The sequence below is a fragment of the Melanotaenia boesemani genome, chromosome 4 (genome assembly GCF_017639745.1).
Source record: "Melanotaenia boesemani isolate fMelBoe1 chromosome 4, fMelBoe1.pri, whole genome shotgun sequence".
Taxonomy (NCBI): Eukaryota; Metazoa; Chordata; class Actinopteri; order Atheriniformes; family Melanotaeniidae; genus Melanotaenia; species Melanotaenia boesemani.
The window spans coordinates 18,695,964-19,269,917 of NC_055685.1; the positions used below are offsets into that span (position 1 = coordinate 18,695,964).

Below are 573,954 nucleotides of genomic sequence, written 5' to 3' on the forward strand. Positions count from 1 at the left end.
TTATCAAATATTCCATCAAAGAACACAGACAAATAACCCCAAATTTTTACATATAAAAGATTTATAAGAATTGTTCAATTCTTCTTGTGATATTGTTTTTGCATTTTTGGATATCACCTGCTAACTACTGCAAGCACTGAGAGAGCACAAACCTCTGCCAAGCCATTGTAAAAACCTTTTGCCAGTGATTCTGGGCATAATGTTTTTGTTAGAAGCTCTAATGACAAAATTATCCCTATCTCCCCATTGTAAAGAAAAAAACCACTGAACAATCACTTGTTCCTTATTCCCTTCCTGAGATTAACTAAAAACTTAATCAAAATCCGTCCATAACGTTTTGAGTTATGTTGCCAACAGACAGATGAACCACGCCTCCTCCCCAGGTGGATGTAACAAAGCTCTGTACACTTAGTTTCTCATTAACACGAGCACTCATGCTGTGCTCTTTTTTTTTAACTGTAAACATCATTAACATCTACACTCCATGAAAACATTTAGTCTCATTTTACTTGTTTTAAAATGTAGTTGTAAATTAATGACATGTGACCAAGGCAAATCATTTTTCTTGCAGAAACTTTATTTACAGTATATAACAATACATTTTGTATTGAAACTGTTCTGAAATGTTAGTTTTTAAAAACTGTTAATGAAGTATCATCTTCAGTGAGAAAGTGTATTTAAACAACTCATATGCTTTTTAGATGTTTCACCTGTCTGTTGTGTCTCAGTGTCCCATTGTCTGAGAATAAAGTGAGTGATGAGCTGCAGATTCAGAGATACAGTAAGTCCTGTTGTGTAATGGAAGCCTCCTTCTATATATTGACTTGCTTTGGATCCTCCCACTAAAAACTACTTCCAAAATAACTTTCCATAAGAGGATTAAAAATAGATGCTAATCTTTCTCAGAGAAAACATGCTAATCCAAGCCGTACTCCATGATCCATTAATATCTCTGCTTCGTGCATGTTAATTTTTAAACTACATCTGTATAATTACTGCACCAATTGTCCTCCAGAGTGCTTTGACCTATGTTGCATAATTACCAGCAACCAACCACCAATATTATCAATATTACTGACCTCCACTCAGTGGACTAATGCACTATTTAGCTGTGTAAACACAGAGGCTTTTTCCATAAAACGAATTACTAAAAGTTATGGCTATGGTTTTGGTGGAATTTGTGTCTTTGGAAAGCACACACACACACACACAATGGACATGATATCATAATGAAATGAGGCAGTGCTAATGAGATGGGCAAAATATTCCTGCACAGTCGCCACCACCGCCCACCCCCGAGGCTCTTCATCATCTTCCTCTGCCAGAATACTGCTGAATCATAGAGACATCCACCCATTCTGCCTCTCACTCTGCTTTGGACTGTCTGTCAGGAAGCATGCCATGTTGCTCTGTCTCCCTTCATTTTTCCTTTTTCCTTTGCCGACCTATCTGTCTATTTAAAACTCCTTTCTTTACTCTATTTCTTTTCCATGTCTTCTCCTCAGCGCTTTCCCTCTGCTTGAGCAGGTAATTTAACATGAGATCAGTTAATTCATTTTACTCTGTGACAGTGTTTGATGACAGTAAACTTCCTGATAAATCAAGTGGATCAGTCTTGTATTTTATATTTTATGGCTTGAAACTGATGTCATATTAGTTGATGTTGGCATACCTGGGGTGTTTTCTGCACCTCTGCATGCATTATTCATGAATGTTTATTAGACTGGGATAACACAGGTTACTATTGCTGTTTTGTTTAAGACAGCATGCTGGTGTGTTTGAGTAAAAATCCAGGTAGACGTGTTCATTTCTCACTTTCCAGTCATGGCTGTGTGCCAGCTGTCCTCTACCTCCTGTGACGCAGTGTCCTTCAGCCTGAAAACACACACCACACCGTGACTCAGCTTAGATCAAAGCTCCAGAGCAGTTTACCTGCAACTGTGAGAAAATGACACAACTGAGCAGCACCAGTGTGTCTGAATTTCCCAAACAAGCAATCTGGTGGGAGGCGACAGTGACTTTGTACATTCTGCTGTCTTCATTTGGTTCCTTCAGAGAGCAAAGCTCAAATATAATCATAGTAAGACTTGATGTATTATTGAGGAAGAAAACTCAGCAGGAATTTGGACAAAAGTGAAATTCATACATAAAGGAGAAAACGTGGAATGGGGGGGGGGGGGGGGGGGGGGCACTCGGCTCAGAAAGTGGGCCACAGAAGCTGCCATGTGCGCGGGTGCAGCCGTGAAATCAGCCTGATCCAATAGATTCTGTTTATCTGGCATGACTACAAGTGAAAGCAATTGGAAATCTGGGGGAGATTTGGAAAGGGCTGTGATTCAGGGAGAAGCGGAGGGTGGGGGGGGGGGAAGCAAAAAAAGTAATACTGTCTGCTCTACAGTCTGGCAAAGCAGGCGTTTGTTCAGATCAGCCTTTAACAAGGTTAATGGTGATTTTTCTCCACAGGCAACATTTCACTGTAAAATTCTTATGCGTCTTTTTTGATTTCCCATTGTTCTCCTTGCCCCCTTCTCCTTGCAACTTCTGTACCTGCTGCTTTTCATTTCTGCTTTTCCATGCTAATACTGTTTTGTTTGTTTTTTTTAGGGGGCTCATTATCTTCCCCAGCCACTAAATGCAGCTGATTAGAATTCATCCACATCAAATGGTTTCCTTCAATAGCGCACATTTTCTAGTTTCTGTCCTAAGTTGTAATTTTAAGTACATACTTAGTGTACAGTGTGCACATACATAGACACAAACAGATTGCATCACCACAAGTTATATGTTTCATGGGTTTTATTAGAATTTTGCAATAATTCTGCAAACACAATTATGGCAATATCTCTCTCAGGATATACAGTAGTGACTGGTTTCAAAAATGTTTGATTAGATTATGGTGAAGGAGGTTTACTGTATGTTTGCTAAGAAAGATTGTACTGAATAAAAAGTCATTTTTAAAACTGGGGGGAGGGGGAGCATTGGTATATATTAATAATTAATGCACTGCCATGGCTGTGGAAATATGGCTTAGTCTCTCTGCACCCGATTCACGACTTTTAAAAGTAAATGGCAATGACGGGACTACACACTCACACATAGTGACGCAATAGTGTCAAAAACAGCAGTTAGACAAACTCTGAGACAACTGTGCCAAAAAAAAGGAGAGTTCATTTAGAAGAAGACAGCACTGAAAATACCATAGCTCCCTTGAGTATTGGCAAAGCTTCATACTGTCAGTTCTATGTCAGTAGATGGTGATTGATGACCATTAAATCAACTGTACATTAGTCTTATTCCTCAGAATTTGTTTGGCAATTTGGAAAATACTCATATTTGCTTTTGCTGAAAGTAAAATGATGATACTGATGCCACTCACAGGTGAGGCCTATGGTGATTCAGAATTTCATTTCCCTCACTTTATTGGTGTAGCAGTGGTCAGTCTTGCATTACTCACGATGAGTCTAGAGCAGAAATAGTTGTTGGCTTATGTGGCCTCAAACAGAGGTGAGGAGAGAGTTGCAAAGGTGTGGTCTAACAGTCAAGAATTTCTTTGTTCTTAATGCAAATTTAGAATATTATCTAAATCTTATTTGTTATTTGAAGCTTACACAGTAGAAATGTCTTTTAGCTTCCTTTCATGTACTTAAAGGAGCTAGGAAACCTAAGGTAATTTCTCAGGTTCTTACTAAGGGTCATAAAAATTTGTGGAAAACTGAAATTCTTTAGTTTCCAAACTTGAGCCTCAAAGCAGTCAGAGCACTCTCCCTTTGGGAAAGCAGGCTAAGAGACTGATCAGCCAAGCTAGCAACTGATCAAAAACAGGGGCAGGCCAACAAAAAAAAATTTGCCATTTAAAACAAACTCAAAGCTTGTGAACTTAACAGCCGTCCAACCAAATGTTTTATTGTTGAATTTTACACCTGTGTACTTTGGCACAATATTTTCACGACCAAAGAGCGTCTGTGTTAGGCAGGTAATGTGCAACTGACAGTTGATGCCTGCTTGGCTTGTAGCGTGCCAAACAAAACAACCATCTGATGCAAATGTGATGCAGTGTGAAAATCCACAACATTAGTTTTTCATTGAACCACTCAAACTGAGGTTAATGAGGGACGGGACTTTTTCCTTTTATTTAGGACAAAAACTTTGATTACTTTGAGAAACCACTGGTTTAGATGATGTGTTTTTTCCAAACTAAGAGTATCATCACTGACCACTTGCAAGTTCTTCAAACAACCCATTAAAAAAATAAAGAATAAAAAAATAAAACTGTCCTCTTGCTCTCATGTCCCTCATGTTCTGACGATTCATGATTTATCATAGATTTATATATTTATATCTGGTGTTGCAGCTTCACATTAAATGGTACCAATCTTCTGATCCAGCTTTCAGCAGTGCAGTTATTTAGTGTATTTTCCATAATGTCAAACTGTACCTTCAAGCTGCCAAAAAATAAAAAGGAAATACAGAGGAGATAAAAAAAAAAGAGGAAGAACAGTCAGAATTTGTATTTCTAAATGGCAGAAGCATCATATGGGGATTTTAATTACTTAATCCCTCTTTGGGTCAAACATTTTCTGTGGTTTAACTTTGGCAGTTAGTGCAAAAGAAAAAGTCACATGATGAATTGCAGACATGTCTATTACTCCTCATTCGCTGCTCCAAAGATTTTGTGGGATTCTGTGTGTGCACAAACGTGTTTTATTTCCCCTCAAACCAAAAAGTCAAGAACTTTCTTTCACATATCCCAGTTTCAATAGTTTGTGACTTCTTGATTTTTATTGTGGTGCTTATCAACAATACCGCCATGGGTTAGGAAATCATTTCAACAGCAACAAGGATCCATCACTAAATACATCTTGTTACAAAATAAGAAATGCTTTTTAATTTTTTTTTTCTTTTTGAGTCAAGTGAACAATGATGCAAATGTAAAAAAAAGAAAAAGAAAAAGAAAAAAAACAAAAACAAAAAGCAAATCAAGTAACTGTACTTAATAAGAAGATAATAAATGTACTCTCACTAACATTCAGGTAGTAAGTTCCATAAGTCTTTCACTATGTATGATACATTCATTTCTCTATTTGGCCCTTTCTGGTGCCAACCCTCACTTTAAATTATTCTCTGTGACCCAACACACTGAACATGGCGAGTGGGAAACACACTTTTTTTTGTCCAATATTTTAACAAGATGATTAAAGTAGAAATGTTTTATACTATACTCAACATAGAGACTTGCTGTATTATTTACAATATATACTGTAAAATTGTAAATCAGGTGAGATAAAAAGGCACAAGTTTCCCTTTTTTTTAAATACAATGTAAACATCTCATCAAAAAGCATGCAATAACAATTCATTTTACAAAAAGGATATCATTTTTAGACAAAGTACTTAAATATTATTTTCCAGCAAAATATAATTCTCTCAAAAATACTTTCCCATTCATCCTATGAACCGCTGACAGTGAAGGTTTTTTAATTCTTTAAAAAGGACACAAATGGGGCAAAAGAAATAGAGAGAGATTAGCGAAAGGGCACAACAAAGACGTAAAATGAGGCCTTTCTGATCAGGTATTATCAGAAAATTATTGCGGTGAAGAATGATATTATTGGCTAACTTTACATAACAAAAGAGCGTCAATCCTGCCAAAAGAGCTGCTTTCGGCTTGTAAAAGCCAATAAATGACTGAATCAGGCCTGTACACCACCTGATATTTTTTATTCTATTATTCATGAAAAAAAAAAAAAGCTTTGGGAAGAAAAAATTAACACATACTCGTTTGCTCTCCCAATGTGGACTACCCTTTTTTGATAAGACATGAAAGGATACAACCCTTCCCCTTTTCTGATCCCTATCACTTGCTCACTAATTATAGTAGACTCTGAATGACACTGCAAGTATGGCACCTCCATGTCTTTTGAATGCCAGTCTTCAAACAATTACCACCACAGAGGAGACTTCCACTGTGTGGTACAGCAGTGTTATTAAGAGAGATCAGGCCACTTGCACCCTGTTGCGTTTCTGATGTCATGTTGTCTAACTTTAGGCTGAGTGACCGTGCAGAAAGTCTTCCTCCCATTATCACAGTTGCTTAAAGAAACAGACCATTTCTGCTAGCTGCACAAATGCATGCCTCATTTCACATTACATCTCCTCTGTGCAAATCTAAATTTGGAAATAGGATATGGCTAAACCTATAGCATATATGCATAATACCCACACTAAAAGAGCAGATAGAATATTCACATGCTTGCCAGGAAAAAAAAAAAAAAAAAAGGAATCCACACTCAGACACACAAACTGAAGTCACACTCACCCCCTACACACACACATAAATACACACTTATAGGCCACAATGTCCGAATAATGACCACACCTTCTCCCACACTAGCTTTCTTTCCCCAGCGACTTTATCGCTTTTCAGTAGCATCACAGTAAAGCTCCACAACCATCCAGAGACCAGTGGGGTGTGAGACAAGTTAATGGTCTAGAAGACAGGGCCGGCCATAACCAAGCACAACTTGGCCCAAAATTAAGAATGAAAACAAAATTAGGAAAGGTGATCATACCAACAATATTATCTGTTCTTCATCAAGCATTCATCAGCACGTACTTCAAAACATCTTCTGTACAACAACTAAAAAGAATGTGTTTAAGAAGTTGTTAATACCTGAACACATTTGCCTGGTATTGATGCGTTAGCTGCAAGCACTGTAGAGTAACGCTCCATTATGGATAATATCAACTTTACAGAGTATGTGTTTTTAAACTGTGTGTCCATATATTGTACTGTATGGACTGTCTACTAGTTACTGTACATGTTACGTCTTGCCTGGTTTTATAGAAATGAAGCACCTTAATGTAAAATGACTGGCTTGTCAAAAACTAAACCTTTGCAACACACTTTTATAAAATGCTTTTTATTATTTCTGGGAAGAGTAGATAAGATTAGGTTCACAAAGGGCTGGTTTTGCTTCATTGTGAGTAAAAACAGACATTTGGACAGCTGCTCTGGAGATAACACAAATGACAGCTATTAATATGGACGCACCTCAGTCCAATCCAATACCAGCCGACTCTTACTGAAATAGTTTTTGTGAATGCATTATTTTATCCTGCAGCACATCTCACCTCCTTTTGAAAAAGGGTGAAATGTTGATCAAATATTGTCTCAATTCTACAACCATAATGTCTTGAAAATAGTGACTATATGACATGGGAGTTCTATGTGCAAGCTTTCTTTACGCTGGAGAGACATATTAATTTCAAAACAGCTTTTAACTTTTGCATATTAGTTTTGATTGTTTTACTACACATTTTAAACATTAACAAACTCCGTATGCAAATGTGAAAGATGGCTGTTATGATACAGATTGAGATTCAAAATTGGACTTGTCAGATTTAATGTATTTATTTAGTTTATGGTGATGCTCATATAGCCCTTGGGATATCTTCAAATAGACCTTTTGCCATACAGTCTTAAATTTCTGTCTCTCCTCGTGAAGTCCTTTGCCCTGTAGTCTTGTTGCTACACTGCAAAGCTAATCTTGTATTGGCATAATTTTTCCTAGTGTGATTATTTGTAAAAGACTGCATAAGCTGGAGTTAATATTTGCAAAAACCTTTTCTCTAAATTTGTAAGTGAATCTCATTTAAGTGCGTGCAGAGTTCATCTGTGTGTCTGTGTGAAGGCATGTGGATCAATTTTCTTCTATTTTGTGTAATGAATGTATCTAATGCATTCTAGGAAATGTATGGCTTTAACTCCATAGAAAATACTGTTATCGTCTTTGGGGCAGGGGTGCATGGGCATACTTAGGGATGCTTTGTCACATTTGTCCAAAGTCCTTCTCATCGAGTCGTGCTTGTTTTCTCAAACTATTCACAGCTCTGAAACGCTCACGATGACTGCAGTGTCAAATCTTTCTCTCCTTTTCACTTGTGTCACCACGTCACGTAACTTTGACATCCAAGACAAGGATGCTGGCATACTGGGCGACAGTGTGCGGGCCAATGGGTCAGGCCATCCTTGCACGTTTTCTCTTCCGTGAACTTTTCTCCTCTTTTCCAGTTCTTAATGCCACGTCTGTACCAGCTGTGAAGCAAGTCACTTCTTGTGGAAGTAGATTGTGTGAGTGAGGCCTGACTCCACCTTTGGTATTTGGTCACTGATGATCTCGACCAACATTTCAGGGAACTCCACCTTTAGGGCCTGGGACTCACGAAAGGTGTAGAAACAGAAGTCCAACAAGTTCCCCACCAGCTGCAAATCACAAATAAATAAGTTAATGTCAAAAATGCTTTGCTGCTTTTCGTGTTTGTATATTTTAGGTCCTTAATGACATAAAGTGTTTGACATTTTCACATTTGATGACCTTCATCTGTAGTCACTTAAGCCTGTTTACATTCTGTTCTTTCTGATTTACTCAGCTCACCACTTGGGGGCATCGCTGATTTTTTTTTCTTTCTTTTCTGCAGCCGTGTAAAGAAAGGTCGTCCATTCAGCACAGCCCCATTCACACAGTCATAAGGGTCAATGAATTCTGGCCAGTTATCTCTGTGTCCTCTTGCTTGCTGATTCTCACCTCTAGGTTTTGCGTTTGCTGTCATTCTCTCTATGCAACCGTTAAGCCCATGCATAGCAAAATAACTGTGATTTAGCACATTCCCCACAGTGACCAATCTATGCTGATCCAATAAACTGAAAGCTGGTATTGATCCCCTTCTGTTCCATTCACCAATACAGCCTGGTCATCGCCTCTTCCAAAATAACCTCCCCCTCAGGGAGAAAGTGGGATGCAATAATCCTTATTCCAAGCCACAAAGCTCAATTGAACCACTAAGTAAAGCATTAACCAAATCCACTCTGTTGCCATTTTACTCATTCAACATTCCCTGTGAGATTAGATCCCAAAGTACTGGTGGACAGCTCGCTCTGAGTGTGAAGGCATGACATGCGAGAGGGGCTGCCAAGGGAAGCCTGTGCAGGTCTGTTTGCAAGTGGCCAAGAGTACTTACATCATGCATGGCATCTAGCAGCTTGGTGAGCTGGAAGAAGCGCTGCCAGGTTTGGCCAGAGTTGTTGGTTGCTTTTCCCACTGAACGCCGGAGCTCCTTGATGTAATTAACCCTCATCTCCTCGAATGCCGCCTGGTTCTTAAGACCCTCTTTGGGAACTGGGGAACAGACAAATCCTTATGTCAGCATATGGATTTAGTGAAAACATCTCCATACAACATTATTTTGAATTTTACTGACCTGTTAATGGCAAAAAAGCATAAAGATAAGAGGCTTTCAACTGGGGTGAGACTTTTTTTTACCTGTTCTTTCCTGTTTGACATGGACGATGGGATTTATTTGATTTCTGTTTTCTTTTAGCTTAACAATGGGCATTTTATCATACTTTATCAAACAAACTACCAGTAATTGTAGAACATTTTCCAAATTTTGATATGAATCATCTTGAAGACTATTTTCATAATAAGCACTGAGTTAGCCGCCGGGTTGGGTTGTATCAGACAAAAATGTAAATCAGCATCAGATATTTTGACTCAGCCCGTATGGTGAGATTGTAATCAGTTTAATATCCTTGAATGAATTAAACTGTCACAAAAAATGCCGTAAATTAATATACAGGACAATTTTATTGAGTATTTAATATTTCTTAGGTTTTTTTTATTAATATAACCAGTTACTTTGATTCTGTCAGTTATGATTATCACATTTAATTTTCGATGAGTTTTAAAAAAATATATGATCCAATTTATTTTAATGTAAGTCTTCATCAGAGTACAAAATTTTTGCCATGTGGTTTATCCATGTTGATTCTCTTAGGTAACTGTATACTTTAGATTAAGTAAGAATCTTTTTGTATTGCAGTCAAAGGGCCTATAATATCATTTAAACATGGTCTGGCCCAAAAAAAAAAGAAAGAAAAAAAAAGAAAAGAAAAACGGCACCTAGATTTGACTAAGCAAAGAGGTACAAGCCTCCTATTGGATAATTACATAGACGATTATCTTTCAGCTGGCAACAAGTTACTTAAATCCAACTGATGTAATGAGTTGCTTCTCAATTCTTAAACAACCATGTGGAAAGACACATCCCGTGGTCACGGAAAATATGTTAGTCTGTTTAAGAAGTATGAAATAATTTGGCATCAAGCAGAGAAAAAATCTAAGGAGATTGCAAAAACAACTAAGAACTGTTCAAAGATTTATTAAAAACTAGAAAGATAGTGGGAAACCATCGCCTTCCAGGAAGAATGTGGTAAAGAAAAAAAAAAATCCTAAATGATCTCGATCGGTGATCCCTGAAATTTTTGGTGAAATCACATAGAAGATGAAAGATACAATGAAAGAAGGTCATGTGGTCTGATGAGTCCAGATTTACCCTGTTCCAGAGTAATGGGTGCATCAGGGTAAGTGCGCAAGACATTGACTCACTGATCCACACCACCAGGATCTACAACTGGGACGTCAGAATGTAATTTGGAGTGGAAAAATGTGGCCAAATTGTAACAAAGAGAAGGAGGGTAGTCCATACTGAGGGACCTGCACTTCCAGAGGACAGAATAGCAGATGTTGAGGAGAGCTACAAGTACCTTGTCATACCACAAGCAAACAGCAATCACAAAGAAGCTGCAAGAAAAGCTGCCACAGCCAAATATCTGCAACCAGTAAGGCAAGTCCTGAGAAGTCAGCTTAATGGCAAAAACAAGATTTTGGATATTAACATTTGTGCAAGCCAGTGATCAGAAACCATAAGCTGGCCAAAGGAGGAAGTTCAGACCATGGATGTTAAAACAATGAAGCTGTTCACCATACATGGAGGGTTCCATCCTAAATCCAGCGTCCAGAGACTCTAAGCGCAAAGATGGAGTCTGAGGACTAGTGAGCATGAAGGCCCCTTTCCAAGATTAAAGATCAAAGCGCCATGAATACATCAGGAAGATGGCCCCAATAGATGAGGCACTTAGTTAAAGTCTCTGTAGGAGAATGAGTTGGAGGAACCATCAAGGGAGGAAAAACCCCTGCATGGATGTACTACTGAGAGATAGCTTAAGTGGCAGATATGAACAATGACTAGAGAGGGCTGGACTGAAGGACAATACAGAAGAGCTAATCATGGCAGCACAGGAGCAAGCCTTGAGTAGATCGAGGTCCAGATCTACCACACCAGGCAGGACCCCAGCTGCAGGCTGTGCAAAGAGAAACAATCCAGCACATAACAGCAGGGTGTAAGATACTGGCAGGAAGAGAATGCCATATTCAAGTAGCCAGGATGGTGCACAGAAACATCTGTTCAGAATATGAAGTGGAGACCCCTAGGTCACAATGTGAAACACCTCCCAAGGTGGTGGAGAGTGAGAGGGGTAAGATCCTGTAGGAGTTCCAGATACAGACCAACAAAATGGTGGTGGCCAACCATTGTGGTCATGGATAAGCAGCAAAGGAAAGCCATAGTGAGTGATGTAGCCATCCCCAGTGAATGAAATATCGGGAAAAAGGAACATGAGAAACTGGAGAAATACCAAAGACTCAAGGAAAAACTGGAGAAAGCCGGGAAGATGAAGGCAACAGTAGTACCAGTGGTCATCGGAGCACTTGGGACCGTGTCCCCAATCCTGGAGAAGTGACCTCAACAGATACCTGGTGAAACATCTGACATCTCCATCCAGAAAAGTGTAGTCCAAGGAATAACTAAGATACTGCGTAGGACCCTTAAGTTCCCAAGACTCTGGTAGAGGACCTGAGCTTGAGATGAACAGCCACCCAGCCTAACCTCAGGAGATGGGAGGCTGGGTGAGGGAAGAGTTATTCATATATACTGTATCAGACATTCAAGAAGGCAAAAAAATAAGAAAATAAACTAAAGGTTTTTTTAAGTAAAAAAAATTCAATTCTTTCAGAGGTTTATAAATTTTATTTTTATGTGTTTCCTTATCAAAAATAAATAAGGAAAAACTATCTCAAAAACTTTTATTTTAAACATTTAATGATTTCAGAAATTGGCTGGCAAGCACTCATTGAACATGAATAGCAGTAAGTGGGCCATGTCACGCACAACCACCAGTGTGCTCTTTAATGCGGAAATGTGTAACCATGTAAAGGGTAATTTGAAGTGCTCAGTGAATTATGATTCAACTCCTACACCAAAGCTTTTTGGGGGCATTTTATCTGTATTGACAATCCAAGCCTATTGAACAGCTCACTACTACCACTTGCACTATTTCAAGCAGTAATAAGTTCTCATGTGCAGCCACTGATGCATGAAAGAAGACTGGTAAACTGAAAGCCATTGATTAAAACTTCTCAACAGCAGTGACAGGTAAAAAGGATGCTAATGTAGATTAAAAGGGCTTAATCATTTTGTCAAACGCAGCTTCGTTTATCATGCACTTTGTTTGTAACCAGAGCTATTAAACAACTACAACCTTCACTTACACTGTAGTGGTTTACATTGTGGTGTCAACACACTAACAATTAGCAGGCAGTGTAATGGAAATTTAGACAAATGTGAAGAAAAAGACCTGGTAACTAGACCTCGAGGATGCACAGAAATGCCTACGGTGTCTCTGTGCAAGAGAATGAAGTCATGGCTAGGAAAGACTGCCAAACATCTTTAAACTGTGCAAGCAATGCAATTAAGAAATACCTCACTTCTCAATGGGCATGCCATCAGCTGAACTTCAGTCAAGATTAAAAGATGATGACATGCATGGGAATTTTTGCATCATTGTAATAAGTTTGTCAGGTATCAAAGGCTTAGTATTATTTTTAGCGATAAAAGGCTGCAAAGGATGTTTTTGTTTTTAAATGATTCAGTTTTCTTGATTTAACAGCAGTTAGTTTAAAAAATACACAAATTGAAGTTTGAATTATTATTGATCATTTGAAAATGCACCACATCACAAGATATCTATCATTTAAAATAAAACATATACACACATTAGAAGGAAAATGTAAGCATTTTGTTGTAATAACTCAGATATAATGCAGAAAGGGCTGCCTCTGAAAAATAGCCATTACTGCTGTCATTCATTGTTCTATCAGAGAAGTAAAAAAGAGGCTACCAATCACAGAGACAGTAAACAGAACTAGTGGGACTGTTCTTTACCACAGTGATCAGATTTATCTGCCCTCAGAGAGGAATCTGACATGACTAAACACGTCAAGAGGAGGCATTATATTTATGATTTATGAATTGTATGTTTAGGGATTTATGAAGCCTCCAAGTTACGTTTTACAACAGGATGTATTTGTACATCCAATCTGTCCCCTTTAAAACTTAAATGAGCTGCTGCACTTTTGGAGTAGCCAGAGAACCTCAAACAACTTGTAGGGATGCTACTGACAGGACCTGTTTGAATTCTGCAGCATGGACAGCCACAAGCAAAAGCTTTTGTGTTGTCAGTTAGGATTGCAGGTCTTTGAGGACATGTAATTGTAGGTCAATAACTCAGAGGATGTATGCTTGTGTGTTTTTAGCTGCCTCCCTCTTGAACGCTCTTTCTATGTAATCCTTTTCATTGTACTTTGATGTAAAAACAACTCTGGTCATAGCGTACATGAAGCTGAGAAAAGCAGATATAAAAACAGATTGTGCCCTGATTGGTACAGAGGCTGTGATTTCTGGGCTATTTCATGGCTGACATGATGAGAACGTGCTAAAACCAAAGGCTGCATTTGGACCTTTTGTTTTTCTCCCACTGACCCACATATGCCCTGATTAGAAACTGACCTGGCATTCAGGGGTGTCTACATGAGTGTCCCCAAAATAGGACATTTATAACAGCATCATTAGTGTCAACTAGATTTTTTTTTTTTTCCAGTAGGGCTGGGCGATTAATCGATAAAATCGATAAATTGAATTTTCCATTTCTGGAGATTTATTTTTATGAAAATCTGGATTTTTTTTCCATAGTTAGTTAGCAGCAGACTTAGCCCTCCCTCCACACCAGAATGGTGTTTGTCTGACAGATTTTCAGCAAAGTGACCCTTTACTCATGCCTGGGGTTTAGCTGTGCGTATAACTGCAGTGAGAAAGGCTGCTTTCTACGAGATGCAGAAGTCAACTTTAGCCCACAAACCCTAGTTAAGAGACAGCCTTCATCAGGGGAATTATTTCTCCAGTGGATCCTGTGTGATAAGGATCCAGATGGAAAGAAATCACAGATGCAGTTGTGTTGCATATTTCTATGTAAGATAAGAAGTCGTTTATATGGTGGATATGCTATGACATTATATGCTTTATTTTTGCTGGCATTAATCTATATAAAGAAATAAATGTTTTTAAAAAGTTTATTTATGTTTTGTAAAAGAAAAGAAAAAAAAGTCGATTAAAATCGGAAATCGGATTTGGTTTTAAAAAATCTGAGAGATTTTATCTTTTGGCCATATCGCCCAGCCCTACTTTGCAGGTATAATGGTATATTTCTTTCCATTTTATGATAGATTTAATTATCATGTGTGCCACAAGTCTAGGAAAGTTCTTTTCCTAATGTATGCTAGGTAATGCCATTAACATGTATGTTGTTCAAGGACATGCAGCTTCCTTCTCTTGGTTGTTGGCACATGCTGTCCCAACACTAACTCTAAGTTTTTGTTTGATACCTGATGCTACTCATTGAGGAAATTTACAACTTGCCCCAGTTATAGTGCAACAAAATATGAAAGGTTTTAGGCATTGTCCAATAAGACATGTTAATTTACACATGATGCAAAATTACTAATGACTGGCTAGAGTGAAACAATCTCAATTAAATGGTTAGTGGTAAAATGTGTTATCAAGAAGGTTCCTGCAACCATATCACACACACAATTCATATCTAGAATAAGGTTCATCAGATGTTACAGAGAAAAGCAGAGAGGCTGGTTAGGAAGAAAGCAAATGAATAAGAAAATCTTATTCTATGTGTTTTCATGTGGAGGTGAGGAGTGTAACTGGTTTGAACAGGCCACTGCTCTTGTACCAAATCCAAATAGGGTCATGAGACACCGCAGGCTTGGTGAAACCTTAACCAAGGTCAGAGAGGAATAACAGCCCTTGTCTCTTTTCTCTTTATCTCCCTTTTCCTCTCAGTGTTTTGCTAGTTCACCCTTTGTAGCATACAAATACATTTTAACAAACCAGCCTAAAGCCACACACACACACACACGTGCACACATACAGACTCCGACTCTGTAGTGCTTGCTTAGTTGACAAGTTCTGACACCTCCCTCTAAACAGTTCTACTGTTACTCCTTCCACAAGGTCCAACCATTATATCTGAAAGACTGAAACTTAAAGAGCTTCCTGCAGTGCCCCAGAAAATCCTCAGGAGGGTGGCTCCTTTTTGTAAACTATTCTTTAAGTGCTTTCCCAAATCTTAAAGCAATTCAGTCACTTCATTATGTGAATTTTCGAACAGACATGAGATCTGAAGCGCTGGAAGATTAGTTCTTTCCTGTCTATCCCTCATATGTTATATTGACATTTGACTTAATCCAATAACCACAGCAGATTGAACTAACTGTGGAGCACCTTGAATCTCCTGTTTTGATTCTGCATCCCTGCTTCTTTTATCCACACCCTCTCTTTCAAAATCCAGCCCAGGTTTCAAGGAAGTATAGAAAATAGCAGGTCTTGGAGCACTGCCTGGTGTTTGACTGGCCTTTATTAAGTACAGCAGGGCTCTCTGGAAAACCTCCAGAGGACCAGTGAGTAGAGGAGAGGGAGGCCACAGCAACAGAAGGAGCAACTCTGCCATCCCACCATTCCCTTTGTCTTCTTGTTCATTCTCCCTATAGCTGTGCACCTGTCTCTTTCTCACCAACACCAGCATGTTGTCTCAACTTGTCTAATTTCACTCTCTAAATCAAACTTTTCCCCACTGATTTCTTGTTCTCTCTGTTTTCTCCCTTTTTCATTTTTCCTGACATCCATTAGTTCATATCAAGTTTGAACTTTTCGAGGTTATATGAACTGGGAACTGTTTTCAAATCACCTCTTCCATATTTCAGTGTTGCATCAAGCCAACCTTACGAAAACAAATATATTTGAGGGAGGGGGTGTTTACCCTTTATATGTCCTGTAATATAAAACAAATTTTCATTAAATATAACAAGACTGAATAGATAATACAAGATTTTAAAGATCTGGAAAAGAATGAAGCCTTAAACTGGCAGAAGAAATCCTCAGATTGTTTACATAACTAATAGTACCAATACGGCAATGTACAATGAAATGCACTTTGGCGTCTGCTGGTTCACAGAAAAGACCAGCCACTCTACCAACAGGCACTTCAGCGGGCAGCCCCACCCTATAACTTCTACCCAGTGGACCCATTGTTTACCGTGTTGTCAACTTAGCAACTTTGCCGCTAGATTTAGTGAGGTTTCAGGCTTCTCTGGTGATTAGTGACAAATCTAGTGACTTTTGGAGACTGATGTAAAAACGTATTGTTTACTCTTCTCACCAAGCAGGACCCTTGCCTGGACAGAAGCTCTCACAAGAGGCTTGGTCTTGTGCAGCAGCAATCGAAGCTCCCAGCTGCAGTCAGAGCAGGAGATGTACCCTCTGCTTCATGACCTGACTCAAAATGAATCGCACAAAGATGCCACTGACTGATCCAGCCCTGGCTTAGTGTCAGATAGTAGAGTCTGTTAATGTAGATTGTAGACAAAAACATTTAGAGTTAATCTTTTAACTAATTTTTTTATTAATTAATCTAGTTAAAAAAACTAGATCATCTTAACTAGTTTGTTTTACTGTTTTGAGAGGAAAAGGACACTTATGTTAATAAGTACACTAACTACTGGTTAAAGTTTTTCTAGCTTTGCATTTTTTGCACTACAATTAGTAAACAATCTGAGAAGATTGTGTCTTTGCACAAGCTAATGGACTTAAAATAATTTCTTTGTGTCACAATATATTTTTATTGTATTGTTTAGGGTACGTTGTTTTTTGTGGTGCTCTGACTTTGATTTAAAAAAATAAGTTTTTTTTCTCCTTCTATTGTATCGACAATGGTATCAAGTATCAAGGATCATCCTTAGTAATTCTTAGAAATTCTTTTATCATAACAACCCTTCTCATGTGTTTAGAAATGATTTTCTGCATACCTTAGTTGTAACCAGTGGCCATTTGAGTTAGTGTTGTCTCTCTATCATTTTAAACCAGTCTGCCCATTCTCCTCTCAACAAAGCATTTTTGTCCAGACAACTGCTACTCACTGGATATTTTCTCTTTTCTCAGATCAGTAGATTCTGTGATACTCAGACCAACCCGTTTGGTACTAAAAACCATGCCATATTCAGTCACTTAAATCCTCTTTTTTTCCCTATTCTGATGCTCAGTTTGAACTTTAGCTAATTGTTTTGACCAGCTTCAATGTGTTGAGCTGTTGTCATGTGACAGCTGATTATTTGTGTTAAAAAACAATTAAACTATCATACTGAATAAAATGACCCGCTGTTTGAAACTGTGACATTTCAAAATTTGTACATCCTCCCCAGGGGAAGTGAGACAGACTGTGTTCATTCACTGAATAAAGCAATAAATCTGAGATATAAAACTAAATTTACAGATTTTTTTTCCTCATTTTTTACCTCCATACAGTCCTACAGAAAGGGGCTGGATTGGTGGTTTTTATGTGAATGTCCACACACTGCCAACAGAGTGTGAATGTGTGTGGCACAGTGGGGTGAAATGATCATAATGCTTTTATAGTCCTGACAACCACATGAACCCATTGGCTGGTATCAATACACATTCTGTGTAAAATATGTAACCTGAAAAAATCTTCAGCACAGTGAAATAAAAAGTAAACAAGGGGAGTGCAAACGGAAAGGGTGTCTCTGCAGAGAAAAAAAAAAAACCACACACTTCTAACAGGTTATAAGGTGTGACTGTGAGGAATGACTTTGTTTTGATTTTATATTGTTTTAATTTAGGAATGTTCTGTTTAATGTGCCTTTTACGATGTAACAGTTTAAAAATTAAAATGACCAGATAAGCAGATAAAATAAGAATAAGGTTAAAGCAAATATACACAGAAGAAGCAGGAGTCTCACACTACCTGCTACACTAAATTTATTTTTTTCTAGTTCTTTCAGAGAGAAACCTTTGTAGTAGAGATTTAAAAATCTGCAATTTTACATGATTTGTCCCTTGTTCTGAAGTCACTGGAAGACTGCAGGAGAACTCTTTCTGCCAAAATGGCCAGAAGGCTCTCCAGAGAGTCAAGGATTAGTTTTAGGCCATAATAGGTTTCCTTATTGTTGAGAAATTTGGAGATGTAGCATGTGTCGACAACTGGTTATTAGGTTATATTTTTATTTATCTTTTTCTACAACATATTAGGTCTTGATCACCTAATGATTACTTCATTCTCATGCACTGTCTATGGTCCTGAACAAGAAACAATAAGACATTTGAACATCATTAAGCTGAACATCGAAACTTTCTAACAATTGTGTAAAAGAAGGGGTCTATCTAATAAACCAAGCACACAGTCTCTTGATTTTTCAATAACCAAACCAAGTGGTAAGGAGTTTCACCTTCACAATTACGACTTTTTATGTTTTTCAAATGACATGTAACAGTGTCTGTGTTGTTAGTAAAATTACCTGCAGCTGCTTATCAACAGACCTACTTGTTTGTGCCCCCACACTAATATGTGCTGCTATTTGTAGATTGCTGTGGTCATTATTGAAATGAGCTGGCCGCATCTGAGATCATAAATCAGTACAATGTTGTCACTCCCAGAGATGGCCACTCTCAATAGTGCTCAATTGCCACCTCATCTGATCTGATCTCAGTCAGCAGTGATGCTGCATGTCCTCCTTTTCTATGCTGCCATGCACATGCAGGCAGCTTTAGAATACTAGACCCCACAGCTGCCTTCAAGCTTAGAAGGAGCCACAGATTGAAATGGGTTAACTAAGAAAAGTTAATGCTTAAATTCTTTTTGCTTCCTTTACTAAAATTTATGTAAGTGTACAAAGAAATGGATAAAGAGTGAAGAAAATTCATTTATTGTAGGACACCACATCCCCTGCCTAGTGTTTGCTATCAAATGTCCAAATCAAACCTGCATCCACGACCCTAGAAGATCTTGTGTATAAGTTAAACTAAAAGCCATTCCTAACTAAGATGTAGAAGTTGAAAGTTAAATCATGACACATATTTAATGGTTACTAACAACAGCAGCTCACACTGAGTTGAGTTGGTGGGAAAAAGAAAAACACCACTTGGATTCAGACTAAACAACTGTACCCAACAAATGTTCCTGATGTGGCTAAAGGTCTCTGGGTGCAGTTTGGCAAGCAAATGACATCAAGTTGGGATGTTGTTTAGTGGAATGGATACAAATTATATGAATTTAAAATAAACCAGATCAGAAAAGCTTCCAACCACCAGGTGAAAAAATTAAGCTGCTGCCTTTTCTTTTGCACACACTATATGATGCTGCATTAACTGGTACATACAACATCAAGTCTGTTTTCACAGTTGTGGTCTTTGTTAACGGATTACTAAGAATGAGATTAAAGCATGATTTAACAGACTACAGAGGAGTGATTGTGGGTGCCAGGAGGGCTGCTTTTGCCAACCCTGTCTCAAAGGTGTAAGCTATAGGGCAACCTTATCTGTACAGTTTTTATTTGAAAGGAAGCCTTTTGGTTAAAGAAATTGGGAAATGCTGGGACTGTCATCTAAATGATGATAGCTCTTTCTATATTTATGTAATCAAGAAAAGAGTTATATCAACTGCACATAAATTACATATTGGTACTGAGCTAAGACTACTACAAATTCTAGGAACTACCATTTTTAAAGTTTTTTTTTGGGCTGAAGTACAAATTAAAAGAAATTATTTAAATGAATATTTGATATTTCACCACCTGAATTACAACCTGGTGATGCAGAGAATGATTTGGGAAAAACAAAAAAACAGAGGTGCACTGGGAAAATTGAATAATTTTCTAGTTGGTCTGTTGTAATTTCACATAATTATTTGGAGAATTTCTCAACCTTTTTTCTATTTAGCAATATGCAGCTTTCTTCCCGTTTTCACAACTGTATTGAAACATGTTGCATAATTTAACTGATGATATATTTCTAAAGAGAGAGAGAGAGTTTTCATTATACAAAACAATGGGAAACACTGTTATTTCGAGTAAATCTTTAAGCTAGACAACACGTGAGGTTAGTTATGTGAGACTGTTTAGTTTGTTGCCTACCTGTGCTGAGAAGCAGGAGAACCTTCATTGAGAGGAACTCATCATAGGTTAGCTGCAATCGGACAAATTCCTGGCTTACTTGCCTCATGCCCAGACACAGGTCGTACATGGCTGACTGCCGCATACGGTCCCTGGAAAAAGAAACATTTTAAGCTTCACAAAATGCATTTCTTTTGATAATAATAACGTTCTTTGGTTGGATTAGTGTTTGTAACAACCCATCCTCAATGTCCACTCAGAGCTATACATTTTCTCTTAGTTTATTCACTACTTTTTTTGTTTTTCTTGTCAAAACTAATTGCCTTCCTTACTTGATTCTTACCCTGCTAGTTCAGTCCAGTGAAACAGCTATTCCATATAGTGCAGAGAAGGATCCTGCCTGTCTGGGCTAAGAGCAGAATACCAAATCCCCCCAGATTGCAGAGTGCTGCATACAGTATCACGGCACAGATGCACCACTTTTCCAAAGCTGTGGCAGACTACAGAAGACATTGTATATAACCCTAGTCACCATAGAAACACTTTTTTAGAGGGGCCATGTGATTCTAAAGAGATGTGTGTTAACAGCAATGACACATATTAACATACTCTATGTTGGCTATACATGGACATGTTTGTTAAACAGGCCTATGTGTAATGATGTGTGAAAAATACAATATTAAGTGTGCACACTAACAGTGTGTGATCTTCATGCCTATGATTCCAACTTCTCTTCCATTTCAAAGACATTTTATCAGTATAAAAATCTTGGTTACATCACAGAGTTCATAAAAACAGGAAAGAAACAGTGGAGAGGGAAAAGCTTATTCCAATAAGAAACGTGCTCTACAGATGCCCAAGATTCTCTTTATTTGTTTGTCTCTTCTCCCTATAAATCCCCATCACATCAAGACTAAAGTGAATATACTTTGATGTGGTTTGACTTTAGTTTAGCTTCACTCACAGTATGTAGAAACAACATCTTTACATTGGCAATGAAGGTGAAGGATAAATTATATTTACTATGTTATAGAGGAAACTAGAATCAGCTGATTACAAAAGAGTATATCTTTTTCCCAGTGGAGTAGACAGCATAATCTGTGTAAAAGTTTCCCTCCTGAGCAGCACTTTGTGTGTCACTAGTTTTGCAAAGTGTAGGATAATATTGTTTGATAGAACTTTATGCCAGAGTTTCTAAAGTCTCCACACATTTTCCCTCTCTCTCTGTCTCTTTCTCTTCCTGAAATCAGTTTTGCTGAATCACTGGCCAAAATGAGGTGCTGGTTTTAAGGAGAGAGAAACAGAGAAAAAAAATAAAAATAAATAAAGCAGCATACTCTCTTCTTCCTTTTTCTTTCCCTTTTTCTCAATTTCTGAGCTTGTCCTCATCTCACTGATTCTGTCTTAAACTCTCTTTTTCAAATGGTAGGACGTTTAGAAAAGTGCACAAAACTGATAAATTAAACTTTAGTCATAATCACTGTTCACAAAAATATGTCCACAAAAATCACAAATCTAAAATTAATTTTTCTCCTCAGCGATACAGTTGATGAATCTCTTTAGAGGCACCAGAAGGATGCTGTTAGCATTCGAGGCCCTGAGTAAATGGTCCATTGTACAGCCCCAATTTCACAAAAGTTGTATAAAATATAATCAGAAAAGAATAATTTGTAAATCAACCAATATTACAAACAATAAAATACAGGAAAAATCAAATTTTGAAAATGAAATATTTTACTCTTGAAAGATAGTTCAGCTTGAATTTAATGATGGCAACACATCCAAAAAAAGTTGGAACAGGACAACAAAGCTGCACTTAATAAAAAACATACAAAAACAGCTGGAAGAACATGGTACATTGGATAAGCTTAATTAGAAGCACATCTTTTACATGAAGGACTGTAAAAGGAATGCAACAATAATGATAAACGTGGCCCTTATCCCAATATTTTTTAGGATGTTTTGCCACCATTTAATTTAAGATGACGCTTTCTATGTTCAGTCATGAAACCAAATATTGGTTTCTAAAAGCTGCAAATCACCATTTTATTTATTTTATTATTGTTTTAATTTTGACTGGGGGGGTGGGGTGGTCTGAGTTGATAGAATACCATCTGATATCTGAGTTGGTCCAGGAAACATAATGCATATAAGCCATTTTAAGTTGCCTTCAAACAAATTGCAATGTCTTGCTCTATATTCCAGTATAATCCAGTATAAGGGTCAACAATAACTTTGAAAGTGGTCCTTAATTGACTGGATTATTTTGGTATTTTGTCATTCCCTGAAAAAAGCTCAATAATTTTTTGACTCATCTTGCACTTGGGAGTGTTTACTAAATTTGTACCCAAATAAATCCTCCTTTGAATTGTGAAATACTGCAGAACTAATGCAAAACGGTTGGTAGTTTTTATTTAATTAAGCTGAACAGACCAACCAAAGCAAAGACGGCTTTTCAGAAGCAGGGAGTGCCTTCCAAAAACTTGATTTTCAGAGTAGGTGTGCTTTTATGTGAAAATAAATAACAGAGTTTGTTGTTTCCATTGAACTTTTAAATGACAGAGAAACAACAATCTATGGAGAACCAGAACTGCCAAAATGTTCAAATGAATACAGAAATATAAAATTAGCTCAATAAACAAATTGATGTGCCAATAAATTATACAAAAAAAATTAAAAAAATTTTTTCATTAAGAAACCTATAAAAACATGACAATATTATATTTATTTAATTTATTTGTCACTTACTGTCACTGTTACTGAAAAGCAGAACTAAAGCCACTCCGCTTCCAAAAAGCCCAGCCTGATCTGATTGGACAGCTCCTCTAGTTTGAACAGGCACCACCAACGTCACTGCTTCAATTCTGAAGAGTTTCTTTTTGACTTTGTCATCATTAAGAAGGCAAAAATGTGATTAGAAAGACTCTCATTGCACAAAACATCAATAGGTTGTCCAAGCGCAAGATGATTTGCCAGCAATTTTTAAAATTTTTTCAAAGAACTGACAGTTTCTAATTTAGATGAATACGAGCAAATCCTGGAAGTACAGCCTCCAAAAATGCTGCAGTGCCATATCTGTACAGTTCAGAGCAGAAGAGGATTGTACTATGGTGTACTATGTGGTATATGTAAGAATGGTAAGGAAACCTGAAAAGACAGCAATTCTTGGCTGTTTGAACAGCAAAGTAAAACTTCGACTGTGGAAAAATACTGGATGGAAAGAACTAAGAACTTTACTTCATGAAGATTTAGGGCATTATTAGGGCTGGGTATCAAGCATTTCTGAAATAACATAACAATACAGTGTTTCCATGATTTCAGAGATAAAAAATAATTAAAAAAAAAAACCCACAGGACAGAAAAAAAGTTAAACTTTTTAAATGTCCTGATTCAGTGGAGTCACTCTAAATATTCTTAAAGTTCAGATCTCTGATAACATGTTGATGTTTATAAAACTTTCAAAGAAAACTGGATCAATTTAAAGCCGTAATACGACTCAGAAGTTCCTAGAATGATGTAGATTCATCTTGTTCAGCTGTGCTCATTCATGTGAAGAGACCCTGACGCTACTGGTTTAACACCAGAGCAGGAAAAATACTCCATCTGCTCCTCACTGGAGCAAGATGCTTCCGTCTTCATCTGCCTGAGAGAATTTAGAAAACTCTCGTATTTTTGTCTGATTTTCAGCTGGTTGACGTGTTTTCCGTCGCGTGCATTCTGCCCTCTGACGGAAACCTGTGTGTACTTTCCAAGATTATTGAAAAAGTTGTATTTCACCAGCTTCATGACTTTTTAAATGAAAGTGGAAATCTTGATAAATTTCAGTCCGGCTTCCGACCTCATCACAGCACTGAAACAGCTCTGGTCAAAGTGTTAAATGACATTAGGTTGAATACCGATTCTGGTCAAGTATCAGTCCTGGTTCTGTTGGATCTCAGTGCTGCGTTTGATACTGTAGATCACAGAATCCTGTTGCACAGGCTGGAAAACTGGGTTGGACTTTCTGGAGCGGTCCTTAACTGGTTCAGGTCCTATTTAGAAGGCCGGAGTTATTTTGTTACGATCGGCAGCTATGAATCCGAACGAGTGGCCATGACTTGTGGAGTCCCCCAGGGGTCAGTCCTTGGACCTCTTCTGTTCAACTTGTATATGCTCCCTTTGGGTAAAATATTACAAAACTATAGCATTAATTATCAAAGTTATGCAGATGATACACAACTTTATGTGTCTCTGTCACCAGATGACTGCAGTCCAATAGACTTAATGTGTCAGTGTCTGGAGCAAATAAACACCTGGATGAGGGAGAATTTCCTACAATTAAATGAAGACAAAACTGAGATTATTCTGTTTGGTAGCAAAGAGAAGAGGGTCAGCATTGGCAAACACCTGGAGACTCGGGCTCTTAAAATTACCAACCAAGTTCGTAACCTGGGAGTGTTGATAGACTCAGATCTGACTTTCAGCAGCCATATCAAAGCTGTCACTAAGACAGCTTTTTACCAGCTCAGAAACATCAACAGAATTAAAAGTTTAGTCTCCCAGAAAGACCAAGAGAAACTCATCCATGCATTCATCTCCAGTAGACTGGATTACTGTAATGGTCTTTTAACAGGACTTCCTAAAAAGAGCATTAAACATCTGCAGCTCATCCAGAACGCTGCTGCTAGAGTTTTAACCAGGACTAAGAGATCTGAACACATCACACCAGTTTTAAAATCTTTACACTGGCTTCCAGTCAGTCACAGAATAGATTTTAAAACCCTTCTGATCATTTACAAATCCCAGAATGGTTTAGGCCCAGAATACATCTGTGATATGTTCAGAGAATATAAACCTAGCAGAGCTCTTAGATCCAAAGACTCTGGTCAACTAGTCCAGGCCAGAGTCCAGACTAAACATGGAGAAGCAGCATTTAGCTGTTATGCTGCAAACAAATGGAACAAACTGCCAGTGGAGATTAAACTTTCCCCAAATGTAGACATTTTTAAATCCAGGTTAAAAACTTTTCTTTTCTCATGCGCCTATGCATGAAATCTGCACGGTAACTTTTTTTTAACTTATCTTGCTTTTAATCATTTTAATGTAATTTATTATTTTATTGTGATTATGTGTTGATTATGTGTTGATGCCTTTTACTATTCTAAATATCTGTAATGTCTTTGTTTTATGTAAAGCACTTTGAATTGTCCTGTACATGAAATGTGCTATACAAATAAACTGCCTTGCCTTGCCTTACGCACATGTCCGTGTGTGTGTGCTCAGTGCTGTGGACACAGAGAGCAGCTATGACATGCCGTCACGTGATTCAGATTAATAGCATCAGACTAGAGTCGCTAGAGGGGTCTGAAAACTCGCTAAATATAGCGACAAAGTTGCTAAGTTGGCAACACTGATTAATAATAAATTCCCCCAAGACCCGTTTCTGTCCACACATACGCCAATCACAGTGGTCACTGGTCCCTGCCCACACACACATTGGCTGTCGTCTTCTTCATGGGTGTTCGTCTCCTTTTCTCATACTGAAGTTAGTTTGAGTCGGCAAACCAACAGCTAATTTGGGAATTACTGTGAACTACTGGGCTGAAGAGGGGAGCAGAAGTTTGTTAGCGACAAAATAAATTCAGTTATAACTACTACAAGAAAAAGACCTGCAAATTTATTGGTCGCCATTGCGCGAGTAGTTGAAAAATTCACTCGCACTGTCTCACATTTTAGTCACAATACGCAAAAGTAGGGTCACGTTACTGGAAAAGGGGGTATATAAAAAAAAAATCTATCTCTAAGTTTTATGAATCAATGTTTGATTTACTTAATTTGAATCTATTTAATTCGATTAATCCATTTTTTAGGCATTATTATTGTGCTTCATTTCTGAGTGCACAGAGGGGCAGGCAAAAAATTTTTGCAAGCATGTCAGTTACATTTTGAGTAGAAAATATTTTACGGAAAAAATAAATTCATCGGAGTAAACAAAAATTAATTCTACGCACAGAGAATGAATTTCCATGTTTGTACCTGTCTGTGTAGATGTACGACAATAACACAGTCCCTCAGTTTTATTCATTTTCTTCCTCATTGTTGTCTCCTCTGCGTGCTGCCACACACCTGTGCACACACTCAGTGTACTGTCTCTGCTCAGTTCTGTCAGCATGCTAACTCAACTCAGTGCAGCACTATAAATGGGCCACAATTCCAAGCACTCACAGGTTCGGACAAAGCCATCCTGATTGGCTGCTTTGCTGCTTCATGATAACACTGGAAAAGATTTTGTTGTTCATTTTATATATTTAATTTCCATATTATAACATAAATCCTAAATTTATTATTTGTACAAGTACAATCACATTATGTTTTACAAAGACATAAACATCAAATTAAGTTGATGTTGACTCATTAACTGAATATAGGAAATTATTTTTTATCTGGTAGGGCATTCACCACACATCATGGCCCAAATGGAAATGATTAATTTGCATACTTAACTGGTCTTCAATTAGAAATTTTCATCTGCTTTTACAGCACTTTGGGACAATAAAAAATAGATTTTAGTCCAATAGGTGAGTGAATGAATTCTCTATCTAATAAATGCTTTAGTCCTGTTCTAACAAATGCTCAGCTGTTATAAAAATCACATTTACATTGCCCTATTCCAAATAGACTAGTTGGACAACATTTCTGGACCTATTTTGGCTCTATATCTGAGAAAATTGTCAGTGGCCCGAAGAATAACTTTCTGGACATAAACAGCCAGCACTGTGGCCCAAAAATACAGCACGGATGGCAGTGACATCCAGATTGCCCTGACAGAGCATGGAGCATGTAATTAAAATCCAGGCCATCAACAGCCAGTCTACATCTTCTCTGCTCTGTCAAGCCAAATATCAGGCCCATCTGCCAATGGGGTGGACTCACTATTCATAAACTGCATCACACTGCACAATAACACAGAGCAAAAAACATTATTCTCAGTATATAAATATTAGTTTCACTATATTGAAGAAGTTGCAATTACAGATTTATTTCTTGTATTTAAACTTTTTCAAAACAGCACTTTCCCAATGACATATTCTAAATAGCACTTTCCAGAAAATCTAAAATGCCATTCTGTCATTCTACTGAATAGCATAAAAATTGTAATGAACTACAATCCATTTGGCACTAAATTGATTAGTGAACCAGAAGATATCTGCTGTGAAATAAACACATAGAGAAATAAAACACGGGCACATAAAGTTTGTACCTGTAGTGTAACATTTTTACTTCTGTTTATTTATTCATTTATCTGGGGCAAACTGACCCAATGGCATTGACTTACACAAGCTATTAGTTGAAGCTTTTAAACCCTGCCCTGTCTGATCCTGCTCCTCTACAGCAGGCTGCCTACAGAGGTTACTTTTCTGCACATTGATTAATTCTATAACATCCAATTCATCACCAGCCATGGCCTGTAGCTACAACCAGATTAAAGGCCCACATACAGTACCTTTCCTTTCCACTTTCCGTCCTGTTCATACAAATTAACACAGATCAAGTGGGCTGTTGGTGCTACAGCAAGGCTTTGATCATTTTTGTCTGCAATTATAAAACCATCAAAAAGTACAAATGTACAGTATTTCCTTGGGAAACTGCAAAACTCTGCAGCCAGATTATGACCTTGTTCAAGTACATTACAACATCCAGAAAATAACGTCATTACCACAAAAACTCCTTTTGGTCTAAATTGTTTTCACTTATCATAATGGATTGTTAAAAATAGCACAGCTGGAAAATACACTCCTTGCTCTGAATTCAATTAAATGTGTTTATGCATAAATTCACATTAGAATTTAGCAACTAAAAAGCCACTTTAGCAAATGACAGAAGTCAATAAACATTGACAGTCAAGGCTGACTAACAAATTACTGTGCCCATTAATTAATTCCTCTGATAAACAAACATAGCTTTGTTTTTAAATTTCCAATATTAATAGGCAATTTTGAATGTTAAAGAAAACATCAAATATTTAACAAAATTAGATTATTTTATGCTTATCTAACTACTGATAAAACTATGACTTGACAGATGTCAATGCTTTGAAATGTTAATTTTCCCATGTAAGAAAACATTTCTATTTAACATCAGGCTTGCTGCAACTTTTTAAGACCTGTATAATTTAAAGACCACACCAGTAAGTCAGTGTTGTGCAAGTTCATGCTTCTCATGAGTTAGTTCAAAATTCAGTTCATTCAGTCTAAAATGAATAGTTCACATTGTTCACCATTTCAATTTTGAACAATTTTATAGTTAATTTCATTTCAGTTGTTATAACCCTCTAAGCGCCAATGTCACAAAACTGCAACAAGTACCAGTCCATGTCTACAGAACCTGAAACACTATATATATATATATATATATATATATATATATATATATATATATATATATATATATATATATATTGCACAAAACTTGCAAAGAAATGTTAGATTTTACTGTTGGAATCTTCTGCAGACAGTATGTAGTACATGAAGCATGTGATGTGCATGCTGCTGTCCTGCAGCTCCTTTTCTTTAACCTCCACTTCCCATTTCAGAGCAGGACTGCACCGACTTTGCATTCGCGGTTTGTTATGCTAGAGTGTGCAATGCATGGTGGTTAATGAAGTGTGAAGTCAGTGTAGCATCGTTGAAAATGTAGACAGTGACTGTAACAAGACCTCACATAATCCAAATGAGTTCACGTTCTTTATAAATGCTTTGCGTTCAGTTCAGCGTTCACAGAAAAATGAAGAAATTCAATGCACAACACTGGCAGTGGTTATGTTTTTGGTGCCATCTGTCTGTACACCTGTCTGTTAGCAACATAACTCAAAAAGTTATGGATGGATTTTGATAAAATTTCCAGGAAAACTGTTTGGGGGTGATCCAGATCACTACCAGAAAATTTTTAAGGATTCTTTAGTATTGGGAGATATGGATAATTTTGCTATGACGGCTTCTAGCTCATCAGACAATGTTCATATAATCTGAAATTGTTTGACCTGGATCATGTTGATATTGTGGATCTGGTGATCCAGAATGTTCAAAATAAAGAGTACTGATGGGGTGTTTTCTCACGTAAGTAACTCTATGGCTTGGTGGAGGTTTGCGCTCTCTGAGTGCTTAAAAACCTGTCTTCCTCAAAATTGCACATTTCAAAGTTCTTGCAATTAAAAAACTAATCTTTCGTTCTCATAACCCAATCAACAGATTTGACTGTCCTGTTTACACCAACAGTGGTTTCGCTTTGCTCTGTGTAGCACTTCTAATATTGGAATAATTCAACAATATTCTCAAGAAATGGAAGCTAAACTACAAGAGTTGTATACAAGTGGAAGTATCCGAATGGTGATGTATTTACTTCGTGTTGCTTTCTTCCATATTAGAAAATCCAGTGTTGTTGGTCGGGCGGTTCCCAGGCAGCCCAGCCTTCCAGCCTGCAGCTTGCACAGTTTGTTCAGCCACAGGCTAAACCCAGAGCTTTTCGCTCAGCCTTACTTTTACTGTTATCCTAACTAGTGGTAACTTCCCTACTTTCTGTCTGATGCTTGCTTATTTAACATATTCCTTACAGCACATGCAAAAAGCCCTACATTACGAATTAAAAATATGGGCTGTCTGACCTTTTTTTTTTTTTTTTGGACAATAGGACTGTAGATGATGCCTTGCAGACTCAAGGCAAGAATAAGGCAAGAATCCTGAGCCATACCGCAGCATCAATGGATGATTTTAGTCATGATTTTTCTTTTAACACCTACCCACACACAAACACAAAAAGTTTTTTGGACATTATTGACTAGTTTAAAAAACTTGATTTTCAGCAAAGGGAGATTTAAATAACTACAGATTCATGGGTGTAATTTCTTACAGATTTGAAAGTGTAAACCTACTCGTTAAAGATGAGATCAGGAGCAAAGTAGAGCATCTGTCCATTTGTGTGTTTGTAGGAGCGCCAACTGAGGCAAAAGGAGGACAGACACATCCATGAGTACTGGATCAGGGTAATTTGGTCCTCGATTGGCAGGCCCCGGAAGCCTAACACACAAAAATACAAACAGCACACAGAGATAAGGGTGATAAAATGGCAACATTGAGTTTAAATGTAGAAGACAATAGTCAAACACTGATTAAACAGATTTTGATTTTAAACAGCAGCAACTTAATCTATTTACCTCACCACGTGCATGTGCGTGCATATGTGTGCACGTTTACCTAGCTCTAAGCATTAAGTGTTGTTAATCTTTGATTAAGTGTGCAGTCTTGTGCCAGGTTTTGTGTTGACATGATAACCAATGACAGGTATTCACCCATTCTTGTTTTATGCAAATCCCACTAGGCCTGCGGTTATCGGCATGTTGTCTATGAAGCTCCCAAAATAGAGTCAAATAGGAAACTTGCCAAACCCTCAATCAAACTCTGGCAAGAACCTCCTCCTCATGCAAAACACAGGCCAAGTGAGGACACACAAGAGACTTATGGAAGCTTAGGTTATATTTCTGTCTATAGGGATGTCAAACTGCCAGAACAGTCATTTATTGAGGAATATTTGTGTGAAAGGTATGTCAAATGTCTGGCTTAACTGTCTTAAGGGATTCTTCTGTAAGGAGTGATAGTAAGTAGGTGGTAATAATGTAGCTCTTAATGGCTAAAATAGTAACAGACTTTTCTTAAACATATTGTTGTTACTGACATCACTGGTCCATGCTGCTCTGTGTGTTAGTCCTGCCACATCCAAATGTAAACCAATGCAAGCGGTAGCATATCTGAAAGTCGAAGGTACCCATTTTGACCCTTCTGTCTGGCTTCTATTTATACGTCCGGATATGGCAAGCAGACACCGAGGAGGTATCAAATATTTGCAATACAGCAAATTAAACAGGCTCAAAGAGCTACCTGTGAGGCACCTTTCAATGTATCTACTACTGCCTGGCATTTTAGGAAAACTTGTTTATCCCTTTTCAAACATTATTTTCTTCCTGCAGTGTGGTTTATACATTAAAATTTATGAGATACATCTCTGTCAAATTGAAAATCTGTCAACGGTAATGTTAATGAGTTCTGTTTGAAAATTCTCATCTTCATTCTATTTAATGGTAAAATGGGATTCTCTTCTAATCTTGTTGAAGCTTTAAAGGATAATTTCCCTTCTGTAATATTTAAAATGAAAATTGTGCACCCTGACAAAACTAGCAGTGCTGCATCTTAAAAAAGATCAAAAGTGAAGGCATCTTACTTTCATTAAAACCCCAGCTCATAATTACAATTTTCACTGCAGCACATTCTTTGCGCAAACAACGCCCCAACCCCCTCCTTGATTGATTAGACTTATATTATTTATCACTTACCACTGTCTTTGATACTTTTACAAATAAAACAGATATTTGCCATTACATTTCATTACCACTGTAAATTGTAAATCCAAAAAAGCATTCAGAATACAAAAAATTAACAGACTATTTGGTTGAGAAGTTCAGATTTTCATTGCAATGATAATCATGACATTTATCAGCCACTTTAATCTAATAAACTCCCTAAAGCCTTTTTATAGACTAATAAAAACTTGAGGGAAAATCATTGTTCAACCTTAAAAACGGAAACTGCACATGTTAAACACAACCTTTAAAAATATAAATTAACTAAACACCTTAGTTCACGCTTTCTATATATATATATATATCTATATATATATATAGATATATATATATACATACAATTATAGCTGGAGGCACCTGTTTAACTCCTCTCCAGAATCCCCCACGAAAAACAGCATTTAGGCTTCAGCCCACCACTCTACTGCTCACTAACCTGGAAGTACTTTGGCCCACTTCACCATGCGTACCATCTGCTTTCCAGCCAGGCGGTTGAGACTGGACAGCAGGTGGTCAGTTGTGTCAGGCTGTGTGTTGTCATAGCCGGAGTACACCTCTTCAGGTTCAATCAGCTCCAACACACTGCAGATGGAGGGCGGCAGAAAAGGTGTGACCAACCCAGGTCCATGGGGCACCAGGGCATTGGCAGCACTGGCATTCAGCTCCTTTTCTGAGGACAGGTAACCTCCTCCAATGCCACCTGTGGCAATTTGGCCATCTTTAGAGCCCTGCAGGTCCTCACTGACTCCCTTCAGCTTCAACTTCTTGGATTTTCGTGCTGTGGAGAATACAATAACTCTTATTAAAGCAGTGTTAATGGTTAATTTTTTTTAATGTGTAACACAGGGTTTTAACTGCAATGTGACAGATATTTTATGGTTGCATCATTAGATGAAACACATAGATAATATTTAAGTGCCGATTTTCTTTGTTGCAGTTTGTTGTTCCTTCATTTTCTTAAAAAATTTGTTTGAAATTAGCCTAATTAGTTCATTTCTAGAGCAGCACAAAGACCACTGTCTCCAGGTGCAGTCTAAGGCAGTGGAGTAGAATTCCATTTCTGGGACATGAAACTAACTGGTAAAACTGGTGTGGTGCAGTACACTCCCCTTATTTGTTTTTTAGCCAGCATCGAGTTTCTCCATGTCTAAATCCCCTCTGATGTACATTACATTCAGCAGTGTTCTGCAAATCCAGTTCTCCACAATCACTCTTTGCCTCCACTGGTCATGTTCTTTCTGTATTCTACAGTTTTATGGGGATTCTGATCCCACTATAACAAAATATAGGCTCTGGAGTATCTCATGAATTAAACTGGAAGGAGCGATGAAGCAAACATTCATTCTATGCAACTGAAAGGTTGTTTCATCTGCTTCAAGAGACAGTTTACAAACAAAAACGTCTGTCCCATAGATCTGTGAGGTGAGACATGAGTTGTCCAATTTTAATTTGGGAAAGATAAGTAAGAATAATCTGAGGTGGTTAACTTAAAATGCATGTAAATGTAGCTTTGTCAGTCCTGTAAGCGGCTGGTATTCAAAATCTGCACTTTTTCTGTGGCTAATGGTTACTCCCTGAAGTTAGAATTTAAGAGACTACGTGTAAATACTACTGGCCCAGTTTTGGGTGAACTAATTATGGCAGACCAGTCCTATATATCAATGTATAAAAGACAGAGTTTATGTTATGAAGAACAGGCCTCTTAAAGAAAAAATAACTGGGATTTTAAGAGTATACCCAATCCCACAGCCTGTTCTTCAACACTAACAACCGTACGCTGGCAAGTCAAGCAAGTAAACGGGAGCTAAAATGAAATAATTTTATTTAACACCTTTTACTCATGCTTTCCTGTTTGGAAATGTTGGCTTACTTTAGTCACTGGTACTGTAGATTACCATGGTAACCTGCTGCAGAGTAGTGTAATGTTGAATTAAAGCCTGTAAGCAGCCCACACTACTGACCACTCCGTTATACAGTAGACAGGCCTCGTCTATATTTGTTTTTAAGTCTCTTCTTAAAACCCATTTGTTCAATTTGGACTTTGGTACAGCATGACATGTTAACATTTTCATCTGATTTTAGCTAATTTTATTTTTTTTTATTATTATTATTGTTAAACTGTATTTTAAGTTGAACTTCATATGCTATTTATTTTTAATGTTTTTATTTTAATGTTATGTTGCACATTGTAGCACCTTGGTCAACTTTGTTGTTTTTAAAGTGCGTTATGAATAAAGTTGCAGAACATTTTTATTCTTATTTTAAGGAATCTTGTAACAATTTTCTACGTTATAGAACATGGACTCATATTTTCTAATTACAAGACATAAAAAGGCTAGTGTTGCAAGAAATTCATTTAAGTTTAACAAAAAATGTGTTTAGCCAGTTCCATAGATATGTGGATGAAGTTAACTTGTTTTCTTTTCATGGAAATGATTATTAAACATCTGTTTATTCTTTCAATATGAAATAGCTTCCAGTGAAAATTTTGTTCTCATCTAAATTCTCATGTTTTTAGTACCACAGATGTTATATACTGTTTAATTCAATATAGATACAATTTGCTACTATAACAATATGACTACAATATCATGAGGTTTTAGGTTGACAACCCTTTTTCCTTGTTTTTAAATTCATGTCTGCTTAATTGTCCCACTTTCATTTCCAAAAACAGCAACGTATTCTTTGAATAATATGCTGGCATGGAAATTAAGACCCAAGTTATTTAATTAAAAACTCAATTTGGAAATGTATATGTTTCTCACTGTCACTATTTTTATTTTAACACCGTATTTCCTAATGTTTGAATACTACTTTTTGTTGTTATGTTCTCTATGGGAAGTTCAAGTAAATGAATAAATAAATAATAGAATCAATCGGGCCCCAGTAAAAACTGAGTTATCGTATCTATAGGATCCTGGCAGTGACATGAACATACAGTAGAAACAAATATTTGTATCTCAGCCTAATTACTTTAAAAGCTCTCCATGTGCCCACTCAAATTTTATAACAGATTTTATAATGAACAGTGGGATCTTTTATCTGACTAAATAACTATGTAATATTCTAATACCTAAAAACTATAACCAAATCTTGGTTGTTTTTAACTTTAACAACAAGCTATACACTTTTCTATTAAATCAAAAGTTTTACATTTTGCTCAAAGAATGGGATTTTTTTCCAATATTTTCAGTAGTGGGCTGCATGGTGGTGTGGTGGTTAGCACTGCAGCCTCACAGCAAGGAGGTCGATGGTTTGCATCTCGGCTGTGGGAGGGAGGTTCGAACCTTGAGGGCAGTGGCCTTTCTGTGTAGAGTTAGTTTGCATGTTCTCCCCGTGTATGTGTGGGTTCTCTCCGGGTACTCCGGCTTCCTCCCATCGTCCAAAGACATGCATGTTAGGTTAATTGATGACTCTAAATTCTCCCTAGGAGTGAATAGTTGTTTGTCCCCTGAATAGACATTGTCTATGTGTTGGCCCTGTGATGGACTGGTGACCTGTCCAGGGTGTACCCTGCCTCTCACCTGTTAATGTTGGTATAGGCTCCAGCTTACCCGCGACCCTTAATGGACTAAGCGGTTCAGAGAATGAATGAATAAATATTTTCAGTAGTCAAACATTTTATCTCCAGCTTTTTTAAACATTTAAAAAAAGGGCAAAAAATGTGTTAAATTAGACTAGCTGCATGTTTGATGACTAATTAATACCAGGTATCTTTTACATGGTAAACCATTAAGTTCACAAAACTTTCTTAAACTGGAGAGATCAGGCTAGGGGGACGGATGTGTCAGAGTTGAGGCTTACAAAGCCCATCTTGGTATTTATGTGACAAAAATTACCTTATTTGACAAGCAGACTGTTACATTGCATTCTCTAATGTGACACATTTCATAAACCAGTTTTCTATGTATAGTTCTTTAGATAAGGTCAAATATAATGACCACCATGCTGCTACGTCTTTAGTCACTGCAAGTTTTTACACTAACATTTTATTACACATCTGACTAGTTACAATAATGAAGGGTTTCAGCAGAATTCTGTAGTAACATTTATTCTTCTATTTGCATTCAGGCTTAAATGCAAATAGAAGAATAAACTTTGCTTTGAGAGCGAGCATCAACTGGCTTACAGCTTTGTGTATGTCATAGTGACCCTGAAGTGGAATATGACATTAGCTATACATGAAAAGAAAAAAAACACAAACACATTTTCTTTTTCAGCGAATCCTTCTCAATTAGCGTCATCTTCCTTTAAGTGCAACACTGACTTGTCTGCAGGCTTTATTAGAAGACATCATACTATACAGTACTGTAGATCTACACCTTCTGTGGACACATTATGCATATTATGCTCAGATACACTATATAAACACTAACATCATATGACTCAGCATCCCTGGGCTTCTTTTGACTTCAGCTAGACCTACATTTTAATTATCCATCATTTCTTATAAGCAGAGTGAAGTTAAGTCAAAAGTAATTTTGGAGACATGTGACAGGACAAATTTGGAATGAGGTGGTGACTCCTCACCTCCAAGGTTCATCCCAGCTTGCAGACACTTCCGTACACGGCATGCGGGACAGTTTTTCCTTCGGATCTTGTCAATGATACAGTCATTTCTCCCGGCACAAAGGTAGTTGTGCTGACCTACAGAAAGACAAGACAACACATCAGTTTGATGGTGACCACATCTGCTGCATGACACAGAACAAATATGGTTCTTTTCAAAGGATTTGTAGAAAAGAGATCTGGGACATAAAAGTGGGAAAGACCAGAGACCCCTAAGATTTTAGGGTTGAAAATTTTAGAAAAAGTCTTTATTTTGCTCTCACCTACAATAATGTACAAATATTACTGTATTATACAATGAACAGCAGTGAGGGATTTGGTGGAACCAGGACACTGGCTGCAGCTCGACTCTTCCTGACAGTGATGCTAACATGGCAAGAATCCCTCCTGCCTCCTGCCTAGCCCTCGGCTAAACCCAATGATCTCCCATTTCAGAGAGCTTCCTTCCGCTCTACTGGCTCTTCACTGTACAGCTACCCCCCACCCTTTTCTATCTCTCCTCCTCCTCATCCTCCACTTCTTTCCTCCTCTACGCCTGCATCTTCATCCCTCCTTTTCCACACGTCTGCCAGCCTCTGAGCACCGTACACCCACACACAGACAGGCTCATGCACACATATAGCCATTCACTCCATCACACTATATGCACACATGCATGAGGGCAAACACACATGCACACAGATATAGACAACGCTGCTCCACCAGGCCAATATAAAAAAATTCAAAATGTTGTATCTGCTTCCATAAAATGAATCACAACACAGCACAGATCACAACAAAGGTCACACAGGCAATGTGTGACCTTTGTGACCCCAAAGGCAAGGCCTACCTCCCTTCAAGCTTGGGTTTAAACTGTGTGTTAATATTATATTTTACGAATGTGGATATCCTGATTAACAAGCAAATGTTTTTATATTGGTGCATAATAATCTGTATCTTGCTGGATCCTCCTTCTTTTTTCTTAACTCCAGACTGCATGTCAGCATATGAGTGCTTATTTGTTTACATGCAGCTTTCTACAACAAGTACATTCTGTGCATTATTTTTGCTGCATGTACAGTAAAGAATTTATATTTGTGAGCAGGACTGAGCAGAAGTTGTTTTCTGAGCTAGCAGGAGTGGTGCGCAGTGTGTCTGTCTGGCTGCTGCCAAAAGCCAAGGAACTGAGCTGCAGGAGGAGAGGCAGCAGCTGTAGCCCCACCACTATTTCTGGCTAAATCACATGACCGTTACATAAGCCCATTTTTCTTGCTCTAAAAAACAGTAAACTGCGACACAGGAAACACAACGCAGCCATCCCCTTCCCCACCCCACCCCCACCCTCCCATGCACACACACACACACACATGCACATACGACACAAACACACACTTGCGCTGAGATAGGCTAGACCAAATGGCGATTCTGAAAACTCTGGAGCTTTCCTGTCAACTGATTTGGCCATTCTCATTAATCTTGTTAATAATTGTTGAAGTGAAATGCACTTGATGAAACAGCCAAAGTCACACTGTGGCGTGATGGTGGATATGCATGTGACAGTGGGTGTATCTGAGAGGGAGAGAATTTATTGATGCACTGTGTTTGCATGCACTCACACAGCATGTTTACCTCTGAATTTATGCATTTTCTTATCAACCTAGCAAGTGGTAGGCTCACAGATGATTGCTGCTTTTTCAATCTCACCTTGAAAAACTGAACAAAAATATTATTTAATGTATTCTAAAATGGTTCCTTTATTACATAATTTGAGGCTAATATGTTTTAAGCACATCCAAAAAAACAAACAAAAAAAAAACAAAAAAAAGTTTTACTGTAAAAAGACTATCCAATGAAAAATCAAACATTCCTCAGATTCTCCATTTAATTTCAGCTTTTCATTCAAATAATGCTTCCACAAAGCAGTCAATTAGAAGAGTACTTTCACAGAGTCCCCTTGCATCTACTTTTAGTTAATGATCTCACAATCTGGCAAAAACCCGCTCAGTAGTCTCAGTAGTCCGTCAGCTGCAGCACACATCAGTTATGAGAACATTCAAATTAATTTAAAAGGAAATAACCATATCACCATTTCCCGTGGAGACCTCACATTAACAATAGTAATCTGGCCTGCAGTCCTTTGGTCACTGGGGCAGATACAATACCAATTTCCAAGCAGAAATCAGCTTTAACCTGACACATGTAAGCAACAAGTGTTCAGACCCCATTCATGAAAAAAGCCTTTCAAATACAGTATTCGTCTTACAACAATGCCTCTAATGTGATTCTGAATGGCATTTGGCAGTGGACGTGGAGTGGAGTGGCAGTGGAGGTTTTTTTCTGTGGTTGCAAGCTGGCCTTGTTCACATGCAATGGAATATAATGAGAGGATTCGCTCATGAATTAATGTCATCTTATTTTGCACTCACAAAGCACTTGGTCTGTTCTGTCATCATCATTCATCTGGGTTTATTCAGCTCAAAATTACAGACACCAAAAAATACCAAACAACCAAAAAAAAAAAGGAAAAAAAAAGCCTCTCAAAGACGTTACCACTAGTCCAGCAGTATGCAAATCAAGGCCTTGCAGAAGCACTGCTTCTTCTTTGGATGGCACACAAAGAGCTGTGTTGGATTAGCTTCTACACAATTATGTTTCCTTGTCAGGAAAAATGAGGTTACAGAAGTTAAAATGGTGTGTAAATAGAAACTGTTATTTTGTTTACTAATGTCTTTCCCTCTACACATGTACTGAGATTTTCCTCATTCTTCTATGCTTGCACTCTGTATAATGCCACTAGTCATTTTTCGGGACTGGATGCAATGTATGAAAATGTGTAATGCACACACAGATCTGATAAAAAAAAAAAGTCTCATGTAAAGACATTATCTTATAAATACACTGTTCTGAAGGATTCATTTAACTAGAAAACAAACAAACAAGTGCAGATAGCTTTCAACCAATTGCTTCATAACTTGCCATACCTCCTTCCTTAATAAATCTGTTTTTGAAAAAAAATCTTTAACAATGCCTCTCTATAGAAGAACCATATTTCTGAGGAATAAAATTTTCTGGGGAGAAATTTTACATTCTGCTATTAATATATGACTTCTTTATGTACAGAGCAAGAGGAACTGATATGCATCACTGCAGCACATCATAATGTTATGTCATGATACTGTATCTTTAAAACGCCGTTAGCTGGTAAAGACACTGATAAAGCCCATCAGATTGTCGCTGCTTATTTGGTTGAACACAAAAGGTGTAACCCACATTGATGTCAAAGAACAAAGGTATCACCAGGGAGAAGGAAGAGATGGAGGTCAGATTATATCCACTGGAGAGACATGAGGTCAGTTCAGGCCAGAGGAACTGAAAGCATGGAGGAAGTAAAGTATGTTATATCATCCCCAATGAGCTAAACATATGGTGTACCTGTCAATGTAACAACAGGCTTAATATGGAGAGAAAATGCAATTTCGTAGTGGTAAAATAATTACTGACTTGTTTCATCAACAAGTAATAAACTACTTTGGCATGCATCAAGAAAACAAATGGCTTTTTACCATTTCCAGCTTTTAACCTATGAGGAATTTATGATTGTGTTTTTCTTTTCATGAGTCAACATCTGGTTTGGGAGAAAAATAACATAATAAAGAAAATATATTATTTGAGGTGTCACATCAGCACGTGGGAAAATGTGACAATAGTATGGCAAATTTCTCTATTTTATCAATTACATGCTGTGTGTGTCTATGTTCTTTCTAAAACAGAAAACAATAGCTATGCTTCATTTACTAATAAATTAATCTACATTGCAAATAAATATACCTTTCTCAGCATTCCTGAGAGTCCTAAACACCTTTTAGCAATGTGGATCACACATGCTTAAAGTAAGCTTTACAGATTTACCTAATGCTGGGCACCTGACTCCTTCTGCTGTTTAGTGCTAGTGATTGTGTTTACATGTATGCCATTTCTGATCAAAGGTTGTCCGGTGTGAGTCAAGCTGGAGTCGGGATTTGGAAAACTCTGCTAAATGGCTGTTCTCCAGCTGTTGTTACATGAGCCTCGTGCACACACAACCTGAAGCGCTCAGGCACTGGAGGGAGGTCTTTACTTCCCCAGCCTGAGCTGAAAAACATGATTGGACGGCAGAGCTGCCAGTCCACACAGGAACTGTGTAAGAGCTGTCCTCAGATAACCTTTTCCACTGGGCTGGGACCAAGGAGGTTTTTAGATTGACACAAGCACCATGAAAAACCATGACCAAGTCAGAGTAGAAAATGAGGCCACAACAAATTTCCCTCTGTTTTATGAGAAATATAAAGCTTCCAGTTTAAAAAGAGATGAGCAGAAACCACTAAAAGCAGGATCAAGTATCACTATGAAGGAGCAAACATGCTAAGACACTGATGACAAGTGAATAATAAACTGGCATGGAGCTCCTCAGACGTGCTCCACAGGGAGTCGTCTATTGAGTGCAGCTGTTTTTTTGTTGTTTTTTTTTTGTTTTAATCAACAAACTAGTCTTTAGCAGAGTGGCTGTAGAGAGAGGCATGCACAAATGGACACATATAGATGTCATTGAAATACAGGTTATACATAATTAAATACTTTGCTCATCTTACTGACCACTCAAAGTGCCTGATATAATCTATTCCCTATAATTCCCAATAATCTATTATGTGGCGCCATGACTGAACCACCAGCCTTTTGATTACTGAATAATCCACTCTAGATCCTGATCCATAGCCGCCTGCAGTACTGAGGAATTCTTTAATTTAATTTAACTTGTTGCATGTTAGTGTAAGACATCAATGTATAGCAAAACTGTGACCAAACACATAGATTAATGTCCCTCTTCTTTATTTATGTACCAGACCATAGAATTTCAATTTATGAAACATTAAGTTTTAGTTTTTCTGTGCAAGATTTTGCAAGTTTTGTTTTTCCTGTCTGTTTAGATCACTGACAACAATCTCAGACAAGTTTAATAATTAGTGTCAGAGTTTTAGTTTAAGGAGATTGTTCCACATTATTAAGCAAGTCACAGGTTCCATGCAGTATGGGAAAAAAGAAGAATCTTTCCGCAAATGAAAAGCATGAAATAGTACAATGCCTCATGAAAGTAATGAAAAGATTGGACATTTTAGGAAAAATTCTGCAAGATCATTGCACTATAAAAAATCTTTGATTTAAAGAGCAAACAGGTTCATTCAGACTCAGGCATATTAAGGAAAGTCTCCATTAGGCAAATGCAGCAGCAAGCAGGTATTTGAAGCTGCTGGTGTTTATGGAATCCCAAGAATCTCTTGATTTGCAGGATACTCCAGAGGCTGCAGTTGTGCATAAAGCTGTATTTCAGCCCTCTTGAGCCAATGCTCACAAACAGAAACGTTTGCAGTGAGCTCAAAAATACACAAAGACTAGTTTTCAAACAGTTTTATTGACTGATGAAACCCATGCTATACTGGATAGACAAGTCCGATGGAGTTCGGGATGATTGGGGGAATGCCACTATGTCCCAACAAGGCTGCAACGTCAGCAAGGTGGTGGTTTTTAGGAATTTTAGGCTGGAATAATGGGGAGTGAGATAGATCCCTTTAGGGTTGTCTAAGGGTGTAAAAAAATACCTCTGCAAAGTGCAGTTTCTAACTGACCATTTCCAGCTGGTGCAAAAAAGCTGTGCCTTCTGCAGTAAAATAATTTGCATTCAAGACAATGCACCACCCCATGCTGTAAAAACTACCATTGAATCTTTGGCTGCATCCTTAAAAAGACGATATATGAGGGTATGTAGCGGTACAGGCAATTCTGGTTTCCTCAACTTAGATACAAGCAGACCCTCTCCAAAGACTTCCACTTTCAATGGATAAGAGTTGGGAAGAAGATATCAAAGAAGGGCTCCTATGTTAACATGTAATTTGATCTGTAAAAATGTTTTATTTGTTTTTAGAAAAATGATTTCCTGCGTTACGCAAAAAAATACAACAGGTGTACATTTTCAGTTCTTTACAACCTATTTAATGTTCTCGATAAGGTTTCAGGTCACCTTGCTATATCGACCCCACCCACTTTGAGGTGGCATTCAAATGTAATCGAAAACGACCTAAACTAAGAGTTGAGTCAAGCTGAATAGAGTACAGCCAAGTAGGTACCAGTAGAAAAGAGGATACAGATGATAGATAAAGCCCCAGATGGCTTGAGGTAAAGAAATGAGCAAACGGGGGAATGTTTCTTTGTGTGGTAGGTGTGTGTATGTATACTGCTGTGAACACTCAGAATGAATTTAGGGCATTCTGACAAACTCCCAGAGCACTCAGCCCCTGATTCAATATATCTGGAGAAAAGCATCAAGGATTTCTGTCAGAATTGCTATGTAGACATTGCAGTAAATTAAGTAAATGTAAATTACCTAAACCTAACAACCTAACCTGACAAGTTTTTGGTACCTAAGCCCAACCAAACATAAAGTGAGAGTCCCTTTCACTTCAACAAGAACCACGAGTGGTTCAAAATTAAGCTTTGTTTTACAATTAGACTAATTAGATGTATCAAACAGTAGAAATCATATAAGCATCTAACTTAAAGCCTACTTCACATGAGCACAAGTTACTTTCTGCAGTTCAGGTAAACAGAAAACCTGGCAGCTATTTTAGAAAATATGGTGTATGCAGAATATTTCATGGGCCTCTGGTTAAAAAGTGTACAACGTTTCAGCTGGCGGTGCCTTCTGGTGATGGAGCAAAATGAAGGGGAGTGAATATTTGTCCTTTTGAGAAGGACTGTAAGGAACAGATTTGGACAGTAAAATGCCCAGGTGGCCAATAGATATACCAAACAGATGGTCTGAATTTAAATAAAAAAAAATGTGGACTTTAAAGAGCTGTGCCAAGGTCCAGTGACGTATAAAAAAAGCTACCTAAGAGTGACTTGTCTGACTTGAACTAAAGGGAAACAAAACTATCCACAATCAGAGAATTTCATCTGATTTGTTGATGACTGCAGAATGCTAACCAGCTCTATAGTAAAGGGCCATGAGCCAGTTAGTGGTCTAATGAGCTACAGCCGACTGAAAAGTTGTGTCCCCTGAGGCAGACTGTGCCAAAAGAAATTAAGCATGGGCTGGATTATTCCTCTTGTACAGATGCCCACTCTCTGCAGTCTTCTTTCATAGCCCGCATGCCAAGTCAAAGTTTTGTAACTTTGAGGGAAAAGAAGAGGAGGAGGAGGAGGAGGAGGAAATACTGTCAGATGGGAGGAGTAGAACGTCTCCTCACGTCCTAACTTACACCTCTCTGGCGCTCACTGCTGACACATCGCTTTCCATCCCTCTCCTTGTTACTTACTCTCTTGGCTCCTCCTCTCTTTATCTCTCTGTCTGTGTCTGACTTTTTCTTTGTCCTTCCTCTCCTCCTCCCTCACTGTATCTGTTTCACTGTCCTCTGTCTCTCTTCACTTTGCAAAATCCTTCTCGCACTATTTTCATCCTTTGCTTCGCCTCGCCTTTCCTCTCTCTTTCCACCTCAGCAGCAGCTGCAGAGAGGTCAAATAAGGTAACCGCTCACATGCAACATTGTTGACATCACAACGCTGCATGGGTTGCTTTCAGCCTGCCCAGTTGCAGTGGTTTGGCTGTAAAGAACAGGAAAAGGCTGTTCCAAAATAAAGTAAAAGAAAGAAAATCTAGTCGGAATAATGAAGAGGCACAAGTAGAGTAATAAGTAACAAAATGGTTTTAATACTATGATTACACAAATGTTAACATTTTTCAACGTACTGACCTGGCTAACATCCTTACCCAGAGTCAGACCTAACACATCCTCTACAGCCTCTCTGCCGGGCAGGCTTGAAGAAAAGCAATGTTGATTCCATGCAAAATCTGGTTTCATGTCTCCTGAATGACAATGTGTAAATATCATCAAAGTAGATTTGACTGGGAATGAGTGCAATTCCACCAATGGTCAGGATAACACCAAGAGAACTTCATGGCAAGCAAGAACTCTTTTACTTTTTTTCCCCTCATCTGAACTAGGTCTGTAAGAGCGTGTTTCGCATTCAAACACTCATCTAAATGAGTTGGGCCAAGGCCTCAGGCAACAGGCACAACATGAAAAGCACATTATGACTGTGGCTTATTTTCCCCGAGCTAAATATAACATAACCGGCTCCTGCTGGAGACTTACTTTCTAATTTTTTTTTTCTGATGCTTTCTTAAGCTCATTCACACTACATAAATGCAATGCTTGTCTTTGATCGTTTTAATGATTTAAACAAAAAAAATAAAAAAGTGCAGATTTACTGCTGAGACTAAATTGTAGTTTGTGGTGTAAATTAAAATAAAAGGAAATAAACTAAGTCCTGTTTGCTTAATGGAATGAGCTTATTAAATGTCTGTCCCCATGTGCTTGTTTGAATGAGCCAATTCAATGTAGGAGTATTGTAGATGAAAAAAAAAAAGCATGAATAGCAGGATAATTTTCAAAGAGAAAAGAAATACAAATCTAGCCATATAGGAGAGAGAAAACCAATTATATTCTCTAAAATTAAACCCCAAAGTTAGCAAAATTTAAAGCTTTTTCTACAAAACCTTCATGAGAAGGAAAAACAAATAAATGTATTTTATTTAAGGCTGGATCAACTTCATCACACCACAGACAGTAAATGTCACATACAAATGTTTGACAAAGAGTGCAGCAGCATGAGCTGTCAGATTGCTGTATCACAAATAATACTTGAAATACCCACAGATGTAACCAGTAGCTTCCTCACACCTTTTCACTAATATGTACTTCCTGATACAGCGTAGCCAATTCAACTATAAAATACTTGAATATTTGAACAAAATCTATAGATGAGTAAATGCAGAGCTGAATTTCCCAATCAGGATAAATAAAGTGAAAATAATAATAATAATAATAATAATTGTGATTATTATTGGTATTATTATTATTATTATTATTCGGAGAGAGGGGGTATTGATATGGTGTGTGTTGATATTCCCATAACATACATCAATATTAGCCCTTCTTAGAAGTGATGAGGTTTCTTTAGTTTCTCTCAGTTCTATAGGCGAACAAAGCTGTTAACCTGTGACATCTTGTATTAGCGTGAGATAATGCTTTACCTTCTACAGCTCTTTTGAAGAACACTTTGCAGCTTCCACATGTCACCACACCGTAGTGACACCCTGATGCCTCGTCTCCACAGACCAGGCACACTTTGGCTGTCGAGGAAGGTTGTCTCAGTGGTGAGCTGAAAAGACACACACACACGAACACAATAGTTTTTTTTTTTTTACAGTGGACATAAATTAACAAAGAATTTTCAAAAGTCAACAACAAATCCAAGGCTGACTGTCTGTTCTTAACTGATGCCCATTGTGAAACTCATTTTTACAATCCAGTGACAGCAGCAGCCCGATGTGGCAAGCCATAAAGATGTCTGCTGACCAAGAGAGAAGGGCTTTGCAATCCTCTGATTTATAGCTCCAGCGAGCTTACAGAGATGACACTGACAGAATTATGGAGGAGATTATTTAAATTCAATAAGCAGAGAGAGACACAGTGCAGGATGTCAAATCTATGTAGAATCCAAACCATTTGTCCCCTTTTCGAGCATGAAACATGTGAGGTACTGGAAAAAGAGCTGAGTGTTGGACTAAAATAAGAGGAACCACTAGAGAGCAAAAGTGTTTAAAGATCAAAGGTGTACTGTAAGCTGTAGCGCGAGTAGCATGGCATGTTGTTTCTATTTACTCGACCACAATCAGCAGTAGAGGCAACAGAACTGATGACAGTCTGCTGCATTTCCGCCTGATCCAGGAATTTGTTTACTTTGGCAAATTTACCTCTTTCACCACTGACTGATTCCTACAAAGGCACGGCCATTAAGGCGCAGGATGAACAGCATGTTGTTACCCATGCAGTGCTAAATAGGAGATTTAGTTAAGAGTTCCTGTAAATGAGACGTATGGATCATGGTAATGAGTAACAAAGTTCTAAATTTAGTTAATACAGGTATGTATTTTGTGAATACAATTACTTAATGTGGCAGAATCAAAGCATTTTATAGTTCTATTTATAAAAAAAGGAAAGGACTTGCAGGATGTATTTTCACCATCACAGAACTGGTCACCTACTGGTTCTGGACATAAACATGAGCTGTTCCACATGTTTCCAAGTGGCTCCATTAGGAAACCAAACAACAGGAAGACCTCAAATAAAAACTGTGATCATCAGTGGACATCTGCTATTTAAAAGGGAGAGACAACGGATGACAGCATGTTGCTTTGATACATGCATTTAGCAGTAACATTAATGGGGTCTTCACAGATGCCTTGTGCACTAACTTATATCATCATGGATATTACAAGCCGGATGGTCCCTCTCCACTAAAGCCCGGAGGACGTGTTGTCCAGGATTTACAAGGCTGTTCTCTATGTTGTTCTGACATGTTGTTTCTTTAAATGGTGGAGTTTCATTTTTCTTTTACTTTGGGAGAAACTGAGGTGTTTCTGAAACTAGGCAGTGATTTCCACCACAAAACTTTGTCTGCATTGAATTACTGCATTGAATGCAGTGTTGTCTGTGAATGTAGATCACAGCCATCATTTTCAGTATTTTCCATGTTCAGATATTTCTCTGAAATCCCTGAATACATAATTGCACAATGAATGATGAATTATAAAATCCTACCAAATGTATTGAAATTTGTCACTGTAATAAACCAAATATCTATTTGACACTTTGTTCATCCTTTACTTCTGGCAGTGACGATGCTTTATAATTTAATCACCTTTAATAGTAAAGTGTTAAAAAGCAACAAACTGAAAAACTGACACCCTTCAAATGTTATTCTAATGAGGCCTTTTACAGAATAGGGAACCTCTCGCCTAGACCTCTGTGGACAAATGTGCTAATATGCACACTCCAGTCAGAGTTCTGACCACTACTGCTCATTTTCACATATTAAGATAACTCATTCAGTATCTCCATCATTTTAATACCTTCTCTCACCTTTCATTTAATGTGCTAAACATGTTTGTTTAAACCATGAGACCCACTTAGCTCCCTCTGTGTACTTTCTAGTCTTGCCTTGATCTTCCTCTGAGCTTCATTTGTTGACTCCATCACTATGGTTAAAGCTATCAAAGTACCTGAGCTGGTGCCACACTGGGACCCATGGTTGATTTCTTTTCAACCCCATGCTCCTGTCCATTGTAATGTCTAAACTACCTACTGGATATGTGTCAGATCCCATGGGACCTGGAGGATCCCAATGCAACAATCAATTCCCATCTTTACTTCTAAAAAATTTCTTTTTCTTTTCTTTGTTTTTAAATCGACTTGCGTTGCTAAACTTGGCAAAACATGTTTGCAAATCACTGCTGTCTGTTTTTATTTACATTTTTTATAGTGTTACAGAAAGCATTGAATAGCTTAAGATTTGCTGTATAGTGTCAATAATATTGTGGTTTGTTGTCAGCAGAGAGCAACAGTGCACAAACTTAAACAATAAATCATAACAAAAATATATATAAAAAAAACATCCTACGGTTTATATCATGCTGTGGCCACACTATAAAAAGTTTCTCATTAAAAATATTGCTCATGATATAGATTTTGTGGGTGAGGTCACATAACATGTAGATTAATAGTGTGAGTAAAACTGAAGCAGATCCTTTATATATGGCACTTATGTATATTATTTGTTAATGGAATGCTGTGAATCAGTTTTCTCACAGTAATTACCAATAATTATAGATTAAAGCTTTCTATGTGCATAGTTAAGTATAAGCATGTACAAATATGGGAGGCTATACAGTGCAATCTTGGATAAAAACATTTCACACACACAAAACACAAAGAGCACAGCATGTAGATGGGTACAAAGAAAGAACACGTTGTATCAAAACATTAAAAGTGGCCGCAGCTTCCCCTTCTTTTCTGAGCTAATTACCTCTCCTCCATCTCAATCAATAACATGCAAGGTGATTGTCTGGTTAACATTCTCCGTACATCCTTCATCAAACCAGCTGCCAAGCTCTCTCACTTCCTCCTGTCTGTGTCTCTCTCTTCTACACACACATTTCCTCCAGGGGACTAGCTGGAAAGGGGTACAGCAACAGCACACTCAGATACAATCAGGACCACTGATCTAATTCCCTCTTGTCCATCTACACACACATTCAATTTGTTAGGACGCTTAGAGGAGTCTCTGGTGAGGTGTTTGTCTGACTTGATCTTTCTGGCACCGGGCTCCACGGTTTCAGCTAAAGTGAGTGTGTGTATGTGTGCAAATCCAGTCCATGTCAAGATGTGTTTTTCAGCATGTTAATGCACTGGATACTCCCCCATACGTTGGTCTTTTCACACCATCACAAAGCAGTGTTAAGAAGGAGAAAACACAAGCCAAAAGAAACAGACCCGGAAGGTTTTCAAGCCAAGAGCAACACGGACTGCGGATGAGAGATCCCTCAAAAGTATCCCTTCGATATCAAGCTACTGGTCAACCCTTTAATAGTGCCGCACATTAAAACCTCATTGCTGTGTGCCAGCATGCCTGCCTGCTGGTCAACCAGCAAGGTGACTTCCCCTCCCTCAGAGAAGTATATAGGTCATTCACTCTCTGCTTATGAAACTGGAGCAGACAGGCCAGGCTGCAGTGACTGGGCACCAGCAACAGCTGCCCAAAACTTAGCACAAGTGACAAGCCATTCCCCCCAAATCCTGCTTTTTTCAGCAGTGGGAAGCATTCAGTAAATGAAGTAAACTGTAATGATACCAGTAAAGTACTTTAGGAGTTTTAGTAAATACAGACTTATTTTGCAAGATAGGTCTGGACTGGGACAGTGCACTTACTGGAAGTGGTGTGTAACTTTGACCACCAAGTCACAGCAAATTATTTTCATTTCTCTTTAGTTTGTCACTTTCATGGTTTTCAATGTTCCAAGGTCACAATTCATGTCTCTTTCAGTAAGGCCTTAAAATATGATGCATCACTAGAAGTGACATGTTGTAAAAGCAGTTTTTCAAACAAGTAGTTTCTGCAACCTTGTGGAACTCATAATTACACCAAAAACACAAAGTCAGAAAGCATAAGTAAATACGAAGAGATTACACTGAGTCGTTCTAGATGTTGTGTGGGGAGGAAGCTATATTCTTACATACCACAAACAATATCTGTAAAATAGTCTTTAGCACGATTATACTACAGAAAGTTCCACACGTGTGTAAGGTCTCTTTTGTAAACTGTGTCTGTTACTTCGTTCTTCATGACCCCTGTCTTCTCTATTTCTGGGTACAGTCTCAGACCAACTCAATGGGACTGACTGCACAGATCAAAGGTCTCATTCTTTGCTCCAGTTGCTTTTTTTTCTCTTCCTACAGAAACCCCAGGGCAGCAGTTTCATTGTTTCAGTCTCCTTTCATCTTTAAAGATAACACACAAAGCTAACAACTGATTTAGTTACTGTTTATTTCTCATGAGGACACTGATAAGTGTGAGTACACAATGCCTGTTTTTATCCACCAATATTTACAAGAGAACAAGAAATCTACCAACACTCATTGCCCCCATCACTGCTTATCTGGTTAGGGAAGATATTAATGAAATTACAAAAGGAATGTCTGTATTTCGCACGCAGCTAGACGGAGCCCACAAAATGTGTTAGAACCAGAACACTGGACAGATGTTTGGGCTCAAACTGGTCTCATGGTTTCCTACGAGTGATTCAAATGTCACACAGGGAGCATTCTTTAAATGGTTCAAATATCTCCACTCTCTCTCAGCTGTATGAGGGAAGTTAAATCACAGCCAGCCAAGACCAAAAACGAGTGCCATCTAAGACAAAGATTTATCAGAATTCAGAACACTGTCCTGAATGAGTGCACTTTATTCACTCTTGTTTTCTCTTTTCCTTTTTTTTTGAAGGAGGGGGTGTCTTACGACTCAATTTCTAACCTTTGTCGAACATACAGAGGCATAACAAGAAGGGTTGTTTGCTGTAGGAACTCAGCCATCAAAGAAAACTTACAAATTATAGATACAAAGGAAGTTATTATGGCTTTATAAAGATAACTTCATTAAGGGTGAATAATTGGGCGTGAGACGGCTGTATGATGGCCAACAAGCCGTCATAGTTAAGAGTGAACCTTGTGACCCATATAAGTACATCAGCATGGCAGCGTCAGTAAACAAGCAGCTGAACCATAGACAGAGCTCTGTTGTGTAGAAAAACAATGTCCTCATCATGCATGTAACACTGCCTGACTCACATGCACAAGTGTACAGTACTTTGTTTGCACTGCTGTAGAGCTAGCCGCCCACTGTACAGATAAATATGTGTGTGTGTGTTCGAGTAGACACACCAACTTGCTCACTGTAGAGGCTGTTATCACAGGGATAGTTCAGATTAAGTGCCTCAGCCTCCCTGAACCTGCCCTTCATGAAAGAGAGGCATCCTTGACTCTGACAAAAACGAAAACACACACACACAGCTTCCATGCTACGGTACCTCTCCACAGTCTGGCCTGCAGTTTTTATGTAATACACACCTTTGCTCACTAAAACAACTTATACCAGACTGTTTCAAAGAATGTTTATGTAACACAAACTTGCTATGTTGGAAAGGTAAAGGTAGATTAGTTAGAAAGAGGACAAAAATGGCTTACATAACTATGAGCAGACAGTATGAACATTAGGTTGACACCCACTCACCACCTCTCAAAGGGAGAAAGGTCTTATGGGTAGTGTTAGAGAGCCACTAGGGATTTATTTTTCCTGGTGAAGGTGACCCTGGCATTGGGCAGAGTACCTGAGCATACAGAAATATGAGATTTCCTCTTTGCTTGGCTTGTGTTACACTTGTGTTAAGGTTACAGTATAATCTACACTGAATGACTTCTACTAAAAAATAAATACATACCCTTAAGAAGATGCACATAATGTAATTTACCCATTTCAGACTTTAGAATATATTTTTGGTAAAAACAAAAAAAAAAAAAAAAGAAATAAAGTTGATAAGGAGTCAAAACTAAATGTTTATCAAGCTATCTTACCATTATGTTAAATGCATTTTACACAGAAAAAAATAATTTTTTAATGAATCTGGTATTTAAGACGCAAATGCGCTCCTCATTTTAAATTCCAAGCTGCCATGTGATTGTCACCACCCACCACCATGCTTATGCCTCCAAACTTTAAGTGACCTTCCCCATAATAGCAACACACAATTACCTTTCCCCTATAAATCCACTCCTGCAACTGTAAACAAAGAAATGAGACAAGTCTCAGAAATGCACACACAGTCAGCCTTCTTTAAGAAGCTCATACTGGCTTGGTCGATGGGCGGATACAGACTACAGTATCATTCTGATCTACCCAGTATCCAGTTTGTGCTCAACATGTCTGAAGCTGTACTTGCCTTCAAATTCCACAAACAGTTATAAACAACTTCACAGCCGCTCTTTGTTGTAGCTTAAACTTTTCTACAGTGCAGCTGCAGCTGAATAACCCTTACAGACCTTATAGATACTCTGGCTGCCTTCAGGGCAGCAGGAGTATAACTCATGTTGCTTTAACTAGCTGAGGCTGTTGACCGTTTTAACTCCACTTAAATCACTAACTGTCTCACTCCATGATTGAGATTAATCACCTGTAATATTTTGGACAAGTGTTAAAGCTCATGAGCAGCAATCTTTGAAAGATGTGGCAGGGAGTTATTATCAGATGGGAGGGATTATCATGGATGGAAATTCCCTTAATTCATGCCCATCAAGGGCAAAAGGACTGCTGCCTTCCACGCATAGTAAAACTAGCCACCAGAAGCTATTGTTCATAATTTCTTTGTAGCGTGATAGAATTTAACTCTAGTTAAATGTGTCCTTATATAAATGTGTACTTTTCACACAGCACACAAAACTTTGGTGAAACAAAAACCAACTTCTAGCATGGTGTTACAAGACAAAAAGTTAAGTGTATGGGGTCAGCACGCCCACATGTTAATTCTGACCATATGCAGTCTGAAGAGTTCACAAAGTACACAAAGCGTGAACCAGGCACAAGATCTTCACTACTGCTCAATTTAAACACTACTGCTAATTCTTTAGACAAGTATTTATTTTATCTGAAAAAAAAACACTTGTAAAATGTACTGAAATGCACATCAATAACTGTAGGAAAGGAAATTACTAAAACTACACATTACAGTACAAAACAACATAACAGAATTTACTATGTTCCATTCATCCTCATGAAAGAATCCTGCTATTCATTTCTGCAGCTTTGCAGCAGCTTTGACATAATTGTATCACTATTTTGATGGACAGTGGGGAAAAAAAAGTGCCCTTTGCTGCATTTAAAAACTGAAGTTCTTCATGAGCTTGACTTTCTGGGTATAGCAAAGAGTTTTCAAGATCATTTAGGCTGGAAACGGAACCAGCCATGAAACAGCTGGGAACACAGCTGACATGCTGAGAAATATATTATTGGGCATCAGACGTGGGTGCTTTTAAGGCATGGGAAATCAAGAAACAATGCAAACAGGAGGCCGATAATAAGCACAACATGCTCAACGCATGAAGGCACACAACATACCAGCTCACTGACTTAGATCACACTGCCCTCCTGAGCGTAAACTTATGTGATTGCAACAAAAATAAGCATGGTGGTTAGTGTAAATCTAACTAAATATACAAAAGGAAGTCTATTTTCAGTACCTTTGTGAATAATGGCTCAAAATGGACCACTTCAAAGCAACCTATTTAGTTAGAGAACAAAATTCTTTGATTTTTGTTGCACGACTGAACTTTAGACCTGACCTCCCAAGGTGTTGATGTTTCAGCTGTATTTACAGCTTACTTTGCTCTCTTCCAATAACTTCACACATTACTTGGTACCATACAAATATGGCAATAGGCAAACTTAGGTCCTGTTGCACACACAGGAAGTGACCTCCAAACTCAGCTTAGAGGCCCTAGGACATATGAGAAAAACAAATCCCTAGACGGGGAGATTATCTTTAAGGGATCAGCCCTGACCTGAGCCACCTCCACACTTCACATTCCTTACCTCGATTCTCCGCTTTCTAGCAACAGCGAACACACAGCTGACTCTGATTTATGTTGACTTTAGATGTGACCAGCAATAGTGTAGTCTTCCCAATAAAGAGAAAATAAACTATGATCTAAAGGTTGGTATTTAAATTCCAAAACCTTAAAAAATACATGAGCCAAGCTTGTGAATCCAGAGTATTGAAATGTGCCAGAAAATATTTTATTCAAAAGATGACCTTTTCTTTTCCCCTGTGATTCAAAAAGGCCTCACTCTGAATGTAGGTTAATGTACACTGGCGCTAACACATGTTGCCAGCAACCCTACGCATTAGCTGTCACATGTGATCATCCTCAACACCCACAAGTCATTTACAATTCTGCTAGGACAAATGTGGAAGAAGCGCATGAAGTCCAGTGCAATAGGAGTTGCTGCACACACATAATATAGTACATTAAGATATACACTGAAGTGTGAACTTAGATGTGCGGCTATCAAGTGGCATCAGCTTGAGATGTTTACTGTATGTATACTTAATAGTCAAGTGGCTCACGAAAGTTACTGGGCATGAAACCACAATCTCAAGAGGTTGGCTGTGTACAAGACCTAAAGCCCAGTCCCTGATTGGCCAAGATCCAGGTGTTTAACACCACTGCACACATTCTGCATGTCAGCTCCCTGGAGCTGCTCTCCACTCAGCCTTTCTATAGTATTTGACAGGTTCAACAGCAGCCTCATACCCAGGTATAAAGTCTTTCCCATGCTCAGCCACTTAGTCAAACTGCTGTGGACAGCAACTATCAGGAGCCAATCAAGTAATGACCAAAAATGTGCAGTCCAGGTAGAACATCAACACTATAAGCAAAGAAATGTGGATTTATACAGAAGCTGTGCATAGCTCGTCGGTTTGCCTACATATTGAGTAACTGCACAGAAACCTAATGAGGCTATTACATGTCAAGCCATCACTGTTTTGCCCTTCTTCACATTATTATGTTCTCCTGTTTTTCTATTTAAAGGAATAAATTAGAAAAATCCTAAGCATTAAAGTCAAGTAGAAAAATGCATATATACCATTTAGTTTATAACTTCTCTGCCTAGCTCTGCTCAGCTATGCAAAGTTCATTTTGATAGATGCCAGATTAGGTGAAAAAAAGGCAGGGAAATGGTGAGTGATTATTTTAGAAAAAAAATAATCTGCTCAAAAGTAATGGTTAAAAACATTTTGGTTTTTTTTTCTCCTTTTACTTTTTACCAAGTGTTTAAGGTAATCTGCTATTTCAAGGCAAAATGTTGTTTAATTTAATAGAAATTGTACTTGTAATGATCTTTATACTCATATTTAAAAAATATAACAATTCCATTGTGGGCAATAAACAAACAAATAAATAAATTGGACAATATAATTTAGCGAAAACTTTCTGTTTATAACATACCTGAATAGTCCAAATTTACAACTTATATAATACAAAGTTCTTCATAGAACACATAGCAAAGGATAAATGATGGTCAAGATGGGTCTTAATCACTTGTTCTGCAAACAGTGCACAGGTAACATAGCAAATGATTACATGCACTTCTGTGCACCTGTACAAACACGTCTTTGTCTCCAGAACACCTGGCCTTGGAAACGGTACAAGCACTGATCCGTGGTGGTTTTGTCTGGGGTGGACTGGTCTGGTTCTTGGGCAGAACTCTACCAGGAGGACGTGAGTGGCTCTTTGGACTGCAGGGCACTGGCTCTCTGCACAGCCCATCGGGCCTGCTCGATGTCTCCTGTGCTGCTTGGCTCCTCTATGGTGCTGGGGAGGTCTGGTTGGGGCCTCCTCTGCAGTTCTTGTGTTCGCTCTCCTGGACTCTGTACTATGTGGACCTGCTGGATCCTTGTGTCTCGGACAGATTCGTGCCTTCTTCGAATGCTTTGGGGTTGGACCACACCCATGCCCACAATGTGTCCATATTAAGAGGGGGATGGGTAAGGTGAACTAAATGGTAGAGCGGATAGTTTACCTCTACCACATGGTTGCACTTGCACGCTCACATTTGCATGCACACTGAGGCGCTCTCTCTGCAGGTACTCTTGATGATTATCTATTGCATTCTCTTATTTTGCATAATTTCACCCACTGCCAAATTTTAAAAAATGCCAGAAACAGCATGGGTTGGGGTGCGAAATGTGGGGTGATCAGGGCGGCGGAGAGTAGGCGGGTTGGAATGATTGAATGACAGACAGCAACTCAGTGGCCACAAACAAGATGGAAAGTGAGATTCACAAAGCATACGTGAATCTCACGCACCTACATACCTACGCTACAGAGTGGTATTTGAGGTGGAAGAGTTTTCCCCTCCAGAATCTCCTTAGCTGCACAAGAACAAGGTGGTCCTGAACCGTATCAGTCTGAGCTTTTAGTGCTGGCTTGTCAACAACTCCAGAAGCTCTGGAAAGCTGTGGAGACTCGTGGCAGGTTGTGGCAGCTGCAGGAAGTGCCGCTATAAGTTGCCAGCAAATCTACAGCATATAAGTGCACATCCATTCATATGCGTGCTGGACGTGTTTTTGCAAGGCAAGACGAGTACTGTCTGTTTGCATCTGGAGGAAGGGGGCTTAAAATTTTCTCGTTACGTAGAGAAGCACCAGCACGGCTCAAGTACGGCTCTACATCACAAAAAACAAAACCTGGTTTTACCTTTAGGGGGCATTATGAACCATTTTTGACCCCACAAAATCCTGTTTTAAAGACATAAAAAGTTTACAGTTTTTATCAACAGTATAAGTGGTTTTCATCACAATTAAGTAATACTGTGTTGTTTACAGCTCAAAAAACACATTTTAGGGTGCACTACCCTTTTAATAATAAGAAGGAATCAACAGCAGGCCAGATACAAAATGCCTCCCTTGGCACAAATTGGCACACAGACCATCGTTTTGCATGTCATGACGCTGGAAAGGAAAGGGTTAAAGAAAATAAATAAATAAAAAAATAAAATAAAATGACTGGATCCAGATGAATACTGAAAATTAAATAATCACCTCTGAATCTTATAATGTATGTTTTGTGTTATTTGCTGTTCAAAAGTTAAACAGTAACTGAAACTCAATGAATAATTCCCCAGTGATTGTAATACTTGAAAAATGTTCCTTATACTGTGTATACTCACCTTTCACTTGTAAGAAAATGAACAATATCTAAAATCTGAGGTGGGAAACCTGCTTGAAAAAAAAAAATGGCCCACTGTATTTCACTGAATCTGACTGTGCAGTAACAATAAAGCTGAATCTAAAATAAAAAAAAGCCCTAGCAGGAATGGCAAAAGGAGGTTGTTTCTAGCAATGTTCAAGACTGCTTGTTTAAATGTAACATTTTTCAAGTTTGGTTGAACTGTGATTGATAAAAACCCATCAACTATAAGTGAATGTGATGAGCAGTCCTAAAGGATTATGAGTTTGTCCAGCAGCAGTGGGCCAGCTCATTGAAAATATTATTTTCCACAAAGGTCAACTCTCCAAGTCTGACCTTACAAGCACAAAAGGTCACATACATGTGGTACAAAATAAGAAAAAAGGTTAAAGGGCAAAGACATGATCAAGAGTACAAACACATACACACACACAACATTGGTGTTCATCTCAAAAGGATTACGAGCCCAGATGGCCACTGGATGAACAATGAAACACCTGCTGAGAGACATGGTGCAATTAGGTTGTTCCACAAAAACTACTGCAAAACAAAAACCTTATTCGAGACAATAAAGCAAAAAAAGGAACACGTATGTATGTGCTAACCTAACTTTTACATTAAGTGTTCTCTAGCCAAAGCTTCACATACCTAACAGAATTTCAATCTATGCTGGATCTTTTGAAAATTTCTGCCTCATGGAGCACATAGTGTCACTGTTGTGTACTACAAGTTTACTTCTATCTAGTCTTAGTTCTACAACCCTGTTCTTTTGAGGTTTGGTTTTTGCTCTGTAAAGCAATGAGATAAAAACTTAAACATATAAGTCCTAATATTAGGTGTATACAAACTGCATTTGCAGTAAAGGTCAGTATCATTTATGTGAATCCTTCTCACTTTGTTCCTGTTACAGTTAAGTAAATCATATATTTCACACCTGTATTGAAATAATGAAGCTGTCCTGTATGGATGCTGTCCTCTGAGCAGGTGCAATCTAACATTAACAATTACCCATTCAAAATGGTCTTATTTTCACAAAAAAAACATTTGTACTGTACTGTACTGAAGTAGCCTAAAAAGGAGGAATATGTGTACTTCTTAGTCACATTTACAAGAAGTAAAGCTTGGATGCTTGTATAAGATAATGAAATGTCTCCTACAAGGATTTCTATAGTAACGCTTTAGGCCTCGTCAGTTTCCTCATGCTCAGGTTTATCTTTACCACAGTGTATTTTATAGGTCACGCACAGTGTGTTTCAGAAATTTTTAGAAGTAAAGACATTTTTTTCCAGTGGCTGTCAGCTCTTTTTCCTGTGCTTGTACTGTACACAACACATATGGTAGCCCAAATTCTTTTTTAAAACAAAAGCTCAAAAATAACATTAGTCCTCATAGCCTTGGCTCAGGTGAGAGTTGCCTCACAGGTGTAGTTGACTTTTGATCTATATTTAATAAGGTGAAACATTTGCAGTGGTGCATGTGGCTGCCCTTTCAGAGCAGGCGCCCATGCCACTTTTTTTTTCAGCTGGCCACTGTGCTGCACCGTTGCTGAACTGATGAAAACAAGGTACATTAAAAGACTGCAGAAAATGTTTGAAGAAGCTTTGAAGGTGCCACAGCAGGTCTGTTTTACATTAGCTCATGCTTTTGGAAACAAGTTGTTACAGTGATTGAAACTGGATTTCTTCATCTTAGGATATTTCTAAAACCAAATGAATAATAATTGTTTGTTGCAGCCTTGAAAACGGAATCCAGCTGACCTATTTGCAAGTGTTCCCTTTACACATGGCCTCAATATACTATACTTACAGTAAACGTATGGAGTGAAAGGGAAATTGTCTGACTCAACTGTTCTTGCCATCTTACTTCAGGCTAGCAGTCACATGCTATGATGAATATAATCATCAACAGTCCAATTAGGCACATGACCACACATATGTACTGTGTCCCACCACATTGTAATTCCCTTCACGCTGCAGTTTTAATAAATCATAACATCAGGCTTTGCCAGTGAGATGCTCTGTTCAAATAAACCATTCACCAAACCAAATACTCCTGAGGCTCAGAATATCTCCCACATTTTCCATCTGACAAAAAACTGTTGATTCAGGGTTTTTTTTTCTCCTTCCTGTCTCCCCCTGCTGCTCTTCCCCTCACTATCTTGTGAGCACACAACCTGTCATTGTTTGACGTGAATGAATTTAAAGATTATGATACATACAGGATTTTTTGAATAAATATTTAAGAATGAGAGACAAGTCTCAGACGAAGAAAGGGGAAATATCACAAAAATGTACAGTAGTTTATTTGAAAGATGTGAGCTGGTTCTGTTATAAGAAATATTAAAAAATAAAGGCATTAAACCAGAGTCTTGCATTTCTAGAGACTGATCTTTTTTAATAGAGAGTTCTCATGATCCAGTCACGTGGAGTTGATTTTTAAAATATTTGAATTACTTTTTGTGAGCAGCAGTTTAGTCTCAAGTGACATAGAGAGCTCTTGAACAGAAAGCCTTGGGGATTTTCAGTGCGAACAAAGAATTCCCTATTGAAACGCTGCTTTGTGCAGCAGGAAAACTGCTTGTAGCTGTACATTCTCTATCTATTCACTCTTCTGCTTCACATGGCGAAACCCGTCAGTGCTAATGAGTGGCTTTACAAGAGGAAATAGAGCGTAATTGTTCATCTGAGATACTAAGACTTGGGTGGAATTGGGAAAGATGTCTGTCAATCTTACTTCAAGTGTTTTTCCTTATATACCTGACTGGCACACCACATACATATTTCTGACACCATGCACTGCACAACATGCTGACTCTTCTCTATGTGCTCTGCCCCCAGGATCTGTCTGTCCACAGAGGCTTCACTAGAGGACCTTTCATCACATCCAAGTTAAAGGGGGAGGCACGCGTATTTCATCAGAAATTATGGCTAAAGCATAAAAACTCTGATTATCGTAAATTTAGTGGAGGTGCCATGCTGTTCTAAGCAGATCTGTCACTACCAAATCCTCTCGGGAAACAGAGGTCATGATTTTTAACTAGAGCACCAATGCAGCACAGTAGCTTTGCTCATGTGATGTTCATCTAAACAGGCATCTACAGTATTACTGTGTTTTACTCAATAAATTATTGACTCTCTACAGTGGAGACAGAAAGTTCTCAGATTTTTTGTCCAGTTTTTTCCCATTTTGTCAAATTCTCTGACACTCTTCTATTACTATTATAAGTGGTAGTATTTACATACATGATTCTCTATAATGACAAAAAGAAAAACAGGTTTTCGAGTATGAGTCTACAAATATTAATGAATAAACAAACAAAAACCAAGCAATATATCCCAATTGGTACTTGCATAAGCATCTTTGGCAGCAATAGCCGCCTCAAGTTATTTTGGAAATAATCCTACGGGCTTTGTAGACCATTTCTTTGAACATTTTTCAAAATTTTGAAATATTAAGCTTCAACCAGTTTGGATTGTTGAAGTTGCGCAGCCATTTTTTAGGCTTCTTCAGAGATGCTCTAAAAGTTTGATGTTTAGATGTTTAGTATGTGAATTTTTATTCCAACGTGAGATCCCTCTGAAAAAGGTTTCTGCTAAGAGGTCTATTTTTTGTACATCAAAAGTTTTTTTTTCTTTACAAAAAAAGGGAAAAAGCATTTTGATATAATTATGTTGCCACCACTGGGTTTGACTGTGTCAGTTGTGAGCTACTCTTTTTGTCTTTATCCATTGCACTATAATAGCACACAACTTTGCTTTTTTTTTGTCAAAGTTAACTCTGAAAGGTCTTTACTGCAGCTGCTGCTTTCACAGTACCTCTGTAAACAATCCTGCTTCCTCAGCTGTTTTGTTGGAGCCTCTCTACTCCTTCATATCTCCTCTGTTCCAAAAAACAAACTGTGAGCATTATCCTTGCAATCTTTGCCTCCCGCTGATGAACTTCCACAAATTTAAGTGGATTAAAGCCATTTGTTGAAAAAGTCAGTTTGCCAAAGCAGAGCCAAACAGCAACATTAGCTACATGCAGAATACTTTTATTTACTATGGTCATGTGATTAACTAGTAATAAACACTGTGTAAATTAATCTGACTGTACCCTCTCTCAGTCATCAATGTGAAGTAATACACTCAATGTTGATTTAATGGGTTTAGAATAGGTGCCACAAAACAGAACACTGATGCTGCATGTAATTCACAGAAACTCTTTTTCACAACTCCCAGTCTGTATTTCTTTGTCCTTCCATCTTACCTGCATTTAAAACTTTACTCACAAGGATGAGGAAACTATAGAGTTTAGCCATCAAACAGCTTATGAAGCTGTTCTGCACTCTAAGACACTTTTAGTCACAGCAAATCTATGCAAAGAAACAGCAGTGGACTAGCAGTAAATAAAACCCATTTCAGCTCTGTGTGTGCTGTATTAGCATATATTTCCTCTGTCTGCATCCAGGGTAAAAAGAGATTCGGTTTCCCTGGTTCTGGTCCATTGACATTAATTGACACAGTTTGTGTAACACAGTGTGGGTGATAGACTAGTTCTCATGGACAAGCAGGTTAATATGAAGCATACAAGTCAGTGCATTTGCAGAGGTAACTTCAGCTTTGCTTGGGAGCTTTCCTTCAGTTATTTTTTTCCTCTCACATGAACACACACAGTCCCTTGGTGGTTTGTTTCTCCTTCACTCGTTCATTCTCCCCTTTCCTTCTGTCTCCTTTTCCCACATCAGTTGTCTCACATATTTTTTCTAGTTTTCAGTCTTTATGTCCCCTTTTTTCCTTTCCTTTTCTCGTCCCCTCTTTCCCCTCCTGCATGCTGAGAAAGGAAGTGTCTCTTCACTTCACAGGAGCTGAGAAAGCTTTGCTGCAATAATTGGATTATTGAGCAATCTGAAAATAAATGTAAGATACAAGACACAGGATCAATGTGAAACGCCTCAATCATTTAAGGTGGTCAAAAGCCATCAAAGCGCTTGCTGTTAAAAAAGCCATCAAACGTCCTGCTTTTGAGAATTAGTAGGTTAGACAGGAATTTGTGGCGATAAATCAATAATTGGTTATTAGACATCAAAGAAATCTTCCTCCGTGCAGTAACTACCTGTCCAACCCAGTCTGATGGATTTGGATGAATGCATGTCGCAAGGCTTAAAGTGAGCCATGCATTGAACAACACAGTCTGTCTGCGGTCGGTAAAATAGCTTTTGGCATCTTTTGTGTATTAATGTCCAGATGGGCATTTGTGTTGGGCACTTCTGTTTATAGCCACATAGTGAGATAAATGTCCTAAATACAACAGCTTTGCAATAAATTCAGCATGTGGACCAAAAAAAAAAAAAAAAAAAGAGTTTTGGCAAAAATTCTACATAATATTAAAACCAGTGAAAGAGATTAATACCCTGTATTTACTGTATTGTTTTAATTAAGTAGTTTTTTTATCCATTTATTCAGTCTTTGTCACATAATCTTTTTCAAAATTGAGTGGAATTGGAAATAGCCTGGACTTAATGGTACATAGGATTATTTGAATATCATGGTCACTACCATGCTAGATCAAAAAAACTTTCCCATGCTTCATTAACTCTTATTGATTAATCTCAAGGTAAATAACCCAATACACAAAAAGAATGAAAATGTTTTGAAGGTATTTTGACCAATGGTCCTCTAGTTAACGAGATCACACATTTCAAACTAAATTAATGGTATGAATGAGTTTTGTTGATGTTGCATGGATGGATACACTGGATGCATATTGTAGAGTATGATTATCAGTAAAGGTCTGTACATACTCCACAAGAACAAAAAAATTTGTTTTCTTGAGGTGGCAAAAACAAGAATAAAGTTTGTTGCGGCAAGGACCTGTGCTTCATGAAAAACCTTGTCCACAGTGTTGTTTTAGTTTTTTTCTTACATTTGGATCAGTTAAATAACAACAGTAGGGTACATGCTTAGATTACAACTTTAATCCGTTACAGTGTAGGCTATTTGTAGACTTTGTTTACATTTCGAGTCACAATCCATGGTTTGCAAGGTGAGTGAGTGACCCAAATGTAGATCTACAAGGCAGGTTAACTGAGACTTAAATACACAGAAAGTCTGAAAAGGTTGGAAGTTTCAGAAAAATACATTCAAAACATTATTGGGCTGTTTTTGTCCTGATTTTGGCCCTTCCCGACCAAGGACGGCAAACGCCCGATTATCTTGAGTCTTATAAGATTTCCCTATAAAATTATTCGAACAAGGTCTCGAACAGATAAAAAATCTCCTAACATTTAAAAAATCCTTATGTGTCTACCAGGCTTTAGATACCCCACACATGAAGATAAAAATCAGGCATTTAAGAGTTCTGATCGTACTGTGTGTGGTGTGCTACGATAATCTCAGCACAGAACAACACACACATAACGATTCTGCCCTGCAACCGATTTAGTCTAGTCCTCCAAGCCAGAAATCTTGCATGATCAAACATGATCTAACAAAGAAGAAGAAGAAACATAGTAACAACTGGAAAAACGACGCCGAAGAACCATGGCAACAATCAAAAACACAATGCTCAGCATGGCAGAGGACATACATGATGGAGTAATGATGGTGGTCTTGCGACTACTGTTAACAGAAAAATCCAGGACTGAAGAAAAAAAACAAAAAAAATAAAAAACAAAAACAGAGGTAGCGTAAACCCGGACTTTATATCCTTCCTTGCTCTCCAAAACAGATCGCTTTCTGATTGGCTACATTCCGTTCCACGTCACAATCCACAGAGTCACAATTCAGGAGTCGTCGGCTTTCCACACACATGAATATTTTTGGTCGTAAATATTGAACAAGTTTAATACTTGTGACTGTCGACTACGACCTATTTCAGGGCCGATTGTTGGGACAAATTCGCTCTTAACACACCTCAAACCACAGGATAATCTTATAAGACTTAAGATAATCAGGCATTTGCTGTCCTTGGTTGCAAAGGGGGAAAATCGGGACAAAAACAGCCCAATAATCTTTATGTGCGTGCCCAGCTCTAGGCAAAATCACATAACTGTCTGACTGATGACATTGATGAACAATAGCAACAAATGATAAACTGGCAGAGAACAAGGGAACCAGGCAGATTATACCCTGAGGGACTAATGACAAATGAGTAGCAGGTGTGGCAATCAGAACCCAAGGACCAGGCGTAACAAAAGAGCAGGAAGTAAACACAACATAATATACAAGGAGATTAATTCAAAATAAAAAAGGACTAACATTGAGGAGCAGAACAAATTTACACACACAAAAAAAAAAAATTAGCCAAAATTTAAAGACAGCCTAAACTGATAACTAGACAACAAACTAAGGAATTAATATAATGTTAGATACAGAAATCTAGCCAGAACTAAACCTAACAGAACCAAAAACTCACAAACCATCACCTTTATTTTAGTTTTTGCTTTTATTTTTCAGTTGTTTATTTAGGTTACGGCAAGAAAACTACTCAATTAAGATTAGGACTGTTGTTAAGGTCTAAAAAAAGATTACGTTTGGGGTTAAAATTTAATATTGATATTCATCTGCTGAAGGCTGCCCACATAATCTGATTTCTTTTTTGCAAATGATATATTAAAGCTGTTTAATGGTCTGGCCAATACGATCTATATTACTGAAATGACAGCATCTAATAATGGCCACTTATATGAATGATAACTTAAAGTAGGCAGCACTTTGTTGGATCCAATTATTTACCTAGCTATAAGTACATTTTTTGTGTCTGCTTCTGACATTGCTAAGCTTCAAGTTTAATCAACAGTATGAAACTGTATTCAGTGTACACTGAAATACAACAAAGAAAAGCAGCAAATCCTTGTATTTATGACCTCAAGTAAGTATTTAACTAATTGACTTAACTCACGAGGTGCTGTTTGCCTGATGCACCAGTTATAGGAAGGTACTGAGAGGAGGAATAAAGCAAATACATTTATCTACAGATTAGAGCCGCCATTGCCTGAGGTACTGTAGATGCATTCAAGCTCATCAAATGCTTGAAATAGCAGAAAATTGTGCAGGAGAAAACTTTCTAGAGTATTTACAGTATTGTGCATCTCTACACTGTACATTTCCAGTATGAATCAAAAGTTATTTGTGAATAGTCATACCAACAGCTTTTTCTAGGTCAAGTGAATAAACACTGCAATGGGGAGGAAGTCTACATACAAAGTTTCCTAAAGAAACATGTTTCACTAACCCTGAACTTCTGGTGTGGAACGTAAAAGCTGAGCTTCTATCCGCCTGTCAGGTTGCAGTGAGGACGGCATCGATAAAAATGTTACATTGGAATTGACATGCTGGCAGTCTCTCGAACAAAAGCCCTGCACTGTCATCCTGCTTTACTGTCTCTCTGAGCACACAGTCAGTGAGACCCTCTCACTGGTTTATTTCTTCTCCATCCTCGCCCTTTCTGACTTTTTCTTCCCCCTTCCCCCTCAGTCTTTTCCTTCTCTTTAAAACCCTTATACCGTTGTACGGATTTAAGAGCTTAAATGTCAGTCTTATGATATCAGTGCCACTCAGAATAAGCGCCTTAAATACGATGTAAATGTAGAAATGTGGGCCAATGAGTGGGCACCATTCAATCCAATTAGCCATAATGAAGGCGGCCTAAAAGAATCTAAAAAAGCAATAATATCTAATCATTTGCTGTGGCTTATTGACTAATACAGTTTAGCAAGACAGCTGAAAATATTCTGGTTTCCTATTGATATTTCTTTCAGTTTATTCTGTATGCTCTAAGCATGTGACTATCTTCCCTGACACTGAAAGCAGCACCAGGAAATCACAATGAGAGCAGCACTGCATTAAATCAGAGCAAGGTGCTATGTTGGTGGGTGTGCTTTATACCAGGTACTAGCTTATCATCCAGAGAAGAAGCAGTAAGTGACTATATTATGAGGATTTTTAGAGTTACCTCAGAAACAATCCTAGGTCGTGATATGACAAATGCGTTTTTTTATTTATCCTTTTTTCTGTTTTTAATTCTTTCCAGGCTAATGTTAACATTAATGGCTAACATTAAGCCGTTGCAACTTAATCCCCAGGCTTTGGTTCACTAGTCCATAAAACTATGTTGTTGAATACACTTTACAAATTTAAATTAATCAGCAAAAAAAAATAATAATAATAAAAAAAAAAATTTTAAAAATAAAAAAAATAGATGAGGATGGTTTCATTACAAACCAAACAGCTTGAAAATCTACTTGTGGACAGAAGTTTTACTGTCATAGACATATAGTTCAATAATGGTTGCAGCTGTTGTGTATCAGCTGTGAGGTAATGGAACAAGCACATTACAGTCAGATTAAAACTGCAGAACTGTTTTTCTCTACCTAGGGTAGAAGTAAAGAGCAATGTTTGATACATTATTTATATATAGATAGATAGATAGATAGATACTTTATTGATCCCGAGGGAAATTCAAGCATCCAGTAGCATATACATACATTAAAGGTTAGTACTTGACATTAGGGGTTAGTACTTAAGCATAACTAGACTAATTTAAAATTAAATAGAGGCAACGGTAGATAAAGAAGACCATTATTATGGTCTATGTACATATATACTGTACAGGTGATCAAGTATGTACATATGTTGACGGTGGTAGCCAAACAAGGTGCATGAGTGAAAAAGTGCAGGATGTGCAAAAACTGCTGAGACAGTGTTAACAGAATGGGATAAGAGCAAATGTGCTTCCAAATGAGAAAAAGGCACATGTCCATAAAAACTATTCAGACTATGGTTGTGGTTGTGACCCCTGCGCCCTCAGCGAGATGTTGTACAGCCGGATGGCCCGGGGTACGAAAGAGTTTTTGAGTCTGTTGGTGGAGCAGGTCAGGGACAGTAGTCTGGGGCTGAACACACTCCTCTGCCTGCTCAGAGTTCTATGCAGAGGGTGAGAGGAGGAGTCCAGGATGGTCAGGATCTTGTCCAAGGTCCTTTTTTCTGCCACTGAGACCAAAGAGTCCAGCTCTGTGCCCACCACAGATCCTGCCCTTCGGATCACTCTATCCAGCCGTGCTGCGTCCCTTTTCTTTATGCTGCCTCCCCAACACACCACAGCATAGAAAAGGACACTATGTATATGTACATATGTTAATCTTTGCCAGTTGGCTTTATACTGAGGCACAGCCCTTTTGAGAGAGACACTGGCACCAACTGCTGAGGAGTTTAGACTACGAATTAAATGATGAAGCACAAAGGAAGAGAAACGGAACCCAGTCCCTCAAAAAAATAAAAACTTGTCAGATATAGTATGTTTATAGTAGTATACTGTTTTGTTTATGTATTTATTTCTTTGTGATTTGCTTAACTGAAAAAAAGAAACCAAAAAACCTGCATAATTCAACACCTTATTATTCTAACAAAGATGTATGTGAACAAATAATATTACTTTCATTGTTTTATAGTATGCTGCTGAGGAGAGGAAAAGAGATAGTGTGTGTTTGTATGTTTTGTTTCTGTCAATGGAAGCCTCTTTTTTTTTTTTTTTTTTTTTTTTTTTTTTTTGGGAAAATCAAATATTTGTAGGCTGCATTGATTTTGGAACAAATCTCTACACTCTGGTGTGAGCTCAGCCTTCCTGCCAAGTTTGTCTGGTCTGTCTACTCACTCTTCCTTTCCAAGCTTAAGAGTCACTTCTCTGAACTGCGTTCAATATGCGGCAGAGCAAAAATGGTCCAACGTGTCCATTTCTTTTATGTCTTTCTTTGATGATATTAGTAGCTTGGTAGACTTGGTAGATAACATAAGCATGAGTGGAACATTAAGCACTTTTTGTTTTTGTCACTCAGTGAAGTATCTGTCTTATCAGGTTCAATGTATGTTTTTATTTTGTTAGAGAATCCCAAATGCTTCCATTGTTTCTGTGAAACAAATCTACCCAAGGGTATTAATAGAAAGAAAAGAAACCTTGAACTTTGAGTATCTGTTCACTCCTAAGCTTGGAGGTGAATGTTAGTTTGAAAACATCAAAAAGTAAAACAAAACCAGCCTGCAAGCCTTCACCTTGAGCAGTAGAAAGACGGTTTGCTAAATGTTTAAGGCCCAAGACAGATGCAAAGAATTGCATGCAATGTTTCTCAAGTCAGCTGCTACCACCAAATAGGAGAGGATGACATGACATACAAGAGACTGTTTACCTCACATTCCTCTCTCCCTTCAGGCATCTGCTGTAAAGGGTATTTCCACTTGCTGTTTAAAATAAACAGTATACTGTACAGCATAATAGGTTCTTTATCGGTGCTACTAATGCACCACGAGACCAAGCTAGCATTTTATTTTGAGTATCAGAACTGACTCTTATCTTATTAAAAGCAACTGTGATCATTTGTATCCCCCCCCCCCCGAAAAGCTTAGAAAAGTCGGCTTCTCTAATGCAGTGCTTTGACTAATACAGAGCACAATTCATTTGCTGGGTAAACCCAATTTTTCTGTAATTAAAAAGACAAGGATAAGTTCAGTGAGGTGTTGATTGATGTGAAGGGATTAATAATGGAAATGTGGCACTTTATACACTTTCCATTCTAAAATCTGTCATCTGTAAGGGACAATATAGAATGAACTGAAAGGGGACTTACAGATGCCCTCTCCCTCTGCCCTTCTGTCCCTCTTGTTGCTTATCTCCCATCATCTATCACTTTCTTTTCTGTATTGAAAATCTCAGATTTTTAGGATGCCATTATATAAACCATATAAGAGATTCATTTCTGTTACGTCACACCAGTTTCAGGCTTTAGAAACAAACAGCAAATGGCTTATTTAACGCTTTTAAGTTGTTTTTCCACTGTATTCGCTGTACTGTGACCATTATGTATATAGCCCACTGTGCAGACTGAGTGGCTAACATAATAAGTAATATATAATGTTCATCAGCATCAAATAAAATCATTAACAAAAAGCAAAACAGATGAGTTTAGTCAAATGATTTTGATACTGAAAGTCTACACATGATTTACATAATCTTATATAAGATCATTTCCTTATACAGTATGCATTTGGATTGTGTAGGTTTTTGAAGCATAAGGAAACATTTCCGATGTAGAAAAGCTTTCTTTCAAAGGAAACTACAACACACAGAGTGCCATGTCATGGCAAGTATTAAATGCAACCTTTTTGCTAAAGAGTGAGATGTATTGTATATTGTATTCTCTATAACAGATAAATAGTTTTAGTGCTGACCCATAAAAAAACATCTTTAGTGAGTCTGAATGTTTGGGATACACAACAGAAAAACCCATGGATTATTAATTTCTTACCTAAAAAGTAGAATACCTACATGCATTCATGCTAAAAAAACATAAGTGTTAAAGTTTCTCTCTTTCACTTAATTTTTGTGATCCTAAGCAGGGATTTCTGAATTTGATGTCCCTCTAGTCCATTATGGCATAAACTTGTAAAGTAAAACAACAGCATAAATAAATTCTTGCTGGCTTCACACTTCCATTTCTCAGTATTACAAAGTGTTGTGTCAGTGTTACAGCAGTGTAAAAACATCCTGAAACAACTTCAGCAAATTAATTCTGAAATGATTTCATTACCTGATTTAACATGCTGCTCTGTAACCTGAACACAATCATTTAGGCAGAAACATGTTCTTTGGATTTCTTGGGTTGTAAAGGCCATGCACAATGTACTGAGTTTCCTTTATACGGCTTCCTTTAAGGTCTTTTTTAATGTCTGAATATGCAGATTTATTGCTCAGCTTTCAGCTTTATTGGTATGTGTGCACACTGAAAGAGTCTCACCACTGTTTTATTTATTTATTCTTGTTCAACATAGACAGGGATGTCCCAGGTGACTTCAAGTCAGCATGAAAATGCTCAGTTGTCCCTGATGGGAGAGGTCTTTTCTAGGATGCCAATGTCCTAATTTATCGGGGTCAGTGAATTATTCATTGAGTCTGAAAATCATGTAAACTTTTCTGGATTTCAATGTTACCAGATCTCAACCTCACTGAACACTTCAAGGAGATTTAGTACTGCTGTGAAAAGAAATGCTCCATCATCACCAAACAACAAACATCATTTGGAAAAATGATGTTCTATCTGTCCAAAGTCCAACACAATCAATGAAGGCTGCAAAAAAAAGTGACTCAAGACTTTACCGAGACATTTCTGTTTCATTTGTTACCTTTAACTATATATGTGAGAATGCTCTAACCTTCCTCTCTCACACAAATCATTATGTATCACAAGCAGTTTGACTTAATCTGATTTTCATACACTGTAGGGTTAACAGATGCTGAAGGCAAAGAGAGCTGAACTCTGTGAGGACAGATCAGATCAATTACCCGATCCATCAATAGACAGCCAGTACAAACTACCCTGTGAATTAGCCAAATATGTTCTCTTTTAATTACAGTTAACACAACCTTTCATAAGTGTCATCTTCACTCTGGCCAATGAGGTGTGAGAAGGAGGAGTTGACAGATTTGAATGTCCTTCAATCTCCTCCCTGTGTCACTACTTATCTCTTAAATTAGACTGAAGCCATCTAAAAGAGCAACCTGTTGTCATGCATCCACTTTGTCTAACTCAGGGGTCTGCAACCTTTACTAATAGTAAAAGAGCCATTTTTACCACTGTCTCACCAAACAGAAAAAGTTTAGATCTGCCAAACATATTTGAGTCTTAAAAATAACAGTAAAGAAAACAGTTTGTATTTTATGTGTCATGTCAAAGGAAATGATCAAACCTGTGCACATACTCAGAAGAACGCTATCTGCTCAATGGTTAACATAAGTTGACTCATCATAAATTGTTGAGTCTGCAGGAGCAGTTTGCTGAATTGAGATGTTTGTTGTCTTAGTCTTTTCCTTAAAGGCCTTTGCAGTGAGACATGTCTCTAATTTCCCTCAGGTCCAAGAATAGATGCTCATATGTTATAATGAATGATTCATTTGTGTATTCTTCATTTTTGAACAACCTTACTATCTCCTGAGTTGCAAATTAACCTGCAGCACTAGCTAAGTTTGGGGGCTTGATCTTGGTATATAAAGTATGTTTGCACTGTTCAGTTTCCTTCAGCTTGGTACTTTGGTTTGTTCTGCAGATGTCTTTCAATGTAAAAACTTTTGTTCTTTGCTATTTTCTTGGCACAAACAAGAATGTGGGTATGCCAGCATCACTGGCAATTAACATAATGAATTACAGAATCACATAGAATTACACTGGAGCCACAGGTTGCTGACACCTGGTCTAACTGAATTATGAGACATCTCAACCTGTACTGCATGATGTAGATTTTGCTTCCATATCCACCGTTCTGTCCTGATACAATTATCACACTGTGAGCCAGATAGTCTGTGATCAACTTGGATCCTTGATATATAGATTTAATCACTTCACTGTTTATTCATCTATGAAACCTGGTAAATATGCATCCTGCAAACAGTTAATAAAGCATTACGTCTTGAAAATTCTCTAAGGATTTTGTGGAACAAAAAAGTAAATAAATATGGGTCAGGACACTACCTGCACTGAACACAAATATAAGAAGATATGCTGAAATGTTGATATGTCCAATAAGCAGCTGTGGTTGTTTACAAGTTTGCATCTATATATGTGGGTCGGTTTGTGTGAGCACACCTCAAAGGGAGCCACAAGGGAGCCAAAACCAAAGGGAGCCACTGATGGGAAATAACTAAATCATACAGCTCACAGATGTTTGCTAAATACAACAAAAACACCAAAACTATGGGTCCAAATTCTTAGACTGCTGTATTGATATAGTGTGTATAAAATTCTGCCTGACCAGCAGCTAGAATGTAAAACAAAATTTATTGTTTATTCCTTATCAGCTTGTGTATAGAAGTTTCAAAAGTTAAGTTAATAACTACAAAACATTAGGACTAAGACATACATTTCACCACATTGAAATACACACAAGCATTTAGGAGAAAAGTTTCAGCTCAACAAATTTTACAATGTAGTTGAGAAGCAATCAGGGTTTACAAGCTGATATAAAGTATAATTGTCCCTAGCTGCTGTCACAGTCGCAAATCTATGAGAACCTTAATTAATGATATCTTTTTACTGCAGGAAGGTGTTTTATAATGAGAGTGTGTGTATATGTATATGTATATATATAGTACTTAGGACAGTGGTTGAGCCTTGAGACTATATCTGCTGAGCCTGCCTTTCCCAAAGCATCAACACATGTGATGTGCCCTCATTTTCAACACCATTAATCTGGGGGGGGGGGGCGCTATTCACTATGCTGAGCATTTGACTCAGCATTTTGTCTTGGAAGTCATCTGAGGATTGTGTAAATGTTGTGTGAGCTGAACATCACCCATTCTTAAGACAGCCACTTTTATGGATCACCATTTGGTGACCTGATAGAGAACAAGCTGAACCAGAGCAAAGATGAAAAAACTATTGTCCAATTCCCCTGATAGTTTCCAAGGAGCCAGACTTTCTTGTAATCTTTTAAATTTTAAAATTCTGAGCAGGCTTTCTGGAGGTCTTTTTGAGTGTGTTTATTCTGGACATTGGTTGCTTTTTCACTCATTGTCAATACTGTGCTTATATCTGACCATTTTCAGATGAATATGGGATTTCTTGTTAAGCCACTTATCACTGACCTCTGAACCATTCAAGAGTTAAGGGCACATAGCTTAAAGGGTGAGTCAGCCAGATAACTGTGGTGGGAGGGGGGTCAGTGAAAAAGTGCTAGTCACTAGCAGCCTGTGGCAAAGACACATGATTTCTTCATTTTTCTTTAGTAGCATCTACAAACCTGACGATAACATAGTTTGACAGACATTAAAATTTTATTTTTGCCCCAGAAATATTGATTTCCAAAGGGATGTTAGCAAGTGTGTCCCAAAAATGTTAAGGGAACTGGACAAGTGGAGGACAAAAGAAGTGTCAGACTTTAAAAAAAAATATTAACAGATTAACAGTATCTAAAAATGATGTCCTTAATTGGAAGAAATCCAGCAATTATTCAACAAAGGACCTAAGAGATCCATCTGGCACCCAGCTGATTTATCCATTGTTTGTTTAAACCTCTTCAGAAATAGGTTCCATGGAAAGGTGGCTTTTAAGAAGCCATTCTTATGGAAAGAAAACAAGAACGAAAGTGTTCATTTGTGTCCATGCTGCCAGATTGGTTAGGTCATGCTCGTAAAAGAGATAATTTGATCTCAAGTCTGCGAAAACTAAGGTTAAATAAAACTATTTAAAAAAAGGCTGAGGTGTGACAAATGACACAACCTGACTGAAAATCAGTATCAACAAGTCACATGAAGTGATAAATCCTCCCCGGAGCCTGGACCACAAAATTACTGAAGCAGTGTGGGATCGTCCTGACAGAGAAAAAAACTAAGAAAAGATTTGGATTACTGTTCAAGAATCTGAAACTATCCCTGAAGACTACTTAAAGGGGTAGTGCACCCAAAAATGTGTTTTTTTTTAGCTGTAAACAACAGTATTTCTTAATTGTGATGAAAACTACATATATTATTATACTACATAATTATTATTATTTACTTTAAAAACGGCATTTTGTGGGTAAAAAATGGCTCATAACGACCTCTACAGGGTAAAAACAGGGTATGTTTTCGTTACATAGAGAGGTTATCTACATCACGAGAAAATTTTAAAAACCCCACAGCCTCTCCCTCCAGAAGAAAACAGGTGGGTCCTCGCCTTGCACGCATAGAAAACCACGCCCACCAACGCAAATGAAGGGATGTGAACTTATATGGTGTTGATTTGCTAGTTTCAGGCTTCTATTCTTTCACAGAGTTTCTGATGAAAGTAAACTTCATGAAGCTGCCACAACCTGCCGTGAGTCTCCATAGCTTTCCAGAGCTGCTGGAACTGTTGAAAGGCCAGCGCAACAGCGTTAACGGCTCAGACTGACATGGTTCAGGACCACCTTGTTCTTGTGTAGCTGAGGGGATTCTGGAGGGGGAAAGTCTTCCACCTCAAAGACCGCTCTGTGGCGTTGGTGCTTTGTGAATCTTGCTTTGCATCTTGCAAGTGAGCTGAGCTGCTGTCTGTCAATCATTTCTGCCTGTGTATCCCATCCCACCCACTCTCAGCTCGCTGATCACCCTACACCTCTAACCCCAACCCTTGAAGTTTCAAGCATTTTTTAATTCAGCAGTGGGTGGAGTTATGCAAAAAAATAGGGGGTGTAGTTAAACTTTAAAGAAATTAAATTAAGCTTATACGTTTTCATTCATGGAGCCACACCCCATATATGTTCTGTGCTCATTGCTTCCTCATTTAGCTCAGCTGGTTTAATTATCCTTTTCGCTTCACCTGCTCGCTCTTAGTCATCCTCAGTATATGTACCCCTTGGTTTCTGTTTCTCCTTGCCAGATCTTTGTTGTTTTCCTCCCTCCAGTTCTAGTCTGTGTCAGTTAACCCGGTTCTTTGGATTAAACTCCAGATAATTGCATTCATCTGTCTCCTGCCTCGTCTGTCCACTTTTGGGTCCACTTCCACTCCCCCACTGTGATAGAAAAAGGGTTCAGACTCAGAATGAAGAATTAAGTCATACCAAATACTGACTTTCAAGCTTGCTAGAATAGTACAAACTTCAACTACATTTTCCATGTATTCTGTATTAACATTTATCTTTGCTCATGTTTCAATAAATTTCTGCACTTTTTCTTTTGTTCCTGACAATAAATATAGAAAATAGAGATGACTAAGGACTTTTGCACAGTTCTGGCCCTGTATAGAGCAGCAAGTAAACTTATTTCTGATCCCAGTAAACTAAAACTACTGACTGGTTGCACATAAACAGGGATGGATTTGTGCTGAGGAGCAGGCTTAAATTGTTACAGGCTCTTTATTGGTCCCAAGCAAAACAAAGATTAGCTCAGACGCATCTAGAACACACAACCATAGTCTCAGTCTCTCCCAGACAAGTCAAGAAAGAATCCCCTAATCTCTTAGCAATAAATAAACAAACATTTCCAAGAATCACTAGCTCACCTACTGTCTGTACTAATGTCATATGTTGTAAATAAGTGTACAATTCTGTGGCTTTTACATGTAAGTTTTATTCTTCTTGTCTTATCTATGTATATTTTGTTTTAGTTAGCATTAACTAAACATGTTATGTATTTATGAATAAATTCATTTCTAAACACAGCTAGATAAACAAAAACTAGAATTACATACTATGTTAAATGTTCTCACAAAAAAATCAAGTTCAGTCCTTTCTTGTTCTTGAATTATGTTGTTGAGTACTGGACAAAAACCCTTAAAAAAATCATGTTACAGAGGAGGTGTAAGCACATCACTTCATTGCTTAATGCTATGAAATATTTGTGTGAAATATTTATGTAATGACATAAATTCCTGAGTCATGACTGAAACCAAATTTTGTGAGATCACAAACCAGAATGCCCAAGTGGACATTAGTGCCAAGGTTTACAAAATTCCCTCCATGAATTTCTGAAATATCAGCCTAACAAGAATGGGAGGGAGGGCCATCCAAACACATAATGCTGTAACAGCTGTAGCAGGCACAGAGGTATAAAACATGCTGATATGTGTTTTTAAGACTCTCTTAATAAGCTCTCAACATTGTTTTGAAAAAAAGACTTAAAGTGCAAGGACTTGCTTTAAATTATGTAATACAAAAGAGAGACAGCTGCTTTTGTCTGCAGCTTTCACTCTTGCTCTGTAACAAACAAATACAGATCCACACACATGCCAACACATTAACTTTTTTTTAACAGATTTTCTCTGTCTCGCTTTGGCACAATACTTTTTTACTCTTCCGTGTTGGCACCTCTCCAACATAACTGCTCAGGGGAAATCACCCCCTTGAAACACTTCTGAGTGTTTGGCCCTTAATGCGAGTTGCATGACATCAGTATGCAGCTTTGTTCGCACAGGAGAAACTGCCATGCAGTCAGATCTTCCTCAATTTAACTTACAGATGGGAGCTCTAATTCCAGGACTGAGAGAAAAAAAACAATAAAATGGTCCCTGTATTTATTTCAGGTTAAGACACCTACTAGTCAACAGACTATGAGGCAGTAGTTCCACAATTATGCTGGAAATCCTAGGTTAAATGTAATGCAGCTGCCACCAGCTGCCTCCAAGCACCATTAGGATCTTCACTAAGTTACCAATAGTTTTTATTGACTACAAACCAAAAATCATCTGAAAAAAAGCATACAATTTTTTTCCTACACATTCAGCAGTAGCTCAATGTAAACATTTTGGCTACATTTTTGCTTCCAGGCTGGATTTAAAAAAGAAAACACAGGTAACTATGTTAGTCATGACATCGAACGGGATATAAGAAAAAAACATATTAAACTCAGCCACTATGGTTTTCAAGAAGGTTTAGCTGGCCTTGGCAGTGTTTACAACATAGTACAAGAAAAGAAGATAACAAGCTTGACTATGTTTTTTTTAAAATGATATTTTGTATCTTTATGTCCTTATATATACTTTAATTATATAGTAAAACAGATGCATGTATTAGAAAAGTATCAGTTGATGACTTTATGGTTTCAAATCCTATCTGGGGTAAAACCACAGCAGCATGTTTTTTATTTATTTATATTTTTGGGACATTTATAGTAATAATCTGTCCAGTTAGATCATGAAAATCTGTAGTTGTCTAGAATAAACAAATAAGGTTGCTAGATGGAAACATGGAGGATTTCTTTATCTCATAAACTGCATTTCCATTACAGTTTTTCACAAAATAAAATTGCTACTTTTAAAACTTTGGCAAAGTACAATTGCTATTTGCAAGTGTTTTCACTGTGCTTAGCACATGAGCCGTAATTCTCATAAAATCTCATCTTGTGAGACTACACTTCGAGAAGGATGAGGATTTCTAATTTCTTGTAAAACACTTGCAAATGTTACAAAAATAACATTTGCAATAATAGTACAAAATATTACAGATAGTACAAAAACAGTATAAAAAAAAACAAACTGAAGAAGCTAAAGATGTGAACTGAAGCAACTCAGTGTGCCTTGAGCACTGGTAAAACTTTATGGCTTTGCACTGGCATTACAATTTGCTAGCGCAGTGATGCATCAAGTATCGAGCCTTACCTGGCCCAAAATTCATACACTAACCACGAACTCAAAGGAAAAACAAAATAATAATCTACAGTATGCTTGAAAATGTGCAGACCATCAAATATATTTCAAATCAAATCAAACTTTATTCATAAAGCACTTTTCATGCTGGGACAGCACAAAGTGCTTTACATGAAAAATCAATTTATGCATATTAAAATCAAAACGAGCCTTTGCACACATCAAAAGAGACTACATAAAAAAAAGTCTTTCATACAGTTGCACTTACAGACATGCATATATACACACAAAGCAGATATACCCCCCCATTCTGTACACGACTCCTTGCAGGGCTCCAGACTAACGTTTTTTACAAGGAGCACAGTGGCCCCTAACTTAAATTTTTAGGAGCGCAAGCAGAAAATTTAGGGGCGCACACTGAAATAGCCTTACATAGCAAATATTCACATTTCCTCTCATTTTCACTGTATTAGTGATAAATACTTGAACAATAAATTCAGAAATTACAATGTTTACAATTCACATTTTTTGTGCAGCAGTTAACATGAAAAAAAAAACATCTTACTGGTCGCACTAATACAAAACAAGTAGACATAGAACTTGTTAAATCAAATTAGATTTGATTTGATTTTCACTTTGTAGTCAAAGCAGAACGGCAACTTTGTCACCATCATCCCCCATAGGGCATGGTATCACTGGTCTATGTAGTTCCTGGCAATAAACAGCTTTAGGGACTGATACTCCTCTCCAGCCACTGTTCCCAACTCCTCAGTAAGAGAAGTAGCTATTGGCTGTCCTAAAAGTTGTTAAAAGTCTCTAATTAGCATAATCAGCCTAGTACATATAGTTGTAATGGATTCTGCCATAAAGAGGGATGTCGTGGGAAAGGAAAAATGTTTAGAACATCAATAAATAAATAAAATAAATAATAATTCTGTCAATATTTCTTTATTTTTAGTTCAGTTTTTTTTAAGTGTACTTTGTTTTTTAATTGGGAGTCTGGAACATTTTACAACACTTTTAACTTTTTAAATATTTTTGTCCACACTCTTCATTAATAGACATTACTATCTGACGGTAAGCCAGCACAGGATCATCCAGCAGCAGCTTAACACATTTATTATTTTAAGCTTGGCCCTGGTCATGAAACAGAGGTGAACGTCGTCTGCTCTGAATGCAGCTGCTGCTGCTGTTGCAAGAAGACCAAGCTTCGTTTGAGAGGGGTCTGCACAGCATCTGCTCCTCATTGGGAAGAGTAAACTACATTCATTCACGTCAGTCTCCAAAAGTCTCCAATAATACCAGAAAAAGTCGCTAGTCCCTTTTTTGAAAAACCGCTAAAAGGGTCTGAAAACTTGCTAAATATAGCTACAAAGTCGCTAAGTTGGCAACACTGAGGAATAAGAAATTCCCCCAAGACCCGCCTCTTTTCACACATAAGCCAATCACACTGGTCGTTCGTCCCCGCTCACACGCACATTGGCTGCCGTCTTCTTCGTTGGTGTTCGTTTCCTTTTCTCGTATAAGTTAGTTTAAGTCCGCAAACAAGCAGCTAATTTGAGTATTACTGTGAACTACTGGGTTGCAGAGGGGAGCAGAAGTTTGATAGCGACAAACAAAATTCAGTTATAACTACTACAAGAAAAAGAGTGGCAAATGTTTTGGTCTCCATTGCACGAGTAGATGAAAAATTCACTCACACAGTCTCACATTTTAGTCGCAAAATGCGACCGTTTGGTTGCAGTCTGGAGACCTGCCTTGATTTCTGTCTCTGTAATAAAAGTAGTATAAAACACTAAAAGTGATGAACATCTGGCTTGATGCTGCTATGGGGAAACAATATCATGGGGATCCATCCACACCAGCAGCCAGCCACCCATGTCCTAATGTGGCTGCCATCACAACAACCACCCCGATCAGGGCAGACCCAGGCCCACACCGCAGCCATAAGGCTGCAGTGTAGGACCCCAGCCACCCAGACAAGGGCGATCACCGCAACAATAACCCCCAGACTGAGCAGGCAGAGCCCCCGGCGTGGAAGATCCCTATGTGGAAAACACTACTATGAGTTAAAACAAAGATTAAATAACCTTAAGAAACAATAAGCTAAGAGTAAGTAAATAAATAAATAAATAAAATAAATACAGTTGAGTAAAATGAAATAAAAATAAAATAACATAAAATTAAATATAGCTTAAGATCAAATAAAGTTTAGTTAAAAGCTAAGCTAAAAAGGTAGGTCTTAAGCCTCTTTTTAAAAACATCAACATTCTCTGCAGCCCTGAGGTTCTCTGGCAGACTGTTCCACAGCTGAGGGCCGTAACAATGAAAAGAGGCCTCGCCATATGTCTTGGTCCTCACCCTTGGGACAACTAATAGACCGCTACCAGAGGACCTCAGGGTCCGCGAGGGTTCATCATTTAGAAGCAAGTCGGATAAATAAGAGGGCCCAAGACCATTAAGATATTTATAAACTGCTAAAGAACCTTAAAATCAATCTTGAAATGCACATTGACACTCAAACTTAATGTTTAAGTGTCTCTATTGTTAACTTCAAACCAACTTCTGAACCAGATTTTCACATACTTTCCTCATGTCTCAAGTCATTCTTTACTTGATGTACTTTTTTGGCTACAGTAGAAATATGATCACATTTTTAGTGATGTTTATGAAATATTTTAGAAAATTTCAGTTCATCAATCCATGTACAACTGTTTATATGTAATGTGTGGCAGCGGAGGTGAGGACCCAAGTGCAGGCAGCTCAGGCAGGATCGGTGCAGGTAAAATGGTTTATTCTCAAAAATGCAGGACAGGGAACCACAAGCCAGGGAGTATACCATGTATAAGGATCTGACAAGGAGTAACTGAAAACCAAGGGCATATATACTCAGAGGGAGTAAATGAGGAACAGGACCAAAACAAAACAGGCCCCACGACAGAGTCAGGGGGGCGACCAGAAGGCTGAGCAGACAACAGGGTCAGTTCAGGAGGCCGGCCTGGAGGCCGGACAGACCGGGACAGAATCACGGGTGGTCGACCCAGAGGTCGAGAAGACTTGGGCCGGGCTCCTGGAGGACAAGCAGACTGGACCTCAGGCTGACCACCAGAGGGCTGCCCGAACAGGAGCCAGATCTTTAGGAGGCGCTGACTGGAGCCGGATCTATGGGCACTGAGCAGACGGAATCTCCACAAGCTGAGCAGGCTGGATCTCAGCAGGCTGAGCAGACGGGATCTCAGGAGGGCTCAGTATCCACATTGTGATGAGACCCAGAACCAGAGGCAGAAGAGGAGCGATCTCCTGGGAGGTGTAGACCACAGGCTGCGGAGGAACAGCAATCTCAGTGCCGGGAACCAAAAGTGGGTGAGGAGCGTCTCGACCTGAGACCCCTCTGGAACATGGACTCAAGCTGGGTGAGGAGCGTCTCGACCTCAAACCCCCTCTGGAACATGGACTTGAGCTGGGGACAACACTGGTGACGTGGACTGTGGTTCTAGTGACGGCACTGGGGGAGAAGACCTGGGCAATGGCGTGGGATGCTGAATAGCTGGGCAGGACCTGGGAGCTGGCGTGGGACGCTGAAGAGCCGGGCAGGACCTTAGAACTGGCATCGGACGCTGAGGCACAGGAGCAGACCTGGGAGCCGGCGTGGCGAGCTGAGGCACTGGAGCTGGAGGCGACACCGGAGACGTGAACGTCGGAGCTGGTGGTGACACCCGTGACGTGGAGTGTGGAGCTGGTGGCGACCTCCGTGACGTGGACCTTGGAGCCGGTGGCGACACTCGTGTTGTGGAGTGTGGAGCTGGTGGCGACTTCCGTGACGTGGACCTCGGAGCCGGTGGCAACACCCGTGACGTGGACCTCGGAATTGGTGGTGAAACCGGAGACTCCAACCGTGGAGCCGGTGGCATCACCCATGAAGTGAGGCGTGGAGCTGGCGGGGACTCTGGAGACGTGAGGAGCGGAGCCAGCGGATGGAGTTCAGCCCTCGCCTTTCAAACAGCGGCCTCTAACCCTATGTCAGCTGCTCCAGGAAAGGTGAGGTACTCAGTCCATAAATTCACCAACCTGGTAACGGTTGCCACCCGTACAAAGGGTGGATAAGACCCCGCCAGACTACTAAGGTAGGAGTCCTTGGCCAGGAATAAACAGTCCTCCAAATGGTCGCGCTCTGAGAGTTCCTTATATGGCCAGCTCATTCAGCCCGCTGGGTCCAGTTATGGTCAGATCCTACTGTAACGTGTGGCGGCGGAGGTGAGGACCCAAGTGCAGGTAGCTCAGGCAGGAACGGTGCAGGTAAAATGGTTTATTCTCAAAAATGCAGGACAGGGAACCACACATGACAGGGAGTGTAATAGTTTCTCCTGAAGACCCGGAAATTCAGCCTCACACAGATCTTAAGGTTTGAACAGAGTATGGTTTATTAAAGCAGGAGGAGTCAGAGAGAAACTGGAGCGGTCTGATGGAATATGGCAGGAGGATCTGGGCTGACTGTGTGTTGCCGTGTTCTGAAAGAACTCCAGGCGTTACAGCATGAATCCAATATCCAAAAACATGGTCAAGAGGGCAGGCAATGGTCATACACAAAAAGGCAGATATCAGGCTACTTATCAAAGGGGGCAGGCAAAAACTCCATGGTCATTACAAGCAGGGGTGAATATCCAGGCAGGCAACCAGCAGGGAGAATGACGTGGGCAGGGCAGGAGCAAAATCCAGGGACGTGACCGGGTCAAAAAAAGGGGAGGTCTGCAAATACAAGGAAGCTCAAGAACAAGACAAGGTTAGATGACCATCTGGCAGGGAAGCAGAGACTGGAGTGTGTTTAAGTAGGGTGGGGAGCAGGTGTGGAGAATGGGCAATCAGGGCAGGTGGAGCAGATGAGCTTGATTGCAGTGCTGCAGCAGAGCAGCAAACATGACAAGGGAGTATACCACATATAAGGATCTGACAAGGAGTAACTGAAAACCAAGGGCATATATACACGAAGGGAGTAAATGAGGAACAGGTGAAGTGGATGAGTAATTAGACCAGGTGATCTAATGAGCCCGAAACGGAGCACATGAGGGAAAAACTAATTTAACATGACAAAACCAAAAACCCAAACCATGATCTTAAAGCAGAAACTAATCATGACAAAAACTATAACCCAAAACCATAACTAAAAAACGACATACATGATCCATACACAGCCCATGATCATGACAATTATAGCTGTGCATCCAAATGCAAAGAAATTAAGAATATACATTAAGTGGAAACCAAAGGGAGATTAATTGTTTAAAGCTTTTTGTGTATTTTCTATTGCTATAGTAGTTTTTCCAGCATGCTTGGGCCAAAGTGTTTGTTGCAGTCTGTGACACTCTACCCCACTGAGTCCTCCTGTAGCCCAAGGGTTGCCGGTTCGATCCTGACCCTTCTCGAGCTTATGTCGAGCAAGACACCAAACCCCTAATTGCTCCTGATGGGTCGTGATTGTGCGCGTACATGTAAAGTGCTTTGGATAAAAGCACTATATAAGTACAGATTTAAATTTACATTTACCATTTAAATCACACACTCCCTGGAATGAATGGGAAGGAAGGAATGAGAGCCCAGGATGAGAAGCTTATATTACTAATAAGTAAGTAATAATGACAATTACCATCAAGATTATCTGTTTTCGTTGTATGTTTTTTCTTTTGTTGGGAATAAACGTTTAAATGATTTGCTTGGTGGAAATTTTTCCCTTTTGTGAAATGAGATGAAGTCTTATTTTCCAAAAGAGATAGTAAATTAAAAGGTATAATAAATTCAATTAAAGTTCAAAATTCAGATTAGTGCATCTTTTGTATTGCTTTAAGAATCCCAGCTGTCTGTTAACACGCAGTGGCTGTTAATGCACAAAGATTTGTTATGTATTTTTAGAGGAATTTCCTTGTGAAGACTCGTTTTTAATCAGGGTCAGCTGAACGAAAATCAGCAAGTCTTTTTCTCTGTCATCTGGGAAGCTTCTGAACAGTAACAACAATACTAAATTATACTGACTGGATGATTAACACAGACGTTTTAGAACCTTTATAATTATAGTTTCCTACTTATTTTAACTCTAAAGAAATTCTGTATTGTCTCAAATTTATGGCAAACAATAACCTCCTCTGACAGCAGTTTAACATGCTCTGTGCCAACACTTACACAGATGCTTTGAAGTGTTTTTATGGGTTTCATGCTCCAGCCTGCTAGGGATGAATGGAATCTCCATGTGTCAGGCCCATAATGAACTTATTGCAGGACACATAAGCATTTTCCTGACAAAATATTAACTAAGGGATACCAGTAAACAATAGGTCATGAAAAAGTAGGTCAATACTCTCCATAATTTCCTCAGCTTTTGTCCTCCAAAGTTATAATATTCTGTGCTATAATTTCCGACTATAATTTTAACTATTCAATCTGTCAAATTGGCAACTGCAGCAAGAGTGAGAACATTGCCAGCATCACACCTGAACAAGATTGCTCCTGGTAAGCCTGAAATACTTCTTTGCCTACTTCACCTTCCGTCGGGTGGAGGGACGGGTCCTGATTGTTGTTTGTGCTTATGCACCAAACAACAGTTCAGAGTACCCACCGTTTTTGGGGTACTTGAGTGGGGTGTTGGAGAGCACTCAGTCTGGGGACTCCCTTGTTCTGCTGGGGGACTTCAGTGCTAATGTGGACAATGACAGTGAGACCTGAAGGGGCGTGATTGGGAGGAACAGCCCCCCCGATCTGAATCCAAGTGGTGTTTTGTTATTGGACTTCTGTGCTTGTCGTGGATTGTCTATAACGAACACCATGTTTAGGCATAAGAGTGTCCATATGTGCACTTGGCACCAGGACACTCTAGGCTGCAGTTCAATGATCAACTTTGTAGTCGTATTATCTGACTTGCAGCTGCATGTCTTGGGTGAAGAGATTGGCATAGCTGTTAACTGATCACCACCAGGTGGTGAGTTGGCTCAGATGGTGGGGGAAGATGGCTGTCAAGATTGGTAGACCCAAACATGTCGTGAGGGTCTGCTGAGAACGTTGGGCGGAATCCCCTGTCAGTAAGAGTTTCAATTCCCATCTCCGGGAGAGCTTCAACCATGTCCTGGGTGAGGTGGGGGCCATTGAGTCAGAGTGAGCTGTGTTCATTGCCTCTTTTGTTTAGGTGGCCAACTGGAGCTGTGGCCGTAAGGTTGTTGGAGTCTGTCATGGCGGAAGTCCCTGAAGTCGTTGGTGGACACCAGCAGTGAGGGATGCCATCAAGCTGAAGAAGGAGTCCTATCTGGCCTTTCTGGCCTGTGGGACCCTGGAGGCAGCTGATGGGTATCAGCAGGCTAAGTGTAAAGAGACTTCGGTGGTCGCTGAGGCAAAAACTGGGGCATGGGAGAAGTTTGACGAGGCCATGGAGAATAACTTCTGATGGCTTCAAGGAGATTCTGGTCCACCATCCGACGACTCAGGAGGAGGAAGCAGTCCTCCATCAACACTGTGTACTGTGAGGATCGAGGGCTGCTGACCTCAAGTCGGGACTTTGTGAGTCAGTGAAGGGAATAATTTGAAGACCTCCTTAATCCCACCAACACGTCTTCCAATGAGGAAGCAGAGACGGGGGACCCTGTCGAGGGCTCTCCAACTCTGGGGCTGAGGTAGCAGAGGTGGTTAATAAACTTCTCGGTGGCAAGGTCCCAGGGGTGGATGAGGTCCGCCCGAAGTTACTTAGAGCTCTTGATGCTGTAGGGCTGTCCATTGCATGGACAGTGGGGACAGTTCCACCTGTTCATCATGTCCTGCATAGATTATTGCAATTCTCTATATTATGGCACTGACCAGTCATTTTTGCACTGACTGCAGCTTGCTCAAAATGCTGCTGCTTGGTTGCTTACAGGGATAAAATAACGTAAACAACACCTTTGTGCCTGCCACCTTGCATCGGCGCCCTGTTAGTTTTAGGACCCAGTACAAGATTTTATTACTTGTTGTTAAAGCCTTAAATGGTTTAGCTCCCCCATATTTGTCAGAGTTGCTACACCAGCAAGCCCCAGCTAGGACTCTGAGGTCCTCTTCACAGCTCTTTCTGAAGGTCCCGTCTACTAGACTCAAATCTAGGAGTGACAGAGCTTTCCTGGTTGCCCTTTCCCATCAGAGCTGCTAAGTCTATTTCTGGTTTTAAGTTTCTACTCAAGACCCACTTCTTTGCACTGGTGTTTGAACAAAATTGAGCTTGACATTCACGCGTTTTCACTTTTTATTCCAGTTTTTCATTTTATTTTTATTGTATTTATTTTTTATTGACTTTTTATTGTTTTATTGTGTAGTGTTTTATTTTCAAATGTGGAGTGTTCTATTTGTTGTTGTTCTATTGTTCAGCACTTTGGGAAACTGCTGTTGCAGAAAATGGTCTATGTAAATAAACTTGAACTTGAACTTGGAGTGGGAGACTGGGGTGATGGTCCCCCTCTTCAAAAAGGGGAACTGGAGGGTCTGCTCCAACTACAGAGGGATCACACTCTTCAGCCTCCCTGGTAAGGTCTATTCGGGGATCCTGGAGAGGATGGTCTGTTGGAGAGCAAACCTCAGATTGAGGAGGAGCAGTGTGGTTTTTGTCCCAGTCATAGAACAGTGGACCAGCTCTACACCTCTTCAGGGTCTTGGAGGATGAATGGAAGTTTCCTCAACTAGTCTATATGTGCTTTGTGGACTTGGAGAAGGCATTCAACCAATGTCCCTCAGGTTATCCTGTGGGGAGTGCTCTGGGAGTATGGAGTACCGGACCCCCTTGTATGAGCTGTCCAGTCCCTGTACAACCAGTGCCAGAGCCTGCAATGAATGAGGTCCCGCCCCATTGGAGGAGTTAAAATATCTCGAGGTCTTGTTCCCTCACGAGTGAGGTAAGAATGGAGCAGGAGATCGACAGGCAGATCAGTGTGGCATCTGCAGGGATGCAGATTATGCTTCAGTTTGTCATGGTGAAGAAGGAGCTGAGCCAAAAGGCAAAGCTCTTGAATTACCAGTCAATCTATATTCTTACCCACACCTATGGTCACGAGCTATGGGTAGTGACTGAAAGAACAAGATCTCAAACACAAGCGGCCAAAATGAGTTTTCTCTGCAGGGTGGTTGGGCTCTTCCTTAGTGATAGGGTGAGAAGCTGGGTGATCTGGGAGGGGCACAGAGAGTCGCTGCTCCTCCACATCGAGAAGAGCCAGATGAATTGGCTCGGGCATCTGGTCTTGATGCCTCCTACCAGGTAACGTGTTCTTAGCACATCCCACAGGGAGGAGACACAAGGGAAGACCCAGGACACGCTGGAGGGACTACATCTTTCAGCTGGCCTGGGAACACCTCAGGATCCCCCCAGACGAGCTGATGAATGTGGCTGGGGAGAAGGAAGTCTGGGCTTCCCTGCTTAGGCAGCTGCCCCCGAAACCCGACCCTGAAGTGATGCCCCAATCATGTCCAGAGCATTCTTGGTGCACCCCAAGTACCCAAATCGATATGGCGATAAGAGAAAATTGGATTGCAGAGGACCATAGATTTCTCTGTCTGCTGCATAGCATCAGAAAGCTAAAGTTGTTAACACTAACCAGGTGCATGGTTGCATAATCTGAGGCAAATTTTTTTTCACTAATGTTTTCACAATTATTGATTGGATATAATATCAATTGGATTGCAATTGAAGGACAATGTTGTTGAACTTTTACAGCTAGAAGTTGACAACCGACACTTGCTCAAGTATTTATGGATAAATTAAATTAATATATGCATAACACGAATACATGCAAAAATATCACAAGTAAAATAGATGATTTTCTTGTTTACTATTATTTTTAAGTGATGTCAATATTGTCAAAGTTAAGTCTGTTGTTGCCTTACATACAAAGATCTTTCACACAATAAGTTTACACTTCTTTTCATCTTCCAGTGTAGAAAAGCCCCAGTCCTACAGTTCTACACAAATATGTTTTTACAGGCACTGCGCTCATGATACTAAACTCCAACAAGGCGGGTATCATTCTTTGAACATGCCTGCATTTGGTTAGACAAACAACAAAATCAATACATAAATATGCTTCTCCTCCGCTTTGCTGAAAATTCAGCATTGCATTAAAATGGTGAGTCAGCTTCTTTCATTTTCTCCAAGGTCCAGCAGCTGTGTAAGATTGTGAATAAAAGAGAAAGCTCCTGCTTATCAGTCAAAATCCCAAAAAGCTCCCGTCTCTCTTCTCTTTCAGAGCAGAGCCAAACAGGCAACTGTAGCCAAGTCAGAGGAGGGCAAGCCAAACAAAAAGCTGACACTGAACAGGCAAATGTTTGTCTATACCAGGTTCAGAGCTGTTACCTCCACAGAGAGAACAGCTAGATCTGAGCATTTTGTAAAGCTGTGCACACTTTTAATACCTTATCAACAGTCCAGAGTCTTTTCAACTTTTAGCTGCCTCATTGTTACCACCTACCAGTCATTAGAATAAAACAAAATTGAACACCAGCTCCGTAAATTTGCTACTTTGTTGAAAATCCTGTTTCAAAAGGCCCATTTATGCTCGACGCAGAAGACTGATACGCAGAAGGACAGACAGATTAATCTGTCTCCTGCCTTGACTACACACATAATTTGGTCTGTTTTCACAGAGCTTAGCTATTTGTTGTTTGATGCACAAGATGGAGCAATACCACCGGAAATCACGGGGCAGTGCTGAGCAAAATAGCTGACATGCAGCCAGCGAAAGACCAGAAAAGAAAAAGAGGATCGGGAAGGAGAAAACAAAACAGAAGAAGGATGAAGACGAACACAAAAACTATAAATAGCTCAAGCTTTTGAAGAAAGACCATATGCAAGTGTTTAGGGCATGTTGGGCTGAAACAATATAGCGATGCATAAATGCTACCAAACGATATCTGAAACTGATGTCGGATCATGGGAGTGAACTCTTAACTTAGCACTGCCCACTAGTGGAAGAACTGACCTAACAACCATGGAAGCGCAAGGAAGTACGAGGACTTTGACGTACAACATTTGAAACAGACATCGCTATTTACATACGTGAGGGAGCATATTAAGACACTTAATTCAAATCTGGAACAAACCAATCAATAAATAAATCAACAAGATTACAAATCTGACATTCAGTGCTAGTTTTTGAAACTTTACAGATTTCAATACTCTCTGCCAAAGATACATTTAAAAAAATTTAATTACAGTTCAATAACCAGCCGTTGTCTGTCTCTCAGAACTCCAAAGCTTCCCAAAATAGTGGAGGTAAATGGAAAATCGTGGTTACTCTAATCCAGATGTTTACAATTCCTGTACATCAAGCATCATCATCAACTTAAAGGAACAGTAAAGTTTAATTTACCTCAACTGACCTGCGATAGTTGTGGACTATGCACTGTCACAACATTAATATGGTGGTCCTAGATGTAACAGTGCCACAAAAAGAATTTAAAAATGGGACCTATTTCTTGTTTGTCTTTTCCTTTTTATTCAAGTACTTTCACATTAACAAACTGTCAATTTTCTTTATCTTCGGCAGTCAAAAATGAAGAAGAAGAAAAAAAAACAATCCCGACATACACACAGAAGTTGGTGTAACATATGTCAAACACAGACCAAGACTTTGACCTGGCAGGCTTGGGTTCACATGTCATGTCAGGTGCCATGTTTCAATTCCCATATATTTTTAGACCCAGTTTGGTTGTCATTCATATTTCAGTTTCTGCATTTATTTTTCCTTCCTATTTTCATACTTTAAGTTTTCAGATGCACCAACATGACATTATCTTTCTGAAAGGTCATGGCTTGGGTTCAAATTCTTTTTTTTCCAGAAATAAGCTACAAAGTTCAATTTTCCAATTTTTAAGGTTGAAAATGTTACAAAGGAGAAAGAAAATGCTTATTAAAGAGCCCTGACAAAAATCTAGACTGTAGTAAAAATACAGCGCAGAGCTTAGGTTTCTGCTTCCATCTTTGGCCTTTCTGTCTGCAGGTTATCCTGTGTATTTTCTGCAGGGCTCCTTACTTAATTCAACCACATGCATGTTAAGTTCATTGCTGACACCAACATGGGCATCGGTATGACCTGGGTACGAGTATGAACATGCATGGGTTTCTGTCTCTGCATTCAGGGCATACCCCCATCTCTTGCCCGATGGTATTTGGGATGGGCCCCAGTTCTCTGCAATCTTGAACAGAATAAAGTGGGCACTGACAATGAAAGGATGAAACTTAACTACCTGCATGAGTAGAAACAACCTCAGGTAAGTAAAGGATTTCTTTTAGCTTATGTGTAATTTGAACGTTCAATCACATTGTTTCTTACTTCTGCTGAACAACTCAAATTTGGATCATATTCCACTTCCTGACAAACACGTTTACCTTTTTTTTTTTTTTTTTCAAATTCTTCTGCTGCAACAGGTCCAGTTATAATAAATTATCTCTTCCCCTGAGCTGTTTTTGGTCCTTAGAAATTTCCTTTTACTATCTGGGCCAATGTTTCATTGGGTGCTGCCGGGCTACATACATGATTTGTGTCCCTGGAGGAGCTGAATCCTGAATAACAAGGATCCTGCAGGACAGTGCTTTATAGATTTAACTAAATGCTTGACAAAGGACACACAGAGCAGTAAATGTGTATTTTCTGGTTCATGATGAAAACGTGTGTGATCATTACACTGTGTAAAGTGAAAAATCATTTTCTTTAGGTCAGTATGCACTGTTTTTCTTTCAATATGTCTACAGCACTACCTTAGTTATACTAATAATGCATAGTTTAGTTTCCCATTTATTATTCAATCAAAACTTTTAAAGATACCCAATTTAGATATGCTTAGTGTTTGCTGTGAATTACTAATTTAAAAAAACACCATCTGAGACTTAATATCAAGGCAGCAGAGCAAATGGATGCAAAATAAACTGAAAATCACATAAGTGAAGGTCACTGCATCAAAACACTTAAAAGCCTTCAGGGGACCTGAGAAGAGGTTGAATTTGAAATTTGTAAATAACAGATTATTTCTCTACGTGAATACTTCATCAGAACTTGTACTCATGGAGTATTCAAATTTAGTACTCTACGAGTAATAAAATGATCAATGTGATACAATAACGTGATGATTTTGTCACAGTTACAGTTTTTATAAATTTAAATGGGATCTGCTGATGTAGAAACGCTTGTGGATGTGCCTTGTGCCTTTTCTGTGTGGATTTTTTTTTTTTTTTTTTATTTTTTTCTGGGTAGAGTGAAACTGTTATGTAAATGGCCCCAGAGTCCTCCTCTAACCACCACCCTCCATCCCCCAACCAAAACACAAAAACACACACAATTCACTTTATTTGAGCCAACTATGCATGACCTACTTTGGGAACCTTTCAAGCTGAACGATTTGCATTTTTTTGGAAGTGTCATCCTTTATGTCATCCTTTCCATGGAGAAACTGGCAAGACAAATGCCAGGCTTGGTCGTAAGCACTTTGGCATGAGCATTCGGGCAAGCTCCTATAAAACATGAATGATAAAGGCGTGCCTTGTTTGCTCAGTCAAGTGTAGTGGGATACAAGAGAAAGGCAATGATATGCTGAGCAGAGTGAGCAGAGATGGCTTCTCTTCTCCACTTGAAATTTAATTTAATTATTTTTTTTATCTAAATAAAAAGGTTACCTAATAAGTTACAATAACCCTGACAAACAAATCTTTTTTTTTCTTTTCTACAACTGCAGTAAGTTTTTCTGTTAAGCTGCAGTCTCTCTGTAGTTGATCTTGATTCTTGTTAGACAAAATGTCCCTACAAGTATCATGACTTGGTAGATCTTTAAAAAAAAATTTGAAAGAAATCTTTGAGACTTCTTGTATGATAGGTAAACAAAGTACTTACTGCACAAAAGACTCAGCTACTGTGATTCACACGGCAGCTAGCTATAAAAAAAAACAGGGCATTCATCACTACACAGAAGCATGCACTATGCTTTGTTGCGGTCCTGGTATTCAATTTCCGCCTTCTTTATGCAGTTTGTTAATAACCTCAACAACAGAAGGGAATGTCAGCGGTAGGTAACAGAGAGTAGATCTCCAGCTACAAGCCTGGCCCTAGCGGAAATCTGGCCTACTGTCACCAGACTGTGTTTCAGGAAGAAGTTCAAACAAGGACAAGACAAGCATTCAAATCCCAGGAGCCTTGGCCAGCAAGTAGCACACTTTTATTGGAGTGTTAAGTCCGGTCTAATATGTATGCTGTTTGTCTTGTTGTTGGCGGCAGTGGTGTGTGTGTGTGTGTGTGTGTGTGTGTATATGGTTCAATGTGGGGGAGGCTAAGGGGAGACTTTTAACATTGCTGTCTTTTATGTGCAACAAAAGCATCCAATCATCGTGCCACACAGTATCATCTTTGTTCTTTAAAAAAATATAACATTCACTGCTCCTTGATTCAAATAGCCCAAGGTAAGAAACATCCATTCATAAAGCTGGAAAAGCAACTTGGCTTTCACTATACCCACATGGTTTAACCTATTAAGATAGATGTAGATATTTTGCTCACATCTGTGCTTCTCTAGTATAATTTATCTAAATCTATTATTCTGTTTTTTTGCAGTAGATTAGAGAAATTTGGACAAAATCAAGAACTTATAGCTAATATCTCATTTTAGAAGTTATTCACAAATTAATTCAACATGATTAGATGGAAAGTAAGTGCACTGTGTATTCCGACTTCTTGAAAAAACCTAATTTGCTAGAAAAACAAAGAGGAGAATACAGGTGAGTATTATCAGTTATTATTGTTTCATTTAGACTAAATAAATAGATTATTAGGAGTAGCAACAAGCACAACTTAGACATGTTATCACTTCATTAAGCTGTCATGATGAATCTGTTTAATTATTTAAAAAAAAAAAAACATCTTATCCAGTTAACAACAACCAACACGAGAGCACTCCAAAAATCATTCTTTTTGCTCTATTTTGGTCTCCACCATTTTTCAAGGGGAATATCAGACTCTTCAGCTGCTGAACTTACATCTGCCCACTGATGCTGTAAATACAGTTCATGTGACTGTGCAGACTGGAAAACCATATTTGGGGCAGTTACTGGCTAATGGGAGATACAGCATGGCAAGATACAATGGTTGACTCTGGCGGCTAAAGAAAAAAGAAATAATAATACCAAAGTAATTTTATATTAGTCGTGTTCTGCTACTGGGGAGATAAGCATTATCAGTCATTCAAAAACCAAATGACAACAACCACAATAACAGCTAGTATCTATGTGCTGCTTTACAGATGCAGTGAAAACATAAACTACATCCCAACATGAGACTATAAATCCATTACGTTATTATTATTAATCGCATGATAGTATTAAGCTACTTCTCTGAAGAAGCGTTATGAGATCTACAGTATAATGAGCTCAAGATTACCCGCATCAATGGAAACACTTACCTGTGTACATCTTATTTACATTGTCATATTTCCTCTTCCTCAAGCTCAAGCATGAACATGTTGGTCTTAACAGAAAACTCAAAGCACATTTTTTGTACAGGTGTGTATCTTTCTCAAATGTTAAATTACTAGGGATTCAGTTTTAATTTTAAGTGTTGCAGACAATAGAATTATAATACTTGGACCAACTCTTTCTATTCATTCTTTGAATACTGTCTCTTAGCTCTGCTTTACACTGCCTCCAATCCACCCACACCAACCCACAGTGGGGTGCCGTGAAGACTGAAAAGAACCAGACCTTTGTGGGCTCAGTGCATTTGCTGCTTTATTTATTTATTTATTTATTTATTTATTTATTTATTTTTTGTTTTTCATTCATGTGTTTTATTCATGTATATTTTTTAATATAAACTAGTCAAATATAACTTTTTGTTTTATGTTTCAAACATGCAAAAATATAAGTTCTAGTCCGATTAAGGCCATCAGTGGATTGTACGAGCTTTACTTTTCCTTGAAAGTGGCTATAAAATGTCTCTATCCTCAATAAGCTAAGATCGGTTTTGCCCTCTATGGTGTGTAGTTTTTATCAATATATGCTGTGAGCTGTCAGACTTGGTGTATACTAATGTGTGAACTGGATTCAAAAGGTTTCTCTAACACTGGACCATTTCAACTTGGTCATAACATTATAACCACCCACCTAACAAGTCGGCCCAAATCATGCTCCCAAAAATGGCTCTGACCTGTAAAGAACACAAGAATCTCCTGGAGTATGACAACTGGCACCTTGGAAATATGGAGGCAAAGTGAATAAGTCTGATTTTTTTGTTATGCTCTTTGAGTCCTTCCTAAGCAGTTTAGGAAAGCTGCAACTGTAAAGTAACATCCATGTTAATGGCAGGATGTCGTTTTTGCTAACACAACCCTGCTAAACAACAAGGTGAGTGGTGTTACTCACTTCAGCGTGTGGGTAGCTGACTTGAACTTGAAATAACATCTACAAAAACATACTTATCTCAGAGGATTGTCAAGGCCTTTATAAAGCAACATTACACTGGTTTAATTTTACTGATTTGCACAACAAAAGAAAGGCTACACACAAATATGGAACAAACCTATGACTTGAAGTTTGTCCACATAATGCTTAAGATGGAATCTAGCACAATAAAATGATCATATTCTCCACTTAATTACTACTATATAATTAAATATTCACCAGCACTCATGAGAATGCACATAATTAAAGTACTTGCATGCAACACAAGACAACATCTTTGTCACAACATTATGTTGGCTGGGTAGACAAATGAGACCAGTAGCCATTCCCCAACACCTTCACTGGTAACATCCTTTTTGCAACCCAAAGATACAGCTGCCCGCTTTATAGTCAGGAACCCATAATGCACTGGGAGCCCCTGTGCATGCCTGGTGTTGGGATTTAATTGGATATTAGTATCCAGCAGTGTCTGAATTAATCAAATCATTTCCATCCATTAATTTAGTGGAGGAACATACAATTAAAACCTTATTAGTGTTCTCTCAGGAGTATGCCTTTTCATCCCTCTGCAGAACATTGAGAGTTGGCCAGAGTCCAGTGTAAAGCATTTTCCCTGCTTGAATCTGCTGCTTCTTTGTGAGGTAGAGCCACAGAAACCGGCTGCAAAGCTTAGAGCAAGGTAAACGCCATCATATAGTGCTTTTTTTACATCGCATCAGGCTAAAACTTTTAATGCTAATGTGAATTCCTAAAATCTTTATCATACATTGTCAATTTCTGTTTTGAGTTTATACTAGGGGTGGGATTCAGAAATTAAGAAGTCAAAGGGCTGCAAAGTTTTAGATGAATTCTGTGTGGAACATTACTGTGAAACTGACACATAAAATGCCCTAAATAGGGTTTAAAGAGATTTGGAGATTTGTTGGCAATCAAATATAATCCAGATTTCTGATCCTGATGTGAGCCATTTTGTGATCATTTTTATGTTAATATCTCTTATACCACACAGTGTGATTTTTTAAAATTATAATAGTAAAATGAAACTTGTTCATATATATATATTATATATATACATATATATATACACACACACACACACACACACACACACAAAATTTGATCTAAGCATTCATATTTGTACAACATTTAATGCTTCACCTTGGCTACAGTGTGTTTTAGAATTAGGCTTAAAAAGAAACATCATATAAATATAATATTTTCAGGGCTCCTGGTTTTCCTCTTCCTCCTCTCTTTTGAGTATAAGTCAAAACGTTTTGTACAAAGTAATCCAGGCAACTCAGATGAGCAGCCACATTTAATTAAAACCATTTACAGTGGAAGCTAAAGTGAGAAAAAGGAGTCAGGGGATTCAACACTGTCATCCAAGGCTTCAGTGGATCAAAGAGTTTTCCTTGTGTTTTTTTTTTTTTTTTTTATTATGATTATGTAACATTTTTGCCAATGAGATACAGGAACTGGGCAAAGTGCAATCTATCTAAAGCTGGACAGCACCACAGATTTCCTGCAGTGCACTTTAAAATTCCAGGCAGGCTACCTAAGTTTAGCTGTCAATGCTACTGATGTGAGAGGGCACTGAAACAAGTCAGCATCTGACAAAAAAAAAAACAACAAAAAATAAAATAAAATAAAAAACTACTGTGCCTCCATTCTACCTGACACATATCTGAATCTATATATAGTAAATGTATGTGTGCACCACATATGCATTGTATGAATGCACGTATTTTTTTTTTTTGTTTATGTTTGTCTGCTTCCCTGTCTAGCTGGCTGACTGCCATGTGGCCCACCTCATTCCTGTCATCCTGTCTGACATTAGGGCTAAGCTGGATCTCATTAGGACCAAGGTGGCAGTGATCCCGTCAACATCGCTTTGGCTCCTGCCATATGGGTCGCCTCCAAGGTAACAGGCTGTATCAGTCTCCACAGAGCTGCAAGCCTTGTTATAGCACATGCACAAACACACAGACAGAGTATCTACTCTCTAGACAAGTGTGCACTGTACATGTAAAGCTGAATAAACACGTCAAACTGAGAGGACAGAAAAATCATGCAAAGGAGAAATGCAATATAAATAAACAGACACAGATACCTTGGAGCAGAAACTGTGAGTCTACTAAATATTTTTGAGAGAGAGAGTACAATAATTAAATATGGACAATGAATCTGAGTTGGATTTTTTATGAGCTATAAATTAGGGAAAACTGAGAACTTGCCTGGCTATCAGCAAAATATAACCAGATTATCTTGCCATTAAATATATAATTCAGCGTAACCAAACCAGCTCATTAAATCTTGTATGAAATAGTGGCAGTAAAACATTTCGAGATGTCTTGTTTGATGATATTCTGAGTCAAAAAAAGATGACCAAAAGGAGTGACAGCAATGTTTCACATCACATCTATAAGCTACAGTAAGTCAGTTTGTTGGTGATCACCCAAATGTACATGTAGTGAGCAAACATACTAATACACTGATTTTCTGCCAAGCCTCCTCTATAGATTTGTGCCTAACAAGACGGCAGCAGAGCAGAACAAAAATTAAAACTACACTACAGAAAATGGCTGGGGAATCAGTAAAGTCTGAAGGAAAACATTTGATCTAATAAATCTCCATTTTATGATTCTGTGCAGCATCACAGCCTCAAACTAAGTTTAGCCTTGTCATGGTCAAGCATCAGTCAAACAGAGCAGAGCTACTCCAACCATATCCCAGCATAGGCTCCAACACACACAGTAGTACAGTAGTCCTCTTGCGCCATGTGGCTGATTTTTATCAAAACCTGTGGACGTTAGCCGGACGTAAATTATAATTATGTTTAGTGCTTCTTAGCTCTGGATCATAAAACTATCTTTATAACATCCTATCAATTCAACAGGTGATAGCAACATGTTTTTATATGAATGTTAATACACAATAACTATTATTTTAAAAATGCTGTTTTACATGCAAACTTTAACACAGTAAGTTCACTTATCAGAAAATTGTCTCTGTTTATTCCAACTAAACCAAGAGAACTTTTACAGTTAGTTTAATATACTTGTGTATTTTCAGTGGTTAAACTTGTTTTAATACATAGATTATTGCTTTAAAATGAACTGTTACTTTTCATCTTGACAATTAACTTCCTTCAAATACATACCAAAGACCAGATAACAACTGAAGCACAATAACTTTCAGAGCTTTACTATAGCAGACTGTCAGATATCACTGATTATTTTCCTTTTGGCTTGTTTGTTTTGTTTCAGCCGCCACTCTCACAAAATCAGCTCTTTATTTCACCAGTTTGGCAACAAAACCTGTGATCAATCATTTATAATTTATGATGCTTCCATTGGCCTGTAGCCTATAAAAACAGATATTTGCATTACACAAGGTCTTAACTAGACCTCCTGATAACAGACCAATAAATTTTGTTGTTGTGCTTATGCACAGACTTCTGATAAGAGGTAAACTTTGCCTTTGTGTTACTGTAAAACACAGGGCATTATCAACAGAGATAATTTTGTGACCCTGTTGTTTAATTCCTTGTCCCCCAGCCAGCATCCCACTACCTTTCCAGGCCCTGATATACTTCTAAAGGCAAAAACGGATGTGGCTGCGCAACATGGGACATGATGAAGTAAACTGGCTTTAAATCTATGTATTCCTCTAGAGACATGCTCTTTGTACAGGGTACAGGGAAGAAGAAGAAAAAAAAAAAAAAAAGAGAAAATGGAAATTGCTGCTCTCTCTCTAAGGCTCTCTCTAAGTTTTATGTTGGAGAGGTACACAAAGACAACTTACAGATGCATTCATTCCTCTTACCTTGACATGCTGTCAGCAATGCAGTTCTGGCCCGGGTATCCTTCACCTCTGGCTGACAGTGACCCCTGTGACATGCCTGGCCGAGATTTCCACGACTCCATTAATGCCGTTACAGGTGAAATTAGATTCAACAATGGGTTGGACTGGTCTCTCACATCATGCCGTGTAAATGACATTGTTCCTTGCGCTCCAATCTGGTAATGGAATGAGTGTCCACCGGAATTAACTCCAACAATGGCGGATGTAGACATGCTGTTATTCTCTTGGTAATAGCTGCCATCAGTAGACTCTTGCTTAACCCCTTTAGACAGGACATTGTTGGAGAACATGTCAGGCTCATAGTTGCCATTCACAGAGGAAACAGGGGGTCCTAAGATCCCAGAAAGACTGTATTCATCTGTGTTATTCCTCAGGGACAAGTATGTAGTCTCAGATGCAGGGAAGAGACCGAGAGATGGTGACTGCTCACCATATGGCTGTTGGTTCATACAACCCTCTATTTTGTTTGGTTCACTCTTAATCTGTGTGATAAAAGGTGTGCTACTTGCATTACATTTTGAGCTGCCTAAACACATGCTTCTGAACGAATCAGTCCCAGGCTCGTTTTTAATGTACTTAACCATGCCCATCTGATCTAAACCGACACTGAACACCTCCCCATCTACCATCTCTACTTTGGGAAACTCAAAATTCTTGAAGTCTGCGTCTCTGGGCAGCCCCGCAGCTTCTGGGCTGTTGGTATCATTCTGCACCAAGCCCAGCCCACCAGCAGGACTAGACACAGGAAACCCAGCAGAGGACGGGTTCTGTGGGCTGCTGACAGCCATAGTGCCCCCAGTGGCCGGACTGGAGATGGAGGGTCTTACTGCATTGCAACTGTTGGTGGTCCCAGCACAGGTACCACCTGTAGGGCTTGACACAGATGACCTAATGTTACATGTCGTGCTGCAGGATGGAGGAGATCTCACACTACCCATGCTCTGTGGACTGGACATGGGGGACCTCATGACATTGAGCGGGCTGGTGAGTGGTGGTGAACCAACTGTGCTGGACTCTACAGGGCTACATGTGACTGAATTCCTGCGCTTGATGTTGGCTAGAGTTGCAGCACATAAAGTCTGGCTCACAGGACTACTGACAGATGAGCAGAGTGGCCCAAAGCACGCAGGAGGACTGGTGGTAGACGTCACCATATTGTTACTGCCGCCAGGACTTGAAATGGAGCTGGAGGTCTTAGGACTGCAGGACAAAGAGGAGGCCAGCATAGACGCTGAGCTAACTGGAGTCCCAGTGGTGCATTCTCTGGGATTGGAGTTTTGCTGCTGGAAACCAAATGACTTTAATTTAGGGCTCTTTGTTGAGCCACACTGGTTCTCCTCCAGAGGCCGTCCACATACTGGATACAGCCTCCCAGGGCTTGTGCTGCTTCCATGCTGGCTAAAAGCAAAGTCAGCCTCCCTGGCAGCATTCATATACAGGCCCATAGACTCAGCCACAGTCTTGGAAAGCTCCTTGGAGTCCATTTCCTGCTTATGACCATGCATGGAATTGTTGAAGTGTGGGAGAACAAATGGCTGGTTCTGGCTGAGCCGAATCATTGGCTGCTCCTGCTTCTTAGTGTTGTCGTCTTTGCTGTCAGCTGCCGGACTTCCAGCAGGGCAACTGACATTGGCTATGTCCATCAGGATATCACTGCTAGTCAGACTCGAATCTTCTGTGCTGCAGCAGTACTCCATAGTGTTAGGGACCTGAGACCATTTGCTCTCTGTGTCATCTCCATCAAAGAAACTTTGGTATCTTTTGGTCTCCATTGCTGGCTCATTGATTCACCTGGTAAATATGAAAAAATAATAAGGCTTATTAAGGGTGTCTGACTTCAGGATTATAGAAATATGGTAGTAAAAACTTCAACTTTAGCTGAAAAAAAGCTAAGAGCTATAACACATTTCATTTGGCTGACTGAAGATGTGATATAACACAAAACATTTAGACTTTTTATTTTCCAATTGATATTTTTAGGAATATCAAGAGTGTTTTGTCTTTTAAAAAAAAGAAAACATAACACTGCTAACAGTATACTCAATGTATAAACAATAAAGTCCAAAGCAAGTCTAGATAGTATTTTCTCTCTCTCTCTCTGATAGGACTCCTTATCGCTGCGCTACTGAGGATGTAGTTTGGTAACTTGAAGAAAACTGCTTTGCAAGGGTTAATTTATCTACGTGACGTCGCCTGGCTTTTCTTTTTTTTTTTTGTTTAAATTCCCACCTCTACTGCGCCTTTATTGGACAGCTCAGCCAGAAACCCATCAGCTGCAACAAGCCATTCAGGGATTGGACCGAAAGCTGTCACTCAAAGAGTTATTGCTCCTGCCACCACAACATTGCTGCGACACAACTTGAAATGTTGTTTTAGACGCTCGAGCTGTTTCATCGTGTGCAAAAGCTTCAAGAATACTGGCAACAATTAAACAATTGACAAAGCAGATTGCAATAACAGCGCCGCTTTAGGGTGATAAGTCAGCGTACGTTTTGCTTGCTGCGGTGCACACCTTCGAGCTCACAACTCAAGATAAGATCATTTTAGTGAAAGTTTAGTTATGTTGAATGCAAAAAATCCTGCGCACGTGTGCACAGCTTCGTTTATAAATCCACCCAACATCCGTTATTTAAATAAAAACAGATACAAACTCCATTTCTATACAGCAGACGTGATAACACCATCTCTCTCTGACTTTCTGCATATATTTCCATTGTGAGGGTTCCCAGAATTAAACAGAATTATCTTCTTTGATCTTTTGTTTTTGTATTTACGATTTATGGGATAAATAGATCTCATTGTATTAAGGGCTATATAAATTATTTAACTAACATTTTACAGATTAATACACAGTTCTCGTCATTCTTCACTGTATCAAGGCATAATTGCAGATATATACAATCTGATTATTTCTTTTGGTTTGTTTCCCCCCTAATATAAACTACCGTGTTTTTATGTAATGCACATTGTTGAAGAGGGCTTAGAGAAACTTCTTGGTGAGTTTTATCAAGGACCAAAGAGGGCTAACGGTCCCGGATGAAAGTTATTAGATTTCTCCTCCGCAGTAAATGGACCGGGGGGATGTAAGTATCCGGTTATCCGACAGACGAGTGAGAAGTTCATTTCAGATCAGCGCGAAATTAAAATGTGGGGACAGTCAAACGCTGGGCTCCGTTTTTCCTTACCTTAATTACGACATTCAGAGTTGTCAGGTGGCTGTGTTGCTGGGCAGCGATAATCCAAGAAGACAAGGAAAAATGAGGGGGGAAAGACACGCAAAGCAAAGTCAATAAATATCAACAAATGTGCTCCCGTCTACTCTTTCCAATACAGTGTTCAGTTTGACAGCTAGACACACTGGAGAAGTCTACTGCGTATTATCACTAGTAATCCTCAACAGCGAGCCGCTGCTCCGAACAGGACGAACGACAGCGATGGGTCTGGAAACAGCGGCCGATAATCTTACATTATGGCCGTAATTTCGCAGATTAACGAATCTAGGCCCCTGCATTTAAAAAAAGAGAGAGTAATAAAAACAAACGGAGGAGTCGGTCGGACTTGCAGTCAGAGCAACGTCATTCTGTGCACATGGACCCTCCTACTGCAACGAGTGCAACGCAAACTCCGAGGAGGGGGGGGGGGCGGGAGGTGGAGGGAGGGGCTCACCGCGCAGGTAGACGGAGCCGTCTGGAAATAGGGCACCGTACTCAGTGCAGTGTTTGGAAAAAAAAGAGAAAGAGAGAGAGAGGGGGGTAGAAAGGGCACTCACGTGATGGGTCTGTTTGATTTCATTAAAGCCTCAGCTGCAAGTTTTTTGTGTTTTTTTTTTCCTTGCAAGATTTTTTTGAAGATGTTTTGTCCGCTTTTCTGCTTCATGTTGTGTTTATTTTGGCATATTATCTGAAAAGGTTTTCCTCGGAAGTCCCCTCACACAGAGGTGCATGCACTACTTAGAGAAGATGTGGCCGGTTAGAATCCCCCTTAACAGTCAGCATGGAGTTTGTGTGACCCACAAGTACGCTGCTGTGTGAGGCTATAACGGCTGCCTCCACTAGGTGGCGCAAAGTTTCTACTGCAGTTCACAGTCAAAGTTAGTGAGTGCTCAAAGATGTGAAAGCGGTTCATGTCATTTTAGGACAAAAAACAATGGTTGAACTCTTCACTTGAACACAGTGTCAGGTAGGCTTAGTTTTATTTATTTATTACCAGTTGTTGTATGCAAAATGACATTAAAAGAACATACATGTTGCTTAAATATTTATCCACCAACTAAGTGTCTTTAGATTTCGTTTTTGTTTAACAAGAGCATCATATATACACATTGTTATAGGCTACACAATAACAATAAATACATCAATATAAAGGAAAGGAAAATCATGTAACACATATAGTACAAAGCAGAAGAACCATCAAAACTAAACTACACACACATATATATATATATATATATATATATTCTCAGCAGAGATAATAATAAAAATAAATGTGCCAGCATTTGGTTGAAGTTTAATAAATTTATTCCATACAACCTGTTCCCTACTTTTATATGTTAACAGTTTCCGTTTGGGTTTTTTAAGATCTTGGCTAAAAAAAATGAAAGAAAGAAAGAAAGTACAAGAGTTTTACTGATGACTGATTGCATGTGTCTTTGATTGCACCTGTTGACAGTCTGTTCTTGTTTAATAATGTGCGTTTAGGAAACTGGAATGTACCTCTAACACTGATATAAAAGTTCGTTGTGAGTGGGATATGTCAGCTATCTTTATTTATTTTTTTCCATAACTGATGCTCATGTTGATTTTTCAGTTTTGTTTTGTTTTGTTTTGTTGTAATTGATTAATTTGGGCCGTCTTTATTTCATCACCCTTTTTCTCTTTTTTCTTTTTTGTGTGTTTATTTTAATGAAGTTTAGGATTTTAATATTTAGACTTGCAAACCAAAAACAAAACAGTGGAATGTCCTAAAAACATGAAAATGACTTTTTCTCTGAAAGATAAATGCAAAACACATTTTGTTCAAAATGGTTGTGACTCCATTGTTTGGATTAAGCTGCTGTCTACATTTTACTGCCTATATCTCATGGCACTGATGTGGGTGTAGATTTTGGTTTCACTCCAGCAACAGCCAATAATCAGTTTAATCTCTGGAGTTGTCAGTCACATTCTGTAGTGCTTCATGTGGATGTATCAAAGGCTGCATGTAGGATTTAGGCTGTGAGAGGGGAGCTTTATAGAGTAGTTTCACTGTTTCTCTTCACTGCTTGTCTGGATTCTCCAAGCCAGCTTAAAGCCATTACCAAAGCAAGGCAGTAGCAGTTAAATTAGTCAAAGCCAACCAAGCAACACTGCCCGCCTCCCTGATCTGCCTGTTAATCACCCATGAATGGGGCCCTGCTTCAGAAGAAACAAAAGAATTAAGATAGAACACACACCCAAAAAGTTTTTACTTATCCACTGAACATAACTGATGCCAGTAAATGTAATTTAGCTTTGCATCACAAGTTTTTTAAACAGTGGCAGCAGAACACGTCAGATATGAAATCAGTAATAATTTGCTCACTCATTCGTAAAAATTGAAGGCTGGCTCCTTCGGATCTTTCTGGGCTTTCTAGGCGCTGACATTTTAGACAAATCACTGATAATCACACAAGGCTGAAAATATTGTACATGCATGGGAGTTAAATATAGCTGTCTTTTTGAAGGAAAGAGGGGTCCTTTCAGATGACTGATTGCTATGATTAGAAGCAGGCTTCCACTCTAGTTTAGACACATAGCTGACAACTCCAGAAGCTGGAAAGGCCAACTGCATAACAGAGAGGTGCATGCTGTGCCTCATGGGGACAGGTGAATTGGAGCATGTTAATGCTGAAGCTCTCGTCAGCCCAGCAGAAGAAGATCCCATTCCCATCTTGTGTGATAATTACAGGCGTCTTTTCAATCAGACAAGAAGACCATCACCACCGTCCTCCGACAGCTGATTTTTTTCCCACTCAGCAGTTTTCCTGACAATTATTCATGTATAAAGTAATAAGGCATGCTTAAGCTTTGCTCATTACTTTTTTCCTAATCCTACTCCAGTTAGATATTTGACCAGTGCAAGCCAACCCAGCCACAGGGATCTTCATCTCTCACCCACAGGTGCAAAAATTCAGACTTTTCAAAAATACACCTTCACTTTTTCTTAAGTGTGTTGATTAGTCAGTGTGTAAAACTTTCTCAACTTAGCTACCTAGCTTTTGACTTCCACCTGCGCTGACATTAAAACTGACTGCTTATGCAAAACCTTTGGGAGGTCCCCCGATTCTGACCCCAATGCACTTGTGTAATACTTTCCATTGTAATATTTTCCCCAACTTTAACTTGCCAGGTTGAAATATTATGTTGACTGCATTTTTACTGTTTATATATATATATATATATATATATATATATATATATATATATATATATATATATATATATATATATATATATGTGTGTAAGTAAATATATAATTTACTTTTCCTTATATATTTAAATGAGAATTTGCTGAATCTAACTTACTGATTAAATCACATCTCTAATACTCATAGCTATTTCATGTTTTGAATTGAATCATATGTCCTACAATAGATTACTTGAGTGTGACCATGACATACAGGAAGATTGAAGCTCACTGTTTAACTTTATTTGTTTAAACATCACAAGCTTTTTTTTAAATGTAATGTTCTCATTTACTATATGAAAACTTTTTTGTGGTAATAAGCACTTCTTAAAGAAACTTCTGTCTCATTCAGTTTGGCTGATGCAGTTTTCAAATTGGCCAGTATATACTGACATATCAGGAACACTGGCTGAATAACCTCACAGTTGGATGATAAGACTCTTGCCTATGAAGGTCAGACATAGGAATATGTTCTACTGAATTTCAAGGACGGTTGTTATGAGAACGAGGAGGCTGGTTATGGAAAAAAAAAGTCCCTGAGCTTAATAGTGTTAAATAAATGTATTTAAGGGATTGTTTAGAATGAACTCTCTTACTTTGTATGCAGTCATAGATTTAATGCACCAAACTGTTTGGTACCATGTTTAATTTTCATATGTAAATAGCATAGTTGTCCATATTTTAATTGCTTTGTAAAACTTTTAATGAGGGCAATAACATGACATACAATGGTTCAAGTCACTCAATCAGTGTAATGTTTTATGATATTGAAATTATAAGCATTTAATTAATTGACCAAGGTGTGACTAAATGGGTGAATTGAAATACATTTCAAATAAAGGCAGATTAAAATGAATCTCAGAAGAAGAATATGTTAGGAAAGATGTACTGTTAATAGATTATAACATAGGGGCAACATAGATGGTTGCTTTATAACCCCCTTTGGATGCTGATATAGACAGATTACACACAGTAAATTGACTATATAGGACGCATAAATCATCTAAGTCCTGAATTATTTGCATTCATCTTCCTTTTCTACAAAGACTTTCACACTGCAAGTCAGCTGGGATTTGTTAAACTTGACAACTAAAAGTATGTTGGTGTTTAAATAGCAGGCTCAATCTCAATGTGGTCACATGCATTTATATGAGGGGGTATTTTCCTATCTTTAATCAAGAGCTTAATTGTTTTATTTGAGAGCAAGATTTCTTGTTTTCACGCTCAAATATCATATCGCTCTTTCTCAAAATTCTGCCCTCACACTCAAAAAGTCCCTTCTTGCTCTCAGATATAGCGTCCTTTCTTTCAAAACACCGCTCCTCTTCTCAAGTTTAGTGTTGCAGGTGAAAATCTCCTGCACACAAGCTTGGTCTCTTTCCCTCACTCTCAGACACATTCTCTGCTATCTCAAAACTTTTGCTCTTGGATATTTTTTCCTCTCCCTTGGGTTGCTGAATGTCAAAGATCCTCCAGCCAATAGAATATTAGATAAATGCTGACCGAACATCTTTTTTTAAGTGGTCTCTTCTTACCTGACACAGTGCACTCAGACAATCGGTACGTAACTGGGATCATCAGTAAACACCTATAAACAAGCCAAACCAGCAATCTCTAGTAAGTGACTTGATAACTCACAGTAAAAGTACTCATTTAAAAACTAACTGTACCTATACAAACGTAGTACTGTATGCCAAGTATAAAGCTAAGGAAATCATAAATTGAGACATAGATATTCTGTTTTATGGCAGGCTACTATAGAATTAATCTACAGTAAATTAGCATGCTGACCATCATTCCTATAGGTTTGTTAAACATGTAGATCACAATGTACTACTCATAGTGTTGAGTAATTGAGATGCATTACCATGATGTGAGACTTGTTACACTTTATCATCTAAAATATTTCAATTAGTTTTTATTTCTCTCACAAAATATATAACATGCTTCGACATCAAATCTTGGCAAGATTGTTAAACAAAATCAAACATATAGTCAGCCATCCTGATGTAGATCTTTATTGTCTACACTATATGCGCTCACAAAGTGATCTCAGTTAAAGTAGTAGTTGATCAGATAGTTTACCAGAGGTCCAATGAGTTATAATCTTACTGACAAATAAGTGTCTACTTTTAAAAGTAAAGAGGGAAAGTATTAAATGATTATAAAAAGAAGCAAACTTTCATGGCAAAATAAATGAATTAATTAATTAATAGCTAGTCTGGAATCACAGTGTCAAGTAAAACAAGTGCAGTGACAATTTGTTCGGTCAGCATTTATTTATTATTCTATTGGCTGGAGGATCTTTGACAGACAGCTCAATCAGCAACCCAAGAGAGAGGAAAAAATATTCAAGAGGAGAAGTTTTGAGATAGCAGAGAATGTGTCTGAGAGTGAGGGAAAGAGACCAGGCTTGTGTGCAGGAGATTTTCACCTGCAACACTAAACTTGAGAAGAGGAGCAGAGTTTTGAAAGTAAGAACGATATATTTGAGAGCAAGACGGGACTTTTTGAGTGTGAGAGCAGAGTTATGAGAGAGAGCAATATGATATTTGAGCATGAAAACACGAAATCTTGCTCTCAAATAAAATAATTACGCTCTTGAATAAAGATAGGAAAATACCCCCATTTCAATTACTTGTAGAACCACATTTAGTTTTTTTTTTGTTGTTGTTGTTGTTGTTTGTTTTATTTTGTTTTATTTGTTGTTTGTTATTTTTTTTTATTTCATTTTTTTATATAATATAAATCTGTACAACATAATCAATCTCTCACATATTTGTGGAGGAATTTTGGTCCACTAATCTTTAATCTTTCAATGTTGCTTCAACTCCTTGGTGTTTACGGACATTTCTTCATTCAGAGCCCTTTTAAGCTTCCACTAAAGCATTTCAATGGGATTGGGTTGGAGTTAGATTGGGTCATTGCAAAACCATAAATCCTTTCTTTTTCAGTCATTCTGCCACAGGTTGTATTTGTTGTCACTATTCTGTTGTATAGATTAATTACAGCCAAGCTTTAATGACCAGACAGATGTCCACACACTTGACTCTAAAATACTCAAACACAGAGGAGTTTGGGCTTCAAAACAAGCTTATCTCCTCTCCACCACTGTGCTAATTGGTTGCAATAAGGTCTTTGTGCTGATATTTTGTTTATTGTTCACCAAACAAGCAAATATATATATATATGTGTGTGTGTGTGATCACGTTTGATCATGTAAGATTTCCAGCTCGGAGGACTAGATTCTAGATCGGTTGCAGGGTAGAATTGTTATGTCTGTGTTGTTCTGTGGTGAGATTATCGGAGCACACCACACACAGTACGATCAAAATAATGATGCTATAGATCAAGGCTACTTAATCCAGCAGGCTTTTCATCTATCCCTGCACCAACACATCTGAGTCAAATTAATGAGGCATTGTGCAGAACCTGACTGTTAGATCCACCTAATTTGCTTCAGGTGTGTTGAAGCATGAATACAGTAAAAACCTGCTGGATTGTGGCCATAGTAGGACTTAACTGGGTAGCCTGTCTGTAGATCATGGGTCCCAAACTCGTAGCCATGCAACCATACTTGACATAAACATTTAATGTTAGTGCATTTTCCTCAAATGCACATGTTCCTAAAGACAACACACTTCTGCCGCTTCTGATGGTGAATTCAGGCAAATACCGGAAGTAGACCCACCACCATCGCACCCCAATGCTGCCAACTTAGCAATCTGTCACTATATTTAGAGAGTATTCCTGGACCCTTGTAGTGACTCCTTTTCAAAGCAAGAGTAGCGACAAATCCAGCAACATTTTTGGGGGCTTATTGGAGAGTTATCTCCTACATACTGGCTGTGTTATCTGCTGTCATTTCTCCAGATGTCAGATGAGTCCACAATGCACTGCACTCAAACAAAATATTGACAAACAACCCTTGTTAATGCAGCTGTTTCTGCAGCACCGCTGTAACATTTGGGTATTAAAAACTTAATAAAGAGGGACCAGTAGAAGACCAGCAAACTGCAACATCTGTGGCTGAATCGCCCTATACACCTGGAGAGGTTAGTCACTGCAATATGAAGCTAATGTTAGCATCTCTGTTAGCAACTAAGAGCCACAGTAGTGTAAACTTGTTACTACTTTTGTACTAAAATAATGTTAACTCATCAGATTGGCTCCACTCCACTGTTCAGAAGAAGAATAAGACATTTACTAAACAGTTTCCATAAACGGCTTACTTTGCCATGATGAAGTTAAACTGGGACCAAACTGAGATCAGACCCACTGTAAACAATGCGGTTTTACTGGGTCTGTTTATTAGAAAAATCCAGCTGTTGCTGATTTGGGAATTTAAGGAGTGTTTATTGAACCAAATTTTGCAAAGCAAAGAAATTATCCAATGGCGGAGGGGTGGGGTAGCTGTGGCCACCCCCAGCTAAAGCCTTGCCACCCTATTGTCCACCCCAAGTACCTCATCACAACCATCACTATTTATTTTATTTAATTTTTCCTTTCATGCAGAACAATTTTTGTTCTGCAACAGCACTTCCAGACACTTAAGCTGTGCACACATAGTGTCTCATTATATGCGTACACAGGAATACAGTGCATAGTGCGCACTAAGCACTTTCTTCTGTAGTGCACACTATCGTGAGTTCAAAATGGAACACTGACATTTTGCACTTACAGGTAGCAACATACCAGCATTTGACTGTAATTCTTCTGCCCGCCTTAATTTACAGAGTGAATTTCCAACTCTTTACTTTCTTTTGTTTACCCCTTACTTAACCCCACATTTAAATTATGTTGCATCCAACACCGACGCAGGATCCTCCTCCTTTTGGCTGAACATGAGTTGTAACGTATGCTTATTTATTTATTTTAATGTATACAACCCTTCTATATGCATGCCTAAAGGCAGCACTGTCCTTCTCAGGGACAGTCCGTCCGACTAAGTTTTTCCAAAACCCAAATCCAAAATAATTGTTCACATACGTTTTTGCATGTCATCTAACTTTATGTTATTAAATGCCTTTTAAGGGCCTCATTTGTCTAACAAAGTACCATTGTCTACATTGTATTAGTCAACCTCAGTTGATGACAGTAGAAAGCACCAGTAGCATACAGGTTCATGTGTCTTTGCATGACTCCCCCATACCTATTAGTATAAAGTGCATTTCAAAACACTAGTAAAACAGCTTTTAAAGATATCTTACTGAATTCATGTATTTGACATTATATGCATCTGTTTTCATTGGTGTTTACATTGATACAGTAAACATTTGGCAACAAGAAACCAATTATACTTAGAAATCATAGTTTAAAATATGCAATGAAGTAAGAAAGATGCTAAAACATGCAGAAAACTTTTTATTAAAACATTTTATTGAAATATTTCCCTCTTGCCGCCCTCTCTTCTCCACAGCAGTGTCCTAGCCCCAGGCGGTATTGCCAAATAAATGCTTCAGTGCCACTGCTGGCACAGTAATTTGATGGCTACAGTGACCTTCAGTGAAAACACATTGGCAGTTCATTTGAAAGGAAACATTATATATGTTTATATGTACTTTATGGGTACTTTGCAGACTCTTTTATCTAAAGTGATGTACAGTATAAATACAACATTAGTTATATTTGCCAATAACAGACAAAATGCAGTTTACAGTATATTACACTATTTTGCAATTATATTCAGCTTATAAATGCCTACAAATAATGATATGCCAATGTTCACTTGAATTTGTTCAGCCAATAATGTAAACAATTATGCATACATTTATACTTGTAAGCTTCAATGCTGGCATGCCTCTTCGCAGTAAACAATGAGGGACTGGCTGCCGGTCAGTAAATAAGGGTCCTGGTGTCCTTGTCTGTCCCTGCAACGTTGGAAATACCTTAATGTAACTTTAAAAACAATAATAATAATAAATAAATAAACCTGGTGGAGCCAAGTAGAAGAAAATTTTACACTTCAAGCCTTTGCACGTTAAAAGTAATTATACCACTTCAATTTCCTACAGTTAGTAATCAATGTTTTGGTCAGCATAAAAGCTGCCTATACCCATATATCTTATATCTCTTCTTTTTTCAGCTCAGTCTGGGGAATTTAGATCTGACCCCATATAATGTCACAATGTAAACATGTCTTGTATAGGCCTTCGTATCAAGCACATCTATTATTTCGTCTCATGATATATCCATTTTTTTGCTTCCAGGATACTTACAGAAACATGCCAGCAGATATATGTTATCATATTTGTGTAGAGGGGTTTCTCTGAAATGTGGCAGTATGTGTAACTTTATGGTGGGATACTGTATGGCCTCAGTCAATAGTTCTTATTGACTTGATCATTTTGCCAAGGTGGCAAGCAAACAGTCTCCCCCCTGGCCTATCCCTGCCCAGTTTGAGTACCACAACCCACAGCCCCCTCCCTGACAAGAAAGCTTTACATGGGAGCAAGGATCTGTGAGGATGTAATGCAACATTTGAGATGACAACAAGTCAAAGATGAATTTTTAAAGCTCTGTTATTGTATTATAACATTACTGTCACTGTACTACACATCACAGTTCTAATTTCTTAAAGTTCATCAGTGATGACATTAATGGCGCTGATGGTGTCCCTTTGTCTTTGAAGTAAAGCTTTGGTCAGAACCTGACCACTTCCAGATACACCTTTTTCACCAGACAACGGACAAGTGTTGGGAACAGCTGTAGCTTAGCAACCGCATCTCCCTCGTTGAGTTGGGAATCTTTGTCCTCACCACCTTCAGCCCCCAACTGTGAAAGAACAGGATACAGCACATCAGCCTGATCTTTTCTTTACATGACATTAAATATGTCAAAGAGCTTTACCAGGTTCATCTGTGGTCTCTGCCAAGTCTGTGTCTCCCTCTTTCATTTTCTGGTCCAGAGTGTGAGCTTGTGGTGCTCTTGCATCCTCCGGTTGCAGACACACTCTGACAGTTGGGGGCAAGTTTTGTTTTGGTTTGGTTTTTTTTGCCTCCACATGCACGTGCAGTTGTGGGTCAACAGGCTGAAGAGTAGGGGGCTTAGGACACAGTCCTGGGGGGAACCTGTGCTAACTGTGATGGGCTTAGATGTGTAGCTGCCCACCCTCACTACCTGCTACCGCTGGGTCATGAAGTTAAGAACCCAATTGCAGATGCTGTTGTTTACCTCCCGGCAGCCGCAGCTTTTTCACCAGTTGCCCAGGTTATGATGGTATTGAATGGGGTGCTGAAGTCTATGAACAGAAGCCTGACATAAGTGTTTCTCTGTTCAAGGTGGGACAGTGTGAGGTGGAGCATCGGGGAGACTGCATCCTCCAAGGAACAGTTGGGTCTGTATGCAAACTGTAGTGGGTTGAGGTCTGCAGGAAGGGACTTCTTGATGTGGCACAGGCGTTCAAACATTTTGCCACTATGGGTGTGAGGGCTACAGAGCGAAAGTCAGAAAGGCTCTCCAGGTTTGACTTTTTTGTTACCGGGATTATAGTGGTGCTTTTGAGGCAGGTGGGCGCCACTATTTGTTGTAGTGAAGTGTTAAAAAGTATGTGAATGCGACTGTCAGCTGCGCTGCACAGTCCTTACGAACCCTCCCAGTAATGTTATCAGGCTTTGCAGCTTTTCGTGGGTTGATGCTGGCCATGGCTGTCAGTACAACAGCTGTGGTCAGCTGTAGTACCTAGTCATCAGATGGTGGTGGGGGTGTCTGTGCCTGTGAGTTTTTTTTTAGCCTCATAGTGCGTAGTCTTTTCGGTTTGTCTGGAAGCAAGGGATCAGGGTGAAACATCTGCAAGGGGATGCACTTTGTGGTCTGTGATTAAATTAAATCCCTGCCACAGTGCCGTGAGTCCTTGTGGTCAATAAAATGACTGTTTAGTCTCTGTGCATACGGCCTCTTTGCTTCCTTGATGCCACGTTTGAGGCTGCTCCTTGCCAGTGCATACGCTGTGTGATCAGCAGCCTGTGCCCGGGGCAAGGTGCGGACTTGCCCCATCAGCCACGGTTTCTGGTTTGGACGCCGCTTGATTGTTTTCACTATGGTCGTCACATCCTCAATGCACTTGTTGATGTAACCGTTGACAGTGTCAGTGTATTCTTGTAAGTCTGGAACACCCTTAAATGTTGCTGCCTCAGTGAAGATGCCCCACTGTATGGTGTTAAGACAGTCCTGTATGGCTGCAGTGACTTCCTGTGGCCATGTTCTGACCTCCCTGACCACTGCCCTGTCCCGTAGAGTACCGTCAGGGCCGCCTCCTAATACTATTGTTCATTATGTTTATGTATGTTGTAAGTGTGTTATAGGTGTTATTGTGAGTGCAGTTGTTTATTGTTGTAAACAAATATGTAGATGCACACTGAGTCATTTGTGTTTTGTGAAGTTTTACACGGTCATAGATTTTAGAGAGAAAACATCATCATTATCGTCAACTTTATCTATCAATCATTATCATCATCATCATTATTAGTCATCATTAACTGTCCAGCATTATCATCGTTATCATCAAAATCATCTATCATCTTCATAATCAGTCATCATAGACTGTCCATTATCATCATCGTCATCATCATCATTATCATTATGATCATCTTTTATCCAAAATCCTCATGATCATCATCTGTCCACCATCATGATCATTATCATCACTATTATTATCATCAATATCATTACTATCATCATCATTGATGGAAGAATCTTGTATTGATGAGATAGTAAAGTTCTGTGAGAGAATGATTGTGACCAGAACTGTTTTTACACGACACTGTTATCTTTAGTGCCACCATGAATACAAGTGTAAAACGCATCAAAAGACCTTATTGCCTTCTTCTGTGGTTGATCAACGTGAACCTCACTCCAGGGGTCCGGTACCAGTGGAAGAGACAACTTTGCCAGGGAGGACGGGGTATTTAACCATGTGTCCTCCTGAGCTAGGAACCAGTTTCAACATTGTCAGCTGGCCTGTGTTTAACTTGTCTCCTCGCTGTGTTGTGAACTCCTGCAATTGCAGTAAACAGCTCTGTCTCCTCGCCTGTCTGAGTATCCGTCATTCATTAAGAATTTTTCTAAGAATCGTCCTAGTCTATCCATCCTCGTCATCATCTTTCCATCATCTATGGAAAGTTTAATCTCATCCAGTTAGTGAATCAAGGTGTTTTTTCTATTTTCTAGTGGTAAACTGTTATATGTGAGAATATGACAAAACCCTTTGAAGGAGCTTAATAGTCTGTGCAATTGGACATCTTTCTGTTGTTTCTAGATGCTTTATACTTAATTTAGCTGCTGTATACATGTGTTTTCACTCCTCAGCTCATTGTCATTTTCTCCATTGTCTTTCAGTTCTTTCTGAGTTTCTGTTAATCTTGTTTTAAAGATGCTCCAAAACATTCAGAATTTTGTTTTTGTCAGCCGTGTCCATTTGTTTCTGCAGCTCCTGATTTGGTTCGCACTGTGACCAATTTTCTTTAGCCATTTCATTACATTTGCACTGCAGGGTTGCTCTTCCTGAGCATATTGGAGTAGTTGAGTTGTCTTGAAGTTTCTCATCCTTCTGTTCAGTTTCTTTGCCGTCAGTTAGCCACTTGTTGGCCTGGTCCAACTGTTTCTCCAGGGGTTGAACTTGTGCCCCCGGTGGCATGTTCTCTAAGCTTATCTTATGTTTACACAGCAAATAATTTTCTTCACCTTTTTCATACTTGTTCAGCTGGATTACTGCCTCTTCCAGAACATATTGGAGAAGTTGAGTTGTATCTTGAAGTTCTTCATCCTTATCTGTACAGGCTTCAGTCAGCCACTTCTTGGTCTGGTCCAGCTCTTCCTCCAAGGACTGAGCTTGTGCCTGCGGTTTCTAAGGTTACCCGAACTTTCCTTTCAAGATTCTGAAGTCTTTATTGACCTCTTGTTCTTGTTCAGTGGCACATATCTTCTTATTATGCTCAGTCTTTTTGTTTGTGTCCCCCATTTGTTGCCACACTGACTCATTTTCGTTATCATTTTCGTCACATTTGCCTTGCAGGATTGCCAGCTGTTCCAGAGCATTTTGGAAAAGGTGAGTTTTGATCTGCAGTTCTTCATCCTTCATGTCACAGGTTTCTTGGCAGTCACTCAACTTTTTCTCTGTCTGGTCCAGCTGTTCCTCCAAGAACTGAGCTTTTGCCTGTGGTGATGCATTTTCTAAGCTTACCTTGTTGAAGTTTCCTTCCAAGATTCTGAGGTTTTCATTAACCTTTTTGAGTTCTGTTCAGTGGCCCACATTTTCTTATTATGCTCAATCACTTTGTTCTTCTCCTCTTTTTGTTGCAGCAATGACTCATTTTCTTTATTCTTTTTATCACGTTTGCCTTACAGGATTGCCATCTGATCCAGAGCATTTTGGAAAAGGCAATTTTTTATCTGAAGTTCTTCTTCCTTCAGGTCACAGGTTTCTTGGCAGTCACTCAACTTTTTCTCTGTCTGGTTCAGCAATTCTTTCAAGACTATGTTTTATTTCCAGCCACTTATTTTCTACCTTCACTCTCTATTGGACATCTTCTAAATCATGTTGAGTTTGTTTCAATGTAGCTTGGAGAAATTCTTCAGATTCACAACTTCCTCTTGTGAATCTGAAAGGAACAGAATCTGCACGTTATTGCTTGTGGTTAAATCTGAATTATAAAATTTTTATTTTTTTTTTAAAGACATTCATTACAAAAATAACAATTACATTAAATTTATGTTTTTAATACAAATAGATGGCATTAATTCTCCTGTAGAAATATACAGTACCAGTCAAAAGTTAAAGACACATTTTTAACTGGTACTGTATACTGTTGTAGTCCATGTATCTGGACACAAATCATCTTCTGAAAAACATACAGATATTGTTACAGTTTTGTTTGGACTAATCACTATCACCCTGACAAAATGAGGTTTAAATATCTATTTTCTGTTATGATTAGAAAGCTTTAGAAAGCTGAATCAGTCACAGATTTAGTTTTTTTGATTTCATTGTCCAAAATAGTGCAAGCCGACGCCCGAATCCAAACCATGGCTAAATTTGCAGTGTACTAAGGGAGCGCATGATGCTGTACACCATAATCTGGAAAATACTTACACATGATTTTTCTTGCATCTACACTTGACAATTCAAGTAAAGTCAAGTCAAGTCAATAGGCCTCAGCCTATAGCAGCATAATTAAACGCATGGCTAAGGTTTACAAATCCAGCCCTAGATATAGGCTAAGCTTAATCAAAAAGGCAAGTTGGAGCCTACTATTAAAGGTAGATTCAACAAGGTGAACCCAAACTTGAGAGTTGGTTCCACAAGAAAGAGGCCTAAGAACTGAAGGCTCTGCTTCCCATTCTACTTTTAGAGACTAGGAACCACAAGATAACCTGAGGTCTGAGGGTTAAATGTTCTGTTTGGAAAATATAGAACTATGAGATCTTTAAGACAAAATGACGCTTTGTCACTTAGAGTTTTACATGTGAGGAGAACTTGAAGCCCATAAGGAAAGTTTTAGAACTCAGAAATTGTAGTATTCCTGCCACCTTAGAATTGTATTTTTAAATACACTTAACTTTCTGTTTGTCCTTCTAGTGTAATGTTTTTATGTCTTTGTTTTTTTTTTTTTGTTTTGTTTTTTTCAGGCTGGTTTGGAGGCTGTGCAGCTCAAGTGGTTTCTTAACATATGTTGGACTCTTTTTCAAGATCTGTTATGATGAGTAACCATGGCAACAGAGAAGCTGTTTACTAGCAGAATACACTGATTTAGCTCTCCAAAACAAAATGAATGAGGAAAAAGCCAGTTGAAGAGGAAATGAAGACGATGCAGGGCAGGAACAAGGCAAGTAAAGGAAATTCAAAACATTTCTTCAAACCACTCTGAGGGGAAATATAACATTATTTATATAACATGGCTACAAGAATTCGTCCTGAACTCTTAGATAGTTATATGACCACATCGAGACAACATAGATAATGAAAAGCTGAAAGGAGGACGTCCTGCAGTGCTTTTCAGCTTGGACCATAAAAGGAAAAAATGTTTACATGAGTCACATTGGACTATTAGCGTTTTCATCCATATTATCTCTCAAGAGTCAAGATCAGGCCCAAGAAAGGCTTGATCTGTGTTGGGGACTGATCTTGAGCTGAATGTCCCGAGAATGAATGTAATGAATATTTCTTCACACCCTCTACACTACAGTCATGCATTCAGTCATAATGCATTCACAAAGACATGAGTCTGGTTCTGGCACCAGCTCTATTCTCAAGTCTTAGAACCTTTCTCTTTTCTGGCAAATCGGTCTTGTGTAGAGCCCAGTTTCTCCTGTGAGGTCTGTTACCAGCCTTCATTCTCCCCTTATTTTCTTAACAGAGAATATAGAAACACAAAGTTTATAGTTAATTTGACCCTATGTAAAATTACAAAATCAAGGAACATTGTAACATTTGTATTTCTTCTATTTTATAATCTTTTATGGCATTCAATGTGGATGGCAAAGTAAAAATTTTATTGTTAGGGAAACTTGTTTCCTTATTGGGCAAATAACAATAAACACTTTTAATCTTGAATCTAATCTGAAGTTAAGCCCCATTGACACTTATTGTTTGAACTCAAACCTCAAAGTTCCTACACAAGTAGAATTGAGTGGTGAAACTCTTAGCTCCAACAGGGTAACATTAAGTGAGTTTAAACAAAGTCTCTAATGCTAGCAGTAATGGCTGAACCTCACCTGCTATAGTCCATTGTTCAGCTAGGTCTCTCTATATCTAAGGGGCAGCCTGACCTCACGTCCTCTAGAGGTCAGCTTGGTCATGCTCTGTGAAGGAGGAGAATCTTGCACAGGAGTCTCTGGTACAGTCTCTGTGAGTAGTTGGGCTGGGGATGAGTCAGCCTCTGTGAAAGCTGGTGTTGAAGGGCTGCTTGCAGATTGGACAAGATTCCTTTCTTGTAGATCTGTCGGGTCCTCCCAGAAAGGGTCAGTGTTATCTGGAACAGCTTGAAGATATTTCCAGTTACGCCACAGCACAGCCCTGTCTCCTGTCTAGATAAGATAATGGCTCCTCAAATCTGGCGATCACTTTAGCAGGGATTCACCATTCCTTTTTGCCATCCAGATTCACCCTCACAGTTTGTCCTGGATGCGGCACTAGTAGCTGACAAGTTGCGTGTCTGCAGTTGTAAAAGTGTCTGTATGCTTGTTTGGCTCTGGAGTCTTTTAACTGAACCAGGTCACGGCTGACGGGGTCAGGAAACAACTTCCTAGCTGTGCTGGACTGGTTCCAGTGGCTGTGATAGGTGTTGCACAGTAGCTCATCAGCGCTCTGGATGGGTCTGGCTGCTTCAGAATCCTTTTTGCAGTTTGGACGGCTCTCTCTGCAACTCCATTTCTTGGGAATAGTGAGGACTGGAAGTTGTGTGTGCAAAATCATACTCTTTGCTAAAGTCTTTGAATTCTGTTGATACAAACTGCATTACATTGTCACTGGCCAATTTCAGTGGTATCTCTCATCTGGGGAAGATGCATTTAAGTCCGCTGATGACTTGCAGGCTTGTTGTGGAATTTCAGTGTAGCGTGAATAATAATCAACCACTACCAAGTAATTTTTCCCCTTCAGTTCACAAAGGTCTGCTGCAACCTTCTGCCAGAGTCCTTCTGGTAAGGGTGTGGTTGGTAAGGGCTCACGCCTTTGTGTTGGTTTGTGCTCTTGGCAGAATCTGCATTGCTGCATCACAGCCTGCTTTATGTCATTGCTGATTCCAGGCCACCACACTAACATCCTGGCTCATTCACGGTACTTAGTCCCTGGTGACCCTCATGAATCTGTTTTAAGATGTCAGATCTAAGCAGTGCTGGTGATAACCATCCAGTCGTCATAATGAAGCAGTCCATCTGCCTCAGAGAGGTGATTTCGTGCACTGTAAAAGACGTGGTTGAAAGGGAATGTGGCCATCTTTCGCAGCCAGCCTTCCCGGATACATTTGACAACCACCTAGAAGTCTGGGTCGTTCTGTATGTGTTCTCTTATCTCTCTTAGTCTGTCGTGTGAGATGGGTTTGTTTGTCACCACATCTTTGACATGAACTTCAACATCCTGGTCTGTATCTGGGCCTGTTCTGTGTTTTAAGGGGCTTCTGGATAATGTGTCAGCTATGATCAGCTGTTTTCCCAGAATGTGCATAGCAGTGACACTAAACCTTGTAAGCCGCATTAAGAGCCTCTGGCACTGCAGTTGCACTTTATCCAAGTCGTATGTACTAGCGGTTTGAGGTTCGTCTGGAGGATAAAACTGTTCATGCCTTGAATGCAGTGTGTGAACCGCTCACATGCCCATATTGCTGCCAGACCCTCCTTTTCTATTCGGGAGTACCGCTTTTCAGCTTCAGTTAATGTGCGTGATCAGAAGGCAATGGGTCTCAGCTCTCTGTTGTGGTTCTAAGCAGAACAGCTTCCAAACCATAACTGCTGGTGTCTGGATTGATGACAGTCTAGCTGTTGGGGTCGTAGAATGCGAGTGTGGGTGCTGATCGGAGCATTTCTGTAGCATCCCCCAGTGCTTTTTCTTGTGCTTCTTCCCATAGCCACTCGCTCTCTGACTTGAGTAGAGCATTAACTAGGTGCAGCATGGTGGAGAGGCCTGGAACTTCCCCATATAGCTGATTAGGCCCAGGAATTGGCACAGCTCTCCGACATTAGTTGGACTGAGCATCTCTGTACTTTGCTCATGTCAGGCTTTACCCCCACTGCACCAATAATGTTCTTGTGAAACTAGCATTTACCTTTGTTCAGCTACAGTCCAGACTACTTGATAGTGTGCAGAACTGCCTCCAAGCTCTATGTTCCTCCACACTCGATCCAAACACCAGCACATCATCCATCACAACCAATTCACTGAGCCTGATCCCTACCGACATCCTGCAGAGCATTCAGCCTACAACCTGCAGTAACCCATACGATCAACTCCTCTCTTAAATCCAGAGTCTTTCACTCTGCCTTTAAGCAAGCTAGGGTTACCCTTTTGCTGAAGAAACCCACAGTCAACCCAGCCCAGGCTGAAAACTACAGACCAGTCTCACTGCTTCCATTCATGTCTAAACTACTAGAGTGTGCCATCTTCAGTCAGTCAGGTCTCAAAGTTCCTCCAAGACAACAAACTGTTTGATCCATATCAGTCTGGCTATAGGCAAGGCCACTCTACTGAAACTGCTCTCCTGTCAGTTACTGATTCCCTACGGCTTGCCAAATCCGCTGGTCAATCCACAATCCTTATACTGCTGGACCTGTCTACTGCCTTTGACAAGGTCAACCAGAAATCCTCTCCACACTCTCAGAGCTTGGCATCTTAAGATCTGTCCTTTTGTGGTTTATGTCCTACCTCACAGGAAGATCCTTCAGAGTATCTTGGCAAGGGAGAGTGTCATGGGCTGACAATAGGAGTGCCTCAGGGCTTAGTGCTTGGCCCTCTTCTTTTTTCACTATACACCTCCTCACTCAGTGTAGTCATTAGCTCTCATGGCTTCTCCTACCACTGCTATGCAGACGACACTCAGCTTTTCCTTTCCTTCCCACCTGATGACACAACCGTCTCAATGCAAATATCAGCATCCCTTGCTGATATCTCCACATGGATGAAGGAGCGCCACCTTCAGCTAAATCTGTCCAAGACCAAGCTTATTGTCTGTCCAGCCAATTCTTCCTTACTGCCATAGATAAGCGTGCTGCTCGACTCTATCAAGCTTGTGCCTACATTTTCTACCAGGAATCTTGGTGTCATAGTAGACAACCAGCTGACCTTTAAGGACCATGTTGTCTCGGTTGCCTGGTCTTGCCGTTTTGCTGTCTACAACATCAGGAGAATCAGACCCTACCTGACTGAAAACACGGCACAGCTCTTAGTCCAGGCTCTGATCATTTCACGCATTGACTACTGCAACTCCTTACTGGCTGGCCTGCCTGCGTGCTCAGTAAAACCTCTGCAGATGATTCAGAATGCAGCAGCACGTCTGGTCTTCAACCAGCCAAGAAGATCTCATGTCACTCCACTGCTAATTGCTCTTCACCGGCTTCCAGTTGCAGCACGCATCAAATTCAAAGCTCTGCTTCTGGCTTACAAATCAATAACCCAAACTGCTCCTGTCTACCTTCACTCCTTAATCCAGAGCTACATTTCCTCTCAGCAGTTATGCTCTGCCAGCAAGAGACACCTAGTGCTCCCACCACAATGTGGCGAAAAATCAGTAGCTAGACTCTTTGCCTCTGTTGTTCCCCGGTGGTGGAATGATCTACCAAACTCTGTCTGATCCGCAGAGTCCTTTTCCACTTTTAAGAGCAAGCTAAAGACTCACCTGTTTAAGGAGTATTTTCGCACTTAGCTTAACTCCTCTACTCGCTGGAATGAGTTAAAAAGACTTGTCCTATCTCTTTGGCACACCTCAGCACTGAATAAGCTATGTGCAATTATGCTCAAGATGTAATTGTGTGACAAAATCATGATCTTGTATTTAAACAAAGGACTCTTATAGAGAGAAAAAAAAAAACAAAACAAAACACTACTACATAACAGCACCTGGGCCAACTGGACTCACAGCAGTCTTGACTACCACTTAATTATGATGTCCCATTCTGTTTGAATTCTTGCTTGTGTTGTTCTTACTCTCATATATAAGTCGCTTTGGAGAAATGCGTCTGCCAAATGACTGTAGAATAGAATAGAATAGAATAGAATAGAATAGAATAGAATAGAATAGAATAGAATAGCTCAGCTTTCACTTTGGAAAGGAGGGGAAATAGGATCCTGTGTGACCGTACAGTGACAGATGGCTCAGCATCAGTCCTGAGCTCTATTTTAATAGGATCGCAGTTCATTAGTCCTATCAGTGTTGTTTTTGTCAACGATGACAATGACGAATTTATTTCGTTGACAAACCTTTTTTTCATGACGATAATGAGACGGTGACTAGCTAAAAATGGCTCTCTGATGACAAATACATGACAAGACGTTTGTGAGATTTTGTTGACAAGACGAGATGAGACAACAATGTTCAAAGGCTGATTGTCCAACATTAAAAATGCACAACATTTCTGCCTATTGTGAGCGCAATCTTTTTTTTTTTTTAACCTGTCCTGTCCAGCATTATAGCAAGCAAAATGATAATCTGGTTGCTGTATCATGCTGAACAAATTTGCTCTGCCAAGGGGAGGCCTGTGGGTAAGGCTCCTTTTGATAATCTGATTTATTTATTTATTTACTTTGAATCACAGAATCTATGTAATCTTGCTGGACCTGGCCGGAGGGGACAGAAAAAGATGGAAAATAGCAAAAAGATGCAAAAGGGAAAGAAGAAAGGAGACAAAAACATCACAGACAAAAGGAAACAACTCTTCAATCCACACCATCACCAGACAACAAACTGTTACACCTGTAACCTGTAAAAAACCAAAACAAAAAAATAAAAACAAAACAAAAATAGAGCTGCTAGTCATCAAGAGTTTTTAAATAATAACCAAATCAAAAAGACATATCATGAAAGTAGCATAACAGCAACCAGATACTAACTCACAGGAAAAATAAAAAGAAGAATTATTGCTTAGCATATAAACCCACTGGACAACTCAGTGACCGTGTCAGCATGTAGAGAATGAGGAATAAGGAGTGATCAGTGATGAAGAGTGGTGAGTGAGATCGTGCAAATGCGACCACGCCTTTATGGAGGTCAGAGGCAGACCAGGGCAGCCCAGAGACCCTGGCCCTCAGCAGCAGCCCTGAAGCACTAACTCAAGCTACCCCACCACAAAGATGACTCCGGCCCCACCCGAAGGGCGGCAGGGGAGAGCCCCAGCAAGAGCCCCCCCACGGTCTTGGGGCACAGGTCCCAGTAGGCCAAGATCAGCAGCTGCCAGCCCCGCCAGGGACCTGCCACCCAGGGCAGCACAAGCGAGGGGCCCAGGGCCCCAGGAGGCTCAACATCCAGAGGGAAGCAAACTTCCCTCTGGATGTTGAGCCTCTAGTGGCATTAGGCACCCCCGCTCCCCGGGAGGTCCCCCAGGGCAAGACAGGCCAAGAGAGGTCGCCCCCCACGACCGGGCCATACAGGGACCGCAGATAATGAGCCGTCACCGACCCCAGAAGGTACCCACTCCCCACATGCCTAACGGGGAATGACAGGATGGGGAGGAGGACAGCGGCAGATGCGAGACCCACAGCACACCACCCCCAGGCCTCCCCAGGCCCGCCCAGGACCCCCCCACAAGTGCACCCCGGAATAGCCCGGCTGCCCGGCCCAGGACCAACGCCCTCCGACCCAGGCACCACCAGTGGCCTCACCCTCCGCCATGAGGCGACCCCAACCCCTAGCTCCCACAGCCCCCGACAGGGCCGTACCTAGAGCCACCCCCACCGCACAGCAGCCCGATCCAGCACCACGGGAAACCACAAATAACCCGCAACCACCAGTCACTCCCGGCCATTTTCCAACCCCCAACGCAACGAGGTCACTGTCCTCCACCTACACTAAGTGATGGAGCTAAGCACAGGGGACCAGAGGAAATGAGATTCAGCTAAATGGTTCTTTGAGGAGGCAGACATTGTCTCACTACTGATATGGTCTACTAAGAGATTCCTAAACTGCTGAATACACAGATTATTTTTGGTTTTCCAGTTCACAAGGATAGTTTTCTTTGCGATGCATAATGCTGTGCATATCATGTGTGCAGAGTTAATTGCCATAATAATGCCAAGTCACCTAGTAGACACAGAGCGGGGTTTGCAGGAATATTATATTTAAACCATGTTGACATATCCACACATACCTAAAGCCAGAACCTGCGGACAGGTGTGCAGGACCCCAAGGCATGAAGATAGTTGTCAGTTGTGTTTTCATTGCAGTGGGAGCAGATGTTTGATTGTGACAGACCCATCCTGAACATCCTTTGTCCTGTATAATGAGTTCTATGCAGAATTTTGAATTGTATCAGTTGCATATTTGAATTCTTAGTCATTTTAGAGGCTTTTGAATATATTTGTGACCATTCATCTTTGTTAAAGTTACTGGATAAGTCAGCCTCCCATTTTGAAATTGGAAGACAGATTGAGTCTTCTAGTTTAGATAATGGTCTATATGTTTTTGATAATAGCTTTGGGGTATTGAGATTCATGAATTCTACCACCCTAATAGGTAGCTGTAAGTTTAATTGACTAATAGTATTTTTTTTTTACATATAATAGATTTAAGCTGGTGATATTCTAAAAAAAATTTGTCACTGATCCCATATTGTGAAGTGAGCATATTAAATGAGAAGAAGTTTCCATTTTCTATTATATGTTCTAACTGTTTTATTCCTTTATTTTTCCATTGAGTAAAATTGATAAGCTTTTTGTTTTGCAGGATGTCAGGGTTGTTCCAGAGGGGTGTAAACTTACATGGAAAAAGGGAAGATTTGGTTATTTTTAGAAATTCCCACCAAGCCACTAAAGAGGAACTGATATTGATGCTTTTAAAACACTTATGTTTTTTGATGGCTGAGCTGATGAATGGCAGGTCAGAGATAACCAAATCCTCACACAATGCTTGCGCTACATCTAAGGTCAAAGGTCAAACTGGCATCACAGGTGGAAAGAAACTGAATAAAATGTCCATTATTCAGTGTAAGTAGTCAAGTATTAAATTTTATTTTAGATAAGTGTAACACAGAACCATTGAAATTGTTTTTGTAAATGAAAAGTGAACAGCAAGACCACAGAAGGGTCAACCTAATGAACTCAACCAAAGTTTCCAAACACATGTTGTCTGAGATAAAGTCCTGGCAGAGTTTCTTCCTGTCCAAGGCATCAATGGTTTCTTGATGTATGTTACAAACTGCCACATTGTTAAGGCGTTTCTGCCTCATGCAATTGTGAAGCCAGGTTTTTAACCGCCTCAGTGCACTGAAACTCCTTTCAGCTTCAGTAGACGATGTTGGAACGATCAACAGCCTCACTAGCCTCATTATTATTATTATTATTATTATTATTATCATTATTATTATTATTATTATTATTATTATTATTGATGTAATGTAATAGTAATCCTTCCAGCTGATGTGATCCAGGGAGAACAAACGGCCAATTTACAGTAGCATATTAAAAAGGACACAAGCCACAGTTACCAAAGTAAGGATGATGTTGCTTTTTGCTTTTTGGGAGTAATTGATTCCACAGTTAGCACTTTATCTATGCAATGCATAACCCTAAGTATTTGCTGTTGGTTGGGAAACCTAAGTCTAAAAGCATTCCTTTTAATTTTGTAATTACTGATGAAAATAACCAAACTACAAGCTCACAATGTGTTGCTTTATGTTGAACTTATAGATCTGCTATTTTCTTATGTGATATTTTTGTATGATGAAGTAGGATATTAATTCATGAAAAAATGTGAAATATACAAATAAAAGGTTTCTGTCCAACAGCAATTAAGTATAGCATGGCAGCACTGCATCCCTGTTAATGGGAAAGTCCAGGCTAAAGCTATCAACCTGGTAAAGGATCTGGTTACTATGCAAAAGCATTAAGGTCAACTTGTTTTATGAATTGCAATACTTGCAACACTTTTTTTTTATTTGACTAAAACTAGACTAAAACCTTTTTGAGTTTTCATTGACTAAAACAAGACTAAAACTTCAAACTTAGAAATCACTAAAATGTGACTAAAACTAATAAGCTTTTTCGTCCTGAAGACTAAAACTAAGACTAAAACTGAGATGCCTGCCAAAAACAACACTGCGTCCTATGTCACCAAACACATCATTAAATTCTTCTGCAGTGATCGCTCCAACCCTCGCAGCCAGGCCAATTCTCTTGGCAGCACACCTCCCCAGCAGGTTTTGAGAAAAAGGTCTGTGGATGACTGTTACCCAGAATGAATACTTCTTCCTCTTGTAGTGCGTGACTGCAAGGAATTCTCTGATGCCCTTCACTTCACCGTTAGGACTGGGCGCCTTTGGTTTAGTCTTAACAAGACAAGGCTGCTGTGGGAGTCTGTTGAATGTGCTCTGGACATAACAGTAATGTCAGGCCCAGTATCAATCTTAAACTCATCTGGGCTGCCATTTACTGGCAAAGTCACATGCCGCTCCTGGTCTGATCCAGGCAGGTCTATTGCTGTAACATCAGAGTCCAACACAGGCCAGAGAAAAAAATTAATCAGTACTGTCAGCGTGACCAGATGCTGCCAATTCATTTAGCATTTTTAGTTTAGCTCAGTGGTTCTTAACCTGGGTTCGATCGAACCCTAGGGGTTCGGTGAGTCGGTCTCAGGGGTTCGGTGGAGCCTCCGCCGCAGAGGTCCACCCCTCAGTCTAGTCTGCAGTTAGTGAAAGCGTCCTGCTCTGAGATTTCCAACCGGTCCGCTTTGAGGTCGCTGGTTTATGCAGCAGAGTGAGACCTCCCTATCAGACCGCTAGGGCTGTATATGTGTCTGAGTGAGACTCCCTACCGGTCCGCTTTGAGAGCGCTGGATAAGCAGCAGAGTGAGACCTCCTTCTCAGTCGGGACCACACATCGGAATTAGCCCGTTATCTCCCGAGCGCCGATCCAGGCAAATAAGGCGATCTAAAGGGTCGATCGCCGTACGGACTCACGACGTGGCGGCGGGGAACTGGTACTTTTACCCACTGTGATGACACGTTGTAAAACGGCTGTAAAGGAGTGGACGCGCTGCCAGCGTATCACTTCCTGTTTAACAACACCTTCTTTAATAACCCTCCGTCTGACCAGCGGTGTGCGTCAGTGACGTTGGGTTAGCGTTAGTGACGCCGACCCCACGTCCACCTCCAACCAATATTTTATTTTTTACTAAAGAAGGGTTCGGTGAAGGAGCATATGAAACTGGTGGGGTTCGGTGCCTCCAACAAGGTTAAGAACCACAGGTTTAGCTGTTGCATGTTTCACCGCGTCCATTATGTGGAGGTACCTCATGCTGACGTTTTGTTGCTTAATCTGTCTTGCGATCTGGATGGCTTTCTCTAGTGTGAGGTCAGGCTCCAGTTGAAGTTTTTGAGACACACCACTGTCCAATATCTCTTGTGTGTTCATCCTTAGGCCAAACTCACAGTGTTGGGCCTAGCATGTACAGACTCCTGACAAAGGCCTCAACCATCTACCCCGGCCTCTGGGCTCGCTTGTGGAAGCACGCTTGGTCATGAATCACAATGCCCTTGGGCACAAAGTGCTCCTCAAACTTTGCCTCATAATCAAACAAAATTTGGTCCTCACCGTCGTATCTGAAGGATTTGTAAATTGGCTCAGAGTCTTTACTCATTGCTTGCACCACACCGGGCTCCCAAACTGGTTGAATCAGCGCCAAACCAGTCACTCCGCTGATTGAGAAGAGTCAAACTGCTGCAGTGGTCAAAATTTAGCCATGTCCGTGAAGCATTCAGTCGGCCACTTCTGAAACCATGTCATGTTAATCACAACACGCTTGCATTAACAGCACTTTTATTAACATCAGCAAATGCAAGAAACTGATAACAGCATACCGCCACACTCTCTGGCGGGGTCCTACTACTGAACTGTCGTCATCAATTAACGACATTGTAGGCCTTATATTCACAGTTCACATAACACTATACTCAACCAAAAATTTGAATATCTGTCTTTTTAAATAAGACATAAAAGGGATTTTAACATCCCACATGATTATTTGTCATGTTGTACCACATGTTTTGTAAATTGTACATGCTAACACATGCAGCTACATAGACAAAAGAACCACATTGTAACTGGCCACATGGTCACTGGTCAAATGTTAACAGCAGCCATCTTGGGACCACTGTTCCTATAATATTGACATCCATTTTATGACCTTACCATCCACATTGTTTTCACCTATTAATATGACACACAAACAGACATTCTTACACACAAAACTATCTTTTATGTTTTTCATCTACTCTGAACTCTCTTTTCATTTACTCACCAACATGAGCAAGAAATTAAGGTGAAATATATAACTTTGCAGAGAAGCCAAGGTGTAGTATCTGAAACGGCTAAAATTATTATAATGCTAAAAAACCATATGCTAAAATGAAACTTATAAACTTACATAAATCACTTACAGTATGTACCATATTATACAAGTCTGTGCCCTTCAAAGTTCTCTTCTTATTTAAAATTATGTTCTTATAAGAGGTAAACTACAAAAAGTGAGATGTCAAATCAATTAGCTTGCATCTTGTCCTAAAACGCTTGGCTTGTGATCATCACCCACTGAAGCAGGAAAAAGTTCTAGAAATGAACAACTGGCTCTTATAGGGTTTGTGCACTGGTGAGCTGCATGTCACATTAATTATGCCAGATTATGAGTTAGGTGTGGCTTTCTGGAGTCTCAGTTCATCTATTTGTAATAATAAAGTAACAGAAAAGGTTTCTGCTAACTAGAAAGCAACTGTTTATGTTATGCATGATTGGATATACTGTAAGTGCTTTCCAGTACAATGCTGTGATTATAAATAGCTCTGTAGTCCTCTAAGAGCTACTGTGTACTCAGCTGTTTAGAATGTGTATAGAGATAAGTTCATGTACCCTCATTACACATGAATTCCTTTTACATTTTCTATCTATAAAAAGCAAACAACCCCTCAAAGTCATATCTATAAACTACCCCATACTGGAGGAAAATATTTGCTTCCAATTTATCTTATCTTTTTTTTTTTTAACTGCATTTTGTTTTCTCTAGCTCTACCATGTGACACCTGGTCTTAGTTATTAGGCTGCCTGCTCATTATTAAGACATCAATGTCAACGTCTAATCAGAATTTGTGTGTATTTGGTTTATTAATTACATCAACTGGTAGGAGCTCAGAGCACTTGGCAAAAAAATATCAAAAGCTGACGCCTGTGTCATGATTAATTTCGCAGTGAACAGTCTCCGCGATGTCAGTGGTAATTAGGCATCACCCATTGCATAACACACCATGTGTCAGGGTGGGTGGCATTTGTGTGTGTGTGTGTGTGTGTGTGTGTGTGTGTGTGTGTGTGTGTGTGTGTGTGTGTGTGTGTGTGTGTGTGTGTGTGTGTGTGCGTGCACGTGTGTGTGACTGAGAGTAAAAGAAAGAATAAGATGGAGGAAAGGATAGGAAAAGAAAAATTAAAGAGATATGATGTTACATAAATAAGTTGTATTGTTATTGTTGTACATGTAGGCACTGGACTTCAAATATCAATTTGTATGCCTCACCTTAGTATAAGTCCAGATTATAATCTTTCTTGCTCTAAATTCAGATTTTTTTTCAATGTGGAATGATGAACATGAATTTTAAAGAAGTATGGGAGTATCGCCAGGAACTAAATGAGGAAAACATCAATGGAATCCAACAAGAGTGTATATGTTTCATCAGGTAGTGGAAATAAACATAAAAGACTATTTCACAGCATGATTACTAGCCTAGCTTGTATTCTGTTTTTTGGGGGGGGGGGGGGGGGGTTTCCCCCATAAGATTAAAATTTATGATAGAATTCATACAATATTATTGTCTTGTAGTGACATAAAATCTTTATTTGGCCTGGTTAGGCACATGTAATTTTCAGAAGTGACCTGCAGGGTGCCTGGCATTCTTGAAGTCTGCAGAAACTTTGAAAGAGCACAGAATTAACTACAAAAGTGATAGTAATTCTGGGCAAAAAAAATCCTTTTCCTCTTCTTCTTTTTCTTCTTTTTTTTCCAAAATAAACAATGGCCCATAACACTCAAATTAACACAGATTGGGATTTGATGTGCTGTGCAGCCAGATGGCTTGCTCACTCACTCTCTGGCGGGGCTGGCAGTGCAGCTGAGGACGCAGGCACTTCCAGAGCCGATTTGAAAGAATCTAGGCCAGAGAGAGTGGGGCTGCTCTCGGAGACAAGCCGCCAGTGCTGTCATGTTTTAGTGCACATTTTCTATTTGAGGAAGAAGCTGCTACATAGAAAGTTGTGCTCTGTGTGTTTGCCTAGTTGTCTGCATGTGTGTCTATGTGTGAGCAGCAACAGGAAGAGGAGAAATCCCTTGATAGAAATGGTAGGGAAAGAGTTCATCTTAGAGCAGCATAAAACATTTTTTGAAAAAAAAAAAAAAAAACCATTCAGTTCTGTGAACCTACAGTAAATATATGCACAAAATTCACTGCAAACTTGAGATACAGTAAAGGTGTTTGGGAAGTGAATAACACTTGATTAACTTTGCACACTGAACAATGGGGAAATTATTGGCTAAAATTCAATACAAAACAAAGAAAAGATCCAAGCTCAAAATTAAAGTTAACTGCGTTTAACACTGATGTGAGGCAGTTTACTATTTGTAGTCGACGGTATGCCTCCGTGTTTAATAACCCCAGCACTTGTGTAGGGCTCAGCATTTTTGTAAACACTGTAGCACAAACATTCTAATGCAACCTTTAGAGCTAGTCATTATTCAAAAGCCTAGCCTCCATCTGGAAAGTGGCAAACTTGGCTGTTTTCCTGGTGTTACTTTGGAGAAAAACTGGGTCTGTGAGAAACTACAGGACTCACGATACTTGGCTAAGGTGTAAAATTGTCTGGCTTTGATGATCATTTTCTTCACAGACTTACTCTTGCCAGTGTGGAAGGGTTAAAGTTGTTACAAGACTTAGAAACTTTAGGTGGTGAACACAAGTTCACAAATTCAGTCCCTGAGTGATTGTAAAGGTGTTAAGCCCACTGAGGAAAGTATGATTAAGAGAGGTAATGTCATACAGGCCACACAATCTATCAACTGGACTGAGCGGAGGAAATGATTTCACTTACATTTCCATCACACATTTCCTTACATCAGATGAAAAAGTTCAATATAGAGATATATAAATTAGGAAAAAGTGTCAATTTTATCCTGCCTCTCATCTGCCTGATAGCTGTGGTAAGTTCCAGTAAAGCAAGTATGAAAACATGAATGAATGACTAAATAATTTATTAAGTGTAAAATTCCTTAAAGTTCCTTCTAAAGGTTTGACAAAGTCCAACGTAAGTGTTGTTTTCATGACACTTTGATTAAGGTCTTAAGACAGCCTAACTATCATGCAGTTTTCCCTCATATAATCTTGAAGGTGTCTAGCAAACACTGGCAGCATTCAGGAATGTGGTGACCTTATACTGTATGTATTGTCTCACCAAACAAAAAGTGAGAATATTTTACTCTGGTGACTGGGCTGGTTGAAAACAAAGGCGGTGATGGATTTTTATGGGTCATCACAAGAAAACATTATCCTTTAATGCCTTTTAAAGTAAGAAATCTTCATTATACCACACATGAAATGGAAGCCCTTCTTGATGTCTTTTTATCTTAACATAAAAATATTATTTGATTACCCAAAAAACAGGGCATACTGAACTCAACAGCAGATTCACACTAATTACAAACTGGCAAAGTTGTTAATATAACTCTGCTCTCAAAGCCAGAAGTCTGTGTGAATGGCCTAAAGTGCCAGACAACACCTTCTGTTTCGATCGATGGCCATCAGCATGCACACACTCTTACACAAGCAAAGCTTCTCTACTATATATACACACACTAGCTATTACTGCTTGAGAGGAATCTCCTCTAACAAAGTTTCCTTTGTTTATCATTTTTCTTTCTTTTTGCAACCTCATTATTTATCTCCGTGGCTGAGAAGAGACTGCAGATGTTCTTCATGCATCTCAGAGGAATTTGACTTATTTTTAAAACTGGTATTAAGACAAAGTACAAGACAGTTTTGCAGTTGCAAAGTAACAAAATCAAACCCTAGTATGCATGTTTGTTTTTTAAACAAATTAAATAAAACTGCAAAGCAGCTAATAAATTAGAAACATATGTGTGTTCTGACAGTAGGAATATGAAACACGATTGAATGGGGTTACCTATGATGAGTAATTCACCCCAACATAGAAAAAAAATATACTTAGCAGAGATGTAGATTGTTGGTTTGGTGTTTCATGTAAGATTTTTATTTATTTATTTATTTGTTTTTACTCCTTTGAGCCCCAGGCCTTTTTTTGTATTCCTTTGCTTGAAAATTGCATGCCCATAATGAAATGAGCAAATGTCTGAAACCACAAAGTCTGTTTGAATATTTAAATATTTATAGTAAGTCATAGTAGAGGGAACACTTGTCAGAGTTGTTAGGATATGTAATTATGAGTATATGTTAATGATGAAGAACAAATGAAGAAGGCACATTGCACAAATGAAAACGGTTTCAGGCTTGCCTGAAAAAACCCCCAAAACATTTCCGGATGAATATAAGAGGTTTTAGTACAAATAGGCAAGGTCTTCAAAATGGCCATTTTGGTACAGTTTGACACAGTTTGGTCATCTCTTGATCCAGGCATCAATCAACTCCAAACAGTCAGTTAGGTCTCATGAACAGGCAGGCCAGTCCAGAGCATCAATGCCTTCATCATACAGGAACTGCCGACACACTCTGGTCACATGAGGCGGAGCATTGTCATGCATCTGAAGGAACTCAGGTCCACTTATATTTACAGGTCCAAGTCCCATTGCAGCAGCATATGGTCTGACAATAAGTCTGAGGATCTAATCCAAGTACTTAGTGGTATGAGGCCTTTAAATACTAGACTATGTGTGGACAGTTAATTGAAATACAAGAACTAACTAATTATCCAATGACATCAAATGCCCTTAACATTTGTTTTACGATGCACAGTTATCTGCCGATGCACTATTTTCTGTATGTGTATATTTTATACAGCCTTCATTATAATTGCCTTCTCCTCCATGTATTGTGCATCCTCCGTCACATTTTGACTCACAGGAGTATGTTGCTATATGAAATATCTCTTTGATTGCCCATGTAGGAGGAACCTTTTCCATAACGAGGGACTTGGGAATAGGATTTACTGTTCCACATGCCCTCCAACAATATTAATTCAAGTGATGATGATGACAGTCGTAAATATACCCTCATGGCTTACAACAGTTAAACCTCAAGAGGACTTGAATTTCTGGCCAACAAAAGATTGTTTAATAAACCATTTGAACACGTTCAATTACACCATTGCATTGCAACATCTGTGATAACATATTACAGCAAATTGCGTCAAATGCGTTTAACTGTGATTTAGACTTCATGCACAGTTAGCAGTTTCACATTGAACGTTCACCACATATTTGAGAGGAAGAGTGTCCCTACTTTACTACGTTGTTTTTAATCTGCCACTATTAATTTCCCATAGAGGCATCATTCCTCATCTACTCTGTCATCCCAGCACATGTTCTGTTTACCATGCATTAATCTCACTCAGTTTCACATTCTTCCCTTGTTTTTTCCCTTGGGATACAATGACACATGCTCTTCTTCGCAATATGTAATATGGCAAAACATTAGATGAAATGGAAATCATTGCAGTAATCATAATTTCTTACAAATAGCATCAGGGTTTAAAACTCCAAAGTGCTACATGTCCATGTCCTGTGAGGCAGTGTCCTAGCAAGACCTTTATAAAATTGTCTCCGAGATCCTGAGTTAACCTTTTGATAAGCCCTCAAGATAGTGTAAATTAAAGGTATTAAATCATGATTTGGTGTTGTGTGAGGGTGTTCATGGAGACATCCCCTTCACAGTCTGGTGGACAAGGTAGATGTGTGTGGTGGTCAGTGCAGACAGGTCTCCCCGCAGCAGTGACTGATGGCTTTCATCAAGAGGCTCATAGGCTCACTGGGGAAACGTGCATAGAGACCTCTGCCAAAGGAGCTGATATTTATCTACCAGCAGCACCTCTCAGCAGGACACATGATGAGAAAAACAAGGATGAGGAATGCATAAAGAGAGGACAGAGAGGTATCCATTAAAAGCTTTTACTCTGCAAATTTGTGTAACCAGTCAAATGCATTGTATAAAGCAGATCAAATCCTGCGAGTGATTTTAGCACAGAAACATATATTCCAGCAACATGCCTCACTGCAGCCCCTCTCTGCTCTAAATCAGGAGCAAATGGAGACATCCTCAGGTTGAAATTAGGCCAATTAGCAAAAGCACAGCTGATTTTAAAGCACTGATTAAGGGAGATGTGCCATGCTGGTTCTAGGATTTATTCTCTCACTGCAGACCTGCCTATGCTTGGACAGCCATTAATATCCCATGAGGCACTGGGGCATGCTCCTGGCCAGCAGCCAGATTCCCAGTTATCTGTTTAAACAATTTTGCAGGCTATTTCAGGAAGAGGGAACTCGCTGCCCATGTCTCTTGACGTTGTTATGGCAACAGCTCAGTTAATTTTAAACATAACATAGTGAAGTGACCCAATATTTAAACCTCAATGCATTTTAAATTCAGCAAATTAGACATTGTGTGTTTGATACTAGTTTATAACATTCTTCAAGCACCTTGACCATAACATATCTAATACCAGTGACTAATATATAAAAGACTGGAAACATGTATTTTTGTATTTTCATCCATTAGCAGATAGCAGCATGATCAAGCTGTGGATAGAGGTCCTTTTTATTTATTTTTTCTACATATGCTAATGCTAATGCTGCCAGTCAAACAAAATATAATACAGTAATTTCAACAAAGGCTTACTTGAATGAGGCTAATTTGAATTTGTTCTGAACTGAAAATAATTGCCTATCTCTGTAACTGCTTCTAAATATAGGATCCTTTAATCCTTGATAACTGTGTAATTGTTGCAGGATTGGAAATGCAGTCTAACTAATATAAAAATGTACATGCATATTGTGATGTTAATGAATGGCACCCAGGTTAATAAGACATTTCAAACTGTGCATCCCTCAGTGGTTTGAACGAGGCAGTGTGTTGTAATTCATTTAATTCATTTTGACAACTTTAGTAACCAAATAGTCTCTTTTGTTCTTTAAAAAAATTTATTCATGGATTTTATTTTAGTTGCAATATTGAAGCTTTTAGACGAATAAGAGCTCTTTGCCTTTGAGAATACTTTTTTACAGATACTGAGTGATCATTTAATACTGCAGTGGATGGTTCTTCTTTCACTTAATCTTCTTATTATTAATAATATTAAATTGAGGACAACTGTAATTGGATAATTGCAATAATAATTGTTTGTTTGGCCATCTGTAAACATCGGAGTGACTATTACTGGCTGGAAAGAGTTCAGAGGAGAGATAGGATAGATGAATTAGTCTTTGTTAGGGGACATCAAAGAGCAAAAATTTGCCAAAGTCCAGTAGTGCCCCTTTAAACACAGTAGCAATAACCTAAGCATGATGAACTTGTCAAATGGAGTCGTCTTCTGAAAGTATTAAGTATAAATGTTGGCAGATGTTCCATCACATATTTAGATATCTTATTCAGGTTACAATTAAGATTCCTGCAAAGATTACCTTACATGTTACTAAGCACATGCATAAACAGGAAATTAGAAAGTAATCCTTAACTGTCCCTTAAGCCTTGTTTCAACCAACAATTGTACCCTTACCTGAGAGCCAGAGGATCAGCTGGATAGCAATTGATGCCTCAGCTATGAAATACCATGATTCCATCGCAATGCAACGTCTTCCTTAAAGTATAACCAAAATGTGACTCAGAAACAAAGAAGGAGGATGTCGGTCATTTAAGAGTTTGTATTCTTTCTTCTTGGCGGTGCTTCGTAATGCCGCTTTAAACTGAGATTTAATCTACAAAAAGAAAATATGTTGCTCTAAACAAGGAGCCACTCCTGCTTTGTTTTAATGCCAGGTTACACGGAAAGTGTTTTTTTTTGCAACCAATCAATGGATTGCAGTGTGTCAAGCTCCACCCATTTGGAGTTGTAAGAATTCTTTTGATCCAACAAAAAGTTTTTTAAGAAATTGTAATTTTACCTTGACATGTTTCTTCAGAAAACATAATCCGATGTGTGTTGTGACATGTCCCTATCAGCTGATGGTAACTTGGAGACGTGACCAGCCCGGCAATCTACACCAGCTGCTACACAACTACATAAATAAAACAGGAAACAGAACTAATCACAAGACCAGAAAAGCCAAAAACCAAGAACATAAACCAAGATCATGTCAAACACATTATATTTTCATTGAAGCATATAGAAATTATTTCAGTGATACTTAAATAAACAGCAAATTTACAAAAAACAACTGAATTTAAAGCAAGTCTATGATAGAACTACAAAATGTATTAATTTAATCAGAAAACTGCAGGTGTACACTCTGAAACGATATCTTAAACTTTGTGGAATATTACTAACATCTGGATTATGAAAATTTTGTTTCAGAATTTGTTGTTATAATTTGCTCTCGTAATGATTAAAATTAACATTGAAGCAGTGTGGTAATTAATATTAGGAGTGTCTTTAAAAACCCAATGAAAATAAAATTATGTTGCATTGCCAGAAATCTGAGCCTGTGAGGAGTTTGAATGAACTTTTTTAAGGACAAAAACTGAGTTCCAGCAGCCCACACATGAACAGAAATACTTTAACACTAACATGCATATGTCTTTTGGGAACAAGAACTTATAAAAAGATGGAAGGATGAACAGATAGTTTGGCTAGTCAATGTCCTCACATGCTTACAATAACTAGGTTCTTGTGTGCATGTGCATGGTTTGGTGTACTCTATGCATCCATGCTGGTGAGCAGATAATTCCTCATATAAAGCCAGACAGGCAGCGATGTGATCACTTCACAGTACTGAGAATTTCTTTCTCCAAACAGATGCTGAGATCTTTTGAAAATCAGAAGTTTGTTTTGTTGTTGTTGTTTTTTTTGTTTGTTTGTTTTGTTTTTGTTTTTGTTTTTTTTTGTTCTTGTTGTTTTCTATTAGTTAATCATCATCAGTATTGGATCATGTTTCTTAAAAAATAAATAAATAAAAAAAATAGGATTAAAATATTACTGCCATTAAAAGTTACTTGGCATGTTACTGCATTACCTGCTAAGGAAATTAATGGGCTAGACCAGTTTTGGCTTACCAAATATAAACGTCCTTTTGCAGTTTCTTGTGCTTTCTGATAATAAACTCAGACTAAATTTACCAAACTCATTACATGGTCTGTTTGATAGCTTATAATGTTACTTCAATCAATGTTTTTACAGAAAAATGGCAACTCCATAGTTGTTGGTGGCACATCCTTTACCACATAACCAGTAATATGTTAATCAGTTTCTCTCAGAGCAACAGCTTTAGCTGAAAGATGACTGGTTTGGATGTGAGGCGCTAGCTTAGTTTGCAGGAGATTCTTCAAATCTGAAGTAAAGTTCTTTACTGATGACAGACACTTATTACCCAGGCACAGAATGCCTTTTTGGACATAAAGAGGAAGGGGTATGTATTAAGTCTCCCAACCATTACTATCTGCTAGGACCTTTAGCAGGGTTTGTTTAACAGCAGGGGTCTCCAACCCCGTCCTCGTGAGCTACTGCCCTGCAGGTTTTAGATGTCTCCTACTACAACACACTTCTGCGCAAGCCTGTTAATGATCCAGTGATTTGAGTCAGGTGTGTTGCATCAGGGTAGAATCCAAAACCTGCAGGACAGTAGCTCACAAGGATTGGAGTTGGAGCTCCCTGTTTTACAGAAATCTGCACTTGTTCCTCTTCTCATCTTTAAATTGCAAAACCATTTTTCTCTTTTTTGTGTCACTGAAAAGTGATTTTTTTTGCTTGTTTTACTTTTTTATTCACTACTTACAATTAAAAGGTGGTAAACAATGAGTTCATCTAAGCTTACATGCTTAACAACTGACTGTTCCCTAAACTAGCCTCCTGATAAGTGTCCTAAAAAAGTCTGATCACAAAATCTTATAAGTAAAATAGTTTACCAGAAATAATTACTTCTGCTCAACTATTTAAAAACATTTTTTTGTGTTTTTAATGATCACACAGGGAGAGGGCAGACTTTATACCTCCTAGATTAACTTTAGTATCAATCCCTTCATCCCTTTTTTCTTTTCAAAGGCAAATCACAAACAAATGAAAAATATTGGTCAGCAAGACTATCATCTAATTGAACTCTAACAAACCACAAGAGCACAGAGCAGAATAAAAATCCAGACACTGCGTTGTATCACACATCTCTGATCATCCCGCTTGTTTGATGATTGGCTCTTGCAAGTCTCCCCTTGCCATCTGAGCCAGACCTTGAACCAACTCTCCCAATAACACGAGGCCATCTCTATAATTACAGTACAGAAACAGAGAGACCTGCTATGCATCAAACCCACAGCAGTCAGATTGTTAAAGCACATATGTCAGCTGTTGAATTTGAGTCAGATCCAAGGATTGCCGGTAATGAAACAGGGGGATGAGGGGGTGAGTCAGCCACTGGCCTTTGTTAATTGCATGTCTCACATCATCCTGGTTAGGACAGTTAATTGGAAAAGATCAAGGGGATTTGCAGTGTTAATGAGCTTCCCATGAACTCAAAACATACTTTGGATGGCAGAGGAGCCTTTATAACTTTTCATTTCTAGAGCAAAGTGGTCATAGCTGACTACTGCCTCATCTCCTGAATTTGGTGGAGCGCGCTCAAAGGGGAATAGATGTTCTATTATAAGCACAGCACCAGTAGTCCTTCTCCATCTGTCTGTCACTTTGCTTTCAATGTGCATTAAGATGTATTCCATGGTGCTATGTACCTTCAACTGCATATTTATCTGCTGAATATCTATTGATATTATCATAACAAAAGACAAGTGGGAACAGAGGAACAGTGGATGAAGTATTAAGAGAAAGTATGAAGAATAATATAATGCAATCTGTTTAGTATTTTAGCTTAGTAATGCCACTAGACAAACTTGGGCAGGTCTAATTATGTTCTATACTACTTGTGCTTGCTTTTGAAATCTCGTGTGTTTTTATCGTGTTGTTGTCTGTAGCTGCCACTTCTGATATAGAAATTACATCTAAGTTATTGAACCATGTAATTTTAGAGACTGATCAAGGGGGGAAAAACAGAATGTGCTCTCCTTTATTTTCTCTGCAAATAATTGTTCTCTTTCCCTGGACTTTTATTTTGTTTTATGGGACCATGTATCTCAGGGGTGCCAAAAGTCGGTCCTCGAGGGCAGCTGTCCTGCAGATTTTCCAATGTTTCCTGCTTCAACACACCGGATTCAAATTAAATAGATTGAACAGCCTACCAAGTTTAGCACAATGACTCATCAATTTGAGTCAGGTGGTTTTGGAGCAGGGACACATCAAAAACCTGCAGGATTGTGGCCCTTGAGGACCAGAGCTGGGCACCCCTGATGTGTCTCATACTTACTGACACATTTTATATAGCTTCCTCATATATAGCTTCCTCCTGTGTTTACATGTTTATATACATGTTTATGTACATATTTATATACTGCACATACTCACCCTGTCAGACCATGCACATATTATTACTTATTGTATGTGTGTGTTGTTTTTTATATCACCTGGATGCTTCTGCTTACTGCACCTGTAGTTCTTTAACAAAGCAATTTCCCCACTGAGGGAGTAATAAAGGTTTTGTTATTGTTATTCTTATATCCAGCAATATCAATTACATCTACATAGGTAAAAAACTTAATGATGACTATTATTGCAATTTATTGTTTGCATTACATGATATAACTTATTTGACACATTCAATGAGTACAGTTCCACTGCTCTAATATCCAGTGCACGTCAAAGTCTGTCTACAAAGAAAGAGTACATCCAGGTAGTGACTATCAAGGGTTTAAAGTCTCTACAGTGATATGCTGTCAGATAAATAAACCATAGCTATATGGCTGTAGAATCAATCCACAGCTAGGTGCTGACTGAAATTTGGCCTGCATATCAAACAATTCAAACAGGTGGAGATAAAAAAGAGGGTTGTGGTTGTTTAGCTGTATTATAATTTTTCAAATTAATATCAGAAACCATTTCTTGTCTTTTTAGTACAGTAATGTATTTAATTGTAAATAACTGAGTAACTTAATATGATCAAAATATTGTGAAATGTGATTATGTGTTCAGGTATTTGTGGGTGCCAGCTACCTAAATGGATTCGTTCTGTCTTTTGCATGACATAATGTCACATTGTTTCATGAGGTGCAGTGGTAATAATGGATGAAATAAATCTAATAACAAATGTCCCTTATTTACTGTTTTAATTTATTGTATTTATTATTTATTATTATTTTATTTATTATTCTAGTGTTTAAGTTGTATTATTATAGAAATAAAATAGAAATATATATTATCTAAATGTCTGTACAATTTTTCCTGCTAAGTTCACAGTAGTTGAAATTGATTTTATTTCCTTCCCAAAATTAGTGCCATAAAAGAATACCGTTACAAAAATGGCTGTAACTCTGCCAAAAACATAGAGCTATATTCAGCAATAACCCCTCCCTATTTGCTGTTTATCTTGTGTTTAGATGTCCAATACAGTCTACAATTAACCCTAAAAAAGATGGTGAAATATGGTCCGTGTCAAGACGTCCAACACAGACCACAATTGACCCAAATAAGACATTGTAATTTGGTTTGTGTTAAAATGTCTGACACGGACCACATTTGGACCAAAGTTATCCTAAGGTAGGCACAGTTAATGACTTTTGGCCAAAATCTGATCAATGTGCTTTAACTACTGTCTGCTGCAGGTGCCACACTGTTTGACCTGGATCATGTTCATATTATGGATCTGGCTTTCGGGGTTTTTCTCAGGTGAGTGAAACTATGGTTTGGCAGAGGTCTGCGTTCTCTGAGTGCTTCTACTTTCTAAATACAATGGGGTTAATCAGTGAGAACACTTAAAATACGTTAACCGATACCCTTAATCTAATTACTAAGAGTCCAAAGGAATTTTTAAAAAAGGAAGTTAATTTTTATTGCATTTACATTTGGAAATCTCCCTTGTTTTTAAGGAAATGGGTTTATAAATAATATATATAGACACATTTAAGCTCAAATTAGCTCTAATGAATTCCTAAAACATTTTTTTTTTTTTTTCATTGAAAGAAAGGCTTTTATAACAAAAGAGGGGCAGGTCTGAACAAAAATTACAACTTAGAAAAAAAAAGTTTGTCACTGAAGATTAGAAAACTAAAATGACTGTCAGTAGGAAGGCACAGCAAAATCAATATTCAAAATCAATGTTCCAGTCATAATAAAAGTATAAATCATATCTCATCATAAAAAGTAAAGCAGAAGCAGACACATGGGATCACATCCTTTTCTCTACCAGAATAAACCTAGAAAGGCAGACTTGCAATTTGACATGAAACATATTTACAATTAGTTGTGTGTTTACAGGTGGAGTGAGTTACATTTTACCCAGACTCAAGTAGTGAATATGCAGACTTGAACTTAGTGACCCATCTAGGTAGAGAGTATAAGAGTGAGATGAGGTAGCAGAGACAAACCAGTGATGGTGTGCAGAAAGAACAAGTAAGAGAGGTTTTTACTGCAAACAGGCCTGGGGGATTTAATCACAGTAAAACACTGAATTCTTATTGGGGATATCAAAATATTTTACGAGAGCATCTGTGCCAAACTGTAGCACTACAACAGTGTCCAGTATAAATCTGCAATACTCCTCTAGATCACCTTATGTGTCTTGTGTTTATTGTGCAACTGGCAATGTCACTTCATCTAAATCTTCTTATCTTGCCCAAGAGGAACAAATCCTAAATTGGCTTTAGAGGGTTTTTCTGTCTGTTTATTGTAAAGTATTTTTCATCTTAGAAACTTGATTGGTTGTAGAAAATCCACAAAAGATTCTCACGAGGGAGTCAAAACAAGCCTAAGACTGGAAGAGCAGTGACATGTCATTTGCAAGGTTATGGTAAAAGGCTGAATCATGCAACTTGTATTCAAATCTCAGTTTGCATCAGATCAGTCAAGCTGCGGTGGAGCAACACTTACAAATGTTGGATCCTCCAAAAGTGGCCTACTTTGGGGTTTTCAGAAGAGAAAACACTGATTCAAGGCCAATGGAAGACAAATGGAAGCTACATTATGCAAGGATGCATGCAAGTGGAAGTATCAGAATGGTAATGTATTTACATTATTTCACATAAAAAAATATCAGTACCACACTGCTCACCATTGAGCCAGAGCCAAGACTGCTGCTAGCTGGCAGCTAGCTAAGCCAGCAACTCCAAGTGGGCGCCAATAGTATGGTCCCCAGCAACAGCTGTGGCTAATTGGGCCAGCAGCAGCTAGCTGGCCGGAGCCATGGCTACTGCCGGCTTGCATCACTTGACTGGCTGTTGAGCCATGTGTTCCTAGTATTGTTGAAAGGGCTAAAAAGTGAATACATGACCATAATTATACGTTCTCTTGCATACAGTTTCTATTTTATGGGTTTGTGTGTTCATACACATTGCTGTGGAAGAAGCTGCAATTCTGCAATGTAATTCTCCTTGTTGTAGTCTCATTTGATCAGTTCCTTGTAAGCGGTAAAGCATTATCTTAATAGTAGTGAGGAATAGCTCCTCTAAATTTCTACATGGAGCATACAGATTGTTGGACCTCACCTTTCTGAGACTGAAGGCTGGTGATTCCAAGCACAATCCCTAGAAAGAGCATAGGTGTCTGATTTTACTAATGAATCATGAAGTCTTGTAACATAGATACATCTTTTGTTTATGAGATTAAGAATTTGATCTTCAAACCCCATCAGAAATGTATGTTTTGACATCAAAATCTTTAATTGTGGTTATACACATTTTTTCGGTTTGCATAATATTTTGTTGAAAGAAATGTTTGGTGATCACATAAAATTACTATATTCTCATTAATAGGAGTAGTAAATTTTAAATATTATTATTTATTTATAGTTGTGACAAACTACACTGGTTATATATTAAGAAATATCTGAATTTTGCTGTCCATGCAGTCCACCCCTAATTGATTAAATAAAAAATAGATAAAGTTAAAAAAAAAGAGGAAGGAGAGCGAAAATAAAAGTCTGCAGTAGAATCTGCAGTAGTAAGAAGACCCAAAGTATCTTGATTTAAATAAAGACAACAAACAGAGGAACAGATCCTTGATTGTGCAAGTTGCAACTACATCTTGCTTTTAAGGTTTGTAGTGAGAAATGTTTGGCTGCTTCTCTCCATTAACAATTTTAGGTTTCTGTTAGTTCATTAAGAGATCTCACTGTCAGTTATTAAACACTATTCTTTGGACACATTAATAATAAATTTTTAAAAAAGAAAATAAATTAATGAATAAAGTGGTCAACACTGTCTTCTCACAACAAAAAGGCTCCTGGTTCAACCCTCTCTGCCTCTCTGTGGCTGTGCCTTCCTTTCTCCAAATTTGCATGTTGTTCCCACGCATGTGTAGGTCCTATCCATGTAATCTGGCTTCCTCCCACTGTCCATAAACATGCTTGTTAGGTTAGTGAGTTTAAGTGTGGTTTGAATGTTGTGTATCTGTTGACCATGTACCCCTCTTATCTCCTAGCCGCTGGGATAGGCTCCAGTCCCCCCTGCAATACTGCATTGGATTAAGCAGGTATAGACAATGGATGGATGGATGGATGGATGGATGGATGGATGGATGGATGGATGGATGGATGGATGGATGGATGGATGGATGGATGGATGGATGGATGGATGGATGGATGGATGGATGGATCTAGCCATATAAGCCAGAGTTTTGCCCAGAAGGCTAGGCTTCTTACCATTACACCTAACACTACAGGAGCATAGCAATCCATGTTTAACCTGGGTGAACATATCCTTTAAACTGTAATGTTATAAAAATCTGCGTGCAGATAGCGCCATGCCATCTAAAATGGTGGCAATGCTTTAAGATTCTGTGATTGTGGCAAACTGCATTTGAAATTAATATTTTGAACACTTACCCAAAGCTACAAAACATGCAAGGTTCCAGGGCCAAATTGGATGAACAGATATGAAATGAGCAACAGATGGCTGGAGCTGATGAAGAGAGGAAAACAACACTAGTGAGCATAGCAGAAGAGGCATTTGGGCAGATTTCAGTGCTGTCGCCTCCATCATGATAAACCATTCATTGGATTCAAAGATAAGTGCACTCGTAAAAAACACAAACTTATATCTGCTCATTACAAAGAGATTTATCACAGATCTCATAGATAATAAGAACATCTTTGACTTTTTTAGAGTAGTTTAGAGTAGTCTAAACTATCGATATTTTAACTACAAAAATTAAACTTTTCCTGACTGATAGTATGATTTAATCATACATATGTGAATTCGTTTACCTTCTTAGAGCATTCTTGAGGTATTCTTTAAGTTTTAAAGCTTACAGAACACAGTCTTGCTTCAGACTCACAGTTTTCATAACAGCTGTTTCCAGACAAAATAATAAGCTGTGTTAAACATGAAGATTGTTATGAACCCTATCTGTGTCTGTACAGCCATAAATATCAGAAAAAGGTTGTTGATTATTAGAAACCAGCTAAAGAGTCACCTCAGAGCAAATTATTTGAGTTGTTTCAGCAGGAAAAGGACAGTTGCCACTGATGTCATTGATAATGTTTGAGTTTAATCTAAACATCAAAACAAACTATAGTAGTGTGACACTGAGACAGCATTCGTGATACAAGGGCCATGAAATCAAAGAAGCTATATAAAATTAAAATGTTTTGGAAATTGATTAAATTCTGTGCTGTTCTCTTTATGATATGTCTCAAATTCATCTGTGAAAAGAACCTGTAGCCTGTGAGTTGTGAATTTTAACTTTACCCACAGTAACAGCGCAGACAACACACAAGAGCAGGATTTCTACTGTATATGGTCTACTCATTGCCATGCAGGAATGACTCACTAAGCAAACCTTGGGTTGCTGGAAGCTCGTGGTAGAGACTATGAGGGAACCCGTTACTTAGCAACCGCTGTTATTGTCTCATGCTCCAGGTGTAACTTCCATGAGGAAGGTAGCTGCATGAAAACCAAGTGGCTGCTGTGCACAAATTGAAATCCTGTTATTCTTGTTTTTCAAGAAAGTAGTGAGCAACAAAAGAACACCTGGAACATATTGTGTTTGTGCACTTGAGGCAGAAAAAAACCTAGAAAAGAAAAAAAAATGCATTAGGTGAGTTTTGAAGTTTAATAGGTTAAAGTCATGAGTTTTCCTTGGTATCGGACAGACTCAGCTTCTCCCCTTCCACACTTTCATATTTTGTGATCAATGTCATAATTAATCAAACACTACACTATATCCTGCTTACTGCAAGTTACATCTTTTCAATAGGCTGCAGGTGTGTCATCAAGTGAAGAAGATTTTATCTTCATATGAAGCTCATCTCAGCACATCAGTATACAGTGAAAATACAACATCATACAATACATGATCACATCACTGTATGTTCAAAGCTGTATTATAATGATATGAATGTGAGGTCATTAGATTGAGTTGCATAGTTAGAAGAGTCAAGACAAAGAACATTCTCAGAAATTTCAAATGTAAAATAATCTCCAATTTTGACTGAAGAAAGACGGTGATTAAAAAACTGATTTATGTGTTTTTTTTTTATTTCTTTATTCAGGGTACATACAGAGATGATAGATACAGAAGAGAGGTAAGTTGTTGGCTGTGTAAAATGTGGTGGAATGACAACGAGTGACAGGATTTTTTCCAAATGAAAACTAACTTAAGTCAGGATCACAGCTATAAATACCTAACTGCACATTGCATGCTGATCTGCTGCATAGTGCAGAATGAGTATAAATACTTATTATAAAAGTATATACAGACAGCAGTGTGCAGAAGATTCGATATATGCATATTTTATAAATCAATCCTCACTGATTTTAACACAATTCTAATCATGATTAAGTAAGAATTTATGGAATGTAAATTTATCAATTATTCTTAATAGATTTCATATTTTTGTCCAGCACCATCTATTTCATCCAACCCCAACTAATTTTGGGATTAAAAAAGGTTTAATAAAGTTTTTATTCTTTTCAGAATTGTTTTTGAAATATCCCTAAATGAACTTTGATCAAGAATCTGATTTATCTTTAACATTAGTAGGTTCTAGGTTGAACCACTACGGGCTTCCAGGCAAAGAAAGACAGTGGGAAATATGAAGGTGCACAGCTGCGGCGGAGGGCCAAGGCCTGTGAAACAGTGCCATCTATTGATCATTTTCCCTGCCATTTCATAGCAGTAATCTGTACTTTTGGACTGATGGCAATGCATTTTCAAGGCATTTATTTGCCAGTTTCACCTGCATGTATGTGTTTTTTTTCAGCACGTTATCTCTGTCGGACAGCTTGCTAAACACTGATGATTAAAGGCTGGTATAAATTATCCAAGGCAATATGTGGGCAATCTGAGTAATTTTGTTTTCAACATTTAAACACAGATAATAACATTTATTCAACTCAAGATCATTATCACTGTTCCTTATAGTAGGGTGGCTCTTTTAACTTTGTAGCCTGGACTTTATGCAGAATTTCTAATGCAAGAAATATGGGTCTATTCTATGTATTACCACAACTGGAACACTGGTACAATTTAATACTCATTAGTTTCCTCAACTGAGCTTTTAATCCTTTATCATAATTTGACAAATAGCTCAGAACAAGACACTTATAAAATTCTTTTCCACAAAAGGTTACTGGTCTTTTAAAAAAATATCAAAGATGACAAGAGAGAGATTTTAGCACCTAGTCAGCTACTATCATAACTACTGAAAACCATGAAAAAAGTACAGTGACCACTCACCCACGCACACGACTTAATGAGAAGATCCAGAAAATTATTTTACAATAGCTTTTCATTAATGCGCGTTTACTGAGCTGCTTTTAGCAAAACGACTGCACTTAACAGTAGATGTGCTCATATGGGGGCACAAACTTTTAGACTTGCTCTGACATCATAGTGGTCTGTAGGAGTTTGTAACAAGATTAGCTGAGAAAAGACTTATTCACCAGCACCATGGTTGATATTCACAGTGAAAGACAACCGTCAATGCCCAACTGCTCACTATGCTAATTTCTGACACATTTCTGTGAATTTATGAGAGATCTGTTGGTGACATTCAGTGAACAGTCTAAGTGTGCATCATACTGTGGTTCGCATCGGGTAATTACTGTCAAAGGTTGGAATAGGGCAGTTAATCCTTGTAATGTGTAAACACACACACACACACACACACTGTGGTCAAATACAGTTATTTAAGGCTGCAGGTTATAGATATACAATTTAATCATTTGTCATTATCACATGAAAATATGGATTTTCATGGTCTATTGAATCATCAATAAGATTGATTCTTGTAGCAGTACTGTTGTATTAATGTATTTATAGTTTCACATTAGGCTTATTAGACAGTGGATTGTTGCTCATGGATGCCAGCATTTATAAAAGTATTTATATGACTATTTATCACCATTTATGGTGTCATAATCTGAACCTTGCAAAGCCCTTCCAGCCTGTGTAAAATATCGCTTATTTAGGCAGTAACCACATTTTTACAGTCCATGTTTTGCATTCTTTGAAAAACTGTCACAGATTTGGTAGCTTATATTTTTTAACCCATTGTCATACAAACACAGAGTAGAGCTATGTGATAAGCCAATACTTTGTGACAGATCGATGCCAGTGTGCATGGTGCCCATGCCTTTGATGGATTGTTACATAAAGCTTCTCACAACAGAGAGGCCACAGGGCCTTTGGTTTCTCTGGGGAGGAGCAGGATGTCTTGGATAAGATCAGACCCAAGCAATGCCTTGCTGTGACACATGTCAGCCTCAATTAATTTGGACTGTTCAATGTGATGAACTCTCCAGCTGTAATTAACCAGTATTGCCTCTGACAGATTAACAGTGCTATTAATGTCGAGATGTTTTTTTCCCCCTGCAGAAGATTCCCCAATTATGTTATTGATCGGAGATGATTCTTTCTGTGCTTGGAACTGGTCACTGAGAGAGATGTTATTTATGTCAGGTCAAGGCCAAACAATATAACAAAGAGCAGCATGGTGGTTGATGGTAGATTATTTGACAGTTTTATGTGGATCGATGTTATAGACAATCCTTATGTCAAGAAAAGTTTAGTAGTTTTCTGCATTGTATTGAAAAAGTCTGTAAATTGTTCTTTTATTTGCACAAGGACATGATTTTTAGTGCCTTCACTGACAACCTTTATTGTAATTTGAACATTTAAACTATGGCAAATATTTATGCATTACTTTCTTTTGGTCTCATCACATTTCAGGTGGGTTGTGGTGTGAACTTTAACGGGGTAATTGCAACATATTGTTCCTAATAATTTTCCCTATTCTGTTGTACATTTGTTTGTTGTGTTTGGGATCCCTGTCCTGTTGCTTGACCCTTTTTCAGTCAAGCTGTAGCTGTCAGGCAGATGGCATCACATTTGGCTCTATAATACTTTTGTCAACAGAGGAGTTTACATTGCCTCCATGCAAGGTGCCCTGTGGCTGCAAAACAATACCAAATTATCACCCTTTCACATCTGTACTTAATAGTTGGTTGATAGTTGCTCCAAATTGTTTAGCTTTATAACCCCTCCCAGATTGATGGGCAGCAACAATCACTAACTAACATCTTTGATGATGTCTTTCCTTCATGGCATTGTGTTAACACACACACACACACAGTGAGACAGGAAAACTCCAGACCAAGAAATTATCATTACTTCTCTTTTTATAGTGGTGGTCAATACTATAGATGATCAATTGTGCTTGAACTTGATTAGCTGCTCCTGGCTGCTATGTACCCTCTTGATTCTTATGGAAGTTATAAGGATGTGCTGTGTTTTCACTTGGGTTTTGCTAAATAAACTGTGTAATATGCCATGTGTTTTTCATATAAGGTTGCAATTATCTAATTTTAAAATGTGTTAAGGAATTGATGATTTTTCATTATGTCTTAATATGTACAATCTTTGGATTGACTGAGGTTGTAATTTCTTTTTAAATGATTGTAGCCACCTGTAGGAGCTAGACACATCTTTGAAAACCATTGTCAGTCAATACAGTCTGTTCCTGTATCTAGAAATGTAACCTAACAACACACAAGTAGGAAGCAAAATATCAACTGTGCTGAAACACTGCTCTCTGGGGTCAAGCTCATCTCAGATTGGCAGACAGTGGATATATGCTATGTGGACATATGAGTCCATGTTTTATTTGCTTTTGGGAAAACTAAGTTCTATTTACCAAAATGAGAAAAAAAAACTTCCAGGCTGTTATAACCAAAAGATATAGAAGCCAGTGTCTGTGATGGTATGGTGGTGCATCCATGTCATGCACTGTTCATTTCCCAAGACTGTATCCCAACAGTGCAATCATAGACCTCATCTTGCACAACTTACAACAGTGTGTGTTCATAGACAGAGTGTGTATGTCTTTGACTGGCCTGCCTGCACTCCAAATCTGTCTTCTATCAAAAATGCCTGGTGCATGATGATGAGGAGACTGAGACAAACACAACCACAGACTGCTGAACAGCTGAAATCATATTCAGAAGAATGGACACAGTTTCCAGATTAGTTCATGTCTTCCAAATTAATATAATTTGGTATGAAGATTTTCATACTATATTCATTTTAATTATTTTCTTTGCACTTTTGTTTAAGTAAAGGTTCGAACAATTTAACAAATTACAAATTCAGTTTTTGTGTTGCATTTAGAAAAATAATCCTTACTTGTGTGGAAATTGGGTTTGTAGAATAAACAGTGATGAGGTCTTGCTTCTGCACAAATATTTTTCACACATGTCTTATCCTTCAGGAGGGGGAAAAATTGTTTTCCTCTTTAGTTACTCTCAACTCTTTTTTAAAGTTAAAAAACGTATCCAAGAAATAACCTTTTCATTTTCATTGCACTGTAATTTGTAAAACAAAAAATAAATAAATAATATTAAATTAATTAATTAATTAAATTAAATTAAATTAGTACCAAAAATACCAAATTTACCTCATTTGACACAAGCAGTAAAATACTACTGAAAAAAAATGTAAGATCTCCATCTTGTGGTCAGACTTGAAAAATGAGTTTTGTAAATAATATCATTTCTTTTGAGAAACATTTGTGCACATCTTGATGTCTTAGCTTAGGTCCACTCAAATTCCTAAAAGTTTCTATCAAATGTAATTCTTGTGTTCTTGTATAATTTCTTTTGTATTACATTAAACTGTGAAAACTTTTCTAGCTGTTTTATTTTCTATCTTTCTATATAAAAATCCAAATATTAAAAAAAAAAAAACTTTCCTCTATCAGCTTTACTGCCATTAGTTTCTTTGATGTTAACATTCATGGTTAATCAATAGAACTGATTATACTGAGTATGAGTAAAGCAAAATGTGGAAAAATCAATATGGCATTAATTGTGCCAGATCAAACGTTCCCAGCTCCTGACCCCAAAAAGGGCCATGTTGCCTCTCTTGTAGGCTTGGCAGCTTCACCGGCTGCTCTACCTTTAATAAAACATGAGAGAACGGGGTCACTGTGGGAAAACATGGCCTGTCAAAGTCATTGCTTCCACATGGTGTAGAACCTGAACTGACCTGCTTATAATTCCATTTGTTTTAATTGGAAGTGAATGGAGAGCTGGGTTAATCTCAAACTAGGTCTGAGCCTGGTTTTCTGGAACCTTTTCAGATCTTTGTTTTTAAAAGTTTTGTGTAAGGGCAAACTACCAGGTCCATGAAAATAACTACACATTTCATGTTCATTCTGAAATAAGTATGTTTTATGACTTTAGCATAATTTGCTGATTAAGTTTTGCTTTCAGTATATTAGCAAACAATTAGATAGATAGATAGATAGATAGATAGATAGATAGATAGATAGATAGATAGATAGATAGATAGATAGATAGATAGATAGATAGATAGATAGATAGATAGATAAATAGATAGATAGATAGATAGATGATAGATAGATAGATAGATAGATAGATAGATAGATAGATAGATAGATAGATAGATAGATAGATAGATAAATAGATAGATAGATAGATAGATAGATAGATAGATAGATAGATAGATAGATAGATAGATAGATAGATAGATAGATAGATAGACAGACAGACAGACAGACAGACAGACAGACAGACAGACGGGCAGACAAACAGATAGATAGATAGATAGATAGATAGATAGATAGATAGATAGATAGATAGATAGATAGATAGATAGATAGATAGATAGATAGATAGATAGATAGATAGATAGATAGATAGATAGATAGATAGATAGATCCAAATTAAAATATAAATGTAAATTATGTTATTTGGCTTTTGTTTAGCAGTTTTCTCTGATAAAAATTTTCTGAACCAGGTACTTGTGTTGTGACAGGCAACAGAATCACATAGGCTTTTCCAGGGTCATTGGATTCCCAGTGAAGCATGCAGACAGTCCCTGGCAGAGCCAGACCCTGGAAAGGAAAGTAAAGATGCCACCACTTGGGGGCACTAGAGTTGCACAGAAAGTGTGGCAGCCAGAGAAGAAGTTTGTGACTGTAGGTCCAGTTGGTCATGTACAAAACGTTCATGGCAGTAGTAATAAAAACAGTATACAAAACTCTACACTAGTGTTGAAGGAGCTGTGAAACTACTATTGAGCTTGGCCAATGCTGTGCTTGGTTTGTGAGTGACTTTGTTTGGTGCCCAGCTGAGTAAACTTGGTCTTGAACATTGCTTTGCCAGTAAAGCAATGTTCTATCAGTGTAATGCACTTGCACACGGAAGCAGTTTTCAGCCATGTATGAGGTAGACATAAAGGATAACACAAACAACATGCTCTCTGGTTCTCCAGTGAGTTGGTTTTATGAATAATGGAGAAAAGTCAAGCACAGAATACTCCCTTCGTTCATCCTTCATCACAAGTAGGTGTGAAGTAGAAAGTGAAATCAATTTGCTCTGACATTGATATTACATTTAGTTGTGGTTTGCAGACAACTCCATAACTACTGTATGTTTCCACTTCAGCAGCTTTTTACATTTTGTGTTATCATTTGACTTCATTTGTAACTTGAATTTTTCAATTATAGTCATTACGTCACTTTTGCTCATAAAAATACAGTCAGAGGGACAGATATTTTTTTAAATATAATGGGATGTTTTCATACTAAAATATAGTTTTTAATCATCTTTGAGTAAAGAAAGGTTCTGCATTAGCTGTTCATTGGAAAACACTAGAGGAAGACAGAGGATTCCAATGTTATCATTAGTAATGTTATCATTAGTAGTACTAGTATTAATACTAATACTATACTATTAATACTAATATTAAAAGTATTTTTTTCTTTTTAACTGACACTTTAATTTGGGTGAATGTTGTGGCACCTGCCTTGAAAAATCCCAACTTCCTCTAAATAAAAGGTTATGTTTTATTGTTATTTTACCTGTGCAGCACTTTGGGTACCTCTTGGTATGTGAAAGCGCTATATAAATAAAGATTGATTTGACTTGATTTGATTAAATGAGATCATAGACAAATATTTCTCACATATGAATGGATTTTACATACTTGCTCTGTTATATAGTCTGATGTATTAGGACCCTTGCAGCACCTCAAAGATGTCTCATTACAGAATAGATAAATGTAGACCGCAGTACCAAAGGTAAGGTATTATATTCTCAGGTCTCAAAATGAACAGCCCCAAGTATATTCGTAAGTCTTGTGAAGTTGGTCTGAAATTTAGTACAGCTTTAGTTTGCATTGTCTCCTTATGTTCTGTTAAGTGATTTCATCCCTAAGAAGAATTATACCCAAATCTCAAGGAAACGACATTATTAGCAGCAAACCAGACCAAAACTATACCTAATCCTAATCTAACTGCTATATTTTTAAAGAGGGAACATTTTCTATCATTGAGGGATTTTCTGCTCTGTCATTCTGTACAGGATTTCCCTTTGCTAGGGGAAAATACTTCCTTCGGTTCCTCCTAAGCAACTTCCTCCCGGAAAGGCTGCCCAGACAATGCATCCACACAGCTGGCTTTTCATTTTGAATTTACAAGATGCTTTTGTGATGCTTTATATATCCATCTATGTATCTAACTATCTAAAATGTGTACTTATTCGTTTTTTTTGGATTCGAGCATAACATGAAACTTATTAAACTTCTGATTGATCAATATGTTGACATAGTAAAATAGCCTGTTTTTATGTTTTAAGTTAATTTAATGTTCTTTAAAATCTAAAAGTCACGGATCTGTCTTTAACACTGGCTTGTACCAAACAAGCAAAAAATAATAAAGCCACATTTTCTGTTGTCCTGGCTGCAGGGATTAGGCTATAACTGAAAAGTGGGTGAACACATCCCCACCATTCTAGTCCTGCTTCTTTGACAGGCCGCATTGAGATTGTGGCGTCTTCCCGCAGGTGTTGCTGATGATTGTTGTGTTTTCTTAGAATCCTTAGGATGTCTACGGTTTCCTAACAGGTGAAGAAGCTGGTTGTCTGGTTTTTCTATTTAGGTTTGATTACAGTTGTTTTGGTTGTTTTCTACCTACTGTTTTGCTCTCCATTTTTCTATCTTTTCTCTTCCCTTCTCTCCTTTGTCCACTTTCTTCCTTCTGTTTTTACTCCGGTCTGGTCCAGCAGTTATGAGTAAAATTGGCAAGAAACTTCCTTTTAAATGTTAAACTTAATTAATAATAAAGAATAACATTTAAGAGTCCCATATTCAAAAGGCTCTTCTTGGCAAAGTAAATTTGCTCGGCACAATACAGCAGCCAGACCATCATTCTGCTGTCTATGTTTAGGCCAAGGTTGCTCACCTCACCACAAGCAAGAATGTCATTCACAAGACTCCAGTCCCCACTTCATGGCAACTGGCATGAGTACCACTGGCCTGAATTCATTCATGGTGGAGGGGTTTGTCTTTTTTGGAGCTAGTACAATGATGAGGCATTTAAAATTACTGTGGACTACTGCCTGGTTTTAAGACAGGTAAAAATGTCTACATACAGAGTATTGATCTGCACAGGCCCTCTGGACTGGGAGCAACACTATCAGGACCCTAAGTCTTGTAGGGGTCATCAGGACCGTCAGGACCTATGTGGGTATCACCTTAGAGGCAGTGTCTTCTGCCTTTTCCTGATCTTCTGTTTTATGCCTCCATTTAACCAAGGTTTTTGGTTTGGAAACACTCGCACAGCTCTGGGAAAGGCACATATAGTTGTAAACCAGCTGATATAGTCACTCACCACCTCTGTGTATTCATGGATGTCACGTATGGCCACTTTAAAAGGTGTTCCAGTCTGTAGCCTCCAAGCAACCCTGCAGACTAGCCTCTCCAAGTGTTAACTGTTTTAACTGTGGCTGGTTGTGCATTCAGCCTCTTGGAGTAGGTGGGCTTAAGTCGGAATGTCATCTAGTCAGACTTGCCAAATTGGGGTTTTGGTTCAGTGATAAAGGTATTTCTGATATTACTGTAGCAGTGGTCCAAAATCTTACTCTCCCTGGCAGGAAAAGCCACAAACTGAAACAGTCTTGGTATGTTGTTCTGAAGGTGATTAAGGTTTTCTAGAATAATAAAAGCAGCTTTGGGATTTTTGTTTTCATGCTCATTGCTCATGTCATGTAGCTCCCCGAGTACAGCCTCCTCAATGGTGGAGTGTCTAACTTCAGGTTAGAATCTCCACACTCTCAGAACAATATTTGGAAATAATCGTACAGTGGGTACACCAAGTTTGTTTGATGAGCACAGCCATTCCTTCACCACGGGTCTGCTCCAGTCTTCCTTGTCGGGTGTCCTCTCCCCCAGCCATGTTTCACAGAAGCACAGCATGGATCAATCCTGCAACTCTTTCTCTGGAGATCTGGAGAGCGGATGAGCTCCATGCCCAGCTGGAACCACCAGTTACAATAAGATCATGTGCTTGTCTTTTCTAGGTATGACAACCCTGAAGAGGACCTTACAGAACAATGTCTTGTCATTAAAATTGCTATGACTTTGACTGTTTTTTGTTTGTTTTTTTTGTCTTAAATTACAAAGTGTCAAATTTTTTAAACCAGAGTTTCCACTTGTTGCACTTCTACAAGTATTTGAACTGGGGTCAAATTCAGAGTTTGGCCAATTTTTAGTTATGAAATGTTGCTGTACTTAAAATCTTTGCAATACAGTATCATCTGGCTGGTCAATGTAAAACAAAGTTTGGCAAACCTTGACCTGTCGCTTTAGTGTAGGTTGTGATACAAAGGCCCATGTATTTATTTAAACCTTTGAAACAATTATCTTAAACACGATGCATTACTCCAAAAGGCTACAAGGACTGAAATGGTCTGTTTGAATGTATTAATGTTCTATGGATACTAAAACACCGGAACTTGAAGATCTTGAACTATTTTCCTCACCTGTTGGAATAGACTGGGTTGAGTAAAGGTGGTTGAAATCTGGGAAAGACTCCTGCAATGAGAATCTTACACACTGAACTGTGATGCAGGTTTGCAACACGTAGTGCTTTACAGGCTGCTTTTCTACAGCAAGAAAAGTCTTGACTAAACCAGAAATGCAACACTGCCATTGAGAAGGTAGAGCAGTCTCTACAATTTGAGTGGTGGCCATAAGCCTCAAGGGTCTGTACTCCATTTCTCCTTACACTATACCTCAGACTTCCAATACAACAGTCCTATCATCTACAGAAATCTCTGCAGATGTGGGGTGTATCAGTGGACAAATGGTTCAGAAGTGGTCACTTTGAGATAGTATGGAAACAATCACCTCGTCTTGAATATGTGACTTCAGGAAAAACAGGCAAAGCACTGTTTACATACTAGAAATGGAGAAATACAACCTTGGCATTTAGCTGGACAACAGATTAGACTGAAAACAAAAGCAATCTACAAAAGGGACAAAATAAATTAAGCTGAGCTCAACGTCTTTATCAAAATGGTTCATATCTTTTATAAGTGATCAGCTTTGCAGCCATCTGAGACTTGAGCTGAACAAATGGATCAAAAATGCTGGTTCTGTGCTGGGGATAACTCTGGAGCTGATTGTCCAGAGAACAATGCTGCACAAGCTGTTGAACATACTGGACAATTCTTCTGATCCCCTCAACACAATGGTGAGGAAAGTGTTTTCAGCGAGATACTTTGTCAAGCTCACTTCAAGACAAAGATACAGGAGATAATTCCTGCCAGTAGCCTTTTATCTTTGGAAATAAGGCATAACCAGTAATTGTTTTTTTTTATTATTTTTATTTTTTAACCCTGCTACAACATTGCAATTTCTCTCTGGGATTAATAGTGTATTTCTGTGTAATTTCCTTCATCTAATGCAAAGAAACATCAACGTTGGCCTACAGTTTTGTTTGTTTTTTTCTTTTCAGCTTTTCCTATCTACAGTTGTCTCAGTGAATCAACTGCCTTATAAAACTTTATCTGCTGGATCCTCTTCTCTTACATCAACTAACTTATGGTTCTCTTTCACTACATCCATAAATCTCCTTTTTGGTCTTCCTGCCTGACAGCTCAGCATCCTTCTACTGATATGTTCACCAATCCTCCTCTGTATATGTGCAAACCATCTTAGTCTGGCTTCTGTCTCCAAAATGTTAAAATGAAACAAATAGTTGCAGGCTGCTCCCACTTCTGTGAGCTAAGACATTTAAATGAAAGCTATTTAAATAATATTTAATTGATAATCTTACATGGTTAAAAATGAACACGGTGTCTATAATTAAGCAGTATGGTTTGGTATTATTTTATTTATGTTTTTTATACATGCTTGTGCCCAGCCGGATGTTATTTGTGGGTGATTTTGACGGTTTCAGCACACAACTTCATTGTGTCTTCCACATACAAATAGAACAATAGGGAGCATTAGGACCCCGAGGCGCAGGAGGCGATCTCCCTCCTTCTCATTACACACGCATCTGACAGCTTGTTCAAACGGCCGGATGGAGAAAGGATGTGAGAAGTAGGTGGCGTGAAAATTAAGTGTTGTGTGCTGTTTTAGAAAAACTGCGTAGTTTTTTGTTTATTGTTGGATTTTTTTTTACAGTAACAGGTCCACTGCGATGTCTTTCACACGCAGTAGTTTACTAGTCGACACATCTTTGACTGGAGAAGTCCAAGACATCGCTCGGATTGTTGCTCCTGTTAATTTGCTTTATCAGCTCCACAAAAATTAATTAGAACTTTTCACAACGGACTTTTTAAAAGTTGAGACACACTTGCAGGATTTTTTTCTTCTTCTTCTTAGAACGACCGCATCGATCCCTCGGCTTATTGGATAAAAGTTGTTCTTTTGTTGGGATTTCTTTTAAAACAAAGTGAGAGAGACATTATGTCTCTAAGCAGAAGTATCGAATTTGAACACTTCGAGGAGAGAGAGAAGCCACATCGGACACCGAGGACCAACTCAGGCTCCGGGTCTCAGTCTGGCTCCAGAGGCAACGGTCTGGTCCCCAGCCCCGCGCACAGCGCGCACTGCAGTTTCTACCGCACACGCACGTTGCAGTCTCTTACGTCTGAGAAAAAAGCTAGAAAAGTGCGGTTTTATCGCAATGGTGACAAATACTTCAAAGGATTGGTGTATGCCGTGTCCAGTGATCGGTTCAGGTCCCTGGATGCTCTGCTTATGGAGCTCACGCGGTCTCTGTCAGACAACGTCAATCTTCCTCAAGGAGTCCGAACCTTATACACGTTGGACGGGGGCAGGAAGATCTCCAGCCTGGATGAGTTAGTGGAGGGTAAGGTTTATGGCGAATGTAAAAGCCAAGTATGGGAGCCAAAGGAAAAAAAAATGCAATGTACAGTTGCAACAAAAAATTGGGTCAATAAGAAAAGTTTTAAGTTATTTTGTTTGTTTTAAAAAATAAAACCAAAAACGTATAAAAGCTACCTAAACCTATATCTTAAATCAGATTTTGAACTATTTTTTTTTTTTTATTTTAATCGTGACGGTACCGTTCATGCATCTTTATAAATGACATAACTGCCCTGACATGTTTGACCCAGTAAAATGCATGCAGACAGGCACACAGAGACTCCTCCTCAGTGCAGCTTGCAGGACAGAGTTCTGTCAATGTGCAGGGCTGTCAGTTGATCTGGAATACACATCCTTTTTTTTCTTCGTATCAGCAAGCTTATTTGGCCGTGAAAGTGCTCTATGTACCACTTAGTCTGTTAAATCCGTCATATTGATTACACCCTTGAGGCTTTAAATATGAAAATTTGCCCACTTCAGAGAGCTTCTAAATGGCTTTTATCTTATTGGTGGTCATGCACTGCAGAAACAAAATGCAGTGACCTTTTAAGTTCTACTACTTTTTCACCCCTCAGAGTCAGTGACCTCTCAAATAGTTAATTTCATGTTCAGCCCTCCAGCATCTGTCTGCACTGTAACCTGCCTGCAATCCCTTTAAAGCAAGATAACCATTTGGCCACTCGTGTCTACGAGCAACTGCAGTTATTTTCCGTATACTGGTCTGTTTTAATCTGGCATCTTCCTAAATTTAAGTCTCTAGGCTACATTCGGTTCTTGGTCCCGATCCCTTGAGTAAATGGAAAATTTGGGCCAACTGCTGATCTAGATTCTGTTGCAACTCTTGCTTGACAAACTAATTTGTCATTTTGTCTGTCATTGGTTGGTTAGAGATGGGGAAAATGTTACTGTGCAGCTCAGCACTGTATTTATTGATTGAAGCCTGCTGGGAGTCTTTTGGGTTAAAACCAACTCACATGTGAAGGTGGTTTTGGGATTTGGGGGGGGGGGATCATAATCTGCTAGGAGGGAAATATTTTTTTTTCCGAAGGTTCTTATTAGTGATTGATCCTTTATTTATTTTTATATCAGCTAAATTAGTAAGGGAAATCTAGCAGAACATTTTTTTTTATTTTTTTTTTTTTTTGTTGGAAGTGACTGCATAAAGCCAACAATTTTGAACTTGTCACCCTTGACTGAGCCGGTCCTGTAGTTTATGACAAAAGCTAGATACTGAAATATGTACACTCACCAGTTGAGGCCAGAGATTTAGAATAATACGACAATGCAGAGGACGTTAATGAGCCTATCTTTAATAGATTCACTTTTAGAGACCAATTATTCAAAAATATGTTTAAATTTCTGATTCTTCAAAGTTCCTGCAGTGTGTCTTCATGCTGAAACTGAGCTGAAAACTTTCCACACCAGTCATTGTGATATTAAATTACAGGAAATGCACAGGTACAGTGTATTAATGATTGTTGCATTCCAGTTATGTGGGAGATCCTGCTGTTTGTTGATTGTTGAGGTGTACTAGAGCTCTTAACAGGAACCTAGACTTCCTTCATGTCATTAATTACATGTGCTTTTCATGCCGTGACACTTAAGAAGCTCTGTTGTGAAAACAATTTCTTCTTTGGCTGTCAGCAACCTTTTTATAGTCAGGACATTTGCACAAAATCTGTGGCTGTTTTCTGATGCTGCTCTGATTTTGGGTTGGTGACGGCTGTGAGACTGCTGCAGTGGAAACTGCTGAACTGATTTGACAGCCTTGTTAATGTTGACCTCATCTGTTGTCCATATGAGGACAACAGCCAGTGGTGGCCGGCTATGGCTCCTATTACATTTACTAAGAGACTTCAGGGAATTGACTTGTCACCCGTCACCATTTGAGGGCTTTTTAGTATTCTGTCATTTTCCCCCTGATGAATGATAACCTCAGTTATACACTGTTTTTCATGGACATCCTCAGCTCTGTCCCCCCAGCTGCAGCCTAGCCGTTTAATTAGCTTTTGGTTAATTGCACGCTTAATAAAACTTGGTATCATGAGACACTTCTTCATTTGGCCTTCTTGTGCTGTAGCTCATTTCGCTTGTCTTGACACACATCTAGCACCTGAAATTTGATGAACATATCAGATTCTCCAAGCTTAAATTAAACTTATCATTTACATACATGTTTGCCTATAAACTAGCATCTGTAGACAGCCTGATTGACTTGTAGTTTCTATTGTAGACCTACTGATGGCACAGTTCTTATAATGACGCAGAGGTGGATCCATTAATACTTTAATCACTAATGCAGTACTTTGCAGGATATTGGCTCCATTTTGCGCTTTTTTTTTTTTTTCAAACTTGAAAGACTAAAGCCTTTTCAGTCTGTGATGGTGTAAATATCTTCAACAAATGGTGCTAAATATTTGTTGGACTAAGTTTGATTGTATGTCTGCAGAGTGAAACATGCTTGTTTATATTTGTTCCACAGACAGTTTTGTAAGGAATGCAGCATAAAAAGAGAGTCTTTCACTTTTCCACTCTGTTGTTGCGGTGGAAGAGGAGAGCAGAGAGGAATCACAGATCCAGCAACACACATTTTTCCTTGTGGTTCGCACTTATCGACCCAGTGCCTGAACGTGTTTCATAACTTTGTTCTTATGGGAAATATTTGTGTGTTAATGTGTTGAAATGGGAATGCCAGCAGAAAAAGAATAAAATGCTTTGTTTTGGAGGAAAGCCAGTGCAGAGGCTCAGCAGCTGAGAGGGAGAGAGGACAGTATTATACTGACTCTCAATGTGCTTGTTTGTTTCATCTGACGAAAGTTAACTGTTTGTTGGTCAGCTGATTCCTCCAGTGACACATGGAAGCCATATTTTACAGGGAATACCCTGTGTGTTAAAGATGCTTTTGATTATCACAATATATATATATTACTTGACCTGTGTTTCTGCACATTCTTTACTGTTTAAACTTCAAGCTTTGAGTAAACGTTCAGACTTGAAGCCTTGAACTTCTTTTATTTTTCTGTATATTTTATACAAAGTGCGGTAAGTTGAGAAAACCTAAATTAAATTAAAAATTTGTGTCCCTGCCCCTGGTTTTTAAAATGTGTAATCCCTGTGGTTACACATACACACTGTTTTTAAAGTTTTTTTTTACAGGAAGACTTGTTCAAACTACTTGAGGAGCTTTTCATTCTGTGGATTCAGGCTGCGTGACACCAGACTGGAACTGGTGTTGAGATACTATGCATCACTTCTTGCTGGAGTCCTTGCAGTCTTTACTGGATTGCCTAAATGATATTTAGAAATACGCTTAAGTTCAATAAAATTGACAATCATTTTATTTGGATGTCCGGACCTTGTGAACATCCCAGTGCTGGCCTCTCTTCACTGGCTTATTGTTCTTCTCAGGAGTGGTTTTTAAGATTTTATTAGTGGTTTTCAGACTCATGATGGTCTGACCCCAGCTTATCCAGAAAAATAAAAAAAACATTTAACATTGATTTCCTCTTTGTGGCATCTGATTCAAGTATAGTTGGACACATGTAGTTAATGAATGACTTTGTTTTTTGGCTGTTTGAGGTTGATATATATTTAAATATGTTATATAGCCCTTAAAGTGGACAATTTATTTGTTTTAATTATCTAAAAATATCTTTTCTTTTCCAGGTGAAAGTTATGTGTGTGCCTCCAATGAACCCTTTCGACGTGTGGATTACTCCAAGAATGTCAACCCCAACTGGTCAGTAGGCATCAAGACTGGTACGTCTCGCTCCCTGTCCTCTCTCATCCCACTAAAGAGTGAACTGCAGCGTGAATCTAAGGACTTCATCAAACCCAAGTTAGTCACAGTTATCCGCAGCGGCGTAAAACCACGCAAGGCGGTCCGAATACTGCTCAACAAGAAAACAGCTCACTCCTTTGAGCAGGTTCTCACTGACATCACGGATGCTATCAAGTTGGACTCTGGAGCTGTGAGAAGACTGTATACTTTAGAAGGCAAGCAGGTAAGTTGGATGTAAGTTTTTTAAAAAAAAAAATCACATTCGAGTGAACTACATGTGAAACAGCATCCACCCGTGTGGCGGTAACTGCAGCTCTGCTAATAAATTCACTGACAGTTGAAAACCTATACATTTACATTGTTGTGTTTATTCTTAACAAACCACTGACAAAATATTTAACGCAGCACTTTGCAGCTGAAAAGAGTTACAAATAAGATAAAACTGGAAGGTGTTGGTGTAAAAACCAGATGGAGCTGGAAATCAGGGCTTATCTCTAAAAACTGCTGCGATTTCCAAGTTTCAGCTATCTCAGCAGTCTAGCTGATTACGATCCAGTTAATCATCTATCCATGATTATGTTCTTTATTCCAACAAAGCAAGAGTAAATACCCCTAAGAGTGCAGGTCTTTTTCCATATCCATCAGTAACTCATCTGCTCCTGTGAAGCACCATATGAGACTGTTTGTGCTATAATCTTGTCCATATGGGACACATATATATATATTAATGCTTCCATTTGAAATTCTCATCAAGGGCTGAACACATGGTGGCCCTCATGAAAAAGATTTATGTTCATGTCTCATCTGGAGGCTGCATGGTGGTGTGGTGGTTAGCATTGTCATGTTGTAGTAAGATGGTTCCTGGTTAGTAACTTGATGGGGCCTTTCTGTATAGATTTGCATGTTCTTGTCTCTTTTCCCAGTGTACCTTGGTTCTCTCTGACTTAGTGCTCTGACTTCCCACATCCTAAAACCATACATGTTAAATGACTAAGCAATGCATGGTCCTGGTGATGGACTGGTGGCCTGTCTGGGATGTTGATGAAGAACAATGTAGGAAAATTAAGTAGTATTAATAAGTCTTAATAGCTGTTTAATTGTATTGCTTTTGTTACAGAAAAGTGATGATTACAGATGCATAATTTTGTTAAAAATACACAAAATATCAGTGAGCCTTTTACAGTGAAATTTGTGCAGAACCACAAAAAATGATTTTCTTGGGTTAAAGTTAAATGAAGCTTAAACAGTGAGAAGACCGAAAGAACAAAACTGCTTTCTGGACCGGAGTCCAGACAGACGACTCATCAAAATTTTGATCCTCATCACCTCTGTCAGCACCAACCCAGCATCCTTCTGTCAGGCGAGCACTGTTCAACATCTGATGACTTGTTAGGATTACATAAGAAAACAGTACTGTATTTATACACATTACCTCAAGCTAGAAACTTCTTGCAACAGATGATTCTGCACTTTGTTTCCCACAATGTGACAACAAGCAGTGTCAGCATATAAACGTGGTACTGAGACAGCTGTACACACTTCAGATGGTGTGTAACATCGGATACTGGTAAGTTTTAAAAACAGGGTAGTAAAATAAAAAACTGATTCACGTCTATGTACATTAATGCTGCACTAAAAATTCCCAACTCATTTGGTCAGATTAATGTGGCATGCAGTCTCGATGTGTCTCTGCTTCCAAATCTTAGGAAATTCCAAGTATTCCAAGACTCTTAAGTCACGCACACCAGCTGTCCTTCCCATGCATTTTTGCCTCGAATTGCCAAGGAAGATGTATCATTTGGCTTTACTGGGCACACTGACAAAGTGAAGTGACTCGATGTGTTTTCTACACTTCTTTACCACTGATTTAGAGAGTTAAAAAAAATCATTTAACTAGAGAAAAAACAGGCGGTATATCAAAAAGATTAAAAGGAACTTTTTTAAAGAAGGCAGCTTCAGTTTGCAGAAATGTGGCCGTGTGTTAAATGTTATTTTGTCTGTGTGAATTTAACTTGTGGTGGAATTGGTGAAATAAAAACTGACAGCTTCATCATTGTTTGGATGGAGCATCTTTCAATATATATGTGCGTATATATATGTGTGTATATATATATATATATGTGTGCGTATATATATGTGTGTATATATATATATATATATGTGTGTGTATATATATATATATATATATATATATATATATATATATATATATATATATATATATATATATATATATATATATTGTTTTAGTTTATCCAAATATAATATAGTGATATTTCATACAAAATTCCTATCATTAGTGCCTTATTTTTTAAATATATACCAAATTATTTATGAGTACATTTATAGATTACATATAAATGCACTAAAACCAAATTTGTGGTCATAGGGAAGACTGTAGAAATCCCAACATCATTTAAATTATTATCTGTAATGTTATTGCTTAACAGCTTCAAGGTAAACCTTCTAAACCAAACAGCAGCTCAGACGTGTCTGTCAACCATAATGTTCTTTTTTTTTTATCATGCTGAGAGTAAATCATGGCCAGTTCAATACCAAAATTTAGAATATGTCACAATAAATTCTGTTTGGCTGTTGAAGAAAATCCTGATTCTATTTTAATATGTTTTAATATAACATAAATAAGTAACTTAAGTAATGAGCCACAGCAGTTAAGCTTCTGTAGCTATTCAATGCCTGATTTTTGATAATTACTTTAGGTAGCACAAATGAGTCTGATCAGCCTCTTTTTACTGATTATGCAGCTCTATGCAGGAGATTGTATCCAATAACAACCCCAATAGATATCTTTTTAGTTTGTGGTTACATTTTACATTCTGCTGTTAAGAAACAAAATTTATTTCAAGTCATTATTGTTGCTATTATATCTGGTGCAACATGACGGTAGCTGTACAGATGTGTTTAGGGTGGCTCAGGTCTTAGTGGCAGTAAAAATGACTTTTCTTTTCGACTTGTCATGCTCTCTTGGCTTCAATAGGATTGACTCTGAATTGGATTGAGTCTAAATCAGAGGTTTAACCCAATAAGCTTGTAACCTGATCCTGAGACCAAAGCTGTACACATCAGAAGACCCTGTCCATGTTGATTGTCAGATTAAGTTGCTGAGGCCTTCCTTTAACTTAAGCTGAGATCAGTTTTTGTCCATGATAAATACTCACTGAACTGAATGAAGCATGATCATCTTAAAGGTCAGTTTGTTTTGGAGTATCATTAGGGCGCTTCCTTACCTCTATGAATATGAAAGGGTTGGACACTTTGTTTAATGCAATACAACTCACCAGTAATCCTACTACCACCAAATGATGGTTGAATGGAGTCAACACTGCTCTGAAACACTTCAACTGAACCTAGAATTTCGGTTAAATTAACATTTATTTAGGTTATTTGCATTACTTTTATCAGGGACTACTTTAAAAGGTGGCAACTGATTGTACATAAGCAATATTCACATTCCAGGTTGAACAAACTACAGATTCTATAAAAAGGTCTTCTCATCCCTCACACACCCATAAACACATGCAGACATATGCACTCCAAATGCCTTCCAGCAGCAGCTCACCATCTGCTCCTCCAAAATCAAATCAGAGGTCCCAGCCACCTGGTCTGCAGGCGCTGCAGCCTAACCCCCCAAATACACTCCTGCACACTCATATACGCACATAAACGCATGTACAGAAACCCCCCAACTGGGATGCTGGCCACCACCAGATAATTGGAACTATAAGCTGCAAAGAACAGTTAAAGTGCAGCTGTCAGGTGGGTTTGTGTGCTCATGGATGTGTAATTGTGGGTAAGTGTGCTTGCACAATACACCTCTGTCCACCCTCTCTCCTTGAGTCAAAGCTGCTCTTGAGACTGACTGTTGATAGTAGATGTTGGTTATCAGGGCCAACAGAGTCAGCTGCTGCTTTTCAGAGAAAACCCTGCTTTACATCTCAAAGCTGACTGGGCAGGCAGAAAATAAGATTGTCCTTTTTTTTGTTGTTTAGTGTGTGCATTCATTAATTTGGGAAACAGTTCAGTAGTTACTGCTTTTTTCTCTCTTAAATGTGGTTTTCACTGAGAAATTGAACGGTAAAAAGAGTGTGGCAGAGAGCTTGGTGAACTGGTGAAAAATGGAAGTATTTAAATGGAAACCATTCATTTGGAAGCAACGGAAATTAGTCCAGCTCCAATCACTGGCTCCTTTCTTACATCTGCTCACAGGCCTAGTGTTGTAGGAGTAGATGTATAGATGTACAGTGTAAGAGCAAAGAATTACCTTGGCTACACCAAGTTACATAATACTATGAAGTCAGATGCATAGACTGCTGAAAAATGTCTTTAAAAACACTTCTGCTCACCTCTTCTCCACCTGTCCCCATTCTCAGTTTACAGCCATACCACACAGAATATATTTTATATGATTTATTTGTAGTTACATAACTTCTGAAAAGTAACATGCATTTCCTGTGAATATTTATTTAAATACTACATCCACTTGTTGTGTACTTCATACACTTGGGGAAATGATGTAAAATAATCAGATTGCTGTCTTCAGAGATGTTTTTGCTTGCTCTCTCTCATGAACAGACGAAAGGCAAAGCTCTGCCTTGTCAGCAACCTTTATTTATTTATTTGTGTAGCACTGTGATTAGGGAAAGCTGAATTCAGCCCAGTTTCTCTGTCCCTTTTACCTGATTTAGCCTTTAGTCCAAGGTGACCCTCATAAAAAAAATAAAAAAGGTAGTCTGTGTGTGTGGTTTTATCAGTAAAACATAAGCGATCAATGTGTTACACAGTGAAATCCCATTTTTGCCATGGATTAATACTTAGTGGGCAGTGTGATGGGAATTATTGATTATTTTATTCTTACTTTAGCAAAGGTTGTGGATTAAATAAATAATTCAAAGTGTGTTGAATTTCTTGTGTAATATTTAGAACTATTCAGACAGTATGCCATGTTATACATCCTCCAGTTTGTTTGTCTGACAATACTTTCTGAGAAGCAGTGAAGATGCAACCTAATGAAACTTGTTGGTAAATGTCTGTTTTTAGAGTCACTTTAAGGATAAACTTATGATCGGTTGGATTGCAATGTGATAGCTGAAAATATCAATTTTTCTCCTGTTCCAAAGTTGGCTTTTAAAAACAGTTAACATACATATTGGAAAAAAAAAAAGATTCAAATACCCTCCTCCTTATGGAAGAAAAAGAGATTGTTCTTCTCATATCATTGTAAATGTATCCACCCATCTATTCAATACTCTACATTTGTCTCTGGATGTTAGCTGCTTTAAACGTACCAATGTACTAAATGTTTTCAGTTTACTTGAACCACTCATTAATACAGAGCACCTTTAGAATTTTAACCAATCAGCACTTAATTAACTTCAATCTCTGTCGACCAATGTATGTTTATATAGTCAGATGCATATCCACAGTTAAAATAGTCTCTATTAGCTGGATTTTACAACAGTTTTCATTAGTGTACCTGGTTAAGTAAATGATGAGACATTTTGTACTGAAATAACTTCCTTTGATTCATTTCCCAACTTAATTCCCCTCCTCCCCACTTCATCTTAAGATTTTGAAAATTTATCCGCTTCGGCATGAAAAATAATTTAAAAGTCCCAAAATAAGTCTGCCTTTCACAAACCTTTTCACTTATTGATGTTATCAGGACGACAGTCTGTCTGCCCGTTAAGAGGAGCTGGAAACGGACCTTGGGTCATTTAGATTGCAAGGCTGAAAGGCTTGTTTGTCTGAAACCTTTAAGGGTTTTTTCAATACACAAAGCATGGAATGGAAGAAGGAAATGGATTGTAGCATAAACGATTGTTTTCTTTTGTATCTCCATTTTCCTCCAGTTAATGAGACTTTCACTTTAACTTCTATAATAAACTGGAGATGGGTTACATGCATGAACTGATTGCTTAATTTGGTTTTCCTCATTTTCCAACTTTTCCTCTTTCCTAGTCTTTATCATTCCTGTGATGTTAGAACTATTTAGACACAAGGGAATTACTGTATGTGTAGAGTGTGCATAACAAAAGTTTAAGGTCATTCATGGACCACAATCTGGCTGCAGCTTTTCAGGGCACATAGAATTTGATGTCATGCTCCATAAGAGCAGCCGACTGACAGTATAACGTTTTTTTTCCTCATTGTAATGTAATTTTCTATATATGAGTCTTTAAAGTAACAGTAAAAATAACAGATCAATGTGCATTTTCCATATTTAACTAAGAAGCACCATATCTGTAATCAAGCACCGCAGCAAAGCTCTATACCTGCCCTTTTTCAGCTCAGAAATGCTCACGTTCATAAGCTCAGGTTACTCAAAGTTTCTGAATTGTTGCTTTTTTTTATAATATAAGTTAAACAGTACTCAAGATTTAACAGGTTATGGATTTCTGGGTTTTGAGGCATATATGCATGAGTAGGAGGAGGACGTTGACTAGACTGGCACTGATGCACTTTGGCACCATCTAAAATGACACGCTCTTAACGATGATGGCCTCCCGGCCCCAAATCTCAAAACCAGCTCAGGTTTTACACTACATGTGCTAATGGTTCGTGCTGCTCTGCTGTTGCTGCCAACAGTCACCTAAATTCTTCTCACATTATCATGTTGAAGTTGCAGATATGTTGTTTGCAAGTTCTCCTGGAAGGACAAAGAACAATGAATAGAATAGAATACTTTATTAATCCCTTCAGAGAGCCCTCAGGGAAATTTGGGTACCAGTAGCAATACAACACCAACAGTAAAGCAGGACAAGCACAAGACACAATATTTACAGGTACAAAGCAAATAGAGGATGCTGGTAGTTACAGAGAGATGAACAAGACCGTCTCCCTCTCCGGCTGGTTAGAGGCAAGGCCACTCAAGGGCCTCATCTGCTTGTCAGGCTTGAGCTGTTTTCAGTGTGAAGTCTGCTGATTAAATGTCTGCATTTAGGTCAACAGCCATGAAATTTGCATGTCCACCTATTGTTCTATGTTGTCATTAGCATGAAGCACCAGCTGACACGAGAGCAGTGACACCACCTGAACAGAAATATTCTCAGTTTGGTTCAGTGATATGCTGTTGGGCTTGTGAATAGTTCTGTTATGGACTTAATTCCTACTAGAAACGGCTACACTTGGCTTATTTTCCTAATTCTCTTTTTTTTAAATGTTTCTTCTTGGATCTGCTGCTTGTTTCTGTTTTTTTTTTTTGTTTTTTTTTGTTTTGTTTTTTTTAGCTGTCATTTCATTGTGGCAGAAGGATGGTTTTTATTAGCTTCTCCCAAATTGAGGGTCTAAGCAGATTTCTGGAATTGTACAGCCTTTAGAGAACTGTTTTTCGAAGAGGTTAGCAGCTGGTCACATATAAAACACGTTGATTATGTCTTACTAGTTTTTATTTTCTACTTGCATTTTCAATTAGTAATGCCTCTGATGTTTGGTTTGACTAATTGAAGATGATTTCCTTCTCCAATCTTGTATATTTTCTTTACCTTTAGTTTATTAATCAGTGGCATTTTTTTGTATAGATTATTATAAATAAATCGATTCTGTGTTATAGTTGTGGACTAAGCAATTGCACTTCACTTATATTTTTGAGGGATAAGTCTCCTCTTTCACAAGTGCTGGTAAAATGTGCTGATTTAAATAACCAGGAAAACAAAAAAGCTGGCAGGCAACAGAGAGCACACCCAGACAGAGGACCCCCCCCCACTTTCCCCAACTCTGTCTTTTGTTAGCTGTGCAGCGTGTGTGGAGGCCAAAGACGGGGAAGGGCGTCCATTGTGTGCTGCGTGATCTCAACTGCTTGTTTTGTTTGTCCTGCCTGGCCCTTTTTCACTGTCCAAGCAAGACAGTTGACACCAAGTTTAGGCTGCATTCAGACCTCTCCACTTTAGTTTAATAATGCAAGAAAGTCTATTTAAGCAGATGTTATGTGTATGTTTGTGTAAGAGAGATCTTGAGCTGTATGTCCCAAGTGACCTGGATAAGTGAAGATGTGGCTGTCATGGCTGACTGAGTTTCATCTGTTGACTGAGAGTGGTTTGTGTGACAGTCATATTAACTTGCAACAAATATTTAATCTCCAGTGGGTTTCTGTGCCTCTAACAATTCTTGAAGTCTCACCATATACAGTAATTTAGCAGGATAATCTTTTGAAGGTTCTGATCTCAGAGAACTGCATTTTAGATTATTTGAAAGGGAATTTAAAGCCCCCTTTTTACACAATAGGCCTCAACGAGATTCCACAAACTATTTAAATTTTTTGTAACCTCACTTCAGATTTAATGCAGTATTTCATGTAAAGAGCTCTTATCCAACTGTTAAAAATGGGTAGGATTGATCATATCTTGGGTTAGTGTTTCAGCTAGTTTCAAACAAAATAAAACAAACAAAATAAAAACAGCTCCTGTAAAAAGATTGATAAAAGATTGGCTTCTATGAAATTATAATACCTTTTTAAATACAACCCAAAATCCACAGTGGATTACCTGAAGTGGTATGAAATAAAGATTTTATAACTGTCACAGTCCCGTGATGTAAACATAACTGACAATCTGTTGGCAGACATAAAGAAAACAAAACACAAACATGCTTTTCCATAAAGAACTAGCAAATGTCGCCCTAAGAAGAACTAAAAGACTCTTGGTTCATTGCAAAAAGTGTTGTCTAAAAGTGATGTCTATCCATTCAACAATTTTCTTCATGTGCTTAATCAGTTTCAGGGTACATTCTCAGTTATTCAGTGTTAGAACCATAGTGTTCAGTAGTAAGTGGTTGATTGGCTTGTTCAAATGCACAGCACTGAGGTAGCCGTCGTAGATTTCTCATTGCTCATTTATGTGCTGCTGCTTCTGCTTTGTCCTGGCTGTTAGACGTGCCTGAGATTTACTGCTCTAATCCAGAGGAATTAAACTGTCTCAGGGAGCTGCCTCTGTCTGAGAAAGAGTTCAAAGTTAATAACAAGGTTGGCTTTAACTCTGGCATCACCCTGACAAACTTAATGGGCATTTCACTGTCTGCATATTCTTAAGTAAGCTATCATTTAGGTGAGAACTTAAGCTTGTTGACAGAAAGAATTAACATGCAGTTGACTGTGAAAAGGGAGTGTTGTGATGATTGTTGATTATATGATGATATATCTTTTGATTAGCTTTATTCGCTTTGAAATTCAGAATGTATAATATTTGACTGACCCTGATATGTTAAGGCCGCTTTCTGCATTTCTTCTGTTGCCAAGCATAGCGGGGCAGAAAATACGGCAGGCTAGATGGAGGACACAGCCGGCTGGTGAGAGCAAGAGAAGGTCAGACATCTGAGAGGAGGGGGGAGTGTCGCATCATGGAGGGCAAACTTTAGTTTACCCAGAAGAAATGACACCCAGCCAAAACAAGACCCTGCAAACAGTCCACTTCACTGATTGGTCAAGACAGGGACTACAGGAGAGAGCTGGCAATGGAAGGCCACTGACTGTTTATCCTGGCAGTAGTTGACAAAAGAAAAGCAATGCTCCTGTCCATAAGCTCATTTTCTTGGGTCCAAATTTCCTGTTGTGCTTATGAAAATTGTGTGTTCACATATTTTATTCTACCAGACATTCAGAACAAGGCCTGACAGACAAATTGAACTTAGACAGGAAATATCTATTTCTACATAACTACGGCAGATTTTGATTTTTGGAAAAAGAAAATTTAGCAGAGAAAAATGCAGGGGAACCCGAAATGGCTCTATACAGCTGAGATTGGATGAATAAAAAAATTTGTTCTCTCCCGGATAGATTTTTCGATAGCGATTGACTTCATAATTAGTTTGATGTTTGCCTGAACTGAGGAGTGAAGTAACTGCACAAAGCTGAGTTGCAACAAGTATAATAATACCTCCTATGATAGATGAACCAATGAAGAGTTCAGAAAATTTCTGATGCTTCAGATAAAAGATACAGGTGGGGGTAAAAAAAAAAAAAAAAAAAAAAAACTAATATTGTGCAAAACTTAATTTATTTCAGTACTTCAGCTTTAAAGGGGAAACTAATATGTAGACTCATTAATTTGATTATGGCTTACAGCTTATGAAAACCCAAAAATCAAAACCTCAGAAAATTTGAATAAATATTTATTTATTTAATTATTAGGGCTGTCAAATAATTTTTTTTTTCATGAGATTAATCACAGTTTACAAAGGAATTAAGTAAGGGATAATGCCCGACAAGGTGGCCATTATCATAAATTAATGGACGACGCGGAGGCGTGAACCATGTGTAAATATATATATGTATATGTATGTGTGTGTGTGTTTGTGTGTATATGTGTATATATATGTATATGTGTATATATATTGTATGTATATATATATGTGTGTCTATATATTGTATGTATGTATGTATATATATCTATATATATATATGTGTGTGTGTGTGTATATATATATGTGTATATATATATGTATATATGTATGTATATATATATGTGTGTGTGTGTGTATATATATATCTATATATATATATATATAGATATATATATAGATATATATACATATACCTCAGCTCGAAATACCACCAACAAAGCCTGCTGTAAAGTACCGATGTGCTTCCAGTGACCGGTAATTTTTCATGTGGACTCCTGACAAGTAAAACAAAGAAATAACGACTTTGCAATAATTCAGTTACAAACAGTATTCGTTTTGTAATAGATCATTACAAATTTGAGATTGCTGATGAAACCAAATACATCACAAGATCTGAACATCCATTCATTGTGAGGGTTCGTCTAACCAGGTGCCGGCGGTCAGATGATAAGGGCATTCTTTCAGTCCTACCTCCACTAGCTTCGCCTTCTATCTTTTTCTAGCCTTGACACTGGGGCTGTCAATATAACAGTAGGACATGGTGGATAGTTTTTTATTTAAAAAAACGATGGAAAAAACTTAAAACTGTGAGAATATGTTGCACATTCCAACATGCTGGGGTTGTTTTCCCTGGTGAGCCGTTCATGGTCGCGTGACTTCTGGGTTGTGATGTAGGTTTGCGCCTGCCCATAGGTAATCCACACTGGTGAATGAAAACACCAGAACATTATCTCGGCAGGAGAAACTGACTTTGTACGGAGGCAACACAGGAAACCAGTTGTGTGTATATGTGCGAAATGAAGAAATATATATATATATATATATATATATATATATATATATATATATATATATATATAAAAATCTCCCAAGTATTATGAATTAATATTAAATTTTTTTAAATTTAAATAAATTAAAAACAATAAATCCATTTTTTTAACCCAGCCCTACATATACCATAATACTTTACCTTTTTAAGTTTTAAGAAATAAATTAAGTTTTGCGCAGTACACAAATTTTTTGAGTTTCACCTTTGAACTGTTTTCAGAGAAAGGATTAAGATCTAAAGAAGAGAGCAATCCACAGCCAGGACAAACACAGATTACCACTGATGTGATTTTGCTTGTCATAAGCACAAGCCATAAGCCAGTGTGACTCAATGTTACACTCCCATTGCCATGAAAATAGAAAAATATTAGTTCTGGGCAATGATTAAAATATTTAATCGCACTTAATCACATGAAATGTTGGGATTAATCACGATTATTTGTATTATTACATGCAAAATGTCCTTTTCCTTTAAAAGAAGGCCTACTGCTATATGAAAGAAAATGCATTGTAGTTTGGTTTACAAACACTAAATCGGGTCTGCAACCTGCTGCTCTGGAGCTGCAAGTGGCTCTCTAGACCTTCCACAATGACTCTTGTACATGGCTTAAAATGCTAAAGAACTAATGTTTTTTAAATATAGATATAATAATTATTATAATTATAGATATAATCCCATAAAGGATAGAAATAAAAGAAACAAAATAGAAATAAAAATGTGGTTCTTCAAAAATGAAGAATCTCAGCTAACAGCAAAGTTAAACCATTTCTATGACCACCAAATACAGTTACCAGGTACACAAAGTCCCAAAAATTATGCAAATACAAATTATGGGTCCCCGTGTCCACCTGACAGCAGCTCTACTGAAAGCACACATCTCACAGATTCCAAAACTTTTTCATCTCGCTATGACCAAGATATGCCAAACCAGAGTCAAAAGAAGGCCCAATTTATGCTTCATGTTTGTAAAACAGTCATAAAATGTCTTGCCTTTGCTGTCTTGCCTCAAAACTTATATCCACTGGGATAAAATCACATTAAGTATAAAAAAACAATGTTTCTCATTGTCTTTTGGGAGCAGTTTCCCATCCAGAAATCACAATTTTCTGCCCATTTGCGTGGCTTTTGATGGACAAAGAGAAATGTTGGCTCTTCTCCTTTCTTAAGTTCCAGACAGAAAACGTCGCTTCATTTTAATAAACCCACTCTCTCCTGATTCCATCAGTCACACCACTACAGCAGGACAAGACATGGAGGGAGAGGCTTTGGACTGCAAGTCTCTGCATGTGGTTTCTCTGTTCAGAACCCGTGAGCAAAAAACACAACTGCATGAATACGCAACAACAAAATTATTAAAATACAAAATAGAAAATTATTATTATAGTATAAAATAATTAAAATGTTAATTATTTAATGCATTAACTCGTTAACTCTTTCAACTGACTTAACTGCTTAATGAGTCAGTCCTAAAAAAAAAATCAATTCACAAGTTTTAAATCGATTAGTAAAACATGATTTATTGTTATAATGTCACCTACTGGCTACTAGCCTGTGTGCTACCAGAAGAAAACCCCTCAAGAAGTAAAAACACAGAGAGGGTCGTCATAGAATTGATGCAGGTCAGGCCTCAATGAGAAACTTTTCCTGGATTCACACCCCCATGTGACTATGTGGTGATCCAGTCTTCCAGCTCGGTTTGAGAGTGGAGTTTAATCCAGCAGTGTCAAACCAGATGATGGTATTGGCGCTTATTGTACAGATATGACATTCATTATTCATGAGAATGCCATAGATAGTGTTGTTTCATATTTAATTCATGCTGTTTAATGGTGGGCATTACAGAAGTATGAATTATATGAAGTGACTTATTTGTTATTAATATAATTGTCATAGCAATGAATGAAACACATTTGTGGTTTTGATGATATGCTTCTGCTGTTTTTGTTTTCACTTCTACACTTTTATCTAATTCCCTGGAATCTCTTCCTGTTATTATTATTACTAATATTTTAATACTGTGGAGAGGTTTTATGCTCCTCAGAAGCCTTTTAGCTTTTCTGGACCACCAGTACATTTTTCCAGTCATCCTGCACACACTCAAACACACACTTTTCCCCCACTGTGTCAGCCCCCAGTCTCCCCTAGAGGATCCATCTGCCCACCGTCTTCAGCCATGCTGTACTCCTGTTTTTGTCAAGAATAAACTTGTATATGTGTGTGTGTGTGTGTGTGTGTGTGTTTGTATGCACATACAGTAAATAGGCATGCCAATGTGTGGGTGCACATGTGCGTGGTGGGGAGTGGGATAATAAAAGGATATTTTGCTGTTTTGTCTTCCTATTTGTCCACCTACAGCATCAGTGAAATAATCAGTAATTGTGTGAGCATGACAGAATGCAGTGTAAGAGTAACTCCCATTTCTACCTTCAGGGGTGGGTGGTGGGTACAGGGAAAAAAAGAAAACAAAATACAAACAAAAAAAGGAAAAAAAAAAAAGAATGCTCGAAGCTGCAGAGAAATTGATCGCAGTGTGAGAAGGAAGAGAAAAAGTGAGACAAATCACTTTGCAGCACAGACTGACTGTACTCAACATTCTGCACTGACTGCAGTATTGTGATGTTAGGTTGTTTGACCTCCAGTGTGCTATTATATTCTGTGTGTCACTGCCTATTTCTCAAATCCAAGCTGAATTACACATTTTTATGTTACCCTCTCATACCCATTAAGCACACTGATTTTAATTGACATATTTTATCATGTTGGCTGGAGAATACACATCAACATTTGTACATTCAGCTAAAACCTGATCATCAAACGGGCAAATGTTGCTGTAATTATCCAGATATAGATGAAGTGTGTTTGACTTTCTTTAGGGTAATCCATCCATTAACAACACAATCTCAGCCTCAGGACAACTTGCTTGCTTGTTTCTGTCTTATGAGCTGCACATTATGTTATTCTTTCAATTCTTATATGATTGGAATATTTTTCTTCTCTTTCTTTAGATTATCTGCCTGCAGGACTTCTTTGGAGATGACGATGTCTTTATCGCATGCGGTCCAGAAAAACACCGCTATGCACAAGATGACTTTGTGTTGGATCACAGTGGTAAGGCTTCCACAGCCTTTATGCCTGGTAGGCTTGACAAACACTAACTAAACATCTGTTTGTTTACTAGCATTAGTTTCTGTGTGTGTGTTTACTTCTCTAAATCTCATCATTGCTTGCAGCATTTTTTCTTTCAAAGTAGCTGAGTTTCAGTCTGTGTAGATTTTAAGAGGCTTTTCTTATGCACGTCTCTGCAGTCTCTCCAGATAGCAAATTTGACAATGAAAAATTAACTTTTGCATTAAAATACAGAGTGTTTAGTTGATTATCTTATGTTAGCAGTCAACAGTGGTGCAATTTATTTTCCACACTTGTATTCTTGAAGTAAAAGAGGTGAATGTTTATTGTAACATAATGATATTTCCTGTGTTTGTGTTAATGTTCTGTGCTCTCACAGAGCATATGAGTACACATGCCATACATACCCATCACCCCATTAGTGGGCAGAAACCCTGCTGAAAGTCTGAAAGAACACAGGCAGTATGTGATCCTTTTTATCCATCAGATCTGTCCAACTTCCTTGAACCAATATGGAACCAGCTTAGGGGAAGGAAAAGGGAGTTCATTATAGTTACAGTCTGAAAGACGGACATCCTTTTTAATACGTTTGCTGTTTGGTCAGGTTTGGGAGCAAAAGGGATGCATATCCTAAAATGTGTCATCTGCAACAGAGGATGAGTAGCAGTGGCTTGCTCGCTTTCAGAGATGGTGTGCAGCTTTTGTCCCACTTACACTTGGTGCTCCACTTATCAGAATTAGGTCTTTAAAGTCACAAAAAAGTGACACTGTGTTCTTGCTTGAGAAGAAGCAGCTCATCTTCTGCAAAATGGATCCAGGAGATGCCTCACCACTGAAACAAACTAAGTGGGATGTGCTAATTTAACCTGATGCCAAAAACAGACATTTTAATTGGAAGATGTACAGATTGAATTAGAACTAAGTGTGTATGTATCTTCACTTAAAGATTATGCCAAGGTTGTTGGTATTTGTAATTGGGTGCAATATCTAGTGGATGTCATGAAACACAATTCAAATTTTTGTATAAGACTTCTCTTCACATTGTTTAGTAACTTTGTTTTCCAGTCATCAGCTTAGTAATCTGTCTGAACTAACCAGTGTTTAATGTTTTCAACCGTCTCTCTGTTTCCATAACCAAGTGTTGCTGTTTACATTCATGAAGTCAACAAATTTAAAGCAAACATTTGCAGAGTTGTAATCCTGCAAGGCTTTGTTGTGATTAACTATGTTACATTGGCTCAGTTTCAGAGAAGGTTTATGACATAGAAACAGACTGTGTTGTTTTCACCAGAATGCAGAGTGTTAAAGTCATCATACAGTCGCTCTGCTACTCCTCACCGGACAGCTAAAAGCCCGGGGCCTTCTCGACGCAGCAAGTCTCCAGGTGCTGGTAAGAGACACTGTGCTCTCTAGTGTTAGAAAGAACCAAGAGACTTTGTCATAAAAATGATAATGACTAGATGCTTACACATTGACAATATCATCCACTTTAAGCCTACAATCTAATGTGTGAGGTCTTGAAAATTATTATGTATGTGCACACTTTTTGCACACATTAAAGATATCCCACATATCTAATGGCAAAGGAACCACATTTCTGGTGAAAATATAGCCTTTTTATTTGGCATCGCCATTCTAAGCTCTCAACAGTTAAGATGAGTTACTAAGCACTGTCACTCTATAGAGAGGATGACATTATGCTGAACTGATTGTTGATCAAGTTAAAAAGAAAGGATTTCCTGTTTGGACTGACCGCAGTCTTGCTTTTGCATTGTATATTAATTAGATTTAAAGTATATTGTAATGTAAGTGTTGAGCTGATTTTCTTGCTCTGTACCGTAACTGCAGCAAGACGACCCGTCCACTACTCTACCAGTCAGTCTCCAATCAAGTCTCCAGGTGAGGCAAAAGACTACTTCTTCGGTTGTTGGATGATAAAATTATGCTGATAACTGTTGGCATTAGTCGAGGAACAATATTTTTCACTGTGCAGATAGTTTTGTTGAATGTGTATAATGATTCAGATGATCAGCAGGTTGGTTTTATGATTTTATCCATAAATCACTTTTAAAACAAATAGCAGCTGCAACAGAGTGAAGCTTAATAAGAAAAAAACAACCAAGAACAATAAAAATTTCTCCTGAAAAAATGCAAGAAAAAAATCAAGGTCCTGAGCTCAAACACCAAAGAGGAAGAAGTGAGTCTTCAAAAGTGTCTCCAAAGTCTCTACAAACTGATCAGTTTTTTGTTTGTTTTAAAAAATGTATAAATAGGCAATTTATGCCAGAGATTAGGATTCTTAGGATTCTCAGTTTTTCTTTTTCTTTTTTTTCAAACTAATTTATGTTCTGGTGTTAACTTTAAAGCCAAAGAAGGGTACTTTTTCTTTTTTTCAGAAACAATTTTTTTTTGTGCTCTGACCAGGCCATGGAGTTTGCTATTATCAGGTCACATCTACTGTATCTGTTGTGAGAGCCAGGTGCTGCAGAATCCCCGGATTTAAAGCAAAGGACTGATTTCACCCTGTCTATTTCGCTGGCTTAATGTGAGCTGCATGTCAGCAGTGAAGCAGAAACTCCTGTGCTCCTTCTGTATGTACAAAATAGGAGCTCAGACAGAGTATAGACATGAAGGTCACTTATGTCATGAAGACACAATAACTGCCACTGCTGCATACAAGAGACAGCAATCCACAGACATAAATTGGACACAAGTAACATTATGGCATGTAGGTTATGTCAAAAGCATAACCCAAAGGTGAGGCTGAAAACAGCTGTAAAGGGAGTGTGAGCTAAATGCAGCTGTAGCTGAGCAGCTACTTGCAGAAGTATTGAATGAGGAGTACCATTTTACATTAAAATAAATGAATAAAAATAAAAGATGCACATTTGAAAAAGTGCAAAGATGCAGCATGTGGGCAGTATGAAATGACTTTTCTTAACTCAGGAAGGGTACTGCTGATAAAGGACTATGACTTTTATGACTTTTCAGCCAGATAGGGATGAAATACTTTTTTCTTTAAAGAATGAATCAACTGTGAAGACTTTCTTCCCTACAATGTGTCTTTGTGCATTTTATTTTAAACACTCATACACAATACATAAATAAAACATCTAATGCTAATGTAAACCTGTACTTGTGAAATATAAAGCAAACCTGCCCACTTTCTTGCCATGCAATATGAACCGAAGCTTCTTTTTTTTCGACTTGTACAGATCAAAAGCTAACAAAAACAGGAATGGCTGTACAAGTTAAGACCAGTGTATCTCAGACATCTAATCTGATTTTGCAGCATGTACTGCAAATAGAAGAAATGTACACTATTCTGCAAGTGAGACTCTTGTAACTTAAGGCTTTGAGTTTAATTTTTGTTTGTTGCTTATGTGATGGTTAGTCTGACACTACAGTCTTGTTTTTCATTAATATTTTTTAAGTGTGACGAAAGTAGGGAGCCTAAAACTGACCAAACATTGTGACCTTAGGGGAGAATCTTCAACCTGTTAAAAAGAGTCGGTTTTATCCACACATACACAAACTAACACAAGCTACAAAAAACAGTATAAAGCATAGTTGACTTTCCCCCCTACTCTTGTATGTCTCCTTCTTGTTCTCTATACAGTAAACGGTGTCTCAGCTCCGAAGTCCACAAAGTCCTCCACTCCATCTCCCACCAGCCCCCGAACTATCAGTCTGAAGGTAAGAGAGACACCCACAATCCATAAATGGACTGTTTTATTTTTATTTATACACACTGTATAACCACTTGATGCAAAATAATCAAGCACATTTTTACACGTTGTCGATCACTTTCATGCTTTCATTTACTTTTTATTTTTAGTCTATGTGGGTCACGCAGATGCCTGCAGTAAGACAACTGGCAAATAATCTGACCTTGTGCATCTTAGGTTAGTAAAGTTAGTACCATTAATGGCCTTGTTGTAAAGGAGAGCATCAAACAAGATTGCATGACCTACATACCACAAGATGAAATCTGTGCCAGATGAAGTCATCAAGCCACTAACAGACATGTCTGACCTACTCCTTGTGTTGTAGCTTCATGATGTATGTTTCGTAGAGTTTATTATACTAATCTGATTTATTGATAGATTGCTCTGTAAACCGTGTGTTAGTCCCAAATAATCCTTTCTGGAGGATTCAGTCAGCTGGCAAACTTTCTCCACAGTTAAAGTCTTTCCTCTATCAGTGCTGTGCATGCATTAATGTGTCAGGATTCAAGGTCTTTATGATTCACTGGTAACTTTCATATACGCTGGTTATTTAAAAAAATAAATAAAAGTCCTCACCTTTTACCAGTTCACCTTCACTCAGGCATACAGATAAAGTCATAAAATCATTTATCAGAGGAAAAAGCTTTTTTGTGTATCTAGCTTAAAATGGACCTTGAAGCAGTCTCAGCTTCTATTTTGGTCCAGAGATCTTCCCTTTTAGACTGAATTATAGATCTTTACCTAAAGGAAAAATACAATATTTTTGTATGTTTCATATCCTATATATGTTGTATTGTATATATTATAGAATGAATATATAGAATGGCAGCCTATTAAATCAAGGGTGCTATTTATTTTTGCATGTTTGCAGTAATGTGATGCTGGAATTGAATTATATGGAATAATTGAATTTGACAACGAACATCAAAATGCTGGTTTCTAAGTTTCCATACAAAATGAGAGAGGGATGGAGAAGCAGAGCCAATGACATCATGGAGCAGTATGGCCACAGGGCTCGCTTCACAGACTTGGTTGATGTTTTTTGGAGAAACATGTTAAAATTCTGTTGGACCCCATCTTGGAGACATTGAGCATGTAATACAAAAGGCAACAAGCAATTTAAACCCACACAAGTTAAACAGACAACACTCAAACAGAATTAAGGGAAGTTTTGCCACAACTGTGTCATCAGTGGACTCGGATAACAATGCTGTTGTAGAAGATTCAAAGAGGGAACTTTGGAACTGTGTGAGACAAAATTTCTTTTCTAAAAGAGAAAGGGGTTTGTTTAAGATGTCTGTGTATTGGACATATGAGCTGGGATTGTTCCCAACACCTGAATTGCTCAATTTGTAATTTGCAACATCCATCTGCCCTCCACATAACCACAATAAGCAAACCAACATCTCAACCACCCACTAAACTTGTCTCAAGACCTACACAAACATGTGGTCACAAAGGGGCCAGGAAGGACTGCTGTTTGCTCCTCATTGTTCCAGTCAGAGTCAGGTCGACAAAGGAAATGTAGCAGTGCAAACTTATGCTTTTTTTTGGGTCCTGTAGCTCTGCTACATTCTGCATAGAACAACTTATGTGGAAATGAAACACCGCAGGAAACTAATTTCCTTTTGTAAACTATAAGACAGGAACAAATGGTTCCAGCACATCTTCTGGTTGGATCAAACATTGCTGATCTGAATGGTTCCATTTACTCCCTGTGGTTCTTTCACAAAAACAAATGCCTGTTTCTCAGAATGATATTGCTGCTGCTGCAGACTTAAAGCGATGGCTTTATTTGTCAAAGGTTCATAACCCCAATATAAATGCTTCTGTTGATTTGTTGATTGGAACAAACACACGCAAGCTATTGGAGCCATGGGAAATTCTGAACAGCAGGGACGATGGCCCATATGCTATTAGAACAATGTTGGGATGGGTCATCAGTGGTTCTCTACAGGGTGTGCAGAATTATTAGGCAAGTTGTATTTTTGAGGATTAATTTTATTATTGAACAACAGCTATGTTCTCAATGAACACAAAAGACTCATAAATATCAAAGCTGAATATTTTTGGAAGTTGGAGTGGGGCTCTTTTTAGTTTTAGTATCTCAGGAGGATATCTGTGTGTGCAGGTGACTATTACTGTGCATAATTATTAGGCAACTTAACAAAAACCAATATATACCCATTTTACTTATTTATTTTCACCAGGGAAACCAATATAACAACTCAAAACTTACAAATATACATTTCTGGCATTCAAAAACAAAACAAAAACAAATCAGTGACCAATATAACTACCTTTCTTTGCGAGGACACTCAAAAGCCTGCCATCCATAGATTCTGTCAGTGTCTTGATCTGTTCATGATCAACATTGCGTGCAGCAGCAACCACAGCCTCCCAGACACTGTTCAGAGAGGTGTACTGTTTTCCCTCCCTGTAGATCTCACATTTGATGAGGGACCACAGGTTCTCTATGGGGTTAAGATCAGGAGAACAAGGAGGCCATGTCATTATTTTTTCTTCTTTTAGACCTTTTCTGGCCAGCCACGCGGTGGAGTACTTGGATGCGTGTGATGAAGCATTGTCCTGCATGAAAATCATGTTTTTCTTGAACGATGCTGACTTCTTCCTGTACCACTGCTTGAAGAAGGTGTCTTCCAGAAACTGGCAGTAGGACTGGGAGTTGAGCTTGACTCCATCCTCAACCCAAAAAGGTCCCACAAGCTCATCTTTGATGATACCAGCCCATACCAGTATCCCACCTCCACCTTGCTGGTGTCTGAGTCGGAGTGGAGCTCTCTGCCCTGTACTGATCCAGCCACGGGCCCATCCATCTGGCCCATCAAGACTCACTCTCATTTCATCAGTTCATAAAACCTTAGAAAAATCAGTCTTATGATATTTCTTGGCCCAGTCTTGACGTTTTATCTTGTGTGTCTTGTTCAGTGGTGGTCGTTTTTCAGCCTTCCTTACCTTGGCCATGTCTCTGAGTATTGCACACCTTGTGCTTCTTGGCACTCCAGTGATGTTGCAGCTCTGAAATATGGCAAAACTGGTGGCCAATGGCATCTTGGCAGCTTCACGCTTGATTTTCCTCAGTTCATGGGCAGTTATTTTGCTCCTTGTTTTTTCAACATGCTTCTTGCGACCCTGTTGACTATTTTGAATGAAACGCTTGATTGTTCGATGATCACGGCTCAAAAGCTTGGCAATTTTAAGAGTGCTGCATCCCTCTGCAAGACATCTCACTATTTTTAACTTTTCAGAGTCCGTCAAATCTCTCTTCTGACCCATTTTGCCAAAGGAATGGAAGTTGCCTAATAATTATGCACACCTGATATAGGGTGCTGATGTCATTAGACCACACCCCTTCTCATTACAGAGATGCACACATCACCTGATATGCTTAATTGGTAGTAGGCTCTCAAGCCTGTACCGGTTGGAGTAGGACAACATGCATAAAGAGGATGATGTGGTCAGAATACTCATTTGCCTAATAATTCTGCACACAGTGTAAATAGAAGCAGAAGCATCATGAACTTGGAACAGCCCTCAGCTGTAGTGAACAGGAATTCAGTGGAAAATTGGAAACTCATCCTACAAAATCAATACAAACATGACTTCAACAAGAAATCCTCATTGGTAAGGATGGAACCCAAGGACCCATAGAACTACCGAGTACCTGTCCACTTGATTGGTGCAAGCTATGCGCTGAGGAAAACTGCAGACATCAAGTCTGATTTCTCTAATAAAACTGAAATGGTGAAATAAAGATTCAACAATGACAACAGTTTGAGCTTCAGCTCAGGGAAAGAGTCAGAAGTGGTAAAAAGCCTAAGTACTCTGAAAAAGAGGAGACTTAATTTTTGAAAAAATGGATAAACAACAATCACAAAGTTCTGCAAACCCTAGTGGTCCAAGGATCTAAAATAGCTGAACCTGGGTAGAGATGAGTTTTTACATGGAACGATCACTGGGTCAGCTCTGGTCAGGAACCCCAATAAAAGCAGAAGTGGTAGTGAGCCAAAGAAGTTTGGTTACTGGGAATATTATGATTATAGATTCTTCAGCATTCTTCAGAAAGAGGTGTTTCTGACAAAATGTTACGGTGCAAAGACAGTTAAACATCCAATTACAACTCTGTTTGATGCACAAGGTGTAAATGATGATCCATATATGTTTATTCTGGCTTTTATTATTATTTTTTTTGTGAATTTTTATGTATAACAATTAGGGGCCGGCATGTAGGATTCAATTAGTGTTTCATGTATATAAGAGGAAGTGAAGTGCTACCCGGCGGGTCTTCACCCAGAAAGGGAAACCACTTTTTGACTGCACCACACCATATTATACTTCGCCAACCAGACACTGTACAACGATTTTGTGCACTACTCTCTGTATTAGAGAATAGAGGCATTGTTTTGGCAGGAAGGAAAAGATGGATATAAATCAACCTTTTGTTGCAAAGATCAGCATTTGCAGGCTTTCATTCACTAACCATAAGGTTAGGAGCTGATTGGCAACGATGCATCAAGCTTATTCATCCTGGAGTAGAGCGTCTCTGTGGCTTTAAGCATTGGCTTAGCCTCTACAATTATATAGTAAGATTCAGAGCTACTACTGTACCAAACAGTAAAAATCATCTGTTTGATTTTTGTCTTGCATTTGTTTTTGCTGGCATCTCAAAAATGTAGACATATGATGCAGAAACACTCTTAACAAATGAATCATTGATTTATAGTTAGAATGTTTTTTCATGCAGTTTAAGTGGATGTGCTCCAGATCTGCTCCAGTAGCTTTGACACCTTGTACGATTTGAAGGGCAAGTTCTTTGCAGGCCTCCCTTATTGTTCAAAAGATAAGTGGGTTTATTTTTGGATTAATGTGCAAGCTGCAAAATAATGTATTATTTTTGAGCAGCATGTCCACAAACATCTATTCGCAGTCAAAAATTGTATATTTGACTAAACTATCTATTCCATCCTCTTAAATCACTAGCTATGAGCTTTACCCATGTTTTGCTGCTAAGGTTATTGTGTTATGTTACTTGTTTTGTCTGAGTGTTGTTGAGGGCAATCTGTGAGTGTTTTTTGTTCTTGTTGCATCCTGCAGATCCCTTCATCCCATTACAGCTCCTCCCCAAACTTAAATGGCTCACCGAACAATCACCAGGAGCACGCCAATCAGCTGAGTCCAGAGGGTACATTCTCTTCTGTGTTTATCTGCACAGCTTGTGGTCATTTAATTCTGAAACCTGTTTGAGTTTCTGCCAAAGCTTAGCTAAATTTAAACCTTGAGCCTCTCTTCTGCAGTTAATGGGAACCAGTACTCGCCAGCCTTGAGCGTCTTGGAAAAATACAAGGTTGGCAAAGTCATTGGAGATGGCAACTTTGCCGTGGTCAAGGAGTGTGTTGAGAGGTAAGACATTAAAACTCAAAATGCTGAATTGACAGTTGGTAGTTGTAGTGAAGATGCAACAGTGTTGCTTCTTACACAGTGAATAAAATATATGCTTTAGATGGACTTGCTGTCCAGTTAGGAAGCTCAAGTCCTGACGACAGGTAGAGACATTCCTTGGACATGATCCCTTAGTTGTTCAGTCTGAGTCAATATGCCTCAAAGGTGGTGTGTGGGTGCATCACTCATCTTCCTGGAAGGCCAAAACAGTTATGATTACATTGTATGTTTCCTACCAGAATACATTGTATGTCTTTATTAGCAGGTGAAACTTTCAGTGAGATGTGATCTAAAGACATGTGGTTTCCAAAGGCTCAGAATGAGGCCCAGCACTTAGATTGTTAAATACTTTTAGAATTTGCATCAATGCACATTGGCTCAATATTTGCAAAGCACAATTGAATACATCCATTTCAGGTCTCTGGAGGGAATTCACATGGAAAAATATTAAATGATTTTTTATTTTTTTTTTAACTACCCCAAACTAAACCCTAAAACTAAAGCAGGAGGGCCTATCTGAGTGCAGCTGTTGTTAGAGGCAATGTGGAGAACTAGCTGCTGGTCACTTTCTGTTATTACCCTGCTATTCAACCATATTAGAGTAAAATTGTAGAAGAAATTACCCGCGTGATGAGTTTTAAATTGAAATATGATTACTTTGTAAATCTTCCTGAATTAATTTCCTCCAGTGACTAATACTTAATATTTGTAGAATGGAAAGAAAAAGCAACGTAAATATATAAAATTACCAGTAAATACTGGTGGAAATGGGAATGCCATATTGAACATGGGGGCACCATATCATGTAGTTAATATCTGTAACTTGACATTAATGGAGATTGGAGTATTTTGATGGAAAGATGGAAACAGATATGCATCTGCTTGGTATTCCACCCCTTTAATGTCAATGAACCCTTCAAATAAGGGGCTGGAAGCTTCTTCTAAAACCTGTACCGCTTCTGGACTGGCATCAACAATGTTGATACCATAACAAAGAGCTCTCTTTTTTAAAAAAGGGGTGACAAATGAAGGAAAAAAACCAAACAAACCTGTGATTGATGACTTGGAATTATACCTATAACACTTGTATGTCAAGGACAAACAGGACTTTACTGACCTGCATGGATGCTCTGAATTTCATTTGCTGGATGTTGAATACTGAATTTTAAATGTGATATCTGTTTCATATTTTGAACCCCCTTGTTAGTTTTTTGTTATTTTTCTTTTCTCAGTATGTCTCTGAAAAACTGTAAAAACAAAACAATAAAAATTGCATAGACACTGTAAGACATGTTTCCTGTTGAAAAGGTGAGAGGTGTGTGTTACAAAAAATGCAGGCAGTGGTTATAAAAGATGAGGCAAAACATTACCTGAGCTGAGGGAGGATTGTGACCTAATGAAAAAGTCTGCTGACCATCATCACACCTCCCTGCAGTCATATTAAAGTAGCTGTTGACTGTAGTCACTCTGATGTTGGGTGAAAGAAATGCCTCATAGAGTTACTACTGAAGCATGTGCTCTCAGATTCTCATTAAGATCTGCACTGCACACTAACTGAGGCTATCTTGTGAGCACTTGATTTAAATTACAGACTTTACTGCAGCTTTGGTGCCACTTTTATTGCTATCACTAATTGCACTGTTTCTATTTAGGTCCACAGGGAAGGAGTTTGCTCTCAAGATTATCGACAAGGCCAAATGCCGTGGAAAGGTTTCATTCTAGACCTTTTTTTTAAAAAAAATCAGTCTTTGAATATCTCAGAGCAACACACACACACATCCATACAGAAGGGTCATATGCTAGTGTTCCACTGTGAATTATTAATGCCTACACACAGCACACTATCACCTGTGTGTCTTTGATCCTTGCAGTTGGACTGAGTTGGTAATTCTGTTGTTATTCATCCCCTGACTCAAATTATCACTCTACGTTTACACATAATGACAAACTGAGTCATGCATTCCTGGTACCAATTCAGATCCCAACAACAATACAGGGTCTAATAAATGGTTGAGAGATAATACGAGGTGCTGGTGTATTCACGAACTCATTTAACTAGACCTTTTATGTGTGCATGTTTCCAGGAACATCTCATAGAGAATGAGGTTGCTGTGCTGCGGAAGGTGAAACACCCAAACATCATCATGTTAATTGAAGAGGTGGACACTCCCGCTGAGCTGTATCTTGTTATGGAGCTTGTCAAGGTGCACTGAAAGATGAATGGACTCTGATAGTAGTTCACTCCTAGTTTCTGTGTGTGCTTTGGCGTATAATCTATTGTGTTGATGTTCTCAAAGGGAGGGGATTTATTTGATGCTATCACGTCTTCAGCCAAATACACCGAAAGAGATGCTGGCGTCATGGTCTACAACCTCGCTGGAGCTCTGAAGTACCTGCATGGCATTAATATTGTCCACAGAGACATTAAACCAGAGAACTTGCTGGTATATATAATATAAACACACTATTTTCTCTTAAAAAAAGAAATCCATTCATGGGCTTCAGTTGAGTATTCCTTTTCAGGTGTTTGAGTATCCAGATGGCACCACGTCACTGAAACTTGGAGACTTTGGCCTGGCCACAGTCGTGGAGGGACCACTGTACACAGTATGTGGCACTCCTACATACGTGGCTCCAGAGATCATTGCTGAGTTGGGGTAAGATGGATGTGTTGGGAAAATGTGACTTACTCTACAGATCCTAAGTAGTTGTGCATTTACTTGATTGAAAACCTTGTTTCTTCAGAGACATGTCAGTGTTTTCTTCTTACTTTATGTCGAGTCAGTTGCACTGTATGCTGAACAATGGGATGATGAGCGATCAAACCATTTTCATCCTTTAACCTTTGCCGTATTGTGTTTTGCTACTCTCTTCCTACAGTTATGGCCTTAAAGTGGATGTCTGGGCTGCAGGTGTGATCACCTACATCCTCCTGTGTGGCTTCCCACCATTTAGAAGGTACATTCTCATTTTCACCTCCTCCAGCATGTTATGTCGTCTGGAAATGTTTTATGTGTTTGTCTATTTGTTAAAAGCATTACTGAAAAAGTTATGGATGCATTTGCTAACTAAATAAAAATTATTATGCTTGACTGTGCTACACAAGTGAGCTGTTACTGTGATTAAATATCATATTAAGAATCATCTTCCAAGAGTCATAGGTTGTGTTTCAATCAACATTTTTTTTATTCACATTTTGAAGATGTGCAACAGGAAGGATTGATAGAAACAGCCAAATTTCAATAAGATTACTTAATTTCACAAATACACTTTTATGCTTCTTAGCACCCTTTTCAAGAGTTTTAGATTAAAATGCTTATATGCATAACATGTCCAAGTCCTGACGACATTTCATGAATATACTACCAGGCCATCAGCTTAGTTCCTGTCATCCTCTGGCCAGCATCCACAACTCTGTTTATTACAGCCCTGCACAACATAACCTGTACTGCCACCTCTGGCGTCACTGCTCAACACAATTTATTCACTGCAGACAACTTAATAGAAACTTGTTTGACATGACTTTTGAAAAGCTGCTTCAAAAGTTTGTTTCAGATTTACTTTGCAACTGAATGGAAACACAGGCGTGTGGTTGGTTTAGCTGACAGCATCTAAACTATTGCATGTCTTATGAAAATTACCATAATTTTGTTGAGACAGCTGAGCTGGTCCGAAATCATTGTAGATGTTGATCATTTTCATTCCAGACCATAGGCAGACTCCAGATCAGTAGCCATTATACATGTTAAATTTAATCCTGTTACGTGGCCAGTGTCAGCAGGTAATGTTTGTGACAATGACAAACGTTAAAACAAAATTATTAACGTGTAATTACTGATTTGGATGTCAGTTACCTTTTAACAACAACCAAATCTTTTGGGTCAGAACAGGATGCAATAAATGTTTTTTTTTCTCTTCTTCTTTTTCAATGTAGTGAAAATAACCAGCAGGAGGACCTGTTTGATCAAATCCTTCTTGGGCAACTGGATTTCCCAAGTCCATACTGGGACAACATAACAGATTCAGCTAAGGTCAGACCTGCTGACACTTACACATTAATGTATGTCGCCTATAATGATTTTAGGGAAGAACAAGATCAATAGACTTAAAGAGAAGTTAACCAGTTCATGTCTAATTCTGAAATTTACACTGTCTTGGATGAATACTGGGACTGTAAATAGTCTGAAACAGGTCTTAATTTTTTTTAAATTCACCAACCAAGTCAACACACATGGTTCACACTCTTTTACTGGCTTAAGGCTGCTGAGGAGCACAGCTTCAAATGAAAGCCATGTATTAAGGTGACAGCCTGCACTCAGCATGTAAAACCAAACTGCTAATTAAACCCACTTGTGTTACTGTGACTCTATCACTGCCAACAAGTGTACAGTTATCAAAACCGCAGCATGAAACGGTGTCGCCTTCTGAAATTTTTATGCAGTCCAATACTGCATTTTTTTATAGCTACTAGTGATGTTATGGGCTTATTTTCCCCACTTATGAAACATAACGAGTGTACAAAATATCACACATTAAACTGCAGAGATCTGTATTTTTTAAAAGCAATGCCTCAAATGAAGCATTCACGCCACTGAAAACTCAGATTTGGCAATGAGAGTCAGATTTTTTCCTCGGAGACCAAAGCAGAGCTCAAAAAGATCATTTAAATTTAGAATCACAACCCAATAAATATTTAACATTAAAAAATTCATTAGGTCAATATGCAAAATGTCAGTGTGTTGTCTGCAGCTCATTCTGTCCTCAGTAACCAAACAAAAAGAACAAGCAGGTGTGACTCTGAGCCTAAAGCATCAATTTGCACTGTTGCAGGAGCTGATTGGCAAAATGCTGCAAGTCAATGTTGAGGCTCGATACTCAGCACAAGATGTCCTCTCCCACCCATGGGTCACGGTACTCTTAGCATTTGTGTTTTTGTGCAAACTGAAATATGGTGAGACTGATGTGATTCTATAATAATCTCCCCTTCGAAAATTCTTTGTGCATGTAGGACGATACTGTCTTGGAGAACAATATGAAGATAGAGGTGTCAGGTAAACTGAAGATGCATTTCAACACTGCACCAAAACCCAACACCACAGCTGGAGTGTCAGTCATCATGGTAAGCAGCTCAAAGCCCAACATGTGAACAGGCTAAGATGAATATTTTTGCTCAGCTGCTTTAAGAATTAATAGAAAAATGTTCTAAAGTTTTGATGAGGATTCAGTCAGAGTTGGGTTAGGTGTAGGGAAAGCGACTGCAGATGGTGATGAATGTTTGACCCAAATACAGAAACTAGACTCATTTTATCCCTTTTTATATCCATTTATTTGTATTACAGATTCATCATTCACGATGGCGTTAAAGCCCAGTTGTAAGCAACTTATGTTGATGTAAACATGTTTGAGAGGATTTTAGAGATTGAAAAAGAAAATGGAAAAAAATTGAAGACTGGACAGGGAAGAAATCATCCCTGTAGTTTTCACTTCCTTCCTTCCTGTCTGATTGCATCATTTCCTGTTGTACAGTTTGTCTTCCTCTCCTCATCTCATGAGGTCATACCACTGCATCGGGCTCATGCACACTCTTCAGGCTCGTAGATGTGAAAGCAGATTGTTTCTTTGATTGTGAAAACAGAAAAAAAATGGTTTGATGCTCTTCAGGATGTAAAGAGCCTCATTTTGTTGTGAATCTCATTTGACAGTTTGAGGTGTAAATGTGGGCCACAGCCTCGGCTCTTCCACTTCCTCTCCATCCTCCTCTTCTTCCCCCATCCTCACCCCTCCCTCACACCTGATCCAGGACCACAGGGGACACCTGGAGCTGAGAGTCTGGTACACACTTCATCCCTTCCCCTTCCTTCTTTTCCATTCTCCACCGCCTTCACCTCCCTCCTCCTAACTCCCGCCCTCTTTTGCAGCCATCTCCCTTCCCCTCACTCATTTCTCACCCCATTCTCTTCCTTCCTGTGACATTGTTAAGCTCCCAGCTCCTCCTTTGTAGCAGCTAGCTGCTGTAACTCCTCTCACTAACCCACTGCTCTTGCTAATATTCTTTTAAATTCACTTAACTTCTCCCATACTTGTCATTATTCTCCTTCACTTACATCTCATTCCAATTGTACTGAACACCACCTTTGATGTGATATGATAAAAACACTGATTTTAAAAGGATGTGTTTATTTAATCATGTTGCCATGCGGTTTATAAAACAAGTTTGATACCACTTTTGTAAGCTAACTGGTGCTTCCCTCTCTGTAATTATCTATTTTGTTTGCATTCAACTTAAAGTCAACTTTATTTAGCTGATGGATCTATATGTCTTTAATCGGATGCTTTGCAGGTCTTTCATATATAATATTCTGGCACCACCTTGAGGAGATGAATAAGAACTGCTCTGGCTCTGCTTTGTGCTCTAAATTTACAGAGATGGACGTCAAGTGGCTTTACTGCCTTGGATGTCATATGTCCCTACATATTCTATGATTAAGGCAAATTATTCTGTGTTTTCCTTGTTTACAAAGACAGCTAACTATTAGAAAACTCTTTGGGATGGAGAAGTAAAAGTTTGTGTACTCTGAAGGATTTTTACATTAATCATTCACACTGCAGCCACAACATCTGGGAACTAGTATCAAGAACATACTATACTTTTAAAGTCTTACCTGAACACAGTGTATCATTTGGTATACATGCTGGAGAAAGACAAAAAATTATTTCAGCTACTTTTTCAATTAAGGGAAGAGATGTAAAATTTAGATTGTAGAGATGCCCATTCTTACATTAATCACATGAACATTCACAAGAACTGAGATGAAGTGCTACAGAGATACTTAGGGACAAGGAGAGCATCGCTGGCTGTTGCTATTCTCCCTAAAAAAAACCTTCTTCTATCCTGTAAAAGGTGAAGAAGAACCTGTACAAATCTCTCCTACTTGCTTGGATAATTGGTCTTGTGTCTGATACAAGAAAAATATTGACTAAAATAAGGATTAAAAGACAAGGATGCCATTAGGAAACAACTGAGATAAAACTGGCAAAAAGAAGACAAAAAAAACCAACACATTGCAGCTTCTCTTTAGTTTGTTAATGACACCCAAATGTCACTAGTATCTTAAATTTAGTCATTTTATGGGTTTTGTCAAAGGAAAATACAGAATAATATCTTGTGAATGATTTCAAAAACACATGAGTTCTCACTGACTCGTAATTCTACCCGAAACAGTCCTGCACAGAAAGTCTTCCAGTTTGTTCCACCTCAGTCAGCTACAAAAAAACAAAATGTCATTTACATTGGAGTTTAAAAAAAAAACAAAAAATGTAGAGAGCACTGGGCTGGAACAATATGTGTCCACTTGCTGTCATGCTTGTTGTGATGATTTTGTTTTGTGAAGCTGTGAGTAAGACTAGTCTTTGTCCCTGTTTGCTTTTTTTTCCCCTTCTCCCTGCATTTCGTTCCTCTGATTTAGCTCCAAGGCAGTAATGGTATGTACTAACACTTAATGCTATGCCCTGTCTGTTGTGCTGCTGGGATTCAACAAAAAGGGCAAATGATGAATGAAACATTTACTTGCTTTAGATCACAAACATTACATTTGGATTAAGTCTATGCAAAAGAATAATTAAAAAGGAGAAAGTAAATGTTTTTTCATTTGCTCTTGATTTACACACATAGTAACACTTGATTTCATTTGCCTTCCTCAGTGGTCAGCCATTGCAAGGTGTTTTTTTTTTTTTTTTTTTCTTTTTTGTGTGATCGTTCAGTTATTCATGTCCATTTCTTTGTGCTAAATAAAGGTAACTAAAAAAATACTTCACTTGGTTAGTAGGAAATGATAAAAGGTATAAAAAGTCAATATATAGTCACTCGCTGCAAGAGGATTCACAGGATAAAGATTATTGGTGCTAAATGATGCTTTTCATTGTAGACTGGTTCCGACTGTCTCTGTCTAGATTATTAGATCAGCTCATGGTTTGTTTCTGTTTTGCCAGAACACAGCTCTAGATAAGGAGACCCTTCAGCTCACCACCTGTTCAGGACAACAAACGGTGTCATGTTCACTGGGCAAGAAAGTCCCATCTGCTCTCCCAGACGTACCAGCCTCTCCAACCAAACAGGCATCATGTTCTGTACCAAAATCTACTAAGACATCTTCATTTGAGGCACCCAGGAACTCGGTGGCTGCTGAGCTTGATGCTATGTCCACCTCTGAGCCACCTGGCTGTCCTTCCCTAAGTGACAGCCATCTTTTAGCTGCTGAGCTTGAACAGCCTCCTCCTGTAAGTTTGCTGCAGTTCTCCCCCTCGGCTGACACTTTGCCCATCTCCTCTCCTCCTGAAACTGAGACACCTTTATCACTCTTAGCTGCTCCATGCTCTCCCTCAGATCATCCACTTCTCTCTTGTACAACTCCTCATACACCATTCTCCTGTCCTTCCCCTTCATCTCCCACCAAACCTGCCCCAAACCATTCCTCTCCCACTCATCAGGTGTCCCCCTCTCCTGTCTCCCCCATCCAACCAGCTGTATTCTTTCCACTCTTCTCCCCCACAAAACAAGAGCCCTCCTCCCCCTCTGCTATTCATCCAACTCTCTTTCCCTCCCCTCCCTCCACACCTCCTGCTGGCCTACCTTCTCTTAGCCCTCTACTAGCAGAGGAACTTTTGGAGAAAATCTAAATTCCCACTCTGTCTAGTAGCTAGTTTCACCCACCCCACCCCACAAGAGATAAGGAGGCTAAAGCGCCACACTGAGCATTTTACTTTACTTTATTTTATTTTACTTTACAGCTATAAACTGAGCCAGTGACTTCTGTGTGCACAGGATTCTGCTTGTTCCTGTCCAGATTTGTTTTCTTTGGTTTATGTGAGACTGAGAACAAAAGGCAATGTCTGATTGTATATACGGTTTTATTTATTACTGATGGATAAGGAAAAGGCAATGAACTGAGTGTTACTGTCCTGTCTTATTTTAGCAGAAACAGTACCGAGGTATTTCATCATCTTAAATCTTGGTTCTTAACTTGGTACCAGTATGTAGCCATCCTGATGGCAGCAATTTAAGTGTCACTATACAGTGGGTTGATGTGACAAATAGTGTTCACATCTATTTGTGATAATGGTTTTAGTCTAAATCTAACATACAATCACATAAATAGGAAAGGACACCCTCTTTCAATTCCAGGTTTTTGTGCAATAGTAAAAATTCAAATATCAGCTAGTCTTAATTAGTACTTACTACTAGATTACTAGAACCTCAGATAATCAAAAACACATTATATTACACCATGTCACTATTTAATAGGAACTAAATACAGCCCAATTACTTCCATAAGACTGATAATGTCAAAGAAAATAGTTTTTAGTGCTGAAGTTTTTGGATCATGTGGTGTACTAGACGAATCCCTGATTTGGAAAAAAAAAAAAAAAAAAAAAGATACCAATTTGGGTTTTCAGTCACATTTTATGAAGCTGTGCTAATATACACATTCTCTGTTACAGACAATAGAAAAGGAATAAATTTTAAACGTGTGTGGTGCACGTAAGTCTATTTGAGTTTACTTAGCACATAACTGCAAAGCGATTCAATCCCCATTTGGATCAGAGTGACATGTAAAATGTATTTTAAAAGTCTAACCAAGGTTGGAATAACAATGGTTTTTTTCTAATGTTTTGTAAACATGCTATCAGCTTTAGCATTTAGCTTGGTTTTTGTTAAATGACTTGTAATACTTCATGTGTTATACATCTGAGGTTCTAAGCATCTAATTTTACTTCCTGTTAAAAACTAAATATATTTTCATCATGGCCTGATTGATAAAAACTGAATGAAGGTGTCCTTTCTGTTTTATATAATTATAGTTCATTTTGATAGTCAGGGAATTGAAGATGTGAAGTAGCTTTTCCTCAAAATAAAGAATTAAATGTTACAAAAAATCTTAAAGGTAAAAATCCTGCAGGGCATTAATAAATTATTCTAATATCTTCTGTTCATCTGCACTCATCCTCATAGATTTACTATGGAAGCTGCTCTGCAAGTGGTGCTCAGCCATTATGTGTGAACCTGATGGTGGTTTTAACATCTAAATCTGCCCTCTGGCTGCGATACTTATTACTGTAAGTTTAATTCAGAAATGAATTATCAACACCGAGTTTAGTGTTTACCCACAGCAAACACTAAACTCAGCTGATCCACAGTTTTTCTGTCAGTGTAGTTCTGCAATTTTATCTATTGCAGCATTTTAAGTTCACCCACTCTCACATGCTGATATTTTCATTTACAAATATTTAGTGTCAACACTGTATTGGTAAATAGTTTAAATAACCTAAGCTGTGTACTTTAAACTTGAAAGTTTAGTGTTTTCCTTTGTTGGAGAACTCCTCCACGCCATACATACTATACAGCATATACAAATAGAAATCCACCAGAGATTAAATCCAAGCTTCAGATTTGCTTTTCGTGAAGTGTAATATTCAAATACGTATTGCTTACAGCTTCAGCACAGAGAGGACACACAATACTGGAGTTTCTTCTGAAAACACTGGCTGTGTGGAACTAGTCAACACTTCTCTTCCAGAGTATTCAACCAGCAGTTTTTCTTCTGTTGGGTTAATAAGAGTGAATGTGTCGTCACAGACAGGTTTATACCACATCACTGGTATCAACTTATAGCTTAATGATGCCTTTACACAACGAGCTAAGTTAAAAACCGATGTCCCACATTCTGCACCTACACTAAAACTCCACAGCATTTATGTTGTTGCTTGTAGCAGAAGATGCCTCTTTACTTCTTCAGGACTTTCTCTGCATGGATCCCTTACCCCCCTCTATGTAAGGTATAACCATCTCACATTCAAAAAAGTGAAGTTGGTACACAAAGTCATTTAGATTCTCTTCTGTAAATGTAGTTGAAGTGGATTTGCTTTGTGATTTGTTAAAGGACACTAGGATGAAGGCAGGTTACTGGTTAAATAACTTGTAAAAGTGCAGTAACGGGTTTTATTAGGCATAGAACAGCTGATTTTAATGTCTTGTTTTGGAAAAGTCAAGCAAAAAAAAAACGAAAAAGCAATAAAGATTTTAAATTGTTTGTTTGTGGTGACTGTGTGAGAATAAAAGTTGACCACTAGAGGGTGCTGTTCAGTTTCAGTGATTCTTCATATAAAATAAGGACAAGTATAGTTATAAAATTAATTTTTATTGTCATAACTCAGCAAACAAAACACTCAAATGATTGAGGGGAAAAAAAAAATCTTGTATAACTGGATATTAAAACTACACCAAAGCACAAACTTTAAAGTGAGGAACTTTTCCCGAAAACCAAAAAATTCAAGAAGATGCTTTCAAAATAGAGAACCAAAGGAAGATGTCTCATTATTTTTGGAGCGCTATACTTCAGACATCTGTGATGAAGAGAGAAACAAGCAGATGTGTTTAAGTCCTTCCTTTCATTGCTCATCTCCCACTGCCCTTAGCTGCTTTGGAGAGTCAATTACTAGAAGACTTTGAGACAAGTTTGGACACTGAAGGTAAGATATGGGTCAAATCATGGTCTCAATTCTTTACTCTGTTCAGACATTTTTCAAGGTTTTAGAAAACATTCTCTGCTTATTCAATCATTTAGAAAAGAAAAGTAAAAGTTGACTAACTAAAGCAGATTTTTATCATCAGGATGTTTTCTGTTTTTGATGCTTGAAGATATGTAACCAGATATGTAGAATACGAATCATGCACAACATAATCTCGGAGCAAGCACAAGGGAGTAGGGGGAGTAGACATCTTTAGTAAGGAGGACTACATTTAAACATTACATATATGGATATTTAGATAAATGCATTTTCCCTCTTTACTCATCTAATATATTTATTTAGAGTCTTCATATCTACCTGCTGTGTTGCCAAAACAAGAAAAAGCATGTTTAAGTAATTATTTCCCTAAATACACACCTAATGAGAGGAAAAAAAAAATTCACACACCCCAAAGTACACAAATATTTGGATTTTTAAGTCCCTAACTCCCCCAAAAATCCCACTTTCATTTTCTGGAGGAGATGAAAATAGACTCTTACAGCTAAAAATAGATTTTTTTTTTTTTTTTAACCATACAGTAACATAACCCCCCGCCCCACCTTAAGATTTATATGAAAATTTTCTATCTGATCTACAAAATATACCAATGCCCTTTTAAAAATAGTTTTCATTAGTTTACTATAACAGGACAGTTTTTCTTCCTCTATTGAGATACATTCAGGATATCAGACGGAGGGCAGACAGGTGCCTTTAAGAAGAGTTCACACTTGCCATATCATTTATTTTTCTTTTCTTTGTCAGTCAACTTGTAGTTTTTTTGTTTTCCCCTTAGTACCTGGTCTGGTACTCGTGGTGCCACCTGTTGAAATCATTGTAGAAGAGCACGATGCTGCCAGATGCCATGCCGGTAATGATGCACCTGAGGAGAGTTGGGAGACGATGGGTTTTCATTTCACAAGTTGCACATCTGAATTGAATCCAGGAGCATGTCATGGAGTATTGAAGTGTTTTACCTGCATATCAGATGAAGCTTTTCCATTTTTACTACTGCCCACTTTTTTAACAGGTACAGGTTTATTTTAAATGAAAAATTGTTAATAATACTGCTTCTATAATAAGATGAAAATCCTCCAATAAAAGGAGATTACACACTATAAAGAGAACACTACTGAACAACAGTTATTTAGGAAATAGAAATAATGCAAATGAAAGTAAAAAGGCATAAAAGATTCAAACTATATATCAAACTGAATTGTGCAAATGGTCTTAAAATAAAAAGTCTTGTTCCTTTACAGTGTGTAAACCTTTGCTTTAGCTTGTTGAACCCAGATTAATATTTACTAGAGTATCTTATTAAGATGGAGTAATGTACAGTATATGTCTGATGGAGAATGAAATTATGCTACAGATGCTTGAACATAATGAGATTAAAGGAGCCACATTAGGCTGGTTTAAGTCATTTATCAGATTCACTTGAGTGATATTAACACAGCAGTAATTTCTATTGCAGTGCAGATCACACTCAGCTATACTTATCCATGAGGGTTCGGATTAGAATCAGCAGGAGAGATTTTTTATTTTCTATAATTATGGCTTCTGTTCACTGGCTCTGTTAAAATAAGAACATGGAATTTTATGTTCTCCTCTCATATAAAGCTCTTAATGACTAAGCTCCATTGCACTGCAACATCTCACAGTGCTGTATTTTCCCAAAAGAGGACATGGTGCTATTGCTACCTCTACTCTGGTAAAAAAAAAAAAATTAGAAGAACTTTGCAGTTTCTATAGATGGGGATGTTACCTTTGGTCATGGGACATGGCCATAGAGCGGATTCCTGCATCACAGCCAGGGTAGGTGAACAGCTGTTTGAGGTCGTGAACCTGCCAGACAGAAACTACACCTCCATCCCCACCTATCAGCAGATACTGACCATCTCGACTGAGAAGCATGGCCTGCCAAAGACAAAAGAAAAACCTTTACATGTAGCAGATGGATATAATATTCTAGTGGTACTGTACCACCAATCACTTATTAACTGTCCTTCGATGTTAAAAGACGTGCAAAAAATAAAGTTGGTGTTCTGTGGTCCGTTTATCTCTAATGTCAAGTTGAAGTTCACACACCAAAATAACCCACATTCTGTACACAGACCCCCGACTCTCAGCAAAGATGGCTACCCACAGTTAGGCCCTGAGATTTACGCGGCTCATCTGCTTTTCCCCCAAACTGGAGCAGCTGAATGGTTCCCCTGGGAATCAGATGTATACAAATCAAGTCCTACGCTGGAGTCTATTAAGGGCACCGTGCTTTGTGGAAGCTGAAACTAAAACAGTTAGGAGCATCAATCAGCGAGTAACCATAGCTGATGAAATGACGAGGCGGAATCCAAGTTCTAAAAGCAGCAAGTGACACTAAGAGCTTTTGTCATTTGCGGTTTTATGACGTGGAAGTCGGATGTCTTTCAGCTGCAGCCCCTTTGCAGTGATTCAGTGAGACGCTTCAATCATCAGCTGCATGTGTGTTGAATCAGGCTCATATTAAATGGGAAACGGAAAGTTAAAGGTGGAACAAGTCATTTTCAGGAAACTGATTTGATATGAAAACAAACAACCCTTCAACTACAGAAAAAGCACAGCCCAAATTAAACAATAGCTTTACATTAACAAAAACAACTTTTTTTTTTCTTTTCCAATTTCCAGACCAAGCGTCTTATTCTCGTGCACACACACATACAAAAAAAAAAAAAAAAAAGACAAGAAAAGAAAGAAGTTACACAACTGCACCCAGCAGAGAGCAGCAAGGGGCAGTTTAGCCTAACTACCACATTAAGGCATCAGTCCTAATGGGCAGGGTGAAGCCTGACTTGATGCATTACTGGTTTGATTTGTGTGGCTTGTGCTGTAACTGATTTTTATATCAACATTTATCCTTTCGATGCCCTCCCTCCTCAGTACTTCTGACATCCTTCACCCTTACACTCCATCCCAGACTCTCAGGTCTCAGGTTGACACTGGCCTGCTCATCACTCCAGACACCAGACTGTGAGCCATCCCTGTTGTCCCGGCTGATATTTGCAGCACTTCCATCATTGGGCATAAATAAAATAAAAACTTAAACACCATCTGTTTGTCAAAGTTGATAATCCAACTTAACTCTGCATCCCCATCAGATTTCTATCAGCTGTTTGTGGTTTGCTTTCATCTAGTCTTGTCCTTTATGTACGGTGTCCTGGGGTCTCATGAAAGATGCTATATAAATATTTTTGTTATTAGTGTTTAGTGCATCCATCTGTCTTTCTGCAGAAAATAACTGCCTCCTGCAGCCTGAAACAAGATAGGAGAAATAAGAGCTGTGAGCTAGAAAACATCAAGCTGTGTTAAGAAGGTAGATGTGCAAAATGGGATCAAGCACTGGTTTGTGGACTAAAGAAAAGATGCATATGGGCATCTGAGTAGAAGAAAAATCCAACGTTCCCACAGATGTTATAAACAGAGAAATTTATTTTAAAGCCCAAATCTATTCTTTTGTGCCAGAATGTAAATAAGGCAAGTTGGTTATTGCAGCCTGAAAGAACTGACTGACTTTCAGGTCCAATCTGAAGTAGGAATCTGAGGAGGTGAAGTTTTTGGCTCTTGATCTTCATTTAATTTTTTAGCTAAGGACATTTTGGCTTGTAACAAAGCAAGACACTCAGGGGAATGACACAAACAGCTGGAACAGCTAATGAAAACTACACATCTGGGCAATATTTCTTGAGCTTTGTCACTAAAAAGTATCCTTTGCTTGCTCATGATTGTCATATCATAGAAACATTTATTACTGCCGCTTTCTCAATGACATATCAGCTTTCAAGCCTTAGCAATATTCTGGATGCAGACAGTACAGTTCACTGTTCAATAGTTCAAAATAAAAAAGCAGAGAGCTATTTTGTAGTTACTAGGCAGTCTTAATGTACTTGTATATCCACTAATGGAGTCCATGACCTTACTGGAGCACAGCAGGAGGCTGAAGAGCTGGCAGACATGTCAGCCTGGCCAGGTAGGAGGCTGCTGACAGACATTATAAATCAGTCCTTTGCCACTGGGCGGTGAAACAAGATGGCCGATGGCTCTGTAGGGGCTAACATGGCTGCCTCAGTTTAAATGACTAAAAAAATGAGTCCAGCAGAAACACATGTACACTTCATGCCCATATTTTCTACTTTTTTCAGAGAACAGTGGGTGGATTCTGGGGCTGGAGAAGGTAAAACGTTTAATTTATGGTGCTGTTAATCCCCCTGTTACACTGACACAGGCAGTGAAAAAACTGCTAGGACGGTTACACTGCACAAGTTATAACTTAAAAGAATGTAATCCATTCAGTATGGCCTCTGTCATCCGATTCTGCTATTAGACCAGGATGCCGAATGTTAGCCTGTCATCTAATCTCTGACTCCAGACCCCTATAAAGTCACATGCATACATTCTTAGCCTCGGTTTTTAAATATATACCGCTGGCCAGGACAAACACTTATTTATCCTGGAGTCATACTGTGCTGAGGCTCTAAGGACTAAGAAGATTGATTCTGGTTCGTACACGAGTGCACTAAATACTGTCGGACCAGGAGGGTGGAGCTAAGCAGGCTGAGACTCTCAGCCTTACTTCAAGATGTTAGGATTTTCCTAATGCCATCTGACACAGATGGAATTTACAACAGCAGAGGAAAGCTGACGAGGCCGACTGCTGCCCGCACTGTTCCCAAGCTCCATCTTTAGAAAAAAACTACAAAGCGAATCTAAAAACATCGTTAGTATCTTTTACGGGCACATTAAACTTCTCAGAAACGTTGAAACTAAACACTCGCTACTTTTGCAGTGCTGGTAATGTGCTCAATCAGTGTTTCAGTGTATTTGTGGCTTTGTTGGAGTGGACTGGTTGGCAGGTTAGGAACCTGGGCAAAAGAAGTTTTTTAATAGGAAACAGGCGTGTGGCTGTCTGTCAGAGCAAGCTTACATTTCCCAGGCCAAACCGGAAACAAACGGCCTGGCGGTAGCTGCTATCTTGTGTCACCCTAACCACCAGGGAGGAAATGTGGGCAATGGGGAATGTGTCGTCCAGTGCTGGAGGGTAGTTAATGGCGTTGGTGCCCAGGAGTGACCACTACGCTGGAATGTTTTCAACCACTGCCGCAATTTGACCTGACAACAGAGCTGTGGATCAAAAGAACCATTTCCTCTGGTGTATGTGGGTGAACAGGCAAAGAGAGATGTGAAGTCTTAGTTTGTCCCGAGGCACGCTGACCTTCACCTCACTCAGATCTCAAACCAAAACCGAGCCTTTAATCAGTGAGAGAACTTTCTGCACAGATGTGGTGCAGACATATATATGCAAGTCCACTCTCTAGCGTATAGTCAAGCAGAAATGATCATTTCCTCACCTTGATGTTGTCTTCCACTTCCATGTGTCTAAGCAGTTTGCCATTGACACTAAAGAGACAAAACTGTCCCTTGTCATAATAAATCATGCAGTGGCCCTCAGTGGAGGAGTGGATCAGTCGTGGGCGCTGGCAGTGCTCTGGGCCCTCCAGGGTCCACAGCAGGTCCCCATTCATGGAATGGATGAGACAAGGACCCTCTGCACACAGAGATGATACGAAGATAAAGACTGTGCATGTCTAGTTTCTTGTCAGTGTTATACTAATTTAATAAATGCATATACTATGTGCAGTGTATTACAGGTACACAGTATTTGGCTGAAAAGTACATGCTGTTGTAAACACTTATAGGATCATTGCATACAACTCTGCAAAAAAATTGATTTACTGTGTGGAATGGCAATGAATTAGCTAATTATGCAACTGAACATCTCAAACAGAAAACAGAAATTTTGGACCTGCCTACTGAAGAATATTGTTTGACAAATAAAATATGCAATTCTTTGTGGTAAATTGTGGATGCCTTGTCTTTCATGTGTTAAGAGGTATTCAGCATAGAGCTTGACAGAAGGCATCCATCATGGTATCGAAAGCGCACATAAAATGGGCAACTTGCATGTCTGTAAAAGCCCTGCTGATGCTTAATTACATGTAGAGGTGCTGGAGAAACATATACTGCCCTCCAGATTGCATCATTGTCAGGGAAACCCTTGCCTATTTCAACAAGCTAATGTTAAACCACATTATCCCACATCATAGCTCAGTGGTGTAAAATGGATGCTAAACTATCCTGTCTGCAGCTCAGACATGTAACCCACATTTGGAGCCTAAAAAAACTAGCAAAGGCAGCCCTGAACTGTTGAGCAGCTGAAATCAGATGTCAATCATAAATGGGAAACGTGACGCCACATAGTGGGAAGAAATATTAATAATAAAGCGCCCTTTCAGACATTTTTGAAAAATGTTTTTGGCATTGAATTCATAATGAACATCTATATTTCAAAACCAGAAAATCAAAGTTTTTTTTTCCTCATACCATTTCCAGTAACATTCAGTTTTAACCCTTACAGAGTAAATACCTCTATACGAACACTGGTCTATAAACTGTAGTGTTAGAACTAAACTAACTGTAACTAAATCTATATATAGAGTCTAAATGGTTTGCTAAATGCATTCTGTTTTCCATTAAAAAAAAAAAAAGAAAAAAGACTCAACTTTTTAAAATGTAAGGGCACATTACATATACCCTCAATCTGGTGACCACTTAGGTTTGTATGGTAGTAAATTCTACTGCATGTCTGTACGTCACACTCATTTTCAATACAGTCATTATTAAATATAATTTAATGGACAAAGTAAAGAGAACTTAAATACAGATTTAAATACATTTTTCAGACATGAGCCTTCTTACCTTTGCAGCCACTGATGACAAGGCCCAATTCAGCACAAACGCTTGCACAAGTCACCTCACAGTCATGGCCCGTTAGGATGGCCCTTGGAGTGGTAAACGCTGCTGGAAACACAAAAACACAACAGGCCTGTTTACTATCAGCTGTGGCAATACTTTATGGTCACTAGAGGGAGCAAAAGACTAAAAAAAAAAAAAACAAAACAAAAAAAACAGGAGGGCCGAAACACGTTAAAGGATAAAAATATTCCCTGAAAAATAATAAAGCTGCTTGTAAACTATATGTACAGTATCTTTTTAAAGACACCACTTTAAGTCTTTTGTCATGCATACACTTTTCACAAACAATGTGTCTTTCTAGAGCTTGTCACTGACAGCCTCCTATGTTTAAAACCTTCTCCCCATGACTGCCTTCACTGGATCCAGATGTTTCTGCATTAGACAGGCAGAGAAACAGAAAACCAGAGGAAGCAAGAGTAAGTTATGGTCCAAGTCATGAAATTTGCGTGATTTTGTTTTGGTTTGAGCCGTCAGGCCGAGTGACAACAGAAAATCGGCTGTTATTTCTCCATCTGTCTTCTCTGCCTGCGAGCGAGCGCACAAACACACAGATACATAGAGCTTATTTTTAGTGTTTTTCCTGTACATACTATTATTCTTTAACAACTGAAGATGGATTAATGACAGAGACAGTTGTTGTAATTTAAACATTTGGTCGGTTTTGAGTTGGATAACTGCACACGCAGAGGTATCTGATGGAAAACAGAGGAACAGTGCAGGTCAGCACTGTGTGACGTTGTATATGAAGCTGGAGTTCTGTTGTGGTTCAGGGCTCAGGAAGGGGGTTTGATCTTTACTAAACACATCTTACTCTGAGTGTGGGTTCATTTAAAAAAAAAAACATTTAAATAAAATAATGTTTTAACAATTATGTGTGCAGGAACACAAAATTGCTCCAAAGCAGTGGGATCCCACAAGTACTCTTACATCTTTTTACATCTAGAACTTTTACATCTCAGCTTCGGGTTGAAATAAAAATAGTTTGAAATAAGTTCTTACAGTAATAGCTGTGATAAATAATGCTATCTGTTGTGCACTGTACTAGATAATTATTATTGAAACATAAGCTTGATGACTTAATGCAGTCGATGCCTTTAATTCAGTTATACAACATAAAATTCAATAGAGGTCCAGTACTAAGAGCGACCCTTTTCCCCTAAAAGCTACTGTAAACTCCTAATTAGATTTAGCAGACAGACTATACAGACCATACTGCTCACTAAAAAGTCATGTAAAATGCCAAACAACAGGGCAAGCAACAGAAAATCTATATAAAAAAAAAATGTGTACAATCTCACAAATTAAAAAAAAAAAACAAAACTTCCATTCTGTAGGCATTTAATACGAAGAAATTTTTTATTTAACTGCTGCATATTTGTTACTAACAGCTGATCTCATAATGTTTAAGTATATTTATTTTAGTTGTTTGACATCTAGTTGTCCAATTTGCAGCTGTCCAAACTTTGGTTTCACCAGAACAGCAGCCTAAACATCTTTATTTTCATCTGGTTAACGGCTTCATTGTCACTAAAAACAAACACATGACTTAAAAGCCAGAGAACGACATCGAATTTTGCTCAGTGAAGATTCATAAAGCCGATAAACTGAGAAAAACTATCAGTTTTGAGGGTCGACCTGTTGTCTGGTTTGAATTAGGGCCACATATGATTACAATCTTATACCTGTATATGAGCAGAGCATGGTGAGAAAAGTATCAACTATCTGTGTGTGTGTGTGTGTGTTGTAAGTGTGTGTGTGATTCATGTGCTGCGTATATTAATCTTTGAACACAGGTACGTCGGGGGAACTCAAGCTCATTTTACAATTCTGAAATGATGCAAATCAAAACATTATATAAGGGAGAGAAGACTGTAAGTACGAGTTCACAAGTTAACGCCTTGTGGATGGATGCAAACATGACTGTTTTATGTGTGTTTATACTGTTTTATAGTACTCATTTAGCTAAATAGTATATATGAAATATATCTAAAAAAAAAAACTGAGTATTGCACTATACTGTGCATTTCTAAATGTAAATATTAGTAGATATATTCTCTTAAATGATAAATCTAACCCAACATCCAAGCAAAAAAAAAACCAAAAAAACAAAAAAAGAAATGTTTGTACATGAAGAATATAATGTTCAGCTCATAGTTAACAGAGCAGCTGGAGTTCAAGATGAGATCTTGTTTGTTTCACTGATGATAGTGATCTAGGAAAACTTGAGGAAACCTGAGTTCATGAATAGCTTTTAAAAGGGTTAGCACTCGGTAATGTACAGACGTGATTAGATGAAGAGAAGAATGTGTAATTGATTTAAATCCATACAGATCATTTGATGTGCTGCCTGTACTCCGTCTCTCACTGAAAAGGTGGAGAATCTAATTTCCATCTGTCCTACTCACTTATATTAGTGTTTTAACCATATTGTTGACTTTATGTTTCAACCATACAGACATGTGATATCAAACAGACCAAATATTTTGAAAGCAGACACACGAGCTAAGCTCATCTTCAGCATGCAGAAATGCCTGCAGCAACTTAAAATATAAAAAAAATTAGTAAATGATGCTTGTTATTAGCAACAATTGTTACATTAACCATATTTTGAGTGCTGTGTCCATGTTCATTTAAAAACAAACTGAAAAGAGAAAGTTTACACTTATGTGCTGTAGATATGTGCTATCATTATTTCCTCTCAAAGTGCAACTGAACTCATCCTGTTTGTTAAAAAGAAAAAAAGATTAACCAAGTTATAAATAATGAACATAAACATAAATGATGTAAAGGTTTTAACTAGATGCACCTAAAAAAAAAAAAAATCTCATTATATATGAGAGTGCCCAGAACAGAAGCAGTAAATACATATGCTGGTGTTGCTTTCAAAATGAACTTATACAATAGAACTACATTGAATTCCCGCATGTCTCTACTATCCTGCCAGCAGATGGCAGTAGCATCTGCAGAATCTGCCTCCCTGTACAGCAGGAACCCAGAGTGCATGGGTCAGTGTGTTCATGTGCATATCAGCCATTCAGAGGCGCTTGTGTCAGGCTTATGAAGTGTGTGGGATGTCCACAGACCATTATGCGTGAAAAGAAAGTGTGTGTTTGTGTGCACTCATATTCAAGTGTATGTACAGGTTTCAGCTTTAAAGTGTTTGAGTGTTTGGCAGCAGAATAAAGAAAGTCTGCTTTCTGTCTGTTGTGTGTGTGTTTGTGTGCGTATGTATGTGCAGGAGAACTTCATGTCTGGAAGAGCCTCCTGTGGTCTGGGGCAATGGAGCATCACTTTGTGGTGGTGAGGGGATGGGATGACGAGTGCTTTGTCTGCCCCTCCAGCTTCAGTGTGGTAACAAGCGCTAAGCCAGCTGATGTTAGACTGACATGCACGAAGACACACATACGCATGTAAAGAGACCAACCAAAACAAGGTTATCCTTTTTGAGGTTTTGCAATTAAATTAAATTGAAATGATGAAATATAGTAAAATGTTATGCAAACAAATCCACTCAAATATTCAGTAAACATAATTTTCTAGGCTGTGATCAGATTATATTGGTTTATATTTACTATTCAATATTGTGGATTCACAACACACAGATTTGGTCTACATATAAAAACACCTACAGGGCTTATTAACCAAATCACAATTTGTCATAAATTTCATCCCATTTGTAATGGATCACTTGACAACATGTACCCCAATCTAAACCAGCCAAATTAGCACCAAGAGGGCTCAGGCCTGAGCAATGCGAGTGCAATGCTTTGATCATAGCTAATGCCATATGTTATGGTAACACAAGGGAGGCCCGCGACATTTTTCACTTTTATTGACTAGCGTGACCTCATGGCCCTCAGATGGTGGTGAACTTTCATGTGCTGGCCGTCGACCCCCAACGTCACATTTAACGTCTCTAAGTGGCCCTCACTTTCACTCACATTAAAGACAGATTCTCACACACACGATATCTGGGCCTTGCAGAAACTCACACTACAATCTCAAACACATTATGGAAAGCTGTTCCTGGTGTGACAGTGTTGCGAAATTCAATCTGTATGCAGGAGGCCTGCCCTGGTCAGATGAAACTTGTTGTTACTTTACAGAGGGAGGCTGTAAATCACACAGTCACAACTGTCTGAGAGAGTGAGCACTCAGAGAATACCTCCATGTGTGTGTGCCATAGTGGGCTGTGTACTCACTGCCGGGGCTTTCTCCAATGCTGCTGTGCTTTCCATTCCAGTACCACAGCAGTAATGTGGCATCTCTGGAGCCTGACAGGACATAGCAGTCTCCTCCGATGTATGACTCAGAGCGGGTGAGGCACGTCACCACATCCCGGTGCCCGAACACTATCTGTGTCAGTTTGCCTGCAAACGGCACACAATTATAGAGTTACATCCATTTGCTAGTTAAAAAAATGCATAAAAACAAATAAATCATTTTAAAAATACAAGACAGTTGTAAATTCACACTGCACATGTACTGTTTGACATAACTCTTCACTTGCTGGCATCTGATTGTTGATCATCTGTCTGCTCAGCTCGTTGATCCACACAAGATCAGACTTCTGTTAATTCCCAGACAAGAATAAATATTTGCTTCAACTTTGTGTGTGCGTCTGTGCACGTGTGGTGTGTATATGTAAAGAGGCTAATTGCTGTCAGATTTTGAGACCACAGCTTCACTGTCTAGCTGTAATACTCATTATGCTTCTCAAAGTGTGACCTCTGCAGTCAAACTCTGGAGAGTTTGCAACACATGACATTTCTGTTTGGGTGTCAAAATCACCGTCCACTGGATAATTAAGCTATTTCTCACGTAATTGACAGTAATCATTATAAAAATGGGCGGTTACTGACTCGACTTTCAAAGAAGGAAAGAGACATCAAAGATGTGAAATGTTTGACATTTTTATAAACACTGAAAATAAGTAATGATGGCAGCTGCAATAATGGCTACCATGCACCTCATATTAAATACATACGCTCCTACTCACACACAAATGCATGCATGCGCAGAAAGAAATCGAACTGGATGTGTGCATGCTGGCGTATCAGGCAGTGTTTTGTGCATGTGTACCAATCTAGTCTTGTAATTGATAAAATTCCTCTGTTCTTTAACCTGGGGGAATTAGGGACCTTGGTGGCAGCTGTTGAGCATGTGCGATTAAACTGTGTTCACTTTCCGGTCGTACACCCTGGTGGCAGTCACACAATAGAGCTATCTTTGTGCTCCCGTCCCTCCTTCCCTCCCTCCTCTAGAAAAGACAGGGAGGGCCTGGCCTGTAGAAATTGAATTGGAGGCTGTTGTATAGATGCATGTAGTATTCTGAATGAGACTTGGGGGGTGGAGCAGCGAGGAGCGGGGCAGAGAGATGAAGCTTCAGACAGTTTCATTTAGGACCCTTGACCTGATGGCATTTTTGTGTGTGAGTGTGTGCATTAAACCATTTGTATTGGTTATGTGTATGAAAGTAACAAGTCAGTGGTATCTACATGTAAATGGTGCTATTGTGACAAACTATGAAGTCCAGCGTATTCAACTTAATATTTTAATATGTATCTTTAATGGGTAAGAACTCCTTAAATAGCAAATCCCTACAATTACATGGTGATTTATAGTGATTACACTACAAACAGTTATGATCAATACAATACAAGCAAAGATTTTCTGTATACACTATTGAGCATTTTTGGTGTGCTGCTCTGCAACACTTTAGCATGCAGACTGAAGGGGCTGAGAATCGAACCACCAAGTCTATGATTTGCAGATGACCCATTTAAACCTCTTAGCAACAACTGCAGAGTAAGTTGAGTGGCTGTAAACACAGAAGGAAGCTGAAAAATACTTTTTTCTAAGTGTCTTTAATGAGTAATGCAGAACTAATATAAAACTGACTACGGGGTTCTTCAACTACAACACTGAGATCTGGTTAAAGGGAAGAAAATGGAGTTAGCCCTGCTATGGCAGCGGTAGAATAACTGCAAACATTCCTGTAGCTTCTAGGAGCTGCAAAGTTCATTACCATAATTAGCTCAGGTGTTTTCAGTCTTTCTAAACGATGTAGCTAAGAAGAAGTACATCCTGAGGATTGTGCAAGAGGAAAGCTAGTGGATGGTTTATTTTGAAAGGTTAATTGCATGGTTTCACAGCTGCTGAATATCTAGAGAAGAAATCAAATGCCTACAACCAAGCTAAGAGGTTTTTTTCTGTAAAGAACAGGTCATCCCAGTGAGCTGTGTTTTCTTAACGGTGTATTTAGGTTTTTGTTGAGACAATAACGTCACAGTGAAGATCTGGAGTAAAAAGGTCAACAGTAGAGAAAATAGAGAATGTAAAAATACATCACGGTGGGAAGGTAGCACCACCTTGTAAGGACTGCTCTTCCATTACCTTTGTTTACAACTGCTGTTACCTGGTTAGTTTTTGTTTCTTTTGGATAAAATGGCCAAATCCAGGGGGGAAGGTAAGGCATGGAAAGAGGAAATAAGGGAAAAAGATGAACCTTATCTTGAATACTTCAATCATGCTAACGAATGCAAAATCTGTTAATTAACAAGCCATTGGTGTGCTGAACTCTAAATCCCCGCCCCCTTTTATTTAAAGTAAACAAATGATAATACGGCTAAATATATTCAGGTATGAGCTTATTTTATGGAGTCATATGAAGTAGATTGATGATGAAGAAAACATTTATATTAAGGATTTGCTTTACAATTTTTTTTGTCTTTTAGAAGATATTTAACATTTATTTAAGAGGGATAAAACGGGACAGACATGATTTTAGAGGTTAATCCTACAGTTTGAAAGTATAAACTACAATAAAGTAAGAAATCATGATCTGTGGAAACAAATGACAGCCCGAATGCAAGAGGAAATATAACGTCAAAACATTCAGCTTCACTTTCTCTATAGGGTAAATAAATTAAGTTAATACCTTATTAACAAATTTAACTGTCCATAAAGAAAAATGCAGCATGTATAAATTCTAAGGCTAATGTGTACATGGGATGGATATGATGCTTCAAATATCCTGATCTCACTTGTGTCAAAGACAGTTCTGGAAATGAGAAGACCTTTGACACCATAAATGTTACTCACTGTTTCTACAGTTAAAAGGAGGCGGATTAAAGCTCACTAGAGATCAAACATGATGCATTATACAGTACCTGAGTCAGTGGAGTAGACCCGGAAGCTCTTGTCCCAGAAGCCACACAGAAGGATGAAGCGGTTGTCGGCTGTGATGACGAAACACTGGGAACTGATCTGAATGCTCTGATCCAGCAGGTCTGAGATCTGACGACGATGAGTGCCCATGTTACTGGCTGAAAGTGATTAAGCAAACACAAACTTACATATTGAAAATGCACAGATGCACTCAGAAGTATGAAACCTTCAGCGTCATCCAACAAACGCTTTGCTGTTTATATAGTATATCAGCTATTTTGAAAAAGCTCACACTTAGATGAACCTCCAGTGAAGCTTCAGTGCAAAAAAGATTTGTGAGAGAACTCATAAAACATCCTGGAGATAAAGTTTATAGAGACTTCACATTTTCCATGAGAGTCTGAGAGCCTTAGTCATGTCAGAGCGTTCACAGCTTTCGCAAAATATGTACACCACTGCAGCTAGAACAGGCAGGAAATTCATCTTGTTAGTCTGATTAAGCAAAGTTAGGTAGAAAGCAAAGTTATTGACATGCTCCGTTCCATAACTGCCACCTCCTTTCTAAAAAGATATGCCAATTGTCTTTCTTATTTAATGGGGTCAAACACACTGTGGAGCAGGTGAAACTGGAAATGTCCAGTGTATCTACTGGAGCTAGTATTTCATCCAATTTGTAACATTCCCCAGAGCCACAGATGGCTCAACACTCATCCTCAATTTACTGTGTTTAGCTCAGGCTCTTGCTGGAATGCAAACAGTGTAAATATATTACTGACAAGAACAAAACTCCCTGCAATCTCCCCAAAAATGTCCATACACTCCCATCAAAAACTAAAAAACCCATTTAGCACATGATGATGGTTGAGTCTTAAAACTAATGATAAATGAGAGTAAATGTCAAATTATGAAACATATGATAAATAAAAGGATGAAATTGTCCTAAAAGGTTTGCTTCCAGTAACAAATAACACACTCCCACTGCAACGCGCTTTTTCAAACATGCACTGAATGCATAAAGAGTGATGCTAGAATAAGATTTATTTCATTCTGCCTGAGGGCCACTGAAGCAGAGAAGTACAGCACTGTGTGTGTGTGTGTGTGTGTGTGTATAGATAAAGACGAATATCTGAGAATCAACCCTGGTTATTTTCAAAAGTCAAGTGTTGGAGAAAAGGGAGAAAAAAAGTGTGGAAATGGTCTAGTGAGGCCAAGATTGACCACAGCCTACAAAGAAAAAGCAGTCTCCTTTGCAGATGTGCATAGATTGCGAGAAGCTGCAGAAAAAGGAGTGAGCAAACAGAAAGAAAAGACTTGTTCCTCGCTTCTCTTCCGTTGCATCCCATACATCACTGCAGCATGGCGCTCTTCTCCTGCTCATCAACAAGTCGTGAAGGATGAGAGGCGCCCATATTGTCCTGACAGCCGTCCGCCGTGCATTCTCAATCACACATTATTACCACATTCATATTCATTCCCACTGACACGCGTCCTTTCCCTCCGCTCAAATTAAACCAAAGAAGATGCAGTCAGGGAGGGGGGATAGGACGATGGAGAGGGAGAAAGAGGGGGAGTTGATGATGAAATGCTGGCCTAGGCCACAGCTCATTGCATTCCAATTTGCATGCAAATGGTTTAGTGTGAGAGCAGGGACTATATCATGACGAGTGAACTGGGGCAGAGGCTGAGAAACAGCTCTAATCTACTGTCCAGGGACACAGCCCTGCAGACTGCCATGAGTCACCAAGCCAGCAGGATTCATACACAAATCCACACAAAAACTCATTTCATGCATATATAAGCTCACGCTCAAGTGTGTGTGGCTTCTTTAACAGTCATAAATGACAGCGTACCTATCAGAGGGTCAATTTCCACAGGAAGTTGGTACTGCTGCTCCGCTGAGCTCTGATGACCTGACAAAGAGGAAGACAGATTGGATTAATATTGGAACTGAGTGGCCTTGTCAAGTAAATGCTGCGTTTGAGGTCATTATAACACACTGGAAACTATAAACATAAGGTCATAACATGTCACACTAGCCTGTGAGTACTTCTACGAATTATCCAGTAGTTATGCCAAAATCCTACAAAAACCATAGAGATTTTGAAGCAATACAATATGTATTTACCTTTAATCAGTTAGTGTATTGATTTTAGACAAATATACAGTGAAGTCCTTAATCTGTGTCATATTTTTCATTATTATACATTCTATCATCAGCTTTGTCATTCATTTGAATTAGTGTGAGTAAAACTACAAATATTTATATTTACAATTGGTTTCTTTGTTGATAATTATTCTGTTGACAACATTCACTGCATGAAAAGATAAAACACAGAAGGTCAAATCCTAGTGCTGAAGTAGATGACCTACTTTCAGCCTACCAGACTTGCTTTCTTCTGTCCCACTTTAATTATTTAGAAATCAAACACTGATGTAAAATAAGCATAAAACAAAGCCGGATGTTTTTTGGACCTTTACGACACCTACTCCAGATGTCATAAATGTGAAAAAAGTACATATGTGCAGGCTGTTTATAATCAACCAAGCTCATGAGCAAATTATTGTTTCATCTCTCAAATCTTTTACTCAGAGATTTGAGTGGAAGTTTAGGTCTGCTATCATTTAATCTTATGGTAAGAATATAGTTCTGTTTATCAAACCAGCCCACTAAATCAATTAGTTTGATACGTCTCATCTGTGGTGTGTCTGAATGACATTTTCTACTGAAAACAGTCTTCAGTCTTCATCATCATGAACTCAGAGATATCAAATTTAATGTATCTTCTGGGCAAGGACGGATGTTGGGTAAATAAGGTTTTGCAAAGTGATCGGGTGATGTATGGAGGAGGACGTGAGACCTAATGCCGGCTGCTACATGTGTCACATTTGATACTGCTGTCTGGTAGACACAGTCAGCTGTCTCCCAAATCAACGTCCATCCTATATAGACCAGACAGGTCGATCCTCATTTAAATCAGATGCTTAAGTATTAATTATTAAGGACAGATGAACAAAAAAGTGAAAATAGCAGCAAATAGTGAGTTAGGGAAAATCTGTTTAGTTCCTTTTTTTTTTTTTTTTAAATAAAGATACCACAGTGAATATGTTTATAGGCATAACTCTCTCACCTGTCAAGCCATGCCATTTATTGACAGCATAGAGGCGGTTGGCGGTGACGGTGATGATGGAGGGGGATGTTAGACCTGGCTGAGTGTTGGCTGCAACATGTGTTACAGGAGAATTGGATGGAAACTTCAGCACCATGATCACATCTTGCTGCATCTGCTCCGTAAACATCATTGGGGTCTGCAGGAGAAGATACTGTTCAGGTCCCAGGGATGGACGGCAGGTGAATGGAAAAAAAAAGGGAAAGAGCAGAGGTGTGGAGAGGCAGACAAAAAGTAAAAGAAGTTGAAGGAAGAAGAAAAGAAAGAAAAGCACAGAGAAAGTTAGAAGCAGAAAGTTCTTAGCAGCAGCAACTGATTAAGAAATTTGCTTGAGTTTGAACAGAAAATGAGCCAGAAACAGTTCTGCAGGAAATTAGGAAAGGAGGAAAAGTCTCTTTGAATTTCAGAAACATTTACAGGATTTTCAATGGTGATTTATTGGAAAAGCTGATAAAGTTTTTCTGTTCAAGTCTCCATCCACTCATAAATGTGTTATTATGAAGAGAGCCTCTCCCCTGCGTACATGCAGAATAAATTTTCCTGAGTTGACAAGGATCTGCTCAGGAAAGTGGCTTTAAATCTTAAAAGTTCAACTTGTGATCTTTAATTTATCTTGACAATGTACAAGGAATCGTAAATCAAGGTCTGCTCGCAGAAACTCTCCAAGCAGCCCCCCCCCCAAAAAAACCCTTCAGAATACCAACGTGAACTTTGGTACTGTAATTTTAGTTAGTCACAAATTTACCTTTCATGGGCAAGATCATAGAAAAGCTGGCCTCTATACAACTTAACTGTTATCTGAACACAAACTGCATCTCTGAGAAATTTCGGTCAGCTTTCTGCTCTCATCGCTGTACTATTAATAGATGACCTCACAATGAATCTGGACACAGGAAAGATAACAGATCTAGTACTTCCAGATGTAAATGCTGCACTCGACAACACAATCATAGAATTGCCTGTACCAGAGGTCGAGTCATGGCCTGAGCAGTGATTTGGGGTTAGCTGGGACTGGCAATAGGTGGAAATAAATGCCTGCCGTGGGTGACAGGTAAGGGGGTATTAGTGGCCAGATGTGAAACAGAAGTCAGGTTTATGTGTGGTTACCATGACTTCATCAACCTACCAAAAAACAAACAAAAAAAAAAAACGTTTTTATGTATTTGGTTTTTAACAAACTGGAAAATAGTTATGAGTTACACAACAACAAGGAGAGAGCATTAGGAATAGCTGGAAGACTCGAAACATAGGAATGTGGAGTGCATAAGACCTGAACCCATGAGGTTGGCATACTCTCTTAGTGCCATCTTTACTAGCCTCCATCTTGTTATAGGTAGGGCATTGCACTCTGACCTTCTGAGTCTCATAAATATTTGCAGAGCGGTTGGCATCATTGACAACAGAGACATAAAAACTGTAGGTTTGTTTTGGTTTGCTTTGCTTTTCTTTCTGTCTCTGTGCACAAAGCTTCAGACAATTTACCTGATATGTTCGTTTGGTAGACCCCTTAATTCCTACAGTCTTCTAGATCTGCTGTTTGATATGGTTTTCTAAGTGGAGCTAAAATGACTGGGACAATGACTGATGCACAATTTGCATCAGTGGCTTTTAGGGTTTGAAACCATCTTCCAGAAATTCCAATTCAGTGGACACCTTAAGAGAAATCTAAAAGCCACATTTATGGATGTGAAGACTATAAAATGCACATGCAAACTTTATATTATGCATCGATTTAAACTTGTTTTTGGGAATATATAGCAGACTTTTCCACTCAAAACAAAAGTCCTCTCTGACCTTCTAGCCCCATTTACTCTGCTTAAACACGGTTTAGAACCATTTACAAAGTGTTTGTACTAAGCAGCTTGAACAGAAAGCTATTTTCCTCCTTGCGTGTAAAGAAGAGAAATATCAGTGTTAAACATCAGGAAGAGACCTGAGTAAATCCGGTGTGTCTGACAGCTAACCAGAAGCACTGACAGTATCATTAACACCAGCATGGGTAGATGCAGACACTGACAACGCACTAGCATGAGAGAGGAAGGAAAGAAAGTGGAGAGTGAGATCATGTAAGAGCACAGACGGCTGAGCATTCTTGAAGGAATTTTAAGCTGTGGGAAGGGTTAGAAATGTGTGTGAAAAAAGCTGTCTGAATATTATGTTTTGAAAACTGTATGTGGTGGTGTTAAAATAAAAACATTTCAGAGGAATGTACAGTTAGACAGTGGATTCAAAGCAATAGTCTGAGTTTGTGTATGTGTGTGCGCTGGGTGGTGGTCTGCAGCCAGCTGTCAGCGCCGCAGGGACACCACACTAATAGGGACTCATGGGACCTTGGTCCATCACAAGCAGGCACACTGACTGAACTCACTGGCCCTTAAAGGGCCATCACTTCAGAACTGCCGCGCTCTGCTCGCTTTCCCTGATCTCCTCTGTTTCCAGCTCAGGTGGAAAATCTGGCTCAGACCCAGGTTTCCAGCATGATGCTTTGCTTTCCCCTTAAAAGCTCTTACTGAATGCACATGCACATAAATGCTTGTGATCTCTCCTTTCACACACACCTCACTAATGATGAGAGAGGGGATGATTTCAAAACCAAGACTGTATTTTCCCACAGTGGGGCAAGAACAAAGGGAGGATAAAAGGTGAATTAAAATGAAAGGAATGAATTACAGATTACAAAGTTATGTGGTGACATATGTGCAGATTAGAGCTTAGTTGGCTTCTGAAGCCCCTTTTTAAACTGTATTTCCAGGTTATCTGTTGAACATTTCTTTGTTAATGTATATTTGTGCGACCACTTACCACTTGCATTGCTGAGCTTCGGGGTGGATGCGGCTCTATGAGTAGCTGACAGGGAGTCTGTCCAAAACTCCTGATTTGAGACTCCACAGCCTGAAGAAAAGGAGGAAAGGGGGAAAAACACAAAAAAGACAATGAAGCATGCTCATCTCATGTGGATTCTTCTTTTAGAGGAATATTTTTCACAGCAGAATAAAAAAAAATCTCAAAGATGAAATCATCCTTTGAAAAATCTACCTAAAACTACCTACTAACATTATTAAACCAAAAAGAGCCTTTCAGTGAGGAGAAAAACATACCTCCTTGCGTTTAATCTCAGGTACAAATTCTACATAGACATACATTTTCTTTGTCTCTTGCTCACTCACATTTACCCACAACCACCAATTTATCCTCCATAGCCACACAGAATCAGAGGCGAGCTGGGCAGGCGGCTCTCATGCTTGCTTAGGTGGTGTTAATGAAGAGGTATAGGACCATAAATGTCAGAGCAGACGCCGGCTGAGCAGCTTCTGGACATCATCACACAGCTCACTGTCAGGCCAACTAGCATGAGGAGGGACACACTCACTTTCTGGATGCAAGTTCTGAATTGTCAACCAAAAGATCAACCAATTGTTGCACAAGAACTTCAGTGATAAATATAATAAAATATTTTAAATTGCTGTACCAATTCCCAGACCCAACTAAGGACAGAACACAAAGCATATTTTAGCATTTCATTACAAAAACATCCAAAATAAAAATGTCCGAACATTCAGGAACTCACATATATATCAATTTCCCTATTCTAATTACCAAAACTACTTTTCTTAAAAACGGAAACCTCTGGGACATGTCAGTGGAGATGCGTTTAACAACTTAAAGCCAACAAACTGTATAGAAAAAAAGATCATATCAAGATGACAAATGGTGATAGATGGTTTATAAAGTGAACAGGCAGACACAAAATGCCCAATTCAAAATTATGAGCCATCAATATGTTGGTGTGTTCTGTGACTAGCTGTGTGGGAGTGACTGCTTGTGTGTGTAGGCTGAGACGTTTGAGCCTCACTTGGCTTAGACTTGAGAGTGAGCTCATGGCTGAGGTCTGCATATGGTATTTCCATGAGAAAAAAGGTTGTGAAATTATTCTGCTTATAACTATTGTCTGAAACTAACCAGTGAGGGAGAAAAGAGTGATTTCACCTTCTATTACAAGGTTTCCCAGTTGTTTAAAGCAGAGTCGAGATACGGAAGCTCTGCATATATTTTTCTTCCAATTTTAAAGTAGAACTACTTCTCTTTATCTGATTTCTATTTTTAGTTACATGTAATTTCATAATTTCGAGCCAAAATACTAGCTCAGTTCCTCACATGAATGAAAATGTCAATTTACAGCCAACCCTAGCAGACCATCACGAGTGTCTGTAGGTGTTTGCTCAACCAAAATCTGCCTTGACCGTGTGTAATCTTGCCTTCATGTGTGATTTGAATTTATTAAAACAGGTCTGTAATAAGTATTTAAAGCTTTGTGAAAAATGAAGGCAAATGACACTGAAAGACCAGGACACTTCAGTGCATGATTCCCTTGCAGATCATGATGGAGAATCTGAACATTTTTCATCTCATGCACAGTTTGAGAAATCAAGTGCATCAGTCAAGGTCAAAGTGCTACCCTCCTCTGACTGCAGGCTACAGCATTTTGCTTAAGCTAATGTGTGGAAGAGACTCCTCAAAGGCACTCAACTTATCTTCATTAAGTTCAGATGTGACATTTACGAGGCTGTGGAATGGTGGAAAGTGGCTGAGTCTAGGTCAGCGTGTTCTACCCCTATATGCCAATGCAATGCTCAGGTGATTATATGAGGGGCCATCCACAAGGCCAATCTCTTTTGGAGGCACTGGCCCATGTCTGATGAGGGTATTCTGAATTCTATACATTTAAATGGCAGAGACGCCCTCAGCTCAGATGTCCCAGCCTGTCCTTTGATTTACTCGGCTGCTTGACAAGATAGATGTCCATGTAAAACATTCTGCTTTTATGCAAATCAACCCAACAACACAGACTGTGAATAGACTTAACAATGAATACAGTGGGCTTATTTTTCTGACCAGCAAAGCAGCAGGATAGTTTGCATCTTTAGCTTTAAATATTAATCTAAAAAAAAAAGAATACTAAAACAGAAAAAGTCCCATCATCCAAAGAAAGAAAACTTGCAGGGCTTATGTTTGGTGTCACAACAGGTTCACTCTTGTGGGCTTTTTCCGGTCTTCGGCTGAATTACGCGAACGCAGTACAATTCAAACAGGGTTCTGTGTTTTGTCGCTGGTGTGAGAAGCTGTGGGATTTTCCATAATCATAAGTGAAAGAGGGGAAGCCCTGTATAATGATGAGAAGGCAAGTCATTGTGTGTTTCTCTTTATGCAGCAAGAGGCAACACAGATGTGCACATGAACAGCCCAGCCCACGAACACATGAATGAATCTGCATGCACAGTTCTTTGGCAATGAGGGGGTGGAGGGGCAAAGCCAGGACAGGAAGTAATCATGGGTTTGAAAAACACAGCAGTGGTATTCCACAGTCAGTAATCTGTGCTGAGATATTCCAAACTTTCTCCCAGGACTGAAATGCATATCTAACCACACAAATGAGGGTACTTATGCTGATAGGTACACATAAATATAAATAGGTATAAAGATGTCAATAAATGAATGCATACATGTGGATGTATGACCAAAACATATTTCAGAATGAACTGTACAAATTTCTTGAGTGTATGTGAGTGAATTGGGTCTGGTGGAGGTTGGCATCTACCGGAAAGCATGGCAGGAATACAGAATCAGCAAACCAAAAATACAGAACTCTTTGACCCAGTCTACTGACACACACACACACACACACACACACACACACACACACACACACACACACACACACACACATCTGCAAATCATGCCCTTGAAACTGAACTACCCTGGGGCCTGTCTTAATGCAGCCTAGTCCAGCCAAGACCACAGCTCAAGCTGAAACAGTTGTCACTCAATAATGGCAGACTCTGGGGACACTTTCATACCCAAACCCCTCAGTCTCAAAGCTCCTGCAGACCTCATCCACCCCCAGCGCCAGGTTGTGACAAGGCCCAGGCCTGAAACTCCGCTTCCACGTTCTGTGCAGACAGGGCATATTTCCTTCCGCACAAACACAGTTGACGAAGAGCCTTGGATTAGCTCACAGGGGCAACACTGCTTTCGTTTATTTAACTAATTAAAGTGCTCAGACTGAGGGTGTTTTCAGGTGAAAAGCAGCAGGCTGGAGTCACAGCATCAGAGAGGGAGTGGGAGGAGGAAACAACAAGCTTCTTTCATCTATATGCAGTGGAACAAACTTTAAAGCTTATTGATATTTCGCACACGAATGAAGCAGTTAGTAAATTTTAGCTTCTGTATTTCTTTGCCAATAAGGTATGTGTAGCACTTTTTGAGATGTCGGAAACTAAAACAACACCATGGCTTTTGCAACTAGCAAAGTCACAAAAAATGGCAAGAGCTTTCCCAATTCATTCAACATAAACAACACTAATTTGAGCATCAAGTTTTCATTTAGCATGTATAGTCAAAGAGTGCATTTCAGCAAGTAGGTTGAGGATGCTATTTTACAACTTTAATCATGTGCACCTGCCTCTGATGGCTTCCTGTATGTTAGTAGATTAATCAATTCCATTGTCACTGGAACAGCTTGGCAGAAATAGTGGACTATCAGGGATCCAATTTTCTGGTGTGTGTGTGTGTGTGTGTGTGTGTGTGCGTGTGTTAACCAGAGGAATGGGTAATGGGCTGAGTGTGGAAATGACCGGTGAGCCCAGATAATGAATCTGCATGTGTGTGTATGTGTGTGTGGATAAAGGCCAAAGCACATCTGGATGGGAATTAGGGTGAATGAGGTGATAAATCAATGATGTACCCTGGTGCCTGCGATGCTCCAGTCACTGAGCATGAAGGGCAGCAACACAGTGGAGGCAAAAGGCTGTTCGACCACTTGATAGACACTAAACTCATCTCCATTTAGACATGAATGCCATGAGGAGTCTTATTTATTGCAGAAGTAGTCTTGTTTTCATTGTTGTATTTTTTTTTTTTTTTGTGATACTACTAAAACTACACTCATTACTTTAAATAGAACGCAAAGGGAACACAGAAATGTGTTAAAAGAAACAGCCAACAACCAAGCAATCTGACATAATACTGTGTCACAGACTCCCACATTAACCATTTACAACAGTTCAGATAATCTGTTTGAATTATTAGATGATCAGTCTCATGTCTTTTGCCCCATTTTTGGATTTTAATGAAGTGATGTCACACTTCTACATCTCAGTAATGATCTAAAAGCTGGTAGAAATGGTCACAGTAGGAGCCACATTGTAAAAAACTGATTGTGCTCAGACAGAAAGCCTGTATAAATCCTTCTTTCTATACTATGACAACAATAAAAATAGAACATAGCCCCTTTTGGCGCTAAAACTTGTTGTCAAAAAGGTTGATGGAAGCAGGGTCAATTGGCCTTGCTGCTGGCAAGCTGCCTTTAACAGCAGATTGGTGAAGTTGTCATGCCTGTGTTTGGCTGTGGGCAAGTCAGCAGTGTTTTTCTTTTCAGAACGGTGTTTTGTGTGGTTGCTTTCAGGCAGGCTGTGTAGCTCGTGTGTACAGCAGTTCAAAGTGATGGAGATGAATAATGAATGAAAGCCAAGAAGGAGGCTTTAAGGCGTTAAAATGGAACACTTGGTGGAGTGCTTTCAAAAGGTATCACACAAGGGAAAGGCTTTGCTCAGCAATACCTGCCAGTAGGCTGTGAGCTTAGCTCTCCTGTGCCATTCTGCAAGCAATTTAACATGGCTAATGGCATCAAAAACCTCCCTGAAATACAAATGCAGAGAATGGGCAGATGCTTTTATAATCTACTCAGATCAAATAACCATTTGAGGGTGCTCAAGTGTACTTAAGGTAATATAGGAAATCCCCCTGACTCAGCATGCTCTGCATAAGCGAGTTCATTCAGTGATGTATTAAAATGCCCGTGCATGGGTGCAAATTCTATCATGTAGCAGTCTCACCTCTCTGAGCATGGGGTCGTTGATGGAGCTGAGGTTGACTGCACCTTCATAAGTCAGATAATAGAATATGTTGAGGGCTCTGGCAGCTTCAGGTCCCTGCTGCTTGTAGCCGAAAATCAAGTCAATCCATTGGTGAAGCTGGCAAGACACAAACTCGCTCTCCAGAGCCTGTAAGAGAAGAGAGGATATGAGCTTTGCAAATGTCAACAGATGCACACCATTTAAACACCATACTCTGACCAAATGCTCCTCCCCAAACATGCTCCTCATCCCATTAATGAACAGCAGTTATCATTAATGCCCCTCAACGACAAATTCCTGTGAGAAAACAGAATATTCTGCTAATTGTTCCTGCAACAGAATTTGACAATGATTTCTATAATGAGAGAAATGCATAGTATATCCATATCTGATCATAAGGGAGCATCAAAACTATAGTAGCTCATTAGGGAGCCGTTCTAGCGTCTGTCTTTGTTCCTTTCTCTGCTGCTTATGTGCCGATAAGAGCACTGTGTTGCTCCTCTGCAAACGTCTCTGTGCCGCCATAACGCTGAGATCCAAGCCGTTTTCTCTCCTCATTAGTTGGCAAAGGAGGGAAAAAGCATTTATGGTTTCCTCATAAAAACAGGCAATTGTGTTAATTTGTGTAAAGCTGTCGGTTCACAAAAGCCCTCTAAACACAACCAAATTAGAATGAGGCAGGCCTTGATTGTCATTGCTGCCTTGTGTCACATTAATTTGTGACAAAACATTAGCCTGTGCTGCACTTAAATGGCAATTTATATCATTTAAATTTTTACTGCAGATACCAGTGCATCCCTCACTTAAATGTGACTTTCTGACAGGTCATTTTGCATCTAATTTGTCCCACCTCGCTTAATTACAACTTTCAGTCATCAGGGAAAAAACAGGAGACTGTGTGCAGCTCAGGTATGATGTTTTCACTGCAGCACCAGTGAATTTTTGCCGTTACAAAGCAAACATGAGCTAAAACCGTAAAACACTTAACAAGGAATGTATTTAGTGGATATGGAAAAAAATGCAGCATACACTGGTTTATAAAGTAGGTGGAAAAAAAAAAGGAGACAAACACAAAGCTTGTCAGGTTCAATGTGTGAGAGATTGTTTACAAGTAAAAAAAAATTGATCAGTACATTTTTTGCTTGATTTAGGATTGTAAAGGAAGAGTTATATTAAAAGTATTTGGAAACTTTCTCACTAATAGTATATAGATTACTCTATAACTGTACATAACCAGTTTCTTTAGAGTATATAGAAGTCTGCCACCTAAGACAGGTAGGGTATACAGTACCACTACAAGGTACCACCGTTTATTTCAATGTGACAAAACTTACACTTTTATATACATTTGTGATCCAGAGTCAGACTGCAGTCAACTGTTCTAATAAGCTCCAAATTAAGAATAAAAAAGCTGCCTTTGAACATCTGATTAAAATCATAATCATGTTTGTTTATTCCTTGAGGTGTTAAAATGGCTTTGTTTCAAGCAGCCAACCAACGAGGAGAGGAAACGATCCATTCTTTTGCTTTTATAATGCCCTACTTTACATTTTCTGTACAGACTTGTGGTCTGGTTGCTAAAGCTAAAACAAAACAGATCTGACCTTTAGTAGTTTGATAAAATGGAGCACCTTAGACTCCATGTCTGTCTGATCCACTATAGTTGCATAATGTTAGCTTGTGTCACAAGTCTTTCCTTTAATTATTGTTACATTATAACCCAGGGAAAAACCCTCTTTATTCAAACTCTCTTCATAAGCGGTCAGTGAGGTTCAGCCGTGCGTGTAGGTATGTCTGTATGTGTGTGAGTGACAGAGAGGGAGATCAGTTCATTATGTGCTAGAATTGACCTTTGACGAGCCCTACTCCCCTGTTTCTAAAACTAAAGCTGGGACTGATGGGCATTTAATGTGCACTGCAATCAACTGTCAATCAGCATGGGGAAACAAAGAGCAGTCATGTTATTGCAGTTCCCTCTCCAGAGGCCATCCTTATGTAAATCACTCATATGTATCATTTGGAGAAGCTTGAAAGCAGAATTGGTGAGCACTGGAAGAGTACGATTGTGCATTTGTTTAGTTTGTTAACATCTGTCTAACAAAGGGCTCCCAGTGATTCAAGGTATATCAGCCTCTGCCTGATGAGTAGTAAGAGATGTCTTAGTAATGGTACTTCAAAGTTGATCAATTTGAAATTTTTAAATATAGCAGTGTTACCAAATGATGCAGATAAGACGATATTAAGATGAGGACAAGGCAAGAGCTTAAATTAAAACCAGATATCTTAAATACAGAATGACAGAGACTCAGACTGAAGTAAATATTCGCCATAAAATAAGATTTGAACTGGCCATTTTCTGCAGTTTTCTTAATGTCACCAAATAGTCAAAGAGGAAAATCAACACTGAGATCCTACTAAACAAAAGTTGCTTGTGCTACCAAGTCTGACCAAGCATAAAAATCCATGTAATAAAACTCTACTGTTGTCAAAAAGAAAGAAAAAGTAAATCACTGAAAGCCAACATTGCAGAGTATAACACACTTCATTATTACTACTGACACTGTAATATATTCTAAGAAGTACTTTGTACTTAACTGTTACTACTGCAGTGTGGATATATTCAGGTTCATAATTGTTTTTGTAAATAAATAAATAAATAAATACAAAATGTGAGCATAAAAATTTAAGACAAAGTTAAAAGCAAGCATACAGATATTTGTGTATAATGTTTAGATACAATTACTGTTTGAATGTGTTCATCCCTTCATGTAATCTTTACTGATTTTACAGAGATCCTCTTAGGTTTTATGCTAATTTCTGGTATTACAACAATAGCTTGATTTGATCTTCATTGTAACCAATAACTTAAAAAATATATATCTGGTGTATTGTTATTATATGAAGCACTTTGTGTTGCTTCTGGTATGGAAAGCACTTCATAAATAAATAAATTTGGTTCTTTTTTGTGTGTCTTTGCCTCAAAATCTTAATGGAACAAAAATATAAAACTGCAGAAAATGAAAATACATTTGAAAATCGTAAATATAAGCTCAGTTTTTTTTTTTTAGTAAGGGTAATCTTCCACGACAACCAATAAGACTAGAAAAGTGAAATCATACTGTGGCTGACATTTTAATATCTTTTAAATTACTGTGCTAATTACAAGTGGTAATTAAATTGTAGACCATCAACAACTTCATTCTTTGACTTGACATTGATCTTCCAACAGCGTTTAGTGTGCGAGCAAATAAACTTTAACACTGTGATGTCATCACAATCAAATAGTAATGAAATTAATGATATCTAAATTTTCTCATAAAACCAAGAAGCGCAGACGTGTGTAAGTGGAGGTTTTTTTAATGTATAATTAATAAGAGTGAAGTCCAGAAATTAGACGTGTTCAAATTACACATTAACAGAGTGTAAGGTGAGCAGTTGTTGAAATGTTTCCTCGTGTGGTGCCTCGTGTGGAAGTGTCTGAGCAGAAGGTTGGGGCAGAAAGCAGATTCCTGAGGTGGGATCTGGGGCCACTCTAGGAAAACCGGGCTGGATTATTGATGTGCCAATTAGCAGCCAGTGTGTGTGCCTTCCCCACCCACAGGGGACTCTCTGATAATTAATGAATAATTTAGCATGCTTTTATGTAAATGCTGACAGGGGGTAGAAGTCACTGGAAACCCACGTTTCTATTGTTACAGATTTGACAAAGTACACCTTTGAAGCATCGGGGGGGCTTGGGTCTCCTTTGTTGTATGCTGTGATTTGATTTAAATGGTAACAAATATTGGGAATTTTTGCCGCAGAAGAATGATTCATTTACCCAAATCATTTCCCCCCATCACTGCAAACATGTATTTAAATACACATAACTATATACACTCTTCCTGAAGAACATGTTTATTTTGCTTGTGCTTCCATTTGACAGGCTGTGATGTGAATGTGTATTATAACGAACAAGTCGTGTGTGTGTGTGTGTGTCTGTGACCAAGTCTCAGATTACTTTAATTCTTTCCTTTGTGAGACATCTGTAGCTTGAGTGTGGACTTTAAGCCTATAAGCAAAACCAAAAGTGCTCAAGAAGAATGACAACTTGACCATGTGTCTGTCAATATGTTTTGCTTTATGGGGAGTTATAGTTTAAAAGACATATTATCCCAATTTGAGACGTCGCCAGATACATCGAGTGATTGCAATTAACCAGATGGTGGACATTAAACTGGGATTACTGAGTCCTGAGAGGCGAACAGAGAATGTCTGATCTCGAATCAGCAACTGGAATGTGTTTTCTCCTTGCAGGTGGGAAATTTATTTTTGCTGTTTATATATAATTTGACCCCTTTTTACTTTTTGCAGTGATTCACGTTCTCTACTTAAAAGTGAAAGTGTCTTCAACAGGCTGGAGTTCTGCACTGGACCAGTCAGTGAAGTTTATGTACCTCATTGTGGTTTGTGGTTAGCTTTATGATCTGGATTGAGCTGGATTTCACTTCAATCTTAACGAGGTGACAGTGAACACTTTCCTCCTCCCCTCAGTGCTCCTAAAAAACCCTTTTAAAGACTTATAGAAAGTTGTCTGTAAGGATGCTGAAACACCACTTAGCAAATCAATCTTCTCATTTGCATGCCAAGAGTAATGCAAGTGTACGTGTGTGTGTAACTTGATGCACAGTTGTCGTGTGCAGAGTTGTCAGTGTCGTGTTTTAGAATTGATAACACATGAATGAGGCAAACACTTGTCTGGTCTGCATATATTTTGACAAACAAGTGCATCCAAACAGCCAGATAAACTGTAGTATGTGTGACACACAAACGTGTATTTTCAGTAGTTCGATTAAAATCCGTTCAGTAGTTCAAATCAGTGTTTTTCAAAAACACAGATGGCTCTCAAATGGAGGGGTGAATGGAGACGAGCTAAGTTAAAATACGAAAGCTGAATAGAAATTAGTTCTGCAGAAAAAAAACCAAACAGTAGTTTGCTGAAGCCCTTGTGCTCTTTTATTTCACTGATTGAATTTAGTTCAAGTTTATATGTTTTACCTTTTCATCTATAATTACCAATGAGTAATAACAGTTGTGTGTGTAGCACACAAAACATCATTATCTTTAATGAAAGCCAGACTATTTTTTCCCACTTTAACACAACTTAAATATCTTTCTTGTTTAGTTTCTCTTTTCATCTTCCAAGTTCAACAGCCGCCTTTTATTTTCCCGTCTACTTATTCTCTCACTTTTAATCCTGCTCCTCTCTTTTCCCGCTGCTCTTTCTACAAGTCATCTGATCCTTTGGATCAACTCCTCTGGAGCTGCTTTGGCCTGAGGTTGACAAGCAGTCTGATTAAAGGGCTTATTTAGCTCACTGTAGATGAGAAGCTGATTGTCATTTTGAAGTAGGCAGGGGAAGGCTGTACACAGCCAGCAGAGAGAGAGAGGGGCCCAATATGGAGGAGGAAAGAAAGAAAAAAAAAAAAAAAAAGCAATGGGTGACGTAAGGAACAAGATCCTTAGAGCAGCCATGCAACTAACGAACCATTTCCTTTATTCTCATATTTGCACACACCAACTCAGTCCCAGATGTTACTTCAGTTCCACCCTCCTTCCTATTCTACTAATTAGAAAGGTCACAACTGTGAGAGTTCTGGCTAAGGTTCAGTGGAGCCACTTGCTGGCAAGTGGAACCCGAAACTTTAACCTTAATTCTCTCCTCCCATCTTTCTTTCTATCTCTCACCCACTTGAAGAGCAAGAATATCATGTTAAGGGGTGAAAAGAAGCAAAATGAACAGAGATTTGAACTAAATAAACATGCTATGGTGGATTTGGTCTAATTTACAGCACAAACAATGGGGCAGACACTACTGATTGAGAACTAAATAAGAAAAGTGAATTAAGCTAACCCAACATCAGAAAAAATAAGGTTACAGTTGTTCCACTTTAAGCTGTTGACAAATAACAGTCTGATGCACTAGTGAAATACCCTATGATCAACATTGGCTTATAGTCACTGAAAGATCAATCAATCCATCCAACTATACGCTAGAAGACTAACAAGCTAGCATCACTAAAGCCATAAGAACAACAGTTATATTAAAGATGTAAACGGTGTGGAAGGCATTGGCTCTGAATGAAGAAACAGAGCGATTGTATCAGATGAATAGTTGGTTGGTGAACTGTTGATCAACAACAGTGCAGTCAGCCATCAAAGAGAAGATTATCATGATTTTTGGTTATGCAAAGCTACAGCTTGTTAGCATGTGTGTGGATGTGCCCGAGTCCATAAGAAGAATGAACTAAAATAACATCCATCAGCTCCACAGAAACCCAAATATTCAAAAGAAATCTTGACATAATATGCAAAGTCTAAATGTACAAATACAGCATCTATTAATTAAAAATAAATTCATAGGTGAGCCAACAACTTGTTACACGCTACTCTGATGCACAGGCCTGAAAAAAGTTAAAGCATTCAGAATGGCATATTTTCTAAATAAATGCTACAAATTAGGGAATAAGTGTGACAAAAAATTGTTCTGTAAAATAGTGGAAATATAAAGAAATAATGAAAAAAAATAAAGATTTTTTTTCATGTATATGTATTTAAACATTTATGTAAATGCTGATACTTTTCATGTATTTCTCTCAACTAATTGTCCATCAAAAATCGGGTTTTATTATTAAATTTAGGGTGAAAAAAAATACAGTTCGGGAGTATTTCTTGGTATTAAATCTTCAAAGCTTAAGTTTATTCTGAGTTTAGGAAGTCAGCCTTTATTGCAGTTCCAGTAACAAAGTTTTTGATTTAGACATAAGGCAAATGTGAGATGAGTGATGCTGCTGCAGCCATAATGCTTATTTCTCACCTTAAAATCATTCAGAAATAGGTGAAAATGTTTGTATTTTTTTTGCTATTGTCTTTATATTTTCCCCTTTAGTCATTTTTTAGGTTGTCTCAGTATGTCTACATTTATCTTATCTCTTGAAAAGGACAACATTAGTGAGCGAGCATTTCAGCAACAGTAGATCATCCCATTTCTCAGGCTCTCATTAGCCTCCTCCATTACGTCATAAAAAAGGAGGCTTAAGAAGAAGGAGGGGAGACAAGCAGGATAGAGGAGGTTGCGAAGAATAAGGGGGGGGCAGCTCATAAAACAGAGCACATAGTAAACATGTCTGCCCTTATGCATGACAATGCCCCTACAGTGAGCGCTGTCTGACATTAACCAGATAACCCCCTATTACCCTCTGTGCTAGTTCCCATCCTACAACAAAGCTTTCAGTGAAGACACCAGGGGAATAGATTAGCACAAGGCTAACATGGTAAACCATGTTTTTGTTACATGAAACCACAACAGGCTAGACGACGTTAGGTTTTCACTTACTCAGTCATTCACAAGTGCATGAGTACTTGCAGCGGTTTACCTCAGCTCACACATGCGTTCCTTTGGGGTTACTATGAGAAGAAGAAGAGGAGGCTGGTGGGAACAGCCTGATGTTGCTCCCAGTGGCTGTCTAATCTGAGAGTGCTGTGTGGATGAGAGGTGAATGTAAACAGCCATGATCTTTGACTTTGTATAGCTGGTGGTCTAAGCTTGGGAGCTTTTATGGTGGCTATATGTCCTGTGGGAAAAAAAAGTGTGGGACATGTTTTTGTCGTCTGTACTCCACTGCCCCTCATATTTTATATAGAGAGTCACTGGACAAATGTGTATATTAATAATTGTTCCAAAAGATTAATCATCATTGGTTGCAATATTTATAGTGTTATCAAATGGCAAAAACAACATCCTCTTACAATGTCTATAAAGATGACGAAAAATTGATTATGACCCAGTTTTTAAATTGTAGACTGCTGTCAGCATATAAAGCTGATAAACTTCAGAGAAAGACTTCTAAAGTGTTAGAATATGGAGTTTGGGGGTAAAGGTGATTTGGCTCCAATTAATATGACACTCGTCTGTTAGCAGCCATGTAAATCTACCTCTGTAGGCAAGATTAGTGTAACGTCATCACTAGCATGACAGCTGTAAGGGTCAAATATGAGACTTTGAAAGAGACTGACAATGTTCAGAGCAAAAATAATCTAAAAATATTTTAATTACAAACACTAGTGAACTGTTTCTACCTTGAAGGAAAGACACAAAGTCTTTTTAAACTCTTTCCTTAATACAGCTAAACTATGAATGGGCCAAACCCATCATTTGGGCCGCATTTTTCTTCTTATTTTTTTCCACTTCCGGGTTTGACTCATGTGTGACCAATCCAACAGCTCTGACACTGCTTGCCAAAGTGTCAGGGAGGAGAAACATACTTCAGCAGAATTCATTTAGCTAATCTACCCAGTATCTTAGACCTTAGTAGAAATGAAAACAACCCATGGGGACTAAAAAAATATTTGGCTCCCTGATAAAAAGAACTGGACAGTTTCTGTTTAAGGTTTCTCCTAAAAAAACAAGTAAGTTCTGTAAGAACTTATTTACTCAAACTACTACTTTACAAAGCTAAAATCAACTACTAATAGTTAGCAAGCAAGCTGCATTCAGATAAAATATTGGTACTTGGATGCTGGGGGAAAAAAAACCAAAACAAAACTGAAAATTAATGCAATTAAAAGATTAATGGTGTTGGGTGGGGCAATAACAATATCATGTTTACATTATATGCACTGTATATGATCATCATGTTCATCATAAATTCAAGATAATAATAATAATAATAACAATCTTGTAGACATTACAATAGCAAAACATGGAGAAAAACATTTTTCTTTCTTTCTTTGGCAGAAGAATAAGACCAATTGGAGATGATATAATAATTTTAAAAACTGGTGGGAAATGAGCATAATGAATGCCAATATATGGAGACACTCCAGGTTTAAGGTCTATTTTCAGTATTTTGACATTGCAGCAAACCCTTTCGCAGCCATTTACTCGCCTTACTTTTAATATCTTTACCCCTTAAAATTCTTCATTCTTTTTTTTGCCTAAAATGTGTTTTTATGGATAAAAGACCAACTATTTTACTGGACTACTTTTACTGGATCCTTGCTGGTGTAACAGTACTGTGTTTGTTGAAGTATCATCTGCTACTGAAGTACAGTATGGTTTTGAAGAAACTGCACTGGCAACTGGTCAGAAATAATTGCTTGCTGAATCTACATGATTGTAGCCTAAAATGGTATATATTATAAAAAAATGTCATTAGCTTTTCAATGGTGTATAGCATGTGTAAGTGTCTGTGTGTCTGTCTGTCTCTCCCATGTATGCAGCTGCCAGGTCTGTCAACAGCACTACAAGAGCAGAGATGACTGAGAGGGACCAAAAGTTTGAAATATGGACCAGTAAATGAGCACCATAGAGTTCAATTAAGTGAGATAGTGACTGCAACCCACCTTTCATGTTGAGTAAAATTACAAGTTTGAAAACTAGTATTTAATTTGCATCAGCTGCTTCATAACAGATGTTTAAAAAGGAAAAAAAAAACTTTATTTGATAGATTACAAAGATTTAACCCACAATAAGAGACACTAAATGTTGCTTGTATTATATTTATATGTTAAGAATCCACACTATAGTTATAGAAACTGGGCCTGGTCCTCCATTGAGTAAATTGCTGCAGTGTTTGGCTCAGTCTAATATATGAAACTTTACCCAAGAATGTGGTTTGGACTGTTGTATACAAGCAGCTCTGCTGAAGCCCAGAAACATGACAGCACAAGAAAAAACTGATGTGCAGGACAAATAACACAAATTTACATGCGTATAATCACCGGCTGCAGTTTTATTAGTGAGCAGACCTGCGAAATGAGATGTAGTTATATATAGCGAATTGTCATAGGGGTTGACAGTGCTCTGAAAAATTTAGTTATCTGGTGGAGGAGGGATCAAGTTCTTAACCTCTTCAACGACCTCCTAGTAAAGACAACAAGCAGTCCCTGATTTCTGTGGCATGCTGCCTCAAGACCCCAGTGTCTCTCCATGGATGTGTGTGTGGCTGTGTGATGAACCAGAAAAAGGGGAGTATGCCTTTACAAGCAAGCCTTTAAGCATACTGTAGACACTTTAATGTGGTGGTGGTGCATGCTTATCTTGAAGCACTGAGGTGCTTTGTCTCCACAAAGTCTGTCTAAAGTATTTCTCAGAATATCAAACTATCAGAAATAAAGTGAAGCCTCAGTGTTGTGTAACCTGTGCGGACAAACACTTAGAGCCAATCTGTTGCCACATAGCACATTTCTTGCTAAACATCAGTGATGAGCTGTGGCATTTCCACCAGCAGAGTAGTATAAACCAGGCTACAATTTGATGTGATGTTTATATCTTCTAGATTTTCTTTACCAACCACACAAGTCTCCCTCACAACAACAAAAACAAGCTGCTGTTTGCACGGCAGTGAAATCCTTAACTGAGAGAGGTTTTTAATGGCCTCTCCAGATTGTGCTCTAATTAGCTGTTAATCATCTAAGGCTCATAACCAGAGTGCAGACAGCAGGCATGTGTGTGTTTGTAAGCATGCGTGCATTAGCGTGTGTTTGCGTGTTCTCTCCTGCTGTCTTTCCTTGTGTTGTGAGGCCATTAGCAGCAGAATTGCTAAGAGAGCCAAACAGTCCATTAACTCCTTCACTCTTCCTCTCTCCTCTCCACTATGCTCATCTCTCTCACAACAGCACCACAGTTGCCAGCTGACACCCTCTAATGTCAGCTATCTGTCATGACCAGAGACCTGTCCACCCACACATCCCTCCCTACACCCCATCCCAGGCCTGGTCTGTGTATTATCTGTACTAGAATATAACTGGGTCTCTTAGGATGGTAAAATATTCTAATACAAATCATGCTACTGTATGTGAACTGATCAAAGTGTCTACAGGACAAATTTTCATAGAAAACAATGTGAGTTGTGACCTCTAATTGTCAGTCTGAAAAAAAAACCTGGATACGTTGGCCTAATAAAGCCTGAAGGAGCCAAATGTGTTTGTGCGATAGTGAAGCTGATACTCACAAGCCGTGTATAATGAAAGCACATTTTCTTTTGAGCTTGTTATATTTCTGAGCACCTATACCTGCTGGATGGGCTCGGCTGCAGGTTGGATCAATATTTCAATTTGCACAAAAGAGAAAGAAGCTGGAGACTGAAATTTTATCAGCCTGTGAGCAGCTAGTAGCAAGTATCTACTGCAAGAGCAGACTACTTGCATCAGACCAAATTGCCTCTGCAGTAAATTAGGCAGAGAGGAGCAGAGGAAATTGAGAGAGCTAAAGTAGACGAGGTAAACATACTTGAACCAGTAATGAAAAGGTACTTTGTGCTTACAGGAGCACAAAGTACATTCATGCAGATATTCTAGGCTACGTGTTTTTTCCTCTTATGCATTCATTTTATCCAAATTCTGTTTTTAAAGTGAAATTACTCCACCAAAATATAGTTTTGTTGTACAGATATGTATAGAGAAGACTTCATTTGTAAAGATTGTAAAAAATGTAAATTGTGAGATATCTAAAGAAGTAGAGCCTCTATCTCTATAACTGAATGGATGACGCCATTCATCTGTGTTTTATATATATATATATATATATATATATATATATATATATATATATATATTTATTCATTTTTTGTTTTGTTTAACTTTTGAAAAATTTGCAAATATAATGCATTTTATTTTCTCTTTGCTTCCAATTCATGGCACTATAATTGTGTTATAACTAAAATATATTTGTTTATATATGTTATTCTATTTCTAACCTGCATTGTGTTTTGTATACAGAGAGGATTATGATTGGAGAGAAAAATAAGGCCCAAGTATGTAGAAATGTGTGGCACAAAAAACTATTCAGCATGGAAAAATATACTGACAAGCAAATGGAGACAATGAAACTATTAAAAATGAGAATATATAAAAAGGACAACAGAAAACAAAAAGGACCCATTTGCAAAGTTTAGTTAAAAAAATAATTATTCTAAGTTTAAAACAGCTTATTTGTTTGAGTAGACCAGCCATCCAAACACAGGATTTATTGTGGTATTGAAACAGAAAAACTTTAAAATGTGAATTCAGTAAAAGGAATTTATTTAATTTAGTTTAAAAAAAAAACTGTTTCTGCACTACATGACAGTTTCTCAAAAATGCATCCTCATAACTAAACTACTCTACTTCTCTTTTGCACAAATAAGACAAATTTCTGGTCCCTAAAACAGCATGCTTCCACCACAAGCATCCCCTGATACAGCCCCATTAGCCTGGAAACCATGCTGACAACTAGCAAGAGAGAGGGAAAGTGTGTGATTAATGATAGAGGCATGGTCATATCAGCAGGCTGGTTAACATACCCCACCACAAGACTGCACAGGTCACAGAGCACACCCAACCTCATCAGCACCCATTACTACTTTGGGCACATATCAGACTCAAAGCTACAAATGCTGTTCCACCAAAAATGTAATAAAAAAAAAGGAAATGTGGACATTTAGATCTGAAAGCATTTTTTTTTGTACATTTAAATCCATTAAACCTTATAAGCCCAAGTCATCCTTTGAGTGTCAGTAAAAACACACAATTAACAAATTCATAGAGGAAGGATTAAAAGAACAAATGATTAAACCCTGTAACTCTACCTCTGGCTTTCTGACCTTCCAGAGCAGAACAAGGCAATTTGATCCATAGAGTTACCTTAGTTTTCCAGCCTAGCTTGTATGTGTGTGTGTGTGTGGCAGGGGAGACTTACTCTATAAGGAAAGTACGACAACGAATATGACAACATCGGACACAAATATTCACTCTGAATGTTTCTGCTTTGGCTTGAGTGGACAGAAGGGGGGAATCACAAATAACATATTGCATAATTTCTCTGCACCGAGACATTGTTGCAATCACACACTGCAACATGCACTAGATGTGTATGAACAGAGCACAGAGAAATGGTGAAGTGGATAGGGATACCAGATAGGTCAATGTTGGATCACTTCGCCAACAAAGCAATCTGAGAGTTGGGTTATGGCGGAGGAGTGGGAGGCTCGGGTAACAGGAAGAACTGAGACGCTTAGGAAATAACACTGTCCCTTTGAATTAGCATTTCCAGCTAAGTGTAGAAAAAAGAAGTACAACAGTCAGAGTTATGTGACATATGAAAGAGACACAAGTGTGTGTACATACATTATTATTATTACATTATGACCATAAACAGTAACATAATAAAGCAATACTTGACATTCATAAATAAGGTGTGATGCAATTACCAAAATATTATGGATTTAATCTGCAGAACATCCCCACATTCTTAGAAAGGTGAGATCAGAAATCCCATTTATTCTATATGTGGAGGAACCAATTGAGACTACTTGCTAGGTGGGAGTAGCAGGGGTGAGTAGTTTGGCCGAGTGAGTAGTAACTAGCCACTAACTGCCAGGACACACAGCCAAGTCGAGCTTTGGTAGCTAATGCCCATTCACCAGCTGTTGGCTGGCAGTGGAGATGTGGGCGGAACCAGGTTAGCATATTTATAAATCACGAGGCTCTGAAAGGGGAAAAGGTGTAGAGTCCCACCCAGGCCATTCTAAGAGTTTAAACTTTCAAATCTATAACTGAGGAACACAGGGTGACTTTATAGGGTGCTCATAATTGTTATAGTGAGAAATAAAGTGTTTTGATACTGGATACGGAAACTGCCAACAATTTTATCTGTGCTTTGTGGTTCTGTGTACTTTTTGTGTCTCTTACCAGCCGATTAATGCGCACAAACTCCTCTGGGTTTTTGGCCCAAGGTGGAAGATCCACATCAGAGACCACAGTGCCATCTTCCATCACTCCCAGGTTGTAACTGTTGGCGTTGACAAACATCTCAGGCAGATAGTAGAACTCTGGAATTAGCTCCTGTGTGGATAAAACCAAAAGGCACACAGTTTTTAAGTACTGCACATATAATCACATTTCATACATGATAAGTTTAGGCTAAAGCGGTTGTGCTGAATGAAGCTTACTTAATATTTCAGGCTATTTGTAAATCTTCTGAATTTCTATTTGCCCGGTTTACACTTTCATCCAAACCTGCTTTTGGGCATATCCAGAGTGATTTTTCCAAGTCTGGACAACAACAGCTACAATTTACAAGTTATTTACAAATAAACTTTTATATGTGGTTTTAAATGCAACTCCATTTGGGCCAGCTTCAGGCCAGACCATCTGGCTGCTCAAATCATATTTAATGTGTCTTTTATGTGACTTAGAACCATAACAATTTAATACAGAGGGTCATCAAAATACTGAACAAAATTCATGCAGCTGTGTTTTTAGGACAGAGGTTAACACTAGGAATAACACAATAATCTGCAAGCAAAAAAGAAACTTTCTAACAGTACTTTAAGGGAAAACTGGAAGAAAACTACTATAACAAAACAATTTATCAAGCTGTGTCACCAACATATCCACATAATCACTGAAGCTCATGTTACCACAGCAACATACACAGACTAATCAATGACACAAATCTGATCTGATCACCTGCAAACAACAGTGAGACAGTCTGCCAAAAATATCTGATTTGATTAACAAATTTTGTTATGTCTGAACAAAATGCATTTTCATGCATTATTTTGGTCAGACAGCATTGTTTTCTTGGTTAAATTATTCATGGAAATTACATCTTTGGCTGTTTATTGCAATCTTTCACTTTATAACGAGTAAAAGCTTCGTCTGTGATTAGCTGCAGTTTTTCATTATTTGGATGTCTTCATATTATGAAAAAAAGATTACTAAACAATTGGAAAAAAAATGTTTGTCAAATCTGATGAATATGGTGATTTGATTTGGCTGTCACAAACAGCACAAAATATTCTGCAGGATGGTGAGGAGAAAGGCACTTATGACAGGACATGTAACATTACACATTTAGCCATTTGTCATTCTTAACAAAGCAGAACTTGTTAGAGTGAGCGTAAACATTAGGATTGAGTTTGCGCTTCCAAAACATGCAGATAAATCAGCACTGCCCTCTGAGCTCTCATGCTCACTGGAGTCTTGTTTTTTAATGTCTCAACATACAAGACAATCAGTGTGCAAGGATGCTTTAGTTCTTGGCTGCATGCATGTAATAAAAGGAAAATAGAGCACATGCTGTATTGTTGACATTAAACTCCGTATTCACTTAATAATACAAAGGATTGCTTTTCCCTTACACTAAATTGGAGGAGAAAATATGCCAGGAAATTATACATAAACAAAAGCGCTAAGTCTAATACTAATGGTATGATTAGTCCAACACTTGCATATCATAATATAGACTATAAGATCAAATGACCGTATTTGTTTTTAGAAATTCATTTGTGTGACCACAAGTGGTGACTTCCATGAAAAGATGTTCACAGTCTATCAGTAGACTACCAACAACACACAGCTCATATACCATAACAGGCTGCAAGGGAATACAAGTACTTAACAACAGAACTTAAGAAAACAGGACATATGCAATGTGCTCTCTAAACATGGAAACAAATGCACTCTATAAGAGGACTCGAATGAAATGAGCTGCACAGCATTTCCCTCTGTCATTAATGGGGTGAAAATGTCCAATCAAATGAGCAAGCAAACACACAGGTTTAAAACAACACAGCACTTCCTCACTTCTAAAATTTCTTCACTCCACAAAACTTGACCTGAATCTAAAGGTCAACCTCTTAACGAGGCCTCCTGCTCACCCAGGTTCACTGGCTGCAGCCTGCTGTAAATTTGAGCAGGAGGTAGCTTGAGGCATGCATGCAAATACACACACATAGAAAAAAAACCTTGTAGGCTTCACTCTCCAACACTCCAGCCTGCCTAGTATGGGCCATTATGTGCAGTGGCCCCTTTGCTCCAGCCTGGTCAAAGGCCAGCCCCTGTGATCCCCAATCCTGTCCTGTCATGGGTCACTGGAAGGGGCTCTGGCCCCTGGGCTCTCCTGCTACATTTCCACTGTTGCAGCCTCTAACCCCTCTGATGCCTTTGGGCCGAGGCTAGAGGTCAGGGGATTGGGGATGAGAGGTCACTGTAGCGTCACCCAGACTAGAGACACATTGAATCTGGGTGTTGTAACCTATTATCACCCCTTCTTTACCAATGGCATAAGAAAACACAGAGGCTTTTTGCCCTCTGGCAGGGACAGAGGTTTGCCATCAATGGCCCCAACGCTAAAGCTAAATGGTGTACTTAGCATACCAAATTGATACATCTCATCCCTAATTCCTCTGTTGCTTAGAGCATGAATGTGTGCATCCAAGTAGATAAAGTCAATGGACTTTCATTTAAAAATGCTAAAAATTCAAACTGAACAAGGAAACAAACTGATGTGGTCCAGATTTTTCCTTTGTTTTGATCTGAAGTTGAGCTCTCACAGTTTGATCCACATTGACAGGTCTAGACTGAGGGAGCAAATGAGAGCTGTTGTTGGGCTTTTGCAATCAAGCATTGGCCAGCTACACAGTAACACAATCCATATGTTTTATCGGAGGAACGTGAGGAGGGAGGGGTAAACGCAATCAAGCGTCAAAGCCCCCAACACCACTGCTGTTCCTCCATCCAGTGACCCAGTGCCAGGAGAGCAAGCAAAACCCAGCTTTGACAGCGTATGTCTGACTGTAGCTGTAAATGTTTTAGGAGAGCAGTTAAAGTGTGCACTGGGGGTTCGAAGGCGCTCAGTATGAGAATGACCTGTGCTGTTGAAGGGCAGATCCAAAAGATCAGCACAGTTTGGGGGCCCAGTGGCAGGGATTTCAAGTCCATGTTATAGCTGGCTGAATCTGAGACAGACGGTTGAGACAGATGAGGATTAGTCCAACGCTTTGATCAGAAGACCAGGAAGCTTTCATTGCACAGGGACAATGATTGGTAGTGACTGAAATTTCTCTTTATAAACCTTTTCTTCAATGTTAGGATGGTGGATAGGGATTTATTCTCATGCAGTTCTCAGTAGTTTATCTCTTCCAGGAACTTTTTGAGGAATGTTTTCAAATCACTTGTGAGCATGGTTACATGTGGACAATACCTTAACATCAGATGTGTCTCTCTGACAGTTCCTCCAGGCTCTGGATACAGAGGAGAAGGTGCGGTCGGCATGGTCAAATTTCCCCCCTTGGAAGTTGAGGAAGAATGTGGTGAAGGGCTCCTGCAAAAATGTTTAAAATAATTATATCAATCTGAACTGAGTAGAACATTATTACAACTATCAAAGCCCAATTTTGACAACTTGCATGTAACAGATCAGATCCAGAATTGAGTCTTCTTGCACAATTTAAAGAAAAGTAAAATAATAAGTGAGAGCTGCTAAAGCCAATGCAGTTCTTATCATTTTCTAATCATTTTCTAATTTCTAATCATGTATAACCTTGTTAAGAAAGATCATAAGCTGTCATTTACACAAAAGCCCCCAAATGACATGAGCATAACATGCTGCACCACAGCTATAAACAGATACAGTGGATTGCTGAGTTTGTTCAACCCAGGATGATGTAATCCCCATTTCTTTTAAAGTGTATGACAATAGTTACATAGCCTCTCATTATGTAGTAAAACTTCAAAATAGGTATAGTATATAGACAGTATAATAGTATAATGTAACATATCAGAAAATATACATAAGCACAAAATTTACAATTAAATCTGAATTGTTTTGTTTGATCTTTAAATGAGAGTCACAAGTGATTGTTCCTGGTAAAATGGCTTTAGAATAAGCTGGCTAATGATGTGCAAGGATCAATGGGGTAACCCTACTGGGAGTCGCTGAGATAGTGAGCTACTGGGACAATAACAGCTGAAAACTGCATGTTGGAGAAACTTAGTAACCTCCTTCTCCCCTGAGTGCAGTATGGAAAGATTGATGGCACACATTTAACAAAGGTACCAAAAGAGAGCACTTTAGTGAAAAATGTGCACAGCAGAAGCTTTTCAAAAACAAATGAAAGCTCATCTCTGTGCAAGATTTTCTTAAAAGAAAAAAAAAAAGGTGAATGTAGAATGTGCTTGAGATGAGGATCAGAAATTTAACTTCACCATTTTAGTGGTTGAATCATTTTCAAGCAGCACCATACGAAACAATGGTTTAGATTTGACAACAGATGAGAATCATTAAGAGCCTACACTTTTAATTTCATATGAATAAATTAGTTTCTTTCAACACAATCTCTGATTTAGAACAGATTGATAAAAATACAGAACTCCGGAGAAAATAATGAATATCAATTAAACTGTAGCATACTTAAAATAAAGAGGAAACTATGACTATGCATGTACAATTATTTGGATGCATATTAGCATCTGAGAAACTGGGAATGCATCAGGCTTTTAGAATTGACATTAATTAAAAACTTTTTAAAATACTCTGCACTTACGATACGTAGTAGCCACATCAAGGTAAAGCTGGATGTGGAGTAGTGTGTGCCATAGTGGAACTTGGGCACCTGATCATCCTCCCAGGAGTCGTATCGTTCTGAGAAGAATGCTGCCCTCTTGGGGTTTAGTGCACCGATGGGCTATGAAATTTGAAAAAGAAACAATTTTTTAAATCACGCAAATAACTGGATAACATCCAGTGACCTTGTCTGACTACAGGTTTTACATGAAAGAGATAAAAATGAACTTGACTGTGAGATCAAAGAGAGTAAGAAGGCTGTCCTAAATTTTACTATGAATTCATTTAAAATGGCCACTCTTTGCAGCACAACAGCTGAACTAGAAATTAAGCTGGCAACCTTTGTGCAATTTCAAATGAATATTAGATGATGTTTCCCTTCAGACAGAGATCAATCCTTTACCTCAGAGTGCTTCTTAGAGGCTTCGAAAAGGAGCCCCTGCAGCCGTAGTCTGTCAGAGAAAACTAATGTCCTCCAATGACAAAGTGTCTACAAGGAATATCAATAGCAAAGCTGTAGGTGCCTTTAATTTTTGCTTTTATTAGTCTGTAACTAATACACTGGTCACCAGCCCAATTTGTAATCTAGAAAAATGGTTAAGTTTCATTAATTTTCCATCGTTCTTCAAAAACCAATAACCCAGTGCAGCTCGACTATTATTTAAATACTCATTTATAGAAATCACTTTCAGGCTGGTTCAATTTTTATTACTCTTCTGCTTGATGTGCTTCATTCCCTCAACCCCCCCTGCCAGCCATCATTGCTTCCAGGCACGCACACACATGCACACGGAGAGGAGATCAATGGTAATGGAATGATGGCCTTTTGAGGATGAGGGCCTTGCAGGGTGTGGATCAATTGGTTCTCTTTCATATCATAGGATGCCCGTCACAGCAAGACTCATCCAGAGCAAGTCTTTGATATTGATCTGTGCTCCTGCAATGGGGATTTGTGTTGGTGTAATGGGGTGTGTTTGTGTACATGTATTTGTGTAGTGGCAGACATACACCGTGCAGCTTCTCTTTTAAGTGTGCAAATTTTTTGCTATGTAAAAAAAAAAAAAAATGTGCATGCACATTTACCAAGTAAAATGCATTGTGCCACTACTCTGTGCAGCTATATGTGACAGTGATACACTGTGGGCTTCCTCAGGGCCACTGGGGTGGGTGAGTACACACAGTGAATTATACATCACACCCATTGGTCTGATTTATAGCTCTAATAACAGTTGGCTCATTAAAAAAAGAAAAGGGAGAGGAGGCATATAAAATAAAAAAAAGACTGAAAGTGCCAGAGTAACAGAGAGAGAGGGAGAATTGTGTGCGAGTGCATGTGGGGGCTGTTGGTTTGCTCGATGCTGACGTTGTTTATTGCTGTAAATTACTGTGGGGCTAGCGCTCTCAGCTTACAGTAGCTACAACTGAGCAGCAGTGACGGCGCCATACATCAGAGCGGTATGCTGACGGAACGCCTGCTGCCGATCCACCACGGTTTGGCCTAATATGTTATGGCACAGAATAGAGCTCTGATGAGCATGCAGACAAATTAACCAGTCGTGTAGCTTTAATTAGACTACAGAGCGAAATTGTGCTAGTGCAATGAAGAGGTAAACATCAGAAATACTGGATTAGTTTTAATCAGACCTTCAATAGGAAAAGGGAATGGAGACACTGCTGTAAGGAGAATCACAGATAACAGTTACACTTAATGGAAACTAAAGGGTAAATAAGCAAAGCCACAGAAGACCATAGCATATACCTTAATTCAATATTACTATTCTATGTGCAGTACGCTATGATCAGATTCTTGTTTAAAACTGTTCCTGTACAACTCCTACCTTACCACAAATCCTGTCTAAGGAGAACCACTGTAGCCATTTTCCTGCTAATTAAAGTCTCATATGATGAATTTGTCTAATGTATGTCAGTTCATTAAATTCCCACCAAAGATTTCCTCAGCTCGAGATCACATAAATGTTTATACCAAAGGAAAATCTCGTCTTTAAAGAACAGCCAACAGCTTCCTGAGACCTATTACAGGAACATTATCCTGGTGATACTTTCCTTTAAAAACAGTATTGCCACCTCTGATGAAGTTTAATAGCTTATCACCTATTTCAGCATCACTCAGACTGAGAGCCATAAATCACATGTGCCCTTCTGAACACAGTGTTTATGTATAATGTCCTATTTAAACACTGAAAATGGTGCAGAGGGCCTGAGGGATAAACATATGGGGCACGTATGGTGAGATCAATACACCATTAGCCGATCTGGCTGTGGGTAGCAGGTTAAAGCACAAAAGGAACAGAGAACGCTCAATAAGTTCTCACTCATGCTGCTGCTGTGTAAATGTACACCATGTAATGGATAAACAGTTATTTTAATTGTTCGTTGTGCTTCATTAAATGAACAACAAGAACAGGAATGCTTCTGCCTTTTAAGACAGCATTGTGGCTTTTCTCATAGCTTTGGAATAAACCACCTGAGAAGCTTCATATCAAAATACAATCTTTTTGTAGTAAGCCAATAAACACACACATTTTTTTTTAGCAATTTCCTTTAACTAATATTTGATTTTATTCTTTGTTTTTTTTAATGGTACTAGAGAGTAACACCACTTGGCTGTGAGAGCTTATCGTGCCTACAACGTTATCTTGGGGGTCGGCATTTGATGTCAGGTTGAGGTTAGAGTTTATGATAAGAAAGTCCCTGGGGTCAGACTGGCTCTGGTAGCAGGGGACATAAATTCTGTGTGGCCTCTATGGTGCGGGCAATGATGACAGTGTGTGACACACACACATGCATTCGTGGCAATTTGGCTTCTCAATGTCACTGGAGGCTTCACAGATGACCTGTTTCCACAAGAGACAACCACCAAAGTGACATACTGTAGGAGGGGGATAAGAGAGATGTGAAGGGTGAAAAACAAGTGAAAGGCAAACAGTAGAAGACAGAACTGAAACAATAAGAGGAAACAAAGGGCTGAAGACAGAAAACTAAGCAAGATGGTGGTGAGTGGTGCAGACGCACACATAAAGAAACATAACTAACTGAAGGTCACAAACCAATATCTGGCAAAGAAAAGAAACACGCTGTTTAAATGACAGTAGGTGCAGAATTGCGTGGTGGGGTTTGATTGCACAGCACTGCTTGCCCTTTTCCAGACACTGCAGTCTGACACGGTCCAGTAGCCATACACTGATATCACACACATCAACAACATGAATAAAACAGATGTAATAAAGACCAGCTCTCCTCTGCCCCCTCCTTTGTTGCTATTCTACTCTTAAAGAAGAAAAGAGTAAAAGGACAGACAAGGATGATGTTCTTTTTATTTCAAAGTCTCTCCCTTTTTCCTTTTGCTTTCTGATTGTCTCTGTTTCTTCTCCTTTTACCCAACTCCCTTCATCTCTAAGTCCCCAAGGCTGCAAGGCTTGACTGAGCACAGAGGCTGAGTTGTCTAAACTCTGTGGCAGTGCAAAGGAGAAGAGCAGAAATGAGCCAAGAAACCAAAGGAAGGCTACGTGCGAGATGACGGGGCGAGTAGGACTGTCAAATTTCAGCCTACTGGGCAACATCAAGGCAAATAAACAGAAAAATTATGCAGCCTCCAACTGTTGGCAAAGCCGCACAAGAAAGAATAGAAACAGGAGCAGATCAAAAGTGAAGGCAAGATTCAGGAGAACCTGCAGGACAAGGTGTAATACTAAATCTGTATGGCAGGGCAGTGTAATATAACAAAACTTTGAGAGGGTGGTTCACTATCAGTTATATTAGTTTAAGGCATTAGTACTGCATTACAACACTTGCTGTATATATTTTTTCATTAAAATATCAGATCTATTTCATTTTCATTAAAGTCCATCTCCACTTAGCTCTGTGGTAGCTTACATAGGTGTTAATAGCAGCCAAAAATTAAAACGTTTCAGTGCATTTCCTGCAATTAGTATAAAGAGTTGCAGGGGCAAACTTATCTTGTAGTGTTTTTTTTTTATTATATGATTATACATATCCCCATTGTAAAGTGTCTTAACATATCTGGCTAGGACATGGGATCAAATTTTACCATATCACAGCATAAAATATAACTGCAAACAGGATTACATGAGGCAACAACACTAACCACTAAAGTGCATTCTCTCCAATGTATTTCTGATCCATTAAGGTGTGCTTTTCTGTTTCCTTGGCTGATTTATTTAGTCAATTTGCCTTTAGCAGTTTGACAGGTGTTCAATCTTGTCATTCCGATACTAACCCGCTGTCCTCCCACCACCAAACTGTTGAATCCTGCAAGGGCAACTGGTAAGCTGTGGAGAAAATATTTCCTGACTCTGTCTGTTTGTGTAAAAGTGGGGGAGTTAATGTGAGTACATAAATAATTGCATGTCTACTTACAGTACGAGGGAGAATCTTTTAAGCAGTTTCAGGAGCCAGAGTGTGTGTATTTATGGGCAAGGGAACAACTTAGGGCAGATTTAATTGTTTTAAACCCAATCACTTGATGCCTGGAGCGACCAGGGAGTATTAGTGCACTTCCCAGTCTGTTGTAGAAGGTCAAACTTTAGAGAAATCAATTATGAACTTTGATGAATGGATAGAAAATGATAGCTAAAACAAACTGGGAATAAAGAACCTAAGTTGAAAATCTCTGGGGGCACACCATCCAAAGGATATCCAAATTACACAGAAAGACAAGTGCCAAAATTGCAGCTTTTGTGTAATTTGGTTTCAGACTAGCTAACGGCAAGTTGCAAAGCAAGTTGCAGTAGTTTGTCAATATAAACCAATTTTGTAGCACAAGCCTGAGATTACTTTTTTTTTCTTTTTTTAAAATCTTGTAGACTGTTGAAGTGTCTGTGTATGTGTGTGTGTGTGTGCGTATAAGAGAGAGAGAGTGAATATTTTGCCATCAGTGCATTTCTCTAAATAATGCTGTTTTGTTCAAAAAAGGTACAAAATACTGTTGTAATAGCTTAAATCTGGTATATTTTAATGGGATGTCTTTAATGTTAAAATCTGATCAGTTAGCTTCTACAATGTCAGTGTTAGCCCACCCACTCAGTGTCACCACAAGCCGCTGGTGCTTGTACTTTATAACTGCATGAAAAACTACAGGTTTAATTCAAAATTCAATTTAATTTAAAATAAGAATTTAACTTTGCAGTAATTTTAAACAAATTACCTAAACGACCAAGATTTTTTTATTATTAAACAATAAAAATTGCAATGTACATGTATGAATGAATGAGTTATTAGCAACCAGTCATTTTACCAGCTGCTCCAAAACTATAATCAACATCAATAATACAGCAACAAAAGTTACACTGGGAGACAAACACACACAAAGACCTATTTGCTGTGTTTTTACTGCCTTCTCACTCCAGTTGCGGTAAAGAGGAAGAGAGGATGTGCCTCCAGCATCTTACCTTGGACAGATCTCTGAAGTTGCTTGGCAAAGTGAGATCAAGTTCCTCTGAATCATAGTTGGTGATGACCCATGGGAAGACTGGGTACTGGTTTAGGTCATTAAAGGTGCGACCTGCATGGAGGAGAGAGAATTAAGAGGAAAAAAAAGTGACAAATCTGAGTAAGTAAAGTAAGCATTTCTTCACATCCATCATAACATAACACAGGTACTGGGTGGTGCCCTCACCAGAGATGGTGTTAAGAAACATCAAGTACTCAAAGTTGGATATTTCACGACGTTGCCAGCGCTGAGTCATGTTGGATGCCTTAAAAAGCTGCTTGGGTGTGGCCAGAGAAATGCGTCTAAAGAAAAGAGAGAAAACCGGATATTAAATGTTTGTAGGCTCTCAGCTGTTAATAGCTGTGGTTAGTAGACAAGAGTGAAGCAGTTAAAAGACTGTCACCAGGTTACCAGCAAGCAGGGTAGGAAAAGAAGAAGAAGAAAAAAAAAACAGTTGAAACGGAAGTGACCTTTAAAAGAAAAATCTACTAAATTTACAGTCTTGCTAATTAAGAAGACAAATGCTCAATAATCTGGGTTGGACCACATATTTGTGTGCATGAAAACACACACACAGCCCTAGAGCATGATGTGTGCTGTAGGACAAAAACAAATGACCCCCAATCCAATTAAAACAAAGGAAAATGATGGAATTAATCAATGTCAGGGTGTGAAATTATGGTCATTAAGCCCCTCAAAGTATTTAAAATGTACTACATGAGATGTGCTCCACAGAGCCAAACGTGTAGAATAAAAAACTTTACAGTAGGTTTCTGTATTTTCCCAACATTTTATGATCACACAAAAACAGTCCAGCATTAACAAACACAGATATTTAAAGACAAAAAAAGAGGGTTTTAAAAAGCACAGGGGTGAAATAAATTATACTGACAATATTCATGGATATTAAAGAAAAATTTGTGCAGTGCTAGTTTTCTGGGCTGATGTGTGTGCCACCTTTAACTACTGAAGAGGCAAGGTAGCCTGCAAACTAGCCTGATTAATGAGCCAAGCACAAATGCACACATTTTCTCACTCTAATCTCGTGTATGTTACACACACACAAACACACACTCCAACGAAAATGACTCATTCCAGGATGCCCTTTCTTACTTGCAGTGACGGCAAAGGTTCCACTAGTATCTTGCCACATGTTCATATATGGTGTCCATATTTAAACAAGCATGTGCATCTAAACATATATGGTCTAATATTCGTTTCATACTTTTTCCCATTTAACTGAATATTAAAAGTCTTTTGCAGCAAACTCAAACAGAATACCAATAGAACTGTAAAGAGGCATATGAGCAGCCTTTTGCTCCTCACTGATGGAAATAAGTTAACAAAATCATCAAAGATTTTGTGAAATCATTAAAGATACAGAGGTGATGGGATAAACGGAGAGATTAAAGACCAAACACATGTCAACAATGTAAACAATGATATTTTCTGATAAACTTAGATGTTAGACAATGCACTGCACACAGACCTGCACAGTGACTAAAAAATGTAAATGCCAGAAAACAGTGATCGTGCAGGTCTAACCTGGTCTGTGGAAGGCCAAGATTGGTGCCCACCCCAACCCGAGGAAGACTGTGAACCACTTTCTTTACTGTGGCTGTGTCTGGGAAGTTGAACATGACGGCTGCTGCAGAAAGACACAGAGAGAAGTCCTGTAAGTTCAACGATTATTATGAGGAGCACAAATGTCAGAACTTTGGCAAGAGAACTCCATAGCAAAGCACCTGAAGCGTACAGATACATCAGTGTAGAAATAAAAAAAAAAAAAGTGAAATGTCAAAAATGTCACATAGCTTTGGGTGCCGTCTTACTTCTGTTGGCCATGAACACTTCCAGAGCAGTATTCTGCAGCAGGTAGCGTCTGGAAAAAATGGCCCGAATCTCTGTGAACAGCCATTTTCCATGAAGACCTTCTGTGTAAGCCAAAATCTGGGAGACAAGAGAGGAAGACAGAAATAAGGAAGAAGAGAATTAAAATGGATTAATATGAAAAATAGAATGATTAAAAGACATGAAAAAAGAAAAAAATACACAAGAAAGGTTAGAATAGTGAGAGGGAAGAGAAAGACGAACAGACAACGCGGGGTTGCTTCATTTTTCACCCAGTGATGGCATGACCGGCTGTACAGCACGATTAATGTTTTATATTGATCAGCCTCAATGAAAAAGTGATTCTTTTAGCAAGAGAATGGGGACTATTTGGATGGATGAAGGGCATGTTCAGTCCACTAAAAGATAATCTATTTTAAGTTTGATGTGACAACTGAAGAAGCTATTTAATGTTAAAATTAGAACAATTTAATTTCCATGAAGGCAACCAAAACAGAGGTCAGATAATACCGTGTTTCCTAGCTCTATTTATAAAAAAAAAAAAAAAAAAAAAAAAGATGCTTGGATGAATTGGGCTTAATCTGTCCCAGTGGAGGTTGTGGTGGTTGTCAGAACGACTTGTTCTGATGCCTGTCAGAGTGCCTGACAGACCCAGATGTTTAGCCCTGCCCCTATGATTCTTGCTCCTATTAATCCAGCATTTAGGTTTGCTACTAACCTACTTAGCACTGCTTTGTTAACCAGGCTTTTGTTTCAGCCTCTACTTCTACTTTCAAAAGCATCTGACAAGAGGGCACGCGGGGATTTGGTACGAAGGTAAAAGGAACATTTAAGGCTGTCATGGTATGGTTTAGAGGAGTGTTATTAATCAGAAATATTCAAATATGAGCTGGCAACCAAGGTCTAGTGTTAAGTTAAAGGAGCTCATTAAAGGCAGGAGACAGCAGAGGGAAACAGCTGAGGCCCTTAACTGAGGACAGCATCTCCCTCACTGTCTCTCAGAGGAGTAAGACCTGCCTGCATCGCGGAATCGCTTCAAAGTCTCTGGAGTTCAATTAAATCTGGATTAGTGGCTTGTAGAAGCTAGCTGGGGCTGCAACCACTGGCCTCTCATCTTTAGACAACTGCACCAGTCACAAGAGGTCTGACCAACCCCAAATTCAGGAACACCAGTTTTCCATTTCAAGGAAAGAATGTTTTCCAACACAAGTTAGCATCACTTTAATTATCTATTGAAAAACAACAAATAAATGAAACTGTAATCTCAGCTGTTATGCAAGTTATATTAGCATCTAGACAAAAAAGAGTATGTGAGTGAGAGAGAGTTTTTTGCCATCAGTGCATTTCTCTGGATAATGATGTTTTGTTAAAAAGGCACTTAATGCTGTTGTGATAGCTTAAATCTTGTACATTTTGATGGGATGCCTTTAATGTTAAAATCTCCTCAAAGTCTGCTTTTGTGTGATTTGTTTTTCCAATGTACAGAAAGTTTGTAAGAATACAACTGATTTCTTCATATTAAACATCTTGAAAATATTTAAGACTGTCTACTATAAAACAATTTGAAGATTTTGGTTAAATCATATGATGAATTATGTGTAAGTCTGAGTCTGAATGCATGCCCTTTTGTGGTGAGCCAAAACACAGACAGACAACTGAGTGGGAGGATTCTGTGTGTAGGCACAGAATCAAGTTGAAACTGACATTTATGACTTAAACATAAAATTATCTGGTTGCTAAATTACTAAATTTACTCCATTTAGAAAAAAAATTCTCAGTTGAAATATTTTAAATTTGACAAACATGTCAAAGCACCTTTGGCCCAACAGACATGAGATTATCAAAGTACAGAGCAAATCCCCCATATGTGTGTTATCTCACTAAAATTGTAACTTTTTTTTTTTAACATGTACTGGATCAACATTGAAATTTCTGGTTTCAGGTGTGGATACTTGAAGTGCATCCTCCCATCCGCAAACGGGAGTGGCTGATTCATTTCATCTTCGAGAGTACACTCAGATCTCACATTGGGTGTCAAGAAGATGCCTGGTGCTGAACTGATGAAGCTGCTGCCCCTGATTTCATGGACAGATAAGACAGCAATGGAGGCAGCCAGATATCATATTTTTCCCCAGAACCATGAATCTCCTGGATTGCTGTAAATAGCATTCTATGTTTCCAAGATCACTGTCCCCATCAAAGGCACCCTTTCCATTGCAGATGAAAAAGCTGAGTGGGTGACAACCTTTGTGACAAACTATCCGTGCTGTAATGCTTTAGCTGTTCTGACCATGTCTGGATAAATTACAATGGTGTGGAGGTTATTGCCCGGGCTGGAGTTACGGCTGCTAAAGCTTCTTCAGTGATAAAATAATGGTGGAACTGGGCCAGTCAGGTTTAAAGACATGACAATGAAGGGAATTGGGTTATGCCAGTCTTGCCTCATAATTGCATTTGCCTAAAAATAACAAAATGACCAAAATAAATAAGAAAATAAATAGAACCAAATTTCTCCACTAGGAAAATTAAACTGATCAGGAGTAACAGTTTTATTGATCCTTAAATTCAAGGCAAACAACATCCATAGATTCAGCTCTGCCAAATTCCAAGATCAATTTCTGAGCGTCACGCGAGAGGACACAGCCAAACAGAAAACAAAGGAATGGCTCTCGATTGCGAGGCTTTCTCTCGGTCTCTCCCTCCTCCTCTCAACCTGTTTGTGCGTCGAGCTGCAGCTCATTTCTGAAGCACTGTCGTTTGTCTTTGTCAGACACCCAAAAGAGAGCAGAATGAAGAGGGACATATGAAGAGGGGCCGGGCGACTGTGGCTACAGTGTGTAACGCACACACAAACATACACAGATGCTCTATTCCAGTGAAACTTCTCCCTAAGCCCTCGCTTTCCAAACCAAGTCGTCTTAAACAAACACAGGTTACACCACATGGAGGAATACTGCAATAAAGATTAAGTTGAATTGAAAATGAACTGGATTAAAGATGAGAAAAGAGAGTAATGGTGCAACCATCAGGAACATGGTTCAAGATAGATGAGGCTCTCAACTGCCTTCGCTGTTGGGCAGGCTGAGTGTGTGTGTTTTTGGACTGATAAGAAGCTTGGGTTGAAGAGGAGAGAAGACACTACCAGTTACCAATTATGCTTATTTGTCATAAAATATAAAAAATACAGTAAACAAAAAACCCCAAATTGCATTGTCTTATAAAGAAATGCCTAAATTAAAAGTATTTGATGAATGGCATATGCATATTTACAGATCCTCGTTGATGCAATGTGCATCCTTAAAGGAAAAAAAAGTAGTGATTGAAGTTCAATTTGTTGCCTGTTATTAAGTATTTCCACTTGGGTGCCTCAGTTAAAGGATAATGGATGAGGGATTTATTATTACCTTTTGGTCAAATGAAGTGGTGTGGGAGATAAGGTGATGAAATTAATGAGCGGGAGGAAGAGAGGTGATCCATCAACATCAGAATAGAGACAAGAGACAAGCAGTATTAGTTGAACTTGATAGAATACATAAAAAACAAAAACTGATCAGCATATAGAGCTGCTTATTGCATTTTTCCACAAAGAACAACAACACGCTCTCTCTAATCCAAAACTACTTACAGACACAAAATTGCTTTCAAATGCAAACAGAAAGAGTTTGCAGATTCCCAAGTTGTGTATAAACAAAAATCAAACTGCCTTTATCTTTCAAGCACCATAAATACAAAATAAATCAATGCACATGCTGTAGCTCTATCAGTGTTGTGCTCTTTGTGACCATTTCTCATTTGGCTGACCACAGAATCAAGCAATCTGCAATAAACAGAGTGTCAGTGGACCGAGACACAAACACCACTTTTACTACAACAGCAAATGAAGAAGAAGGTACTGAAAAACACAAGCTGACATTTAACAGCTTTTTGACACTTGTCTATAAATATAACTCTTATAAAACCCCTCTATGTTCTCCCTATCCCTCACCCATATTCACCCCCCTGCACACACATCTTATCCCTCTATCCCATGCTGGTAAACAAGGCCTTGTCACCCCCCATCAGTAAATGAGTTCATCGAACTAACGAGCAAGCAAAGGGCCCCAACACACTAACAAGGGTCTGTTGGCTATCTGTGCCTCTGGACCAATCAGGACCCTCATCACCACTGACACAAAGCCTCCCTGGGCCCTCTGGAGCCAATTAAGACAGATTTTGTTTCAGAGATTGAGTGATAGCAAGGAAAAAAAAAAAAAAAAAAAAAAAAAGATGAAGGAAGGAGGAGGATGAATTGGAGGCTGAGGATGAACATTTTCATTTCAAAGACTTCTTGAGAAGAACCACATGTTTCAGTCAAAAGCGAATACAGGTGCAAAGTGTGTGGCTGTTGAGGTGTCTCTGAGGCTGTGCTCGCCATGTATTAAACAAAGCGTTAAAAAGGAAGTGATGCTTTCACAGCACAAGAAGCTGGAATCTTATGACATCCAGACAGCAGAACCACATGACTCAGCTTTCACACTCCAGCAGCCGTCCTCAAGTCTTAGTGTCCAAGCAAGCGTATCTTATAACCAACCGGCAACAAGGCCAGTGTTGCTTGGCCATGTGCTCCATGATCTTAGAGTTAAAGGGACAACACAGATGGGCAAGCAAACAAAAATATAAATAAGTAAACAAACCCTATTTCTAAGTGACCATCTTAGAAGCAATGTTAGGACTAAACTAGATCATCCAAATGGATTACATGATGTTTTTAGCCATTTAAATATCTAGATATTTCATTGTCAAGCAACTTAAAACAGTAAAAAGGATAATTTGAATAGGTGCGCTACCATTAAATGAGTAAGTTAGCTATGTGCTAGGGACAAACTGCATCTGAGAAAATCATCTGTGCTCTCAGCTGAAGAAAACTGGTTTAAGAAACTTCAGAAAATAGTCTTAAAGCTCTAAGTGACATCACAAGGCTAGACTGGTTTCTGCCTCCTCCTTGAAACTATGAACTGAACAGTCCCAGTCTGTTTCCACACAAAATACTATATATGTTCCCTTTTGGGTCAACTATGCTGCAGCTGCTCATGCATGGGCATGTGATCGATCTACAGAGGTGCAGATAACTGATTGTCCTGCTGAGTTTCCCTTCTAACAACCATTCATGTTTCTCTTCTGCTATTTGTCTTTTTCGTAGAGTTTTCTGACCAGGAGACTGATCTAGGTAATTGCGTAGTAAACATGCTCAGTCCATCCATTTAAAAATATTTGAGTTGGATCCAACTGACCAGAGGAAATCTGTGGGTCTCTGATATGGTGAAGACGTCATAAATTGTAAATTACCTTTGACCATGCTTGCTTTATCCATTCAACAATCAAAGTATAAACATAAAATTAATTGATTAAACGCAACAAATTTAAGCATTAACAACACTGAAGTTCTGAAACATTGACATTTCAACAATCATTTAATTTCACTTCAATGTAGTAGCGGTTTGGTATTACACCAAAAAATAAGAAATACTAAAGCAAAGCCAAAGTATAGACAAAGTCTATACTTGGACAGAACAATCTGAGATTGAGTCCCAGAGTATGAGATCCTAACATGTCAAAGAGCAAATAGTGCATAATGAGAAATTGCCCTGGATATGAGAAATATTTATAAGACCCATTTAATTTTAAACTACAGAATTTTTCTGCAGTGACAGAGCTTCGCTCCAGCTATAGGTTCATATTTAATACAGGATATAAGCGTAGCATCAAGCTTTACAGCAACAACTCTCCCAAGTATGTTCAAATTTCACAATACTTTAACAGGTGCATTTATATGTCAATATTCAGCCAAATATATTTAAAAAAGTGAATATACAAATAAAAGACAATATGGCTTTGAAAGATTTGACTGAGTATCAAACACTTCATTAACAGGCTTCAACACAAGTAGCTCAGACAGTTTACTTCCTCCAGTGATTGATAGGCCCAATTGTTCTACTATCATGTAACTAATTCAAGATGTAATCACTGGTCACACATAATGCTCCATTTGCCTTAAAAGAAGTAAAACAAACTACAAGGTAAAAAAAATAAAATAAAATAAACACAGCTAAGAAGCGATGCTGGAGTGTGAGAGAATTAAAGCAAAATAAACAAGCCCAGCGTGCTGCAAGTGTTGGGTTATGAAGCCTAAAGGCTCAAAGTATTCAACCCCAAACGTCACCCAGCAAGAGTTTGCACACCCTGAAGAAAGTCCCCTTTGAAAGGATCTTTGGGGCCACTTAGTCTGAATTTAGCCTAATAAGGATTAAACCCCTTTTTGGCCCTCTTCACTATTTGCCAACAGGTTAGCCTTTTTTTTTTCTTTATACATCTGCCCAGCCTTTTTTTGAAGTAGGGACAAAAAAAAAAAAAAAAGAGTCTTGTGTGGATTTAGGGGAATGCTGCACTGATGTTTGGGGTTAATTGGTAGTGAAGACTTAACTCTCCGGACATAAACTATGAAGACAAAAGCCTTAGTAGAGCCCTCACATTTAAGACACCACAGTGGTAAACTATTAAACACTAAGAGGTGGCACAAGGAGGGATTTTCAGAAATGTAGAATTCATAAAAGAAACTACAAGTTATAGCTTAAATAAGACTTTGAATCAGGTTTTTAAGCTTCCAACATCAAGTGTTTGGCATTTTGTTCGAATATATTCCCTTTGGGGTTTAAGAAAAGCTAAATGTTTTTTGTTTAATTTTGTTGTTTATGCTGAAGGTCAGTATTTCCTTTCTACCAGCATCGCAGGATGGACTGGGGTCACAAAGGGACTGTTGGTGGCTCAAAGGTGATGGTAACAAAGGATGGATAAGTGAAAGGAAAAGAAGTGTGAAATGCAGGAGACATCCACAAACTGACAAGGATCTCTAAGCCGTACTTGTATCATCAGACTGGTGCAACTAAAATTCTACCTTACATTTAAGAAGTATTAATTTAATTCATTTTAACTTTGCAATTAAAGTAAATAAACAACAACCTAAGGTTTGTTAAAGAGAACACACACCATACACACCAGTAGCTAAGGTCTTTATGGTATTGCTGTCAATCTGTTGAGGTGGGAATTAAAGGGTTTAAAAACATTCTTTGATTTGTCAAGCACATCAGTAAACACTGGAACATCAAGAAAAGGTGGAAATGCATGTAGATACTTTTCACTGGTACTAAAAAAATTAAGGAGACAGCCCAGAGCCACAACTGAAGCTCTGGAGTGTTAAAGACTCAAAGCTATTGGTCCTCTGCTGTTCCCATAAGCTACCATAACAAATATCCGACAGGTTAAGATCGCTGACCAGCTTCTATCACATTCTCTCCGCTTTCCTTCAGTCTTCTATTTTAACCATTTAGTGATGGATAGTCTTTTCTGGGGTCGATGTGGGGCTTCACTGGAGTAAATTCTTTTCTAATCCGGCTATTGTCACCAGCTTAAGTGGGTGTGGGGTGAAGTGTACACCCCTCTTGGGGAATTTGGGGTTGGTTGTCCAAAGCAGAAGAAAAAGCAGAGAATAGGATTGTAAAAAAAAAAATACAGAGAGAGAGAGAGTCAGAGAGAGAGTAAGAGTGAGAATGTGGAGACCCCTGAGAATTTGAAGGTGACTCAATCGGAGCTACAGGTTTATCGGTGGCAAGCGTTAACAGTCACTGTTATGATGGTAGTTTTAATTACTCACCACATTATAGTAGATGTCCATCTAGTCTGAGGCTTTTACTATTGCAGACATGGTATAAACTGTCATACCGTCACTTTGATGAGTAACATTTGTACATCCTTACTCAAATAACAAGAAGCACGAGGTAGAGAGTGGGACATGTGCAACACTTCAACAGATTTAGGGATGGTTTCAAAATTTCTGCTGAAGGGAAACGATACACATCTGTTTCCCTCTGGAAACAAAGCATTAGAGAATAGTTATAGTAAACTAAAAGACAAAGTTCTGAAAGGCAAAAGCTCAACAATGATCTTAAAGAAACTAAAACACTAAATATATTCGGGTCGTAATATTCAGGTTCAATGGAAACTGTTCATTTGCCACTATGAGCAATCGCTAACACATTATACATGACAATTTAGTCCACTGTCCATTTTAAAATATTAGGTAAGTTTGAGAACCTTCAAAGAAAATAAATGGTTTATACAGATTACTTTTTAATTTAACTTTGCCTCAGCTCCTTTCTTTTACCAGACAGATAAATACACTTGTGACTGCTGGTGTGAAACTAATTTTGCATAAGCCATAAAAAAAAGGGAGAAAAATTGTGGTGCAAATAAAAGATGATCATATTTATTCGTTGAGATAGAAGGCTAGCAGGATAGATGTCTATAATCAAAGTTGTTTAAGCGTAAAGACTGTCTGCATATTAGAAGTACTTTGCATTTATACTGCATTTAATTTTACAGTCATTCCCCTGCAGAGTGAAGCTCTGTTGTGTTGATGCACCACAGAAATCAGTCTTGGATGAGTAGGTAATCCACAGAATGTACCTATGCTATTTAAACCAGACAGGAGGGGTCATTAACCATAATGGATCTGAAGGCACAAGAATTCGCCAAAGTAACATTCTGTTCTCCTGCACTAGATGTTTTACTTAACACACACATATACCATCATCTTACCTTAGAAAAAAGCAGGATGTTAAAATTATTTTGGACCTTTCTCAGGAATGAATCACCTTGTTTAATATTAAACCCCAGATGAGCCATTTTGGCTCCATTTAAATAAGAGATTAGAAAGGAAGTTCAACAACCACAAATATTTACTCACATTCTGTGACATATGGATGTAGTCTTATCATCTGAAATATAACAGAGAACTCTGGCAAAACAAAACCACATTTACAATTCCAATTTCCAACATGCGAAGCTGGACATCGATCTTTCAATCAAAGCCATGTGTATCCTGACCTCAGCTGAATAACAGAGGCTTGTGAGAACAGCAGGTACACAGGTGCTGATTGTAATATCAGTGGCCTACCAGGCAGACTGGCATCCGTAAACAGGCCTATCCATCAGGCTGGTGCGTTGTATTTGACACTTGTGTCAGCGGCAGACGAAGGGAATAAATGATGGAGAGAGGGGATCCATCATGGAAGGGAGGGGAGGCACCTGCCCCCTGACTGGCCCAGTCAAGCCCAGAGATGGAGCATGATGGAGGGGCTAGGCTCAGGTGCAAAGAGGGGGCGGGTGCTCTTTGTCTGGAGAGGTTTGGTTAAGTGAGAGCCAGGTCTTAGTCGCAGCAGTCTGTGCTTGTGTTAAGCACAGGCTGGGTCCAAAGTCAGGTCACAAACTGCACATTTGTTTGGGAGACAAGATGGAGGTGGCTGTGCGTGTGTGTGTGTGTGTGTGTGTGTGTACGAGATGGCAGAGTAATTGAAGGAAAGGCATTAGTCATCATTAGGTGGTGAGATGAGACTTTTGGGTCTGTGAAGAGGTTATGAGATGGTGTCTAATTGTTGTTTATGTAATTACCAATGTGGTAGCAGTCTTTCCCTGATCTGTCCTACCTGGTTACCAGTCGTTGAGATTCTTCGGCCTGCTTTTCACAAGATTTATGATTTATATCTTGGAAAAGGCAAGGCAGAAAAGAATTACATGTAAAAAGAGAGGGAAAATATCTATACAAGACTTATTAATGTGCCCTACATTGAAAGAGACATAATTGCAGTGATGTTAGCATCCTGTCTCTTCAAGAAAGATTTCATGTCCACCAGGTGCTGTAATTACTGTATCTGAAAATAAGGGAGGGGGGAAAATAAGGAGACAGAAAGAGAAAGGAGGTCATCCTAACCCATCACTCCACTAGTTGTTGCTGTAGTGTGGCTAAGCAATTTATTGACCACCTCAGGAAGCGCTCTGTCAGCGTGGTCCAATATACTAGAACAGAATGAAGGAGAGACAGAAGAAAGGATCTAAGGAGGCCAATATGGATGAGTGAGGGGATCCGTTTCCGTGGGCTCATTGATAATGACATACCTGCTTGGGCTGTCTGAAGGTTCTATAGCACACACTACTTATGTTCTAACTGGAAAATCAATAGGCTCCTCTCTCAGAGACCCCTATCTGCCATGGCTCTTTGTGATTGGCAGCTCCAGTCGAAGGTCGTCCCTGGTGACTGTGAGGGTTTGGCGGAGTGAGCTGTGGGGGTAAGGGGGGATGCGGTTGCAGCAGTTTGACACTTTGGGGAGAGCTTAATAATAAAAGGACTGGTAGCTACATAACACCATAGTGGTTTTCTTTGACTGAATGACCATCTATTCAGCCCCTTAAGACCAACCCTGAGTAAGTGTCAACGCCCCACTAATTAGAGTGACCAATGTCTTCTCAGTGGGATTTTAGCATCTCACATTCTAAGTTTCTACTCTGACCTTTAGGATAAACTCAAGATCATTCTTTTACAAAACATTTATGCCAGGCTTATGCTGTAAATTTTTGCAAACACTTCCAGGTAGTCCACATAAGAGGGTTTTTTTCTCTATATATAAATAACAGCTTTTTGGGGACAGATTGTTTTAGTTTGACAACAAAATATTATTCAACCCTTAATACATGACTCTTATTGCATTTTTCATTCAATAATGCACCAGTGGGTGACAGGACTGGACTGCAGGTAGGCTTATCTCTTATGCACCTTGGAGCCATCTTGTTGAAAAATGTGTAAAATGTTGTTTGGCAAAGAATAAATTAGTCTGCGTAGTTTTTCCAGACGGTAGAGGTATTGGGCTGCATCTCTATTGGTTCTAATTCGGTAGAAGAAGTAGTTGTGCAAACCTGCAAAAAGTAAAGAACTGCAATAAACATCAACAAGAGTCAAATGGAGAGAGCTGTTCATCAGGAATTACTTTCACCACTGGGAATATCTACGATATTGTATCATATGAGGAAGAGTGTCAGTAAGTTGATAATATGACTTCTCAGACCAGAAACAGCTGGTGAGTCATCATCGTGCTAGATAAGATGACGAGAATACCCCGCTACTGTGCATCAACTTATTTTTACAAAAGGCAAAATCATGCATGCAAACTGTTCTCTATTCTTGTTGTTTTAAATTTGCATAAGTTTAAAAAAAAAGTAAAAAAAATAAATAATTGGTGAAATTTTTAGTTAGTTTTCAACTTTGTCCCTTTTAAGCGAAGAGATGTGCCTGGATCTGAAAAAGAATGCAGTCTGTTTTTATTTACACATCCATATTTTTAATGACAAATGAAATATGCAGACTTCATATGCCAACTACCTTCCTGTGAAACATGTAAAAGTACCAAAGGAAAGCAAACATGTATTTCAGTAAATTTGTTACACACTTTCCAGCTTTCAGTTTGTTTCTACAGCTCTTTCATTAGCTCTATAATAATTTTACTGCTCATCTTATTCAGCTGCCAGCTGCTTTTTCATTAAGTCGAGCAGTTTGTTGCCTCCACCAAAACTACACACATGCACTTAAATATGCCTGCTGGCATTTGCAAGTTTCAATTAATCATTTCTCTGGTGTGAGCACATCACATTTTCAAAGTGCAGAATTCAACAGCAGTTTCCTATCAGAAAACTGAGTTTGTAATTGTCAAATTGCACTGGAGCTATGGGAGGGTTACAGATATCCTCCAATGAGGTTTATGCAGATATATCTGCTAACCAATCAGCTGGAAGACAGGGAGGATTTTACTTCCTCATACATGCAATACTAGTCGTCTCCAGGAGTGTCTCTGCAACAGTAACTCCACATTCAATATTGATGTCTCGTGTCTAAACAGAGAGGGTGCTGCTTAACGCAGACTCGCACACACGAGCAAAAACACATCTGCTCTGTGACTTCATCTGTTCTGCTATCTGCAGAGCAGATGCAGAGGCCTGCCAGGCAATTAGCTGCTTGCGATGATTTTCTTTGAGACGTCTGTGGAGCTAAACAGCTGGTTTCATCTGGGTATGGTGGACAGTGACAAAATGTGTGAACAACAACATCAAAAATGTACTCCATTGGTTCACGTGTCAGAGGATGTTAGTCTATATATACACATCTGATTGTGTGTGTGTCTGTAACTATCATGTCCCAAAAGAAATCAAGATGAAGAAAAAAGAAAATTCAATATAAAAAGGAGTATTATTATCTTCTCTTATGAGTAATGTGAAAATACAAAGTGTAGTGGGCTATCATAAAGTTTTGGAGCCTTCCTTTGTTTTATGTAGACAGTAGTATATCCTGGTGAGTCATACTTAGGATTAAAAGATATATAAAGTAAACCAACTAAATGGCCACTGATGTGTAATTTCACTAAAAACATGCCTTCTGTTACACACAATTTTAATAAATATTCCAAATGTAATCAAAAGACTATTTTTGTTGTATTAATACTGTAAACTATAAAGAGTAAAGTTCATGTCTCTGGGAAAGAAGAGGGAGAAAAAAATATAATGAAAAAATTTGAAAAAAGACAAAAAAGTCAGACACATAAGGAAATAAAATGAGGAGTGAGACTGCTCTTGAGCTGGCACAGATTTGCACAGCCACGGACACTCATGAAGGATCACTGTGGAATCTCACAGGTTTAGACCCAAGAAATCTTTGACAAGCTCCTGAGCCTTTCTCCAATCAGTGCAAACAAAGGAGAAACTTTTCAGCAACTACAGATAACTGAGTGTTTTCTGGAGATATGCAAGGTAGTGGTTGAATGACTGAATGGTAATCGGTTAGTTCTTGTCATCAGATTCGTAGACACACACTCATGAGATTACTGACTATTTGAAGAAAAAAAAATGAAGAAAAAAAGAAAACTAAATGAGCCAATAGAGATAAAAACGCTAAAATCTCAGCTCTCAACATTTTTCCACAAGTGTCCTGCTTCTGTTTTCTATCATAAAACTGTGGCAGGCAGTTTGCCACATATGCACACAGAAATGTGCATATTGTATACACAAGGAAATGCTCCTGTCCTGACATATGACTGACTTTTCCACATCAGCTGCCAGTACGGATTTTCTAAAATCCAATTTTCTGTATCAATTTAAGATACAAACTCACACAGCTGTTCAGAAACAAGTGGTCCAACATGCAGACCAGAACTGAATCATAACATCTTCTAAAAATGTGACTTTATGCTGCCATATATGTCATTAAACTACAGTTAGCATGTCCTTCATAATATTTGGACACTTGCTCTCCAAGTAGTGCAGATTAATCTCTCTGGGGCCATGAGCTCGATAATAAACAGTCGCCCCAAAATCAAACAGCCCGACATTTTTTCTCACTTATTTCATCTTCTTCTAAATTCCAAGGCCACATTAGGATAACGGCTGCTTTCCTCCATCGCGTGCTGACAGAAGAAGTGTCAAATCTCATTTCACGATTAATCAAGTTTGGTCGAGCCAGGTGTTAATGGCCTCACGTGACTATGTGTGTTCTTTAAGTTCTAGTGAGAACATCTTACTGCACTTTTAAAACCAAGTGTCATACCAGAAATGTTTCCTTGTTAATGACTTGATCTGACACTTAACCTCTTCGCAGACCCAAAAGTTCATTCAACCATCAAAAAAACAAAATAAAAAACACAAAACAAAAAAACTAAAACACTTTCCTTTTGCAAACCCAAACAAAAACAGTAAGTGTTAACATTTTTAGTGATGAGCTAATACTGACCTACAATCTTTTTTTCCCCACCAAACTAAATAATAAAGCCATAAAATGCAACCATGAGTTTCTTTCTACTCCTCAATTCCTCATCTTCACTGGAAGAAAAGGCTTTGTCACAAAGTCCAGGATGTGGCAAAGTGGGAAGTCATTCATCTTTTCCTTTTTTAAAAATGTGTGTGGCTTCTTCCAGACTCCTTTGCATAGTTAACTCATATCAGTGAGGAAGTTTTTGTTTTGGAAATTATGACTGAATCAATATGCTAACTGATCTAAAATCATTTTGAAACAAGTATTGAAGTTTGATGTGTAGTCGTGACATTTTCCCCCTATTTTATTTCCATTAAAAAAGTGTTTAGAAAATCTTGTTTTAATCAAAGTTTAGAACCGCTGAAAAAAAAACTCTTAAATAGCAGGAAAGAAAACAAAACTATGCATGTTGACCATTTCTCTTTATGCATGTGTGCAGGCATCTTGAGCAGGCCTCATTCACACAGCCAGAGTCACACTGAAAAACCCTTTGGAAATAAGGCGTTTTTAATTTTTCTAATTATTTAATTAAAGAACATTTGTATTTTAGTCATGATGAAATGAAAATTTTTAAGTCTAAAAATCTTTAAACACATGACACGTGGAAGGTTGTACCAAAGGATGGCAGAAGCCCAATGACTTGACTAAACAGACAACATGTGTGCAAAAGGAAGTTAACAGGCAGCAACACGGAGACAGACCATCATATGAAGCTTTCACTGCAGGTTTTTTATTTTTCCACCATGCTTACATGTGTAAGTATGTCTCACACCACTGCCCCTTGTCTGTGGAAGGATGTAATTTAGTTCTCCAACATGAAGTTTGGCTGACATGAGGAACTTCAATTACAAACTGGAAAAGACCCTTGGTTAAATTATTCAGTACAGACAAGGTTAATGGCGATAAACCTACGGGCAAATTAACGTGTGTGTTAGCGCACGAGTCTGTGTCTACCAAAGAGAGAAACGTGGGAAGATGCAGTCACAAGTCATTTGAACTCAACACGGTATTTGTTTAAATAATACCAAAACGTTCAATAAAATGTCAAATAATTTGTTTACCTAAAAAAATTAAGAGAATAAAATTGTCGAATCAATTTGGTTTAAGCCGATTCTGTAAAGTTTAGCTGCAGGTGCATTCGGCACATTTGACCAAAGCTGTGTTAAACATAGTCGGCAGCATTTAAAGAATTATAGTTAAAACAAGATAAACTACGAATTCAAATGGGTGTAGGTAATTAAAGTGGATCTCAGAATAAAAGGGGAAATTGTGGTGATCTAAATGGAAAATTGAAGAAAAAAAAAACGAATGAGAGCTGCTTTATTCTTTTTATTTTTGACGGAAAAATTAAACAGACCAGATGTTAACACTTACAGTTAGATGTCCAATTTTAAGGACTGAAAACATATTAAAATCCGCAAACACATGGTTCCAAATTGAAACGATGCAACTTACGTCCCGAAGCCGTAAGAAAAAAAAATGACAACGAGGGAAACTTGGCCATATTTAAATAAGGCGTAAAATATGTTAAAAAAAAATAATCATTTTTTTTAAAGACAAAAAGTGACTAACCCAGACTGAAAGCAGCTCTAAAGTCTATGACTGCACTTTTAAAAAATCTCAGTCCTCAAAACGGACCGAGTGAAATTGCGCATAAAAAAAAAAATAAAAAAAAGAAACGCTTGCCCTGAAAACACATTGTTTTACTTTCAGGTGAGAGATTGTTCACACTGTTCGTGTAATCCAAAATGTTTGTGTTTTCCTGTATGGACTTGGGAGCAGCGGAGAGCACCGGGTAGCTCCGCGCGCCCAGACGCTGCTGAGGCGGACTGGAGCTCCGCCGCAGCGCCGTCTCCCTCTGGCTGCTCTGATTGGCTGCCTGCGCTGACAGCTCCGCACATGATTGCAGGAGCTGAAGCCCGACCCCTTTGACTCTTGTAAAGGAACCATTCATAAACTACACAAATTCAACTCAAAGCGGAGTGTGGAGGAAAAGTGAGCGGGGGCGCAGAGGAGAGAATAGCATCAAGAAGAGATGAGCGCAGCTCATAGACTGTGTTTTTAACCTTTAGCGTCAACAAGCCAAGGCACGGATTGTAACCCAGAACCTGAATATGAATCTTCTTAGCTGCACTGGAAGTGCTCATGAGTTGGACTGATATTTAGCAAGCTACTACGTTGCATCCCTATCCGTTTCCTCCTTCTAACACTGACGTCCATCCGCTGCATAAAGCAAGGAGAGAGGAAAAAAAAAAACTTTGATTACACATTTTTCCTGTACGGGAAGCATTTGCCTCTGGCTTTACCGGTAAGCATTGGATCCGTCAACTTACTGCGACTCTCCGGTGTACAGCCCGGACCTCTGCCCAAACATGATTGCGACGCAGGCAAAGCTGGTTTACCAGCTAAATAAATACTACAACGAGAGATGCCAAGCGCGCAAAGCGGCCATTGCGAAGACTATAAGGGAGGTTTGCAAAGTGGTGTCGGATGTCCTGAAAGAGGTGGAAGTGCAGGAGCCACGGTTTATCAGCTCCCTTAGTGAGATTGATGCACGTTATGAGGGGATGGAGGTCATCTCCCCAAATGAGTTTGAGGTGGTGCTTTACCTCAACCAGATGGGGGTGTTCAACTTTGTGGATGACGGCTCTTTGCCCGGCTGCGCGGTGCTGAAGCTGAGTGATGGCCGTAAAAGGAGCATGTCTCTGTGGGTCGAGTTCATCACTGCCTCGGGCTACCTTTCAGCCAGAAAGATTCGATCAAGGTTTCAGACTCTGGTGGCACAGGCCGTGGACAAATGCAGCTACCGTGACGTGGTAAAGATGGTAGCCGACACCAGCGAGGTCAAACTGCGGATCAGGGAACGGTATGTGGTGCAGATCACCCCTGCGTTCAAGTGTACTGGGATATGGCCTAGAAGTGCAGCTCAGTGGCCAATGCCCCACATCCCCTGGCCCGGTCCTAACCGGGTGGCAGAAGTCAAAGCAGAGGGTTTTAACCTCCTCTCCAAAGAGTGCTACTCCTTAACGGGGAAGCAGAGCTCAGCAGAGAGCGACGCCTGGGTCCTGCAGTTCAGCGAGGCCGAGAACAGGCTGCTCATGGGCGGCTGCAGGAAGAAGTGTCTGTCCATCCTGAAGACTCTGAGGGACCGTCACCTGGAGCTCCCGGGACAGCCGCTCAACAACTACCACATGAAGACTCTGCTGCTGTACGAGTGTGAGAAACATCCCAGAGAGACGGACTGGGACGAGTCTTGCCTCGGAGACCGACTGAATGGTATCCTGCTGCAACTCATATCCTGTCTGCAGTGCCGCAGATGTCCCCACTACTTCTTGCCAAACTTGGACTTGTTTCAGGGAAAGCCTCACTCAGCCCTGGAGGCTGCTGCGAAGCAGACTTGGAGACTAGCGAGGGAAATCCTCACCAATGCGAAAAGTTTGGACAAATTATAAACTTGTTGGTCGAGGCAGCGCCGAGAAACTTTTTGGGATACAACATAAAAAAGACTATTCTCCAAACTGAGTCTCCAAGAAATGTGAAGAAGAAAAAAAACAGGAAAAACATCGGTAACGCAACAATACAGCAACAAACCACGAAAACCTTTCCAAAAATGGAGCAAATGGGCCACTGCCACAGAGAAAGTGAAGGTACATTTTCGATAAATGTAACACATTTTAGTTGTCTTCTTTCAATGTTTTCACAAAGTGAAGAAACTTTAATTTAAATATATGCACAAACCGTTAAGTGAAAGAATAAATTGTAGCGTGCCAAGTTAATTTTTTTCATGATGTGACTTAAGAAGAAATGTTAATAAAATGTTGCAAATTAAATTACAACTTGGCCTCGTGTTGTGACGTATTTTGACAGCTGAGATGAGAAGAGATCTACTAGGTTATATTTTGTTATTGCCCCTTGAAGAGAAAAAGAGCAGCAATTAAACATCACGGAGGACAATCAAACTAATGTCAGCATTGGAATAACAAGGGAAAACATGCTTTAATCTAAATGTAAAAAGTAGATCGTGCTTGGCTAACTTTAGGCCCCCCAAGTTATTTTCACATGCAATGCGTCACAGGCTCAACAGGATTCTCCTATGAATGTAAATCACCGCGCTTGTGTTCATTTGCAGGCCTGCAAACATCCCCTGCTGCAGCAGCAAAAGCAAAGGCCTACAGAAATGAGACATTAAGCTGATTAATGAATTAATTTTCAATCATGCACTTTAGATTATGGCATCTCACATGCCAAGTTTATTCTGTTTGATTCAGATTTTTTTTTTCTTTTTTAAAATTAAAACAATACGTTTAAGTAGACAGGCACGCCCACTTCAAAAATCATTTCATGGAGTTTTATGGTGATCACCCTGCACCACCACCTGTAGATCAACATCATTCTGTTCTTTTTTTTTACCTCTTTACTGCTCTTTATTTCTAATCAGATGAATATATTTAAAAATTCAGAATAAATAAAGAAACCGTGGGCGTTAGTCAATATATATAGACTATAATATATATATAATAGGTTATGTAAACACACTATACCTCGTAGTTTTTTTTTAAAAGACGTATAACTCCTGATATTGCTACAATAAATAAATAAAGGAAAAAAACAACAGAAGTAGCCAGCGGTAAACAACATTACAGCATGGTTCAACACCCCCTGAACCAGAGATTGCTCTTCGTTTTTTTCAGATGTTTAGACAAAGTTTGATGCATTACTTTATTATTATTTTAAAATACAAGTTAAATTAAGTGTGCAACATTTAGCAGCGGTGTAGGAAATTTGCTTCTGCGTGTGACACTCTGAAACAATCAATGGAGCCCCGTACCTTGGGATCGATGACCTTGAAGTTGGGCTCTTCCTCGTCCACCTCGAAGTAGAGTTCGGAGGCGGTGACGGACAGGGTGCCTTTCACCACCACAGCTGGGGCCACGAGCTGAGCGCTGGTGCTCAGGTTTACAGGGCCTGGAGGAAACACAGTCACTCAGAAGACAAGCAGCACAAGCTGTCAATTTCACACACGCGCACACACTCATGAAGAGGGTTGTCTTTTATTTTTTTTTATTTATTTTTTTAAGTTAAAGCCTCTCTTCTATTTTTTTCCTAAATCTTAAATATTTTGCTTTAAAGTTTTAATGGTATTAAAGGCTTAAAGTGTTCCTTTTGAATGAATTCGCGACTTGTTAAAAATGAGAGTAATTTTGAACACAGAAAATGACGCAGTGTAAATAAGCCCTTTTAAAAAAAAACACTGCCGCCTAAAACTTTGAAGCACAGACCTAATTGTCAGAATTGATTGTCCGTCAGATGCATTGATTGCGTTCTTTTGGGTGAAGCTCTTTTATCTCTCATCAATCTTAATTTATGCCAGTATGACAACGAGAGTCCGGCTCAGGGGAGCTGTGGGTGGAAGCTCTGCCCAGCCGGCTCTGCACATATGAGGCATTGTATTTGCAGATGTGCGCTGCCGAGTTGCGGGCTTGATTTCCCTGAGCACCATGACACTCGTGCAGACGGATGAAATAAACAGACATATATTCATTCCTAAGCCTCTCGTGAACCCCGTGAGTACTGACATGTTATCCGCAGGCTGAAATAACAGTTTTTCTTTTGTTCACTCAAAGACATTCAGTTACACCTGGAGCAGCCAGCTGCTTTAAAATATGAGCCGCACATCTCTGCTACTTATATGAATTTTCACCGAATGTATTTTACCCTATTAAACAGGACTTAGTGTTTAATCCCAGTGTCTTTTAGCATTATTTAATAGCAGTCTGAGCCCTATTAGAGCAGTTTCTTCTGTTATAGCTCAGCACAGAAAACGCGGATTACTCTGCAATCCTATTAGCGGACTGTATGGTATTTAATTAAGACTAGGCTATTTAAACATGTCATATCAAAAGCAACAAGAGAGGCAACATGGTGATTTGGATAAAATTTATTCTGTGATGTTTGTGTCTTATCAAGCTAAGAGACTCAAGCAGGGAGGGGAGCTTAAGGTTTTATTCAAAGCAAAACCATTTTATTAATCTTTGGATAAACTCTGCTATAGTTAAAATCATTTGGAAAGTATATCCTCACTGTTTTACATATCAGTGAAATAACCAGCAGTGTCACACAGAAAACTGCAGGCAGGATTTATGATGAAGTAGGCATTCATTAAGCCTGTGCCTTTGTACTTAAGTCTGAGTTCAAATAGCCAATACAGTAATAGGCCGTGTCACACAAAAATAAAAATTATAGTAAAAAAAATTCAATTAAAATCTAAAAATCAACTATTAAAATGGAAGAAAAAAAATCTGATGCATAGATATTGGAAAAAAAAACATTTAATGAAGTAAAACAATTGCATTCCATTGACAAAAGATTAAGGTAAATGAAAATGAAAGTGATGACATGTCTTTGTCAAGGAGTGAACTGCAAGAAAACGATGGGAAATAGGACGGGAGGGAAGGAGATGAGCTGTTTTACCTGTAAAGTTCTCCAGGTCCTTGTCCTCTAAGGACGACAGAGTGTCGTCGTCTCCGTCAAGGGAAGTCTCACTCTCTGAGTTTTGATTTCCCAGAGCCTGACTTCTGATTGACTGCTTGCCTTTTAGAATATCCTCCTCGGATGCTGGAAAGTGGAAAACGCTGGCTTATTTTACATTTACTGCAGAACACAGTAGAGTGTTGCATGAAGTGTCACACATGGAGCTGAATTCATTTCATAGTCAAGGAATCAAATCTGTTTGACTTTATTGCACTGCAGAGTTTGATAAAAACGGAATCATACCCAGGAAAAAAAAAGTAACTAAATCAAGAACATGATACAGAAAGTTGAATACTTATATTTATGGTTATCAGCAATGTCACACAGATGCAAGTTAAAATCCAAATAAAATAAGTTTAATTTTCAGGACTCTGCTAATTTAAAGCCTATGATCAAAAATTCACATATTCAATTAATAACTACTTAGAGTAGGTTAGGATCTTTTAATTTTATTTCTAAAAATTAAGTTATGTTGATTTTTAATTGCCCTCACTTTAAGCAGGGAATAAACTCAGTTTGCTAACAGAAGAGGGGACACCTTTAATACAGTGTTTACCTATTATTAAATCTGTTTGAAACATTGATCAGCTCAGTTTCCAGACTTTGATTCAACAGGTAGCAGTGCTTACTTGCATTGTTTTATACAATATATACGGGAAAACAGATAGAGAAAAGGACATAATCCTAAACCCAGCCTTTTAATTTCCTTGCTCTTTTAACACGTATTAAAAAAAACAAACACAAATGTATGCAGATTACTAAGATAAGGGTCTCACACCATTCTGATTTCAACTGAACGTGACTTGAGGTTCCACATGGATTATTTTAGAAAAACGGTAATCTGCAAACATTTACAGAGCCCTGCAGTTCCCAGCGGTGCATGGTAAAGATCCACAGACACAAGCCCACAATACAAAGACTGGCTGGCAAGTCATTATTTGTAAACAGAACTTGCAAAACAGTCTGAGCCTTCACTGCTGGTAATCCAGCCATTCAGTAGAAGTAATGTTTCAGAGGTTTAAGTTGCTGAATGCATATCCAGAAGACTTTTTACTCATCATCACCTGAGACTGAGGGCAGATCAGTTGCACAACTACACCATGTAGCTACACTTTGAAACTGCTGAAGGAGCACAGCTAAAAAATCTCTTGTCATGGAAAATATGCAGTTCGCCGATATTTAGAATGGCCTTCCTGTAATTAAACCTCCCCAGAGGATTCTTTAGTTAGCAGCACTGAAATTACTACCAGCTCTCCTAATACGTACCACATGCCATTGTATTCGCACCAAGCAAGTGGACAAGGGACTTATTAGAGGAGCTTAAAAACAAGAGGTGCAACTGAACTTCAATGCATGTGAAGCAGTATTAAGATAGTACCAACATTCAGCACTGGGATGCTAAAAATACAACTTATTTAACAAAACCACAAACAAAGGAACTGCAGTGTAATATAAACCGTAGGAAAAGAAAATGAAAACAATGTGCAGACAGCATTTTGTTTGGCCAAGTCTTTTAGAATAATTAAGAAAAGTTATTTTGACAGAGGTTGTGTCACTTATCACCAACAAAAGAAATGTGGATGTAAATGACAGGCTGTGTGTTAATATTTCAGCCTGTTTTTTTGTTGGTTTGTTTTTCCTATTTTTATTTTGACAATCCTGCAGTTTTAAAGGTGTTGCACATATGTCTGTAGAGGTGGTTTAGGGCTAAAAAAAAAAATCATAAACATGCTAACTCTTCAAACTGGTTCAGTTTTAGTGTGCACTCATTTAGCAGCTGGAACCCAATCATTAAAGTGTGACAGTGAAATATGGAAATTAGCTGAAACTATTTAAAATGGTAATAATGATGACTGTAAAAAAATTAAATAAATTCAAATAAAAAATACAAATAAATAAAACCTTCCAATTTTATTTCACAACTGTCAAACTAGGTAATACTTAATTTCTATAAATTAGACACACACACACACATATATATACACATATACATATATATATATATACACACATATATATATACATATATATATATATACACACATATACATATACACATATATACATATATACATATATACATATACACATATATATACATATATATATACATATATACATATATATACATATATACATATACACATATATATACATATATACATATATATATATACATATATACATATATATATATACATATACACATATATATACATATATGTATAAAATCTACCAAGAAACTTGACCTTCACTCATCACAGTGGGAGCAGAAACGTGAATAAATCCCAACAGGTTACACTTTTTCCAAGACCCCCCACCCCCACCCCATCCACCCCCTTTTCCTGACGGAGAGGTTCAACTACCTGCTTATACAACTATAGGCATGCATGGTCACAGCAATTAAATTGTCAGAATTAACTAATTTGTTTTTAACGGGAGCGCAGCCAGGAGTGTGGTCATGAGGCGAGTATTGATTACCAGAACAGAGACATTAGTCTTCAGGTATTTACTCTGCCACCTCTGGTATACGGGCCTCGTACCAGACCAAATCAATCCCTAGAAAAGATGGTTCTTTCCAGCCATAAATACATAGCAGCGTACTCAAACGTACTGGCAGCCGCACACTCTCCTGTGGAAATCATCTTGGCACAGTATGAATGATAACAGTTATGTATATCTTTAACACAGAAATTGCACATTTTCTCGATGTCTCAAGATACACAGGAATTTTCTTTCACACATCTTGAATATGAAAAAATATGAAAAAACAGTTACAAATTGTCATCCAATAAAAACTTCTCATGAAATCTGAAAAACACTGCCACAAGTAGCCAGCAAATGAGGGTAAGTTCAGGCTTGATCTCATACTAAATATTTTCTTAGAGAGTGAGAGTGCATTTTTGCCCCTGCATCTGATGAATATAATTACAGCCAGATATGACCTTTGTACTCTGTTTGAAAACTCAGTCCTGCATTCTCATCTTGAGCTGCACTTCCGTAACAAATGTCGGGTCGACTAAAACAAGACGAAAGGTTACATCAGAAAATGGATACCGTCAGGCTTCAATGTCAAGAAGTTATTTTAATGATATATTCCCATAGTTCAAGCCAGGAAGTATACTCTCACAAGATACTTGTACTACAAATGACCACTGGCTATTTTTATACACATTTGACTTTGAAACTAAATGTTGTTTGAAGAAATTTATCTACTTCTGCCACTGATTAGTACAGCACATTAGCTATTGTTATTTAGAATAAAACTAAACTCCAGAACGAGTACAACTCAGAGGAAGAGTCTTTGCATTTCCTCCTCCTAGAAATATTTTAAAAATCAATGGCAGAGTATAAGTGATATGTCTGCTCTCTGTCACAACCAAGCTGAAGGAAAAGCATGATAGAATTAAAATAGAAAGTAAAATTCACAGGATGCTGTAGAAGAATAGCCACCAGCTGGACTCGGGCCTCGCTGCACAGCTGCCTCCACACTGAAGCCATTACTGCAGACCAGAAGTCTCCCAGGATCCTAAGGGTCTCCAACACTTATTGCTTTTAGATCATATTCTTATTGACTCCTGTCACACCTGCCATTCGTCTTTGGGAAAGATGATACTTAAAGGGACATTTGCAGGTGAGACATTTTTGGTCCTAAAGTGGTCATTTTTTGGAGCAGAGTAATTGATTGTGCTGGATAATATAGACCAAGCAAGACAATGATTCCAAAACCTGGTGTGTGTTGTATATTTGCAGACATTAGGGATTACATGCACTTCAGAGGAGAAATGCGACTCCTGGTGTCAATGCAGGGACATGTCACTGAGATATTTTACTTATGACTGCTAGAAATATATAGGTGTGAAAAAGAAAATAAAACATATTTGAAATCTTTGAGATTTTAAGTGTCATGGAATAAGAAAAGATCATCTGTTCCTTAGATAGTCTTTAAAAAGCTCATTACAACTTAAACAAATGACATATACTGTGTCCAAAACTAAGCTAAAATACTGATCCGTAGTGTGAAAAACTAACTTCAAGATTCAATAGCTTGTAGAATCACCTTGAGCAGCAATAACTTTAAAGTAATATTATCAGTCTACCATATCTTTGTAGATGATTTTTGGCCTCAGTCTTACATTTGACTGTCAAACACTTTGATACAGAGGAGTCCATGGTTGATGCAACAACTGCAAAATACCCAGTTCCAGTTGCTGCAAAACAAGTCCAATCATCAGCCCTCCACCACTGTGATTAACAGTTGGTACAGTATAAAGTGTGTCGATTTGCTCTGCTTAATTTTCACCAAACAATATGCTGTTACTTATGACTTTACAGCTATTTTAGTCTCATTGTACCCAAGGCCATTGTTTTCAAAGTCTTGTGGTTGGTTCAGATGCAACTTTGAAAACCTGTTCTTAGAGAGAAGAGGCTTCCTCCTGGCATTCCTTCCAAACTCAAACTTGTTCAGTCATTTTCCACATCTGTCATCATAAAATGTAATATTTCTAACTGAGCTAAGAGAGGCCTGTAGAGTCTGAGATGTAGCTCTTGGGACTTTTGCAATGTCTCCATGCATTGTGCATTCAAACTTAAGTGTGAACTCACATAGATGTCCACTCCCACCAGATTTTTTTTTGTCTTTCCCGCCTTGGCATTTTGTTAACAGACACAAACACATAAGAATGCTTCAGACCAGTAAAGTGTAAACATTTATGCTTTTATAGAGGTGCTCAGACTCCTACTGCTACTTGCCTTCTTAATTCCTATGCATAGTTTTCAAACATCGATTCTGTATTTTGGCTTAGTTTTTGTTAAATAATGACAGCATAGTTTTATATGTTGTTGGCTTTGTATTTACCATATTTTAGAAACTTGGAAGGATCAGATGCTTGTTTATTATGTTCTGACACAAAGTTTTTGAACTGAAAGGGTAAGTACTTTTTTAATGACTTGAGTTAAAAGGTTATTTAAAGGTTCATTTATATACCACCCCCCCCCCCCAAAAAAAACAGAAGATGCACCTAATTTTAATCCTGAAAGGGAAAAGAAATGAATATTGTTGGTTTTAAATGACAAACTTAGTACCTCCACTGATAACTTTGTTAAAGTTGTTAAAGAAATACAGAAATCACCAAAATTACATAGCTATAAATATTCTTAATATTTCCTGCAAAAAGCCCAATCTGGCAGTGTATCCTATGATTAAAAGCAGCTAAAGGTTTACTCCTCAAATGAACTTTCATTCAAACAAAAATGACAAAGGGAATTAAACATGAGGGCTGTGATTTCTACTTACCACTAATATCAGCCACTGTCATGCAGCCATTCAGAAAAGAAACAAAAATAAAGAAAAAATGTAAAAGCATAAATAAATGTAAAAAAATTAATTGCATGTTGCTCAGACTGATTCTTTGAAATAAAGCAAACTTCTGCTCTGTTTAGTTTGCTGTACATAGTGGTGCACAGACTATGAAATTACCAATGTGAAATTCAAATGTGGGTGTGATTTTATTGTATGTTATGGTACAATAAATCTTTTATTGCAACAGGAGGACTAATTTTTATTGCCTTGTACCTTGTGGAAGTGGGTAAGGAAGGGCGTGCAAACAGCAGGCAGGGATGAACTACTGTGGTGGACGGGACTGACCGTGTTCAGCTGCAACTTTGAGCGTAGCTTCTGAGTGACTGGATCCGAAAGGGTTCCTGATGAAGCGGCGTCGCCTCCTTAAATCGTCCTCCCAGTAGTCCAGGCGCCAGAACTCCCTCGGTCGGCTGCAGCGAGACAGAGGTAGCACATGTGTTAGCAATTACCAGCCAGCATGGTATAGTAGCCCAGCATTAGCACTTGGTCTGAGCAAGCGCACATAAAGCCTTCATTGTGTTTGGAGTTTCTTTTTCATATAACTCAGTAACCCTCATCAAAAATCATTGTCTCACTACTCCTGACATTGACTTGATGACCATCCTTGGGGTAAAGCTGTCCCCTCTCTTCAACCCCCCCCTCCAAACTGTTTTAGAGGAGGTGAACTGAGTAAGTGAGTACCATCACACTTGAATGAGCACATGACACTGATCATTTTCCACACACTTTGGGGACACGTGCTTCCATTCTAGGCTCATTTTAAGCCCAGCAGGATACCTCTTGTCAGGACCCATGGCTAGCAGGATAAAGAGAAGGCCATTACAAACACAGAGGAGGGGTTGGATAGCATTACCAATATTAATCACTGTCTTTAGCTCCTATTTTTCTTTTTTACTTCTCCCTTAACCAGAGCTGGTCAGCAAGTTATTCATCTCTTGAAAGAAATAAAGTGTTAACTTTTAATAAGAACTCGCTGCTGTTTAGGATTGTGTGTGTACAGTGCACTCAATAAAATCCATTTTTAGAGGTTTAACCAAATTATTATTTGAGCCATTCATTAACCATAGCTCGGAGCTGAATCCTGACTGATTCAGTTATCGTTCTAAATTTTGGTTTTTCCCATGTTGATTTTTACCTCTTATTCAAATAACAAAAATATAGGCTTAATTAATAATAATAAAAAAAACATAAAAAAAAAAAAACAAACAAACAAAGCTTTCCATAAGAAGCCACAGTGCGTCCTGGGAAGTCAGATGTTTTAGGAAGACACAGTTTATGGTGTCAGTGGCATGGGCTATGACAGGAGAACCCCAGTATAGTTTATGTGATCTTTTCTCTTGAAAAGCTGCTCTGGCCCGGAGCTCCTCACAAATCTTCAGTCCAACACCAACGATCACACAGGGGCCTCTAAAAGGGAAAGTAGCTTTACGCAAGAAAATAAATGTAATTTCCAAGCAGGCCATTTAAAACCCCATATGCCCTAGTTTGATTATTTTATTTATTGTTATTAAAATTAAAAAGACATAAATTAAGTGAAATCTGTTTCAAAAAGTCGATCAAAGAATCAACAACTGCTGTTGCTTATGTTTTAAGTGTGGAAGTAAACCTGCCCGTGTGGTTCACTTATTTCAGAGCACAGTGAATGACAATGTGAAAATGTTGAGTTCAACTCTTGCATGTGTGAACTAAAAAAAAAAAAGTGCATGTGGGTGCAAATGATGCATGTTGGAAAGACACATAGGATGCAGGTCTGTGCAGGAGCAGATTTCTCTGCAGTGACAAAGACCGTGCTCCGTGTTTGAATGTGATAGGCCTGCAACACAAATGGCCACTTCATCATCCTGCCTGCAATGGTATTCATCTATGAAAATAATTATCAAGGTTGTGCGTGGCACACAGTCTCTTGGAAGGTGGGGATCTGTCCGACTCTCACAATACACATTAATCCATCAGGAGGGGAAGCGATGCCTGGTGTAATTAGTCACAGCACTGGAAGGGGTGGGGATCACCTCTGCCAGTCATTTTCATCCAGAGAAGGCGACAGTGGAAGTCCTAATGATGCGGTCCAAGCAGAGGTGGATGGACGATGAGAGATACCTCGTCATCAATCCCTGATGAGAGTGCCGCCATAACAAGAATGGAGATGTACAGCGCTATGCAACCCCCATGCTGAATACTGAGTGTGTTTCCACAAAGATAATAAATTATTCAGTGCTCATCCATCCTCACTGGGCATCCTGGGCAGAATTTACTGAGGCACCATTCTTCAAAACAACAACAATTAAAATAACAAAAGGGCCAGTGTTGCGCCGTGGCTCACGCCAGCCACTTGTGTAATTAGTAATTAGTTCGGCCATAAAAGGTGTTGCGAAGGTCTGTTTGATAGGCTCAAAGTGGCTGCTGATAAAAGTGGTGGAAACACAGAGGTGATTTCTTTTTTAGTTTTTAATATCTAAAAAGCACTTACATCTATATGTGTCTGCAAGCCAAACACAAGGCCATACTGGCTACTGATGAAACTGAGTCCAAAAGAGTTACGTGACAGAGCAAATATTGTTTTAAACATCTTCTAAATGTTGGAGATTGAAGTTGCACACTTTAAGGAACCAACAAAGAGAATGAAAGGTGAGAGCGCAAGTTTCTCCTTTTATGTTGTCCTGAATCTCTTTCCGCTTCATCAATTACCAAACAGTTACGCCTTCAATTTTAAAAATCCAACACAGACCATCAACAACACTGCAAGGCTGTGTCTTAGTGCTGGACTTTAAATTGCACTACTAAATTCTTCATTTACATCCAAACAGAGGAGGTGTCCAAGTAGATCTGGTATGGTTAAGTGAGATAAAAAATAAGAACTGGAAGAAGTGTTCAGGACTAATGCAATGTTTATTTAGAAAGTTAAACATTTAGTCAAGCGCAGGGCCAGATGAGCTTTATTAACTACATCTTCTACGCTAAACTTCTCCCGCAAGGATTAATGCCAACAAACCGACAAGAAGAAGAAATGTTAAGGAAATATATCATGATATGGCAGCTGATAACTGAAAATCCATTTATTTAAAAAAGTCTTTAAGCAGTAGTTCAGCATACTGACAGCTAGCCAGAATACTAAGGTTGTTTGTATTAGTTTTTAACAACATATTTTTTCTTCTTTTATTTATTAATGATTTTTTTTGTATCAAATGTTTTCTGCCACGCTAGCCCAACATCCCTTAGGGAGTGGTTTGGATTTAATATCCCAAATAAAGCACTAATCTGTGGTTAAGAAACTCTAAAACAAAGCATTTAAATCCAAGCCTTCTCTATTAATCATCATTTTGTACATTATTGAGATCAGTATGTGCAAGTTGTTGAGCATGGGGCCCAAAATTGCTTATCAATATCAAATGGACAGTTTAAACATGTTAATAGATTCTCTCTGCAGGCCCTGAATGTTTGATAGCGGCACTGCTTCAATGGTGCTATTGTTTGTTTGCTGACAAGGACAAATGACAACCATCTATCAAGATTAATTCAGGCAAGAGACAGACACATTGAAGTTTTCCCATCATTTTCGGTCTTCACAAGTCCTTTTTGTGTGTGTCCGCATAATAAAAAGTGATACTAAAAATAAGTATTAAAGCTAAAGAGGCATAATTTTTCCTTCCTTGACTATTTTTTTATTATTTTTTATTTCACTGGAAGTCTGCATTTTGGGGAAGTGAGGATAAATATAGACAGGCAATGAAAATAAATACTGTTATGCATTGGTTTACATTCACAGCATCTTGATAGCATGGAAATGATAACATGACCTTTGTTATAGTATGTAGAGTGGATTTGCTTTCATATATCACTACAAGTGACTGCACTTTGGCACAAACAGTCATTCATAACCTTTCTGCTAAATTAATTTGGGTATAGTCAATGAGACCTGCATATGAACTGGAGATTTTCCCCCTTGCTTATTTTATCTTAATGCCAGTTCCTATTGGCAGCTCTCAAATTGCTCAAACATTGCTGCTATCCCCAAGATCATTTTGCTTTGATTTGCATAAACCATGTGTTTAGAAGAAACAGGAGAGCAGAGGGAGATTGGGGATTTGTCATGTTGAGGAGCGGCTGCTGGAGCACTGGCTCTTTGTCAAACGGTGGCAGAGATGGGATCTCCAGGCTCAAATTAAAATGAAACAGGACCAAACACCTTCCCACTGAAATTGTTAGGCATGATTAAGTTGCACAGGAGTGATTTTCTACTAGTGCATTAATGTCTATCCTTCCCACTCCAATGGGATGTACAAGAGACCGTCTACATGTGTTAATTCACCTCAGCTAATGTTGTTTACAAGACATAGCAGAGGTGATGCTGGGGTCACACACATGGAAACATTTCCATCTTAGTCTTTTAAATGATAGTTTGCATGTACTTTTGTACATCCTTACAATGAATCAACTTATTTTTCTATGTTTCATATGACAAACTGTCTGCAATTAAAATTTAATTTACATTCAATAGAAAATAAAACTATAATTTTAAATAGTAATGCAAGTTAGTAGCATCTTTTGGTTTGATCACTCACGTTCGCTGATCTTGCTAAACAGTACATGAGTGTTGGCACTTGCATTATCAAGAAGATATAAGCACCCAACACTCCTTCCAATTAACTCCAATTTATCCAACAGCCTTCAGAAAGTGATCTGAGAAACGCGAGAACGCTTCCCTGCAACATCGCTGGCATATGAGGATCAAAGTAATCCCAAGGGTGGATGACAAAAAGGCTGCAGACTCCCCACAATGCAGTGCAGCCAAATAAAATAATGCAAATCAAGGCCTAATTACCACCAGCTTAGCATGAGGTTTCCAATTAGGAGCAATTACATTCGGTGTAAATCCACCAACAAAAGAAAGATGATTACACACCAACTGTATCAGATTTTATAGAAGGCAAAAGGAGGAGTGTTGCATTAGAAGGCAGTAAATACTACACAGACAGGAGCGTTTAACATGCTGCATAAGAAAAGATTTTTCCACTTCTTGCATTATCAGTTTTATAGAAGTATCAACAAGATCATAAAATGTATAAACAGACTTCCACTGCGACAGCACCAAAGTGGTACCATCTGTATTTTTGATGTAGAGTCACATTTTTCCTGAGATTTTGACAACATGCATTTAAGGCCATTTATCACTACTACAGCGAGGTAATGAGGGCATCCACTGGACTGGAGTTGCATAATTCTGCCATTACTGGCCCATTGTAATAATCCTCTGACCTCTAGCTTTCAAAGTTGATCTTGAATGGTATGACAAATCTGAGCACGTATACCCACGCTCCTAACACACCCCAAAAGAAAAACACAGCCGAGGAGCTCAAGGTTAGCGAAGATTGGAAGTCTCAAACGTTTTTTCCTCTCAGACTGAAGGTTCCTATTTTAACACAAACACGGAGCCACGTTTAACCTTACACCTTAAATGACAAAACCAACTAACAAGTCTGACATTAAAGCTCAAAAGTATTTGTTTAAAACTTTTTAAAATAAATTTCAGGTTCGTTTACAATGTATGACACCTAACTGTTAGGATAAAGGAATTACTGCCAATTTAGTGTACATTAAACAAAAATTTTATGTCTTCTCTCTTTTTACTCAGTATGTAAGGCTGTGGAGTTTCTTGCTTCAGAGTCTTGCAAAGCTTGACAATCTCATATTGGACCTTTTGCTGTTCAAAAGCACCTCTTTCCCTCGCTCCATCCACCTTTCCCTCAGTAATGGCTTTGGCTATTATAGTACTGAGAGTTTACAGACTATAATGACCATCCAATCATTTCATCCACCCACATAAAGGTCTTGTCTTTTTCTCTCTTTTTTGTTGGTAAATCTGGAAAATACAAGTTTCACCTCATTAATTAAATCTAATAAATCATGGCATGATTTTGCTGTACATATTTTAGATATCCTCTCTAACAGAATAAAAGAAAAGAAAACAATGTACCAAATCAGCCCTGTTATCTTTTTCCAGCATCAATTCTTAAGATCACAGCATACACACCAAACTTCCTTTAGTCTGATGCTGTACGAATGGTGCTGAACTTGACCTCGGACACACAAATGGTCATCTGAGGTAAATCTACCGCAAGAATATAAGGTGAAGATCTATGAGGAAAGGATAACGCTCAGTCTTTACAATGCTATACGCTTCATAGCAGGAAGCACAGGTGTTTTATGTGTCCTTCCTTTAGCTCTAGTTGCACAAGAAAGTGTTGGATTCTAAAGATAAAGACCATTTTTTCCCCCTTTTTTTTTGGAAAATGTTGAAAGTAGCAAAATAAATGGCCTGCTAGTCCCATGGTGTAATTACAGTGGCTGGAAGCATACCAATCTATCAAGAGGAAGAAGGAGGTGGGGGCTGACACGCTGCAAAGGGGTTAGTCAAAGGAGATAGCCTTTGACTAACTACTGGCCCTGGACAATCGATACTCTGCAGATATTGCATCCAGGCAGAAAGGAGAAAAAAAGCCCTAAAAACTTCCCAAATGGCTTTTCATTCAGATATTGATCAGCACCCTTTTATCGTGACCTTGCTCCACTAAGGCCATATACTTTCTTAAGGGTATATGAAACACATAAATCTGATAGTGGCTACAGAATCCTGCTTCGCTGTGAGCAGCCAGGCGGGGAGGTACGATGAGGTAATTGGTCTTTCTGGGATGGCAGCCTCCTTCCATACTTCATAACTAGCATTCCATTACATTCCCGGGCAGCGATGAAGAAGACCGGCAATACTGATGGGGTGAGTTGACTAGGGGGAATTAAAGATGTAAATGGGCAGCTTGTGTTGTGCATGTATACTGTTTATATTAAATGTTGCTAACCAATGCATGCATGTTAAATAATTTTTATTATAATTCAAGAGTAGTAGGTTTAGCTGAGTTACTTTCCCTTCTTGTCATTTTAAATAATCTGCCAAATGTAATTTTTTGAGTCTCAGTCTTTGCTTCAACACTTAACCCTGCTAACATATGGACATCATCAGTTGTTAATATGTTTCACCGTGACACTTTGTTACTGTTCCTCGCAGGCCCAGCCACTGTACTGTATATACAGTCGAGGTAAATGTTATCATTAAGGCCATATTCTAGTTCATATCCATGAGGCAGACTGCATGGTAGGGCCCTTGTGGCATGTTTTTTTCTGTAACCAATGGAACGCATGTCTGTCAAACTTGAATGGTCTCCCCAGAGATTTCAGTAACATCCCTTTTTGTCAGTTGCAACTTTTCTGTCACAGACACATGTCAAAGAATGATTAATGAAGCAGAGGATTTTGCATTAAAGCCGTTTAAGGACTTTGGTCCAGGGGATGTCTGTGTGACACAGGGAGGATGGTTTACAGAAACAAATATAACAGAGGGCAGGCTTGTATTGCTCTGTGTATGTTTATGCTATATGTTTATGACTGTATCAAGGCAGATGAATGATCACAAGCTGATCCCTGGCTAATTGGTTTTGAAGTAGTGAGGACCTGGACTAAAGAAAACAACCATCTCTGAGACAGAGGCTGCAGCTGCCAGTGCTTAATACATTGGGTAAAGTTTGTGTTTAGACTTCAAGTATTTATAAGCAAACTAAAAAGCCATTACCAGATGAAAATTACCAGTTAAGTTCTGGTCAAAGTAACGGACTCAACCATTTCCAAGGAATTTAGGATTGTCCGACTTTGTTTTTTTTTAGTTAAACAGTGAAAGTGATAAATTCATGTTTTGCAGGAAGGTAGGACATAGAAATGCCTCCAATTATAAAAATCTGGCTTATAGTCAGTAAAACTCTGGGTGAAGGAATTTGAATGAGAGTTCAATATTTTTCCATTCTGCAGGAAAGACTACAAATGGAATCAGATGGTTAGATAAGTCAGCAGCTGCAGAGTTTTCCATCCAGCAAATGAAACATGCTCTGAACACTTTACTACAATTTTGCACAACCACTCGGTGTATAAGTGGCGCTCGTGGAAAGGATGTCGTGCAAAACTGCCACTGTCTCGTCTTGGTCTCCATCTCAACTTTTGATCCTTCAGGAACAAATATCTCTCCCTCCCATCCTCTGTTTCATCCATCTCTTCCTCTCCCTCTGTCTTCCTGCTCCTCTAGTGTCACGCATTTCCGAGAGTTCGTGTATTCTAAACTGTTATGTTCTTGTTTCCTATGGTTATAATATCCATTGACATGCTGGAGTCCCATTTCCTTTTTCAGCCATGCATCTATGGTACCAGCACAGCTGTAATGTCCAGTGTGTCCATAAAACGCATGCGAGCCGGCGCAGACACTGTGCAGACCTCGGCTTTAAGACATGCATTACACTCAGTATTATGCGCCATAATTGTGATTTAAGTCTAGAATGAAAGTGTACAAGTAGATATTTATCTGGTTGCGACAGCTTCTCATGCAATCATTTATTTAAAAAAATATTTTGTAATGTGACATGGATGTCCTCACCGAAGTACGCATGACCCCCCATGGGAGGAGAGGGTGACATTATTCTGGTGTCTGAACAAGAGAACAAACCAGGCCAATAAAGAGTGGGAGTGCTGCAGTTCAATCTATTCAGCAAGAACAATTTAATGAAGCTTGATCAACATATTAAAATGAGATGATGGCTCTGTAATAATATTAATCTTATTTTAACTGAAACACGTTTTACCCAGGTGCTCTCTTCTGCAGAGGTACTCTGAATTTAGCATCATTTCTTACACTTGATTACATCTGGCGGGTTGCTTACTAATGTCAAGGAGATATCTCGAGTGGTGGTGAAAGAGGCACAGCTCTGTGTATATTAAATGTGACAATGGTGAGTAGTTTGGCCTTCTAGTTTAGGGGATAAAGGAATTATGTAAAAAAAAAAAAAGAACTGAACTTAATCTGTCATTTGGATAAAAACAAATGGATGACTTATTTAACACAGCAGGATCTAATAAATGACTGGTTTGAAATATAGTCTAAATATGACAACTTGCTGCTTTTCTTTGTTGTAAAATGAATGTAAGGCATTTTTTAGCTGGGATGTTAGGAATCAAAAGGGCATTTTTCAAAATGTTCTGACATTTCATAGACCAGTGATGCAAGAAATCAAACAAAAAAAAAAAAACAATGAAATGCTCTGATAATTAGTTCATTTAATCTAGTAATCTAATATACAGTTGTGTTTAAGGGTCACACTTTTTTATTGTAGAGATCCAACAAGATTTACCTAGAAAATAATTAGCAGATTTTTAATGAAAGTGACACTCAGTTACAGCATCAGCAAAAAGCAGTGGTTAGCGGTGGATAAAATGTCTGGAGCTAGAAAAAAAATAAAAATAAAAAAAGTACCGTTTTTAACTTAGGATTCAGTTTAAAAGTTGTTTCACAGTTAAAAACAATATTTATTTGACAGTGATATCTAAAATTTGCTTTGTGTAGTATTTAAGGAAAATATGAAAATTCTGAATAAAAAAAAAGAGAAAGTCAATTAATCAAAATGAAACGAAAAGGTCTCCACAGTATTTAGTACATACCCCTTTCGATGTCATTTGCACTACCATTAGCTAAAAAGAAGGAAAAACCTTTTCGGGGTAAACTGGACCCTATGCTCTGCCTTTTTTCCCCTCCAGAGTGTCCTGGTGGCATGACGTAGCACAAGATAAAATAGTAATGCTAATATCAATAGTTTGTCCATTACAGGTCAGCTAACTGTCCAGTGGAACAGTTACAAAGCTGTTGGTTTTCGATCTCACAAGGCCGATCAATACGGAGGCATACTGTTTCAATTTTGCAGGCATTGATTTTCTCTATAACACTCCAACCCTAAAGCATTTGTCTTTCTGAAGGAAGGAAGATTTGATTTACTGAAGAAAAATTGGAGTGCACATCACAAAGATTTTTTGCCGGGCGGGAGTGTGACACGCCAAAAGATGGATGTCCCTTGGCTGGGAAGCCTCTAGCCTAAGGGTGTGCATTAGAGCAGCGCTGCTGCAGAAAATGAGCTGCTTATATGAGGAAGGAGGAGCAGAGGGAGACGAGCTGGTGCACAAGGTGCGTGTCTGTGTGTGTGTGTGGGGTGGGATGCATCTGAGAAGAGCTGCTGTAGGTGAGGTTTGTTGGCGTAACCTGGAAATAAAAAGTATGCTGATGCAAGCTTGCATCTACAGCTTGAATAATGCTTCCATTTGTCTTGCAGAGACTGGTTACATCAATAGACTGTCAAAGAACATTTCTTGCTAAAAAAAAGTGTACATATTTCTTCAACATCACACCTCAACCTTACATCAGCTGCAGCTATGTCCCTTTAAATTCCCTGCTTTCTACATCCAGAGTGAAATTCCATGGTACATTAGTCAGCCTATTAGAATGCAATAAAGAGAAGGTATGAGAGGGGGGGAGAGGAAAGTAGAGTCTGTCCCCAGACGCTGAGAGTTGGCGCTCTCCATCATCTGCCCTCATCTTCCCTCTCTGTCTGTCAACTTTTTCCAGGTGTCATATATATGAGATATGATTCCTGACCCAAATAAACACTGCAGGAGGCTGGATGCTCAGTGGACCCAAGTTAGGAAGAGCGGGGCGAATAAAAAAAGTGGAAATGTGGTAGTGAAAAAAATTATATCTGCCAGTTGTTTCATTTGTGACCATCTTTCTAGCTGTTCATTTACTTTTAAAAAAGACAGAAGGCTGGCATGCTGTACACCTGAGTCTCACATTGCTGACACAAAAGTGCATGTATGAGCAACTAGTCAGTTTCTCCAGCTCTGGATCTGTCTATGTCCTGACATTAGGTGACAGACAAGGGCACTAAAATGATAGACAATGCCTTTATGTGGTACAAGGAATCCTCCATCACTCAAGAGACACAATTGAAGTAGATAGTGTAACAAGAAAGTGCTAAAAGACAAAGCGTGAAGAAAAAAAAATATATATATATATTCTGTGACAGAGAAACAAAAAAGAGAAAGACCCACACAGAGGAAAGACTAAGCAGAGAATGGAGAGGGGGAAATCACCTAACACCTCTTTCCTCCAGAGGCCAAGGCCGCTGTAAGCTGGATATTAAGACACAAATTGCATTCAGGCAGGTCACACAGTGTCAGAAGATATTAGACGCCTGCCGCGAGGAAACAACAATTCCCATCAGCTCGCGAGAAAATAATATTTTCATTTTCAGATTCTTTATTGAATGGAAACTTTGGGGAATACGCTTTTATGGCGTGTGAGTGGGCAGCCTTGGGTTTTACAATCTTCCAACAAAAAGGACGTAATCATACTATTGTCTGTGTTCCTGGATTTCATTTTCACAGCTGGGAAAGGGTTGTAGGATTTGCTATGCATATCTTTTCCTATTTATAAGTGAGGATGTTGCTGCACCAGATGGTTTTTTGTGCATGGAATTGGGAAAGAACATTTTTTAAGTGCCTACAGGTATACAGGTGTGTAGGATCTTTTTTGTCTGTATGTATATGTGAGTCTATCTTTTCTTTTTATTTGATAGTTTTCAGAGAACTGCAGCACCAGATGTTTATACCATGCCTGCATACCAAGAGCTCTGGTGCGAAGCTGCACCACCTGACCTTCACAGTAATTGACCAAAAATATTGATGTAATGGCACAAGACTGATTGTGATTTATTAAAAGAGCACTGCACTCCAAGGCCCAGTGCCAATGGCTCCCTGCGCCCATCGGCAGCCATTAGGAAAACCATCAATAGCACAGCAGCATAAAGGGCCGGTAATGGGAGGCTTTTCTAGCCAGACATCATAGGACACAATATTCATAGTAAGTGGCACTGCCTTGTGTGAGTATACAAGGAGAAACAGAAAGCAAGCAATGAAAGAAGAGGAGGAATGGACATTGCATCAAGGAGGGGAAAAATATGACAATACACCCCACATCCAGATGTAAGAATGAAACAGAAAAAAAAAGAGAAACTCAGACTCAGATTGCCTCCTGAACCAACAAGCAAACTAACCCTCGCCAGACGAGTCTCTGGAGAGTATGTTCAGCTTAACAAGCGTGAGCCAGCAGCCGTCTCTCCAGCTCACCATTACACACTACCTGCACAAACAGCCATCATTAGGGAATAGCTGCATTGAATTCTGCAGCGCATTTGGCGAAACAAACACAGAGGATAAGGTTCCCTCTGTTCTTAATGGGAGCGGAGCTTGCTCCAATGGCTTTCATCTCTCCCGATTCAATGCATTATTTGACCCACAGCTGACATTTTCACCTTTGTAAATCTAATTTCATCCAAGCCATGAGGATTGGGGGATGAAAGAGATAATGATTACATAAAAACCATCAGAGTGCTTTGATTTTTTTAAATTATATATATATATATATATATATATATATATATATATATATATATATATATATATATATATATAAACATACTGAGCATAAAGAAATACTTATACTACATTATACTATACTAATACTTTTATTATCATTACAGGCAGATAACAAACACAATGAGAGATTCCTCATTTAAATCTGTAAAATAACACATAAATTACTTAAAAAAAAATAAAAACAAATAAAAAACATTCAAATGGCCAGAATAAACTCAGCTCTATTGAAGACTTTTGCTTTACCTTAAGGAAGAGTTCCCCCAGGCTCCATGTTTGTCAGTCAGGATGTTGACTATCTTCTGGATGAGCTGAGTGGCCGTCATGTGGTCACGGTACTTGGCTGCTCGGATCAAGTGGTCACACATTTTCTCCTCATCCCGCTTGTCTGCTGCATACTGCGCACAATTGGACTGAAAGAGAAGATAAAGACATTTTACATCCTGCAAGTGATGCATAAATTCACCAAAGAAATGAAATAGACCAGAACTTATACATTTAGTATTTGTTAACAACTTCAACAAAAGCAGGTTGAGCACAACAGTATTTCATTTATAAACATAACTCTGAGTAAACACCAAAGGAAAAGCTTAGGGTCATTTTGGTCCTCATGTCACATTGATTAATAACAGTGGAGATATATTTTCTAATGCCCTCTGGCACACCAAATCACACGATACCTAGAATGCACAGGGAGGATATTTTTCTCTGTCGGAATTTGTTATCAGAATCGGCCTTTGACCTCTGCAGTGATGGTGAAACTACAACACCTGCTGCAAATAACTATCGTTTGAAAGTGTTTTAATTTCCAGTAATATTTCATAACCAATTTCTTTTGCATACTGATGCTACACTAATCGCTCACTCTACCAGATCTGTTTCAAAGTCACACATATTTTGAAGATAAACTTTTTTAAAAAGTCACAAAAAATATTTAAAATATTATGCATCTTATGTGAAATCTGAGCACAGTTACTACACAAATAGTTTGGTAAAAAAAAAAAAGCCCTTTTTTATCATGACAGTAGTGGTGGAATATTCTACAGTGATGCAGTAAGTACTGACCCAAAATCATGGCTGAACAAATACAGCATGCTTTCCCAAAGTCAGCAGTAAATTGCTTTATAATGGACCCTCCTCTTCAATTTAAAAGACAACATTTCATATCTGACAGAAAATCTATTGGTATAAATTGCATTAGAGGGGCTTTTCTGTGGGCTGTCTGTGCTTAATTATCAATCTATGTCTCTTTATGTGGCATTAAGGTGGGCCTTGACCTTCTAGCATGCTGGCCCGGAAAACAGGAAGCAAAGGGACGATGGAAGAAGAAAATCTTGATAAGTGTTTCAAGTTTAAGGGCAAAAAAATGAACAATATAGCAAAGGGGAAGCTTTGTATGTGTGTGGGCTGCTGATCTATTAATCATGATAGGTTAGAGTAAGTTGTACGTGAATGAGGCATTAAGGACAACCACAGTGAAGGAGGGATATTTCAAGCTGTGATCACCACATTACAGCAGCAAATGGTGAGCTAGGTTAAAAATGGTATATTAAAACAAAATGCAAAAAAAAAAAAAAAAAATCCTATACATAATTAAAGGACAGGTTCATTTTCATGAAATAACACTCATGTATTTCCAGCATTTCAGCAGACAGCAAGTAGCAGACCTGTACAAAGTCCGTTGCCATCTGTGCCTGTCTGAGACAAGTCTGCAGTACTAATCAACGGTGCGGGGTTCAAACTCATAACCATAAACAAACACTTCATCACCTGTGTGTAGAGCCTGCCCAAACACCTAAACCCTCTATGCTGTAATGGGCTTTTCTCATATCCAAAGCCAAAGTCGACTACAGTAGAAAAGGCCAAATTCACAGACTCTCCCCTAAAATAACAACCAAAGAAGCCGAACATATAAGTAACGCCATTAAAACCCAAGGCTGGGTATGCTTGTAAGTGGAAAAGACAAGTCACTGTTAATGCCAGGGGTCATTCCATTGATGTGAAGTCAGAGTATGCCTGAGTGTTATGAAGGACTTATTATGTTATGTTATTATGAAGGTTAAAGTGAATAACTACATCTCCTATGCTTCATTCACTTCCATATAAGCCTACTGACAAAATGATAGATAGTAAAAAGGGATTTTTTGGGAGGGTTTCTTTAAAACAAACACTTCTTTTATTACTTTAAGGAGTTTTTATTTCCATTTCAGTTAGAAAAATGATTTCTTTAGAGTGACTGAAACAGTCACCGTGTTTATTTTTAAAGTAAAACCATAAAAAATTAGATAAATCCTTCCATTTTCTGAGCAAAAACACACAGCTGGGGCAAAAGAATGGCCAATTACGCACTGTTAGCTTCCTAAACAGCCACAAGGGCACAACTAGCTGGCAGAGAGACCGTTATGACTTGTGACACTGTAATCATGGGCAGCACCTTCCATTATATGGGCTGGCAGACGGGGGACGGCCAATGTGGATGCTGGCTTTGCAAGGGGGGACAGCTCAGTGAAGACAAAATGATAATGGCTGGCATTAATCGAGTCAATTACACTGAGCCATGTCTCCCACAATTCATCCACACTTCAAATAAATAACTGTGGATGTGTGCTAGAGCTTGAGGAGGAAATGGGCTGCTTATGAAATGACTCAAGAATGGAAAGAACAGCAATCTTCTACAAAAAAATCACATAATGACAGAACAGCAACACAAAACACGGGACAAAATATTACAACAAGTGCATTTCAGACATAACCGAATCTTACTTCAAACCAGAAAATAGCACACTTTTACTTTTTTCTGCCAAATATTCTCATTGTTTCTCTTACTGCCACTCCATCACGGTAAGCCATTATTTCTCCGCAAACATGGAGAAAAAGCAGAAGAGCCTCTCAGCAGTGATGTTTTACCAGAGTCTGCTTTATCTAAATGCTGAATTTGTTGTCAGATGATGCCTTGGCCACCCCCCCTCTTCTCCCTCTGTGGGTTGAGAGGGTTAACCAGTATAATAGGCTGGCGAATGGTGGCTCATTACAAGATATCAGCCCTATGTTTATCAATTAGAGTGACAGAGAACGGTCTAGTGGTGTTGCCATGGCACAGTGAGCCTTCAACACACCCCCTGATAAAACTAGTCTGTCGGAGAACACGAGGAAGAAACAAAAACAGCAGAGATGTTATTAAACTGCTTGATTTGCAATCTCTTGACATTGGTGGCACATCAGGGCTACAAGCTCTCTAAGGGTGGGCTATCGCTTTACGAGAATCTCCAATTTCTCCCATCCGTCGACAAGCGCTCCCTGAGGGTTTCATTTGCAAACAGGCAGAGAAACTGTCCAGAAGAAGGCGAGACATCATGTCCTTGTCTAGTATCAGAGAATGCAAATATACAACAAATAAATTCCTCCTGGAACACAATGGAGGTCTAGAGGGGGCAAGGACGAAATGAGAGAGGAGGATGGGGGTCGCTAAACAAAAGTAGATTTTGAACCAGTCCACCAATTGGTTTCAGAGAGATGCTCTTGCACTTGATCTCTTGCCCTCGAGTTTTCAAATTGCAACATAAAATGTCACCAGGGGAATTCAGACAATGGGCTAGGGAAGAAGAGAGTGAAAGGAAGAGGAGAGAGAGAAAAATGAGGGCTTAAAAGTACAATGGCAAACAAAAGTCACCAAATGACAATGCCTGACAGCCACTTCAATTCTGAAATGATGCCCCTGTCATGCAGTGCTCCCAAGTATTGATTTTTTTTCCTTGGAGCACCAGAGGAAAAAAAAATAATCTAATCCAGTTGAAACAGATCCCTGCTGCTGGCAACAGCCTGATGCAAGGAGCCATCAAGGTTAACGCAGGCGCAACACTTATCAAAGTATCTCCCTCCTACTCTTCCTCCTTCCACTACCCCGCCCTTTACACAGTCTGTGGCCGATCTTTAATGGACTGGTCACCATGCATGGCTGGCAGCTTTTCCATCTTTCCTACCCAGAAACCTCTTGTCTCTGCAAAACCGCGCCCTCCTTTTGCCACATCAGTCTGCAGGGCTGCCATCTTTTGCTAGATGACTCAAACTCAGCTTCAAGGTCATGCCATGTGAAAAATCAGAAGTGTTAAATTGCCACCTGGAGATGAGAAACAGTCAAGAAAAAAAAGATAAGAAGCAGGTGCATGAAAAATGGGTTTCCCTAGAAATTCTAATATAGGGCAGCAGCATATCTCCATAACAATAAGAGTGTAAGGGTACACACGTATAATAAAGCTTAAAAGTACATAAAAAAAATTACAGCGCTCTGTGCTGCTCCTTATAACGATGACACTTATCTCCAGCACTGCTTCAGCTGCTCGAATGAACAAAAAGAAAATCTCCCAGTGACTAAAGGGAGCATGTCAGAGTGAAACAAAGGTAACTATAAAGTGAAGTCATATCTGTGGGTTTGCTGGTCACACATAATGATGGGAGCAGTGGAGGAGGTACCTTGGGACTTCATTATGTTGACAAGCAGGACTGAGACTACCATTGCCTCTGTTGCCTACTATATATATATATATATATATTTTTTTCTCATATGTTTTCATATCTCCTGGTGTCTAAGTGAAGCAGTCCATATTGTACACAGTGGAAAAAAAAGAAAAAAGCAACACCAAACCCCTGCTTGGGATATATATATATATATTTGGACAACAACATTAGACTACAGTATGTACTTGGTTATTAAAACATCTCCCTGAAAAAAAATTGAAAGAGTTTTTGTTCGACTTCTATTTGAAATTTCTCCTTAGCCTTTCTGAAAATACATCCCCATTTTAAAGCTAACAAAATACTATCTCAGAAAAGGGTATGTTGCTATTTTTTTTTTTTTTTTTATGCTTTATTCTCTTGACAACAGATTTGCCCATAATGGGATGCCCAGGCATCCAGCCCTGCTGACATTCTACATTACAGTTGCGACAACTACATGACAGCAAGCTACAGTTGGTGGCAGCTATCAGTTTGAGTGCTCACATCAGTTTAATGTGGTGAAAATAGCCTCTGGGAGTTGTGGTTTTCTGGCTGTGTATGAGTATCCTTCGTTTATCAAATCTGCACTTGTTTTATGTCTTTGCTTTTTTAACAGCTGGCATCAAGCAGTCATCTCCAAATTATGTTCTTGATTTTTATGCAACACTTGTCAAACATTCAAATTTATATTTTTTTAACTGTAGATTTTAAAAGCCTTGTTGTTATTGTGCAATTTTAAGCATGAGGGGTGAAAACTAATTCAACTGACTATTTCAAAACTTGGCATTTCAAAAAAAAAAAAAAAAAAAAACTTCTACAGCAAACTATTTTTATGTGAAAAACACACCACCTACACTGTATGACACCACTGACAAAACATAACTTTCCTTAAATTAAACTAACAACGGTTTTAAAAGGAACCGATTATGCAGTTTAAAGCTCTTTAGCAAATCTCCTTAAATAAGATCCAATAAGGCTAAAAGTTATCATACATAGCCAATGAACGTGGACTGGTGAACTCCAATCTCTTTTACTTCTTCTATGATGACTTCACATTTTAAAAAAATGTATCCACACATGTGTAATGTGTTCTTTTAATAACAACCCACCCCCACTCACACCTTAAAGGCTTCACTGTATAATTCCACTGTTAGATGTAGTCACACTTTTGTCTCTACAGATGTTTAGCAGTAGATGATTTTCCATGATAAAGAAAAACCCAAGTCCAATATTTTCTTTTTCTCTAATCTCTACTATTCAATTTATCAATTTCATAGCCTTGTATCAATCTCTTATATTTGAAAGTCATAATTATGATACCAATCTTTCAAGCCCCACTGTACAAGAGAATTCTGTTTGAGACTTTCTGACCTGCCAACTGTTTTTTTATCTAGCACCTGTAAGATAATTTGGAACAAAATATAGTTTTGTTCCAAATCGGAAATATTTCCTCTCATTATAAGTACATTTTGCTTGTAATTACATGCTAACTGTCAAAGAATTGTTGAGAAAAAAAAAAGCCTCAAGAATAAAAAAGAACAAATTTTCATCCTTATTCAGACTTTCTTTGTCTTGCTCAGTACTGTCTATTTGTGATCCAGAAAGCAGGGCTATAATACAATATAATGAGTTTCAGCTCAATGTTAATGTCATTAACATGGGGAGAAGGAGCAGCTCATTTTACAAGCTCAGCAGAGGAAAGACAAAGACACTGCACTAATTAGCTGCTATCATCTGGCTTTCACTGGGTCTCTCAAATGGTCAATTCAATTACTCCATATAACAGCAGAAGATGAATCAAGGGGTTATATGAAAAAGAAAAGACCACGGAAAACTGAAAGGTAAGAAAGAATAGAAATGGCTCGGGTCTTGCGCACTCTTCCCTATCTGAACCTTCTTATCTGCCCTTGTGCCCCTGAGCCCACCACATTTCATCCCTAATGAACAGCCCCATAAAAAGAGGGAGTTCGATTTCTCTCCTCCTTTCTATCTCTTGGGCTCCGTCTCCTCTCTGCTTCTGTGGATGATATCAGTCTATCATTTGCCGTGCTGGGCAGCAGCATCCGATCTGCAGATCTCCTTCACATTAAGGATCCTATTAGATAGAGAACCCTAAAAGGTAATTGGATTTCCCTCTAGTTATCTTCATCTCTGTTTCACCCTAAGCCCACTGTAATAACTTACTCTCAGGGCCAAAGATAACTCAATTCTGTCCCACAGAGAGAGCAAGTGAGAGTGTGAGTGAGAAAGAGAGAAAGACAGCGAGTGGGGAAAAGCATATGTTATGTCTGTGGGAAACCAGTATCTAAATCAAAAGGATCCTCCATCATCACCTTTAAGGATCTGACAAGGAGCAAGCATAAATTTATGCTAATGTTTTGTGTTATTCTCATTTCTGGGGTAATAGCTTAATTCTGTTACCTTTTATAATCACAACAAGCCTTTTCATACTGGATGTGCAGTTTAGATATGTTCTGGTAGCTGACGCTGCATTGCTCAACAAACCTCTCGACTTCCAGCGCTGCACAATGACATCCAAAACAAGACATTGCTGAAGCCCGTTTTGAGGTTTGTTTTTCACAGAATAAAAACCAACCCAGTGTCACTGAGACAACACTTTTAAAAACTAGGACAAAGCTGAAAATTATTTTAAAACCCTCCACCCCCACCCTCAGGGCAGGGATGTTTCATTGGCCTGTTATTTTTATTGTGGCAGTGCAAAATGAAACCGTCGGCTTTAGTAGGCTCAAACAGTGCTTGTATGGAGGCAAAAATCAATATAGCAATATCAGAGCAAGACTTATCAGGGGCTCGCTTCTTTTCAGAGGTCACTGAGGAGCAACTGCACTTAAGTGAGGAATTCAATTGTGAAACATAGTTTTGGGACAAGCTGTGCAGGATATCTGATTAAGTACAGTTGGAACAGCGAATAGGTGTGTGAAGTTAAATCTTACAACCCAAATACAAGAAACAGGACATCATAACCTTCCCTTAGATGCATTTGCACTTAATCAACTAGCCGTTAGTATAAAGCTTGATTTATGCTTCAGATTTAGATCGACACAGACCCAACACAACAAACCTGCTGACATAAACTGTCTTCGTACCTGCACACCGGCATTGCTCTGCCCTTTGTTTACTACAATGTTGAGAAGTATGGGTCCTCACATTATTTCAGCACTGAGTTACATTTCAAATTTTCATTCACTGCATTCAAATTCAGCTAATTATTATCAGGATTACAAAAAAAGAACCACTGAGAGCTTTGATTTATTCCATGTTTGTTCCTTTGAGATAATATTAGACAGTGTATGAGCAAATATTTCAGTTATCTTAATAGGACTGTACTTAAAAAATCAGAATACACTTTGCCACTACACCAAGTACTCCTCTCTCTCTCTCTCTCTCTCTCTCTCCACTGCTGCTGTTCAGTTTCCACAGTTTTATTTATGTTTATTAGTTGAGTTAAGGGAGTCCAGAGACCAGATGGTGAGAGCAACGGAAGTAAACATCTGTACATGGCAAGAGTGGAGGGCCCAGCCAGAGGTCGACCAAGAAATCAGCAGATTGCAGCACAAAGAGGTCATCGGAAGAGTGCAGGATAGTAGGGCTGGGCTTGGGAGAGCCCATCCAGTTCTGGTCTAAAGCCACGAGGGGCCAGCGGAAAGCCATGATCGTGGACGAGGTCACATGAGCGGAACATGAGCGCTACTTCATCAAGGCAGTATCACTGGGCAAGCAAGGGGCGTGGACCCAATGGGAGGACACCATAAGCCGGGTCATAAGCTGGGGAGACATCTGGCGCACACCACAAGCACGTCTCAGCTTCTTGATAAGAGCAGCGTAGAACACCCTACCCTGTCCCCAAAGTCTCTCCCAGTGGTTCGGAAGTGAGGATAATTGCCCCCTGTGCAGCCAAGACAATGCAGGCCTACAGCACATCTTGTCAAGGGTGTCAAGTGGCACTGGCACAAGGGTGCCTCAGGTGGCGACACAGCTAAGTCCTGGAGAAGCTTGCAGAGCTGCTGGAAAGATGCAGAGTAAGGGATAACAGCGCACCAGACTCCCTTCGGCCGGCCAGATCATTTCTTAGGCCAGGAGAAAAGTGCCACGACCCAGCAGGTAGAAGACCAGCAGCACTGCTTGCTCCTGGGAAGGAATGGGAGGTGCGTCTGGACCTTGATAAGCAGCTGGTGTTTCCATCTGTGATCACACAGACAACGTCAAGACATGTTGCGGATGTGGTGATGTGGTCCACAGCTGCCAAAAGAGGCCTCATCATCGAGCTTACTGTCCCTTGGGAGGAAGGGATATCAGCAGCACACAACCTCAAGCGGACATAATACTCTTGACTAGGCAGCAGAGTGCAAGGACCAGTACTGGGCTGCAACTATCCATCCAGTGGAGAAGGGTAGGGTGCAGGGGCATCATCGGCAGGTCTGCAATCCAGCTTCTCCGAGTAGCTGGATCTACCAGGGCAAACCTGCAGAAAGCCATCAAGGAGCTGGCAGAGGATGCAGAGAAAGCCAGCTTTGGCTGTGGTTACGGAGGAAGAACAGTGTATGGGGTCCAAAACCCCAGTAAGGGCAGCTGCAGGGGATGGCGGAGAGACGTCCCCTTTCAGCCACTGCCCCTCCACCAGGAGATGTTCTGGGTAAGGGGCGAAACATCTGTGAATGGTGGCTCCAGCCGACAACCTGTAGCTAACCCAGCGGTCACCATAGGAGGTGCAGCAGGCAGAAAATCCAAGCAGGAGCAACACCACATGTATGATATCCACATGTATGATAGGCAAAATACATGCTTGTACAGTAGGGAAACACACACTGCTCTAGAAAGCCATGAACCTGACACTGTGGGATGAATTTGTGGTGATATATTGAGACAAGGTCTACTGGGATAAAGACACCATTAGCTGAGCATACAGTTTGAGTATGGAATTGTTCCTAAAAACAACACTTAAAGAAAATGAGGCCACCTCAACATGTTAGGATAGTTGACATTACATAGTATCTCTGACAGTCTGAATCTGTGATTTGGAAAGTACCATCAGGAAACTGCAGCTGCCAGGAAAAAAATGTTGTGCTACAGTGCTCGCTGCTAGATCCACTCATGTAACCTGACAATTCAAAAAGTAACATGAACATGTTAGAAAGATTTAAAACTTGATTTCCACCAAAGAAACTTTGAAGTAGAACATGTTAAACTCAACATATTCATGTGCTAATTAGAGACCACAGTATCTTGAAATAATAAGTTTAGTCTGGATTTACATATCTAAGAATAAATAATTAGACTGAAAAATTAGGATGCTTATGTAGAGCCAATAAAGCAGCGTTACTCAACCGGCGGCCCATGGGCCAGAACCAGCTGATCTACAAGCCAAAGATACTGGCTTGTAATGAAAAGGTCACATTCAAATGAAAAGAAGTTGATGGCGAAAACAGAAAATGTAATAACACCTGGACTGATAAGTATCCAGACAATACCGGAGAAGAATAATTAATGATACGCGGAACTGTACTGAAATATCTCCTATAACAACATTTATGTATCTAAACTTTCAGGATAAGTAGGAACTACTTCTTCTGCCTTCCATAGGCATTATGCGAAACATGGCACATCATAGCGTGGCAGCAGTGAGCGGTTCACACACTGCTCAGTGATCAGTCTGACACGCAGTGATGAATAGAGATATTACAGCTCCACAAACAGCAACAATGCACAGTTCGATGTGGGTATGTGTGTGAAGACCACAAACCTCCTTAAAGGTCTGAGAATCAGTCATAGTTTCTACGAGTCCTTTGGCCTGCAGGCATGTACTGTCAGATACTATCGGGGGAGAAAATGTGGAGCTGTTGGCTATGTGTAGAAATGTAGAAATATTTAATTGTAAATGATAAATAGAAGTTGAGTTGTACATCTCTGTGTAATTTTTTTATGTGTGGATAATGCATCGGCTCAGTAAATAAAGAGTATAATGTGCAGAGGTACTGCCAGATGACTTTTGATAACGAATACCCACAAAAAAAAAAAACCCACTTTAAATTAACAGCAAAGTTCTTTTTGCACTTAAACACAGAAATGACCAGTGTGTGTTTTTGTCTTAGACAGATTAACTACCTAAAAAAAGTTATGAAGACTTTTTAAAACAAACTGGTTATGTTTACTTATATCCAGTAGGTAATGTTAATGTGATTTCAAGTGATTGATTTAAATAGAAATGTAGCAGCACTTTGTATTAATTGTACATCCACTATAAGTGTAGCAGTCGAGGGGAATGTGCGGCTCCACTGGCCAGAGCCATGGGAAAATGTAGTTGAATAGCTCTGCAATAAAAGAATGACAACCACATCACAGTGGATGTCATACATCAACAAAATATTTTTACTCATGCTTTCTTATGTCAGATTAACACAGACACTAACCTTATATACCGAAAAAAAAAAAAAAACTGGCATCCAAGTGGAAATAAATTATACTCCAGGTATCTGAGCTGATGACCAGATCAGATGTAAGGTAAAGATATGCAAAGGACAGAAACTTGAAGCACACTGAGCTATGACTTAAGATTTAGTTCAAGATGACAACCTTGATGATCTGAGAAAAACAAAACATGACAGTCAGACAAATTATTACTGACTTTCAACACTTTTTCAGGGATTTTATCTCACACAAATGTAAAAGGGTCCATTTCTTAAAACTCTGGGGAAAAAAAGGCATGATATTTTGTATTAAAGTGGGGGTCGAGGGTTGGTGGTAGATATGTTGGGTTTACACACAGTCAGCCCTTCAGGCCAGCACCTCTTAAGTTTGCCTAGAGCTTTTAGTACTGTCGGGTTCCTGAGAAATGAGGGAGGAAGGGTTGAAAAGGGGAGGATGCCATATCCCTGTCACTAGCAAAATACACCCCCAGTGGGAGTATAATGGACAGGATCTCAGCAGGACAGGAAAGGATTTTGTGAGATGTCGAAAGTAGAGGGTGGAGCGCAGCAGAGTTTGACTAGGAAAGGGGCAGGGAAGGGTGCCCATGGGTCAGGACAGAGTTGGCTGAGCAGCTACATGTGAATGGCAGCGTTTGTGCTAAAAACTGGTAGAAGGACAAGAGGGAGAAGTTATGTTTCAGGGGCATGCCTGCAGTTAGACCGAGACCCACGGGGCTAAATTAACAGTACACAGTGTTTGGCTAGTGATATGTGCCAACCATCAAACTCCGTCTGTGTCTGTGTGTTCATGATTAGCCATGGTTATATTTGAAAGGTAAACATTGGCCCTCTAGGTTTGCTGTGACACTCCATTAAACCTGATGGACAAGTCTGATGCAGTCATAGGATCCACTCCAGTCTATTAAGCTTTGCTTCTTTTTTGTCATGAAATCACAGAGAAAAAGAATATCAGATCACGTCTGTTATAGCAGTTTTAGTTATATAACCCTAAATCCCCATATAGATGAAGGAAGATTAGAGTAAAGTTCTCATGCATTCCAATTTGTCACTATATTTTAGATACATCATCACTTCGGAAAACCATCGCTGATCAGATTTGTCCGGGGACCGACTTTGCCACAACTGTCTAACATATTCACATCCATTTATAAATGCAAGGAGTAATTTTCCAGTCAAATGATATAATATACTGTCACTTTTTTTTCTTCTTCTTATCTTTGTCTGGTAAAGAAAAATTATTGATGTATTATCAAGCTAAACCAACACAGTTTTGGTGAACATTTCAATATTATCCTACATCTACTATGATTTAAGTTTGCACAATCTTACCTCAAATTCTGCATGTTTATGTATGTCTTCAGCCCTCTGTCGGCTCAGGATAAATTCAGCTTCATTAGCCACACGAACCAGGTGGTCCTTCATGGTATGACTGAGAAGCCTGGGGAAGAGGGGCAATGGCTATCATTACAAGGGAATATCAAGTTCACTTCATCACACAAATGTTTTATAACACTAATACGATGTTGTTTATCGCTATGAGAAAAGTCTCACATTCTTCAAAATATCCCATAATTTTAAGCTTTTGGGGTATTTATAATATGTTTTTGTAAATCTGGCAACCATAAGAAAAAAACAGCCATGTAACATCCACACAATGCTGAAATAAAACCATGCAGAATTAGCAGAAAATCTAATCTGGAAACAAAACCAAACCAGATTTGTCCTTTAACTAGAGTCCAGGTGCTAATTGATTTGTTAATGATATGAATCTGACAGGAGGGAGGATCTCTGCTCATGTTGCTACATATGTAGCCTCTTCTTATCAGTGTTCATGAAACATGCATGTTATGTTTGTGTGCATGTGTGTCTCTGTGTGTTTGAGTGTGTGCAGGTAAAAAAAAAAACTCTCTACAGCCCCACGGGTCAGGACTGTGCAAAGTGGAACAATAACAGACCAGAGGACAGAGAGGAGAGGTGGAGGGCAGGCTGGGAGCTGGTTGGGACTGGTGGGATGGAAGTTTAGGGGCCAAGGGACGACTGTAACCTAAGCCTGCTGTTTCAGCACCATGCAGCAGGGGAGCGGAGGCGCTGGGGCCTCTGTAACCTCCATGGCCCTATTCTGGCCCCACTATCAATAACCCAACCACTGCCCTTCTTTATGGTGCTAATGATTGCACATGTGGATGCTGTCTAAAGCTGGTATGTGCACTAACCTTCAAAGGACACTCAGAAATAAATCAGAAATTAAAGGAGTACATAAGATGCTTGAGATATAGTGCTATTATATACAATAAAATCAGGGGCCTCAAGTAATTTACTTCATAATACTTTTATTACTGGGTTGTTGGAAAAGTTTCAAAAAATTATTTATTGTAATAAAAAGTTGAATAGTTATTTTGAAACAACTGCTAAGAAAAATCTTTTACTTTCTTAAAAGTATAAGTATTTAACTATAGAATACATAGCAGCCATTATTATCAATTTATAATCAATGAATTGTTTAAATTTAATATTAATTATTGAGTTTTAAAACAGAGTTTCATTCCCTTTAGACATGTATTTATGTTCCCATGTATTTACAGGGAAGGGAAACCCTCAGCCTCAAGTTAAGTTGAGAAAACAATCTAATCTTTACAGTCAATTACAAATCCTCTTTTATACCAGCCAAATGACTACACTGCTAATCTTGTTAGCATTACTACAGATTAGCATCTGCCAATTCTAAAATCCAAGGATCAATACTTGGAAGTGTGTCCCTCTAAACCAAAAACTGACTTGTCTAATGACTACAAGGAGGTGAAGAGTGAATGAGAATCCTTTATTAGAGAGAAATGTGGGAAAACAAGATACAGAAGATAAACAGCTAAGACAGTTAGACAGAAGAGGTTATTACAAACAGATAAGGGTTCAGCTAGAAAGGCGTGAAATGACAGACGAACAGTGAGGTGAGAAATCAAGAGTCATTTCCCAAGTGTCACAGAGGAACCGGCAATCAGAGCTCCTGTCACCTTCTGCCCAACCTCACTCCTTCTCCCGAATCCCTGTGGGATGAGCAAGTATTGAATGGAGCCTTGAACTCCCAGGTCTTCCATCCCCACTCTCAATCCTAAGCCTTTCTACTCTCCAATCATTGATTGTCATCCAGAATCTTTAGTAGCCACACCATCGCAGAGGCCTTTGGGATCTTAGGAGGCATAGGGGGAGATGCTGTAATGTGATGTGAGCATGAAGGAATTGGAAAGAGGCCAGTGGGAAGAGGTTGGAGAGATAATGACGTGGTGTCTACAAGAAGAGAGGACAGCACAGAGCAGGGCAGGGTGACCTACCTTCCTTCGTTGACTAACTCAATAAAGGCAAGTCCCGCATTCTTCTGGATGGAGTTCTGCCATTCCTGCAAGCCAACACAAACATTATCAATACATTGCTGATGAAACTTTGAACTGATGGCAAACATCTTGCAAAATTTAGCAAATGCTAATATAAGGTAGAAGGAAGGAGTACAAGAAGCCAAAATACCCCCTCCCACATGATTTAAAAATGTATCATCTTATTTATTTATGAAGTATTTTAACACCAGCCACAGCTTAACATGCTGAACATCTAGGACACGTAAAATAAAAGCATAAACAGCATTAAAATAACAAAAATAAATAGAATAAAATATAATAAAAGTAGTAAAAAAAATCAAATACAGACCAAATATATATACATATATTAGATAAAATAAATTAAAAAAACCAAATAAGATCAAGACTCAGGCTGGGCTGAATGCTAATGAGTAAAAGTGAGTTTTACGATGGGTTTTTTAAAAATGGACAGTGAGGGAGCCTGGCACACAGGCAAAGGTAGGTCTAATTTAAAGATTTTAGCAAGAGGCACTTTTGAAAGAAGTAGAAAAGTAATGCTCTACACGTGGACCTGTTCAGACTGGGAAGTTTTTATTATCTCAAAGCTCTCATGTACCAACTGCCTCAGTCTGCGAAGGTTACACAATCGGTGAACTTGCTGGTGAGCAGGAGTGAATGATCTCTGTTGAAAGTGCATTTATCACAAGTAAATACACAAATTTCTTCCTCTCTTTGACTAACGTTATGGTTCAAGGTGTCAGTCTAAACAATCCAACCGCAGCTGTGTGCGACTTTAAATCCTCAGCTTGGAAGGGGACAACGAGAAAAGGGAAACTCGGCGGCCATCGTCTCTCATGTTCTGTTCAATATTTCAACACCTTCAACACAAGCGTCAAAAGAATAATAAAGCAACAAGGTCATGGGTCCTGTCTGAACCTCACAGCGCTTTTTCCCCCTCTTCCTCTCAGGGGAGGGGGCAAAATATGCAGAAAAAATTTCATCTTGAGACAAACTACCAAACCACACTTAAACTTAAAAAACCCTCCATTCTCCTTCCACATCATGCCATTTTACTTAAAAAGAATAATTTAAGTAGAAGGAATTATAACCCTGCACCACATTTTATTAGGGCTCATGAAACTCTTTAGGTGTACTACTTATTGACTTGCAACTATGCAGTGAAAGACATTATGTGCATGAGACCAAAAGCTTTAAACTCAGCTGTCATCATCTCTTGAGCTGATAGAGGAAACTGTGTGTTTATGTAGAGACTAGTTTTTCGGTAAACCTAGAGATCCCACTGGGAGTGGGATATCAGCGCTACAAGGAGGAAGGAAAGATCCATTTACAAGAATTTCTAATACACATCGAGACATATTTGTGCATATGTGACGAGTTTAGAAACCATATAGCTTTTCCCTTTTCAGCACAAGTATATAGCCATCAAAACCAATCACACACCAAGCCAAGAGAACCATTCTTCTGAAATGCCTGCGCACCATCACTCTGTGACCAACAGCATGTCCCACAGAAAACAGCATTACACTTAACCTCAGTTCATAACTGCTTTTTGTCCTGCAGGACCATATTGGCATTGACCGTGTTTACAATACATTCCAAATAAAGAGGGCACAGAGGGAATAGAAGTCTGGGTTTGGGAGTGGAAACAGTGTGGAGGTACTGGCAGAAGGCTTTGTGGCTGAAGCCTGCTTTGGAGGAAGTGTGTGAGAGCAGCCTTGGGGCCTTAGTTGAAGCATGGACTGCAGTTGAAGGGCATTAACCATGACTGTAAGACCAGCTGTGGGGATATTCTATACCAGGACAGGTTCTGCTGGCCAGATTTTAAATGAGCAAAACAGGAAGTGAGGCTTAACATAATAAACACAACCTTTATTTTAAATATTTTCATGCAGTAGACTTGAAAACTGATGCAATCATTTCTTCAGCAGACGTTAAGTAGAGAAAACTGACAGATCATGAGTGCTTGGTTTTTAAATTTAGTCTGAAGAAGAGTTGAGGCCACTGGCATTTAGTGGACACAGACAAAGGTGATAGCAAGACTAATGGTGTCATTATGGGCAAAGGAAGGACTCCTCCAGTTGAATTAAAAAAGCAATGACCCTGATCTGAGGGACATCTCCCAATGACAAAATGGGAAGGGGGACAGGTCAGTGATAGAATATTGGATTTTGGCTGCCCTGGTCAGCAGTGTTGCAGCTTTTATGGCTGCGATAGGGACCATGACCACAGCACTCCTGATGAGAGGATACAAGCAGCCATTTGTGACCCCTCACCTTTAACCTGACCTCTAAACAGATGATGGGAGCGCTTCCTCTTGATCCAGACTTGAAACTAGTCCACAAAAAGAAATTTCACAGATGTTAAATACAGCTGACAGGAGCTATGTTTTGTTTTTCTCTTTTATGCGTGTGATGGTGAGTATGAATGAAAGTTTGACTATTCATGGAAATGCCTGTTTAAATCTGAAGTCAATAGGACAGCTCTGTTTGGTCTGTGTTCCATGATGATGGCATTGAGTTTAAACACACATGCCATGCACTTCCGTCATTACAGCTGATTATCCATAATCAACATCTAAATATACCACTACCACTAGTGAGAAAACACAGACCTCCTGAGCAAAATGGCCTTTCAAACATGACGCTCACCACAACACAAGGAAAACATTTTCCAACGCTGAGGAAAGAAATGCCCCAGTTCTCCTGAAATAATAAATAAATCAGCTGTACTTTTTGGTGGCATCACTCATAATCACAAGTATTTGTTGATTTGAAAGGCTATGGGAATACAGTTTTAAATAGACGACAAAAGCATAAACCCTTGTGTCAAATGTGGCAGTGCAGCAGAGGCAGAGCGAAAGAGACTGAGAGCTACTGACTTTTTTTCTTTTTCTGCATCCTTAAAATGCTCTAAAGATATAATGTAGGACTTTATTTGAAAAAATAGAAATAATTAACTGGCAAACAAAATGCATTTGTTCAAACAACTGACACTCATTGATATGACAATATGCCACAGCTAGATAACACTAAATCATCCCACACATTGATAACAAACGGCAGACTTCGCCATTTTGGATTAAATATTTGTGTATCAATGACCACAAAAGAGAGCAGACATAGAAACAGTTTGATGTTGTGTGGCCTAAATGTATATGAACTGTGACCTGATATGGCCAATAAACTACATATATATATATATATATATTTTTTTTTTTTTTTAAAAAAAGAAAAAAAAGAGCAAAGAAGTATTGCTTCTTGCATACAGCTTGAAATATATTATCCATCATTCCTTGATTGATGAATACAGAAGCCGAGTAGTTTATTTTTCATGCGGTCATGTCTGCAACACCAGTGTGTGTGAATAACTTAACACCAGAGCTTCTGCACGCATCTTGAGATGGTAACTGCTTAAAGAAACACAAATACTCGTGTATTTGAGATCGAATTCAGAACTAAAGCCATTTTTATCAATGCCCAAATATTTATAGAGCCCTGTCTCTAAAAGCTTCATGAATTCACACTGTCAAGAATATAACACTTAAACCAAAAACTATGCTACAACAAAATAAGTCAGTTGAAGTGGAAGATATAAATAGATACAGAACATTTGTATACCCACACCCCCTAAACTAAATGAGAAGCTCCTTCAGATTAATACAGTGAACTGTACCAGTGTAAGGAGAAGAATACTTAAATACCATACGCAGCTGTTTTAGTTCCAGATGGAACACATGTTGAAATTAAATCATCACCTCATCCAACATCTCTATTTTTATGGCTTTTCAACGCGGCAACACATTTAAAGCTTTTGTAGAATTTTTATGAAGAAACATCACATTTTCTTCTACATTTTAGTCACTTTTTTATAGGTTTTAATGTTAACAACAAAGCTAAAAAGGTAAAAATAATCCTGGAATCCAACCCAGCCATACAAGGAAGAACCTATGACAAGACTCACAAAATAAATACAAACAGTTCCACCTACATGTGCGTAATCTGTCTCCTTTCAGTACAAAAATGATCACAGGGGGTAGTCCCCTCTTCTTCTACATAACATTTAACAACTGAACAAATATGGACTTGCAATCTCTACCTGAACATTTGCCCAGTCAAAAAATTTCGCCTCTTTTCACCGTTTCAGGATATTCCTGGCTGAAGTGGTCAAACCAACTATAATAACAAAAAGTGCACCTTCAGAATCGTTAGGTACTTGGCATTTGTCCATTAATAGACATAAAACAGGAGTGAATGAAATACTGAAGTACCCTCTAAAACAGGGCTACTCAATTCGGTCCTACGAGGGCCGCAATCCAGCAGGTTTTCCATGTATCCCTGCACCAACACACCTGAGTCAAATTAGGTGGCTCTAACAGCCAATCAGGTTCTACACAATGACTCATTAATTTGACTCAGGTGTGTTGGTACAGGGATACATGGAAAACCTGCTGGATTGCGGCCCTCGTAGGACCGAATTGAGTAGCCCTGCTCTAAAACTTTAATCCAGAATGGTGACAAACCAACACTCCAACATACACACTGCTGGAAAATCTCCAACTCAGTTCTACATTTCCAGCATAAATCCACCCTCATCAGTTTCACGTTGAGTCCTGCTCAACTGTAGTGATGTTGTGTAGTAATTTCTGTGGATTATCTTTTATCACATGAACATACTTTTGCTTTTCTTTAACATTTGTATGCTAAAATATTTGTCAATTTCCAAAAGTAAAAAACTGATGTATAATTTCTTCAACATCTGTATTAAAATTGGAGGATTCCCTTCCAACAGAATAGTTTGTCAGTCTGTAAAATTGTGATAAAGTGATATTACGGTGTTTCATTTCCAGATCAAAAAAATGTTACCCTACATAGTGTGTGAGGTATATCTAAAATTGTTTATGCAAATCTAATGTGTATATGATAGTGCTTTCAATATATACATGCTTTTTAATCACAAAAAATACACTTAATACGAGTTGAGAGGTACCAGAGTGAAGCACATTTTTGCTCATGAGGTGACAGCTAATGCATTTGGCACATCTCAGTCCACACTTCAGTGGCGTAAAAAACAGTTTGATCTGTTGAGTTGCCTCGCTGAAACACACAGTTCTTCAGGTTAATGTACATGCTGAGTTCAGCTACATCAAATAGCATGTCCGATATGTTCTATGCTTGATTCTGGTAATCCAAACTATGACCACACAGAGGATTGTTTCTATATAACTTAACCCCAGGGCTTCTACCATTTTAATATTCAATCTCCTAGATTTTTTCTGAATGTTTTTAAACTTGGTGGGTAACAGTTCAGTAAAAGAAGCTCTCCTTTTGTTCCTTAAGGAACCTACTCAAATCTCAATTTTGCCAACAGCTGTGTGGGGAAAATGCAGATAATGGCATAGTGTCAAACTTATTACAGATAAAAGGTGTAGCTTGAGAACTTATAAAATAACTTAAAAATCTGAGGGTAAGCCTTCACAACTAAAATATCTTCATCTATGCTGTAAAAAAAAAGGATCCATTTATAACAGCAAACGCCAACACTGGATCCAACCTGCTCCTCATTTAGCATAGACTCCAAGTAGAAACACAGTGGGTTTTTAAAACATTAACTACAGAGCCCACGTTTAACTTATACAGTCATTCTTAGACCCAAGATCTTCTAAACTTCTTCTGGGGAAGATTATTTGTGGTATAGGAAATATTCAATCAGCAGTCATCTATACAAAATTAAGAAGTGTTCTGTGTATTGGCAGGGCATTACTTCAATACCTGTATGAACATCTGGGAGACCAACTGATTCGGTCCTTTCAACATGTCAAAACATTGATGCACAACTGCAGGCAGAAAGACTTAATAGTTCACTCCCAACTTCTGGATTGGGCTTCTAGGATGTGATTAGGACAAACTAGATTTTAGTTTTTAGATTTTTGTAATAATGTAAAAGTCTAAAAGTTGAACCTCTATTTTGCCAGATGACAAACGCAGGGAGATGAATTTCCACTACAAATCTGAGCAAAGACGCCAGGGTTTGATTTTTATCAGCGGGATGGCTGAGAGAGGATAGCAGGGGGAGAAACATTAGAACACATTCCAAGGTCTTATAACAAGGGACCTGTCAGGTAAGAAAACATCACATTAACAGTGCCTGCCAGAAAGAGAGCTCTGTGTCAGGGAAATTCATTTATTTGAAACACGATTATATGTTGCGTATAAATAACCGGCCGTTTGCGCCACTTGAAGCCAGCTCACAGTAAAAACCGGCTGGGAGCCAAATTAAAAGCCACTCAATATTTTTAGGAGTCTCCTGTCTGATTTTCTCCTCTCAGCTAGACTTCACTTCCTGTCAGGAAGCCCCCTTTGACCCCCAGCTCCTCCAACACAACACACCCCCATTGCCCCCTCTCTGGCTGCATAGTTGCCAACGATGGGGAGTCTTCAGGATTAAGTGCCAGTTGGTGTTACTTTGTTTTCTCTGCGTCTCACAGGAGACTATATTTTCAAAGAATATGCAGTGTTACAGCGCGATGGTATGGGACATTGAGCCGCGTGGCGCAGCCGTAAAGGGGCATGGGAGCAGAGTACAGGGCCAGGTTGAACAGGGAGGCAGGGAAAACAACACTTTGATTTTCACTGATCTTGAACCTTGCATGCCTGTTTAACTGCACAGTGGGGTGCAGGTCTGACTGTGAGGAAAAGATGGAGAAAGTATTTTTGTCCCTTGGTTTCATCACATTCCTTGCCACTTCTCTAACCTCTCAGCTCCCCGAGTGGTTCATTCAACATGGTCTGCATTTGATCTATCACGTATGGGAGAGAAGAAGGAATATGTCCACTAACAGTTACGAATGGCCAGACGCCACTTTCACCAGCATAACTTTCAATATAAAAAATTAACAAAGCAACTTGTGAAAACCTACATAAAATAGACAAGTAACAAAAAAGTTAAACTTGCTTTTTTATTTATTTATTTTATTTTTTTACAATTTTCAAGCTCTAAACTACAGAACAGCTCCTTCACTTCTCAGATTATACTATGGACTGTAAGGAGCGTGACGACTGTACACTCATGACCTGTTCCTTGACCACAGGGATTTAAACCTCCATGCCTCAGCCACTCTCTGCTTCTAACCTGGAGGTCAGAGAGTCAAGGGTCAGGAGGAGCCAAGTGTTTGGGAAAGTCAATGTCTTTCCCCCTGCTGACTGAAAGGGAGGTGCCCATCTGCTAAACAGGTTAACTTTGGTGAAACTGGTTGGGAACGTATGATAGCAGCAGTTATTGGATTAGAGGGGTTAACACTGATGTTATTAAATTACAACTAAAGGGTTATCTTCTTGAGTGGTTACAACAAAACACTGTTAACCTAAATCAAAGAGATCCATCTATTAGTTGGTAGGATGTTAGTCTAGACCAAACGAACAGCTGAAAAATTATCTTTACAGCCTCCTAGCCTGGTTAAACATTTACCAGCATGGTTGAGATCTTAAAAATCATCCATTCTAAAATAGGACATTGAAACGACATGAAACCGCCACATTGATATTTCCTATCATCAAAATAGTTACTCCAAGATCATCATAACCCCTGACAAATTACGATTTTGCAGCTTTAAAATCAATGTGGGAGCTGTTTTCTTTGTTTGGTTTATGGAACTGTGAGAAAGCACAGTCCTGCATAAGCAGCATCCTTCCAGCCCACAACACTACCTCTCTTTCTCCCACTATGTACAGGATCCATCTGATAAATGGCAGAAGGATGGATGGGCTGACACCGCGGCCGGACAATAATGGCTGATCCACAGGACACAAATGCAGCTACTGAGAGGATTTATGAGTTTCTGCACATCGAAAACTGTCCAGTATCCAATGAGATGATTTCTCAGAGCGCTGGACGGATTGCAGAGAGCACCAGAGAAAGCTCATTCTCATGTTCCACCATATTATTTATTAATCACCTGTTTTGGGTGGAGGCAAGTTTGACAAGTGAATGCAGGAAACATTCCCACTAACTGTAAATATGACAGAGTAAAAGACTGAAAGTGAAATTTTCAGGGCCAATAAAAAGACAGAGGGTATGCATCTTCACATGGAAAAATCTCAGTTAATTTAGACCTCGACAAAGAAAAGTTAAGACATTCATTTAATGTATGGAACTAACTCTGTGGTGGCCATCTGACTGAACAGCCTCTAAAAGCTCTTTATATTAACTTAACTTGGGTTTAAATGTCTTGAACTTGGTTTGTTTCAAAGGCCATCACTGGAGTTATTTTGTAAACGAGACATCCCTTTACAAGTTAGGATCCTGTTGGTCTTCCACACTTTGAATTATTCACAATAGCATCATTTTATTTTTTATGCTATCAATTAGCATTTCTAAACAGGGTAAATCTAAAACAGAACAAGCTACAGTTGTAGAATCAAGCCCAAGTTTTAGTGTTTTCATCTATTGTCAGTATGGTTGCAATATCATTGCTGAATACGTAAATAGGAATATGACTTGCAATAAATAAACCTCAACATACGGTGCTAATTTCATGCATAGTAATGAGAGTGGCGTTTCATTTCTTCACCTGTACATGTTGGTTAGTTGTAGAACCTGCACAGAAGCAGAACTTTCTCTCAGTGGAATTCAGCACTAGTCCATACACTTGTCTAAGTTCATGTCAGCATCCCGCTGACATATTTTTCATGTTGATGTTACAATAACCATACATTTTTAGTAATGTGCAGTCCTAGATGTCAGACATAATTATCAAATGTGTTTGCAACAGAATGAAAAAAAGAATATTTTTAGGGCCTATTGGTTTATAGATCAAATGATGAACCAAGAAACTGAACTGAAAATTCAATAAGAAAGCACAAGACGTGTCAAATGCAGTCCTGGCACTTTCTGCATGAACAACATTATGGATCCAGAAACCTGAATGTATCAGTCATAGTTTTTTGTATGAAACCATTTCTGATCATTAATTCTTGCTTTTGTGTATTCAGAAGTCCACAAGGATCAATATTACAGATGAGAACAAGGCAGCTTGCCACCCCAACAGTTAATGTCTGATCAAAATGGTCCTTTAATTGGTAGCGCTGTTGTACTCATTTCGAAAAGAGGCCCTATCAAACAGCGGTTTACAATCCCCTCCTCAATGCCAAGCTGATGTGGCCGCCAATGGAACTTTCAGTGGTACCCTGATTAAAAACTGCTCTGTAGTCCCCAGCCTCCTGACCCCTAACCCAGTCTCCACTCCATCTCAAGGCTTGGGAAATTAATTAAAATTTCACAGAGATGGTATCGCATCAGATCTCTGATGAAGGTGTGGGAGGGGGGGAGAGAAAAAAAAAATCAATCAAAATCATCTCCATCATCTCCATTCACTGGTTGGCTCAAAGGCAGGGAAAATCTCAAGATGGCCATGGAGCAACTTCCTGTGTGAGAATTGAGCGCTTCCTGTGCCAGAGGGCCCAACAAACTTCACTAAATAACGTCATCAATCATGGTACTGGCTCACTCTCACTGCTTCACATGGAGAACAAACACACAAATAATTATACATTGTAATATAGCCCAGAGGAAAGTCTGTCCCCGTTTTCCTCTTTTCCCCAGTGAGAAGCAGAGTATCATTCCCACCTTCCTGCCCCCCTTCCTTCCCCCTTCACACAACAATAAAATTACATTTGCATTAGCTGTGAGAGAATTTGGTTGGATGATTTATTGAAGCAATCAGTACTGCACTAGCCAATCCCTGGTCCTCTCACTTAAAGGGTGTATGTGCATGTTTGTGTGTGTGTTTCAGAAATTGGGTGGGATAGCTTGGAGAAAGGAAGAAATAGCTTGGGCTATGGACCAAGGGGGGAAGTGAGGCATGAGCTGTGCAGTGGAGCAATCACCAAGATTCTGCCTTTGATTAGATTAGCATTAAACAACACCCTGACAGATATGACAAATAGGTGCATTAGTGCCTGTCATTCTTCTCTCTTTGGTTTTCTATCTTGCTTTCACTCCAGCTATTCCTTCGTGTCTGGACATTATGGGGCTCACATTCCCTTTCTGAGTCCCACTAGCCCAAATCTATGCATGGCCACTGACATCCAAACAGATGTGTAATCCGGCTGTATTACCATTTTTTTGTGAGGAAGCAAAGTGAATAATGGGAACCAAACAACATGTGTGGAGTTAAAAGGTGGAAGAAAGAAATGACAAGCACATTTTCTTTAGGAAACAACGCTGATAAAAAAGCAGAGTGCAGTGGTCAGAGGAGAGGTGTCATTAATCAGATCATTAATTTTTTTTTTTTCTTATTGTTGGAAAGCTTTATTTTTAAGACATACAAATCAGAATATTTGGTGTCCTTATCACTGAGACTGTATATGGCAAGTCTTTGTATGTGTTTTTATTCTAGATTAATGTTCTTATATGATGCACTGTACTTTAGTCTACATGCAGTAGAACGCTTTCAGTAGCTTGTCGACTCTTAATGGCAATCGGCCTTCCTGGAGTGATCTATTGACAACCCTGATCATTGATCTGCCTACGCCTGCTTATGATCCTGGAATTAGTATTCATGAATCCGGCAGCAGCTAAATAAACTTGGCAACAAAACACCCACAAGACAACAGACAAGAGAGGGGTAATCAATGCAAAGCACCATCAAATCTACATTATCCCTCCTCATCAGTTTGGTCCAGGCCACAAGGGCCGGCTCACGGGTCAAAGGTGACATGGGCAGGTCGTCCACCCTTGACCCACAAACCAATATTTGCAGCTGAAGATGCCTCTTCTCTGATTTCTCCGCTCTCACTATAGGTGAAGGGGGTGAACGTAGAAAGGTAGACGAGGGAGAGTGGAGGAAAGATAAGGCTTGGTGGATTTACTGCACTCAAGGTGAGCTTGATAAATCAGACTGGTAGAAGAGAAGAGGACAGGGGTATGGAAAGATAAAGATGCCAGACTTGCCTGAGAACACAGAAGCATTACGAGCTCCACCACTGAGCTGCTGGACTTCATACACACCAAGCCTGTAAAAAACACACACACACACAATAAGAAAATAAAAGAGCATTTGATAATCATTTTTGTGTTTTACTTCAAAAAGCTTTCCATGTATTCCTGAAAAACCATTGCACAAACTTAGATTTGCTCAAGCAGGGATCACCCAACCTTGTGCCATCTGCAAGAAAGCCAACGGTATTGACGGCCCTAATGAGTTGACATGATGTTACTGTAAACTAATACATATTTGGGCCTTGTATTACAGCCCTGATTTGGCCGACATATGTCCCATTGATCCCTGATGGCAAACCCTGGGCTTTTAGAGGGCAGGGGGCCACTAAAGTGTCCAGAGTCTGCTGCAGAGGCACAGACGGGGGAGGAGACGGCAGGAAAGTCTTTGGATTTTCAGTTGCTCTTCATATGACACAGAGTCATACGCTATTACATTCAGAGAAACACACATACATGCACATACACACGCCCTCCCCTGCAGCTATCAATCAACTTTCCATTTTGTTTGGTGGCAGGAGACATCCCAAACACTGCCATTAGTGGCCTGGCCTCTGACCTGGCCCCCTGAAAACCTTCAGCTCAACTACCAGGCTCCTGGTCCTATGCAACTCATCACAGTATTGGATTAACAGTCTGGAGATGTTATTGCATTTAAATAAAGAGCTTTGCATCCTCAGGGTTTGTGGGGTTGCAATGAAAAACCAGTACAACATTTCTTTTGTAGAGGAAAAATAATTTTTATTATGTTGTACTCACTGGTGCCCTCAATAAGCAGCTCTTGTCCATGACTGCCAAGCAGGGTGCGAGAGAGAAAGGGGGCAAAGTCGACAAAGATCTCCCTCAGTAGAGGAGCTGCCTTTTCGAGAGCGTGCTCCAGGCGCTCTGAGATGCTGAAAAAGAGTGGGAGATAATCCAAACAACAAATAGATAAAGTACATGTTGAGTAGAGTTAAACTGTTTGCAACTCCCAAATTCATTCATGAAAAGTCATAACATGTCTTAATTATGAGCTAAAAATCTTGTTTCAATGTGAGAAAAATATAATGCAAAACAATGAAAAAATATAAGCAGATATGCAAAAATAACAGAGTATCCTCACATGCATAAACAGCTGATAGTGCATGAGGGTGCAATAGAAAGGAAAAGAATAGAAGATGAATCACCTCATATTGGGGGCTGTGTTCTGGGTCACAGGGGAGAGTGGGGGGACAGATGGCAGGCTAGTGCTGGCTGGAGCCTGGCCGCCTGCTGCAGGGAGAAACCAAAGAACTCTGTTATTAGTCTGGATGTTGGACAAGAACACACATACGCGCAGACACACAAACACAGACACACAGTGCAATACATTATGTGAACAGAGACGCACCATAAACTTGTGCAGAAACATGCCTCTTATGAAATAATGCAATGGTCTCCATTCAAATGTATAGAATAGGAAGATTTATGGCTGAATAGGGCAAGTGGGGGTAAAAGTATAATTTTATGGTTAGATAGTGGATGGTCTAGTCAAACCATAATATGTCTTATCAATTTACTATTCATTCACTGAGAGGCTGATCATATTTCACACTCAGCTTTAGTCAAAGTCTCTATATTAATGTAAATGTTTTACTCAAACCCATGCACTGCATTAACTATTTATTATGATTTTCTTTCAGCCCAACACCTGCATTTGAATGTGAAATGACAAAAAAAAGCCTATTTATTTTTTTCCAATCATTTTTCCTCATTAAGTCATTACATTCCAATTTACCCCTCTTGGCTGTTTTCGTGACTGTTTCATTAGATGACTAAAAGGTGCTTTATGACTTAATTCTGGACACAGAGGCACACAAGCTACAAAGTCTGTCTGTGATTGATCTGGCAGTAAATTCTCTTCCATGTGGCTCATAAATAAGCTAATGCCCAGCTGAATACGGAGGAGGGGGATTCCTCTGGTGTTACAGCGGGCTTGTTTTTCTAACCAAGACAGTCTCTGAGCAGGGATAACTCTTCAGGAATGACAGACAGTGTAATGTGTGCTGGAATGTGTGTACATGTGTGTATGTAAGGTGTTAAACAGCGCCATGTGGGCCTGGTGAGAGTATCCCTCTCGAGCTGAAGTAGCTCCTTCAAACAAAGAGGAGCAAATGAACGTCTCCATTAGTCCTCCCACTGCCCCACTAAAACACACACGAACGTATTTACTCAAAGCTGCTCGCTCACTAAATGCTCACGATGGATACAGCTAAAGTTAGCATTATTTATAGCGAACATGAACAGCATACAAAGGCATACACTCCTAGGAACTGATGTCAAACCTGCCTCTCTTAAACACACAGACTCCTCAAAGAGAAAACATTGCAATTTAATAAATTAGTTTTTCATCTACTGTAATACCCTCTTGTATAATGCACATAACATCTACCTTCAATATCAACAAGGTTAATTAGCTCAACTTCCCTCTGTCTACTTGCATTACTTTCCTGCATCACTACAATCATCAAGAGAGGCTTGAATGCCAGAATGTACAAAGGGATTCTTTTCCAATATAGAAAAAAAAACTATAGCTGATGCCGCTATTACAAGTGAATTAGTGTCACCCAGATGTTTTCATACTGTCCTCTCTCATGTTAAGTGGATTACATTGTACAAACAATATTATTCTACCAGGCACACAGAGGAACACGTTCTCTAAATAAATATTGACTTTTTCTGTGAGGACTCATCCAAGCTATGACTGAACACTGCCCTCACTGAAACACTGCCATTCCACTACTACAGCTTTATTATTACTGTTGTGAGCAGTTGTGTGCACAAGGGTGTGTGCACTCACAAGCTGTGGAGTCTGTATTTGTGCCCTGGGAAGTGTCACCAGAAGATACCACAGCTACACTGTCAACTGCTGTCCCAGCAGATATGGAGGCAGCGGTGGATGTCAGAACAGAGCCGGAAGTGCTTGGAGATGGCGTCATGCCTGCTTTCTTGGGTCCAAGGACAACACTTCTGTGGACACAAGAAAAAAAATTATTAATTCATAGTTACCCATTACCTGCTGTTGGTGTCATTTCACAGTGTGGCTGCAACACCACCAACACAGGAACTTACAGGAACTATTTCACTGAGGAGAGTCATATTTATTGGCAATGGCTTTCCATCTTAAGAGTACTGAACATTGTAAAGAAAACATACAATTAGGTCAAGAAATATCTGGACCCAAACATTTAAATTCTTGGTATGTTTGCTGGCAGTTCTGGGACTTTTAATTTGGTTATAAAAAATCAGAGATTTTATTTTTAGGCCATATTGCACAGCCCTACGCAGGAGCAAAGCTCTTATACTTTGATAAACAAGGGGAATGTGAGATCACAGTCACATAAAAAAGATGAGCTTTGATCACTTGTAAGAGAATATTGGGAATTTAGGGTTTCTCATTTTATTTAGACATTGTCTCATGAACATATTTTGGACTTCAATACCTTTCTACATGGACTTCAGACTGTACAGGTAGACAGTTTGGTATGACTAAAGGAAAAGGCATCGCAACAACTGGTGGATCCCCAAAAATGGAGTCTATCTCAGATGCTGCTCTGTTGGCTGTACATTTTTGTCTGAAGTCTTCACAAGGATCACGAGATTAACGAACATCTTCTTACAAAACTTTCTTTCTTCAATGACTTTTTATTAATACATCTGTGGTCTTTATTTTCCACCATATTCCATTTGTGAGTTTTTAATGCTCTCGTTCTGTCTTGAGCTAGAAAAATTCAATTAGATTAGTTTGAGATTACGTGACTTAGACAAATTAAGAAAATTAAATTTCTTTAAAAAAAAAAAAAAAAAAAAAAAAAGCATTTGGACAAATCCTAGGAGACAGTTTTTTGGTCTCCAGTCAAATCATCAGTATACACTAGTGACCCAGTATCATTAGAAATATACACGTGCATGCCATCACGCAGCCGCCATCTGGTACAGATAATACAGAATACTTTGGATCATGGACTATTCCAAGTCTGTATATCAATTTGTCGCCCTCATTCAGTTTCTGGTTACACTTAACTTCACCTTTCCAAATGATGCTGCTGCAGAGCTGGTTTTCACTGAGATTTTTTGGTTAAATTTGATCTGACCTTTCTGTTCTTGAGGCTTATAAACAATTTACAGCTTCTTGTGAGACTTCTGTATTTTAAAGTCTTCTCCTTGTAGTAGAAAGAAAGGTGCGTCTTTTCTAGATTACATTTGTGTATATAATTATTCTTGGTATCAGTAGTTCTGCCTCTTGAGAGACACGTCTTGCAAAGCAACGATAAGTGTTTCTCATAGTGATGTGGTACTAGCAAGTCGAGTTCAATTCCCAGCCAGCAAACAGACGATGGGAGGAGAGCAGCATGCAGATAAGCTGTCAGTTTAGACCGGGGTTCTGACAGACCACTGGCCATATCAAAGGGAGCTTGGCCCTGCTTATCAGTGCTGACACAGGGGAAGCAGGGTCTAATCACTGGCTACTGCTACCTCTCAAACACAAACCAACATAGATATGCACCACAAATACATCAAATGCACAAATTTGAATCTATAAAAAGAGACGCAAAATGATTTCTGCCACGTTCCTGGAGTCCGTGTCTCCATACCTCCATGAAAATACACATGCACGAAATAGGATTTTTGAATCAGGGTATCCTGTGATGCGGACAGATCCCTGGCTATAAAATCAAAGGCTGCACCAAGATGATGATCCAATCTATTTAACAGTTACACATTAAACCCTGACGACTTAAGGTGGCTTCAGTAGAAAACAATAGAGCTGCAGCAATATCCAAGAGGCTTGACTTTGGTGTTTAAAATTAAAAAGTGATAGGCTCAATCATGGGACATGAAAGCACAAGTAATAATAGAGCTGAATTAAAGTAGTATTGATAGCGGAGATAAAAGTATCTGGTAAGTTTGGGTTTTGTTTTCTGTTTAGATAGTGATTGAACTGGATGGCAGTATCAGAGAGCAAGGGCGGCGCTGACATGAAGCACCCTGGGTGTCAACAGCAGTAGAGACGGAGAGATAGTGGACCCCTGGTGTGTGGAAACTGGACGTGTGTGTGTGATTTTGCCTAGAAATATTGTAATACATGCATATGTGTGTATGCTTAAATGTGTAGAAGTCTGATGGTGATCATGTCCATGGATGTGTTTGGCCTTCCATCTGCTCCCCTGCAAAGGCCCAGTGAATTATTCAGCAGGTCATTAGCCACACTTATCACGAATGGGCCGCCCCAGTCGATTAATCAGCCGTCAGTGGACCCTCTCAACCCACAAACAGGAGCCCAAAGCAAAGTGTGTTTGTGTGTGTGCGTGCATGCGTGTGTGTGTGTGTGTGTACAAAAAGCTAAGGCTGAATTATTTAATGCCCTCAACACACAGTGGATAAGTACAGTCAACACTCCAATTCAAGTAATCTCTGCTATTTCAGGTGCAAGGACAAGTCAAAACATGTCTGCTGTATCTGTATATAATGCTGTTTTTTACTGTGTTTATTTCAGAATGATGTGAGCGACACCACCGCACCATTAGTTTCTTTCATGCAACACAATGCACATGAAGGCTCAAAAGAGCAATAACTGACCACACACGCATGTGTACACTATTTTCAAATCTACTCTCATGAAGTCCGTAGCATTAAATAATGCATCAAGCTGTGAATGGAGGATAATAACTCAAAGAGAAGGCAAAATACTTAGAGATTTATGACTTTAGTGACCAAAACAAAAGTGAGGAGGTTACTGAACTGAATGAGTATGTATGACCAGTGATGGAAAGGTAATTGTAAGATTTTATTTACCACACTAAACATAAACCCAGACTAATAATGAACTAAAGGGTATTTTGTCATATGAGGAACAGATTTCTGTAAAAGATGCTGTAGCTCAAACAGAGCTTTGATCTCAACATCTTTAAGTCAATCTGCACTGTAAGAAAGTGCATAAATGTAATAAGTTCTCATATGCTGTATTACCAATTTAAAATTACGAGGAAAATTACTGAAAGACTGACTGTATGTGAAAATTTAAAAATACCATGAAACACCTGTAATGGTGATTAATCCCCAATCTGCTGGAAGATATTCCTGATGCTGGAACATCACTGATTTCTTACCTATTTTTGTTTTGTTAACAATGTGGGGTTATATGGAGATATATGGAAGTAGATTTAGTCTCTAAGAGCAGTCTGTGTTTTTAATAATTTGTTAATGTGAATATTAAATTATTCACTTTGATGCCACAAAACAATATTTAACATGTCCAATAGCACCCCGTTAGCATGTTTGAAAGGCCAATGTTATCTTTGTTATCCAAAAAAAGAGAAAAAAATAACATGTAAAAAAGAAAAAAAAACAGATTTAATAAAGTGAACTTTTAAGTCTTGTTTTTTGGTAAGTTTTGGAGCCATATTTGCCATTTGTAATCTGCATTGTGCAGTCTGTTGATATCCTGTGTACTAATCTTAACTAATAATCTTAACTAGTCAAACTTTGCAATAGCATAATTTGAGAGATGTTCTGGATACCCTCATGTCTGATAAAAATTCTTCATGTACATTATTGAATCCTTGCTATGTAAGGACATCTAGTAACATGCAGAAACGATATCCATTGTAACAGCAATCCAAATTACATAAATGCATCATTGATTGAAACATGTAGTGTAAAATAATGTACTGCGTACCATCAGCAGTTCATTAACAACATTTCACAATCATCCCAACTCATCTGCACATCAGCTCACACATGGATGTAGAGTCTGTTATCAGGAATGCAAACAACTGCACCATGTATATCCTAGTGTCTAACACCCGCATATGCAGCTGAACCATGCAGTCTAAATCACAGACTTGTACAATGACACTGTTTAGTTCTGGTTAGTATCAGCAAATATTTGCAGACTGGCTGTCATAACAGGGGCATAGCTGAGAAATGCATGGGAGAAATCCAGCAGGTCTCCACTAGTAAATAAATCAGTTTGGATACTTCACCCTCTGACCCACCCCCAGTTTTTATCTAGGAGATCCCTGCATTTTTCATGCAATGGTCTCATAAATCCTGCCCTCTGGGCAAGCTGAAAGTTGCCATGTTTTGACAGGAGATGTCAGTGTAGAATGTCAGCTCTGGCTTGGACTGGTGTCAACTGGGAGACTTACTAGTTATTGGGAGATGCTGAGCAGTGATAGAGCTATTACAAATGGATTATAAACACCACTGGGCCTTATCAACATATGTCATAAGCTAACTGGCAATGGTAAAAGCTGAAAGACAGTTGGCTGGTTAAAAACGAGTGAACTACTAAAAAGCAAGCTAGTTCCATGGATTGCATAGTCACCTTGACACAGTGATGTCAAACTTGCATGGTATCACAGCGGGGGGGAGACTATATTAGGAATCTGGCTGGACAAAAAGGAAAAATTTATCACTGAAGTCATCAGAAAATTTAAATAGGTTTTGATAAGCAAAACATTTTTCCAATGCCAAACAGATTTTGGCTCTACAATTCTGAATGAAATATGACATTTACAAAACAGAATAGCCAGTTTCAAGTATAAAGCTGGTGACTGTTACTTTTAACAGACAACAAGTTTAATGGATGATGCGCCACATCATGGGGTCACATGGGGGGTATGATATGTTCCTTGATCATATAGTTCATTTTGAGTAAACCCAACACAAATCATCCTGTTGTCTTCAATTAAGGATCCAAGGTGTGTGAAAATGGTGACATGGTGCAACAGTTAGTGCAGAACATGTTTGTACCACACAGATTTGCAGATGCAAGTCTTGCTGTTGTAGATGCATGTTGCCAAATGAGGTATGTGTCAAAACATACCTTGAAATGCAGGAAAATTTTATGTTATGCTGATAGGTTTGCTCCTAACAAAAGAAACGCAAGAAGCTCCTAACATGGTTTTGTTATGGAGAATTAATTTTCTAAGGTGAAATCTTTTCAAAAACAATTAAACTATTGGTTCAGCTGTTTATATAAAAATTACAAACAAATATCACACCTTAGTCCCCTGTTATAATGAAATGATGATATGCAAGTGAGTCAAACACCCTCCAAGGTGCTTTAATCTTTTCCTTAGCTGGAGTAAAGTTTGGAGTCTGTGACTAGGTTTGCATGAAGAGGCTCCCATAGGTATCGAGTGAGCTGTTAGTCTACGTTCTCCAGCTCTCCTGACATCCTCTCTTCCCACTGAGTGTGCTCAGCGGACAGGAGCCAGTCTAATCCCCCTGATATGAGGAGCGCCCTGAGACCTGACAAAGCATTCCTCAGATAAAGACACGCGATCACAGAGATGCTGTGGAATTCCCACAGTTGGGGGCAGGCAGACTGGCTGTGTTTGTGAGTGAAAGAGAGAAAAATGTAGAAATATTTTTTTCAAAACATGAGAACTTTGACTTGGCACTCATCTCCCCCTTTCTCTTGTCTTTCTTTTTCTTCCTCTTCACCCAGAACCCCACCTCTGCTGTGTGTAAAATGCCTGAGAATCAACAGTCCAAATGCAAACCAGACCGATAACCATCCTGTCTCACCTGGGCCTGTCTGTGGCTTTGGTACCCCGCTTTGCTTTTGAAGCCATACTGAGTGTTCACCCTGTACTACGAAAGGTAACACAAATTTTTTTTTTTTTTTGGTTGTTTGTTTTTGTTTTGCTTAGTTTTTTTGTATTATTTTTGCTTTCCAGAAAAGAGGGGGGGGTTAGACAGGGTGAGTCAAGCACAGAAGATGAAAAAGTGCTGTTAAATATCAGTGGCAATGTGAAAACAAACAGCTTCCTGTCAGCTTCGTCTCCCCATCTCTTCACCCCAGATAGAACTCTTCTTCTTTTAAAAGGCAGAATCTTTGTAAGGCACTTTGCCCTTTGAGGGACTGGATCGACAGCAAACAAAGAACAATGACACTTTAGGAGAAAGACAGTCAGACAGTCATTTTGGAAAGGTTTCAGTTACAGAATGTTTTTTAAGATCCACCAATGCCTCCTCCGAGAATACCAAGCTGAGATGTGTTCAAGGTCTGACTTTTAAAAGTCCCCTGCAGTTATGTTGGGATAAATGGCATAAAACTGTCAACTGCAAAGCTTGAGAATCACAAGACCTAACATCATATGTATTTCAAGAAACTGACAAAGCTGTCAGGTCTCAGGAAAGAGAAATTTCCTGATTTATTTCCCTCCAGTCAATAATGTGTAGTGCAAGAAGAAAAAAAAGGCCTAAATGTACTCTATTTAACTTGGTATTATGCTGTGTTTGAACCTTAGCCCTCACCTATCAAAAGAGCGGAACTGTAGAGATGATTCTCTGGCCACGTCCCCCACAGGTCCAAGAAACGCTGGGGGCAGCAGACTTGGATCCACCATGATATCATCAGCTGGAGCACTCACAAGGCTGCGCAGAATGTCTTTGACATTCTTGCCCTTTGAGTCAGCAGACAGAGCAGGTCTGACCTCAGATGACAGTGTAGACAAGGCCTCTGAGATGGCGTCTGGACCATGAGCTGCGCCAGAAGATGACAGATCTCCCTCACTTGCCGCTGCCGATGTGTGGTCATCGCCAATACCAGAATCATACCTCCTGAGAGAGAAGCCATTCTCCACCTCTGTTCCACCTGAAGCTCCTCCACTGTCTGTGAAGATGTAAAAAAAAAAAAAATAGAGAAAAAGATAAACTTCTAGATAATTTTTTGTAGCAATGGTGAACATCCACAATACTGCTCAAAATTCTTCATTCTTTCGCTTAATACTAGTGCACATTATTGTATATAGCCCATTTATTTTTTTCAAATTACCAATCTCAAAAAAGGCCATTAAGACGGTGGGCATAGGAAAGAGCTTTAAGTACATCCGATCCTGCTTTATACTTAGGAGTAAAAAGCATAAAGACTGGAAATGACAGCAACACACCAGTAAAACCTTTGTTTTATGGATGAATATAAAACTTCACGTAGCCACAATTTTAAGAAAGTTGGGGCATTGTACAAAATATAAACTAAAACAGAATGCAGTATTGTGCAAATCTCATAAGCCTACATCTTTTTCATGACAGAACACTAAAACGTATTAAATGCTAAGACATTTTACCATCTTATGAAAAATAGTAGCTCATTTTGAATATGATGGTAGCAACACATCTCAAAAAAGTTAGAACAGAACCTTATTATTCACTTTGTACCACCGCCTCTTCTGGAAAAATCTCCTGATGAGACCACCTACTAAAGCTCTGGCAGAGGACAGTTGTCCGTTTTGCATTTTATGAAGCACCATAGGTTTTCTGTTGGAATGTCTGGACTGCAGGCAGGCCAGTTCAGCAGCCGGACTCTTCTGTGGAGCTATGCTGTTGTGATGGATGCAGTTCGTGGTTTAGAATAGTCTTGCTGAAATATGCAAAGCCATCCTTGAACAGGTTGTCTGGATAGGAGAATATCGTGCTCTTAAACCTGTATTTACCTGTCAGCATTGATGGAGCCTTTCCAAATGTGGAAGGTACCAGTGCCAGAGGTGTTAATGAAGTCGAAAACCATCAGAGATGCAGGCTTTTGAACTGTGCACTGATAACAATCTGGATGGTCCCTTAACTCTTTAGTCCAGAGGACAACACATTTTCAAAAATAATTTCAAATTTGGATTATTCTGCCTAGAAAATTATTTTCCACTATAATACCTTCATACCTTTTAAAATGAGCTTTTGCCCAAAAGGCACAAATTCACGATGAACTGCGTTTGGCCACAGTGATTTTTGATAGAAAATCTAACTAATTTGGCTGTTTTGATCGATGAATTATGAATGGTTTGCCATCTGAGGACTCAGCAATGACAAGCATCCAATATTAATTTTTGGTCTTGTCCCGTGCACAAAGAAACCTCTTCGTATTCTCTGGATGCAAATGCAGTTTTTTGCAGATTGTTCAACCTCTGCCCATCTTCACTTCTCAGAGAGTCTGCCTCTCTAGGGTGCTCTTTAAACAGACAGTCATGTTCCTGACCTGTTGCTAATTAACTTAATTACATATAACTTAACATTTAATAACTTAATAACATTTTCTTTACTTTTACAGCATTTTGTTGCTCTTATGTGAACTTTGCGATGTGTTCCTGTTATCACATTTAAGAAGAGCTAATATTTTTCATAAAGCTGTAAAAATGTTTCACTTTCAAAATTGAATTTGTGTTATTTGTTCTGTTATTAATTAGATATTAGTTTACAAGTTTTGCTATTCACTGCTTTTGGGTTTTAATCTGAATTTGATACAGCATGACAGCCTTTTTGCAGTTGGGTTTGTTTGTATATTTCACCTGTACTCCTAGTAGACTGGGAGCGATGAGGGTGTTTCTTGTCATTGTGAGGTTCCAGGATGTCACGATACTTGGACACCATGAGGACTGAGATGAAATACACCACAGCAAGAGCCAAAAACTGAGCCTGTTTACTGTCCTCCTGAAACAAAGAAAACACACTAAAAATTCTGCATGTATCTTCTTCAGAAAGCACCTCAAGTAAGAGGAGCACTGTTGAATGTAAAATACTGCACGGAAAAAAGGTGTACAACTCACAATATCTCTGAAGACAACAGCCCTGAGGCGGTTAATGTCCATGTCTTGAAGGAGCCGATCCAAATCTCTGATTGGAGACATGCCACCTGTCACTGCATCAACAGGACTCTGCAAGCATGTACAAAAATAAATAAATAAATGCACTACCACATCTCATGTATTACTATCATCTGCAAGTGAAAACAATGCACACAGATTTACAACAATCAGAATATCTACTGTATAACTCTACACACAGCTCAACGAATAAGGTTAAACAGCTCAGGGAGTCCATCCCTCCTGAGATCACATCCTTAACATAATGGCTTTTCTATAGAGCCACTGCATTATAAATGAGCTTTGACACTCAGTTCAGGGAAGAACAACACAACTTTACTGGAAGTCACTGTATCAAATCAAAGGGGCAATGACAATGGCCTAGTCTAGTGTAACAAATAGCAATACATGTAGTAATATAATAACATTTGAGCTAATGCAATAACACTTGGTTGTAGCTAGTAAACAGAAAAAAAATATAAAGGAATTTCAGTTTTTGTTAGACTAAGAATGAAGCACAAAGAAGAGCAAAAGTAGATTAATGATACTTCCGATTTTGTTGTTTTCTTTGTTTCTTTTTTTTGTGAATCCATTCAAAACAGTAATAAAAATCTGGAAAATTGTGACGATAAACGCATTAGGACAAATATGTGGATTACTTGCCTGTGCAGATGCAGACTTGGCTGTTCCAAGCACAGTGCTGGGCATGGCTGTGTAGCTGCGAACTGAGCTTTCAGTGCCATGTTTAAACTGCGCTTGCTGACACTCCAGACAGTTTCTCACTGCCATAGCACACACTGTGGAAGGGCAGAGAATGAGATGCTTTGCTACATCATACAAAGTCACTGTTGGAGAAACATGCGCTGAAGTTAAACTCTTCTTAGTTGTGCTTCTATGCACCCAAATGCAAGAAAAGAGAAATCCAGGACATGAACTCTGAAGACCAGAAGAGGACCAGCTGAGAAGGACAAAAACAAAAGAGAAAAAGTGGGGCCATGACAAGGTCAGTGCTCTGGCCAACTCTGGCAGCACCGCTCACTCTTCTCTGCTCCACCTCTCCTCTCAAGGTCATAGTGCAGAATGAATCATATCCACTGTGTGCAGCTCCCATAATAAATGACACTGTTAGGGTCTGCACATGCTGAGTAGGCAGCAAGATGCGTCCTTCGCCAGAAAAAAAAATATCTTATTGTCCGATAACTTTAGGTGGGTGCTGGAGTGACATGCTAACCATGTAATTTAAAGCACTGCTCCTCTTCCGAGGCCCACGCAACCCCCACTGTTCTGTGCCTGACAACTGACAAATGTTAACTGGTAAGATTACGAAGAGGGGAATTATTCCGTCTGGAAATGGGCTCGCTTTTTCCATTAGGACCACTCTTTCATACGGCCATTTATAAAAGGAGAGGCAGAGGGAGGGGGGGAGATGCTAAAACCTTGTTACAGTTTCCCAAAATCAGATTAGGTGCCAGCAATGGGGAGCACATACCTCATCAAATATTCATTTCATAACAGAGCTGTGCTACGGTGACGGCATTTCCCCTGCAAAACCTGCACAGCAGCAATGAACCAGGAGGAAGACATGTTGTCTGGATAACAAGTTTGAATTTTGACAGCCATATTGTTTGTAACCACAATTGTTTCTAAGAGCAAAATCAGATACATGAATATGTACTGTTGCATAAATGGAGCGAAGCATGAAGAAATCATTTAAACTGCTGTAGAAAACGCTGTGCTACTTTCACTTGGCGTGTGTGTTGTGTTTATTTTGTTGCTAAAAATGAGCACCACAAAGAATAAATAATGGAATAACATCAGTTTCTTTAATTCAGCAATTGTGAGTCGAAGCTTTAGGTGCTGTCAGAGGAAATTTTAATACCCTGGAACAGAAGACAGAACGAGGCTTCAGGCTATGCAGCAATCCAGCACAGCCAAGGCCATTATGGACAACTCACTATATCATGCTAGCAGCCATTTGCAAGTGTTGCCATGCAGCGGGGTTATAATAACATGATAAGAGAAGGCTGATATGAGCAGCCTTAAAGAGGCAGCAACTCAGACTGAAAGGATGAACATGGAAACGAAAGAATAAAAGGGGATAGTGTTAAAAAAAAAAGGCAACAGGGAGCCTAGATTGAAGCTAAAATGGGAGGTTGCAGCCAGTTTATGTGCGACTCAACAAGACAGGATATAGAATGTGGGAAAAAGGAGGAGATAAACAACGGATATTTAGCGAGGGACCAAAGACAAATGGAAAGGTTGTTAAATATGAAAACCTCTCATCTTTCCATATCAGCTCAAATTTTAATTTTGTGCATTATTTTTCTCTTCAAAGTGAAGCTGTGTGGAAAGCTTCCAAAATGATCAAAAACAAGGAAATTACAAAATGCAGTTTCTTTTTAAGGGGTGGATTTTGCAATCTAAGTAATTAATTTATTATATGATGTTAACTAATTGTATTAATTTATTTTAATTAATATAATTGTTATCAGCAAATTTGGTGGTGTATATAACACACACACACACACACACACACACATATATATATATATATATATATATATATACATACATATATACATATACACACATATACACACATCTAAAAATGTAATTATTTGTATGAAAATGGAAACTGTACTAAAATAAGTTCCAAAATATATGAATAACATTAACTTTTGACTGGTCTGCATGATGGCATGTTATAGCATTGATAGAGAAAAGTTCTAATTAATATAAACAAATACTCCAAAATAGCTCAATTTTATGAGAATTTGTATAAATGCAAAACAACTAAAATGTGATGTATGTAAATTTGTTTAAATGCAATAGCTAGACAAATTAGGAAGTTAATTAAAAAGAGAGCACTCAATATTACAGAATAAGTAATCAAATGTGCTTACCGAGGCGAAGGCACTGTCGCAGGATGCCCCCTGATGACATGTTTTTCTCAGCTTCTATCTCTGTGAAGTTGAGTGAGCTAGCAAAGATCAGAACATCTGCAAGGTTGATGAGGCGCTGCAAAAAGGTAACCGATGCCTCAACTGCCAAGCCTTGGGATGGCTCAATGTTTTCAAGCTCATGCTGGAAGTTTAGAGAAAAGAAAAAAAAAATCAAAGTAAGTAATGACAAAAACACACACACAAAAGAAAAACGTATTTAATAATAATAAGAATCATAATAGTGTGCATACATTTGACATCTTCACAGACAAAAGATCCAGACATGTCCAACTACAATTTTTCTTGTACAGTTTTAAATTCGGTTACAGGTCACATAACGCTGGATGCAGCTGAACTATAATGGAATTGAACTTCCACCTATTTGTTCAGGTCAGGAGAAGAATTATGTATGAGTGCTGCAGTGACTGAGGTCAGACTAGACAAAAGCAAACTAACGATGTTAGGAGGCAGCTAACTGTTGTCTAATGTGATCAGAAAAGGTCAATGTGGATTGATAACTTCCTGTGGACACTGCCATCAGCCACATATATAGACAGTGGGGGAAAATAAACAAGCACAAACAAAATCAGCAAGCAATATGCGACTTACGGTGGAAGATGTGGCAGCAGAGAGTAAAGGTAAAATCCCTCCACAAGCCATAATGAGATTGTCCACCACCTGGGAAATGAGGTGTATGCTGTTGTGCACAAACACAACGTTCTCATTGCTGTTCACAAAGTCCAGAACTGTCTTCGTGGAGTGACTATAAGGCAGAGAACAAACAAAATATAGTACTAAAGGAACATTAAAACGACTCAACTCCTACATCATTTACTAAACATTACAGTGGAAATAATGCAAGAGTAAATTACAAAACAATTCTATTAACTAATTAAAACTTCATTTCTGCATGACCATTGGTTTACAAGTTCTCACACTCTGAAAAGCTTAAAAGCTCTGACAGTAATACTCTGAGAAATAATTTGTCTGTAAATTCCTTTACATTTTGTTAAAATGAGTTTCGTATTTGCTTGACAAACCATCTTTTTACATCACAGAAAATACAGGCTTGTAAAGAACTCATTAGGATACATGCAAGACTTAATTATCAGGGGGCTTCTGAGATTAAACCATTTACTTGTTCCTAAAAAGCTTAAGAAGTAAAAAAAAAAAAATCTTTACTCAGATAATCAATATTGTTGCAAGCATTTGTAAAATCAAAGTCAATGAGTGGCTTTCCTACCTCCTCCACATCTGGACATCTGTCTCAATAGAGAAGAGCAGGTCAGTGAGGAGGCGCTGATGCATGTGGGACCAGCGGAATTCTGGGATACGGAACATGGTGGAGCGGGGAGCTGATGTGCCAGTCTCCCTCGGCTGGCCAGATGAACTTCCTGCTTCACCTGCTGAGACCGTCTGACCCTGGCTTGTATCCTGCAGAAAAAAAGGCGTAGGGCTTTAACATATTGTAGATCTGGGAGACTGCAGGTAAAAAAAAAAAGCATATAAACACATCTGAATTCTACATATTTCAACTGGTACCATTTATATCTTAAGACAAAGAGAAAACAGATGCCTACTGTTGTAGAGGTTTCTTTCAGTTCAAGTCTCTCAGTGTCTAAGGCCACGTTGGACACGTCCAGTCGGGCGATTTTGATCTCTTTGGTCTTGCTGATAGAGTCTGTGCTCTTGCGGGTGTCAGAGCTGGAGGTGGTGGTGCTACTGTCAGGGACACCAGACTGGGTTTCCCCTGCAGTGGTGCTACTGGTCTCTGAAGGCTGGCTCAGTGATGTAGTCTCTGAAGCTGCTGAAACCTCCTGGACAGTAGAGGTTGGTGTGGCAACATGGGGCTGCTCATCTGTCGTAGCAGTTTCAGCTATGGAGGAAGACTGTACTTCACTAACATTTTCTTTGTGTGGTTCTGTGATACATTGCTCAGGTGTTTCAGCTGGAGGAGTCTGCCTGTCCAAACAAGGCTCCTGTTTCTCTACAGATTCACCTTCGTTTTCTTGTATTCTAGCCTCCTGAATCTCCTCCTTTTCTTCTTCTTCCATTTTAAGCTCCTGATCTTTCTGATCATTTGTTTTGCCTACATCGTCTCCATGTTTTTCTTCATTTCTGTCTCCTTCACTTTCCTCTCCAGTAGCAGCAGAAACATAAGAGGACTCCTCCTGACTATCATCAGCATCACTAGGGTGGATGTGGTCACTAATAGATGATACATCTACCAAGTCTTCGTTGAAGACAGAAGCTCCACCCAGTGCACTGTTCTCCAGAACAGCTGCAGGCTCAGGGGACATTTGGGCAGTTTTATCTCCTTGTTTTGAAACCACTGGAGCATCTGTGTCTCCTTCATTTAAAGAGTTTTCCGTTGCAGAGTTTGACATTTCTTCTTTATTGTCTTCACTCTCACATTTGTCATCAGGGGGTTGTGAATCATCACTAGTAGATGTTGCAGAGCTCCCAACTACCTCGCCTGCTTTTGCATCAGCAGTTTCAGCCTGGTTGCTATGTTCATTTTCTATATCATTATTGCTTTGGTCACACGAAGTCTCAGCCACTGCTTGCTTGTCGATCTCTTCACTCTGTTCCCCTGCATTTGCTTTTTGTGTCATAGTAATGTCAGTTTCTGTTCCGACACTTGAGCCATCTGTAGGGGACTCTTCCACCATCTTCTCCTCTTCTTCTTCAGCCCTGGCCAGAATGTTGGACACAGTGATGGATGTGTGTCCCCTGTCCTCGCTGGCTTCCTGTGGCCTGGAGGTAATGGTGGAACTAGATGCTGAGTCAAAGGATTTCTGAGATACTTCATCCACTGTGAGCTCAATGACAGTGGAGGGCGCAGTCTCTTCTGCAGGTGGCCCATTAACACTTTTCATGGTCTCAGAGCTTTGGCTGACGCCAGAAACTGTGCGAATTAAGCTCCGAGAGCCTGCAGACTCTTGATGCTGGTACTGACGAAACATTCGTGACAGATTCTCTTTGTGCTGCTCAAAGGTCACCTGCAAACACAAAAAAATTATTAAAGTGTTAAACACACAAACAGTGCTTTGTATTACCAAACTAAATTAGTTCTAGCCTTGTGAATGGAAAATAAAAATCAGGTCTATTGCGGTCTCATATTTGATCATCACCTCTTTAACCCCATCAAAAAACATGGAATTACCACTGACAGAATGCGGATCTGTGAAATAGTTTCATGTCATATTGGTACATTTTTACCAAAATCTGCTGAATGACACACAGAAAGACGAGTTAAATTGTCATCATTGTGTTTTAGAGGAGAAAAAGTTTAATTACCATGTAATTCAAATATTTAAAAAACCATAAGTGTGACTATACAAATGAGTCTGCAGTTATGCTGGCATAATTGAAAGTTTTGGTAATGATAGAGTAATTTTTTTAAGATGATAATGCAGCTTAACAGAGACAGCTCAGGTTCTATCCCAGAGCCGTCACACCCCTGAACTCTGCATTCACAAAGCACTGTCCATGCAAATTTAAATGTATTTTTTTATTTTATCATTATTTTATCAGCAGTGTATGTTTTTATTGTGTAGCATATTGTGTTCTATTTATTTTTTATTTATCTTAACATGACAGCTGCTACCTCAGTTTCGTTGTGTGCAGAGCAATGTTGTTGCTTCTGTTGATTCTGAGAAAATGTTAAACCTTTTTCAGTGAAGACACATCTTAACATGGCCAGCAAACAGAATGGTTCTCAGAATTAAAATTATGGAAATGGAAAGAAATGTCCAGTACACGTCTCCATCCTGCAAAGTTTATCTTTCAACTCATTAAAAAAAAATAAAAAATAAAAAATAAAAAGGTGGAACCTGGTGGATGAAGTTCATCAGTGAAGTTCATGACAAAGTGTCATAAAAGCAAGAGGAGTCTGAGCACTCATCACCTAGTTAGAAGCAATGCTTTGCATAAAAAGGTTGGGTCTCACCATGTATTTTAGACCAACTCCCTTTAGCACAATACAAATTTGCTCAGGAACAGCTTAAGGAATACAACAAGGGTCCAAAATGTTTACTGGACCTCCAAACTCTCAACATCCCAATCTGATGAAGGATCTTTGTGATGTGCTCAAATAACCACGATGCCTGACAGCAACATTAAATATAACCAGTGGTATAAACCTATTTCGCTTTAAGCAGTTACTTCATGCCATTAAGTTCATCCATTTATGTTTGTCTGATTTCCTGTCATTAACCTGTCTGCCTCACTCTGCATCCTCTGGTTTACAAAGTCTGCTTTTTAACTATCTGAAACAGCCAAGCTTCCTTTTGAAAATTGAGTTTTAAATAATGGAAGCAAGATATTCTCAGACTGTCTTTTTATCCTGAGCTTCTAACAACATCTAACCACTAAGGATCATTTGTGTATAGCGGTGGCATATTTAAAACTTCACTCTTCTATGCAGCTTTCCAAGGCCTATTAACCTCTATCAGTCTTCTTACCATCTGATATGGGTAGACTAGACTGCTAGTCTATACTGACAATGGTCTGCAGTGGCATTTGAGGAAGAGCCCATCCATGTAAGCAGTCATAGATTAGCAGTAGATACTATTAGTGTGTGTCTTCTCGCTGTACTGAGTGCGTGTCCAGCATCGGCAAATCCTCCCACGCCTAATTTAAGACCCTGCATTAATCACTGGGCTTTGAGGACAGAGAGTCAAAGATGGGTCGGTGGTGGAGGGGGCCAAACTAGACCCACTTTGCTTTTTCACCTGAGGCTATTTGGACAGAAGGAGGCAGAAAGAGGGCAAGAGTAAAAGAGTAACAAAGAAAATGTGAAAGCTGAAAGATGAAAAGGGGAAAAAATTAATTGCAAAAGAGGACAGAAAGTGAGTCATTGAGAGAGGAAGAAAGGAAAGAGGAAGAAAGAAGCTGATTATTTGTAATTAATTAGGCGTTATTGTTCTAAATTAGGCTGCTACACGGGTGCTCATTAATCTTCTGTAGTGGGAAGCAGTGATTGGTAATCCATAGCTGTTTTCTGAGTGCACAGCCTGTTCTAAATGCACCAGTGCTCCGTCGTCTCCTCTTTTCCTCCCGCCTTCCCAGTGATCACACAGCAAGACCTTCTAAACCATTAGTTTCAGCTTAATTTGACATTTAGCATTTTCAGCAATTAAAAGGCTGCATTCAGAGTGCATCACTATGGACATTATGCAGGAAAGCATTGAAGCGCATAACATCATAGATTCAGGATACCGTCTGTACATTAGGATGATATATGCTGGCCTTAAATGGGGTTCTGTAACAGATCCAGTTACCATTAGACAGAGGTAGCGAATGTCTCTGTGGTTTTTAAAAGAGCATTTAGCCCCACTACCATATATAAAAACTGCCTTGGGTGGCTGAGACATCAGTGCTGATCTAATCTAATTTCAGCCTACTCCATGACTGAGTCTGGCCTTGGTGGGTTATGGAAAAATGTTATGGTAATGTAGAGAAGCACAGTGGGCTTTTCTAATGTGACAAGTAACATGGTAATAACTGTGTTTAACTGACCCAGATCATACAAAAGATCTGAAATGCTTCGGAAGTGGACTCATAATCAAACTAAGACATATTGCAAAAATTAACCCTGACAAGTCTGTGTTGTTTTATACAATAATTTGACAGCATAAATATGGAATAAATAGAAATAGAAATTGTATTTTTCTTTGATTCAAAAATACCTACCATATAATCAGGTTGTTTTTTTTGTTTTTTTTTTTGTATGTTTATTTGTTTTCCCAAGAGAAAAAAAAACAGACCTGTTAAGTAAGTGAGGGTCAAGCTGGTAAAGCCCCCCCCCCACCCTCTGCGTGCTACAACCCAACAGAAGCACAGGAGTTCCTACTTAACTATAAACCAGCAACTACAAAACAAAGGAGAAATGAGGAGGGCAGCACAGTCCTAATCCAATTAGCTAAATGCAATTCCTCCTTCAAAAATCAATGTCATCTGCTGCTGCCACTCCGGCCGTATACTATTGCACCTGCTCACAACAGATCTTTCTTTATCATTTCTTGTTACCTCCGCCAAGGCGGAGGTCATGTATTCGGCAGCATTGGTTTGTCTGATTGATAAACAAAAAAAACAAAACCTTGAGTATTAGTTTTAAGCCTCAATAATATCAGGAAACAAAAACTGGTTGGACAAACTATTCATTTTCAAGATTTTAAATACCTTCATAAGATTGTATTTTATTATAGAGGAGATGGCTCTTTTCTGAAGTTCTTTACGTTTATGGTGTCTGACACATGAAATGAAGCTGACAGTGGGAGAACGAAGGGCACTGGGACCTTCACGCCTTGATCTTTCTCTTTTGGAGACCTCCTTGTTCACAGACTGATTTGTGTGCATAGATGGACGAGGGGCACCTTGGGTGGGTTGTGTGGGCTGAGAGTGGGAGGGCTGTTGTGTCAGCATGCCCACCTGCAGGAACATCTGTCTATTCAGAGAGACATGTATGCAAATATACTGCCTTGCCAATGACTTGCGGACACACAGACACACAAACACATACAGACACAAACACAACTTTACCCTCTTTATACTTTGTTTTGATTTTTTTTTTCTCCTCATTTTCAAACATCTAGATCTCTATGCCCCAAAAAAGAAAAAAATACACCACTGTATTATTTGCCAGATTAGAATAAGAATTAATCAAATTAAATTTGTAAATAATAAAAATGTGTGAGGTTATGCATACAATTAAATAGTTATTTCTGGTATGCTAGTCCAACAAGGAAACTAACATCTGATGGGTTCAGTTGCTCAACAAAAAAAATTAGCTAAACTTTAAGAAATTAATAATGATAATTATTATTATTAAAAACTACCCTTCTTGTAGCATAACAACAGTTCCTGTATGTTGGATCCTAGAAATGCTTTAGAAAACAGATCCATGCATGTAAGGCAGTCTGTGACTTGCAAATTACTGACAAAAGAAAAATGCAGTATGCATATTGTGATTCCAAGACAACTTGTCACACACAGATGTGAAAACATGCGTTCAGCTTGAGGCATATTGTCCCCATCTGAACTAAACTGCCAATTCTACCACGGCTGAAACAAATCAAACTAAATCTTTGTAAGGGAGAAATGTGCAAATATGTATTTGTGAATGCATATATGCACTTATCAAGAGGCTCCCGGTGGGCTGGTTGCATTTATAAGGCCTTGTTTCTCCGATTGTTCTTGCACAGTTCCGATGAATATTCAATGTGCTCTGAGAGGAGGGCTTGCAAGAAACCCAAGAGGGAATGAGGGCAAAGAGAAAATGCGGCTGGTAACTCACATTCAAACACACACGCATGTGCACAAGCACACACACACACACACGGCCTGCAGCAGTGGGAGGAGAGAGCAACAGTGACAAACAGCTATGGTGCTACAAAGGTGGCAGGAAATCTATCAAATGGGACAATAAAATTGCAATTGAGTTTCTTTAGCTTTTTTATAGCAGATGCATGTATCTTGGAGGCTAGCACCCACTGCAACTATCTGTTTCAGAGGCGGCTCCCTGTACAGCGGCTGCATGCGTGCATGTGTATCTCACATTAAACAAGTGCATGGGTTAATTTACACATGCTTTATGTATGCAGTTGTACTCGACAGCTTTGCAAGTGCAGCTAAGAAAATAAAACAGCTTTAATCTTGCACAATTCTAAGGGGAAAAAGCTTTTTGATTATGAAGAATACTTTTATACGCAACTTGAAACAACACATCAGTTTTACCAGAGCATCAACAAATTTCCACCAGATTTTTTATAACCGTTAAAACGAATACTTCTGTTGCATACATTTAAATAGTGATTAAAGAAATGTCTAATACGTGCATGAGAGTACACAGGTTTAACTATCAATGTGCAATAAAATATCAAGCTGTTTTTCCCTTGTTATCCTTGTATCTTGTGTTCCCCACTGCTTAGTGTTTGGAGGTGTGAAGAAACATGGAGAGTTCAGAGTATCCAGCATAATAATACACAAACAAACACACATGGAGGACATTCAGCTAAATGCTGCCTTCAGACTGCTCATCTTCCCGGCAGTCTGTCTGTGCCCCCTGTTGGACAGCAGCTCTCACAGCAGATGATTTACAGTGAAGCAACTCGTATCACAAGCACTTCTTTAACTCAACTTTCAATCTGCCAGGCTTAAAAACCCCCCAGACCACAATCTGACACCAGCCTCAATTACTTCACTGCTGTGGAACAGAGTCAAGTAATATGATATCAACAGTGAATTTCTAAAGCGGCATTTTGAATTCAACATTTGGAAATAAGAAGTGCCACAAGTTTATTTTTATCTGTGCAATGTGAAAGAAAAAGACTCTTTACATAAATAAAGAGAGGAAAGGCTGAAGGGATTCATTCCAATTGGTTTATACTCCAACTAGCTTTTAAATTATAATCACTGTACAGCTTCCATAGGTTAATCTGATGGGCAACAAGAGGCAAGCTTTGACTGCTATTCGAAGCTACGCTGCAGGTTAGAGAGCCAGACAATACTGCTTTGTAACTTATCATTTGATGAATTTAATTTTGTCAGCATTCAGAAGTAAGAATGCATGTGACAGAGCAGATGGTTTTAACCAAATATCACTCTCCGTTTGGCTGAAATACAGCTGAGGAGCATGGTTATGGTTACAGTTATGTGACGAGTGTTAGATATGGTGTGTGGAGTGAGAAAGACACAAAATCAGAAGATCCCAAAAAAATAAATAAATAAGCAAACAAAGCAGACGTGCTTAAACTTGTGTGTGCTTCTGCATATTTGACATATTGAGAGCTCTGACCTTGGAGTGTGTGATGGACAGGGTGTCCACCCAGACGCGCCAGCCACCCCACTCGTATTTGATGGCGTGATAGAGCAGGATGCGGAAGATGGCGTACACCATCTCTGTGATTTTCTGCTCCTCGCTGTTTCGCGGGTTGATGAAGCAAAGAGAGAGCATCCACTCCTGCCACACCGAGCACTGCAGCAGGCTCCTGAAAGAACAAAAAAGTGCACAGATATGAGAAGGTGGTGGGGTGTTGAATGCAATCATTGCGTGGACTGGTGTGTGACGTACTTGTCTGTGGTGAGAAGTGCTGGAACTCTTACCTGCGGTTCTCTCGGCTGTTATTGAACAGCTTGATCATGTCTGACAGAAAGACCCTGCGCACCTCCATGCTCTCAGGAGATGAGGGAGAGTTCTTCAGGAGAGCAGCTATTACCTTCAGAATCTCTGAAAAAGAAAAAAAAACTCTTTTGTTTACAGCCTTAGGAAAAAAATTTTTAGGGATCTGAAAGAAGGGAATATAAAGGAGTCTTAAAAAATATTGAAGTGTTTTGGAATACACCACATAATAGCAAATTGCCTTTCAAGGCTTAAGACAAAGCCTGAATTCCAAAATGTTCAGTGTTTGCTTCACAGATCAACAGCTATATCAGACATTGGTCTCAACATGTGCAAATCATTACGTCACAAGCTATCTGAAACACACAACGTTACACACCTGAAAATCTGTGGCTTTAGTATAAAAAAAAAAGGTTAAAGCAAAGAGATTGACTGTTTAGATAAATTATCTAGACAGTGTCAGTCTGCATTTGCTCTGAGTACATAGATGGTGGGGCTTGGATTTCACTTGTCTCTTCATACCCCGGCGCTAACCGATCCATCCCCCCCCATTGCCCCAGCAGATAGTTGTGTTGTTTCTATGCCTTAGTCACTCAAATTATGAGTCGCTGAACCTTTACCGCCAGAAAATTACCCCAACATGTACTGGGAATGAGGATGGAGGGATGGCGTGTTCCCTTGTTTTTTCCATTTGGTTTTTGGTTCTTTTCCCTTGAGTTAATTTGAGGGAAACGCTACTTCCTCGGTTTGTTTGATTGGCTCTGACGTTACTAAAGACTGCAATCAGTGGGCCATTTTGGAAGTTTGTCGCAGATTAAATCAAGAGAATACAGAGTAAAAGAGAAACAGACCACCTCTCTAGCATGAGCGCACATGGACAAACCCCTACAAGGTTTCTATGATATATACACCGCCTGTCTGGGATGGTTGGGTGGGAGAGCTTTTAACACAAGAAAGGGCTTAGATAATCAGTGTGTGAATACAGCAAGACCTTGTCAGATTAAGGCTGGTTGGAAGTAAACCTTGGTTGTGATTATACCAAGCTCTTGAATTTCAAACCGTTTAAAGCTGTGTAATGCGTGCATGTGTTTGTGTGTGGAAGAATCAGTATTAAAAGAAAAAAAAGTTTGAGTGTTTTCTTAGTTTAAACGAATACTGAAGAATTCAACATGAAAAGATTTTGTGAGCTGACGTGAAATTGGAAGTAAGTAATAGGCTGAAAATATGGGAAGAGAACAAGGATCAAAGCTAAAGTTTCTGCTTATTATGTTGCCCATTGTAATAAAAAACAAGAACGAAGAAACTAAAAAAAAAAAAAGAAAAACACAGTACACAACATTAAAGACATCCAAGACATTAAAGAAGAGTAAAAGTACACTAACTGTACATGTGAATGCTAAGCAGCATAATATAAAGTAGCAAATAGTAACACATAAATATAGATGAGCATTATTAAATACATCTTCTGTTTCTTCACAATATGCCATAAGTAATGGCTCTCGATCCAATAAATTACATTTCCATGTAATTATGGGATATATATATATATATATATATATATATATATATATATATATATATATATATATATATATATATATATATATATATATATATATATATATATATATATATATATATATACACACACACACATAATTATACATATATATATATTCATATACTATAATATAATTGTATACAGATCACACAGGAAATTACTTGAATGTGATCAAATGGCTAAATTATTCATTATTGAATTAATTTCCCCCCATTCATCATTCTTTTGCATGCAAATTAATCCAGGTAAAAATAATCCAGAGCCTCAATAAAACAAGCAATGAGTATGTGTGACACACCAAGTGTTTGCACCAACCTTTTGTTAAGTTTACATCCGAGTTTTAGAGGTATGAGTGTACACATAGGCTGCAAAATTTATGTTGTTCATTTGCTAGACGGTATATAGCAATGGTGCGATTCCGTGGGGATTATCCTCCTGAAGCATGAAGCCCTAGGTATGCAGAGGGTACCGCTGCAGCGAATGATTTAGGAGAGCAGTGTGGCGCAGAGGAGGCACTTACGTGGGTTGAGAATCTTCACAGTGGAGTCGGGGTCCGGATGCTGTTTATGGATCACTTGAGTGCAGATCTGCTCTGTAAGAATCTACCAGGGGACAGAGAGGGGATTCAAGTCATAAATGTCTACATCATTCTGCAAAATAACAGAGAAACAAAACACAGATCGCTGCTCATGTTTCATGGTCACATTTTTCACTAAGTTTCAATTCTTATTTCTGTAGATGGTGTTCTACAGTATCTGATGTGAATAATCAAATTTAAATATAAAGTTGCAAAATACAAATGAAAATGCAAAAATTTAAACACATGCAAACCTAAAACAAAAAAAACTAATGACATGAAGTTTAACACACTGTATAGCATTAATGTATTTAACTATTGTTTTCTATGAATATCACTTCACTGTAATCACAGAGTCAACGTACGCGAACTGACCTCAAAGAGCACATTGTAGGTTGTCATGGTGAACTGGCTGGAGTGCAGCATCAGACGCTCAGTGAGCAGTGAGAACAGGCCGTGACTCAGCATGACCTCTGCTTTCCTCCTGATCAAGATGTTAAAAGGTCAAAGGACACTTAGTAAACATGGGGATTTGTTGAAACCATTATTCCATGAGAAGATAACGCAGAGCATTTCTCAAACTGGCACATGATGAAAAACTGGTTGTCGCTGCACAGAAATACCGCAACTGCAATCTGTATGGCAGGCTCATACTAAAAAGGAAAAAGTTGCATTTTGAAGAATGTCTGGGGTAAAATGTGCACACTGATCAATGAAAATAATAGCAGGGACTGAAATATGTACTGGTAGGAACTGATTCACATTTAACTCCTATCTGACATCAGTAAAATGAAAAGGACTCTGCTGACTAAAGAAGACCAGTTAATCACTGAAAACTATTTGTCACTTTTATCTCTGAACATTCATCAGCTCCAATTTTAGCTTTTCAGCTTAGCTTTAAACACTGGCGGCTGTTTGCAGACAGTCATTCCTGCATATGGATCACAAGCCTTATAAACATTGCCAAAGAAGAGAAAAAGCTGTGTCCTAGGTTCCTACAGGAGTCCTTGGTTGTAGAGAAGTAAAAGGTGACTATAAAGTCAAATTAAATGATGACCATTTGGCACTATGACTTGAAGCTCATTATTATTTATCACCTAAAATAACTGACTGCTCAGTAAATAGAATAACACTTTTTTTTATTTTTCAGTTTATTTTTACCTACAACTAAATAGAAATATTATGTAAACAGAAGCCGTTTTGTTTTTCTTTTTTAAATGTTATCAGTGAGCATATAATTAAGTTCTTTTGTATATTACAACATTTCAGATTTTTTTTTTTTTTTGATAATTTTAAAGGAAAAGTGCAGAACTATTGTTTAGCCCACTTTAAGTAATTTGTTTTGTAATATTATATATGTGTATATATATATGTGTATATATATATATATATATATATATATATATATATATATATATATATATATATATATATGTGTATATATATATATATATACACATATATATATATATATATACATATATATATATATATATATATACACATATATATATATATATATACACATATATATATATATATATACATATATATATATATATATATATATACACATATATATACATATATATATATATATATATATATATACACATATATATATATATACACATATATATATATATATATATATATATATATATATATACATATATATATATATATATATATATATATATATATATATACACATATATATATATATATATATATATATATATATATATATGTGTGTCTTTTTCTTTCTTACGTCACTTAATTTCAAGTGCAACAGCCCCAATGCACCTTAAAGATGTGTTCACACATTTTTATACCATTATGTCTTCTTTTTTTTTTCCTCAGCTATTATTTTATTTTTCTTTATTTTTTTATTATCTTTTTTTAATACCTTCACATTGACACTAAAAGAACTGCACCTTATACTTCCATTTCACAATGCTGCATTGCTACAATGACAAGAGTAACTAAACTAAATAACTAAAATACAAGGAGAGGTGAAGCAGTGAACAATTCAGCCAGCAGGCTATTAATCCGAGGGCTCTGCCATTATCAGCCCTTGCGGTGGGTACTTTGAATATGCACTGAAATGTAATGTGTTGAAAAATGTTCTGTTATTTAAATTCATGTTGAATAGTATGAAGAAATACTGAAGAGGAATGTAAGAACTTACTTTGGTGATAAGCTTTTCAGAAAGTAGCCCATGACCTTGAGCCCCTGGACTCTTATTCCTTCACTTTTTGAAGCCAAAAGCTTATAAATAACACTGTGGATAAAGATAAAATTTAATCAAATATATTGTCAAATAAATAAATGTACATTCCCTAAACCCAAATAGAAATTGATCCTATTTCAATTTTGTATACATCCTCAATTTAACATTTCAATATCAAACTTTATTTATATTGCATAAGAGAGCATTGATAAAATATGTATGTAGAAGTTAATAGTTACCGGATTCCATTTCGCTGGTCGAAGGCTTGGACCATTGATCCAGGATGTTCAGACATCAGAGCAACCAACAACTGCAGCACATCCATGAGGTTGTCATCCTGTGGAACATGGAGGAAACATGTTAGAGCTGTTGTTGAATTCAAAGGGAGTAGCTGGCCCAGCTTTCAAGGTCATACCTCAAACCAAAAATGAGCCATTTGTGGTAAAATGTGTTTTTTGGGTTTTTTTTGTCTATAGCAAATATACTGTAAACTGACCTGATAGGATTTGCAGTAGCAGCAGTGACACATTTAACTTATCAACATACAAAACGAGGGGCTCTATCATATCAGCTTTTATAACCCTTCGAATTCTCCACATTTTTGACTGATCTGGTTCAATGATTTGCTGTGTGCCACTCTACTGGAAATAAACCCACTGTTATCACAAACTGCCTTTTCTAACTGTCAATGTCCCCTCTTGCTTATGGGCTGTTAGGGAGACAAAATGCACTCCAGCAGTATTATGCTGCCATCTGGTGGTGATTTCTTTCTTCGCTGGCGACATTTTATACCTCGTGCATGGTCAGGAGGTAGTTGAGGATACTCTGCAGCTCATCTTCCTTGACTCCATGATCCTGCAACATAAATGCACAGCTCATCCAACTGTTCACAAACTGGGCTGTCCTCCACAGCAGCAGTAAAAGAAACATTTACATTTTTCAAATATTGTTAGCCTCATAGGATAATTGCCTAAGTCATATTTTGGCGAAATTGTGATATCTTGTAACTTTACTCTCCTAATATTGATTATAAAGCCTTAAAATATGACTTAGGCTATTATGCTATGAGGCTAATGATATGAGAAATAGAATGTAAATGTGGTGATTTCAGAAATCAATTTTCACTAATGTGGATGTGTCACTATGATATTATGAAGATGTGATGAAATAAAAAAAATGAACATTGAGTATTTAAATTGATGTTTTCAGTAAAATACAACTAAAGGGAGAAATGTTGGCATTTTCACATGAGATTCATTAATTTACAACAAGAACTTACCTTCATTATGAGCTGCTTGACAAACAACAGCAGAAAGGCTCGCAGAGAGAGTATCTCCTTCTGGCTTGGTCTCGGACCATCTAAACACACAAACGATTTCATGCACGCAAGATTTTACTTTAAAAATTACTAATACCATTTCTGTATTACATCAATTAAACAATTTATTTAAATGTCCTAAAAAAGGAAAGAAAAAAAACGCCAAGGCATTCTTTCCATTGCAAGTTAAAAAGTCCTATAGATGGAATTACACTGTAAAAGGACATTGGACTCCATTAAGTCAGTTTTATTCCCTACAGAAGGCTAGTAAACCAAAACATGTTAATATATATATATATATATATATATATTTTAGTCACTATGAATGTACCACAGAAATAACAGCTTTTTAATTATTGGATTTTCTTGGACATTCAAGTTTAAGCTACTACTTAAATTAACATTATGCTGAATCCAGGAAGCGCTCCAACATGAAAAATCTGAGTTATATGGTACACGTTGTGTGCAGGCTCACCAAGGCCTTTAGGAATGACTCCGCTGCGGTCTTGAGGGTTAACCACCCAGTAGTAGTATTTTAGTGTATGCATGACCTGAAGCACAGTGCCAACCCTGCGAATGGCATTGTAGATGGTCACTGTGCTGATGAACTCTGTTGCCAGGTAGGTGTAGAGTGTCAGCTGCACCTAGAAAAAGTTGACAAATATAAAACGCGCATGTTCAGAAAAATAAAGTGGGTACTTTCAATTCTTAAAAATTGAACCCATTAAGAATTGAAGCAAGATTTCTTTGCATTCCTGAAACAATATTTGCATTATTTTCCCAATTTAAGCCTAATGTGCAAATGTGCAAATCTCCTTTATTAAAAATTAAACAAACTTCAAAATGTTTATTTAATTTTTATAGTTTCTTCAAAGTCTGATACATAAAAGGTTTCCTACAAATCAGTTTTTCAATTTTCTAACAGAACTCAGACTTTACAATGCTTTTTTATAAAACAGTGCCCTAGGTCTGAATGAGTTAAACAAATCCATGCTAATTTAAATAGCAATTACTTAATTACGCAGGTGGAGGAAAAACCTTGAACTCCAAGCTGAACTCTGTAATACTTAAATCAAAATCTAGGGCAAGACCACACAGAATAAGACCAATTGGAATCATATCTGGGACTTCGTTTGAGTGCGCTCTTTCTACATACACAAATTGATTTCTCCACCAATATGAATATAACAATGTAAACTAATGTGATGGGAGTGCATTTGTACATTCATGTTACCTTTGCAGGGGCATGGATCCAGATGGCAGGATTGAACAGAATGTGGTCACACAGCTGCTTGAGCAGTAAGATGCCATTCTGCAAGTTGCTAAGGTATCTGGAAAAGGCCAGAACGATGTCCAGAACGGGCCGTGTAACGTGCACTTTGGAGGACTGGAGCATAGATGGGGGGGAAGGGAGGCAATAAGTGTCACAATAAGAGAATCATAAATTTCACAGATAAGAAAAACCAAAAGGTAAATAATATGTAACATGAGAAAAGAGAAAGGACACATGCAGAGAAAGACGAGGGGGAGCTTCTCCTCTGCTAACAAGCACACAAACCAGATGTGACCTCCAAAAACAGCCAGGGGAAAAGATAGTCTGTCTCATATCAAGTGTTGATGTTGGTATGTGCTTCTCTTAGTCTATTTGCAGCAGAGTGGAATCAACATTAGCCTCATTTCTGAGCTGGGGTCATTCTCTGTGCAGCTACTGGTCACGGAAGATGCTCCCATGTGCATTTCTCTGCCAGCTGAGCTCATTTTGTTTGTCTCACCTTCTCCAAAGTGAAGCCAATGACGAGAAAGCCTTTGCAGGCCAAGACCTGCTCTTGCATAGCCACTGAGTTCTTCAAGAGCTCCATCACAAAGGACAGCAAAGTGCAGCTATGTGCCACACAGACAGACAAACATTGACAAAGCAAGAGACAGTTAGACAGTGACAATAATCTATGTAAGCTGCTGACAAAGCCCTGACTGTCAAGGGTATATCCTACATCAAGTGTGATTGAATGAGGGTGTTGTGTCCCCATTGTGCTGTGAGAACTGATTTTAGTTAGCATTACCTTGAAGGCAGTTGATCCAACCACATTGCAACTGAAGTGAGATGGCTTCAAAGTGACACTAAAAATTTTAGCTATACGTAGTATTAATTTGAATCAGTAAAATTTCAATGTGACATTAAGAGATCAAGCCTGTGGGCATAAAATCTGACAGTACAGAAAAAAGAATGCCTTCTATGTGCAAATAATAATATTCAGATATAACTAAACCTTTGCAGCTTATTAGCCAAAACTGAAGATTCTCACGAGTGCCTGAAGTGATAGATTCATTATCCCTAAGCAAATAACACTGCACTGCACTGATTTATGTCTATTTAATGATAAATAACAGAAATTCAGATTTATGTTCAGATTGCTCTTTGCTAAGTCTAATATTACAGTGTTTGGCATTACCAAACAGAGGTGTCCAGCTCCTGGCTGGATGGCTGGCAATAATCCAGCTGTGCAAACAGAGGGAAGAGGACCTGCACACCGCCAATGGAGTGTATGCCACTCTGGACTGAGTGAGTCACCACTGCCTTCACGTCCTACAGAACAACACACAGACATACCAACATTTAACACCTGATCATTTTTGTTTTTGTTAAACATGAGTTCATTTCCAATAATCATGGTCATATGTAATAAAGCTGGCTGAAACTTTCACAAAAACAAGTAGCAGCATTCTGGGTTAAAAATGCTGACAATCACGCTCCCACATTAATCACACATAGATTACTACTGCATCTTTGACCACTATGTTCCAGTAAGCTCTATACCATGGTTTATAAATCAGGATCAAAATACCCAAAATGTTTTCTTTCCTAAGTTTAATTTCTCTTCTTAACTAACAAATTCAAATGTGTATGAGATTGATGCCTACGCAAAACTGGTCATTATATTAGTTACTCTGTAGTGTAGTTGTTGTGTGTTCCAACACTAAATTGACTTGAAAAATGTTGCCATTATTATGAGACTAGAATTTCTGAGCATAGCATGACTGAAAATATAGGTCACACATTAATTCATATTTCACACCGAGTGTGCATCAGTAACGTGAGGGGAGCATACTGTATGTTTGTGTGGCAGCAAAAAGCTCCAAAACACAAATGAAAGAAAGCATTTCTCTCTTTGATGAGAGGCCACGAGAGAAAAACTCAATTAGTGCTCAAGACAGAAATGCAGCATGACTGAAGAAACTGTTTTGAGTGTCTGTGCTGTATCTGGGTGACACATGTGTGTATATTTCCAAAGAGAATCTGGTTAATATCAGAAAAAGTTCACCTGCTAAAAAGATAAAAAATGCAATTTCAACATCTTGTATGAAAACCTTCTGAAGAAAAACACTTTTATAATTAAAACCCCAGGATGGCATTCTTAGCAGCTGCAGCCGTCTGGCTTGTTTAACACATTTGCAGCTCTGCCCTAATGAGGCTATTAAAATGAAAAGATGCCAACTGAGGCACTTTCATTATTGTGCATGACCAAAGTATGAAAAATCAGCAGTACATATGGAGCAGTGGGAGAAAAGTAGCAGGTGTGCAGGTAGAGAAAGAACTTGCATGGACATTGCTTTAATGTTGGTGTTGCTTGAAACTTCATATTCAAGAGGAACTATGGCCAATCCAAGCAACCCCCAGCTCAGAGAGGAATGACTCATAACATAAAAACTACTGTTGAACTAAGGCTGTGTAATTACCTGCAGCATGAGTGCATGAGGTGAATGGATGAAAATTGAGGCATTGTCCTTGGGAGAGGACTCAAGGCAGAGCTGGGCATCAGTGGCGCGAGGGTTATAAGTGAAGGCAATACTAGAGGACAGTTTGCCATCATACAGTAAGGTCTTATGATGCTCTGCAAACAACAAGTCGCTCTCAGCCTTGTACTTGAATGTGCCCTGTGAATAACACAAAGAAAGGAGAGAAAACAGATTTTGTGAAAGAAAAGTGAACACCACCACAGTGCAAGAGGTTCACAAAAACTTATGTACATGAATTTAATGGCAAACTTTGGGTTCAAAGTTTTTCAATAATTTCTTTAAACTTTTCTTTTTCTAGGAAATAATGACTGCATAACATAACGAACAATATGAAAATACAGTCAGTACAGGGTTGGAAATAAACATTAACACTGGGACTGCTATAACTCAGGAGGAAGAGCCAAAGATCTCCACCAACCGGACAAGCCGGTGGATCAATTCCAGGCTTTCCCTGACTCCATGCAGAAGTGTCCTTGGGCAAGACACTGAACACCATGTTGCCTCTCGATGTGTCTATTGGGGTATGAATGTGTGTGTGAATGCAACATGTAGTGTAAAGCGCTTTGAGTAGTCAACATGACTGGAAAAGCGCTATATAAGTACAGTCCATTTACCATCAATCTACCTGGTTTATTAAATTTATAAAAAAAAATAAAAAAAAACATTCAAGCATTCCGGTAAATCTGCGTCAACAGAATGAGGTATACCACTAATTCATACAGTAAATAAAGTGGGTCCGTCCAGTCACAAAATTGTATGCAGAGAGTCTTGTGCACCCCCAGTCCGCTAGGGGCATCCTACCCAACTTCAGCCTCATGGGTGTGCAAAGCATTACTCATTCAACACTGAGTTTTTAAATCAGTTGAACTGTTAGACAAAAATATTACAAAGCCAAACAAATAATGAGGGAAGAAAACCTCAGTATTATTGAGAATAATGTTAAACTTTTAAGTGGTCAGTTCAAACTTTGACACAGATGAATCTCCAACAGGACAGCAAGTCCAAAAGCAGATGAAATTCTGGCTGTCATGTCAGATAAATCAGACTAACAGAAGGCTTTTCAAGTGTCTCAAAGTCTTGACTTCAAAAATATGTAGACCATCTCTCAAGTAACTTCCACTCCAAGAGACTAACTCAGCAGCAGTGGATCGGTATGTATCATAAGGCCCTTTAATTCATTTCAGGAAACCCAAAATAAATATAAATTGAAAAAAATAAAATAAATAAATAAAGTCTTCTATTGAAGATGCATGTTGTCATTTTGCTCCAAAAACAGACATAAATCACTGAAAGTAAAACACTTTCATTAGACAAGTCTTACACAGAAATTTCTGTTCTTTAAAGTAAACATGTTACACCCTTCAAATATTTACCTACCTAACACTTTGCTTCAGGTTTAAAATCCAAACCTGACTGTCTGTTGGTGCCCTTGGGCTACAGCAAAGACAGCAGACCTTGTATTGTCACATTCATCACCTCGTCTAAGCTGGATCTCATATTGCCACATAGTTTGGCAAAGGACCATTTAAATCCAGATTACGTCTATACAGACTATTTTGTTTATTATCAACAAAGTAACTTCAGTCTTCAAAAGCTGACGAACATTTGACTGATATTCTACTCTGCAGCTACAGCTAATGTCAGTAATTTACAATGCTTAATATTTAAACTAATAAAAAAAAAAAAAAATGATGAGACTAAAGCTACATTCTGTTTACTAAAGGTAATCACTACAACACAAAATCGCCTCGAGTAAAATGTTATTTGCTTATTGTAAAAGAATTTCTGATTTGACTGCTCTGGACAGCCGACCAAAGGTCACAGAGTCACTGATTCCATTTATGGCTTTGTGCAAGATAAGCTGTCGGCAGCGTTTCCACTGAACACACACAGGCCATGAAGTAAATAATTGTTCCTTGTCTGCTATAACCAAGGCCATGTAGATACATGTGCTCCTGTTTCATGTCTAAAGAGTAGATCTGTTTGGGCGTGTGATGAGCTCTGTTAAGATTTGTATACACCCTGCTGAACAGGACAAAATTTAAAACATTTGTATAGTTTTGTTTTGAAATTATTTCTCACTTTTACCAGTAAATAATACTGTTTTAAATTACTTCATTTAGGTATTTCCTTAAAGTCAGCTTCAGGGACTTGTGTCCAATCAGCAAACAAGAATTTCCAATAGATTGATATCACACACTACTGCTGCACAGGAATCTCAGTTTTTGAGGTTTTTTTTTTGTGTGTGTGTGTTTTGTTATTTTCCCCAACCTGGTAGCCTGGACCCAGCTGATAGATGGCCAAGATTTGAGCAGCACTGAGAGCTTCTGAAAACAGGTAAACTGCCCCCATCTGTCCGCAGAATACACGATTCACATCTGCTGTCTCCGACGATCCAAGGAAACACTTGTCAAATGTCTGCAGGAGGAGGAAGCAGGGAAGTATTAATGAAGCAAAAGTACAAAAAGTAGTAAATGAAGGCAGGAAATAAGGAATGAAGACAGAAAAGATGAATAAACAAGACTAAAATAGGAAAACAGAGCAATATTCTAACACTAACTATAAAAAGGCATTAGCCAGCCACCAACAGGAAGCATACTGAAGCTAACTTGAAAATGTCTTATCTTCCTCTGGTCATAGTCAGCACAGAAGTGTTGAGAATTATGACACCATGTCTCAGCAAAGAGGGTAATTTGCTTTCTGATATATCTACAGAACTACACCACACAGTGGAGGCAATTTCATTCCAAACAAAATGTAATTTAACCATCTCATTTCTCAGTATGACAGAAAGCAATACTGTGGACTGTGACAGAGGTCATTTGGTGATGTGCGAATGGTGCAGGGTGTATTTACTCATTTTCTACTGTACTTTCCATGCGAAAAGATGAAGGGAATGGTTTAACCTCCAAACCCCTCAAGAAACATGGTGTGAGATTAGAGGTGCCTAAGCAATCATACATATGAGTACATGGTTTCTTCTTTGTTGTGAAATCTAACATTTATGTACAGCATATCTAACCCCAATTTACAGCAAAGAATAAGTACAGTAAAATATTTATTTTAAATTATCATCATTGAAGGTTAGCTGGAAAGAAGCCCTTCTTAAGGAACGTAAACTGGGATTAAATACTAAGGCAAGACTCAGTGGAAACAAGTCTTGTAACAGAGAATAAAATAAATAGCAGCCAACAACCAAAGACGAGTTTTTAAAACAAGAAGCCTGGAAAACTATTCCTGGAGACCACTTAGAGAAATGACAGGAAAACTGGTCTAAAAGGGCTTAAGCTGTGTTCAGGAAATAAAGGTGGTCAAACCAAATAGGCCTTTAAGCTTTTTAGAATTATGCAAACTATTTTTGTAAGGATATATATTGTACTGATATTCATCTTTGTACATGCTTTATTAAATCAGTGCATATATTTCCTATTTCCCTCACAATCCATGAATAAATGAGGAGTGGCTCCAGGCTTGCACCATCCTGTACAATCATTTCTTCTATTTCTTAGAATCAGATAAAATTAATAATACTGTAGTTGATGAAACTACTCTGCAGATATCAGGCAACAAAACTGTGGGGAAACATGTAGCCTGGCTTTAGATGACAAAATAATCCACCTACCAACATTTCTATCTTTGAAAAACAAAGCATGAAATTGATTATTGGAAGAAACCATTTTTTGGATGAACACAAAATCCCAAGACAGCCGAGCTACATGGCCTGTCCCGTCCCCCAGTCTTCATGCTAAGCTACACTAGCGAGCTACTAGCATTTACAAATGTTAGCCTGATGTCAGTCTTCTAATCAAACTCTCCATTTTCATAACCTCATCTTGTTCCTGTAACTTTGGTATAAATAAAATCTACCAACTTGATACATTATTACAGGAACCTGCAGTCAAACTTGCTGCCAGCATACGTTGAATAAATGGTACTGAATATTCTTGAATTGTTGCTACTTACATCGCTAGTGTTGACAAACCAGGCAATATCTCCAAAGGAAGCCAGTTCTCCATTCACATAGCAGCTAATTTCACTGTTTTTCCAGCGATTGTAGACGTGAACAAGAGTCACCATGTACCACTGCAACAACAAAAAGAGGCATTATAACACTGGTGTATTTGACTGTATGTTTGGAGCATCAATGTCCCCGTTCCTCTCTCACACAGAGACGGAAAGGCGATATCAGTAGATCTGCATTCTGTTATATCTTTGTTCTTATGTAATTAGCCTCCTTCCATCACATTTCAGGACTTAGCCCCCTCAAGATATGATCTCACCTAGTTATGTTTTAGTGTCCTCAGTTTTTTAATCAGTGAAATGATAAGATGTTATTATAGTTACCTCAAGACATTAAATATATGTCTTTAAAATAGAGTGTAAATTGAACTAATATTAGCCTGTTGGTGTATAGTGGTGCTTTCATGTCCACAGGCAAAGTGTGAGTTTGACTAAAATGGTCTTCTGTGTTTGCATTGACAGGAGGGGGCCTAGATGCTAAATAATCCTTCTCTTCCATTGTCCTCATTTTCTCTTCTAGTTCGGCTTTTCCCCAGAGTCAGGTAAGATGCAGCAGTTCATTCTCACAGCAACATCTAGATTTATCACGTGTGCACAAGTGAGCTTGTGCATATGCACGGGATTGATTAAGTGTTAGCCATCTTGCTGTTTCTGTGATCTATATACAGGGATTTGTCTTTTTATGTGCAAGAGTATTTGGCTTTTCTGAGTAACATAAGCCTGTACACTTGTTCCTTTAGTACCTTCTGTGGTTTGAAGTCATACTTTACACAGTGCTGGAATCCTTTGCCCTTTGTTTTTAATGAGGTCACTATCAAACAGCCGCCCACAAAGTGTGCGGAGTAACCCAGGCCTTTACTGGTGCGGAAACTGAAAAATGAGCAGAGAAAAAAAGAAAATCATACAAAACGTACAGCTTTCATTCTTAGTGGGAGACTGCACATTTTAATGGTGACTACATGTAATGGGTGATATGGGTTGTGTCTGATAAATTATAGACTTTATAGGGATCTCAGGAACATTAAAATAGACCACAATATTTTCTAAAAAATAATGGACTCTTCCAGTCACATTCAGGGTCTCAGCAAGATGGTGCCCATGCATATAATTTAGTGAATTAATCCCTTAAAAAAAAAAAGGGGGGGGGGGGGGGGCATGGGATTGAAAGAGAGCTTTAATTACAAATACTCTCAGACAAATTATTTGCTGCCCATCTTAGTTATTTTCACAGAGGCCCAAACACATCCCTGTGGTATAAATTATATTTTGGCAGAAAAATAATAATTGGTTGAAAATAAAATCATCAGAAATTGCTTTGTCCTCTGAGAGGAAACTGAAAAGATGTACTTAAAACAGTGCATGCATTTCAAATATATATTCACAGGGATATTAAAACAGCTCAGTTAAATTTCAATTCTTTGACACCTCCTTCCACACAGTTCTCCCCTTTCTATTATTCACCTGAAAAGTATGCATCGCTGCATACCGAGTTCACACCTCTGAGTTCACATCTGAAGGCCGTTCAAATAAACAATCAATAAAGAAGAGTCCAACATCACTGAACTGTTGCTGTGTTACTTACCAGAACAAGTAAGGCTTGTCTTTGTCTACGTTGATGTTATTGAGAGGATCCATTCGAAGCCATGTGTGGAATGTAAATCCATTCTGGTATGGCCATTTGGCTATGGGGGGCAGAGCTATCGCCTATCAGGAAACAGAAGAAAACAAAAACAAATAAAAAAAAATGCATTAACCTGTGGAATCAAATAAAGCACTTGGTTTGTTTAAAGTTATTGAAAACAATTTCCTTTTACACTCTGTCTGTCTGAAAGTCAAGTCAATGTTAAACAAAAAGAAAAACAAATGAGGCCAAAATGGCATGATGGGAATTTATTGCTGTAAACAGTTTCATAGTTTGCTGTAAACAAGTGTGGTACAACTAGAGTCTAGATCAACTAAACAAGACCAAAGCCCACAAGGCAGCATTCTGCATTTACAAATACCATCACCTCATCAGTAGACAGGAACATGCAGACAAGAAACCACACTTACACTACATGAAAGGCCTGACAAGATGAACTGACAAGACTTTAGACACAGGAAGCAGCTTCTTTTTGTATGATTCACACAATGTGATGAAAAAGTAATCTTTATGCTCCCAAGACTCAGTTATGAGGACTTTTATTAACTTAAGCCATTTACTCCTAAACACTTCATCCCTCTTCAGAACTGATCGCTGATACAGTCAAACAATTTGTGAACAGAGATATGAGAAAACCATCTGAGATTTTTATATCAGCATGCCACATCTCACTTTGTGGCAGGAAGACAAAAAAAAAACCTGTAACCGTGTATGTGGTAACAATGCATACGTGAGGAAACCAGTGCATCTGCAATGTTTCACAATGAAAACTACAATTGCTTTCAGATTTGCTTTTGAAGCAGACAGCAGATAAATGTACCAATGTAGATGCATGAATCAACAAAGTCATATTTAAAAAAAAAAAAAAAAAAACACATGAATTTGTTATCATATGCTGTTCTCATGAGTCACAGGACAAAGAAATGTGTGCATAGTTTGATTTTCCTGGATGCCAATTACAAAAAAAACAAAGAATCATGGGTTTCAAAAAACCCAGGGGTGTCCCTGATCTAACACAACTGAATAAAATCAAATGGATCCAACAGCATCTTGTCAACTTCTTCACAATAACCTATTAATTTCAGTCAAGTGTGTTAGATCAGGAAAACAATGAAAACCTGCAGGATACCGGCTCCTGAGGACCGGAGTTTGACACCCCTGAAATAACCTAATGTGCAGGCAAAGAGCATCAAAACTTGTCAATAATCTGATTATGGTACTAAACTTAACCAGAGGAATCAATTCAGACACAAATTAAGCAAAAAGATTAACAATGCATGCAACTGGAGAACATTTAACTGAGCACCAAAAGCTTATGAATGTTCTTGAGCAGGGTCTGAGTTGGACTGTGTCAATTAAAGATGAATTAGCTGGGACACTGAAGGGCTCCCTAAACTAAGGCATTGGGTATGAAAAGGATCCAAAGCTGTGATGCCTTCTCTTTCATCTTAAATTAGCCCATCATCTGTGTGTAGAGTTGTGGTATTTTGTAGTTTACTTACAGCTGCATTTTTTCCTGGGAAGCTGAAGAAGGAGTCAGGACCATTTCTATGAGCCATGTACTTCAGCACTGACAACAGCTTCACTGCATGACGTGGCTGAGGAGGGGGGAACAGATATAGCTGATATACTTCAGTCAACATACATAAATAATCAAACATGTCACACGTAAAGTTCTTACTCATACTCAAGACTTATCTCAAATCATCAAAGACCTGATTCAGTTTTGCATGTATTCCTCTGAACCAGCCAATATAAACAATGTTGTGCTGCTCTGGATCCAAATCCTGTGAGGAGCATTTGTCTGGTTTCACGTGATTTATTGTGACTTTGTGATGAGGGTACTGTCTGTGGGATGGCAGCAGTTTAAGTGCTGCGAGCACATTCCTCATGCGGGTCTCAGCAAGCAAGACAGATCGCCACATTGTGACTGACTCACCCACTGGCCTCTGTCCCCTTGCAGCTTGCTGAAGAAAAGCTTCAGCTCTTTCACTGTGATGCTGTAGCTGGCAAGCACACCCAACATGTCCACCAGCAAGTCTGCAAGACACGCATACACACACAAAGCAGAAGTCAGAGGTTACACAAAAATAAACAAAGTTTAGACATGGACTGCAGACAAAGAGACATATGATTCATGATATTTTTCTTACTTCAAAAACAAGTCAAGTTGACAGTGACTGTTCTGTTAAATAATGAAAATAGTGACTTTGTATAAAAAAAAAAAAAAAAAAAAAAAATTTTGAGTGAGCAGGTCCAAAACTTGAGTTAAAACAGGAGTATCCAAAACAGAGAGAGAAATATATATATAGATAGAATAAAATGGATAACATTGTATCACTGTAACTATTTCCCTTCTTACTGCTGGACAGCATGAGCCTTTCTGAACGGCACAAATGCTCGAGGCCAGAGTTGTTCTAGCTGGAAAAGTTCACTGAGCCGAGGGTTAACTCGTACCAATTTGCAGATGTGTAACATATTACCCTGAGACTGTGCAGGATAATTCACTCAATTTCCCTTTTTATTAACTCTTATTTTTAATGTAATCCTTTTATTTTCATTTTATAATAAAAACATTAATATTACCTGTGTAATTATCTCCCCACATGGTCTTTCAGAACAAGGTAAACCCTAACCCATCTTCAGTTTTTAGAGTCAGCCTGTTTGGGAAATATTTAAACATCTTTCTTGTTGATTTTTTTTTTTTTTTTTTGCTCCTTAAGTGACTTGCACCACCAAGTAAGGTCATTATTTTTGCATTTCACTACTCTTCTCAACCTTTTTTGTCCCCATCCAAGTTTGCTTGCAAAGTAAGTTATATTCTTGAACATTTGAAAGGGCCAGCCATGTCCCAGGTCATTTTGCTGTTCCCCCACATGTCTAAGTGATCATGAGCAAGACAATGAACCCTGACTATTTTTTGTGAATAGGAGAAATGTTATTTGTGTGGGCATTTTACGATTTAAGAAGGTAACAGCACAGCCCTGGCTCCATATGGAACAATGAGGTTTCAGTCCAGGCTGTGGTGCAGTTGGCCCAACTTTTACTCTGAGCAATTATTAAAAGGGGATGGGAGTTTGCTAATTTATACCATGTGTGATTTGTAAAGCTAAATGTTTATGACCGGGTTTCCAAAAAGGATACTGTGGGAGAAGAAGAGTAAGCAACTGTGATGAAATGCTTGGTATCATGTAAGGCCTGTTATGTTTGGACTTCATCAAGGATACATTTTTCTCCAACCCTGTTTGTAAACCTTCACATTACTGCCGTACTTTGATTTACTGTCCATAAAAATGTGGGAATCTGGAAACTGCTAAGGTCTATTTCTCAACTTTAACCTGGCTGTACTCTCACTCCAAGATTAGAGTATGCATCATGCACCTGAAAAGAAGACCTGTACAAAATGACAAAATGATGTGTGAATCATTTTCCCTGAAATGAGAGTCTCCCCAGTACCTGCTATCATGCTGTCAGTCGTGGATATACGCTCAAGCACCAGCTGGATAAGCCCCACTTCAGTGCATGCCTGTAGGTTACGGACACTTTTCTTGAGGATGGCTGTGAAGATGCTCCAGATCTCAGCCTGACAGTTGGGCTCACATTTGTCCAACAGCTCAACCATGCACACGATGCTTTCTGGTTCCTGGATGATGAAGTTCATCTCCAGGTCAAACTGGCCTCCAACCAGCTGAAGAAAGATACAAAACAGACATGTTATGTTGGAGAAGTGGGAAAAACATGAGCTATAAGATAAAGCGAACAAAATTCATGATTTCCATCTTTATTATATGCAATAACTAAGACATGGGAGCTTTAAAAAAATAACTTTCCATGTGATTGTGTGCATACATTCCTAACTAAATGATTGGATGTTAATAGATAAAAGACAAAGGAAGAAACACTGGCTTTTGTCGACCTGTTTGTCAGGCACACACTGAAACTAGACTGCAACCTTTAGACTTTAACAGAAAACACCAAACTGTGAATTTAAAAATAAATAAATAAATAACACAAAATAAAAGCAGTCATGTCACTGAAACTAAGCCAAACATCTAGACACACACCAACAGTAAAAAGAAAAATTCAGAGGGCTTTTGTTCCTGCAGGAGGCTAAGAAATGCTAACATCATCTGACACATCCTGGTAGACACAACCCAGGGCTGAGCTTCATCTGCAGCTAGCTTATCAAGAGAACACTACAAAAGTTGCAGTGATGTGAAATTTGTCCTGACATCTATGCATTGTTTAACATTTCATGGTTTTTAAACACTCAAAAGTGTGAATGGAATAAAATAAACATGTTTTCTATTTGAGTCAGTTCCACAAGCTGTTATCTTAAAATTTTATATATATATATATATATATATATATATATATATATATATATATCCTGCTGAAGCTTATTGAGGGGGCAGTGAGGTAGAGTGCTGCAAACACATAATGCTCTTTGTCTCTGGATAAAAATGTATGAGCCATAAATGTCATAATTTGTCTTTTCTTAATAGTCATGATGACATTTTTATTATTAAACCTGCCTAATAGAAAAAGATAAGGAAAATAACAATGCTGATGTCAAATTAATTTTTTTGAACAAGGTGGTCAGGTTTAGAATTATGGAGGTGTGACAAAACAAAAAAATTAACATGTGAAATTATCACTCAGCCATTAGACCAGCTCAATGTAAAAACAGCATGACTTGAAGCAGGGGATGGAAACTGTGCCATTAAAATGAGTGAGGTAAGACCAACTCTGTGTGTGTGTGTGTGTGTGTGTGTGTGTGTGTGTAGAAGATAGGAAAGGAAACAAATAATGCTGCTGCAACATCATCTTCAAAGAGGTGAGATAAGTGACAATAACACTAACAGTTACTTCATTGTCCCTTTAACCTCCTCTCACAGAGCATGTTGTTCTTCTTTCATGTCAAGTAGCTAGATTAAAACACTGATGCCATCCTTTACCCCCAGACAGATAAAACGCTCATGGCTCATTTCCTTCATTTCTTACACCACAGACTCATGTGTAATTAAAGGTTGAAATGTAGCATCCTCGAGCAGATCACTGAGATTATAAAAAGACATTTTCTTAAAATATATAAACACATTCAACAGCAACAGAATACATTAAAGGGATGTCATGTGCTCTGTGGCATCTGTACCATTTTACTATGCACTGGATTCCACTGTCTCATCTACGGGACAGAATAATTGCAAATTAATACAAATCTGTTCTGAGTGATCATTTAGCTCTACAGATTAAACATTTGTAAACTGATGGACACTGTCTTTTCGGTCATATGTTGGTGTGGCGAGATGCGAATCACACACTATGGACTTCACAATCGGCACAATTTCATCCCTGTTTTATATCTGATAATTTGGGGATGAGTTAATTTGATTTATGATTTATTCACATTTTAAGCACTGTATGTGTTGAAACTATAACATTGGAGGTGATATCCAAAAATATCTTCAAAACCATATTTCGGTAATAAAAAAGTGACTTTTTCCCCCTTTACATTTTTGTTATATTTATTTTTTTTGTTGTTTTATTTTTTTTGCTTAAATCAGATTCCAAAATGAATGTTTTATATTTCCTTTTTTAAAATGATTGATTTTTTTTTCTTATTTTTTTTAGAAATGACATCATTTAAAATCACATCACTCTAATTTTCAACCTTTTGTATTTTCTTATGGTGCTGAATAAATACGTGTTTGTGTCTGGGTGGGTTGGGGGGGGGGGTCCAGCCATATATGGTAATTGTATGGTTTTTAGTAAAACCTGCCAGAGGACTGCAGATGTAAATTAGCCTAAGGCTAACTCTGGTACAATGCAACAAAAGGCAGCATGTATGTTTAAAACTGTACATGATTCCTTATAATATAAAAAAACAAACAGATGTAACTAGCTTTACACTTGATTATGTTTGCTTACAAAGAACTTTACCACAAAATATTTTCTTTCCCTTTTAAAAAAAAATACATATTTTCTCCAAGGTATCAACAGATTTTTCTTCTCTGCATTTATATCAGTGAAGGAAGAAAAAATAAATAAATAAATAAAAATCTCAAACCTTGGGGACACAGAGCTAAAATGTCATGCATACATGGCTCTTGTTTTGACTGTGCAGGAATTTTTATACAAAAAAAAAAAAAAATTATTTCATGAGTCAGCAATGGCAAATCTACACAATATAAAAGGAGTACTATTAAACATCCTATACAAATGGTCTAATAGCAAACTTTCCCCTTAGGGATGAATTTGAGAAACTATTGTATCTGGTAATAATCAAATTTGAAAAATATCTGATATGGCAACAAGCAAGTGTTAAACACTTAATGTACAGCATCCACCCTGCTTCCCCACCCATGTCAAAACCCCTTTATAAACCAGACACATCCTGTTGTAACTTGGTAGGAACACCTTCAATTGCAGCTGGGACTGCCATTACCAAACACTGGGTGCTATTTTGCTGCATTAGCTGATTTATGAGCCTGACAATGTACTCGAGTCATCCATCCATCAGATTCAGCTGACTGGGATGACACAGTGGAGGCTAATATGAGGATGGCACAAGTGTCACATTGCAGTGACATACACCTGGCACACATCCCAGCATAATGGGGCTGATTTTGGACCCAATTTGTCACTCTGCAAACTGGAAGGTGAATTTAGAATTAAAGGAATAATTACTCCATTTTACACCTAACTGTGAGGTACCACTTGTAGAGATGTTTGCAGACCCTTCTGCCTCCCCATCAGTACTGACATAAAAAATGTATACCCCCTTATACTGCAAATATTCATTTACATAAAAGGTAAACAGAAAAAATACAACTAAAAATAAACAATTAAAAAATTAATATTGGTGTCTGACTGATAAGATTCAAGACTGAAGGCCCATGATTTCTTCGTAATTTTAATTCTACACTTTGTTGAATGGAAAGCAACAGAATACTCTTTATGACTTAAATAAAAAATAAAATAAAAAATAACTACAGCATTATAAATTTTCATTATGTTTCATTTCACGAGTTTTGTTGAAACTGAACAATTTTTTCAGTTGTTTTAAATCTAATAGGAAATCATAACCTCGAAAGGATCTATTGGTTATCAGCTTCACCATCAGCTCGATCAGCTGGATGAATCAGTTGTGATGCTATAAAACCTCATAGCACCTGCACGTTTATGTTAATTAGAAAGTCTTACAAGCAGATGATGTATAGATTTAACTTTGATTTAAAATGGGGGGAAAAAGCCTAGAGGTGTTTCAAAACATGTAATCCATCTACAGGTGGATGAACAAGAGGTTCACAAAATTACAAATCTTAAAATCTTTATTTCAACAATTATTTTCATCACTATAATTCAGGAAGAGATAAAAAGCTGACAACTCCAAGCTTGACTACAGCCAATGAGCTTTCTGCCTATAGCCTCCATAAATGCCATGTCTTTATGGCAGCTAGACACCAGATCCCTGGCTGGGTAACCCTGCCTGGCTGTTCTCTCCAGAGGTCTGCCTGAATTAATCATGGCTGAGTAGCCAAGCAGCCACTGGGCAGAAACACAAAGTGCAAACAGGATTCATCAAGAACAACACTGAAGGATGGCAGGACTTACTGGTAAACCAGAATTTCACCTTTAGAATGTCACCTTTAGTCATTCACTGAATATGGAGAAATTAAAAAGCTGTACTAATCATTGTTTACATCCGTCCACAAAATTCAGTTTTACAATTTGTAATTTGTACTTTAAAACCTGAGTGGTAAAACCAAAAATGTTTTACCACCATAAATTTTTATTGGCCACTAAAAGTGGGGATGAAATAAAAGTGCACAGAAACTTAAACTTTCAAGAACACTTTGATTTCATTCACAGACAAGATTTGTATTAATGACAATTTATAAGGACAGTGTGTACATGACTCCACCAGTAAACCAAGAAATGCATAACTGAGCAATAAAATGAGAGCAAGAATCAAGAAAGACAGGTTTAACTACAGTTATTGTAAGGGTATAAACTGTCTAAGACAGGGCTACTCAATTTGGCCCTACAAGGACTACAGTATGCAGCTTTTGATCTTGTTCCCTCTCCAACACATGTGATGCAATTTATATGGATCTGACAGCCTATGAAGTTCTGCACAGCGATTCAGGTGTGTTGGAGCAGGGACACGTTAAAAACCTGCAGATCTGTGGCCCTCATAGGACCGAACTGAGTAGCCCTGGTCAAAGTGATTGTTTTAGTCAGCTGATAAAAGAAAGAAAAGGTAACAAATGATGGCCATTTTGTACCAAAAGGGAGGAAATCACCCAACTTAAAAAGACAGAAACAGCATTGTTGCCAAGCCATGGCTGCAGGGCAATGAACCTTCTGCTCTGTGTGTGCTCGTGTGTGTGTGTGTGTGTGTGTGTGTGTGTGCTTGTTGACATTAGACCTTCATTTCACTCCCTAATGAAAAAGCAATTAATTCTGATTATTTGAATATCATGTGATTTGCATGAGAGAGACAACAGCAGAAAGGCACAACAAAATGACAAATATGTGCTCATCTTGGTCTTGTCTGTCAAAATACTTAATAAATGTGCTGTATTCTTACAGTTCAGAGCCTGATTTATGTGCTTTAGTTTTAGTGTGCATGAATAAAAATCTTTATGGTATGATGTTTAATACCACCCTATAACCAGCAGTAAGTATCTTGGAAAACATACTGTTGTGATAAATCAGCACTGAAAAACCTGTACAAATGCCAAGTTCAATTTGTCCGCCCAAAGAGGATTTTAATGTCAGCTTACATAACAACCTAGCCTGACAACAGTTTTCAGTCCATTTTAATGTAAATCATGGCAACAAAATACCCAAATGGGCTGTCAGTGTCCATGCTGTCACTTCACCACTGCCCTTCTTTTTCCATCAGCTCTTTTAAGTGGATCTACTTTAACAAGCTATCTTGTTAAACAAAGTGCAGGTTAGACTAGAGCCCCCCCCCCCCCAACAACACGACCAAAAACTGAAGCATCCATTACAACAACCCAAAAATGAGTCGTGATATGACAGCATCTTATAATCCTCTTCTTACTAGCAATAAACACTCATACTTCCAAAATACTGATGTAAGAAGATGTTGAAATAGCCTGAGCAGAAAGGGAGGTCAACCAAATAATCTGTGCTACTCAAATCCCTCTAGTGCTAGTCATAATATAGTGGAGTGGGCTTCTGAAGGAGTAGATGAGGTGAAAGAGTGAGCCAAGATTTGATGAGGTTTTGACTCTAAATAGGACTCCTTCATAAATTTTTTCAATATTGATAGTAAGGCTTCCAGAAGTAGCAGACTGTTTATTCCAATGCAGTTGAGAAAATATTGCAATATCTTGCAGACCTAATTACATAATTATAAGCATTAAAATCAAATGCTGAGTTAATTAATTTATCTTACTCTTTCCTTTATATTTACTACTATAAAATGTTGTTTGAAATGAGAAGACAGATGATGTGACTGCTATTTTTTTTGTTTTTTTTTTGTCACATTAGGGCTGAAACACTACTTTTCTGACACTCAGACAATCACAAAGAGAGACAGCAAGAGGAAGAATATTTAAATAGCTAGATTTCTAAGAATATCTTCAGAAGGGCAACCTGCCAAGCTTTTGTTCTCAACCATGGCTGACATCCATTTTTACAAAACATTAAATGTGATGATGCAGAGGTAGTTTGACAAACACTTACTTTGATTCATCATTTAAGAACACACTGACAGTATACATAATACAAATATATGCTGCATTAGATCACATTAAAATAAATTATTTCATGCAAATCACAAAATGTATTCAACATTAAGCAATTTTCACTGTCTGATGGATTGATGCCGACCCTAAAAAGAAGAGATTTATCCGCAATTATCCATGCGGGTCCATCCCATTTCGCTTGTATACATGCACTTAAATTGTAAATATGGTGAAACTTCTCTAGTAAACTCTCTACTTAAAGCATTTTTAAGCCCACATTGCCCCTGTATTACAAAAACTGAGGTTTACAACTAGCTGAAATGTCTCCAACACACCCAGTACACCAGGCATTGTGAGGACAATTTTGGCACATTAAGAATGACAAACATAAACTACAATTAATAAATTATGCCTATCTGAACCATTTTGTGCTGGAAAAATAAAACTACTAGCTGAGCTGCAGAAAGTCTCAGAGTCTTACCTTTCAAAACAATAAGACAAACTTTCAGCATTACTATATTAGTTATCAAAGTGGATGTTTCAGATTTCTTTTTAACTGATTTAAGAGACACAGAATGTTTGCTGGATCATTCAGTATTAAAATAAAAAACATTTTAAAGAAAACATGGCCATGGTGCTGATAGACATAATCAGAATCTGTAAATTTTCATCCAGAGTCATGTATAGTATAACTGACCTTTTTGACACTACAACTATCTGGCAATCTAGTTTCAGCTGTAGGGTGGTTACTATTGTTCACAAAAGGAAAAGGCTTGTCCGGAAATAACTGATTCAACATCAGAGTCCAGGCCTCAAGGCAGTCTTTTAGGTTCCTTGAACAACTCAGACCAACTTAAGTGTTTTGATTCAAAAAGTCAAGAACAAGAAATTACAACAGCACTGGTATTTTAGCCTGGAAGTAGTCAGTAATTCTTCAACACTACAAAAACAAAGGCTGAAGAGTCATTTTTACGGTTACAGCGAGTAAACAGAACTGGAAAGAGGTAATTTGATCAAGGGAGTAAACAAAGAATTTCACTCATCAACACAGCAACGCCTACAACTTCAGTTTGCATAGTTGCAGAGAAACACGTTAAAATAGCTGCTGGATCAGGGAGGCAAAGAAGGGAAGAGATAAACATTACTCAGTTAGTGAGGAATTTCAGCCTGACTTGGTCCATGGAGGAATGAAACAGGAATTTAAACTGGAAGCACTTTCCCATTATGTGTCACTTCTACATATAAGGTAGCCTGTGACGTTTTCTTTGTAAGCAATATATAGTTTTACTATATGTAGTGGCAGATCAAAGATCACACGTGACACACCTAGAAAATTTAAAGCTTTAATATACTCAATCTTTATGACTTATCTCATAGTACTCATTATTTCTTGCAGTAGTACATGCAGGAAGTACAACATGCCAAGGTCTACAGTATCAGCACAATGGGGGGAAAAAACAAACGATCAGCTGATCTTTTACAAGTCTGTACACTTTGGTGCGAAGTTATATTTTGACAACATGAGGAAAAAGAAGGTGGAGGCTCAGGACAGAAGTAACTCTACATCATCTGCAGCGTCTTACTACCCCCACTGTACATGAAAGATAAATGTAAAATACGACATGTAAAAAAATTATTATATTTCTCATCTTTTTTTTTTTGTTATTCATCTAACTTGTGGAATAAAAATTAATATTTGAGAATTTTGAAAGTCAAAAAAGATCCAGAAAATGGCTTTGGAAATCAAGGGGGTAAGCCTTTAGAAAACTATGGCCTTAAACCTCACATATGAAAGCTGATCTGCTTAAGCTTGTGGCAGGGTTAATCACTGGTTTAAGACTGGGAAATCCTGAATGAGGAACCAGGAAATTGTCTGCACTCTACAGCATATCCTACGCAGTTGTTCCTTCCAGTCTTACAGACTTCCTGTAGTTTATCCCTCACTGCATCACCGTAGCTTCCTCCCACAGCCCTAAAATTCTGGTCAACAAACGAAATTCTTGCCTCTAAAACAGTTATCTGACCAGAGCATGTTTTCACTTCAGGCACCCAAGTGTAACGTGGTAATTTCATCCCAATGTAGAAACTGATTTAAAAAAAAAACAAAAAAAAACAACAGGATATATGGACCTAGCTTGTATTCATCTGACTAATATTGTTAATCTGTGCACCAATACATTAAACAGTACTCAGATTATCGTAAAGCAGTGTTGCAGTATGTACAGGATTTATAACTACTTTACAATCCTTGTAGATAGCAGGGTGAGGACCACATTCATGTCTGGTTAATTCAGATATAAAAACAGTTCCCTCTGGGACACCAAATTGTTCTGCCTTTATGTCTTGGTCATAATTCAGTGAAACATCTGTGATGAGAGATGCCAAACCAATAACTCTTGTGATGCATCAGGCTGTAAATGTGACCTTTTAACATTTACTTTCAGTGATTTTGGAGCAGGTGCTGCCTGTCTGATGGTCCAGTGGATGTTTGATGGCTTTGCCTTAAGTGTTGACAGTCTCTATCTTTGGGTTACAGCATTGTTCATGTCCTTCTTTAGACATTTAAAAGCTTAAAAAATTAAAACAAGCAAATTATGGGCTTTTATTTACCATAGATGAATGCAGGATAAGAAATATATTTACTGCCCTGAACATTCTTTTATTTCTGAACATGAGTTAGGAAAGGTGGAGTCCAAAGACGAGAAATTCACCATATCAAATATTGTCACATTGGATAGTCTGTCTGGATTAGAGTCAGAAACTTCCATTAAATATAAATAAATAAATATTAAAAAAGAGGTATATAGTTCAAATAAATGAATAATTTTATGATATTTTTGGTAGCATTGGCAATCATTATATTTCACTGGACTGGGTTTAAATTTGTGCCAATTGCCAACCACAAGTATAATTTCCAGCCTAATGATCATTAAATTATCTACCTTGAAGCAGAGCCTGAGCATCCAGAAAAATCCCATGTGTGAGATAATGGTTAAAAGGAGGCCTTTAACAGCAATTCAACCTTTCCTTTAAAAATATGCTTCAGAAAAATATGATTTTACTTGTAGCAAGTACACTTATATTGGATAGTCCACCAGTCATCTTCAGCCACCTTTATGGTTGAAAGAAAATAAATGTTGGCTTTTTCACTTAATTGTGAGCAATAATGAACCATGAGACAGAAAAAAGTGTGGTTTATAGCATTTGAGCACCAACACCAGAGGTGAAAATATTAGACACGACAGTAAAAGGGGGGAAAACGTGAATAGGAAGTGTTGTTTTTTTTTTTTGTTTGTTTGTTTTTTTTAATGATCAAGCCTTCTAAGACAAGATGACAAGGAGCAAAATGTCACAATAATTAGAAACAACTTATTGACAACCAAGCTGTAAAAGCCAAGTGCCACTTTTATATAAAAATGCAAGTTAATTAAGTTTACATTAATTTGAAGAGAATCACAGACTAAGCTTTTCCATTTAGATCAGAAAGAAGATGCAAAGATGGAGCTGTGGAACTTTCAATCATATAACTTAATGCTGACATGACAGCTGTATCATGATTGCCAGGAAGTGAAGATTTGCCAGCAGAGGGCTGTGAGCTACTGAGATTTTCATAGAGTATAGCAGATCAGGGTGTAAGGCCAAAAAAAAGAAAGAAAAGAAAAAAATTGTATCAGCGTTTTAAAACGTGCATCCATGTACTATACAAACTGTTTTACAAAGACAGGCAACTCTGAATCACCACGTTGATGAAAAAGAACAGCACATCAAATCTGTATGTAAAAATCTCAGTTTTGCAAGATCCACATGCTCTTTTTATCCAAAGTGATGAGACAGAGCCGTAAAATGTCAATACTGTTAATATGATGTCACATTTTACCCTCAAGTTTTATTTATGAACCATGGCTCATAGTGTCGCCTGAACGCCTGGCAACAGATGAGCTGCTGACGCAGGCTGTGGAAGCAGGTCAGGTTAAGAGCAATCTATGAGTGTGCAATCAGGTTCAGCCGTGTGGAAAGCTAGTAAAGGTACAGCCTATTTGCTATTACTTATTGATAATAAAATTCTTACCTTAGTTTTAGTTCAGCTGCTGGTTTGTGAAGTAGGCTATGTGAATGACTTAAGCGTTCTGTTAGTTTACAGGGCAAAAGTACAGCCATGATATAGTCATTCATTAGAGTTTTAGAAATTTCTGATATGCTTCTTGGATAAAAGCAAAAGCATGCAAAAGCATATTACCTACAGTCAATTTATGACTCCTGCCTCCCTTCTCCTAGATTAGGAAATCTCACTGCCTCCCATCATAAAGGATGGATCACAAGATAGGAGCTTCTGGAGGAACTCTGAGTCTTTCCTTTCATGTTACTATGATAAAATGGAATGATTTTAAACCATTGGTAAGACAGCTTCAGAAACATGCAGCACCAGTAGTGACTAAAATGTACTTGTAGGAAAAACACTGTGCCTTTTTGATTAGAATAATGAATGGATTCTGAAAACATTCAGCCCAAGTCTCATTGTGTAACTTGATTCATTAGGCGTGTTAGTGGAACACATTTTTTTTTTCTTCTACACATTCATTCATTTCTTCATTTTCTATACTGCTTATTCATATTCAGGGTCAGGGGGAAACTGGAACCTATCCCAGCAATTAAATGGCGAGAGGCGGGGTTCACCCTGGGCCGGTTGCCAGTCTATCGAGGACTTCTACACATTTGATAGTTAATGTTGTGTGAGGCAGGGGGACTAAGGATGCCCTTCAGTCTTCCTATTGCATCCTCACTGAGAGGAACTTAAATATGAGGAAGAGACAGGAATGATTGAACGGAGGACACATATTAGCCAAACGGTTCAAAAGAGTCACGGTAAAAAGTTTGATTAGCTTTACGTTTACATCGTCATGTCTACATAAAGTACATGTCTAAAAAGCACCTCATAGCCATAAGGGAGGTGATGAGGAAAATATATCAAATGAGGACTAAATACTTTCAAAGTGTCAGCACACATTGTAAACTGTCAATCAGTAGTTCCCAGTCATTTCTACAGATTCATGCAAACACACATCCTCCTGTCAGAAATGCATCAGCAAATTTTCATGTGAAGAGTGTAAGAACCCATTAAATTTCTGCTCGGTGCTTCTGTTACACCCCTTGCATGATGGACGGAAACAAAATACCACCTCTAGAATCATAGCTGTGAACCCTCTCTGGACCAGCCTCTGCTTGTAGAATCCCGATGAGTGAAGCCATTTGTCAGCTCACCTGTTCTGACTCCAACATATAAGCCATCCTTCTGTCTTCCCACCCTTTTTAGTTTCCTGCACTCAGTTTGTCTTTCCAGTTCCATTTTAGTTCAGTTAAATCAGATAACTTGCTTTTACAATCCATATATGGTCTCCTTTCCTTTGCAAAGCTTTCACAGAAGTGGTAACATTGCAAAAACCAAGATTCTCCCATACTTATTTATGACTGCTGTCATTCCCCCAAAACAGTTAAACTCCTGACTGCATGGCTCAGCCGTATCAACTCACAATAGTGACATTTTGTAATATAATATTTCTTTACACTGGTAGAAGCCAACTGAAAACTAATTACAGGACACTTTATCCTAGTGAAATTAAAGTTAAATTAAAATTGTTCTCGGATTAGCTGCATGTTATGAAAAAGAATGCTTAACATGACAAAAAAGTATTTAATTAAACTTTACTTTTCCATTCAATCCTTGTGTTTCTATCACCTTCCACTTTGATTAAACCACCTAAAACAAAGAAAAAGCATATGAGATACTTGAGAGCAAGAAAAACATGCTTGTATTAAACCTAAAAAGCAATCTTATTTAATGATCACATTGTTTACCCTTCAGGAATCTTCCCCACAGAGACCAAACGTAGGAACAAGATAAAGATTCAAGTGTGTGGCTTCTTTTACAAAATGGGTGACATTTTTTGCTTTGTTATCAAATACTAATTTCACATAATTAAGTACTGAAACTTAACTAGCGTGTATGTAGAACAGACTTTCAGTACACCGCATACTGTGAAATAAGTATAACAATGTTAATATTGTGTTCCTGAGTGCCTTTTTGTTTTTTGCATTTTAAGGCAGTAGCAGTGTGTAGTGTGTTAAGGACTGAATTTAAAAGACATTTAAGCTGATCATCCCACAAGGGTGCATCTCCTATTGAGTCAACCCAGTTTACTGTTCATACCAATCATGTCCAAATTCAAAGACAAATTTACATAATCCTGTGCTTGGCAGCGACTACAAAGGCCAAAAGTTTGTAGGTCTGTCATTTTTTTTGACATTGTAACTACTAAGCTCCCACTTTGGGAACCAACTGGTAAATGCCAAATGATTTTGCACCTTAGGATAACATTTAGTTGGGTATCCAGGAGATATCCAGTTAACAGATATGTCATAAACAAGACTTCATGTTTCTCAGAGGCAGTCCCTGTTTCAAGGGGAAGTGTATTTTATCTAATATGAGATGATGGCTCTTTCAGTATTTTGTTCCACATCCACATCTCACAAACACCACAAAGGAAATCCAGCATATTCACATTACTGGAGTTACTTTTCATCTCCAAAGCTTATATGTTTTATAGAAATAAGACCACAGGATCCCCAATATGGATAATTTCCCACTAAATTCTATCCATACAAACAAAATTACCATACTTTTATATTAGGTTGCAAATATTTATTTAATTGTAATGAATCATGCTTGTCATTTGCAAAACGTCTAACTTATGGTCTACTTTATTAGCTTATTTTTTAGAGTGTTCAACATAGAGCTCTGATAGTCTGGAAGATTACTGAATGTGTGTATCAGCCATAGACTGTATGGTGTCAGCTAATCGTCTGGTGAATTTACCATCATTGGGGAAATGGGAAAGTGTGTGCTAGAGTTATAGTTTTATTCTCCTCTTTGCTTAAATGTTCATAGCCAGAACAAGAGTGCAAACACCAAGCTTTCTTTCTTTAACTTCTGTCTGTCCAGTAGAACAGCAGCGGCCTGTGAGATGGTCATGTGAACAAATCTTACTGAGAGTCATTTCAAAAAGCGAGTAAAGCTAAATCTATACGTTATCAAAGGGTTTAAAAAGTGATATTTGTCAAGATCATTCAAATTCACACCCAACCATGTAGTACTGACAGGTGTTATTTTGCTAACCTTATCCAAATCGCTTTGATGTCTGATAAAAATTACATAAACATAAATAATGGCTTTTTTTTAATAATTAAGTTGGATACAGTGTACGAGAGCAGAGATAAAGCATCAACCGGACTTTAACAGCTGACACTGGCTGGCAGGATAAAGAATGCACATGCTTGATGTTCTATCGTCCCCTGGTATACTGGCCTGTCTGCTGGTCTCTCCTCCATGCTCTTCTTGATACAAAGAAGTATCCAGTATGAACTAGTCTTTGTAATTATCATTCTATGGCAATTACAGCATTGGTTCACAAACAAAATGCATGTGACAAAAAATGCCCCTGCAGCTGACTCAAGGGCACAGTTTAATTATTACCATTGGTCACTGAGTCTCCACAGACACTTTCTGGACACAGTTTCTTCCAGTATAACAGCTGCATTCTGAAAAATGCCTCTTTAAGCAGAGTTTCTAAAAGTAGGTAGTCGCAGCAGCAACTACAGTTACAAGGAAATTATTTTTGCAATTAGTTAATATTTTACACTCCACATATGAGCATATCTAAAAGCAAACTCATATGAATAGTTTCAGTAGAGATTGGTATGAGGCACAGACGAAGAGACAACACATACATAATAACTTCAGCAGACTGCTATAACAGAGAAAGGCAGGCAGCTAATTTAACACCAAAACACCACAAGTTGTCCCTTTAGAATAAATGGAATTTATTCTAACAGCTTTCAAGTCAATTTTATCTGCTGTGCATCACCTACACCAAAACCATATGTGGAATTAGAAAAGCGCCATGTTAAGTGGAAAATACATTCTAGTTCATATTTACCAATTATGCAACAAAGCAATTAGTTCAAACAAGTTTGCTAAATTCAATCAAATAAATAATTGAAATTGTGCTCACTGGACTGAAACATGTATAAACAATAAGGTGAATTGATTATTCTGAGCTGCTGCCGTTTATCATAATTCTCTGACAGCCGCTGCAGAATAACCTTAATACTGCAACAACTGTGTTGTCCATATGTCCTCCTGCTTATGGCAGGAATAGACCAACAAAATAAAAACACTTAAATACTTTGTATTCAAGCACCAAGTTGCCATATGGAACACGCTTTTATAGCCCCTCGGTGTAAGATAAAAACATAAATACACCTGTTCACTGATTTGAGCACTTAACACTGCTAGTCACAACCACACCAAATCAATTAGGAAAAAAACCCTCCAGAGATATTTTATATCCTAGGCTTGTTCATATAACCGCTCCTAAATTTGTGATTTGCTTCATTTTTTGCAGTCTCTAAGCTGATACGCATCTTTTGTAAACATCATTAAATCCTGAGGCCATCTGACTCTTTGTCACCACAACGCAGCAATGAGGCATGCTGGGAACACTATCTGATCTGTTCAAGGGCTCGAAAATAAGCTCCAGTTAAAAGGTAAGCAGAAAACGGATGTCCCAGTTGAGGCCACACAGAGCCAACTACACCTAAAACTCATATCATAGCGGATAAAACCCTGCAGATGCTCGCCAATGTGACCCAGCTTCTATGACTGTCAAAAAGATGCGACAGCTGAAACAATGTAGTGGAAGCAGAAATGGACTCTATTGTGAAGGGCAACAAAAAAGTCACTCTCTGACACACACAAGCACAGACTTTCATGTTAAAAGTAAAACAAATCAAGCACTTGGAGCTATAAACATACTTGGGTCATGCTTATTTAGACAACATGATCCAAGCTGCTAGCGTGAGGAGAGAAAGAGGGAAAACGTGACCGTGGAATTGGGCTGATGTGACAGATAACAGAGAGAAGCAGATAGGATTTCATTTATGTGTCAGATTAGAAGGCTCTTTGTCATTGCCAGGAAGGGCAAAGGATGCCCGGAGAAAGAACAAGGATGGCCCTCACTCCTCTGCTACTACTGGGTTGTGTGCAACGGAAGGAAGAGTTTATTTACGTACAACATTCCCCTCCTGTCAGGATATTTTATTTTTAAAGAAGCTACCAGTTGTTTCAATGGCTTTTGGTTTACATACCACACATTCAGAATCTACATTTAAGATCAGAATGCAGTGAAAAATGATTAAGGATTTTCCTAAAAGCTGAATCATGCCTTAGGGTTTATTTAAGTGCAGCCATGCTCATTTTGTTGATAGTAAGGCCAAATCAGCTTACATCTGCTGATAGCAAAGATAAAGCCACTAAATCAATTTCACAATTTAAATGCTTGATACACTATAAATTCCTCAGCACCACTTTGATTCTTCCTGCATTGAAAATAAAGGTAGCAGACTACAGAGGCACAAGGAACATGTGGTTTAGAGTAACTACTTTCATTTATGACAGCATATTTCAAAGGGCAATACTCTGACGGTACAACAGATGATGAAGAAGGCAATGACGTGCTGTCAAATGGATATTCAATCTGCTCAAACACACAAACACACACATGATACAGAACAAATAGAATGAAACTTCTTTGGCTTTTTGGCACAAAAAGAAAAAAAATGGAAATTTAGAACAAAACAAGGAGTCAATTTTTTCCTTCAGTTGCTTCTTATTAAAAGGAAACTAAACGTATTCAAGAACCTAAAACATAACAGGGCTTTGAAAATATAGCTACAGCCTAATGTGAAATGAATAAGGTGCAACTGAGTATGTGCCTTAAATCAGTAGTTCCCAACCTGGGGTCAGGGACCCCAAAGAGGGTCCCCGAAAGAGCACAGGGGGTCCCTATAGCTTTGCACATTCAGAGCCATTGTAATTAATGTACACACATCGTCCCAATTTTAAGACAAAAAAGTGAGGCTATATGTTGTTAATTTAACTTTGGCTTTATGAAAGGACTGAACTCAGCCAGAATACATTTTTTATGGTGAGAATCTCCCTTTTGACAGCATAAAACCAAGCATGGTTCCAGCACGGGGTGGGGCAGGGGGTCCATGGCTTTTTAGTATATGCAATATGAGGGATCCTCAAGGAAAATATGTTGGGAACCCCTGCCTTAAATAAAATGTAAAAATGTAGGCTCAAGTGAAAATTACAGCATGTGAAGAGACCTCCAAATTTTTTCAAGATAGTTTCAACCATATTTAAGAATTATTATCAGCATTCAATCGGTAGGTTAGACAGCCCTGTAATTAAAACAGACTGTTTAATTTCGTGAGACAATAAAACATGGATTGATTATTGTGTTTAACTCCAAATGAATATTACCTGTAACACTAAAACTTAGACACAACATGATCAAAGACATATAGCCCGATTTAACTGTCTACAAAGCCACAGCCATATATGGATGCATATCAACTTGCATTGGAATAAAGTCAGAGTTAAATTTCCCTCCATAAACTCCCTCATCCGTGTCACCTAACATTGGAGCCATAAGCCAGCTCAGGCCAGTTTCTTTTTTTTTTTTTTTTTAAGCACACACACAGGGTGTTGTGTTAGCCAGTTGGTGAAACATTGCAAAATTGGAATTATTAACATATACTTTCAGTATTTTCTGCTAATTGTACACTGGTTAAACATCCTCCAACTTAAACCTACATCAATAGGTACGTCAGACAGTAGTTTGTCACAGAGAACCCAAATGAGAATTAGCAACCTAAGCTGCTACGTACTGCGTTGTGGGAAGCCACTGTAGCACATGGGCTCACGCAAACTGACTCTACACTACATGTATGTTTTGTCATAAAAAAGAAAAGAGAATAAAAATAAATAAATAAATAAATAAAAAGGAGCCAGGGCATCAGAGGTTTCTGGGGAAAGTCAAATATTTACCCATGAAGGCAACACCAACATTTTTTTCTAAGAGTTGGCAAGGCACTAAAACATTGACCGTTGGACTTAACTTTTAACAAGAAGACAGAAAAAAATCTGAAATGGTTTCTCAGGCTTACTAGATTTTTAAACATTATTCAGGGGTCAATTTTTTTCAATAAAAAATTATATTGTAGATTAGCATGATTTTTTTTTTTTTTTTTTTTTTTAATCTGATGGCTGGTTGCCTCCTCTCTCCTTTTTTCCATCTTTGACTCTTCTACTAGCAGTGCTGATGGTAGGGACTAAGAAGCAAAAAAAAAAAAGGAATCAAGAAAAGTAGTCAAGGGGAGGAATGAAGTGGAAAACGGTGTGCTGGGATGAACTTGAAAGGTTTTAATAACTAAAAAGGCACACTGAGGATAATCTAGTTAAAGCTAACCTATTTTTATGCCTATTATCCTCCACAATAAAGATTAAAAAACTATTGAAGGAGGCTGTGCACAAAATTGCTGTCTATTTAATGAGAAATTGAATAAAAATGTACGAGGTGTAAAAGTCATTCCTTCTAGTTAACCAGCTCTTCTCTAAAATTACAGCTTGTTCACAAAGAGTAATCCAACAAGTCGTGAAGGCACGTTTTCTGAAAACAGCTATTTGTTGTGTTTAGATACTCTTAATATATTTAATCAAACAGGAAATCTTAAAGAAATCCCAATTTAAATATAACAAGTTACTTCATTTTAAAGGGAAGGGCTACAATTTAACCCCTCAACCTTTGATTTACTCTAATTAAAACAACATTTTTACCTGAAAGCAATATTCATTAGGTCCTCCCTGTATCCAGTTATTGTGGACCTTATGTACAAGCTGATAAAGTGTGTACAATCCACAGAATAGACAAGCAAGAAATCTCCAAAAGAGATGCCACCAAAGAGAAGCATGACGTATGTGGTAAATGAGGTTATCAACTAATGGAAGGGTGAGCAGAGGATGTCGAGGGAATGAGAGAAAACGTGTAGTGGTGATGATCATAATGAAATGCGTAGCAGCATCTCAGAGCACTGAAATTACAGTGAACACATTAAAAATGGACTACTAAAGACAGCAGCTGAGCTGCAATCAGACAAGTCTTTCAAGTCGCACTGTATAACTGAACAATTGCTTTGAGGGACTGTTGTTACAAAACTGACTTCTCTACTTAAATGAAATCTGATCTTATTGACGTTTCTCTTTTTACACGGTGCAGCTGAAAACACTTAATCATGACACTCACATTTTCTAAGAAATTCAGCTGCAATAACACATCTCTGCATCTCTAACAACAGACAAATCTGCTTTGGCAGACAGGTACATAAATATAAAGCGAGACAACTTTATCAACTTTGAATGAAACAATATCAATATCATATAAAACTTAAGACGCTCTCAAACTTGACATTATCCCTGGCCTCAAAAACCGAATCTTAGCAGGTCAAAGTAGTTCGCTCTAACATGCCCAAGTAGAAGTCAATCAGCTACTGAAAGAAAATAAATTAGCAGTTGATAAGAAATATATTAATATTTAGCTGATGAGCATAAATAATTTGTAAGTAGTAGTAGTTTAATGTGCTACACAACTAAATATTTTGTGACATGAGAAAAGGACAGTTGGATAATGCTTAAAAAAAGGTAAATTAACTTAAATGCAGTTTTTAGTTACTCTAAAAACTTCATGATGATAATGTACATTTGTAGCAACAGGTAGGTTTAAACTGCTTTGAACATGTAGTGAAAGTCATGGGTAGGATGTCTTTCTGCCTGAATGATGAATCAAATTTAAATCTAATAAAACCCTGGTCACATGAAGAAAAGTGTATCGACAAGGATGCAATTCATTTACCTCCATTTTGGGGGTTAGAATCCACTTAATAACTACAGACATGGAGGATGAGCCTCCCTCTCTAATCTCTAAAGGACTCCATTGTTTTGCTACGGTGACAAAGCAGTTATACAGGTTCCACCTTCACCTCTCCTCCCACCTAACCAGCGGAAACTGGTGCCACATTTCCTTCTTACGAGCAGTTTCATTCATTCTCATGCAGGTGCTGTAAAAAACGCTGGCAGGCAAGGGCTATCACTTTTGCAGACAAACAAGCTGGATAAGTACCTTAGGGTGGCTGATAGGTAACAGATAGAAAAAGGCCCTAACTATGACTGACCTGAATATGTCACAGCAACATCAACAATTATGACATTACTCACCCTGTGAGTAATGTCGGAAAAAAAAGAAAACATTTTTCCCCCATATAAAAAGCTGAAAATTAAAATTGGTATGTGCAAAATGAAATATGCAAGCTTAAATAACAAAAGGAGCTTCCACACACAAGCCTGACAAATCACAGTGTCACAGCATGAGTTATCCAATAAGAACAAATGTTTAATCTAAGGACTGTAGTGAGAAATAACACTACAAAAAGAGATCATTTGGTTATGACTCTCTTAAGTAGATAAAGTTACATTAAGTGCAGCTGGTTCATAAACCCCTTTTTATTCAAAAGTGTGTCAGGCTTTTTCAAACTTTTATTTGTCACAGTACCCCAGACAGACAGTGCTATCTACGGCCTGTCCTGAGCTCCCATAATCAGCTTACCAGGTTGAACACAGTCTCCACAATGTCTCGGTTGGAAACTTCCCCAACTTCCACCAGGCCACCAAGCACAGCGAATTTCATCCTTATCCCTCTGATAGGCACTCCGGGGTTAAGCGCCATGGCGCCTGATCGACCGTCCTTTCCATCGCCTGGCTGTGCAGCGCCCGCTGTGTCCGCGCTAGCCATTGCTACGGGAAGGACGGGACAGGTGGCGTTCACAGGTAAGGCACCTGTTCACCTCCAATGGTGAGAGAGCAGCCGATGTCGGAGGAGAAAGAGGACTCTATCTCCCCTTCAGCTGAGTTGTGGACAGTCTACAGGCGCATAAGCACAACGTTGTTCTCCCCAATCCAAAACAGTTATGCGTCCGAGACTCGGGAAGTACTAACTAAAAAATAAATAAAGCCCAGATAATGTGGTGGTGGCAGACACAGAGAGGCTGGAAATGTCCCCGCTTCTCTCTACGATGAACTACTCTTCTGCTCCGTAACTTGACACCAGGCGGATGAATTAATTCGGTTAAAAGCCGTGAAGAGGTGTGCTGCTGGCAACAAGGAAATAAGCAGACTTTCCCCCTTTACCTGTTTTCTCCTCTGCCCGGACAAACACTGATATAGTCACTTTAATATCTCCGTACAGCAGTGGAAGTCGCTATTGTGACTGAGTGCAGACACTTGACAGGTAGCGCGCTCGGCAGAACCAAAAACTCACAAACTGGAGGGGGGGGGTATGAGAGTCCGTCGGCAGCTCCGGTGGAAGCCGACAAAGGACGGTGATCCGTTTAGTGCTCCCCGAGACACTCCGCAGATTTGGTTAAATGACAGCGTTGACCAAGCTGGGCTGCATTTGCTTCCTGATCTACCCCGGTAGCTTCAGCTCGTCACCGCCATGACAGTGTAGCTCTTGAGTGAACGACGCATGCGCTGTAGAGAGCAAGCTCTATTCAGTTCTATGGCAGGTGTGCTGCTCAGGTGGCTTTAAGTGACGACACGCTGGGATTCAGTAATAATAAACTGTCACTTCATGTGAATTCACTCACCCCATCTATCACTGATCTCAGGGGCAAAATATTAGTTACTCACTTAAAGTTCCCTTCCAGTAAAACACTAGCCTACATTTCACCTTTCTTTACTCCCCACTTCACTAACACATGATGCAGGCAAAACAGTTTAGGTAATATATCAACAACCAGAATGAACTCAAGGTTAAGTCTAAGTTAAAATATCACTTTTTTTTACAAAGTCAAACAAAACTGAAAATGTCTAGACTTTGTAAAGCTCTATAACATATTTATTCTTTATTTAAAATTTTTACCACTTTGTTTTGAACACTTAGAGGCCTATGTAATTGTTTTTATCCTTTATCCTTCATTAAACACATTCTGTTAAGTGTCACTTTGTGTTTTGTTCTTTTTCTTATTTGCTTATTTGTTTTGGTTTTCAATAGTTATTGTCTACAGCACTTCAGTTCAGCTATGGTTGTTTTAAATTAGCTCTATAAGTAAATTTTTGTTTGATTTGATAATAAAGCTATTGGACTGTGCAAGACTGCAAAAGTGTCTGATCAGTGGAGATATACTTAGGATATTGCTCATGGTAAATAGCAGGGCTACACAATTTGGTCCTCTGAGGGCCGCTGTCCTGCAGGTTTTTAGTGTTTCCCTGTATCCAACACACCTATTTAATGTGAGTCAGTCTATGTAGTTCTAAACAAGGATTCATTCATTTGAGTCAGGTGTGTTGGAGCAGGGAAACATTGAAAACTCCTCGTAAGACCAAGTTGAGTAGCCATGGTTTGAAGATACATTGTTGTAAGAATTATTGACATCTAATTGTAAAAACCTGCATAGAAATTTTTTCAGTTGTGAATGGACAGTGGCCATCAGAGGTCAAAGTTTTTCCAGACATAAAAATGTTTTATCTACAAGTGGATCCAGTGGCCTCAGGTGAAGCATTGACTGCATTACAGGTAGCTTATTTTGGTGCCTTTTGAGGCATTACATATCCCAAATAGTGCTCTATCACCTATCAAACAAAGTTAGTACTGCATTTTTTTAAGCCAGATGGTTCTCACTTAACACACATAATTGTTTTTTGCGTTCAGCAATACCATTTTATGCCAGCTGCCATGAACCCATAGTAAAAATACATAAATGGCTCATATATCTCTGAATAAAAACACAATCATTATTTTAGTCAAGGGATTATATACCAAAGAAACACTTTTTAATAGCGTATTTATTTCTTCTGTCATTGACCTTTGATTTTTTTTACACGCTGCTCCTTTAAAGTTGGTGATTATTTTATTTAGAAGTCTGCAAACTCTGTAAATCTTGCCCAAGTTTTCTGTGACTGAGGAACATTACAAAAGTACGCAGAGAACCTGCTCATGGTGCCAGCACTTAGAAATCCAACCTTATTGTGACTTACTCCATCGTCCTGAGAGGGAATTATAGACAAAAACAGATACTAATGTGTATTTATGCAAGCACTAAGTTTTAAGTTCATGCATGCCTGAGGAAAAAATAAATCAAAAAACAAATTTCTAGAACTCCAGAAATAGTGCTATTTCAAAATGTTGCTCAATGGAGCAATACAACCTAATACAACCAGTTTAAAAAAATCACACAACTGGGGTGATGTTTAGTTCAGTGAGTAGATGAACAGAGGCTGCAGGTCCTTGATGCAGCTGGCCCACATTTGAATCCCAGCCTAGAGCTCTTTGCTGCATGTCACCCTCTCTCACTCAAACCCCTTGTCCTATCAAGCTACTGCTCAGTAGAGATTATTAATTCAAGGTTAAAACATTTCAAGCTTCAGTTTGTTATGGAATATTATAAATTCATAGTCATTATTCATGTCTGTGTAAAGGATGTGAATACCACACACAAAGAGACCCAACCCCAGGATTTAGTTAAATTTTTTTTCTATTTTATGCTCATGACAAATGGCAAATAGATTTTTTTTTAATTGAAAAGCCAGCCTTATTTAACCATACATATAAATCTTTAGACATAAAACTGGCTCAGAAGACTTTTCTATTTATTCAGGGCCCAGTTACCATTGAAGTCATTAAAGTCGTGACAAATGCCACTTATTGCAGTAGTTCAGAAACAAAACATTTTTTTGACATTACAAAGCCACACCACACACGGCATTCTGTAGACCTTTGGGCGGAACAATGAAGTCTTAATGTATGGAAAAAAATGATATTATATAAATGTGGCAAAAAAAATCACAATAAAAATCAAATGTTAGTAGCATTATATTTTATAGTTTGAAAAAGGCACAAAATTCCAACAATTCTTTCACAGTAGGTAAGAAAACTTTGTTTTCTAGTATCACAAAAACACATTGACAGATGTCTGCATCCTGGGCACTGAAGACCATTGCGTTAATGCAAAGTGACAGCTCTGCTTTGCTTGCCTTTTCATATCACTCTATCATCATAACCCATGACACGTGCACTGTTTTCCAAGCTGCACCGCTAAGAAGGGTCCACTTTCATCTATGTCCTGTAATTACACGAGGAAGCTCCTGATTGAACTCAGTCTGGACTTTGATCATAAATACTCTAAATCTGTGTTTCCCTGCTGCTCACGATGGTGATTTCATATTTTCCCCTGCAGTGTGGAAGAGTGTTGCCACAGAGGCAGCTGTGGGTAACTGTTTCACATTGTTCCCACTGACCTCCTGATAAAGTGTAGCTGTGGCCTCAGGGATCCTGGTAGTCATGGAAGCCACCCATGAGGCGCAAGGCTTGTCGCCGATGTAATGACCTCGAATCAGCAGACTTGCTCACTGTGCCCAAAGATAGACTTTAATGAATAAAGCTTTGAAAGTTTTTACTGACATTTAAAGTAAAATGAAAACCTATGCCTATTGTTGTTTGGCTGACATGGACTAATACAGATAGAAAGACTACAAGTTTACAACATTCATGGCACTGTTTTCTTCTTCCTGTCAACCCTGTGGGAAAACTGTTGCATATTAACTGATGCAAGCTGATCCAAAGGATCTGATGAGTCCTTTATCAAGAGCAGAATCTCAAACATAAGCTTAAAGATAAGTTTAAACAGAGTAAGAGAAGAGAAAAATACATAAATAACTCAAAAAGAAATGTCCAGATTAAACTTTTTTCATATTTTTGCATGTACAAATTAATGCACCACACACTGTAGATGGAATAATCCAATGTGCTAATGTAAGTCAGTTTAAGAACAAGAACATACTGTAAATAAAATATCTCTATGGTTACATAAATTTATACCATTGAATGTTGGCACACACACACACACACACACACACATATATATATATGTGTGTGTGTGTGTGTGTATGTATAATAGGAATAATAGGAATAACTGTTCTTGTTAAACAGATTTTAATCAATGGTGTTTGAACCATTTATATTATTTTATCTAAACAGCTCAACAGCACTGACTCATCACTGTGCAGTTTAAAACGGAACAGTGTGACCGTTGAAAGGTATTATTGTGGGACTGTTGCATTAGCATAGATTTATATCAAGAGTATACACCACCAAGAAGTGCTTTACCGGCAATGTGGGCGGATACAGGCTACACACCTGCATAACTTGTTTAATACAAACAGACTAGTTCATCCTGTTCAGAGACATTGGGTGGAGTGACTTTTCAATGATAACCAAAGTCATTATGTTGTTGTTACAAGTTAAATTAATTACAAACACCCATTCTCAATCATAAATGAAGGAATAACATACAATATATGTGAGGCCTTTTACACTTATTGCACATTTAAATAAATAAATCCTGTAAGTTTGCAGTTTTTTAAAGAAACTCAATGCTGTTTTGTTTCCTTGTATTTTTCGTTGTAAACATTAAACATTAACATTTAAATTTCTGTTTTTTATCACCCGAATTAGATATCAACGCAATGTCGTGCTTTAGGTTTGAATTTATAAAATTAAATTCATATAGGCAGATCTTTTGACAACCATTAAATTACAGTCATTCATCAGACACTCCTATCCAAAGTAACTGACAAGTGAGATAAATATTGGTGGGCAATATGTGGTTCAGTAGGTTTAGGATACTGTGACATATAAACTGGGAGAAGGTGAGGATTTGACTATTAATTTTTAATTAATTTCTGATTTATTGATTTATTTTATTGATTTAAATTTAAAAAACGTGACAGATTTAAACTCTAACCATTTGTGAGTCTGTGCTCAGCTTTAACTTTTCCCAAGTGTCTGTATGTTCCCCTTAGTTTTTGGATGGTGCTGTAATGTGATTGTCACATGTTAATTTTGATAAATCTTTCTAATTTTGAATTAATTTAAAATTGAAAGTTAACCACTCTACTACCTGAACTACTGCTGCCCCAATAGTCCAACAGTGGTCATTAGATTAACCTTGAATTTTGGAAAAGTCTTTGAAGTCTGCTATGGTCAGTTGTTAATCAGTTCAGAAACTCAACATACTAGTTTAACCATATTTTGAATGATAATTTTATTTTTTTTTTATTATACTTTTTTCTATTAGTTAATCTAACTTTGATTCATAAAAATGCATGGAAATGGAAGAGGATTTAAAATTGAATTCACACTTGTTTTTTACTCACTTCAATGTAACTGTAATAGCATACAGTACTGTAAATAGAAACAATACTCCATGATGCTCATAGAATCAGTTTTTCACCAGCAGATGGCGCTAAAAAAAAAGCATCAAGGACTCGCGTGATAAGACAAATATCGCGACCTCTTCCAGTGTCTTTTACTATCGCGAGAGTTCGTGTTTCCTCCTCTTTCACTCCCTGTAGCCAACATGGCAGTCGGCAAGAATAAGAGGCTGACCAAAGGCGGCAAAAAAGGTGCAAAAAAGAAGATGTAAGTTGGAAATTCACACATGGTTATGCGAAATAGGGATTGCCATTGTCGTGTCTGTCATTACGGTGTAAGAAATCTAAAGGATGAAGCTGATTTTAAGTAGATTCTGAAGGGTCGATGCTAGTCTGGCCATCGCCGGCCTCTGTGGCGCTAGATGAGATTGTGACATGCTGTGTCTTTGCACTTAAAGCTACAATTTTCTTTAAAAAAAAAAAAATCAAATCGCTTTATCTATAGTTGCAATTCTTACATGTAGGACCGTGAGAATAAGAGAAAGTAAGGAGTGTCGACTTTGTCTCTCGTTGTGACAAATGGTAATATTTGCTAAAGGCTACTAAATGTTAGCATGAATGTGTTTTAGCCGACTTAGCTACTTAGAATTTTAACTCAGCATTTAAGTGTTAAGATGAATGAAACCAGCAGTCCGCCATCTCTATTCTTGTCACAAGGTTATTAATGTATTTTTTTAAAAACGTAGTTTTAAACCTTAAGTATTCATCTTAAAAGTTTGTTACAATAAGGACTGAATTAGTGAGTCTGGTTTAGCTTTGAAGGTTCACATTTGTCTGTACCGACTCCTTAGTTTTTGGATGGAGTTGTATTGCGATTTTCACATGCTAATTTTGATGAATCTGTCTCCTGCAGTGTGGATCCTTTCTCCAAGAAGGATTGGTATGATGTTAAGGCACCAGCCATGTTCAACATCCGCAATATTGGCAAGACCTTGGTCACCAGGACTCAGGGAACCAGTAAGTCTACATAGTGTCATTCTTCAACACAGGTGTGCTGACAAGTAATTTCTTCTATACACTTAGCTTTATGGTTAAACTTTCAATCTAAAATTCTTTCTATGTCAAAGATAAGTGATTCTCTGTACTAAGAAAAATTGAGTAACGTAAGCATAGGATGTTAATTTGTAGTTTATTCTTTGTGATGTGTATAAATGATTTAACTCCTTCCAAATAAAGCTATCTGATAATTTTTTCTTTTGCCATCTGCTAGTTCTTAGATATTTGGTGCTTATTTTGACCTCAGGTTTTGTTACTCTTTAATCTTGATCTAACCTGTACACATTTGTACCACCCAGGAATCGCCTCAGACGGTCTTAAGGGACGTGTGTTCGAGGTGAGCCTTGCTGATCTGCAGAACGATGAGGTGGCCTTCCGCAAGTTCAAACTCATCACCGAAGATGTCCAGGGGAAGAACTGCCTTACCAACTTCCACGGCATGGACCTGACCCGTGACAAGATGTGCTCCATGGTCAAGAAGTGGCAGGTAATGTAAATGTGTTTTTGCAATGAAACTATGTATGTTTACTGGTTTAATTATAGCTCATTATGAGTTTAGTAACAGTCATTAATTAGATCTGCATGAAGTACATTCATTATTGGCTCTTAAATATTTGTAATTTAGGCACGTTCATAATTTTCATTATGGGTTGAGAAAATAATTGAGGGTGTGATAATGCTCTTTATTAGTGAGAATTTGATTGGACAGTTCATATTGTTGGATTGTTGATGTTTGGTGGTTGACAGCTTAATGGTGTTTTATTAATTTAATGCACTACTAGCAAATATGAAAAAAAAAATGGTAAAATGAAGAATCTGCATACAGCTGACTGGTGTTCCATAAATGTTCTTAGCAATATAGGCTGCATGTTGAAAAAGTAAAAAAAAAAAAAAGGGGGGGGGGGGGGGGGGGGGGGGGGGGGGGGGGGGGGGGGGGGGGGGGGGGGGGGGGGGGGGGGGGGGGGGGGATACCTAATGCCACTGATTTCTGGGGCCCTTTTCATTTGATCTTTGCATGAAATAACTCCTCAAAATGTTCAGTCTTTAGGATGGTATGTGGTCACTGTTCCGGGTGTGATTGATTACACTTTGCATGTGTATCTGTTATTTGGCTGTGTAATTCCAGTGTGATATTGCATTGCTTGCTTTTTACCAGCAAAAAACAACTATAATTGGCCGGTTTTTGTGTTTGCTATTCTGGAGCTAAACCAAAGGATTTTCGTTGAATTCTGTGGTTATCGCAAACTAACACAGCAAAAACCTTTTTAGACTTGTGTTGGTTGAAGCTGCAATTTTTTCCTCTCTCTTAAGATCCATGGGGATCTATAAACTTGTTTCAGTAAGGGTTGCACTGATGCATGTTTGTACCATGCCACACATGGGTGAATTGTTACCTGTATTCAAGCAAGTTGCTTTTTGATTATTGCAGTATGTTTGTCTTCAGTATGACAGATTGTACTTTGATATTAATCAGTTATTGTTGCATTTGTCTAAAATTAATTGCACGACAGTACATAAGTACAAAATTGAACCTTCGTGCTGGTGAATCCATTCTGGACATGATAAAACCAGTTTTTGCTCAAAGTGGTCAGAAATGGTGTGAACGTCTTACTTTAAACTTTCGCATCTAATAGTTTGACTTTCTTTTTACTCAGACCATGATTGAAGCTCATGTGGATGTGAAGACCACCGATGGATACCTTTTGCGTCTTTTCTGTGTGGGTTTCACAAAAAAACGCACCAACCAGATCAGAAAGACCTCATATGCCCAGCACCAGCAGGTCCGCCAGATTCGCAAGAAAATGGTGGAGATTATGACCCGTGAGGTTCAGACAAATGACCTGAAGGAAGTGGTCAACAAGCTGTAAGTCTCATACACTTGTTTTTGCAAGTTATTCGTTTTGAAATGCAGCAGAAAATCTTGGAAATAAATTAAGCGTGACAAACTTATTTAATAAAAGGGGTGTTATGTTTTTTTTACATTAATCTGTTGTCTGTGTTGTATTCCAGGATCCCTGATAGTGTTGGCAAGGACATTGAAAAAGGCTTGCCAGTCCATCTACCCTCTACATGATGTCTAACGTCCGCAAGGTCAAGATGCTCAAGAAGCCCAAGTTTGAGTGTAAGTTGCACATCTGTTTTGCCACCTTTAGGTTCCTGTTTTTTACGCAGGGAACGAATGATACTGTTTTGTCCCATCTGACCACCTAATTATATGTATTGAGATCAACTAACGTTCCCTTGTGCACAATGATATCTGTGTTAAGATAAGACAGGTTTGCTAAAGTTGGGGTCAGTCTTTTAATTAACTTTGTTTTAATAGCTGATAGTTTTCAAATCAAAGCTATTAAAACTAGATCAACCGTAAGTGACAACTAAAGGCTTTAAGAGTTGCTTGTGCTTTGTTGCAGTGGGCAAACTGATGGAGCTCCATGGTGAGGGTGGTGCCGGCAGCGCTGCAAAGGCATCCGGTGATGACACTGGAGCCAAGGTGGAGAGGGCTGATGGCTATGAGCCTCCCATCCAGGAGACTGTATAAGAACATCCCAACAGATTAAATAAAAAAAAATGTAAATGACCAATACACTGTTTTGTTTGTCCATAATTCAACCTTAAGTTTTTTCCTACTTTACAAAAGGCACAGGGGAAAAAGTTGTTTGCTTAAGCCATAAATGATAGTCCAGCAGATGTTTAATATAACTGTCTGACAAGACAAGAGGGTTGCAGTAGAAATAGCATTTGCCATATGTTGAAAAGATTTGTCCCCAGAAGGCTCGCTCTTAAACTACACAACTAGCATTAAGTTCATACCTTTGTGTGCATAGTGTTCTGTAACAAGGAAACTTCTGGTCTTTCCTCCCTGATGCTTGAACTTTTATTTGAATCCAATTACATGTAAAAAGGACTTGAGCAGCCAATCTTAATACTTGAACCAGTAGGTGGTGCTAATATACATTTGAAGAATCCAGGACAGTTATTACCAACATCTTTATTCATAACAGATTACTTAAATTCAAGGTAATGCTTTAAGGAAGAAATTGCACCAAATAAAATACTGCATTTTAGTCTAAAACTTATTTCCACATATTTGAGATATTCTGGCTTTTTTGCAATGCTAGCTGTGTGGTCTTAGTCCAATACTTGGACATAGGTTCTTCGGGACCAAAGCCCTTTTCCCCCATCAAATCCCCCAAAAACCATTCCTCATCAATTGACTCCAGATTGGTTATAACATCCCCAACCTGTAAAAGAAAAACGTGAGAGGGAAATTAGGTCATTTCAGCTGAGACTTTTCATTATGTAAATTTGTGAAACTTAAAACTGACAGAATAAAAGGTAAACCTGCAAGGTGAGCTCCTCCTCACAGTCTGAAGTGAAGTTATACAGGGCCCTGGCTCGCTGACCACTGGCAGTGCCATGCTGATGGTTTTTAGAGAGCTTCTGTTCTGTAGATTGATAAATTGTGACATACTGAATTAGCCAATATAGTAATCGGCCAGCTGACCAAATACAATAATTCTGTGTTGGTGAAAAATTGCTGGACAGACATGGAATATCTTCATCCTTCATCTAGGACTTTGGGATCCTTTTGGATCGTCCTTGATCAATAAAACTTGCTGATGCTTCATCTAAATTTATTCTTACCACACACAACTTTGTTACTCGTCAAATTAACAAAATGAAGTCTTTGTACCTGCAGTGGTCTCAACGAAAGCCGTGGGGAACATTCCCTCTCTGCCATTGAGCCTGCCACAGCTCCACTCCTCATTCAAATGCTGAGTGATGAGGATACAGTCGCCCTGTTGAAAGGAAAGGTCGCCTTCTGACTTTGCACTGTAGTCATACCAAGCTACTGCCCACTCCACACTGGGCTGGGGCATCTACAGGAAAAAGGAATTACAAATGATAAAAAAATAACTTAGAATAAAACTAAGTTCGAGCAACAGCTGTATAACTAGCATAATCTTTGTTGGCATTTCCGTTTCTATAAAAGTTAGTTACCTGAGCAGGTTTGGCAGCCTCATGTTGCATGCTGGGAGAAGCAGCAGCAGCCATACCTGCAGAAAAGAATATTTAATAGAGAAACAAAGGAAATATAAAAGTGAGAGCACTCTATGAAAAGTTTACATTTTACACTGAAGTGCTTACAGAGTTTTAAACTTAGACCATATACAATATAAAGTGTTTAAACACTTTATAGGTGAACAGAATGGATGAATGAATTTAGTTTGAATGTCTAAAAAATTCATGTATTCACTACAGTATCAAAGTTTAGTGTGCAAAAACTATCAAACCTAAAGTTTAAGCACAATTTTGTAAGAACTTGTGATTTTATTTAGGAGCAAACCTGATTAAATGTTAAAATTTTAAATATATATAAAGTTACAGGAAGGTTTCACAACACATGACCTATCTATAATCTTCATGAAATCCTCCCTGTTGACTGGACTCAAGTAAACAAAGCTTTAATGAAACAGAAACAAAGGCAAATTCTTGTCATGCCACAGAGGGACGAGTCAGTCAGCTTAATGAACACAACCAATGTTTTAGCTGACATCAAGAGAATGTAGCATATAAATAATCACCTTTTACATGAGTTTAGTTTGTTCTTAATGACCCAAAGTAAAAAGAAAAAGTACATTAGGTCTGACATGTTTCCTAGGTTGTCTCACCAGGCAGTCCTATCTTGTTGATACTTGGAGGTGGAGGGAGATCTTCAATAATTTCCACATAGTTAAGGGGGAAGATGCCCTTGGCGATGCCGATCTGTCCCCGTGCCCAGTCCTCTGCCATATATTCCTTCAGCTGGATCACATCCCCCTCAGAGAAAGATAGCTCATCGCTGTGCTCACCCTCAAAGTCAAACCTTGCCACACATCTTGGACCACTAAAAGAGATATTTCATAACATCCCATAAGCTCACCAGGTTAGTTTGTTGAGGCTAAAGTAAAGATTTGAATCCTGTAAGAACAGTACCTGACTGGTGCAGATTGTGGCTTTGCCTTTCTTTCCGGGAAGGGTTTAGGTGAATTTGGCTAAATGGAAAAGAACTGCTCATCAATGTTCTTTATTCATAAATATCTTTTACTTAATAAGAATATGTTTTTACTAAAGAGATTGTTCATTAAAACATACCAGACTTCGACATAGCTGATGGGAAGAAACCAGTAGACCCCTGACAGGTTCCTCTGTACCACTGGCTGTCCACCTGCTCCACCATAGTTACAACATCTCCTGCTCTCAAACCCAGCTCCTCTGGACCCTCTATATAAAGAACAAGCATTTCTCAGTCAGATTACAGGAGTGGTCCAATGTGGAATAATCAATAAACTAACCAAATAAATTCCTGATCCTGAAGTTAATCTCTGTGTTGTGGAAAACGCACTTATACCCATTTTCTATTACCTCCTTACAGTATGCTATGCTAAGTTAGAACCTTTGGACCTTGAGCTAAGGCACAGATGCAAGTCTCAACAAGAGAGAAACAAAAATTCTAAATATTGTTTATCCAAAAATGTCCATCAAAGACTTTTTTTTTTGTTAAAGAGTCTTAAAAATAGTGTTTTTGGTTCAATAAAGTTGTTTGACTTGATGAAATTTATGCATTACCTTGAATAAAGTCGTGCACAGCTTGCACCTTCAGCCCATTAGCATCTCCACCTGATGCAGCTGGACCGGCACCCTACAGGAGACAACAAAGGTTAATGTATCAGGGCTGAAAGGAAAGTCAGGCTCAAGTAGTAAAGAGTTACTCCCACATGAAGAATACATTTACCTGCAGAGGAGATGAATATGACCCAAGAGGAGTTATGATCTTCATCCGAGACTTGTGAACTCTGCCTCTCATTTCTCCAACTTGACACTCATATTCATTGTGGTTAATCTTATCCAGCAGCACAAGCACTTCATCTTTCTGCAGCCAAAACCAACCAACACATTGATTCAGTTGCTCAGAAGAGACTGCCATTTATGGTGTAGTGCATTTTAATTGGTTGGTTAGTCTACCTGAAATGACAGATCCTCTGTGTTACTCCCATTGTAGTCAAATGTTGCAATCCCATGAGGGAGCTCAAGCTGGTGGAAGAGAACAGAACAGATGCTTATGAAGTTTTATTAGAAACATAATTGGGGTACTTTAGAGTGAAGAGGGATCTTTCTCACTGTGTATTTGTTGTAGAGACGGTGACCTGGACTAGGTCTTGGAGGTAAGACAAGTCCTTTCCTTTGGGGCTTCTTAGCCTGGGATTTAGGTGAAGGTTGCCATGACGCTGACTGAGAGCGACTTGCGGCCTGAAGGCTCGGTGGGGGAGGTCTTCCAGGGCCTGTTTTGGCTGCAGGAGGGCGTGGTGGGAGGCTTTTTTTTACAGTGGGCTTTCTGAAGTACAAAACCCATCAGTGATTTGGGTGAGATACTTTACCATATTTACAAAGTTTAATGTAAAGCAAAATCTTATTTTTAAAGATTGCCTTACCGAGGTGGTAGTGATGGCTCCGGTCCTATACTGAAAGAATTCTGCAAAAGATTACCATTGTGCATTTTTATTAGCACTAAAAGAAACACATGGCAGCAGAAGCACTAAAGCCATAGCAACCATGTGACAACACATGGCATTCACAGGCAATGTGTTCATGGAGCTACAATGGTTTCTTTGTTTGTAGAAAGCACAGGAGAGAAAGCAGGTAAGCTACTCAGTTACAAGGTATAACCAACTCACAGAGACTGTAGCGAGCCACAAAGTCAGTTTATGAATAGACATTGTTGATATAAACCATGTCTGTGTGATTAAAAAAAAAAACTTAATGTGGATGCATATTTTGGACTGAAAAATATGTTAATAGTTATGAGAGTACAGTTGAATTGAGGTGTGCGGCTTTGCTATGATGCAAATCTTACCTGGAGGGACGGTTTGGGGTTTACTACAGTGTATAGAGAGCCAACAGGCTTCTGAACTGGGATAGGAGGTGGACTGTCCTGAAAGAGATCTAAGAAGAGATTCATCTTTACCACAAAATACTAAAAACTGGTGCTCATTCATAATTTGTATCGATGAAGCAAAAAACAGATACAAAGTAAGTTAAATCCACAAATTGAACTTTAAATATGTTTTAACAAAAATCAACCAGCATTCATATAAATTCAGACTGCTGGACTCACCTAAATCAGTTTTACTGGGCACCCTGATGGTGGTTGGTCTTCTTACTACAGACTGTCTTGAAAAAAAACCTCCACCGCTGTCCTCGTTATGTTGAGATTTGATTACATTATTATCTGAACAGAGGGACACTTGACTTTAGTTTCATATTTAACTCAAACCAGAATGAAAAGCTCTGCACTTCTATACTAAAAGATTTAAATAAAGAAAAACTCAGATAAAGAGAGCCCAGTTGAACAAATGAGATAAAAATAGATTCCATTCAGTTATTTATGATAAAGAATTTTCAGAAAGTATGAGGAAAATACATATTAAATATCTGAGCTGTTGAAAAATATCCTTGTATTTCATGGTAGTATCCTGGTAATGAAGTGGAAAGTGGCCTCTAAAGCAAGACTAGTCGGGCACACAAGTCATTCATTATGTTCATGTTTCAAAATGGCCACATGAAAGTCTGGACCTTAAATCTGAAATGGATGTTGTTGGAGGACCTGAAGCCAAAAATTAGGCTAAAACTTCCTCAAGATGATACTCAGGATGGAATAAAAACTGCTGAACCGGTTTAGCTGCAGTTTTTGCGTCACTCCAGACTCTGCAAGTACAAGTTAATTATTTTTGGATTATTTTCCTTAATAAATAAATGACCAAGTAGGATGTTTTTTTTAATTAAGTTCTCCTGAGTTACTTTTACAAATAATGTATATCAAATTATGTTTAAAATGTTCAGAAATGTTTAAGCTTCATTGATTGTTATCTGTAATCCAGAAGAGGGCTTGAAATCTTTGTGTCCTGTTGTGGCATTTATTCTTAAATCTTAATCATGATGATCATATCTAATGAAAACAAAAGGATTAATAAAGAGTTGTAAAAGAATGGATGTTTGTATTTTCTAAGTATGTTTTAAAAACTCACAAAAACCATGAATAACTTTACAAAACTACTCACTTGATGAACTGTCCACATACTCATTCTCTCTCACCATGGAGGCTGAGTTGTGGTTGTTAATATTCAGGTTGGGTTTGAGCGGTTCTTTGGAAGGCTTTGCAGGAGGGATAGGTGGGAACAGTGACAGTTCCTCTTCACGAATGCTGTTGTCTCTGGTAAACACAGAAGGATGTGGCCGGAGTGGGATGGCCCTTTTGTTGTGTAAAGCTTCCAGCTCCTCCCTCACAGAGAGCCCCACCGGTTTTGTAGGGGGCTGAGGTTGGGAGGCTGGTGTAGGGCGTTGAGTGGTTGGTATGTTTTGATTGTCATCTATGCTTCGAGATTTAAGAGCTATAAAAGGTTTAGCAGCAACTGGGGGTTTGGTGGAAGCCCTCCTGGATAGGGGGTCTGGTTTGGCCGATTTGAACACGTCTTCTTCCTCGCCGCCAGCCTGGCTCTCAAAAGCCTGGATCCTGGCACGGATATTCCGTTGGTTGTAGTTGGAATTCATCTCGCCAACAACATCCTCTCCCTGTGACTTGTCTGATCGGGCAAAAATATTACTGCTCTCCTCACACTCGTTGCCTTCACTGAAGACCTCAAGTAATTCTTTTAAGCACTTATTTGTGGGAAGCTCTTGAGAATCTAAGTAAATATTGTCAGAGTTTTCGCTGAATTGGACCAAAGTATCAACTCGGGCCTCGTCTTCTGTTGCCTGCTTGAGTGATTTTGTACGAGGACGTGGAATGGGCCTTTGGTTGTTTTCTGAGTTTGAAGGTGTGATTTCAGAAGGGACACCGGTGGCAGGACGATGAGTTGTAGTAATATCCCAGTGTACAGTGACAGATCGGGTGCATCTGTGTGAGTTATCTGTATGTTGGTGTTGCTTAATATCAGATTCTGAGTCACTTTGGTGTTCGGTATTTGCAAATGCCACTGGGCTTTGTGCAACCCTCTTGTCTCTTCCAGCTGCAGGTTTCTTGTTTGGTCCTTTCGGCAAAGAGGGCCTTGGTGGTTTTTGTGGCTTTTTACCTGGAAACAGAAAGAGTTAGAGCACATGGAGCCAAAAGAAGCCACAAACACTCAGACGATATGTCTCACCAGCAGGTCTTCTCTCAGATGGAGGTGGAGTTGCACCACAGTGTGAGGCAACGTCCTCTCCAACAGGATCAGTCTGTGTGGCACTTGTCGCTGTGCAGGCTGTCCGGCGGGGGGCTGCAGTTGGCTTAACAATATGTTCTTCCTTTGTCTTCTCTTTAATCACCTGGTCATATGACGGTGGAGGCTGAATCATGAAAGAGAGTCGTGTTCACACACGCACACAGTATTTTGTACTATAGCATTTCCTCTTATTGTGCCTGCTGAGTGCTATGTAAGTAATATACCATTAATGTCATATTCTATATGGTTTTTGGCAGCTCATTCCACTAAAGCAGATGGATGGGAACTATATTGCATAATGAAATTTTGCCCATATTTAGTAAATTTTACAAATTGATTCCAGTTTGTCAGAACTAACAATGGCTAAATTTGACTATTTTTCAGCTGCATATACAAGCATTTCACATCAGATGAAAATGGGTAAGATCAACTTGTCATAGTTATGCTGTGTTAAAACCAAAAACTGCAGTAAACTTTAAAAATAATGTAGATCAGATGAAGCTGACCCATGAGACAGCCTGGGTGCCTGCAGACCAGTCTGGCCGAGAAGGAGAGAAAACCACTGAACCTCCGGAAAACCAGTTATTATTGGCCAGAGGTTCTGCTGAGATGATGGTGATCTCTGGTCGTCTGGACAAAAAAACAATAAAAAGCACTATAATCCAATTGACAACCAAAATGCATAAACACATAAAAACCTTAAACATGATTCTCTCTTTGATTATTCTTCTTGATGTTGCCACCAAAGCAACATCCTTGCAGCCACGTACCTCCATAATGATCAAGTAACACGGTGAAAATGTACATGTGAACAGGAATTAACTAAATCTTTACCTTCTTTCCCTGTTGTTGCCACTTTGAGAGTTTGTTCTTGCTAAAAGGTAGAAAACAAAAAGCTAAATGAGCTTTATTTGCTTTATATTTGAACTTGCATGAACAAACATCACATAAGTAATCATTAAGATTTCAATACAATCCAACTGTTTTCCACATTTCATTCTTTAAAAATATGTAATTATAGATTTTATAGATATAATAAATTTAATTGCTTAGAATGTCTCTGAAGATCAATTAAATTAAACTTACTTCGCTTGATGGCTGCTCGTATAGAAGACAGAGGTCTTTGACTGAAAAGAGATCGGAGTATGGAGCCCATTTATTATTAATTAGTGAGACATACACAGACAAGAGAAGACAAACACTGGTGGTTAAGAGGCAAAAAAAATGTCAACATTCATCCTTAGACATTAGCATAAGTACTCTGATACCAATTTGTGCCAACAAGGACATTTTTAAGATAATTAATATATCTAAAAAAACATACTAAATGAGAAAATAATATCCAACCTAAAACTATTTAAAAAGAAATGTTGCTGACCCTATTTTTATAAGTACAAGTTACATAATGCATTTTAACAATGAGACATTTAAATTTCTAAAAGAATGATAGTTTACTGACAAACAGAAATAGCATAGGAGAAGAAAACTGATAAGTAAAAACTTCCAGCAGAAATGAATCATTTTAACACAATATGACTAAATAAATCCAAACACCGATCCTAAAAAATGCAAAGAATAACTTCCTCCTTTTATTACTATTCAGTGACCTGGTCCAAAAATTAAGTTTGGTTGAGATTTACCCACCTCACAAAAACACGATGCCCAGTAAGGGGTACCACTTTGAAGTAAATTCAAATACTCTTTTGCCTTTTGCAGGAACCCAACACACTGACATGGTTTGATATCTTTAGATTGCCTAACTCTCTTCATCTCTTCCTCATGACCATCATCTTTAATCATGTTGAAGACTGTTAAGCTAATGTATACAGAACACTCTATTTGGTAAAGATACAAGAAATTCTCCTGACAGAGGGGGGTTCATTATCACCACACACGCAAGAGTACAGGAGGTGGATGTTAACTGTCTGGGGAAAAGACCACCACCCCCCTACTCTTGTGCTACATAGTTGACTCGTTTGACTGGAAAACCTGTAAACACTAAGATCTTAATGCAGCCATGTTTAAAAGTCATCTTTAAAAAGAGTGTTTTTAAATGGTCAGCCAGACATCATCATAGGTTAGTGGTCTCCTAAGAGCCTGTAAACACCAACTGAACAAGCAATGTGATGTATTTGTCTCTGGGTTGGGTTGAACTGTCTGTCAGTGAGCACAGATCACTGCATTGTCTGGTCCATTCACAACATCACCATCAGCAGATCTCACCATTAAAGGGACAGCACCCTGCTTCAGCCACAGAAGCAGTTTGGTGAAACCTGCTGCTGCACCGCTTCAAGTTGTCACAAAACCTCGGCTCAGGGAGAAATAACCTACCTGGAGGATAAATGTTCTGACTTTGTTCTTTCCAGTTGATCTGTGGAGGATAACAGAGGTGCTGGTTTCATTAATGGCGAATAGCAAGAAGGATAATGTCTTGGTCATTTTAGGAAGCTTCTTGTCCTGTCAAGTACAGTCAGATGAGACAAGGATAAAATTCTGCATTTTGGTTTTGAACAGTTTTCAGAGCATACAGTCTTGTTATTCTCCAACTGTTGCCCAGCAGTGTTTGTTTCAGCCTTTATCAACCGGTTACTGGCCTCATGGTGGAGGAGAGGGCACCCCATAATCTCTTCACACAGTTAAGTAATTAGGGCTTAAAAAGCTGACTTTCAGTTTTTATGGGGGATGTTTAGATCTATAATGAGTGAACAGAAAATACACATTCCACACCCTCTCAGCTTGTTTTAAATTGAGGAGTTTTCTTGGCACGATAGAGGAGCATTCTTAATTATTCAGAACAGTCACCTGACCTAAATCCCACTAATCAAGCACACTGCTTTCCAAAGACCCATGGCGAGAGTAAAAGTCATCTTTTGCATTAAGATGGCTGCAGGTTAGGTCTGGATACTGATGTATGTGGGAGTTTTTACTACAGCCACAGCATGTTTTTTGTTCCATCTCTGATCCGTATTAACCAGAAATACAAGAGGAAAAACTTAACCAGCAGGCTCAACCATTAAATCCTGATAAACCAGTTAGGGACTACTACTTTTGAAACACGGGAATGCAGTTCTTGTACTTCTCTTGTTTAACAATGAACTGACTTTCATATTTTACTCAAACAAGCTGCGTAGGAACAAGAAATAGACCTCTAACAAGTATCAGTAATGGGTACAGCTGAATGAAACAAGGTATAATGTGCCTCTGTAGGGACACAAATAAAGAAAAACCCCAGGAGAGGTTTAACTCTGTATTGTTGTTAGTGTCTGTAGCCTGAAACACGACGTCACTGACAACCACATCCACCTGTTCACACCTGTTATCTTTTGAAGCTGAACTTTACCAGCATGCTTAGAAAAAAAACATCTTCTCTTTCACCTTTTAAAAAGACATTTCTTAGCAATATTCTGACGTCTTAAAGTATTTTTACTTCCTTGTTCGAGTTCTGCCTGACGTACCTGGGAAAAATAGCCGAGCTGTTTGCACACCTGGTGTGTCATTAGTGGAAACCTTGAATACAACGTGTCTCTTGTGTTACTTTGTGATGCCCCTACCTGGGAGGAATTGAAGGAATAAATACAAAATCTTCAGCAACAAAAAGATGTTCCCATTAAGATATTTCCCTCCTAGTCCTCTAAGAGTGATAAAGAAATTGAAACTAGCAGTAACACCCTCACACAACAGAAAAAGAAATGGGCGGCCCTAGTCTGTTTCACAGCTCCTGAGTTACCTCGGCCAATGTGGTGAACTGGTATGTGGTTGTTCAGGAAGTAGAGGTTATGCCACTCGTCACTGTTCCTGTTAAGTTAAAAGTCGTAGGGATTTTTGTCATTCTGTGCCATTCATAACATAAACCAGCTTGTGAGTCAGCAGCTTGGACTGAAGATCTATGAGGTTGCACAGACCTATCAGTCTTGTTTGCACAAAAATGAACTCGTAAACTTGTTTAGTGAGGAAAGTGACAAATTTATTCAAACATGAAAAAGACTGAATACGTCAGTTTTAAGAATGTGTAGCTAAATATAAACATGAAGATGAAAATATGAGCTATGGCCAGTTAAAGTAAATAAATAATCAAGTTGTACTTTGACAGCTGTAACACTTCCTCAAAGTTAATATGAAGCTCAACAGGTTATCAGTTCAGCTATTTAAAAAAACAACAACTAACAAATGTTATTTTCCACTCAAGGATCTGAGGTTTACTTCCTTTTGTTTTCCTGTGTCAAAATATTCCTGTGTCTTCCTGTGAAGTTTACTTCCTTTAGTCTTTAAAGAGAAACTGATACAATGAAGCGATACATTAATGATGGTAAAGGACAAATTCAGTGTTCAGTGTCCAGGAGTGCACCTAAAACCACTAGAGTCTAAAAGGGTTTAATTTGGTGATTAAAGAAGGGTTCATATAAAAACCACCCACAATCTAACAAATTGTTTTTGAGACATATCAACCAAGAGTAAAGCTGTTGAACAACCAGTTGACTCACTGGCTCATTGGTGACATCCCAGCTACAGCATTCAGATCATGTGACATAATATTTGGAGCATGTGCCAATAGGGTTACATTTTTATTATTTAAAGGTTCATTGCACAGAGATGAAAACTTCTTCAGAAGCTCCGTGACCAATAATTGTGACACCTGAGAAGATACAACAAACACAGAGGAAAGCTGCTGAAATCAGCAGCGCAGATTTCCCCACACAGCCGCTCTCTCACTTCAACACATGCTGACATTACTCAGCAGGACAACAGTCACAACAGCTGGTCAAACTGGCAACAAAAGGAAGAACAGCAGTCTGCCTCAATGTGTCACAGCACACCAGTCAAAACTCCTCGCTAGTTAAAAATCAGATCCTATTTAGATTGGGGTAAGTAGAATAACTTTGGCATGGCTCAGCATGAACTGGCAGACTGAACTCTTCTTATCATGCAGAACATTTTGAGATATTTTTAGCACAAACGTTAGGGGTGAATACTTAACAATAAGGCATAACATAGGATAACATTTAGTTTTTGTTGCAGACATGCAAACGGGTAAAGACAGTTTTGCCCTCACTTGAAAAATACAAAAGTTCAGAGCTGACAGATTATGATGTCATGTGTGAATAACACAATGTCAGCAGCTGATGTAGACCATTAGTCAGAGAAGATTAGATGTTGTCAGTGCAGACCAGTGATCTGCAATGGAACAAACTCCAAATATATTCTATTTTTATTGTATCATTTATTTCACTTATGTTTATTGTCAAGTAGACAGCTGGCAGGGTTGGGGTATGGTGGGGTCTGAGCAATTATTGTAGATAGCTGGCAAAGGTAGGGCACAGGAAACCCAGAAAGAAGAGTTTAAACCCCAGGTGCAGGTATGTAGACTGCAGCCAAAAATGTAATGCTTTAGGATAAAACCACAGGAGATGACGGAAAATAAGCCATAACTCACAGGAGAGTGCAGTCATTAAGTCTCTGTATATTACACCCTGTCTAAACTATCATTTTGTAAGTGTAAATGAATTAAAGTCATCAAGTGTTAACTTAAAATTAAGCTTTAAGTTTTCTTAATGCAGGTTTAATTTCACTATTCCAAGCTGTCATAAAGTTGTGTTGCTTATTTCAAGGTGGTCTCAAGGCCGTGGGTTTTTTAAAGACTTGGTTTATTCCTGTGGGCTAAAAAAGAAGCAGTTTTTCCCTTTTATTGTATAAAATTGCATTACTACACAGTGAATGTATTTTTTCTTTAAATTAAGTCTTAATTCGGCATAATTCGCATTCAAAACAGCTGTTCCTAAGCAGAAGGAAAGAATATTCACTCTCTAAAATACAAGTAAATAGTTTCTGCAGAATTTAGCATCTGAAGAATCCTCCTAAAAATCTAACTTTTAAGCACAGTGTTAATAGCACCTCGATTCGGGAGACTTTTCAGGCCCTGTTTGCTCCAGCATTTATAGACTACCTGCTGTCTGGCCTCTGTCCCGCAGGTCTCTGCGCTGCCCCTCTCCATCCTCCCCCTCTTCACGCAGAGCTTCTGCCATCAGCAGGATTTGAAAGCAGCGTAGAGATAAAAAATAAAAATAAAAATGATAAACAAAGTCCGCGGAGGTCCTTTGAAAGAAACCGATATCTCGTTCATCTGCTCACATGGTGGAAAATACAGTCGCTTTCTGCTGTCCTCTCCCCTGGAAGTTTCACAGCGTCCTGCCCACAGCAGCTCTTTATCCGGGTGCGTGGAGGTGGTGCCACTCTCTGTCCGGACCCCGACACTTGATGTGATGTGCACATTCAAAAGCAGGACTGGCCCACCGGTAAAATGACCCCCTTAAACTCATGGCCAGTTTTATTCACTAAAACCAGTTCCTCGGTGCTATGTGAAAACCTACCATGTAGCCGAAAAATGTTGGTCGACAATGAATGAAACAGGCTTACATAGAATAAAGACGTTTATAACTGCATTTTAAAGAACAGGTACTTTTTCTTTAAGGTTAAACTTAAACATAGGTTAAAAAATAAATAATAATGACGACACGACCGCAAAGTTTCCAACCTGGAATCGATGTTTGTAAAAGCTAACTTCATGCCATAACAGGCTACTGCATCCCTTTCCAGATAATAATCACCATCGGTATGTCCAGGTTAACCTGCATGGCATCAATATTTATATGGACCTTTGTGAGAAAGTACAGTGGACTGCAGATGAAGTTTGTAGTTTGTTTTTGTAAGTAGATTCTGCCATTAGGTGTCGCTACTGTCCTGCTCATATGGTCTTTATCTATCTATCTATACTAATTACTTATATGTTTATGTCTGTGATGGTTACTCCACTAGAGAATGTGCTAGTTAATATCTATCTATCTATCTATCTATCTATCTATCTATCTATCTATCTATCTATCTATCTATCTATCTATCTATCTATCTATCTATCTATCTATCTATCTATCCATCTATCTAGCTACTTTTATCCCACAGGTTGGGTTTTAAGCACGTGTTTTAGACTTAGATTAGCAAGTAGAAGCTAACCCATATCAGCTTAATCAGATCTGTTACGCAACAGAAATTAATAGAAATGAAGGTTATGCCACAGATTAGATTTCCTGATTCATAAAATGAACATTAGCTGATGTTTTGTGAATCATAATATGGTACACTATCTTCTATGAAATTTGAAAGTGATCAATAACTACATTTTCAGACGTCTTTTCTGATGTGGCTCCGAGTTTAGCCACGACTGCAGTGTTATGCAGAGAAACCAGAAGCGCTCCTTTGCTGGTGGAACTGGGTCTGGAAACTGGGTGGGAGGAGCTTCCAAATAAGGATTAGGGCGGGTTTCACCTATGTGTCTACGGTAAGAAGCTTGGTTACATACAAACTACGTCCGTACACTGTTTCTAAAGTGGGACAGTGTAGAGCTGGGATCAGAAAAACACGGATATTTAATCCTCGGGGGACTCGCTGAGCTCAGTTTGTGGTTAAAAACCTGCCGGCGGTCGACGCCGTTTACGCTGCCGTGCGCTCCTGTTATACAGACATCCTCCGCGTCCGAAGGTAAGTACGAAAAAGAAAGTATAACCTGGCACTTGTTCTGTTCTTTCTTTGTAGTTTACTTGTATTTTAACTTACAATTTGACAGCGACACCTGTGCCTGTTTTTGACAGTTGCGGACCCTGTGATTGACATGTGCGGGTGGGTGGAGGGGTTAGGGACTCTCTACTGGGGGATAGCCAGTATAGTGACAACTACTCTCAGATCCTGTTATGTTAGGGAATTGAAAAACCAACGTGTTTTCTGCTGTACTTTCTCTTAGACAAAAATAGACCCACCCATCTATAATTATAGCTCGGTTTTGCAACAATGCGCAGGCAATAAACCAGTCACTGCTTCATAACACGTCCTCTAGTGTAACAACTTTGATAGCATGGCAGTAACTTACAGTGTCAAATATTCCACGTGCTGCTGTTATCAAAGTTACCTGACAAGGCTGAGGTGCAGCTACCTGCGCTGATTGACCAGTTGTCGAGCTTTGATCTCATATATACGTTGTGAGGGAGGCAGTGAGCAGGTGTTGAGTTACCTGCAAGCATCATTAATGTTTCAGACTGTGTCTCATTCCTGCACACAGCTGTGGTCTTCCAATCAATGTTCTCCACAGTTACCTGGTGTAAACAGAGCTTTTCAGGCTGGTTTCCAGTGGAGAAGGAAAAACTTTTAGTGTTGTTGCTGGTTTTTTTTTCCAGTTGCGAAACCTCATACTTATATTTTTATTCACCCTGCCTAAAAATGTGTCTTTTGCTCAGTGAAACTTTTCCTTATTTAGATATTGTTCTTAGTAGATTCATTATAAAAGCAATTGCCTTGGTGTGATTTTTTCCCCTCCTTGAAATCAGGGGCATGACATAAAACTTTAATGATAGAATATCATAGCCTTCCTTAGTTGTCTTTGGATATACTGTACGTGCTGTACACTTATTAGATTAAGACATCAGAACAGTAGAAAGTGCTCATCACAGATTCCTACATGACAGAGTTCTCTTGAAGAGGTCTTCAATTTTACCCACATTTCTGAACGCAGAGATTCCAGGTTTATAAAGAAAGACGAAGAAGACATTTTTCAGATTTTTAATGCTACGGATAAAGTTATTATAAATCAAATTGTTCTTTTTTTTCAAACTATATATGTTTTACTCTCTGGCTCATGTGCCTATGTGACAAAGATATTCCAGCTTTATCTGTCATCCAGTACATTCTGTACCAGTTTGAATTATTCTGACTTAAAGAAGGGTGAAATCATCAAACGTATGTTGGCAAATTCTTAATTTTATATATGTATATATATATATATATATATATATATATATATATATATATATATATATGTATATGTGTGTGTGTATGTGTATATATATATATATACACACACACACACATATATATGTATATATATATGTGTGTGTGTGTATATATATATATATATATATATATATATATATATATATATGTATACACACACACACACACACACATATATATATATATATATATATGTATATATATATGTGTGTGTGTGTGTGTGTATATATATATATTCTATTCTATTCTACAGTCATTTAGCAGACGCTTTTATCCAAAGCAACTTACATTTGAGAGGAAGAACAACACAAGCATGAATTCAAACAAGATGGGACGTCATAATTAAGTGATAGTCAGACCGCTTTTGAGTCCAGTTGGACCCAGGTGCTGTCATGTAGTGCTAGTGCAGTGCATATAATTTTTTTTTTTTTTTTTTTTTTCTTTTTTAATACAGGATCACGATTTCATCACACAATATCAACTAGGTCATAAGTGCATGATTTCATCACATAATATCAAATTGGGCATAAGTGCATGATTTCATCACACAATATCATCTTGGGCATAAGTGCACACAGCTTCTTCAGTACTTGGTTGAGCCAAAAAGCTGGACAAATCTTTCTGACTCATTTAGTTAAGCTAAATGTGGAAATGCTCCTTAAACAACTGAGTCTTTAGCTTGGTCTTAAAAGTGGATACGGACTCTGCGGATCGGACGGAGTTTGGTAGATCGTTCCACCACCGGGGAACAACAGAGGAGAAGAGTCTAGCTACTGATTTTGCGCCACGTTGTGGTGGGAGCACTAGGCGTCTTTCGCTGGTAGAGCGTAAGTTTCGAGAGGGAGTGTAGCTCTGGATTAAGGAGTGAAGGTAGCCCGGAGCCGTTTGGGTTATTGTTTTGTAAGCCAGAAGCAGAGCTTTGAATTTGATGCGTGCTGCAACTGGAAGCCAGTGAAGAGCAATTAGCAGCGGAGTGACATGAGCTCTTTTGGGCTGGTTGAAGACCAGACGTGCTGCTGCGTTCTGAATCATCTGCAGAGGTTTAACTGAGCATGCAGGCAGGCCAGCCAGTAAGGAGTTGCAGTAGTCAATGCGTGAAATGACCAGAGCCTGGACCAGGAGCTGGGTCGTGTGTTCAGTCAGGTAGGGTCTGATCCTTCTGATGTTGTAGAGAGCAAATCGGCAAGACCGGGAAACCGAGGCAACATGATCCTTAAAGGTCAGCTGGTTGTCTACCATGACACCAAGATTCCTGGTAGAAGATGTAGGGACTAGTGTGATTGAGTCTAGCTGCACACTTATCTGTGGTGGTAAAGAAGGACTGGCTGGGAAGACAATAAGCTCAGTCTTGGACAGATTTAGCTGAAGGTGGCGGTCCTTCATCCATGCAGAGATATCAGCAAGGCATGCTGATATTCGCATTGAGACGGTTGTGTCATCAGGTGGGAAAGAAAGGAAAAGCTGAGTGTCATCTGCATAGCAGTGGTAGGAGAAACCATGAGAGCTAATGACTGCACCGAGTGAGGAGGTGTATAGGGAAAAGAGAAGAGGGCCGAGCACCGAGCCCTGAGGCACCCCTGTTGTCAGCCCATGTGATCTGGACACGCCCCCTCGCCAAGATACTTTGAATGATCTCCCTGTGAGGTAGGATGTAAACCACGAGAGGACAGATCCTGAGATGCCAAGCTCTAAGAGTTTGGAGAACAGTATATGATGGTTGACAGTGTCAAAGGCAGCCGACAGGTCCAGCAGTATAAGGACTGAGGATTGACCAGTGGATCTGGCAAGCCGTAGGGAATCAGTAACTGACAGGAGAGCAGTTTCAGTAGAGTGACCTTGCCTATATCCAGATTGATATGGATCTAACAGGTTGTTGTCTTGGAGGAACTGTGAGACCTGACTGAAGACGGCACGCTCTAGTAATTTAGACATGAATGGAAGCAGTGAGACCGGCCGGTAGTTTTCAACCTGGGCTGGGTTGAGTGTGGGTTTCTTCAGCAGCGGGGTAACCCGAGCTTGCTTGAAGGCAGAAGGAAAGACACCGGATTTAAGAGAGGAGTTGATAATATGAGTTACTGCAGATTTGACTGTAGGTAAAATGCTCTGCAGGATGTCAGAGGGAACAGGATCAAGAGGACAGGTTGTGGGTTTTGAGCTGACTAGAAGTTTAGAGACTTCGTCCTCATTTAGAGAGCGGAAGGAGCATAGTGAGGCACCAGTAGCTGGTTTGGTAAGGCTGAGTTGGTCAGGCTCAGTGAATTGGTTACTGATGGTGGCAACCTTTTCAGTGAAGTAGGAAGCAAACATTTCTGCAGTCAGCACAGTGGGAGGCTGAGCAGGTGGTGGAGATAGAAGAGAGTTAAACGCCATGAACAGTTGTCGTGAGTTGGGAGCATTGCGGATCTTGTTCTGATAAAAGGCTATCTTGGCCGCCTTTAGGCTGGATGTGAAAGTTACGAGTTTTTGCTGGTACTCAGACAAGTCAGTGTGCTCTTTTGATTTGCGCCACTTTCTTTCAGCCGCCCTGAGTCCGGCTCTGTGATCCCTTAGAGCCTCTGTGAGCCATGGACTGGGAGGGTTTTGTCTGGCTGGTTTTGACACCAGAGGACAGAGTTTGCCCAGAGAGGAGGCGAGAGAGGAGCAGAGTGTTTCTGTAGCCTCATTCACAGACAGTAAGGAGAAGTCTGAGTGGGAAGGGAGGGTAGAGTAAACCTCATCAGACAGCTGTGTAGGTCTGAGGGATCTCAAGTTTCTGCGGTAGGACACCATTTTTGGAGCCGCTTGATTGACATGAGGAAGGAAGACAGAGAATTTAACCAGGAAGTGGTCAGAGAGGTGCAGCGGGGTGACAGACAGGTCGGCTGTGGAGCAGTTTCTGGTCAGCACCAAGTCAAGAGTATTGCCAGCTTTGTGTGTTGGAGGAGTCTGTACCAGTTTGAGATTGAAAGAGTAGATAAGAGCCAGAAAGTCAGTTGCCTGTGGTTTGTCAATGTGAATGTTCATGTCTCCCATGACAATTAGTGGTGTGCCATCACATATATATATGTGTGTGTGTGTGTGTATGTGTGTGTGGCCTTGTCAAGGGTAAAATAGATTTTTAGGTGAAGGACTGTTTGTGGAATGAGGGAAATGTGTGACAGATCAGTCATCCATGTGAATACCTGTGTGTGTGTTTTTCAAAGGGGACCTAAGTTCATTACAGCATGTCTGGCTGACATTAGTCCTCACACCCTGCAACCAGGGGCTTCACACACAGAACCTCTGTTAGCCTCCACTGCAGCATGTTAGACTGAATAACGATCATACTAATGCGATTAGATGTAAAGATTCAGGTCACAAGTTGGGATCTGATTTGCTTGTTGGTGGTTTCTGTGAACACAATATTGCTGTTTTTGTGGCTAAGAAAGAAATTATTGTCAGAAGTTGTTCAGTTTCAGAAATTTGGCTACTTTGATAACACTTGTAAACATAGTAAAAATTAGTAGTTTCTTAGCAGGTTGGTCAGTCAGGAAGGACATGAACACAGTAACTGTGAGAAATGCAAACAGAGGATAGTTCCTATATCAGCAGGTACTTGTGTGTGCATTTGTGTGTGTGTGTGTAACCCCTTTTCTACCATAAATGAGCCAATTTAGTTGTGTCCCGTGTTTGAGATTATCCCCACCTTCCTCACTCATGGCCTGACGCTGAACCTGAAAACACAGATTTTTTTTTTTGTTTTGTTTGTTTGTCTCACCAACTAGCAGTGGCTACAGTTAAGCTCAGTCCAAACTAAAGACTGACCTTTTTATTACCAGCATAATAACCAGCTCTATTAGTTATTACTTTACCTTTTTGTTTTCCTCCCATCAACAGCTCTAAAAAATACATAATTATTCTATTCTTAATCCACACACTAATAGAAATGTATAAAACTCATTTTGGTGTTTAAGGGGCAAAGTGTTAGTATTTCTATGAAAGTGTGCAAGTCAACATGTCTTTGTCAGTTAGAAAAATTAGCTAGGTAGATTAAGTTTTAATAAATATTATGAAGATTTTACATTTTCACAGTATTGTCATGGGGCAGATCAAATTAAAATGTGTTCAGATAAACATTAGTGCAAAGGTGTGTTAAGGACATCCTTGTAGGGAATAGTTACCAACCAGTCCAACCAGTTCTGAGGTCTCTCTGAGGTTTATGGGGACTGCAGAGCTTGACACTATACTCTCTTGCATTCATGGCTCAACAAACCTTGTGCATCACTGTCAGTCCATTCCTCTGTGCTTTAAGGTAATGTCAACATCTCCTGTTTTATATGGACTTCAATGTTCTAAATGGTTTCTGTTCTTCGTAATGGAGGCTTTCGAATAGGTATTTGTATGTTTTTCGTATGTTGTCTTAACCCATCACTAACTCTTGAGTCACTGAAGGCTCCTGCTCCAGGCAGCAGTTAAGAAAAAAAAAAAACAAACAAAACAAACTATAAAAGCAATCTTATTGACCTACAATTGGCCACAGTTCCTGAAAGTTTCCCCATCAATTCTAAGAAATATCAAACGCTTTGTGAGATGCAAAAAGTGCAGATTAAGAAAGAAAGTTAACTTCAGCACAGTGTTAAATTTTGGTCAACTGGGTTAGTTTATGTGCCACGCTGTAACTACTAAGCTTCAGGATTGTGTTACACTATGCACATACACTGGAAATAACTCATAAAATTATACCTCTGCCCATTTCTACATATGTTAGGAAAATTATAACTGTCCTATATACATTTTAAATACATTTAAAAGTTTCTAGATTATAAATCTTCTATAGGTACAATAACGTAACATAACACCATCTGACTATCAGTTTGCAGCTGATTGTATCTGAACGTGCCCTATTGGTTTACCTCATTAGGTAAGTCAAATAAAGAGTACTGGATTTATCAGGGAACTGGATTTCAGATAAACATTGCTAATTTTTTAAAACAAATTTTCACAGTAACTTCATAACCATGAAACTTCTTTGAATTCAAACCCTCTAAAAACAAGATTAATCTGAAAAATCGTTGAATAGAATCTGAGTCAAGGTCCTCCATCATGGTGAATAATACAGTTCAGAGTGCGGCTTCATGGTCTGATTTAACTTCTCTCATTGAGATCAATTTTCCTCCCTTTTCCTCTCTCCATTTTCCACCACATATGACTAATGTGACCTTTTACTTTAAACGTTTTAGCCAAACTAAACCAAAGCAACCAAGCAACACTGGCTGCGGCTGCAGATGAAAGGAGTGTATTGCTCAAAAGGTGGCACTCCTGTCCTGACATGCAACACTGTGTAACAAACCTTTACTTCCTCTATGAAGGCAACTGAGTCAACCTAAACCCCAAAACTCTTTATTGTAGTCCTTTTTTTCCTGTTTAAAAAATGTTATGAATGATAAAGTTTATTGAAATGGTTCTCATACAAGCTTTGTACAGCTACTTTATATGACCCTTTTCAGCTGGACAGTGTGAGGCAAACCAAAAAAAACCAGCTCCAAAATGTGGTTTTCCTAAAGGAAGAAGAAAAAAAAATATCGGATTAGACATTGTTATTTTCAAGAATTCTGTTTTTACATGCTCAATAAGTTGAAAAACATTCAGCTTTTTGGTTGCATCTGTTCCACATTCAAGATGTGCTCCTGCTCTAAAGAATGCAATACACAGATTTTTGTGCAAATAAAAAAAAAAAGGTTGACAGTTCATTAGAAAGCAGGGAAAAAGCATGTTTATGGATATGCATCTTGCCCTCCTATTTAATTAGTATGTTTATTTATGGTGAAATCTGCATTAAAGAGAATAAAGTGCACGTATCTCCCAGTATGTGTACAGCTTCCATTAAAGGTTTGTAGAAACCTGTAAATTCAAAATGAATATCAAGATCAATTCCAATATGTGTTTAACACAATTTGGGCTTTGAAATGAACAAACCTTTTTCAAGAGAGAGCAAACAAAGAGAAATTCAAGCTCCTAGTTAACGGTGAAAAACATGTACAATTTTCTAAACACATTTGAGTCAAAACTGTCAACAGATTAGCCTTTTTGTGTTGTACTCCCTATTAAAGCTCTTTTTTTACTTTTCCAAATTTGCTTTTGAATCATATGAATACAACATATATATATATATATATATATATATATATATATATATATATATATATATATATATATATATATATATATATATATATATGTATGTATATATATATATATATATATGTATATATATATATATATATATATATATATATATGTATATGTGTGTGTGTGTTTATTTTTTTACAGGGGTTCTATTGCATATAAAGAAAGATGAAATATGCTAAACAAATCTAGTTCTGCATTGTGCTTTCATCTCTGTGATATTAATCTCTTAACCTCACACACATGCCGTATCTTATGTCTTTTCCTCCATTCCACATGCAAACATGGCTATTTTATCAGCAGGTGAGACATGATGCAAACTAGCCACAGAGGGAGCAGCTGGAGCAGAAACAGGCTATACCCACACAAAACAGCCTTATCACTGACAGAGGCGTATTGTAGGATTGGACCAGGGTGAAGTCTCACCATGCCAACATGAAAGTAAAGTGGATATGATGTCACCAGCCCACAATGTGTACCTGAGACTGTCGAAGAACAGACATGACCTGATGTTTAAAAAAAAAAAAACAAGGAAGGAGGATACAGAAGCCATGTTTTCAGTAACATTTCTGAGAATTTGGTACTCAGAGTTTATATGACAAACATTCAGACTCAGTTGTCTTTCAACCAGTATTATCATGTTAAAAATCCAACTTTGTAAATAGAGATTCATATGATTTTTATTTGAGTGTTTCACACGACTTCACACTTCATATGATCCTCCAATGATGATTAAGATTTAAATGTTATGCTGGTAAGAAAACCAAATGAAGTAATCCAGAATAAATAAATAAATTTTGCAATTATGTGCCATTAAAAAAAAAAAACAACAAAAAAACCAAACAGAATTCAGTAGGTGTTGCACCATGTTTGTGTTACAGCAGTAATATGGATTTTTTTAATGGTCCATTTTTCAGATTTGTACCTCTGAACACACTGAGATGTGAATGTCTTGGGGATTTAAACTTATTTTGATGGTCAAAATTCTGGGCTCAGTAACATAAAGAGCATCATTTAAAGACTTACAGACACTACCATAGGGCTGTAAAGTCAAAGTCGACTGGTCGACTGTTTGGTTGATATGTTTTGAGTCAACCACAATTCTGATTGGTCGATTTTATGACTTGTTAATTTCATGCAGGGAGGGGGAGATCGAAGGATGTCCACGCTACTCAGAGTCTGGTGGTTTGTTGAATATTTAGAGGTTTTTTTGTTTTAGCGTTTGATCCTGGTGAGTCCTTCAACCATGTCAAAGACTTCGGCAGTGTGGCAGCATTTTATCAAAATAGATGGAGGGAAAAAGGTCGAGTGCAAAATTTGCAAACAACAGTTTGCATATCACAGCTCAACGACGAACATGGCGTATCATCTAAAAACGGTGGAATATATTAAAGGCAATTAACATAATATATTCCACATATTTCAATATTTTAGTCTAATAATCGTTTATTTGTCTTATAACTGCAGGCGCACCCGCCTGCAACAACGGCATCATCCCTCAGATACACTCAGACCACACTGGATGTAAGGTCTCCGCTTTTATCCAAACGCAAAAATGATATCACAGAGGGAATTGTCAATTTTATTGCTCAGGATATGAGGCCCGTTGGTGTCGTGGAAGGCCAAGGTTTTAAGAACCTGTTAAAAGTTTTGGAACCTGGATATTCCGTGCCAGCGCGCATGACAATCATGAACGCGCTAAATGCAAAATACCAGGGACTCAAAGAGAAAGTTTCTCAGTTAATACAACACAGCGAAGCACTGAGCTTAACCACGGACATGTGGACGTCTCTTCGAATGGAGTCCTATATGACAGTGACTGCCCATTTCATTAGTGAAGACTGGAAGGCAAAGAGCCTTGTGCTTGAGACAAAACAAATGGAAGAGGCGCACACTGGAAGAAACATCGCTGCCCGACTGTCTGAAGTTGCTGATACCTTTAAAATTCCAGCAGAAAAGAGAGTGTCTGTCGTATGTGACAACGCGGCTAATATGGCACTCTGTGTGCAAACACTAAAAGAGTCACATGAATGGTTGGAGATGCAGGGCGTCAGATGCGCCGGCCATACTTTGCAGCTCTGCGTTAACGCTGCGCTTAAACAAGAGCCGATCGCGCCGTGGCTGCAGCCCGTCACCTTGTAGCGCATTTTAAAAAGGGACACAAAGCAAAAACTGGGTTAAAACAAAAGCAGGAGCAGCAAAATGTCCCTCAGCATGAACTTATCCAGGATGTGTCCACTCGTTGGAACTCAACATTTTCAATGTTGGACCGACTGCTGGAGCAACGCTGGCCTATTACAGCAGTGCTGTCCGACCCAACATTTACAAAAAAGAGTGACAGCAGTACACTGGATCTTACTACAGCACACTGGAATGCCATAGAGGACATTAAAAATGTGCTGAAACCCATGACAACCCTGACGGAGCTGCTGTCTGAAGAGGACAACGCGTCCCTGTCTGCAACCGTACCCATGCTGGCAAACTTAAAGAAACGTCACCTGACCATCACAGATAATGACAGTCCCATTACCAAAAAAATGAAAAGCAAGCTGGTCGAAGAAATTGACAGTAGGTGGGAGTTTGAAACCCGAATGATAAATGTCTACATTACAGCTGCAGTCGTAGACCCTCGTTTTAAGCAGCTGTCTTTTCTGGATGATGTCAAACGAGACGAGGCCTATATCGAAGTTGCCCAGCTGGCAGAGCGACTGAGTGCACGCAGCGCAGCCACGGCTGAGCCCGGAGGTGAGGAGCAGCGTGAGTCAAAAAAACAGAAAACCGACAAAGAGAAGGAGATTGCGATGCTGTTGTGCGGAGATGAGGAGGAAGTTTCAGAACCAGGTGGGAGAAGAGATGAAACATTATCTTCAGGACAAAACTAAAGTTGACTCTGGACCATTGGGGTGGTGGGAAAAAAACCAAGACAGATACCCGAGCTTGGCCCAAGTAGCAAAGCGACTGCTCTGTATCCCTGCGACATCCACGCCTTCTGAACGCATTTTCTCAAAGGCAGGATTTATTGTGAACAAATCAAGAAGCTGTCTTCTTCCAAAGAACGTGGATATGCTTGTGTTTCTCGCACACAACACTAACAAGTGTGAATAGTTTGTAGAAAGAGAACACTGATTGTACTCTGAGTGAGTAGCCATTTGTTTTTTATTGTATGCAGTGCACATTACTTCGTTTCAGATATCAGTGGCATTTCATTGTTGTGCACGTTTGTTTGAAGAAATACTTGTGGATTTAGGCATTTCATTTATTTATATTTTTTTTTTCTTCTGAGTGAGCCCTCCTTGTGGCATGCACTTTATTTTGTTTCAGTTTATTGCTGCTAAAGAACGAACTTTTATGGTTCCCTTTTAGTATTGTGCACATTTATTTCTATTTACTGGAATTAGCTTTTTTTTTTCTCTCTTTTTGCTTTTACCTTAATCCGTGCCCACAGGCTGTACTTCGACCCTAGATCTGGGATGTTTAATAAAGATAATGTTCCCCGAATCGCCTCTTGTGTATAATTGCCCCCCCCCCCCCCCCCCCCCCCCCCAACGCCCGAGTCGATTTTTAGTTGAATTTTCAGGGCTTCAGTCGACCAACAATTTCTTTGGTTGATTACAGCCCTACACTACCATAAAGCTGTGCTTCTTAAACTTCTATGATTGTATTGACAGGATAATGTTCAGTCACTAAAATGTGATGTTGAAGTTGAAAGAAAGTTCAGTCATTATTCATCGTAACTTTAGATTCTTTTCACTTTATAAAAATTGAGGAAACACATTTGGTGGCTTTTCCAGACACCGCTCTGAGGAGGCTGGTAAAACCATAGAAAATCTAAATAATCTTCTGTGGTCCATGGTAACACATCACACCAGGATGATGAAAAATCAGTAACAACAAATACATGCACTGACTTGTGCACACTCTGAAGAACAACATCATACCGTACATTGGCAGGAAGCAGATTATCATATGTCTCTGTCTGGGGTGAAAAGCTCTCAATCCTCATCTTTCCTCTTTAGACTTGACGTAAAAATTGAATGTCTGATCTCTGAATGTGAAGTATTTTTATACTGTTGTCAGGCACCTGTTTAGTTTTTTATCTACTCCAGATTGAAGGCGTCGTCCTTTTTTTGGCTTTTGATAACAGCTTTTGGTACTGATCTTTCTCGTTCCGTGTACTTTTCTTTCCTTTAAGCTAAACTTAGAGTATGTGTGAGTGTGTTTGAACATGTTAATGAATCGGACAATGTGAGAGCAACAGCCTGTTTGTGAAACCAGTTCAAAGACGAATATGACAGCCAACACCCTTAGCCTTCATCTGCATGCGATAATCCACAGACATGCAGCAAGGAGCAATGCTATCTGCTTACATAACAGTCTTATCTTATAAGCTAGTTACAGTCATTATTCAGCAGCAGGGACTTGTACTGTTAAAGAGGTCATGACAGGGCTGGAAGGTTTTCTTCATTCATTCTCATCTTGCAGATAAATCTACATAAGTCTGTTTTAATTAATTTAATTATGTACTAAATGACTAGACTTGTATCACTGATTCAGGGCAGGCTATGAATCCATTCTGACTTTCAACTGCTGTTAAAAATGTCCAGTTTCTGGGTAAAATGTCTGTTTTGAGAGCTGAAACATTTGCACTTCTTTTGCCTGTGAAGATATTTTCTCTGGAAGTTGTAGAAGCACATGTGGTATAATCTTCATCATTATGATTGCTGCTTAGAATTAAGGGACCATCACAATTCCAGCATAGCCCCGCCCAACATCAGTCTAACAGTAGTTAGATTTGCCAGTAAGACGTGCATGTTTCTGGGTGTAATATGAAGAATTTGGGATCTGTCATTGCGTTTAGTCATTCCCCACCAGTTCTCTTTTACTATTGTTTTGCTGTTTGACAAAGACATGCAATGGCATGACGACAATGAAATACATCAATAAAAGATAAATAAAGGGATAATCAAAGGGAGTAGGCATAGATGAGTGTTTTTTTTTCCTTTCCTTTTCTGTTGTGTTGTTATTCTGATGAATAAGATGGTGAGGAGTATAAAGGCTCAGGCCAGGCACTGTCTGGCCTTTCCGTGACTTCACCTGTAGAGCTAAATATTTTAGCAGCTGCTATCACTTTAATGAGTCTGTCTGTCACTTGGGTTGCTATGGCTGCTGTACATTTTAAACATGTGAGTGCCACCCTCAGTCAAAAACAATAGATGATTTAACCAATTCCTATTTAATTTTATGGTTATATTATTGTCTAAGGCTGAGAAGAACTTATTAATACCCTATGCCAAAGGTATTGTTTATTGGTCGAAATTGCAACCGCTTTAACAAAAGGTAGTCATTAAAAAAGAGTAAATCTTGTGGTTTTGAAGCTCAAAGGTTTCAAAACTCTTGTCTAACAAGAAAGTTCATCTTTAGTCAGAGTAAAGGGTGTGCCCTGCCTTTCAGCTGTTTGTCCTGACCACACCTTTGTTTAAGAAATCCTTGGGGTTTGCAGACAGCTGAGGATGCCAAAAAAAAAAAAAAAAAAAAGAAAAATAGAAGAGAGAAAAGAAAATCCACCCTAAAGGTGATCTTTTTGCTTTCACATGACTTGCGCCCATCAGGTTGGGATTTTATCACCTCTTTGAGGCTTTTAAAGATGATCTCATTTTTTTATGTTTGCCTTGGGAGTGTTCATTCAATACCACCAGGAATACCATTCCCACGGAACATCCACCTTTTCTCTTTGACAAACTGATAATGAAAATCACTTCAGCTAGTACAACGCTTGTGGGGTGGGAAAGCTGCAACATGTTTAGATGAAAACGTACCTTCTTTTGTGGTAATGTGAACAGATGAGTTTCCGGGAGGCCTTAAACGCTGCCAGAGCCTTTACTAATAACAGTACATGTGACGGAACCAGACACAGCATTGAGTAATGGTGCTGTCTTAAAAATAGATAAACTTAGGACAAAAAAAAAATCAAGTGACTCAACAACAACTTAGTATCAGGAACTAGTTGCTGAAAAATGCAGAGAATTCATTACTGTTTAGCATTGTATTTGATAGGTTTGCTATCCTTTCTTGTTTGAAAGGAAGCCAGCATGCAGTCTTATTTGTTTCTGGTTTGTTTTGTCTCTGACTGTGCTGTCTGGAAATGCAATAATTAAATTGCCTTAACTGGGTAAGTGGACAGCAAGAAATCACAAAAAAGTCCAGTGAGAATTGGGATGAACCTTAAAATACACACACACCGCATGTTAACATTGAAATAATAAATGATTTCAGAATCATCTCTCAGACTCGCAAACTTTGAAGATGTGTTTTGATTTGTATTTGAGCTTATTTGGAGCAAGTAGGGCACCAGGCTGTTTTCCTCTGTGTGGCAGTATGATGGCAGGTACTGTAAATGAGGCCATAATTTAGGTCATGACTTTCATCAACAAGACTTTTTATTTAAAAGAACATTTTGGTCCTCAAGAAAAACCAGTGGGATTTTTTGGTGTTTGATGAAACAATATTCTAGAGGTTATGGTGCATAGCCTTTGTTGTGGTGCATTGAGCTGATATTAGTCCTGACCTATTTGGCCATTAGATGAAGAAAGAAATCTGTTGTACCAAATGGAGCACATTTGAGCAGAATTGTTAATGGTGTATTGTTGTCTGAAAAGGGCTTATTGCTGCTTAAACTAATCTTACTGTTTGTTCTATTACTGGACATAAATACATTTCATGTATCCATTGCATAATTTCTTAATTCATTTTCCAGCGACATTATGCAACTTCTTTTCCCCAATATATTTTCTCATGAATGAATCATTCAAGTTGTGGAAAAAAAGATAAATACAAGTGTAAGAAAAAAGTAAAAGTAGTTGAAAAGTATTCATTATTGAAATGCAAAATGATATGAGAAAGGAAACCGCTGTGTTTTTTTTTCAGATTCCATTTTAATTTTTTACAAAGTTCCTTGTTTTCCTTTTTTTACGCCCTGAATTCAGTGTTTTACTCTGTAATTGCAATTTTTCCAGGAGGGGTGTATCTTAATCATGTGGTGGATGTGTAAAATGTTAACAGTTCAATAGGAAAATATTCTCTTAAGGATATTAATTTATCTCTAGAGGCCTTCATGACACAGATACTACTTGCTAGAGAGGAAAGGGGGTCAGAGACAGGGAGTGACCTGCAGCAAAGGGCTCCAGACTGGGATTCAAACCAGTGCTGGCTGCATGGAGGTGCCATGGACTCACCAGCCTATCTGAGCCATCTCCTCAACCAGATGAGCTTAGCTCCATAAACATCATATTTTCCTTAAAAAATCATTTTTATTTGTTGCTCAAAGCAGTCTCTCCAGCAAGTAGTTTTGTCGAAATCACTGCTATATTTCTCCATGGATCCTCTTCAGGACAGCCTCCAGTTGTAGCTTAAACACTCAGAAACACGGCTTGCCAACAGGCAAACCAGAACATGTTTTGACACCCACACTTTTCATGGTGAGAGGACCTGACACCCACACTTTTTCAGCTTTTTTTTTTATTTGTAAATTTTTCCAAAATTTTGCACAATTGTCTCCAGCCACTCTGTGTCTCAGTGCTGCCTCTTCTTCTCCTCTCATCCTTTTATCCTCCCTTCATCCCTCTCTCTTTACGCTTCTTGAATCATGACACGACTGTCAGTGATCAGCTGATTGGCTTTTCTGACGCAAGTACACCTCTCTTGTTTATCGTTTAGCTTGAGAAAGTGGAAACTAGCAGTACCTTGATGCTAAACAACAGCAGCCCATTTTAAATAGACAGCCTATTGTTTGCATTTATTTCATGATATTACTCTTCACTATTAAGTAAGTTCAGATATCTAGTGAGAGTGAAACTGCAAGATGAAACAAGAGGATGTCTTTTCAAAATCATTGGTGCTGAGCAGATGTTGGATAGGCAGGTTTAACTTTTAGGGACCATGGATGTGGTGAAGGTAAACTATGAACAGGCTCTGAAATAGAAATCAGAGCATGACCCTTTTCTAAAGGATATATATATACAGGGGTGGTTCTAAAAAAGTTTTAATGGGGGGCCAGGCTGGGACACTGACCAGGAAAAGGGTGGCACAACTGAGACCTTTTTTTCTTTTTAAAAAAGTCTTGATTTTAGTAATCAATCAGCTGATTATTACAACTAGAGTGGTCATCAGATGTTAAAATATTAAAAAACAACAGCTAGTGATATTTTTCAGTGTTGATGTAGAACAACATGTTGCATTCATTGACACTTGGACTTGAGGGTTAGTTTACTCTAAATATTTATTAGCAATTTATTACCTGCAATCATGCCTTCTATGCAGACACACAGCCCTCTGATAGTAAAATTGGTATTATATTAATTTGTTATCCCCAAGCCACAGAAATCCTAAGTTATACTGGAAGTGGCTTAACATCAGACCACTTCCACAGCTGTAGTTCTCCCAGATGATGATGGGACACAAGACGGGTCAGAGAAAGAAGAGGCAGGGTGTTATGTGTTTTATGACGATAAGGATTTGGTCTCTTGAGAGGAATTTTTATTGCCAAAATCCATGATTCCGTCTGCATTATCCACATCGCAGAAATCATAGGGCTCTCTATATAGTGATGCTTTAAATCTAAGTATTGTAAATCATAATACATAACAGCTTGGCTGAGCCAACGTTTTTAAATCAGCTCCATTTTAGTTAGGAATAAACATGTTTTCTTTCTGTTGTGTAACAAGGTTAAACACTTAATCATGATTTTTTTCTCACTACTGACAGGAGGCATTATTACACCTGTTATTACTCCAGTTATAAGTAATTAAACTATGGCAACCAGTCTGTCAGATTTTACAGTCAGCAGCTGACAGGTGTCTGCATGTCTGACAAACTTCTTCGGAAAGCTGGTGTCGACCATTATTAAAGATTATTAAAATCTGTGGGTAGTTAAACTCAAAATTGGTGGTTAAATGTCTAAATATATCCTGCATCTTTAACATAAGGCATTTAATTGTCCAAAGTAGTTTTTGTTAGTTTAGGTCTTTACATATAGATTTCTCTCAAATCGATGTAATGCTTGGATATTATGACTCCATAGAGTGATGTGTTTGTGTTCTCTGCATGGCACGAAACACAGTGTTTAATGATTTCTCTTTGGCACTTACACACATAGCATGCAGAAGTGCACATGTCACCACCTCTCTCCATCTGTCTTCTCACTTCCTGTTTGTGCAACGTCATACATGTAGCTAGTATGCATGCCTTTTTCATTGTTACAAAACACCAACATAATGCTTCAATAAATTCATTCATTCATTCATTCATTCATTCATTCATTCATTCATTCATTCATTCATTTTCTATACTGCTTAGTCCAATTTAGGGGCGTGAGGGCCTGGAGTCTATCCCAGCAATTAGCAGACGAGAGGCAGGGTACACCCTGGACAGGTCGCTAGTTTATTATAATGCAACTAAGTTCTAAGCTGCTGCATCATTAGACAGCTGTGAGGATGGTTTGAATGGTACTCCAGTTCAGTTGTGAACTTGCTAAAGAGTGGAACTCTCATCCCTGAGCATGATGCCATTACAGTACTAAGTGAAAGGGACAGTAGAGTTAGTTTTTAAATCAGTGGTTCTTAAACCTTTTGCACTATAACCCCCAAGATAACATGCATTTGTGTTTGTGACCCCCATCCCCACACAACGACTAATGGGCCACCTTGTAGCCGTACTCTAAATCTAAGACTGGAAAACTGTCAGAATATTCATAAATTTGGAGGATAAAGTCTTTTTGGTGGTTCACCACTGTGACAAGAAACCTACATGCCCAAAATCAGCTTTCTCTGATTTTTAATCTATCATGTGTACTAACTTTGCTCTTTATGCATTAGTGTGTATATTAAAAAAAATAAAAAAATAAGGTGTTATTTAAAAATGATCTCTTCATTAATGGTTTAATTTTGGCAGCCCTGGTAAAAATACCAAATGTATTAGATAGATATAGGCTATATATTTTTTACAATTACCTGGCAATCCTCCTGAAATTACCTCCAGTTTGAAAAAAAAAGAACTGCTGTAAATGGAGGAGGAGTCATTAGAATGTGATGAAGATCTTTTCCTACAGAACTGTTCCGTGCTTGATTTGGACAGTTTCATCCCTACATTTTATGCACGTGAGCACTGTTTGCTGTTTTCTTTTCTCACACCTCCTCCTTTTCTCCAGACTTTCTTCCAACCTGTTTTTTTCTTTTCTTTTTTTAGTCCCTCCCACACTTCCCTTCCTCTCCCTCCCTCCCTCTTTCTCTGTAACCTCCTCCTCTCCATCTCCATCCAAGTGGCTCTCGGAAGGGCTTACTCATGCCCAGTCACTTCCTTCACCTCTTGGAAGCACACAAACTTCCTGCTCCTCTGTTGACATACCTCTATGTTTCTTTGCTCTAACAACAGGGGGAAAAAATGAGGTCCTTGGCTGCTTGGTGAACAGTCCGGTTAAAGATGGCTCGAGGAAGGTAAGAAGCCCCACCAACAGACATAACACACTCACTCTCAGTCTGTGACACACTTCACAGAGCTTCTACATTCCTTCTCAAGAATCCAAGCAGCCCAATCTCAACTCTAACTGAAAGCAGATGGTGAAAGCTTGACTGTAATCCTTGTTTTTAAACAAGTCAATTCAAAAGAAAGACACAAGCTGTGATTGGTTAAGAGACACATTTAGGGGCAGGAGCTAGAAGCTGTAATTTGGCATCATGGTGTGCAGCTGCTGTGTGGTTTACAGTTGATTCCCTGTGGTGACAGTCCATACCACCATGTGGAGCGTGAATGCTTAACTTTCTCCTGTTGTGTGAGAGTTGATACTACAAACTGACATTGGAATGGAAACTCCTGGAAAGGTTATTTGTAGCCATGATGGTGGAGTGGGCGCACGGAAGTTGTATGTAAATTTAGACCAACTGTGTGGAAATTTCTGATTCTACTACATATAAATAAAAAGGGCTAAAACATATATTGGTGAGGTTCTATCCCCACCCTGGCTATTGCTCTCATTATATATTATACCTTGTACCTTGGTGCATGAATTTAAACATAAGCTTTATGGTGGAGTACAGTTAACTGTAAGTTCAGCATTTTTTGTCACTAAGAGCACATCTGTTTTGGTGTAAATGGCATACCTGGTTCAAATGTAGTTAAATGATATGTTTCTTGTAGGTGGGCTTGTTGCTTACCATCCTTACTGGATGTGTGTGCATCCAAGGGCAAAATTATCTGGTGCTAGTCACAAACTTTTCATAAACTGACAGTTTTTTATTGTTTGAAAAATCTTGTTGGCTCATGTTATTGTTAAGAAAATGTATTTATCATTATTCTAATTCTAAAAATGGCAAAACCTTATTTATTGCTTAGAATTTCATTATAAACGTGTGGACATCGTCAGCTGGCCACATATATGCTGACTATACTATATGCAGCATAGTGTTAACTTTGTTTAACTGAACTGAATGAATAAACATTTTTCTTAACAAGGCTACTTTACAGCCAGCCACAGAAATGACACTGAATGTAAATATATTATGTCCAAGACACAATTGACAGTAACTTAATCTGAAATGACAGATAGCACTGATTATATCATTAACCCTTTAAGGCCCAACCCATGAAAATATGTTTAAAAAAAAAGGTCATTTTTTTTTAATATGAGGTCTTTTTTTTTTGCCCTTTAACAAAATGTAACAAAAAAAAATTAACTTTTTTTTTGGTGGGATATCTACCATTTATTGCCATGTGATATTTAAAAAATATTATAATGTGGTTTTCTGCGTCTGGTAATCTATTAAGGGACAGAAGACAAGTATCAGATTGTGTTCAACAGAATTTGTACCAGTTTATACCATAAATTGAAGCAAAATGTCTCAGAAACTGTATGTAACAAATATGTCACGTCAGGCTCTTATGGGTTAAATTAGTCATTATTACACTAAGAAATTACCAACATTATCCTTAACAACAAATGGTCAGACATTTCAAAGAGAAAAGCTGGATACATATGCATGTCGCTGAGAAGCATAGTATTTCTAATCTGCATGGTTACAAATCCTCATGTTCACTGTGTAGTTCTAGTCTTATGACACAGGATCAGAGAGAGGACTCTTTGACCGTTGAAATGTTAGTTTGGGCACTGGCTCTGAACCAGTCCTGTGACTACCTTAGTTAAAAATGGATATTTGTCACTGACTGCTTTTTAATTGTTTAGAGAACTTATTTGTGGGGTCTCTTGAACAATTGTGATTTTAAGCTTCAGTCAACATCATGTCAAATTGTCATGATAGTCATCACAAACATTTACTGTCTGCAAACACAGGAAATAAACAGAGGAGAAATGACATCCTGAAGGGCCTGTCTAAGTATCTGTTTCCCTGATACTCAATGAAAATTTTCACTTGTTTCAGTAGAATCAAGTCAAAGTGATGTCTTCTCTAAAGAAAACATTAGATTTTCTTCACTTTTCTGGGAAGAAAAATGGATGTCTGCAAATTTTCCACGGTGCCAGTATGCAGGGTGGATGTTCTCTACAAATTTGCCTTCAGGCTATTTTCAACTATAATAACATACAGTTCATTCATCTAGACAAGCCATGTTAGAAGTGCAGACTTTACTTTCTTAAAAAATGTTATAAATGCAATGTCTCAGCCAGAAATGAAAACAGCACATACCAAAGTTAATCTGATCCACAGAACTATCAGTCTTTCTTTTTCACCCTTCTCGCTCCCTACATGTAGCAAAAGTAGATCACACTCTAGATCACACTCAGTCGCTGTTTGCCTTCAGAGGTCAAAAAATGTTTCTGTAATGAGAGTGATGTCAGGGGGCCTACAGGAATCCACTGTGGGCGTCTGAGCTATTCTAAAAACAATTTGACAGCTCAGTGTGAAGTCCAGAGTGTGGCAGGCAAGTCCAAAGTGGAGCATGATGCATCTTTCTTTCCTCCACCAAGTCCTCTCACTATGCCTGTAATTGTTCTTTTTTTTACTAAATGCCTGACATAGCTGCTGTCCAGCCATGCAGAGGAAGAGGGGGGTGGGACTCTACTATGTAGCAATTGACTTGAGAACCATATCATCAAGCAGCTTATTTATTGTTGAGTGTGTCATGATGTCAGTTTGTGTTTTCTTTTTCTCTCTCTTCAGGTTCTTGACTTTTCCTCTTCCTGCAGTTACGGTTGCACTCAGTAAGCAGTCAGGAATGTCCCCCTTCTCCTTCCTATGACATGATTTAACCCACGTGATCTGGTCACAATGATGGCCTCTATGGTCGCCAATGGAAATGCCACTGGAGATGAGCCGTCTCTGGTCTTGAAAGGGGTGGATCCAGAAACCTGCATGATTGTTTTCAAGAACCACTGGGCTCAGGTAAACAACTGAAGATCAAATTTTCCTCCCTTCTTCCCTTCATCCAACCACCTTTCTATGTATTTTGCATCCACCCTAGAGTGCTCAATGTGCTTTGAAGCAAATCAAAGTTTTCTTAAACTCGTATCAACAACTACTGTGAGTGTAAGCTTGTTCTTAAAGACATAAAGACACATTTAGCCAAACCTCTACCTCAAGCTGTTATGGTAGAAACTGACTCCAGCATGCTGCACTGTGGTGAAGGCCAGTGGAATCTTGGCAGGGTGAAGCAGTTTGTCTCAGACTCTTGGCTCTTTGCAGCAGCATTTGTCCCTGTTCACCCCTGTGGGAGCTGGAAGTCCGCTAACCCTACACCTCCCACACTGAGCTGAAGAAAGTCTACTCACACTGACACGAAAGTAACAATGACCAGACATTAAGGAGATGGGGAAGTCTGTTGGTCTTTACACCTACATTAATGGTTGCCAGTTTAGAGGCTGAACCTTAGTTTAAATTAAGCAGGATTGCTCTGGGGCTTTATTAATGCTGAAATAAAGCAGGTTTGCAGGGGTTATCAGTGTGATTCGATGATAAATGGCTTGACTTTATATTTGCATGCAAACTTTGCTCTTTAAATGCCTACCTCTAGCTCTAAAAATGGGTTGTACTTGGACATTAAGAGCTGCAGTATACAGTGCATAATTCTACCAGAATATGTAAAATTTCACTTTAGAGATAAACTTTTAGGTTAATCTGTTGAACAATGTCTGTGTTCTTGCATAAGACTTATGCTGAAACTTCTGATGATGAACATAGACACGGTAAGGACAGAGGAGAAACTAGGGAATATGTAACAGTTTCTTTTGCTTTCAGAAATTGTTTTTTTACTATTTATATATCACAGGTAACAGCTGTAATGGGTCGCTGTTATTTTTCTTTTAAAGTACTCACTGTTGGACAGTTAGCATCACAGTTAGTAATTAGCTGGTGAACTTTAAAAAAGCAATTAAATTATTAAGGCCAGAAGTTTGTCTCTGGATCTAGTTGACATCAAAACCAGATCTAGAAGAAAATGAATGTTAGACTTTCATTCAGCAGGTTTATATTATCAATCCTGGAAATTGTAGTTTGGCATAATATTCTTTCAAAGTTCTCTTAATGGAATTGATGAGTAGGATGTAAGACAACCATCGGATTTCTCATCAGAGTTTCAGAATCACAATCTTAATTAATCTAAAGTCAAACTGGAGGTGAGATCTAGCTTGGAGCCTTTCAAGCAGTTAGTGGAGTTAGCATAGCAGTCATGGGTTTTGGTCTCATCCCTCTCACCGTGGGAGGATTGTTACTGTAGACTATGTTTTATTCAGTGGAGGAGAACTTGAAAGTTTCCTTGCACCATAATGTATGGCAGGACCTCACATATCCATGTACACGTGGCCAGATCAGCTGCTGTAACACAAAATTCATGTTCTGGGTTGATGACACAGTCATAAAGAACCACAACTCTGTTTGGTAAGAATGTAAATTCCTTTATTTCTTTATTTTTTTACTATATTAAGTTTTAAGTGAAAGTTGATTAAAAGGCTTTGGCAATTCTTTTTTTTCCCTGATACATACTATTTGTTTTTTACTCAGTATTAAACTAGAAAACTTTTTTTTCCCACATGAAAATGTTTATTTTTAAAATATTTTTTAATTTTTATTTAAGTTGTGTGTTTTCTATTTTTCTTTTTGTATAAAATGTAATTAAATAAATAAAAAAAAACAAAACAAACTAGAAAACAAGACGCCGGTTCGTCTTACCTGCTGTTGCAGATTAATGCTTGTTTTGCTGCAGGCGTGCTGGCAGCATAAATCCACTCCTGCAGAGTCTTTATTTCCATTCCTAGTTAATCTGTAGCCTGATATGAGTGTTCTTTACTTTGATTACAGCTCAAAAAACCCTTAAATGAGAGTGATGTGTTGCATATAATATTGGCCCTCTGCAAGAAGTCCTGATTGTTTTAGCATTGCAAGATTAGGTATATGTTCATTGTCTGGTCTTATCTGCTGCTCACCTGGTCTAACACAGGTCAGTGTGTTTACTTTGCTGTGCTGAGTGACTGCCAGTAATTTTTAACAGCAGTCTGTACAGTGTGGACAGTTTTACACCATTTCTTTTCTGAGTTATTGATTAATCCATCCCATTTATGGTCAATACCATGCAACCCTTTAATAAATCAGTCAGTCTCATGAGTGGACTTCTGTCCAGTAACGTGACATGTTTATGCTGACATACTTTGATATCAGCTTTGGTTTTCCATCTCAGCTCTGTTCCCACATTGAAGTCATATTCTGCTGGTTATATTAACATATGCTATTTGAACATCTATAAAGCAAAATAGCACAGACATCTTGTGTAAGAAAAAACACATTTGGGTGTATTTAATTTTTTTTATCTCAATAATGCTTTAGATTTTTTTTCCACTTGTGATACCAGAACAGCTAGAGTTTTACACCATAAATGTCATCTTGCATTATTAATGCTTTCAGACTCTCAGCTAGTCTTTGTACTTTGCAAGTATAAACTTGTTAGAACTCCAGAGAGAAAAAACTTTTTCTCTATTTGCTCTCTTGGATTTCAAATTCATGCTAAGGTTTTCTTTTAAAATAAAATTCATGGTCATCATTAATGAACTGTTTAATGCTGTTGATTTAACCTATAAATTTATTATTATTATTATTATTATTATGTTTTTACCTTTTTCTGTAATTTATTAAAAAAGAGTCTCTGCTGCTCATGTTTACATGTACTCATCTAGATGATGCTTGGTAAAACTCCACACTGTTGGTCCAGTCTCACCATCTCAACTGAAGCTGCAAGCGTTAAGGGATTCACACAGAATGCAGTAATGGGTCTTTACCTGCCCTTCGCTTCCATGTTCTCTTTGCAAGATTTTTCTTTATGCAACTGATAAATTACTTTAGCACAGCAACTGGATGCCACCTTGTTGTGATCAACCTCCTCTGTCACATTCTATATTCATTTGTTTAGTTGAACTTACCAGTTACTTAACATGAAAGCTTGGACATATTTGATAATGATAAAGCTGGGGCCAGTTTTTTGGTCACATTCTATATTAAAGCCATACCCCATTTGGTTTCTGTATGTTTTGACAAGCAACACAGATACAGCCAAACAATCTGCTCATTAGTCAGTCTTGTATAATAAACACTGTTTGCCGTCAATACTACACATGAAATTCTCCACCAGAGTCAGATAAACCTTTACCCTGTTTTCAACTGGCCTTGATGGTGCAAGCTTTAAAGCACCCCGTGACCACAGTCTTATCCATCCAGTTCAATGCTATTGGCTCTGTCACGGAAAAAAAAAAAAATCTGGATCCAGATCCAGAACTGGGTCAGCATCAAAACTTAATCACTTTTAAGTGGGGTCATGCACAACTACTAGTAAAAATTTCAAATATGTCCATTACTTTTAGAGTAATCTCTCTAATAAGCAGACAAATGGATGGAACTAACTTTCATGACGGAAGTAAAAATTTCTCAGAAGTCAGTAATGACTGGAAAGCCAGAGCTGAGCTGATCCCATAGTTTCAGACTACAGCGCCAAGCCCTGTCAGGCTAAGGCTGGGATTACAAACCCTTTCTCTTGTTTCCATTAGCTATGCCCAGTTCTCTCATACACAACCAGTTATTGTCATGACTGCAGCGTCAGGCTGGGGACACTAGCTCTATTATTGTGACACTGGTTTCTACACAGTGGGCACACATGGGAGGGACTGGAAACACAAAGAACTGTTTCATTCAGTGCTATCCAACTGAGTTTATTTGTGCTGTGCTGCTGGTGTACTTACACCCAATTTCTGCTGACAGTTGACCTAACAGGAAGAGAGGATAAATTGTACCTGTTTAAGCTCTGCATGTATGCTGATGTTTTATATAAACAGTTAAATGAACTGCAATTAAAGGAAACTTGCCATCACAATAAAATATTAATTTCTGATCTGTAAAAAAGGTTCTTATTTATACAATTACTGTACTGACTGCCAGTTTCAGCCACATCCTCATGTGGCTGAAACTGGTGGTAGTTGTACATATTTGTGTGTATGTTTGTAAACATAAGGTTTTTACCATGTGTGTGCAGTCCATGAAATTTTCTCTGCACTTCTTTCTGTAGGTGGTGAAGATCCTTGAGAAACATGATCCTCTGCGCAGCGCCTCCACTTTGCCCTCTCTGAGTGTCATCAACCTCAGCTCCAGCTCAAGTGGCAGCCCTCGCTTCGGCTCCATCCCCGGAGACGAAGCAAGCGCTGTGCAGAACTATGTGGAGCACATGCTCTTCCTGCTGATGGAAGAGGAGAGCGGTCAGGCTGGAGCCATGGGCCCCATCCTAGAGTTTGTGGTGATGGAGAATGTGATGGAACGTCTGTTTGTGTGGAGCCTCCGCAGGGAGTTCACAGATGACATGAAACTGGAGCAGCTGAAGATGTATGAGATGCTGGTGGGCCAGGCGCACCAGCCTCTGCTGCATCACAAACCCATCCTGCGGCCGCTCATGATGCTGCTGTCCTCCTGTTCGGGCACAGCAGCGCCTGCTGTCGAAGCGGAGCTGGTGCTGCTGCTCAATCAGCTGTGCTACATTTTGGCAAAGGACCCCTCGATTCTGGAGTTATTTTTCCACACCAGCGAAGATCAGGGAGCCACCAACTTCCTCATCTTCTCTCTGCTCATCCCCTTCATTCACAGGGAAGGCAGAGTGGGCCTGCAAGCCAGAGATGCCCTGCTGCTCATAATGTCATTGTCTGCTGAGAACGAACGAGTGGCCAAACACATAGCAGAGAGCACCTACTTCTGCCCGGTCAGTCCTAAATCAAAAATTGTTTTTCACTCATCATATTTCTCAATCTTTGCTGATGTTTTTTTTGCCTGCAAATATCCCCTGACTCAATCTTCCCTTTTTAATTTTTCCACATTATGTTTGTAAAATGATTCAATTTCTCTCAGTCAGGAGCATCATTATTAATCCCTAGGTGCCATAATTAGTCTAAAATATGCAGATGAATTCATAGACCTACTAAAAAAAAAAGCTTAAAAAAGACTGCACTGAATGTTACAAATGTCTGACATTTGTAAGATTACAGCAAGCTAATCCCCTATAGATAATGCCATTTACCCACAGCAGCAGCAGACAGCACGGTAAAAAATGCATTTTGATTTAATGCCAATTGAACAACAAGAGCTTGAATCTAATTGGTTCTGAAGGCATCCACCAGGAAACAACAGTGGGATAATCCTATCAAGGATGTATATTACATTACAACACTAATGACGCACTCATCTCACACTTAAATGAAACAATACTCCAACAGGCTCTGTTCTTGATTGAAACCGTATCTTGGATTGCCTTCCTAAGAAGTATTTAACAAAGAAAAGACAGAATATTGTGTTGACTGTTGTATTTTTAATTGTCTATTTAATATCAATACTAGACTACATAGTCCTTAAGGCCTCACAGTATAGATGTTGGAGCCATTAAACTGTATAAGCAGAATTATGTGGTGTGCTGCAGAACTTAAATTAAATATCTTAGAAATTATAAACATTATTGTATGCATCATATACCTGTGTCATTAATATGAAATGTTGTTCAACAAAGCCCATAATATTTTTTTATCTTTAATTACCATATAGCTTTCATTGTACATCTTATTACCTGTTTTGCAATAATTTAACAATAAATCAAATTAATTTCACTTTATATCTTAAACACAAGCATAAACACATAAACACAAAACAGCCACGTGTTTGATACTGTTCCTGATTGTAATTAATCTGTTAAAGCACTAGATTTACACAACATACTTTCTCTGTTAACATGGACATAATGTCCTTGTTGTCCATGTTAATGTCCATGTGTGCACTCTTATAGCTGTGGAATCAGTGTCTGTTAGATCATCCCTTCTTTTGCGAGGGAAGGCGGTTCAGAAGTGTCCTATTTAAAACTTGTACGTTTGTGAATCTAAAAATTAGTTTCTGTTTCGTCCTCAGAGGTTAACAAGATTAGTTAACTGGATTTGTTCCTTCTTTAAACCTGACTTAATCTGTGATTTTGAGACCATCACTGATAAGCTGAAGCTCCGGAGTAAAAATACGCAACCATGGTTTTCAGCATATGAAAAAAGCCACATGGACATGTTAACAAGGCTAAAACCTTAGTTTTTATCTCAGGGATAATCTTTGAGTGATTTAAAAATTAGAGTGTAACACCTATTATTTGTCTCTTTTGGGTAGATTGATAAAATATCCATGCAGTTAATTGTAAATATGTTTAGAGGATTTCATAACAATAATACTAATAAGGCCACAGCAACACAAGCAGGTTAGTTGTATTTATAGCACAGCAGTCCTTTTGAGCGAAATGCTGTCACTGGCATGACAACAAGCATGGTAACGTTAGCATGCTGATGTTAAGGTTTAACATCTCTGTTTCAGTTTTGTACTGTACTGTGCTAAAGTTTGTTATTAAGTGCCATATCACGTACATTTTGTGTTGCTAGTGGAGCTAAAAGACAAGTGAATGTCAGAGTTATCATTCTTAATCTTGTGAAGATTATAGTTTTGACCAAATTTACCAAATTATAATCCTAGATTAGTTGATGATCTACCTGAGGATCTAGGATGTATTTTTTATAAAATACTCTCCTCTGTTTCTCAGGTGCTGGCTACAGGTTTAAGTGGCCTGTACTCCTCTCTGCCCACCAAGCTGGACATTCCCAGTGAAGAGTGGCACTGCCTTAACAAAGAAGACTGGCTGAAGATGCCTTCACTTGTCCAGTTTCTCAACTCATTGGAATTCTGCAATGCTGTTATTCAGGTGAACATGTGTGTAGTTATGTGAGCTGTAGGAAAATGACAGAGGTAGCTTCCATTGGTTTGTGAACTCCTGTTCTGAAGTCTTGATTGTTGCCTGTTTGAAATCTGATGTTACCAGTGAGGACTGAATCTGACTATGAACTGTGGAAACAATGGCTGCCCTTTGGGTAGAGACTTGTTAATCATGTATCAGTTTCCCTTAATTATACGTTGCTCAATTGTCTGTTTAACTGTGAATGGGACTATAATGTGGCAAATATTTATGGTTTATTAAACCAGTACACCACTAACTGAGACCACAAATGTCAAAACAAAATGTTTACTGAGCTAACAGCTCTACATTAACTTCTACATTAGCTTAAGACCAAGAGACTGTGTCCATTATTTATTTAGTTTGAGGCACCAAAACTATATGCACTTGGCTCTGCTTCATGTAAAATGTATTGACACATGACTGCAGCTCTGCCTGACAACAGTTATGACTAACAATTCTCTTGATACTGTTCCCAGGTGTCCCACCCAGCTATCAGAGACCAGTTGGTAGCTTACATCTATAATGGTTTCCTCGTGCCTGTCCTAGCACCAGCACTTCACAAGGTTGGACTTTCTTTCCTTTTCCACTTCTACCTTCATGCAATACTGAGTATGAAAAAGTTGTTTATAAAAATATATACAAGGGTTCTTAAATGGTAACTGCTTTAATCTCTGCAGAGCTTGCAGGACTTGAGTATAGAGACCACTGCATTTGCTGATAGTTTAGCATGCAGGTGTTCTCTGGCTTGACATTTTTATCTGTCTGTGAAGCTCACTCTGGAGGAGGTGATGACCACTACAGCGTACCTGGATCTCTTCCTGAGAAGCGTATCTGAGCCTGCCCTGCTGCAAACTTTTCTCTCCTTCATCCTCCTCCACCGACATGAGAGCGTCCATATTTTAGATACGCTGGTCAGCCGGATCAACACCCCTTTCCAGGTACTGGACAAACTCAGTGACGCACAGCTAAGAATACATGCTTTGTCTTCACACATCATAAGTCTTCTTTAAAGACCCATAACAGGTGTCTTAGATTTGAAAGCAATGCTGGAAGCTTTGGGAATCTTTAAATGCCAACGTTAGGACTGTTGCTATGGCAATTTATCCTGTTAGTTTTTTTTATAAAAATATTTCCAAAGTACTTAATAATTTTTCCATTATCTGCTCTTCACTTTATAGGCTTGCTCTGGTTCAGGGAATCCCCTCAGTGTTTGATAAAAGCTTTTATTTATCTTAAACTAGAAAAAAAGTGAGAGGAACTTGCATACTTTTAGGTCTTTTTTAAAGGCCGACTTTCAGCATTATAAATTAGCTACACCTGCCCTGACTGAGAGCTGAGTGAACAGCTATCTTCAGGAAGGAACTGTTGCCAGTTGCCAAACAATCAGTAAATAAGAGAAATTGAACCTTATTTGTCGACTTTCACACAATATGTTCTTAACAAGCACAAACAAGAATATCCACACAAGAACATAGGATGCTGCTTCATTGGTTACTTGATAGAATTATCAACTCTACCCAGATTTCAGTGTCTGGACTCCATATGGGCAGTGCCCACTCTGTCCGTGGAGATGCAAGATATGGCACAGATGTGTAACTAGAGGTAGGAGAGACTGATTAGAGCCAACCTCCACCAGCAAGGAGTCTTTAGGCTGTTTCATATACACAGTGCATAAAGGGTGCTGTGCAAAAACATATGGAAAACAGCAAATACCATTTTCAAAGGGTTATCTGCAGAGAAATATACTAGCACGTTAGCTCACATGACATGACCAGGAGTGACTTTATATGAAAGAATATATAGAGTTTTAAGAAGATCCTGCTTTGTCATGAATATGTAAAAGATGTCAGGTGACTGTGTTGTTTATGAGTTGCCTTTGACTAATAGACTTCATATTACAACACATTTTAAAAGAGAGAAACATGAACTGTTTATCTGACAGAGAACTCAAGGACACTTTATGCATTCATACAGAAGTGACCTTTTATTCATAAAGTAACTCTTACCCTAACATATGCTTACGCCCCCTGCCATCCATTTTTTTATGTTTCCCTGTTCTGATGCACCTGATTCAAATGAAATGGCTGACAAGCTGTTTTGCTTATTTAAACCAGGTATGTAGGACCAAGGAAACATGTAAAACATGCAATGCCTGGAAGACAGACAGCCAGGAAATGCTGTCTCACTTTAATATATTTTAGCAAAAAAATGGGGAATGATTTATAAAATGAGCATCATATTTAATTTGGAAATTAATAGTAAATAAAACATAAGCTCAACAGAAAAATACAGAGCTAAGAGATCGTGTGGGTAAAGGAGTTGTTTGCAACCAGAGTATGTTTGTCTTTTTTTTTTCTTACAAACTAAACAGTAAATTTACTGTAAATGTCGTAAATTGCTTTTTCGTTTGATAATTTTAGCAATTTTATGTAAAATGCCTTTTTTTTTTCCTGTTGAATCCTCCAGTTAGGCACTGTGTCACTGGCACTGTTCCGCACTCTCATTGGCTTATACTGTGAAGATGTGATGCTGCAGCTTGTGTTGAGGTGAGTGGTGCCCATGCTGACTCACCTACATATGATGCATGGCAAAACTAATTGGTTTACAGCATGATGAGCTTTTACTGTCTACCTCTCACTGTTACCATCTGTCTGTTCGCAACCCTTCCACAGTTCTCTTCCAACGACCACAGGCTGATTTTCCTAAGATGCTTTCCCATCTGCCTTTCCAGGTATCTGATTCCCTGCAATCACATGATGTTGAGTCAGAGACGTGTGGTGAAAGAGAGGGACTTCTACTCGACGTCAGCAGCTAAGATCTTGGCGCTGACGCCATCATTCTGCTCTCCCGATTGCTGCCCCCCGCCCCTCCGACAACTGGACTCCATCCTTTTTTCCAAGGGTACAGAGACTACCAACAACTCCAGCAGCCCAGGTAACAAAGAGGGATATTTAGGTGAAATGTGTTGTTTGATATGAGAGGGGTTTTATAATATTTTAGCAGTTTTGTACATATTTTTTATGGATTATGATAACAACTGCTGAGTTATGAAGACTAACATTGGTATAATAAAGTCTAAGAATGTAACAGGTAAACGAGTGCATGGATCTTAGAATTAATGGTTCCCTGCCATATTTGTGCCACCATTTTTACTACGGTGTCTCTGAATGTACAAACAACTCTCTGTGTGAAGTGAGAACCCACAGAGTTGTAAAACTGCAGTTCTGGCTTTGTTTGATAGAGATAATTTGGGATAAGTAATGCCTTAAAAGGCAGAAGATGATACACATATACACAATTTTGAAGTAGTTACCTGTAGTACAGTCTGCACAGCTGTGATAGACAACACCATACTTTCTGAGAAAATTAAGAAGGTAAACTTTGAATAGTTAAAAAAAAGACCAAGAATTAATCCTTGTGGGACTCCATACATTACTGCAGGCCTTTTACATTCACTAATAATTATCTCCTTTCCTCGAGGTATAATTTAAAAACATAATCCCTGAAATCCACCTGAAAACTTACTCCAGTTTTTCAGTGTGTATCAGAGTAATTCTAGAAGAATAAGCTGTTAATAATGCAGATAATAAGCTTTTATTGAAACTGCAGGGTTGACTCATGTTATTCAAAAATGGATGTTTTCAAATACTTAAATGAGAAATAAAAGAAATACTTTTTTGTTTTTGCTTTTTTTGGCTGACAGAATTTTTGGGTAAAAAAAAATCTTTGTAAATATTCACTCTTCTAGGGTTTCTTTGTGCATTATTTTAACATGAGATCTCAGTATATGCCACAGTCAAAATGAATAATTGCTTTTCGGCCACATTTGTAAACAGCTTTTGTGGGTATTTTTTCCTGCTCAGCTACAAGGGGCACTTATTCATGAGATTTAACTGTTTATCAACTCATTTCTGTGAGATAATATTATATCCACAGTAGTGTGTGAACTCAAAATGATCAAAATGGATGTCATTTAAAAGAACTGAAATTAAAATGATGTAGTAATAATAATAAGTGTAATTTATTAATGTTACCATTCCAAAATCTGTTCAGACATATGGTGCACGGTAAGATGTTGATCTATATTTAATTGGAACATGAGCATATAACAGGGATGATTGGGGAGTATTTTCTTTTTATCATATACTGGGTTCCCCTGCTGTTTTGCTGTATTACATCATTCCATCCCCTGTAGTTAAATGTCAAACTCATTATTTTTGCTCTGTATGAGTGCTGTGTTGTGGTGCTGCATGCCAGCTTTAATAATTTCTGTCTGTCTTTAGCAGATGAACTAAAGAGCTTCTCAGAGGAGGATGATGGTTCAGGTAACTCCTGCACCATTGGCTCAGAAATCTACCTGGATGTCAGTTACCTTCATTACCTCTATGACGCCCGACTTAGCATCAGCAGCTGCATACAGGCTTGTCGGATTTGGTCAGCTCTGTATGATGGTGAGGACCCACCTCCTGAGAAATACCAGCCAGGAGTCCTCGAGGAGCCAGCTCTTAAATGTAGACAAACCCAGACTGCTCTGAAAAGAGTTCCACAGTTGCTTGTGCCACGTTCTCGGCCCAGCGTGCTACCAAGTACAGAGCCGCCCTCAGTCAATCAGCTGGAGCTGGAGTGGGATGATAGCTATGACGCGTGCCCAGTGCAAACAGCTGAGGCTCCTGTGGAAAACATACCTTCGCAGCCACCTTCCACTGACCCCCCAAAACACATCCAGGAAATGAGGAGAACCGCCATCATGTTGGTTAAAGGTTCATACATTGAGGAAAATGAGTTCCAGGATGATGTCATGGTATATGATCTTGTCGCAAAGAAGGACGTCACAGATGGTGAGCACACCAAGCGCAAACCCAGTGGTTCACAATCAGAGGAAACCCATCCGGGCTCAGCTGAAGTCCCACTAAGAAATGGGCTCAACCTAACACTCCCAGCCTCTGTAATGACTGATAACGGCAAGAACAGTTTGGAGACAGAGACCAAAAGTCCCACAGATTGTAATGCCAACTTCCAAAATGCTGTTGTTGTTGAGTCGGGTGATGATCTTTTAGCTCAGTATGAGGAGCTTATTCGTACTCTGGACCCTGAAGTAGGTGGAAAACAGGTCAAAGGTGATGGAGAGTTGAAGAAGCCCATTACACCCATGGAGGAAGAGGAGGAGGAAGCGATGGACTTCAGCTTCTCTGCTGAAACACCAGAGCCAGAGAAACTTCATTCACCGTTTGGCACAGTTAATAGGTTTCGCAGTGGAAGTGCAAATAGAAGCCATTCAGTGCCTTTTACAGGTAAGTTGTGCGGAAGTTTTAGTTCTGTAGCTCATTATTCACCGAAAATTACAGTCAAATGGCAAAATTCAGATTATGACTCTTCCTGCAGGTCCATTTGTGAGTGTGCTGTTATCTCGTCTGGAGAATATGCTTTCAAACTCACTTCATCTTAACCTGTTGTTGACGGGGATTCTGGCCCAGTTGGCTGCGTACCCTCAGCCTCTCCTTCGCTCTTTCCTCCTCAACACCAACTTGGTATTTCAGCCAACTGTTCGCTCCCTTTATCAGGTAACACATACCGAGCAGTACAAATTTTAGAAAAATTAAAGTTTTTTAAAGTTTGACTAAAAAAAAAACTGAAAATTGCAGTATTGTTTTTACTGGCAAGATTGAAATTGTAATATTTAAGTCAGAAAAAACATTAACTGAGCTTGAATTACTCATGTTTGAATCCTGTAGTTGTAAATAAGATATTTGGGTATATTTTTTCAGGTTCTGGCCACTGTGAAGAACCAGATAGAAGAGCAGGCTGCTAGCAGGAAGGACTTTCCAGAGCTGATCACTGCTGCCCAGCACTGGCTGTTAGCACGGGAGGCTGCATTCATGACCACAGGTGACAATGTACACACAGCTAGGAGCATTATTTTGTCATAACCACTATAAATGTGATCTCTATTAGCAAAACATTAAAACATCCCAACTGAATAAGTTGGGATGAAATGAAAAGTCCCAGCTGAGATATATGAAGTTACAAATATCAGCAGGGTGTGGTTAGCCTAGTTTAGCACAAAGACTGGAAATGGAGAAGCAGGTAGCCTCACTTATAATGCATCTTCACACATTTTTGTTTTTATTTTTTAACTTTTATCTATTCAGGAGTATAATCCTATCCCAGAAGTCAAGCCCTGCAAGCTCTGCAAAAATGAATTATTGCCAAATGGCTCAGGAATAAACTTAGCCTAGAGGCTAGCATCTACTTGCTCAGCCAGATCAAGTCCAGGAAGGATAGTGGAGAACTGTCATTTTCCAGGAAGAAATGTGGTCAGCGAAAAAAAAAAAAAAATTCCTGAATGATGGTGATCGCGATGGAGCAATGGAAGGTGGTCATGTGGTCCGTTTAGTCCAGATTTACCCTGCTTCAGAATGATAGAAGCATCAGGTTAAGAAGAGAGGTAGATGAAGTAATGCACCCATCATGCCTATTACCTACTGTACAAGCCTGTGGGGGCAGTCTATGATCTGGGGTTGCTGCAGTTATTCAGGTCTAGGTTCAGCATCATTATGTGCCCAAAGACTGAAATCAGCTGACTCCCTGAATATACTGAATGACCAGGTTATTCCATCAATAGATTTTTTCTTCCCTAATGGCACAGGTATATATCATGATAATATCAGGATTCATCGGGCTCAAATAGTGAAAGAGTGGTTGAGAGAGCGTGAGACATTTTCACACATGGACTGGCCACCACAGGGTCCAGACCTGAACCCAGTTGAGAATCTTTTGGATGTGGTGGAGAAGACTCTTGCGCAGTGGTCGGACTCTCACATCATCAGTACAAGATCTTGGTGAAAAATTTATGCAACACTGGATGGAAATAAATCTTGCAGAAGCTTTTTGAAACTTACATTTTATTTAGGAGGCCTCGTGCATACCAGCGATGTACATCATCAACCAAAGAAGTACCTGAGTTTTGTATATCTGTCATTTAAAAGTGCATAGGGGATGGTTAGTTCAGTGTGATGTATTTGCAAGTGTTAATTAAGCTTAAACTTCTCATATCAGGCAGCAGATCCCATTGAGTGGAGGCACACCCCTGTGCATAATCACTTACATATGAATTGATTGAGTTCCACTAGCTCACAATGACTGCTGTATTTCATAGTTGAAAAGTGGAAAGTGCAAAGTACAAACTCATAACTACAAATAAGAACACAGTCATGACCACAGACATGTTAAAAAACCTGAGATGACTGTGAAAAGAAAAAAAGTTTCACCTGTGCTTCCAATTAGCCTAACTGCATAAATATGATAATTTAATATAACCTTCAAGCATCATAATCTTCTCAGTTGTGCACCAACCCACAGGTGTCTGCAAAATGCATCTTTGTGGGAAAACAATTGCCCCAGGAATTAATAGATGTGATTGAGGCATCACAAAGATGGAAATGAGTGCAGGAAAATGAGTAAACAAAATATAAATCTGCCAAAACACAGTTACAGCAGTAATCTGGAAGTACAAAGTAAGCCATAGTACTGTTTAGAAGAGCTGCAGCGATGTCCTCCTGATAGAGCGTCTGTGGTGCTTTTTCAGGAGGATGTGCTGCTTTTAGGAAGCAGAATTAATTCTTAATGATTTCATCTAGTCATGTATCTTTTGCAGTTAAGCTCTAGTCTAATTTAAGCCCTGGAGCTTTAGACATATTTTGAACTACGTCCTCATAGTTGCAGAAATGTAGAGTTGTAAAAGCTCAAAAGAAAAGAAAAAGAGCAGAATGTTTGTATAAGGATGAGAGTTTGGAAATTTTAAAGGGAATATATATTTTTTTTTAATCAAACATTTTTAAATTCCCACTTTTTAAATTATTCACAATAGGATAAATCAGCTAGGGAAAATAGTTCTTTACAGAATGTCTCAAATTCAGATTTTTTTTGCTGTTAAGTCCATAGATTGTCATATCTTTCAATCTAACTCATTTCATATTCTCTCAGACAAAAGCAGCAACAGTGGCTCCAACCACCACGATGGGGGAAGAATATTGAAGAATTCACCCCCACCAAAACCTAAAGCCATCTCTCTGGATCAGACCGAGGTCTTTGCTACCGTCCTCTTCACAGAGTTCCTCAAAGAACTGGCTGCAATTGCACAGGAGCACTCCATCTTATCTTACATTCCTATGGAAGAATAGTTTTGTCTCAGCAGGCCTCTGTGATGAAGTGACCCAGTGATTTATACAGTGGTTTATAAAAAAATATTTATTCTTTTGGAAGCAAGATAATTAACTTCATGTGCTTTTCAATTTCACCCTCCTACGTCTGTAAAATGTTTGACAGCCAAGAAAGAGGTTCAAACTTTCAGCTTTAAAATTTTTACCTGTTTGCTGAATCTTGAATCAATTACACTCAAATAGACGAGCTCCAGGTCCACTGACCAAAGGGGGTTTTCTATTAAAGGAAGAAAAGCAAAGCACCAATTTGTAGACATCCATCCTTAGGCCTGTACTATGAAGCTGGATTTTCTCTTATCGAGGTAACTTCGGGGTTAACCCGGGGTTCTCTGTACTACAAAGCTAATTCACGTCTTACTGGGGTAACTCACCATGGTAACTTAGGCTGAACGGCTAACCTGCTCCGGAGCAGGTTATGTCCTGGATAAAAGACCAGTGAGTATAAAAGCACCACCTCCTGACCAATCAGTTCTCTTGGAAAATGTCATGCCCATTTTTTAGAACGTTCTGTCTACGTTGGTGTGCTGATCGTGAGCGGAGTGCTTAGGAGAGAAAGAAACCGCTTTGAAGTATGTTCTTGATTTGTTCCCAAGTTCGTTTAGCTCCACTAGGGTTGCTTCTGAAATAATGAGGTTAATAATTTTGGCTCCACATGGCATAACTGCAGAACCGGGTATTTATGAAACGCACAACTGCTGCTCCTGCTGTCATAGTGACAGCACAAAACGCATTCACACGGCGATGCTGAGCCTCAATCAAAGTCAATGGAAAATATAAAAGAAAGAAAGGATGCTGAGGAAGCGCTCTGCCTGAAACGTCTGGGCCGTAACAGTGAAACTGAGTGATCAGAATGCTGTCCGTTTATGTTGTTCCATGAATTATTTTGTATAATCTCAGGAATTTACACATTAACAGAGTTTGCAATGTTCTCCCAGCATTCCTTCCTGGCTGTTGCTTTTGGCCTGGATGATGTGTTTGAACTCTTCATATTTTTGAAGAGTAATTATCTGCTCCTCCATGGTATTACCGAGTTGATAACCAGCCTCGTAGAACTGCTTATCAGGGCTGCAAATGTCTGTGTAAGTCAACCCAGGTAATGGTGAGATATGTTATTCCAGCTTTGTAGTACAGGCCTCTCGCTGAACCGTCAGGGTTCTGCCTGTCTTAATGTTTGTTAGAACCAGCTCCAGCCACAACCTGCTGCTCGGTGTGGTTACATAAGATAATCAGGTTGCCTTTTGGTGTAGCTTTTATACTATGGAATGATAATAGATTTTAATTATTGCCCCTGTTGTCAAATGGTAACATAAATAAAAACAGTCACACTCTGTTATTGCACATCTGTTACTCAACTTGATAAGTTGGCCACGTTTTAATTTTAACTTCAAGGTGAATTTTCACAAAATATTTGTCTGTTCCACGGAGATTTTTGATGTGTTTCTGCTGATATGGTACCTCAGGAGTTTTTGAATGCACATTTTGCTCTCTTTCTTGAAAAGCTATGGGTTTCTGGGCTCGACACCTTCTCTATACCTAAACAGACTGATCACCAAGTCCAGGTTAATCAATGCTGTTTTTAACTGGCCTTTCTCTTAGTGATGCTTTATAATGTACATATCAAAAGGAAAATAATGTGGTGACTTAGAACACTATGCAAATCAAACATGTTTGGGGTGTTGGTTTGGTATATTTTGATAATGGGAAAGGGGTATTTAAGTGTTTTTTTTCTGTTAATAGTTTTTCCTGTTATCACTTTCTTCTAGTTTAACTTTAAAGTGTGTTTAAATTCTGATATGTCTGAAATGTCATTAGAATTGTCCTAATTTACTGGTTAGTCTGAATTCTGCATCTGTTAGAAATAAATTCAGTGTAACTGTCACACAGTTTGTGAGGGGCAGCCTGTGTTGAATTGCCTTTTTTTTTAAGCAGAGTTATTGCAAATAGTTGATGGTATGAATGTCAAAATGAGATCACTCAAAAGATGCACATATATTTTGGTACAAAGCATGCCACTTCTAAATTAATAAATACACATAAATACTTGTAAAATGGTGCCTACATTCTGATTTTAGTTCACATTTTGCCTGATTTTTGATGGATTTTGTTGGTGAATTTAAACAGGCGCAACAGTTTAAGCAGTTTGGAAAAGACAAACTCATTTGCAAAAGTAAAAAAAAGAAAATAAATTCTACTGATTCACAGCCTGAAAAAAGAAACAATAAATGCAAAATGGAAATTTACTTGGAATCAAGCATTTCAGGTAGGCCTGTGTTTAATACTTAATTTTTATGTACGAAGAATTAATTTCCTAGATGTATATTTTTCAGATACTGAGATACTGGACGGATTTAAAGTTAATCTAAGTAAAGAGTTGTGGATTACAATAATAAAAAAAATCAGTATATGGGCTTTGACAAAGACATGTTGTAGTTTCTTGTAATTAAAAATTAGAGGATCAAGTTATGGTTTAATTCTTGGTTTAAATCTTGCCTTTTTTGTATTTTTGTTCCTATTCAGTTCCATTCAGTTTCTACTGATGCTATGCAGGAAATGAAAACTGTATCAGGACCTTTGTTGGCTAACCAATTTCTAACATGTTATTGAGATCTGTATCTTAAATGCATTTCATATTTGTTGCAAAAATTTAAGATTTTCTCTGGTTAAAGAATGTTGCAGAACACATCTGACTTTTCATACCACAGTGCCACTCAGACTATTTCAACACAACCAGCACAGTGCAAAAGTCACTGTTTTTAACAGCACTGTGGCATGAATGCAGTTGGCATAACCAAGATTATGGACCTGTTTCTGTCATTAGATTCAATCCCAAAGATGAATTCAGCCTGTTCTCTGTTCAGAAAGGCATGCCTTTTATAATAAAGAAAATTTCTGATGATGAATATCGTTTCCTTCTATCATTTAATTCACGTTATTTTCACAATGTTTAAAAATTAACTCCCAGAAATCTGAAAAGCCTCGGAGGATGCATAACTAAGCATTTGATTTGATGCTTATAACTTGCTTCTACCACAAGAGGGCGCTCACTGATCACTTGGCCACCTGGATGCATGAACTGGGCAGGATTCTAGTAAAATACTAGGGCATCTGCCAACCTAATACCAACATGACAAATTAGAAATGTAATATTAAATTAAATGCTATTCCTTTCAGAGGAAACAAACCTTGAACTCTATCTCAGGTCTTTATGGTATAATTTTTATTAAACTGTACATTATGTCTAATTGACTGATGAGATCAAACGATTTCTGCATCTTGGAGGTCATGAGTGATTCTGTTCCCTGGCAAAAAATAAACTTAAAGGCAAAGCAACCTGCAGCAGACAGAAAAACTTTACTTTTTTAAATCGCATACTCTGTTAATAAATAAAGATTGTCTAGGTTGTTGTCCAGTGAAACATTATCCATATATTTACAAAATTTCAATAAGTATAATTTTTTTCCAGCCCAGCCATAAATAGTCCATGTCACCATATGATCATAATTTCCATTAAGATATACAAGTTCACTCTTTGGTATCCTGAAGGACACAATGAGCAAGATTAGACTCTTTCAGGACAGTCTGCCCTTCATGAAGTCTTCTGTTGCAGAATCTCCCTCACAAGAACTGGGTCAGCTCTCCCTTTGGTTTCCTTCTGAACCAGTCCCATCAGCTTGTTCAGAACTTTCTTGTTCCCATTTCTGATGGCATGAACCTACAAGGGACAAAAACCCAACAGCATCTCAGAAGATGCACAAAATTCTCTCTGTATTTGCAGTTTTGAGATTTTTGAGATTAAGCATTTGAAAACTAACCTCATCGGGATGTGAATCCACCACCATCTGGCAGATGCTGTCCAGCTTTGCAGCATCACTAATGAGCCTCAAATTCTGTTCCTTGATAATCTGTGGGGCCGTTTTGCCTGATGACCTTAGCATCTCCTGAAACACCTAAGAGGAGGGAGAAACTCGCAACATGGAGGTGAAACAAACAAGGACTAATTGGGAAGCGTGTACCCACTGATGGGGGATAATTGCAGGTTCCGTGTAGTGGACTGACCTGCTTGGCAACTGAAGAGGAGATGTGTCCCGTTTCCTGCAGCTCCAGCAGCTCAGCCAAGGCAGCAGGAGAGATTGGGCTAAAATCAAATTAAGGGTTAATTTAATTATACGTTAATAGACGGACTTGAATTAGTGATATAAATGAGAGGGGCAATGAAAAGAGACAAAGTAGGAGTGTCAGACTGTAAGAAAAAAAAAAGAGAAAGACAATCAAAATTTGTGGTTTGACTGTAATGCTTTTGTCTTTCTTGGTCTGTTTATCCTTTCAGCTTTCAGATAAACAGAATCAAAATGCCTGCTACTAACATTCAGTGTACGCAGAAGCTGATTAAATGTCTTAACCACACGGGTTGGGAAACCTGTGGTGTCCACCTTTATGAACACATCTTATGCTGAATGATTCCCAACCAGGGTGCTTGTAGCTCAGTGGGGATTTCTGCAGCTTTCATGATAAAAAGATTAATGAATTAGTAGTTTATTATAAATAGATAAAAAAAATACACATAATCTTCTGTGCAGACACACTTCTCCAAACTTCCTGGTTTCCTGCCATCAAACTGGATTCTTTTCGCCTTTCTGGTAATTCTACTTGTAGTTCTCCCCAAAGTTTTTTTTTGTCTTTACAGACCTCTACTTTACCTCTATTGTTCTTGTGAAGTGCCATTGTGTGATGACAGCAAGAATTGAGAGCACCTAAAAACACATTACTATCTCCTTATAGCCTTCTAATGCTTTGTACGCACCAATTATTTCCATTTTCAGCTTACTAAGCAGCTGGTTAGTGAAGTCTGTGGCTGCTGGACAGTGCTATAGGGGCACACCAGATAGGAAGAATGAGATTAAAAAAGCCAACCCTCATTATAATTGATTTCAAAACTTCCTCATTTTAACATTAACACACTGTGGACCTGCCAAGATGTTTCTCAATTTTTAATGATCATTCTGTCACAATCCAGCTACAAATGGTCACCAAGTTTGGCTTTGCAGACAGCTGCAGGCAGCCTTGTAGAGGGGGAAAACCTGGGCTTGTCTGTCCTGGACAAGCTGTTAATGACATGTCTCAAGTTTCATATCTGTAACTCCTCATTAAATTAATTTAACTTAACAGCTTGGTGCAGCAAAATGATATTTGGGCTGATCTGACAGCACAAAAGAGGCAAACGCTGTAATAATGCAAGTTGTCATATGAGCCTAAAAAGAAGATTAATCCCTCCAAGGCCTCCTTTATATCCTACAAAGTATTAATATTTTTGATAACTCTGTTTTGTTTCTTTCTGCAGTTTTAACGGTCCTGTCAGCCACCCCTTGTTTTTCTTTAACTTTCTTTCTTATTTGCATAAATAAACACCAAAAACTCGACGGTTTACACACACACACGCTTCACAGCAGTCTGGGAATGGTAGATAAAAACATGCTCAGAGCATCTACGCTGACGTTGGTGCATTATTTAAATTATGCTGTATAATGACTGAAAGCTTTCACTTCTGAGAAATTATAATTGATCTTTATTTATTTATGTTCATAAAGGGTTTCTGACAGACCGTCAGAAGGTAAAATAAGACTCTCCTTGTCAGATGCAGAGTCTGGAATACCAAGTGATCCCATTTATTTTAATACAAAATGAAAAGAAATTTTCCTCCCTCACTTTCAATCACATGTAAAATGAAATGAGAGTATGGGACGTCTGACAAAAGGATGAAACTGACCTCTTACTGGTGAGATATTGTTCACTCATAATGGCACAGTGAAGTAACAGCAGATAAGAAGAGACGCTGTCTGGTTGTGTAGGATAATGACAGGGCCATGTTTGAGAAAAAAAAGCTGTTTGTTTGTGGACGTTCTGGGCTGCTTTTGATAGCTGAGCTCCTGCAGTTATTTACAACCATCCCCACATACCAATAGATTCTGTCAAGCAGATTTTGGCCTGATTGCAGCTGGGCTCTACTGATATGAAAATGCCTGCAATTTTCACTGTCAGGCCAAAATGTTGCCACTCCAGTCGTTCCTTTATAAGCTGTTTGTTATCATTGTTTCACAATCAGCTCCTGAGTCTATGGAGGGAACCATATAAATAAACTTTACGTTGCTTTATTCATCAGGTAGATTAAAGAGTAAATTCAATATAAAAGCATCTCATGCCTCTCAGATTCTGCCCCAGCCTGATCTCAACAGGCAAATCAAAACCAAAATTATCTGAGAACAAGCCAGTCACAACTTTTCTGACCTGTGATTATAATCAATGTAACATGAAACGGTTAGTCAGTGTGCTTCTCACCTCTGGCTTACACTCATGTCGTGTTGCTTGAGGTGACCCAACAACTCATTTATCACCCAGCCAACCACCTTTCGGGGCTCCCTTTTAGTCGCCTTCACCACCAACTCAAAGAATTCCGTCAGTCCATCTTCATTCTGAAGCACAACATGGTGGAAGTGATTTATTTAAAATATCTATTACCAAACTGGGTTTACGTCAGCTGCAGCAAATTTTCATTAAAACTTCACTCTGACTTTAATAAGATTTGATATGGTAACGACTTTTCCCTGGTTGTGTTCAGCCTCGTAGAAACTCACCACCAGAGTGAAACTGTGCTCTGGCAGGATGCTGTACGCCTGCACCAGCCTGTTTCTTTTGACACTGGGTAACTCTGGCAGCCCCTCCTTTATCTTCTGTACCACCACCACCTGGCATGCGTCAATGCCAGTGGGCAGCGATGCGTTATCCTCATACACAATCAGAGGGGGCAGGTTGGGTTCTGGCATAAACCTAGAGAAAGGCAGAAGAGGTGGAGGGGTCGGGGTTGAGGAGAATGCTTCATCAGCATTCCAGATAAGCTCCGAGAGAAGGAAGCTGGCTTTTGTTGAAAAATAATAGTGCACCAGACACCACACTTGACACATTTCACTTGCTTCCCTAATCATTTAACTCGATCAACTGTAAAGCTCTCTGTCGATCATTCCCCCACCCTAAACTGAAACACACACACACATCTACACAATGAGGACCAAACCATGAGTGTTTATTTCTCTCCATCTTGCAGCTATTCCCATTTCCCAATTAGAGATAGTCATGTCCTTATTTCATAAATGTACATCTAGAAGTACCAAGCATCTGGGAAATGAATTAGCTACAAATGTACCCTCACCTGTAGTCCTGAAGACCCTCCTTGTCCCTCATGGGAACAGTCTCCCTAGAAGACAAGATGGAATTTAAATAAATCAACATTATGCCATATGTGCTACCTTTAAAGCTGATAGTATTATTCCAAGACTTAAATGGATGAGGTTTACATGGCTAGTACTTCAAATAAATGTGGTTGAACTGTTTCAAGACCTCCCCTCTAATATCCTACTCTCTTCTGATTGGTTGGCTTTGAGACAACCTTTGCTTATGAGCACTCCTTAATTTTATCGGTGTGAAAGATCTGAAAGAAAACTAGACCAATGACCTGACAAGAAATCACAGAGCCTGTCTGGTGACATTGGTAGAAAGTAACGGTAAGACCAGGTGTAGCCAGTCGTTCTCTGATCTATCATAATGAAGAACTTGTCTAATATCTGCATGTTGTGTTTTTTTGGTTTCAAACCAACATGTTCTGATGGCATAGTCTATAAATAGCACACCACTTTGTGAGCCACTTCTCACATTTTTAAGCTTTTTGAATGTCTTTTCGAGTTATTTAAATAACACGCCAAATGGTTAGTCATACAGTAGAAGTACAAGGCATCCCTTCCCACATGACATCCAAAACAACAAAGGATGCTTCGTGATAACATGCCTCGCGACTTGGTCTGTCATTATAAGAAAAAAAAAAAAATAAGAAAAGTTCATGTGACTAGGCTGTTAAGACTGTCTCTTTCACAGATCCTACCTTCAAGATGTCACAAGATATCATAATTAGTTCCAAGATTAAAAATAAAATCTGATTTAATCAAATGCATCCATACATCATGGCAGAAAATATCCCGATGATAGAGATTTGTCAATGTGCAGAAAACAGATTGTTTCTCTCTGCCTTGCATTATTAAAAGGAAGCCATGTTATTTTTTTTTTTTTTATAATCTCATGCAATTCTAGCCTGTGGCCATATTTTTTACTAACCGCTGAATTATGTTCATTACCTGCTCATTATGTGACATTTGAATCCGACTTTTCAGCCAGAAGATAAAGCAGAACGTGCAAGGACCATACACCTCTGTAATAGATTTTTCTTCCTTCTGCCTCCAGGATAAATGTATTGAAGCCTGAAGTGCAGAACATCAAGGTTCTGCAGGTTTTTAACTAGGTTCAAGTTTTTATTGTGATTTTTTATGTGAGCAATGTGCAAGGCATTTCGTTCTGCAGATGCATCTGATGTTTTTGACTGAATGACAAAGAATTCTGATTTTGATTCATGTAAATAACCTTTGAAACTATGCTCCTGTTAATAGTTGTAAAAGTAGGAAAACACCAAAAGGTAAACAGTAACTGGTTAATAAGTAATACTACACAGGTAGTATACGGATTCTATATATACTTTGCTGTGAGCAGATGAGGGCTATGGCTATGATGAGTTGAAAAGAAAGTCAATAAACCTTTTTTGATAGAGCACCATACAACAAAACAGAAAATCATTCCAAGGGGAGAAATATAATAAAACATTTTAAAGTGCCTATTTTTTCTGATACCTTACCAGTATAATAAAATAATTAGACTATCATACATAGATGTTAAGAAAAAACAAAACCACATAGACACATTAAAGACAAAAGAATGTGGACATATGTTGGGGGTGGGGTGGGGGGGTCCCTCTCAGTCAGTGTGCTTGTTTTTAAACCAGTGTTGTCAGATCTGTGGCCACTTCCACAAAACTGAGATGAAAGAGCCAATCACACAAACTGTTTAGCCTGCTTTGCCATGTACTTTGGACATGGGAGGCCTCATGGGAAGGAGCCAGAGCCCCAGAAGATGATCAAGGCATCAGCTGTGTGAGAGCAGGTTCATTCTGTTATCCCATAAGCCTCGAGATGCACATAGCTCAGACATAACACAGGCCGACGGGAGCATCCAAATGGCTCTATTCATCACCATTACCATGATGGTTTGTCCTCAGCAAAGCTCAGAACTAATGAACCAGGCACAGATCCCAGTCAGAGGGTGTCACAGTGGCTAAATCTTGGCATCACAGAGCTGCTTTTTCATCCACTTACCCTGATTTGGAATCATACGCTCTGGTCTCGTTTTGCACCGTTCCACCTCTCTGCACAATATCAATCTGTCTCTGGATCTCAAAGTCTGATGAGTACAAGAGAGACCATGAACACAAATACAGACCACATTTGTAATTTGCGGGTAAATGCCAAACACCTGCTGTTACACACTTGCCAGCTTCACATCTCAGACTGCTGCCACATTACAACCCTGTTAAACAGTGTTTTTCTTCATGATCACTCCAGTCGCTGAGTGAATGTGATACAACTTTATTGATAAATAATTCAAGCTCAGCAAAACCGTATGTCAAACCACACTTAAAAAACCTGCCTGTGAAATTCTGCAGTGCTCTGGATGTTGCTCTTTTAGCTTTAAGTAAAGCTCAGTCAACGGTTAGTGTAGTTATAGCTGACACATAATCCATGCTTTAATTTATTTATCTACCTATTTATGTACTGAGCAGCAGGGAGAAGTCAGCTAATAATTAAGACGCTGCTATCACACGGCTACGTGTTTATAAATGGCTGTCAGTCTATAACTTATGCTTCACAAGTTACTGTCAGTATCAGCTGTGTTCCCTGCCTTAGAATGTCTTCGTAAATCTAGCAATTTCCTTGTTATTCTAAAAAAAAATACATGTCTCATTTTTCACAACTGTCATGGTCAAAGTTTTTCTTCGCTGTTCTATATCTGTCAAATAAACTTAAAAGATAAAAAAATAAACTCTGTAAAATGTCAGCAACAGAATGAAACCCACTTAAATCATCTATAAAATGAAAGATAATACAACACCAACAATCAAACGGTGAAACTAAGAAATCTGATTGTTTGAAAATATGTGCTCATTTTTAATTTGTTACCAACAACACTCTTCAATACAGTCATATATTTTAGGTTTCATAATCCTGGATTACCCTTTACTTTAGGCCCTCCCTAAAAGAGACATCATGTGGATGACATCATATGTTTTACCTGAAAAATTTATTCTGCATCAGTGGTGCCTGCAGAGATGTGCTAATGTCCACCACCCCATACTGCCATGGATGCTGGCTCTTTAACTGTGTGCCGATAACAAGCCAGGTGGTCCCTCTTCCTCAATGAAGAATGTCAGTTTTAGATGTATAAAAAAAAATGTATTTTGTGAGACTACGATAAACCTTTCCATTACTTCTCCATCTATTTTACATGAAAGGAAAAAAGCAGCTATACTTATGGTGCTTTTTATGTAGTTTTATGGTAAATATAACTTGCTTTTGTGGATGAAGTGGTGAAATGAGGGTTTTAGAACTGTTCCTGGGCCTATGTATGGATTTGTGTAATGAAAGTTTTACTGCCTGGGTGCCCAGAAAAGCTATTTCATATTGGTTATCAGCCTTGCCCCAAGCATATGGAGATTTTCTTACATATACTACCAGTCAATGTTTCCCATTGGATTGAATGAGAAAGCATGTCCAAACCTTAGACTGGTACTGCATTTCTTACAAATCTTTTCATAAAATTATGTATTAAAAGACAACAACATTCCTATTTTTTTTTTTTTTTTGGTAATTTTCCATTTAACAACTTTTTTTTATAAACTTGTCCTGTCCAGCATGATAGCAAACAGAATGATGGTCTGGCTGCTGTGCTGCGCTGAACAAATTAGCTTTAATCATGCTGGACCTGACCAGAAGGGTTAGAAAAAAAGGAAGGTAGAAAAAAAGGAAGAGGAGACAAAGATACAGTCGACAGAAGCAGCAACCCTTCAATCCACCCTAACACCAGACAACCAACTGCTACACCTGTACAGAAACAAAACACAGAATTTCTTACAGCTTTTACAGGTAAACTAAGCTGATGGTTGAGTTTATAAAATATATATATTTGTAATATATATATATATATATATATATATATATATATATATATATATATATATATATATATAAACCAAGACAGCTACAAACAAAATGCATCATAACAAGTATCAAAGACACACACATTTTAAAAAAAGAAAAAAAAAGAAGTAGCTCTTAGTGTATAAACCCACTGGACAACTCAGTGACTTTGTCAGCATGCAGAGTATGAGGAGTCCTGGGCAACCAGCAGCAATCCCAGAGCACGAACCCAAGCCACCCCACTACAAAGACCACCCGGACCCACCCTGAGGGCGGCAGAGGAAGGCCCAGTTAGGCCCTGCCTAAGCAGGGAAACCCAGACTTCCCTCTTCCCGGCCACATTCACCAGCTCATCCAAGGGGATTCCGAGGCATTCCCAGGCCAGCCGAGATTTGTAGTCTGCCCAGCGTGTCCGGGGTCCGGTGGGACGTGCCCGGAACACCTCACCAGGAAGGTATCCAGGAGGCATCCTGACCAGATGCCCGAGCCACCTCATCTGGCTCCTCTCGATAAGTTATTGACCATTATGCAATTTTTCATGTTTAGAGCTTAAGTGATTTGCAAACCACTACTCCATATTTTATTGTTTCATGCAACTTTTTTTACATGAGTATTTACATTCAAGTACCAGTTTAATACACAAAGTTATTCTGCGAGTGTGCATCTGCATGCTAATGTCATCTCAATAAAAAGTTAATGTTTTGCCAATAGCAATACTGCTTAAACTGGTTTAGACGCTTTATATTGCAGTAATAAGTTTTTTTTTTCTTTTTTATTGGTTCTTACCGATAGCCCTGGCCAGATATCTCATGCTGTTGATGTTCTTTACTTCGGTCCTGATGCCCAGTGGCTCACCTGGTCTGTGTACAGACACGTTGGCATCCACTCTTAACTGGCCCTCTTTGAATATGCATGCAAGGAAAGGAAAAAGCTCACGTTTAGAAATGAAGCAGCTTGGAAAAAAATTAAGAAAATGGGACACAGGAACAGAGACTTGCAGTATTCATACCAGACATGTTGGCTTGACAGGTACCCAGGGCTTGCAGGATGAGCTGAAGCTCTCTGACAGCTGCAGCAGCCTCTTCTCCACAACTCATGTCTGGTTCCATCACCAGCTCCATTAGACCTACACCTGATGCATATGAAGATGGTTGTGTCTTATATCTACAAGTTGTCTATGCCCCTCTGTGACAAACCTAAAGAGCACTTCCGTTGTTGAGAGTTTTTATTCAGTTTCTGTCACCTGTCTGCCACTCCACCTCCTCTGCCTTTCTCCAGGTGAGGGTTTATTTAGGCAAGAAAAGTTGCTGCCACAGTGAAAAGCCCAATAAAAATATTGTTGAGTCTCTTAAAACATTTCTAATTTTCCTAGTCTGTGGTAATCAGCTCCCAGCTCACTAAGAAAGTAACAGATTTAGTTCGGACTAAAAGGAACTAACATGGGAATTTCCTAAAGCAGCTGGTTCGTAGATAACATCAGTCATGTAGAGATAAATCCTGTATTTAAAAGGAATAATTTTTTGTGATTATGGTTGATGACCTCCACCCTTAAATCTGTCATAGTAACCCAACAGGTCACTCAGGCCATTGTGTGGCCCAGTGATGTTTTTCTAGCAATTTCTGGAAAACAAACAGATTTTTAATCTGTTTCTGAGGGATAAACTGTAACACAACGTGGCAGCAAAACAGAGAAGCAGCATCAACTTGTCATCAGTTTTCATAGCTTCTGCTGGAAAAAAAAAAGATAACAAGCAAACAGAAATTATTCCCAGATTTTAATCTCATTGGAGGATGCAGCCGTCTAACCTGCTCTGTTGAGGTCAATGAGTGTCTGGCTGCGGACATCATCATGCAGACTCTTGCCGCTGTCCTGTTCCAGCTGAATCTGTTTGATGCGCACGTTTTGTCTGATCACTTGGTTCGTCTTCTTTCCTTTGAGTAGACTGTAAGTCAGCATGCCATCCACTGCAATTGGCCGACGTTGCTGAGTGATCTGGTATCCAGCCTGAAGGGAGAAAATGCAGTGACATAAAGCTGTGGGTGGCAAAGATGTAACAGAGCTTCAAAATATTTTTGATGGTACTCTTCCTAACTGTCCGTCTGCCTGAAACTGAACCTTTTATCAGCTCACTGCAGTGTAGCCACCATATTATCTGTCTGAAAGACAGAAAGGCTTTCCTGTGTTGAATGTACAATAATTCCATAAACACTGAGAAGCTGTGTAAAATGTAAATAAAACCAGAATGTAATGATTTACAAATCTCATACACCTATATTTGATTCCTAATAGAATATAAACAATATATCAGATGTTAAAACAGACGTTTTATAGTTTCATGGAAAATATTAGCTAATTTTTCATTCAAATCATATCCATGTTATTTAAAATCCTGATGGCAGAGTCTTTGGTGGGGTAGGATGGCGCCGTCCAAAGGGCATTAAGCAGAAGTGCTCAGACTGAAAGTGGTCATCATCAATTTTGAACTTGTGACCAGTAACACATCTCAGAAAAAGCTGGGTGATGTTTACAGCTGAGTAACATCCCTTCTTGAACAAGTGTCTGTAAACATCTGGGAAGTGAGGAGACCAGTTGGAGGTTTAGGAAAAGAATTTTGTCCCATTCTTATCTGATGCAGGATTGAAGCTGCACAACAGTCCTGAGCCTTTGTTGCTGGACTTTTTATTTCATGATGCTCCAAATGTTTTCTGTCAGTGGAACGTCTGGACTGCAGGCAGGCCGGTTCAGCACCCGGACTTTTCTCCTGTGAAGCCATGCCGTTGTGGTGGATACAGTATGTGGTTTAGCATTGTATTTCTAAAATATGCAAGGTTATTTCTGGAAGAGACGTATAGATTGGAGCAGATGTTGCACTAAAACCTTTATGTACTTTTCAGCATTGATGGAGCCTTCAGAGTTGTATAAACTTTGCACATCATAGGCACTAGTGCAAGCCCATACCATTAGATATGCAGGCCTTTGAACCATCTCTTGATAACAAACTGGATGGTCCCTCTCTTTTAGTCTGAAAGACACAGCATCCATGGTTTCCAAAAAAAATCTAAAATTTTGCTTCATCTGACCACTTTGATAGAGCTTCAACCTGCATTTGAGGATTTCACGGGGAATTGTGTTCACAGACGGGGATTTCTGGAAGTGGTCCTGAGCCCATGTAGTTATTTTCAGTAGAGAATCATGCCTGTTTTTATGCAGTGCCACTGAGGGCCCAAAGACCATGAGCATCCAGTTTTTTGCCCTTCGGCCTTGTCACAAGCACACAGAGATTCATCCTGACTTTTTTTAAAGTGAATATTATAAACTGTAGATGGTGGGATTATCAGCTCAGCCTCTTCAAAATTGTATGTTAAGGAAGATTTTTCTAAAATTCTTCCATAATTTTTAGACACAATTTATCATGGACTGGTGAACCTCTACCCATCTGTACATCTGAGAAGCATTGCCTCTCAGAAATACTCCTTTGTTACCCAGTCATCTTATTGATCTGGTACTAGTTTACCTAATTAGTTAACTTAATGTTGCCAGTAAACCTAATGTCAAATGCTCCTTCAGTTGTCTGGTTTATGCCGTTACTTTTACAGTCTTTTGTTGCCCCCTGTTTTGTCTCTGTTGGTGGGTTTATGAGATTTGCAAAATGATTGCATTCTTTTTTTTAATTTACATTTACACAGCATCTGAATTCCTTTGGAATTAAAATTTTATTTCACCTTCTTTTGGATAAACTTTTACTTGATGCCTGCCTGTTACTTCAGTGTAAGACACATTTACTTTAAACTGTAATTACTTTTCATTTAAAAGTGTCAGAGATTTCAGACAGGCTTTTTTTTAACTGAATTAAGAAAACACGCTTATGCTGCACAACAAACAATATTCTTTTTCAAGGGGAAATATGTCAAGTTGAAAGAGATGAGAAGGCACTTTCAGAAGTCTTGAGGAAAACTGCTGTGCTGCAGTGGTGTAAAGGGGAGGCAGATGGCATCAACTGCTGCCCCCTTGGCTGGACTGTCGTAATGCAGAGGCAGGGCTGCCATTTTACTCAATTTTGCTACTCAAAAAAGCACAAGAGTTAATATTTAATGTACTCGCCTATTCCTAAAAGATCACACGGCATTAAGTAATAATTTCCAATGTTGCTATGGCAACTGCATCAGAAGAACTAAACATTAATCATACTTGTGCAAAATAGAGCGAGGACGTGGGAGAAAAAAAAAAATGGGAGGCTGCTGTTAGTCACCAGCTTTCTGTACAATGAGTCTGATGGACACAATCAATCACCTCCACACCTCCTCCTTTTAAAACAAAAGGGAATAAAACAAACCTCTCCATTTCTCATCTACTTGGCAAATCTGATCTTTAAATATTAAACGTTTTGAGCATTGATGGTGCAGCTTATAAGAAATCTTGTTTCTTACTGTCTTCTTTTGCCCCTGCTGTTGATTGCAGCAGGAGCATGCCACATGTTTGTTGTCTGTAATGTTGTGGTAACCACATTAAGCTTTGCCATACATGCTCTTCCTTAAGACTAAGCCTTCATAAGAAGCTCCTCTGGACTCTCTTTATCTGAACTTAAAGATGCCTGCCTGCTTACAATCTGTAAACACAAAACTGGATGCAGCACAAAACAAACTAATTTCTGCTTTTGGAGCCACAGTGTTATTTTCTGGCTCATTTTAAAGTCACTAAACAAACAAGACTCTGTGGGTTGTCTGATGGCTTTCTCAGCCACCCCACGGAGGTCATAAAGACATTTCATTTCTCTCATTAAACACATGTCAAAGCCTCAATAGCCCGGTCTTGCTTGTTTATTTAGAACCTTAATATTTCAAGGAAACTGTAATTATTTAGATTGCTATGGAGCTGCTGAGGCATGTTATTAAAGGGTTGTTAAAATTTTATATATGTGGCTGGCAAACCATTTCCATTTAAAGAGAGACCGCTTATTGGACAGCGGAATTAATCATTTAATGAGAAACTGTGGTGTTTTATAAAATGCAATCAAGGATCTTTAGATGAACATATCAATTATACACAATGCACTGAACAAATGTAGTTTTATCTCTTAGTGCAGCTCCTGCGTCGGTTTGGTATAAATGAAACTGAAACTTGAGGTCAAAAGAAAAATATTTCATCACCTGCGTAATTAATTCCACACTGAGTTGTTCAAGCCATTTTACACAGCACTGACATTAAACTCTTTGAGCAGCTGATGAGATCAATGAAAGCTTAATCATTTTTTACCAAGCAACAGCAGGAACTGTACGCAGTGCAAACAGAAAAACACATCTCTGTGTGCATTAACACTAGTGCTGGATTCAAAAGGCATTAAGCAAAGCAGAGCAGTTTCAACACTGTGTGCAGTGTGCACATGATTTTTAAGCATAAATTAAAGTTATAACCTATTGGCAGGAGTGGTCCTAAAAATCCCGTAAAACTTTTGAGTAAATCTAAAGGAAATTAGGCAGACTTTTGCAGGAATTAAAAAAAAAAAAAATCATGGACTTTCTGGGAAGATTGATATAACTGCTAATTAAAATGTCTACTTCTGCCACTTTGTGATAACCAGTAATACTCTAAATATTGATCAGAGAAAACCCATCTACAGTATCAAGTATGGCCACATTTTGACAAAAGAATAAAGTTAGAGAGAGCAGAGCAGGAAATAATTGGAAATATCAAAAAGAGCTCATTTAATTCAGTTCAAGGCAGTGATAAAAATAAAGAAATAAAAACATTTTACAAGCTAAAACTCATTTTCTCTGTGTACTGCCTGTTTCTACATGAGTTTTCTTATTTTGAGCCACTTCTTTGGGCCGAGCTTCATAAGTACTCACCCACAGCTGCTCATAAAATTTTAGCAGAGCAAGACAGATTCTGAAAATTCAAAATGCTAAATTTTTTAACAACTTTCGTCAGAGAACTTCTATATATTTTAGGTCTCTGTAGAGGGCCAGCCGCAGCAAAGCACCAATGACATTTAGCCTTTTCCTCAAAATGTCACTCATAATGGCACTAAAATTACCCAGGGGCCCTGTGGGTTGTGAAACCTCGCCATGCAAGCATTCCATTACAGAGATAAGTCCACCTCATTTGGGCAAAACCATTTGACAGAACCCTATGGAAGACAGAGGGTTGCTTCTTTTTTGGAGGGGCATCTCTAATGGAATAATAACTATTCCATTTATAAAGCATATTTTAGATATTTGCATTCCAATGCCATGACCAAGGGTATCATCATGACATATTAATACCATTTAAAAAGTGATGTGGCACTTTCTCAACAAAAGAATGACCATTTACACATAAAATTTTATGATTATTTGGAAATGTGTCTCTTCCTAACGTACAAGTTTGGTTGCAAGCAAGTAATCGGATTGTGTATAGAACAAAAAGGTGGAGCACACTGTACAACAGATGAACAGAACTATTTTAATTACCATTCTGATTAGTGTGTATTCATGTGTAGTTTTGGCTGACAACACTGGATGCCCCAGAAACACAGCCTTTGCCATCAATGAATAAATCATCAGGCAATATAGCTGATGATGGGTTCTTAGCTTAGAAACCCATCTTTTTCATTTATTTATTTTTTTTATCAATGATTTATTTTCCCGTTCTAACCACTTCCTGGAGCATTTCTGCATATTTATACCTGCACATAATTACGTGTATGTGCAGTGTTTTTAGAGAAACTAGAGGCTCTTATGTCTTCTACAATGATTAAAACTAAACTGAGCACAAAATTTATAATAATGCTAGCTGGTGTTGTTTTGGTTGTGTAATGAACAAGACAGCTAAACATGTGGGTAACATGTGGCAGGTTTTAGACATTTCCCTGCTCAACACACAACTCAAATTAATATACCATTGCGCAGAACTTGACAAAAAGCTGTTGGATCCATTCAATTTGAATCAGGTATTTTGGAGAACTGGAAGTGTAGTGAAGCTCAGGAAGGATGAGAACAGGTCCCAAACAATAAACAAAAAAGCAATGATACATTGAACAGTGACTGCAGAAAGTTTCTCTAAACAACAAAACCTTGTGCTATGATGTCTCTATACTCGGAACATATTACATCACAGATAATGCCTATGAAGTTATAGCAGAGCACAGGAAAAGAGACACTTACGGGGAGATCAGCGTAAAAGTAGTGTTTTCTGTCAAAAAATGACTTCTCATTAATGGTACAGCTGAGAGCCAGACTTGTCATTACAGCTGCTTCGACACACCGTTTGTTCAGGACCTGGAGATACATGGGAACATTACGTGTTAATCTAAAGAGAATATATATACACACACACAAACATACATATATATATATATATATATATATATATATATATATATATATATATATATATATATATATATATATACAAACACATATATATATAATTTGTTTTTGGGGGGGCGGCACTAAATAAAGATCACTTACAGGTAATGTACCGGGTAAAGATGCATCAAAGAACGAAACCAAGGAGTTGGGAGGAGCTGAGAAGCGAACCACAGAGCCAGAGAACAGCTTGCTGTTGGAGTTAATCTGGGCATGAATTTCCAAGCCAACCACACCAACCAACTGCTGAGGAAGACTGAAGTACAGATAGACAGACAGAAATATACGTTTAAGAATATGGATAACTACATGCCCCCCCCCCCCCCAAAAAAAGCGAAGAAAACTGGAAAACTAACTGCGCAACATGACCCTGCAGAAAACATGTTCCTGCCAAATATCCACCATTACAAGATACTTTCTTTTATTCCCCAAAACGTATTATGTATAAAAACTCAGGGCATATATGAAAAAAAGGAAAAATTAAAATGTTTCACAAGTTTCATAATGCAATGCAAAGAATGCCATGTAAAAAAAATGTATTCTCAGTTGTAGAAACTGAATTAAAATATCAGATTAAGCTCCTGTTTAAAAAGAAAAAAAAATATGTTTTAATAATATAATATGAGTATATATACATGAGTATATAATATATATTCATATACTCATGTGGAAAACAGTGAACCTCAACAGTTAAAACAGCAGAGAATGGTAATGAAATGCCTCAGAATAACACATCAGGGCGGGAATCCTCATAGTTTGTCGATATTTTAGATGTGGGAGATCCTAAATGGAAAGCTGACGTAAAAGCGTTTTTCTCTCATCAAGCAGCAGTGAATTAAGGGGTAACAAGACGGCGGTAATGTTATCGCAACATTAAGGTTAATAAGTCAGGTCAAACTAAATGTAAATATCTTACCCTGGGGAAATTTCTTACCTCTTTAACTTTAGCTGGGGTTGACTGTAGCATTGTGAGCTTGAAGTGCTTATTCGTTTGTTTAAACACGAGGCCTTTAGATACAATATTGGTATTTGTTTTATATTACTGAGCAGCTCACTTGCTGCTACACAGGAGGCTGCCATGTTTGCCGTGTGGCTGTCGTGAATATGGGAGATGTAGTTTTTTAAAGACATGTTTAACTTGTGCTTCCACGATGACCTCCACCTTTCTAAACTACAACACCCATCTTCAGGAAGACTGCAAACTTCTATTTATCATACGTCATATCCGCTCTGACAACTGGCGGGACTTCTTCGCGTGGTGGAGGAAAACCTAAGTTGTTTACGAAGCTTGAAAACTTGGCAGGTAACACGACCCGGTTAACTAAATCAAACAACTATGATGGCAACAAACGGAAAAGAAGCACATGGATTGCAAGACGATGTGTCCGTTTCTTCAAATGGTAGCTGTGAAAGTTCTCGTTCTCACATAGCTGCGGTGAACGGCGCAGCCATGGGGACTCCGTGTCACTCCAAGTTGCAGAATGGAGGAGCAACATCGCCGCAGAGGTTTACCTTCAGTCCTGAGCCCACCATGGAGGATATTCGAAGAATGCAGGCCGAGTTCACGGACGAGCGGGACTGGAACAAGTTTCACCAGCCCCGCAACCTGCTTCTGGCCATGGTTGGGGAGGTAGGCGAAGTGGCTGAGCTCTTCCAGTGGCGGGGAGAGGTGGCGGAGGGTCTTCCTGACTGGAGCGAATCGGAGCGGGAGCAGCTGGCACACGAACTGAGCGATGTCCTGATCTACCTGGTGGAGCTCGCAGAGAAGTGTCGCGTTGACCTTCCCCAGGCGGTACTCCGTAAAATGGCTCTCAACCGTCTGAAATATCCCGCAAGTAAAGTGCACGGGTCGGCCAAAAAGTACACAGAATACAAAGACTAAGTATGAAGAGACAGATGTGGATCAGTGGACGCTTGATTTTGATTTCTGGAGCCTCTTACCCCCATCCTCTGCTGAATAATTCGGTTCAAATAGCATTTTTGTTAACTTGCTACATAAAATGTTGTATTTTAAGTTATAGTCACCAGTTTGTGCAAGTCAATAGATTATTTTTTAAAGGCACATCACAAAATGTTGGTTTTGGCTGAGGTTAACTTTTAAAATTAGGTTCATACTGTTAGTGTAGCTGTGCCTGGGTCAAGTTGACGCATAGCTTACCTGTAACAGGAAATATTACTGTTAAGCAGCCTCTGAGGAATGTAGAAAAAAGGGAAAATTCTCTCAGAGTCTGAGGATTTTAAATTATTGAGCTTGGTTTTGGTATAGAAGTTTGAGTAGATTGAAACCTATGGGAGACTTGACAAAAAATGACATTGTATTTTGTTTGATTATATCTCTTTTTTTTTTTATTATTTTTTATATTTTCCCTCTAATTTTAAAATGGCTTGTTCATATAACAAATTATGCATGTTGCTTACAGAAGTAAAAATGCTTAAATAGTGTCATTTGTATGTTTCCCTCACTCAGAACTGCGATGGCAGCATTAACCTTTTATCTGGCTACATGCAAAGTTAGACCAAACAGGATTGCTTTGAAAGAAATTTATTCTGTTGCTTCATGCAATTGTACAATCATTAGTGTATCAGATAATAATCATTAGCATTATTTTATCCCGTTGAAATGATCAGATTCAGTTTAGACCATAAGAATAATTTTATAGTACCTGTAGCGTTACAACTCAGGAACAATTGGGCTTTGCTTCTGTTACGTTTGACAGCAAAGTTTTGCTTATAAGAGATGGTCATATAACAAATTAATCATGTGTGAAAGGAAATTACACCCTGTTTGAGTTAAGGTTTTTCGAATATGATCTAGTCTTTACTAGATCTCAAAATCAGATAAATGGGTGAAAAAGAATGTATGATATAACCTATTGTGTAATTATTTATTTAACCAAAATGAATTAGGAATGTGTGAAAAACTAAGAATATATTTCCTGTTTAGAAAGGTGCTGTTAAACAAAAGCACTTGATTTATTGTGCATCTCTGTAGAAAAAGTTTTGTGAGTTTGCTGCTCTGGAGCATTCAAGTGTGTGTAAACCCATTTTAAGGAGGAAAGACACCATGACCTTCCAGAGGCAGTTGCTGCACATCAGTAAGGGAAGATTACTGATTTCACAGTTAGATTCATCAGTGGAAAGCATTTAAGATAGTTACCAGGCTTTCCAGGAGTGGATGTCTCAGCTACTTTTCCCCACAATCAGACAGTGCAGCACACAAGAAATGATAATAAAATCTTCTGAGCTATATCTCAGACTCTGCAAGCCTCATAACATGTTAAAGTCCATGACAATTTAAAGACTAAAGTTGCTTCATTTATACATAAAAGGATGGTTTAGATTTGCAAACTTAAAAAAGAAAAAACTTTAAAAACTAAGACCTCGGAAACAATGTCTTAGATGGGATCAGTGAAAATGTTTGGCCAAAATGTACAGTGCCATGTTTGGTGAAAACCAAGCAGCATATCAGCACAAACCGCTCGTAAGTGTTGATTTACATCCACAGGAACTGAGTTCCTTGTGGTTATAGGTGCAACCGTATACCAAAGTATTGTGTTAAATGTGAGGCCATTCATCTAAAATCTAATGACTGAAATTTGTGCATTACAACAGAATATTATTTCCAAGCTCACCAGCAAATCATCTACAGAATTTATGTAAAAGATAATTTAGTGTTTTCATGACACAGTTTCAAGTTGTTTAATTGTCACATGCACATACAAGATGGCAGTGAAATGCAGTCGTGTTGCATTTAACACCAATAAAGAGCAACACAGGAATAAATTAAAAAGACATAAATATAATAAGCCACAAGGAAATGATTGTGCGGTAATGTGCATGCTCAACACAGACTGATATATTATGATATAAATATTTTTACAGTATTTACAACGTAAATGGTGTGCCATATATAAACAAAATAAAACTTCTACACAGGTAGTGCCTAAGAATAATTTTCGCCCATGCTAAGTGTAATAAAGTGACTTGTTTATTTCTTTTAGAAATGGAAGAATTTTCTGACTAGTTACTGAAAGAGTGTATATAATAGCTGGTCACCTGCAGCCTTTTGTGTGCATATACACATATACACAGCTTTTAAGTCACAGGTTCCCTGAAAATAGGATGCATTATGTAGTACCGAAGACTTTATAGTTTTGTCACCCAATGGAAGGACTAGACTAAGGTCACTTCAGATTGAAACTGCATCACATTAACAAACCACTAATAAATGGATAATGTGAATTTTTATTTGAAGCCCTTAACCACCTGACTGAAATCAGCCGTATGTGAATTGATTGACAAAAAGTGAAAATGAAGCTCAACAGAATTTCTAAAAAAACAAACAAACATCCATCCATCCATTTTCTTCCGCTTATTTTGAGTTGGGTCGCAGGGGCAGCTGCCTAAGTAGGGAAACCCAGACTTCCCTCTCCCCGGCCACATTCACCAGCTCATCCGGAGGGATCCTGAGGAGTTCCCAGGCCAGCCAAGAGATGTAGTCCATCCAGGGTGTCCTGGGTTTTCCCCGGGGCCTCTTTCCCGTGGGACGTGCCTGGAGCACCTCACCAGGGAGGCATTCAGGAGGCATCCTAACCAGATGCCCGAGCCACCTCATCTGGCTCCTTTCGATGTGGAGGAGCAGAGGCTCTACTCTGAGCCCCTCCCGGATTACGGAGCTTCTCACCCTATGTCTAAGGGAAACCGGCCACCCTGTGGAGAAAAACTCATTTCGGCCGCTTGTATTCGCGATCTCATGCTTTCGGTCACTACCCACAGCTCGTGGCCATAGGTGAGGGTAGGAACGTAGATCGACCAGTAAATTGAGAGCTTTGCCTTTTGGCTCAGCTCCCTATTCACCACAACAGACTGATGCAGAGTCCATGTCACTACAGACGCCGCACTAATCCGCCTGTTGATTTACCGCTCCATCCTTTCCTCACTTATGAACAAGACCCCGAGATACGTGAACTCCTCCACTTGGGGCAGGACCCTATTGCAGACCCGGAGAGAGCACTCCACCCTTTTCCAGCTGAGGACCATGGTCTCGGACTTGGAGGTGCTGATTCTTATCCAAGCCGCTTCACACTCGGCTGCGAATCACTCCAGTGAGAGCTGAAGATCACGACCCGACGAAGCCAACAGAACCACATCATCTGCAAAGAGCAGAGACCCAATTCTGAGGCCACCGAACCGGATCCCCTCAACACCTTGGCTGCACCTAGAAATTCTGTCCATAAAAGTTATGAACAGAATCGGTGACAAAAGGCAGCCTTGGCGGAGTCCAACCCGCACTGGAAACCATTCTGATTTAATGCCGGCAATGTGGACCAAGCACTGACACCGGTCGTACAGGGACCGGACAGCTCGTACAAGCGGGTCCAGCACTCCATACTCCCGGAGTACCCTCCACAAGAGTCCCTGGGGGACACGGTCGAATGCCTTCTCCAAGTCCACAAAGCACATATAGATTGGTTGGGCAAACTCCCATGCCCCCTCAAAGACCCTGAAGAGAGTGTAGAGCGGGTCCACTGTTCCACTACCGGGACGAAAACCACACTGCTCCTCCTCAATCCAAGGTTCAACTATCTGACGGACCCTCCTCTCCAGCACCCCTGAATAGACCTTACTTCCCTAGAGCTAGCTTTTGCAGCCAAGGATCAGACTGCCAGGGTCCCCGCCTCTGGCAGCTGCCCAGCTCACACTGCACCCGACCCCTATGGCCCTTCCTGCAGGTGGTGAGCCCACGGGAGGGGAGGCCCACGTCACCCTTTCAGGCTGAGCCCGATCGGGCCCCATGGGCAAAGGCCCGGCCACCAAGTACTTGCCTCCGTGCCCCACCTCCAGGCCTAGCTCCAGAGGGGGGCCCTGGTGGGTGACCCACATCCGGGCAAGGGAAACCTTGATCCTTGTTTTCTCCTCATCATAGGGGTAATTTGAACAAACAAACTAACAAAAAAAAAAAAAACAACAAAACATCCCAGCAAGGAGGATTTGGTGGAGCACCAAAGAAAAAAAAATTTTCAATTCATACGTTTCAAGACACAAACAATGCCACAGCTGGATATCCTGGTATTTGCTCAGGAGCATGAGTCATCCACAACCTGTCAAAAACAGTCATGTATCACTAGGATGCTGCAGTGTACGAGCCAAGCCTGGCTTCAGTTAACATGTTTTTGTTTTAGATGTGACAGTTTTCTGCTGTGAAAATGAACAAATTTCTATTTTCTTCACATGTGTCCAAAATTTTTGATATGCAAACGTTATCTTCTATTTCCTACATAATTAGCAAGGGATTGCTCTGCAAGTAAAAGCGAGATGAGTTTTCATCAACAGTTAAATGGAAACATTATAATAATCCCCAAGAGTAAGTTTATCTTGTGAAATGAGTCATTCAGAAACAGCTTGACAAGATGCTTTGTAGGTGTCATCTGAATATTCTCCATCATGATGTATGCCAGGTAGGTAGCAATTAAAGCTGTCCCAATGGAGTCAAATATAATTATTGAAAGCCTCCATCAAAGCAGTTTTCCATTGCACTGCTTCTCTGAGAATTTATAGACCCTGCCAAAGTGTTTTCTGGAGAGATTTTGCAAAAATCTTTTCACATGAGAAATATTCATGTCAGAAGTATACTTTGTATAATTTTTACAGTGTGTTTTAACAGGTCCTTTTTAAATAAAAAACTGGCCAAAATGAGCCAAATACTTTCCCATTTCCAGTAGTAGCATCAGTGTTCTTAGAGCCAATGCACACAGATCCAGTGTTACGTCCACTAAGTACCACTATCTTTCAGTGGATAATTCTGAAAAGATAAGAACAGCATTATATTTTGCCCTGGAGGATGAGCTGGATAGTAACTTCTACAATCCTTTTTTTTCCCCTTTTCTTTTATTTGTTTAAGACAGGGAATTTTCCTTAGCCGTTTCTTCTTTCACGTTGGGTTAATCCTGTTAACATCTGGCTCGTGAGGTCAACATGAATGCGTTTAATCAGTATTCACATAACGTTTGGTATAAAAACTGTAGTCTTTGTTTTTTAAAAATATCTGTTATCACTCAGAAACCCAAACAAATTGCACAAAAGTTGCAAGCAAGGCAAGGTAGCATCAATAATAACTGTAATAACTTTCATAGCACAAAAACTCAGTGGTTCTGCTGCCTGCAACTAATGGTGAATAATTTTAGCAAAAGTAATGTAAAAATAGCTCTCTTTTATTGGCATGACTGAGTCTGATGGTCTGTAGGTTTTGTTTTTGTTATTTTTGCTGTTGCCTAAGTGTCTGTCTTGTTTCCTGTTTTATTTTGTAGAGTTTTCTCCTTGTGTTCTTTTTGTTTGCATCACTTCCTGTTCATCAACATGCCTAGTTTAATGCTTCCCCTGCTTCTTGTTAGTTCTCCCCAGTGTGCCAGATCAGCGTTTCCCCAGTATTGTCCTTGTAGTGAATCTGTTTTTTTCCCCCACCCTTAACTTTAGTTATTTTCATTAATCCTTCATTTCCTGCATCTGCCTGCCTCCTGCTTCTCAGTTCCTGAGTTTGGGTCCCCATCCTTCACACATTATGATGCTGAGTAAAATGAGTTTCACCTTCAATAAGGATGCTTTATTCCCGTTAGAACTGAAGTTTTTTACAAAGCTGAGCCAGCAATGTCTTTGAATGAGTAGCTATAAAAACTGTTGTCTCACCTAACAGCTGGTGTTATTGACTCATTCATCACAATACTATTGTTTGCAAAACTTTGGGTAACAACTGTGGATAAAAAGTTAGTGATAAAGAAAGTTTCTGCATCCCCCATGGCTAGTACCTTCTGTTACCAGAGAATTCTTAAATGACTTGAAAACACTACACACACCTCAGTTTTTCCACACAAGAGGGACAGTAAATTATATGCTTGAATGCATATAAATTGGGCATCCTTGAATCAAACTACAATGCAGATTTGAAAGCAGCATAAAAATTAAGTACACTTATCAATATGTTGTATTTTGTTGATTTAAAAGTAAGAAATACATATACTTCTGTTATTGTGAACTGGAAAATCATCTTTCATGGCATTTTTTTTATCATTCATTTTCTGTTATTTTATCCCAGTTTCTTTGTGAAGAACAAGTCTGTAACACAGCCTCAGTTTAAAAAAACTTGCCACAGCATCATAATAAAACAGGCCAACTTGATTAGGAAAAAAAAACCAAAACAAACAAACACATATTACCAATAAAACTACAATAAATGAAAATTAAAATGAACAAAAGAAAGAGGGAAAATTCAGCTACACATAAAACTACCTTGAGTAAATGAATAAATTACAATGAGTTAAACAAAATAAAAAAGATTGCCACTTATAAGTCATGTTGTCTTGATACTGAGGTAAATAACCAAACCTTTACCTGATTACCGGAAAGCTGATTGTATTATTGTGAAAGACCAAATACGACCACACAGGGAGAGGGTTGCACCTCTATATGTAGTGTTTTTTTTACATCGTATTACAATAACTGCCAACAACTGTAAACTGGTATTTAAATAATCAAAACACCGTTCATACTTTAAAACATTAGAATTATCAGCTGAGGAGATGGCTTAAGAACTTAAAAGAAATGTAAGACTCTTGATGAGTGAAAATCTGAGATTTTCTTCTGCTTTGTAATGTTCAGGGAAACAGATATTATCATGCCTGTAGCTGCTTGTTGTAAGAAGGATGCTGGGTATCGTGTTTGTCATGCTCAAAGAGATAAGCTTTTGGAGAAACATTTAGTTGGTTGAAAGTATTTATGGAAAAGCTTGTGGTTCAGTCTTTTTTCTTTATAGTTGGCCACTTCCTCCTCCTTGTGACTATCTGCATTTCACACACAGAGACACTCTTTTATCTTGTTATAGAGACAGCAGTGGGAGCTGTCAGGTGTCACAAAGAGGGGTTATCCAGCAGCAGGGGCTCACATCACATCCCACATGCACCTACGCACACGCCGAAACACAAATCAGACTTTTTTTAGACTACTGCAAATGAACATAATTTCTTCCCTTCTGTGTTTCTGCTAGAGACAATCACATTCTAAACATTACAAATGGAAGAGTGCTGAACATAAACTTCTTGGCAAGTTTCTTTTTTTATCCAGAATGTACCACCATGCCAATCTAGTAATATTACAAGTGTAATTTGCTGCCGGCAATTAAAGATTATATGGGCACCTTTGTGGTTTATAGTTAGTTCAGATTACTTGGTTCAGACCTTTGCTTATCTGTTACATATGTGGACAAAAGTGTTGGTACCCTTCAGTTAATGAAAGAAAATGGCTCACAATGGTCACAGAAATGGTCCCTTTGGGATTAATAAAGTATTTTTCATTCATTCATTCATTCATTCATTTCATTCATTCATTCAAAATAACCTGAATCTGACAAAAGTAATAATAAATAAAAATTGTATGAAATTTAACCAATGAAAGTCAGACATTGCTTTTCAACCATGCTTCAACAGAATTATTAAAAAAAAATAAACTCATGAGTATATTGCTGAAATATTGTCAGTGCCATCTCCACATTTTATACTTTTTGAAAGCAGCATTCTGTGAAAGTTGTGATTTAGAAAATGGCTGATGGGGTTGGCTAATACATAAATTATCTTTTGATTTATGAGGGCTGATGCCACTGATCTATTTAACCTTTTCTTCCCTTACAAATATTTAATCTAGTGACACTTGACATTTTAAATCATACCCAACTACTAGGCTGGTTCCTGGTATTTATATCACAATTAGACCAACAGAGCAGTTCCTGTCATACTGCTTGCAGGACTCCTCTTCTACACCCCTGCAGATGTAAACAATTTTCATTTTTGCAGCCCTTAGTTACTGAATGTGTTGTAACTCTACATTAAATATAAGCATTATATTAAACGTTACATGAGTTGGTATAGTTACAGCTGTAACTGAGAGCTCTATGCTATTTTTCTGTAAATGATTCAGACAAATCACCAGTTTATTCCCCTGATGGTCAGAAGTGCCCTGTCTGTGAATGTTCATGCAGCAGCTGGAGCTCAGCCAGCTATGCATTCTGCCTCTGTGGCTTGTCTAAACTATCATAAGCCCTTTCTCTGAATCCACCTGCAGGCTCTGATTCCCTTGTGGACGAGTTTATCATTGTTACTATGCAGTCTCTTGTGTGCTGAGCTTGATGTTTGCTTGCAGGAAGTGATTGAATTCAGGTGCATACACTCGATAAACTCTGCACTACCTTGTACCCACTTAATAACACATCAGTGCAGGGTGAGGCTGGAGGCTAAATTACCTTTCCTTTCCTTATCTGCAGTTGACTAGTGTATGATATTGATGTAATACATGGGTTTAATTGCTTTTTGGTTTTTCATTTCAATAATAACTTTTAGGCCTCTGTTGCTCTTTAGGTCCATAAGGGACTGCTTTACTGTCTTTTAATTTTTATGGCCTATCCAGCCTATTTGAGTAAATTATTCTTCCGTGACTTATGTGTACTTTTCCTTTCAGGGACAAGTAGCACTGAAAGTGAATTTTTATGGAAAATTAAATGAAAACTAAATGAATCAATCTCCAGCTGTGCCCTTTAGTAATTCTTAACTAAACAGTGAAATGAATATCTTCTATTGTTTCTTTGCTGTGTTGCTGTCCATCCTTTCTATATTTCCCCTGTCTTGTCCAGTTCCTGCTACAGGGGGCTGGAGCCTACTCTAGCTGACACTAAGAGTGATAAGACATACACTCTTGAAAAAATTTAAGATAATCACAGAACTTACAAAGAGACAGACTACAATGCACAATGCTCACATTAAAACAATACCTATAGACAACTTAGAATCTCCAGTACTACAGGAAGTCGACACATGACCAATGAGAAGATGCAAATGCCACACAGAAAGATCTCAACCAACAGTGTAATGCTAGGTTTTATTCAAATGGGGAGTCTAACAAAGATGTGGTTTAGCTAAACCAAACACTCCACACTGGTCCAGTTTGTAAACATGAAGCTGATGGGCTAATTCTGATTTCAGTGAGTGACTGCAGACTTGGCGAGGAAAACGATGTCCCCAACGTCCTTTTTATTTTCAACAGGCTTTATTGCAATTGTCAGCTGGAAAAAGTGCTGAAAATTATCTGATGGCACAAAATAATTGTTCTGCTTCACAATTCTATGCATAGAAATAAAGCTCCTTTTTATCTAAATTCATTAAAAGCTACAGTCATCGGTTTAAGTGATTTACCTTTGCTCACAGTGTGGAATATTTCCTAATCCTGCAGGCTCACTGTGATTGTATCTGGTGCTAACATAAGTAATAGTTAATTTAATATGCAAATAGTTCTGCTTTGTATGGTGTTGTAATTCTCCTTTTAGAAGGGACATACAGTGAAGGACTGAAGAGAAACTTTCTTAAAACTTTTATACTTTCATGGAGTGATAAAAAAAAATCATGCCTGATTTATAAAAGTGGGAAGATTTTTTTCTTTTAGAAAATGATTAATAAACAGTTAAGGGTGAAATAATAAATATAAATAATACAATATTAGTGTAAAGTATTTGACATTGTGGGTAGTACAATGAGTTGTGATTGACAGGTTAGGAAAGAAGATTTAGCTTTTAGCCAAAACAAACAGGTCTTGGAATTTAAACTGACTGTAAAAAGCAGCACACTTTCATTGCTTCACTGTTGTTAATCTGGTTCTCAGATTAGACATATTTTTTGCAACCTTTTGCAGCTGTAATTGACTGCAGACAAGCTCATTAAACCTTCGGATATGAACCAAAGCCTGCAGTATATTGTTTATACTGATGCATAAATTATGTATTGATAGTTGTGTTGGTTTTGTTTCTAAGTTCACTTTACAGTCCTTATATTTAACAATAGCACACTAAAATGATATAATAAATGATAAAATAACAACTTGGCAGCAGCAGACTTGTATTAACTTAATTACTTACACCAAGAAAGTTATTTACTGACTTACTTGGACAAGCTCTAATAATACTTAAATGTAGAGTAGTAAAATAAATGTATTAACTTTCCAAGAGTTTCACTGAATGCTATTTGCAACAAAAAGTATTGCTTTCTGGCTGAAAGACTCTATTCAGCTCTCCATTCTTACACACTGTTTTTCTTGGCTGAAATATGCAGCCTGTTATGGTGCATTTTGTGCTGTAGGAGCATCAAATGACTCATCATAGATTCTTTGCATGGTCACTTAAAAAGGTATCTGTATTAAAGCATGGGCAGAACCTGGAGAAGAATGTCTGAAGTACCAGAAAACTGATCACCGCTAACGTAATCTCAACTATCTCTATGTGGATCTTTAGGTGTTTTGGAAGCCAGGTTACCTGGATGTGCTTTACATTTCATTATTACAACTTTTAGGCAAGTGTAGACAAAATAAAACATCAAATAGGTACAGTTGTAAGTTAGTCAGTTTCCATTTTAATGATGCCAACAGTTAAGATTTTAAACCATTAACACAACTACATTTGACAGTAAACGAAGTGTATTGTAGACTTTTAAATTAGGAATAATGAGCAATACATAACATCCTTCACCTTAATTGCTCTCAAAAGTTGTGACGCTTGTTAGGTCCATGTTCTTGAAACCACTGAGATTTGTCCAAAAATGTGACATTTTCAAATCATTATTCAATCAGCAAACATTGCTTTGTGATATATTTCAGCTTGAGTTAAGTGACCAGACAGGGTTGGAAAACGCCTGCGAGTGAGACAGCAGACAGCCGTGAGGAGAGTACGTGAGTGAGTGTTGCGTCATCAAACCCTACTTACAGAGAGGAGAGACCAGATCCGCCATCCAAGATAAGGCCTCTTGTTTTTCTGAATGGCAACCTGCCCTGTGGACATTAAAGCTGCTTTCTTGAGTTTGGTTCTCGTTCTGTTTTGTGGATTTGTTTGCTGTTTTTTGTTCATTTGTACAATAAAAGATTTTTGTTGAAATATTAAACAAAAGTAAGTGGTTTTGTATCAGAATAAAAGCACAAAAGGAGGCAAATATAAGGCTTCTCTTAAAAATGGGTTTTCAAAAGACAAATTATTAACTTTTGAGAAGTTAAGGTAAATTATAGGGCTAAAAAAGATGCTAAATTAAGAGCCGTTCGGGAGCCAAAAGAGCTGGTTCTTCTTTGGGAGCTGAGTCAAAAGAGCCAGCTGTCTGAAAAGAGCTGAACATCCTATCACTAGTTGCTATGGTTCCTCTACGTTTTTGTTAGATGACGTTTGGTCACGTGAGATGTCCGGCTCGGAGGACTAGATTGTAGATCAGCTGAGGGACAGCACTGTTATGTGTGTTGTTCTGTGATGAGATTATCAGAACACACCACACATAATATGATCAAAACTGTTTAATGCCTGATTTTTTATTTTCACGTGTGAGGTCTCGTACCGATAAACAATCTCATACGATTAAAAAAAATCCTTATGTGTGTACCAGGCTTTATGAGTTTTATAAATACTAACAAAAGACTGAACAACAAAAATCAAAACAACAAACAAACAAATAAAATAGGAGTAAGGCTGCGTTAAGAGTACTGGCTTAAAATGATTACATCCGTATGAAACAGTGACAGCTCTACAGTTGCAAAGGTATTACTGGTATCATTTCTAACCCTTTTAGTACCTGTCACTGTAATCTGCAACATGTACTTAATAGTATGAAACATACAGATGACAGATGTATGATGGGTGTGGCTAATAGCACAAACTTAGAACAGGCATAGACCCCATTTACCTAATATGCAGAGAGATATGAGAGCAGCAAAGTTGATATGTGACATGCAGGGGAATGTCTTTAGAGTCTAAAAAAGACTCATGTTTGCATCTTACATGAGGTGTGACAATTTACAACCATATTTAACCAGAATGTTTGGATCCTGCATGTATGTCAACAAAAGCAACCAACACGATCTCATGACAAATTGTAAAATAATTACGCTGGTTTATAGAAAAATGTGCATCAGTTTCTGAATAAAATCTCAAAAACTGTCCAATCTACAGTGATACAGCTCCTGCTGAGTTAATGGTGACTATGAATTTTTATAACCATTGCTCACAGTTCCCACCACATAACATGGTACCACCTGAAAGGTATAGACCAAATATAAGAATATATGTGGTTTCATATGTTTTTATGTTTATATTGTGGACATACTCTGTACTGTGTGTGAACAAGCATTTCTATTGTACCATTTCTAGTGATATCAGACTGAAACATTGGAAATTTGCAAATGATTTGCAAACCAATAGCAATTTTGTGTAGGAAACAAAAGTTATTGAATCATTTCACCAGATAAGATGGGGTAAAACTTTTCTTCTTCTGTATTTCAGTAAAAAAAAAAAAAAAAAAAAAAAAAAAGCCCCAAATTTATAGTGACCATATCTTTTTCCAAAAATTTTTAACATTTCTTTGTTTCAACATTTGATTTTTTTGCCTTTACTGCATTTTGCATTATAAATGTTTTATGAATAATTACATCTTGTTTTATATTTAAAGTAGGGCTGTCGAATTATTAAAATTTTCAATCAGATTAATTACAGCTTACAAATTAATTGATCGTGATTAATCATGATTAATCACCATTTGTCTATGCCTGAAATTTGCCCGTTTTTACTGCAAGCCAATGCTTACATAATATTTACTGTAAAATTACTTTCGCTTGGGTAAAAATCAGATGTCCAAGAGTCAGTAAATGCAGCCTGTAATGTACTTCTATATGTTGTTCTGCATAATCTCTACCATGTTCTAGATCACAATGCAGAATTCATCCTGCATCATCTCACCAACCATCTACACATTATCACATGGTGATAATATCGGTCGTAAAACAAGCAGATGTTGACAAATGAAGTTAAACAGCTGATATTGATGAATAAACTGATAAAACTGATGATCTGGCTAAAAATACAAAGGTCTTATTTGTTCCACCCTTTTCCCGGCCAGTGCTCCTGCCTGGCCCCCTTCAAAAATTTTTTAGACCCGCCCCTGCATAGCCGAAGTATAAATCCTTTCTACCACCTGTCATCTACTGTGTTTGAGAAGGGTCCTGCCAAAAACAATATTTTGGAGTAAATATGTACTGTTATGAACAATGAACCACTAGTTTCCTCCTTCTCACCTGAACAATAAACAAACGCTACAAGAGAGACGGTACTAACGACAGACGGGCCTTCATGGTTCAAGGAACAACAAGAGCCGGAGAGGAGGAGCAGACACAGAGAAGACTTGCGAGCCACTAGACCAACCACGTTTTTTCACAATGCAGGAAACTAATACTTTATTTTTGACAGCCCTAAAGCAAATTCCTACTTTTTTAAAAATGGAGTTATTAAATCCTTTATTATCTGACTGACAAAATAATGGATAGAAAATTCTAGCTTATTAATTTGAACTCTTTATGTCAAATTTACTAAAATGCAAAAGTTGTCCACTAGGGGAAAAAGACAAGTATCAGTGTATACAAGTTTTGAGCAAAGTTTTTTACCATATCGTAATGCAACAGGTCTTAGAAACTGTATGTATCAAACATGATATACATGGCATTATAGCCCAAATAAATAATTGTAGTCCTCTAAAGTGATGTGATCAATGGGATAGTGGTCCTTTGTCCAAAACATTCACAGTTTCAGCCCTGTTTTTTTTTTAAATGTTTGCTAAATGGACTTGTTTACCTGAAGATTGGAAATATGATCACAGGCACATTCTTTCAGAAAAAGGGTTTAATTAATTTTCTTCAATTGTCCTACACTAAAGTCACCACAAGTTTATTCAAATAAATCATGTAGTAGTCAAGAACAGCTTTTCACTACATATTTAGTGGTCTTGTGAATATTTACAGTGACAGAGGAGTGTTTGTGGACTTAAGTCAAAACAAACAGCACTCATATTCATTGTAATGAAGGAACACGTCTAACAATGCAGCACGGGGGCTTGTTGGTATATTGTTAATAGCTTTTGAAAAACAGAGCAAGGAATACAATACAACAAATGAGGCAAAGGCCACAAAGAAGGGACTTATTTGGATCAGTTTACACTTTGTTTTGTTCTTTTTAAAGGATTTGCTGTTAAGAAAAAAGCCCTGAATATCAGTAGACTTATTCTTCAATCGGGAATAAACAGTTTAACACAATCATTAGAAAAAACTCCAGGGTTTATGAACTGTGCCAGGCCAGATTTGGCTTGATATGCTTCTTTGATCTTTTGCTGGCCTGCTCCCATCTTCTATCACCTTATTCCAGATTTCTTTGCATTTCACAATGCCAACATCCTCAATTCAACTGCTCCAGGAAGGATAGTGTGGGAGTGACAGTTAGTGGTGACATTCTTAACCAGCCGCAGAGACAGATCAAAGTACGGCATTGTTGGGGGGAAATTGGACTTCAGCTGGCTGCCACAAGCTCACTGCAAGGAAAGTTTCTGTCCTGTCTGGTCTTATTTCAAGCTCAACTTCTTGAATGATTCATCATCCTGAGTATGGAAATGATGAGGGAATAGTTCAAATAAAGAGTGACAAATTCCCGGTTAAGATATTTCTACCAGAGGAGGAGAAAGTGTTGTTATTCAAATGCAGAGCTTAAGCTTTTGAATGCTCTCTGCTGGCTGTTTCTGCTCAGAGTAGATTTCCCACTTTTTGCTCTTCAGGTTTCATTTCTCTGTGTGGTATGAATGAGAAAACAACTCCCAACTTTTTTTCATTTCACTGCTTGTAGTTGGTGGAAAGCTCACACCTCTACACTATAACAACAAATCACTTTTCCAAACCAGCAACACTTTACTGAATTTATACAAGATGACAGTTTATGGGATGATGCTTTATTAAAATGTCTTCTGTTTCTGAGGACATAAGACACACGATATTCCCTTAGTGCCATCCAGAAGTATCTCTACTGTTGCTATGGAGAAGTCTTTTACTCTCTCCTTGAGATGGACAGCTGGAGCCTCGCCACAGGGAGGAGCCCTTTCTCTCTTTCTTCTTCCTCTGTGATGTTTCCTAAGGAGTTCAGTCTGAGGGAGTCAGTGGGGTTCCTTCTTCATAGTGATAAAAATAAAACAGTGACTCACTTTCATTTATACAGAAGGAAACTGACCAAGTTCAAGCTGACAAAATGACTGAGTAATATTGCAGCAGACACAGTTGCACTCAACATGCTCTTTGTACATCAGTGCTGCCTTTTTATTGTTAGGTGTTGTGTATTTAAAAACACATACTGTTTTTTTGCGTTTTGCAAGGGCTATATTCCATGAATATTATTTAACTTGGAAAAAGTATCTAGGAAGTGACTAGAAAGTGTCACTTTTTGAAGAGAATTCATATTCTAATTATTTTTTTCATTATAACAAGAGGGCTGGGATGAATTTCTTGTATGATGGGAGAAAATGTCTCTACTCTTCATTTGACTGAGAATCAACAGGAAAATGTCAAAAGGAATGTCACAGATGTGAATCATAATAGATATTGGTCAGTCTCTGTATGTGAATAGTATATCCCTTATTAGACTTTAATACACAACCAAATAGAAAAAATTTATTGATGAAGACTGGTACAGCGACCAAAAATAAAGTCAGTTACAATTTGGGTAAACATTGTCTTAATGCAGAGGGAGAGACAATGATGAACATATCACATTCAGAAACAGCTCCCGGCAACTGTGAAGCCTTGAAATTTTTAAGAGTTAAAGGTGAGGGTCTGCCACTCATATGACATATAAAGTAGTTATAAACCACCGAGTTGCAGAAAAGTGACATGCAAACACACAACACACAGGACAGGTGGTCAAATACCCTCTTATTTGTGAAATGTAAGAATGTAGCATTAGAAAAGTAAAATTAATATTAAAACCCTACATGTTCCTGATAAGAGATGAGTGAGCAATGATTCAGTAGTGAAACTGGGACTTTTTTGGTAAATCAACATTAGTTATATCTGTGGTTTGCATAAATGTAAAATGACAGCATTATTTTGGGGAATGGGTTGCAAAAGATCAGTCAAAACATGGTAATGCAAACCTCCACATCCCTCAACTCAACCTCAGACAAGCACATTATGTTCACCCATCCCTTATTTTAAGTAGAAACCACAGCTGTTCCAGTACATACTCAAACAGCAGTGGTTGACCATGCGGGAACATCTGCTGAGCCTTCCTGTTTTGATGTTGCTCCATCTTAATCAAATCACATCCATCATAAATGTGAATGTGTGTGATAGTGTAAAAAAAAGCACAGTATAGCCTGAAACACTGTATAAACTAGGGATCCCAAACTCCCGTCCTAAAAGGCCACTGTCTGACAGGTTTTACTGTAGGTTTTTCCTGCTCCAACACATCTGATTCAAATTAAATTGGTCCAACAGCTTGTTTTCAAGTTCTACACAATGGCCCATTAATTTGAGTCAGGTGTGTTGAAGCAGAGAAACATCTAAAACCTGCAGCAGAGTTTGAGAACCCTGCTACAGATTAAAGCTAAATTCATACTCGTGCGACGTCTGCGTAATGTCAGTTACAGCATTACCGCAGTATGCTCGGTATACGTCCTTAGAGGCTCAAAGCACACCTCTGCCAGACCTGACGTGCACCCCTGCTTGCAGCATGGTTATGCAGAAGTACTCTCTTGTGATTGGTCAGTTTGTGATTGTTTCCAGATTTCTGGATTTGATTTGATTTGTGATTGGGTGAGTGTGACTTGTAGTGTATAAATGCTTCCAGTGGTCAATAAGACTAGAAAAGTGCTTTAAAAATGCAGTGCATTCACTATCTGTCACTGTGGGGTGATATATCCTTTTGTATATATCCCTACACTGACATGATGCTGTTAGAAAATTAGTGATATTATTTGCTTAATTTTTAGGGGTTATGATGCTTTATCTCATCAACTGGTGGGTTCTTGCTAAATTCCAAGGTCTTATGTGTTGAATTATGTTTGTGTTTTAATTTTGAAAGACCCCTGATTGTGAACACACTGTGTATAAAACTAGGAATGTGCACGACCAAGTGCGTAAAGTGTAAACATTATTGGCTTTTTTTAAAAGTCTACTTTTTTTAGGATGAGGGTTATGTTGCACAGAGATGTGGTGCTTTTTACAGCGATGTGTTAAGAGAACAGCATCGCCCCTTTAAGATCGATCAAGAGCGGAACAGAGACAGAAAGAGAGAGAGACATTAGCTGGTCTGATGCACAGAGAATGCTTTCAACACTAAACAGGTGAAACTTTAGCAATAAACTCTGCACAGCTCTTCTAGTTACAGTAGAGTCCCATGTCTGCTTCACCACTGCTGGGTAAAGTGAAGGGAGCTCACCCTGCAGCTAGCTGCGGCTTCACCCAGGAGTTATCACCTCATTTTTGTCTCCTGACCTTGGTTTTGAGGTGGAAGCAAAAAGGTTTACCAGCTATTTCTGCTGTAGTTTTCACCAATAATGTAGGCAACAAACCAGAACAACATGGTTACTAAACCCTCACAGAACATTTGTACCTCAGGAGTAAAAAAGGCCAGGTGGAAATACAAGGAAAATAACTGGTTTTGTTGTAGCTGAACTCTCCTGTGGATGCAGTGTTTAGTTCACCTGGCATGGCAGCTGCCCCATATATGCACTAGTCCAATCCCAATGTCTCCCCGACCCACTTTCTCATTTACCTGCTGAACAATAAAGGACACTAGAGCCCAGAGAATGTTAAAAAATATTACGAAGGAAAAAAAACACTCATTGATGGAACACACACATTATGCAAATAACATCTCACACATGTTTTAAAATTTTCCTTTGGAGATAAAAGTTTTTTTTATTTCATTATTGATATCATCTTGATGTCACGACTAAGTGACTGGTTTAGAATTGGTTTAGAATGGCCTGACAAGCCGACATAAGAAATCACCTAAAATGCCCATCCCTAATGTAAACAGAACCACATAGTGGTGAAACATCATTATGATATGTAAGGATACAAAAAACGACTACATTTTGCTTTGCACTCATAAACAATGTCAGAAAAGCAGTGTGTGACTAAACTGAAAATGTTTGTAGTTATTTGTCTTCTCAAAGTCTAGGAATGGGTTAGTTTAATATGTTTTTGCAACATGAGTTATGCTTCTTATTTGATTATAAGCACAAAAGAAGTTTTTATTAAGATTTGGACACTTGCTGTTTTTGATTAAATAAATCAAAGTATGCTTTAATTAATTTTGCCACAAGTCACTTTTCATTTTTTCAGTATTTAATATCTTTCTATGCTGTGAGTACTTAGTATTGTTGCTTTATTTGCCTGGGAGAAATAAAAAAAACTAATTAAAACTAGCTTGTCAAGCTTGCAGATATATTCATTAAAAATCTTTTCTAATTATATAACAAAAATTAAATCCAGGTGGTATTATGTTTCTATCAAATATATTTGCTGTTGCAAATTAGTGGTATGCAAAAGTAATTTTAAGGAAGCAGGATTCACTGGGAAGATTTTGAACTGTGTATGACTTGTGATTGAGTGTATGAAAACACATGCACTGGTTTTGGGAGTCGCAAGATCATTACTAAAACACACACAATATGATACATATGTATCATTCCACTTGCTTGACTTTTTTATGTGTTCAAATATCACAAACATTTGAAGCAAATGCAGAAATTGGGAAGGACTTCCTGGAGATGACAGACTTTGGATTACTAAACGAAACGAGTTCTGCAGCACTGACCCTCTGTGGATACCTGAAATCAGACATCATGTTTGTAACCAGCTAAGAACAGCCCGCTGTTGCACTTTGGCTCTGCTGTTGTGCTCAATGGTCAGACCAGGAAAGACGTTTTCACAGCGCTTACCTGGATCAGCTGTTTTGACGAAGGCCAGTGCTAAACTGTGACTGTAATAAACCAGCAGCATCCGTGCAATCCTTCACTCTCCATATGAAATAGGCTGAAAACATCCACATCTGATTCAATGTCTCACTGTTGCGAATCCACATGAAAAACTGCATTAAGGATATTCAGAGCTAATAGCAGCTGCTGTTTTTAATTGCAAATGACTGCTTACTGAAAGAGAAAATTCCAGATGAAAGCTTTTCAATTTTGTCTCATGAATTTTGTTTGTGTGAGCATGTATTCATGCTTTTGTTTTTTTTAAAAAACACTATAAGTCCATTTAGCGCCTAGTTACCCTCAACAGTAGAATTTTGCTTTAACTACTGCTGTGAGGGGGTTTGAATTCACGATCCCACGCAGCTGTGGCTGATGCTCTTTGTATGAATATCACCCTCTTCTGTTTCACGATGCAGGGCCAGCATACAGATGAGCCACGGTTAGAACCCCAAAAACCTCTCCACTGGACCCCTCATAATAATGTGTGCTTCAATGTAACACAAGCAATACCTGCTATAAATTTTCAGTCTCTATCTTCATTGAATTTTTAGAATTCAACCTATTTCCTTGATCTTTCCCCATGGTCATTACACAAAGCTTTGCCTCTTTTTTCTTTACCCACATCAGTGTACCCCCTTCTTCTCTCCACTGCTTCACTGTTCTCAGCCTTCCTCCCCCCTTATCCTGCTACTTGTCAGTCTTTAAGTGGCTACCTCACATCGACCAGTAACAGGGGTCATCAACCCTTTCCTTGTATTTTACCGACAGCCATCAGTCAGGAACACAACAGGGAAAACAGATGCCTACCAATACTTAACAACAAGCCAGTAGCCCCCAACACGAGGCATTCAGCATTCAAACACTGAACTTTCAATAACCCAGACCCATTTAACTACTAATGCAATACTGTACTTGGTTTTGAACTGTAAAACTCTATGGCTCATTAGTGTTATAATTCAAATTCAGCTTCCAGGAAGCTTATTACATGCGTACCACACCATGGTGAAGTTGGTATTGTCACTCCCTCCTTGTATTGATATTTTATTTTAACCTCAACAAATAATTCTTAATTATTGTCTAAATAGGCAGAACAGGCCAAGGCAACAGTGCTTCTTCAGCACATTTTCAATCCCGGGTAATTCCTAGTGCCTTTAAGAAAATAAGAACAGCAAGAAACTGATGAATCAGAATCAGAAATACTTTATTAATCCCCAATTTCAATAACAATAACAACAATTTCAAATGAATTTTTAATGAAATTAAAATAATATAAAACAAGCAGGAATGAAGCTCCAAGAGTTATTTAAAAACATTGCTATGAATTATTTAGATTTAGATTGTCACAAGAATACAATGAAATTTTGATGGTAGCATCTCTTGAATTTCTAGAACTTGAAATACTTAAAATCGAGTCTGTTATATTGTATTTTGCTTTGTCAACAGTTACATGATAAACCGGATATAGTATTTAATTGTATTTTGCATGAGAAAAAGGATGAAGCAGACAGTCCTGTGATGTTGGCTACCGAGTCTGGCAGAACAGTCCCATCATTCTTCTTTACAACCAAACATGGCAGCTCATAGATTATGCATGTTTTGTGCTGTATGGGGCCATGTCTTACCACATATCACTGGAAGCCAGACTCCTCACAATGCAAACCTGCAATATACGTGTAACATAGTAATTATTAATGCCCTTAGATTGAAGTACAAGGCACATCAAATAGGCTGTAGGGTCTGACAGAGGCTGCAGTGGACATGATTATAAAAGCATAGTCAAATTGTTGTTATGCTTATGCAATAACAATTCAAATGCTCTGTTATGCAAATAACTTTCAGTAAATTCAGTCATGTTAGTACAGTCCCCTGCTCTCCTTTGTGTCGAATTCCTTCCTTCTCTAGGTATGCTCTGAGTATTTTAAGGTACTTCCAAACTGTTTGTTGATTTATTTATTCACCTAGAAGCACTGTGGCTCAGTAATGAAAGGGGCTTTTAAAGATAAAAATGATGTTCTGACTCTGAACAAGTGTATTTTAAGGCAGTGGTTTTTCTGGTTGGCTCTATCACATCTCTAAATTGGTTTTCATGATGCATTAAACAACTGAGTTTGAAGTTGTGTTCTGTGGTTTGGTGATTGAACAAAAGGAGAGGACACAGATTCAGTCTAAACCTTACCATCATGCTTGCCCATGAATATTTCTCATCTAATGCATCTCTGTTGAAAAAACACATTTTACTTAGATTATTTCTGGCAGTCTCTCTTTTCATGGTCAGTCTATTATCCCTTAATGGGTTCTGCTTGGACCCACCCTTTCTTCTATTTTTCCTCTTCAACCCACTTAAGAATGTGGTATGCTAGCCAAAGCAAAGGGCCCCTCATCTCTTTGGTGGGGATACATCAAGCCACATAAAGCCATTAAATCACCATAGTTTAATAGACTAGTCCTGTGTAAGTAAGAATTGGACCACCAGGACCATAAGCCTCCCAAATGGGATGATAAAGAGAATCTGGACTTGACCTCTGGGCCAAATACAAATGACCAAGTTCATTTCTCCCCAATAGATATCCCAGCCTGTGGGAAGACCTCTCTGCAGAGCTACTGAAGATGTAATCACTACATCCATACACAGTAGAGTTTTCATCGTCCTTTACTTTCCTTTTCCTCTTTTAAAATTGTATTTTCTGTCAGTGTATGAGTGGAGAGCATGCAGTACAAGAAGTGAGAATGAGTGACAAAAAGATGAATAAAATGAAGTGGGTAGACATAAAGGTACTGAAAGAACTGTGAAAAGTGTGTGTGCTTGTGTAGAAAAAAAGATGTGTGAAGAAGACCTGTTTGCTGGTAGACCCACTTAGGGAGTGGCAAGGAGCAAAGGCCCTCTATTCAGAACATGTTATGGAGCGGTTTGTTCCCACAGCTAAACACAGGCACAGCTGGGGCACCTTTGAGGGAGTAGAGGGGAGTTCTTTCTTCCTCTGAAAACAAATGCCTTCAAAAACAAGAGGACTTGTATATATTTTGTATTTATTTCTCCCACTCTGGTTTCTATCTGCCTCCTTTTAATGATTCTCACAAACTCTTCCTTAGTATCTATTTGCAAAACAAATTTTGAAGACACTGTTATTATAGACTTTTGTTTTATACAATAAATCAGAATGTAAACATCTTTATTGATGCAGTAATATAGCACTGAACTTCCAATCCAGAGCCAGAAAACAGAACCACAACACTCTCTTTTTGTGTCGGCCCCAAATAAGTTTGGCATAATTTTCTCAGAGGCCTCATTTACAATTAAAGACAACACTCTCTGATCTTCCCCTTATGTATGATTAGACCCAACCTATTATATTGATGGAAAGAACTAAAATTAAAAGAGAGGTGTACAGAATATAAAAATCAGCAAATATTTACTATGTTAATAAAAACAAGGGAACAAGACCGATAGAAAAATGTTAGTCAAAAGTTACTTTCCTACCATTTATGCTGTGAGAGCTGCACATAAATTTCTTAAATTTTGAAGTTGATACGATGAACTGTCATTTGTTTATCAGTCTTTTCAAAATAACATTAAACAAATACTATTATGTTAATCTCCCTTGACTGGCTAAATAAAATATGCCATCACACTTGTGAGCAAAATAAAAGATGTTTGCATGCATGTTTTGCTCTTCTTGACCATTAATTATTACTTGCAGTTGCAGAAATAAGAAGCCTTTTCCCACAAAACATCCCAGATGAACTGTCAAATTCAGGTTGATTTGAGTAGTCAGACATCAATTAAGAACAGAGTTGCCTGCAAGGGAGCAAATACTCTCAACTGGAGGTCCAGAAGAAACTCTCCAGTTTGTGGAAGAAATTCAAGCATGTAGAGGGCATAGCAGGGTTGGTTGTGCATTTTAAGTTGCTCTTTGGTGCAAAGCTTTTTTCTCTCTCTCTGCCTTTTTCCCCGTATGTTTAAATTGTTTTTTTATACATGTTTTAAATGTTTGTTTTAATGTTATATTTGTTTTCATTGTTTTAAATTCTATGCTAATAGTGATTTCAGACAGATGTCATGCTGGTCCTGGCTCTGTTTTAGAGCCTTGGTGCTTTCTGGCAAACTGGCCTGCATTCGCACCAGTTTAACTAGAACCAAAGTGGGAGGACTGCACTTGGCAGTAGTAAACATAACAGTTTGGAAATTTGGTCAAGCTAATGGTTAAGTCATCAGGCTGGATTGTAACCAGTCCTTCCCCAAATTAAACAATATATTCAGATAACCAAACAAATTTCATATAGATAAAGAATGCCAACATAAATCTAACCTACCAAAGTTTAAATTGGTTGCCAGGCAACATAACAATGCAGCTAAGTTCAGGTTTTACGCAAAATCACTTATTCCAGTGTTTGACTGACCTAAGTTAGCCTGTCTGAACTTTTTTTTTCAGTAAGTGGTATAGTCAACCTTTTCTGCTACTGACATGTGTCCCTCCTTCTTCACTTTATTTGGTCTAGGGTTTGCTTGTCTTGCTTTAAACATAGCATGTACAGCACTTATGTGAATGTTGACAGCCCAGCCAGTACAGTAGTCTGACTATTTTTTAGTTCCAGTTGAAAACAAACTTTTTAGGTTTTCATTCTTTTTTTTGTCTAAAAAATAAAAAATAATTGCATTTTTTCAGACCACCCAACACTGGATCAGAATAAAAGTAACTGTTGTCATGACTAATCAGAGCAAGCAGGTCTGAGTCTTTCTGACACGTCTGTGCTGGTGTTACTGTTGTTGGCTGTTAGAAAATAACTGAAGTTTAGTAATTTTGTAAAATACTATTATAAAGAACTTAAATGATGCTGATGTGTTATGCTTAACAGCTCCAAACTATGTATAAAGCACATAACAACATATTACCATAATATGTCCAAAAGAGATTTGAAAAAAGAGAGAGTAAATATAATTAGAAAGGAACAGAGATCTTTAAAAAAAACCCAGATTAGACCTCAATTGACAGAACGATGTGCCTCTGTAAGACGAATTAATTCATGGAATGATCGGGACAAAAACATTAAAAGAAGCTAAATTTATTATTGTTTTCAAAAAGTGGGTTAAAATTATTTTATTAAATAAATATTTTTGTTAATGATCCCTCTGTTGCACTATTATGCTTTAAAGAGATATAAGCTCCATCAGGTAGAGACGAAAGGCAATATTAGCCTTATTTTATTTTACACCTGTCAGTTGTTTATATATATATATATACATGTGCATGTGCATGTGTGTGTGTGTGTGTATATGTATGCGAGTATGCTTCTTTTCATTCTTGTTTTTTTTTCTAAAAATTAACGGTGGTGTGGTGGTTAGCACCGCAGCCTCACAGCAAGAAGGTCGCCAGTTCGAATCTTGGCTGGGGGGAGGTTCGAACCTTGAGGACGGTGGCCTTTCTGTGTGGAGTTTGCATGTTCTCCCCATGTATGCGTGGGTTCTCTCCGGGTTCTCTGACTTCCTCCCACCGTCCAAAGACATGCATGGTAGGTTAATTGGTTATTCTAAATTCTCCCTAGGAGAGAGTGTGTGTGTGAATGGTTGTTTGTCTATCTGTGTTGGCCCTGCGACAGACTGGTGACCTGTCCAGGGTGTACCCTGCCTCTCACCTGCTAAAATGCTGGGATAGGCTCCAGCTCACCTGCGACCCGTAATGGAATAAGCGGTCAAGAGGATGGATGGATGGATTATAATTTTTATTTGAATGTATTAAGAATAAAAAAACAAAACACAAAAAAACAAGATTAAAAAAAGAACTTTTAAGCCCTGCAGCAGACAAATCCCTTATTGAAACTTTCATTCACATGCTCCCTGAGATGTTGGTCTTATTTACATTTTATTAAAACTCCAGGTGTCTGCAAAGATTACACATAACTTAAAGACTGAGGAAATATTTGATTTGTGTTGTTTTTATTTTAGTTTGTGTGAATTTTGTCAGCTAGAGCTGTAATAAAAAATAAAGTGGAAATTCATTTTCTATGAAAACAAAAGGAAAACAGCCAAAAAAAAGTTCCCTGTTGAGAAACAAACAAACAGACAAAGTTTAATTAGGGGGTTGAAAAGGATTTTAAACACACATTCAGAAATGGGCTCAGAATGATGAAATTGTTCAGTAAGAAATGTTTGGTATAAAAATCAAACTAATTTGAGAAACATACAAAAGGATTCATATACAGAACAGAATAATCTAGAAATTGATTCATTACAGACATGCAGTAGTTGCAGTTAGGCTGGAGGTGGGCTGACAGGCAGACTGAGCCGGTAGACTAAGTGAAGACAGGCAGGCAGCGCTGACAGATCAGCTGAGACAGGTTTTCCTGGAGACAGGGAGAACAATGTGAGTAAGACATGGTAGAGTTCATAAAGGCAAAACATTAAACTTCCCGCAGAACAAGAGTTGGCTGTGACTCTTCCTGGACTACCGTCTGACAATGTGTGGAGGAGAAAAGCAGGGGGTTGATGAGCTTGATAGAAGTCAGGTGTGAGGGGTGAACTGCCAGACGCCAGAGACCACACCCAATTCACTCAAGCACTCACACAAGAGAGACAGAAAAGAGACACAGACCGCCACACAAAGGGGAAAAATGAAAGAAAAACCCAAATAGGGGACTAGGAGAACTACAAGTACAGGAATTCTGTTTATGTGGTTGCCACATTCTGTTCAATGTGCATCACATCAGGTGGTAACAAAGCAGCTCCTTCTGTGTGAAATGTGACCTGTATAAGATTTGCAATTATCAACAAGGCCATAACATTTCTGTTTACAGGATCAGGGGGGACTTGACCTTAGTGTTTTCAGAGAGGATCTCATTGGGTGGTTGCTGATGAGAAGCAGATGATTTTGACCCACAGGCTAGCTGCTATGAGAAACTGTACCTGTGGTCTGATACTGACTGTTAGTGTTTGTCAAGATGTCATTGTGGGTGCCGTGTTTTTAAAAGGTGGAATGCAAAGAGTGCAAAGAGTCTGGAAACAACAGCGACGGGTGAGGAATGTCTTACAGTGCTTTGCTGCTCCTCCTGCATTTGCTACAACAGATTTTTTTACACAGCGTTTCAAGTACATAAACACTAGTGGTGTAAATCAGCAGTTTGATCACGATACGATATATCGATTTAAGTCAAGATCCGATTTTGATTCAATTTGATTTAGGATCCCCTGACTGATATGAAACTATTGGTGATCGCGTACAGTCATTTCTATTCATATCAAAATCACAGAACGTAACTAGAATATCATTTAACATTTTTATTCCTGAGCACAGGTATTAAAATGAATTAATTCAAACAAAAACAATCTGTTCTTATGACACAGACAGACTAGTTGTTAAAAACAGGGAAACTCAAAATTCAGCTATTTTCAAAATAAAAGTGCATTTAACGAATGGTTATTGTATTGATTTTAGAACAATAATTGCATTTTGGATTGATGTCATTGGCTCATTGACCAGATGATTCAAAGCAATGCTGTTTCTGAATCATTTTTATACAGTTTTGGACTGATAACTTTTTTATTAGTCTGCTCAAAAGACTCCTCATGGCCTTGAATGTGACAAAGCAGGCATGGAGAACGGATGGATGAATGAAACTAGTATTTTTCTCATAAACCCATAATGATGGGTGAATGTTTCAAAAAACTAAAATTTCTCTTTTCAGTTCTTCACATTTACTTTCCAAATTGTGGTAAGATTCATCTGTATTTGCTATATTGCTTTGCAGTGATTATACAGGTCTACCAACAAACAGCTTGTTAAAAATGGACCTTATTTAAAACGTATAGTATTAAACCATCTGTACTGCAAAGATTTGGTGCTTCTAGAAGTACAGTGGCCTCTAGTACTTCCTGCACATATGGGTGAGCTAACCAGATATATTTTGTGCTGGCAAACTATATTTGAGGAGTATTTATTATTCTTTTTTTATTCTATCAAATAGAACAACAGCTTCCACAACTGATTCTAGTATTTTTTCAGACTTTGAATACTGTGCTGTCTTTAAAGTGATATTCAACATTGAAAAACCAGCTTCCTCTGTTGTAGCAGTCTTGGATGCCATACAGTTGTCTCTCCAGTGAGTATCTCATCCCATGGAGGAAATGCCTTTTTACAGTTGTCTGAGTTGGATTTCAGCTGAAAACAGTTGACCTTATTTTGCTTTCTGGGAATCTGGAAAGCATAGAACTGGATTATACACTACAACACAATGCTCACTGAAGAGGAGAACAAGGATTACAGCTCTAGGCTGAAGTCCAACACGATGGAGTTGAGTTAGTCACTTGTCACAAAGTACTAAGCAAGGAAAGTACTTGCTATGGAAGAAGAAGAAGAAGAAGAAAAAAAAAAAGACAGGTTATAATTGTGCCCACACAGAATGCCATGTTAAGATTTGTCTTGGAAACTTGACCACAAATCTCCCAAACAGTAGAACAGCAGCAATAATTTTATTGTACAATAATGTTGAAAAATGAAAGTAAATTTATTTTTAGATGAGTAACTGCATGGTAGTAATATGTGGATTTGGAGGAAATAATCTTACAGCACACAATTAAACAAATTTGAGGGCTCATGGTTCTTTCTTTGAATTTTATTGTATTTATTTGTTTACAGTAGAAACCTTTGCTTCATATTTTTTTGTTTTTGATTTCTCTTTCCTTCTTTTCCTTCATTTCTTCATGGATTTGCTCCTTTTCCTCATGTTCCAATTTGGTAATTAGTGCAGAAATGCTGTGGTTCCAAGATACCAAACAGGAACGTGGAATGGGGTTTGGGGGCGGTTGCCTCTTTGTACTGCTGAGCATATGGCAGACACCCTCTTTGTACTCCTATACACTGATTTGGGGGCTGCTCCTGCCTCCCATACTTTCCTCCCCCTCTCTAATTCTTCTTGTCACCAAATCAGCTCATATCAGCTCATTAACTGTTACTTTGACAAAATCCTGCATGTCAAAGTCAATGCTGACGCATGTGCAAGTAGATATCAGCTTCACTGATGTGTGATCCTGCTTTGACTTGCTTCTTGAAAAGATCTGGATAGTCTCACATAGAGACTGTATGGTTTGTATATGCCCCTCTGCCTCTATGACAGAGGAATTTTAATGAGAAGCGCCAGCCTTCGAGCTGAGCTCTGTGCCATATGGACTTGGCACAGGAGTGGCACTAATCCTAGTAACTAATTTAACTCAGCAATTGTTCATGCATACCTGTTCTGACAAATATTCAAGACTAGAGTTACACATCGATTATGTGCCACTTGTCATAACTTTATGCAATCACTGTGTGTGTTTGGTGTGTTCCCTTTGGAAAGTAAAGGAAGATATTATCTATTCTTCCAAGTTATACTCTTTTTGTTTATTCCTAAAGTCTGTACTGAGCTGAAGAAAAACATCTGAAGATGCTGCTACATTTGAAATAGCTACAAAAACACTTGAATCTCAGATATCTCTCTTCTTTAAAACAGGCTGATTTTAAATAAGGTGAAGGCAGGCACATTGAACTGAAAATGTTACAGTTGACCAGTACTGCCCCTGTTTTCTGTACTGAATTCAGAAAACGTTACTATTTGAAATGGCCAATTCATTTGCAGCTTCTCAGTCCATACATTCATTCCCAACAAACAGTAGTTGGGTGTTAAGCTGTCAGAAGAAACATTTAGGACAAGTTCCTAAAAATCAGAAGCAATTAATTTTACTATTAATTTTTCTATTTGATGAGCCATGATGTGTTTTATTCTAATGTGTACATGTATTTGCTCCTTTTGTATATATGACTATATGGTGTGTGTTTTGTTGTATGATTTCTGCTGATCAGGTTGTTTGCTGGTTGTTTTATACAAACCACACAAAAGATATGAAGTCTTTTTTGTTTTCTCATGGTTAAAAAAAAACCCTTACTGCTAAAGAGTCAAGCAAAGATGTGTCACAATAACTGATCTACATGTACATGTGCTTTGTGGTGTTTGATCACTTTAAAAGATTCTTGCACAGCCCACAATGCAGCAAATGAGGAATTCCAAATAAAAGATAATGTGGTCTATGAATGAAGCGCAGAACAAAAGGTGAGGATAAAGAAATTAAAAGGTTGTGTGCAGTTGGATTTTAAGCACAGCTCTCTTTCCCTTCCTTTTTTTCTCTCTCAGTTTCTCTGTGAAAGACTTTGAGGCCTGGCAGGGGGCAGGTCTTCCCTTGGCAGAAGTCAAGCACACACTATGTTCTGGTTTACGGTTAGCCTATGTCTGACTCCCTCAGCATGATGTCCATTGTGATCTAACTCAGTGTAAAGATTAAGTTCAAGCAGCACACTAATGTATACTTCAGATGTTGCTCAAAAATGGTTGTTGGTAAAGGAGATACTTTTCCACACTGACAAAACTTGCCCTAGTCAGTGTTTATCTATTTAGTTTCTATTGCTCTGGTAAGTTTGTTTGACTTGTATGTATTACACCCTGCTACCGGACTGGACTCAGCTGGAGCTGGAAACGAAGATGAAAACATTTAGATACTTCGTCTGCAGCAGCTTTAGTGTGAATGTATTTGTGTTTTACAATTACTTGCAGATGCACAAATATCCTTGTAACAATTACAACAGTGATGAACATCTTGACTTCAGTGCTGGTTAATGATAATAGGTATATAGAATAGAATAGAATAGAATAGAATAGAATAGAATAGAATAGGTAAGTTTATTGCTTCTCACTTGAGCTAATATTAACAGTAATCCTATATAAGGCTGGTTAGTGACAACAGAGCATAAAAAAGACACAAAAACTAGTATTTCCAAAAATTAAATGCATTCACAGTAACAGTTGCACTCCATTTGTGTGTTACAGGACTGAACACAACTAGGTACAGGCGCATCAATACTCTGGAGTTGATACGTCGATATCAACCAGTAAAAATATCGGATTTAATACTTTTTTTAATATTTAGATCCCACTCTGCTGATACGAAAAACATGCCATTTGTTTTTACTTCTGAGAGTTTCAGGCATTAAAATAGCATGCAAAGCCCCACAAGTGTATTCCTTCTATGTCACATAATTATGGTAGCCTATCAGATGTCATGATGACTGGAAATTATGATGAGGGTTGATGTTTTACTGGTTTAATGCAAGTTATGTTTTATTATATTTGTCATATTACTGTTAGATATTATCTTTTTTTTTCATTTAATAAATGTAAATAATCTTGTATTAATTTGTAGTTTAATTATTTTATCATTTAAAAAGTTTTTTTTTTATCTTTTGTTAAATGTACTCATCAGTATAATTTATTATTGTTTAAAAGCATTTCTTTCAAGTATTTATGTTCTTTATATTTCATATAATCATTGCAATACAGATATTAATGCAGACTGTACAATTATAATTTTAAAAACGTATCGATATTGGCACAGGTATTAATTAAAAAGTACTGCTATGCTATTGTATAAAACAAAACAAAAAACAAAAAAAAAAACAAAAGATATCACCCACCCCAAAACACAACCACAACACACATCATGCGTGATGTTGAGGTCCAGGTTGTTGTGACTGTTCTATGATGTTATTCACCTCCCCCTCTTAAATAATCCCAATACTTCTGCATTTTTTTTTTATTAAAAATGTGTTTATTTACAATCATAAGCTAAAGATAGCATGTTTCTAATTGTAACACATACATGTCTTATATTATGCATTTGCTTTGATGTAGGATCTGGAATCTGTTAGCAGACTTTGCTCATTAAGGAGGATGTTTTTAGCTATATTCCACCTCAAGTAAACATGCATTTTCTTATTACAAGCAAATATGGATTTGCTTTTTATGAAAACATATACTTTATCTACAGATGTATTTGAACTACGATACCTTCACTAAACACATGCTGGCTAAGTAAACCAATAAGTCAAGCATGTTATTAAAAAAAAAATGCAATATTGTCAGAGATAATGGTGACTCTAGTTAAATAAAAAAAGTAAAATACTTATACTAATTGTGAATGCAACGAGCGTAAGAAAAGTTTATAGCTGATCATTAGAGATTACTGCTGTCTGAAAACATTGTGAGCTCTAATTATGCATTTGTCCTCATGTAACAGGTTACACAGGGCAGGGGAATAAATTCCTGCAAGTCAAATCTTCTAAAATATGCAAGAATGACAGCAAAAATGTGAGCCTTTGAGATGCCATAATTTATTCTACTTTTCTCATTTCTGCTTCATGTTGTCAAGATATTTTGTCTCTTAATTGAACAGCAACTTAGTGTTCATTCCACATAATGAATTACAAAAGAGTAAGAGCCATGATTATAGTCTGGTTTGCTGGGTTTTTTCTGTGAGGGTACAGCAGATACATTGATTCATAGAGTGGCTTTCACAAACCAGAAGGTAACTTTGGATGAGATGCAGATAAGAGCTAGCATCACGGCATCCCATCGTCTGATATGATGCATGTCTAATTTGTTGAGGCATGTTCTTCTTGCACTTGCCCAGAAGAGCAAGTGCAAACATCTCAGTACAAAAGTTTGCATGCAAGGGTTTATACTGAACGAACTGAACAAATTGCTCAGCTCTACCACCATTCCTGGGAGCTTAAGGTCCTGCGCAATATCGTAGCTGTTCCTAGGACTGTGTTGCACCATTTCACAACTTGCAGTAGGATGTCTTTACTATTTTTTACTTTACTTCTAAGAGCAGTAAAAAAATGTTTGACATTTTAATAAATGAACTTATTCTGATGTTTTTTAGCTCACTCCTCTGATGTCTAAGTGGATTTGATTAAAGTTACGCAGGCTTCCTACTCCCAACCTTCACTTGAGTGAAATAAAAGTAAATATTTTACTGCAGTATTCTGATGTTAAACTGAAGATGCTAAAAACTGTATTAAATGATTTATTTTCACTTTGATCCTCACACTGACTCTATACCGTGACACATGCCCTGTTCGTATTACATCTGTAGCTTCTACTGTGGTTTTCCTCTGTGTGTGCACACCCTGGAGGGTCTTTATTTCTGACTTGATTCCCACAGGTGAATTGTTTGCATGCATGTTAGCTCTAGTGTGCTTCATATTCTTGCCCTTTTATGCAGTATAGCAGCAGCAGCAGAAGCAGTGCTAAGTAGGGAATTGTTATTGTTGTTCTTTGTTTTAAAATGTTTCTTCTTTTAGTGCTTTAGGACTGCCATGAACAAATACAACTGACAAAATTGATACACTTGTAAATAACAAGCTGCATAGCAAAACTAAAAATCACATGTCCATAAGAAAAAGCAATTTATTACTATTATTCTGTTTTATTTAATTTGCTGTCCAATAACAAAGCAATGAATTGACCTCATCGCAGCTCTCCACTTTGGTTTGTGTTCTTTCTGTGAAATACAAAGTTTATTACTGCTAAACTACATTTTATTTTTATTATTTTGATGTGTGTCAGTGCTCACAGTGTTTACTGACAACTGTTTCAAATGAGACAGATGTGGGAAGTAACACATGAATTCTGACTCTCCAATCAAAACTAGATAATGAAAATGAGAGGTCAGAAATGTAGAAAATTAAAATAAGAGATAAAGACAATTATCAGAGAGAGTGGCTTTGAAGTGAAGTCAGATTGTCTGGGAGAGACACCCAACTACACAATGTAAGAAGCAAAGAGAGACAGACAGAGATGTGATAGGGTGAGTGAGATTATGTTCTCTGTAACTGTCACACAGCTTTGGTGGAGTAAGACTGTGCACCCATAATTCAGTCTGATTTAGGGCTGTGAAAGACTGCTGAGGGATAATAAGCAGTATAATTTGCAGCAAGGTGTGACCAGACTGGATAAGTAGGATACTAGTGTTGAAAATATGTCCTGCTCTCTCCTTCTTATTATTTATCAATTCAAAGTCAATTCTTTTCACTTTTGTTGCATTGACTTGTGTGTACATTTTACTTCAAATTTCAGCGAGTGTTTTTTTTAACCTCAGAGCTGATGACATCAGATCAGTGAATGTTAGATTATTTAAGCCAGATCACTAAAGGGTTGCTTGGTATAACCAATACAATTCACAAGTAAACAAAACCGACATATTCAGCTCTTTATTACTGGCTTCCCTCATCCAGACAGATGGCAAATATATTTGGAAATATGGATAGTCAATTGGAGTATAAGGCAAGGTAGGAAAAAATAGCTCAATGTTTGTTATGCCAGACTTTTATATATATATATATATATTTATATATTTATATTGGCTGGATCTATTTCCTGCTTAAACATGGTAAAAAAATGGCTTTTTTTAAATGACAACAGACTTCACATCCTCCCTTTTTCTTTCTAGAATACTTCCCTCTGAACCATTCACATATGAAGTAATTAATTGACTGATTCCTAAAAATCTCACCTCTCATCTGATAAACCTCCTTTAGCATGGCTCAACTGACTATTAGCACTTGGCACGGTAATTGCCGCTCATTCAAGGATGGGACACGGCAATAAACTTGTCAGCACATATTACAATCTCGGACCGATGAGCAGGATGGCGCGTTTTGCCATCTTGCCCTCTCTTCTTAATGGCAGCCATCTCCTGCTTGGCATATCCCCAGACACACAACTCATTTCATCCTACCATTAATTCTGAACAGCCAGGGGGACACTGTGCCCATCATGGCAGCTTTATGTGAAACAGGATCCCTGTCATGCTTCATAATACAGACATCCCTCCATGTTGCAGTGGACAGTTATTTTATAATAATAATATGAGGCATTGTTCCATTTGAAAGTGTTTCAAAGTTAACTTTAATATATAAAAAAAAGTTAATTAATGATTAATTGGAAACACCAGAGAGAATGATGACAGTTTTGTAAGAGAACAAGACTGTGCTAAAAAATATTACATCTTTACTGTATTTCATCTCATCCCATCAGTACCTCTGCTGAACTGTCCAATGAGGTTGACGCCCTCCTGCTCAACAGATGGTTTTCTCTGCCTTCAGTTAACACAGCATCAGCACCTGGCTTATGAAAATTCATTAGGGAACATCTCAATCATACGCCTGAGCTGCAGCAAAGCCAGAGAGGATCGAATTAATTTTTGGAGGATGCAGGCTCAGGTGGAATCATCTGCCTGTGTGTAAAGGGAGGGCTGACCAGCCATTAGTAGGTAAACTCTTTCAGAGCTAAGCAAAGTGGTTAGAAGGGATAAGAGTTATTTTGTGGGTCAAGCAGTGAACATCTGTCAAGGAGGTGGTCAACAACTGCATATAAACACTGTTGCAGTCATCCGTCTCTACCGCAAGATAAAAAGACTAAGTTTAACTCATACACACGTTAAAATTTTATTGCAAGATTTACATACTGTCGGTTATAAAAAGAGATTACTGAAAAGTGTGTCAGGGACAGATAATGAAAAAAAAAAAAAAAAAATCCACTTTTTTTAACCTGATGTATTTCCCATCAGTTGGGGTATTAGTTGTCACGATTATGAAGTTAAATTTTGGGGATTGTTTATCAAATTAATAACTGCCATTAAGGATTTCATTGTCTGTCTTCTTTTTTTATGCCGCTGAAATTATTATAGAAATAATAATAATAATAATGATAATTTAACATTTTGCATAACCTTATGAAGAATTTCAGCCATTTATTGAAAATAAAGGCATTGTGATGCCAGTAAAAGACTAAATTCTGGCAGTCAACCAGTCAGGGCCATTAAAAGATATAAAACAATGTGAAAATATGACATTATTTTCACTTTCACCTTTCTACTTTCAAACAGTTGAATGAAGGCAGTTATTAAGAAAATGAGATCATAACCATAGTTATCTCAAATAATTGCATTTATGAGATTAACTTGTTAATTGCTGCAGGCCCACGTAATATCATCAGTTGTGTAATCAAGATTTTTAAGATTTTGGGAGACATTACTTTAGAAATAGATGCAGTTCGGAGCAGAGTTGTGCCTCCATGTAGCCTCACAGAACAACCTCTGTGGCAAGAGTTTTACTCATGTTTTTTATTATTTATTACCTCAGCAAAAAACCTAAACGTTGTTGTGACCTCTCTGTACTTTAAGCAACATTTTTCATACCAAACTCCAGGGCAGAGCTGCATAGAAAACTTATCTGCTTTGCTTCAAGCTGCTTTTAGCTGACTGTGGCAAGGCTGCCTCAAGCGAACTGTGAAACCTGACTATATAACAACTCATGTAATGGCAAACATTTCACAAGTGGCCAAACAGAGCTGCAGATGTGTGATTTATTTTGGGATTCAGAGGGAATATTGAGGTGATCGCTTGTATTTTTTCTCCTTACCAAATATGACCTGAAGCACAGAAACAACTCGTCTTCAGCTGTTTGTAGCTCCTGTAAGTGATTTGAAACCACTAACAGATAAACTTTTTTTTTTATTTTTGTCGATGTTTATCAAGTTTAACTAAAATATTGGTGAGCATCCAAAATTCACAACATCCAAAATTCCTGTAAAAACTTTTGTGAGACTCAATCTTCTCTTGATTGGATTGTTATTTGTATTAAATACAGAAAACCCTTAAAACTGAATAGTCTCTAAAGTAAAAGCTCTGTAAGCTGGTACAGAGTTACATGCATAACGTGTTCTGAAACTGGTAAACTAGCTGTCTTATCACATGTACTACACATTAGAACTATTCTGCAGTTTCTCATGTTTTTCTCACAATTTCTACCAACCAGATTCAAAACATCCATGCAGTCTTCTTGTTATATGGTTTAACTAACCCTTACAATTGACATCTTATGTTTTGTGACCCTGGATTTAAGTATGTTCATGTAAGTCAGATGACTGATCACAGTCATTTCTAACAGACTGAAATGCAAAAACTGCTGTAAAAGAGAAAAAGTGAGAATTTACAAACCTGATCAGTGACAACAAAAAGCAAACAGCTAACTTAACATTTAACACACAGTTTCTATTTGTCAACTTTATTTGTACTAACTGTATGTCTGAAAATTTTTCTACTCTAACATCTCTAATGTTGACAGCTCGAACATCTTTAAGTGGAAATTGTAGCAAGCTACCAAAAAGAAACTGTATTACAACTAAAAATAATAATTTTGTGGGATTGCAGCTGTAAAAGTTGTATTATTGTGTGATTGTATCGATACTCTGTGGCATGTCTGCCACAATCCTGTAGCTTGTGGGTGACATAAATGTTTTTATCAGATGGTGCTTGCAAGCATTGTTGTGTAGAGTTTAATCAGAAATGAAATGTAATTGCATTTACTTGTTTTTTATGGGCATATCCAGAATACCTCTTGCTTGCAAGTCTGATAAGTGTCCACTGAACAGACAACTCAATACCTGTGGGTTGCAATGCTGTGGGTACATCTGAGAATAATCAATCCCTTATTGCTTCTTGTGGAATCCTTTTTTGAAAATTAAGAAGTAGCTAATGATCAGTCACTGAAATGGACAAAAAATTCTTTTCCCAAGAATTTAAGATAGAAGTCCAGTGAGTCCAGTCCAGTCAAGTACAGTGACTTCTCCAGTGAGGTACATTACCACTGTTAGTACATATTGAACTGTAACTAGTTGTGTTAAATATAAAGATAAAATTACAGTTTTCAGGATCTCAATAAATTCATTGTCTTGGAATAAAAAAGGATTTTTTTTATTTATTTTTTATTAATTAATTTTTTTTATTTTTAAAAAGAAAAAAAGGAAATTTAAAAAAAGTACAACTGTCACCTTATAGCTACAGAAATAAAAGTTAGTTTGCTCATACACTCTTGAATAATAATAATAAAGTAGATATATATAGCATTTTCCAAGGCATCCAAAGTGCTTCACAGTAAATCCATTATTCATTCACTCCTCATTCCTACTTTGTGATGGTAAGCTACTTGTGTAGCCACAGCTGCCCTGGGGCAGAACAACAGCCTCTCCAACCACCACATCTGCGACACTGGAGGCAAGGAGAGTAAAGTGTTGGGCCCAAGGGCACAACAGACGGCGATAACCAGGATTCAACAATATTTCTGTTACTGGACAACCCGCTCCTCCACCTGAGCCACTGCTGCATTTGTTCAACATAATATAAATAAATGCACATAACTATAGACAGAAAAAAATAAATCCATGGTTCTAATTTGGTCTTTGATATGAAAATAAATGACTCCACAAATTGCATGTAGGAGCTGTTTCACATAAAATAGCTGCAACAAGACCATCATCCTTTCATTGTCATCTCTCCTCCCTTCTGAGCTCCTTCGGAAAGGAAAGAGGATGTGTTGACTCCCCCATCCTGCACAGAGAGAGTGCACACATGGAAATGTCATCCCCAATGAGATCTTAATTAACACAATCAATCATGGATGAGATTGCGCAGACAACTCACAGATTCATTAAGAATCATTTGACTATTTAAATGCTGGTCATACTAAGGCTTTTAAAAAGTATCTTGTCATCCAAATTATATGTCAGGACTTGCTATAACAATTTGTGCAGAGCAATCACCATTGGGCATATCCATAACTCTCTCACCACATTTTCTCCTGATTATTATGCTGTTATATCCTCCTCGCAGCCATGTTGAAAGCAGGATGGAGGCATCATTTGAGCTGCTTGACCATGATCACTTCCTACTCAACAAAATTTGGACTTATCTAAAATTGGGGACTAGATAAGTTTCGTGTTTCATATGAAAGCTTAATGTATTGATATACTTAATATACTGGTAATAAACAAACAAACAAACAAAAAAAAAACTGTTTCCTTGTTTTTTTTCTGCTTAGGAATTCAACATCTCAGGAGAGATTGATGTTCAGGAGTGCCACAGGACTAATTTGTTTCCCCTTTGTAGACCATAAGGATGGATGTCGTGTCGCTCATAGTCATAGCTCATAGTCAGGCACCCTATTGTGCTGTTTATCCTGTGCAATCAATCACATGCACTGGTTTCTAAATTATAAATTGAAGCAATTCTCATTAAGCATTGACCATTAGTGGTAGATACAGACATAGGAAATGTGTTTCTTTTGCTGCTAATCACTCTGCAGTTACTGTGTGAGACAGACACATAAGCCTATCGGTATTTAATGCAAGCAGGACAGCCTATAAATATATTATTTGTCACTTCTGTTCTGCAGGGCTCTCTCATTAAATGTTTTATTCAGCCACACCAATTATGGCAGGCAACCCAGTTAGGGACCTACTGCTAATGAAGCAGAGCCTTAATCTACGCTGTCTGCATTAGATATTAGAAAAGTTTTTGTTCCTTCCCTGCTCATCTCTCCTTAAACTTTTGTGGTCATTTTATTGATATGTCAAGAGGATGTTTTTAAAACAAGAAAACTGCACTTGTGGCTTAGTGTGATTTTTATTATTTCCACAACAGAGCATATTCCATGGCCTATGGCATTAGAACAGGCTTCTCAGTCTAAGAGAAAACTAATAAAAGCCAGCTTTATGTCCTGTGAAATTAAATTCAACATATAGCCATATATTTTTTTGCCCATTTGTTTCACTGCCATCGTTGCTATCCCACCTTGTGAAATACACATATATCACAATGTACCTTTGCATTTCGTTATCTACTGTGCATATTTTGCTTTATGATCCACCCAGTGGCCTGATAAACAGAGCAGTAAATGTTATGGTCTGGCAGTAGGATGCTAATGAATGAGTGCACAACAGACTCTTATGGGGATGCTGGGGCTGTAATTCTTGTACAATTGCTGAATATGAATGTCCTTTTTAGTTTAGATAAAACAGTCTCACAAACTACTCCCATTCACTTTGTTTCTCTACGGTTCTGGTTCTGGTTTGCTCCCTATCTTTCACTAATTAAGGAACGTCTTTTGTTTTACTTTATTTAATTATTTATTTTATTAACAAAGAAAAAAGCCTAGAATCTGGTTGAATATAGGTCCAAATTGTAAGTGTGACTCAAACTATGTGCTCTTATTTTGCAAATGTAGCATAATTATGGCAGGACCAAAAGATGATGTTCGGCATGTGTTTTAGTCTGTTGCATATTGTTTCAGAATATTCTCTGGTAAATTTTGGATCGGGTTTAGCTCGTCTGAGTTGATTTCCCCTAATAAAAGAGGTAAAAGTGACCTCTTTCTTCCTATGTGTCATCTGTATTTTATTAAGTTCTAAGTAAAGTCAGGTTTTAACTATGACATGTTCAAAAGTACTTAATACTGCTGTAATTAATGTTGTTGCAGCATTTACTGTTCTTCATTTCTATTATTTGGTAGACTTGGGGTCTGAGAATTACTAGCACAGATTCAATAAAATTTCTGACACTCTTTGTCTTAGGTTGCAATTTAAACTTTAATGTATAGCTTTTATATTGTGAAAGTAAAACTTGACAGTTGACACGGTATGTACTTATGACAATATTTCTTTATTATTATTATTTATTTATTATCAACATAAGCATGTTTGGTTCTACAATTTAGTTACTTGTCAATTTTATGTGTTAGAATTATTTCTGCCATGAGCAGCTTCTTGTCCTAAGTTGTGCACTTACAATGTATTCTTTACTGCTTAAATGAGGTTTATTCCCAACTTTGGCGAATGGCACAGATTTTACACATCAGCCAAACACATTTTTTTAAAAAACATTTTCTGTTAGTAACTAAAATTCAACACAGAAGATGTCATAGGGACATCAGGTGGGAATATTGTATGCAGGTATTAAAAGTTCACTTACATTTTGACTAAATGCACCAATGCAAATCACTGTTTTACAGCTGATGGTGCAGCTTAATCTGACGCATTGCACACAGGAGTTACAGGGACTTGACTTTGCTGCTTTTGTATGAGCAGCCATCAGGCATCAAAAGAAAAAAAGAAAAAATTGCAGTCTTCTTTCTCTCTTGTTTCTCTGAGCTGATGGGTTATTTCTAAAGACAAACTACTTTAAAGCTGCTTTTGCAGCACAAAAACTTAAGAAGTCTGGTGATAAAATTCATACGGTGATACCTTACTATTGCGCAAATGTATCCTTTGAAGTTGGCCAGACCTGATGAATAATGCAACTCTTCCAAAGACAATATTACCTTTGGCAAAGTTCTTTCTTCAAACTTCTTCCCAGAGGACAGACGGGAGAAGTTTTTCACACTCTTTCGTAACGGCAGCAGTGTATGGCAAACACAATTATTTCTGGAAACTCTTTCGTGTAACCGTGGTAACTGATGATCAAAGTTTTCTCTCTCAGTCTGAGCAGTTTTAACCCGTGTTCTCTCCGGGCCTGCGCTAATCCTCGGATGCAACTCTTGAAACTTCTCTGATTACATTCCGCTCACAAGATACTTGACAGAAACGATCTCGGGAGCAAAAGGAACCCGGTGATCAAAAGCAAAGTCATGCTTAGGAGTCTTAGCTGAGCTAGGGCGTGTTTGTGTGTGTGTGTGTGAGAGAGAGAGAGATAGAGCAGAATACTTATTTTAGTGTTTTACTATAGACCTGAACTGTATTATGCAGCTGTTTACTTTCATGATCATGAAATAAAACCTGTACGATCATAGTTGTTGGGGTTGGGGGGAGCCTCGAAGACACAGACATGATTGAATATCTACAGTATTTATTTTTCAGCATGTTCACATTGTTTTGCATGAAAACTGGATAGTTCACATCATTCACTATGTACCATTACGACAATTCCCTCCGTGCTGCTCTGACATCATTAATCGTTGCAAGCTTGTTTATTCAGCTCATCTAAACATCTCAGTTAACAAGCATGTGGCTGTGATGTTTAAATTTGTCATCGTTCAAGGCTAATTCTTATGCCTTTGATGAAAACACTGTTAGCACTGTCATTATGGCACATCTGAGTGAGTAAAAATGTGTGTGTGTCACCACAGAGGTATGTGTGTGTTGTGTTGTGCACTGCCAGTTTGGCCATGCTTGTTTGCAATTACTCCCTTTAGTGGAAACATTAAAATCTTCTGCCATGGAAAGGTGCCATGACTGAGACCTACTCCAAAGACCTTGTAGTGGGCTGGATTCACCACATAAGCATGTTCAATTCATCCACTGAGAGACAGAAAAGATGCCAAGATGGGAATTGCTACTCCAGTCTGAGTAAGAATTCTGGGTGCAGCGATGCCATGACTGCAGCTTTGGCTTACTGAAGCCTTGTGGGTTTCAGGGATGTGCCAGTGTAGAAGCCCTTCAGATAACAAGCACATGGGAGGCTCATTGAAATTAGCTTTGAGATGAATAGACAATGTTCAAATGTTCAGACAATGGTCAAATGTTGTCTTGAAAGTCAAAAGGGTCCATTTAAAAGGACTGATCAGGGAAGAAAAAGGGAAAACATATCGTATAAGATAGCTGTCAAAAAGACGTATGCATGATTCTAAGATTTGTAGTCGTATTTTTGTGTTAATAAAAGTTTTGTGCACAAATCAAGGCTGTCATATATGTGCGTCTGGTCAATTTTGTGGATTAGGAGTTGTTTTATGTGAGTATGAATCTTAAAGCTGTGAGTGCAAAATCTTGTGAATACAACTCCAATTTCTACGAAGACAAAGTCTCCTATTCTGTGTGGACACGAATTCACGTTTGCAACTTTCTACTGGGAGGAATTAAGTCTCTTCACTCCATCGGCGTCCCAGGTCACGTCACTCAAACGCCCCCGCAACCCCCGCAATATCGTGTTTATGGCAGAGAAGATTACATAAATATGCATATCATGACATATATAATAAATACGGTTATTCACCGGTACATGGATTGATTTATCCTCAGCTTCTGAACAACGCAGGAGTGGAATAAAAAAAAAAGGTGGACGAAGGGAGTGGGGTAAATGGAAAAGAGGATTGGCGAGGACAGACTGATCGACTAAATAGCGTAATTAATAAATCCATAAAAGTCGCATTTCAATCGACATTGTCTAAGAATAAACATTTTATAGTTTCCACGCTACATCAATGCTAATAGCACAAGCCAGCTTCTAATGCTAGCACTACCCGACATGGCAAACTATAGCAGTACGTCTTTAAATCAAAGAATATTATTGAAAATAGTATGTTTTTCTTTAATATATAAATAAAGACCGCTTGAACATCTTACCTGTGATGCTTCACTTGAGCCGGTAGCTCCTCCCGCTGCAATTTCTTCAGCCATCTTTGAAATTGGAGCTTGTTGTGTTTTGTACAATCGGCAGATCGATTACTCCTCCCTTGTGACGTCATCTGAATACTTTTCTACTCGTACCCAAAAACGTGAATTCGTGTCCACACAGAATAGGAGACTTTGTCTTCGTAGAAATTGGAGTTGTATTCACAAGATTTTGCACTCACAGCTTTAAGATTCATACTCACATAAAACAACTCCTAATCCACAAAATTGACCAGACGCACATATATGACAGCCTTGATTTGTGCACAAAACTTTTATTAACACAAAAATACAACTACAAATCTTAGAATCATGCATACGTCTTTTTGACAGCTATCTTATACGATAAAAACAGAATTGAACTAATATGGAGACATTCCCACCATTTTGTGCCTTGAATTTGATTCTTGTCATGACTGTATGTATGTTAACATGCCTGAGTGAGATGTACAAGTTTCCTGCAGGTCTGTGGATATAAAAGTTATCTAATGTAAACATTTTGATTACACTTGCTAAGGATGCCCTGAAATGATTTTGTAAAGAGATTTATGAGCTAGCTGATTAACAGAAATCTGCCTTGCAGAGCTACTGTAAACAACATGATCTTGAGTTGAACTGAATATTTAATATCCTGTATTGTTATCAAAAAAGATTCAGGCAGCATCTCCATCATTGCTCTCTCATTTCATGGAGCAAATTATTGGCTTGCTTGTCCATTTTCTCCCGGTCCGGATCCAGGAAACTTGTTCACATTTTCACCATGTCTACAACCTGTTTTGTCATCTCAGGTCAATTAATGTGTCACATACTTTCTGTTTGCTCTATTCCACATCTGTGAATGCTTGGTGGATGTGTAATGACATTTCTGTATGGATCTTCTCCCCTTTAAACACAATAGAGTTTATCATTGATAATCAATTTTTGTGATTCCAAAGTTCTGTTACACTCTAAGAGCAGTTTCTTCTCTCCCAAGGCCATCTCTCTTGTATAACGTCTTTACCGATAGAGGAGACTGTCTTTGTCGCTCTCCTCTTTGATCTCCATCAGCCTAATGTTGCTGACATGTATGGTGCTATTATGTGCACCTGATTATCCATTCCATCAACGAGGCTGCTATCATTGTCAATCAGTGATAAGCTTGACAGTGTGTCGGACACCGGTATTTATCAGATGAAAGAACCTGAAACAGAATCACACAGAGCTCTTTCTCAACCTCAGCACTGATAACTTTGCTGCCTATCAATGATGGTCTTATGTCATTCTGCAGTAACACTGCACCCAACCTCTATTTAGATGCATCGGCTCACACATTAAGCTGTTTTCCAGCATTAAAACATATCAGTACAGGTCCTGACTCCTGCCTGGTGAGCTGTTTGATTTCACTGATAACTCTATGTTGTGCTGTAATTGACACATTTAACTGAAAGGTATATAGCTAACCACTGGTTAATTTTCCTTGAAGGCTCAAATCTTGTGTAGTTTTGATGCAATACTTAGATGAACTGGGGACAGGCAAATGTTTAAATTTAAGATTATACCTTGCTCAGTGCAGTGTTGCAACTTGTCACAAAGGTTTCTGTCACATTCAGTCATGTAGATCTGCAGAGATTTGGGTGTTTTTGCTAGCTTGCTTATTTCATGTTATGGCATCAATAAACATTGCTTTCAATGCTGTTTCCTGATCCATTATCACTCACAGCATAAACACTTTTCTTTTGACTGGAGTGATTGCATTTCTGTATTTTCAACTTATGTTTTTCAGTTTTGAGTAACTGGCCATCTCTTTGCTGTCAACATAAAAACAATAAAAGACAAATCTTTAGCCTGTCACAGATTGTTCAGATGGTTTACTTGATCCTTGTGTTTAGCAGTCATGTATGTCATGACAAGCCTTTATGCTTTTATCATACAATAAGTAAAATCTTATTTATATAACACCTATCTATTATAGCTGCACCGGTCTCTGCCACGAACACACCCACTCCTTCTCTGGATCTCCGCTGTCAATCTCTGGAATACTAACCATCCACACCTGTGACCAGTTAATCCACCAGGCTTTATAATCACCAGCTCTACACTCACTCCTCGTCGGACTTCGTTCCAGTATTGTTCGACTTTCCTTCTCTCCCTTCCCCGGCTCTAACTCACCTGGTTAACCTCTGGAGTTCAGTGTATTCTCCTCTGTTTGCTGATTCAGTAAAACTGTTACCTGTCATTAGTGACTGTATTAAAGATATTGTTAATCCCATCTGTCATTGTGAAGGTCCTTCATAACACCTATCAAGATAAAACTCACAAAGTGTTTCACTAAAGAATTGCTAGAAACAAGAAAATAAAAAACAACAAAAGTTAAGCAAAACCAAGTTTAAAAAGCAGCTTTTTAAAACAGATCACTAAGCCCATGGATGTCAAGCTCAGAGGAAGGGGTGTAGTGTAGTGTAGTGTAGTGTAGTGTAGTCTCAGTCACCTTTAGTTTTTAACTGATCACATGACCTCCAGGATCTGCTGGGCACACATGACTGCAGAAGTTCTCTGATATAAACTAGGGCTTGACCATGTAATGGTTTATTTGTTAAAACCAAAGCTTTGAAATGAATTCTGTGGTGGATGGGGGGTCAGCGCAGCTGAACTAACAACAGGGTGACATAACAACAGGCGACTTTGTAAGGAGCAGCATTCTATGTAACTAGTTGATAAACAGGGGATTGCTTTACTCAGAAAGTAAACTATGTACTGCAGAAATCTAGGCGTGATGAAAAAGAACAGTCAGGCAGGATAATTTCCATCTCAGAATGTGACACAGTGTGACTCAGCTTGGTAATATTTTTATTTAAATGACAGAAACAGGAGCAAACCAATGATTTAACATGATGCAGAACTAAGCTAAGCTGGTCACATGTTATTTGAGTACCAGTCAGCAATTTTAAAAAGTATTAACTGCTTTATATTACATTCAAAAGACTCACATCAGTATATAATATAATAGCACGCATGGTTTAAGCAGAACATTGCTTTATTTAAAGGAGATCCACTATTCACTCCACTTGTCAGTGGTGTTAAGTCTAACAGTGTGTGTGCCATTCTTCTTATGTGCTGTGTATTATATTTTGTGTCTGTCTTCAGTCTGTCCTTTATTAATTAAAAACAAATTATTTATTATGAAATAATAAAAACAGAAAATGTGTAGTAAATGTTTAACCACTTTTGAGTTGATATAGTGAACTTTGTCTGTGCAAACTGTTATCTATTCACTCATCCAGAAGTCACAGAAAGCAACTATCATTTCTTTTGGATTCTGGCTTCTGCCAATCTGATAAATGTAAATCAAACATTTACTCTTATTTAGCTTTGTTTTGGGTATGTGCTAAATCCTGGGGGGAATATCAAGCTCTTTTTTATTACAAAATCATCCACTGTGTTTACCAGACAGTACCAATTGGTACTTGACTTCTGTTTAGCATAGATTAACGCGCCTTCTCTCCCAACTCATCACATAGTGATGCTTGGTCAGAGCGCATAAGGACCTGATTTAAGAAAGGTTTGCGTGTGTAAAAATGTGTGCAAACCTGACTGCACACGCAAAAACATTCTTTGATTTAGAGTTGATTTACTAACCGGGTGCACTAAGGATTGCGTCTGTTAAATGGACAAAATAATGTGCGCAAACCATTTAGTGTGTTTGCCCTTAAAGAATATGCAATATGGGCGTCTCTGCTAGAAAGTACAAAATATTTGAGAGGAGTAGATGCAAATGGATCAACATAGCACACACAATGTGATTTATCAAACATGAAACTGGCTGTTTTTGCGTCTGTATTCAGCAAGTTTGAAAGGCAGGTATTCACTAGCACAACTTTACGCTCAAACGGCTGCAATTACTGTTGCAAGGAGGAGGCATAGAGCACGGAAGATGATGGAGACAACGCATCTTTGCTGCTCGTATAAATATTTTTGGAATGCCAGAGGTAAAGATTATAAAAACATATGGCTGTGTTGCTGTGTTGAACGCTATGTTACGCTGCTGCCCTCTGAGTTTGCAGGTACTGAAAGCCTTCACCACCCCCTGTACACCATCATCATTCACTCTCTTAATGGCATTAATGACCATGATCAGCCCAGACACAGCACTGACCAGCTGCAGAGTGTGTGCTGCAATGCGCCCCCATTAGCGCACACAGCGTGCACCTCATGCTTATTTGATCAATATGTCTTGGTCTGAAATTTTTATTTAATCAATACAGACTATTGTATTGTCACCAGTGTTGGGGTAGTTACTCTAAAAAGGTAATTAGTTACTTGTTACTCATTACTTCTGTAAATTGTAATGAAATTACTTTACTAGTTACTGCATTTAAAAAGTAACGTCACTACTTATTACTTTACTTTACCATTTCTTAATTCACTGCGTAGACATGTACAAACATCATAGCCGAATCATCACTGCCTGTCTGCATAGTGTTTATTGTATATTGTAATTAAAATGGCTTTAAAACCATAAGAACAACATCCCCGTCTGTGGGAAGAAATGGGCACACTTGTCTCATTATCATTTTATCTAGTATTTTTCTAAACCTGGGCAGTTCGATAGTTGACAGGGGGAGCATGTCTCCTACAGTGAACCCTGAAACTAACTTGTTAATTTTTGTTTGTTTCACCAGCTGCTGCGCTCCAGGAAATGTTGAAAAAAGTTTAGCTTGTTTAGGTGGGTCGGCTGCTGAAGGATTTCTTCCACTGACCGGCGAGCAGGATCTTTCGCCACAAGATTGGACTGAAACTGGACCGAACTGAAAATAATGCGAATATCGCCACTTACCAAAAGCCCCTGTCTCCGTCTCCATTTCTCATTTTCCTTGGTTGGCTAAGTCCCGCAATTCGATCTCTATGGCAACATGCTCAGGCAAGCACACACACAGGTAGCAGCATGCATGTACCACTTAAAACAGGTCAGAACTTTACACATAGGCAAACATGGCTCTAGTAACGCAGAAAAACACATTACTGTAGTCCAGTAAAGTAATTTTGGAACCGATATTTAAAGTGTAACGCATTACTTTACTTTGTTACCCAAAAAAGTAATAGAATCACGTTACTCTCAACACTGGTTGTCACATACCTAGCTCTGCAATCAGCTCTATAGCTGAGGCTGCAGGTCATATTCCAGTCATCTGTCCTTCACAGTAAGTGCTGCAGCAGCTGCTAAATATTTGTCAGAGGCATCTCCTTTTCCAGCCCCCACCTTATTTGCTGAGTTTTAATAAAAAGCTATTTGTTTTGGAACTTCGTCTTATATCTTGTCACCTCCTCTTAACCTCATCTGGTGTTTTTGTGAGTTTGCCAACTGCTGTTTAGCAAATACTCGTCCATGTTAAAGTCATTCTGGTGACGTTAAGTCAGCAAAACTTTTATTTGCCTCGCCCACTAATATTTCTATCTCCATTTGGTCGAATTAGATTTTGTGTTTGCAACCGTTCTGCTAAATCCTTATTTGAATACTGTTGTTTGTGACTGTTATCAATTGCCCCAACATTCTTCATCACCTGCAAATCATAAAACAAAACAAACAAAAAAGCACATGTAATTTATTTGTGTCTGCAGGCAATTTTGCGCACAGGAATCTTAGTAAATCGGGTCCTAAGAATAACTTATTTTGTCAGTGTTTTATAACGTGTTAATTTGATGTTTAGGAGTAAAAGCACACAAATTTCCAGTTACTGTAAGTTTCCATTACAGCATCTGCTTGAATCAATGTCTTTCTAAAAAGTTCAGTTAATAACTGAATTAATTCCCGCCTCCTAAAAGGCCTAGCTTGCTCTGATTGGTAAATAGTAATATCAAACAAGGCAGCTACCTCTTCATTTTTATTACCTCCGCCAAGGCGGGCATCATCAATCAGCATTGGTTTGTCTGTGTGTCAGTCTGTTAGCAACATAACTCAAAAAGCTATGGACAGATTTTGATTAAATTTTCAGGAAATCTTATAAACGAAATAAGGAATATGTGATTAGATTTTCGTGGTGATCTGAATCACCTAGATCCAGGAATTTTTCACAGGTTTCTGTACAATGAAGAGATATGGATCATTTTTCCATTAGTGCTTCCAACTCAAAAATAATGCCCACAATAATTGGCAATAAATAAATACATAAATAGAGTTGGCTGGGATCTGCGCTTTCTGAATGCTTCTATGTTTTTTTATTGTGTCCAAGTTACCACTGGATGGAGATCATGTGTTTTACAGTATGATGCACCTTGGTGGGCTCTGTAATAAACCTTTTACTTACCCAAAAAATATAGATTACACTGAAATAAAAACAAAAGAAAAACAAAATAAAGGTGATATGACAACATTCATCTTATCTTTCTGTGAGCATTGTGACATATGTCTTACTTAGTGAGTCCCTTTAACAAAAACCTGAAATTAAATTGTTTTAGGAGTATCACAAGGTCCAAAGTATAATTTTCTTTTATTTTATTACTAACTATTATAATTCTTCCTCCACTTTTTTATGACTTTTGTCTCTATAATAACCTTTTTAAATTAAAAACCCCTGCACATATTAAATGGATGGTAGTGCACAATGGTATGAGCACATTACTGGAGTCAACTTGTGATTGCTCAAAATGAAATAGTGACATACACACACTCTCGTCTTATGCTTTTGGTTTATGTTTTGAATAACCAGGATGTGTTGAACATGTAGCTTGGATCGGTTTTCTTATTTTTCCCAATGACTGTATTTAAAAAGCATCAGATCTTATGTCTGGCTCTGCCAGCAGGTTATTACAGTGTTGGCAGAATGATATGTTAATATCAGGGCAGTAGAAACGAGATATTTTGCGTAACTGAGGAAACATTTCTGCACATAGTTATTTGCATCAACAATCAGTAATAATGATGTGCTGGATAATTAACATATTGGATATTGGCAAAATACTGAGTCGCTAGAGTGGGAAGGTATTCCCTGTTTGTTTGCTGCCTCTTTCTGATTGTCTCACACATTTACTTTTGCTGTCACGTTAACTGAGGCTTTTTGTTAAAACAAAATCATAAACGCACAGCTTAACAAATGTATTAACTTAAACTACTTGTCAAAGTAATTTTTTTTTCTATAGCTTATTTGCAATGGCCTTCGCACAACTAAGCACCACCTATTAATCCCATTAGAAAAAGATATAACCTACATAAAGACAAGGGGCAGATTTGTGACCATTTACACAAGCTGCTGGTTTTCCTAACAATCTGGACAGTCCAGATTGTTGCTGTTTTGTTTATGGCTTGACAATAAAAGACAGGCTCCTAAAAGCACAAGGAGCATTTCAAGTGACAATAATAGGCTGTGCAGTGTTCTGTTTCTTTAGTTCTGGGATGACCGTGGCTGCCTGTGCTTTCTAACTTTGTTATGAACGATTTGTTGTCTTACATTCTGCAGTTATGTGCTCTCAGCAAAGTCCACCCTGTGAAACGGTCTCAATTTCAATTAAAGTTTTAGTTTTGACTTACAGTATTTATCAGAGTTGAGCACAGAAGTAAGATTTCCACTCTGAAGTGAAGCTTCCGCTGAGTTGTACCGTGAATCGAAACTCCTTAATTTATCCTCTGTTACAGAAAGGATCTTCAACAGCCAATGTATGAAAGCAAATGCAAACAGAGACATTAACAGGAAATTTAAACAAGTGTGTGTTCCAGTCAGTAGGTATTTGCAGCATTTGTGTATGAGGGAATTGTGACGTGTTCATGATCATCTTTTGTGCTGGGAGGAAATGTTAATATTCAGTGTTTTGATTCACTGTCTAAGGCTTGTATAAAGAAAGAAAGAAAAAAAAAACATGACTGTGCAATACATTTGGCTTGGAAACGCCTGCTGCTCTGTCTCTCTGCCATCCAAGAGCGAGCAGAAGATGAAATGATTCATCACAGCAGAGACAGCTTCCGGAGAATGAGATGAGATGAGAGTGGGAGCGGTGTCATTTTATATCTCCCAGAGAAATACACAAAGCTAAGATGAATTGTAGCTGCTGGAAGCCAATAATGCGTGAACACAGACTGGGAGTGAACCTGGCAGTGCTCCACAGGTGTGATTGTGATACCACATTTGTCGCGCATCTGTATTTAAGAAAGCATTTCTCCCTCAGTGTAGGCCTCTCGCCTCAGCTGTACAGAGCCTGCGAGAAGGTCAGCCATCTTTAAATGGGGGACGATCTAGCTCTTAGCAGGTCATATAGTCTCACGAGTGCTGCCCCATATCTCAGTTTGGGCTATCTTCACTCCACTGAAATCCGACATGTTTACTGTTCAGGAGAGCAACGTTTGGCTTTTTGAAGTCTGGGATCTTTTTCGACAAGATTACAGTAAATAATAAATTAAGGCTGCAGGCATCAGTAGCACATAGATATGATGTCCAATACTTTTCTGTTTGCTTTCAGTCCATTTGTGCCTCATACAGAGTGACCCAGTTCCTCATAATGAACTCAATGAAAGTTCTGTTCAGATATTGTAGAATGAAGAGATACATTCCACATGAATCACATTGAATGGTGAGCGGTTGCCCTCTAATTTCTTCCATTCTCTAAAGTATTCCAAAAACAATAGAATTTCCAAAGTGCATGTCATTGAGAGGATTGTGGTTGGCTGCAATTATAAGGCTAAAGCCATAATAATTACTTTGCTAATTGACAGCTTTTGTACCAAACTGATATGACTAGATCTTCCATGGGCTTCAGAGGCTGTCCTCAATCATTTAAGTGCTTGGAGTAAAAGTACATTTAAAGCCCATTTCACACTTCAAAAAGAGAGCCATAGCAAGTCGTCTTCAGATCCATGCAGCTGTCTTCATGACACATCATGACTACAAGCTGTGGTTTAGCTACTACCCAACGAACATGCAAAAACTTATCTCTGTGATTTTCTTTGTGTTTTTGAGTTTTATAATCTCATGATGTTGTTGGAAAGGGATCATTTTTAGCAGAACACAACAATGAGAGATAAAATGCAATCGAACACAAAAGCGGTGACTTGTTTCCTTTTGTTTCTACTCTTTTAAATGACTATGAGTGCAATGACAGAGGGTTTAAAGCAAGTTTTCTAAAAAGCAAGCAAGCAAACAAACAAAACAGATCTGCTTTATTACACAACTCAAGATTTTGTAAAAAATAATTCAGGCTGCAGACTGTTCACTCAGAGGTTGTTTCCAATGGACAAGCTGATTTTGAAATTATTAACACACATGTAGTGGACAGGTAAGATGGTGAGTGAGCTGGTGACACTAGGGAGTTCAATCAAATCTACCACAATCCTACTATATAACTGTGACCATTCATTTGTGACCTTCAGAAATATTGTTTCCCTGGAGATTATGTTTCACCTCCTAAGCACCAGCAGGAATATAAGATTAAAACTGGCAGGTGTTCTGGGAATTTGTGTTGCCTTGTCCTTTTTGCCCACCAGGCCTTCACTATTAAAAATGGAGAAATAAAAAAGTTCATATCTTGGAAGTAAACAGCTCCCACCAGTAGTTCATATGCAGAAACTTGCAGAACACTGTAACTTTCTATTACTGATGCAGTAAGAATAGAGCTACTAACCATAACTATTCTACAAATAGTCCATGATAGAAAATGGTAATGCATAACACAATGAAATGGTGGTTCCAGGCATCTAATTTCGCTCCAACCTCAACCACAAACAGAATAAGGATTTACAGCTCAAAACTTTAAAAAAGTTTAAGGAGATTGTGTTGTTGTTGTTCACCGTGCAATTGTAATTAGAGTAGCTGTTCACCCATGACTTCTAGTTTCCTAACATTATGCAGACTTTGGATGTAATTGCAGAAACCAAAACTGTTTGGAGTTCAGTACCACAGTTAGAATGCACAAATTGTTGAAAGTAAGAATTAAAAGAGAAAAATTAAGATGTTTTCACAACTTAAAAAAAAACAGTATTCGTGTCTTTATATACTAATGTGGCTTAGCATGCTGAAACTGGCTGACTGAAGAATAATTATTCATACTCTTGTTGCTTCTAACTAACAAGCGTGTGAGTCAGTGACTTGATTAACTGACTGATGGTACTGTGTGAAACATTGATGATCAACACAGAGCTTTGCTGATTAAAGTCCCATTCCTCAGTGGAAGCACTAATTATCCAGGCTGACATGCCACCATAGCTTCTCCCTGCACTTCCTTCTCTCTGTCCTCTGTCCTCTCCTGTCATGCACACAGGCAGCACATAATGGATTTTAACCATGCAACCAATACATGGACGCAAATGATAGTTTTAATTTCATGCTGTTGTTTCTGCAAGCCAATGCCTCTGTTTTGTATGCAAGAGCAGTCTTAAAAAGGATATCAACCTTCATAAGTTAAGGGGTTATGTGCAAAAGTGTAAGTATGTATGTATTTGGATAAAGCATTGTCATTATCACAGGTTTCCAAAGTATTTAACTGCTTCTCTTTCAAAAGGATCTTTATTTATCCAATAAAATCTATCATCTATCCACTGGCACAAAGAGTAAGTTTTATTTGAAAAAATCTGTGGTAACAACTGGAAGATTTTTAAATTTGCTTCTGAATCTCATACAACACAAAATACACAAATCATTTGAACAAACCACCAATAGGTAAGCCATCCATAAAAAAATCTCTGGGTCAGAATGCTTCAGTTTTGGCCACCTCTTTCAATGAGCCATCATGTACATTTCGGTGCACATAATTCCTATTACAGGACAAGTCAAACCAACTATGCAGAACATGTCAATTTGCAGTATAAACAAAAGCATTTCTGGCTTAATCAGAGACACAAGGAGATAGATATGAAGATAAAAAACAAACACAGCCCTTGTGTAATTTAATCATTCAAGATAATTAAATTGGGTTCCTTTTGGCATCAGACTGGTTTAATGTCCTGCTAAGATTTTTTGCTGCCTTTTTTTTTCTTTGTTGTTGTGTGTGTAATCATCACACAGCATACAGTCATACACATTGCAGAGCAGTCCAGGCATGTGGAAGCGCCATATTCTAAAATAAAAATAAATAAATCATAAAAAAGAGAAGGTTTACTTCATTTCCTTGAACCAGAGTTTCCCCAATGGAAAATATGTGAGCCTTTGAAGTTCCATGTTTCATCAGACAATAAGATGAAAGGACATCAGGCCCAGTGGCAGAAATGGAGAATAGAATTTTCTGAATATGCTTAAGTTCGTTGCAGGTTGAAGCCACACAGTTCATAATCTGATTAGAAATCCATTATTCCCTCACAACAGTTACAATGCAGTCCATGTGATGGGGCAGAAGAGTGCTTAATCTTTTAGACTGCTGGACTTGTAACTGTTCATCAGATGTAGCAAGCAAATATAGATTACATGCCCATGTGTTACACATGCGTGATGGATCCTCTAAGAAGTAACAACTTACTGGAAATAGAATTAAGAAAAATTTATAGAAGATGTACTGATTATTGGAAATTAGTCCCACAGATTTTAGAATGATGTGCCTATTTAATTTTGTTTTGTTAAAGTCATTTTAAAGTTACCCCTGAGTAAAACAGTCAGATGTATTGGAGCATTTGTTCACATATGAGCATTTATAATAAACCACGTATGTTTTCTGATAATAAATACAAATAAAGCAATTGTAGGCATTCCATGTCAAATCAGGTTTCTACTAAACATATAATATTCTTTCTTGACCTTTTTTTTTTGTTTGTTTTATTACATGGAAATAAACATCTGTACTTTGGAAAATCTAAATATCCATCCATCCATCCATTTTCTATACCGCTTAGTCCGATTCAGAGTCACAGGGGAAGCTGGAGCCTGTCCCAGCAATTAGCAGGCAAGAGGCAGGGTACACCTTGGACAGGTCGCCCATCCATCGCAGAATCCCAAATATTACAGCCTTTAATCATTAAGTTACTAACTAGACTGGCAACTGAAGGAGTGAGTGAGTTGATACTCTTGAGGCTGATCTCAAAATGAATGAGTGAGTTTGTGGGTTCAAAAAGTTACACAGATACATAGACTACACTTTGGTGTAGTACACAGCACCCTCACCTCACAGCAAGAATATTCCTAGTCTGAGCCTCAGCTGGAGTTTAAATGTTCTCCCTGTGCATCCCCTTGTTATCTCTGGGTACTTTTGTTAAGATCTATGCAGTTTGAAGGCAGCAAATGGGAATGTTTAGTTGGATGCAAATTATAACTTGTCCTAATATATGTCACCAGATTTATCCCCTTGACCTTTTATATTTTATCCCCTTTATTTTCTTACAATTTTCAGGCAATTAAAATGATTTATGTAAAGATGATAGGTGACTATTAGATGTCCTAACGCAGAGTCCAGCTTTTGATATGCCACTCATTTGAACCAGGAAAAAAATTAAATAAACAAAACATTGCTATGAAAAGTGTTAACTTAAACATAATCATATACAACAACCGTTCCTGTCATTTCATTAGCAGGTACTTTTGAGGACGTAAATCAAGGTAATAGAATAATGTAAGTAATAATTGCTGCAAAACAATAAGAACAAAACATGATTACATTTAGAGAACAAGTGAATTAATGGCACAAAACAGTTACAGCCAAAGAGTGAGGGTATGGATAAGAGCTGTCTTTCCTCTTCTCTAATTAACCTTCTGCTTTTGCTCTTGATTATGGGGCTAATTAGAGCTGCACCTAATGATTATTTCTTTCGTATTCTTAATGGCTCAAGAAGTTCAGTCAGTGAAAAGTCAACAGTAGAGGGAAAAAGGCCAGCTGATTTTTTTTAAATTGCTTAGAAATATTATTATATTCATATCGACATCCAAATGGAAATCATTCCAAACATTGGGAAAGTGTGGAATGTGTCTTAAACATAGAAAAGTAGCGTTTTTGAGCCATTAGATTTTTGTTTGTTTTGTTTTTTGTAATCATAAGCCCATTTAATTAATTCCAAAAGACATTTAAAGTGCTTTCAGATCACAAGAATCTTAACACATCATAGAGCTTTCGGAGGATGTAAAACCACTTGGTTTTTTGTTTGTTTTTTGATTGTTTTTCTAGCATCTGCCATACAGGAATTGTGGCTGTTTATGGAGTTTTTAAGCTCCTACTTTGAAAAGGGAGCTTTCCCAGCAAAAGGGCAACCATTAAGCATAAAATCATACAATAAACATAAATCACTTGCATTACCAGTTAAAACATTGCCCATTTACAAACCAATCCTCCAAAACACATAGGAATGGACCACCTGTTTATTTTTCACTGAGGTGATACAAGATGGTCAAATTACTAAATAATTTGGACTCGTCAATCAGCTCCAAACTGACCGTTGCTTCTCTGCAGTTTTTCTGTCTGCAGTGCAAAATGTAACCAGAGAAAAAGCCCACAGAGGCTGTTTGTGCCTTAGGTGGCCCCTCAGTCTTCAGAACCTGCAGCAATTAGAACAGTTTAACCATGTTATGCTCTAAAGCCAAGCATTTTACTCCACTGCACTTTGCATAAAACTATTAGTATACAGTATTCACTGGCTGTATGCCTGGAAAAAGACAGATATTCTTTTCATTGATTTAATTTCTGGTGTTACAGAATATAAAAGTGCAAACATATTTGAGTGAAATTCAACAATACTGTTTTTTGGTCAATATGCTCCTTTGTCCTCATGTAAATTGTTTTCTACTGTAATAGCTCATTAAAATCAATTGTACATCAAGGTCAAGTGGAAGCATTTGCTGCACCTGAAGCAGTTATGACAGTTTATACAGCAGCATACAGTTACACTCACACCTGAGGGGGACTTTAAAGTCAACAAATTCAGACAATTTGAAATTGAAATATAAAAACATCGCGGCACAGAAGCTGCAGTGCTTATTTATATATGTTTGACACGATACATGGCATCCTGCAACTCATCCAAAAATAATTTCCTTTCATTAGTCTAAAATTCTATTTTGCTGTGAGACTTGTAGATACAGGTTCTTCACACTTCACAAACTTTTCATGAACAGTTTAAATATAGTCCACTTTCCACTTGCCTAAGTGTGTGTGTCTGTCTGTGTATGTATTGCTCTTGGCTAACATGTGGGTTACATCTACACTAGTCACAAAACGTTAGACATATATTTTTTTGTGTGATGCTGTAATTTACCTAAAATGCATTATAACTTTTACAGGTTAACTTAATTTGACCTCTAAACTTTTTAATGCACATGCACACCTGTTTAGTGTGCATTTATTACTATCCTCTAACAAGATGATTAATCACATAAAAACCAAAACAAGCGTCTGAACCATGAATCGACCACTAAATGTTCTGGTTCAATGACAGCTTGGATTTAAAGCAGTCCTCGTCATACTGTTCACATTTTGACCAGGGCACCACCGAAGTCATTATTAGTTATTGAAACATTGATATTTTATGTTGTCATATACCCAAAACTGTTGGTAGCTTTTCTCTCAAATTGTTTGAGATGAAAGAATTACCATTTCATTATTCTACCTAGTGTCCAACTTCCATGAGATAACTGTGTAACATCAACTTTTTACATTTTATGTGAATTTCACCTGAAACTTGAAACGTCCCTAACTTTTTGTTAGTAGTGTATGTCCTAGCTGTCTTCTGAAAACTGAAATGAAAATTATGTATATGCACTGCAGGGAGAATAAAGTTGCCGACACGAAGACATAGTCCTGTCTGGTTAAAGGGTGCAAAGTCAACATTATTGCAGTTTATTCAAGGCTTAACAGCAGAATTTCTCCATGTTTCAGCTGAGTATGAAGTACAGCTTAATCAGTTTGTAAATTCATTTTACTGCATGCACAGTTTCCTTACTCAAAGACAAAAACATCAATATGTCTTATTCGTCACATTTTTACAATAAACATACTGTGTTATAAAGTGATAAGGTCCAGTTTTTTATTTTTCTATTTGGTTAACAGCTCTGTGCTCTTGTATAAACTTTCTAATGATGTGATCTGTAAAGAGGACATGTCTGCTCTATTTGCAATCATAATATAGTGGAATATACCAGCTCAAAGCCCAAGGGCCAAAAGAAACTTGTTACCCATGATGATGTAATATATTCACCTGCCTCCACTCTTGGCTTTGTTTGTTTTTCTCCTCCTAGTTTCTGTCTATTACTCTATTTCCTTGTTCATTTGGTATAGAGCTGCTCCTCATTTGTTTTGTGTGATTGAAGAGGGAAAGGCTGGCGAGTCAGTACAGCCTTGGGTAAAAGCATGAATCCAGCCACATCTGGTGTGCAGCTCCTCCAAAATGAGGAAACGTGACAAGATGAATGTGTGCAGTATTTTCCATGTGCCAAGCCCCAGGAGACACTTTAGGATAGCACAATTTAAAGATATTTGCATAGCTCTGTAATTTTTGGTGGACGTGAATACATTGTTTATTTTTATTTTATTTTCTGTCTGTGAGATGAAATCGTGACGATTACACAGTTGGCATAGTCCAGAATTCCTACCCTCAGTCTCCCCTGTGTGAGTCACAGGAAATTATGACTCACAGGTTGTTATCCAAGATCACTGGCAGCCATGTTAGAACAGAAATTGTCAGGGGCGTTTCCAAACTTTGCCTGAGGATTCAATAGCTCAGCTAATGTCACTTTCTTTTAGCAGGAGTAATAGGACATAAAGTGTACAGCCAAAGGTGGAAGAATATAACCTTTCAGTTGGTGATATTCCCCATTTTGTTATCACTTTAAGGGGTTTTTTGTGAAGTGTTATATTATTTTATGAGTATTCAGTGTCTCACCTGCAGTAGACGGTGGCCAAAGTGCACTGAGTTTAAAGCTGCAAAGAAGAAATATGACAGGACAGGCAAGCCAACAAGTGAGGCCATCACAAGAGCCAGGTGATGAAAAAATGATTGCCCCCTAAATCGAATAACTGGTTGGGCAACTCTTAGCAGCAACACCTGCTATCAAGCATTTGCGATAACTTGCAATGAGTCTTTTACAGCACTGTGGAGGAATTTTGTCACACTCATCTTTATAGAATTGTTGTAATTCAGACACATTAAAGGGGTTTTTAACAATGAAACCACCTTTTAAGGTCCTGCTACAGCATCTCAATAGGATTTAAGTCAGGACTTTGACTAGGCCACTCTAAAGTCTTCATTTTTTTTTTATCTTCAGCTATTCAGAGGTGGACTTGCTGGTGTGTTTTGGATCATTGTCCTGCTGCAGAACCCAAGTTTGTTTCAGATTCAGATCACGAACAGATGGCCTGACATTCTCCTTCAGGACTGTTTGGACAGCAGAATTCATGGTTCCATTTATCACAGCAAGTCTTCCAGATCCTGAAGAAGCAAAACAGCCCCAGACCATCACACTACCACCACCATATTTTACTGTTGGTATGATGTTCTTTTTCTAAAATGTGTTACACACAAAAAAGTTTAATCTTTTGTCTCATCAGTCCACGGAGTTTCTTCCCCAAAGTCTTGGGGATCATCAAGATGTTTTCTGGCAAAACTGAAACAAACCTTAATGTTCTTTTTGCCCAGCAGTGGTTTTCATCTTAGAAATCTGCCATGCAGGCCATTTTTTCCCAGTTTCTAATGGTGGAGTCATGAACACTGACCTTAACTGAGGCAAGTGAGCCCTGCAGTTCTTTGGATGTGGTTGTAGGGTCTTTTGTGACCTCTTGGATGAGTCATCACTGCACTCTTGGGATAATTTTGTTCAGCCAGGCACTTCTGGGAAGTTTCCCCATTGTTCCATGTTTTTGCCATTTTTGGATAATGGCCATGTATGTTTGGAGTTTTTTTCTCCCTTAATAATAAAACGTTTATATTGTGTTGATTTGTGTTGTCTTTGACTAATATTTAAATTTGTTTGATGATTTGAAATATTTAAGTGTGACAAACAAAAAAAAAAAAAACATAAAAAAAGAGAAAGAAATAAGGAAGTGGGCAAACACTTTTCCACATCACTGTAAAACTTAAAAATGTCACTTTATAGTTACAATCCAATCCAGGGTTTGCTTAAAGCTCTCTATAACTTTTGATGCTTGACTTATTTTAGTTGAAAGAAAATCGTTCGGTAACACTTTACAATACTGGACGCAAAATTTGCTTCGTTACTAGGCAACGCCTTGAGGGCGAATCAGGAAGTAATGGGTAGTTAACCAGTACTTACTGCTGACCACAAAGACCAGGCTTATTAGGGAATTACTGGTTAATTATTTGCTTCGTTACTAGCGAACGCCTTACAGGCGAATCAGGAAGTAATGGGTAGTTAACCAGTACTTACTGGACCCACAAAGACCAGGCTTATTAGGGAATTACTGGTTAATTATTTGCTTCGTTACTAGCGAACGCCTTACTGGCGAATCAGGAAGTAATGGGTAGTTAACCAGTACTTACTGGACCCACAAAGACCAGGCTTATTAGGGAATTACTGGTTAACTATTTGCTTCGTTACTCGCGATCGCCATACTGGCGAATCAGGAAGTAATGGGTAGTTAACCAGTACTTACTGGTATCCACAAAGACCAGGCTTATTAAGGAACAAAAGAGAAATTCTTCATGTGAATACTGGATTACTCTGACTCGTTGAGTGAACAGCTCATTTAGTCAAAAACCTGTTTCCTGGTGGTTTTGGAAGCCTTTGTAAGGATGAAAAGCAGTTTTATTTATTTATTCTTGTACTGCTGTGTCATCTTACCTTTACTTGTTCATCACTTACTAAGTAATAAGTCATTACTTAATCATTGACTGGTCATTATCTGTTATATTGTTTACTTCATATAAAAGTCAAACATCATACCAAGTACTTACCAGGGAACGCATCATTAACTAAGCAGTACCTGACCAGTAACTACTACTTTTGTGGACATTATTGTAAAGTCAAACATCATACCAAGTACTTACTGAGGAACGAAGCATTAACTAAGCAGTACCTGATCAGTAGCTACTAATTTTGTGGACATTATTGTAAAGTCAAACATCATACCAAGTACTTACTGAGGAACGAAGCATTAACTAAGCAGTACCTGATCAGTAGCTACTAATTTTGTGGACATTATTGTAAAGTCAAACATCATACCAAGTACTTACTGAGGAACGAAGCATTAACTAAGCAGTACCTGATCAGTAACTACTAATTTTGTGGACATTATTGTAAAGTCAAACATCATACCAAGTACTTACTGAGGAACGAAGCATTAACTAATCAGTACCTGATCAGTACCTACTACTTTTGTGGACATTATTGTAAAGTCAAACATCATACCAAGTACTTACTGAGGAACAAAGCATTAACTAAGCAGTACCTGAACAGTACCTACTAGTTTTGTGGCATTTTTTCTATACTGAAAATAACAGTTTGATCTCTTTAGGCTTTATGCATATAGCTATCTAACATGTGCAAACCATTCAAAATTGATAACAACTGCAGAAGAGACAGTATTTATTACACAAAATGTACCTTAAAGTTAGACACACACACACATGCAAGCATTTCCCCCAATAAATGGAAACTATCGTTTCCATATATTTTAAGCTTTGTACTGTTTGCATATCTCGTGAAGCATATGTCCAAGTGCACCATTCTTGTGAGATTTGGCCACCCAATGTGTCAACTCTATTGAGGCAAGCTGTTTCTTCAAGGTGTTCTCTGTTCGATTGCCAGGCAGTCTCCAGACCTGGGATTTGTAGGTAGACCACTCACAGTCAATGTTCTTTGTATGGGCACCTGTTTCTGCGTTTACAAATGACCGGCTGTGGTTTACTGAATAGTGAACATATCCACTATTAGCCAGTGCCGTCATATAAACCCTCCATTGATCTGAGATGATAGTGGTCCCTTGGCAATCATAACACCTTATGACTGGGATCAAGTGCCACCAGGACTGTTTTCTGACTACCCTCGGAATGGGCCGCCTTCTCATGCCTTTAATGCCTAGCATTCCAAAGACCCATGTTCACCTCCTCCAGATTTGTCCAAATCTTCCCCGACCATACTGTTCAAAATAAGAAAACATGGTAGTAAAAGAAAGTTTAATATTGTCCACAAATTCACAAGGTTCTTTGTATTTACTTGTAAAAACACACAGAAATATCACATAATTGGATATACTATTAAATCATTTAATTGGCTGTGTAAATATCAGAGTTACAAAGTACAAAAACAATGTATAAAAAAATCACTTATAAACATCTTTCCAAGATATTATCATTCCACTTTTAGATCACAAAACCAAAGTGTGGTCACATTTTTTCTTTTAAATGAAGAAAAAGTTGCCAAATTACACTGATTTGCAACGACATTAAAACATGACAATCGAAATAACATTATCTGGTTACAATAGTGTTGAGGAATCTGACCTCTGATGCTGATTTTTTGCCTAATTGACCACTGCAGGGCTTCGGTCTGAAAGCACTTAAGCTATCAGTAAAGTGTGTGTGTAAGTCTTGTAAATTAAATACAGTGTCCTAAAGAAACACTTCATGGTAAATAAAATACTGCTGCTATAACACTTAAACATATAGCATGCACATGTTAGCTTAAAGTAATCTGAAGTTAACAGTCATACGGTTAGCTAAACGATGCTAAATCGCGATCATGCTAACGGGCAGAAATGGGCATATTAAAGAGTGCAAACATACACAGGAGCGGGACAACACTAGTAGAAAGAGTAAGTTACATTTAAAAATTAATCTTGTCTCAGAATAAACACAACTTACATCGTCAGTGACCGCTGTACCGCTGGAAACATGTCGAAGGTAGAACGTGAAGAAAAGGAAGAGGAAGTGCATAAGCCGTCTTCAAATAAAATGCCTACTTCAAATTAAAGGTATGAATACGTGAACATTTATAATTGGAAGACTTCATAACAAATTGCATAAAGCTGTTTAATACTTTAAGCAATAAGATTTTTTTTAAGATCTTGGGCCTCATGTCTTGTAAAGAGGCAACCATAGGAAAATTCTTCTGGTTTGCACATGTTAGATAGCTATATGCATAAAGCCTAAAGAGATCAAACTGTTATTTTCAGTATAGAAAAAATGCCACAAAACTAGTAGGTACTGTTCAGGTACTGCTTAGTTAATGCTTCGTTCCTCAGTAAGTACTTGGTATGATGTTTGACTTTACAATAATGTCCACAAAAGTAGTAGTTACTGGTCAGGTACTGCTTAGTTAATGCTTCGATCCTCAGTAAGTACTTGGTATGATGTTTGACTTTACAATAATGTCCACAAAAGTAGTAGTTACTGGTCAGGTACTGCTTAGTTAATGCTTCGATCCTCAGTAAGTACTTGGTAAGATGTTTGACTTTACAATAATGTCCACAAAATTAGTAGTTACTGGTCAGGTACTGCTTAGTTAATGCTTCATTCCTCAGTAAGTACTTGGTATGATGTTTGACTTTACAATAATGTCCACAAAAGTAGTAGTTACTGGTCAGGTACTGCTTAGTTAATGCTTCGATCCTCAGTAAGTACTTGGTAAGATGTTTGACTTTACAATAATGTCCACAAAATTAGTAGTTACTGGTCAGGTACTGCTTAGTTAATGCTTCATTCCTCAGTAAGTACTTGGTATGATGTTTGACTTTACAATAATGTCCACAAAATTAGTAGTTACTGATCAGGTACTGCTTAGTTAACGCTTCATTCCTCAGTAAGTACTTGGTATGATGTTTGACTTTACAATAATGTCCACAAAATTAGTAGCTACTGATCAGGTACTGCTTAGTTAATGCTTTGTTCCTCAGTAAGTACTTGGTATGATGTTTGACTTTACAATAATGTCCACAAAAGTAGTAGGTACTGGTCAGGTACTGCTTAGTTAATGATGCGTTCCCTGGTAAGTACTTGGTATGATGTTTGACTTTTATATGAAGTAAACAATATAACAGATAATGACCAGTCAATGATTAAGTAATGACTTATTACTTAGTAAGTGATGAACAAGTAAAGGTAAGATGACACAGCAGTACAAGAATAAATAAATAAAACTGCTTTTCATCCTTACAAAGGCTTCCAAAACCACCAGGAAACAGGTTTTTGACTAAATGAGCTGTTCACTCAACGAGTCAGAGTAATCCAGTATTCACATGAAGAATTTCTCTTTTGTTCCTTAATAAGCCTGGTCTTTGTGGATACCAGTAAGTACTGGTTAACTACCCATTACTTCCTGATTCGCCAGGTAGGCGTTCGCTAGTAACGAAGCAAATAGTTAACCAGTAATTCCCTAATAAGCCTGGTCTTTGTGGGTCCAGTAAGTACTGGTTAACTACCCATTACTTCCTGATTCGCCAGTAAGGCGTTCGCTAGTAACGAAGCAAATAATTAACCAGTAATTCCCTAATAAGCCTGGTCTTTGTGGTCAGCAGTAAGTACTGGTTAACTACCCATTACTTCCTGATTCGCCTGTAAGGCGTTGCCTAGTAACGAAGCAAATAATTAACCAGTAATTCCCTAATAAGCCTGGTCTTTGTGGTCAGCAGTAAGTACTGGTTAACTACCCATTACTTCCTGATTCGCCCTCAAGGCGTTGCCTAGTAACGAAGCAAATTTTGCGTCCAGTATTGTAAAGTGTTACCAATCATTCTTCTGATGACCCAGTTTGTAGTTGTTGTCATGGCTCACCCATCAAAATTCTTGTATGCCCCCCTAAATACAATCATACTTTACTGAACAAACCTGCATCAAACTGGAGAAACACCAAAACACAATTTGTTGAAGCTGTTTTGAGAACCTAGTTTCATTTAACAATAACAACCAAACTAACCCCCAGACTTCCCTCTCAGAAGTGAAATTAAAAGAGTTCCACAGTCATTTTGAACTCAGATCTTCTGATCACTTTACTAACTTCCTTACAGATCTCCTGGCTCTCTTTGAAGATACAAATGCTTGCTAGCATCAAATAACTGATCTGTACTCATAGATTTTATCTGATTAAGAGAGACAAGCAGCCTCTATGGCTGAAAGTGTTGTATTAATCCGCGGAGTTTACCTTTGCCCTCACTTCCTACCTCTACAAACTTCTCAAAGAATAAATTTTAAATTTTAGGAAAACTTGTGTAGTGGTCTTTCATCATAGGGCTGTTCCTGGAACAGTTGTTCTCTGTTGTGTGTGTGTTGCAGAAGGAGCAGATTTAACTGAAAAATGCCCACATTATTGTTTTCAGCCCCTATTGCAGGGTCACAGCCTTGACTGCCAGTAGTAGAAATAGAAACCTGCACACATCATGTCTGCCTGTAAATACAGATTTTCCTAATGACAAATGGTTTTGTTCTTGAAGGAGAAGCTGCAGTTAAAGTTTCTAAATGTTTACTCGAATAGTTTAATACCATTTGCTTTCATACAACCTTTGCCTATGAGGCCCCTCTCTTATGGAACGGGTTCCCAATTTGGGTTTAGGATGCAGACACCTCTTCTACCTTTAGGATTAAACTTAAAACCTTATTTTTTTTAATAATTTTATTGTTAGGGATGGTCTATCCATCTCTCAGTTATGCTGCCATAGGCCTATACTGCTGAGGGATCTCCCACAATGAATCTCCCTTCACTTTCGATCTCTCTGCTCTTTATATTCCATGTACAAATGTATTACATCATCATCTTGTATTTCCCTTATTTTCTCTCAGCAGGTATCTCTGGCTAAAAGTTGTGGTGCCTGTTGATCCCTCTCTTCTATTTTTTCCTTCCCATTGTCACCTGCCGTTGTGTGCATGTTCAGGATGAGTGACTGAAGAAATCAAGATTTGATACAATCCATTAAATAGGCTATTATTTTTATGAATTGGCTTGTATGAACACAGTTATTATAAATTATACCATGGTCTGGGTGAAAACTCGATTCTGACTGGCTGAAGGGTGTCCATTAAAAAGAGATAATGGACACCTATAAAAGATGTTCTGGTCAAAGAGACTTATTGTTGTAAATTACTGTGCTGACTAAACAGTAGTTGTTAACCGTGGCAACAGAAACTCAGACACGGGGCTGCAGACACGCCAGATCATGTCTGTGAGGCGCATTGCTGTGAAAGCAGGTGCAGGCTTACTGGGCTATTTAATATTTTTTTCTTTCGTAAGTGACCACGGTATAAGCAGGATAATGTCCTTCGAGGTGTCCATTATCATAGATTCACATGAGACGGTTCACACCTCCACATTGTCCATTAATTTATGATAATGGGACCTGGTTGGGCATTACCCTTACTTAAACTAATGTGGATTTATTTTGATTGGATCACAATGAACTGGCTTGAATTGAATATGTCTATAAAGTGACTTGTGATGACTTTGTTGTGTATCACCGTTATAAAAATAATGCTGAATTGAATTTAAATGTATTTGGTGGTTGAAAAACAATGAAAACTTTGGCATTTGTGTTGATCCAATAAAAGAATTTACATTAACTTGAATGACAAACTGTTTTGATTATTAAGCAAACTGTTATCTGTTTTTTTTTATTAGCTTGAGTGATTGGATTAGGTCCATGCTTGCAGTAATGTCACTACTGCAAATATTATTGAATTTAATTAACAAAACTAAAAACTGGTTTTACAATAGCTGAGTTTTTGCACAACAGTTCATATGGATCAGAGGGATGGTTGTGAAGAGCCACAGAGAACACACACAGCTACACACACATGCAATCATTTAGTGCTCAAGTAGAGAGCTGCACAATCTAGGAGTCCATTTGAATTGAAAGCAAATTGCCATGTTTCTAATATGTAAAATGTTTAACTTTTCTAGTTGAGGTTTGTTCTGTGGCTAAAAAATAATCATTTTTAGCGACGCTCGACAGTCCAGTATCGGGTCTCTATTACACCTTTGTTATGTGACAGTCTCTGGTAACAAATGACAGCATGCTATTAAATGTATAAATCCATACTGTCTTATACACCTGGAAATTGCACGGCTGGCCGTAAGGGGGTTTTCTCAGGTTCGATAGCAGTTTGAGCTGCATTGAGAAGAAAGAACAAAACAGCCACCCCCTGGCAGTTCTTCAACTATCTGCTCTCTTCAGGCATCCAGTATGTCAGAGGATGGTGGCAGTAAATTGCTAAAGTTGGATAGAGGGGTGCAGACAAAACTGGCAAGAGCTGTGGACAGTATAGATATGAAACATGGGTAAACTACTTTCTGCACAGAATTTATTCCTCCTATTTATACCCCTGCAACATTTTTTTCTTATACCTACGGTAACAGCTTTCCTTTAAGTAATTTACATTTTATAGTTGTTGTAAGGAATCTGCAGTGTAAGATCAAAGTCCCCTTTTAACTCATTAGCGGATAAGATAGAAATGAAATCCCTAACACTCCCATACATAGCTCTCGGTGACAGCTGCTATTAAAAAGGTAAAAGGTCAACACAGAAAAAATTGCTCAGTTTAATATCTGAATGTTCAAATCAGAATATGACTATTTTCAAGCGCACTTTCAACCATTTTTCCTCCCTCAGCAGGCATGCATTATTCCTCCCCTCAAATATAATTCAAAAGCACATAGAAATCTTTATTTTATATTTAAATAAAGCTACATGTCTCAGCCTCCTTTCACAGTTGCCACAGAGCTGTCATGTGACTGGTGCTCAAAATAGCACTTGGGCTATTTCCTTGTCACCCAACAGCTCAACACTTCCAACAGAATCAGTATTTAAATCTGTAAAATGAAAAGCAAATAGTCTCCACACTGTCACAAGCTCCTCTTCAAATTACTTTGTGTCACAGCAGAGTTTAACATTTTGTGTAGCTCTTATTCAGAACATGCATCTGATTTTCTTCCTGACATTTTGCACCTTAGTGCATTTTTCCTTCTCATGTACTCCATACCGCTGTCTTAGAGACAGCACACCATGCCTCATGTTCTATTCTGCAACATCACACCTTGCACTTCTTCACAAACACTTTACGCCAATAAAAATTTCATCCGGAGGTATGCCATTACTTATCCATTTTCATATATCTCCTAGGAAATTAAACTGGAAAATGAATATTGATGTTTATATCCTTCTGTATGTGTAGCAGAGTCTGTTCAGCTCAGGGTCTTCCTGCTCTATAAATCATCACACAGAAAGTCTTCTTGCTGAGCTGTCATTGTCATGCAGTACATGAGTGCTGGTGCTCAATCATCACTTTGGTGTACGTTAGGAAATCTCTCTAGTTCTGAAAGTGTACCATGCAGTTGTGGGCTTTCTGAAATGTAAATTTACACTCCTGAGAAAGGCGTAGAAATGATGTCCCTAGATGACACTGTTAGAACTGCAAAGTGTGATAAACTTTTGAGTAATGTTATTTTATAGATGTTAAAATAATATAAATTGTAAAATATCAGTGCTTATGATCACATGATGCTATTTGTCTTTTGTCCCTGACTAATTTTGTTCACAGGAAGAAAATAAAAAAAGTACTACAGGAGGAAACGAGATAATGGACTATTCTGCAAAGATATGAGAGCGCACTTTTTTGTTACCTTGGAAACTATATCAATATAGCACGCAGCACTCACCTAGATAAGTGCTCATGTGAAGGTCTTTCATGATGTATCGTCTCCTCTGATGGCAATGTGACTCATTTTACTCATCAGCATGAGTTTGTACAGGTAAGAGAGAGGAAACATAACAGCTGTCCATTCTAATCTGAGATAACCATTTGGCTTTTGCAAGATGGTATTAACAAATGTTTCCAAAGACACAAATTAAATTACTATCTAACAGTAACATCTAAAATGCAGCAGTCTACCTGAGACAAATAAACCTGGTACCTGGTACTTGGAAATCATGCAAACTCCTCACAGAAAGACGCCTGATGAGATGCTAACAGGGAACCTTCTTGGTGTGTGGCAGCAGTGCATATTACCACATCACGGTGCCAGTAAGGGTTTGAAGATGAGTTTAAATCTAGTGTAGTAGTGTTTGCACTGGAGAGTTCCGTTTTCCCTCAGCAAGATGGTTCTGAGTTAAATTATGCTGGACTGATAGGCTTTCCAGTGCAGTTTGCATGTTCTCTCTGTGCACTCATGGCTTTTTCTCCAAATTCCTGTATCGACTGACTGTGCAAATGAACAATGAATTTTAAATGAATGATGGGAACAGCAGCTGTGAGCCGTTTATTTGTGAGCCATTCTTTTTATTTACAAATTTTCCACCCTGTCTTCATGTGACACGTGTGTGCCATCATAGGAGTCTCATGTCCAACACGCTCCATTCACGTGAATGCATCTGGGCAGAAAGTATTGTTCGGAAACAAATATTGTGAGTTCTATCCAAAACGTTTACTAAAATTTGCACTGATGTCACTCAGGTTTATTATTTCTTTTATTTAAAGGCTGAATAATTGGGATTTTTTCCATAAAAATAATTTAAAATGTTCTCATTTGCTGCGAGGGATAAAAGGAAGCTTCCCTATAAACAATCTGTCTCCTACATCAACAATGTCTTTGTCAAGTTTTTCTCCTTCAAAATAAGAGTTCCGTGCCGGAATAACTTGGGTGCACCGTGTTGCTCTTTCCAACTTCCTGGTTCCTTAACCAATCATATGTGACTCCCCACGGTTGCCAAACAACAACAAGGCAGCGTTTGGTATTTTATGTCGGCAAAAGAGCAGCAGCATGCAGGTATGGAAGCTAGTAAACGAAGTGGACCAGAAATAGTTTCAGAAAAACCTAAAAGCCTTGGCATCCGGCTAAAAAAAGCAAACGACCAAAAACGTAATATAACGAGGATCGATATTGGAGAATCTTTTGCAAGGTGGAGAAGTCTGCCGCTGCGTGGCATTTGTTGATTAATGTAGCGTTTGTTTACACTCTATTTTATGATAAAGTAAATTAGAGCTTGAAATTAGCGCTAGCATTGCAAAGCATAGCAACTTTCTGTGTGTGTGTGTGTGAATCATCTTCGCTCCTCATCATGTTTGCTGGCGCTATGTTCTCCGTCCTTCAAAAACTGTATAAAAAAACCGTCCTCTCACAAACCGGCAACCTATGGAAACTCTCCGAGGGGGAGGGGGGAAGAATGTTCTCCCTGTTTTTCTCTTCCGACTGCAGTTCTGATTTGAAACACTAAGGTATCCTTATATTGCCTTTATATATATATATATATATATCTATATCTATCTATCTATATATATATATATATATATATATATATATATTTATATATATATATATATATGTAATAGAAATGTAATAAAATTGCCTTGTCATAAAACACCAGATGGTGACACTTACAGGAAAGTAAGATTTAGACTGTGTGTGTATCAGAAGTGTAATTATTAAAAGTGATGGACGAGAATTTTTAAAATAGATTTATCCACATTTACTACAACTACACATTAACTCTTTTAGTGATAAATGGAATTAAAGGAGTGCAATTATCTGTGTCTGGAGTCTTCCTCACAGGGGCTGATGGGATCTTATCATCTGTGGCTTCCTGACTTGCTTCTCTGAAAGTGATATTCCAGGCAATGCACTCAGATAACAGCTGCCACAAAGCATGTGCCCTCAGATGGAAGATGATTGGATATACAGCTGCTCCCAGCATTATCATCACTAGCTGCAAGTCTGAACACATTTGCAATCATTTAAGGGAAATAGCAAGTAGATGAAGACAGGGGAGTGAAATAAAATGTAGATAAATGTAAGGGTTTTTTCATAGTTCTGCTCAGTTTTGAAAGCATTCATTTCCAGTGTCTGTTTATGTTTCATATACCAGTAATTCAATGAGGATGCACTCTTGAATTAGGAGAAGAGTTGTGCAACATGCCGGGCTGCAGGGCGAAAAGCAGGGTACCACCCTGACAGGTCATCAATTAAGAGAAGCAATCATGTATACTCACTCTCACTCCTTACATCAATTCCTTATCACCAGTGCCCTTAAAATGCATGTTTATGAACTGTTGAAATAAGCCAGAATAACCAAACAACAGGGGAATGCAGAAAGAGAACACAAATTTGGCCCCCAGTCAAGAGTCAAACCATGAAACTTCTTGCAGTGACGTGAAAGTGGTGACCATTACACCCACACGCAGCACACTGTACCATATGCATTAGTTGATTCATCTGTTTATTTACGTATTTTTATTTATATTCATGTCTATTTATTTGCCCTGAGAATGCAAAATTCTCTTTGCATCATTAAATCTGCAAAAGTGCCAGAACTGTCATCACAAATGTGACATGAGTGTGCTTAAAAAGTTGCAGTGCTGACAGCGTGTTGTTAAGTAAAGTTGATTTATTAGAGAAAACCTAGATTAAAAATAAGCACCTGGCAAAATAGTAAACAACCCTAATTTAATCTTATGCTGTAATAATGGCATCATACATTTGGATCAACTTAATACAGTCATAAAATCTCTAAAGCTGGTTAAGACCAGTATGGCACTTCCAAGATTAGTCTTTAGATTGCAGCGTTCCCCTCTCTGAGTTTCTTTTGCCAGTGTTTCTGGACTGACCTGCAACAGAGGTGCAGTAAGACAAGGAAGCAGTTTTACTCTGCAAAGATTTGTTCCTGCTCAGTTTTGCAAGAACTGTTAATATGTAACACTTTCCCTTACACTCAAAGTCTTTATTTATCCAATGCAGTTATTTTATAAAACACATTTAAACAAACATCATTGTCCCAAAGTGTTGTACCGTTTTAAAACAAAAGTAAAACTGATTAAAAAAAATACACAGTAATTAAATTACCAATAAAGTATAAGCATGCATGAACACACAAACATGTGCACAAACATCTTTTCTTAATAACTGGTTAGGACATGAAGAACACTTACAGTTACATATGACTGCTTCAGTGTTCATACTGGTGTGTGCACTGTCTAAAGGTGGTTTAGTGAAAGAGAGAAAATAGACTGTTCATTCAGATGAAAACAAGTAAAACAAATAAAACAGCATAAAGGTTGTACTGCCCTAGTTGCCATCAGATATTTTCTTAATAGAAAAATATTAAAGTAATCTATTTGCAACTTTTATTTCAATTTATATTGCAGTCCAGATTAATTTGGGCCTCCCCCAAAACATAAAACTCAGTTGAATAATGCAATTAACTATAGTTGTGCAACTTTCTTGCCACATGCTGAATCAGCTGGCTTAGCACTGTCTGACAGGAAAAGCGTCAGTTTGACTGACGTTGCTGTATCCATCATGTTGGTGCATCAAGTTCTGCATAGGCAGGACTCCAAAGCTACATTATTTTGTTGTTACACACCTGACAGTGATTGGCAGGGAGGCCCAATTACAGCTGCAGTTAGCTGACACCAGCGCAGGTCATCAAATTCTCATTAGGACTGCTGTTGTTAAATAGTCTCATTGATCCATGAAGCTGATCTACGAGCTTTTGACTGAGAGCTGTTACTGTCCAGGCCAGGGACAACAGGTCTGGGTAGTGTCAATTAATGATGCATCATGGGAAACTGGCATGATTAGTTGTGCTGGGAAAGAAAGCCCTGTGGTTTTGTTAAACTATCTAGATGTGTTTGTATGTCAGGGAGACAGAAAAGAGATACTTAAAGAGATACTTGCAATAATTGTTTTGCATTCTGAAAGTCTGAATCAAAGGGGTCACTTGGTGACACACAACAGAAAATATGATGTGAGACAATATTAAATACTAGAGATTTTACTCCTAAATATGACTTTATGAGTCATTTGTTTATGTAAGCAAAGGCAATTTAGAAATACATTTGGGGAACCCGCCATCTCTAGTATCTGTGAAAATGATTGCATCTAAGGTTTAGAAATGTCATCCATGACGGTGATGGTATAAACAAACGGTTCCACATAAACAATGTTGATAAATCATGATAATCAATGATCATGAACAATGATTGTTTTGTAAAAGTATTTTTGTTTCTAAGCTTTAGGCAGTAAGGTTGTCCACCAGGGGGTTTCTCTATAACATATTGTGTTTACCAATGGCAAAATGGCATCCATATGTGTGACACCATGTTGCTAAATAATGTGTTTTAGTCTTATACATAACCCAGACAAAGCAGTATGGATTTTTAACTCTAAAAAGTTGTTATTAAATTTACCTAGCAAAGAATTGACAATAATAGGTTATTTTAGCAAGATGTTGTGTCATAAATGCATGAATGAAAGCAATACATGCAACTGTACCATCCAATACTCATGCTGCTTCCTCAGTGAGGATTTTGTGGTTTGTTAAAGGAAACATTTAAAAACAATGTCTGTTCAGATATGAAAATGCTCATGAGTTCTATTTTCATCAAGGTTTATAGGGGTTATACTTCACAAGACATAATTATGGTTCCCCATACGGTCATTTTAATTGGAGAACCTGTCAACTACATTATGTAATCACTCTCTAAAACATGTAATTGTTTAATGGGACTTGAAATGATTCACTTGGCAACCTTGTATAATTAAAGTTAATGCAGTGGTTTTTGCCAAATGATAAAAGGAAAAAAGACAAAAAACATTTAAATTTGCTGTTGCACTTATTATTTCAATATATTCTTTCTATTTGGCAGCATTTTGTACTGGCCTAAAGACTAAAATTTGTTTTGACCACAATGAAATAGAGACAAAATAAAGGATGAGTTGAAACACTTACTGTTTGGTGGGGGGGACTGATTGCCACTATGATTGCTGCAGAGACAGATGTACTCTAGGCACATACTTTTTGAATAACATATCAACAAAGTAATAGTGTCATCCAAACGATTTGTGAGATGTAGTGAAATCACTGGTGCAACTTTGTCTGTGTATGACTGGGTACTTCTGAATTTGGGTCTGCTCATGTATATGTGCATCTAAGGAATAACATGTCCCATATTGAGGGTATGCATGGTTGAGCACACCTGAGACTGAGACCAGACTACATAGACCTGGAATTTCAGCATATAAGCCAAAAAATATGGAAACAGTTGACAGTTTAATGGTCAACGCTAATGTTACAAGTGAAAAATTTACTCAGTACTGCATGGACATGCATATTGTTTCTTCCGATATTTTCTGCAAATGTGAGAAAGGCTTGTCTGCAGCGCCAACCAGGAAGATGGAATGACAGTCAACATTATAAAGTGTATTTTCTCAGAAGATGAAATTTGATTTCATTTGATTCAGTAGGTGCTTTGCAAAGGTTTAGATTTAATATATTAACACTGAAGGAAAGGTTTTGATGCATTTACAGCTTTCAGCTCAAATCAATCATGGTCACCTCTCCTGTCCTTACTCTTCTCTATTCTATTCTGTTTCTGTCTCACCTGTGCTTTACTTGTCTTGGTTTGACTTAGGCTCTCCCTACTTCAGTAGATTATTCTCACCACTTTGATTAGTGGTTTCAAGTAGGGCAAACAGAGCATGGACTTATGATTAAAAAAATGTTTTTACTACACAAATATTCTATAAATTGTCTTTGCAACTTTCACTTTTCCAAGGGGGTTTTGTGTCAGGTTTTATGTCAGCTTACCCCTTTAGCACATGAAAAGACAAAACCATGAGGCAGCTTTCTCGACGTAGCTTCAAAAAGAAAGAAGAGATTTTGGGCCCCATAAAAAGAAACCGAAACAATCATGTAATGTCATTTGTAATAGCATCACAATCTTTATTTCTGGTGGCCTCCCACTATTTTGTTTTATTTAAGGTGCTTTCAGTGATTTCACCAATAATGTCAAGGGAAATTGATTTGACTACCAACACTCAACATCATTGTCTCCCTCATGTAGCAACACATACAAGTCTAATTAATCTCCAGATCTGTAGACTCACAGGTGAAGCATTAGATTAATGGGGGAAACATATGATGCTCTATGTTTGTCGTTAGTTAATCTTCTGATAGCTGGAAAATTTAAATATTTCTCTGATTGGATTCAAAGAAGTCGCCCAGTCTGCTGCACTAGAAATGTGCTCTGTTCCTACTGCAAAGCAGGAGGATGAGTCCCAAACTATTGACCTAACCTAACATTACAGCGATAGCTAAGGATTTTCTTAACCATTCAAATTGTTCTAAAATAAATATAAACCATTTTTCATTTACTATTAGTAATTCAGAAGGATATTTTCTATTATATATTTTTTTCTACACAATAATCAATTAATTCAACAATCAGCTGCTCACCTCCTTCCTAAGGGGCCACTTGGACATGCTCAGGTGGGGTGAGGTGGGGCAGGGAAAGGGGGGTCTGGAAGGCATCTGCTTCAGCTACTCTTCTGTCTGTTCAGAATAATGCGACCTCTCTTTAAAACTAGGGGAAACGGGGTCGATAACAAAAACAAGCCGGACCAAGCTTAAAGATATAACAATAATTTAATTACAATCCCCAGGTTCAAACAAAAGATAATCACTATAAATAACAAAAAGTGTCCTATGTTTGGTTATATCTGTCTGGTAAAAGTAAAAGAAAACAATTTAACAACAGTTGTCCTTAATTTGAGGTTAACGATTAACAATTAAACAAAACAATTCCTTTAACTTTTTCCAAATAAAATAATTATCATAAAATTTTTATAAACCAAAATGTCTCCTAATGAGATTAACCAAAAATTCTATACAACTATACAAAATTCTATACAAACTCAAACTCTATACAAATTCAAACTCAAATGGCTACTCAAAAAAGATGAAAGCGTTCAACTCCAAACGCACAACCATGCACACAATCTAATCAAAGGGAAATCTAAAGCTCAGGTTTTCACACAGACCAGCGTCTCCAAACAATCCCAGTTGGTAAACTGTGGGCCTAATAGATCACAGCTGCCAAGAATGATGGCTCTTCCTCCCTTTTAAAGACCCGGGGTTCTTCTGACTGGTCCCAGGGCAGGAGTTGCAGGAATGGCAGCGACCAATCGTTGTAGCAGAGGTTGGACTGAACTCTCAAGAGACCAACCACAGTGAAGGTAGATGAGGGAGGGTGGTGTCAGCTGGATCGGCAGCCAATTGCCAATATGCAACCACACAGCAGCCTTTGCATAAACCCCAACCTCAGGCCATTGGCCTGGGGATGTGACACGGAACATGCATGATTTGGTAGAGCAGCTTGCTAATCGTTTAACCAAAACAACAGTAAAATGAATAAAATCTAGAGTTTTCTTCAGAAATATGAGCTAATATGGGAGCAAAGTGAGCTAGCTTATATGGACAAAGTTTAGTAAAGACAACAAGCTGATGTTCCACAACTTTCCAGACGAACTAACTGACCCACCTTGCCTCTGAAAGAAGTGGGTGACGTACTGTCAACCCCCCTGTTCTCTCTCCAGTCTCAGCTTTTTTCTTTTTTTTTTTTAAAAAAACTTCCTGATTTTTGAGGCATCCTGCTGTCTGTTGTGCTGTTGAGTATTAGATCATTTTGTTAGTATTACAATCACATTGAATCCTTCCCCTTAACCCCCCCCCCCCTTTGGCCTCCCAGGATATATATATATATACTATATTACGAGGGCATTCTGAAATAAAAAAAAACATGTGACGCTCGTGACTTTCTCAGTGATTTACTTCGATCCAGCACATTCTGGATCTGCTGTTGTTTCAGTAACATCTGCTTTTGGGACTGTGAGCCAACAAGAAGCGGAAAACTTTAAACACCGGTCCCCAGTACTGATGGATGACTGCAATAAATGAGCTCATTTGAAATAATCACCACACTCCCAGTTGTCGCCTCCAACACCTCATTGGACAGATAAATTGCTTGTTTGTTTGTGTCGTTCAACAGAGCTCCTTATTATTTGCCAATAATGTCAGCTATTTCTTTCATTTTAACTTCATTGCCTTCTGAAAACACAGGCAACACTTTGTGAGCATGGACATGGGAGTAGATTATCTTGGCTCAATAATTAATATCAAAAACTAAAATTTAGGAGATCTCATTAAAAAGACAAGTTCTTTATTTATTTACAAACAAATAAAAGACCATTTTGGTAGATTAAGTTTTAGTGTGACTGGTTGATACAGGCTGCTGAGCGCTCTTTAAGCCCTGATTAGTTTGGTAATGTATTCCCATAAGACTGTTTCAATAGCTCATCAGTGATAAGGCTAAAAACACTAAAGAATTGTGGCACAATAAACCATAGCGGAGAGACTTTGACAGCTTCAAACAGGACAAGCTCAGATGTCTTCATGATGGCAGGATTCCACTTACAGGAAAATGGAATCCTGCCATCATGTGGAACATTATATCCAACACCCAGCTGATTAGCCATGTGAAACAATAGATGTAGATGGAGTGGCTAGAAACACAGCTAACTATAGTGTAACAATGCATGAAAGTGTTAGCAAATAGCATCATTACCTTAACTATTTCTTGGTAGCATATGTTTTCCACCTCTGTCATTGTGGTACATTTGCCACATGCACTACAGCTATAGGGGCATGTACAAACAACGTTATATTGGACTATAGCTGCTAAGTAGAGTGTTTACCAAACAGATATGTCCTGCTGCATTTTGCTTCGGGTTGCTGAGTTGTTCAATCCACATTTTTAGGGTCTGATTCAGGCTTCAACATGTACAGCTGTATGTTTTGTGTTGGCATTGTTTACTTAGTATTTATATTACTTTGGTTCTGCCAGGGTTTTCTATGACTATGCTCCCAACAATTACTCTCGGCAGTTGACCAATCAGAGACAGCTCGCATCAGCGGGAGGCGGGGCTCCAGGCAGAAGAGTGTCATTCTGCTGGCAGAGAGTAATCCGAGGGCCTACAGAGAAAATCAATATAAAGAAATAAAGGGGTATGTGAAAAATGCTTAATATACGATCACATTTATTTTTCTTTAAACATATTGACCTACGCAATCATTCTGTTTTGTTAAACGTTGATTTTCTTCCTAATGCGCACATCTTTAAAGATGGCAATTGGAACTGAGCACTGTTGTCCAATACTCCAACTATAATCAACTTATTAGTCCTTCGAGCAAACACACATCTTACAATTCACCATAGACAACTTGGGCTGTAATTTTAAATCAATGTTACTGCAGCTGTTTAGAAATCAAACATTTTAAAAGTATTATGTTTGAGCTTGGAGCATGTAAAATCTTCTCTAATGTTCTCTCTGATATTGACAGGGATGCAGCATAGAAGCTGTTAAAGCAGATCTCTTCATAAGTAAAGATCATTACCCTTATGCCCTTTAAAAATGACGACGCAGTGGACACATTGAGATCATAAAGAAGAAACTAGTATAAATTATTTTTTAAAAAAGAAGCTATTAGATCCAGAGTGTACTTGCGATTAAATGATGTAAATGTTGTTGCATCAGCTATTAGTAATCAGTGTGGGAAAAAAGTGCCTATTTACTTAGTAGGATTGGGAAAAAAAATCTTCAGATCAATGCATTCAAATTCCATGCACCAATGTTTTCACAGTCTCTGCACAGTTGTGTGATAACATTTTCAACTAAAGCATGAATTACCAAAGAAATGAAAAAGCTCTTGTGAAATGTGCAGCTCAGTTGCTGAGTGAATTTTGCAGCCTCTCTAGAACAAAGAACATTATTTAGCATTTGAAGTGTTTTACAGCTGAGTTAAAGTGGATGACGCTAATGTTTGGTGGCCACATTAAGATAGTTTATTGTTTTGTTAACCCAGTAAATCAGTTAAATTAAAGCCATTATTAAAACTCTGGGCAGGCTAACGAGGAGCAAGTGCATAGCAAACTTTACCTGACTTTGTTGAGATAAGCTTTTTATTATAAATCTTTCTCAACTCATTTACATGCTGGTCTTTACACGGTGGTACATTTAATGACATGAAATTTAAAAATGAAATTTATAGACATTTAAATGTATTTACAATGGAATATTTACAATGGAATATATAACACTGAAGCTAATATTTTCAGCTTATCTAGTCTTAAAACACTAAATCACTGCTAAATCATTAGTTAAAAACATGCTCTGGTATTTAAAATGGCATCAGGAAATTTCTTTTAACTGTACAGGAAAATCTTTTATCCACTAGTTTAAATGCCATTGCTAAACAATAATGAGAAGAAACAGTTAGGAAATACAAAAATACCCTGTCTAGCTCTGGTGGAATTGTTGGCTTTTGGTTAAAGGGCCATTTATGAAAACTATCGTATTTGTAAGAAGTCACTGCCCTATATCCACCTTTTCAACCTGCATTTTAAAGTTGGTCATTTCAAAAAGTTAATGAAAAATTGTATAATTAAAAAAAAAAAAAACAACCAAACTTTAGCTCTGATGCCTACAAAACTGTTGTCCCACATGCTCAAGGTGATGTTTGCCTTTTCTGAAAAGAGTTGATTCACATCAGATGAAATGGAAAATGCAAATACATTCGGACAAAGCAAACTTGTTTTGCTTCTAAAGAAAAAAAGATGACCTTAACCTGTTGACATAAAATATATTAAACTTAGAATCACAAGCAGAAAATTAAAAGAACTTAAAGAAAAGTTGGGTAAGACTTGGTTCAGTCTTGGATCTGTTCAGTAATATCCAATAAATAAATAGAGACAATCTCCCCTTTCTACCTTCACATGTGGTTTTTTTTTAAAGACGTTAAAAGTGACAAACATGAATTTGGTGGAGGGAGCAGGACTCAATTACAGGGTGAGACAGGAGGCAGGCGGACGTAGGCACCAAAGGCTTAATTAAGAAAACCAAAGGCACCGCACAGACAGGAAACACAACTCTATATGTTAAGAAATCTCCAATGGACACTGTTGCACTTTGCAGACTACAACCTGAAAGAAACGCACACAAAATGACAGCTTCATTATAAACATTTTGTTATTTTTATGATAATTTCTTCCCTGAAAGATCCATGCATCTTTTCAAAGCCACTTTCCACCTGCAAACACTTTCCTCTCCATTTAAAAGGGAGATTTCTCCTGGGGTAAACAGAAGTAAACAAACTACACAAGGGAATAAACTCTACAAAATAAGACAGGAAACACAGAAGATATTAGACAAGACCAGACAAAAACAAAACAGAATTCCACAAACAACTAAAACCAAAAACCAAACTAATGCACAGGATCATAACATTTTTTATAGTCCCATATGATGAAAATTGCAAGACGTCACAATTTTTAAAAGCAAAGATAACTGTAACAATGATGAAAATCAAAATCTTTTAAAATATTTGTTGTAAAAGCATTTTGTTCTGTAGTCCAACATTTGTTTGCCGTTAGCCTGCTTCTTCAATAAAGCAACACTTTTTTTCCTTTAAATTTTCTCCACAATTGTTAGGAAACAGTAAACCATTTTAGAATAATTTTGTCCAAACGGCTTCTCTACAAGTCCATAACTTCCACTTAAACTGTGAACTTTTTGTGTCTCAGAGGAAAGCCACTTACAAACAATTGTGCATTTAGGCTTAAATGAAACAGTTCATTATTAAAAATTTAACAAACTTGTAATGTTCTTCTGTGTGGTACTAAAAAAAAAACACTTTTCAAAAATGTACAAATGGACAGCAAACCTGCTAAAAGCATTCAGTGGTCTGCTGTGACGTCAGCACAGCCTTTGGTTGGGGACGTCGCACAGTGCGGAAAAATGAAGTGATTCTGCAAACAAGATAAAGCACAACAAGATATTTGTATTTAAAAAGCCTTTTTTGGGCCGTTTGATGTTTGTGTTGACCTTCACCGTCCTTTGGTCAGACTACTGCTGTCTGTTAAAAGCATTAGAACACACACACACACACACACACACACACACACACACACACACACACACACACACACACACACACACACACACACACACACACACACACACAGTATGATGCTTGAAAGACACACTGATTTTCTGCATGAGTGGAGATGGTTATGCAACAGTCTCATCACAGCAGGTGCGACACTGACAGTGGCGTGTTGTGAGAAGTGAGGAGGGAGAGGCGGACAGCCAGGGTTATTTTTAAAGTCACTATCAGAGCCATCGGTGAGGTCGGTTCAGATGCAGCATTTTTCTGGAAGCCTGCTGATGTCTGCAAGGCCTCTTTATATTTTAGCAGCACTGCTGTCATTACAGTGGTGAGCTTGTGGGTTGACCATTAAACGAATATAAATAAATATTTAAAAAGCAAGTGTGCCAATATTAGAAGGAATGTGTAATGTGAAAGCTCAATTTTTATGTGGGTCTTAGTAGGCTGATAAGATAATGACTATAATCCTGTCTTCCCGGCAGGATCATCCTGTGTATTAAGATTGTCATGCATCTGTGTTCTGCATTCATCCATGGCATCTTCACTCTTGCCTGAAGCAAATCAAGCATCCCTCTGAGTTATGAGTGTTAAACTTTCCTTTTGTTGTATCAGAGTTGAGAACCCGTGTCGATTCCAAGTGTCCAGCATCACATTTTACCATCAGTTACTCAGCGGCTGTAACTGTGCACCACTGGCTCCTCTGTCTGAGCCCAGCTTCAGTTGATATAACCTCTGTTACTCCATGTGCTGTGAGCAGGCAGCTGTAGCTAAGCACCCACTATTTTACATCCAGCACCGAATTCAATTTACCGCCCAACTGGAAAATGAGTGTTTGGGGAAATAAAGCAGAGAAGAAGGAGGCAGAGAAACAGGAGCACTACTGTAGCTGATGTGTTTGTGCACATTTGTTATGATTTGCTGGAGCAGGAAAACAGGATGTGTTTAGGGCATTTGGTTATAAAGAAAAGAAAAAAAAAAGAAAGAAAACAACCTAATAGAGTTCAACATCAGAATGAAATGAAAATATCTGCTCCATATGTTCCTACAGGACAAAACAAAGGGTTACAAAATTATGTTGACTCAGTGGCTCTAGGCAGCAATATGTTCAGTTTAATAAGATTGTTGTACCTCATTAGGAGATGCAAAACAACTGCCAAACAAAAAAAAGAAAAAGATTTTTTGCAAACACAATTGAATTACCTGTCCACCCACAAAACATTACCTCTCTGGCCCAGGGTGGGGTGTAAGACAGCTTCTTAGCTGTTTGTTTAATTAAACCATGTTGATTCATATTTGCTTTTATATTTATTATATATATTTTAAAAAAAATCTGTTTTAAAAACTTACCACTTTTATTTATTTATTTACTTAATTAAAGGATTTTAGTGTCCCATTTTTAATGCTGCTGTTGGCAAATACTTCCTTCTTCAATTCACTGACTTGTGCACAAAGCAGTTCGGGTGTTTTAACAAGCCCTTTATTAAACATTTCATTTCGTGCAACAATTTATGTGATGTGCTATTAATTTATTGTTTAAAAGTTTTTGTAAAATTGAAAACACGAACTTCAGGCACCAGGTTGCAGTACAAAATACAATTAAGTTAAAGTAAAGCTCTTGCGCATTCTGTACAGTTTTCAAATATCAATTCTCTATATGATCTTTTCAAATTTAATATTATCTCTTCTGAGTCAACACACAAATGAGAATGCTTTACTCAGAGGTGCTAAAAAGGTTATTTTCTGTTTCTATCAATTTTGATTAAATTTTTTTCTTTAACATTACTACCTTGCAAAGGTAGTGATTTTGCAAAAAGACTTAATATTCTGTATTGAGCAACGGGGTTAGAGTCCATCTATTCCATTAAGTTTTATTTTTAGTGAAAAACAATATTTATGATGTGATTTTTCTGCTTATCAGCTCATCAGTTAGATAAGTAATTACTGCAGCTCTGACCTACTTCGTCACTCATGCTGCAATAGAGAGCCTCATCATAGGGTTTTACTAACTTATTTCCATCACTGACAGATAATCACTCAGAACAGCCCAGAAGTTATCAATTAAGGGTCACAACTTTACCACCGTAAACAAGCTCTGTCCTGACAGATCCAGTTATGTACAGCACAACTCTGGGCGGCAACCGCACTGACTGCAGCTGTGTCTCTGTATTCTTTTGTCTTTTAGTAGAATTGGCACTGAAACAGAAGTAAAGTCATTTTGAGGAAGCATGTTGACTGTAACTCTGTAAGCAGGGGCAATTCTTCCGAGGGATCTGGTGACAGAGCACCATAAGTCAGGGATTGGTGTAGAGGATGGTCATGAACAGAGGTGAACTAAGAAATCAAAACTTTTTCTATTTTTCTTTTTTTTTCTTTCTCTAAACCTTGAAGTTTTGGAAATGCAATGAACTGTGGGCTTTTTCTTGTAACCTCATGGGATGAGATTCCTCCATTTTGTCTGACTTCAGTAAAATCTGAAAATCTCTTTCCCTTTCTACCCACAGTCTCTCTCTCTCTCTCTCTCTCTCTCTCTCTCTCTCTCTCTCTCTCTCTCTCTCTCTCTCTCTCCCCTCTTCTTTCTTATCTGTCTTATTGCCCTCATGGTTGACCAAAAGAAAATCTCCTTCTGCCAGAGGAACCATCCTTGCTTGTCCCAAAGCAATTACAAGCCTGGCTATTTCTTACTCTCAGCTAAACATATTGCAGACTGATATTGCATGGCTTCCTTCCCCCACCTCTTCTACTGAAAGATAACAGTAAAAAGTACACTTGTGCTGCAGTAAAACTGTCTAGGGAACTTCTCAAAGGCATTTTCTCTGAAGTCAAGTCTGTGGACAACCACTTTTTGATTGAAGTTTGAAATTAAGAGCACTAACTAGCAGTCGTTGGGGAGGAGAAGAAGTCAGACAGTAGCAGTGGGGGAGGTAATAGGTTTGCATAAAACCCAAGCCTGCACTTTATTTTATAAATATACTGACAAGTCAAATAAACACAGCCTCATTAACACTAATACACCATGTGTTGCTGTGTTTGCAAATTAGATGTCAGCACCACTGAAACAATGCCTACAGAAAGTGTAAAATTGCTGTTGTTTTGACACCATCACCTGGGGAGCAGCTGGTCACCCTGGTAACCAAAGGCCTTTTCAGACATGAGGGTTAACCCTAATCCACATAACTCTGTTAAAGTTGACAAAAGTGACAAGATTTGGACATTCATAAACTGATGTGTTAATGTTCTTTATGTCAATATCCAGGCTGTACATCAATGACACTAGGAGGCACAGTACCTGCATGACAAGTGTATTGGGTGAGATATAATAGTAAAGACCCATTAAAGCGTGAATTTGCGTGAATTTGCACAATAAAGGATATCACCATGGCATGTACTGGCGACCTGTTCAGGATGTACCTTGTCTCTCACCTGCTAAACGCTTTCCCGCAACCCTTAATTGTACCGAGCGCTTCAGATGATGGATGGATGTCATAAGCATGCCAAGTATACAGTGGTTGTTTAAAACCTACTGCTAGTAGATTAAAGTGTCCAAAAAATCACATTTACACACCTATTGGGGAGCTGCAGCTCAAGGGGGAATAAGGGTTGTTTACCAATAGAAAACTCTGTGTTCTGCTTCCTCAGACTACATGTCAATGTGTCCTTAGGCAAGACACTGAAACCTACTGTAGATGAACTCTGATGCATTCATTATTGTGTGTAAATTGCCTGATTGAGTAGAGTTAAAGTACTGTGTAGCCCGTAAGCCTGTACAGACTAAGAAGTGATGAGTGTGTAAATGTGTGCATTTGACTGTAAGGTAAAAGCCCTTTAGTCAACAAGGTATTAAGACGCCATCGCCACCATTACTGCATACAGCTGCATCATGACTAAAAAGTTTTCTCATAACACATCCTTTTCCAATTAAAACTGAAGTCAGCTTAATAAGCCCAATAAAAACACTTGCACTTGAAAAGCAATGCCATGTGGTCAACAAGCATATGAGCTGCATTTCATCTCTGCATGTAAGACACATGGTGACGGTGTGGCTCAGAAGGTGGTAGGTCTCAGAGGGCTGACACGAGTGAAAGTCTGGTGTCTAGATCTGCAACAGACAGTATTTCCAACTAAAGGTAGGGGGACACAAAGATAACATGGTTAAACAAGGCAACAAGGTAAGCTTGACAAATACCACAAGAAATGGCCAGATGTACCATTGTGGTTAACACAACAATCTGGTGCTGAGTGGTGGTAAGACCAGAGTAGATACACTGCAGGGCTGATGAGCTGTGCCTGAAGGACATGCCAGAGCAGAAAGACTGCAACGCCCCCAATCAAGCTCACACAGGAAGGAAACAAAACACAGTTTAACACAGGACAGACGCATGAATCTGGAGGCTTGTGATGAATTTATAACCTGTAACTTCATGATATTCCATTCCAAGAGTAGACTTGAAAAGAAAAAAACTCATTTGAACAATGTTACACTTGTCTCTGAACGTGGGTTTTGTTTCTGCACCTGTGTGTTCTACAGTAGATGGTAGTAGATGATGAACAGATCAGACAAACAAACATACAGACACATGCAAGTACAGAACTTCTATATTTGTGAGAATATCCCCTATACAACCTTTAATATTCAAAGACTTTGAAATTAAACTGCAACCAAGTGAATTATCTCCACCTCTCTTTCCACTTAACAATTGTGTAGAAAAAACTGGTGGCCTGCTCTGGGGCCAGTGAACGTTTTGTTTTTTGTGTGCTAATAAGATAGTTGTAATGAGGGGGTGAAGACAGCAACCTACTGGCTCTTTAGATATCATCTAAATGTTCTAAGTGAACAAAACTAATGAATCTCATTATCATATTACTTTACACTAATGAGAGTTTGGTTATGAATTTTAAATTGCCTTACTACCAATATGTCACTGTTACACACTGAAACGTAGACAGATGGCAGACGTGTTATCTCATCTGTTTTAAAATGGTTTCTTTTATTGTCTCAAGCTCCAGAGATACAGAGTTTTATACTTAAAGGAATATTTCAAGTTTAGACAAATAATCAACTTTGTTGTTACACTTTGCAGATTTACATGAGAGTCAGCGGACACTCCCTGTTTCATTTCTGTTGCTTGAGAAAAGTGTTTTTCTTCCATTTCTCTGTACCAGCTCCCGACTTATTATTCAGAAAGACTGTTTTCCCTTGGGTGGGGAATCCAGTCAGCTGCTGTGCCATGTCTGAGTGTAAGAAAATGGAGGTGACAGGATGTTGATGAGGAGGCCCGAAGCGTTACCTCCAATTGCAGTGCCCTGGAGTGCTCCACTCTGCCAGCCAGTAATGAACCTATGAGGCTGCGCTCCTCTCACCTGTCACCAAGGCATATATTCGGCCTTTGCTTTTCACCACAGAGAAAGTAAAAGGCAAAAACAGACTGAGTGTTTAGTATTCAGCATTATCAATGTGCTTTGCTGTTTGTCTGCGGAGAAACAACATATATTGCCTGCTGCCTGAGCTAGTCTGACAGATTATATGAAGCTGATGGATTCCAAACAACAGGAAAAATATGGACATTACAAAGGCAGCTGAGTGACAAGTAAATGGAGAGTGTATACAGAGAGAACACAGGAAGCGTGGCTCCAGGAAATTTTTCAAGTAAGGTGGATAGATAGAGGTCAAGGAAGTGTGTGTCTGTCCTCTTCCATGTCACCCAGCAGTCTACTGCTCTCTCTTCTCTTCCTCAATTCCTCAAGCTCACTGATGGAGAATGCAACCTCAGTAGGGGAGTTCACTTCCACCTCATCTTTCGTCCTCACTATTTCTCATTCCAGTCATACAAACTCTGAAAAATTCCCACTGAGAAAAGAAAGGGAATTTCTTTCTGAAGCAATGAAAAAAATCTTAATTTCTTGCATTGATAACAAGAAACAAGTATAATTGAGAGAAAAAAAAAATAAGAAAATTAGCACCTGTGCAAGAAAAGTTCATGTTATTTTAGAAAAAGTATGTCTGTGGATTTCCAGACATTAGGGAGAGAAATCAGGAATGATTGCCAAGCAGCATTTCTCAGCCCGATGCAAGTTAAGAAAAACAAGCTGCGCTAAATGCAACATATCTGAATTTGTCTGATCTTTTCTATTAGCAGGACATGTTTGAAAATGTATTCGTAAATGTAAGAAACCACACAATAACTAAAAAAAAAAAAAAAAAATTGTACTCATCCCTTATATAGTTTAATGGTGTTCAGTTAATGTCACAGTTAGTGTAGTATAAGAAATTTCTATGTATCTTCAATAATTCTGTATGTTTGAGGAAATGGGCATATTTTTGATTTGATCACTGAACTGTATGTTTATTTAAACAATGCAATATTTGAAGATTGTCAAAATTATGGGTGCCAATACTAAAAGCACTAAGGCACACATCATGCTTTTGTTTATTCTGCTGATTACAGTTCTGCTGCTTCTGTCAAAACAACGTAAAAAGTCTTACAGTGTTTACATAATTTGCAAAAAAAAGGGGATTTTTTTGCCATTGACGTCAATAGGATTTGGCCAAAATGGGCCAAAAATCCAGGCCCCTTTGGAACACTAAAACTTAGCCATACTTTCACCTAAAAAAGTTTAAAGAGGTCATAAAAAATCAAACTTTTACTTACTTAAAGGATATTTTGCTATCTTTCATGGTTTTGACACAATTGCAGGTTACGTTTTAGAAAAAAAAAATGTAAAAATCGCCCAAAATCCCTCCTCACTTTAAATCTGGTCCAAAACATTGTTCACAACATTGCTCAAAAAAGCATGTCTCACGCCCAGAGGTTTCCCTGTACATACACAAATTATATATCAAAACAGAGGAATTTAAATTGGTTTCAAATTAACTTCGGCTATGAAGGAGCTGGGATTTTGGATTTTGAGCTACGTTGTTCCAAGTGTCAGAAAACCTGCTTTTTCCTCCTGTTAACCCCATTCAAAAGAAACTCTGATTCTCAGACCTACATGCAATTCTCATGTGTTTTAAAAAAAATCAAGAATTTTTTTGACACCACTTCTCGTTTGCGAACAGCACTTGGTTGTTTGAGCTCTCACTCATCTGTGAACTCTGAGTCTGTTTCAAAGTGACTCCACAGTTACAGAATGTTTCTGTCATTGTAGCAACACCAAAAAGCAGGCTGGGGCAGTTGTGTGTGTAAGACTGGAATCATGCACACACCTCCCCAGATACAGTAATATATAGTGAGTCAGAGAAACTTTCTTTTTTGTTTTTTGGTTTATAATGGACGTCAGTGATTCAGTGCTGTCACTCAATTTCTTTATAGACACGCACAACACACACACACACACTACTGTAGGTGTTTATACATGTCAGCGTCTGTCTGCAGCCCCTTCCTCACACTCATTTCCTGTGTCAATAGCTATACAGGTGTAAAATGGCTGCCACACTGGGGTATGGGCTGTAGCTATACTGACACCCATCAAAATTTCTTCAAACATTTTCTAGTTCAGTGTCTCTTATCTCACTCACATAAACCCAAACGTGTAACCTTAGGTGATGTGGTTGGTGTGTGAGTAATGCACATCAGGGTAATTTTTTTTTTAATTATTATTATTATTCTAATTTCTAATCCTTTAGATTTATTTTCATTTCAGGATGTTGAAAGTAGTGAATGCAAAAGATAGTCTTAAAGTATGCTGATTTTTTTTTAATGGTTTACACTATATCTGTTTACCATAATGTATTATTATTATTATTATTATTATTATTATTATTATTATTATTATATTATCAAAACACAACTACTTTATTACTAAAATAAACCACACATCAGCCCACTGAATGTTATGTTCATAACTGCTATATGAAAGCATTTTGACCTTGTCCCAGCTCTGATCTCTTGTCATGCTGACATTGTCTGTCGAGTAACTACACAAGTTCAGATTACTTTAGAGTCACACTATAGATATCATAAGAAAGCAACATTCTTTTCAACTCTCTGCTTCTTTTTTATGTCCATAAATTTCATGGATAATGAGCTCTCACCTCTTTGAAATAAGCTCAATTTAAATACTTTTAGGCAAATGGTCTGTTTCCACATTTTCTTTCCTTCCATTCTCCTAATTTTTAATACTTGTTTAACATTAGACTTACATTTGTAGTATTAGTAACAGGTCATTTTTAATTAGCATAGCAGCTCCAGTGGTACTTTCAGCCACAGCAAAGTAATTGATCAAAGACTTTACACAGAATGCATCTTTTGGCTCTGGTGGAAATGTTTGCCTTTCCATAAAGCATTGTTCCTTGACAAAGTGAAATGGAATATAAATGAGCAAATATTCTAAGATGTAAAACAAGTCTTGGAGATGATTAACTTTCCTCTCCAGAGCAGTCCAGTTCACTGCTGTTCTGATTTACCACAACACTATATCTCTATTCCATCAGCTGAGATAATTGAAACATATTTCAATTAAAACATGACTCATTAGTCAAAGGCAAGTCACCCAGCACTGTTGTTGTTGAATTATAATCGTAGTGTATTAGTGCCTTTCACTGATGTTATGCATTATAAATAACATTACATTGCATTATAACCTTTAAAAAGTCTTCAAATAAAAAAGAAAAAATAGTCTCCATCCTATCAACACACACTGTCTGCACTCAGCAATGCAAAGGCAATATATGTTTTTTTTTGTCTCCACTTTATTAACAGCATACACAGCATCTGTAGCAATGCCAGGAGCTCCAGCTCAAGGCTGCAGTGTCTTCCCATGGCAATATGTGGCAATAAAATGGAAAACAATCCATGTATAGGCAGCTGGGCCAGGATGTGTGTTCCCTGGAACCAAAGGTCGTTGTCTCTCAATAAATCAGCACAAGCAATAGCACAAACTATGACTGCCAGTATAGGCTGGCAGCCATAGCGGAGCTATTAGTTATCCTCCTATCAGAGCACTGGTTCCAGTCATTGTGCTGAGGCCAAGAGCAGGTCACACAGAGCAGCAGAAGCTCAGAAATATACAACGTAACATGCTTGTGCACATGTGCAAAAACAGTGGATATTTGAAGTAGTCAGAGTGTGTCTCTAGTTTACTGCAGTTCCTCATGGTCATATAAGGCTGCAGCTAATCTGCAGTGAGATTGTTGTGTCATTAGTTTTGTCATTTGTCACTCTCTTTGCAGCTCATACCCTCATATATTGAACAATGATTGCCTAACAAATGTTGGTGATTTGCAATTATGACACAATTATAAGGGTGTACTGGTGTAATTAAAATTCAATGTTCCACTGAAGCACAAGGCTGCAAGCACTTATCTTAACAATGCAGTAAAGCCCTTTGACTGAAAGAAATAGAGAAATCCCAGGAGAAAAATAAATTAATGATGGGGCAGGCAGGCTTTGCGAGAATACAAGTTATTAACCTACAAGTAAGACAGTCACCTTCTGATATCTTTGCTCCTCAAGCTCCAGCTCGCTACATTTAAACTGTCCTTCATTGACATGTGCACCATGAGACCTTGAAGTCAAGGTCAGCCCTGCAACATCAGAGTGATTCAGGACCAATAGCACAACAGCCAGTGAGTCTCTGAACTCAGTGGCTGTGAGGCACAACATGATTTGTTTTTCTTATGTTGATTTCTAAGCTCATTGAAAGGCTGCTGGATTCTAGCAGCTCTGCAGTGTGCAAGTCTGTCTGGTAAATTGCATTTTTCTGTGCTACTTTTCTTGAAATACAATACTGTCAGTAAAAAACAAAATATTAAGCCTTAGTGTAATGACAAAATGAAATGGGACTGGGTTTTAGGGAAAACCAAAACAGTAACACAGCCTCCCTGTTGTTACATCTTCCTTCAAATTTCAAATTTCATGTTCAAGAAAGACCCTAAGTGATTTTAGAGAGCTTTACGGGAAAAGCAGGCAGTGTACTAAAGTGCATGTAATGGATTATTGTCCATATGCAGTGAAGATAATGTGCCTCACGAATGATGCAAACTTCTTTCTGAACTTTTAATCTTTCTAAAACTGGTAGCAGGTTTAGAGCTGATCTTTACACCATCTTCACCTTAAAAAGTTCCAGCTAGCTCTTTATTCATGATAGTAGCCCTCCTGCATCCAGCTGATTTTCTTGTTTTGCAAACATGTTACAACACAGTACCAATCACAAAGAGTCATTGTCATGTATCTACACAAAGCTTTTAAATAATCTACCCTCAGGTATTTTTTGTCCAATTCAGATACTCCAGCTTGTCAGACTTCTTCAGTGGCGGCCATGTTTAGCCTTACTCACCTTGACCATGTCTCTGTCTTGTACTTGGTTAGGTTTTGTTGTTGTATTTTATTTTTCTTGTATGTCTTTGTGAAGCATTTTTTGATTTTTTTCCCGTATAAATTAAAATGCTATATACAGTTTGGCTTACTTACTTTTGGATGTTCTGTTTAGATTGTTTTTTTGGCATATGATACTGGAGAACAGAATCATCATATCACTGTGTTAAAAGTGGAATTGTGCAAGGCTTTGCACATCTTTTGCCCTGTGTTTGGCAGCATTAATCATTATTAGCTATATTAATTTTCATTTAGATACTATACAGAACCTGTATTGCACATAGTTTTATATTACTTTAAGGATAAGACACTACATACTTTAAACAATGAAAAGAATAAACCACAGTAACCCACCAATTTCTTCCCAGGGGTGTGCCTTATCTGAGATCAATGTCCAGTTTTGCACCAACATCCTAATTTATTTTGGACATACAATATATTACACACGATAAGCCTCTATTACCATATGAGGTAAGAAAGGTATGAAAGTACCTAGCCCGAGAGCCCAGGTTAATATGTTTGTGGTATATGTGTATCTATCTTGGTCCTGTTTCATTTTTGTTGTACCTGATGCCTCTTGGTCAGCTGATTCGTGGTTTTTAAATTGTGTCCTCTCACTTTTATGCAGATGATATTTAGTTGTATTGTTGTTTCAACAACTCGGTGTTTCACTTGTTATCTGAGCTCCTGGAATGTATGACTTGCATCAAAAACTGGCTGTCTAGAAATTACCTTCAGATAAATTCAAGCAAAACAAAAACTCTGATCTTTGCTCCCGATAAAAACATCCCCCTGATCAAAAACCATCTTGGTGCTCTGGACCCGTCTATTAAAACCAGACTCAGAAACCTTGGGGTTGTGTTTGATAGAGCTGATAAGTCCCTGAAGGGTCATTCCCCACAGCTGACCAAGAATTATTTTTATTGTTTGAGATCTATCTCTAATGTTTGGATAATGAAGTCAAAACCATTTCTTGAAATGATCATTCATTATTTTATCTCATGTCGTATTGATTATTGTAATTCTGTTTTCACCTTTTTTCTTCAGTTAGTGCAGAACTGTGCCACCAGACTATTGACAGGTATGCCCAAAACACCCCACATCACCTCTATTTTATCAAGACTTCATTGGCTTCCAGTCAAACTTTGTATTGACTTTAAAATTTTAGTTTTAACTTTCCAGGTGTTACATGGTCAGGCATGACTTGCCCCTGTCCTTCTATGTGGTTGACTCCGTGGACTCTTTTGAAAAGCAGTTGAAGACTTTTTTAATTCAGGAAAGCTTTTGGTTGATGCTTGCTATTCATTTTATACAATTATTATGTTGTTTTATGCACAGCACTTTTAGATTTTTATTTGAGAAAAGCGCTTTATAAATAAACTTTTCCTAATTTCCAGTTTGGCAAAACAGCAGATGTATTTTGTGTTTTGTACTTAGGTGTATTATGATTTTAATTTTCTGTTAGAGGTTTTTAGGCTACAATCCTTGGGTAGAGATCAAGTAGAAACAAGCAATTAACAGTGTGTCACTGTTAGGATTAGTACAATGTAGTAATGTGTTTTTGAATGAATATAGCTAACTGAATCTTCAGCGTCAGAAATTATTAATGTACATATTAGGACTTTTTTTTTCTTCCTTCAAGCAGACATACTCGAATACATACTTAAAATGTTTGACCTGATTTACCAGCAGCAAATATTAAAAATAGGCCATTTTAACCACCAATGAATACAACTCAAGTTTGATCTAATATGCTACCTGTACATTCAGACACAGTCTTGCAGGGTGCTGCAGTTATAAATATGACAACAGAGTCACTCATTACGAAACTGGGTAACAATCCATCAACCTGCAGAGCTACAGTCTGTCTGTTCAAACAGGGATACTAAATACAATAAAAAGTTCTTGCACTGTGTCATCCACAGTGATAAATGTGACACCAGTCTCATGTTTTGCAATATTACAAACTCAGAGCTGTTGTCACATCTATCAAAACAAAAACAACACTGCTTTGAAGCAAGATGTCTCCATAATGTATTATATTACAAAACCACTGGTCCAGATTCAAAATTCATCCTGAGGGGAGAATGTGAGATTTTCTACTAGAATCATTACTTCTGGAGAGCAGTCTGTCTCTGTCTATTCTTCACAGACTTTCATCATCCCAGAATCAATAAACAGATAAATAATAAAGATTTCACTGAAACTAAATTCATTATATTTATCTACTCAGGGTTATTTGATGAAAGTTTTTTTCATCAGACTGATAATAAATCAGAAATGATCAGAGGCGGTCACTGTGTTATTTTCAAACATTTAAAAATTAACTGGATTCAACGATTTTCTGTGGCTGTTTCCAGTCTTTGTTACTAATGATATTACTAATTCCTTTGCTACACAAGAGAATAAAGACTAGGCAAGGCAAGTTTAATTGTACAGAACTTTTCACGTGCAAGACAATTCAAAGTGCTTTACATAAAACATTAAATGCATTGCAGTGCCAGAAAGTCCTACCCAATTTGTCAGCTGTTGTTTTGACTGTGTCAAATGCAGAACTGAGATCCAGTAGTACTGGGACTGAAATGTTTCTACTATCTGACATATGTCCTGCCCCTGGCCTGGGAGCACTGACAGATTGCTTGATTTTTTTCTGAATTTTGTCAGTAAAGAAAGAAGCGAAGTCATTACAGGCCCGGTTGGATAGACGTTCCAAGGTTACTGACACAGGAGGATTAGTTAGCCCGTCAACAGTAACGAACAAGGCACGAGCATTATTGCTGTTCTTAGCAATGATGTCAGAAGAGAAAGATCATTTTGCATTTCTCAGCTCCAGATTACAAATCCTCAGTCTCTCTTTATAGATCTCATAATCAACCTGAACTTTGAATGTTCAGCATTTTGAAATTTCTGTTTTTCAGCTCATACCAGCATGGTATTTTTCTTTTGAGCTTGGTGGGTCTAATGTTGGTCACTAAAACACATCACTCTAAACAGCTCTGCAGAAATTATTTGTAGTTTATTTGTTGGGTTGTTTGTATTTTTTTATTCTGTTGTTTTATTTGTATTGAGTAACTGTTTTTTGTCTGAGGCCGCAAGGTGGGCGACCAGGCGGTTGCTACAAAAGTGGAGGCGGCCGAGACCTCTAGAAGAATGGCAGCGAATGCGTGGAGGAGGCAACAGCCGACCCGGAACCCATTGCGCAGCTACTCAGCCCCGGGCCGCAGGAACACCGGGTCGGCCCTGGAAAAGTGTGAATACATCTCCCTGTCATGTGTCCTGGTCTGAAGTGAGGTACCAGCTGTAGGGCAGGCGAAAAGGGGTGGGGGTATCCCCCAGAGAAACAGAGGACTGCCGTATGCGTCCCCTTTTCTTCCCAGGTCGTTGGTGGGCTAGGCCCTACGAAGAAGAAGAGGCGAGTGGACACAGAAGAAGTGCCGGCAAGATCCCGCCCAGAACGCTGCCAGAAACTACATGCCTGGACACTCTGTGGAGTACTTGAAGGCCCAAGACATGAACATTTTGGAGTCCGGGAGATGGCGCACCTTTATATATTATTAAACTGTTTTAATACCTTTTTACTTTTATTGTGGCTTTTTGACTCTGCTCTCCCTTGATCCAAAAGGAACCCGCGGTGGCGGCCTTAATCGGGGCCACGCTGCCACCCGTGACACAAAGCACTGTGGCCAAAAAATCCATGGGGTACCATTAATAATGCAGAAGATAATGGTTATTTTTAAAAATTCAGACAGCTGCAGTTAAATTGTTTGTATTTTTTAAGGGCTATGCTAAATTTATATATTTAAAAAGGGAAAATTGTTAAGTGTCCTGTTGGCCTAAAATATTAAAACACTTCTACACACAAAGTGCTCAGGAGTGGGGAGTTCCTTCATCACTCTGTATCCACAGCTGGCCATCTATTTCTGCTATCAATTCTCAAGACAAAAAATCCTTGAGAAGCATAAAAATTTTGCAATTTGCAGCAAAATTACCAAATAAATTAGTTTCCAGCTTAGTTTTATATAGTCTTTAGTAAGATAATTAACCCAATGTGACATGTACTACACTATATAGGTTGCATACCTACAGTATGTGCATTACATTAATCTTAATCACTTCTGTATGATAAAGCCTCCATAGATGTGTGTAAACAAGCTCTACATGCTATAGATAGGATTTCGTTAGTGTAGAGGATAATTGGGTATTATCTTAATACATAAAGTTGCAGACACTGTTTCACTGTTCTATGGAAGCTTAATCACGTCACTTCTACACAGTCACTTCTAAGAGGTGACTATGGAAAATTCTTCTGTTATAAACATCATAATCAGCAGCAACTGTATCCAATGATAAATTTTGTTCCAACCTCTTTTAGATGGGAGGGAGGGTTGCAGTGTGAGTTGCACATGTTTTACAACTGCTGTTTGAGTAAATTTCAAAATGCAGGCTTCACAATCTGTGGCACATTCCCCCTCTCTGCAAGACACTGACTTCACCTTGACTTTTAAAAGGGACGCGTCAGCTCCAGCAGTGACAGCAGACAGTCGTCGGGGAGATCAGTGATGAGATTACGGATGCTGTGCTTCAACTTACTCTTTAAATGGGTAAGAGAGAGACAGCGGAAGGTAATAACACAGGCAGCACAGAGAAGACAGCCAGAAAAAAAATCATTAAAAAACATTGTAATCAGACTGGATGTTATGAAATTTTAGCATATATGGAGAAGTTTATAAATTGATTTTCAAACTTTTCTGGTGAAACTGCTTTTCATGGTTATGTTTGGACCGAAATTAAGACAAATTTTTGTGTTGCATCCTACAATAATCTTATTGAGGCAATAGTGTGCTCACATATTTGTAACAACAGTTTAGGCTTATCCTATTTCAACACAATTGTATGTCCAGTTTAATCACATTATACAGAGATCCTCAACCCCATCAGATACTTCAGGTTAATTTAAACTCAAATCTCAGCATTAGTGCCCAGTCTTTCATATTTTCGATCCTATTTCCTGAAGCCTAAAGCTAACCAAACAGTAAGTAGAGGGGAAAAGGTCCCATAGAAGACCATGCCACAAATTGAAAAGATCAATTAACGGTCCATTGATTTGTTGCATCATCACCCATCAGTATACACACATGTGTATGCTTGTGTCTGGTTTTGGAATATTTGGCCATTTAAAAAGGGATGTCTATAATTTGTTACTCATCTATAAAGACATAAGCGGCTGTGTCGGGTGTATGCTCTTCACGTGTTAATACTTCATGAGGATGTCTGGCAGAGTCAACCTAAATCTTTAGCTTACGAACCCATAGACAGACATGCACTCAAAACAGATGAGTCTCACACTGATCTAAAGTCAAATGGGGCACAGAGATTAAACGAACCTTCCACTTGGCTATATTTGCAGATACTTATTAAAAAGGTGCCAAATATAAACATTAGATTCATCTTATTCCCTTGTCACATGCTGTGACAACATTTTACAGCAGTGCAAATATAAATGTGTCCTGGGCCTAATTGAAAGACCATCTTTGCAAACTTTCAACACCGACTGGTTCACAATAAAAACTGCAGATTGTTTAAATTTCAGCTTCACACTAATTTCTGTTATAAAGGATTTAAATAAATTTGATCACCTTAAAAACCTGGCATGGATCAATTTGGTGTCAAGTTTTGACCTCCTGATAAATAAAAGATGTGTTTGTTTTGGGCTGTTTTTAATCAAATATTCAGAAGTGTGCAAAACTCTTAACTGCAAGATGCACTTGAAGTGTAACAAAATACAAGACACATAAAAGCCCTGGGGAAGGGAGAGTGAGATAATAATCTAACACTACAAGCAGTCATATGCCATTTTAAAACAGAAAAGAGTTAAATGAATGCTTTAATGGGAATAATAAAACCGGCCATTTAAGCCATCCTCAAAAAGCTCTGCAACGAGGAGGAGAGTACTGACAAGCATGAGTACATGATAACGCTACATTCAGACACATATCTATAGACAGGTCGACAGGCGACAGGGGAGATCAAAGCTTGGCAGTTGGTGGTCTCCCTCCTTTAGAGACAGACAGATGGCACACCAATAATTAAGCAGAAACCGCTGTGGATTCAGCCCACCTGAGATTAACAGCCTCCCTGCTAACCTTAAATAGGGACATGTTTGAGGAAACTGTGAGGCCCTCTCCACCTGTCACTACACACCATTATGTTCACATCTCTTCAGAGGATATTATACTGACTTACTATCATGTCCTGGAGAACATGACTAACAACTGTTAGTCAAAAAGTGACTTAAAGTAGTCTTTATGTGAATGGTTGGTCCCCAAATTAGGATTGTCCCCCACGACATTTGAACACAAATCTTAATTTCACTGTCTTTGCAAAGACACTGTTTATTAGAATAGGCTATATATTGCTATGAAACATGTATACACCTGTCACCCATTGTATTGGTAAACAATAGTGTAGACAATATTAAACTGTAGAGCTTTGGTTGTTTTCAAACCTGAGCAATATTTAAATAACATTAAGCAACCAGAATCCAGCATCTACATTCTAATGGGGTTTGAAAAGAAGACATGAGCAGAAATATGATTAATAATTTGTATTTATTTATGATTGATTATAGTTATTATGATATTATGCTTTTTGAAGAGTAGTGAGAATTAGATTTTTTCCATGCTCTGTCTTTCAATCTGTTGTTATACTTCACATCTGTGGAGCATCTGTACTGTGACAGTACTGTGAAAGATACAATTCCTTTGTCGGAGATGTTCTTGCATTCTGTTCTTTAAATAGGATCAAATAATGTGGTTATCCTTATGCATGTGTTTCAGTGGTGCTTTGTAGTACAATATGGGGTCTTTCCATCATGTAGCTTGGCTCTCTGCATGATAGAAACATCTTCCTTGAGAAGGAAATGTATAGATGCGTAAAATGCATCTATTGATGCTGCAGATCTCCCTATTTTTGTAGGATTCTCACAGCAAAAGATGGTTTGCTTTGTATCTTTAGTTGGCTTGTGTGTGAGGGTCGGCAGCATGTGGTTGTGCTTAGAGAAGAATAATGACATGAGGCAGATGAGGGTGGATTTTTATGATGAACTTTTAACATTTAGCTGCAAGTATCCTCAGAGCTGGTGAACATGGACCCCTCCATTAACTCTCTGGTAGTCAAATTTGCTATGTTGTAAGCTTCCTCCTCAAATGAGCATGTATGGCATCATCTTCCATGATGGCCCAGAAGCTGTTCTAATCAATGGTATCACAAGTCTATGCACAAGACTTGGGCCTGTTCTGTTCTCTTAAAATATGAGCTGCCACCTTGTAAGCTTTATGTCTATGGTGTGCATGCATGGTATCATACTTCATGATTTTCCAGAACCTGTTTTCATAAAAGGTTTTTCATGTCGGATCAACTTTTAGATACTCCTGGCAGACTCATTCTCTGACAAGGCAGATCAGCCAGCTTGCAGCTTTCCTTCTTGAGTTGCATGGCTTCATTTCAATGAATTGTAGTTGTTGAGCTAAACTTGAGTTCAGGAATTTTCGGACTGATTAAATAAAATTCAAATCCATTAACTACTATGTAGTTTTCAAGTTTCAAATTACCCTTAGAGGTTTATTCTAATTCAGGTAGATGGGAATAAAATATCTCCATTATGTATGAAAAGCAATCACCCTTATACACACATCTTTTCATACAAAGTATAAATGGACTAGACGCATCAAAGAGAATTACAAGACATTAAATGTTTCATTCAGTTATAATAATTATTGTTGAGTCCTAATGGACATTTACATATTCATCTGCAGTAATGTGCTCTTAAAAATTTAGATACCCACTCCTCCACTCATCAAGTTATAATGTAATTTTAAGTTAGAGAGACAATAATGAGGGCGTTTTCCATTTGTTTCTAAATTTGTTCCCTTTTGCAAAATGGAACACCAATTTTGTGAAAAATATGATGTCGATATATGCAAACATAACATTTTTATTTAAATATTGCTTAATGTTTTTATTTATTTGTTTATTTATTTGTCCAAGAAGAGATTTCACAAAATACCCATATTACCATATTTCAAAAGTTAAAACTTTTGGAAATCTGTCTAACGTTCAGGTAAAAGTTCTACTTCATCCGAGTCTCAGCCATCATCAACAGATACTTCACTGCAGATCAGAGGCTGTTCTGACATGACACCAACTGAAGTGACACGTCAATTTTTCCAAAATCAGAGAACCATTGGTAGAATTCTCCATGCAGGTCATCCAGTGATTTCCTTTATTTTTATTAACATGTTGAGGTGCTTCTTTCAGCGTAGCTAGTGTGGGGAAATGAGCAAATAACTTGTTTGATATTTGTTTGAGAATAAAGCTTGCTTGGATTTGAAGGCTGACGTTTGTGTACATTTCATGCACAAACTGGTCTTTCCCTTGTAGCTTCACGTTGATCTTTTCTTCAAGAAACTTTATAAACTGACGATGCTAAAGTCTCTCGCTCAAATAAAATTAACTTGTTTTAGAACTGGCTTCACTCCTGGATTCTTTTGAGCAACTGTTATGGGCTCAACATAAAGTCATAAAGATTTTGCAGCTGTAGAATGTTTGCAAATAAGCTTGTATCTGCAAATTAAGTTTGTCATCCTGCAAAACAAACAAAAAAAAATCAGCCCGAAAAATTCAAGTTTGCGAATGTACAGAAAAGGATTTGCAAGGTTGTAAAAAAGATTTGTATTTGTGAAAAATAACAGAAGTTATTTTGCAAACATCTTGTCCAGAGATACAAAGCACAGAACTGCGTGTGAGTCACTTTTTATGTCTATCTGATTGGATGGTGACTAATCAAACTGTCCAATCAGCGAGCAGACAGCTTCCTGTCCTTCCACACCGCTGCAGGTTCTTAAAGGAGAGTAGATCAGTTTTACACAGATGGGTGTAAAGATAGGTGATGGGACAACTAGAGTGCTTTATTAAATGACAATGGGTGTGACAATCTCTGTGTCAAAATGGATGTGATGAAGTTTGTAACACTGTAATATACATGACCTGTATGACACACTGTCATACAAGTCCTCTCCCCATGTTTTCAGCTTTAGAGATTCCATGGGTTATTTCAAAATTGCCTTTAATTCCTCTTATTAAAATTAAAAGCTGAGCGGTGTTCTTTATGTTGTTACTTTCATCCAGTGACAAGGAATGTAATGTAAATGACTATGCTTTTTTGTTAAATTTGCTAGCTAAGTTTTCGTCAATTCACTCAACACGGTGAGTCACTATCCTAAGCTAATTTTTATCAAATTTGTTCTTGCTCCCAGGCCACAACATATCTGCTGTCGCTACCATGGACTCTTTGAGAAACTCCCTTTCATAGAAAGGCTTGCTGGTCTTTTCTAATTTGAAGGCCAACAAATAACTTGCCTTTGTGCTTGATTCTTGGATGGCAGTTTGTCGGAAAAAGGTGTTTTGCTGAGCCTGCAAACTAACTGCCAACCTCAGGGCGGTAGCCGTCCATTCTTGCATTGACGGGTTGTTAGTGTAATTAGCATGCTTGGTGGAAAAGTGACGGCTGATGTTTCATTCCATAAAAAATGCAACGGTTTTTTGGCAAATAAGACATACAGCCTTCAGCCGGATTTCCGCTGCAGATGGCTTCAGAGCAGTAGCAGAGTGATAACGGAATAACCCGGGCTCCACAAAATTAAGTCAATGTATCACTCCACCCAATGCGCCACCTGGTGGAACGTCAGACATTACAGGACAAGGTCAAATGAATGCTTTTATAATTATTTGATTTGGGCAATTCTGTACCAATTTTCGGTGGGCCGTATTAAAAAGACCAATGGGCCAGATGTGGCCCGGGGACCGTAGTTTGCCTACTTCTGCTGTAGATGCTCCACATCAATGTGTCTATGACAGGATGGTGTAATTTAGGGGAACAGGAAGTGATAGTGACTAAGCTTTCAACTGATGTGCCAGCTGTTTGATAATGTACAGCTACCTTATGATACATCATATTATTTATCCCTGTTGAGACAAACATAATGCCAATGGTGAAAATTCTGTTAATTTATTTTGACAGACAGTTTAGGTTGCACTGCTTCACACACAAACTCTACTCAGTGCAATGCAGTACATCTATTGTTCTCGGTACAAAAATTGAACAGTAATTTGGTCTCTTTTTGCTCTGACTTCATATCTGCTGCTGCAGCAGTATCTCTAGGGGTGAAATTTCCTTCATTGATGTGATAATATTACCAATTATTCCCTTACTCTATTTGATTTGTAGGAAAACTCCAGCATCATTGAACCTGGGCTGTATTTTCCCATTTTCAAAGGTATAAATAATTAAAATGGACAAAAATGTTTGGAATCAGTTCAACATTGATCATAAATTCTCCGACCAGCGATCACAAAGTGGCAGCAGCAAATGTAATGTAATTATGCAATCTGATGCCAAGTGAATAAAAATGACTTTGGGTAATCAATTGACCTTTACTCTTTCTGCAGCAGGTTTCTGTCTTTTAAACACATTCTCAGAAAATATACTTTAGAGTAGGAATTATTTTGCTGATTGACTGGTCAACACAACAGACTGCAAGGCTTAGCATACAGACAGGAGTGTTTACAGAATGCAACCAGCTACAATCTCCACACCCAGTTAAGACCGGGCAGTGCCCGGTTACAAAAGGTGTTACACAACATCTTTTAAACAATGCAGTCTCATGGAAATTAGTAAAATTTGATAATTTAACAAAATAAATCTCAAAAATCATCTGGACCTGTACTTTTCAACTCAAAATTCACATTAGTTTGATCAGGTTTAGACTCCTAAACCAGCTGGATATATGTAGACATTTCAAAACACTTGACCTCAGTTAAAGTGTTGTGAATATTTTCTGGATGATAAAAAGTATTTAAAACCTGGATATGTTATGATAGTGTTTTAAATGTGATTGGGCTAATGAGCAAATATCAATATATACTGTATGTGCATTAAAATTACATTAGCATCTAATACATACATTTCTTTGCTTCAAGTTAGATATATCTTTATTCCCGAATCTCATCAGAGTCTGCTGCTGAGATACAGATAGGTCTCAAACAAAAGTTGCTTTACTATGGAACGAATCTGTGTTCACACTAACTTCTATCACTGCCATGAAGACAGCTAGTTTCCTAGAGGGATGAATGAGAGACAAAGATGTAAAGATACAGGACATGGATTTTATTTCAGAATAGGAAAATATAGTGATTTACCTACAAATAGATTCTGAGACAACACCCGCCTGCCACACATTGAAAATCTGAGTTTTCTAGCTTGCTGGATAACATGTCTCACTCCATTAGCAAATGGCACAAAGCATGCTACAGACATGAGAGACAACCTGCAACTAAAGCCTATATTTCTGTAAATTGTGCTTGTTTCCATGTAAAAAAATGCACAATTCATTTTCATCTAAACAAATATACTGATTTAGTAGAAATTACATCGTTATTTACTTTGCATTCAAGTTATTGATGCTTAAGCATCAAGTATCAGTGATACTCAAGGTCAAATAACTTTTCTAAGCAGTTTGTTTTTATAAAGTATTTAACTACCAGAGGTGTTTTTTAAGGGGCTCTACCAGTACAGTAAAGCTTTTCTGCATGTACTGGGTGTTCAAAACAAATAGTAATATCATAGTATTGTAATTAGTCACTGTTTGAGATAAATGGTTTATGTTCATTGAAGTGGGGCCATATTTGGTGAGTCACTGTTATATTTAGCCTGCTGTGACTACAACTTGTTTCTCATGCAACGACTCATCAGCTGCCCTGTTGGAGGAGACAGCTGCAGCGTACCCACCACCTACCTGAAAGCTTCTATGGTCGATTCCCCACAGCCTGAGCCTGTCGACACCCCCTCAGTTCCTTTACAAGAGCCTGTCTCCTCGCGTCAGGTCAGAGCTGTGCAGCCCAGCTTGAAGACTTCACCCATGTATTGTCAATAAGGAGAAGCCTGTGAGTGCACGCACATCTATCAGGTTGGTGTACAGGCTCCTGCCAAGTAGTAGACAATATGTCAGGTGGTGCTGAATTGGGTGCTGTCAGTCTGGACTTGTGTGGTTAAAGACCATGACTGGATATTATTTTTATTTATTTATTTATTCATGTCGTCACTGAAAACGTGTCAATTTCACATGTAAATATGATTGCTTATCAGTAATATTTGTTGTTGATATTTTATCTCAGTCAGTGGAGAAAATTCCACTAACAAACGTTTGGCAATTGTAGTATTTACTGTAAAAAGCAAGAAAAATCATTAAAGGGGAAAATATATGTCATGTGCTCTGAAATTCCTCTTTAAATCAAACAAATTCAGTGATTTGAGCCTTGTGGCGCATGCTAATTGCTAACACTTAATGAAACACTTCAGACTCATGGTAACTCCCTCAGTGAAGTGACATTGGAATAGAAAGAGAAAATGAAAGACGGGGCATTGAAGGAGTAACAAATTAACTTTTAATATGAACAGTAATTAGTTCTGCTGATGTAGACTTGCACTGGCCTCAGCGGGGCCAGACACACACATTGATGCTGTTGGAAGACAAGAGCTCCCACAGATGGCATGGCTGAACGCTGCTCTTATTGTTATGGCCATCACATCACAAGTGTCCCCACACACTCCCTGTCCAATTATAGGCCACTGTGGGTCTGGACTTCAAACAGTGACATTGCTACCGAAACATTAGAAAATATTAGAAAGGACAAGAAGTCAACTACTGCAATGGACTGGTGACCTGTCCATGATTTTTCTCAGCTGTAAAACTGTAGCATCATCATATGGAGTAGGTTCAAAGGCAATAAAGAGTAAATAGTACAAGATAACAATATATTTACTAGGACTCTTCTTCAGTAGTTGTGTCTATGTGTTCCATAGAATATTTTTATTTGCTAAGTGTGTGACTGTATAAACTTTTAAAAACAAAACAACTACAAATTTACTCAAAGGGCAAAATTCAATCAGACAAAGCAGGAGGGACACAAAATATCCCAACACAACATACATTCTGTGCACAGATGCAGAAATGTTGACATAAGGCAAATCTAGTGGGCAAACCCTCTTGAATGGCACGACCTTTCGTGTTAAGACACAGTCATTCAAATTCCTCTGCTAAATGTCACCAAATGTCACATCAAGACTGGAATATTCCTGCTCGTCTCAGGCAGAGACGTTAAATTTGATTAAAAACAAAAAGCCACAAATCTCTTGCTTTAGTGCATTAAGAGCAAAACTGTAGTGTTGCTCAAAATTAAAATTGTAGTTTAGCCAAATAAGACCCTCTGATGCTGAGAACTGTGGGGAGATTTTTTAGGAATCAATAGCAAGCTAATTATATGCAGGGCACAGAGCACAGAGCCAAGCTTGGTGATTATGTTTGAGAACACAGAGGTAAATAAGGGTGTTTACCCATTTATTTCTACATCTAAAAAAAAAAAAAAAAAATCTGGTTGGGAACACAGTGGCATTATATGCTTTTAATTCAAAGACTTAACAAATAGGCAGTGTGCATTCACAAGCACAGCACTGATTCTCAAGGAGCAGCAATAGATGAAGCTTCGCTGCAAAGCACAGTTTTATTGAGAGCCTTTTCCAGAAAGACGTCTTAAGTTGAGAGTGGGAGTCTTGTGGCCTATTCACAGTCGAGTCAGGATTGCTGCTGCAGTCTCTTGATGAGATCTTGGCTTCAGAGCTTCAGATGTTTTCACACTTCGTGATCAGCCAAGAATCTCAAGTGCTCATGAAACACATTTTGATTGACAGTGTTTTGTCACTCCATCACTTTGTATTTAAACCTCAAAACAAGGAGGAGGAGCATGTGAGTGTGGTTGAAAAGAACCTGGGTGCTGAATTTTGGAAGAAGGGCTTTTAGAGTACAAATGGTAACAGAGGCTGGAAAAGGTGAAAGGCTGTTTCTTTCTTCCCTTTTCCTTCAGAAACTTGGTAGGACTTTGCTTCTCAGGGTACATTTTCTTTGTCAGCATTAATGTGTGTGCCATTATTTATAATGCTCAGAGTATCAAATTCAGAAAAAACTCTTTTAGTCCTGTGTATGTTATGGATCAGCAGTGCTAATGCCTGAGAGGCCACACATGAGCCTTCAGTAGGCTCCTTAACAGATGGGCAGTTATTCACCTAAAAATCAAGGCATCTTTGACATTACACCAATTAATCTGCTTGACACTTGCGACTACACAGCCTCAGAGTTGCATTCAGTCAGATAGATGCCTCCACCTGAAGCAGTTACCCCTCCCAAATTGTCAAATGGGGTTGACACCATAAGGTCTGGCTCCAGCTTCACAAGTTATTTATATTTCTCCCTTGACATAGTTATAAAATATGCTTTGAAAAATAGAGAAAATTGACACTGTAAAAGATGTGAGTGGGAGCTGCAAAGTTCTAATGTGAAAAAATGAAATGTTTTATGAAGGTAAAGCAGCCGAATGAGTGAGACTAAGAGATATTTTCTGGAATATAAATAGTTATAAAACAATCTACTCAAGGTAAAGAAAACAGATGAATAGTTTTCAGAGAATTACCAAAGAAAAATGTCAAATCACCAATCACAAAATTGTGTAACATTAGGAGTTTGTGCTGTAAAATAGGTCAACAGCAAACGCCCGGTCGCTGACAGAGCCTCTCATCAAGTCATACAGCAACATTTAGCTTTGTTAACTCTTATTATCACTTTAGAAATATTTAAGATTTTTTTTTTTATTTATTTTCACATTGATTTACACTAGAATTTGATCAAAATGAAGAAAGCAGCTGTGTTTAGATGTTTAGCCAGTGTACTGAGTAATCTTATTGATCTAAAACAATCTAAAACAATAGTTCAAGGGGGGGGGGGGGGGGTCAGCAGTAAAGTGCATAGAAAATGTACTTCCATTAGCTTGTCAATAGAAGTTTGCTGCTACTTAATTATTTTATTAATAGTATTTGCTCTCTGTATCTTCAACAAGTCCCTAATGGCTGTGTGTGTGTGTGTGTGTGTGTGTGTGTGTGTGTGTGTGTGTGTGTGTGTGTGTGTGTGTGTGTGTGTGTGTGTGTGTGTGTTTAGAAATGTCAAACAGGAGGCTGTATTAAAATCACATCTGACTGTAATTATGAAAAATGGCAACGTATTCATCCTGAAGTGAAGCATCATTACAGGCTTGAGTCTGTAAGACAGAGCGAGCAATGAGAGGCTGAGTAAAGTAGGGATGGGTGGGAGGCTGTGGTAAATGTGCAACCATTATATGAGGAGGATGGTGTATTATCTGCAGCAGCTTAGGTGCAGGCCATTAAGCTATGTTTCCAGCCACTTGGAAAATAGAGTGATAAATACTGGAAGACCAGAATGGAAGTGCATTATTGAAGATGTAATGGTCACCATCCAAACTGCAGAGATGCAGAAAGAAGAAGAAAATGTCATGAAGAGCTGCAGGTGCATTAAAAGTGATGGCAGACATTCGAGTAAACTTGAGTCAGGTTTTATTTTATGCTTTTTTTTCCTGTTCATGATGGTCATTAAAAGGAGCTTACAAAGTCTGCAAAGAGGAGCGTTCCAGATCTCTGTGAAAGAAGACGTAAAGCCTTGTATTAGCCACAGCTTCACAGATTAAACAAATCAAAGTTACATCTTTTTGACAATAACACATTCCTTAAAGGAAACCACTTTCTGTGGAAACACAAAGAGGGTTGTTTCTACTTTTCAACATGATGACCAGCACAAACAAAATTCAGCTGTTTAGTTATTTCCCTTCTCAGGTTTAGGGGGAAAGGGGCAAACAATCCTGTATGAAGAACAACAGCCTGTTTGGTCAGTTTGAATTTTGAAAGGGGCTGTAATGGTCTTTAATGAGGAACAGACCAAAGCAACAAACAAAACAACACAAAACGGGAGAGATAATATGGAGTGTGAGGTCAACTTGACACTAATCAAACTGTCAAGATGGAGGAAAAACATAAATAGCAGCTCATTCTTTACAAGCTTGTTTTGCAGGTATTAGTTTGGTCACATAGCAGAAAAAAACTATAAAACAAAGCTTGAATTAGCAAATGTTTAGGTAGGAATGAAATCATAAAAACTCACATAAACATGGCAACTCAGACCCAAAAAATATGTTTGCTTTTAAATATGCATTTGCGTGACAATCATGGCTGCTTCCCACATTTGGTGTTTGAAGCATCTTATGTGCACATTCTCAGACATAAATGAACATATATACATATATAAAATGTATTTATTTATTTATATTGTCTTAGAATGAACTATTATATCTACTTGCTGTGGGTCGACACACATGGCAGCTGCCACCATTTTTACTATGGTGTCTTTGAATGGACAAACAACTTTGTTTGTGTTTGTGAAAAACCTCTGAGCTTTAAACTGCAGCCATGACTTTGTTTGATAGGCTCTAGAGCACTGGTTGGGACAAGTGTCACCTCAAAAGGAGCATAGAAGGAGACACATTTTTACACTATTTTTGAAGTAGTTACCTGCAGTGCAGTCATTGCTGCACCTGAGGCCATTGGGTCCACACTCAACTGTGCTTGACATTTTAAGTCATTTCTATATCCATCTTTACAACTGGATTCTTACACAGAGTACCTTTAAGGACTGTGTTTAACTGAAGAAAATCAATAAAGTTACTGGTTGTCAGAATGTCAACAGTAAAGAAAAGAAAAGTGGACATCAGGAGATATTTTAGAGTTTGTTAAGACAGATAGAAATAATTTTCTCTGTCGTTATTGAGTTATTTATAGTCACTCAGTGAAAAACTTGCTTCCTCAGCATACATTAATGTGTTATTTTGTAAGGGACAGAATCAAAGCTGCCAGGTGGTTCAGAGGGCAGAAGAGATGCTGAGTCAGGTGGAGAGGTGCAGCGGGTGAGCTTTAGTACTCTATAATTAATTGAAAGGTGATAATGTGGCATACCAAAGTATTTACATGACCTTCACATAATATTGTACAGACTTAAAAAGGTATTTTTTTGGTACAGATCACTGATAAGAAACCATTATCACATTAACCTGCTTTTCAATTAAAATGAGAATAATAATGATGTAAAGACGAACATTCCAATAACATGACAAATTCAAGTCATTCAAAATGGTCACAACTATAAGGATGACACTCAGTGTAACAATGGTTTATCACTGTGTTGGCATTCAGAACTTTTAATGGGTACATTTTGTCTCGTGTGGCATCAATATTTTATTTTGTCAGGTGATAAAAACAAAGCTGCCAGAGAGGACAGAGAGAGGAGTAGAGTCCGGTGGAGAGACAGGCTCACATATAAAGCTTTAGCTTGAGAGTAAATGTTTATATTTCATTTGTATAATAAACTTTAGCTTGTTTAGATTTAGATTACATTATATGGCAAAATGGCTGTACATCTAGTGTGTAGTGCTGTCTTGGGCATTTTCAGCTAGTGTCTCCGAGCTCTGACATAAAAACTTGCTTTTGAGGAATGAACTACTTTTAGCAAGTGACACGCTTTTGCAAGTTATCCACAAGGTTCTGCAGTTTGTGCTAATTGTTTTGAGAAACACACTAACTGCTATGCAAATGTTAATTCTGATGTCAAAAATAAACCAAATGAAAAAGAAAATAAACATTATTTTATCAGTAAATGAATAAGATTACAGCACCTCTATTTTGTAACTTTTTAGTACCGCATAACAATTCTCCTTTTTTGTCCATTAAAATTCAACATTGATCTGAAAGCAACAGGAAGTGCCATGCCACAGGCAAAGTGCCATTACACAGGAGGACTCACCTGGGTCCACATATGTGGAAAGGACACCAGGGTCTTACAAAGCAACACCATTCAATTCTGATTACATAAGAAGCTCATTAAGAAATTATGTGCTACAACATTCAAAAGTTTCAGCTGTGTAACTGTCAAATGTGTGAATTATAGATAGATAGATAGATAGATAGATAGATAGATAGATAGATAGATAGATAGATAGATAGATAGATAGATAGAATGATAGATTGATAGATAGATAGATAGATAGATAGATAGATAGATAGATAGATAGATAGATAGATAGATAGATAGATAGATAGATAGATAGATGGATAGATGGATGGATGGATGGATGGATGTTTTTTCTATTTGGACAATTCTTCATTAGGTATTAATGATCATGTTTCTCAAAAATATCCAGAATATCCACAGATGTTCCCAAGTTTGAGATCAAATATGCACAAAAAGCTTGCGCATACTTGATGCCCTGGTGAATCTATTAGAATCACAAACAACATCATAAATTTGCAGAGCCCGATGAAGCAGGGAAGCACAATGAAACATTGTCTGGAAGCTAAAGCCCCTGAGACAACATTTGCATCCCAATAAAAAGTCCATACATTGCAGGTTAGGGTCTCTGTATATCCAAGCATGCAAAACACCAAATAAACATCAACACATCAAAATTGTTGGCAAATATCATCCTGATAGCAGTAATTATTGAGAGCTTATCAAAACTACACAGATTGCCATACTTTTGCAGTGTTACTTATTGTATTTTTTGCTTGCTAAATCCTCTGTTTGGACAAATGTACCACAATTTACAGCAGAAATTTTATGAACAGAGAAATAGAAAGTATTAAAACAGAGGTAGTGGTGCAGGTAAGCAATGACAGTGTTCACATATATGTGCTTCCATTCAGATGACGTCTTTTTCAAGGAAAGTTTTGTTTTTCAGCAGGACGTTGTCAAACCATCTGCACTTATTGCAACGACTGGCACAAAGTGCTAATCTGACCTCCCTGCAGTCCAGAACTGTGAGCCACTACAAACATTTGGTAGATTATGAAACAAAAAGACTCAGCTGCAAAAATTCTACATCAGGCAGGAATGAGATGCATACTGCCACCGAAAATGTGTTACATAGAAAGTATGACTGATGTTTTCTGCAAGTTATTTTTTCTTATGAAAATAATTCATGTAGAAAGGTATCATCCTACATAAAAAATTGGACGAGAAGTTTTTGCAGTTGTCTAAATATATTTTCACCTCAGCTCATATTTATCAATCAGAAACACCAGATCCTGAAATATCTCACACAGATATGCTGTAGTGAGACCAACAAATAACATTTCTGTTCCATAGCCCACAACAGCTACTGACAGGTGTCATGTCTCCTGCTGGTTTTAAAGGGAGTGATACATTTTGAAGAAAACATTTTGAGTGAGGGAGGATCTAAAGTCTCAGAAAACTTCTGGCTTTTCTTGGCTGTTTTCCTTTCAAATGCTGTTTTTATATTTTATATTTAAAATTGAAGATTTATTTAAAAATTTGCATATTAGTACCACATACAGCTGAATGGGTAAATATGTCAAAATGTTTGACTGGCACTGTAGACAGGTCAGCTTTTGTAGTTTTGAAGTTTCACATGTGGCAAAACTTCAAGTGGCAGACTTATGCAATGAACAATCAAAATTAATAACATACTTTCTAAAACTAAATTAAATTTACATTATTAGGCTGTAAAACAAGAGGAATGTTATCTCTGGAATAATTATGGCTGGTTAAAGTCAGACAAGATTATCATGAAGGACCTGTGTGGGATTCGATTATGAGTTTGCTCATGGCGCACTCATTCTCTCATAGGAATGTGTGAATGAGTGTGGCAATGATAAAATATTAATATGTGGGAAGAGGTATAGCTGACTTCTCCAGCGCTCTCTGAGGAAACTGTGAGCACATGCTGCAGGGGCTTCATTTCGATGCCTGCCACCGCCATTGATTTAAAGCCCAGCGTCAGCAGAAGACTCATTTAGGAAAGTCATCTGTCTCGCCTGCCTGGGCCTGCTAAAAGGTTATTTAGCTGCCCAGTGCTTTAGACCAATAGATAGATGCTAAAGAAGTGCATGGCCCTTTTGTGCTTATGTTTGCTATTGATTGCTGTTGCTTGTTTGTGCAGAGCTCTTTTGGAGTTAAGTCAACCTCTAGTATCAGATGGTATCAGAGGGGGGTACTGGACTCAGGCTGTGATGGCTTGTAGCGCCTGATTGAATGATCGGCAATAAATGGAAAAAAACAGTGATGATGGGTTCATTTGTGGGAGTCAAGTTCTAATGAAGACTACAGCTGAATTTTTAAATGACAGAAAATATGAGGAAGACATCATTAGCTACAGAGCTGAGAGTGATCCTCTGGGCTGAGCAAAGACACACAAAAGCATGGCATTGTTGTCATGTGACAAAAGTGCGTCACACATTATCTTCAATTTGAGGTGAAATTAGAGTCAGTTTTCTTCATTGAGTGGCATGGCAGTCAAGTTGGATTGGACAGATTGTTTTACTTTAAGAAGAGGGATCTATGAAAGTCTAAACAAAAATGTGCAAAAGCTTGAGAATCAGTTGACTGAGTTGCATCAATTTGTTCACTGACTTGGTGCTGCTAACGTTAGCAAGCTAACTGTAAATAAACCCTACAGAGACAGAGAGAGAGGGTGTGTGTGTGGGGGGTTCCACCCCTGAATATGTGTGATCAATGTGTGACTCAAAGGGATAGTTTAAAATACAATGCACCATGATGCGATCTAAATTATTTGCTTCTTTTCAAGAGTTAATTGAACAGAGCAGTCCCACAATTACATCTATGCTTCAAGAGCAGAACCACAAGTAGTGTTAAGCTTCAATTAGCAGAGTTTAGAAAAAGGTGAACTCGGGGAATACAGTTAGATTGGTTCCTTAAACATTTCAGTTTCACTAACATCAGTGAAAAATCTGTATGAAACAGAGCTTTTTTAAAAAAAAAAATAAAGGAAAAAAAAAACAGAGTAAAAAACAGAAAAAAAGAGTAAAAACAGAGTTTTTATTTCTTCTTTTTTTTTTTTTTTCCTTTTGGCGATCAAGCACAGACATGAGACCCAAAATAATTTGCCTTCTGCTCTTGAAAACAAATCAAATTTTTCTATTCCTGTAACATAATATTAGTGCTGAAGGCAGCTGTTTGATTTAGGATATATGCAAGGGAGTGCGGGTTGACACGGTCTTACAAATTCGAGCAACATTTTCTCCTTCTTGTAAAACCACAAAAATGCTTGTTCGGTGTCATAATGTGGAAGTGAAGCTCGTAGCTTTGATTTCTTCTGGCTTTTTCTGGCAGCACATCTATATGAAAAACTGCTAAAATAACTTTGAGAGGAGTGATAAAATAGAGTTTTTTTCTGAGCTCAGTGCAGGTTGATGACTTGAATGTATACCAAAGGAATAAAAAACACTGCTCTTAAACATGTTAAAATATACAAAAGTATGTTGATTGACATTTTACAGAGAGGTGAATACATAATCACAGCATGTGGTTATTTTAGGTTCTGGGCTGAGCACTTGAAATAGTGTTTTGATTTTTGGAAAAGTGTTGTTATATATCTAGACACTAAGCACTGAGACAGCACAGGCCTCCACCAAGCCATAGGGTCACTCACCTGAGAAAAGCCAAAAGGCCCAACACCAGTTACCAACTCCATGCCAACACTGTCACATATACTTCAAGCTAATATTACTATCTATTTCCATCATCAGGACAGATGCCACATCATATTTAGAATCTTTGACTCTGCAAACAAACCCTTAGACACCACGATGAAGCAAATAGCTACAATAGTCTTAAAGTTATAGAAAAAGTTTGTGTTTTCTGTAATGACCTGCATTAGCTGCAGTCTGGGTTTGCTGTTAATATATATAACATCTACCATGATGTTGCATTGTAAATTTTTTTTGCCAATGATTCGGGGGATTATTTGTTGAGTTAGAAGCTATGAAGGCACAATTATTCCTATCTCCCAATAGTAAAGCATCCTTAAAGAATTCCTGGATCCACACAGTCATCCGGATCATCACCAAAATCTAATCACTTGTTCCTTCTATTTCTGACATTTTATGAAACGTTAATCAAAATCCATCCATAAAATTTTTGAGTACTGTTGGTAAAAGACAGACAGACAAACCAATGCTGCCAAAAACATAACCTCCACCTTGGCTTGTTTAACTTTAAGCAATGATGAGAATTAGAATTGGTACTAATAAAGTCTATTCCGTTCTACAATAGATTTTTTCAGTTATGTTTCTTCTATTGTAGCTATAATATTAACATTAGTCATGCAGCTGAGTTGCAGCTTTTCTACCGGACCACTTTCCATTTCCCTTTTCAGCAGTATGATGCCTTAACAACAAACTTAAAAGATATCACACTGACTGGATTACAGTTTTGGACACAAAATATTTGACAGGGCGAACAACATGAAGTGCTTCTAAAATCTCCACCTGTGATTTAAGCCACATGTACCACAGAGTATGAAAAACTAAGTCCATGTGGAGCTGGTGAGGTTTGTAGTTCACGCAGCTTGTGGTAATGATCCTCCTTGATTTGTTCCATCAGCTATAGAATCTAATAAGAATAATTCGTCCCACAACATCCTGAAGGAGCAGGTGTACATTAATCTGCCTCATGTTAAAGCCCTGTTGTGTTTATCTTTTAATCAAAGCTTCATAGATAGTCACTACTTTAACATCCGTTAAACTGCACACATGTGCTTTAGTATATGAACCTGTGTGTTTGTGTTTATCAAGGATAAGAGGTGCTTCGTTATGGTGCAGTTCCTGTGAAGCATCATGATTGTTTGATTTGAGAGGCTCCCTGCTTTCACGAGCACAATGATTCTACACATGTTCGTTGTTTTTTCATTACAATTTCTAAATGTGAAACAAGGCCACATCTATAGATTAGCTAATCCCATTTATATCTAAATGGGATTAGCTAATCTACAGATAATCCTATGTAGATATAAAAACAGCAGCTAGTTACATAACAATTAAACTACATGATTTTAGGAAAGGGCTGCATTGTCTTTAGTATTGTCACCTCAGAGAAAGAAGATTTCAGGTTGAGCCAGAGCTTTTCTGTGCAGTTTGAATGTTCTCCTTGTGCATGTGCAGGTTCTCACCGGGTACTACAGCTTCTCTCCCACAGTCCAAAAACACACTTGGTAGGTTTGCTGGTGTTTCTAGATTCTCCCTACAAGTGAATATGAATGGTTGCTTGTCTCTGTGTTGGCCTTGCAGTAAGCTGGTGACCTGTCCAAGGTGTGCCTCTCGCCTGATATCAGCTGGGATAGGGCTCCAGTCCCCCTCTGCCCTCACAACCTGGATGGATTTTAGGAGCTACAATATGGAGTAAATGCCTTATGAATTTATATCTTATTATTTTAATGCTAATATTACTGTAGACTTTTTATTTGCTATATTAGATTTAAATGTATAAAATAAATTGAAGTGTATTTCATAGAACTTATCTAACTCTTCAAATATTGGCTGAAAGCAGTCTTTATTTGAAATATTGACATTGATGCTTGACAGTTTATGTGGTTTTGTGCAGATTGCACTACTGATTTCCAAACTCAGTGCTGCTCAACTTCACTGTAAAGTGACAGAGAAAAGTGCTGCGTAATTTGCTCTTGAGGTATCACTCTCTTATTCTGCAGCTTGCCTTCTTACGGTAAAATTAAATCCTACTTCAGACACAATAACAACAAAATCTGTTTTTCATATTTGGATTTAGCACTGCATCATGCTGAAGCCAGCACTGCAGTGAGGCGGACTTTGTTTTGTTGCAGCTCTGGTTTCTGGTGGATGAGCTGTGACCTGCAACTTCCTGTGTTGGATCATGAGATAAAAAGTAAAGCAGGATGTTTGTGTTCATTTTCGATTCTGAAATTGTTCTGATTTTTTAAATTTACATGTCTGACAAAGTGCATAACCATGAGTCTAGGTGAGACTCATTAGAACATGTGGGGCCCATGTTTTCAAGAGCCATGGATGTTTTATATTTACAGTACTTCAGTAATAAAAAAGAAAGTAAATTGGATCACTGTAATTAAGAATCTTATAAAATACGTACAAAGCATGATGTTGCAGACAATTAACTTTAAAAAGAAACTGGTAGCACTACTCTAACTTTATAAGACAGGGAATAAAATTGTTCTGCAGTATATTAGAGGAATTGCTTTCAACTTGGAAGAGAGCCTTGGGAGCACTTTTTTTCTTTTTCTTTAAAGATACATTCCAAGATATGAAGTAGTGGCTTTTTTTTCTTCTTCTTCTTTCAGTTTTGCTGCAGCGGAAAGGGAGCAAGGGGGAGAAATGAAAAAGGGGAATCAAAAACTATAATGTGGAGGGAGCTAATTTAAAATAAGGGGAAAAAAGGATCAGATGTCCGTCTGCATTGGGCATGACTGCCTTTTGTGATTTGTAATTCAAATGTGTCTGCAGCTCCGTGTCTCGGATGATTAACATTTAGCTTGGACTAGTTGTAGGCTGGCGATGCTCATGTATGACCTTTTTTTATCTCAGTTCCTTTAGACCCCACATAAAAAAATACTGAGTTTGTTGCATAATAAAAATTGACCATGTGTTTCTCAAGTTTCCCGAACTGTCTTACACAAGAAAAATATCAAAAATTAGTTCATTGGATTCTAAAAATATAACTTTATACTGCATAAATACAGGGCTAAACACAAAAAACAAACCACACCTCTCTGATTGTGTTTGTATGGGGTGCATGAAACTGTTTGAGAAAAATATTAATACAGGATATACTCTACAGCCATTGCTTTAAGCTAACAGCTTATATAAATATACAGATTTGGAAGATATCTTTTCTGTGCTCACCATCTTACTTTGACATGTGAGATGAGGTTATTCACACTGAACAAATAATACCTCTGATGATGTTGAGAATATACATTTTTCAAGTGCTGCGTTGAGAATCATGACTAGTGGTAGAACTTTGGTGGGCAGAAATCTGAAAATAACAAAAGGCTTGAATTTAAAAATATCACCAGGATTGAAATCCACCTGTCACTGAAAACACTTTTCAGAGTGTCAGTATAGGATCAAGAGGGAGGATGGTCCACTTTCCTGACAAACAATATCAATTACAAACAGCTACAAAGGGATTATTATGGAAATTTTACCCAAAATTACAATGTATAGTAACAAACAAACAAAGAAGATGTGAATATATCCTGTGGCGCCCACACAAGTTTAAAATATTCTCTTTATACTTTTTTGGGTTTTTTTGTAAAGAAAAATATAAAGAAACCCACCTTCACTGAAAAGGACCACATATTTAAATGCTGAAAAAAACTAGCTTAGCTTTGAAAATCTGATGCTGCAGCATACAGATGTGAGAGTGTGTGTAGCCCTTGCAATGACATAGCAATGCTGGCCCTCATGCCAGAGCCTTGCTGTGGCTGTCACTGGAAGTGGGCCTCTGTCCACAGATGGCTCATGCAGTGGCTCAGACGGACTCATTTGTTCCCCTAAACAAAGTTGTTCCCATCAGCTGCCAGACCGCTGACACCAGAACCCTATTACAGTAGTTTAGTGGTCTGGGCGGGAGACTGAACGTGAACTGACGCAGCAAATGAGCAAAGAGAACACCCATCTGTTCTTCCCAACACTGAACACATCCGTTTAGTCTTTCATCCTTCCACCCTGCTTTCCATTATTTGAGACATTAGCCATGTAAGTAATTAATTGCTGCTTTTAAGAGTGCATTTATCAACTTAATGATTTTTAATTAAGAAGATGTTTTGGTGTTGTTGATCAGGCTTACAGTGCACATATCTGGTGTGGTTTATGTAAACTGTCAAGGCCTCTTTTGTCTCATTTTAATGAGCAAAATGTCACAGTTTGGGCTGCCACTAACAGGGAACACAGCACAAGGATCTGTTTAATCTAGCAGCAACAGTTTATGTGTGTGAATGTTAGAAATGCCAGATGAAATGAATGTGTGATGAGGACAAAGAAGATCATTTACTGCCACACTACTTCAAAACAAGTGGGACAGACCATTTAATGAATATGCTTTAAACCCTGTGATGTCTACCCACTGTGTACTGTATGCCTCAATGTTTGTTTTTTTTTTTCTTACCACAGAACTACGACTTCAAGCAGTTATCAAGCAAAAGGTTGAACATGATTTTATTTGTCTGCCTTACATTTCCTGTGGTACATTTTTATTATTTCTCTACAGCTCAAAGTCTCCTATCAAATACAGTCACATCCAGAAAACATATTTTTAATCTTTCATATTTTATAAGGCAGTATGAATCAAAGACGGACTTCTATTCTGAGTAACAGGAAAGTATCAATTAGGTTGGTTTACATTGGATTAACGCTGCACATCTGCAGGTCTGTTTAGCTCAGAGTGCAGCTCTGCTCTGTTTTCTGAGGGCTCAACAGAGAAGCTGGATCACAGAGTAAGCTGTGGGCTTTTCATCTGTAGCTGTGTGCCTTTCTGCATTTTTTCCTTTTTCTTCCAGTGCAGCAGCTAGAAGCAGCCTATATGAGGACAGTTGGTGCATATCAATCAGAACACAGGGTGCTTTCTGATGAAGACCACGTCTTTCTGTGTGTGTATGTGCAGAAGCTTCATGGAGCCAGAGACAGAAAATTTGAAGGCTGTTGTTGGAGAGAACTGTAATTTTGAGATGATAATAGTGGTGTCAGCATGTGTGGGAGTAAGAATTAGGGTTAGCTGGTGTAAAAGGCACCGTCTTGTTGGTGATGGCTCTGCATGGCGGTGTGGTTGCCAGGAACAGTCAGCACTTTCCAGCATGTTTTGTGGTGTTTCTCTGTGGAAGTGGATGCCTTGTCTTCCACAGCATCCTTCTGTGTGTTTCTTATTACCAAGCAAGAACATATTTCCCTGAATTCTGCTTCCATTGTTAAATAACCAATGCTTAAATTAAACACCCGAGCCTCCAAAAAGAAAACAGTTTGATCAAATGGCTGCACAGAGCTGGAGACGCAGATGCTGTTCTTGTAGTCCATTCTGTGACTCAACCATGTTGCCAGCATGGTGGCGACTGTTTACCAAAGTGGCGACCGCGGTGGGAAACATTTCCACTCCTTTTGTGTCTACGTGCGTCATTCAATGCCCTGCATCATTTATGCTGCACCTCAAATGAGAGCCTTCTCAAGCTAAATAAAGGCTACTGAGTCTTATGTAACCAAGGTCCAAGTCTGCAATAACAGTATTCTGAGTAGAAAGAAGAGACACAACTTGTTCATACTGCTGCAAAAATATCATAAGGGCGTTGCTCTGACAGGCACTGTGGCCTCATTTTAATGAAGAGTTACTTCCGATTTTTTTGGGAGAAGCAGGAGATTCTTTTTTTTCCAGTAGGTTGCTTTGAGTTACACTGGCTAAATCTATGTGCTCATCATTAACATCAGAGTATTAACAAGCTAATTACCACTCTGTCTTGTTTCCTTTGTAAGTTAGCATCAGTGTCACTGTTACTGCTGAGAAACTAATGCTAAGTGAGCGGCTAATAGGCCTTTGAACACCAAATGTAGCTGCAGGATGCTGTTTTAATGTGTTAAATCAGTGAATGAGATAAATGAGGGGTAGTGGCCAGCAGGAACCTGACCAGATCATGCAGACAACAATTACTGCACTTAAGAAGACAGAGGGCCAGGAAGCACATAGTAAATGAACCACACTTTGCCTATGTAGCGCTGTTTAACTTTATTGAGACTGTAAAAAGTGCTCTACAATGTGATTTTTATTCATCTTTTCAGACACAGTGTTTCTTATTTTATATTAACCTTCTGTATATGCTTCTCTCTGTGATCACACACTTTAAATCAGCATTTTTAAGGGTAGATGGGGGTCAGTGTTTTTCCCAAAGACACTTCAACGTGTGGAGGAGCTGGGAATTATCATATATCATTATTGATGAAGGGGTGTAACAATAGCCTAGAACAATCTACATCACTATATTGATTCAATGATAGGCTATCTAACAGTGTTGATCCTAATAGAAAATACTGATGAAACATGAATACAGTATTAATTTTCTTGAGAAAGAACAGGTGGCGTTATTCACATTTGCTTTGTTCTATAACCAAAATATCTTATTTCAATGTGATGGGGAAAATGCCAAAATCCAACGTGTGGTGTGTGAGGAGGATGAAGTCAAACTGTACCATCTTGGTTAATATAGTATCAGGTAAGGATTGCACTATGTCCTGCTTTAATGTATGTAAATAGAAGGTTGTTTTTTTTCAGAATTTTTACATTATGTGACATCTTAAAGCTCAATATACTGAATATGACATAGTCTATTTTTGTTTAAAAAACAGATGAAAGATTGATTTAGCTCAGGAACAAAATTATATTTGGATATTTTAGTTACTTTATATAAATTGATAGGAATGGGCATGATTGTGTTAAATCAGCAGGTGATATTGTCTCATATCATTCACTGACTCCTGAATCAAATCAAACTGAAATGATATTATGGCATGATTAGTGATATCGCAAACATCAAATTAATATACTTTTGTGGTAAAATTTGTGATTTACATCTCTAATTCAATTCTAAGTGAGCAACACAAAACATATTATAGAGGTTTTAAATGCTTAAAATGATCAATTTGGCAAGGAAAAGCAGTTTATACATCAGAAACCAAACTGTGCTTGTGAATTTGAGGCTCTACTTTCAATGTTTGAAAATGGTTCAACATCCCTACTTTTTCAGCTTTACATCAATTTGGCCAATAAGAAAAACAGAATTTTGATTCCTCTGACTTTTAAAGTGTCACTAAAATCCACCAATCTCATGTGTGACAGTTTTTTTCTTTAGTTTAGTTTTCCTTTCTTGTTGCTTTTTCTATTGTATTTTTCCACTTACAATATTTTTTGACATACTGTTGAATCAGAGCAATTACCAACCTGTCCCACTGTAATAACAATGGTTAAGGCAAAAAACAAGCCCTTTCCTCCGCCTGCCTTTCAGCTGCAGGATCAAAGTTGACTGGGGAAGATGTAGATGGGAGCGGCTCTGACAACACCACGCACACACAGCAGGTTTATATTGAAAGCTATGCACTGTTACCACCCACTGCTGTCTCATAAGAGGAGAATGACTCAAGAAAGTTCACTTGGTCCAAGAAAACTGTACCAAAAAAACACCTTGATGACCTTTCAGCTCTTGGAATAGGCTGCTGTCACCTGGCTGGTAATTACCTGCCAATCATGGCTGTGGATGGAACTGCAAAAGGAGGGGAGTGGCAGTCAAAGATCAGGCCGAGTCACCATGATATAAAGAGGGGAAAAAATTTGAGGGTGACACAGAGAGGTTCATAATAGTGCCTCTGAAAGAGACACAGCTGTCAGAGCAGCAGGGGGAAACTGAAACAGCCTGGGTGGAAACACACACCCATGTTCCTCATCTGTGGTCTATGGTTGCCATTTTGGGACCTTTTATCTAGGGATGCCATTGTCTTTCATTTCAGGGCTCTGATGCGATTACTGTTACAGAAGACAAACTAAGACACACAGCGGTGCCGTCTGCAGATGATTAGAAAGAAAAAGAAAGGGAACAAGGACTGAAAATGAGTGTGTGTCTTGAAACAAGGTTTTGCAGTTGTAGACTATGTTTTAAATATTCAGTCAAAATATGAATGAACAGAGTCTTAGTTCATTACTATGTGTTTCATTTTATATTTATTTTTATATTATGTTGTATTGTATCATATTTTTACATTATTTTTTATATATTCCATTTATATTTATTTATTTCTAAGAGAACAGTAGAATACAACTCCTCATTCTGTTTTTCTGGAGTCATTATTCATACCAGACAATTAATATTGCAGTGCTCATAGTTCCTGTTATGTTGAATCCCAACTGAACCTCAATTTTGACTTTCAGGCACTGTCACTAAGTTTCTGTTGGCTTGTGTAGAGGATGGAGGCTTTTTCCTCCATGTTTTAATTCAAAATGTGATTCTGCATGCTGCACGGGGTGAATTTTAATGTCAGCATGTACACAAGAAAAAGTGCCAATTTTTTGCACCGAAAAAACTTTCTTTCCAATGTTGTGCTTGTAGCACCATAGAGTAAATGTGAAGCTCGACTGAGTTTAACACAGGGGGATGTGTTGGTTCTGTTGAGCTGACGGCGATGTTGATTATAACTCTGGAAATCTAGAACAATTTAGCAGGTGAAGAAACACTCACAAACACATAGACAGAACATAATAAAAATACTGCTGCAAAAGAAGTCATCATTAAACTGTGTTAGCTTGGCTCACAGGGTGCACAGAGGAGCTGGATTTGCCAGCAACTGGAGCTAAGAACCATTTTGCAACACTTTCAGTACGTCTGCATTTCTGCAGGTTATTATCTGAAGTAAACTCAGAACTCACTGGCTCAAAAAAAGAGCTTGTTTACTGATCATGTCATGTCAAACCCTATAAAGGTTAACTCCGTGTAGCACTGAAAACAGTGCTGTTTCAGCATTGAGGAATGGTCCAGCTGCACTGCCCTAACATTTTGGCATTATGGGATAAAAAAACGAAAAAAGAAAAAAAAAAACACATTGAATCCAATTATCTGGGATGGCCCTAAACTCAGAATCCAGCAACTTTGGCTCTGTAAAAAAGTGCTGGAGGAGAGCTTGTTTTGCTTTAACTGGGCAAGCTTGTTTGAAAGTCCCTGTTAGACAGTAAATGCAATATATGAACTGTAAATCTTTGCAACCATTCACTGCAGAGACCAAAAACCTGTATCACTCCATGATCAGAGTCTTGATCAAAACTTGAATAATTTCCAATGATTAGGTCACAACTCTGTTGTTTACAGCATTTTGAAAGGAAGCAGGAAGCCAAAGAGGAGAAGAATCTTTGTAAAATAATCCAGCTGCACAGCAGTATCTGACAAGTTTGACTCAACTCAATGTGGACCATGAAACTACCTTTACAAAGTAGAAAGAGAGCAGCATTTTATCTGCAACCTAACAGTATGGTGGAAGAAACAGTTTTTCTTTGGAGAATGCGTGCAGACAATGAGCAGGTGGAAGGACGGTGGTCCAGTGACCTGTGACAGGCTGTGGATGCACCTGCTGGAGCAGCAAGCAAAACAAAGAAAGGTTGAGGTAGCACACGATCAGTCTGATCCCAGAAGACAAGTTATGAAAAGAGAGTTACTGAAACAGGACGACTGCAAGTACACACATTCTTTAATTATGTTTCTGTGCTGCAAGAAAATAATTTCACACCAGAGTTACAAACAGCCAAAAGCAGTGACACTCTGGAGAGAATTAGAAACTGTAAGGCTCATTTCACCTGACATCTAATCAATCACTCATCTTTTTTAAAACCAAATCCGGACTCTTGGTTATCTACTGTAACCAAGTAACATGAATAAACGTGTCAGAAATATTTTTTAATTCCTATCAATGCAGCAAATGTCCATGTTTAATTTATAGCTTTCATCAGTTATGTAGAGACCAGTGCACAAAACTGTTCTGAACATCGACACTTAAAAAGAAAACATGGGAAACCATGCTAATTATTGTTTCCTTTGTCTGAAGTTGACAATTTTCTTGTCAAAGCCTCAACTCCTGAGAACAGACATTGCTTCATTTTGGGTCATTCGAGCTGTTTAGACCTCTATTATGCTCTGTCTCATTATGACCACTGTTCCTCCTTCTTTCTCTACTCGGCTTGCTGCCTGACAGGCTAAGTGTAATGGAGATGGGCAGGAGAGGCTTTGAACATCACCCCGAGCACAGTGAAATGGGTAGCTGCATGTGAGAATTATGGTAATAGGTTCATTTGGACTTATGATAGTTTGAGCTTTGTTTTTCTTTTCTTTCTTCTTCTCTTTCTTTGTTTCTTCCTCTGGCAGGATACCAACAGGATATTGAAAATGGGTTTCCCTGGAAACCAGCAAGAAACAAACAATGACACAACATGGTTTGGAAGAAGTGCAAGAAAATGTTATGAATTCTTAGTGCCTGCATTTAGACTCTATCACATTGGTTTTATAAGGGGGACAAAGTCCGGTGAGCTAATGGGGGCTGAAGCATGAAATAATATTGTGACTATACAGAACATCTAAGCTGTTTGCACAGTAATTAGCTTTGTCATGGAGTTTATGGGAATAAGAGGATCCTCCTCATATTGATCAGATACATTTGTGCTTCTTATTAGGCCTTCAGCTTAGTTTAAAAAAAAAATCTCAAGCACCACTATCCTCTCATTTCTCCTCCTGTTTCTTCCTCATCTTTTCCTGATCTCCCACCTTCAGCACCCAGGGGATTATTTCTCAACAAGCTTTAGTTTTCTGCAGACAGCTTGTGCATCACACACCACACACATACAAAAATGAAGAGAAAAAAATCCCACACATGTGCAGCCTTCACCAAGTGTTTACATTATCGATCTGCTAAGAAAACACAACAGGTGCAGATACCTGGAGGTATTCATTGGGAAATTAATTTAAGGGTGACAGGCGAGTGGCAATTGATTGTCTGCCTCCTGTGTAGCTGTGACATTCACAGGAAACCAGTAAGGTTTTATCTGATGTATATATATATATATATATATATACCTAAAGCCGCAAGATTAAACGTATGAGGAATACTAACAAAGCCCCCCTGGAGCTTGAGGTAAGAAATAAAAACATGGAAGCAGACTTACTCTTCTTATTACATCAAAGATGCACAACTCACACTATTTGTTGTTGGATGGAAAAATAAGGAGACAGAGAGGAATTCTGCTATTCGCACAGCTGTGATAGATAATTTAACAAGTAGCTGGCTCTGGATCTTTCTCCACTTTGTAGAAATACTGTGTAAAAATGAAACTGCTCATTACAAGTGTCCACAGCTTTGAAAATAAGCACCAGATTAACATCATGAGGGATGTTTATGGATCTTTGATTAACGGTGCTCTTCCCCAGCCGTCTGCTCCCCAATGCAAAACATATGCATTCTTTTCCCTTTGTTTTCTTCGCCACTCTAAACGAACTCTAACTAATTAGACATGCAGAAAAATAAAAAATACAAACTGATTTGGTTCAATCAATTTCCATTTAATGCCACTTCATTTTAAGCTTGATAAAAAAATCTGAATAAAAGTGTCTCATGAGGATCTGTTTCCTCAGGGTTTGTTTGTGTCAAAATTCAAATGCCTTCATGTGGAAACTAAGTCAAGCTGTAGTGCTTTGGCTCAGCTCGCTTCAGCCTCATTATAAGTTTTCAATTAGAGGCTGATTGAAGTCTGGGGCAACTACAGAATCACAAACTCTCCAGCCAATGGGGGCCTTTTTAATCATTCCCTTTGGTTCTAGGGGGAGGCTGTGAATGAGAGGGTAATACGTTGCCCTGTGAACCGCAGTGCCAAGAGAAAACATGCTGCAATGCATTTATGTTAGCGAAATTCATGTTTTTAATTAACAGAATTAGCAAGATTTAAACAACAAAAAAGAGAACATCAAATTACAGTCCTTTAGTTTGAGCATTATTGACACAAAGTTTAGAGGATCTACTGAAATAATTGCCAGAATGCATTCATTGGGGCCTATTTGATGAATATAAACCAATTATTTGAATAAAATAAAAATACTTGCTAAAATATGTTTTTATCAAACAGTAAAACAACACATCACAAGTACTGCTGAAAGGCCCTTTCCAACTGTTTATAACAATATTGTCTCACAATTATAAAACTGTGAGGACACTTGCAGGATGTGTTGCTAAGATGAAATTCAACAAAGGAAATATGTGAATGTTGATGCAGTTT

The 573,954-nt window shown here is 38.4% G+C and overlaps 9 protein-coding genes and 2 long non-coding RNA genes across 21 annotated transcripts; 7 read left to right on the forward strand and 4 right to left on the reverse strand.

The window, feature by feature from the left end:
- Positions 1-4,124: 4,124 nt before the first annotated feature.
- nr3c2 (nuclear receptor subfamily 3, group C, member 2) lies at positions 4,125-100,289 on the reverse strand. The gene is made up of 9 exons (XM_041982703.1): positions 99,906-100,289; positions 96,682-98,511; positions 45,265-45,392; positions 36,120-36,236; positions 32,026-32,367; positions 30,111-30,255; positions 20,225-20,355; positions 9,018-9,175; positions 4,125-8,262 (listed from the first exon to the last, which is right to left on the reverse strand). The coding sequence occupies exons 2-9, from the start codon at positions 98,490-98,492 to the stop codon at positions 8,107-8,109; spliced, it is 2,988 nt and encodes a 995-aa protein (XP_041838637.1). The 5' UTR covers positions 98,493-98,511; positions 99,906-100,289; the 3' UTR covers positions 4,125-8,106.
- A 23,277-nt stretch (positions 100,290-123,566) lies between these two features.
- On the forward strand, positions 123,567-145,404 carry LOC121638720. Its single transcript, XR_006010054.1, has 3 exons — positions 123,567-123,648; positions 135,397-135,402; positions 145,394-145,404. It is a non-coding gene; the product is annotated as an uncharacterized LOC121638720 (long non-coding RNA).
- Positions 145,405-154,928: 9,524 nt separating this feature from the next.
- dclk2a (doublecortin-like kinase 2a) lies at positions 154,929-194,089 on the forward strand. Of its 5 annotated transcripts, XR_006010065.1 has the most exons (19): positions 154,929-155,708; positions 159,392-159,729; positions 173,694-173,823; positions 175,106-175,204; positions 175,663-175,713; positions 177,434-177,510; positions 182,658-182,745; positions 182,858-182,963; positions 184,655-184,712; positions 185,087-185,206; positions 185,300-185,446; positions 185,526-185,659; positions 185,883-185,960; positions 186,937-187,033; positions 187,833-187,913; positions 188,011-188,121; positions 188,705-188,834; positions 190,469-190,484; positions 190,992-191,065. XR_006010065.1 is itself a non-coding variant. In XM_041983706.1 (18 exons), the coding sequence occupies exons 1-18, from the start codon at positions 155,303-155,305 to the stop codon at positions 191,006-191,008; spliced, it is 2,154 nt and encodes a 717-aa protein (XP_041839640.1). In that variant the 5' UTR covers positions 154,929-155,302; the 3' UTR covers positions 191,009-191,105. The 5 variants fall into 5 exon arrangements, 3 of the variants coding, with proteins under 3 accessions (XP_041839640.1, XP_041839638.1, XP_041839639.1); XR_006010064.1 differs by lacking the exon at positions 190,469-190,484 and having other exon boundaries at positions 190,992-191,107; XM_041983706.1 differs by lacking the exon at positions 188,705-188,834 and having other exon boundaries at positions 190,992-191,105.
- Positions 194,090-194,178: 89 nt separating this feature from the next.
- lrba (LPS responsive beige-like anchor protein) lies at positions 194,179-371,578 on the reverse strand. 6 transcript variants are annotated; one of them, XM_041983700.1, is made up of 56 exons: positions 370,652-371,578; positions 350,824-351,055; positions 349,307-349,407; positions 348,870-348,965; positions 347,308-347,429; positions 346,469-346,595; positions 345,669-345,788; positions 343,977-344,123; positions 341,646-341,843; positions 340,361-340,494; positions 339,683-339,791; positions 339,145-339,297; positions 338,386-338,554; positions 337,872-337,951; positions 337,385-337,447; positions 336,832-336,929; positions 336,551-336,643; positions 334,735-334,843; positions 334,303-334,384; positions 332,206-332,329; positions 331,898-332,090; positions 324,678-326,099; positions 324,341-324,531; positions 323,707-323,860; positions 323,059-323,239; positions 320,819-320,952; positions 320,120-320,227; positions 319,862-320,003; positions 317,838-318,195; positions 311,368-311,537; positions 309,716-309,797; positions 309,309-309,442; positions 308,505-308,566; positions 297,516-297,580; positions 295,519-295,627; positions 283,496-283,662; positions 271,190-271,314; positions 265,483-265,626; positions 263,840-263,976; positions 245,333-245,450; positions 245,046-245,148; positions 243,687-243,802; positions 243,460-243,572; positions 238,011-238,151; positions 236,669-236,788; positions 233,371-233,523; positions 219,640-219,807; positions 214,550-214,639; positions 211,709-211,901; positions 210,431-210,490; positions 208,583-208,738; positions 205,613-205,780; positions 201,354-201,455; positions 199,946-200,142; positions 196,330-196,481; positions 194,179-195,447 (listed from the first exon to the last, which is right to left on the reverse strand). In XM_041983700.1, the coding sequence occupies exons 1-56, from the start codon at positions 370,835-370,837 to the stop codon at positions 195,357-195,359; spliced, it is 8,862 nt and encodes a 2,953-aa protein (XP_041839634.1). In that variant the 5' UTR covers positions 370,838-371,578; the 3' UTR covers positions 194,179-195,356. The 6 variants fall into 6 exon arrangements, with proteins under 6 accessions (XP_041839634.1, XP_041839635.1, XP_041839633.1 ...); XM_041983701.1 differs by having other exon boundaries at positions 201,354-201,452; positions 309,716-309,800; XM_041983699.1 differs by having other exon boundaries at positions 309,716-309,800; positions 319,862-320,000; positions 370,652-371,577.
- On the forward strand, positions 260,981-262,574 carry mab21l2 (mab-21-like 2). The gene has a single exon (XM_041983707.1). It carries the CDS (start codon positions 261,384-261,386, stop codon positions 262,461-262,463), a length of 1,080 nt encoding a protein of 359 aa, XP_041839641.1. The 5' UTR covers positions 260,981-261,383; the 3' UTR covers positions 262,464-262,574.
- A 4,826-nt stretch (positions 371,579-376,404) lies between the features above and the next one.
- rps3a (ribosomal protein S3A) lies at positions 376,405-379,894 on the forward strand. Its single transcript, XM_041983049.1, is given in 8 exon segments — positions 376,405-376,522; positions 377,168-377,271; positions 377,610-377,797; positions 378,966-379,174; positions 379,321-379,351; positions 379,353-379,388; positions 379,390-379,432; positions 379,722-379,894. Coding segments are annotated over 8 exon segments (801 nt in total). The 5' UTR covers positions 376,405-376,460; the 3' UTR covers positions 379,850-379,894.
- Positions 379,895-380,284: 390 nt separating this feature from the next.
- On the reverse strand, positions 380,285-392,790 carry sh3d19 (SH3 domain containing 19). The gene is given in 22 exon segments (XM_041983051.1): positions 380,285-380,488; positions 380,490-380,552; positions 380,653-380,756; positions 381,005-381,191; positions 381,313-381,368; positions 381,984-382,198; positions 382,288-382,364; positions 382,463-382,575; positions 382,921-382,993; positions 383,087-383,224; positions 383,317-383,385; positions 383,473-383,686; positions 383,784-383,824; positions 384,206-384,294; positions 384,467-384,580; positions 385,410-386,420; positions 386,490-386,673; positions 387,056-387,179; positions 387,384-387,423; positions 387,636-387,676; positions 388,881-388,920; positions 392,491-392,790. Coding segments are annotated over 22 exon segments (3,135 nt in total). The 5' UTR covers positions 392,570-392,790; the 3' UTR covers positions 380,285-380,425.
- Positions 388,881-390,188, forward strand: LOC121638329. The gene is made up of 3 exons (XR_006010011.1): positions 388,881-388,922; positions 389,782-389,786; positions 390,108-390,188. It is a non-coding gene; the product is annotated as an uncharacterized LOC121638329 (long non-coding RNA).
- Positions 392,791-393,883: 1,093 nt separating the features above from the next.
- On the forward strand, positions 393,884-432,918 carry fhip1aa (FHF complex subunit HOOK interacting protein 1Aa). 2 transcript variants are annotated; one of them, XM_041982529.1, is made up of 13 exons: positions 393,884-394,079; positions 411,951-412,012; positions 414,689-414,910; positions 419,070-419,750; positions 421,608-421,766; positions 422,276-422,362; positions 422,570-422,737; positions 424,266-424,345; positions 424,531-424,733; positions 426,083-427,090; positions 427,182-427,360; positions 427,565-427,685; positions 429,783-432,918. In XM_041982529.1, the coding sequence occupies exons 3-13, from the start codon at positions 414,797-414,799 to the stop codon at positions 429,977-429,979; spliced, it is 2,997 nt and encodes a 998-aa protein (XP_041838463.1). In that variant the 5' UTR covers positions 393,884-394,079; positions 411,951-412,012; positions 414,689-414,796; the 3' UTR covers positions 429,980-432,918. The 2 variants fall into 2 exon arrangements, with proteins under 2 accessions (XP_041838463.1, XP_041838464.1); XM_041982530.1 differs by having other exon boundaries at positions 426,086-427,090.
- gatb (glutamyl-tRNA(Gln) amidotransferase, subunit B) lies at positions 432,872-449,783 on the reverse strand. The gene is made up of 13 exons (XM_041982531.1): positions 449,423-449,783; positions 448,591-448,744; positions 448,285-448,398; positions 442,948-443,146; positions 442,151-442,273; positions 441,928-442,041; positions 439,264-439,348; positions 437,220-437,264; positions 436,648-436,840; positions 436,352-436,485; positions 434,075-434,153; positions 433,831-433,965; positions 432,872-433,730 (listed from the first exon to the last, which is right to left on the reverse strand). Exons 1-13 carry the CDS (start codon positions 449,617-449,619, stop codon positions 433,605-433,607), a joined length of 1,698 nt encoding a protein of 565 aa, XP_041838465.1. The 5' UTR covers positions 449,620-449,783; the 3' UTR covers positions 432,872-433,604.
- On the forward strand, positions 449,718-450,929 carry dctpp1 (dCTP pyrophosphatase 1). Its single transcript, XM_041982532.1, has one exon. The coding sequence runs from the start codon at positions 449,825-449,827 to the stop codon at positions 450,368-450,370; it is 546 nt and encodes a 181-aa protein (XP_041838466.1). The 5' UTR covers positions 449,718-449,824; the 3' UTR covers positions 450,371-450,929.
- Positions 450,930-573,954: the final 123,025 nt, after the last annotated feature.

Coding starts and splice junctions, on each gene's coding strand:
- mab21l2 (XM_041983707.1), top strand. CDS start 261,384: ATGATTGCGACGCAGGCAAAGCTGGTTTACCAGCTAAATAAATACTAC.
- dctpp1 (XM_041982532.1), top strand. CDS start 449,825: ATGATGGCAACAAACGGAAAAGAAGCACATGGATTGCAAGACGATGTG.
- nr3c2 (XM_041982703.1), bottom strand. CDS start 98,492: ATGGAGACCAAAAGATACCAAAGTTTCTTTGATGGAGATGACACAGAG. Junction 36,237..45,264: donor CTTCAAAAGAGCTGTAGAAG/GTAAAGCATTAT, acceptor GTCTTTCTGTAG/GTCAGCACAACTACCTTTGT. Junction 32,368..36,119: donor AGCTGGGATGAACCTTGGAG/GTGAGGAGTCAC, acceptor TATTCTCCACAG/CACGAAAATCCAAGAAGTTG.
- lrba (XM_041983698.1), bottom strand. CDS start 370,837: ATGGCTAGCGCGGACACAGCGGGCGCTGCACAGCCAGGCGATGGAAAG. Junction 339,298..339,682: donor TTGGCTTCACTTTGGAGAAG/GTGAGACAAACA, acceptor TCTATGCTCCAG/TCCTCCAAAGTGCACGTTAC. Junction 320,953..323,058: donor GCGACAGTGCCTTCGCCTCG/GTAAGCACATTT, acceptor GCCCTTCCACAG/TGTGTGCTATGGCAGTGAGA.
- dclk2a (XM_041983704.1), top strand. CDS start 155,303: ATGTCTCTAAGCAGAAGTATCGAATTTGAACACTTCGAGGAGAGAGAG. Junction 182,964..184,654: donor GTCAAGGAGTGTGTTGAGAG/GTAAGACATTAA, acceptor GTTTCTATTTAG/GTCCACAGGGAAGGAGTTTG. Junction 185,961..186,936: donor GGCTTCCCACCATTTAGAAG/GTACATTCTCAT, acceptor TTTTCAATGTAG/TGAAAATAACCAGCAGGAGG.
- fhip1aa (XM_041982529.1), top strand. CDS start 414,797: ATGATGGCCTCTATGGTCGCCAATGGAAATGCCACTGGAGATGAGCCG. Junction 422,738..424,265: donor GGATCAACACCCCTTTCCAG/GTACTGGACAAA, acceptor TGAATCCTCCAG/TTAGGCACTGTGTCACTGGC. Junction 424,346..424,530: donor ATGCTGCAGCTTGTGTTGAG/GTGAGTGGTGCC, acceptor CTGCCTTTCCAG/GTATCTGATTCCCTGCAATC.
- gatb (XM_041982531.1), bottom strand. CDS start 449,619: ATGTCTTTAAAAAACTACATCTCCCATATTCACGACAGCCACACGGCA. Junction 442,274..442,947: donor CATTGACCTCAACAGAGCAG/GTTAGACGGCTG, acceptor CATATGCATCAG/GTGTAGGTCTAATGGAGCTG. Junction 433,966..434,074: donor CCTCTTCAGTTGCCAAGCAG/GTCAGTCCACTA, acceptor CCCTCCTCTTAG/GTGTTTCAGGAGATGCTAAG.